The sequence below is a fragment of the Amblyraja radiata genome, chromosome 9 (genome assembly GCF_010909765.2).
Source record: "Amblyraja radiata isolate CabotCenter1 chromosome 9, sAmbRad1.1.pri, whole genome shotgun sequence".
Classification (NCBI taxonomy): domain Eukaryota; kingdom Metazoa; phylum Chordata; class Chondrichthyes; order Rajiformes; family Rajidae; genus Amblyraja; species Amblyraja radiata.
Window position 1 is genome coordinate 20,761,312 of NC_045964.1, and position 518,258 is coordinate 21,279,569.

The 518,258-nt window shown below is 44.6% G+C and overlaps 2 protein-coding genes across 4 annotated transcripts in view; one reads left to right on the top strand and one right to left on the bottom strand.

Moving 5' to 3' along the window:
* The window catches only part of LOC116976848 (deubiquitinase DESI2-like), a 127,075-nt gene extending 111,991 nt beyond the window's left edge, over window positions 1-15,084 (top strand). Inside the window, exon 5 of the mRNA XM_033026831.1 lies at window positions 14,419-15,084. Coding sequence (XP_032882722.1) covers window positions 14,419-14,664 — 246 coding nt within the window. The 3' untranslated portion in view covers window positions 14,665-15,084. The remainder of the gene's footprint in view (window positions 1-14,418) is intronic.
* Window positions 15,085-74,936: 59,852 nt separating this feature from the next.
* On the bottom strand, window positions 74,937-483,562 carry slc8a3 (solute carrier family 8 member A3). 3 transcript variants are annotated; one of them, XM_033026834.1, is made up of 8 exons: window positions 483,355-483,562; window positions 475,403-477,242; window positions 177,613-177,716; window positions 169,322-169,342; window positions 123,774-123,898; window positions 115,180-115,279; window positions 80,458-80,730; window positions 74,937-76,234 (listed from the first exon to the last, which is right to left on the bottom strand). In XM_033026834.1, the coding sequence occupies exons 2-8, from the start codon at window positions 477,166-477,168 to the stop codon at window positions 75,858-75,860; spliced, it is 2,766 nt and encodes a 921-aa protein (XP_032882725.1). In that variant the 5' UTR covers window positions 477,169-477,242; window positions 483,355-483,562; the 3' UTR covers window positions 74,937-75,857. The 3 variants fall into 3 exon arrangements, with proteins under 3 accessions (XP_032882725.1, XP_032882723.1, XP_032882724.1); XM_033026832.1 differs by lacking the exon at window positions 177,613-177,716 and adding an exon at window positions 179,708-179,814; XM_033026833.1 differs by lacking the exons at window positions 177,613-177,716; window positions 483,355-483,562 and adding exons at window positions 179,708-179,814; window positions 482,248-482,547.
* Between the last annotated feature and the right edge of the window lie 34,696 nt (window positions 483,563-518,258).

Genomic DNA, 518,258 nt, shown 5'->3' on the forward strand with positions numbered 1-518,258 from the left:
TTTCCAAGGGTTTTAGCTATAATTTCCTGTAAATCATCCATTCCTTGCTCCTGATTACTTCCTCACCTTCAGCAACTTCTCACTGTTTAAACAATGTAAAACATATATAAAGTGAGTGCCTTGTTAGAGAGGAGCTGGTCCGTAATTTATTCCAGGGTCAAGTGTTTAATTGTCATATGTACCTAAATGGAACAATGACATTCTTAGTTGCGGCAGCACAACAGGTTTCCAAACACAATACTCAATAGATTACGTAATAAATTAAAAAATAAAATAACAATTTAAATAAATTATTATTAATCTAATATATAGGGTGGGTGGCGGCGACCAACGTCGCAGCGCCCTCTGCAGTCTGTCTGTGTTTTTTTGGGGTTTTTTGTCCCGTTGAGGGTGTAGTTTGTAGTGGGCTTTTAAATGTGTATGTGTGGGGGGTGGGTGGGGGAAACTTTTAAATCTCTTCCCTGCATGGAGACCCGACCTTTTCTCTGTCGGGGCTCCGTTGTCGTTGGGGCCTAGCACCGTGGAGCGGCCTCCAACCGGAACGACCTTGGGGCTCAAGTCACGGAGCCTGCGGAGCTGCGGACCTACCATCGTGGAGCTGGCCAGCTTCGGAGCGTGGAGAGCTGTGGTGGCGCGCGGCTGCGACCCGACTCCGGGGCACCAGCAACGGCGACTTCTCCCGCTCGAATTGCGGGTTTGAAAGTGACCCGGAGCGGGGCCTTACATCGCCCGGGGCGGCTTTAAATTGCCGCGGACTTGCTAGCGCCTGCCGGGGGCTCCAACATCAATACCCGGAGCAGGGCCTTACATCGCCCGGCGTGGCTTTAAATGGCCGCGGACTTGCTAGCGCCCGCCGGGGGCTTTGACTTTGACATCGGGAGAAGAATGGAGAGCAGGGGAGAGACAAGACTTTGCCTTCCATCACAGTGAGGAGTAGATTCACTGTGATGGATGTTTGTGTAAATTGTGTTGGTGTGTGTCTTGGTTCTTTTCTTTTATGGCTGCAGAAACCAAATTTCGTTTGAACCTCATGTGAGGTTCAAATGACAAATAAATGGTATTGTATTGTATATAGTGCAAAATAAAACAAGGCCCGAAGTCCCTAGTGCAGGCAAGGCGGTTTGTAGTTTGGAGTCGAATTTTGGAGTTCATAGTTTTTAATAGCCTGGTGGCTGTTGGGAAGAAGCTGTTCCCGAACCTGTATATTACGGTTTTCAGACTCCTGTGCCTTCTTCCTGATGGCAGGAGTGAAATGAGTGTGTGGCCAGGGCGGTGTGGGTCCTTGACGATGCTGGCTGCCTTTTTGAGGCACTGCCTCCTAAAGTTCCCTTTGAAGGTGGGAGGGGGGGGGGGGGGGTCAGTGCCCATGATGGACTGGGCAGTGTTCACCACTTTTTGTAATCTCCTCAATTTCTGGGCATTTGAGTTGCCGATTCAGGTCAAGGTGCAACCAGTCAAAATGGTCTCTACTGTCCACTTGTAGAAGTTCAAGAGAGTATTCGACATACCGAAACTCTTCAATCTTCTTCGGAAGTAGAAGCATTAATGGGTTTTCTTTACGATTGCATTAATGTGTTGGGTCCAGGACAGATCTTCAGAGATATGCACATCCAGGAATTTGAAGTTGTTGACTCTCTCCATAAACACAGCTATATGGATTCTCGGGCTTTCTCTTTTAAACTCAACAATGTGCTGTTAGGTTTGACAGGTGTTGAAAGCAAGGTGACATTCTGTTATCATTCAATCAGATGATTGATCTTTCTCCTGCACTCTGACTCCTCATTATCCATAATTCGTCCAACAGCGAGCGGGTGGTGTCATCGGTAAATGTACACAGTCATGGGTATAGAGTGAGTAGAGCAGGGGACTGAGCACCCAGCCTTGAGATGCTCCTGTACAGATGGTTATGTTGTCAATTCATACCACTCGTATTTTGTTGACGATTAAGTCGAGGATCCAGTTGCAAGGAGGGGTGCAGAGACCGAGTTACCTGAGGTTGGTAACAAGCTTTTTTTTTTTTAAATTTATTAAATTATTAAAAATAATATTACACTACAATAAAACAAGCCATAACCCACCACCATAATACAATACAAACATGTATCCATAATAAACTACTATACAACTATGATACAATCCTTATTGAGGATACATTCAACACCCTGCGGAGCCCAGCGGTCCCGGAATTCCCTCAGGGTGCCCGCAGACAGGGTGTATTCCCTTTCTAATCCCACCCAGGCACGGACGTAACCCCAGAAAAGGGGCAGGCAGCTGGCTCGGGTAGAGCCCTCCACCGTCTGGCGCCCTACACTCTCCCCTACGCACAAGGTGTCCAAAGATGAGGATGGTGGATGAAAAATGCAGCCAGAAGGCAAGGAGCAGCCCCTTTAGATATTCAAAAGTGGCTGCAGCCTTGGTAACAAGCTTGGAAGGGCTGATAGGAGGACTGAGGTCTGTATACAGTTTCTTGAATAATCAGTTACTTTGTAACTGAAAATGCATTGACTGCCCAAAACCGAATCAATCCCTTGGACTTTTCAGATGTTTTTGAGTTTGCAGTGTTGAGGATTATCATAGAGGATGATTTGTCCCATATCCTCACTGATTGAGGTTTGTTGGACAGGAAGTCGAGGATCCAGTTGCAGAGATAAGTGCTGACTTCAAGTCCCGTGAGTTTGGTGATGAGCTTGGATGGGATAATGGTGTTAAGGGCAGAGCTGTAGTCTATGAATGGCAGTCTATCGTGTTATACATGGAGAACTCAACACGGAATAACATCATGAATTGCAGGAAACATGGTTAACATTTTTTATCCGGTTATTTTTTCTCATGTCATAGAGTCCTAGAGTGATACGGTGTGGAAACAGGCCCTTCGGCCCAACTCGCCCACACTGGCCAACAATGACCCAGCTACACTAGTCCCACTTGCCTGCGCTTGGTCCATAACCCTCCAAACCTGTCCTATCCATGTACCTGTCCAACTGTTTGTTAAACGATGGGATAGCCCCAGCCTCAACTACCTCCTCTGGCAGCTTGTTCCATACACCCACCACCCTCTGTGTGAAAAGGTTACCCCTCGGATTCCTATTAAATCTTTTCCCCTTCACCTTGAACTTGTGTCCTCTGGACCATCGATTCCCCTACTCTGGGTAAAAGACTCTGTGCATCTACCCGATCTATTCCTCTCATGATTTTGTACACCTCTATAAGATCACCCCTCATCCTCCTACGCTCCAGGAAATAGAGACCCAGCCTACTTAACCTCTCCCTATAGCACACAACCTCTAGTCCTGGCAACATCCTTGTAAATCTATTCTGAACCCTTTCAAGCTTGACTTTATCTTTCCTATAAAATGTCTGGCCATTTGTGATTATTCATATTTGTCTCTTCCAGCAGCCACCGTATGTACCTTATGGCTTCACTAACTTGTTGCAGTGCTGTGGGATTAATAGAGATAGAGATTTGACTGCCATGTGTGTCCCGTTGTGTGGAGAGGCTGCGGTTGATGACTAGGCCTCAGGCTGTGGATCCAAGGTCCTGTTTGTGATCCCATTTCATTGCCCTCGAAGGCCTTTGAACAGTTTACAATGTCTCCAGTAATCAGGGACATCTGAAAACAGTTAAATTCAATTTAAGTAATGTACCAGAATAAAAATGGATTAAAAAGATAAAATTATTACTTACAAACTCCTGAATCTAGTGGAAATTAATTATAGATTAAGTTTCCTCTGGGCGGCACGGTGGCGCAGCAGTAGAGTTGTTGCCTTACAGCGCCAGAGACCCGGGTTCGATCCTGACTACGGGTGCTTCCTGTACGGAGTTTGTACGTTTTCCCCATGACCCTGTGTGTTTTCTCCGGGTGCTCCGGTTTCCTCCCGCACACCAAAAACATCCAGGTTTGTAGGTTAATTGGCTTCTGTAAATGGCAAGTTGTCTCTAGTGTGTAGGATAGTGCTAGTGTACGGGGATTGCTGGTCGGCGCAGGCTCAGTGGGCCGAAGGGCCGGTTTCCGCGCTGTATCTTTAAACTGAACTAAAATAAAGGAAAATAAACAAAACACTTACCTTTGCCATTATGGGAAGTGACCCCAGGCAACTGAGTTCATACAACATATGCCAACCATCCTGACTGGAAAGTTTAAAGATTTAAGATTTAAAAAAATGATTTAATAGGAATCTGAGGGCCATGGGTATATGGAATGAGTTGCCAGAGGAGATAATTGAAACATAAACTATAAGAACATTTAAAAAGACATTTGGACAGCTACATGGATTGGAAAGGTTTAGAGGGATATGGGCCAAACGGGCAGGTGGGGCTAGTGTCGATGGGGCACCTTGGGCAGGCTGGGCCGAAGGGCCTGTTTCTATGTTGTATGATTCCATGACTCTATGACGGCAAGCCATCACTTGTCGCAATAGATGATGGTGGTAGGTGAATTAGCTCAGGATACTTCCAGTTTCCAGCCCCGCAACATGGACGCTTCTACTATGGGGCCAATTCTACTCCTATTCCTTACGACCTTATGACCTTATGACCTTATAAGCAAACCTCAGATGTAAATCTCAGTTATGAGATATATAAATGTGTTCCATGCAAATTTCTCAGCTGTTACCAAAAAATTAATCCTCTAATCCTTTTCTGCAGCTAGCTTCTGTGTGCTAGCCAGTCGCTGGTTTCTGCAATATAGCTACATCAATTCCTACTTTGGATACACACAAAGTGCTGAGTAACTTAGCAGGCCAGGCAGCATCTCTGGAGGAGAAGGACTGACCCAGTCTGAAGAAGGATCCCGACTCAAAACATTACTTATCCTTTTTCTTCAGGGATTTCTAACCCGCCGAGCTACTCCAGCGATTGGTATCTACTTTTGGTATAAACCAGCATATGCAGTTCTTTATTTTTACCCAAATCCTGCTATCTGGGAACACCTTTTTTGGACCCTTAATGTACACTTGCCCCGCAGCTGCCTATTGCCCCTGCGACACTTGGCTTCTTTCAACTAACTCACTTCCGGGCTAGTTGGATTCTCCTCCTGCATCCCACCTCCACTCTCCTGTCTTCCACTCTGCAGTTGGAACAAGGGAAAGCTGATTACCACTGCTTTTCTATCTTGTACTCCCACCCCTACTCTGCTTACATTATATGGAGCCAAAGATAGAAACTCCTCCATTGCCATATCATCAGGAGGTCAGGCGTAGGTTGTACCTCAAATCCTGATTCTGTGACCAAGTTTAAGAAGTATCTCAGAAGACTTCATTAATATCAAATACTCCCACTCACATATTATGCTGCATTACACAATCAAACTTCCATGAGCATCTGAACTTTGGAGGCTCCCATTGCAGTGTAGTTAATTCTGAAGCAGTCATCATTTATCATCAGTAAGAATGCAGAATAAATTATCTACGGCAGTGCCTCTGTTATGGAAATCCCAGGAGGATAGACACAAAGTCTTTACTAATGCCCTGGCTTCTCATTAGTAAGTAAACAGCATGTAAAGGGATGTGTTTTATTATCTAATTTGTCTAATAAAGAGTTTATGGACTGAATCATATTGTCCGTGATGGATGATTCCAAAGGGTAATGCCAGAGTGCGGCCATTCTGGACGTACTGTATGTGGAGCTGTGCCAGTGTGGGACTTAACTGAGTCACGGGCGTAGGTACGAGGGGTCCCAGGGCCAGTGCAACCTGGTCTTTCATTTGCTCCCCAGCTAAATGCAGGGGTTCTTGCCACTCTGGCCCCACATGGCAGGATATTTTGGCCAAATAATTTAACAAAGACAGAAACTGACTTAGAAATTAAAAAAATAAAAACAGAAAAATTGGAGGAGAATTAGGCAATTTAATAATAATAATAATAATAATACATTTTATTTATTGGGTGCCTTTCAGACATCTCAAGGACACCTTACATAGGTTAACAGGAATATAAACATATAATCAGAATAAAATAAATAATAAAGACATCACAGAAACACAAATTAAAAACAGAGTTCAGTCCAAAAACAAAAATCAAAAATACAATGTGAAGAGAGAGCAGCGGCGGCTAAAGCGCGCCAGCGTCCACTCTCCCTTCACGGCAGCCATCTTGGACAAAGACTAACAGGATTACCTTACAGACAAAAAATCATCCCCCCACAATGGATACCACTGTGGAGGAAGGCACAATGTCCAGTCCCTATCCCAAGTTCACCCCAAAGTCAGGCCTATTGAGGCCACCGCAATTGCCTCTACGGAGGCCCGATGTTCCTGGCCGTTCTCACTGGGTGGTCTTGCCCCGGCGTCGGGAGAGTCCTCTCAGCGGCTGGGCCACCTGGAACGGCCGCTATCTAGCTGGAGACCGCGGCTTCCGAAGCCGACAAGGCCGCGCCGGTTTGGAGCTCCCAGGCTCCCGATGTTGAAATCGGCGCCGCCCGCTCCGCTCCGCAGACCCGCAGCCCGGAGGTGTTGATCTCGGCGGTCACAGCTCACCGGAGCTCCAGCGCGTCGATCCAGCGCGGCGACCCAGGCAAGGCATCGCCCGCTCCGCTCCGCGATAGCGCTCCAGCGCTGTGCCGCCACCGAGGCCGAGGTGCTGGGCGGTCCCCGCCAGGAAACGGCGCTCCAAGCCCGCTGGTAGGCCACGAGGACGGGTCGACGGGCAGCCTGGAGAAAAAGCTGCCTCACCGACCAGGTAGGGACCTAGAAGTAAAATTAACCCCTACCCCCCACATTAAGAAGTCCATTTCTCCAACGGACAAAAAACAGGACTCACTAAAAACTTTTTAAAAAAGCGAATTAAAACGGACGGCTGCTGGCTAGCAGCCGTTCCCCAAGATGGCTCCTCCTCCTCCTCGAGGTAATTATTATTATTATTATTATTTGGTAATAAAAATGAATTGCAGATGCTGGGTTATACCAAAGATAGACTCTAATTGCTGGAGTAACTCAACAGGTCAGGCAGCATCTCTGGAGAAAATGGATAGATGATGCTTCGGGTCGAGACCCTTCTTCAGACTGGAAATCTGTAGAAGGGTCCCGACCCGAAACGTCAACTATCCAATTTTCTCCAGAGATGCTGCCTGACCCGTTGAGCTAATTTCAAATCTATCCGAGGCGATTTGGTCCACCGTTCAATATAATCATGGCTAATCTTCCATCTCATTATCACATTTCAGGTCAAAACCCTGAATGCGAATAGAGCAGGACGATAGCCAGTGTAAAGAGGTGAGGGGGGAGTGGTGGGACAGGGGCCAGTTAGTGATTGGTGAATGTGGGAGAGGTGAAGGGTGGCAGGTGGATGGAGACAGATGGAGGAGAACAATTTTTGCTCTCTCTTTGTACGTCCATAAAGCACACTCATTAAAACATGCAATGAACCAAGCACACTGCTCTCATATTGGCTGTGCTTTTACGGATGATACCATCTGTTGCTCTGTGCAAGATACAAAACAACTTTTAGCCACCCCACATCAAATCTGTCACGTTGCAGATCTCAAAGCAGCAAAAATGTTCACCTGAGCTCCACTTTTCTCCCAAGAACAGGTGCATGGGCTGCAGCTCTGGAAGTAGGCAATAAAATTCCTATCCTAAGCTTCATCTGTGGAATTAGTTAGGGCTGGACATATACATTGACCAAACTGTCCCATCAGCCCTGTGAGGTGATATAATGAGAACATTAAGACTGCTGTGGCATGATCTGTGCAGGCACTTAAACGCAGACTGGGCTTTGACAAATGCCAAGATGTAAACTACGAGGCTCCTGCTAAATGAAACAAGATTCTGCTTCTGACCCAAGTGCAATTATAAACAGAGCCCCGTGGGAAGCGGCTGAGAAAAGTGAAAGGATGCTCTTGACAGAGGGAGTGTGAAAATTAATGGGCTGTGCAAGCAAATAGATAAAGCATGATAACAAATTGAATGTCAAAGGGCAGTTGCCGTTTTGCAAAGGGATTTGTCTGGAGAGTGCTCTACAAGACAAGACAAGAGAGTTTACTGTCATGTGTCCCCGATAGGACAATGAAATTCTTGCTAGCTGCAGCACAACAGAATATAGTAAGCATAAATATAGAACAGATCAATGTGTCCATGTACCATAGAATATATATATACACACATAAATAAACTATCTGTTTAAAGTGCAATAGGCTGTTATAGTTCAGAGTTTGTTTGAAGTTGTGTTTAATAGTCTGATGGCTGTGGGGAAGAAGCTGTTCCTGAACCTGGATGTTGCTGATTACCTTCTACCTGATGGCAGCGGAGAGATGAGTGTGTGGCCAGGATGGTGTGGGTCCTTGATGATGTTGGCAGCCTTTTTGAGGCAGCAACTGCGATAGATCCCCTCGATGGTAGGGAGGTCAGAACTGGTGATGGACTGGGCAGTGTTTATGACCTTTTGCAGCCTTTTCCGCTCCTGAATGCTCAGGTTGCCGAACCAAGCCACGATGCAACTGTACTCTCTACTGTGCACCTGTAGAAGTTTGAGAGAGTCCTCCTTGACATACATACCGACTCCGTAATCTTCTCAGGAAGTACAGGCGCTGATGTGCTTTCTTTATAATTGCATCAGTGTTCTCAGACCAGGAGAGATCTTCAGAATTTGATCGACCAGGAATTTGAAGTTCTTGACCCTTTCCACCATCGACCCATTGATATAAACGGGGCTGTGGGTCCCCATCCTACCCCTTCCAAAGTTCACAATCAGTTCCTTTGTTTTACTGGTGTTGAGGGCCAGGTTATTATGCTGGCACCATTTGGTCAATCGGTCGATCTCACTACTATACTTTGACTCGTCCCCATCAGTGATACATCCCACAACAGTGGTGTTGTCAGCGAACTTGATGATGGAGTTCGCACTATGTCCGGCTATGCAGTCATGAGTATAGAGTGAGTACAGCAGGGGGCTGAGCACGCAGCCTTGAGGTGCTCCCTTGCTGATTGTTATCGAGGATCTATTGAACAGGCCTACCCCTCAGTATTTTGTAGCACTTCAATTCATTCTCATACCCTGCTGACAAATCCTACAGGGAAATAGGCCTTTTCTTTTTTTAATAGAGATTAAATGTTACAGAGCCCGAGTTCCCTGAGGTGCAGCACGGTGGCGCAGCGGTAGAGTTGCTGCCTTGCAGCACCAAAGACCCGGGTTCGATTCTGACCACAGGTGCTGTTTGTACGGAGTTTTACGTTCTCCCTGTGACCGTATGGGTTTTCTCCGGATACTCCGGTTTCCTCCCACACTCCAGAGACATACAGGTTTGTAGGTTAATTGGTTTTGGTAAAATTGTAAATTGTCTCTCGTGTGTAGGATAGTGTTAGTGTACGGGGTGATCGCTGGTCAGCACGGACTCGGTGTATCCGCTTTGTACCTCTAAAGTCTGAAGTCTAAAGCAAAGTATGGCTGTTTGGTAAATCGAATATCACTACACCTTAATTGGTACACGTGACAATAAAAGACCTTTGAATCTTTGAACCTTTGAAACTTTGAAAGCTAGTGGCAAATTGATGCCAACCACAGAAAGAGTAGTTCCTTCATTTGTCTAAACGCCAGAATATTCTATCAGGCAAACTCCTGCAGCCTTCACCAGTGTCCTTACTTCATCAACCTACGAGGATGGGAGTTCCGCTCTCCCTCTAAGCCTGCTCTGATCTGGCACTGCTTCAATTCACTCTCATCTCAATTCCATTGTGAATGGTGTCAACTTAAAAGTTGCCTTTGTCTGCATGTACCACGTCGAACAACATGTAGGTGGGGGATGAGAGGTGGCACTGTTGGCATTGCAGTTGGTAGATTTGGGGTATGATGCCACTTAAAGGCATGCACGCTGGGGGAATATCATGTTTAGTTTTGGTCACCCTCCATTGGGAAAGATGTCATTAAACTGCAAAGAGTGCATTGAAGAATAACCAGGATGTTGCCAGGACACCAGTGCACGAGGAAGAGAGAGAGCTTCGGCAGGTTAGGACTTTAGATGCAGGAGGATGAGGGGAGAACTTATAGAAGTGTATAAAATCATGAATGGGTAGAGTAAACATACAGAGTGTTTTTCTCAGGGTAGGTGAATCAAGAACTAGCCATAGATTTCATAATAGTACTTTATTAGTTCAGTATGTTTTGCAACATACGAGGAATTTGATTTGCCATACAGTCATACCAATAAAGAGTAACAAGGCACCCAAATAATTGTTTTAATTTTTAACATGAACATCCGCCACAGCAACTCCTCCACATTCCTCACTGTGATGGAAGGCAAAAAAAGTTAAATCTTCTTCCCTTCTTTGTTCTCCCGCGATCGGTGCACTCGAACCTTCCGTTGTTGGGGCGATCTTGGCTCCCGCAACCGGCGGTCGAGCCCCCCGCATCGGGGCGATCGGGCTCCCGCATCAGGGGGATCTCAGCTCCCAGCGCCGCACGATCGGACCCCGGGTCGGGGCTGGTCGAACCTCCTGCGACTTTGGACCTTCCCGACATCAGCCTCTACCCGAGACTGTGAGCTCCTTGATGGTGAAATCTGGAGCATCGATCCCAGGCAAGGGGTCGCAGGCTCCGATGGTAAGTCCACGGCCCCGCGGTGGGGCTCAAAGTTAGTCTCGAGCAAGGCGGCCAACTCCATGATGTTAGGCCGCAGAACGACTGGAGATACGATCCGGAAAACATTTGCCTCCGGCAAGGAAAGAGATTGAATAAAGTTTTCCCCGACCCCCTCCCCCACCCCCACATAAAACAAACCAGAGGACATTAACGCATACTTTTTAAAACACACTAAAAATAACAAAAAAGACGAAAAGACAGACAGGATGTTGGCGAGACTGCCATCGTTGACGGTGAATGGAAAGATTTAATAGAAACCTAAGAGGCAACATTTTGACACTGAGGGTGATGGATAAATGGATTGAGCTGTCAGAGGAAGTATGTACAATAACCACATTTTAAAGAAATTTGGACAGGTAAAAGTATATGGAAGGATTAGAGATAAGGGCTAAATGCAGGCAAATCGAACTAGCTTAGACGGGGCTTGGTTGGCATGGACGAGTTGGGCCGAAGGGCCTGTTTCTCTGCCGTTTGATTCTCTGACTCTACATTATGCCTTTAGAAGGAAGGAATACATATCGACACAGCAATCATTACCATAACAGTTATGTTAGCAAACTTGCAGCTCGAGCTCCGAATCACTTGCCCAGAACCATGTGCTTAAATTCCACATCTAAAAAAAAGTGGCCTTCATAGGTTTAGTCTTTACTTTAGAGATACAGCATGAAAATAGGCCCTTTGGCCAACTGAGTCCATGCTGACCAGCGATGACCTGGTACATTAGCACTATCCTACACAGCAAGGACAATTAATAGAAGCCAATTGACAGCCAAGCTACAGACTTGTGCATCTTTGGAATGTGAGAATAACTGGAGCACCCAGAGAAAACCCACGCAGCCACAGAGAGACAGACAGCTGTACAGACAGACAGCCATAGTCAGGATCGAACCCATGTCTTCAAATATTTGTAAATTAAGTTCTAGGAGCAGAATTAAGCCATTTGGCCCATCAGTCTACTTTTCCATTCAATCACAGCTGATCTATCTATTCCTCTCAACCGCATTCTCCTGCCTTCACCTCATAGCGCCTGACACCCTTACTAATCAAGAATCTTTCAATCTCCGCCTTAAAAATATCCATTGACGTGCCCTCCACAGCCATCTGTGGCAATGCATTCCACAGATTCACCACCCTCTGACTAAAGAAATTCCTTCTCATTTTGCTGCAGCTTCTTCTCTGTGCCAGATTACCAATGCTCATTGACAGACCTGGAGTGCACACCTTTGATGCATATGTTAAGATTACCCAGGGTAATATATCACAGCCTGTAGCCACTTCATCAATTTGTTAGCAGTTTCATTAAAGTCCAAGACAGAATGGGAATGGGACATACTGAATCCATTTCATAGTGATCCCATGTACACCTGTGTTTCTGTAACTTCATCATTTTAACTGGGCTTAACAACTATTGTTCATCTGTTATTGCTGATTGAAATCAGATCTTTAGACATAGATTTTGAATTCATTGATAGGAAGATTTTACTTAAAACGTAAGATGCTTCAAATTTTTTTTCAGGTATTAACTCTTTGCAGACAGTCTAATTTTACACTGATCATTTAAAGGGTGGCACAGTGGCGCAGCATTTGAGCTGCTGCCTTAAGGGCCTGTCCCACTGTACGAGGTAATTCAAGAGTTCTCCCGAGTTTTCGCCTGATTCGAACTCGGAGCGGGTCCGTAGGAGTTCGTGGAAGTCTCATAGCGGCTCGTACGAGTAAAAAGTAACAATTTTTTTCATCACGAGTATTTTTTTACTCGTGGACATTTTTCATAGTGTTGAAAAAACGTCACGAGTTTACCGGATTTCCCGAGTACCTACCGTTACTCGCACCGAGCCTTGCGGCACCCCACCAGTCACTGCCTGCTATTCTGAAGAGAACCCGTTAATTTCTACTCTTTACTTCCTGTCAGCCGACCAGTTCTCTATCCATGTCCATACCCTACCCCCAATACCATGAGCTCTAATTTTGCATTGAAATTCTAATTTAGGATTGAAACTGACAAAAATTATAAGACCTAGACAGTCTAAGTCCTTAGGGCAGCACAGTGGCGCAATGGTGGTGTTGCTGCCTTACAGTGCCAAACACCCGGGTTCGATCCTGTCTATTGGTACTGTCTGTACAGACTTTGTACATTTTCCCCGTGACACCATGGCTTTTCCACTCACACTTCAAAGATGTACAGGTTTGTAGGGTAAATGGCTTAGGAAAATGTAATGAGTCGAGTGGGTGGGTGGGTATACAAAATGCAAAACCTCTGGATGTGGAGTCTCAGGATGCGGTTCTTTCACTGGTAGGAGATGTTGACGGTTGCGTCTGTAAATGGCTCCGTCCGCATTAACCAGGTAGGAGCGAGGTTCTTTGGCAGGGCTGTGGATGTGACCCAGACAGCCGTAGCCCTTGCTGGTCTGGAGGCGAACCACCTGTCCATCCACTGGTGAGAGGTTTAAGTGGCTTACTGGATTTGTCGAAAAAACGTTTTTGTGTATCCCACTTCTGACACCATGTAATGATCAAGTCGGACACACAGCAAGATACAACACATGTTTATTAAAGTCCACTTATAGCAACGGTCTGCAGGACATTACAGTAACTAGCAGCTACTCAGACTGACTTACGTAAGCAAGCTCTTGGTACTATGAATCGCACATTAGGCGGAGCAACTACTAACAAGCACTACAGTTGGTTAGTAGGAAATAACCAATCCACAGAAAAAAAACTCACTATTATGTAGTGTGTGCGTGTGCAATGGGGATCGCTGTTCAGCGCAGACTCGGTGGGTCAAAGGGCTTGTTTCTACACTGTATCTCTAAACTAAACTAAGCTAAACTAAACTAGACACTATAACACTAATTAGTAACGCTAGACACTAAACTTATACTACTAAGTAATGAATGGTTTACATCAGATGGTTGTAAGTTCATAAATAAAAACAAAAACAAAATTGCTAGTAATCCTCAACAGATAAGGCGACATATATGATAAACTGAGTAGAGTTAAAGTTCTGATGTATTTTTTATTTAATGATGTGGTTACCTTGCACTGTACTGCCGCATACTTTCTTAGTAGCAAAATGTCAGATCAAAGCCCCTTCACCAGATGTAACTAGGTCTCATTTTGCAGCGTTTCCAGCATTTCCTGTATTCATTTCAGATTTACAGCATCTGCACATTTTTTAAATTTGTTTTTATTGCAATGAAGCATAAACCCTGCACTACAAACCTTTTTTTTTTTAACCTGAGCGTATTTCGGAGAATTGAGCAAAACACAAAGTGCTGGAGGAACTCATGGGTCAGGAATCATCTGTGGAGAGAATTAGACCATGTCAAAGCAGCAGTATTAGGCCATTTACCCCATTGAGTCTACTCCACATCCAATTATGGATGATCTATGTTTCCCTCAAAACTCCATTCTCCTGCCCTCTCCCCATAACCTTTGACTCCCTTCCTAATCAAGAACCTATCGATCTCCCCCTTAAAAATACCAATGACTTGGCCTCCACTGCCATCCGTGGCAATGAATTCCAGAGGTTCACCACCCTCTGGCTAAAGATTTTCCTCCTCATCTCCATTTTGAAGGTATGACCTTTTATTCTGATGCTGTGCCCTCTTATCCTAAACTCTCCCATGCACGTATAGTCTTTCCTAATCATGTGTAGTTTTTCCGCTGACTGGATAACACTGTACCATGACAATAAACTAAACAAAACATTAATGGAAACATCCTTTCCACGTCGAATATACAGACGATGTTTCGGGTCGGGACCATTCAGGAATTGTTCCTTTGCTTTTATACTGGAGGAGTTGATCTATCTTTGGAATTCCTCTCAGACTGCATTTGTTTCTTTACTAGATCCTTTGCGGCAAGGAGATCCCTCGCTGGGTGAATCGACTGGCTTACTTCAGTTCCTGTATACCCTTCCTACAGAGTTGCCTCCCCAAGGAATGGCTGACGCCTGCCGCCCTCCAGAGCCACATCAGCAGCCAGGGACTGAACAAGGATGATCAGAGCGACACAGGGGACGATGAGCCTCCGTCCACCTCGGCCTCAGCCACCACGTCAGGAGCTGCCAGGACCTGCAGGCACACCAGGGTCTAACCATGCCTCTGGACCCTTCTCTGACCCTTTTCCAGTTTTTCATATCTGTTTTTTGTAGACTTTCTGTGACAACCTCGACAGCCTCAGGCTGATACCAAGTCTAATCCCAGTGAGAGGCTAATTGTGCGATGGTCTGGACTGATAACTGGGTGACCTCCAAGAGCGTAACATCAGGGGAACCTGCTCTGACAGGAAGATGGTGTTGGAGCCTACTTCCCAGACTGTATTCCAGATCATTTTTAAAACACCTCTTGCGCACATTTCACCTCGACAACCAACCTCTTACGTGTATTCTAAACGGCAGGACCAAAAAAAAATATTTAGTGTTGATTGCACCGTCTGCTGGGAGAAAACATCGGGGCGATGTTAACAATGATAGCAAAGAGGAATTATATTTATTAAAACATTCTGACTTGGAAACGAGACATTTCTCCAACATTGACCTCATACAGTCTTATTTGCCAATTCTTTTTTGCTTTAAAATGTTGTAACGAGCTTCAGTCCATCAAACAGAAGAAGGGCGGTGAGGCACAGGCATTGAGGGGAGAGGGGTGTCTAAATTGATATGAGTGGCACATGGACAGTGGGGATAATGCACTGTGGTGAATTATCCACAGTTATGAACCACTGTGGGTGGCCAAGTCAATGGATATTTTTAAGGCGGTGATTGAGAGTTCGGGTTTAGATTAGTACGGGTGTCAGGGGTTATGGGGTTGAGAGGGAGATATATAGACGGTGGAGTAGACTTCATGGGCCGAATGGCCTAATTCTGCTCCTATAACTTATGAACTGTGCACAGAGTCCTGCTTTGGCACACAGATAGTTGAGGTGCTGTTGTGGTACATGGGTAACGGGGCACTGTCTGGCATAGTGACAATGCTGGCATTACATGGGCATACTGACACTAGGACACATTGGTCAGGCACCTCAATAGACGATCACATAGAACCCACAGACGGATAGTAGGGAGTGCTCCACTGACAAACTCAAAATTAAAATTTGAGTTTTTTTGCACAAAGGGTGGTAGGTATATGGAATGTGCTGCTTGTGGAGGTGGTTGAGGCAGGTGCTATCACAACATTTAAAACACATTTGGACAAATTTATGTGTAGGAAGGAACTGCAGATGCTGGTTTAAACTGAAGATAGACACAAAATGCTGGAGTAACTCAGCAAAACAGAGAATGAATGGGTGATGTTTTGGGTCGAGACACTTCTTCATTATATGTTTAGAGGGATATGGGCCAAATGCAAGCACGTGGGACTAGTGTAGATGGGGCATGTTGGTCAGCATGGGCAAGTTGGGCCAAAGGGCCTGTTTCCACTCTGTACGACTGTGACTCTATATGATGCCCCATGGGATATAGACACTAGATGGTACGATCCTGGCACACATAGCAGGGGGTATAGCATTGGCATGCAGGGTGCTGTTCTGGCTCAAAAGGGGCACTCTCCGGGCAATATGAGAGTAGGGAAGATATTCTAATGCATGGTCAGGTATTGTGCACCACTGGTAGCAGGCAATCTGTGGGTGAATTCAGGCAAAGCAGGATTCAGCAGCACTGTACAAGAACATGTGGAACGGGAAGAATGGATGGGTGGTATTGGTGTAGGGAGAGTGAAATGTTCTTTGTGCAGGAACACAACAGCAGCTGGGCTAGTGCGTTGCCTCAGAGATCACACTTGTGGGTCAGCACATTAACGCATGCCAAATAGACAGGCATTGCAGTGCCACGGAGGTGAGACACTGGACTGCCACACGGGCAGGAGGTATTTCCACACAGACAGCACAAGGGGCCACACATCCGGGAGGGGTGACTTGCTGCTGCCAAATAACCATTAGGAGGAGCACTGCATTGGTGAAATGACAGCAGAAGGAGAAGCACTGTACTGTACTGTACTGCCACAAACATAGACAGTAGGCCAAGGTCTATGCATGGACAAGAGGTGTTTTTGTGTTTAAATTGCATTTCCTTCACAATTTAGACCTCACTGTGTTAAATGGAAAACCTCAGCTCTGATGAAGACTAACACCAACCATAGTCAATGGACTGGAGATTGTAATGACCTTGTGAATCATTTATACCACAGTAATTCATTCGCAGTGGACACTGGCACGGTGAATTTCTGCATTTGAATCTTGACATCTTGTGGTTTGCTTTGAGTACAGCAGTTTTGCATTAAACATCCTGGAGATGAAGAATATGTTGGTCTCTTTGCAGTAGTAAATTACTCGCCACAGAAAACCCCATGCCAAGAATGGACGGATCTCTGGAATATCAGCTCTGCAACAAAACACTGCATTCAGATGTGTTCAAGAAGGAACTGCAGATGCTGGAAAATCGAAGGTACACAAAAATGCTGGAGAAACTCAGCGGGTGCAGCAGCATCTATGGAGCGAAGGAAAGAGGCAACGTTTCGGGCCGAAACCGTCTGAAGAAGAGTTTCGGCCTATTTCCTTCGCTCCATAGATGCTGCTGCACCCGCTGAGTTTCTCCAGCATTTTTGTGTACCACTGCATTCAGATGGTTTGCCAGCACTCCTAATGTGGCCTGCAGTTTGCAGGGAATGAAAGAGAATCTCCTGAGCGCTGCAGTGAGGAAACCAGGAGAAAATTAGTAGAGAATATTCATTCAAAATATTGCACACATTTTTTATTTAGTTTAGAGGCACAGTGGTGCAGTGGTGGTGCCTTACAGATCCAGAGACCCAGCTTCCATCCTAACCATGGGTGTTGTCTGTGTGGAGCTTGTACATTCTCCCTGTGACTACATGGCTTATCTCTGGGTGCTCCAGCTTTCTCCCACGTTCCAAAGACGTACAGGTTTTGTAGGTTAATTGGATTGTGTATATTGTAAATTGCCCCAAGTGTGTAGGATAGTGCCAGTGTACAGGGTGATCGCTGGTTGGCACGGGCTCGAAGGGCCAAGGGGCTGTTTTCACACTGTATCTGTAAAATTTAGTCTAATGTCTAAAACTTAGATTCTAAAGTCTAGAGATACAGCATGGAAACAGGCCCTTTGGCCCAGCAAGTCCACGACAACCATTGATCACCCGTTCACAGTAGTTTTATGTTATCCCACTTTCATATCCACTCAATTTACAGAGGCCAATTAACCTACAAATTCGCATGCCTTTGGTATGTGGGAGGAAACCCGGAGAAGCAGCAGGAAACCCACGCGGTCACAGGGAGATCATGTAAACTCCACACAGACAGCACCCGAGGTCAGGATCTAACCTGGATCTCAGGCACTGTGACACAGCCGCTCTAGTAGCTACGCCATTGTACCACTCGATCCACTTTCTTTGAGCACTTGTATATAACTGCGAAAATATAGGTTGAATTGGGGGAAACTTTAATTTTACTTCGGAGTCACGTGAGTGACTACGTGAAGAACCCCGCCAGAACGCATGCGTGCCATATCGCTACACGCATTGCAACGAGTAACAGCAGGGGGAACGACGTTCCCTTAGCGGCAGAATTTGAAAGCCGGGAACAGCAGGTAATGAGACTCTGCGTTCCTTCCACTTACCTTACAGGTGGAGACATGGACCAGATCCACGAAGGCTGCGGAAAAGCTGGCGGGGGAGAACCGCGGAGTTGCGGGCAGCCGGCAGCAGCACGCCAATCTCCCGAAATGGGAACAGCTGTGCCCGACTTCTAAAGCAAAAAACTAACAGAGTCGTTGACTCCGATGAGTCCGACTCTGAATAGCCGCGAGCGGCCAGTGCCCGTGAGCATTGGGGCCGGTTGGAGCGGCTTCAGGAGCAGCCACGAGCGGCCAGTGCCCATGCGCATTGGAGCCGGTTGGAGCGGCTGGGAGCGGGGAACAAGAGCAGCCGCGACGGCCAGTGCCCGTGAGCATTGGAGCCGGTTGGAGCGGCTGCAGGATCAGGAACAGCCGCGAGCGGCCAGTGCCCGTGAGCATTGGGGCTGGTTGGAGCAGCTGGGGGAACAGGAGCAGCTGCGAGTGGCCTATGCCCGAGAGCATAAGAGCCAGTTGGAGCGGCTGCTGGAGGAAATACTCCAAAGTGGCAGGCTCCGGGAGATGGAGGCTAGCCACAGTGGGCAGTTAGTAAGCCCCACAGCAGTACCTCTTGTGGGGCTGCACATTGTTTCTTCCTCATCAGAGGGGAGCACGGAGGGTCAATTCTGGGCTGACCCTGAAGAGGGGAGTGATCAACATACCCCTAGTATGCCTGTGGTGAAAGAAAACATGTTGGATATGGTGTCCCAGTTTATCCAACCCGACCAAACTGGCCTAAACCTGGAGCCGAACATAGCGGCAAGCATTGACTACATGTCTTTTAACCAACTACAGGGACAGGCATTATCGGACACCACGGCACGACACTTACCAGCAGGGAACTGCAAGTCGCTAAATGTTCCCAGTGTCAACCAGTGCATCTGGAAACATGTCGGGGCATCAATTAGACCCAGGGACTTAAAAATACAGAAAGTCCTAAAAGTACTAACAGCAGGAATTACGGCTTTTGCCCGCACATTGAATGAGCAAAACATGACCCAAGACCACCAAGATGCACTGGCTTTACTCTGCAACTCACAATACGAGTTAAACAATATTAGGAAAAGTGCTATCCAACCGGCTTTAGAACCCAAATTTGCACTACTACGGCCAAAAACATCACCCCTACGCACCCACCAGTCGGCCAAGACAAAGCGCAAAAACCAGGAACACCCAACATCGGTCTTTTTTAGGCCATGGCCCAGACCGACCTTCCTGGAAAATGCGTAAGCCCTCAACACCAACCCAACTACAGACCCAGACAACGGCGACTCAACGTCCACGGTGGATGCCGAAGAAGTAACACACCTACCACTGGTAACCATGGAGGTAGGTGGGTCTGGTTCCTTATGAATTAAAGGGAGCATGGAAGTTGGTGGGAGAATACGATATTATTTGGATGCATGGAATAAGTTAACTACCGACACATATTCTAAGCAGTATCCAGGGTTATACCATAGAATTTATACAAAAACATAACCCTCCAGTTCAGCATGTACCGAACCGAATGTTCGTGCTCACAGGCATAGAAAAATCTAAAGCACATGCTGAATTACAGCAGCTAAATAAAAAAGGAGTAATTGAGAAAACCCAACACGAATCACAGGAATTCGTGTCCAACATCTTTATAAAAAACAAGAAAGATGGTGGTTGCCGCATCATCATCGATTTGACTACTTTGAATACCTTTGTACAATATATTCATTTCAAGATGGAAACCTTTGTTACTGCTAAGCAATTGATTTCCGAAGGCTACTACATGGCAAGCATCGATTTAAAAGATGCTTACTATACAGTACCCCCAAGAGGTGACCACAGATGTTATTTAAAATTCAACTGGATGGGCACTACCTAATGACCTAACATCAGCCCCCAGGCTGTTCACAAAAATTTTGAAACCAGCCCTAGCGTTACTGCGGAAACAAAAACACATGGTAATGGCATATCTAGATGACATACTTATTGTTGGCAAAACTTTGGAATTGGCTAAACAAGCGGTAACAGCCACAAAACAATTGTTTGAAAAACTGGGGTTTATCATCCATCCAGTTAAGTCTAAATTAACGCCTTCAACAAAAATGGATTATGTGGGATTCACCATTAACTCAGTTCTCATGTCAGTGACTTTTCCGAAAGAAAAAGTTACAGCCTTAATAGAGGCTTGTAGCGAAATCATTGACATCACCAAACCATCCATTAGACTGGTAGCTAGAATAATTGGGAAGATTTCCAGCCATTTCCAGCCACACAATTCGGACCTTTACACTATCGAAATTTACAGAGAGCAAAAATAAGAGCACTCAAAATTAATGGTGGCCATTTTGACAGACCAATGAAGCTACCAACAGAGGCCGTAATGGAACTAAAATGGTGGGAACATAACATCAGGTATTGTTCCAATCCAATAATTATCAGCAACCCGTCTATGGTACTACAAACTGATGCCAGTGCACTTGGTTGGGGTGCTACCAATTCCATCTCCAGCTGTGGAGGGAGATGGAATGCACAGGAGGCATCATTATTACAAACACTGGGCACAAACACTGGGCATAAACTACCTGGAAATGTTAAGTGCATTCCATGGCCTTAAGTCATATTGTTCTGGGTTAAATCACCAGCATGATAGACTACAAATTGACAACACCACCGTGGTAGCATATATCAACCATATGGGTGGAAACAAATCGACATCATGTGACAATCTGGCCAACACAATTTGGCAATGGTGTATCCAGAGAGATATTTGGATATCAGCTACCTACTTACCAGGTGAACTAAATTTAGTGGCAGACACCAGGTCACGCAAATTCAATGAAAACACTGAATGGATGTTGGATAAAAATGTATTTGCTGAAATTACAGCATGGTATGGAACACCAGATATCGATCTTTTCGCATCCAGGCTCAATCACCAGTTATCAAATTATGTTTCATGGGAACCACACCTGGGGCAGCGGCAACAGATGCATTTTCGCTGCATTGGGGGAAATTGTTTATTTATGCATTCCCACCTTTCTGCCTCATCAGTCGGGTATTAAGGAAAATACAGCAAGACTCTGCGTCTGGTATTTTGATAGTACCCGATTGGCCTACTCAACCATGGTTCCTGGTGATACTAGACATTAGACCATCACCATCCATCATAGACCTAATTTACTGGTCCATCCGGTAACAAAGGAAAGATCACCCACAGATCTATGAACATCCCGTCTGTTCTGGAATTCCTGGCAAGCCTCCATTACGATGAGAGGCTCAGTCATAGTGCCATCAACTGTGCCAGAAGTGCTCTGTCAACATACCTGTGGCAAGGAACAGAGCGGCATTCTGTTGGGACACACCCTGGTAACCAAACTCATGAGGGGCATTTTAATGTTAATCCCCCAAGAACCAGGTACTCCCAAATATGGGATGTGAGCATTGTACTGACCATGTTAAGAAACTGGTCTCCAGCTACAGCTCTGTCCCTACAGAAACTGACTATGAAACAGTCATGCTGATGGCCTTGGTCACGGCACAAAGCGTCCAGTCACTACAGAACCTAAGGCTGGACAACATGACTATTTCATCTGGAAATTTCACTTTTCACATCAATGAATTAGTCAAACAGAACAGACAGGGGTGAGCAGGCCTAAAAACAGAATTCAGGGCATACCCGACAGATGATCGTCTCTGTATTGTAACACACTTGCTATTATATATGGAGTATACTAAGATCATCAGAGGGAAAGAAATGTCACTTTTAATCAGCTACAAACAGCCACTCAAAACAGTGACAGTCCAGACCATCTCTAGATGGCTAAAACAGGTCCTAATAAGGCTGGAGTAGACACTAGCATTTTAAATCTCACTCCACCAGGGCTGCCGCTACATCGGCAGCTATGAAGTTGGATGTTCCTATGGACCAAATCCTCAAGACAGCAGGATGGTCAACGGAGAAAACTTTCCAATGATTTTATAACAAACCAGTCGTTAAACCTGGAACATTTGCAGAAACAATTTTAAGTTCTGTAATATAATTTACCCCATAAATAGGGGCTATAATTTGGTGTTAATATATTTATCGTTGGGTTTTCAATATCGTATTGATGTCTAATGATGTTAACACTATTCTCCCCATAATCAAGGCAGATGTGATGCATGGACTCGTTTCCACGGCATGAAATCACAGAGCTTTAAAATCTTCACGTAGTCACTCACGTGACTCCGAAGTAAAATAGTAAGATTAAACGAGAACTTACCAGTTTGATCGTTATTTTATGAGGAGTAACGTTGAGGGATTACGTGCCCTCCGCTCCCACCCTTGATCATATACTCAACTGGTATCTCTTCTCTAATCTTACTATGTTTAGTCATTACCGTTATCTGTGATTTCACACCGCTGCTTTGAAGAATGACACGCATGCGTCCTGGCGGGGTTCTTCACGTAATCCCTCAACGTTACTCCTCATAAAATAACGATCAAACTTCAAACTGGTAAGTTCTCGTTTAATCTTACTATTTCTATTCATAACTAGCAACTGAGGGAGATCACATTACAAATCTTCAAATTCTACAGCAACCCATCAGCGATAACTCCAATCTGTAATTCGGCCAATTTTTTAAACATAAATTCAATGAGTAGTCTCAGTCTGGAGTTTCTGGTGTTAGAGACGATTACGCACAGTCCCCTCAGTCTTGATTTCACTCATCCCTTAGATAAAGGCAAGACATCATAAAGGGCCTGTCCCACTTGGGCGACCTAATCTGCGAGTTTAGAAGAGTCTGCCCTTGACTCAAACTCGCAGCATGGTTGACACAAGGTCCTGGGAGGTAGTATGAGGTCGCTGGAACTCTCCTGCATGCTCAAGGGAAGTTCCCACCGACTCGGGGCCTCAGCTAGGTCGCAGAAAAAATGTCAGGATATTGAAACATTTTCCGCGAGTAAAATTTGGTCGGCATGGGTCTTTTTCAATCGTAGTGCAGTGGAGTGGGGTCGCTATTTACTTACAGACAGTCGAGGGCAGCCGTAGGCCATCTCCTTCGCTGACCGGGCATTTTGATTGGCTCATTGGAGTTTTCAGGACCTAGGAAGACCTACCGGTGGGTAAAATGCTTGCTAAACTTTATTAAACTTCTTAAAAGTGTCTCCTCTCCTTCTCTCCCCTTCTCCCCCCCCCCCCGTTCTCTCCCCCTTCTCTCCCCCTCTCCCCCCCCCCCCCCCCCCGCGCTCTCTAAAGGACTTACGGTACACAATCGTTTACCTTCCTCTTCACCGCGCAGACAGCGCTCCTCCGCTTTCCCTGTTCCTAAGTTCTGAACCAACAGTTCCTTCGGCCCACCGAGTCCGCACCGACCAGCGATTCCTGCACATTAACACTATCCTACTTACACTAGGGACAATTTGCATTTTTACCAAAGCCAATTAACCTACAAACTTGTATGCCTTTGGAGTGTGGGAGAAAACTGAAGATCTCAGAAAAAACCCACGCAGCTCACGAGGAGAACGTACAAACTCCGTAAAGACAAGCACCCGTACTCGGGATCGAACCCGGGTCTCCGACGCTGCAATCACTGTAAAGCAGCAACTCCACCGCTGCACCACTATACCGCCCAAATTCACCAAATCAACCATGTAACATGTGTTAGATGTTAAAGCTAGCTTTGAAAACAAAGATTTTTTAATTTATCATTAACATATTTTTTTCCTAACTAGTGTTTATTTCCTGCACTGCCTGTATGGAAAAGCAATGAACTGCAGATGCTGGTTAATACACAAAAGGACACAAAGTGCTGGAGCAACTCAGCAGGTCAGGCAGCATCTCTGGAGATGTGATGTTCATAAGTTCATACGTTATGGAAGCAGAATTAGGCCATTGGGCCCATCAAGTCTCCTGCATCATTCAATCATGAGTGATCTATCTTTCCCTCAACCCCATTTGCCTGCCTTTGCTCCATAACCCATAACACCGGTACTAATCAAGATTCTGCCTAATCAAGAATCTGTCAATCTCCGCCTTAAAAATATCCATTGACGGCCTCCATAGCCGTCTGTGACAATGTATTCCACAGTCATCACCATCTGACTAAAGAAAATTCCTCTTTATCTCCTTTCTCAAGGTACATCCTTTTATTCTGAGGCTGTGGTCTCAGGTCCTAGACTTTCCCACTAGAGGAAACATCCTCTCCACATTTACTTCATCCAGACTTTTCACTATTCAGCAGGGTTCAATGAGGACCCCCTCATCCTTCTAAACTCCAGCAAATACAGGCCCAGTGTCATCAAACACTCATCATGTGTTAACCCAATCATTCCTGGAACATCTCCTCTGGACCCTCTCCTACACCAGCACCTCCTTCCTCAGAATTGCATACAATACTCTAAATGAAGCCTGAGCAGTGCCTTATAAAGCCTCAGCATTACGTCCCTGTTTTTATATACTAGTCCTCTCTAAATATATGCTAGCATTGCATTTGCCCTTCTTACTACAGAGTTGACTTGCAAATGAATGTTTTGGCAATCCTGTACCAGCACTCCCAAGTCGCTATGACCTCTGATTTCTGAATTATCTCCCCATTTAGAAAATAGTCTATGCTTTTATTCCTACAATCAAAATGCATGCCTTCACACTTTGATACACTGTACTCCACCTGCCACTTCTTTGCTCACTATCCCAAGCTGTCCAAGTCCTTTGGGCCGAGACCTTTCTTCTGCCAGTATGGAGTTTGCACGTTCTCCTTGTGACCATGTGTGTGTCCTTCAGGTTTTCTGGTTTTCCTCCCACATTACAAAGCTGTGCAATTTGGTAGATGAATTGGCCAATGTAAATTGTCCCTAGTAGGGGATGGAATCTGGGTGGGAGTGGAAGGGGGTGGGAGGAGGGAGGTGTTGACTAGACCAGGAGGATAGTATCCCACAGTGACACAGCTCTGAATTTTAAACATTTGGGAAATGCCTGCAGTTCATTCCCTGCTAAACAAATTGGGCATTACAATCAATACACAAAAAACTGCAAATTATGGAATCATGAGCAAAAATCAATGTGCTGGAGGAACTCAGCGGGCCAGGCAGCATCCATGGAGAGAATGGACATACACCATTTTTGGGTTGGGACCATTCTGCAGATTGACGGACTGGGGGGAGGAAGCTGAAAAAAAGCTGCATCAGTCTGAAGAAGGGTCCCATCCCAAAGCATCATCTATCCTTTTCTCTCTGCAGATGCTGCCTGCTTGATAAATTCTTCAAGAAATTAAAAATCGACTACTTTCCAAAAGGAGCAGGCCAAATGCAAGGTTTCCACTTGACAGCTCTGGCGTACCTTGGTTGAAAAAGTTTAAAAGATGATGAAAAAATATTGAACACAATTATTTCTGCCTTTTTGCCTTTTCAGTGGTATGTGGCATTGAGCTGATTGAACAACGGAAAGTGAATGATTAGTCAAAGGTTCAAAGGTTATTTAATGGTCACATACACCTAGGTGTAGTGAAATGCTTCTTGCCAGTGCAGCACATAAAGAAAGAATACAGACATAACATTAATAAGATATTTAAACATAAAGAACATCCCCCCACAATGGTTCCCATTATGAGGGAAGGCACAATGTCCAGTCCCCAACCCCAGTTCACCCATAGTCGGGCCTATTGAGACCTCCACAGTTGCCTCTACGGAGACCCGATGTTCCAGGCCGTTCTCGCCGAGTGGTGGTGCTCCGGCGTCGGGAGAATCCTCACAGCGGCCTGGGATACCTGGAACGGCCGCTTCCGTACTGGAGGCCGCGGTTTCCGAGGCCAACAGGGCCGCGCCGGATGGAGCTCCACTACTGGCGATCTCGTCGAGAGATCCCAGGCTCCCAATGTAAAGTACAGCGCCGCTGCCCGCGGCCGGCCGCTCCACAGTCCCGCAGCTCCGCGATGTTTTTCTCGGCGGTCTTCAGCTCACCGGAGCTCCAGCGTGGCGACCCGGGCAAGGCATCGCCCGCTCTGCTCCGCGTTAGCGCTCCAGCGCTGTGCCGCTGCCGAAGCCGTGGTTCTGGGCGGTCCCCGCCAGGAAACGCCGCTCCAGGCCCGCTGGTTGGTCGCGAGGACGGGTCGAAGCTGCAGCCCGGAGAAAAGCCGCCTCTCCGACCCGGTATGGACCCTGAAAGGTAGTTTCCCCCTTCCCCCCCCCCCCCCCACCCACCCCCCACATAAAAAGTCTAGAACTCCAGAAACAAAAACACTTTAACTAACTAAAAATAAAAAAAGAGATGAAAAGACGGACAGCTGCTGGCTGGGCAGCCATACACAGGACAGCGCCCCCTTGGAAGTCCAGAGTTTAAGTAATAAAGATTAAGTGTTGTGGTTTATGTTATCACAGTTCCTGCATTCAATCATTTCTAAGGAGTCACCCTGAGATATCCATTGTCTCTTTTGCAATTTCCGAACAGCTAAAGAAGCTGATTGTCGCCTCCCTATATAGTATGCCGGTGCATTTTTTTCCAAATATTATCCTGTGCACATGATTAAAATGCCTTCAGTACTTGAAATGGTCAGAGATTAGCAAGTTACTATCCTTCTAGGTCTAGTCACCCTTATAGGCACAATATGCATTGCATTGTGTGAGATGCTACATATGATGCCAGTGACTTGGCAGTCATTTCAATGGGACACAGCCACTTGGAGGTCACCTTGCTCCCAATACTTTGCTAGGTGTCAGAGGTTATGGGGAAAAGGCAGGAGAATATGGTTAGGAGGTAGAGATAGATCAGCCATGATTGAATAGCAGAGTAGACCTGATGGGCCAAATGGCCTAATTCTACTCCTATCACTTATGACCTTATGACCTTATGACCTTATGACCAAACTGGTAGCAAGATCTCCGCAGTACAGCATTAACTGAAGCATATAACAGCTGTGTCAGGAGGAATTCATCTTCCTGTAGGATATGGTGCGTCTGGCCCTATACAGTATGTACCATGCCTGCTGTCAATATGTACCAACACAGAGAATGCTTAAAATAGGGAGAGATTATAAGATAATGCTTTTGAGACATAAGATAGTGATAAAATACTTACACTTAACATTAGAAAACATTTCATTCTTGAATATGAGGCACGGTGGTGTAGCGGGCAGCACAGTGGCACAGCTGTAAAGCTGCTCCATTTCAGTGCCAGAGACCCAGGTTCGATCCTGACTACAGGTGCTATCTGTGTGGAGTTTGTACATTCTCCCTGTGACCGCGTGAGTTTCCTCTGAGTGCTCCGGTTTCCTCCCACACTCCGAAGACGTACAGGTCTATAGGTTAATTGGCTTCAGTAAAATGATAAATTGTCCCTAGTGTGTAGGAGGAATTAGTGCCAGTGTACGGGATGGTCATTGGTTGGCGCAGATACGGTGGGCCGAAGGGCCTGTTTCTGCGCTGTCCCTCTAAAGTCTAACGAACTGAATATAATAATATGGACATTGATCACCAGTTGCTTAAAGGCTGAGTATCCCAATAGGAAGCCTGAACCCTAATTGAATAGCTTTGCTTAGCTGCACACAGAGAAATGAGAAGGAGCATTATAATCCATCATGAACCATTTCTAATAATAACCTATGGTTTTATTTGTTAAGAGTGGTGAGTCAAATAAAATAATTATTTCCATTAAAAATTGAAACCAAAGTAGTGTGATTAACAAAATGCTTTTCATCTCAAGACTGAGGCCTGTGTAGGGACAGATACATCAAAAGCTCTGTGCTATATAGTCACTTTAGTACTCCTGCTGTGGAGATTATATTCTTTATTTGACAGCGAATGTCAGCGTTTTGTTCCTTAGATGGATATACAGCTACTTCCTGAGCCACTCTGATACAGTTACTGAGGTCATTGATCAGAGGCTAATCTGTATCATATGACAAGATTTTTACTGCTAAAAGCAACATCACAAGTAAGTACCTTTCTGCACATAAATAGCCAACAATTTGAAGACTTGCTATGTTACCACTTGAGGTTCATTCATGATCCTCAATTTGCTTTGAATTATAGAAGCACAAAAGCCTAGATTTAAAATTGCCAAAGAATGAATAACCTCATCTACTGTATCGGTGTGGACTCCGAGAGACCAAGTGTAGACCGGACGATCTTTCCGTTGAACGCTCTCCCGGTTGCCAAACATTTGAACTCCCCTTCCCATTCCTATACTGAACTTTCTGTCCTGGGCCTCGTCCACTGTCAGAGTGAGGCCACACGCAAATTGGAGAAACAGCACTTCATATTTCGCTTGGGCAGCTTACAACCCAGCAGTATGAGTATTGATTTCTCTAAGTTCAAGTAACCCTTGCATTTCCTCCCTCCCCCTCTCCCCCACCCTGGTTATCCTACTAGTTCCACTGTTCACAGCCCTGTATCCCCGTTCTCACCTCTTCCCTAGCCAACTGTGGGTCATTGTGGGCTCCACCCGTCTCTGGCCATCTATTGCCGGCCCTGATTTGTTCTGGCCTTTTCCAACCTCCAGTTCCCTCCCCCTCCCCCCTCCCCCCCCCTCCCCTCTAGTCTGAAGAAGAGTCCCAACCCAAAACGTCACCCATCCTTTTTCCCCAAGAGATGCTGCCTGACCCGCTGAGTTACTCCAGCACTTTTATGTCTATCTTCAACACAATTTGAGGATGAAATCCATCCATTAACTTCATAAATAAATGTGGCCTTTCCACTTTGTCCCTTGGTTCTCTTTCTGAGGGTAAGTTATATTCCAAATAAAAACAGATGTCACTATGGTTGGTTTTCTGCATTAGCAGCACAGGTTGTATTCTGTGATTCAGTTTCTCTATTCCTGAAGAATTTTACACCAGCGATAAAACCTGTATAAAATTTGAATCTTTGGATCGGCAATAAAAGATTGATTTTACAGAATCTCGTAAAATGTGAACAGTAAGACTAGATAGTGATTTATCTGCTCGATGTAATCTCATCATCTTAGTCCTTACATAGAAGAATGCTGCCTTCACGACAAAGTGTTTAAGATAGTTTGGGGTGGCACTGTGGTGCAGCGGCGGAGTTGCAGCTTTACAGCACCAGGGACACGAGTTCCATATAACCATATAACCATATAACAATTACAGCACAGAAACAGGCCATCTCGACCCTTCTAGTCCGTGCCGAACACGTATTCTCCCCTAGTCCCATATACCTGCGCTCAGACCATAACCCTCCATTCCTTTCCCGTCCATATAACTATCCAATTTATTTTTAAATGATAAAAACGAACCTGCCTCCACCACCTTCACTGGAAGCCACCACTCTCTGAGTAAAGAAGTTCCCCCTCATGTAACCCCTAAACTTCTGTCCCTTAATTCTCGTCATGTCCCCTTGTTTGAATCTTCCCTACTCTCAGTGGGAAAAGCTTATCCACGTCAACTCTGTCTATCCCTCTCATCATTTTAAAGACCTCTATCGTCCCCCCTTAACCTTCTGCGCTCCAAAGAATAAAGCCCTAACTTGTTCAACCTTTCTCTGTAACTTAGTTGCTGAAACCCAGGCAACATTCTAGTAAATCTCCTCTGTACTCTCTCTATTTTGTTGACATCCTTCCTATAATTAGGCGACCAAAATTGTACCCCATACTCCAGAATTGGCCTCACCAATGCCTTGTACAATTTTAACATTACATCCCAACTTCTATACTCAATGCTCTGATTTATAAAGGCCAGCACACCAAAAGCTTTCTTTACCACCCTATCTACATGAGATTCCACTTTCAGGGAACTGTGCACAGTTATTCCCAGATCCCTCTGTTCACCTGCATTCTTCAATTCCCTACCATTTACCATGTACGTCCTATTTTGATTTGTCCTGCCAAGATGTAGCACCTCACACTTATCAGCATTAAACTCCACCTGCCATCTTTCAGACCACTCTTCCAACTGGCATAAATCTCTCTGTAGACTAAAAAAATCTACTTCATTATCCACAACCCCACCTATCTTAGTATCATCTGCATACTTACTAATCCAATTTACCACACCATCATCCAGATCATTGATGTACATGACAAACAACAGTGGACCCAACACAGATCCCTGTGGCACCCCACTAGTCACTGGCCTCCAACCTGACAAACAACCATCCACCATTACTCTCTGGCATCTCCCATTCAGCCACTGTTGAATCCATCTTGCTACTCCACCATTAATACCCAACCATTGAACCTTCTTAACCAACCTTCCATGAGGAACCTTGGCAAAGGCCTTACTGAAGTCCATATATACAACATCCACTGCTTTACCCTCATCAATTTCCCGAGTAACCTCTTCAAAAAATTCAAGAAGATTAGTCAAACATGACCTTCCAGGCACAAATCCATGTTGACTGTTCCTAATCAGACCCTGTTTATCCAGATGCTTATATATATTATCTCTAAGTATCCTTTCCATTAATTTGCCCACCACTGACGTCAAACTAACAGGTCTATAATTGCTAGGTTTACTCTTAGACCCCTTTTTAAACAATGGAACAACATGCGCAGTACGCCAATCCTCCGGCACTATTCCCGTTTCTAATGACATTAGTTCAATCAGATTCAGATTCAGATTCAGATTCAACTTTAATTGTCATTGTCCGTGTACAGTACAGAGACAACAAAATGCATTTAGCATCTCCCTGGAAGAGCGACATAGCATATGATTTGAATAAATATTTACATTAGCATATATACAGACATAGTGTTTTTCCTGTGGGAAGAGTGTCCGGGGGGGGGGGGGGGGGGGGGTGATTGGCAGTCACTGAGGTACGCTGTTGAGTAGAGTGACAGCCGCCGGGAAGAAGCTGTTCCTGGACCTGCTGGTCCGGCAACGGAGAGACCTGTAGCGCCTCCCGGATGGTAGGAGGGTAAACAGTCCATGGTTGGGATGAGAGCAGTCCTTGGCGATGCTGAGCGCCCTCCGCAGACAGCGCTTGCTTTGGACAGACTCAATGGAGGGGAGCGAGGAACCGGTGATGCATTGGGCAATTTTCACCACCCTCTGCAATGCCTTCCGGTCGGAGACAGAACAGTTGCCATACCATACTGTGATACAGTTGGTAAGGATGCTCTCGATGGTGCAGCGGTAGAAGTTCACCAGGATCTGAGGAGACAGATGGACCTTCTTCAGTCTCCTCAGGAAGAAGAGACACTGGTGAGCCTTCTTGATCAGAGTTGAGATATTGTGGGTCCAAGAGAGGTCATCGGAGATGTTAACACCCAGGAACCTGAAGCTAGAAACACGTTCCACCTCCGTCCCGTTAATGTGGATGGGGGTGTGCCTGCCGCCCCTGGACTTCCTGAAGTCTACAATGGTCTTCTTGGAGTTAAGGGCCAGGTTGTTGTCAGCGCACCATGCTGCTAAGTGCTGGACCTCCTCCCTGTAGGCCGACTCATCGTTGTTGCTGATGAGGCCAATCCTGACTACGGTTGCTCTCTGTAAGGAGCTTGTACATTCTCCCTGTGACCTGCGTGGTTTTTCCCTGGGAGCTCCGGTTTCCTCCCGCACTCCAAAGACATATAGGTTTGTAGGTTAATTGGCTGTGGTAAAGATTGTAAATTGTCCCTAGTGTGCGCAGGATAGTGTTAGTGTGTGGGACTATCTACAACTGGACGCAATAGACCCGGTGGGCTGAAGGGCCTGTATCTCTAAACTAAACTAAACTAAATTTGCAAAAGAACTCTAGAGGAAATAAGGAGAGTAATTGTGATTCCTTGGAAAGCAGGATGATGAGGGGTGATCTGTGCAAAATCATGAGAGGAATAGATCAGGTAAACACACAGAATCTCCTGCCCAGAGTGAGTAAATCAAGATCCAGAGTACATAGGTTTAAGGTGAGGTGAAAAATATTTAATAAAATCCTGAGGGACAACATTTTTACACAAATGGTGGTGGGTATATGGAATGAGCTGTAGGAGGAGGTAGTTGAGGCAGGTACTATCACAATGTTTAAGAAACATTTAGACAGGCACATGGACAGGATAGGGTTCAAGGGATATGGGCCAAATGCAGGTAGTATAAATGGGACATGCTGGTCGGTGTAGGCAAGTTGGGCTGAAGGGCTCGTTTCCACACTTTATGACTATGACATCCAAATCAGCACTTTCTCTCATAAGAAATGAGAGAGCAGATTGATATCCCACTGTTGTAGAGCATCATTCCTTTGGGCTTTGAGTTGCATTATCTGAATCAATCCCCAGAAGCCAAGATATTTGAGAATGTAACCACTGCCAGCAGGGCCACGAGACCACATGGGACCTTAAGAAATCAGAAATAGGGATAAGATAATCTTAAGATGATTGCAAATGGAGGAGTTTTTCTCAGCCGTGATATACAGCCTGAGGGATATTTGGCTATGGATTTGTTCAAACAAGAGCTATTAAAAGGGAAACAATGGAATGTGCCGTTTTAAAAGCTACCTAACCTCCCCAGGCATCAAGACTAGAGTAATGTGTATAAATCTCCATTTTACTGAGATTCTTTGAGACAGGGTAGAGAGAAAAAGCTGAAGGCTTTGCGAGCAGGTGGAATTTATCTGGAGTGGCTTGACCTTACCTGTCCCAATCAATGAAGCAAGGAGAAGGATTTATTTTCAGCTTTACAGAAATGTTTCCTCATGATATATGTGGTCAGGCACCAAAAAATAATACCACCTTCATGGGCTGTCAGCCTTGCAGAAAGGAGCGGGTCATCGAACTGAGGAAATTCCTCAACAAAAGAGTAAGTGCTTTCTCTTAGCTTTATGTTTTGGACAATCCCCAGTTGTGACATGTGATTAGGCGTCGGTAAAATGGGATTAGAATATAATGCTCGGTTATAAGAATACGCAATTAGTGCCACTCCATGATCTGCAGAAAACATGCCGACCTGATCATAGAACAGTCTGTTCTTGGCTGCAAGGTGAATCAGCCCATCGGGTTCTTTGAAACCAAAAAACATCTGTTGAGCATTTTTACAAGAATCACGAAAAAGGAGAACAATAGACAATAGACAATAGACATAGGTGCAGGAGCAGGCCATTCGGCCCTTCGAGCCAGCACCGCCATTTAATGTGATCATGGCTGATCATCCCCAATCAGTACCCCGTTCCTGCCTTCTCCCCATATCCCCCGACTCTGCTATTTTTAAGATCCCTATCTAGCTCTCTCTTGAAAGCATCCAGAGAACTCGCAGAGAAGGCAGTGAAGGCAGAGAACAATATAGCATCAAATTGTGAAATTTGGACCTGTGCTAGATTTTGGAAAGTGCTACCCAATTACTCCCATTTATTCTCCTGTCCCTTTCCCATGAATGTGTATTTCCCACCTACTATTCCCATTTATAGTCATAGAGAGTCCTAGAGTGATACAGCGTGGAAACAGGCTCTTCAGCCCAACTTGCTCACACCGGCCAACATGTCCCATTTACACTAGTCCCACTTGCATGCATTTGGCCCATATCTCTCCAAACCTATCCTATCCATGGACCCGTCTGGCTGTTTCTTAAACGTATTTTGAAGGAATTCACTTCTACTATTCCCTCTGGCAGTGTATTCCTGATCACTGGATTGTAACAAAAATGCTCCTCATTTGTAATTATCTTAAATCTGTGTACTCCAGTTACTGATTCAGTTCCTATTTCTTATGTATGGGGTTTCCTCATCCTTCTAGCCCTTGTTCCAATGTAAAACATCTCCTCTACACCTTTTCTGATTCCTTAAACCCTTAGTATGGTTCTGAACAAAGAGTCATAGTCATACTGAATGGAAAGATGGCCTTCAGTCCAACTTGCCCATGCTGACCAAGATGCCCCATCTACACTAGTTCCTACTGCCTGCAATTTCTCCAAATCCCTCTAAACCTTTCCTATCCATGTACCTGTCCAAATGTCTTTCCAAAGACGTATAGCTTTGATAGCTAATTGACTTGCTATAATTGGAAATTGTCCCTAGTGTGTGCAGGATTGAGTTAGTGTGCGGGGATTGCTGGTTGGTGCAGACTCGGTGGGCCGAAGGGCCTATTTCCACGCTGTATCTCTAAACAAAACTAAAAACTAAAGGGGCTGTCCCACTGCGGCAACCTAATTGGCGAGTTTAGAAGAGTTTAGGGGAGTTTGAAAAAATGTCATGTTGAAGACCTCATGTTGTAGGTCATGTTGAAGACCTTAGATTATGTGGAAGACTAGCTTCGACTAGCTTCGGGAAAATTGTGCACCTAATAGTGGAGAGTGAAGACTACCTCCTTCGACCTCCGTTCGACCTCTGTTCGACCTCCCTTCGACTATGTCGAAGACTATCTACAACTACCTTCGACTACCCTCGATTACCTATGAATAACATGCCGACCTACTACGACCTACTTCGACTAAACCTAAGAGTAAAAAAAGTATCGATTTTTTCCATGGCGGCCTTTTTTTACTTGCGGGCATTTTTCAACATGTTGAAAATTACACCGCGACCTAGCTGAGGCCTCGAGTACGCGGGGACTTCTCCCGAGCATGAAGGAGAGTTACAAAAACCCATAGGACCTCGTGTCGACCATGCTGCGAGTATGAGTCGAGGGCAAACTCACCAGAACTCGCGGATTAGGTCGCCACAGTGGGACAGCCCCTTAAACAATCTTCCCCTTGGAAGCATATTTACACCACAGCATGGCAATGGAGGTGGACAAGGTGACATTGAGGAATATAGGTGCATTAGAAGAGGAGTAGACCATTTTGTGCTTTGAGTCAGTTCTGTTATTAAATTGATCAAAGCTGATCTGTGTCTAAACTCCATACAGCTTTCCCCATATCCCCACAATGATAGACGACCATTCAATCCCTAGGATGCATGCTGGCTTCCAAATGACCAGTTCTGTCCATCTCATTACCCCTCCTTATTTCCCTACCACCGTGCAACTTTCTCTCTTATATGCCCCTCAACTTCCAATTGGTTCTTTAGCCGTTAAAAGCCGTTTAGCCGCTATTAACGGTGTGATTTACGGCAGTGAATTAGCCCGACAGTGCATATTGGTGGAAGATGGAGCACACAGAGGAAACAGTCACAGAAAGAACATGCAAACTCCACATAGTCAGCATCTGACAACATGATTTAACCCATGTCCCTAAAGCTGTGTCAGAAGTGCTAACATGTGCTAGCATGCTGCCCTTTGATATACCTCATAGCAAAAGTCTATCAATTGCAGATTTAAAACAAACTTTTTAAACTTTTTAAACAAACTAAATTTCCAACACCTACTGTGTGCATAACAATTTCATATCTTCATGAATGTCCTACTCCACTCTCCAGCTCTTCACCTCCCACCCCCACCCCCACCCCCTACTTTCAGTCTAAAGAAGGATCCCAAACCGAAATGTTATCCACCTTTTTCTCCAGATATGCTGCCTGACCCACTGAGTTAATCCAGCACTTTGTGTCTTTCTTTGGTATAAACCAGAATCTGCAGTTCATACTTTCTACTCCATTCTGTGCTGATAGTCAGATAAATGATTTTTCTCCATCCATTCAGCTCCTGCTAATATTTCATAAACCAATCACTGCTTGAACTTTAAAATTACACATAATGCTACCATAGATTATATAACCTCTTCATTCCGTTTAACAGATACTATATAATACTACACTTGCCAAAGCTGGTACTGTATATCTTTCCCAGGTTTTTGTACACTGAACTGTGATCCTGAATGAAGAAAGAATTAAAGCAACAAGAGGTAAAGGCCAGCTATTTTTCCTGACCCAGAATGTTGTCTGCCCATCCTCTCCACAGATGCGGCCTGACCCTCTGAGTTTAGTTTAGTTTAGAGATACAGCACGGAAACAGGCCCTTCGACCCAGGAGTCCGTGCCGACCAGCAATCTCTGCATATTAGCACTATCGCACTGTCTATTCCCACCCCTGTTGGCCTTATAGATATCATATTGTCATTTTAGGCACTACAAATTTTGAACTGATGTAGCGGTGGAGTTGCTGCCTGACAGCACCAGAGACCCAGGTTCGATCCTGACTACCAATGCTGTCTGTACGAAGTTTGTGCATTCTCGCCATGACATGGTTTCCTCCCATACTCCAAAGATCTAAGGTTTGCAGGCTAATTGGGTTGGTAAAATTGTAAATGTCCCTGGTGTGCGAGGATTACTCGGTGGGCCGAAGGGCCTGTTTCCATGCTGTATCTCGAGACTAAACTAAACTAAACTAAATCAAAATCCTTAAAAAAAAATTCCAGTCCATGTCTGGCCATTTCATAAGAATGGAAGAGCCTGCAACATCAACATTTGGAACCATGTGGTTAAACCTACAAAACCTGAGAAAACCCACATTAAAGTTTTCTCACTTGCTGGAATGCCACAGGTAGCATTTGAAACATGGGAATCCCAATGGAATTTTAAGATGGCTCAAATATTTGTAATGACTTTGTGCTTCTCGTGGTGGCCAACAGCCATTAACATGGCTCAATGAAACATGGCTCTGCTTTTCTTAAATAATGTGTATATAACCTGCATTACTTTCACAATGTAGTAGATTGTAATGTAATAGACTGGTTGAGTAGCGTGTAGATTCCAAATCAGAGACACTGCTTGTAAGAACTGAGATTGCAGGTCAATAAAATTGATTTCTAAAAAAAAATAATGAATGACCATATTTATTATTTTTTGGAAAAAGTTGTCTAGCAGTGTCTGAATATCAAATTGCAGGGCTTTTATTGATTTTAATTAAGGCCGACTTTAAAAAAAAAATCTTAATTTCTCTTTAGGGAATCCTTGATCCAAAAAGTGAAGTGGCATGTTTTTTCTTGAATACATTGAAAGCTAGGGAACTCAATTCCAACTCGATGAAGGATCAAGGAATTTGATTTTTGCTTCTTCTTTTGGAAATAAATTCACAGCAATGTTCGGTCTGAATGATACTCATCAAATGTGCATCCAACAGTTAACTTGGTCTTTCTCAGGGTAACATGGGCAAGATGCTGCAACAAAAGTTGAGTTCAGTCTTTAGTTGAGATTATTATTGGCCCATATACCGAAGTACAGTGAAAAGGTTTTGTTTGCATGTTATCCAGCCAAATTCATTCATTCATCATCATTGATAACATTAGCGACGCAGTGGTGCTGGTTTCGGACAGGAACGGTGATGGATGCACCACACGTCTCTGTCCTCCAGTTCCTGTGGAATTCCACCACTGGAAGTATAGGATTTTGGTGTGTGTGGTTTATCATCATCCTTTACAATGCTACGTAAGACAGTGATCGCAACTGTCCACAGCCCCCTCCTCACCTGGCAAACCAGGGGGAGATGGTTTAGTTGCCGTCCATGGAGCAGGTAGCACGGGATTACATGGTACCCGTGGCGGGGGGAACTCCCCCCGACCTGACCTGACAATTATCCAGTCAAAGAAAAGACTATACAAGAATACAATCAATCTGTCCACAGTGCACAGATAAAGGCTGTGTAGGAAGAAACTGCAAACACTGGTTTACACCGAAGATAGACATAAAATGCCAGAGTAGCTCAGCAGGTCAGGCAGCAACTCTTGAGGAAAGGAATAGATAGCATTACGGTTCGAGACCCTTCTTCAGACTTAGACGGTAAGATAAAGGTTATAGGGTATGATATTAGGTGTAAAAGATATGCCATTGAAGTCCGATAAAGTACCATTCAAGATCGTTCATAGGTCTCCATTGAGGTGGTTGGGGGGTCAGGACTGCAATCTAGCTGATGATGCTGAGGCTAGCACTAAGGTTTGATGTTGGACACAAATTCCAGAGTATGTGTGGGCAATATTAATTATAGAAATCCAAAGTTATGGTGCAAAATAGCTTGCTTTTGCAAACGGTGCATTGCACAGTCCACAAAAATGGATTTGCCATCAAAATGAATATGATGCTGTAATACGTGGCCACTGGTTTCAATGGTTCAATGGTCCTTTATTGTCACGTGTAGCTTGATGTACAGTGAAATTTGATTTACCATACCAAAAAACAAAAACAAAAGATACACTAAAACATACAAGTGAAACAGACCAAAAACAACAAAAGAATAAAGGGACGAGACAGCGCTCCTTCTCCGCAATGGCTGTAAGCCTGGGGCCGCCATTGCTCCGGGCCGGTGTCCCGTCAGTCCAGGGTCACCCCGGACATCTCCGGCCATCCTCGGACAGGGATGGGACACTCAGCAGGCGACGGGGACGGTCCAGTAACAAATCAACAGTGCTTGCAGCTGACTACGGATGAAACACAGGTCTGTATCCATGCAGCAGCACAGTTGCCGAGAATGTTTATCGCGAGTGACATTTGACAAATCCCATGATTCCTTGCGTTTTCCGGAATACCGAACTCGCATAATCAAGAGATAGTGAGCCTCTGGAAATGTAATTTTACCGAGGCATTTCATTCCCTCAGAAGAAAGGTAGTGCTGGAGATTTGTATTTTTAAAGAATAAAATATTGCTTTTCCATTTCTCATGTCTGCCTTTTATCTCATTAAATTCCCTGATCATTTATCCCACAACCAAGAACAGCAACACAGATTACTTAGTATTCAACTCATTCCTGTGAGTGGAACAGTAAAATTGGTGCAATTACCTGCTGCAATTGTCTGCATGGATGCAGTTCAAGCTTACCGATTCCTTGGAATTTGTTCCTGGTCAATAGTGCTAAACATTATATATCACTGTAAATATGTTGAACTCATCCTGTGAAATTCATTTTTCCATAAAGTGAACTTCAGAGGCAGGGTAAAACATGCTGATGCTCGATATATAGTGTGTTTAGTGTAACCAGAAGGATATGAATTTCTAAACATTTATTGGTTGTGAGGCAGCTGAGATGAGATAATAACATGAAAACCACTTACAGTATTTTCCATCTAAAATTGATAGGCAGATTCATAATTAATGTTTCATCTGTTGTATTGTTGGCTCATTCTTGCTTTTATTTCATGCCCTAACAAGCTGCAGGTTGCTGAGCAAAACACAAAGTGCTGGAAGAACTGGGGCAGCGCGGTGGCGTAGCGGTAGAGTTGCTGCCTCACAGCACCAGTGACCCGGGTTTGATCCCAACCATGGGTATTGTCTGTACGTTGTCCCCGTGACCTGCGTGGGTTTCCTCTGAGATCTTCAGTTTCCTCCCACACTCCAAAGACATACAGGTTTGTAAGTTAATTGGCTTGGTATAAATGTAAAAATAACAAACAAAAAAAGAAAAACAGACAGACTGTTGGCGGGACTGTCAATCGTGCAGCGTCCCTGGAAATACTAAAGATGAGATAAAGAGTTATGTTAACAGGAATCCATCGACACTTTGAGAGCCCCAAGACCCTGCACATTGATGAGGTCAGGATAAGACAGAAGTATAGTTCAAGGTCTCCATGAGAGGTGGAGAAAGTGCTGAATGGATGAGAACAGCAATTGTGAAGAGACAAATGGTGTCTGAGTGGACCAGACATTAGGACCACCACACAGTTTGGAATAAAGGTATTTGGCAACATTGAAACATAGAAAGCAGGACTGTTCCTCGGCCCTAAAATCACTCATTGGGCTGTGGGAGGACCAGAATAGCTACCTGACCACCTAGCCACACCAACAATGGCTTTGACCGCATCTGATAATTTACACTTGTAACATGTATTATCATTGTATCGATAAGGTATAAAACTGAAAGCATTTTAAATCTGAAACAGACTCCTCCACCTGATCTCCCCTGGCAGTTATACTATGTACTTAGAAGCACATGATAAATCGGCCAAAGTCAACATGGTTTTGTGAAAGGGAGATCTTGCCTAACTAATCTGTTGGAATTCTTTGACGAAGTAAACAGCAGGACAGAAGTCAGTGGATGTTGTTTACCTGGATTGTCAGAAGGTCTTTGATAAGGTGCCGCACGTGAGGCTGTTAAGTAAGATAGGACCCCATGGTATCAAAGGGAAGATACTAGCATGAGTAGCAGGTTGACTGGACGGCAGAAGGCAAAGTGTGACAATAAAGGGGGCTTTTTCTGGTTGGCAGTCAATGACTAGCAATGTTTTGTTGGAGTCGGGGCTGGGGCCACTACTCTTCACGATGTTTATCAATGTTTTGGATGAGGGAATTGAAGGCTTTGTGTCCAAGTTTACAGATAATACATGGATAGGTGGAGGGGCAAGTAGTGTAGAGAAAGTAGGGACTCTACAGAAGGTCTATGCAAAGAAGTGGCAGATGGTATACAGCGTAGTAAAGTAGGAATAAAGGTGTAGACTATTTTCTAAATGAGGAATTAGGGAATGCTGGTGCAGGATTCCCAAAAAGTTAATTTGCAAGTTGAATTGGTAGTAAGGAAGGAAAATGCAATACTAACATTTATTTTGAGAGGGCTAGAATACAGAAGTAGGGATATAATACTGAAGCTTTATAAGGCACTGGAGAGATACAATTTGGATTATTGTGAACAGTTTTGGGTCCCATATCTGAGGAAGAATGTGCTGTTTCTGGAATGGGTCCAGAGGAAGTTTATGAGAATGATTCCAGGAATGATTGCATTAACATATGATGAGTGTTTGATGGCATTGGGCCTGTTCTTGCTGGGGTTTGGAAGGATGAGGGGGTACTCATTGAAATTTACCGAATCGGCCTGGGTGGAGTGAATGTGGAGAGGATGTTCCCACTAGTGGGAGAGTCTTGGAACAGAGGGCATTGCCTCAGAATAAAAGGATGTACTTTTAGAAAAGAGATGAGAAATTTCTTTAGTCAGACGGTGATTAATCTGTGGAATTCATTGGCACAGAAGGCTGTGGAGGCTAATTCAATGGATATTTTTAAAGCAGAGATTGACAGATTCTTGATTAGTAAGGGTATCAGAGGTTATGGGGAGAATGCAGGAGAATGGCATTGAGAGGGAATGATTGAATGGCGGAGTAGACTTGATGGGCCGAATGACCTAATTCTGCTCTTCTGTTGTGAACTTATGCTTGGACTGAAATTGACAATGACTTTGTACATTCATGGTCTCAATCTCCAGGTATCGATTCAATGACAACACTGTGGTCACTGCATTGGAACCAGTTTAGCATCAGTACTGATCAGGCAATGGATCTTATGCATCTGATATTTAGCCAGAAAGACTAGTTCACCACCTATAAGCAATCTGATTTGCAATAACGGAAACCGATCTTGATGAGTGGCACTGAGCCCATTCACTGTGGAATACTATTCCACTGATTCTGCCAATGCTAGAGTCTCTTTGTTTCACTATGAAAGCATAAATAGTAAGATTAAACGAGAACTTACCAGTTTGAAGTTTGATCTGTATTTTATGAGGAGTTACGATGAGGGATTACGTGAAGAACCCCGCCACGACGCATGCGTGTCATTTTTCAAAGCAGCGGTGTGAAATCACAGATAACTGTAATGACTAAACATAGTAAGATTAGAGAAGAGATACTAGTTAAGTATATGATCAAGGGTGGGAGCAGAGGGCACGTAATCCCTCATCGTAACTCCTCATAAAATACAGATCAAACTTCAAACTGGTAAGTTCTCGTTTAATCTTACTATTTTACTTCAGAGTCACGTGAGTGACTACGTGAAGATTTTAAAGCTCTGTGATTTCATGCCGTGGAAACGAGTCCATGCATCACGTCTGCCTTGATGACTGTAGGAGGAATTGTGTTAACATAATTTGGACATGAATTCGACATTGAAATCATAAAATTTATTAACACAAATTTATAACCCCTTTTTATGGGTTTAAATTAATTTACAGAACTTAAGATTGTTTCTGCAAACGTTCCAGGTTTCATTACTGGTTTATTGTAAAATAATTGGAATGTTTTTTTTCCCCCCCAGACCATCCTGCTGCCTTGAGGATTTGGTCCATTGGGACATCCAACTGTATCGCTGCCGATGTAGCTGCAGCCCTGGTGGAATGAGATTTAAAATATTAGTATCCACCCCAGCCTGTGTTAGCACCTGTTTCAGCCATCTTGAGATGGTCTGGACCGTCACTCTTTTGTGTGGTTGCTAGTGGCTGACCAAAAAGTGCCTTCTCGTTGCCTCTTAGGATTTTCGTTTTCTCCATGTATAACGACAGATGTCTTACTATACACAGACGGTCATCTCTTGGGTATGACCTAAATTGTATTGAGGCCTGCTGATCCCTGTCTGTTCTGCTTACTAACTCATAGATATGAAACGTAATATTTTCTGTTGAGGAAGTCATGTTGTCCAGTCTTAGTTTATGCAGTGACTGTACCCTTTGTGCCGTGACCAATGCCATTAGCATGACTGTTTTTAATGTCAGTCTGTGTAGGGACAGAGCTGTTGCTGGAGACCAATTCCTGAGCATCTTCAGGATAATAATTACATCCCATATTTGGGAGTACCTGGTTCTTGGGGGATTAGTATTAAAAATTCCCCTCATAAGTTTTGTTACCAGTGGGTGAGTCCCAACAGAGTAACGCTCTGTCCCCTGCCATAGGTAAGTCGATAGGGCACTTCTGGCGCAGTTGATGGCACTGTGACTGAGCCCCTCATCATAGTGGAGGCCTGCCAGATATTCCAGAACAGACGGGATGTTCATGTCTCTGTAGGTGATGTTGTTTTTATGGCAGTGCATCGCCCACTTCCTGATATAGACCAGATACTGTTTTTTGGTTGACTGTCTTTGGGCCGCCGAGATCATGTTCACTGTTCGGTCCATCAGTCCCAGTTGTAGTAGAGGTGTTTTTATAACTCTACAAATTAATAAGTTCAAATGTTTATGGCATGGGTGGCTATCCCTTGTTATGGGATGTAGCAATAAATCTGGTCTATGTGGGATGGTGATACATGGTTCTAATACCATGTTTAATACCACTGGGAACCATGGTTGAGTAGGCCAATCGGGTACTACCAATACCAGACGCAGAGTCTTGTTGTATTTTCCTTAATACCCGACTGATGAGGCAGAAAGGAGGGAATGCGTAAATAAACAATTCCCCCCCCCCCCCCCCCCCCCCCCCCAATGCAGCGAAAATGCCGCTGCCCCAGGGTCTGGTTCCCATGAAACATAATTTGATAACTGGTGGTTAAGTCTGGATGCGAATAGATCGATATCTGGTGTTCCATATTTTGCTGTAATATCAGCAAATACTTTTTTATTCAACATCCATTCGGTGTTTTCATTAAATTTGCGTGACCTGGTGTCTGCCACTAAATTTAGTCTTCCTGGTAGGTAAGTGGCTGATATCCAAATATCTCTCTGGATACACCATTGCCAAATTGTATTAGCCAGATTGTCACATGATGTCGATTTGTTTACACCCATGTGGTTAATGTATGCTACCACGGTGGTATTGTCAATGTGTAGTCTAACATGCTGGTGATATGACCCAGTACAATATGACATTAGGCCATGGAATGCACCCAACATTTCCAGGTAGTTTATGCCCAGTGTGAGTAATAATTATGCCTCCTGAGCAGTCCATCTACCTCCACAGCTGGTGATGGCATTGGTGGCTCCCCACCCAAGTGCACTGGCATCAGTTTGTAGTACCATGGAAGGGTTACTGACAATGATTGGATTGGAACAAAGCCAGATGTTATCTATCCACCATTTTAGTTCCATTTTAGCTTGATTGGTAGTTTCATAGGTCTGTCAAAGTGACCTGCATTAATTTAGAGTGCTTGTATTTTTGCTCTCTGTAAGTTTAGGTAATGTAGAGGTCTAAATTGTGTGGCTGGAAAGGCAGCCACCATTTTGCCAATTACTTTTGCTACCAATCTGATGGATAGTTTGCTGATGTCAATGAGGTTATTGCAAGCCTCTATTAAATCTCTAGCCTTTCCCTTAGGCAGAGTCACCGACATGTGAACTGAGTCAATGGTGAAACCCCAAATAGTATATAGTAGTGGAAGGTGTTAGTTTAGATTTAACTGGATGGATAATAAATCCCAGTTTTTCAAATAACTGTTTTGTGGCTGTTACAGTTTGTTTGGCCAATTCCAAAGTTTTGCCCACAATGAGTATGTCATCTAAATATGCCATGACCATGTGTTTACGTTTCCGTAGAGACGCTAGGGCTGGTTTCAAAATTTTTGTGAACAGCCTGGGGCTGATGATAAACCATTTGGCAGTGCTTTATACTGCCAGTGTTGCCCATCCAGTTGAATTTTAAGTAACATCTGTGGTCACCTCGTATAGGCACTGAATAGTAAGCATCTTTTAAATCGATGCTGGCCATGAAGTAACCTTTGGAAATTAATTGTTTAGCAGTAACAAAGGGATCCATTTTGTCAGATCTATGATGATGCGACAACCACCATCTTTTTTGCTTTTGATAAATATATTGGACACGAATTCTAATGGTTCGTGTTGAGTTTTCTCAATTACACCTTTTATGTAAAGCCGCTCCAGTTCAGCTTGCGCTTTTGATTTTTCTTTATCAGAAGGCGTGAACATTCGGTTCAGTATATGTTGAACTGGAGGGCTGTACTTGTGTATAAACTCTATTGTATATCCCTGGATACTGCTTAAGATGTAAGTATCGGTTGTTAACATGCTCCATGCCTTCAGAAAAGAGTGTAATCTCCACCCAACCTCCATGCTCCCTGTATTTTGTAGGGAACCAGACCCACCTACCTCCATAGTTACCAGTGGCAGGTTTACTTATTTTTGTAGGTTCTTCGCTGCTGTTGTTGCGCTGGTGTCTGGATTTTCGGTTTGGTTGGCGTTGGAGGTCCCCGCATCTTCCAAGAAGGCCGGCCTAGGCCATGGCCTAAAAAAGACTCATGTTTTGAGTACCGGGCCTTCGAGCTTTCACCAGTTCTGCTGGTGGGTGCGTAGGGTGCTGTCTTTGGCTGTAGTGGGTTCCAGTAGGTTCTCTTGTTCCTGCACCCCTTGCACACTTGTCTTTCCTTCTGCGGACCCCTCTTCCAGGTCAGCCCAGAACTGACCCGCAGTGCTCCCCTCTGATGAGGTAGAAGCACTGTGCAGCCCTTCAAGAGGTACTGCTGTGGGTTTATCATAGGGCCCACAGTGACCCGACTCCATCTCCCGGAGTCTGTCACGTTGGAGCAAATGCTCCACACACCGCTCCATCCGGCTCCAGCGCTCTCGGGCGCTGGCCGCCCGCTGTTGTTCAAAGTCGGACTCCTCTGAGTCCACGACCTTGTTTGTTTTTGTGTCTAGCCTTTCTGCCCGGCTGCGTGGATCTGGCCGGTGCGGAGGCGACATCGGGCACAGCTCATCCCACTATCGGTGATCCGAGTGCCGCTGGCTGCTGCTGGCTGCCCGCTGCTCCGCGGTCCTCCCTCACCAGCTTTGTCCTTACTGCCCTTCCACGGAGGCGACATCGGGGACAGCTGATCCCATCTAGCCCACCAGCTTTGTCGCAGCCCGTTGGTTTCTCCACCTGTAATCAGCATGGTAAAAACACAAAAAGACCGCAGCTCTTACCTGCGGGTCCAGGTTAAAATTCTCGCTACAGGGGAACGTCGTTCCACCCCGTCTCCTGCCGTTTTTGACTTGTCCAAAAAGTCGACGGCCCCATTTGAATAGTCTCCCGCCCGGCCGTGGTGTTCTGGCCGGCGCGGGACCAAATGTCGGCTCAGCTGATCCCTTACGGGGCTTGTGCCTTCAACTGCTGCTGGCTCCCGCAACTTCGCGGTCCTCCCCAGGCAGCTTCACTCGCAGCACTTGTGGACACTATTTTGTCCAGCTTCCCCCCCCTGTGAAAAAACAGCGCGGGGAACAAAACTACCGCAGAGTAAATTTCTTACCTGCAGGTCGCGGTTTCAAACTTACCGCTGCGGGGGAACGCTCCCCCCCGCCTGTCGACTGCATGCGTCGTGGCGGGGTTCTTCACGTAGTCACTCACGTGACTCCGAAGTAAAATCTAGATTATGGCCCCACACCCAACATAGAGTAATGATCTGTAACTAAAGGGGAGGTGGAAACTGAGTCAATCAGGGCCTTCGAATGGGGAACTGGAGGGGAGGTAATCTGAAGAAAGAGCTGAAGAATGGGATTAACTGGACTGTAGCCAGGAGAGACTTGATGGACCAAATGACCTCCTTTTCTGTTGTAACAGTTCTATGCTTCTAAGATTCTATAACGTGGAATTCAAAAGTTTCAACTTCATTGCTACCAAATAAGTCAACCTTATCAGAAAGACACCTTATCAGAAAAGTACTTAATTTGAAGCACTATCATTTTCAGATGAGTTTGTGGCAGGTTGCAGAAACATATTATAAAGTAAAATTAAACTTCCTGACACAACGATATTGGGGGAAATTGATGGGGTCCCAGAAGATTGAAAACATCACAGATTCCCATTAAAATGTGAAGCCATGATACTGAGAGTTATCCATCAGGGGATCTTTAATCCTCTTTGCTGTAAATGTCTGTAGTTATAGTCTAATGGCTCAGAAAATTAACTAGTAGCATCCTCACCTTCTTAAGCTGCTGCTTGGGGCTGTCAGAGCAAATGACAAAATGCCATCATTTCAGAGCAACATGACCTTAAACTGTAACTTTGACAAAGGACCAGAGCAACTCTAATTTGTAAATGTTAGATGCAAAATACTCATTATATTCTGCCTATTCGAGGGAATGCCTTCACTCGCTGATATTTCCACATTAAGGCTTAGAGTCTGGATCCGCTGCTGTCTGTTTCAAAGATGACAGTGAGAGCAACTGACAAGATGGGTTTGTTTAAAACAATCACACTTGCATGACTCAGGGCTGTTTTTCAATGCATGAGCATCAACCTTGAATCTCCTTATGGCGATACCAGCAAATTCTGAGGCATCCTTGCAAAATGTTCCCTTTGAATAAAGTTAATCTCCTCTAAAGGCTGCAGCATGATGCTGCCTCTTACAACAACAATCCAAATGTCTAAACCAGAGTAGGAATCAAGGAGCAGAGGACAAGTCAAGAGTCAAGAGTGTTTTATTGTCAAATGTCCCAAAAGAAAACAATGCATATGACAATAAAACATATGTTTGGACATATGTTTAAGCTAAGAGGGAAAAGATTTAATAGGAACCTGAGGGGCAACATTTCACACAGAGTGTGGTGGGTGTATGAAACAAGCTGCTAGAGGAGGTAGTTGAGGAATGTATAATAACACTACTTAATATACAGTGCATTCAGAAAGTATTCAGACCACTTCACTTTTTTCACATTTTGTTACGTTACAGCCTTATTCTAAAATGGATTAAATTCTTTTTTTTTTCTACACACAATATCCCATAATAAAAAGGCAAAACCTGGTGTTCAGAATTTTTTGCAAAGTAATTAAAAAGAAACAATGGTGTACAATTTTGGTCGCCCAATTATAGGAAGGATGTCAACAAAATAGAGAGAGTACAGAGGAGATTTACTAGAATGTTGCCTGGGTTTCAACAACTAAGTTACAGAGAAAGGTTGAATAAGTTAGGTCTTTATTCTCTGGAGCGCAGAAGGTTAAGGGGGGACATGATAGAGGTCTTTAAAATAATAAGGGAGGGAATAACGGCAATAGAGAGGAAGGATATTGCGTTGAAGGATCAGGATAGTGAAACAGCTTGGGTACAGATAGAGAATAATAAGGGGAAAAAAACACTAGTGGGTGTAATTTATAGACCTCCAAATAGCTGTGACGCTGTTAGTCAGAACATAAATCTGCAAATAGTTGACGCATGTAAAAAGGGAACTGCTGTAATCATGGGGGACTTCAATTTTCATATTAATTGGGCAAACCAAACTGGGCAGGGTAGACTAGAGGAAGAGTTTATAGAATGTATTAGAGACGGGTTCCTAGAACAGTATGTCACCGAACCGACAAGGGGGGAGGCAATCTTGGATCTGGTCCTGTGTAATGAAGCAGGATTAATTAAAAATGTCATAGTTAGGGACTCGTTGGGAACAAGTGACCACAATATGGTCGAATTCCATATTCAAATAGAAGGGGAGCAGGTTGAAACTCAGGCTAGGGTGCTTAGTCTAAATAAGGGGGATTATGAAGGTATGAGGACTGAGCTGATCAAAGTTGACTGGGATAGCAGACTCAAGAATAAGACGGTACATGAGCAGTGGTGTACGTTTAAGGGTATACTGTATAACCTTCAAGAAAAATTTATTCCTATGAAGAAAAAAAGGGGTAAGGGTAAGAACAGTCAGCCATGGCTCAGTAAAACTATAAAGGATAGTATTCGGCTGAAGGCAAGGGCATATAAGGTAGCCAGAGATAGTGGGAGGGTAGAGGATTGGGAAGCATTTAAAGGTCAGCAAAAAATAACTAAGAGATTAATTAAGACGGGGAAAATAGACTATGAAAGGAATTTAGCGAACAACATAAAAACTAATAGTAAGAGTTTTTATAGCTATATAAAAAGAAAAAGGGTGGCTAAGGTGAACGTTGGTCCATTGGAGGGTGAGACTGGAGAGTTGTTGGTGGGGAACATGGAAATGGCAAAGGCATTAAACGAGTATTTTGTATCAGTCTTCACCATAGAAGACACAAAAAATATTCCAACGCTGGATAAACAGGGGGCGGTAGGAATGGAGGAGCTAAATACTATTAAGATCACCAAGGAGGTGGTATTAGGGAAATTAATGAGACTGAAGGAGGATAAATCCCCTGGGCCTGATGGATTACATCCAAGGGTCTTGAGGGAGATAGCGGTGGGGATTGTGGATGCATTGGTGATAATTTTCCAAAACTCCCTGGAGGCAGGAACGGTCCCAGTGGATTGGAAAATGGCCAATGTAACACCTATATTTAAAAAAGGAAGTAAACAGAAGGCGGGTAACTATAGACCGGTTAGTCTAACATCGGTGGTGGGTAAAATGTTAGAGACAATTATTAAAGAAACACTAACGGGGCACTTGGATAAACATGACTTCATCGGACAGAACCAGCATGGTTTTGTGAAGGGGAAGTCCTGTTTAACGAATCTGCTCGAATTCTTTGAGGAAGTAACAACCCGGGTGGATAAAGGGGAACCGGTGGATGTGGTATACTTGGACTTCCAAAAGGCTTTTGACAAGGTGCCACATAAGAGACTATTGCTAAAAATAAAAAATTATGGGATTGGGGGTAATATATTAGCATGGGTAGAGGATTGGCTAACAAATAGGAAGCAGAGAGTGGGGATAAATGGTTCATACTCGGGATGGCAACCGGTAACTAGCGGGGTTCCGCAAGGGTCGGTGCTGGGACCCCAGTTGTTCACAATTTATATAAATGATTTGGAGGAGGGAACCAAGTGTAATATATCAAAATTTGCGGACGATACAAAAATGGGAGGAAAAGTAGGGGATGAGGAGGATAGGAAGAGTCTGCAAAAGGATATAGATAAGCTAGGTGAGTGGGCAACAACTTGGCAGATGAAATTTAATACTAATAAATGTGAAGTCATTCACTTTGGGAAAAAAAATGATAGGGCAAGTTATTTTCTAAATGAGGAGGAGCTGCGTTGTAATGCAACGCAAAGGGATCTAGGGGTATTAGTACATGAATCACTAAAAGTTAGTATGCAGGTGCAGCAAGCAATCAGGAAGGCCAATGGAGTTTTGGCCTTTATTGCTAGGGGGATTGAGTATAAAAACACGGAGGTCTTGCTGCAGCTGTACACAGTATTAGTGAGACCACATTTGGAATACTGTGTACAGTTCTGGGGTCCATACTTAAGAAAGGATGTACTAGCCCTGGAGGCAGTGCAGCGAAGGTTTACAAGATTAATTCCTGCAATGAGGGGATTGACATATGAGGAAAGGTTAAGTAGGCTGGAACTCTACTCTTTGGAGTTTAGAAGAATGAGAGGCAATCTCATTGAAACATATAAGATCGTGAGGGGCCTTGATCGGGTGGATGCACCGAGGATGTTCCCAATGATCGGGGAAACTAGAACTAGGGGACATAGTTGCAGAATAAGGGGGGGCTCTTTTAAAACTGAGATGAGGAAGAACTTCTTCACCCAGAGGGTGGTTAATTTATGGAATTCACTGCCCCAGGGAGCAGTGGAAGCAGAAACTTTAAATATATTTAAGACTAAAATAGATGTTTTTTTAGCTGCCAAGGGGATAAGGGGCTACGGGGAGAGGGCAGGGATATGGACCTAGGTATGGTTAGTATAGTAAGACCTGAGTGATCTCCTGGACAAGTGTCGATCGCCTGGATTGGGGTCGGAGAGGAATTTCCCGGATTTTTTTCCCGAATTGGACCTGGGTTTTTATCCGGTTTTTTGCCTCCCCCAGGAGATCACGAGGTTCTTGGGGTGGAGAGGGGTGATAGCGGTATAAAGGGGAGGGTAGTGTCTTGTGTTCTGTGTCTTGTGTCTACTGTTTGTGGGTAAGTGTGTCTGTTTAGTGTTCAGCCATGAGCGAATGGCGGTGCGGGCTCGACGGACCTGGTGGTCTACTCTCGCACCTACTTTCTATGTTTCTATGTTTCTATGAGAGGGATAGACAGAGTTGATGTGGATCAGCTTTTCCCTTTGAGAATAGGGAAGATTCAAACAAGAGGACATTACTTCAGAATTAAGGGACAGAAGTTTAGGGGTAACATGAGGGGGAACTTCTTTACTCAGAGAGTGGTAGCGGTGTGGAATGAGCTTCCAGTGGAAGTGGTGGAGGCAGGTTCGTTGGTACAGGTATCATTTAAAAATAAATTGGATAGGCATATGGATGAGAAGGGAATGGAGGGTTATGATATGAGTGCAGGCAGGTGGGACTAAGGGAAAAAAGTTGTTCGGCACCGAATTGTAGGGCCGAGATGGCCTGTTTCCGTGCTGTAATTGTTATATGGTTATATATGGTTAAATAACAGAAATATCACATTTACATAAGTATTCAGACCCTTTACTCAGTACTTTGTTGAGGTACCTTTGACAGTGATTACAGCCTCAAGTCTTCTTGGGTATGACGCTACAAGCTTGGCACACCTGTATTTGGGTAATTTCTCCCCTTCTTCTCTGCCGATCCTCTGAAGCTCTGTCAGGTTGGATGGCGAGCGTCAATGCACAGCTATTTTCAGGTCTCTCCAGAGATATTCGATTGGGTTAAAGTGTGGGCTCTGGCCGGGCCACTCAAGGATATTCACAGACTTGTCAAGAAGCCACTCCTGCGTTGTCTTGGCTGAGTGCTTAGGGTCGTTGTCCTGTTAGAAGGCGAACCTCCGCCCCAGTCTGAGTCCAGAACGCTCTGGAGTAGGTTTTCATCAAAGATCTCTCTGTACTTTGCTCTGTTCATCTTTCCCTCGATCCTGACTAGTCTCCCAGTTCCTGCCGCTGAAAAACATCCCCACAGCATGATGCTGCCACCACCATGCTTCACCATAGGTATGGTGTTGGCCAGGTGATGAGCGGTGCCTGGTTTCCTCCAGACGTGACACTTGCCATTCAGGCCAAAAAGTTCAATATTGGTTTCATATGACCAGAGAATCTTGTTTAGGTGCCTTTTGGAAAAATCCAAGTGGGCTGTCATGTGTCTTTTACTGAGGAGTGGCTTCCGTCTGGCCACTCTACCATAAAGGTTTGGTTGGTGGAGTGTTGCAGATATAGTTGTCCTTCTTGAAGGTTCTCCCATCTCCACAGAGGAATTCTGGAGCTCTGTCAGAGTGACCATCGGGTTCTTGGTCACCAGGATGGAAACAGGATACACCGAAGCTCAATTTTGAGTGCCATAACAAAGGATCTGAATACTTGTGTAAATGTAATATTTCAGTTCTTTCTTTGCAAACATTTCTAAATACCTGTTTTTGCTTTTTTATTATGAGGTATTGTGTGTAGATTGATGATAAAAAAATATAATTTAATCCATTTTAGAATAAGGCTGTAACATAACAAAATGTGGAAGAAGTGAAGGGGTCTAAATACTTTCTGAATGCACTGTATATTTGGACAGGTACATGAACAGGAAAGATGTATAGGGAGGGATATGGGCCAAACCCTAGCAAGGGGGACTAGTAGAGATGGAGCATGTTGGTTGTCATTGGCAAGTAGGGCCGAAGGGCCAGTTTCTATGTTGTATGATGCTTTGACTCAAGAAATGCCGTTTTTTCCTGAATAAAATGCCTAACCAGCCTCAAAAGAACAGGAAAAAATAATCAGAATGTGAGTTGTTTTTTCATTCCTTCCTTTTCTAAAAACTATGTAGAAAGCCTTCGCCCATTGCTTTATAACTGTTAGTCTCTGCCACATGCTGAATAAGAGCCAACATTTTCTCCAACTAAATAAGGACAAAACGGAGATAATTGTTTTTGGTGCTAAAAAAGAAAGGCTTAAAGTAACCCAACACCTTCACTCTCTGTCCCTGAAAACTTCAAACAAAGCCAGAAATCTTGGGGTCATTATGGATTCAGATTTAAATTTCGACAGTCACATCAAATCAGTAACAAAATCGGCCTACTATCACCTCAAAAACGTAGCAAGATTAAGAGGACTCATGTCAGCTCAAGACTTAGAAAAACTTGTATATGCCTTTATTACTAGTAGGCTAGATTATTGTAACGGTCTCCTTGTAGGTCTTCCGAAAAAAACTGTCAGGCAGCTACAGCTTGTTCAGAACGCTGTTGCTAGAGTTCTAACAAAGACCAAAAAATTTGAACACATTACACCAATTCTTAAATCCTTACATTGGCTCCCTGTATGTCAGAGAATTGATTTTAAAATCCTGCTGCTCACCTACAAATCACTACATGGTTTAGGACCAAAGTATATCACTGACATGCTTCCACTATATAAGCCTTCTAGACCGCTAAGATCTTCTGAAACCAATCTGTTAGTGATTCCCAGAGTAAATACAAAACATGGGAAAGCAGGATTTAGTTACTATGCAACAAATAGCTGGAATAAACTTCCTGAAGATTTAAGACTTGCCTCAACTTTGACCACTTTTAAAACAAGACTGAAAACTTTTATGTTTACTTTAGCTTTCAGCTAAATCTTAACTACATTGCACTTTTAACTTTTGCACTTTTTATAATGCATTTTTAATTTTGCTTTTCTTTTCTTTTAGTTCTTCTATTTTATTTCATTTTATTATTTCATTTTATTGTATGACATGTTTTTATGTGAAGCACTTTGAGTCTGCCTCGTGTATGAAATGTGCTATATAAATAAAGTTGCCTTGCCTTGCCTTGCCTTGTATCTCATGGCAAGTAAGAAAATCAGGGCAGTAAAATTAAAACAGCTCCAGCTTTTGCGTCGAGATTTACAGAAAAATAGTTATTGGTTAGTACTTAACATTTCCAAAGTATCCTACAACCAACTGGTTAAATAAAATAATAAAAAATACCGCTGAAGCTGGAAATCTGAAATAAAAACAGAAAATGTCGAAACACTCAGTAAAATAGGCAGCACATGTAGAAAGAGAGGTATATTTTGGCCTAAAACACTAACTATCCACATATAGTGCCCAAGCATTGTTTTGTAAGCATTTTCTGTTTTTGTTACTTAAGATATCTATTTGAGTGCAACCACTGCAGGTAACGAACAATCAATTTTCACATTGTAAAAACCCACAAGCAACAAATGATAAATGATTTAAAGGTGAGAATTCAATCAACCGATATTTAAAGGAATTTTGTAAAATGAAAAATAACAACAAGCTGCTCTAGGTCCCTTTTGTAGGTTAACTGATTAAATTAAAATATATTGCACTCTCTTTGTCTCCCCAGTATATGTACGAGATCCCATGTAGGACACAATAACTTTCCAAGAAATTGAAGCAGTGAGAGTAGGTTTAGTTTAATTTTATAGCTTAGGGATATAGGGTATAAACAGGCCTTTCGATCACCGAGTCCGCACCGACCAGCGATCCCCACTCACCAACACCATCCTACACACACTAGGGACAATTAAAAATTACAGAAGCCAATTAACCTACAAACCTGTACGTCTTTGGAGTGTGGAAGGGAACCGGAGCACCCAGAGTAAACCCATGCGGTCACAGGGAGAATGTACAAACTCCGTACAGACAGCACCTGTGGTCAGAATTGAACTCGGGCCCATGGCGTTGTAAGGCAGCACCTCTACCACTGCGCCATCATGCTGACGCCATGCCATAGGTCATGTGGCTCCCCATGTCTGCCCACCATTCAGTAAGATCATGACTGATCTTTCTCAATAGTACCTTTATGCACTAACTGCATTTTCTTTCATACCTATAATTTTACCAAAGGCAGAAACAAAAAGCTGGAGTAACTCAGCAGGACAGGAAGCATCTCTAGAGAAAAGGAATAGGTGATGATTCGGGACTGAAGAAAGGTTACAACCCAAAAGGTAACCTATTTCTTTCCGCCAGAGATGCTGCCTGACCCGCTGAGTTACTCCCGCGTTTTAATGTCAATTTCTAAATATCTATTGATCTTTTACTTGAATGTCCAGTGACTGAGCCTTCACGGCCCTCTTTTTAAAAGGATTCTAAGACAATATCTTCTGGACAACAAAATAAATCTTCTCATCTCAGTCCTGATTGACCGATCCCTTCTTGTAGTCATAGAAGAGTACACCACAGGATCAGGCTCTTCAATCCACGATGTCTGCATCAAACATGATGGCAAGTTTAACCAATCACTTCTGCCCTCCATAATATCAATATCCTTCCATTCCTTATGTATCCACGTACCCATCTAAATGCCTCTTAGCTGCTAAGATCATTTTTGTCTCCACCCAACATGTCAGTGCATTCCAGGCATTCACCAAATCCTGTGTAAAAAAACTTAGCCTAGACATCAGTCTGAAGACGGATGCCAACCTGAAACGTCACCTATCCATGTTGTCCAAGATGCTTTCTGATCCGTTGAGTTTCTCCAGCATGTTGTGTCTTTCCTTGGTGAACCAGCATCTGCAGCTCCTTGTTTCTACATTATCTTCATGATCCCCTCCTTCAAAACCCTAGGATGCGGGTGATCAATTCCTGGGGAGTTATCATCTTTTAATCCCTAAAATTTTCCAATATCATTATTTCAAAAGCTAATTTATGGATCTCTTTAATCCCACCTGGCTTGCAGATCTGCACAGTTCCCTAACGTTTTTTTGTGTCTCCTTGTCATTGATTGATTGCTTTATACTTTATTCTCATATGTACTTGGTAGAGTGAAATTCTTTGTTTTGCATACAATACACAATGATGCAAAGAGTCACCACGTATAGGGTGCCGACAAAGATAGTCTGAGGAAGGGTCTCTACCCTAAACGTCACCCATTCTTTCACCCCAGAGATGCTGCCTGACCCGTTGAGTTACTCTAGCATTTTGTGTCTATCTTCGGTGTAAACCAGCATCTGCAGTTGCTTCCTATGTTACAAAAGCATTCAGTATAGTCCTCTTCTTTCTCGCCCCCCCCTCTCTCTTCCTCCTTCCTTCCCCCCCTCCCTGAGACCCACTTTGTTCTCGTTACCACCCCCACCCCTTGCGCCTCAATGCTCTTTTAAGAAAAAGAATATTAACTGGATCCTGTTACATTGCTGTTTGACGGAGTTTGTTGTGTGCAGTGGCTGCTTCATTCCTTCTGTTGCAATTATAACAACAGATGTATTTTGCTGACCACAAAGTGCTCTAGAATGACGCAATGGGCACAACATTAATACAAAGCTTTTTGTTCACCAAACATGACACTACTGTTTAATACTATTAGAATAAACAGCTTGAAACTCTCTTTCTCTCTGCCGGGAATTAAAGTTCTGTATGCAGATTTTATTATTGGAATAATCCTCAGATAACACAGCTGCCGTTACAAATGCTGCCAACAGCTAACTTTACACCTGCTGAGGTCAATGATACAGCATTGTCACATGTACTGAGGTGAATGAATGAATGAATAAAAAAAGTTTATTGGCCAAGTATTCACATACAAGGAATTTGCCTTGGTGCACGACCCGCAAGTGACAACATGACATACAGTGACAGTTAGGAATGACACATAAAACATTAAACATTAATAATAATAATAATAATAATAATAATAATAATAATAATAATAATAATAATAATAATAATAATAATAATAATAATAATAATAATTATTATTATTATTATTATTATTATTATTATTATTATTATTACAATAATGAGTCGGTACAGTGAAATGGCAGTGAAGGGCAGTTACACCATTCCTTCCCCTGACCTTCATTCTCGGTCTGCTTTGGGTATTAAAACATAGAACAGTGCAACACAAGAACAGACTCTTTGGACCACAATGTGTAGGAAGGAACTGCAGATGGTTAATCCCAAAATAGATACAAGATGCTGGAGTAATTCAGCGGGTCAGGCAGTACCTCTGGAGGAAAGGAACAGCTGATGTTTCATGTCGGAACCCTTTTTCACATTCAAGATTTCTTCAAAAACTCTTCGGTCCACCAAGTCTGCACCGACCAATAATCACCCCATACACTAGTTTTACCCTACAGGCAAGGAACAATTTACAGAAGCCAATTAACATAAACCTGCATATCTTTGGAATATGGGAGGAACCTAAACCACCCGGAGAAAACCCACCCATTCACGGGGAGAAGGTACAAACTCCGTACAGACAGCACCTGTAGTCAGGATCGAACCCGGGTCATTGGTGCTGTAAGGTAGCAACTCTACCACTGTGTCACTTTGCCTCCCTTCCTTGGAAGAGCTTGAAAGTTGTTTAGCAGCTAAGATAAGGATGCTAAAAGTCTTCTTATAGAGTCATAGTCATTTAATGTGGAATTAGGCCTTTCGGCCCAACATGCCCATGCTGACCAATATGCCCCATCTACACTAGTCCCACCTATCTGCACTTGGCCAATATCCCTCCAAATCTATCCTTGTACCTGTCCAAATGTTTTTTAAACATTGTAATTGTACCTGCCTCAACTACCTCCTCTGGCAGCTTGTTCCATACACCCACCACCATTTGTGTAAAAAATATTCCTATAAATCATAAAATATATTTATATAATACAAATAATGAAAAAGATTGTCCAAGGAAGGGTAGGGCTTCATAGGGATAATAAGCAAGATTATCTAATGGAAGCAGATGATGTCACGGGGGTATTAAATTAATCCTTTATATCTGTATTGAATGTAGAGATGGCTGATGACAAAATAAGCTGCTGTGGTGCTATATTGTATGGAAATAAAGTCAAGAAGAGGTCGCTATCAGCTTTAGTTTCTAGATACAGCATGGATACAAGTACTTTATAATAATAATAATAAATTTTATTTATGGGCGCCTTTCAAGAGTCTCAAGGACACCTTACAAAAATTTAGCAGGTAGAGGAAAAACATGTAAGGGGAATGAAATAAATAGTAGAGACATGACTAGTACACAAAGTAAAGACAGAATACAATTCAAAACACAATATGAGGCAATTAGTGCACAGATGAAAAGGGAGGGGGACGTGGGGCTAAGGATAGGCAGAGGTGAAGAGATGGGTCTTGAGGCGGGACTGGAAGATGGTGAGGGACACGGAATTACGGATCAGTTGGGGGAGGGAGTTCCAGAGCCTGGGAGCTGCCCTGGAGAAGGCTCTGTCCCCAAAACTGCAGAGGTTGGACTTGTGGATGGAGAGGAGACCGGCTGATGTGGATGTGAGGCACCGTGAGGGTTGGTAGGGGGAGAGGAGGTCAGTGAGACATGGGGTGGCCAGATGGTGGAGGGCTTTGTAGGTGAGGATCTGGATTTTGTAGGTGATCCGGTGGGAGATGGGAAGCCAGTGAAGTTGTTTGAGGACTGGAGTGATGTGATGCCAGGATTTGGTGTGGGTGATGAGTCGGGCGGCTGCGTTCTGGACCAGTTGGAGTCGGTTGACTTTGACCTACTGAGCCCATGCCGACCATCTGTTTCCATTAAGGGGCTGTCCCACTTGTGCGACCTAATTGGCGAGTTTAGAAGAGTTTAGGAGAGTTTGAAAAAAAATGTCATGTTGAAGACTAGCTACGACTAGCTACGACTAACTTCGGGAAAATTGGACACCAAATAGTGGAGAGTGAAGACGATCTCCTTCGACCTCCCTTCGACCTCCCTTCAACTATGATGAAGACTATCTACGACTACCTTCGACTCCTTCGACTACCCTTGAGTACTTTACGACTAACATGCCGACCTACTACGACCTACTTTGACTAAATCTACGAGTAAAAATAGTATCGATTTTTTCCATGGCGACCTTTTTTTACTCGCGGGCATTTTTCAACATGTTGAAAAATATGCCGCGACCTAGCTGAGACCTCGAGTACACGGGGACTACTCTCGAGCATGAAGGAGAGTTATAAGGACCTCCTACGGCCTTGTGTTGACCATGTTGCGAGTATGAGTTGAGGGCAAACTCACCAGAACTCGCGGATTAGGTCGCCCAAGTGGGACAGCTCCTTTACTTCTCTTATCCCACTGCTTACATACAGAGGCCAATTAACCTACAAGCCCACACATCTTTGGGGTGTGAGAGGAAACTGGAGCATCCAGAAGAAACCAACAAGATAACTGGGAGAATATGCAAACTCCACACAGACAGCACACATAAGGTCAGGATCGCTGGCATTGTGAGGCAGCTGCCCTTCTAGCTGTTTCACAAAGCTGCAGATTTCCAGCATACAAGGTGGAAAAATCAGAAATGCATCTGAGATCAATGAAGGGAGTTAGGGTGAAAACCATGGAGATCTTGGCAACATTCTTCAGTTTCTTTCTAAAATGGGAGTGTTTAGTTTAATACAGAAATACAACATTGAAAAAGGTCCTTCAGTCCACTGAGTCCAATCCGACTATGATCAGCCGTACACTTGTTCTATTCTACACACTAGAGACAATTTATGGACCTATTTACAATTAACTTACAAACCTGCATGTCTTTGGAGTGGTGGAGGAAACCGGAGCACTTGGAAAAAACCCACGTGGTCAGAGAGAACATATAAACTCCGAAGGTAGACAAAAGTGCTGGAGAAACTCAGCGGATGAGGCAGCATCTATGGAGCAAAGGAAATAGGCAAAATTTCGGGCCAAAACCCTTCTTCAGACTCCGTACAGACAGCATCCACAATCAGGATTGAACCAGGCTTTCTGGTGCTGTAAGGCACTGAGTACTTCCTAGAGGACGAGAATTACTTTGGAAAACTTGGGAGAGGGATGACAAACACAGGCCAGATGGTGTAACGTGAATAGAGTCATAGTGTCATAGAGTCTTACAGCTTGGAAACAGGACCTTCATCCCAACTTGCCCACACCAGCCAACATGTCCCAGCTACACGAGTCCTACCTACCTGCATTTGGCCCATATCCCACCAAACCTGTTCTTTGCATGTACCTGTCTAAATGTTTCTTAAACGTTGCAATAGTACCTGCCTCAACTACCTCCTCTGGCAGCTCATTCCGTACACCCCACCACCCTTTGTGTGAAAAAGCTACCCCTCACATTCCTATTATATATCCTCTGATCCTCGATTCACCTACATGGGTAGAAGACTTTGTGCGCCTATCTGATCTATCTGATTTTATACACCTCCATAATATCACCCCTCATTGTCCTGCGTTCCAAGGAATAGAGTCCCAAACTATTCAACCTCTCCCTATAGCTCAGGCCCTCAAGTCTTGGCAACAGCCTCGTAAATCTTCTCTGTACGCTTTCCATCTGGACAACCTTTCCTATAACATTATGCCCAGAACTGAACACAATACTCTAAATGCAGCCCACACCAACATCTTATATAATTGCAACATGACCTCCCAACTTCTATACTCAATACTCTGACTGAAGAAGGCCAATGTGCCAAAATGTGCCTTTTTGCCCATCCTATCTACCTGCGACTCCGCCTTCAAAGAACTATGTACCTGCACTCCTAGATCCCTCTGCTCTATAACACTCCCTAGAGCCCTATTATTCACCGCCCATTAGACTTCCCAAAATGCAACACCTCACATTTCTCTGTGTTTAATTCCATTAACCATTCCTCAGTCCACCTGGCCAACAGATCAATATTCTGCTGTAATTTTTCACAACCAACTTCACTATCTGCAATACCACCCACTTTTATATCATCTGCAAACTTGCTAATCTTGCCATGTACATTCCCATCCAAATAATTGATATAGATACCAAACAGTAATGGGCCCAGCACCATACCTTGAGGCACACCACTAGTCATAGGCCTCCAGTCCGAGAAGCAACATTCCACCATCATCCTCTGCTTCCTTACATGAAGCCAAGTTTCTATCCATTCAGATATCTCTTCTTGGTTATTGTTTTTTAAAAGCTTCCCTGTCCTCTGGCTTCCCACTAATCTTTGCAATGTTATATGCCTTCTCTTTTAGTTTTATTAAAAGCCCATATTCCACCACCATTAAAGACATTGATAGGATTAGAGTATTGGGGTAGGATACAGCACAGAATGTCAGCATTGGCTCTTTGATAGAGCTATGAAATTAATCGCACATTCCCCATACACCATCCTCCCACCTCAAAATCCTTTCGAAAGTGTGCTGGAAAATAAAAATATAAATGCAGATGCTGAAAATCTGAAGTAAAATAAGAAAATGGAAATGCGCAGCACGTCAGGCAGAAATAGATACAAAGTGCTTGAGCAATTCAGCGGATCACACGGCATCTCTGGAGAAAAAGGATAGTGACATTTCGAGTCAGGACCCTTCTCAAGAGTCCTGAGAAGGGTTCCAACCTGAAACATCAAACCTATCCATTTTCTCCAGAGATGCTGCCTGACCTGCTGAGTTACGCCAGCACTTTGCATTCATCAATGGTACAAACCAGCATCTGCAGTTCGTTCCTATTTCATTACAGTTTAGGAACGCTGAAGAAGGATAGCAGACATGAAACGTTAACTCTGTTTCTCTATCCACAGATGCTGCCAGACCTGCTGAGGTTGCTTTCCTGGAAAAGCTTTAATAACATAAAAAACCATAAATCTAAAAGGCTGGAGAAGTTAATTGGATTTTGGTACAGTTTTCCCTAATGAGTAGAGAATGGTGTGCTATTCGTTATAGCAAAATGTAACTTTGTTAAAATGTAACAAAAGACCCCTGGCCCAGAGGGTCAACGGCATGGTAAATGTTTTTAATCGAGGAACCTCTGTTCTAAGAGTAAATTGAGGGAAATAAGTTTGAAGGCCTGTACTCGCTGGAGTTTAGGAGGATGAGGGGTAAACCTCATTGAAACTTACCAAATAGTAAAAGGCCTGGATAGAGTGGATGTGGAGAGGATGTTTCCACTATTGGGAGAGTCTAGGATCTGAGGCCATAGCCTCAGAATTAAAAGACATACATTTAGAAAGGAAATGAGAAGGAATTTCTTTAGCCATAGGGTGCTGGAATTCATTGTCACAGAAGGCTGTAGAGGGCAAGTCAATGGATATTTTTAAGACGGACATTGCCAGATTCTTGATTAGTACGGGTGTCAGGGGTGATGGGGGAAGGCATGAGAATGGGGTTGAGAAGGAAAGATAGATCAGCCATGATTGAATGGAGGAGTAGCCTTAATGGGCCGAAAGGCCTAATTCCGCTCGTACAACTTATGAAGCTATGAACTTATGAAAAGGGTATTAGACAGGATCATGAGAAGAAATAATTTGTAGAGTTATAAAGAAAGAGTGGAGGAAGATAACTAGATTATTTGACCAGGAGATGGTACAGAATGGGACAGAGCAGTTAAAAGCACATAAAATGCTGGAGTAACTCAGTGGGTCAGACAGCATCTCTGGAGAACATAGATAGGTGCCATTTTATGTTGGGACCCTAGTTCAGACAGTGCAGTCTTCTTGTGCAAACATAACTCTATTATTCCACAACCATCATGACAGTATTCGTATCAATTAGATTTTGTGTCTTTTCTTCCTTTCAAACAAAAATAAATTTAGGGAAATAATAATCTTATAAGGGATTCTAAATCTTTAACATAGCATAGTCTTTGAACTTTGGTCCTGTTGAATTGTCATTCCTGTACAGACAGCACCATCTAAAGACGGAGAGTTAAATAGCATCAGTTGCTCAGTGCTCCCACATGATGGCAGTGCATTTGCTGCACATATCATTGAGTCTTTAAAGTCTTTAGAGTCTTTAGAGATACAGCGCAGAAACAGGCACTTTGGTCCACCAAGTCCGTGCCGACCAGCGATCATCCCGTAAACTACCCCTACGCTACACACTAGGGACACTTAAGGTCCAGGAATCACAAGCATTTTTTTTTTACTAAATCCAATTAATCTACAAACCTGTACGTCTTTGGAGTGTGAGAGGAAACCGGAGCACCCGGAGAAAATCCACGCAGTCACGGGGAGAACGTACAAAATCCACACAGACAGCAACCATAGTCAGGATGGAACCTGGGCCTCTGCCGCTGTAAGGCAGCAACTCTACCCGCTGTGCCTCTGTGCCGCCCTGTGTTCAGAGTTTCACTTGTTCAAATTGTTGGTATCTCAAATCAGTTCAAACTGTTAGCATCAAACTCAGGAACGAAGGAGAAACATCATCAGAGTCTAACACTACCCTGGTCATGCTCTCATTTCACTGCTGCAGGGCATCTGAAAACAGTAAGCTGGTTCAGGAGCAGCTTCTTCCTAACAATCATTGGGCTATTGAATACTACAAACTCCAACTAGACTCCAAAATACAAACTGGCCGAGTTGTACTCGGGACTTTTGGCTTTCTTTTGTTTTTGTACTATATTGCTTCTTTTTATTGAACTTTTTTGTGTTTTTTTACATTATGTACTGTGTTTATATTATATATTCAATCATGGCTGATCTATCTTTCCCCTCAACCATTCTCCTGCCTTTTCCCCGTAATCTTTGACACTTTTACTAATCAAGAATCTTTCAAACTCCACTTTAAAAACACCCAATGACTTGGCCTCCACAACCTCCAGTGGTAATGAATTCCACAGATTCACCACTCTTTGGCTAAAGAAATTCCTGCTCATCTCCTTTCTAAAGGTACCTCCTTTTATTCTGAGTCCCTGGACTCTCCCACTAGTGGAAATATCCTCTCCACATCCACTCTATCCAGGCCTTTCATTATTCGGCAAGTTTCAATGAAATTCCCTCTCAACCCTCTAAACGTACCCCCTAAACAAACTTGCTTTTCTCCCTTTCCCAGTTCTGACCAAGCGTCTTTGACCTGAAATGCTGCCTCTGTTTCTTCTTCCACAGAAACTGCCTGACTTGCTGAATGTTTTCAACATAATCTATTTCTGCATCAGATTTCCAGCTTCGGCAGATTTTTGATTTTCATGAAGATTTAAGCAGATTGTTGGCCTTGTTAAAGTTCTCTCCCCAAATAGTAAGATTCTCTGATTGATTAGTAGGACTGGATGTTACAATCCCTAAGATTTCACTACAATTGACATTCTTGGGTATGACCACTAGGTGAATGTGCTAACAATCAGTCACATCAGCATCACTGGGTGTTTCGGCCTTTTATCACAAGACACCTTCAGTCGAGGCAGGGCCACCGCAGGTTGATCAGACCTGAGTGTGTGTCTTATTGTTAGCCTCTAGATGGTCACCTGACAGCCCAGACAGCATCTTTCCTCTTCAGTGGGCCATGGATGTGTTCCCCTCCTCCTTCCATGTAGGCCTTATATCCATCTGGTGCTCAGGTGGGTGGATAGGTGGCATGTCATCTGGAATGGTGACAGGCTCATGCCTCCGGTTGTCAGAGTACGTCTTCCTCAGGTGCTCCTCCAGTTCCCTCGCAGGTACTCTCAGGATCCCGCTCTTCTCCTTGACAAAGAAGCTTTTGACAAACTTACTCTGACATTATTTTTCGATATAACCAATCCAAAACAGAAACACCAAACAGTCACTGAGAATTATTTGCCTTCATGTTATTTGACCAAAGTTATCAACTCAAGAAAAATTGCTGCAAGTTTAGATAGTCATACCCAAGGAACATGTCCTTCCGCACATCAAATCCACCACAGCATCAAATGACCATTTATACTAATGTTATTGATATTATTGAATTGAATTGAATTGAATAAATTTTATTAGCCAAATATGCATACATACAAGGAATTTGCCTTGGTGCTTTGCTCGCAAGTAACAACACGATGTACAGTAGACAAATAAAAGTAAAACATAAAACATTAAAACATTAAAAATAAAACATAAAACATAAAGTATTATTGTCCACATATTCCCATCAAATTTCCCCTGATTCTATCTCTGGAGGCAATTTTGGGCACCAATTAACTGACGACTCATACTTCTCTTGACAGTGAGCCTTTCCTTAGCTTAACTATGTGTTCTGGAACAGGATCACCATACTACAGTTAAATCACTTCTATATTAAACGGCTTTCTCTGGCTGAGCCATCGGCACCAGAAGACACAGATTTGGAGTAATTAGCAAATAGGACAGATAGAGATAAATTGCTTTGTACAGTAGTTTGGAACGGACAGGATGCCTACAGGTGCCCCTCCAGGTCATTCTCCCAACCGACTGTGAAACAATATTGTGCAGATGCCAGCTCTCCTTTTAAGGTGATCTTCTCAGAATACTGCCTGGATGAAAGGGTTTCATCCACAGGGATAGGCTTGCATTGTTTTCTCAGGAACTGTGGGAGGTTAAGGGAAGACTTTGGTTTGGTTTAGAGATACAGTGCAGAAACAGGCCCTTCGGCCCACCGAGCCCACACCGACCAGCAATCACCCTGTACACTCGCACTATCCTACACACTACGGACAATTTATCAAAGCCAATTAACCCACAAACCTGTGTGCCTTTGGAATGTGGGAGGAAACCGGAGCACCCGGAGAAAACGCACGCATTCACGGGGAGAATGTATAGACTTTGTACTGACAGCTCACGTAGTCAGGATTCGAACCAGGCCTCTGGCGCTGCCACTGCGCCACCGAGCCGCACCTGATAGAAGTATATAAAGTTATGAGAGTCATAGATTGGATCGACAGTAAGGACCTTTTTCCCAGGATGAAAATATCCAACACCGTGTGGAATAGCTATGTGGGAAGTGGAAAACCTAAGGGAAATGTGCGGGGTAAGTTCTTTACACAGAGGGTAGTGGAGGCCTGGATTGCATTGCTGGAGTGGTGGTGGAGGCTGTTACGATAGTGGTTTGGGAGGCTTTTAGATAGGCATGCAGAAGTGCATGGAATAGAGGGATAAAGAACATGTACAGGCAGATGAGATCAGTTTAACTTGGCATCATGTTCGGCCCAAACATTGTGGGCTGAAGGACCCGTTCCTGTGCTGTATTTGCATCGTGTTATATTTTCTATGTAAATCCTGAACTCCATACCCGACATTAGAAAGGAAACATCGTCACCAGAAAGACTACAGTAGTTAAGAGGGGGATCACTACGGCATTCCCAAGGGAAATTAAGGATGGATAATAAATGCTGTCCTTGCTGGTGATGCTTGAAGATAATTACACCATGCTATGCTGGCAGAAAACATTCCGCTTGTCATGAACAGGTCCTTTCAAGCAAAATAATTAGGCCTGATATTTCCATCAGTTACACTTTTTTGTTGTATTACAAACCTCTCAATGAAGAAGATAAGGTCCAGGAATCACAAGCACCAATTAGGCAATTTATAAAGCATTGTGCTAGAAATTGACCAGGTGATAAAGCAGGCTAAACATGAGATATCATTATTCATGCCAATCTTTGAGACAGTAGGAGATTTTTTAAATTACAATATCCATTTTTGGATGCATTTTTTAAGGCTTTAAAATATTCTAAGACGCAGGAAGCTTGACAGCAACAGAAATTATGGATTTTTCTCTACGCTTTTACGTCACATTATTGGAAATTGGGCTATTAATAGATATTGGATTCGACACTGATTAAATTACTTTTATTAAGATCAGTTACAATAATAAAACTGAATAACACTGCCTCCAGTGCTTCTACTCAGCGGCTGTGGAAAGCATCTTGTCCGGAAATATTACAATCTGGTTTGGTAATTGGACTCTGCCCAGGACAAGAAGGCTCTGCAGAGAGTAGTGCGTTCAGCCGAACGCACTATGGGAACTTCACTCGCCCCCTGCAGAAACTATACATCAGGAGGTGCAACTCCAGAGCCAATAAGATCATGGGAGACCCCTTCCACCCCTGCAACGGATTGTTCCAGCTGCTACGTTCAGGCAAACGCCTCCGTTGCCATGCTGTGAGAATGGAGAGGTTGAGAAGGAGTTTCTCCCCCGAGGCCATTAGGACTGTAAACTCCTATCTCACCAGGGACTAACTTTACTGTACCACTCTGCTGTTTTTTTCAAAATTGCTGTTTTTTTTCCCCTTTTTCCTTCCGCCCACAATATTTAATATGTAAAAGAATATGTGATTCTGTTCCATTCTGTATGTAGTTTGTTTGGTTGTTTGTTTGTTTGTTTTTTTGCACAAAGTCCGCGAGCATTGCCACTTTTCATTTCACTGCACATCTCGTATGTGTATGTGACGAATAAACTTGACTTGACGACTTGAATTGCATTGTTACTTTTCAATATATAACAGAATTTTTTAAATGAAAACTTGAAAACGAGAATTATGTTCTAAAATGTTGCTTGACTGCATTTGTCCGTTGAATGTTCTGTGTACCAGGCTCGCAACTGAGTTTGACCGCGAGCAGGAGCAAAATAAATCTTTACATGTCCCAGGTTGGAAATGTCAAAGACGAGAGGGCGTATCTTTAAGGTGAAAAGGCAAAATTTCAAGATGTGCAGGGCATATTTATTTTACACAATGAATAGTGGGTGCCTGAGACATGCTGCTGGGGAAGGTGGTGGAGGCAGATTCAATAGCGGCATTTAAGGTGTATTTTGGATGAGCACATGAAGGGATATAGATCACGTGCAGGCAGAGGAGATGATTTAACTTGGTATCATATGCAGCAAAGACATTGTGGGCCAAGGGGCTTGTTCCTGTGCTGTATCATGAAAGATAGATGCTGTACCTTCAATATTACACATCGAACATTGATATAACTTTATCCCAAATCCCAAATAACGGGTGGCGTGGTGACACAGCGGTGCCTTACAGTGCTTGCAGCGCCAGAGACCCGGGTTCGATCCAGACTAAGTGTAAATTGTCCCTAATGTGTGTAGGATAGTGTTAGTGTACGAGGATCGCTGGTCGGTGCGGACACAGTAGGCCGAAGGGCCTCAGTCTGCACTGTATCTCTAAACTAAACTAAACTAAACTATTTGACTGTACCAAAATCATTGGTGCATCAATTCATCCAGTAATTGGCTATTAATCTCGTTGTATTAACAAAGATCTGCAGATACTGGTTTACCAAAGAAAGACACTAAATACTGGAGTAATTAGGTGGGTCAGGCAGCATCTCTGGAGAACAATGATAGCGAGGTTTCGGGTCGGAAACCTGTTTTAGACCTAATGGGCGGGACGGTCGGCAGATTGTTGGATAGAGGACAGAGATGAAGCAACAGGTGTGAGCCCAAAAGGATAAAGAGTATTACATATATACATAGACAGAAGGCGCAGGAGTAGGCCATTCGGCCAGCACCGACACTCAATGTGATCATGGCTGATCATCCACAATCAGTACCCCGTTCCTGCCTTCTCCCAACATCCCTTGATTCCGCTGGCCCTAAGAGCTCTATCTAACTCTCTTTTGAATGCATCCAGTGAATTGGCATCCACTACCTTCTGAGGCAGAGAACTCCACAAATTCACAACTCTCTGGGTGAAAAAGTTTTTCCTCATCTGTTCTAAATGGCCTGCCCCTTATTCTTAAACTGTGGCCCCTGGTTCTGGACTCCCCAAACATCGGGAACACGTTTCCTACTTCTAGCGTGTCCAATCCCTTAATAATTTTACATGTTTCTATAAGATGCCCTCTCATCCTTCTAAATTTCAGTGAATACAAGCCCAGTCGCTCCATTCTTTCGTCATATGACAGCCCGGCCATCTCGGGAATTAACCTTGTGAACCTACGCGACACTCCCTCGATAGCAAGAATGTCTTTTCTCAAATTTGGAGACCAAAACTAAACACAATACTCCAGGTTTGGTCTCACTGTACAACTGCAGAAGGACCTCTTTGCTCCTATACTCAACTCCTCTCATTATGAAGGCCAATGTGCCGCTAGCTTTCTTCACTGCCTGTTGTACCTGCATGCTTACTTTCATTGACTGATGTACAAGGACACCCAGGTCTCATTGTACTTCCCCTTTTCCTAACCTGACACCATTCAGATAAGGGTCTGAAGAAGGGTTTCGGCCCGAAACGTTACCTATCTCCTTCGCTCCATAGATGCTGCTGCACCCGCTGAGTTTCGCCAGCATTTTTGTGTACCTACCATTCAGATAAGGTCTGAAGAAGGGTCTCGACCCGAAACGTCACCCATTCCTTCTCCCCAGAGAAGCTGCCTGTCCCGCTGAGTTACTCCAGCATTTTGTGTCTATCTTTAAACCAGCATCTGCAGTTCTTTCCTACACCATTCAGATAATAATTTGCTTTCCTGTTCTTACCATCAAAGTGGATAACCTCACATTTATCCACATTATACTGCATCTGCCATGCATCTGCCCACTCACCCAACCTGTCTGTCAACATAGCATCATAGCATTCTCTTCGCAGTTCACACTGCCACCCAGATTTGTGACATCTGCAAATTTGCTAATGTTACTTTTAATTTCTTCATCTAAATCATTGATGTATATTGTAAATAGCTGCTGTCCCAGCACCGAACCTTGCAGCACCCCACTAGTCACTGCCTGCCATTCTGAAAGGGACCTGTTAATCCCTACTAATTGTTTCCTGTCTGCCAACCAATTTTCTATCCATGTCAATACCCTACCGCCAATACCATGTGCTCTAATTTTGCCCACTAATCTCCTGTGTGGTACCTTATCAAAGGTTTTCTGAAAGTCCAGGTACACTACATCCACTGGCTCTCCCTTATCCATTTTACTTGTAACATCTTCAAAAAATTCCAGACGATTAGTCAAGCATGATTTCCCCTTCGTAAATCCATGCTGACTTGGACTGATCCTGTTACTGCTATCCAAATGCGCCGCTATTACATCTTTAATAATCAACTCCAGCTACTTCCCCACCACCGATGTCAGGCTAACTGGTCTATAATTCCGTTTTCTCTCTCCCGCCTTTCTTAAAAAATGGGATAACATTAGTTACCCTCCAATCCACAGGAACTGACCCTGAATCTATAGAACATTGGAAAATGACCATCAATGTGTCCACGATTTCTAGAGTCACCCCCTTGAGTACCTTGGGATGCAGACCATCAGGCCCTGGGGATTTATCAGCCTTCAGTCCCATCGATCTACCCAACACCATTTCCTGACTAATGTGAATTTCCTTCAGTTCCTCCGTCGCCCTAGGTCCTCTGTCCCCTAGTACATCTGGGAGATTGTTTGTGTCTTCCTTAATTGAAGACAGAACCAAAGTACCTGTTCAACTTGTCTGCCATTTCCTTATTCCCCATAATAAATTCACCTGTTTCTATCTTCAAGGGACCCACATTTGTCTTAACTACTTTTTTCCTCTTCATATACCTAAAGAAGCTTTTACTATCCTCCTTTATATTCTTGGCTAGCTTACCTTCATACCTCATCTTTTCTCCACATTGTTGCCTTTTTAGTTAAAAGGCAATAATAAGTTTAAAAGTTTCCCAATCCTCTGGCTTCCCACTCAACTTTGCTATATTATACCATGACATAAATGCAGGAAATAAACCCAATCAAATCAGATCCATCCCTTTACTGATAACCATGCAATAAAAGGTGTTCCATTCTAATATCAAGTGTATATGCTAGTCGGACAGAGAATACAGCTATACCAGGTATTGTTACAAAAAGCTTTATGGTGAGTCAGTGTTGGGAACCACAGCTTGAAGAGCTTTATTTATCTTGCCATTGCTGGGATTGGGAAGATAGTGACCATAGAGACCCAACTCTGAGATCCTCTGCTTTGTTGAAGCCAAACATGTGTATAAGGTTGTGTGAACGGGAAGGGAAATCTGCCATTGTGATCCAATGCTGTTTTACCCGATAACTTTAACACTTCTAATGAGAACATAGAACAGTTTAGCACAGGAACAGGCCCTTTGGCCCACAATGTTTGTGCTGAAACATGATGCCAAGTTAAACTGACCTCATCTGCCTCCACATGATCAATTTCCCTTAATTCCCTGCCCTTCATGTGTAGTATATTTAAAAGTCACTCAGATGCCAGGACTACCCTATAATCCAGGCAGCATTCTGAAATGCTACGCTTAAAAGGAGAGCTTGATTCTGCACAGTTTTATTTATATGAGGGCACTCCAAAACATTTTGACAGCCAATTCAGTGCCCTTTGAGCAGTGTACCCTTTAATATTAGCTGAGATGAGGTAAAAATAATTCACACAGAGAATTGTGAATCTGTGGAATGCTCTGCCACATAAGGCAATGTAGGCCAATTCACTGGATGTTTTAAAGAGAGAATTAGATATAGCTCTTAGGGCTAACGGAATCAAGGGATATGGGGAAAAAGCAGGAACGGAGTACTGATTTTGGATGACCAGCCATGATCATAATGAATGGCAGTGCTGGCTCAAAGGGCTGAATGGCCTACTCCCGCACCTAGTTTCTATGTTTCTCTATTGTGAGGAGTTGCAGCAGATAATTTGTGCACAGGGTAACAGAGAAAAATGATGCCGATCATATGAGATGCATTATGCGTCCTAAAGCTTAAGATAACTCCTTCCTTACTCATCGACATGGAGCCAGAGATCTTTTACGCTCAAGAGATAATTGAAAAAAACCTTCAAGGCTCTTCAAGGCAAAATGAGCACACTAGATATGTCGGTATTTTTCAGTCTTTTATTGTAAATGTTCACACATTTTCCCTTCAGGTTACTGTACAAAGCAGTTTTGAATGCAAGTCTGGGGTGTTTACACCTAAGGGCCTAGGCGAACAGGCAGTGCGATTACCCATTTACCTAAAGTTTTCCCATAGAAGTATTTTGCGATGAGCGATCCTGCCTTTACCAAACCTAGCTGCAATGGTCAGATACGCTAAGCACAGCAAATGAAACTAGTTCAAGTAGCTATGGCTACAATTCATGGCACTTTTTGTACAGAATCTCTTTGATGCAGTAAAAAAAAGAAAGTTAGGAAAAATAAATCAGAAGACAACAGTGGAAAGGAAAAAAAAAACAATTCCAGTCAATGCAACATGCAAAGCATGCAGACCAAGGGTGGAAGATCTGTGTGGCAAAACCATTTTGTGTGTTTTGCTGGCACTACACGTGGCTGTGGGCAAGGCCAGAGTGGGAGATGTTTTGTTTTTACTGTCTATTCTTTGAACTCTGCTTTCTATCATCTTTGGACTCCAAAGCTGAACTGGTTACTAACGGATCTTGCAAGATGTCAGGTCATTTACAAATAAAAGGAGATTCTGCTTGCTTCAAAAACATTGTCTTTCGCCACAGACGAAGGGAAATCATGTGCGGGTAGATCCCGATTTAGTGAGGCAACACAAATGGGCAGGTCAGCAGCCAAGTTCACCATCTCCATTGCAGCCAAAGGAAATAGAAATTAAAATGGAGAAATGCAACCCAGACTGTTGACTACAAACAATGCTACCCCAAGATATCCCCAGAACACCTAATCACACCATACCGTCCGTCCCACCCCTCCACCCTGCCTGGAATTTCGGCAACTGGTGTAGACGATGTACTCTTTGCTTCAGAAGACTTTTCGACAAACTGTGGAGATTATCTGATCTTTGTTTTTGAAATGACTTTTAAACTATAAAGGATACTAAATTATCAATATAGTGAGACAATTTACAGTGATTTCTCCTCATTTCACCGGGATAAATAGTTAGCCGCAGGATACAACTATGACATATATAAAGGACTCACCCACACTGAGTTATTCAATATAAAGAGTCGGATGTCACAAAGTCTCTGTATAAAGGGGCCATTTATGTCCAAAAGGTTTGTGTTTATCATGTCTACAGTACGACTTCAAGGCCTTATAAGGCCTCAAAGGTACTGTCTGCAGTGAGTTGTTTTGTATAAAGAATTCAGCTGGAGTGGAAAAACTCTGCAGAAAGGATCAAATGACAGTCTGTATAAAATGTCATCTGATAGCTTGTATAAAGTCAGCTGGGAGGGAATGTTTGTTTAAAGGCATTATAGTTAATACCTTTAAATGATATCTGCATCTAAACTACTGGTTTGACCATGTGTTATAAAATGGGCATTTCTGGTATATAGAAAGAGTAGTAGATACTGCATGACATCTTTCTCTGATGCTAAGTGAATGGTGGAACATATGTGTGGGGTATGAAGTGGGGCCTCTGTTCCTGTACTGTAAAATACATTGCAGGAGTAAAACACTTGATTTGAACAGACCACACTGGTAAATACACACATCCACTGCCATCAACATTTACATTCTTAGGTGCTACAATCTTCCAGGGCAATTGCCTGCCCCCTTGTCCATGCCAGATGAGGTTATTAATCATGAGTAACAATTACACTTGTACTATTATTTAGGCGGAGGATTGGTGAGGATCAGGGTGAAGATTCATCTCAAGGATCTTGCTTGCAAATACAATTTCGGAGCATCTTTATGTACCTTCAGAATACTTGATCGTTTCCTTGGGAGAAAGCAGCCACTTCAAATAATGAACATCATGACTACTTCTGCATTGGTGTGTCCACGGGGGACGGGGAACAAGCAGGGTCACCCAATAATCACCCAAAAAATAAGCATGATACAAGGTGCGTGCACATGGCCCCTGTATATTAAGGATGCATGCAACTACCTTTATAAGAAGAGCTGGAAAACGGAAACCCTTGGGCAAAGTAGACCATTTGTGCAAGTGCAACTAAATTAAAAAGCAACTGTCCCGAGTCAATGTAGCTACAATGTATCACCTCAAAACCCAGAACAACTTCAACTAATTAAGGAAAAATGTTTAAAGCAAATTAATCTATTTTTTTTGCAAATCAAATTTTTTTTGTAATTTTACTCTAGCCTTTCCGGATCAGAAAGAAAGATACGCACACAAATAAATTGCCGTTTTCCATGCAGACTTTCTCCGGGGGTGTAACAAAGGGTTAAACAACAATCCAATTAATTCATCAGCAAATACAGCGCTGGGCTAAACCGAACGATGGACATGTTTACCCAGCAGCTGAAAGAAGTCTACTTGTGCAGGACTGGCTTTTGCCCTCCATTCAAAAATACTGGGAAGCAGATAGGCATAGAGCAGGAAAAATAAGAGCACTTTTGAATATCTAACTATTTTATGATTACAGCCTATTATCCTCGAGGTTTTGCATTTGAGACATTCCCTGCAGCTTTAGCCTGGAATCATCAATGTTACAGCTCCATTACATCCCACATTCACGTTGGGCAGCCGTCAATGTCGCTACCAGCAAGTACCTGATAATTGTGCTGCTTGCTTCCTCAACCAAGTCTCGGGTATCTAGTGCCCGGGTCAAATGTTTACACTAAGTGTTCGGTTCTACTTAGGGTGTTGAGAATGCAGCCCCGACTATTGAAAAGGGTTGTCCAGGTGTGGGCCCAAGTGCTGAATACCAGACCGTGACTGCCCCTTGATTTCAAGGCAGCATCGGACCAAGTATGGCTTCAAGAAGGTCTTGAGAAAGCTGGAGTCAATGGGCATCAATGGGAACTACTGACAGGAGACATAAGTGGATGAAAGATGGCGGCGTCTGGAGCTTAATCCTTCTAGCTCCAGGACATACAGGAAGGCAGTGTTTCAGGCATGGCATCTTCAGCTGCTTTGTCAAAGATCCTCCTTCCATTGGCAACATGGGTCTTCATTCCCAGAATGGGACGCTCGCTGATAGTGGCTCAATGATCCCTTCCACTCGCAGCTCCCTAGACAGTAATCACTTTCCACTCTCACAATGAGCAAGGCTTTTGCAACAGTCAGGCTGGTAAATACCAGTCTCCTCGTACAAGTCATTGGCCATCTCCAGCAAGAATCACCACTTACCTTGAGATTCATTGGCATTATTCACTCCCTCCATCACTACTTCTCTCTGCTCGCTGTAAGTACTAAGTATAGAATTCACTGTGGCAAGCTGCCGAGGTTTCTGCACTAGCACCTGCCAAACCTCCAGGTCCACAGGAACATGGAAAAGTTGCCACAACAGTGTGTGCTCTAGCTCCATGCCCAGCAGGGTTCCTTCGTCATTATTAGGTAGAATTCCTGCACCTCTCTGATTTATTGCACTTTAAGAATACATTTATTCTTAGGCAGTTCGCCATCTCATAGTCATGGAGTCATACAGCATGGAAAAAGACCCTTCGGCCTAACTTGCCCATGTCAACCACCATTTCCCATCTACACTAGTTCCATCCGCCTGCACTTGGCCCATATCCCTCTAAACCTTTCCTCTCCACGTACCTATGTAAATGCTTCTTAAGCGTTGCGATAGTTCCTGCCTCAACTACCACCTCCGGAAGGTTGTTTCATACACCCACCACCCTTTGTGTAAAAAGGTTACCCTGCTGGTTCCTATTAAATCTTTTCACCCTCACCTTAAATCATCTCTTTTGTAAGCACAATATGTAGTGGGCAACAAATGGCAGATTTGCTAGCAATGCCCACCTCCTGAGAATGAGTAAAATTAATGTGATACGTGAATATAGCCTCGACTACCCTCTGTGTCCTTTCTCCCACTGCCGGCGTTGGCATCATTTCCAGGTAATTAGAATCAGGAACATGGTTGGCTGTGAACTCAATGAGTTGCAGGAGGAGATGATTTCTGTTCCAATGGGCGGCCGCGGCACAGTGGCACAGCAGGTAGAGCTGCTGCCTCACAGTGCCAGAGATCTGGCTTCAACCCTGTGACCATATAGGTTTCCTCTGGGTGTTCCAGATTCCTCCCACATACCAAAGACGTGCGGGTTTGTAGGTCATTTGGCCCTAGTGGGTATGGAGTGGTTGTGAAAGTGGGATAACATAGAACTAGTATGAACGGGTGATTGATGGGCGGCATGGATTAGGTGGGCCGAAGGGCCTGTTTCCACGCCGTATCTTTCAATAAATTAATCAACGTTCCAACTTTTAGGATCAATTATGGGGCAAATCAATGCTCTGGACTCTGGATGGCACCTGTCCTTTGCTTAATATGGGAATGATTTAAAATGGCGAGGCAGTATTAACATTAAAACCTGGTGCACCAAGTTAGTAAAACCAGCCCTTCAAAAAGAACTGAACAAGTATTCTGAAGGAGGGCGAGTTCAGCTTTTGCCTCCAAACACCTTCCATGCACTTGCTTTGGCTCTTCCATTTGTTATGGTGCAAGCAAGATACATTAAAACAGAGTTCCAAAATACACAGCATTTGCAGTAGGCCTGCGTTCAGGCAAATCCTACTGCCAGGCCATGATGTAAGTTTGTTGTACACGACTGCTTGTTTTGGGCGGATTAACTTCAAGAGGAAGGAAGGACTGAACACAATAATACCTTTGGACGCACGGCAAGGGGCAGTTCTCATCGCTCTTCTGTCTGTCCGCATTTGATACTTCAATTAAACAATCCATCATCCAGCCCGTTTCACGCAAGCCCAACAGGATCGAAGCACCATCCACCCCACCCCTCCTCCGACATTAGTTTCAATAAAAACCCTTCAGTAAGGCAAGAAAGCTCAGAAGCGACTGCAGAAGACACAGGACTGTCCTGTACAAAATGTTGTGTTTTTGTTTCGATTTATGGGGCATGAGCTGCCCTCTTCACTGGGACCCGCCTCCAATGTTTCTTTCAAGAGTAGAATATCGTTGGCAAGTATTGCATTGTGTTCGAAGAGATTCAAGTGACGTGTCTCTTTGGGGGTAGCGCGCACCTCCTTTCCTTTAGAACCCCTTTATGTAGCAATAGGCTTCCAAACAGGAGAATAGAATGTACAATAACCACAATCCCCCAAATAACATGACGGTGATGATACGGGATCTCCGCGGACCCCCGAGCTCCCCCCCGATGTGCGGCCGCCTCCTGTAGAGCAGGATGCTCACGCTGACGAACGCAAAGATGGTGAAGAGAGTGACGGAGAAGGCCAAGCTGCCGGCTTCCACACGGAACTCCTTTCCCTGGTTCGCCCAGTAGATGGCAGCGATGGACCAGGCCAACCCAATGCCCAGAAACACGTTGACCGCATTGCTTCCAGTCACGTTCCCAATGGAGGCGTCCGCGTAGTGGTCTTGGGAGGCTGCCACTTTGCTGGCAAAGGTATCTGTGAAAGAGAACACAAGGTGCCACGGATCAAAACACGAGCAGGGGATTGCAGAGAATTTGCGGACAATCTGAGAGAATTTGGAGAAAAATCGCAGAGAACCGCAGACGCAGCCCAGACCATCGCACAAACCAACCTACCTGCCATTGACTCCATCCACACTTCACGCTGCCTCGGCAAGGCCACGAGCATAATCGAGGACAGGTCTCACCCTGATAACTCCCCGTTCTCCTCTCTCCCATTAGGAAAGAAGTACAGAAGTGTGAAAATGTGCACCTCCAGATTCAGAGACATTTCTTCCCAGCTGTTGTCAGGCAGTTGAACCATCCTCTCAACAACTAGAGAGGGGTCCTGACCTACCATCTACTATCTTTAATCAGACTTTACTGGACTTTATCTTGCACTATACATTATTCCCTTTATCCTGTATCTGTACACTGTGGGTGTTCTGTTGTAATCATGTATTGTCTTTCTGCTGTAGATAGCACACAACAAAAAGCTTTTCACTGTACCTCAGTACACGTGACAATAAACTAAACTCAGCTAAAAAGAGCTTTTGCAGTCACTGGTTAAAATGAATCCCCAACACGTGACTGTAACATGAGCTGTATCCACCTATTAGCTCCCACGCTTTGTCCTGCCCCTCCTCTCTTCACCCCTTCCTACAATCAGTCTGAAGAAGGGTTCTGACCTGCAACATTACCTATCCATGCTCTCCGACCCGTTGAGTCGCTCCAGCACTTTCTGTCCTATTTTGTAAACAGGCATCTGCAGTTTCATGTTTTTATGACTTACTGACGCTGTTCCCCCCCATTCATCTGAACGTGACACATCTGATCGTAGGCCCCGGGGAATCTTCTAATACCGCTCCCAAATTCTCACTCCAGATGCATTAGATTGGTGCCAGTCCCCTCTCTTCACACATCCCCATTTGCAATTGAACCATTTGATTCAATTGCCTCTTTACGTTTTTCCTTCCAAAATACTACGGCACACTTATCTGCACCGCATCTGGCTGGCCACGCTTCCATCCTTTTCACCAATCCGCCTGCAGCCTCCTGTAAACCTGTGACTAAACCGCACCCTTGTTACTGTCAAGAACCCAGAGACCCCCATACCTTGTCTTGCACTCAGAACAACACGGAAAGAGCAAATTCAGCCCAAAGATGCAAGCTGGTACCTGGTCCCATTAGTCCCATTGCCCCACTCCTTATTTCCCTGTAGCCTTGCATCTAATTCTCTCTCACATGCCCATCGACTCCCATTTTTAAAATCCAGGCTCCATCACATTGTACATTGCAATTTTGCAGAACCTCCTTTCTCTCCATAGAGCATGGAAACAGGCCATTCAGCACAACGTCCATGCCAACTATCAAGTACCCATCTATATTAATCCCATTTATCAGCACTTGGTCCATAGCCTAAATGAATCAAGTGGTCATCTAGATACGGGGGGCACAGTGGCGCAGCAGTAGAGTTGCTGCCTTACAGCACCAGAGACCTGGATTTGATCCTGACTACAGGTGCTGTCTGTACGGAGTTTGTATGTTCTCCCCATGACTGCGTGAGTTTTCCCTGGGTGCTCTAGTTTCTTCCCACACGCCAAAGACGTACAGGTTTGTAGGTTAATTAGGTTTGGTAAAAATTGTTTATTTCTAGCCATGATTTCCCAACGGTAGCAAAATAACTAGCGGCTAAGCTTATGGAACTCTCTTTCTCTTCAATGAGGATTGTCACAATCAGGTTAAATCTGGTTTCTTCCCACATTCCAAAGACGTGCAGACAGGCGGCACAATTGCAGCATAGGTTTATGAGGTTAATTTCTGGGATGGCGGGACTGTCATATGTTGATAGAATGGAGTGGATGGGCTTGTACACTCTGGAATTTAGACTGACGAGAGGGATCTTATTGAAACATGTAATATTATTAAGGGATTTGACATGCTAGAGGCAGGAAACGTGTTCCCAATGTTGGGGGAGTCCAGAACCAGGGGCCACCGTTTAAGAATAAGGGGTAGGCCATTTAGAACGGAGATGAGGAAAAACTTTTTCACCCAGAGAGTTGTGAATCTGTGGAATTCTCTGCCTCAGAAGGCAGTGGAGGCCAATTCTCTGGATGCTTTCAAGAGAGAGTTAGATAGAGCTCTTAAAGATAGCAGAGTCAGGGGATATGGTGAGAAGGCAGGAACGGGGTACTGATTGAGGATGATCAGCCATGATCACATTAAATAGCGGTGCTGGTTCGAGGGCCCGAATGACCTACTTCTGCACCTATTGTCTATTGTCTATTGTAATGGTAGAGTTGCTGCCTTGCAGCGCCTGAGACCAGGGTTCGATCCTGACCTTGGGTGCTGTCTGTGTGAAGCTTGCATGTTCTCCCTGTGACCGAGTGGGTTTCCTCCAGGTGCTTTGGTTTCCTCCCACATCCCAAAGACGTGTGGGTTTGTAGGTTTATTGGCCTCTGTAAATTGCCCTTAGTAAATTGCCCTTAGTGTGTACCGGGATAACTGGTGTGAATGAGTGATCGTTGGTCAGCGTGGACTCGGTGGACCGAAGGGCCTGTTTTCATGCTGTGTCTCTAAACTAAACTAAACTAAAGTTGCAGATCCAGGCTGGATCTGAATCTTGGTTCCATGCTGGCTGCTTCATTGAATACAAAATCAATTAGTCTTGGTCGGACAAGTGATTGAAAGGGCACAGCGAGCCCCACCATATTCTGTGAGTGTGAACTTATGGCCCAAGTATTAAGGTTCTGCATTACACTAGTGTCCTCGGCGATCATGGGAGACTTCTCTGGATCTTCATTAAAATTGGAAGATGAATCAATAAAATTATTAGCCTGATTCCAATTCATTTTTGGTTATTGATTTAGTTAAATTGTGGTGACATCACACTTGTTCTTGCAAACTGATTGGAGCAGCCTTTTTATAAAGTCCCTAGTTACTGCATGATTCTGCCTTCTGCATGTTGATCACAGCTTTATATCCGCACTATATAGTCAGAGCTTGATCGTTCAATGTAAACATTCTCATCTTTTTCAAATCTCTCCGTGGTCTTAAACTTTCCTCAAGAGATTAGTAAATGCCAACTGTAAAGAATAGCAGAGGAAGGCAACTTAAGGGGGCTGCTGTTCACAAAGTGCTTGACCTTCATTGGTGGTTTACACTTTTGTTAAAATGTCTTGTCCTATCCCTGCTATATAACGTGGCAGGGCCTGCCCAACCTCACCATCTCTCTAGAGAGCAAATTATCCAGGCAAATTATCATATGCAGGTCCGAGAAACACCAGTACAGATCCACCACCAATTTCCCTGCACCCATAGTTGCAGACACTTCCTGGATTATCCGTTTTGCTGAACCAACAGAGGTTACAGCCTCTTTGAAGAGTCCAGTGGTGCCAGAGCAGTAAGACAAGACAGCTGAGGGGCCGAGATAGGGCAAATTCGGCCTCGGAAGTCAGCTATGGGAACAGATCCTGTGGCCCCTGTCGGACCGGAGTTCCAGAGCCCTGGCCGCTGGGGGCAAATTTGACCTGTCAATCGGCGTGGAAGTCCCGATGACGTCTGGAGCAGTCGCCTCAACCGGCCTAGGTGCCACATTTTTGGGGGGACTTCCGGGAGGTGATTTCACCACTCTTAAATCTCTCCTCTCTCATTTTAAGATTATGCACTAGTTTTAGAATCCTCTACCAAGAACTGAGCTTCACTGTATCTATACCCTTATAATTCTGTATACTTCTATTAGGGCACCCTTCAGCTTCTCTACGAAGTTTGTACATTTTCCCTGTGACCATGTGAGTTTTCTCTGGGTCCTCCCACACTCCAAAGCCATAGAGACTAGTAGATTATTTGGCTTCGGTAAAATTGAAAATTGTCCCGAGTGTGTCGGGCAGTGCTAAAGTACAGGGTACACAAAAATGCTGGAGAAACTCAGCGGGTGCAGCAGCATCTATGGAGCGAAGGAAATAGGCGACGTTTCAGGCCGAAACCCTTCTTCAGACTGATGGTGGACTTCTTCAGGGTGATTGCTGGTCGCCACGGACTCAGTGGGCTGAAGGGCCTGTTTCCACGCTGTATCTCTAAAGTCTCAAGTAAAGTCTAAACTGCACTCTAAGGACTTGTACAGCGGCATCATTTCACCTGAGTTGAAGCTCCTTTTTTAATTAATCAGCCCTTCCTAAAAGAAAATGTGGAAAAAAAGAAAAGAAAAAAAAATTGACTTACCAGGTACGGAGGTGCCGAGAGCTACAAACACCACTGCCGTGACTGAATCCTTCAGGCCAATCGTGCAGCCAAAGTGGGAGGCCAGATCTCCAATGACGGCCGTCAGGATGCCAATGATGAGAATGGACGTTAGAAAGCAGGCCCATCCATTCCAGTATTCAGTGGGAGGCACGCAGGCGAACAGAACCTTCCAGAAGACGGTCAGGAAATGCATCACGTAGTCGAAGCAGGACGGCAGCCGTTCCTCCCCTGTGTCTTCGTCCTCTTCATCACCTGACGGAAATACCAGAGGTTGGATGGGGTGAGAGATCGAATAAGGCAGCAGCAGGGACAGGGCACAAGCATGTGGACCGGACAAAATTCTTAAGGGGTTGGACAGGCTAGATGCAGGAAGATTGTTCCCGATGTTGGGGAAGTCCAGGACAAGGGGTCACAGTTTAAGGATAAAGGGGAAATCCTTTAGGACCGAGATGAGAAAAACATTTTTCACACAGAGAGTAGTAAATCTCTGGAACTCTCTGCCACAGAAGGTGGTTGAGGCCAGTTCATTGGCTATATTTAAGAGGGAGTTAGATGTGGCCCTTGTGGCTAAAGGGATCAGGGGGTATGGAGAGAATGCAGGTACAGGATACTGAGTTGGATGATCAGCCATGATCATATTGAATGGCGGTGCAGGCTCGAAGGGCCGAATGGCCTACTCCTGCACCTATTTTCTATGTTTCTATGATTACTATCACTGCAATGCTGTGGGGTTGTGGAATGCAGGAGTACTCCCTCAGTCGTGTGGGACTGATTAAGAGCAGGAGCAGGTTATCTTCTTATGCGTAGGAAGGAATTGCAGATGCTGGTTTAAACCAAAGATAGACACAAAAAGCTGGAGTAACTCAGCAGGACCGGCAGCATCTCTGGAGAGAAGGAATGGGTGACGTTTTGGGTCGAGACCCTTCTATAGGCAGAAAGTCACGGGAAAGGGAAACGAGAGATATAGTCGATGATGTGGAGAGATAAAGATATGCAAAAAAGTAACGATGATAAGGGAAACAGGCCATTGTTAGCTGTTTGTTGGGTGAAAACAAGAAGGTGGTTATTTCCTTACGCTGAGTCACGGACTCAACTGAACTGCACTCAGCTTGGGAGACAGCAGGGGGCAAAGTTCACCAGCGGAGGAATGATGACTTCTACGTCCACACACTGATTGTGGAACCAAATGTGTAGAGCCAAGAGCAGTCACTTAATACCGGTGGCCACACACAATTAAACCCTCCCAACAAGCGGTGATAATTGATCTCACAGAGACACAAGAAACTGCAGATGCTGGAATCTTGAGTAAAACGCAAAGTTTTAGTTTAGAGGTACAGCATGTAAGCAGGTTCTTTGGCCCACCGAGTCTGTGCTGACTATCGATTACACGTACACTAGTGCTATGTTATCCCAGTTTCGCATCCTACACACTAGGGGCAGTTTACGGAAGCCAATTAATCTACGAACCTGCACGTCTTTGGGATGTGGAAGGAAACCGGGGAACCAATCGAAAACCCGCGTTGTCACAGGGAGAATGTACACATTCCGTGGAGCCAGCACCCATGGTCAGGATCGAACCCGGGTCTCTGGCGCTTTAAGGTAGCAATTCTTCTGCTGTGCCATCGTGCCAGCTGGAGGAACTCAGGTTGGCCTGTCCATGCCCTCCAGAGATGCTGCCTGACCCGCTGAGTTCCTCCAGCACTTTGAGACTGATCTCATGTTTCTCTGAAGGAATGGCAGTGTATTCTGACCCTCATCGACTGATACCCTACAGAATGGCGGCTTAATTAACACAGGTACTTTCCTCTATAATTGGACAACTTTCTATCCCTTACTATTCCCCCGCCCTCCTCCCTCCCCCCTCCTCACCCGACTCATATGAGGAGCTGCAGATCTGTCAGTACCTGTCGGTTATATCACCTTCAGGAAAGAAGGAGAGCCAAAGGTATAATGACAAAGCAAGTCCTTAATTCCTAAAAATAAATGCCATTGGAATGTCTGCCTTCCGAGCTTTTTCATCTTGCCATCCATCCTGTCAGCTTCGATTAGTCTGAGTTCTCACTGTAGTCCCAAAGCTGTTGCTAAGGTGTTGGAACATCTGTTAAAGAATTATTGTCTTGCTTAAACTGTGTTGTGTCTGCTCCATGTTCTCCATTCACAACGGCCCAAAGAGAATAACATGTTTGCCATTAAATAAAGAAAGAAATGTGAACAGAAAGACATCAAATGATCCATGGGCCACTTTAGTCAGCACCATGAGGACATTTCCTGCAGCATAACATGCAGCAATGTTGCTGAGTCTGTCTCACATTCACACAACTGTACATTGCATTAAACACAATAGCAGTGATATCGTGCAAAAAAAAGGCATAGAACAGTAGACACAAAATGACGGAGGAACTCAGCAGGACGGGCAGCTTCTCTGGAGAGAAAGAATGGGTGACGTTTCGGGTTGAGACCCTTCTTCAGACTGAAAGTCACGGGAAAGGGAAACGAGAAAAGAGAGCCATCAGGAAGAAGGTACAGGAGCCTGAAAACTGTAACGTCCAGGTTCAGGAACAGCTTCTTCCCTACAGCCATCAGGCTATTAAACACAACAACGAAAAAGCTCTGAGCTCTGAACTGCAAAATACTATATTGTTATTGCACTATATTTGTTATTTATTAAACTTTTTTTTTCTCTTCCCACATTATGTACTATCTTTAGAACGGAGACGAGGAAACACTTTTTCTCACAGAGAGTTGTGAGTGTGGAATTCTCTGCCTCAGAGGGCGGTGGAGGCCAGTTCTCGGGATACTTTCAAGAGAGAGCTAGATAGGGCTCTTAAAGATAGCGGAGTCAGGGGATATGGGGAGAAGGCAGGTATGGGGTACTAATTGGGGATGATCAGCCATGATCACGTTGAATGGCAGTGCTGGCTCGAAGGGCCGAATGGCCTACTCCGGCACTTATTGTCTATTGTCTATTGTCTACATGTTCACATATTCTGTTGTGCTGCAGCAAGTAAGAATTTCATTGTCCCATCCGGGACATATGACAATAAAGCACTCTTGACTTGACTCTTGAAATATAGACAATGATGTAGATAGATATAGAACTAATGAACGAAAGATATGCAAAACAGTAACAATGATAAAGGGAACAGGCCATTGTTATACTGCATTTTTGTGTCTATATAGTTACATTGGCTGGTCTTCAGAAATAACTTTGGTGAAATTCAGCCAGGCTGGGTTTGTGACGTTCTGAGAAAGTGTGTAGTTTCAAGCCTCACTCCACAGGCTTGAGCAAGTGATCTTGCCGACACTCCATCTTCAGACTGAGACTTTTGGAGGTGCTGTCTTTCAGTTGAAAAGTTAAACCGGAAAATAAAAAGTTAAAACCGGAAAATAACCTTGTCATTGCTTCCAACAGGATCAGGCGAGTTTTCCCCAGTGTCCTGTGGACAACTTTAAATCCTCTGATATCAATGAAACACAATATCTGGCAGAATGCCCCCTTATCAGCTGTCAACTCTACTACAATGTATGTGACATTATTTAATTGTCATCAAAGTATTGTTACAGATGCCATACGTGCTACTTTGTTCTTAAACTACATTAAAGAGGATTCATTGATGGCCCTACACATTCCCTGCTTGATTTTATAATAGATCTAAAAATAGCATAGAACGTCAAGTTCTATATCAAAGATTAATTCATTTGCAAGCAGAACAAGACAAGGGATTATCACCAACCGTGTACTGAAGCTGCTCAATACAGGCTGCAACAGCATTATTCCAGATTACATCTTTTACGTTTCCTATTCTAGGGTACAACATTACACATGGAAATGCTGGAGAAATGCTGTTACAGATCCTTTCCAGGAAGATTCCCACAAGATGCCGATCCCTATTGTTGCTATTTGTCTGTCTCCGTGCCTGAAAGCATACAGCAGGAGGAAGCCAAATCGAAGGGAGATGAGCGACCTACTGTGTCTATCAGTGAAGACTCACAAATCTGTAAAGCCACCAGCATGTTAGGGCCAGTCAGGATTTGCCCACGGATGGGTTGAATATTTGTTTAAACATTTAAACTTGGGTTATGGGAGTCTATGTCCAGCAGCTGAGGACGCCTATGTAATGAAAAGGAACTGCAGATGCTGGTTTGCACCAAAGATAGAAGCAAAATGCCGGAGTAACAGAAGGTCAGGCAGCATCTCTGGAGAAAATGGATAGATGATGCTTTGGGTTGGGATCCGTCTTGGCCTGGCAGGATAGGTGATGACAGACACAATAAAATAAGTACCGATGTTGAAGCAAAACCCATTTGGAGACACTCAGACTATCTTTATTTGGACTTCACTGGACTTTATCTTGCACTAAACATTATTTCCTTTATCATGTAACTGTACACTGTGGGCGGCTTCATTGTAATCGTGTATGGTTTTTCCGCTGACTGGATAGCATGCAACAAGAAAGCTTTTCACAGTACTTCGGTACACGTGATGAACTAAACTAAACCCGTGCACTAGTTTTATCCTGCGCACTAGGGGCAATTTCCAGAAGCCAATTAACCTTCAGTCCTGCACGTCTTTGGAATGTGGGAGGAAAGCGGAGCACCCAGAGGAATCTCATGCGGTTACAGGGAAAACGTACAAACTCCATACATACAACACACCTAGTCAGCATCGTACCCGGGTCTTTGACACTGTAAGGTAGTAACTCTACTGCAGCCCCACTATGCCGCCCTGTAAGTGCCAGTAAGTCAACTTAGGCTGGAATATCTGAAATTGAGCTGATTTCCTGTCATATCTTCAGGGGAGTAGTTTCTGCCTGTCTAATATAAAGCGCTGGAGGAGGAATTGGCAAAGGAGCTCCAAAGCTTGGAATTCCTGTCTCCTAGTGTGAATTTGTGTGGAAACAAGTTAGGAGGGAGAGATAGATCAGCCATGAATGAATGGCGGAGTAGACTTGATGGGCCGAATGGCCTAATTCTACTCCTACTCCTTATGATCTTATGACCATATGCTGGCAACAAGCTGCAGCAAGACAGCAGTGGTCTAAACTGGGCCAAAGGAAGACATGCAACTTCACCAGCTAACCTGTTCAAATAAAGGTAGCTTGTATATGTTTTGTTTATAGATACAACATGGAAACAGCCCTTTCGGCCCACCGAATCAACAATGGCTGTCGATCATCCTAGTTCTATGTTATCCCATTTTCGCATCCACTCCACTACACACGCGAGGCATTTTACAACGGCCTATTCACCTACAAACCCGGACGTCTTTGGAATGCGGGAGAGATATGCCATCCTCCAAAGCACCTGGATGGTGACATTAATAAGATTGATCCGCAGTACCATGCATAGGAGTCCATATTATGATTTACAAAGAACAGGGAGCTTAAATTCAAGGAGTCAAGTAAAGGTGTTGCCTCACTGTTCGAGCTATCTCTGGTGCTGTCTTTGAGGAGTTTCTCTTTCTCTCTGTAATTATGTGAGTTTCCCACATATCCCAATGATGTATGAGATGGTAGGGGTTATTTGGCCACTAAATGTGAGTTGGGAAGAGGAGTTGATGGGATGTAGGGAAAATAAAATTTGATTAATGTAGGATTAGTGCACATGGATGTTCGACAGACTTGGAAGTTTTATGGGCCTGCTTCCATGCTGTTTTACAACAATTGCAAGTGGATAACAGTAAGTAATTGTGATGGTGAAAGCTGCAAATGGTCTACATTCACCAGAGCGAATTAACTGGATTGAAGATGGAGCTCCCTTGATGTTTCCACACCATGAACTCCTTCTTGCCTCAGTGGGTGTGAAGTGATCCTAGGATAATAATCTCAACCAAGTGGCAGTTCACGTTCATCTCACAAACTCCAAATCCTCAAGAAGGGTCTCGATCCAAAACATCACCCATTCCTTCTCTCCAGTGATGCTGCCTGTCCCGCTGAGTTACTCCAGCTTTCTGTGTCTTACACTGTTATAATAATAATAATAATAATAATAATGGATGGGATTTATATAGCGCCTTTCTAATACTCAAGGCGCTTTACATCGCATTATTCATTCACTCCTCAGTCACACTCGGTGGTGGTAAGCTACTTCTGTAGCCACAGCTGCCCTGGGGCAGACTGACGGAAGCGTGGCTGCCAATCTGCGCCTACGGCCCCTCCGACCACCACCAGTCACTCACACACATTCACACACATTCACACACAGGCAAAGGTGGGTGAAGTGTCTTGCCGAAGGACACAACGACATTATGCACTCCAAGCGGGATTCGAACCGGCTACCTTTCGGTTGCCAGCCGAACACTTATGCCCCTGTCCCACTTAGGAAACCTGAACGGAAACCTCTGGAGACTTTGCGCCCCATCCAAGGTTTCCGTGCGGTTCCCGGAGGTTGCAGGTGATTGCCGGAGGTTGCAGGTAGTGGAAGCAGGAAGGGAGACTGACAAAAACCTTCGGGAACCGCACGGAAACCTTGGGTTTGGGAAGTCAGCACCAATAATCATAATTCCACGGACTTACGACAAGGGATCACATTGACTGCACATCACATTGACTGTACATCATATTCTCTTCAGACTAAAATTAACAGTCAAAAGCATTTACAAACCATTAGAAACATAGAAACATAGAAATTAGGTGCAGGAGTAGGCCATTCGGCCCTTCGAGCCGATCATTCAATATGATCATGGCTGATCATCCAACTCAGTATCCCGTACCTGCCTTCTCTCCATACCCTCTGATCCCCTTAGCCACAAGGGCCACATCTAACTCCCTCTTAAATATAGCCAATGAACTGGCCTCGACTACCCTCTGTGGCAGAGAGTTCCAGAGATTCACCACTCTCTGTGTGAAAAAAGTTCTTCTCATCTCGGTTTTAAAGGATTTCCCCCTTATCCTTAAGCTGTGACCCCTTGTCCTGGACTTCCCCAACATCGGGAGCAATCTTCCTGCATCTAGCCTGTCCAACCCCTTAAGAATTTTGTAAGTTAAAAGCAACAATACTCAAGAACCTGGTAAATAACCAACTGGACTATGTTTAAACTATTCTGACAGTAACAAAATCCAAAGGTTTTTATTTTATCTTTGGCCTCTGATGAAATGTAAAAGGCAAAGATCCATTAACCTCTTAATACCATCAAAATGAAACAGGAGATGCCTCTCGCTGTCTCTCCACTCACCACTGGACTACTTGGACAACAAGAACATATGTCAGGCTATTGTTCATCAGCTATAGTTTAGTTTAGTTTAGAGATACAGAGCAGAAACAGGGCCTCTGCCCACCGAGTCCACGCCAACCAGCGATCAACACGTACAAAGCACTCACTGCACACTAGGGACAATTTACCATTCTTACTGAAGCCAATTAATCGACAAACCTGTACGTCTTTGGAGTGTGGGAGGAAACCAGAGCACCCAGAGAAAACCCACGCGGTCACAAGGAGTACACACAAATTCCACACAGACAGGCCCCTAGTCAGGATCGAACCTGGAAATCCATGGAAATCCATCTGCTGAGTTACTCAAGCACTTTGTGTCTTTTTTATAGTGCATCAGTTCCACAGATAAAGTCCAAAGTCTGAAATGGGGTAGAGGTGCAATGAAACCTCTACATTGAAAGGACCATTCAGAATCCTGATAACACAGGGGAAGAATCTGGTGGTCTGCACTTTAAAGCTTCTGTATCTTCTGTCCGAATGGAGTTGGAGGAGGAGGAATGATCGGGGTGGGTTGATTGTGTTTTCGATTGTGTTAGGTTTTTCTGAGGCAGCGTGAAGTGTAAATGTAGTCAATGGTGGGAAGTCTGGTTAGTGTGATGGACTGGGCAACATCCACAACTCTGCAATTTCATGTGGTCTTGGGTAGAGCTATTCCAGAAACACACCAATCATGCCTTGCACATTCTCATCTAAATCATTGTTCATTGATCAGAATGGTCAACACACTAAAACATCACCATGTCAAGCATCTATCCTCTCGGCTAAGTCTCAGAATGAATACTGATGCTAGCAGGGACAAACTTCCCCCCCATTAGAAATAACAAAGGCTAAGGATGTTAGTCAAATTACAGACAAATTTTTATCCCGTGGACAGTTTCAGAGCACCTCTGTGTTCCCAGATGATCATAGCATGCTGACTCATGAAGAAGCAAACAAACTGGTGTCACAAGGACACTTGGTGACAAAATACGGTGATTTGTGCATGTGTGATCTATGCAAAAAGAATTTCACTGTACGTTGCACACGTGACACTAAACCACTTACAGTTTCCAAGTAAAACAAACATCCAGTAAGCAATGTTCTCCATTAATGTTTAGTTTAGTTTAGTCTAGAGATACAGCGTGGAAACAGGCCCTTCGTCCCAGCACGTCCGTGCTGACCAGCGATTCCCGCACATTAACACTGTAACGTCTGCTGTATGACCCGGTTATGACTAGCACAATGAATACACGTCCGACATCTTGTAAGAAGAGTTTATTTCCAACAACTAACAGAAACTTCTAGAAGGTCACATGTTATCAGGCACAGGCACAGGCACACTCAGCAGCTTCTACTCCGGGCCTCAAGGGGCGCTGGCATTTACATTACATTTACATTACAAACACTGTCCAAACATCCAGTAAGCAATATGGGCCAACACTAGGGCCAATTCACATTTTATACCAAGCCAATTAACCCGCAAACCTGTACGCCTTTGGAGTGTGGGAGGAAACCGAAGATCTCGGAGCAAACCCATGCAAGTCATGGCGAGAACGTGCAGACTCCGTACAGACAGCATGTAGTCAGGATCAAACCTGGGATTCTGCTGTTGTAAGGCAATAGCTCTACCACTGCGCCACCGTGCCACCCTGGAGCGGAGAAAATGTACACATTGCCTCTACTTCCCTAATAGGCTTAGGACTGCCAATAACTAATCCTTTCATGTTAGCCTGCACAGTTTTTATTGACCCCCTCAGCTGACTGTGTTAGGTTGCAGCACAAAATAGTGATTGAACATTTTATTGGATAAGTTAGTGTAACTGTAGCACTTTGATTTGGCTCTGAATAAGAAAAGCAACCTATCTGCATAATTAGCAGACATTCATGAATACTTTGATGCTAAGAGGTTAATTATTCAAATGTCCATCTGCTAAAAGAAAATCAAACACATTTTTTCTTCCATCAGATCATCCTGTATTTTGGCAACATTTTACAACTCCTGGACTGCGAACAGAACACAGTGGGCGGCACAGTAGAGCAGTGGTAGAATTGGTGCCTTGTAGCGACAGAGACCCGGGCTCAATCCTGACTACGGGGGCAGTCTGTATGGAGTTTGTACGTTCTCACCGTGAACGTGTGGGTTTTCTACGGGTGCTCTGCTTTCCTCCCACATTCCAAAGTGGTACAGGATTGTAGGTTAATTGGCTTTGGTAAAAATTGTCCATAGTGTAAAGGATAGTGCTAGTGTATGTCGGTGATCTCTGGTCAGTGTGGACCCGGACTGAAGGACCTGTTTACGTGCTGTATCTCTAAAGTTTAAAGAACATTTATTCACAAATTATTGGTAATAATGTGCTATGTTGTCTTGGATTTGTTCATAGCCCAAGCTCACAACCCACTCATACTGGTCATTACACATTGATGCAAGTCATACCATACCATACCATACGATAGAACTTTATTTATCTCAGGAGTGAAATAGATCTGCCAACAGTTATAAAATACAAGATGCATGAAACATGAAATTAAAGTGATGAATGGAAAGGATTGGGGATGTGCAATGATTGGGGATGGGGGGGGGGGGGGGGGGGGAGTCAGTCTACCGCACGACCAAAGTGTGAGGAGCTGTACAGAGGGTAAACCATGCTAGTCTTCATGAGGTGGAGGGTAAACCATGCTAGTCCTCATGAGGTGGAGTGAGCTCCATACTACATGTCCATCTCCGACATTGGGCTTTGAGATCCCATTTTTCAAATGCATTGAAGATCTTTGAGAGCTTGCTGCCATCAATGGCATTTAAACTATTTTCAAATGACTCTGATCAAAGCATTTAAAAACTGTTAGTTCTGGAATAGCTTGCTTGGGAGACCGTTACACTGAAGATCGGAAGGTGCCTGGTGCAATTGTGGGTTTGAAGTGTCAGCACACTGGCACAGTGGTAGAGTTTCTGTCTTACAGCACCAGAGACGCAGGTTCAATCCTGAACTTGGGTGCTGTCTGTACGGAGTTTGTTCGTTCTCCCTGTGAGCATGTGGGTTTTATCCAGATGTCCCGGTTTCCTTCCACATTCCAAAGATATGCGGGTTTGTCGGTTAATTTACTTCTGTAAATCTGTAAATTGTCCATAATGTGTAGAATATTGCTAATGTATGGGGCGATCGCTGGTCGGTGTGGACTCTGTGGGCCGAAGGGCCTGTTTCTGCACTCCATCTCTAAACTAAACTAAACTAAACTAAACTAATGAATTTAAATAATCGATGCAAATAAAGTTTAGAAGGACAAAAGTTAAGAACTTAAATAACAAATTTAATTAAAACACCTTAAAAAGTTAGCCGGCAATTAGAAAAATGTTTAAACAAATTAAAGTAAGTAAACCAGTTACTTTTATCATTTGCAGCAACTCTGGTTTAAATGAATAGGGTCATAACATGTAAATCTGAGGGGTCAGATGTGAAATGCATCCTCAGCAGATCAGAGGCAAGACAGGAGGTCAGATGATTCTTGGACTTTTGCTTTTTCATCAGGTATTGAGCAGAATATAAGATGCCCTAAGACGCAGACTGCAGGTGGCCAGTTGTTCCCTGCAGAACCTCTGACAAAGTGTGAGGTTGATCCAGGGTAACATCTTAATGGGCCTGTCCCACTTAGGTAACTTTTTAGGCAACTACAGGAGACTATGCAGTCGCCACATGGTCGCCACATGTTGGCGGGTGGTTGCTAGGGAGACGCCTTCATGGTCGTGAAGAGTTCCCACATTCTAGGAACTAGTCGCCGCCTCATTATGGTCGCCGTGAATTTTTCAACATGTTGAAATATTAGCGGCGACTAGAATGAAGCCGCCATGGAGAGTAGCGAGAATTCTCGAGCCGTAAGTGGGTCGGTAGGAGGTCCTAGTGGATTGCCAGGAAGTCGAAGGATCTCGGAGGTTCTCGTAGGTTGGAGCCGGTGCTGACCGGTGAATTTCATTGGCTCATTGGGAAAAAAAAAGGTGAGCAGTAGTTTTCAGAACCAAGGATAACCGACCGGTAATGTTAATGTCCGCCGAACTTCACAGCCGTGTATCTCTGGCTTCTTAAATGTTGTCTCCATTCCTTCTCCCCCCTCTTCCCCCCCCCCCCTTTTAAACGACATACTGTAAACTGTGCTTTAGCCATCTTTTTACAGCGCCAACCTTCCTGTTCATCGCGGTGTGTGTCTGTATCACCTTGGCTTTGCACCGTGTGAATTTTCTAGACAGGGCAAGCGGGGGGAACGCTGTCTAAAAAAATCACACAGGCTGGGGAAGGAAGCCATGTGTGTGTGTGTGTTTCACTCTGACAGTCGCTGTTCCAGTTTCCGGTTTTTCAGGCGACTGCCGGCAACTTGACAGTCGCCGACAGTCCGCTGAAAAATCGCCTAAGTGGGACAGGCCCAAAAAAATGCCAGCAATAGTCTTTAGAGTTACAGTGTGGAAGCGGGCCCTTCGGCCTTCTGATTCTGTGCCAACCAGCAATCACTAGAACTATCCTACTATCCTAGGGCAATTTATAGAAGTCAAATAACCTACAATCCTGTACAAGCCAAGTTTAGTTTAGTTTAGTGATACAGCCCTTAGGCTCACTGAGTCTGCACCGACCAGCGATTCCCATACACTAGCACTATTCCACACACTAGGGACAATTTACAATTTACAGAAGCCAATTAACGTACAAACCTGTACGTCTTTGAAGTGCGGGAGGAAACCGGAGCACCCGGAGAAATCCCGCGGAGTCTGGGGGAAAATGTACAGACTCCGTACAGGCAGTGCACATAGTCAGGATCGAACCCAGGTCTCCTGCGCTGTAAGGCAGCAACTCTACCGCTGCACCCACCGTGACTCTCTCCCTGTGATTGTGCTCACTTTCTCATTAACAAACATTTGAAAGTCTAGTTTCTGGTCCCCCTGCATCATGTGCCTCCACTCATGCTCATATGGAAAGATGGGAAAAAGATATTGTCATAGCAAAACTTTAAAAAGTATAAAAATATAGCACATGGAATAACCAGGCGCATGAGACTTTGTAACTGGTGATGGAGGAGCTTAAGTAGACCAGCCACATATATACAGTGAAAACAATGGTAAGTTAGAGTATGATAACCCTGCAGTGAATGACTAAACTCCAGGCTACATAAAGCCTTCCATCTCCTGCAATTTACAAGCCTGGACAGCGACCAATACTCTTCACATCAATGTCATTCAGTAGGTTCAATGCCAGAAAAGAGAGGGGAAAAAAAACAGGTCACTTGATTGGGACATCATCCAGCTTTCTTAAACAGTCACTCCCTATCCACCAGCATCTGCTGCGGGCATCATCTACCAACATTTAGTGCAGCAACTCATTAAGTTTTCAACAGCACATTTCAGATTCCACAACCCAGGAGGTCAAGTGGATGGGAACAGCACCATTTCAAAATTCTGCAAAGAACAATTCATTGTCGCTTGGAAACATTACCATTCCTTCATCATCAGAGTATCAAAATCCTAGAATATTTCTCTTCATACCTCATATTTCGCTTGGGCAGGTTATAACTCAGCAGTATGCTTTGGCAAGTAAGGTAAAAGTAAATCCGAAGGGTTTCTACCGCTATATTAATAGCAAAAGGATAACGAGGGATAAAATTGGTCCATTAGAGAGTCAGAGTGGCCAACTATCTGCAGAGCCAAAAGAGATGGGGGAGATATTGAACAGTTTCTTTTCTTCGGTATTCACCAAGGAGAAGGATATTGAATTATGTGAGGTAAGGGAAACAAGTAGAGTAGCTATGGAAACTATGAGGATCAAAGAAGAGGAAGTACTGACACTTTTGAGAAATATAAAAGTGGATAAGTCTCCAGGTCCGGACAGGATATTCCCTAGGACATTGAGGGAAGTTAGTGTAGAAATAGCAGGGGCTATGGCAGAAATATTTCAAATGTCATTAGAAACGGGAATAGTGCCGGAGGATTGGCGTACTGCGCATGTTGTTCCATTGTTTAAGAAGGGGTCTAAGAGTAAACCTAGCAATTATAGACCTGTTAGTTTGACGTCAGTGGTGGGCAAATTAATGGAAAGAATACTTAGAGATAATATATATAAGCATCTGGATAAACAGGGTCTGATTAGGAACAGTCAACATGGATTTGTGCCTGGAAGGTCATGTTTAACTAATCTTCTTGAATTTTTTGAAGATGTTACTCGGGAAATTGATGAGGGTAAAGCAGTGGATGTTGTGTATATGGACTTCAGTAAGGCCTTTGACAAGGTTCCTCATGGAAGGTTGGTTAAGAAGGTTCAATGGTTGGGTATTAATGGTGGAGTAGCAAGATGGATTCAACAGTGGCTGAATGGGAGATGCCAGAGAGTAATGGTGGATGGTTGTTTGTCAGGTTGGAGGCCAGTGACGAGTGGGGTGCCACAGGGATCTGTGTTGGGTCCACTGTTGTTTGTCATGTACATCAATGATCTGGACGATGGTGTGGTAAATTGGATTAGTAAGTATGCAGATGATACTAAGATAGGTGGGGTTGCGGGTAATGAAGTAGAGTTTCAATGTCTACAGAGAGATTTATGCCAGTTGGAAGAGTGGGCTGAAAGATGGCAGATGGAGTTTAATGCTGATAAGTGTGAGGTGCTACATCTTGGCAGGACAAATCAAAATAGGACGTACATGGTAAATGGTAGGGAATTGAAGAATGTAGGTGAACAGAGGGATCTGGGAATAACTGTGCACAGTTCCCTGAAAGTGGAATCTCATGTAGATAGGGTGGTAAAGAAAGCTTTTGGTGTGCTGGCCTTTATAAATCAGAGCATTGAGTATAGAAGTTGGGATGTAATGTTAAAATTGTACAAGGCATTGGTGAGGCCAATTCTGGAGTATGGTGTACAATTTTGGTCGCCTAATTATAGGAAGGATGTCAACAAAATAGAGAGAGTACAGAGGAGATTTACTAGAATGTTGCCTGGGTTTCAGCAACTAAGTTACAGAGAAAGGTTGAACAAGTTAGGGCTTTATTCTTTGGAGCGCAGAAGGTTAAGGGGGGACTTGATAGAGGTTTTTAAAATGATGAGAGGGATAGACAGAGTTGACGTGGAAAAGCTTTTCCCACTGAGAGTAGGGAAGATTCAAACAAGGTGACATGACTTGAGAATTAAGGGACTGAAGTTTAGGGGTAACATGAGGGGGAACTTCTTTACTCAGAGAGTGGTAGCTGTGTGGAATGAGCTTCCAGTGAAGGTGGTGGAGGCAGGTTCGTTTTTATCATTTAAAAATAAATTGGATAGTTATATGGATGGGAAAGGAATGGAGGGTTATGGTCTGAGCGCAGGTATATGGGACTAGGGGAGATTATGTGTTCGGCACGGACTAGAGGGGTCGAGATGGCCTGTTTCCGTGCTGTAATTGTTATATGGTTATATGGTTATATGGTATGAACGCAATTTCTCTAATTTCAAGTAACTCCTGCATTCAATCTCTCCGCCTGCCCCATCCTAGTCATTCTACTAGCTCCACTGTTCACATCCATGCATCCCTCTCGTTCGCACATCTTCCCTAGCCAACAATGGGCCATTGTGGACTCTATCCATCCTGAGGTCATCTTTTGCTGGCCTGGATTGTTTTGGCTTCCCACCCCCCCCCCCCCCCCCCTCCCCCCTCCCCCCACCGCACCCCCACCGCACCACCACATCCATCTTTCAGCCTGAAGAAGAGTTCTGACCCAAAACGCCACCTATTACTTTACTCCAGAGATGGTGACTGACCCACTGAGTTACTCCAGCATTTTGTGTATATCCCAGAATGTTGAACTTAACTGTAGTGGAAGATTGTTTTCTCTAGAAGGATTGCAGCGGGTTCTAAAATGATACCATCACCACCTTCCCCAGGGCTATTATGGATGGCCAATAAATGCTGGCATTGCAACATCACCCACATCCCATGAAATAAAACCAAATATCTTCTTTAAAGATCTTCTTTAAAGACCCAGGTAGTGCAGGCGGGAAAGGTCCTGCTGGTATGGAAAGGACTGAAGGATACTGCAAGTATTTAATTGTTCTAACTGGGAAATATGACAATAAAGCACTCTAGATTCTTGACATTAAAGGCACAAAATGACAACATTTTTGAGAGGAGCTTGAATCATGCCTCCCAAAAAATCTCTGAAATTTTACTTAATGATGGACAATCTTGTTAATTTTAAATATTCGGATGTTTTGCAATCCATGGATCTTTAATGCATGAAAAATGAAGTGAATATGAATTTTCACCAGAATATCATTTTGCCTTATCTACCCAAATAAAAGTGATTTTGGATGTTGTCGGTAAAAGGAATAATCACGAGCAGTTAATGCATTGAGATTGTTTTGTATGATCCTGGCAATGAAGGGCTTAGCATTTTCAGATTCCTGCATCGACACTTTAACCTAATTATTTTAAATGAATGAACTCCTTAGTTCACCCGATAAATGTCAGAAATAATTGTTGTGAAGGTGTTCAAAGGAAAGGAGGAAGAGACATTATGTGAAGAGTTTTCACAATGTCTCCTCCAAACTCCTCCTTTCCTTTGAACTCCTTCACAACAATTGTTTCGGACTCTCTCGTTTATCAGGCAAAGACTGCTCGTTCTTTAACTCTTTTATCAGGCAAAGACTGCTCGTTCTTCAACTTTTTTAACTCAGTAGAGTTGATGTGAAGAGTTTTCACTTCAACATACTGAGTCTTAAAAATGGTGGAGAACGAGCACTCTTTGCCACTGGGCAGTTGTGCTTTACTCCAAATCCCTGCTGCGTTTGCCAATGTGTGGTCTGGGCTTGCAGCCACAATGAATCAGAGATAAAACAAGCTGAACAAATAGTACACAGAATACATACATTTAGAAAACACTCCCACTCTGTTGGTTTGGGCCAAATGTAAACTCCAGATGGAAAGCAACATCTCTGCCTGAACCGGACAACGCAGCAGAGTTTTAAAATCCTATCCACAGCTATCTTCACAGCAGTAATTTAAAAAAAGAACCACAGATGCTGGTCTAAACCCAAGATAGACACAAAATGCTGGAGTAACTCAGCGAGTCAGGCAGCATCTCTGGAGAAAATGAATGGGTGACGTTTCAGGCTGGGACCCTTCTTCAGACTTCAGTCTGAAGGATGGTCCTAACCCAAAACATACATTTTCTTCAGGGATGCTGCCTGACCCGCTGAATTACTCCAGCATTTTGTCATAGTCATAGAGTCTTACAGCGCGGAAACTGGCCCTTCGGCCCAACTTGCCCACACTGGCCAAAATGCCCCATCTACACTAGACCCAGATGCCCACATTTGGCCCATATCCCTCAAAAACGTTCCTATCCATGTACTTGTCTAAATGTTTCTTAAACGTTGCAATAGTGCCTGTTACAACTACCTCCTCTGGCAGCTCGTTCCTTATCCTAACAACAGTGGTGTTACTACTTTTAGTGCTTATAGTAGCAGAAAATATTTCATTGCCTGTTAACTTATAAGAGGTAAACTATTAATCAGGTTTATACAATGTCAGTTGTTTTCCATCTTCACACACTTATCGCAGTTTTTGGTTTCAACTGTCCGTCGCTATTTAAAATGAAATGTGTAATAACCCTGTATTCAAAAATGCATATCAATGATACAGACTAATTGTCGCAATTGAAATAAAGTACACCAGTGCACCAGTTTAAGGACTGTTTAATATTGGGATAAAAATAAAATGATGACACAAGGACACAATCTTTAGAGATAATTGAAGGAAGATAAGTTGCCATTTTCAGAATGAAGTATGTTTGGAAATAATAGCCGCTTTGTTTTGTTTAAAGAGAACAGACAATGTTCTCCTTGATACGTCCCTATTGAAATTGCGGTTTTTCTATTTTCTATGTTTCTTTTATCCTTCCTGCCCACCAGCTCTATGGCATTATTGTACGGTGTCATTGGGAAGGTGAAACTCAAGCAGTTAATGCATTGAAATCATTCTGTGGGACTCTGGTAATGAGTGGCTTCATGTTTTAGATGTCTTTGTTCGCTACATTGACATTTTAACCCAGTTATTTTAAATGAATAAACTCCTCAGTTAAAATAATGGACAAAAGAATTTCATACAAAAGCTTAACATCCTCACTAATTACATTGTGCAATTGAATTTCAACCCGTGAAATGTTCAAATTCTCCAAACCCCAGCCTGAACCTTGTATTAACTAGTGTTCCTTATATTTCTGTTTCTTTTTTCTTTGCCAATTTTTAAATTTAACCTTGCATTTTGGTTTTATTCACTTTCCGACCTCAGGCTGGATCACTACAATTCTCTCAAGTTCATTAAAAAAATGATTTCCCACTGAGTAGCACAATCCAATTAACCAATTAGCTATTAAGTTTGCCTGCCAATCTATTCTTGTGTGTATCACTTAGCTTGGTCAAAATGAACCAAGACATGCCCTTGCTCTTTGTGGTTTTAGTGCAGCTTAGATCTAACAATTAAATTCAACTCACTCGAGAAAATATAGCATGTCCAACAAGTAATCCAGTCAAAGCAAATCATGGAACCATAGACATTTACAGGAAAGAAGGTGGCCATTCAGCCCACTGTACACATGCTAGTTAACAAAGCGCTAATCTCACTTTCATTTTGCCCACTACCTCAGAGATTATACTACTTCAGGTGCTTAACCCCCCCCCCCCTAAGTTTAAATGTGAAAAGTAAAATGCTGGAGTAACTCAGGCAGCTTCCGTGGAGGACATTTATAGACGATGTTTCCGTCGGGTCCTTTCTTCACACTGATCGTGGAGCGGGGAAGAAGTTGGAAAAGAGGTGGGGGCGGGACAAAGCCTGGCGAGTGATAGGTGGATACCGGAGAGTGCCGGTTGGACTGGCAGACGGATGGACAAAGGCTAGATGTGAGAAGGAGACAGAAGGGTGTCAGATTAGGCGAGGAGAGGAGTACAACGTAAAGCAAGAGGGAGGGATATAGGTGCAATGGGACGGTGAAATGGCAAGGAGGGGCAGGATTAGGGGGAAATGGATGTGCAACTGGGTGGGACACCAGAAAAAGGGGGGAGAAAGAGTGGTTGGGGGGGGAGGAGGTTTACATAAAATTGGAGAATTCAATGTTCATACTATTGGGTTGTTATCGACCCAAGCTGAATATGAGATGCTGTTCCTCTAGTTTGCTTGTGGCATCACTCTGGCAATGGAGAAGGCCCAGGACAGAAAGTGAGTTAATCTGATTAGCAACTGAAAGATCCTGCAGGCCGTGGTGGACTGAGCTCAAGTGTATGGCAAACCAGTCACCTAGTTTTGATCTTGCCATGGTTAGGGAGGCCACTAAAGAAAGTGGACATCTCGGATATCCCAGCATGGAAAGGCTCGTTATGGGAGCAGATACAACAGAGACAGAGAAATTGAGGGTGGGGGATAGCATAATTTCTTCAGTATTCATGGTTTTTCCCCATGGATCTCTCACCTGGGACATCAATGTCCCGCAGTTCTGCTCTCATTCCCCCTTGCCCCAGACAGAACAAGGATAGAGTTCACCTGATCCTTACCTTTCACCCCACCAACCTCTCATCTGGCCCATCATTCTATGAAATCATTCTCTAGTCATCAGTGTGAAGAAGGGTCTCGATCCGAAATGTCACATTCCTTCTCTCTAGAGATGCTGCTTGTCCCGCTGAGTTACTCCAGCATTTTGTGTCTAACATCATTCTCTGACATGTTTGCTACCTTCAACGTGATCTTACCAGTCACAGCTTCTCATCCCCATCCCTATCCACTTTCTGTAGAGAGCATACCGTCTGCAATTCCTTGGTTCACTCACCCCACCCCCAACCAAACCACCCCCTGCCCAGGTACATTACTCAGCAACTGTAGGAGATGTAACTCCTGTCCCTACACCTCCTCCATCACAATTATTAACAACAGCTTATTGATGGGTAGCACGATGGCAGAGGTAGAGTTGCTGCCTTACAGCACCAGTGACCCGGGTTCGATCCTGACTACGGGTGCTGTCTGTACTGAGTTTGCATGTTCTCCCCGTAACCGTGTGGGTTTTCTCCTGGTACTCCAGTTTCCTCCCACACTCCAGAGGCTCCAGGTTTGTGGTTTAATTGGCTTTGGTAAAAGTTGTAAATTGTCCCCAATGTGTAGGATAGTGCCAGTGAATGGGGATCGCTGGTCGGCACGGACTCGGAAGGCCAAAATGCCTGTTTCCGCACCGTATCTCTAAACTAAATTAAACACTTCTCACATTTGGAGATTGGTCCTTCTTGTTAGGTCGAAAGCGGGAAGGCGAGAATACATTTAACTACAGATTGCAACAATATTATCACCATGTCTGGAAATGCTCATTTGGATTAGATGTCCACAATGAAATCCAAATGATTCAACACAAACCTCCCGGTGTCAAAGCTCTAAAGTAACAGCAGCCTATTCTCCAGGGACTAATACAGTCTCTGGCAGCAAGAAAATGAAGTCTGTCTTGTCACTTGAAAGCATCCAAGAGACATCTTCATGTTGTGTGAGCACTCCAACTGGACTCCTGTGGAGTAAATTTGATATTGATTGCATCTGCCTGATCCTGGTAAGTTGGTATTCATTGTTCTCCTTTGGAAATGGCAAGAGTTGAAATAGCTGAATTTTTAAAGCCACGTAGATGACATCAGCTGTCGCCATGAATGCTTATCAACAGCACTGACTGCGCTCCTCTGAGGGCAAAAGTAAAATGGACACTCTTCTCTTTGCTGTAGCCAGTGGAACAGCTTGACAGAAAATTGCTAGTGCTCCTACATGTAAATGAATTACTGGGAATCTAACGCCTGCTGATCTTAAAAATGTTTACCAGCGTTGCTTAAATTATAGCCAGAGGAATTTCACAAAGCTGTAAGTTTTGTTTATTTAACTTAGAGGTACAGTGCAGACACAGAAACTACGACCAACCGAGTCTGCGCCGACCAGCGATCCCAGTGCACTAGCACTATCCTGCATATCAGGGACTTTACAATTCTTACTGAAGACAATTAACCTGTTCGTCTTTGGAAGGTGGGAAAAAACCCACTCGGACACAGGGAGAAGGTGCAAACTCCGTACAGACAGCACACGTAGTCAGAATCGAACTCGTGCCGCTGGCGTTGCGAGGCAGCAATTCTACTGCTGCACCACCATGCCGCCCCATGTGTTACTGATAATGTACTCAGACTCAATATGTTGCTAGTTTAATGTTATAAATACCATAAGTGACCTATTAACTGTTCAAATCTATGGCAAGCATTATAAAAACCAGTGTTGAGAAGGGATTGACTTGAATGTAGGTTGCCACCAGTCCAAAGGTAAATAATGGCAGCAACTTGATTAAATGCTGTCACCTTTGACTAAAATGCAAACTGTTTCGCAACAATAGGCTATAAGGCAGAACACCAGCTTGATTTGGTTTGACCTCTCTGCTATTTATTTTGAAGGTCAAAGGCTCCACAGAACGTTGACAAGAATTGAATTGAATTCCCGTTTAACTAATTATACTCAGATCTTATTATTCATTGACGCAGATCTATGTAGCTTGGCTTAGCGATACAGTGCAAACAGGCCCTTCGGCTCACCTATTCCGCGCTGACCAGCGACCCCCGTACACTAACATTGTCCTACACACACTGGGGACAATTTACAATTTTACTGAGCCAATTAGCCTACCAACCTGTATGTCTTTGGAGTGTGAGAGGAAACCGGAGCACCCGGGGAAAACCCACGCAGCTCACCGGGAGAATGTACAAACTCCGTACAGACAGCACCCGTGGTCAGGATCGAACCGGGGTCTCTGGCACTGTAAGGCAGTGACTCTACCACTGCGCCACTGTGCTGTGCCGCACTTAATGATGTTGGCTGTGCATTACTGGGAGTGTTGTTAAGAGAGCAGGTGCCTCCACAGCCCTCTCCTGGGGCTCAGATTCAGATTCAGATTCACATTTATTGTCACATGCACCAATGGAGGTACAGTGATATTTGAGTTACCGTGCAGCCATACAATTAAAAGAACACAATACAATTAAAAAGAACGACAGAACTTCACATAAACACCCACCATGTGATCACTGTGATGGAAGCCAATAAAGTTCAGTCAGTCTACCTCCTTTTGTTCACCCGTGTTTGGGGCCTTGACCCTCCGTAGTCGCCGCTACGGATAGCCCGATTGCACAGGATGATCCAAGTGGTTATCCAGTGAACACCGCTTACCATGTAAAAGGGCTGTATTTGATATCCTGTCAATGGTCAGCATGAAATATCAATAGTGGGGGGGGGGTGACTGGAATAGGGGAGGTGAATGGAAAAACCAGGGTGCTGCTGGAACTGGGATCTGGAGCGTGGGCCAAGTGTGTGACCAGAACTGGTAGTACTGGTGCTGTGGAGCATAGATAGGGCTTTGGATCTTCACATAGAGGATTATACAGAGCTGGTCACATTGGTGGAAGGATGATCGCTATATATCATTGCCAACAGCTTCAATGCTATCCACATGTCCCTGTGCACATCACCCTTAACCCGTGAATTATGAGGATTTTGCATATATATATATATACACATCAGAAAACTGCACACAAATATATGGGTTCGACAAACTTGGATTGTTTTCTCTGGAACTTCGGAGGCTGACGGGAGACGTGACAGAGGTATAGACAATGATGAGAGGCATAGACACGGTCAGTAGTCAGAACCTTTCTCACAGGGTGGAAATGTCAAAGACTAGAAGGCATTGCTTCTAGGTGAGAGGGGTAAAGTTTAAAGAAGAGGTGCTGGGCAGGAATTTTTAAACGGAGAGCGGTGGATACATGGAACACATTGCCAGTAGTTGTGGTGGAGGCAAATACTACAGTGTCATTTAAGAGGTTTCTAGATAGGCACATGGATGGGCAGGAAATAGAGGGATATGGATCGCTTGCAAGCAGAGGAGGTTAGTTTTGGCATGGATATTGTGGGCCAACGATAGAAACAAGAAACTGCAGATCAGATAAGGGTCCTGACACAAATGTCACCAATCTATATTCTCCAGAGATGCTGCCTGACCCGCTGAGTTACTCCAGCTCAGCATCTTCTCTTGTAGGTCAAAGGGCCTGTTAATGTGCTGTGCTATGTTCCAAGTACTAAATAAAACATCCTGTTTGTTGTAATCAATAGGGATCATAGCTATTGTAGGGAAAACTCACAGTTTGATGTGGACGGCACAGTGGCGCAGTGGTAGAGTTGCTGCCTTACAGTGCCACAGACCCGGGTTTGATCATGACAATGGGTGATGTGACCACAAAAATTGTAAGTTCTCCCCGTGACCACGTGGGTTTTCTCAGGGTGCTCTGGTTTCCTCCCACACTCCAAAGACTTACAGGTTTGTAGGCTAATTAACTTCTGTAATTTGCAACTTGTTCCTGTGTGTAGGATGGTGCTAGTGTATGGGGTGATCGTTGGTCGGTGCAGACTTGGTGGGCCAAAGGGCCTCTTTCCACGCTGTAACAAAGATTGAGACCCTCTACATTCAAACTCTCTGTTATTACTTCCTGAAGCAATGGAGGATGAACATATGAAAAACTCTGATGTTTTGGGCTATCCAGACTCGCGGCTGCAAGCCTCCTATTCAGATCAATGCCCACCCATCTGCTACTTAACATGTTGAACGTACAGTACAATACCTTGCTGAGCTGGAGAATTTTCTTGGACATTTCCAAGAAGTTCCTTCACAAAATGAAGCCAACTGGCATGGTGAAGATACTTCAGCCGATGACCTTTAAAGCACTCACACAAATAATCCTTGTAAAGAATATATGCTATTTTGGGGAATTTCAGCAGCCATGTCATCACATGCCCTTTCTTGATAAAAAAAGGAACTGACAAGCCAGTAATTCCTGACAACGTAAGGCTTTTAAAACCGCAGCCTCCTCATAACACAATTGTCTGCTTGGCGTGTCCTACATTCTGAAAATAATCTATTTTTAAACTGCTCACAGAAGCACTGGCATCAGACTAAAAAGACTGATTCAGAGGGGAAAAATATATAGTTTTTGTGATTTTGTTTTTTTAATTCACATTTTCTCCAACTGGATTTATCCCCGTCACACACTTCAAATTTGGTTGGGTAAAACAAAGTTTATATTAATAATCTAAAAAACAAAAATGCTGGAAATATGGAATAAAAATAGAAAGTCCAGGAGCCACACAACAGCTCAGGTTAAGAATATGTAGAATTGGGGATACTTTAGGACTAAGGTTTAAGTATTCTGTGTTTTAATTTCTTTATTTTGACATAATTTAGTTAACTTTCATTATCCTTGCTGTGACATAATCTTTCTTGGAAAACGTGATGTTTATGTGATGTTTAATGCTGTTGTAATTGGCTAAGATATATTATGCTTTGTGTGATTGTAATTGGGTAGAAAGATTGTCCGCACCTATACAACCATGTGATACTGTAGTTATTGGTCTAGAATCACCACCCTTTGTAAGTTACCTCCCACAGTATCTACCGTATATATATGCTAATTCCTTTGTTTGAGCACATGTGTTTCACCATGATCCACCAGGAGAGCTTCCATAGGCGGTACAGAGAAACCTGGTCACCATGGTGAAATAAAGGATGATTTAAAGTATTCTAGTTGGTGTTTTCACTGAACGGACTAAGGGATAAAAATACCGGAATTATCAAGGCAGCAACCAGGGACAGGGAACGCCAGTTAATGTTTCAGGTCGATAAAAATGCTGGAGAAACTCAGCGGGTGAGGCAGCATCTATGGAGCGAAGGAATAGGTGACATTTCGGGTCGAGACCCTTCTTCAGACTCGAAGGTCGTTGACCTTTCAGGACGTTGACCTTTCAGGTCGTTGACCTTCCTTCAGAACAACTAGTTGTCCTTGGACCTTTGCAATCATACCCAAATTCAGGCTTCCCCATTCATAACTCCTTCACCCAGATAGTGGTGAGTCAGTGGAAAGCACTGGCTGAAAGAGTGGTGGGAGCAGAAGCAATGGCAGCATTTTCAATTTCCTTGGCATTAATATCACCAAGGATCTGTTGTGGGTCAACCACACTGAAGCGACAGTCAAGACGGCACACCAACACCTCTACTTCTGCAGGAGACTGCTGAAATTCAGCATGTCCTTGATTCAAGGTGTCCTTGAGACTCTTGAAAGGCACCCATAAATAAAATGTATTATTATTATTATTATGTCTCTAATGACTCTGACAAACTTTTACAGATGCACCATCGAAAGCCTACTATCAGGTTGCATTCCCAGGCTTGGTTTGGGAACAGCTCTGCCCATGACTGCAAGAAATTACTGAGTTATGCATACAGGTCAGTCCATCCCACAGACCAGATTGCCCAACGTTGACTGCATTTACAATTCATGCTGCCTCAGAAAAACAGCCAATATAATCAAGACTTGTGTCACCCAGATCCCAAAGATGTGCAGCTTGGTTGGCTGATTGGCCACTGTAAATTGTCCCTAGTGTTTAGATGGGTGGTAGAATCTGGGAGAAGAGATAGGAATGTGGGGAAAATTAAGTGGGATTAGTGTAGCATGCAGACTCAGTGGGCTAAACGGCCTATAATTGTGCTATGTGAATCTATAGTTATATTAGTGGAGATGATCCAAACCTTGGTCTAAGACGTGAGTTTTGAAGATCTGTCTAAAGACAGAAGTTTGAGACAGAGACCTGGATAAGTTTGAAGAGGAAATTCCACAGTCTAGGCCCTTGATAGCTGGAGGCATGTCAATCATAAGGTGGAGTAATTAAATAAAGAATCCAAAGTTAAAGGAGCACAAATATCTTGGAAATCTGTAGAACCAGAGGAGATGATATGGATATGGAAAAGTGAAACCATGGCAGCTTTACATGATCAGAATAACGCCAGTCAATGGGATGGATGGGTTATGATATTTCAAGAGGCTTTCTTCATCTGAATGTGCAAAGAATCAGTCATTTAGTTTAGTTTAGAGATACAACTTGGAAAAGGCTCTTTGGTCCCCCGAGTTCATGCTGACCTTTGATCACCCGTTCACACTAGTTCTATGTTATACCATTTTCTCATCAACTCTCTGCACTTGGGGGCAATTGACAGAGGCCAATTATTCTGCAAACCCACACATCTTTGGGATACAGGTGGAAACCCATGCAATTGCAGGGAGAATGCGCAAACTCCACACAGACAGCACCAGAGGTTAGGATCTGGTGCAGTGAGACAGCAGGTTTACCAGCTGTGCCATTGTGTGCCGTAATACAGTTTAATTTCATCCAGTTTTGCCATGAATAAGAGCTGAACTCAACTTACTTCCTTGCCCGTGCTGAAGATATTTTTAGTTTAGTTTATTGTCACGTGTATCGAGGTACAGTGCAAAGCTTTTTGTTGTGTTCTATCCAGTCAGTAAAAAGACTATACATGATTACATTTCAGTCGTCCACAGTGTACAGGTATCATAAAGGGAATAACGTTTACTGCAAGATAAAGTCCTATTAAAGATAGTCCGAGGGTCTCCCATAAGGTAGACAGTAGCTCAGGACCACTCTAGTTGATGATTCAGTTGCTTGATAACAATAGACAATAGGTGCAGGAGTAGTCCATTCGGTCCTTCGAGCCAGCACCGCCATTCAATGTGATCATAGCTGATCATCCCCAATCAGTACCCCGTTCCTGCCTTCTCCACATATCCCCCGACTCCGCTATCTTTAAGAGCCCTATCTAGCTCTCTCTTGAAAGCATCCAGAGAACCGGCCTCCACTGCCCTCTGAGGCAGAGAATTCCACAGACTCACAACTCTCTGTGAGAAAAAGTGTTTCCTCGTCTCCGTTCTAAATGGCATACCCCTTATTCTTAAACTGTGGCCCTGGTTCTGGACTCCTCTAACATCGGGAACATGTTTCCTGCCTCTAGCGTGTCCAAACCCTTAACAATCTTATATGTTTCAATAAGATCCCCTCTCATCTTTCTAAACTCCAGAGTGTACAAGCCCAGCTGCTCCATTCTCTCAGCATATGACAGTCCCGCCATCCCGGGAATTAACCTTGTAAACCTACGCTGCACTCCCTCAATAGCAAGAATGTCCTTCCTCAAATTAGGGGACCAAAACTGCACACAATACTCCAGGTGTGGTCTCACTAGGGCCCTGTACAACAGCAGAAGGACCTCTTTGCTCCTATACTCGACCTCTTGTTATGAAGGCCAACATGCCATGCGCTTTCTTCACTGCCCACTGTACCTGCATGCTTACTTTCATAGACTGATGAACAAGGACCCCCAGGTCCCGTTGTGCTTCCCCTTTTCCCAACTTGACGCCATTTAGATAGTAATCTGCCTTCCTGTTTTTGATACCAAAGTGGATAACAGCTGGGAAGAAACTGTCCCTGATTCTGGAATCTGGAGGTGTGTGTTTTCATACTTCTGTACCTCTTGCTTAATGAGAGTGGGGAGAAGAGAGAGTGTTCGGGGTGAGACTCGTCCTTGATTATACTGGTTGCCTTGCCAAGGCAGCCTGAAGTGTAGATGGAGTCAATGGAAGGGAGGTGGGTTTGTCTGATGGTCTGGGCTGCGTCCATAATTCTCAGCAATTTCTTGCAGTGTCTTGGATGGAGCTGGTCCCATGCTGTGATGCATCCCGATATTCTCTTCATTGCCCTTGCACAAGCTTGCCAGATATTTGTGAACTGCATTTGCTGGAGCCGCCAGAGGGAATACATGAGCTCCAGCTGCTCTGTCAGGAGACTTGACATTGTGCATTAAGTTAAATGGTGAATAAACAGAGCACGTTATCACGGAGTGCAAGGGATACAGATGACAATCTGACCTGATGGATTAGTTGGTGATCTACTCTGTTCTAAAACCAATTATAGAAGGATGTTACACCAATCGTCAACAATTCTCTCATGTCACCTTTGTAATCCCTTTAATATATTGGCTCTTTGATAAAACTGATATCTTACGCGGCGTGGAAAAAGGCCAAGAAAGGCAAGCTCTAAACTCGGCTGTGAAATGTCCATGATGTTCAACTCCATGTGATCATCACATTAGTATTTTAGTTCCCACTCATGGACTATCAGACTCAGAGCATGTAGAAGGCTTCGGACATGTTAAAGACGAGCTGTTCAGGCAGACAGGATGTCCGCCCATCTCCAATTAGTTTAGTTTATTTTAGTTTAGAGATACAGCGCGGAAACAGGACCTTCGGCCCACCGAGTCTGTGCCGACCAGTGATCCCCATATGCTAGCACTATCCTACACACTAGGGAGAATTTACAATCTTTACCGAAGCCAAATAACCTACAAACCTGTACGTCTTTGGAATGTGGAAGGAAACCGGGAGCAATTGGGAAAAACCCACGCGGTCACGGGGAGAACGTACAAACTCAGATAGCACCTGTAGTCAGGATCAAACCCAGGTCTCTGGTACTGTAAGACAGTAACTGTTCATCGCTGTGCCACTGTGCAGTTTCTTACCCTTTTCCCTGCATTTCCCTTCAGGGAAAGTGATGCTAAACCCTTTCCCTCAGAATCTGAGACCCATCCCAGCTGCCAACTGTGATCATCCTCTCATTCTGATCCTCCCAAGCCTCGAGTTTCTAATTCTATCCTCCCATGTCACCGACCGATGTCTTCACCCACAACCCCTGTTCTTTCCATCCCCACCCTCCATTTGGAACGCAACCCCACAAACTAATTATTTATCTCTACATGGTATCTAATGAACACAGATTCATTAGTGCAGACAAGTACAGCACACGAACAGAGCCTTCGGCCCATGACAAGAATTCATGATAAACTAATCTCATCCACCTGCATGTGATCCATATCCCACTATCCCTTGGATTTCATAAATTCATAAGTTCTAGAATTAGGCCATTCGGCCCATCAAGTCTACTCCGCCATTCAATCATGGCCGATTAATCTTTCCCTCTCAACCCGATTCTCCTGCCCTCCCCATAACCCTTGACACCCTTACTAATCACACTCTCCTTTAGATTTCCAACTTATGAAACATGAGAGTCTTAACTTGGCCATGAAGGCCCGTTGCCATGACGGTGGCACTGGGATGGGGTCGCAGGGGTCAGCTGGGCCCAGGGTCAGGCTTGGTCTCCACAGCCGTCTGTGACAATGAATCCACAAAAAATCCTCAGGAGGAGCCATTCAGCCCATTCGGTATGTGCCAGCACACAACAATCAATGATACAGGGTAAATAGGGGTGGACACTAAGAGGAAAAGAAGAGCCATGAACATATTAATTAGCAGGGCAGTTATGGGATGCAGAGCAGCCGACTCTTGCTTGTATATCTGATGCTGTGTCCCAGGGAGCTGCTGCTGCACCCTGTTGCCTCTCTGTGATCTGAATGAAGATCCTCCTCAATTATCTTGGCATCGACCTGGGAGCACCTTGGTTCCAGATACTGAGCTAGCCACAATGTGTCGGGTTGTGTGTGCATTCCCCGCCCAGTGCCTGCTCCTCGCTGGACCAATTGAAGCAACATCTCAGCCTCTTCCACTATGGGGATTGCTGCTGTTATTGGTCAACGGAGTGTCGTTGGTCAAGGCATCAGCATTCCCTGCTCTTTCGTGGGACATGGAATATCCTATAGAGTATCAGGTCTCACATGGAATGCAGCCTGAATTATATCCTAAGTGTTTAGTTTAGTTTAGTTTAGTTTAGTTAGAGGTACAACGCGGAAATGTTGGCTTTGGCTCACCAAGTTTGCGCCGACCAGCGATTCCCTTTACACTAACACTATCCTCCACACTAGAAATAATTTATAATTTTTACTGAAGCCAAATTAACCTACAAACCTGTACGTCTTTGGAAGAGGTTTAGTTTAGTTTAGAGATACAGCCAGGAAACAGGCCCTTCGGCCCACTGAGTCCACGACAACAACAATCCCCACACACCTGCACTATCCCACATACTAGGGACAATTTCAATCTTTTACCGAAGCCAATTAACCTACAAACCCTTTATGTCTTTGGAGTGCGGGAGGAAATCAAAGCACCAGGGGAAACCCCACACAGGTCACGTGGAGAACGTACAAACTCCCTACAGACAGCACCCGTAGTTAGGATTTAACACAGGTTTCTGGCACTGTAAGGCAGCAACTCTACACCACCGATAATGCTTCAGTGTGATTTGAACCCATTACTCTAAGCCAATCACACTGCCAACTGAACATATTAATGGAGTGTAAAAACCCATAACTTCTTAGAATATATTTAGATTGTCCTCAAGAGCTGAATTATAGGCCTGACTGACATGGTTGTATGGAAGTAATAAACTGATTCATATATCCCTCTGATGTCAGAGCTCTGAATTATGTTTCCAGCTCTGCTACACATCTCATTCAATTATGCTAGTATTCCCCGGCAGTCACTAAGGTATTTAAGCTGATTACAAGGTTTGTTAGCATCGACATAAAAGGCGCTCGTTCTTCTGGTGGGGAGATCAGCACAAGCGGGATAGCCTGAAAATTAAAGCAAGGTTAGACTGCGCAAACACTGAGGTAAATGAGGCAGACGCACATTCGAGGTCGGGTCAATTGGGATTTCAGAAGTCTCGATTGAGATGCGTCAGGCAAGCAGCACAGTCTGTTGCTCACTGATGGTCGAAAGATCCAGACCAACTGCATATTGCGAAGGCAATCAGTGTATCATCTACCATGGTGGTCATCATGGTGACACAGGGGTAGAGTTGCTGCCTCACAGCGAATGCAGCGCTGAAGTTCCCGACTATGGGTGCTGTCTGTATGGAGTTTGTACGTTCTCCCTGTAACCTGCGTGGATTTTCTCCGAGATTTTCGGTTTCCACCCACACTCCAAAGACATACAGGTTTGTAGGTTAATTGGCTTGGTAAATGTAAAAAATTGTCCCTCGTGGGTGTAGGATAGTGTTAATGTGCGGGGATCGTTGGTCGGCCCGGACCCGGTGGGTCGAAGGGCCTGTTTCCGCGCTGTATCTCTAAACTAAACTGAACTAAATGTCTCCATACATTGTCAAAAGCCTCAATGAGCTCAGATGGGTGACCAAAGGAATGAAGGTGCTCCTACTAACATTGAGTTGAGTTGAGTTTAGTTTATTATCATGTGTACCAAGGTGCAGTGAAAAGCTTTTATTGTGTGCTAACCAGTCAGTGGAAAGACAATGCATGATTACAATCGAGCCATCCACAGAGTACAGATACATGATAAAGGAAATTCAGTTTGTGAGCCCTCATTCCATACCTGGGCATCTTCAAATAGGTTTAAGGTGAAGGGGAAAAGATTTAGTAGGAATTTGAGGGGTATCTTTTTCATACAAAGGGTGGTGGGTGTATGGAACGTGCTGCTAGGGGAGGTAGTTCAGGCAGGGACTATCGCAACGTTTAACAAACATTTAGACAGGTACATGGATAAGACTGGTTTGGAGGGATATGTTCCAAACGCAGGCAGGTGGGACTAGTGTAGATGGGACATGTTGGTCAATGTGAGCAAGTTGGGCTGAAGGGTCTGTTTCCATGCTGCATGAGTCTATGACTCTAATACAAAGGCCAACATTGCTCGGCCCCCACCATCTGTCACTGGACATGGCTATTCCCTCTCCCAAGAACTGCATTAGTCTTCTCAATGCTTTTCACACATATAGGGCAACGCGGGTCAGCATTGTGGCCCAGAACCTTCCAAAGGAATGATGGCCTGAAACAAGCATCCAAAATGATAGACATCATCTGCGGGGTGTCTATGCCCTGACAAGAAGAGAGTGCAGTATTCTATCCTCTGCATCCGAACAGCTGTTCAAATAGATCCTAGGGCCTGGGGGCGGTTTGCCGCTGGGAGAGTTATGTGATGGTAGAAGTTTAAATAAATCTTTGTGTTCCTTTGTTATAAATCATGGCTGAATTTCAACTTAACTCCGGCTATTCCTTTTGATGTGTAACCTCTTGATCTGCAATACTTTGAACATCCATACTTGAAGAAACCTGTCAGTCTCAGTTTTGAAACATTGACCATTGCAACCTTAACAGCGTTTAGTGGGAGAGGCTTCCAAGTTTCCTGCGCCTCTTCATGTTAAGGATTGGTTACCGATCTTGCACCTGAAAAGGTGGGCATGAATGAAGGAACACAAGCACAAAACAGATCTGGAATACATTAAAGTCAACTTTTTCAAGAAAGAGTTAGATATAGCTCTTAGTGCTCACGGAATCAAGGGATATGGGGAGAAAGCAGAAACGAGGCACTGATTTTGGATGATTAGCAATGATCATATTGAAGGACCATGGAACCTATTTTCTGTGTTTCTATGTTTCTAACACTTTGACTTGCCACTCTGTTTCCCCTGACTGCCATTTAGAACATTTGTAAAAACTGTAGATGGCTATAAAAATGCATCCAATAACTGCTTTGATTACTGGAGATTCACACTGATATCTGGCACTTTCACAAGGTTTACATTCTTTGATCCAACGTTCACCTCCTAAATTAAACCAGTCTTCAAGCCGAGCAAATGTCAAAGGTTCTGATATTTTCAACTGGATACTAACATGCTTTCTCTTTCCCAATTCTGGTGAAATGTCTAGGATCTGCAATAATCTCCAAATGCAACTTCCACTGGCCTGGCTCACACGATTGGTGAAGCCCAGTGAATCAATTAGATGAACCGTTTGACCGCACACACCGGCTTACCAGCTGGCAAAAGGATTTTGAATATCACCGGTATTCAAAACCTATTACAAATTAACCTTACGATTAAGATTTTTAAAGTTATTTGAAGAGTATCAATTCATGATAACCGTTTAAAGAATTAGAAAACCCAGAAAGCAATTAAATATTTAAATTAACCCAGTTAAATTTTTTAAAAACTGGAAATTAATATAATTACTGCTCTCCCTCACTGCTGCTCTTTGTTTGCTGGGCTTGGGCTAGGTTATCTGAGTAGTTGTGTAAAGTGCTGGTAAATCAGCAGAGATTGCCATTTGCCTGCCACACTACAATGTTAAATCACCAAGGATAAACCATGCTGATTTCTGAGTGATCAACATTGGTGGGGGTCGGGGGGAGGTCTGCACTTCCGCATGGATTGGCAGGTAATCTCCAGCAGGGACCACTTGACAGGGACCACTTTTCAATGAAGAATATACTGTCACATCTCATCACCAGGGGCGGTGAGTGTGCAGAGAAAAGCTTTTCACTGTACCACAGTACACGTGACAATACTAACCTTAAGTAAATTAAAATAAACATTAATTGGAGCCAAGGGGTCATACAGGTTGGAAACAGGCCCTTTAGATCACTGAGTCCATGTGATCAATCAAAAACACCTATCTACACCAATTCCACACTGATTCAATTTTTATTCTCCCCACAATCCCATCAACTCACCCACATACTATCACTCACCTACACACCAGGGACAATCTACAGTGGACAATTAATGCATGTCTTTGTGATGTGGAAGAATACCATACCAGCCGCTAGAAATACACGTGGTCATAGGATGAAAGTGTGTACTCTATGCAGGCAGCACCAGACATCGTTAGAATCTGGTTCACCAGTGGCTTGAGATAGGAGCATTGTTTAGTTTAGAGATACAGCGTGGAAACAGGCCCTTTGGCCCACCGGGTCCACGCCGACCAGCAATCCCCGTACACTAGCCCTACCCTACACACTAGGGACAATTAACAATTTTACCAAAGCCACAAAGTTTGGAATGTGGGAGGAAACTGGAGCACCCAGCAAAAACCCATGCGGTCATGGTGAGAATGTACAAACTCCATACAGACAGCACCCGTAATCAGGATCAAACTCGGGTCTTTGGCGTTGTAAGGCTGCAACTCTATCACTGTGCCACTGTGCCACCAGTACCAATATGCACTACCAGCATTGCTGCCTCTCAGTTCCAAGACATGATTTTACACTGGTTAGATTTAATGGTTTCCAAGACTGAACTATATTTCGGGTGGCTATGCAGCATAAGCACTATTGCATTCCCAACTATTGTAATCTCAGTTGGTAAAGAAAGTGCGGAAAGAAAAGTCGATTACAATCGACTCCCTGGCGTTTGCAGAGTGTGTGCTGACGTGTGTTTTGAGAAGAGCTTTCCAGTGCTGCCAACAAATCAATTTGACCAACTGACTTAGTTAGACCCTGGTGCTTACACTTCCTATTTCTGACGATGGTCTTGGGTGACAGACTGGACTATGCAATGTCACTTTAGTGGAATTCTTTCAAAGGCAAAGGACTACCCATCTGAATAAAAGATTTTGAACATTCAAATTATGAATGGTTTGTATTCTTCCTGCATTATATTCATTCAGCTCAGCCAAATTGATTTTCTCGACACTAATTATTTAGTTGACATGAGCAGCAATAGATTCTACAGAACTGTACAGCTCGCAACTTAATCCTTCTCTCAAAAGCTTTTATTGCTTTCTAGCCTGATGGTAATGTTGCGGCTTTGTGACCATTTGTGATATTCGGGAGGGTCAAATTTTGCATCCTAGCAACAAGTAGTGTCGAAATCCATCCAAATTTATGAGAAATGACAAGAAAGGTAATCTGTTCAAAGACAAGTTTGTGTAGGAAAGAACTGCAGATGCTGGTTTAAACTAAAGGTAGACACAAAATGCTGGAGTAACTCAGAGGGACAGGCAGCATAGTTACAGAGATACATAGACAATAGGTCCAGGAGTAGGCCATTCGGCCCTTCGAGCCAGCACTGCCATTCAATGTGATCATGGCCGATAATCGGCCTACACTGCCTTCTGAGGCAGAGAATTCCACAAATTCACAACTCTCTGTGTGAAAAAGTATTTCCTCATCCCAGTTTTAAATGGCCTACCCCTTATTCTTAAACTGTGGCCCCTGGTTCTGGACTTCCCAACATCGGGACATGTTTCCTGCATCTAGCGTGTCCAATGCCTTAATAATTTTATATGTTTCTATAAGATATCCTCTCATCCTTCTAAATTCCAGTGAATACAAGCCCAGTCGCTCCATTCTTTCATCATATGACAGTCCCGCCATCCCGGGAATTAACCTCGTGAACCTACTCTGCACTCCCTCAATAGCAAGAATGTCCTTCCGCTGGAGAGAAGGAATGGGTGACATTCCGAGTCGAGACCCTTCTGTCAGGAGACTGATGTCAGGGGAGAGGGAGATACATAAATAAGGAAGTGTAAGGTGTAAAAACAGGACAAAGGGAATGGAGATCAAGGAAAATGTAGAATAGATCATTGTTAGCGGGGAGATGGTAACAACAAAGCAAACAGAGAGAAAATGTAGTCGGAGATAGTCAGACTGGTCAGGGAACTGGGAAGGGAGAGGAATGGAGAGAGAGGGAAAGCAAGGGTTACTTGAAGTTAGAGAAGTTAATGTTCATACCGCTGGGGTGTAAGCTGCCCAAGCAAAATAGTTTGTGTTGTGCTTGTGAGTGACGGGCAAGCAGTTGGTACACAGGTCTATGTTTCACATTGTAAGATCAAAGGAAGTTATAGCCTGTCTTAAAAACAGTCAACAAATCAGACATGTTCTTACCTGCACTGACTGTGATGGCCTCCATGAACTGATCCCGCCAGGAATGTGTTCCCACCACAAGGGCAAGGTTGGTCTTCTTTATGAGCTTGTCCACTGTGCTCTGCCAGTTAAAGGATGCAGAATTAATCGCAATGAATCATCCAACACCATTTGACTTATTCTGCATGTTCCGGGCTCCCCAGTTAGTCCCAATAATCCACTTTGTCCCATGGCCCGAAAACTCTTAAGGGCCTGTCCCACTTGGCCGTCATTTGCGCATCACTCAGATGGCGCGCAAAGATTTTGTACATCACAAAATACTGGGACGCCGCGCGCGACCGCACGTCACTGCCTATGTCACCACGCACCACACACCATGTACGCGTAATACGCACCATGCGCGCATCACGTGCGTGTCACGACGTGCACGTCGTGCGTCTTGACGCATAAATGATGTCGCGTAAATTACACGCAAATGACGGCCAAGTGGGACAGGCCCTTTATTTCTTTACACTTGCACTTTTAAAGTTGTCACTGTAGAAAAGATTCACGGTGAAAGACCACATCCCACCTCACAGTTGTGATGCTCAAGGGGCCACAATAGAAAAACTCCATTCCCCAGCTGTTGCCACAGTGGACAATCAGATCATAATTCAGGTGAGTTAGTGAAAATGAAAACGTGAAAAATTCTTCACCCGCATTCCTAGGTGAACAAAATGAGTCCAGGGGAACAAAGTACGGGCGAGAAAAGGGAGGTGACATCCAAGGAGGCCCATATCAGCCTGGGACTGGCCTAGAACGAGAGCACAAACTTTGAAAATGGCCACCAAAACATGTCGCCTCCTGCATGCGGCTGTAGATTATTCCTGTACACTTGCTAATCGGGGATCGGGGGTACTCGACTGGACTGTTTGTAAAGGAAACAATTTAATTGTGTTAACAGTTAACATATGAGACAATAAAACCACTATTTACATTATTGACAGGTTACAATAAGTTCACAAATGATAGGAGTAGAATTAGGCCATTCGGTCCATCAAGTCTACTCCACTATTCAATCATGGCTGATCTCTGCCTCCTAATCCCATTTTCCTGCCTTCTCCCCATAACACTTGACACCCGTTCTAATCAAGAATTTGTCTATCTCTGCCTTAAAAATATCCACTGACTTGGCCTCCACAGCCCTCTGTGGCAATGAGTTTCCACAGATTAACTACCCTCTGACTAAAGAAGTTCCTCCTCACCTACTTTCTAAAAGACCGCCTATTAATTCTGAGGCTATGATCTCTGGTCCTCGACTCTCCCACCAGTGGAAATATCCTTTCCACTCTATCAATGCCTTTCATTATTCTGTAAGTTTCAATGACGTGTCCCCTCAACCTTCTAAACTCCAGCGAGTACAGGCTATCAAATGCTTATCATATGCTAACCCACTCATTCCTGGAATCATTCTTGTAAACCTCCTCTGGACACTCCCCAGAGCCAGCACATCCTCCCTCAGATATGGGGCCCAAATTTGCTCACAGTACTCCAAATGCGGCCTGACCAGCGCCTTATAATGACCCAGATTCACATTGCGGGGCATTAATAATCTTCAGCCCTGACAGAAAACAAAAACTGATCTCATTTAAAACAGTATTATTTGTGCAAGTAATTCCAAATGCTCATTGTTATCAGTGACCTAACCAGTCAACTTAGTTCTACCATTCCATAGCTTACCAATATTACCCCATTTTCAGTTTGGAAAATTGGTCTTTATAAAATGAGTTCAGTTTAGTTTAGTTTATTGTCACGTGTGAAAAGCTTTTGTTGCGTGCTAAGCAGTCAGCGGAAACACAGTACATGATTACAATCGAGCCATCTGCAGTGTACAGATATATGGTAAAGGGAATAATGTAACTAATGTTTAGAGCAAGATAAAATCCAGTAAAGACCGGTCAAAGATAGTCTGAGTGTCTCCAATGAAGTAGATAGTAGCTCAGGACTTCATAAATGATCAAACTACTCCTAAGTTAGACACAAAAAGCTGGAGTAACTCAGCGGGTCAGGCAGCATCTCTGGAGCAAAGGAATAGGTGATACTTTGGGTCGAGACCTTTCTTCTGGACCAGCATCTGCAGTTCCTTCCAAATCAGTTTCTGATTTTTTCCTGAGGAAACTACTGTTATCCAGACTCTGAGTCTCTTCATTGCCATTGATAAAGCATGACGGCTGGGACAATTCGACCATTTTCAACTCACTGCAGCAGATTACTAGATTCTTACTTGTAGGAAACCCTTGTCAAAAACTACTGAAAGTCGAAGAAGACTTTCCACTAATCAAAAGAACTTCAAAATAATGACGAACTACTTTTCTTTTACGAACATGTTGATTCTCTCTGACAATGGCTTGGCTCATTGCATCTGCAAGGGCACCCTGGTACATCTGACGTCACTCTAATGGAACTATAATTATTTAGTCCCGCTACTGCCTTCTTTGCATAATTGGAAGAACACTGGCATGAGTCCAGCCAGAGAAACATTAACATTTTCATTGTTATCTGCGGGATTTATTGCTGTCAGTGGCTCGTCATTCTCCAGAGTAGAGCACAGTGTGCATTTGGCATCTCTGTCATTGCTTCAGAGTTCTTCGCCCCTCGTTCTTGAGGATCTTTCAATGACTTAACAGAGTCAATGATCACACCAACCGTTCACATTTCCCTAAAAGCTATTGCCATCACCACAATCGTTCACTTAGCTGATCTAATAGAAGCTTTTTATTAATCTTATTTGTTTTGACTTGCTATTTATAACGTATTTTAATTACTTCTTATTGCCATTGACCAGGCACGAGGACTTCTTCATAAAATTCACCCGCCCCATAACCCTATAATGGCTTTATGTTTTTAGCCTTTCTGATAAAATCTTTGTATTTATGTTTTGCTGGGGCGTTGTCAATCCACAGCCGGGTTTAATCACTAATCTCATTCCAAAAATGGCTCAGAGCGGCACAGTGGCACAGCTGGTAAAGCTGCTGAATCACAACATTAGAGACCCAGAGATCCTGACCTTGTGCGCTGATTGTGTGGAATTTGCACGTTCTCCCAGCGACCACGTAGGTTTCCTTCCACATCCCAATAATGTGCGGGTTTGTAGGTTAATTGGCTGCTCTAAATTGCCCCGAGTGTGTAGCTAGTGGATGTGAAAGCGGGATAACATAGAACTGGTGTGGATGGGTGATAGATGGTTGCCGTGGAATTGCTGAGCCAAAGGGCCTGTTTCAATACTGCATCTAAGTTCATAAATTATAGAAGCAGAATTAGGTCATTCGGCCCATCAAGTCCCATCGATCATTGCTGATCTCTTTCCCTCTCAACCCCATTCTCCTGCCTTCTCCCCGTAGCCCCTGACACCCGTACTAATGAGGAATTTGTCAATCTCTGCCTTAAAACTATCCATTGACTTGGCCTCCACTACATTCTGTGGCAATTAATTCCACAGATTCACCGCCCTCTGACTAAAGAAATTCCTCCACTACTAAGTTCTAAGTATGCTGCCATTTTATTGAAGCAAGCATTTTTAAAATTACAACCAGAGATATCTTGTTCCTTAGAGTCTACCAACCAACTGAAACCAGATAATATTGTGATTATGTATTCTCCCACAGGGCATCCTGATTCCAAGCCAATTTCATCATTTAGTTCTAGACCAGGCAAATAATTGACTGGGTTAATAAATGGGCCTTTCTTATTTCAACAAATTTTATGAATCAGATAGGCCATTGGAAAAAATAAATGGACTTTCTCCCAATGCTCTTCCTTTCAACAAAGTTCCTTTCATGAGCAGGGTCATGCTCCTTTTAAACCATCGCTTCCAAGCTTAGTAACGGTGTCACAGAATTCACAATCACCATCTTACTGCAAACCACACTGAATATCAATGTTGTTCTGCGGATTTCTTTAAAAGAAAGACACAGCAGCATAGCAGGTAGTGCTCCTGCCTCAAAGTTTATTTTAGTTAAGTTTAGTTTAGAGATACAACGTGGAATAAGACCCTTCGGCCCACCGAGTCTATGTCGACCAGATTCACCTGTACACTAGTTCTATCCTACTCACTAGGAACATTTTACAGAACCAATTAACCTCCAAACCAGTATGTCTTTGCAATGTGGGAGAAAACAAGAGCACCCAGAGAAAACGCACATGGTCACAGGGTGAATGTACAAACTCCGTAAGGCAGCACCTGAACTCAGATTCAAACCCGGGTCTCTGGTGTTGTAAGGCTGCAGCTCTACTTATGCACAGCCACTGTGCTGCCCCAATATAATTACAGTAACCCGGCTGTCAACATGCGATATAAACTCAGCCACTGAACAGGACTTGAACCATGGACCCTGAGATTAACAGTGTCAGCATGATGCTCTACCAACTGAGCTACCCAGACTGTATTCTAACAACCTAAGTTCAATCCTGGCCCCTGGTTCTGCCTGTGTGGTGTTTGCATGGTCTTCCCTGTGATCGCATGGGTTTCCCCTGGATCCTTAGTTCAACAGTCAAGAGTGTTTTACTGTCACATGTCCCAGACAGAAGAATAAAATTCTTACTTGCTCCTCCCATACTTGCTCCTCCCACATCCCAAGATCTAGGACCCGTCTGCAGTAGGGTCTCGACCCAAAATGTCACCTATTTCTTCTCTCCAGAGGTGCTGCCTGTCCCGCTGAGTTACTCCAGCATTTTGTGTCTATCTAAGATAGACACAGGTTGATTAGCAACTCTAATTTGTCCTGTGCATAGATCTATGGCTTTTTTAATAGCCACCTAAGATACCACAAATCCAGAGTGGAAATAAGTCATCCTCAATACTGAGAGACTGCCAAAGAAACATCCTTGAAGTACTTTGTTTAATACGTTCACAGAAATTGGGCCTTGATGGCAAAGACAACAATTGATGTATATGCCTAATTGCCCTTGAAACGGTGACGGCTCCTAACCTTCCCACACAACTGCAGTCCATTTGACAAAGGTGCTCCCACAGAGCCATTGGATAAGGAGTCTAGGATTTAAAGCTGAAGATGATGAAACATCTGCGATGTATTTCCAAAAGGAAGGAGTGGGCATCTTGGAGGAGAACTTGCAGGTGAGGGTAGTCCACACGCACCTGTTACCCTTGGTGTTTGCAGGAACGAAGCATAGAGTGGGTAGACAATCAGAACCTTTTTCCCAGGTTGGAAAAGCCCAACACGTGAGAGCACAGCTATCAGGTGAGAAGGGGAAAAGTTTAATGGAGATGTGCAGGGCAAGTTTTTAACACAGAATGGTGGGGGGCTTGAACACATTGCCAGGGGTGGTGGTGGAGGCAGATACACCTTTGGCCAATTTAAAGCGATGAACCTATAAACCCACATGTTATTGGGATGTAGCAGGAAACCGGAGCACCCAGAGGAAACTCACGGGGTCACACAGAGAACGTGCAAACTACACACAGACATCACCCGAGGTCAGGATCAAACCCAAGTGCCCTGCACTGTAAGGTAGCAGCACCGCTGCATCACCCTCCAGTATTGGAGGTAAAGAATGCTTATGGTAGTGAATTGAATGCTAATCAAGCAAACTTCCTTTGCCCTGGGCCGTAGCAAGTAGTCGAAGCTACACTCATTCAGGCAACTGGATTGTCATCCATCTTGCTCTTGGCTTGTGCCATTTGGATGGTGGAAAGGTTTTGAGGTGTGAGGAGAGGAGTCATCCAGGACACCCGACCTCCGAAGTGCTCTTGTAGGCGTGCGATCCACAGCATTCAATGGTGGGGTCTATGCGTTGATAATGGCATAGAGAGCCAAGGCTAGGTGGTTATACTCTGTTGTCAGACATGGTCACCACCTGGTACTTCCGTGGTGATCTGTACACTGGGCAATAACTACAACTAAATCAACGTAAACCTCCATTCTAAGAGTCTGAAATAGCATAGGTGTGTTCAGATTTTCAATATTCCTAAAAATGAATAGCAGAGATTGGATTATGCGTTTGCCTCTCTGTTTTAGAGTCATAGAGAGATACAGTCTGGAAACAGGCCCTTCGGCCCAACTTGCCAACATCGGCCAACATGTCCCAGCTACACTAGTCTCAACTGCCCGCGTTTGGTCTTCTGGTTCTTTATGTTTGTTGCAAAATTCCAAGTCTCTAATTTCCAATTCCCCTTTCACTTTCCTACAGCTCTGCCCAACCTCGCAGGAGAGCCACAAGTTCAGATGTGAATGTAGTGTGAATGTAGCAGACGCATCGGGATGTCAGGTAGTTCTGAGCAAACTTTAAAGTGCACTTCCAAACCTTAGGGAGGTGTAAATGAGCAATCTTGCTGGGAAAATGAGACTCAAGCAAAACAGTTGTTATTTTGGAAGATTGCTTGACATTTGGTATTTACTAAATGATGCAGCAATCACTGTGAATGGGTCTAATTGTTGTGGTTCTATTGTGATTAATTAAAGCCACAAGGGTGCCAAGTTTTCTGTTTGTTTTTGTTGTTTTGAAGTGATACAATAAGAAGCTACCACGTTTAGAACAGGAATGACTGTTTGAATAACTCCATGTGTCCTCCCATCCTGCAGAGTCCCCCTTGCCTCCAGCAAGCTCGGCATTTCTGTCACTTTCTCTGTCTGGGGAACAGGAGCCATGTTTGCAGGTGAGATGAAACACATTACATGGTCCCCAATCAATTTACCAGCACCCTTGGTTGCAGAGCCTTGCCACACTCAGGGCCGGATTTACCTATAAGCTAGACAAGCTTAATCTTAGGGCCTCGAGGTCTAGGGGGGCCTCCGGCCAAGGCAGGACACCTACCGTTCAACTCTGGGCGGGCCCCCCTCTCTATCTCTCTCTCCCCATCTCCCCTCGCTATCCGTGTCCGGGCCGCCGGGCTCCGCTCGCTCCTCATCCGCCGGCACGGCAGGCCGCCTTGCACATGCGCATTGCTGCGGCCTGCACGTCCTCCCCCCTACACATGCGCACAACCACAGCCAGCACATCATCCGCCGCCCTGCGCATGCGCACTGCAACGGCAACTGGTCGGCGCTGGGCACTTTCTCCCTCGCTTTGAATTGTGGGAGATTTGGCCGCCATGGCTGTCTCGCCTCCAGCGTTGAAAACCAACGTGGAGGGGGCCTCATGTGGAACAGCTTCGGGCCTCTCTTCATCTAAATCCGGCCCTGGCCACATTATCCATCTTACCAAACCAACAGTGCTCACGTAATAATAATTCAACAATACACCTCTGACCCACTGATTACACACCTCCCCACCTCTCTAAAGCACCACGGACTGCCAGAAACCTAAATAAAGAATGAACAATTAACAAAGACGTATACATTTAACTCTTTCAGGACGGGGACACACGTCACACGCAACACGCAAAACTCTCGTAATTTTGTCCGGATTAAAGTAGGTGCCGGACTATCAGTTGCCGGAAAATTGGTGATGAACCTGTACTATTCTGTGGCCAGCGCTTACACATTAAAATCCCCAGCTCCAGCCAGGGGCTTCAGGTGGCATTGCACTTTATATTGAAAGCATGTGAACCGTGTGTCTGAATGGGCACAACATTAGCAGCAGGATGTCAGCAACTTCGCTACAAGCAGACACCAATTTAATCTCTGTGTTGTGTCTCCATAGTTTGCTGCATTGGTAACAGATTGCAGAACCAAGCAATGAGCTGGATTTGAAACACACGTGGGGGCGTCGGTGCTATAACAACTTCTGCAGTTTTTAATATTGATGTAAATTACAACGGGCTTTTGGAGATCTCATTGCGATTAACAATGCATACCCGCCATGAGTGAGGAGAACAATTTCTGTGGCTGCTAAAGCGCCTGGTTTCACTTAGAGCAAAGTAACAACAAACATTGCTGCTTAAAGAAACATTTCGCTTTACTGCATCTGTCAAATATTGTCTATTCTTTCATGGCCTGCGCTAGGAAGAAACAGACTCTTTTCTGGAGATGGGTTTGATGGGTGGAGTTATACAGCAATCTAATTATCTTGACTAGGGATGAGGGAGTCTGGCAGATGGCCGGTAAGTGAACCAGCGGTGCAGGGCCAGCGACGGTAGAGAGGGCCGCTGGAGGCAATGCAGCAGCCTGGGGCTCGGCTCGCCAGCTGCCTGCCACTTTTGTGGGCTGGAAGGGGCTGCTCCTTGCCTTATGGCTGCACTTCACGCCCACCATCTTCATCTTTGGACACGCGAGTGTTGGATGCAAAAGTGGGATAACATGGAACTAGTATGTGGGTGATCAATGGTTGGCATGAACCCAGTGGGCCGAAGGGCCTGTTTCCATGGTGCATCAGCAACTCTTGTTGACTTCGCTTATCTTTAACACAAGAGTCACTGGATAGTGACGGGTTTCAGGAAACCTTGCAGACTTCCCTTCCCTCTCTAAACCCGGGCTTGCAGCACTTAGTAGCAGGTTACCCTCCCACTTTCTCCCCTCTACCTAGGTCCGGGAGGAGGGGGAAGGGGAGTGGGGGAAATTAATGACTCCCTTATTGTCACTATCTAAGTGTCAACATTTCCATTTTTCCATTATTCTACTCTACGTATCAAGTGCTCTGTAGTAGCTTAAATTAAAATGAAATTAAATCCTTTTTTTTACCTTGAATTCATAAGATTCCTCGATGATGACCTCCAATTTGGGATGTAGACCCAAAATGGGTTTCCCCATTTCTGCAATGCGTCTTGCTTCCTCCTCCTCGATTGACAGTTTCCGGTTAGTGTCATCTGCAAAACAAAATGTTGAATTCATCAATTAAGGCCGCAGAGTGGATCTTTTCCTGTACCTGTGCCTCCCCCCTTTCCCACCCCCACCTCTGCCCCTGTTGATTTTTCCAGATGCACATTGGTAGCAAAGATGTTGTTCTGCTTTGAGATGGAGAAACAAGGAACGACAGATGATGGTTTACACAATAGGTCACTAAGTGCTGGAATATTTCAGTGGGTCTGAAGAAGGATCCTGTTCCGAAACGTCCCCTAACCACGTTTTCCAGGTACGCTGCCTTACACGCTGAGTTATTCCAGCACTTTGTGTCCTTTTCTGCTTTCAGATGAATTCATTTAATTTTCTTATTGATCCAAGCTGACCACAGTCTGATGGGTCATGGATATAGGACAAATGCCTGCAGAATTAAATATTACTAGATCAAGTGGGACCCGTTGGGTCCCGTTCCCTCAACGTACGGTTGTGGGGGGGGGGGGTGGCCTGCGGCATCACACACACACTAACCACCCCCCACATACACTAACCACCCCCCACACACACTAACCACCCACCTTGATATTATATTAATATTATTAATTGGCACCTTTTACCCCATACCTACCCTATCCACTGACATAGCCCCCAACTCACAGGAGCATCTAGAGAGGGAGGGGGCTAGAGAGAGAGGGCAGAGAGAGAGGGGGCAGAGACAGAGAGAGAGGGGCAGTGAGTGGGGCAGAGAAAGAAAGAGAGGGAGGGGGGGACAGGGGGGGTGGAGGAAGGGTCAGAGGGGGTGGAGAGAGGAGGTTTGGGGGGGGAATGGAGAGGGGGGAGGGGAGGGGGGAGAGGAGAGGGGAGAGGAGATGGAGGAGAGGGGGGAGAGGGGGAGAAGGAGAGGTGGGAGGAGAGGGGGAGAAGAGAGGGGGAGGAGGGGGAGAGGGGGGGGAGGAGATTGGGAGGAGAGAAGTGAAAGTTAAGAAGCCAAGAAGTAGAGAAGGCAGAACAGGGGTGACGTCACTCGCAGCGCGAGCAGAGGCAGGCAGGCAGAGCCATTGTAACGTCAGCAGTGAGACCATCTTGTTTATTTACCAAGTTATTTGAAAATTTTGAAAATTTTCATAAATAACTCGGGAAATAATGCATCAAATTTTCAGATGAGGCGTTTTTTGACATAATGGCGTAAATCTCTATTGGAACGTAAAATTTCACCATTAGCATGTCATGTTTTCGAGGATATGTGAATCACAGATGAACAAATAAACACAGACACAAGTACACAAATAAATACACACACATCCAATATTAGAGTTATATAAGTATAGAGATATGTAACTTCAATCCTAAATGACTTTCAACCAAACTTGACACAAAATGCTTGAGTAACTCAGTGGGTCAGGCAGCATCTCTGGAGAATAGGAATAGGTGATGTTTTGGGTCGGAACCCTTCTTCAGACAGAATCATCATCTTTATTCTGTAGAAGGTTTTGAGGTGAAAGGGAAAAGATTTAATAGGAATCTAAGGGTAACATTTTCACACAAAGGGTGGTGGGTGTATGGAACAAGCTGCCAGAGGAGGTAGTTGAGGGTGGGACTATCCCAATATTTAAGAAGCGGTTAGACGGGTACATGGATAGGACAGGTTTGAAGGGATATGGACCTAATACTGGCAGATGGGACTAGTGTAGCTGGGACATGTTGGCCGGTGTGGGCAAGTTGGGCCAAAGGGTGACTCTATGACTAAGGGTTCTGACCTGAAACATCACCTGTCCCTTTTCTCCATAGATGCTGCCTGACCTGCTGAGTTACTCCAGCATTTTGCGCCTAACTTCGGTATAAACCAGCATCAGCAGTTCCTTCCTACACATGACTTTCATCCACCTCAGTTTCAAGGTTTTCCTGTCAGTACAGATTGCCGAAAACAAGCTGAATCAAAAACCAAATCACAACTGTGGTTAAAACTTAAGACCATACACCAACTACTTGTTATTATCAGTAATATTCTCAATATTTTATTCATCTTTCTTTGCCGACCTGCCCACAGGTGTCCATATCCCTCCTCAGGGAACAATGCAGGGAACCAGTTGGTTCTGAGTCGATTGTACAACAAGCATGCTGATCCAGATTAAGCAAAGTACGACATGTTTCCTTTTTCAGCGCACGCACAAGCTACAAATGTAACAAATTCCAACAGAAGTTATGTTTCATCAGCGAAGACTAAAGGTACAAACTTGGCATCGCAGTGTGATACATCTGTATGCTTCTGTGCTAATGGTAAGAGATTAGAAGGCTATTTCAGTCACTGAGCACCTGTGGTCCAAGTCAGCACCTGAATACTAAAATATTACATGTTTCTCGTGCTTCCAGTTGAATCTTCAACCACAAAGGACGTTCCTTGTATAATAAGGTTTAAACCAGCCATTGTAAAAGGTGCAGGTGAAGTCCAAAGTAATTGCCATTGCACCTCTGCACCCATCCTTTGGGTCTATTCACTGCAATATTCAGGGTCAAGATCTGTTGTCTGAAAACCTGTGCTTGATTTGGACTGACTGATACAATAAGGGACTACCTTGCCAATCCATACTCAGAGTATGTACTGATCACAACAGTGTTTAGAAATAAACTGACGGAGCGTTAGAGGCACGGAAACATTGAATCAGGATGACAGAGACTGAATAAATTACTTAATCAGCATTTTAGCCAAAGTTAGGAGTAAATTATTCCCCAGTGGTTTTCATCATTTCAGAGTTGGGAATATTCACACATGATTTTGTAAATGGGCAGAGATAATCGGGTTATGAATGAAAAACTAAAAGAAAGTGAGGATAATCTAACTTTCCACAAAACTTGTCAAAGAACCATGGTTTCTTGTCAAAGAACTATGGTTTCTAGTCTGCTGCTTCCAGTCTCTGCATTGCCACCCTATATCTCTGCAGCTGCCAACTTTTCCGGACTCTTTTAAAATGATTCTGCTCTTGTGCCCTACCATGCACTATATTCGTATCAAGTTCTTTAAGATTTACTTCATTAAGAATCCTATAGAAATGCCTATTATTGTTGCAAAGTCACACTACAGTGTTTAGACACAAAGTGCTGGAGTGACTCAGCGGGTCAGGCAGCAACTCTGGATAAAAACGATGGGTGACGTTTCGGATCAGAATCCTTCCTTAGGCTGCATCAGCTGCTGAGTTAGTCCAGCACTTTGTGCCTATCTTCGGTATAAACCAGCATCTGCCATTACCTCTCGACACGACAGTTTTTTCATCTTCAGAGACAAGAAAAGTTATAAGCCTTAAGATATGAATAATTGTTTTTCCATAACAATGCTGCAACCAGTCAAGGATTGATTTTGTAGCTCAGTAAAATCTTCTTGGTAAGAAAGATTCTTATTACATTTTATTTCAGTCAGCTTGAACCTTAGTATCTGATCTACACTCCAGGTTTAGTCGTAGTTCACAGGCAAAGTCCTTCCCAGCTGCATTAAGCCTGTCATGGCATCATGGCCTCAGATGTCCATGAAGCTAGATCATTCAACCAATGTTGTCACAAGCACAAGATGCTGGCATCCGAATGACTTTAATATGTATCGGATGAAAGTTCCTGGGTAAATTCCTGAACCGGTACATTTGTATTTCTGTAAGGACATTCAAAACAATAAATTTTATGCCTTAAGTGAATCGTGTGAGCAAACAAAATGCTACACAAATTAAATAAAAATAACACTTCATGAAACATTGAGTCATGGCAACATGCACACATGTTGTATTTTGTATATATTTGTGCATGTAAACTGAAACATAAAGCTTCATTTACAAGATAGCTCTTCTAAAGCTATTTATACATTTAAAATGTAGCAGATTGAATGGAGTGCTGGTGTTACACTGGGGGTAAATTGCATGAATCGCCTCTCAAATAAGATCATGTACTAAACTTACATATGGACACCATATGTTCTGTTCGATCAATATCTGCTCATATACCCACTGGGCCTTTCTTGGGCTCTTTTCTCGGTTTTCAGACACAATTACTGAAAAGTTCCCCATCAAGGCACGGTGGCACAGCGGTTGAGCTGCTGCCTGACAACACCAGAGACCCGGGTTCAATCTTGTCTATGGGCACTTGTACGGAGTTTGGATGTTCTCTCCGTGACCTGCATTGTTTTCTCCAGGAGTGCCGATTTCCTCCCATTTTACAAAGATGTACAGATTTGTAGGTTAATTGGCTTGGTAAAATTGTAAATTGCCCCTTTTGCGTGTAGGATAGTATTAGTGTACGGGTATCGCTGGTCGGCACGGACTCAATGGGTTGAAGGGCCTGTTGCTGCTTTGTATCTCTAACCTAAACTGATGTATATGAACTGAGAATCCATGTTCTGTTTGGTCAATATCTGCTCAAACTGTAGACCCACTGGGCCTTTCTTGGTCTATAGTCTGGGGTTTCTGACATAGTTACTGAAAATGTCCTCATCAACTGAATTTAAAATATAGATCACACTCTTACATCCAGCACCAGTGTTCTCGTGCGTTAGCCGTGATAGAGCATCTTTTGTGGCGTTCTGCTTGAAATCCCTGTCCTCAATTGTATAAATATTCTGTGATCGAAGGATTGCCCACCATCTTTCCATGATTCCTCCAGCCCAACACTGTATTCTCCAATTTTAAGTAAAGCCCCTCTCTTTTCCTGTGTCCCCCATCCCGATGCATACCCATTTCCCTCACTATCCCTCTCCTTCAGTCCTCTACCTGCCCCCTGTCCCTTTCCACCTGTATTGTTGTTGTATTGTTGTATTCAATTTATTGTCATTATCTCATATTAGAGACAACGAAATGAATTTTCCTTACAGTCAAGTCTCATAAAAAATAAATAAATAATAAATAAATAAAACATATTAAAATTTAAAAAAAGTACAAACACAGAAGTCCACGACACAACATAACCACAACACAATACAGTGGCACCAAAGTTGAGGAAGGTACCATAGTCCAGCAGCCTCCCCTCCGATCTTCCCAGATGTTCACCCGTGGTCGGGGCCTCCCGAGCACCCGCAGTCGCTGCCACGGGTGGCCCGATGCTCAGGCCCTCACGCCGGGCTGATGGAACACCGACGCCAAACCCCGACTGTAGCCCTCTCTATGGCTTTAAATTTCACTCGTTATCTGACACCCTTATAACTCCTTTTCATCTCTAACCATTGTCCACACAGCTGCTAAACAACCCCCCTGCCCCCTCACCTGTATCCACCTACCACTTACCGGGCTCAGTTAAACCCCCACCTGTAGAACCCCTCTCCTCCCTTCCAGCTTTCTCACCCACACTACATTCAGCCTGAAGAAGTGTCCAGACCAAACAAATGTCCATTCCCTCCATAGACGCTTCCTGATCTGTTGAGTTCCTCTAGCGCTTTGTAATTTGCTCAAGATTCCAGCATCTGCAGTTCCTCGTTTCCATCCTTGATTCTGCCTTAGTGTCAGGGTGCTACTTTGATGTGTCCGCACTGGAAACGTTCTTCTAATATCGTGATTTGAAATCCAATCCTTCCTTATTCACATTGGGCTGTTGTTTTGGTTTGTTGCCATGATGCGTAGCTATACATATTTTGCTTGGGTAGCTTACACCCCCAGCGGTATGAACATTGACTTCTCTAACTTCAAGTAGCCCTTGCTCCCCCTCTCTCTCCATCCCCTCCCCCTTCCCAGTTCTCCCACCAGTCTTCCTGTCTCCAAATACATTCTATCTCTGTACCGCCCATTCCCCTGACATCAGTCTGAAGAAGGGTCTCGACCCGAAATGTCACTCATTCCTTCTCTCCAGAGATGCTGCCTGTCCCGTTGAGTTACTCCAGCATTTTGTGTCTATCTTGTATTCTACCTGTTGGATTGTGCGATATATTTGCCACAATATTTGTAAAACCTTTCCAGGATAGGTTTTCAGTTTCAAAATACTTTCCATCAATGTTTAATTAACAGAAGGTGATCAAATGATCAAATGAATGTTTTGACTCACTATTGAATAGTCTAAGAATCAATTTGCATATCTATGTGTCGGTAGTTGATCAACATCTTTACTTGTAAATCTGTCTGTTTGCTGCTATTGCTGCTTGTGATATTGATAATGTACAATCCAAATTCCTTCTTAACTGAATAAATTGCATATCTTCCCTTTTTATCGTCAAATCACCATTGAAATTAGTTTAGTTCATTGTCACGTGAGGCACAGTGCAAAGCTTTTTGCTGTGTGCTATCCAGTCAGCAGAAAGACTACACATGATTACATTCGAGCTGTTCACAATGTACCGATAGGGGATAAAGGGAATAACGTTTAGTGTAAGATAATGTCCAGTAAAGCCCGATTAAAGATAATCCGAGCGTCTCCAATGAGGAAGATGGTAGGTGAGGACAACTCTCATGCTGTCGATAGGATGTTTCAGTTGCCTGATGACTGCTGGGAAGAAACTGTCCCTGAATCTGGAGGGTATGTGTTTTCACACTTCTGCACCTATAGCCTGAGGGGAGGGGGGAAATTAACCTTGGAGCCACACATTCTCACAATGCGACCTTAGAGCATAAGAACTGGAAGCAGGAAAAGGCTATGCAGTCATTCTGTATTGTCTCGACTAATCTTTCACCTCAATGCCACATTTCTTTACTTTACAGGTCTTTTTAATTTCTTTATTATCCAAAAATCTCATGATCCCTGGCTTGAATATACTCAACTAAGCTTCCAGGGTGCTCTTGGATGGAGAGTTCAAGGAATTTCTTACCTTTAAGTGAAGAAACTTTTCCCCATTTCACTCCTAAAAATCTAATTCCTTATGTTGAGACTGTGACCACTGGCTCTACATGCCCTAGCCATCAGAATATCATCTCTGCATTATCCCTGATAAACCCCGTAAGAATTTTGTAAGTTTAATTGAAATCACTTCCCATTTTTATAAACTCTGGAGATTATCGGCTCAATTTGCTTAATCTCTCCTCATATGATAATCCCCTGTCTCTCATCAAGCATATCCTTCTTTAAGTAGGGAGACAAAATCTGTGAAAATTATTGCAGGAACTCATCAATGCCCCATATAATTGTATAGGAAGGAACTGCAGATGCTGATTTACACCGGAGATAGACACAAAATACTGGGGTAACTCAGCGGGTCAGGTAGCATCTATGGAGAAATGGAAACATCTCCTTACTGCTTGTGTGAGAGGGAATAGATTGTGGGGAAGTAAGAGAGGGATTGCGATGGATGTGATTGCATTGAGAACCAGCATAGGTTCAATGGGCTGAATAGCCCACTTGTATCTTATAAACAAGCACATTCTGAGCTCCATTTCGTACCCATTGATTTTGCTGCAGGACTCTGATGAAGAGTTCCAGCAGTACCAGTTGTTCAAAGAGGATAAAATTCTCTTGCATTCTTAAATGCCAACTTAATTAAAGCAGTAATTTTATGTGCAAGTTTGAATGTCAGATTTTGCATTCTCATACTGGTCCACTCAGAAATCTATTTGTACAAGGAGCAAACATCAGAAAGGAGGATCAAGTTCTTTAATGAAACAATATATTCATGACTTGTGCCATCTTGCTTCTGAATTTTTGTCTCATACTTACAGCTTTTCACTATTGCTAATGGCTTTGGGTTAAATAATTTGCACACCTTTGGGCAACAAATCTTGTTACAACCCAAGTTGTCCCAAGACATAATGTAGAAGAAGGAACTGCAGATGCTTGTTTATATCAAAGATAGACACAAAATGCTGGAGTAACTCAGCGGGTCAGGCAGCATCTCTGGAGAAAAGGAATAGTCACATCCTCTCCACATCCACTCTACCCAGGCCTTTCACTATTCTGTAAGGTTCAATGAGGTCCCCCCTCAACCTACTAAACTCCAGTATGTGCAGGCCCAGTGCCGTCAAATGCTCATCATATACAGTCATTCCTGGGATCATTCTCCTAAACCTCCACTGGGCCCAGTCTCCAATGCCAACACATCCTTCTTCAAATATGTGACCCAAGTTGGCCCCATACACCAATCACCATTTTTATGCATGCACGCCACCTTGTTTTGGGTTGTCATGTGATCCCTTCTCGTTCAATCACCGGGACATTATTTGCTGTAAAGATCATGTTCATTTGTTCAAAACACGAGCAAAGTTGCTCTCTAAACTCTAATCTTATCAGGCTCCGGATTTAGCCAGTCCATGCTACCATGTTGTCCCCTTGCTATTTAACAGTGACAGGGCCAAACATGGTGTGTGTGATGTTCCATTGATGAACTAACATTACTGCCTCTTGTCACTGGGGTTTGCTACTGTCGGCAGTACAGCTGGATGCCAAAGAAAAGTGAGATTCTTTGTTAATAGGCTTGGTATCAAAGTAAATTGTCCCCAATGTGAGTAGGATAGTGTAAATGTGCAGGGATTGCTGGTTGGTGCAGATTCAGTGGGTGGAAGGGCCTGTTTCCGTGCTGTACCTGTAAACTAAATGAAACCAAACAACCACCAACTGTTGCCAATTTCTTTGACACATACTACATACATCCAAAAAGGTGGAGGTTCATTTACAAAACCAGCTATCTAAAAGGCATTGATCCCTCTGTAATCTCTTGGTTAATGACTCAGGGAAGCAATCAGGTAACAATGCATGTTGTCTTCCATCCAGGATTTGGGTGATGGATTAATCGATAAATAAATCCTGCCACCATCATAATCATACATAACAATTACTTTTCTCAGCCCCAGACTTCTGCAATCTGCTTACTCACTTCACCTTTCACAAATGATTATTACATTATCTCAACAGTGAAATGAGTTTCAGTCTGTTTACATGGTGTATGACTCAATGCTTAAATGGGGCATCTTGGTCACCATGGATGAGTTGGGCCAAAGGGCCTGCTTTTGTGCTGCATAACTCTATGACTCTATGTTTAGATGGGGCATTGTGGTCGGCATGGACAAGTTGGGCCAAAGAGCTTGTTTCCGTGATGTATGACTCCAAGCTTAGATGGGGTATCTTGGTCGGCATGGAAGAGTTGGGCCGAAGGGGCTGTTACTAGCTGTTAACTCTATGAGTCTTGGCTTAGATAGGGCATCTTGGTCGGCATGGACGAGTTGGGCCGAAGGGCCTCTGTCCATGCTGTATGACTCCATGACTAAATTTAGCATTTAAGCTGCTGCTTTAGACCCATTTGCAAACTATGATACCAACCTCATCCCCCTCCATAATGTTCTCTCAGTTTCCAACATCAGGACCATGTTATTTGCCACCATCAGGATGTAAAGAACAATAGCAGAGTGTCACAGTGTGGAAGGGGAAAGAATTAGAGGGGAAGGCAGAAATAAGCCACCTTCAACACTGTCTTGTTTACAGTTGACGGAGAGCATGCACCAGTAGTTTGCAACAGTGGCACCTTGAAAATGAGTAAAACAGATGCAGTGTGTCATAATTAAAAGATGAACTCAACCTAAGAGGAAATAAATATATCCCGTACAAAGCCATTTAAAAGGCAAAAAAAACAAGTTTTGACCTTCTCAAAGATGCACCGAGGAATGAATGTCTTGTTAGGGGCCCATCAAGAATGAATGTCTTGTTAGGGGCTGAATACTGTGTTGTATTTTTATTAGTGTGCTGCAAGGACATCAGAATTTCCCCTGAATAAGGGGATTAATAAAGTATTTATCTATCTATCTATCATCACTTTGGCAACACAAATGTCTCTTGCATGTGAAACTGCTTACTTCTAGCTTTCTGAAGTTACACTGAAAAATCCACACAGTATTCTTCAACATTCCCCTACAGGTTTATGAATATGTTATACCTTCCACACTCCAACTAAGTCAAGAGAAACAGAAACCGAAACAAAACTGACTCCGTCCCATCAAGAAGATAGCTGAGGCGATAGCTCGGAAGAAAGTGAGGTTCTTGTAGAACATATTCATATTAAACTGAGGTACCTTCTGACCCTTTTTGAATCCTTTTTGAAGGATTTTTTGGAAGTGGACATCATGGTGGCATTGCGTTAGAGTAGCTGCCTTACAGCACCAGAGACCCGGGTTCGATCCTCACTACTGGTGCCGGCTGTACAGAGTTAGTACGTTTTCCCCGTGACCGTGTGGGTTTTCTCCAGGTGCTCCGGTTTCCTCCCACACTCCAAAGGCGTACAGGTTTGTAGGTTAATTGGCTTTGGTAAAAATTGTAAATTGTCCCTAGTGTATAAGACAGTGCTAGTGTATGTGGATTGCTGGTCGGCACAGACTCGGTGGGCCGAAGGGCCTGTTCTCGCGCTGCATCTCTGAACTAAACTAAACTAATCCTGCATTCAAAATCGTACTTTGTATCATTGAACTACTACATGGAAAATATTTAGAAGATATATGTTTCCTTATGGTTGATCTAATGAGAAAGCAGATGTCAGTTATCAGCGAGCAAACCCAAAAGGCTGAGAAGTAATTTGCTGATAATCCAATCATCCAACCCTGACCTCTAACTATTGCATCCTTCAAGCACAGTCCAGTGGAATTGGAAGCCCTAGTGGATGTGGAGAGTGGGAGGGCACAGCCTCGGAATAAAAGAACGTACCTTAAGAATTGAGATGAGGAGGAATTTCTTTAGCTAGAGGGTGGTGAATCTGTGGAATTCATTGCCACAGAAGGCTGTGGAAGCCAAGTCATTGGGTATTTTGAAAGTGGAGATTGATTAGTAAGGGTGTCAAAGGTTACAGGTAAAAGGCAGGAGAATGGGGTTGAGAGGGAAAGATAGATCAGCCATGATTGAATGGCAGAGCAGACTCGATGGGTCGAATGACCTAATTCTGCTTCGATGTCTTCTGGTCTAATGGAGATGGGGTTGTGGGGTGGCGATGTTGGCAGGAGAGCAGTCTGAAGAAGGGTCTCGACCCAAAACATCACCCATTCCTTCTCTCCAGAGATGCTGTCTGTCCCACTGAGTTACTCCAGCATTTTGTGTCTACCTTTGGTTATAAAGGCTGGTCCTCAAAACTAGCACAGGGATCATGATGCCTTTAGACTGGAATGCAAGTAGTATTCCTATAACCCAAGCTGGAAAGGGTGCAGAGAAGATTTACGAGAACGTTGCCAGGACTCGAGGACCTGAGCTGTAGGGAGAGGTTGAGCAGCCTAGGACTATTGCTTGGAGCGCAGGATACTCACGGTGATCTTACAGAGGTGTACAAAATCATAGATTAAGGAATAGATCGGGTAGACCCACAGAGCGTCCTGCCTAGAGTAGGGGAATTAAGAACCAGAGAACATATGTTTAAGGTGAGGGGGGAAAGATTTAATAGGAACCTGAGAGTTAACTTTTTTACACAAAGGGTGGTGGGTGTATGGAATGAGCTGGCAAAGGAGGAGGTTGAGGCAGATACTATCACAATGTTTAAGAAACATTTACACAGGTACATGGATAAGATAGGTTTACAGGGATATCGGCCAAATGCAGGAGTGTGGAACTAGTGTAGATGGGACATGTTGGTTTGGTGTGGGCAAGTTGGGCTGAAGGAGCTGTTTCCACGCTCTATGACTATCAGAATCAGAATCAGAATCACACTTTATTCGCCAAGTATGTTTTGCAACATAAGAGGAACTTAATTGGCCAGGTCAGTCATACAATTAAAAGCAACAGGTCACTCAAAAACACATTTTAACATGAACATCCACCACAGTGTCTCCTACACACTCCTCACTGTGATGGAAGGCGAAATAAAGTTCAAGTCTCTTCCTTTTGTTCTTCCTCGGTCGTGGGCCTCGAGCCCCCGTTGACGGGATGATCTTGACTCCCGTAGCCGGCGGCGTTCGGGCCCTCCGCGTCGAGGCGATCAAGCTCCCGCATCGGGGGGATGTCAGCTCCCCCACGCCGGGCGATCGAACCTCGCGTTGGGGCTGGTCGAACCTTCCGCGACATTTGATCTCCCGACTAGCCTCACCCGAGACTGCGAGCCCTTGATGGTGATTCCGCGGTGGGAACGATCCCAGGCAAGGGATCAGCTCCGATGTTAAGTCCGCGCACCGCAGTGAGGCTCACGACAGTCCAAGGAAGCTTCCAGCTCCTTCGATGGTCGGCTGCAGAGCTCGGAGAATGTGATCCGAAAATTGATCAAGGTAAGAGCTTGATCAAGGTTTCCCCCGATCCCCTCCCCCACATAAAACAAACCGAAGAACATCGACTCTATGACTCAATGACTCCTAGTTCTATCACCATATTGAGCTTTGAATGCAGTCAGCACATACATTGTGCATTGGCAACTTAAAGCGAGTCTCTGCTATATAATAGTTCCCCCCAACACTTGAAGGTAGCGGGATGCGAATGATGGAGGTCCAGGGAGAGGTTCCTGGCCTTTGGAACAAGAACCCAATACTGGTCACAAGAGAGATGATGCACTAGAGGTCTCGACAGGATGTAGAAAGGTGCAGAGTTGTTGTACGAAGACAGTGGAAAGGAAGTCCTCCAGGCATCCGGATAGCGAAAATAAATAGCCAATGAGCTATTTAAAGAATGTACTCACAAGGACCTGGATGAAAGGAAGTAGTTCAATGATCATACATGACTGGCTAAGGTCGGTTAGGCCAATCTGCAAATGCTGCTTCCCAAAATACACCTACCTCAGGCAGTACTCACTGCATCATGGAGCCCATCTCTCCACAATCTCCACCCATCAGAGTTGCTGCTAATATCCTCTCAGCTGCACCATAGCCACACACTCCTAGAATCAGTCAAGTCGCATTCATACATCGAGAACGATTTTCTTTAGACTTTAGAGATACAGCATGGAAACAGGCCCTTCGGCCCACCCAGTCTGGACCGGCCAACAATCACCCCGTACACTCGCACTATCTTGCACACCAAGGACAATTTACAGAAGCCAATTAACCTATAAACATGTAAGTCTTTAGAGTGTGGGAGGAAACCGGAGCACCCGGAGAAAACCCACGTGGTCACAGCGTACAAACTCCGCACAGACAGCACCAGAAGAAGCTGTATTTTGGTTCATTTTAAATTGACAAATTCTTCTCGTCTAATCATTTCACTGGCAGCCACTTAATAAAACACCTCCTTCCTTTCCAATTGGTGAGAAGCCGATTGAGATTTGTTGTGTTCATTATAATCATATATTATTGTGACCTTTTCATAAAATAGAAAAATTAAAACTTTATTAGCAGTCCCAGTGATGGATTCAGGCACTTTCCTACTTCTGTATAATCAGCTGCAAATTAGTTCTTGATAATTTATTAAAACTTTGACAGAAATGTTAAGTCTTCATTGAAAGACGAACAGATGGTGCCACCTGCAATGAAGCTTCTGAAATGAAACAAAACCTTTGTGTAAAATTCATATGATGTCTTAAACTGAGGAATAATGAACCTTCTGGGGCTGATCATTCACTCATCCACCTAGGCTGGGTTTCCACATGATTATTATAAACCGTATGTTCAAATATTATCTGTGGCTTCAGCGGAAAGCAACAACTCAATTACTTCCTTTGTATTTGGTCCTCGTTATAATGGACCAAGGTGGAAATAATGTCCGTTACTACCGACTGTCCGTTATAACCGAGTAAGGTATTCTTATTGTATGTAGTTAAAATAATGAACTGCCGATGATGGTTAATACGCAAAAGAACACAAAGTGCTGGAGTCACTCAGCGGGTCAGGTAGCATCGTTGGAGAACATGGATAGGTGACGTTGGGATCCTTCATCAGACTGATTAATTCTGCTGAGTTACTCCAACATTTTGTGTCGTTTCACTTTAAAACTTGGCGCCGATGTGCACCAGCACCAGCGATCTGCACCAGCGAACCCTTTTTCACCGGTCGACATGGCTGTTGCTGTGGCTCACATTGTAACCCCTGGCCATCAGGTCTTTCTACAGGCTACCCCTGCCGCCGACAGTGTGCTCAGTCACCATGGGGTTCCCTCCTCTCTGATCTGCTGCCGCTTCCAAGGTGGAGTATGTCGGCGACTCCAGTGGAGAAGGCGGAGGAGGCGATGGTGGACAGGAGAGCCAGCATCTCTGGAGAACATAGATAGGTAATGTTTCTGCTCATGTGACAGGTGAATGTTGGTATTTCAGCAATAAAGGAGGTTGAACCTGGGATTTTTAGTAAGATGAAGGAAGTTATTGTTGCGATCACAACACACTTAAGCTTCTCAGAGCAGACTTCACCTGGATTGGATGGGATGTATCATCGTTATTAGAGCTATTGTCCATGTGATCCGCCGGGTGGCGCCAGCAATGGCTGCCTCGCCAACATCCTGTCTGTCCCTTCCTTCTTTGTTGTTTGTTTGTTTGTTTGTGTTAAATGTTAGTTTTTAGTGTTCTTTACCTTGTTCTATGTGGGGGGTTGGGGGAGTTGGGGAAAACTTTTTTTCTAATCTCTTTGACTGAGATGAGATTTTTTTTTCCATATCGTATCTCCTTTGCTGGAGACTGACTTCGAGAGCACCACCACGGGAGCCTGTGGACTTAACATCACGGAGCTCGCGATCCCTGTCGGGGGTCGACTTTGGGGCTCCAAACGCAGGTGCCTGCGGACCTTAACATTATACTGCAGATGCAGTATAATGTGGATAAATGTGAGGTTATCCATTTTGGTGGCAAAAACAGGAAAGCAGACTATTATCTAAATGGTGGCCGACTAGGAAAAGGGGAGATGCAGCGAGACCTGGGTGTCATGGTACACCAGTCATTGAAAGTAGGCATGCAGGTGCAGCAGGCAGTGAAGAAAGCGAATGGTATGTTAGCTTTCATAGCAAAAGGATTTGAGTATAGGAGCAGGGAGGTTCTACTGCAGTTGTACAGGGTCTTGGTGAGACCACACCTGGAGTATTGCGTACAGTTTTGGTCTCCAAATCTGAGGAAGGACATTATTGCCCTAGAGGGAGTGCAGAGAAGGTTCACCAGACTGATTCCTGGGATGTCAGGACTGTCTTATGAAGAAAGACTGGATAGACTTGGTTTATACTCTCTAGAATTTAGGAGATTGAGAGGGGATCTTATAGAAACTTATAAAATTCTTAAGGGGTTGGACAGGCTAGATGCAGGAAGATTGCTCCCGATGTTGGGGAAGTCCAGGACAAGGGGTCACAGCTTAAGGATAAGGGGGAAATCCTTTAAAACTGAGATGAGAAGAACTTTTTTTCACACAGAGAGTGGTGAATCTCTGGAACTCTCTGCCACAGAGGGTAGTCGAGGCCAGTTCATTGGCTATATTTAAGAGGGAGTTAGATGTGGCCCTTGTGGCTAAGGGGATCAGAGGGTATGAAGAGAAGGCAGGTACGGGATACTGAGTTGGATGATCAGCCATGATCATATTGAATGGCGGTGCAGGCTCGAAGGACCGAATGGCCTACTCCTGCACCTAATTTCTATGTTTAACATCGCGGAGCTCATACTCTCTGGTTAGAAACCGACTACGGGAATTCCAAGCTGCAGGAGCTTCGACCGACCCGACGCGTGAGCTTCGATCGCCCCGACGCGGGAGTTTCAACCGCCCGGCGCGGGAGCTACAATTGCCCCAGCGCAGGAACTTCTACCATTGGCTGCGGGATCTTCGATCGCCCTGACTGCGGATGGTTCGACTGCCCCGACCGCGGGAGAATAAAAGAGAAAAAAGAGGAAGAAGATTAGACTTTATTGACTTACAAAATTCTTAAGGGGTTGGACAGGCTAGATGCAGGGAAATTATTCCCGATGTTGGGGAAGTCCAGAACAAGGGGTCACAGTTTAAGGATAAGGGAGAAATCTTTTAGGACCGAGATGAGAAAAACATTTTTCACACAGAGAGTGGTGAATCTGTGGAATTCTCTGCAACAGAAGGTAGTTGAGGCCAGTTCATTGGCTATATTTAAGAGGGAGTTAGATGTGGCCCTTGTGGCTAAAGGGATCAGGGGGTATGGAGAGAAGGCAGGTACAGGATACTGAGTTGGATGATCAGCCATGATCATATTGAATAGCGGTGCAGGCACGAAGGGCCGAATAGCCTACTCCTGCACCTATTTTCTATGTTTCTATGTTTCTATTGTCTTCCATCACAGTGAGGAACGTGGGGAATCCGCTGTGGTGGATGTTTATGTTAACTTTTATGTAGTGTTTCTTGTTGCTTTTTTTTTAGTATTACTGTATAGTAATTCGAATTTCACTGTATCTCAATTGGTACATGAGACAATAAACTGACCTTGAAAACTTGACCTTGAAACCTTGAAATCTATTGGGACTTGGTAATATATATTTGCTTGCACTTTTCCAAGTGCCAATTTTATTGTTCTGGAATATAATCTTGCAATGTTTTTCTACCACCTGAGTAATTAATGTTTCAATAGTTTCTCTGTTGTCACGTGTACGGAGATACAGTGAAATGCTAGTCGTGGGTATCAGGGTTATGGGAAGAAGATTAGGAGGGAGAGATAGATCAGCCATGATTGAATGGTGGGATAGTCTTGATGGGCTGAATGGCCTAATTCTGCTCCTATCACTTATGAACTTACGAAATGCTTGTTCTGCATGCCACATTCCAAAGCCATCTTACATCCTCCACGACTCCTTATGTCGGGTTTGGCCCTCAGAAGATATGCAGTTTCTTGCATTTCTCAATTTAATAATAAATAGTTTGACCTCATTTCCTTATCTGGTGTTAAACTAGTAACTTTGACATCTTCAACACAAGGACCGCAGTGGTTCAAGAAGATGGCTCACCACCAGGTTTTTCAAGAGCAATTACAAAATGGCAGTGAATGCTGGCCTTGCCAGCGATGTATGGATCCAGAAAGAAAGAATTTATTTTTTCAATCCCAAAAAGGTTGAATAAATCAAAAGAACTACGGACCTCTGGCAACACCTGTAGCTCTGAGGAGAGTGGAGAAGTTGAGGCTCTTTCATAAATAGCATTTGACCTAGAGGCAAAGAAAAGAACTACAGCGAACGGCTGGTTCTCAGGATGGAGGGAAAATACTGTTGTGTGTTCTGAGTCAGTAATAAGGTCCAATGCATAGACACAGTGCTGGAGTAACTCAGTGGGTCAGGCAGCATCCGTGGAAAAAATGGATAGGTGACGTTCCCATCAGGATCTTTCTTCAGACTTCTCCAGTCTGAAGCAAGGTCCCGATATGAACCATCACCTATCCATTTTCTCCAGAGATGCTGCCTGACCCGCTGAGTTACTCCAGCATTTTGTGTCTACCTTTGGTATAAACCAGCATCTGCAGTTCCTTTTTATTACTTAAGGTTCAGTGCAATTTTTATGTACGTTATCAACATGTTCTGGATCTCAAGGCATAATTTCAATATTCCTTGCTGACAAGGCACTCAGAAACAAGGTAAACTGCTGAGTTACTCCAGCATTTTGTGTCTTTCTTCATTGTAAACCAGCATCTGCAGTTCCCTCCTACACATAAACTGTAAGGGAAATAGTTTCGTTTTTTAGCGTCGTTTAGAGATACAGTGTGGAAACAGGCCCTTCAGTCCACCAAATCCATGCTGACCAACGATCACCTGTACACTCGTTCTATCCTACACACAAGGAACAATTTACAAGCCAATTGGTACATGAGACAATAAGTCAATTAACCTACAAACCTGCACGTCTTTGGGATGTGTGAAGAAACCGGAGCACCCGAAGAAAACCCACGTGGTCACAAAGATAAAACATGTAGTCAAGATCGAACCCGGGTACCTAGCGTTGTAAGTCAGTAACTCTACCTCAGTGCCACCCAAATAGAAGGAAATGGCTAAAATGCTGTGCAGAGATTTGTGAAATTACAGATATCTGGCAGATACGCATTTTGCCAGACAATGTGCATTTTGAGAGACAAAATGAGGAGAGACCATAATTTGAATGGTACATTTCTAAAGAGAAAATGGGACGAAAGGGGTCTGTTGTTGTATTCAGTCAAATCTTCCATGGTGGCAGGATTTAGGAAAAAATAACTACATAAGATCCTTGGCTTTTTTAATGATGGCATAGAGGAGAAATTCAAAGAGATTACGCTAAATATCTGGGATGGAGTATTGAGTTGGGATGTCATGATACAACAAGTCATTGGTGAGACCACATTTGGAGTGCTAAGTGCAGTTCTGGTTGCATTTTAAGGAAGCATTTCATTAAGTTGGAAATGGTATTAATTTCTGGGCACTCATAGATTAGATCGGTCATCAAGAATTTAAAGAGGCCCAGAAGAGTCTCGAGTAAAGGTGTCAGAATAGTGGCGAGACTAGTGAAATTTAGACTTTAGACACATAGCGTGGATACAGGCTCTTCAACCCACCGAGTTCACACCAACCAGTGATCACCCCGTACACTAGCACTATCCTATACTCTAGGGACAATTTACAATTTTTACCAAAGCCAATTAACCTACAAACGTGTATGTCTTTGGAATATGGGAGGAATCCAGAACACCCGGAGGAAACCCACACAGTCACAGGACAAACTCCTGTCAGACAGCAGCAGTAGTCAGGATTGAACCAAGGTCTCTGGTACTATAAGGCAGCAACACTACCACTGCACCACTGTGCTGCCCTAAAGTCAGAAGTACAGGTTTGTGAAGGAGTGGGGAAGGTTAGAAGATTTTAAAGCAATGTTAAAATCCTGAAAGGTTTTGCCAGATTAAATCAGTGAAGAATGCAGGAAATAATGTGGAGAGCACTGATCAGGAATGTTATAATGATAATAGCACTCTATAATTGACTGAGCCAAAGATTCATATAGCACAGAAATGGACCATTTGGCCCACTATCCATGCCATCCATTAAGCAGTTATTTATACCAATTCAATTTTATTCTTCCCACGTTTCTCCTTGACTCTATCCCTCACCTTTACACTGGGGACAATTTATGGCAACCAATTAATCCACCAAACTGCATGTGCATGATTTGCTGAAAGTGGAGCATCAGATGGACAGGATTGTGAGAGAAGACATTTGGCTCCATTAGGGGAGGGATATTGAGCATTACATTTGCAACAACAAGACACTATTGTACGAGTCGTTGGTGAATTACACCTTTCAAAAGACATTTGGACGGATATAGGGATAGGAATGGTTTGAGGAACGTTGGACAAATATAGGCAAATGGGGCTGGCTCAGAATGCCAGCTTGGTCAACATGAACATGTTGGGCCAAAGAACCTGTTTCCGTGCTGTATTACTCCATGACTCTGTGTCTTTGAGATGTGGGAGAAAACTGGAGCACCCAGAGGAAATACACAGGGTTACAGAGAGCAATGTCTAAGGTTTTCTTTAATCAGATTTCTGTTCAGAAATGCTCTAACTGGTTTACTTTAACTCCTTTATTTGCTCATTTTGTGGTTATTTATTGATATGGGTTCCCTGAAAACATTGTTTTTTTTGTACCAATTTTTCATGCCATTGATCTCCATCCTGCCTAACTCTAGGGTATCCGTTTTAGATTAGATTAAAATAAGCTGATGTCAGTGTAGAAATGTACAATTCCCATTACATTGCCAAATGCGTGATAGTGAATTAAATATCTCAGAAGGGAATATTACACCAGCAATTTAATCAGTGAAATACAGTCAGAGGATAAGAAATTTGAACTGGAGGGTATGGGAGATCTATAAGTTCTACAAGTGTACAGCTTTGTGGGTGGCATGGTGTTGCAGTGGCACAGTGGTCGAGTTGCTGCCTTACAACACCAGAGACCTGGGCTCGATCCTGATTACGGGTGCTGTCTGGACAGAGTTTGACCATTTTCCCTGTGACTGCCTGAGTTTTCTCCGGGTGCTCCAGTTTCCTCCCACATTCCAAAGACGTACAGGTTTGTAGGTTAATTGGCTTCCAGTGAAATTGTAAATTGTCCCAAGCACTAGCTGGGTGATCGATGTTCGCGTGGACTCGGCCGGCTGAAGGGCCTGTTTCCAAGCTGCATCTCTAAAGTCTAACGCTTTAAAAACGAACGTGTGAAATGTCCAAATGAGTAACAGCTGCAAGTTGCAAACAGATCCTGAGCTGTAGGCTTAAGACATGGAAAGGATAGGTCAATGTGCAATAAAAAAATCTTTCTTTCTCTGCTTGTGGGGAGAAGCCAGGAGAATGGGGTTAAGAGAGAAAGATAGATCGGACATGATTGAATAGCGGAGTACACTCAATAGACCGAATGGCCTAATTCTGGTTCTATGACAAATGAAGTTAACATATTTTCTATTATTTTTTCCAATTACCTCTCCTGGTGTAAAGAATGTATCCATATTGCTGAAGGGCCTGAGAAAAATGCTATAGTCGGGTACTAGGTAAAGTGTTATGACTGCCATGTTGATGTCTTATGAATGTGACCAAGATAGTTACAGAATAACCTCTCATGTGAAGGGTTGACCAACTTTTCTCTGCTGCTTCTGAAATGGACAGCTGATCTCCTGGGCTCCTTCTTTCACAGAATCATAAGATAAATACTTTGCATGATCGAATCCTGTCAGCATTTTTGTGCCTTATTGCAAGTTAACTACCTCTATGCATCAGAAGAACTGTTGTTAGGCCAAAGATAGACACCAAATGCTGGAGTAACTCAGCGGGTCAGGCTGCATTTCTGGAAAAAATGAATAGGTGAGGTTTCGGGTCAGACTTCAGTGCAGATTAATTTGAGGGCAAGGTAGAAGTTTGTGGCAAAGTTAATAACGTCCACGAGTTCTGCAGGTAGCCCCAATGCAGTTGTCAATGTAGTGGAGATAGATTTGGAGAATAGGGCCAGTGAACGCTTGGAAAAGGGATTGATCGACATACCCTACAAAGAGGCAGGCATAGCTGGGGCCCATGCATGTGCCCATGGTTACACCTTTGAATCGGAGGATGTGTTCGCCACGATGTGGAGCTCATCTTCCGTCATCTCCGCATTCTTGATTTTTTCCACGGGAAGGAGTGCTCACCACCCAGTGATGACTCCCTTCTCCTGTCTTCAACGGACCCCCTCCTCTTGGACTCCCCCTCATGGCCATCTACCTTCTTTAGACCTTTTCATTTTAAACTGCCGACGGGACATCAACCACCTTAACTTTCCCACTCCCCTTACTCACTCTAACCTCTCCCCCTCTGAACGTACAGCCCTCCACTCACTCTGCAACAACCCCGAGAAAAAATATTTATGATCAGTCTAAAGAAAGGTCTCGACCCGAAACGTCACCTATTCCTTCTCGCCATAGATGCTGCCTCACCCGCTGAGTTTCTCCAGCATTTTTTTGTCTACCTACAAATCCTGGAATGTGCTTCTGATGTTAAACAAAGGAAGAAGCTGGCAAAGCCTCCTCAGGACTTCCTGTAATGCAACTTTCTCCAACTTCCTTTTCATAAACTGATGTTTATGCTGTCATATCCTTCCATTTTTTCACTGTTTCAATTATTTTTTTCCCAACCACCAATAGATATAGTTCCCCACCATTTACAGGCTGCTAACCTGAGAATGATTAGTTTATTCCTATTCTTTACAGCCTGACTGATAACCAATTTTGTTTCCACGACAATATATCAACTCCAATTCTGTGCACTTTTATCTTGTTAACAAAACATCCTGCGTAGGACTTTGTCGAAAACCTTCTGCAAACTCAAATAAACTATGAATTTGTTCTCCCTTATCTATTCCACCAGACAGATCCTCAAATAACTAAAATAGATTAGTTCAACATGATTTCCTTTTTATGCATTGACCCTGACTCTGCCAAATCCATTATATTTTTCACATTGCTCATACTGCATTCTTTATGATAGATTGCAGCATTGTCCCCACCATTGTCATTAGGTCAATAAATGGTTTCTTGTTTCATCTCTACTTCATTTTGTAGAATGGGGTCACATTAGCTACACTACAAATCACAGGATAAGTTCCAGAATCTGTAAAGTCTTGAAAGACTCCTGCCTTGCCAGTCCTGTTCTCTCCTCCAGTTCGCCCTCCCCCATCCACCTCCTCCTCCCGTCCTCTCACCACCTCCATCCTTCGGTCTGAAGAAGGGTTCCGACCTGCAATGATACCCATTCTTTTTCTCCAGAGATGCTGCCTGGCCCGCTGAGTTACTCCAGCATTTTGTATCTATCTTCTGTATAAACCAGCATCTGCAATTTCTTCGAAGATAATAGGCAAAGCATCCAGTATTGCCTTAGACACCTCTTCCAAAACTTTGGAATGTAGTTCTTCAGCTTCTTGAGATTTATCAGTCCTTACTTTCACCAGCCTCTATAGTAATTTTTGACTATTTCTTCAACCTCCTATACATATATCTTATCCTTTACTTTAGACTTTAGAGATACAACATGATGACAGGCCCTTCGGCCCACCGAGTTCACGCCAACCAGCGATCACCCCGTACACTAGCACTAACCTACCCAATTTACAGAAGCTAATGAGCCTACAAATCTGTATATCTTTGGAGTGTGGAAGGAAACTAGACCCAGCGAAGACCCACACAGTTGCAGGGAGAACACGCAAACTCCATACACAACACCCGTAGTCAGGATCAAACCTGGGTATCTGGCACTGTAAGGCAGCAACTCTACCGCTGTACAGTCCCAATACAGTCCTCATTTTTAATAGGACCATGATTCTCTGGTATTTCTGGCATGGTTTTTGTCACTTCTTCTGTGAAGACATTGTCAAAATAATTCTTTAATTCTTCTGCCAGTTCCTTCATCTCCATTACTAATGTTCTATCCAGAAAGGACCCACCTTTGCCCTCACTTGTCTTTTCCTTTTTACGTACTTGCAGCAACTCTCACAACCTGTTTTTAAGCTTCTTGCCAGTTTCCTCTCACATTCTATCTTCCAATTCTCTATCAATTTCCTGGTCGTCCTGCGCTGAGTTCTGAAATACTTCCAATCCTCAGACTTGCTGTTATTTCTGACAAATTTAAGAGATTATTCCTTGGATATAATCCAACTTTAATTTCTCATGTCAGCCACAGATGGACCACTTTTGCTGTGATATTTTTTTGTGTCAAAAAGGGATTTTCCGGCAATTTAGTTTAGTTTAGAGATACAGCACCGAAACAGGCCCTTCGGCCCACCGGATCCACGCCGACCAGCGATCCCCACACATTAACACTATCCTACACACACTAGGGACAAATTTACATTTATGCCAAGCTAATTAACCTACAAACCTGCACGTCTTTGGAGTGTGGGAGGAAACCAAAGATCTCAGAGAAAACCCATGCAGATTAGCCCATCAGGATGAAGGAGCAGGTTTTTAAAAGTTGACTCTTTAAAACATTGTTTTTTATTATTGATTTCTCCATTTTCTTTGGCACAACATAAAGAACGGCGAGGCATGTAAAGGCATCAAAATGGAGAAACATACCCTATAAACCTTGCCATCGGTTCTTGAACATAAAGATATGCATAGTATGCACAGGACCATGCAAATCATGGAACAATCTTTTACAGTCTCGGTATGAAATGTTGTACCGTTTATTCTTTAACTTTCCACTGTGGACAGCTCAATGGTATTCATGTTGTCTTTTTTTGTACTGGTAGCATGCAAACATGTTTTTTAACGGTCTCTTGGTACACATTACAATAATATATTAAACAAAGGTAAATTAAGCAATTTGTTTTAGAGTTGATCAAGCAATCTCACTGGGGACATTGGGTCTAATTCTGATTGCTCCAGCAAAAGCTAGCAAGGACAATGAGGTCCCAATGGATATCTCTACAGGTATCTCTCCCTCTCCCACAATGTCAGCAAGACAAAGGAGATAGTGATCAACTTCAGGAAGCAAAGCAGCACACATACACCGGTTTACATTGATGGCACCAAAGTAGAGATACTTGAAAGCTTCTAGTTCTTAGGAATAAATATCACCAGAAATATGTCCTGGACCCGCTACATCGAAACAATGGCCAAGAAATTACATCAACGCATCTACTTCCTCAGAAGGCTGAGGAAGTTCAACAAGTCCCCAACAACCTTCACTAACTTCTACAGATGCGCCATCAAAAGGATTTTATTGGGATACATCAAAGCATAGTTTTGAAACAGCTCTATCCAAGACGGCAAGAAATTTCAGAGAGTTGTGGACTTAGCCCAGACCTGTATATTAATGATTTGGAAGAGGGGGATTGAAGGCTTTATGGTCATGTTTGTGGATGATACGAAAATAGGTGGAGGGGCAGGTAGTGCATAGAAAGCAGGGACACTACAGAAGAACAGTTTGGGAGAGTGGGCAGAGAAGTGGCAGATGGAATATAGTGTAACAAAGTGTGGAGTCATACATTTTGGTAGTAGGAATAAAGGCATAGGCTATTTTCTAAATGGGGAGAGAATCTACAATTCAGAGGTGCAAAGGGACTTGGGAAATCTGGTGCGGGACTTCCAAAAAGTTAATCTTTAAATTGAATCGGTAGTAAAGAAGGCAAATGCAAAGCTAGCATTTATTTCAAGAGGACTAGAATACAAAAGCAGGGATGTAATGATGAGGTTCTGTAAGGCGCTGGTTAGGCCGCATTTGGAGTATTGTGAGCAATTTTGGGCATCATATCTGAGGAAGGATGTGCTGGCCCTGGAGAGTTCAGAGGAGGTTTACAAGAATTATCCCAGGAATGAGTGCATTAACATATGATGAGCGTATGACAGCACTGGGCCTGTATTCGCTGGAGTTTAGAAGAATGAGGGGGGACCTCATTGAAACATACCAAATAGTGAAAGGCTTGAATAGAGTGGATGTGGAGAGGATGTTTCCACTTGTGGGAGAGTCTAAGACCAGAGGTCATAGCCTCAGAATTAAAGGACATTCATTTAGGAAGGAGATAAGGAGGAATTTCTTTAGTCAGAGGATACAAGATACAAGATACATTTATTTGTCACATGTACCAATTGATACAGTGAGATGTGTGGTCTCCATACAGCCATACAAATAATAAAGAACAGAATCTTCAATCTCTCTCTATCTCTGGCAACGGTCCCCAAGTGCCTGAAAACAGCCACCATAGTGCCGGTGCCGAAAAAGTCCAAAATCACCAACCTCAACGACTACCGGCCGGTTGCCCTGACTCCAATCCCCATGAAGTGCTTCGAAAGGCTGGTCCTCTCCCATATTAAATCCAGCATCCCTGCCTCACTGGACTCCCATCAATTTGCATACAGGGCAAATAGATCGACAGAGGATGCCATCTCTCTGGCCCTTCACACTGTCCTGACTCACCTGGACAGACAGGGCACGTATGTGAGGATGCTCTTCAATGACTATAGCTCTGCATTCAATACGGTCATCCCCACCAAGCTCACCACCAAACTCCACCTCACCACCAAACTCCAGCTAGGCCTCAGCTCACCGATATGCGCTTGGATCCTGAACTTTCTCACGGAGCGACCGCAGGCAGTGAGACTGGGCCCGCAACTGTCCTCCACCATCACCCTGAGCACCGGCACACCACAGGGTTGTGTACTAAGCCCCATGCTCTACTCCCTCTTCACTCACGACTGTGTCCCTGCATTCGACACCAACACCATCGTGAAGTTTGCAGACGACACAATAGTGATTGGGCTGATCACCAACGGTGATGAAACAAAATACAGAGCGGAGGTGCAGAACCTGGCGAACTGGTGCACCAATAACAACTTGGCACTAAACACCTCCAAGACCAAGGAGCTGATTATTGACTTCAGGAGGTCCCATTCTGGAGAATACGCCCCAATCTCCATTTATGGGGAAAGTGTGGAGAGAGTGTCCAGCTTTAAGTTTCTGGGCACTCACATTTCAGAAGACCTCACATGGTCCACAAACATCGCCGCGCTGGTCAAGAAGGCACAGCAACGACTGTTCTTCCTGAGGACATTAAAAAAGACTGGTCTGCCCCAACAGCTGCTGACAACGTTCTACCGCTGCACCACAGAGAGCATACTAACGTATGGCATCTCTGTGTGGTATCTCAGCTGCACGGAGGCGGAGAGGAGAGCTCTTCAGCGCGTCGTCAACAGAGCGCAGAGGATCATCGGGACAGAGCTACCAGCCTTGGAGGGCATCTACCACACGCGGTGCCTCAGGAAGGCCCTCAGCATCCATAAGGACTCATCACACCCCTGCCACGGTCTGTTTCAACTACTTCCCTCCGGCAGACGTTACAAGGCCTTCTACGCCCGAACCTCCAGACTCAGGAACAGTTTCATCCCAAGAGCTATAGCGGCTCTGAACTGGCCCTAATGAGTGCCCCCCCATCCACCCCCTTTGGACAGTCTCCCTCAGATGGTCACGTCAATCAATTCAGCTTGTTTATTTATGTATTGTATTTATTTACCTTTCTTGTACATCAGTGGAGCTGCACACTAAATCTCGTTGCACTGACGTGCAATGACAATAAAAGATATATTATTATTATTATTATTATTATTATTATTATTACAACACAAAGTCTTAACACAAACATCCCCACACAGCGGGATCAAAGTTTCCCACTGTGAGGGAAGGCTCCAAAATTCAGCCATCCTCCTCTGCTGTCCTCCCGGGGTCGGGGGGCTCCCGAACCCCCCGCTGTCGCTGCTACTTTCAGGCCCGCTCGCTGGGGTGATGAAAGTCCGATGTCGGGACGGGAGGACATCCTCAGCGGCTTGGACATCCGAGTCAGCCACCTCCTACCGGAGTCCGCGGCTCCCAAAGTCCACAGGCTGCACCGGACGGAGATTCAATGCTGGCGGCCCTCGGCAAAGGGTCCCAGGGCTCCGCGATGTTGGTCAGCGCCGCCGGTGCTGAAAGCTCTACGAACCACAGCTCCGATGTTGAAGCTGCAGGCCCAGCACTCCGGAGCTTCAACAGCGATCCAGGTAAGCAATCGACCGCTCCGCGATGTATCCTGCGCTGCGCCGCCGATGCTGAAGCTCTGGTCCGGGTCCCCGGCAGGAAAGGCCGCGCCAATCCAGGTGGTAGGCCGCGAGGAGGGGGGCGAGGACGCGACTCGGAGAATAGTCGCGTCCTCGCCAGGAAGTGACTGGGAAACGGTTTCCCCCTTACCCTACCCCCCTCCCCCACATAGAAAAGCTAAAGAAACCTCCAACACACACTTTTAAAGATTGAAAAACAGACAGACTGTTGGCAGTGGCTGCCTTCAATGCGGCGCCCCTAGTGGTGAATCTGTGGAATTCTTTGCAATAGCAGGCTGTGTAGGCCATCAATGGATATTTTTAAGGCAGAAATAGATAGATTCTTGATTAGTACAGGTGTCAGGGGCTATGGGGAGAAGGCAGGAGAATGAGGTTAGGAGGGAGAGATAGATCACCCATGCTTAAATGGCGGAGTACACTTGATGGGCCGATTTCTGCTCCTATCACTTCTGACCTTCTGACCTTCTGACCATCGCAAAACAACTTCCCTTCTATTGAATCTATTTACACTTCACGCTGCCTTGGCAAGGCCACCAGCATTATCAAGGGCCAGTCTCACCCCAGTCCCTCACTCTTCTCCCTCTCCCATCAGGCAAGAGGTACAGAAGTTTGAAAATGCATACCTCCAGATTCAGGGCGTTTCTTCCCAGCTGTGATCAGACAATGGAGCCGTCCTCTCACTAACACTACAGCAGCCCTGACCTGACCTCTACCTCATCTACCTAATAGGAAACTATTTTTAATCGTACTTGACTGGACTACACTAAACATTATATCCTTTATCCTGTATCTGTACACTATGGATAGCTTGATTGTAATCGTGTACAGTGTTTTCGCTGACTAGCATGCAACCAAAAGCTTTTCACTGTACCCCGTTACACGTCACAATAATAAACTAAACACTGTTCTGTCCTAGGCTATTTTCTTCAGCCCTGTAACATTTTTCTGAAAAGTGTGACATGGTAATCTTCATATACAAATAAAACCCTCAATGAATAGGAAACCTTTCGATCTTCTGACAAACAATGCAGGCGATATTAAAATAAAACTGAAAGAGGGTTGAATTGAACTTGGTAATTTGATGCTGGTGATAGCTAGACATTTCTCTTTGTTTCTGCTTACAAACCAGCTGCAGCAAGTTCGAGTCATTCTGATGTAATCTGAAGACCTTTGAATTCAGTTTAGATTTTATAACCTTAGATATCTGACTGGGTCGGTGATAATTGGAATTGTACGCTTGCAGTTGGTCTCAATCTTAATGCTGTACATATTCATGATTTTTCTTTTGTTTCTTTAAGTCTGGCAGAAGAAATTAACTTCTCATTAGTGTTAGCTGTTGTGCATTTGCAGTATACTCTTAAAGCTGAGATTCCTCTCAATGTTGGTACTAGGATCAAAATCAGGACCTCACAACTCAAATAAAGTGTTAATGTAAAAGACATTTGTGCAGCACAGTGGCACAGCTGTAGTTGCTGCCTTCCAGCGCCAGAGGCACGGGTTCGATCCTGACTACAGGCACGGAGTTTGTACATTCTCCCTGTGACCATGTGGGGTTTCTCCAGGTGCTCCGGTTTCTTTGGGATTGTCCTTAATGCTACCCGCCAGATCCATCTCAGCGAGAGAGAGAGAGAGAGGGGGGAGAGAGGGAGAGGGGGAGAGAGAGACACACATTCCCACGTTCCAAAGATGTACAGGTATGTAGGCTTCTGTAAATCGACCTTTATGCGTAAGATAAAACTAGTGTATGGCTGATCACTGGTGGGCCGAAGGGCCTGTTTCCACACTGTATTTCCAAACTAAACCAAACTAAAGTAAACATTCAAGTAAGTAGACATATATTTATAATATTGCCCTATTATCATCAATTAGGTGTAACAATCCTGCTAAATACTTCCCAGCAATTCTGAGTTACAAGAGTTTCCCAAAGATAACATTCCCCCATACTGTTCCACTTTGTCATATTTTGGCATTATAATGTATTGTTAATTAGAGTAACCCTAAATATTATTTAGGGAGAGTGTAGCTTGGTCAGGACTTTGAGATGTTTAATGGAGTCATTAATATCCTTCAGGCTGCATTTGAGTATTGAGCCTTTCCCATACACCTGCGGTTATATTTTTCACAGCTGTGGCCTTGTTGCAGGGAACAATGTTCTAAAACCTATCAGCTTTATCAGTAACAGTCTTTATCAGTGATCATGTGTATCTGATCACACTTATCTGACCAAGGTATCCAGCGCGTGGATACAATAAATGTACTGATTCATTCACATATACACAGATTATGCAGAACAATGAAGATGGATTTTGGCAGTGCCCCATTTTACTTTCAATGAGAAAGTAATGGATTGAGTGGAAATATATTCTGCAGACAACACTTCCAACTATTTGCGTTTGCTTGTGATCTACTTAGCAGAAAACAAAAATATAAAAGGCGTATTGATAGTCTGACCAGCTCAAAGAGCTGCATTCCAAACACAAGCCATAGAAAGAAAGCCTCATTACACTTGAACCAAAGTTTCCTGAGAATACCAAGGGGCAAAACACCTCTCTGAGCATTTAGCAAAATCTGAAACTAAATCTAGCCACATATGTGTAATATAACGGCACAGAAAGATGAGCAGGTGAAAAGAGAAATGCCAAAACTGCCCAAGATCTATAGAGGAGGGACACTGGGAGACTTTAGACTCTAAAGATACTGCCGGGAACCAGGCCCTTCTGTCCACCGAATCCACACCAACCAGCAATCACCCGTACACTACCAGTGTCCTACACACTATGGACAATTTACAATTTTACTAAAATCAATTAATCTACAAACCTTTACGTCTTTGGAGTATGGGAGGAAACCGGAGCACCTGGAAGAAACCCTTGTGGTTACAGGGAGAGTGTATAAACTCCATAAAGACTGCACCCACAGTCAGGATCCAGCCCGGGTCTCTGATGCCATAAGGCAGCAACCACTGTGCTGCCCAAACTACCTAACCATAAATTGGGATAATATTATAACCAAGGGAAAGGAAAGGGAGGAGTAACTAAAATGGCTGCAAGAGAACCTTGTTATTCTTGGGCTAACGTGGAAAGGAGGCAAGGCTGGACATAGCACAGGGAAGGATTTGGATCAAGTAACCTGAGATGACTGTGGATAAAACAGTATGAAATATGGTCAGGAAGATCTGTCATTGAACAATGGATATTCTTTAAAGAGATCTATTAGGTAACTGGATTTGATTAGGTAGCTGAAGGTAAAGGAACCTCCAGAAGGTAGTGAGCATAATATGATCAAATTCAACCTGCAGTTTGAGAGGGAAAAGGTGAAATCAGATATGTCTGCCTCTATCTATCACCCGTCTCCTCTGTGTCCCATAGTCCTGCTCTTGCTCCCCCTCCCTCCAGGTGGAACAAGGATAAAGTTCCCCTGATCTTCACCTTTCACCCCACCAGCCACCGCAGCCAACACATCATCCTCTGACATTTCTGTCACTTCCAACACGATCTCTCCAGCAGTCACATCTTGCCAGCTCCATCCTTTTCCACCTTCTGCAGAGGCCACTCCCTCTGCACCTCCTGGGCTCACTCATCCCTTCCCACCGAAACCATCCTCTCCCCAAGTACTTTCCCCCAGCAACTGCAGGAAATGTAGCTCCTGTTTCCATACCTCCTCCCTCGCCTCCATCCAGGGACTCCAGCAATCCTTCCAGGTGAGACAGAGATTCATATGCACCTCCTCTAGCCTCATCTACTGCATCCAGTGTTCCTGATGTGGCCTCCTGTACGTTAGCAAGACCAAACATAGGCACGGCGACAGTTTTGCTGAGCACGTGCCCGGTCTGCCAAGGCCTACTGGATCTCCCGGTTCCTAACCATTTTAACTCCCCTGCCCATTCCTACACCGACCCTTCTGACCTGGGCCTCCTACATTGCCAGAGTGAGATCACATGCAAACTTGAGGAACAGCACCTCATATTCCACGAGTCACTAACAACCCAATGGTATAAACATTAAATTCTCCTATTCTAGGTTTCTTCCTAGTAACTTTCCCCCCCCCCCCCCCACCCTACAACCCTCTCCCCCTTTCTCCCCATAACCTCCCTTTTACTTTTCCCCCTTGCCCCTCCTCTCCTGTGCCACACCTAGGCTCCCACCTATTTCCCCCCTCCCCGTATCCCCACCCCTACTTTCCTCCCCCTGGCTTCACAATTTACAACGCTTCAACACTCTCACACCTTCTGCTTTTATCTCTGGCCTTTATTCTAATCATCTGTCTTTCACAATACCCTTTGCCTGTGGTCGCCTGTCTGCCATGCTTTACCCTGCCTCTCCCCTCTTCCAACTAACTTCCCCCCCTCTGTAATGTACATCTGGAGCAGGCAAGCAAAAATATTGGGAGGCTGTGACTGGCAATTCATCCTGGGTCAACAATATTTGCCCCAATGTATTTATTCAAGCAGCCGTAGAGTCATACAGCATGGAGCAGGCCCTTCGGCCCAACTTGCCCATGCCGACCCAATGCCTCAAGGTGCGACCAAGATGCCGCAAGGTAAAACCATTTCAAGATGAGGAAAATGGAGAGGAGGATGGAGGGACCCGGTGATGACGGATGCAAGAGCAAGGGTCGGTAAACGAGTGAACCAGGGTCCTACCTGCCACACCCTCAATGTCAGCTGCGGGATACGGCCCAGCGGCACAAAGGCTGAAGGTGGGCAGGGAGGAGAGGGACAACGGTTTGCTGGACGATCCAGGCGAAGGCGATGGCTGGGGTTCCTGCAGCAGCCTGGGGCACGCAGAGACCGAGTTCCGCTTCAAGAGATCATCACGCAGATTGGACTGGACCTTGAAAATGGCGCCAAAACTTAGGGCGGTATGATGGCGTAGCGGTAGAGATTCTGCCCTACTGTGCCAAAGGCCCAGATTCTATCCTGATTAGGGGTAGTGTCTGTATGGAGTTTGTACATTCTCCCCGTGACCACGTGGGTTTTGCCCCGGTGCTCTGGTTTCCTCCCACATTCCAAAGATGTACAGGGTTGTAGGTTAATTGGCTTTGATAAAGATTACAAATTGCCCCCAGTGTGTAGGATAGAGCTAGTGTACTGGAATCACTGCTTTCCGCACAGTATCTCTAAACTAAACTAAAAATCTGGTAACTCTTGCATGTGGTCTCAGTGGACTATTTCAATACACTGGACTAATCTGGGATTGTGTTTAGGTATAGGAATACATTGCTGAACTGTATGCAAGATCAAAAAAGATAATTTCACTGTACATCTGCACAAATGACAATAAATAACCTTTGAGAAATATCAAAATAAAACAGGTACGCCAATGGAGTGATAATATGTGTCTGAGATTGAGCCTTGTGACTGGAGAGCTCACTCGGTAGCTTTTATTTGGAGGCGTAGGTCTGGAACATCTTTAATCTCCAGCTACATTCATTAGTTTCTGCCACTTTCCCATTAAGCAGCTCTGAGAAATCAATATTTAAAAGGTGAAATGCAATCCCAGGAATTCTGCTCCAAATAATAATTTGTTTGATAAATTACAGTTTGTAATGGTATGTTTAATCACACAACAGGTCACGCAGGTTTATTATGATTTACTGGGTCACTTGAGAGCGGTGTACCAGGCAGTGCTACTCTGGATGAATTCATCATTTTACAATCTGGCGTTATGCAGACATTTTTCAGACTTGTTCATCCACAAAATGATTCCAGGGCTGCACCAATGCCAAGCACAGCATACTTGTTTTTGCTGTGAAATAATTTATTACATGGCTACGTTTCCTGCATTGCAGAACCAGGTTAGCGATAAGAACTGCTGATGTGAAAAGGAATGTAAGGTTTCATAATAAAGCGCAAAACCTTCCACACACAGCAGTGTCTCTTCACGTCAGAGTTATGGGACAACTGACCTGATACCTAAGGGGATGATCAACAATATTCTCATGGCCAGAAAGCCGTGGTGTGTCCATGGTGTTCCGCCATGTTGGAAAAGTTCATGTGGGAAATCCAAGCCCACTGTTGGGCAGCACGGTGGTACAACGCTAGAGTTGTTGCCTCGCAGCGCCAGAGACCCGGGTTCAATCTTGACAATGGATGCTGTATGTGTGGAGTTTGCACATTCTCCCCGTGACTACCTGGGTTTTCTCTGGGTGCTCCGGTTTCCTCCCACATTCAAAAAATGTATAGATTTGTAGGTTAATTGTGTACTGTAAAATTGCCCCTAGTGTGTAGGATGTGAAAATGGAAGAACATAAAGCTCGTGCATGTGTGATCGATAGTTGACGTAGACTCAGTGGGTGGAGGCTCCTGTTTACAGGCTCTATCTCGAAACAAAACTTATTTTTGCTTTAGTTTCTTAGAGGTACAGCATTGAAATAGGCCCTTTGGCCCACTAAGTCCACGCCAACCACCGATCACCCATTCACACTAGTTCTATGTTATCCCACTTCCTCGTCCACTTCCTACACACAAGGGTCAATTTACAAAGGACAGTGAACATATAAACACGCACATCTTTGGGATGTGGGAGGAAACTGAAGCACCCAGAGAAAACCCACGCGGTCACAGGGAGAACGTACAAACTCCGTATAAACATCACCTGTAGTCAGGATTGAACCGGGGATCATGACAGAAGCCTCGTCGTGGCGATCCCCGGAAACGACGACACGATGCACTCTGTGACGCGTCGGGCGAACTATTCTGTCAACATGTTCGACGACGACAGAAGCCAACAGTGAGCTATACGTCTTGTGACACACGAGCGAACAGGGATCGAATCCGGGTCTCTGGCGCTGTCAGGCAGCAACTCTAATTTATCAGGCAGCAACTCTGATGAGAGGTAATTGACCTTTAACTGTAACTCTGGTTCTGCCTCCACAGATGCTGCCTGACCTGGTGACTATTTCACCCTTGGTTTTTAGTTTACGATATGTACATATTGTAGTCACCAACATCCATCCCTGCACAGTCTCACCAGCTTCCACCCCTCCCCCAAGAATTGGACACCCCCTTTTTCTAGCAGCCCAGAACTTGACAAAGATCCTACAAGATCCTGCAATGACAAGTTATTAAAGTGAAGGGATCATCATATTGCCTAATCTTAATTTTACTTATTGCCACATGTACTGAGGTACAGTGAAAAGCTTTTGTTGCATGCTAACCAGTCAGGGAAGACTATACATGATTACAATCGAGCCATCCACAGTGTACAGATAAAGGGAATAACATTTAGCGCATGATAAAGTAAAGTAAGGTCTGATTAAAGATAGTTCGTGAATCAACAATGAGGTAGATAGTAGCTCAGGACTGCTCTCTAGCTGTTGGTAGGTTGGTTCAGTTGCCTGATAACAGCTGGGGAGGAACTGTCCCTGAAGCTAAAGGTGTGAGTATTCACACTTCTATACTTCTGGTGTGTAGAAGAGGGGAGAAGAGAGAGTGGCCGGGGTGCAACTCATCCTTGATCATGCTGGTGCGTACTCGTTGGGCCGAAGGGCCTGTTTCCGTGTTGTATTTAGTTTAGTTTAGTTTAGTTTAGTTTAGAGATACAGCGCAGGAACAGCGATCCCCGCACATTAACACCATCCTACATACATTAGGGACAATTTTATATTTATACCAAGCCAATTAACCTACAAACCTGTACGTATTTGGAGTGTGGGAGGAAACCGAAGATCTCGGAGTAAACCCACGCAGGTCACGGGGAGAACGTACAAACTCCGAACAGACAGCACCTGTAGTCGGGATCGAACCCAGGTCTCTGGCGCTCTAAGCGCTGTAAGGCAGCAACTCTACCACTGCGCCACAGTGCCGACCAATTTCTAAACTAAACTATTGCTTTGCAATAGTCACCCTCGTCACCCTCTGGAGTAGATTGACTTTCAGGCCAGCATCCTGTGTCTGTGCAGATAAACACATTGCATCTTGCTCTGATGCTTTTGATGTTCAATCTGGAAGAGACCCCGAGGTCACGCCTGCCATTGTCCATCATCTTGCACTTCTGATTGCTTGCTTTCACCAAAGACAAATGCAGTAGTCGACTTTCCCCCGGTCAGGAAGACTGAAATGAAGAAGCTACTATGTCTGAAGAAGGGTCTCGACTCGAAACGTCAGCCATTTCTTCTCTCAAGAGATGCTGCCTGTCCCGCTGAGTTACACCAGCTTTTTGTGTCTATCTTAAGCTAATATGTTTACTTCCCTGGGTTACAAATCATTAAGAAGCCTACAGATTCCTCGCTCCCACAAGTGCTTTGGAAATTAGACCTTCGGCACAGAAACGTTAATAATTAGAGCGTATAAAAAAGGATTTAGATGTAATATATGCTGCCTGAGATGATTGTATGAATGGGTAATTATAGGTAATCTGCATGTGGCAAATTGGTTTTTAATCTGTTGTGAGGATGATCAGATCTATTAAATACTGGAAGGATGGAAATTTATTTGAGAATTCAGTGACTGATAATCATTTTAAGCTAAAATAGGCACAACGTGCAGGAGTAACTCAGCGGGTCAGACAGCATCTCTGGAGGATAAGCATAGGTGAGGTTTCGGGTGAGAAGGGTCTGAAGAAGGGTCCCAACCCTAAACGTCACCTACCATAATAATACCAAAGATGGACACAAAGTGCTGGAGTAACTCAGCAGGCCAGGCAGCATCTCTGGAGGAAAAGGATCGGATAGGTGACGTTTCGGGTCGGGATCCTTATTCAGATCCTTCTTCACCCGAAACATCACCCATCCTTTTCCTCCGCCTGACCTGCTGAGTTACTCCAGCACTTTGGGTCCATCTTCGGTGTAAACCAGCATCTGCAATTCATTGTTTTCTACTGTCATTTTACGATGTTGAGTTGTATTTATTTTATGATCTGCAACATGTGGTCCAATCATCACAATGCTCCAAGTATTCCTCAGATTCATTCAGCACCTGATGTATTTTGCCACAGGTACAAACAAAGTCTATCAACTATTTATATTCCAGATGTGGTATGCAAATCAGGGTGCTAAAAAAGGATCAGGATCCCAATTTCCTAAGAATCATATGTGTAAGAAGGAACTGCAGATGGTGGTTTACATTGAAGATAGACACACATTGCTGGAGTAACTCAGCGGGACAAGTAGTATCTCTGGATAAAAAAGAATGAGTGACGTTTCGGGTCGAGACCCTTCTTCAGACTGAGAGTCAGGGGAGAGGAAAACAAAATGGGGAAAGGTGGGCGGCACGACTCACGTCGCAGCGGCCTCTGCAGTCCGTCTGTCTTTTTATTGTTTTTTTGTCTCGTTTGAATGTAGTTTTTATTATTTATTTTTTTGTGTATGTGTGTGGGTATGTGTGTGGGGGGCGAGGGGTGGGGGAAACTTTTAAAATCTATCCCCTGCACAGAGAACCCGACCTTTTCTCTGTCGGGTCTCCGTTGTCGTTGGGGCCGAGCACCGTGGAGCGGCCTCCAGCAGGAACGACCTGGGGCTCCAGTCGCGGAGCTGCGGACCTACTCACCATCGTGGAGCTGGCCGAGTTCGGAGCGGGTGGAGCTGTGGTGGCGCTCGGCTGCGACCTGACCCCGGAGATTCGGAGGCTCCAACCGCAGGTCTGGTGGACAGTGACACCGGGAGCCCGCGGGTCCCTGCTGGGAGACCGCTTTTCGGGGCTTCCGCAACGACGACTTCCCCCGCCCGAGTTGCGGGGTTGAAGAGTACCTGGAGCGGGGCCTTACATCATCGCCCGGCGCGGCTTGGAATGGCTGTGGGACTTTGCTAGCGCCCGCCGGGGCTCCAACAACAAGACCCGGAGCGCAGCCTTGCATCACCCGGCGCGGCATAAATGGCCGCGGGACAATTACCATCGCCTGCCGGGGGCTTTGACTCTGACATCGGGAGGGGAATGGGGAGTGCAGGGGAGAGATAAGTCTTTGCCTTCCATCACAGCGAGGAGGAGATGCACTGTGATGGATGTTTGAGCACTCGGAACAACAACCGGCTCCTCTCCCTGCCCTGTAGTACGGAGCGGTTCAGGAGATCCTTCACCCCTGCAGCCATTAGATTTTATAATTCGGACCGCTAGGCTGTAGGGGGGTGCACTTTGCAATTTTTAATTTTTAATTGTTAATTATTGGTCTTTTTAAGTGTTTATTGCTCTCAGGTAGTGTCCACATTGTATTCTATGTATTTTCTGTCTGCGTTCGTTTTGAATCTGTGGGTTTGTTGGTTGGGGGCTTCTGGACATCTGAATTTCCCTGAGGGGATCAATAAAGTATTTATTATTATTATTATTATTATTATTATTATTATTATTATTATTATTAAATTGTGTTGTGTCTTGGTTCTTTTTGTGTGTATGACTGCAGAAACAACTTGATGGGGTTCAAATGACAAATAAATTGTATTGTATTGTATTGTATTGTATTGTATTGTATTGTATTGTATTGTATTGTATTGTACATAGAATATATAAGGTGTGAAAAGAATGCTGTCTGGATTAGAGGGTATTAACTGTAAGGAGAGGTTGGACAAATGTGGATTATTTTCTCTAGAGTGTTGGAGGCTGAAGGGAGACCTCATGGAAGAATATCACATTATGAAAGGCATAGATGAGGTGGACACTCAGACCTTCTTCCCAATATGAAGCTGTCAAAGATTTGATGACGCAATGAGAGTTTCTGCCTAAACCACTTAGGTCTGAAGAAAGGTCTCGACCCGAAACGTCACCCATTCCTTCTCTCCAGAGTTGTGACCTATTTTGCTGAGTTACACTAGCATTTTGTGTCTATCACCCAAGCCCATTCTCAGGATCTTACCCAAAATGGCACGGCTGGAGAGAGATTACAATTAAATCAGTGCATGGCATTATTTTACATCGGGCGCTCAAGCAACTGTGTAGGAAGGAACTGCAGATGCCGGTTTAAACTGAAGGTAGACACAAAAAATTGAGTAATTCAGCGGGACGGGCAGCAAAATCATTGTCTATGAGGACTGCTGGAGCTCACTAGTCTTCCATTCTGCAAATGTAGACAACAGCAAACAGCTGGCTGGGCCTATCTCTCATCATCCCACTAGCATAAAGTACTGGTCTGCATCAGTAGCACACACCAGAAGCCCAGCCTTAATCACGGGGCGAGTTGCAACCAAAATTAAATTGGGTCCATCTGAACAGTTCTATCCAGTGCCGGATTTAGATGAAGAGAGGCCCTAAGCTGTTCCACTTGTGAGGCCCCCAACGACCGGACAGCCATGGCGGCCAAATCTCCCACAATTCAAAGCGAGGGAGAAAGTGCCCAGCGCCGACCAGTTGCCGTTGCAGTGCGCATGTGCAAGGCGGCCTGCCGTGCCGGCGGATGAGGAGCGAGCGGAGCCCGGCGGCCCGGACACGGATAGCGGGGGGAGATGGAGAGAGAGAGATAGAGAGGGGGGCCACCCAGAGTTGAACGGTAGGTGTTCTGCCTTGGCCGGAGGCCCCCCTAGACCTCGAGGCCCATCAATTTTTGCGGGGGGCCCCCTAGAAAGTGGGGGCCCTAAGCTATAGCTTGTTTAGCTTATACGTAAATCCGGCACTAGTTCTATCCACATCCCTACTTGGCAAATAATGCAACCACGATGGAGACATCACCCCTCCACTGGCTTGTGAAATACTGAACACTAAACCAGAACCACTTCATCCAATTGTTTAGATTGTTCAGGGCAGCAGAGTGGCACAGTGTATAGAGCTGCTGCCTTAAAGAGACCTGGGTTCAATCCTCACTGCGGGTGCTGTCTGTATGGAGTTTGTACGTTCTCCCTGTACCTACGTGGGTTTTCCTTGGGTGCTCCGGTTTCCTCCCACACTCCAAAGATGTGCAGGTCTGTAGGTTAATTGGCTTTGGTGAAAATTGTAAATTAGCCCTAGAGTGTAGGATAGGGCTAGTGTACGAGGATCACTGGTCAGCACAGACTAGATGGGCCGAAGGGGCTGTTTCCACATTGTAACTCTAAAATTAAAATACTAAAACCAAAATTACAGCAATAAATTTCACACAAGGTGTCCCTGTTGGGTGGAGCGTTGAAACAAAATGCACTACGGTGGTTTGAAATGTTAAATGCCACGTGTCATATTTTAACCTCCGCTTATTACAATCCCTGACTTGTTTTGTTTTCAACAAAGCCAAAGCACTAGCAGAAGTCAGTAACAAGAGGGAAGGGGGTTTACCTGAACTGCAGGTAGTGTTGTAAAAACATGAATAGTGTATTGAAACATGTCAAGACAAACTGTGCTGGACTTGGCCAGTATCATAGTTTCATAAGGCGTGGAAACAGACCCTTCGGCCCAACTTGCCCACACCAACCAACATGCCCCATCTACACTAGTCCCTCCTGCCTGCACTTGGCCTATATCTCTCTCAACCTATCCTATCCATGTACCTGTCTAAATGTTTCGTAAACATTGTGATAGTACCTGCCTCAACTACCTCTTCTGGCAGCTCGTTCCATACACCGCCACCTTTTGCGTGAAAAAGCTGCTACTTGGGTTCCGATTAAATCTTCCCCCCCCCCCCCATCCTTACCCCCTCTCGATTCCCCTACTCTGGACAAAAGTATCTGTGCATTTACCCTATCATTCAGTGGTTCTGAATGAAGCTGCTAGCATTCAACCATTCAGTCTGAAATAAGCCTGGGCACTGGTCCCATCCACACTGCATCTGAAATTTGTTGATGGATTCAGGGAAGCCCATCTATCACCATACTTGATCACTGCACTCCACATGTCTCATGCTGGTGGGGCCCACCTGGCTGGGATTTCCTGCCACTGGATTCCAAGCTTCGTGCTTCGGACCAAATGGAGGCCAAGTTTATCTCCCGTAATTCTGGCACTGTTTAATTATTCCTGGTTATTTTCATTGGTACACGGACAAGTACATGGATAGGAAAGGTTTAGAGGGAAATGGGCCAAATGCAGGCAGGTAAGATGAGTGTAAACGAGTCAGCAAGTTGGGCCGAAGGGCTGTATCCATGCTGTGTGACTGATTCTCTGTGTTAACACTGGGTTAAAATGTGTTCAGTATTTTGTTTGATGACCTCAAAATTATTGTTTTAGTGTCAGAGACATTTAAGTGAAATGACAGCTTTGACAGGAGACAAAGCTTTCCCCCTATTCCACCTCCTGTTAGAGCTTGTCAGGGTACTCCAGGGCATGAGGTTTCTGCACTATGCCATCTCTGGCCTTATTGTCAGTGGGGATACACTGGCGGACTCTATGATGTGGAGCGAGTGTGAGGTTGGCTCTTCACATCCAAGATCAAGTATGTGCAGGATTAGGAAGGCAGATCAATTGACTCAGTCTCACACCACTGAAAAGATGCCATGTACTGTCCGTATAGTAAACTTCTTCAACAGAAAGCTAACGTGGCGAGTAGGTTTATGTTTACTCTAAGAATCGGGTCCCGCCTTCCCTCTGTAATCCCTTTCAGCTTTATAAACATACATACGTGAGCGTTTGACGGCACTAGGCCTGTAGATGCTGGAGTTTAGAAGGATGAGGGGAAGCCTCTTTGAAACTTACCGAATAGTGAAAGGCTTGGATAGAATGGATGTGGAGAGGATGTTTCGACTAGTGGGAGAGTCTAAGACCTAAGGGCATAGCCTCAGAATTAATTCACGTTCCTTTAGGAAGGAGATGAGGAGGAATTTTATTAGTCAGAGGGTGGTGAATTTCTGGAATTCTTTGCCACAGAAGGCTGCGGAGGCCAAGTCAATGGATATTTCTAAGGCAGAGATAGATAGATTCTTGATTAATATGGGTGTCAAGGGTTATGGGGAGAAAGCAGGAGAATGGGGTTAGGAGGGAGAAATAGATCAGCCATCATTGAATGGCGGAGAAGACTTGATGGGCCGAATTGCCTAAATCTGCTCCTATCACTTACATACAACATACAAAATTCCACAATATTCCTATTTAAGCCACTCATGCACTTCTGCTTTTTTGGTACAAGTTTCAAAGTCTGGATTTCCTTCCCCAATTCTCCCCCTCTCTCCTCCTTTAGGTTGTTCTTTAAATTTTACCTTTTTGACAAGACTTTTGGGCATCTATCTCCATCTATGGCTCCATTATATTCCACTAAAATGCCATAGGATTTTTAAAATATTAAAGGTGCTATTTAATTGCAAATTTTTCCCATAAATTTAATTAACTTTATTAATTATTTCATTCAACGATTCAAGCAATACTTTCAAAATTCTTAAAGTTAGGTTAATTATTTTTGATCTATGAAGCCAAATGCAATGTTATTACCCATATCATTAGCATATTTCTATACCATGTAGCCCCATTATTGTTCTAACCAAAGTTGAAAACGTGTTTTACAGATAACATATCCTTTCCCTATCTCCTCCAATTAATAAATGGGCAAAAACTATTTCATAAGGATTATTCATGAGTGTAAGTCGTTCAGAGGGTGGTGGGTGTATGGAAATAGCTGCCAGAAGAGGTAGTTGAGGCAGGTACTATAACTACATTTGAAAAACATCTGGACACGTACATGGATAGGAAAGGTTTAGAGGGACATGGGCCAAATGTGGTCATAGAAACATAGAACATAGAAAATAGGTGCATGAGTAGGCCATTCGGCCCTTCGAGCCTGCACCGCCATTCGATATGATCATGGCTGATCATCCAACTCAGTATCCCATCCCTGTCTTCTCTCCATACCCCCTGATCCCTTTAGCCACAAGGGCCACATCCAACTCCTTCTTAAATATAGCCAATGAACTGGCCTCAACTACCTTCTGTGGCAGAGAATTCCACAGATTCACCACTCAAATAGGACTTGCTTGGATGGGGTATCTTTGTCGGCAGGGACGAGTTGGGCCGAAGGGCCCATTTCAATGCTGTATGCTCTAAAGGTCAAGCAGATGATTCCTTCTGCGGAAGGAATGGGCAGGTGATATATCCACTTTGGACCCTTCTTCAGACTGATTCAGAATAGTCCAGTGTTTTGCTCAAGATCTGCAGTTCCTTGTGTCTCCATTGAAAGGTTAATGTTGGATCAGAAAATGTATAAAATCCATGGAAAATCTGGCATAAACTGGAAGATTAGATTTGACAAAATTTCACAGATGGGAGGTTTTTCCTATATATTTACTTAGAAATATATATAAAATTCCACTAATTTCTTAAAGTATTTCCCTCCTATATTACAAATACAAAGTTAGTTTTCCCTCTGTCAGTATTGGAGCATCCAAAGAAGGTGAATGTGATGAAGCCTGTAGTTGGTGCCCTGCGTAAGTCCACAACGGATAGTGTTGGAAGACACTGGCAGGCAAATGACCATTGAATGTACCAAAGTTTACTTTAGTTTAATTTAGTTTCGATATAAAACGTAGAAACAGGCCCTTCGGCCCACTGTATCCACGCCGACCAGCAATCCCCGCACACTAACGCTATCCTACACACACTAGGGACAAATTACAATTTTACCATGCTACAACCTACAAACCAGTAAATCTTTGGAGTGAGGGAGGAAGCTGGAGCAACCGGAGAAAACCCACATAATCACGGGGAGAACGTACAAACTCCGTACAGACAGCACCCGTAGTCATGATCGATCCTGGGTCTCTGACGCTGTAAGGCAGCAAATCTACCGCTGCGTCACCGTGCAGCCCCACCACCTGCTATAGTTCATGCAGAGTTTCTGTGCGCTCCCGATGTTGGTGCTCTAGATTTTCTGCAGCATCCTGTATGCCTTCTCTTCAGTTTGAGCAGTCTTAGGCCAGTGATTCTAAAGAGTTGTGGATTATTTCCCAGTGCATGGGATCAACCCCGGGGCAAAGGCTGACATTAATAACAACATTCGCTATCCTTTCAATGCACCAGCGCATCCTTTCATTAATTGAGGATATGAAAGGAAGCTCATGTAGGATTTGATGTGTTTCATTATCTGAAAGCTTTGACCTCTTTTAACCTCCAGTTTCAAAGGAAGCAAAAGACCAACAGCTAGCAATGCTTGTGATCTCAGAAATTTAAGGACAGAGTAAATACTGCCGCATGCGCTGAGGATTTACCGTGCAGACCAATTCAGAATTTAGGCTTTAGAGATACAGCGTGAAAACAGGCCCTATGGGCCCACCGACTCCGCGTCGACCGGCGATCACCCCATACACAAGCACTATCCTACACACTAGGGACAATTTACAATTTACAGAAGCCAATTAACCTACAGACCTGTACGTCTTTGGAGTGTGGGAGGAAACCGGAGCAGCCGGAGAAAATTCAGGCGGTCACAGAGAGAACGTAAAACCCTGACAGGAGGTACCTGTAGTCAGGATCGAACCCAGGTGTCTGGTGTGTAAGGCAGCAACTCCACTGCTGCGTCACTGTGCTGCCCCAATGCTCCCTACTGTGTTAGAGCCAAGTGGTAGAGGGTGGCACGGTGGCACAGCAGTAGAGTTGCTGCCTTACTGAGCCCGAAACCCGGGTTCGATCCTGACTTGGGGTGCTGTCTGTCAGGAGTTTGCACGTTCTACCCTTGGCCTGCGTGGGTTTTCTCCAGGTGCCCCAGATTCCTCCCACACTCCAAAGACGTACAGGTTTGTAGGCTAATTGGCTTTGGTAAAAAAGATTGTAGATTGTCCCTTGTGTTTAGGATTGTGTTAGTGTGTGCGGATCGCTGGGCGGCACGGACTTGGTAGGCTGAAGGGCTTGTTTCCGCGCTGTATCTCTAAAACTTAAAACTAAAAAAGAGGTCTTATTTAGAATGCAGAATAATACAGCACAGAATCAGGTCCTTTGTCCCACTATGTTTACACCAACCATGATGCCAGTCTAAACTAATCCCATTTCCCTGCATATAGTCCATATCCCTCTATTCCTGTGTAGGGAGGATCTGCAGATGCTGGTGTACATCAAAGATAGGCACAAAATGCTGGAGTAACTCAGCGGGGCAGGCAGCATCTCTGGATATAAGCATTGGGTTGAAGGGTCTCGACCCAAAACGTCATCCATTCCTTCTCTCCAGAGATACTGCCTGTCCCGCTGAGTTACTCCAGCATTTTGTGTCTATCTTCCCTCTATTCCCTGTTTGATCATATGTCTGTATAAATGCCTCTTAAACATTGCTAACGTAACTGCTTCTACCACCTCCCCGGCAGCATATTCCAGTTACTTTTGTAAAAACACTTGCCTCCTTCGTCACCTTTCAATTTCCCCCCTCTGTACTTAAATCTATGCTCTCCAGCATTAGCCCTTTCCACTGTGGAAGAGAAGACTCTTACTATCTACCTTGTCTACATCTAATTTTATATACTGCTATTAGATTTTGGTTTTCTTTGCTTGCACTCTCTTGTTATTGATTAACTGCTATGGGAACATATTCCATATTCTTTGAATCACTGAATCACGCAGCATGGACAGAGACATCCAGCCAGATCTCCGAATGTGTTGGCAGTTCAACCCACTCTTGTTCTTCCTCCAATAGTTATTTTTGAAGTATGTATCCAAGATTAATCTCAAAACAAATACTCTATGTTTCCAACATTTTCCTTTCCCAGCTCAGTGAACACTCAAGAACACAAGAAAACGGGAGAAGGAGTAGGTCACCCCACCTCTCTAGCTTGCCCCACCATTCAATATGATCATGGATGATCTATACTGGCCTCAACACCCCAGTTGCCATGGGTCGTCAATTCCCTGTCCTTTCAAAGATTTATCTGCCCCGACTTTAAATACTTCCAACGGCCTAATCTCTGTACTCTTCTGGAATTTCAGAGATTCACCACGAGAAATTGCTATACACGGCCATTTTAAAATTCAGGCCCCTTATTATATAAGGTAATTATATTCCCTCGTCCGAAAGGGGCTACAAAGCTGATTCCACACACTGTCTGAGCTGTAGGTTTGCCAGGTGTTCCTCACATTCAGGGTGGCATGAAGCAAGAAGTCAAAATCCATTTTATGGAATTGGCTGGTACCATGAGCATTGGAGACTTTCAGAATGCTGTCCAATATAGTTCATTTAGGATAGTTGAACAAGAGAATATGTTTTGAACTCAGCTTCACTCTAAATTGGCATTTCATGCTCGGGTGAAACTGCTCTGAACTGTGTAATGCATGCACCAGAGCAAGTGCACAGAAATACTGGCTTAGAGATCGCACAGTGTAAAATTGCATACAATTGTTTAACAAACAGCAAAGGAAATAGGCATTTCCAAATTCATGGTTAACTGACCAATGAACACTTTGTCTGAATTATTATGATGTATACCAATTATTCAGTGATGCATTTGTAATCACTATCAACAACATGTAAAACACATAGATGCAATTTGCGAGCAGTTTTCCCTCTGTCCCCTGTCAGCTGGAGTCACACAGGAAAATATTGAGGACATGGGTACAAAGGGGGGTGGGTGTACGACAGTGGAGTGATGGGTGTATGGGACAAGCTGCCGGAGGAGGTAGTTGAGGCAGGGATACATCGCAACATTTAAGAACACTTATACAGGTACATGGAGAAGATTAGGTTTACAGGGATATGGGCCAAAAGTAGACAGGTGTGACTAGTACACTTTGACAGCCCCATTTTGCTGCTGACATTTCTCTCTCTGAAGTAGATCTTCATATACATTCATGCAAGATAGATTACAAAATAAAATGGCAGATTAGAAAATCAGGAAAGAGTTGCTTACCTTGATGTGCCAACAAGAGAGCTGTGGAGAAAGAGAGGAAAAGAGAAAAATAATCAAATCTTAGAAACAAATAAGAGCATCTTTCCATTCTGCATTGGAACATTGGAGGTGTTCTGCAGCTCGCAATCACTCATTACTTTCCCCTGATTTGAAATATTTGACATTTTGATACATTTTTTCACAAGGTCATAAGTGATAGGAGCAGATTAGGCCATTTGGCCTATCAAGTGTGTTCCACCATTCAATCATGGCTGATCTATCCATCCCTCCTAACCCCATTCTCCTGCCTTCGTCCCATAACCCCCGACACTCGTACGAATCAAGAATGTATCTATCTCTGCCTTAAAAATATCCATTGACTTCCACAGCCTTCTGTGGCAAAGAATTCCACAGATTCACTACCCTCTGACTAAAGAAATTCCTCCTCACCTCCTTTCAAAAGGAACATCATTTAATTCTGAGGCTATGATCTTTAGTCCTAGACTCTCCCACTAGTGGAAACATCCTCTCCCCATCTGCTCTACCCATGCCATTCCCTATTCAGTAAGTTTCAATGAGGTTCCCCCTCATTCTTCTAAGCTCCAGTGAGTACAGGCCCAGTGCCGTCAAATGCTCATCATAGGTTAACCTACTCATTCCTACTGGGATCATTCATGTAAACCTCCTCTGGACCCTCTCCAAAGCCAGCACAACCTTTCTCGGATATGGTGCCCAGAAGAGCATGGTTGGTCATATTTCTGTTTATTATATCCTTGCATAAATGTGACTGCAGTTAATTTGAGATCTTTTCTCCAATGACTAATCCACAATGCCATCTATGTTCCTGACTTGTAGTCATCGAGTGCCTTTATTGCAGTGAAATGCCTTAAGATGCTTCGGAGGGATTTACACAAAATTCCAATGAGCTAATGAAGTTATGGGAAGATATGAGAATGGTGGTTTATTCAGTTATAGAGATACAGCATGGAAACAGGCCCTTTGGCCCACCGAGTCTGTGCCGACCAGCGATCCCCGTACACTAACATATTGCCACACACTAGGGGCAATTTTACAATTCTGACCAAAGTCAAATAACCTAGAAACACGTACATCTTTGTAATATGGGAGGATCACCTGAACACTGGGTCTATCCTACACACTAGGGACAATTTACAAGTTACAGAAACCAGTCAACCTACAAACCTGCATGTCTATGGAATATGTGAGGCAACCGGAGCACCCAGGGAGAAGCCACGCGGTCACGGGGAGAACGTACAAACTCCGTTCACACAGCGTCTGTAGTCAGGAACCTGGGTCTCTGGCGCTGTAAGGCAGCTATACCGCTGCGTCACCGTGCCGCCTTCAAATGTGGTTGTGAAGTGATTATGTTACTAGAAGTGTCTGGAGATAGTCTAGAGATATTCTAGAGCATAGAAATCTAACCCCCCCCCCCCCCCCCCCCCATGTGGTCAATCCCTAACATGGCCAAGGAAGGATATTTAGAGATGGGCAGTAAATGCCGATCTTGCCACTCACTCAGGACTGGAGAAATGAACAGAACGAGACAGATTTCGTCAAAAAAGGAGAGGAGTTTTGAGCAGGGAGAGCCTTGAGTTCCTAATAATAGATATGCACAGTAATGCAGTTTTGTCTATATGTCTCGTTTCCCTTATCCCTAACCATTCTGAAGAAGGTTATCGACCTGAAACGTCACCCACTCCTTCTCTCCAGAGATACTGCCTGGGTTACTGCCAGCTTTTTGTGTCTAATGCAGTTTCAGTTTCAGCTTATTGCCATGTGTACCAAGGTACAATGAAAAGCTTTTGTTGCATGCTTCCAACTGGAGAAACACAGAGCTCCCAGGACTCTGATGACATTTTGGATGGAGAAAAGGATAACTAAGAGGAATCTGAGCATGGGAATGATAAATATTAACCAGCAACTGCAGTTCTTTGTTTCTATATAAAATGGAGGCGTAGGTAGACGGAAGCTGATGCAAGTCAGTGGTAGGGTGAAGGCAGTTGGAGAATTAGATTGGGGAGGAATAAAGTGTTCACAGAGATTTCAAAATACTGGCCGGCACAGTGGGGTAGCGGTAGAGTTACTGCCTTACTGCACCGGAGACCCCTGTTCAATCCTGACCTACGGCTGCTGTCTGTACAAAGTTTGTATGTTCCCCCTGTGACCGTGTGGGTTTTCTCCAGGTGCTCTGGTTTCCTCCCACATCCCAAAGACATGCAGGTTTGTAGGTTAATAGGCTTTGGTAAATATTGTAAATTGTCCCTAGTGTGTAGGATAGTGCTAGTACACGGGAGTGGTAGCTGGTTAGTGCAGACTTGGTGGACCGGAGGGCCTGTTTCCATGCTGTATCTCTATTGTCTAAAAATCAGCAGTGGAATGGTGGAAGGTAAGGGACTCTGAAGGTCAGCAGAGTTTTGGATAATTTGGAAGATGGAAGGCAACCAAGACATAGGTGAGGAGGAGGTTGGTGATAGAATAAGGTGGAGAACAGTAGATATCATGATGGAATGTATAAGTTTATTTAAAACTTTTTTTCTCTCTATGCTTCCTAGTATTTGTAGCATGTACAAATTTATTGTGTACACCTATAGATAACTTTTGATGGGACTGTCTTCAGATGATGTAGTTGCTTGCCAACAGATTATTTGGCAACAGGGGTGGCACAGTGGCGCAACAGCAGAGTTGCTGCCAAAGACCCGGGCTCGATCCCGACGACGGGTACTGTCTGTACAGAGTTTGCACGTTCTCCCCGTGTCCGTATGTGTTTCCTCCGGGTGCTCCGGTTTCCCCCCACACTCCAAAGACGTACAGGTTTGTAGGTTAATTGGCTTCGGTAAGAATTGTAAATTGTCCCTAGTGTGTAGGATAGTGCAAGTGTATGGGGATCACTGGTCGACACAGACTCGGAAGGCCAAAGGGCCTGTTTCTGCGCAGTATCTCTAAACCTAACTAACTAAGTTTGTGCTTGAATTACGTAACAGCCCATCATACCATGAAGGAAACAGATAGCTGTCAAATATTTCCTAACATACATGCCAAATGTAGAATGGCTGGCAGATTAGCAGCTGCAGCAGTCACTGTACTTCAAATGTACTGATTCTAGGAATGAAATGAAAGAAGATGTAGTATTAAACGAAGAACTGGAATACATTGGGTCCATGTGGTACAAATATGACTGGATCAGAATATTTATATAATAAGGATGAAGGATGAAGGAAATGTCATCCAACATAAGGAATTTTGTTTTGAGAAAGGAATTTCAATATGATCAAATAATTTTTATTTTCCGAATGAAATCAGAATCTTTAAAAAATATTCCCACAATATTTTTAATGGTGTTTTCTTTTGAGAAATGCTCTTTGTGCTAATAGATTGCTGAGCGAAGAGATTGCATCAATTTTCATCCTATTTTGGAGCTATTTATAACCTTTTGTGCCACGTTTTTAAATGAAATGATAACAAGAAGCTTTCTTTAGCATCCAATTAAACATGGATTAACATAAATAAAACAACCCACATTAAGTTAGTTGTTCTTTGAATAATCTCACTGACTGCAAATGACAACCTGTGGTGAGAACTCAAATGATCTGTCAATGCAATCTGTCAGCATGAATAAAAATGGATTAATTTCTGTACCTAAAATTAAAAATGATATCTGATGATTGAAACCCACCCCATTAAGTTAGACTAACCTACAATTAAATCCCCAGCAATCATAAAATAAGTCATCAGCATATGCTCAAGTGTCAAAGTACTTAATAATGGTCAAATAGTCAATGTGATCTCCTGAAAGTAGTTCTAACTGCCTGAGGGGTTTGAAGAGGAATTTTCATCTCCAGATAATGTTTCTTATGTTTATCGAACCTCCTCCAAGAGCTTAACTGGCTATGAGAGTCCAGAACCGGGGGTCATGGTTTAAGGTAGGCCATTTAGGACTGAGATGAGGAAAAACTTTTTCACCCAGAGTTGTGAATCCCTGGAATTCTCTGCCACAGAAGGCAGTGAAGGCCAATTCACTGGATGTTTTCAGGAGAGAGTTAGATATAGCTCTGAGGGCTAACAAAATCAAGGGATACGGGGAGAAAGCAGGAACCACCATATTGAATTCTGGTGCTGGCTTGAAGGGCCGAATGGCCTACTCCTGCACCTATTTTCTATGTATGGTGTATGTTGGGGTTGGGGAGAAATTTTCTAATTATAGTGCTTTATTTGTTTTAAGGCTAAATAAGTAGGCTAAATACTAGTGTGGCCATATCTAATTTTCCTCAATGCATCTAGCCCCACACCTCGCCACTCCCTCTTTCACACCACCTTTCCCTACCCCACCCCTTTCATCTGAAACCATCTGAAGAAGGGTCTCGACCTGAAACGTCATCCAATTCATCTCTCCAGAGATGCTGCCTGTCCCACTGAGTTACTTTTGTGTCTGTCTTCAGTATAAACCAGCCGCCACAGTTCCTTCCTACACCCCTTACGCACACGTGCACACACATACCTGCAGAGCGTAACCCGTCCAACTGCCGAGTCCCTTCCTGATCTCAGTACTTAACTCAGAATGACCTATTTACATCCAAGTCACTTGTGGAAATCTGTTAAAGACAATCGGTTAACTCCAAATGAAAGCCCCAAGCCGTTTTGTTTGGGGTGAGTGTGTGGTTGAGATGCCTCTGCTTGTCCATGAGCTGCCCTGGCCTTGAGATACCTCAGCTGCAGCAAGCACACACTCAGGGCTTTGATTCCATTAACAAAAATGCCCCCAAAAATCGCTGCAGTGGATTTATGTAGTCATAGAGTTATACAGAATGGAAACAGGCCCTTCAGTGCAATTCACCCATGCCAACCAAGATACCCCATCTACACTAGTCCCACCTGCCTACGTTCGACTCATATTCCTCTAATAGTCAATATGATCCTATCTTATACAGAGATGCTGCCTGTCCTGCTGAGTTACTCCAGCATTTTGTGTCTGTCTTCCTCTAAACCTTGCCTGAACCTAAACCAAATGTCTTTCAAACGTTGTTATAGTGCCTGCCTTAACTACCTCCTCTGGCAACTTGCAGCATCTTGTAAAAAGGATGGCGTAGGAAAGGTGGCATGTGACTTATTTAGTAACCAACAGGTATCAGACATTTGCACTTGCTAAACAATAAGAAATCCACTGACTTCCACCTTACCCATCACTGACCAGAACCAGGGGTCACAGTTTAAGAAGAAGGGGTAGGCTATTTAGGACTGAGATGAGGGAAAACTTTTTCACCCAGAGTTGACAATCTGTGGAATTCACTGCCACAGAAGGCAGTGGAGGTCAATTCACTGGATGTATTCAAGAGAGAGTTAGATATAGCTCTTAGGGCTAACGGAATCAAGGGATATGGGGAAACAGAAGGAACAAGGTGCTGAGTTTGGATAATCAGCTATGATCATATTGAATGGTGGTGCTGGCTCAAAGGGCCGAATGGCCTACTCCTGCACCTACTTTCTATGTTTCAACCTCCCTATCAATGCGTTCCACCTGTTACTATCTCCAAAAATAGATAAGCAGGAGCAGGAACAAAATCATGTTTAATTTTTATGCTTAATGTAATTTAATTTATAGTTTATAGTTTTCCAAATGTCCAGATAGCTTTGGTTGTCAGAGTGCAGCGATTCCTCGCACTTAGTGACTTTGCTAACCATCGCATTGCCAAAGCAACTAAGGGTGAGGAGTCCTCAGAAGGCTAAGGATCAGGTGTCTGAATCTGGCTTGTGCCGTTCAGGTAGAACGATGTTGTTGCTTTGCCAAACCTGCAGAGCCTCCAGATTTGCTGGTGGCTTCCACACGTGAAGAGTCGCAGAGGTTCACAGGCATGCGTCTTAATCCAAACCAAAGTACAACACAGCTTGGTCATTCAACAGGCAGGGCAGCAGCAGAAGCAAACATGTCCACAGATGTAACAGTACGGCCAAACATATCGCAAGCACAGATGAGAAATATATTTAAAGGAACAGCATCCACTTTGTAACTAGTCAGCATTATAAAAGCTCGACTGCGTCACCCATTTGAATCCCAGACAGGCAGGTTATCATGTTTTATTAAATGCAAGAAGAAAATAAACTAAAGTATGTGATTTATAGGCTGCTTGAGGTTGTCTATGTGTACAAGAGGCATGTTTAAAATTGGCATCTTTTAAGAAATGAACAATATCAAATTAGGCAGAAAATGTTCATGGGTGTTTATTATTGCTGAGAGACCTATTCAATTAATTTAATTAGAGATACAGCGTGGAAACAGGCCCTTCGAATCACCAAATCCACGCCGAACATTGACTACACTAGTACACAAGTTATCCCACTTTCGCATCCTACACACTAGGGGCAATTTATCAAAAATAATTTCAGTAGCTAATTCTGTCATACTGTAACACGGAAACGTTTATCTTAAAATAATTTATCGCTGCCGAGGCTACTCATACGCTCAGCTCTCCCATGAAAGTAGTGGGCATGGCCAGATTAATTATCATAAGATATGAAAAATAATTTGTTAAAACTGATATTTTAATCCAGAAGTAATTATGTTGGAAACTGAGTACTTAAGCTCACAACAGGATGGTTTTGAGGTCCTTCCTGCAGCATGTACAATGCTTAAAAAAATAATCTGAAACAACTCTTAGGGTGATTTATTTAAATAACATTTCAGTAAAATGGAAAAGTAACTGAACAGGAAATGTGACCCAGGCCATTCTTCGATAGCTTTTGTTCGATTTTAGTTTAGAGATACACCGTGGAAACAGTCCCTTCGGCCCACCGAATTCACGCCGACCATCGATCCTAGTTCGACGTTATCCCATTTTCTCATTCGCTGCGTAAACACTAGAGGCAATTTACACAGGCCAATTAACCTATAAACCCACACGCCTTTTGAGATGTGAGAGGAAAATTGATTAGTTCGGGTATCAGGGATTATGGGGAGAAGGCAGGAGAATGGGGTTGAGAGGGAGAGATAGATGATTGAGTGGCGGAGCAGAGTTGATGAGCCGAATGGCCAAATTCTGCGCATACCACACCAAAGACGTACAGGTTTGTAGGTTGATTGGCATCGATAATGATTGTGACTTGTCCTTAGTGTGTAGGATAGTGCTAGTGCACGGGGTGATCACTGGTCGGCGTGGACTCGGTGGGCCAAAGGGCCTGTTTCCACGCTTTATCTCTAAACTATACTAAACTAAACAGAGCCCTCTAAACATCATCGCTTCGGTATTAAAGCCTAAAGTTTGAGTTGGAAAATTATTATTCAATCTGTTTCCACCTCCCTTTCAGGTTGTGCACTTTCGATTGAAACAAACTATTGCTTCAAAAAATAAATAATCTGCCGTGACTCTTTTGCCTCAGCAACCTTAAATCCATGTCCTTTGCACATTAAACCTCCCGCCAATGGAATTGGTTTCTCCCAACCTCATCTAACAAAATAATTTCGAGCATCCTTATTATCCACTCCATATTTTGGCAGAGATTGATAGATTCTTGATCAGTACGGGGTCAGGGGCTATGGGGAGAAGGCAGGAAAATGGGGTTGAGAGGGAAAGATAGATCAGCCATGAATGAATGGTAGAGTGGGCTTGATGGGCCGAATGGCCTAATTCTGCTCCAAAAACACGAATTTATGGACCAATGAGCTTCACGTCTATCTACTGGAGAGGAGAGACAGACAGAAGGTAAAGCTGAATGTGATGAGATAAAGGTACAATCAACATGAATGGAATACCTTAAACTGGAGAACAACTATAGTAAATTGAAGAGAATAAAGTGGATGTAGTTGCTGCCTGAGATTCAGCTGGAGTTGACACACTCTTTCCAGCCTTATTCACGCACAAGCAAACGCAGGCACACACACTTTAGAAGTGTTTGAAAAATATTCTTTGTCATTCAAACAAAGGGAATGCTGTGCCCAGAGTGATTAATGGGTATGGCTGACTGCCTGGAAGGCATCCCACCAAGATGCTAATCTTAAAGTATTATATTTTGTTTTTCCTAAAAAAAAGTTGATGAATAAAATAGCAAGAGGATTTAGCTGATTGCAGGAAAATGAAGACATGTGCATTGCCTCGGAGTGCCGGGGTCCAGCCCACAGTTTGTGGAGCATTGGACTTAAGTACAAGTCATAAACCAGGTTGAGAAAGGACAGTGCACATTGGTCTGGGAGAGAAACAAAAAAGCACGAGGCGTAGATGACCGAAACAGGGTGAGAGCGGGAATACAGGAGGAAAAGTAATAGATTTTCTCAAAAAAAGCCGTTACGTCTCAGGATCTCACACCTGATATTCCTCGTTTCATCCATTTCAGTTCACCAAGCACAATGAAGAAATGTTCCTGCTTTTCGTATTCCTCATCATCATTTATTTTAACGCTTATGGTTTTCCTGTAAGAATATAAGAAAAAAAATGTACAATGGGTTGCTCGAAAACCACCGCAGTCACACATGCGACTTTCACTTTATTATTGTAAGCTTGCTTGATGGTTAGTTCTGAGCCCACAGGGCACTCAGAGTGGTGTCACATGCCGCCATTTTGTTGGCCTATTAGGGAGATGGGTTAAACAAAATTTGGCCCTTGTTCTCCCCCCCCCTTTACGAAACAGTGGTAAAGAAAAGTGACAGAGCTCTGCTCACATAACCTGCCAAACCCTTCAGCCCTCCTGTTCTGAGGTCAATTTAAGCACAACTCAAATGAAAATGGGATTTCATTTGGATGTTATTCAGTGGCCCGATGGAATCATATTGCAGCACACATAAAACAGACAAGATGCGTCTGGCACTGTTTTTCAATGTGTCACAAGCTTTTCTCTGTACTTTGATTCAAGTGACAATAAACTAAACCAAACTAAGCTGAACTAAACTAAACATTGAATGTGCTCATCATATGCCGGGGATAGGCTGAAAGTGCAGGATCCCCTTTTTAATGTCACCTCCTTACCTCAACAGGTTTTCATGGTCAGATAAAGGTCAGGCTGGGTGTCTGCAAGGTTTGGAGTTAAGATCCCTTCTCTCATATTATTGCTTCCTCTCAATTGTTTAATTAGCTCTTAGGGAATTGCACGAAATTTTGGAATGTTTTGATATTTTCGGTTAGCTTTTCACATTTTTAAAAAGATTCTTTAATGTTCTTATTAAAACTCACCCGGTACATGGCCAGAGGACTAAGGTCTCTAGTATTTGTTGTTTTTTTATATCAGAGATACATTGTGGAAAGAGGCTCTTCGGTCCACTGAGTCCATGCTGACCATTGATCACATGTATACTAGTTCTATGTTATACCACTTTCACATCCTACACACTAGGGGCAATTTACAGAAGCCTATTAGCCTACAAACCGGTACGTCTTTCCTCTGTGTTTTGGGAGCAAGGTTTCCTCATCATGTCGTCAGAGCTGTGCAGCTTTCCTGCGTTTAATAATGGATATGAGGTTGCCTCAAGCCAACAAGAGAGGCTGTCTGAAGCAGGACCAGGTGACTATGTGCAGTGGCAAAACATACAGTAGATTGAGATTTGAGGTGAGGAGGGCCTTATTAACTGGAATGGATCCATTAATTTTGAGGTAAAATTCTTGATAAAGAAATTCCTTTTTGAATTTATCACTGGCAGCTTTTTGCTATAACTTTTCACTTATTGAATGTGGGACCCCAATGCCTTGATTTTCCCCTGTACCCTATCTTGTCCATCGAGCCCTCTACAGAACGCAGTGCAACCAATATATGGGGGAGATAGACACAAAATACTGGAGTAACTCGGCCGGTTACGCAGCATCTCTGAAGAGAATGGATAGGTGATGTTTCAGGTCAGGAGCCTTCTTCAATACATGGGGAGCGCGAATGTCTCTCTCTGACATACCAAATGTAGTTTGGTGTCTCCTGTATTTGAGTATTTGCTCTCCTGGAGCTGAACCTGACCATGTATAGATAACACCAACCAGTGAGAATTTTTCCTCACTAACCGGGTGTAGAATTCATTCTGGTGATGTAATGGATTAGCCTTCCCACACCATGTTACCCAAGGTCATGTTAGTGAAGGCAACATCTTACCAGATATGACCATATAACCAGACCTGTCCTCATCTGTTCTACCAACTACTGGGACACTGGCTGTCAGCCACAGGGCAGGATAAGGTTTCAGGGAGACAGGCTCGGGGATGGCAGGTTTCTGCAGCCATGACGATGGGCCTGATTAGCGGCTCGCTGATGTGCCAAGACTGAAATGGGTGGCATGTCACCAATCTGACTGCTAGAGTGGGCCAGTGTTAATTATCTCTTGGGAATCAAGCAGTCAAACAAGACAAAAAAAAGAAGATAAGAGAAAAGGGCAAGAGAGGAGAGAGGAGGGCCTTCAGCAGTGGCTCATTCTGGTGAGTACTCCACCTTTCTGTGAACTCATATTCACCATGCGTGGCTCCATCAGCTCAATGAAGAAATTCTTGTTTTTCTCATACTCCTCATCATCAATTATTTTGATCTGAGCTCTTTTGCTGCAAATGAAAAACAATAATGTCACAAGGTAAGGGAAAGGAACCTGGGGCGGAAGGAAGAGGGTGGGTAGGGGTAAGGAGGGACCGTCATAGGTGCAATGATAGGCAAGCATTGCCCAACAATGACCGTTCGTTAATATTGCAGGGCAGAGATTACATTGCTGATGAGGATCGATCGGTACTATACCTGTGGACAAATAACATACATAACTTGGAAAGTTGCACCCCTGTAATTAGATGCATCTTATATATTTGTAACCATCACAGTAAGGTGCTTGTATGAAATTACCATGTTGGCTATTTTAACAAATGCACACCTATACCTGTCTTCTCGATTTCTTCCCTTCCCATCCCTCCCACAGTTCTCTTCTCACTCTCTTTCCCCCTTCCCCCATCCCCACAGCTCTCTTCTAGGTCTCCTCACCTCCACCCCACAATCAGTGTGAAGAAGAGTCCCAACCCGAAACGTCACCTATCCATTTTCTCCAGGGATGCTGTCTGACCCACTGAGTTACTCCAGCACTTTGTGTCTTTCTTTTTGTAAACCAGCATCTACAGTTCCTTGTTTCCACACATCTATGTAAGCTATGTAATATGTAAGCTTGGAGAGACACAAGCAACTGCAGATGCTGGAGACTTGAGTAAAACACAAAGTGCTGAGGTAACTCAGCAGGTCAGGCAGCATCTATAGAGGGACTGGGTCAGTGACATTCAGGGTCGGGACCCTTCATCAGACTGGATAAAACCTAATGCAAACAAAGAGCTGTGTTAAAATGGCACACAAAGGAATTTCACACTAGCACATTCATAACAATGGCATGGATCCTCCTTGGAATGAGAATAGTCAAGTACCAGCACTCCAGAACACATAATAGTCAATATAATGATTATTAAAACAGCCCTCAGAGGTCACTGCTGGCACACAATAAAACTGCTGCCAAATTTATTCATTCTGAAATTTGTTAAACCTTCCATCAGTAAAAATAAATAATTTTTTGAACATAATGTGCTCTCCCAAGGTTTTCATAAGGTATATTGCTTTAATTTAAGGGGTAATTACAATAATCTACATTTTGCAAATGTAAATTTCTGCTACAGCCTCCCTTCATTACACAAAGATATCCACAGAGAGATGTTAATAAACATGCTGGAGATTGTTTAAAGTGGTTTTGATCAAGTCAGGAATCACCAGAAACTGGCTGAATTTGCAACATTCACACTGTCACAGTTCAAGGCATCAATCCTTTCCCCATCTCTTGCCTGATACCTTGGACCGAAACGATAAAATAAACTATTCTACGTTGTCAAACACATTTAATCAAAATAAGATTTGTGGCTTTTTTCACTGCGCAAAAGCATTTATAAGATACATGGACGGATTTATATCTGTGTTTTTGGCGGGAGAGTGGTGCAGAGAGCTGTTGCCTCACAGAACCAGAGACGTGGGTTTGATCCTGACCTTGGGTGTTGACAGTGCAGATGTTGTACATTCCCCCTGTGACCACGTGGGTTTCCTCCTCCACACATGCAGGTTTGTAGGTTCTGAAAATTGGCCCTAGTATGCAGGGGGAGTGGATGAGAAAGTAAGATAACAATGAACTGGTGTGCAGATGATCGATAGTCGGTGTGGACTCGTTGGGCTAAAGGTCATTTGGAGGAAAGATATTCCCAATGTTGGGGGAGTCCAGAACCAGGGGTCACTGTTTAAGAATAAGGGGTAGGCCATTTTGGACAGAAATGAAGAAAAACGTTTTCACCCAGAGAGTTGTGAATTTGTAGAATTCTCTGCCACAGAAGGCAGTGGGGCCGATTCACTGGATGTTATCATGAGAGCATTAGATATAGCTCTTAGAGCTAACAGAATCAAGGGATATGGGGAGAAAGCAGGAATGGGGTACGGATATTGGATGATCAGCCATGATCATGTTGAATGGCGGTGCTGGCTCGAAGGGCCAAAAGGCCTACTCCTGCACCTATTAATATGTTTCTATGCTGCATCTCCAAACTAAACTAAACTAACTAAACTTAACAGAATTAATACAGAGTTCCTTCTGAACAACCAAATGGGATTAGTAGTTAAGAGGTTTGCATCATTTGCAGAAGGATTATGATCGAAGGGCTGCAAGGCCTTCCCAATCCAGGCTAACTAAATTCCTAACTCTGACTGCAACCCAGTGCCCTTGGTGGGAAATGAGTGGCTGTGCCAAGTTGGCATCTAATGGTCGATCTGAGCGAGGATGTCAGGAAGCAGGAAACACACTCTCTTCTTTTTTATCTTTCCCTTTGTGTGTAAGTGTTTTGGAGTGAAGAGTTCCAGGGAAAACAAAGAGGAAGGTAATTACAGCTCCACGCATTACAAAGAAGTGACGTGCATGCAAATAAATTTATATCAAAACTAAAAATCTAAATTTTGAATGTGACATATTTACTTCAATTGTTGTTATAATTAGCATTTAAAAACTTTAAAATGGAAGTTAAGAGATACAGTTCAGTTTAGAGATATAGCTTGGAAACAGGCCCTTCGGCCCACCAAATCCGTATACAAACGCCGTACTGACAGCACCCATATTCAGGATTGAACCCGGGTCTCTGCCAATGTAATGCAGTAGCTCTATCAGTTTTTCTAATTGCTATAAATGCATGCAATAAGCTGATTTAGCAGCTGCGGGTTGATGAACAATCATATTCAGCAGCGGACTGACATAACTAGAGCCAGGATGCTCAGGCGTCAAATCTCTGAAATAGGCAGGCAAAAAGGCATCATAAAATTACAAAAAAGGCACGTAAAAGGCATTTATTGACAAAAAAGGCATAACGAGGCATTTATTTCCACCAGCAAAATATGGTTAAAAATGATAAATATAAAGGTATACTACATTAAATGACCAAAGTTGCCTGGTTGCACATAATTACCACATTTTTTTCAAATTATCTGGTGTTAAACTATGCCGTCTGTCAGACAGAATATGCTTCAGATGTGAAAAAATTATTTCTACCCCAGCTGAGGTCACTGGTGCATACCCAAAACAAGCTACAAACTCTATATTCATGTTGATATCTTGTGCATAACAATAACCTTTGAGAACTTTAGCTATGTTTTGTATTTCTTCAAGATATTTGTTAGCTAAAATCACTCTCTCACATTTTCCTCGTATGTCTTTATCTACATCGCCAGGAACTTTACGAATATCGTCAGTTACTTTGTTGAAAACCTGCAAGTTATTCATTAATGTTTCGCCACATTTCTCAAGGGAAGTAATAGCTTGTGGGAAGTTTGCAAAATTGGAAGCAATAAACACAAGATCACGTTGGAGGGACTTTGTCTGCATGATTTCACTGACGATCCTGACTGTAGCAGATTCTTCTTCTTCAAAACAGTTGACGATTTATTTTATCTTTTCAAAATTTGCAGCATAGTAGAGTACAGCAGAGACCCATGTACCCCACCTAGTCAAAACAGGCTGAGGAGGTAGCGGAATCTCAGGTGCCATTTCCTTGAACAACTGCACACGTGACGGTACTTTGAGGAAGATTTTCTTGACATTGGAAACTAGGCCATCGACATTTGGAAACAAGCTACGTATGTGCTCGGCAATTCTATGGAGTCCGTGAGCTAATCATGTCAAATGCAACATTTTGGGGAATAAAACTTTAAGAGCACAAGCAGCTTTTTTCATGTACGGAGCTGCATCAGTCACAAACAGAAGAACATTCTTGTGTTTTATACCTTCTGGCCAAAGTACAGCAAGTGAAGATGTAAACAACTGAGTAATAGTTGAGCTGTTTGACTTCTCCAATACTTCCAATGTCAACAAATACTCCTTGGATGGTTGACCTGCCTCCAGTGTACCGATGACCACATTGGCAACACATCTCCCCACAGCATCGGTTGTCTCATCTGAAAAGATCCATATTTTGTTGCGTGCAACTTCATCTCTAGTTTTCTGCACAACAATGTTGAAGTTGTTGTCAACATAATTTTTCCGTAATTATGACTCGCTCGGTATATGTTCCTCTGAGTATTTCTCTAAAAAACATCTGAGAGATTTGTTTTCCAATTTCCACAGTGGAATTCCAGCATCAATGAATGCTTTGCCCAGATCACTCGAAAACTCAAATTTGCGACTGGAGCCAGCAGTAAATGTTGTGAGGAGACAAGCTTGCGTATTTCCTACCCTCAGTTTCTCTGCTGCCGACGTGTTTAGCTGTCTGTACATGCTGGGAGACGACATATTTCTTCTCATGATTCACTGTTTTCTCACATGCTTTGCAAAACAGCACCAAGTTGTCTGTAGAGAATATATCACTCCCGTACACTCTCACCAAATCATCCAGTTTTTTACAAGGCGTTGACTTGACTTTAGGCATTTTGATGTTTGCAGGGGTAGATCCCACAGGAACAGGGATGCAGACCTCTACAGGCAAGCCAAGTACAAGCTGAGAAGAGGAATCAGAGCTGTCAAGGAAAGGTACTCTGAGAAGTTGAGGAGGAAGTTCTCGGCAAATGACTCTTCTTCAGTGTGGAAGGGCTTGCAAGTAATCACAAGCTACAAGAGAAAACCCCGCCGCTACTTGGACAATCATCAGCTGACCAACGACCTGAACGAGTTATACTGCAGTTTCGATCGATAAACAGAAACTTAACCCTGATACCCCCACACCCCATCCCCAACCAACACTTCACACCTACCTTACAGCCTGACTCCAATTTGAAAAGACTAGATCCTTCCTCACCTACACCTCCCCAATCACCACTTCATACCTACTTAAAGCATGACTCCAGTCTGCAAAGACTGGACCCTTTCCCATGCACCCCTTTCCAATCACCACTTAACACCCACTTACAGCCGGGTTTCGCCCCGGTGGTATAAATTTTCTTGTAAGTTACGTTAAAATGGCCAAACAAAAGGCTGATTTAGGCTCAATCGTGAAAAAGGCATTACTTCCTGAAATCATCAAAAAAAGGCATGAAGCACATGGCATTTATGGCAAAATCCTGGCTCTAGACATAACATTAATCGGGCACCTCGATTTCTGCCAGTTCAAAGGTCAGTTTGAGCTGGCAGAAGTTGCCAATGTGCATTGCAGTAGTGTCATGTTGCAACCGAAGGCAAAGGGACGAGGTGGAAGATGGTGTTTCCTACCTATACGGCCCCATTCAAGATGCAGCATGTTCTCTTTTTTTTTCTTTAATCAAAAAATGTATTCAATTTAAAAAAATAATATTTACAATACAATAAAACAAAACAGAACCCACCACCATAACACGACAAACAAATGTACTCAAATAAACTACTATACAGCTATGTTACAATCCTTGTCTAGGATGCATTCAACCCCCGCAGTGCCCAGCAGTCCTGGAAATCCCCCAGTGCCCGTGGACAGGGCGTAGTCCATTTCTAGTAACGTACGTACTACGGACGTAACCTCGGAAAAGGGGCAGGCAGCTGGGTTGGGCAGAGCCCTCTTCCGCCAGGCGCCACGACTCGCGGATGGCCAGCTTGGCCCGGCCAAGATGCAGCATGTTGGCTGTAGAGCAACTGATTTTGTAGGCATTGTATAACATGATGGGTCTACTCATTCTACGTGAAGGTTTTGCACTGGTCACCATTCAGTGATCTGTGTTTGCCAGCCTCGCTGAATGCATGGGATTGAACCCATACAGGATTGGACGCACACACACACACGACTATCAAATGCAACATCAGTGACTAGAGAAACAATGTGGAAACAGGCCTTTCGACCCACCGCCAACCAGTGATCACCCCATACACTAGCTCTATCGTACACACTCGGAACAATTTTTAATTTTACCAAAGCCAATTAACTTACAAAGCTGCATGTCTTTGGTGTGAGGGAGGATACCGGAGCACCCGCAAAAAAACCCACGTGGTCACAGGAAGAACATGAAAACTCCGTACAAACAGCGCCCCAGGTCAGGATCAAACAGGTCAGGTCTCTGGCACTGTAATGCTCCTGTCCCACTTAGGAAACCTGAACGTAAACCTCTGGAGACTTTGCGCCCCACCCAAGGTTTCCGTGCGGTTCCCGGAGGGTTTTGTCAGTCTCCCTACCTGCTTCCACTACCTGCAACCTCCGGCAACCACCTGCAACCTCCGGGAACCGCACGGAAACCTTGGGTGGGGCGCAAAGTCTCCAGAGGTTTCCGTTCAGATTTCCTAAGTGGGACAGGGGCATTAGGCAGCAACTCTACCGCTGCGCCACTGACCACCTTGTTACTTCAAATCACACCTACTGAGTTGTTCTGACTTTTTTTTCACATTCCACAGCATCCTTTGTTTTCAAACTGCCAAACTATAAGGGCAGAAGATAGACACAAAAAGCTGGAGTAACTCAGCGGGACAGGCAGCATCTCCTCGAGAAAAGGAATGGGTGACGTTTCAGGTTGAGACCCGTCTTCAAACTATATGGGCAGTTTTGCACCTTCCAGATGTCGTGTGGTAGAAACCAAAATTCCTTTGACTAATTACAGTAACATTTTCTTCTTCTTCTTGCGTCTGGCGTGCACAGCCTAAAGTTGTAGAACAACTTGTTCTATTTGATCTTATTTGATTGTGCACACTGGGTTGATTGCATTTGTCGAAACATGGCGGACCACGTGAAGGTTGCAATCTCCCACCCCACAGTAACATCTAAGATCACGTGAGTCTGATTACTGCCAAGCCAATCCAGCTGGTGTTATAACTTATTCTTTCACACATTTTATAGAGGATATTGTTGTCTGTGAAAAAGTGTTAGCAATCAGTTTGATATAATGGTGAAAAGTTTTAAAGTTTTGTGGATCTTGTTCATCATGCTATCAGTGCAGAGTAGATTTGATCATCGAGTCACACAGCAGACCCTTCAGCCCTCCGTGTCAATGCTAATATCAATCAAATTGATTTGTAAGGGTGTCAGGGGTTATGGGGAGAAGGCAGGAGAATGGGATGAAGAGGGAAAGATAGATCAGCCATGATTGATCAATGCCAAACATCGGCGAGACCAAGCGTAGAGTTGGCAACCATTTCACCGATCACATTGCTCGGTATGCCAAGGCCTACTTGATCTCCTGGTTGCTAACCATTTTAACTCCTCTCCCATTCCCATACTGACCTTCCTGTCCTAGGCCTCCTCCATTGCCAGAGTGAAGTCACCCGCAAACTTGAGGAACAGCTCCTCATACACCTTGGATAGTTTCCAATTCAATGGTAAAAGCACTGAATTCTCCAATTTTAGATAACCTCCAACAACACCCCTAGTCCTCCTTCCTTTTCTGTCCCTCCCCCCCACCCTTTCTCCCCTGTGTCCCACACCTGGACTCACACTTATTTTTCCCCTCCCCCTCCCCCTACATTCCTTTCTCTGGCTTCACAATTTGCAGCCCTTCAATCCTTCTGTCGCACATCTTCTGTTTTAATCTCTGACCTTCTGACCAACAATCTGCCTCTCAAAAAAAACCCTTGCCTATGTCCACTTATTACCTCTGTCCTGCCTCTCCTTTCTCCCAGCTTTCTTACCCAACCTCCTGCCAACAATTAGTCTGAAGAGATCATCTCTTCATCAGAACATCATCTATCCATGTTCTCCAGAGATGCTGCCTGACCTGTTGAGTTACTCAAGTACTTTGTGCCCATTCTGTGTACACCATCATCTGGAGTTCCTTGTTTTTCCAAATATCCTTTCCCTTCTGGAAATAGACACCTGTTATGGGTAAAACGCCTTACTATCCACCATCTCTGTGCACCACCTAATTTTGTACGTCCCCCCTCAACCTGCTGCATTGCAAGGAAACAAAACAATCTATCTAGTCTTTCCTTATAACCAAAACACTCCTGGAGCATCTCCTATGCATTCTGACTGTGCAGAAAGTAGGGGTGGAAAGGCCTGGATAGAGTGGTGTCGAGAGGATGTTTCCATCAGTGGGACCAGATGTCATAGACTCAGAATTAAATGACTTCCTTTAGGGAGGAGATGAGGATGAATTTATTTAGTCAGAGGGTGGTGAATCTGTGGAATTTGTTGCCACAGAAGGCTGTGGAGGCTACGTTAATGGATATTTTAAATCAGAGATTGACAAATTCTTGATTAATTCGGGTCAGAGGTGATGAGGAGAAGGCAGGAGAATGGGGTTAAGAGGGAAAGATCGATCAGCCATGATTGAATGGCGGAGTAGACTTGATGGGCTGAATGACCTAATTCTACTCCTATCACCTATGAACTTATGAAAGAACCAATGTAGCATCCCTTTTTGGTGTATGTCTGACATCTCAGAGTACTCTGCCAAAGTAAGGTCAGAGATGGTGAACAGTAGGGAATTACAGCACAGAGGGCGAACAATGGTAATCTTAACCTGGTTCTTGGAATGAGAACACATGCAGCATTGATGATGTATTTTGTTTACAACATGCAGTGGACTTTTCAGGTAAATGACCCCACAAATCATGTTAGACTCAAGCAAAGGCATGCTCAACATTTCTTTGACAGTGATATTGTCTGCTTTTTAAAGAAGTTGTATTGCTGGAGGAGGTTGGTGAGCATACTTGGAGAAATTAGTTGGACAATATCACTTGGACTGTTAAATGATGGCATGCCAAATGAAGATACAGGAGAAAACTCGAAAGCCAGTTCAAAACTGATCGCCCAGCTTTTGACATTAATTTCCATCGAATAGTTTATATACAGAAGATAAATCATGTTACTCACATTTACCACGGTTCTATTGGCTGAAAGCTGAAATCTGGAGATTAACCCATTTCAGTACATATTAAATTGAAGCTTTTGATCCAACAGCTGGGATTTACTTTACTACAAAACGGCAGCTGAGGAAATCATACAAAGGAGGCAGGAAGATGAATTCACAGAAGGGTTAGGAATAATGAGTGAATAAATAAATAAAAACTAATGCACAGAGACATCATAAAAAGAGATGTTTTCTGTGCAGTACAACTGCTCTTTACTGCAGTACCACAAAGCCTCATAAGTATGTAGACTGCGTTGTTGCACAAAAACCAGAAGACTTACTCTCCCATTGTTAGCTACTATTGATCTTTTCATTTTTTATAATAGTATTGTGAATTTATCTTCTTAGCCTTCTTTTGGGTCACAGCACATTTCGGGCTCTGCAGTGAAATAAGGCTGAGATCAGCTTTCAGATTGAACTCTGAAATAAAATCGCACACAACTCTTCCTCAAGTTCTTTAGCTACTCCCCGTGCACTGCTTTCCAAGTCCAATCCACTGGAGATCAGAAAAGCAATGAAATGACTCTGGCGAGAGAGAAATAGAATATAAGATACAGTACAGAAACAGGCCCTTCAGCCCACAATGCCTGTGTCGAACATGATTCCAAGACCAACTCTTAACTGACTGCACATTAGCCATATCCCTCCAGGCCCTACATATCCATGTGCCTATCCAAAAGCCTCATAAATGCCACTATCGTATCTGCGTTTACTCTCAGCAGTGCGTTCTAGTGCGTTTAACACCCTCTGTGTTAAAAGAAAATTACTTTGCACATCTCCTTTAAACTTCGCCCTTCTGATCTTAAAGCTATGCTCTCAAATGTCCTGGGATAAAGGTTCTGACTGTCCACCCCATCTACGCCTCTCATAATCTTATATACTACTATTCGGTCAGCCTTCAACCTCCAGCAGTCCAGAGAAGACAATCCAGGTCTGTCCCAACCTCTCCTTGTAGCTAGTCCCCTTTAAACCAGGCAGCATTCTGGTAAACCTCCTCTGCACTCTTTCCATTGCCTCCACATCCTTCTGCATTGGGGTGATCAGAACCCCATGCAATCAACCAAAGGCAGCCATAACAAAGTGCTATAAAGTCGTCTTATGATTTCTTGACTCTTATACTCAATGCCTCAGCCAATGAAGGTAAGCGTGCCATATGCCTTCTTTACCATTCATGCCTCTAGAATGCGTCCAGTGCTATATATCACAGTGAGACACTTCTGGAGTACATTGCCAAACCTGTCAGACTCAGGGAACAATGTTTAGTGCAAGGTAAAGCCAGTAAAGCCCGATCAGAGATAATCCAAAGGTCTCCAATGAGATAGATAGTTCAGTAGTTCAGGACTGCTCTCCGGTTGTGGTAGGATGGTTCAGTTGCTGGATAGCAATGGTTTTTAGGGAGTGAGCCGGCCACCGATCGATGGATCCAGCATAACCTGCCCTGGAGGAAGACAGCCGCCGAGCTCGTGCCCCACGGCCGAACGCCAGACACGGCAGACCGCGCCCTACAGGGGGAAGGCTGCCAAGTTGGCCCCTGTTCATTCCCTAAAGACTGGAGACCGGGAGCATGGAGCCGGCAACAAGGACGGATGCGACGGGCGAGGAGCTAGGCCGGTAGGAACCATGGTCTGACCTACAGCGCCTCGAGGTCGGCTGCAGGAGATGCCCCCAGGGCACAAAGATGGACGGGCGAGGAGAGGGAAGTCTAGTCCAAGGAAGGCAATGGCTGGAGGCCCGCAGCAGCCTGGGGCTCGCCTGGATCGGGCACCGCTCATAACAACTAGAGTGTGGACTGGATTTTTAAAATGGCGTCCGATCATGGTGCCTCTTGCATGCGGGCTCTGTAGACTATTTCTGCACCCTTGCTAATCGAGGATATACTGGAAAAATAATGTATGTAGGAAAAATAATTTTACATGTGACAATAAAAACACCATTGAAAGGGAACGACAGTGAGATTGACACATTGTACTGCAGGATACATAGACATTTTAATGTAAATATTGTTCAGCGTAAAATTCACCACAGAAGAGCTTTGCATAATTGAATCAGGCTCTCACTTGCCTCCCCTGTGGTGATTAAAATGGCTGGTAGCTCATTTTTCCACCTGGGACTCAGTCTGCGTTTCCTCGATGCTTCTCTGACACCAGTTGCAGCTACATCAGCTCCCTGCTGCAAGAACGACACTGGATTAGTCAGAGCTATTATGACTCAATGTAATCTTGTGACAGTAATGCTTTGCCACCACAGCCCTGAGCTACGTGTAATGCTCACATAAATTATTTGTACGTTTCTAAGAATATTATGCTTTAGAAAAATGATGGATTTATTCAACACACACACACACACACACACACACACACACACACACACACACACACACACACACACACACACACACACACACACACTCACACACAGGCACACACACACACACACACACCCAGGCACACACACACGCAGACACACACACACACGCAGACACACACACACACACACACACACAGACGCAGACACACACACACACACACACACACACACACACACACACACACACACACACACACACACACACTCACACACAGGCACACACACACACACAGGCACACACACACACACACACACACACACACAGACGCAGACACACACACACACACACACATACACACACAGACGCAGACACACACACACACACACACAGACGCAGACACACACACACACGCAGACACACACACACACACATACACACACACACACACACACACACACAGACACACACACACACACTAACGCTGGCGCACGCACACACACAAACGCAGGCACGCACGTACATGCACTCCCACTTGCATACAAAGTGCTTTGGGGATTTATCTCCTTTCTAATGCATGTTCTCTTGTGATGCAAATCTCACTAATTATAGCTATATCGTTTTGTCAGCTGACACAATAGTGCAGCGGTAGAGTTGCTGTCTTACAGCACCAGAGACCCTGGTTCGACCCTGTCTGTATGGAGTTTGTACGTTCTCTCTGTGTGAATTTTCTCCAGGTGCTCTGGTTTCCTCCCACATTTCAAAGATGTGCAGGTTTGTAGGTTGATTGAGAGAAGTGGAAATGACTGGGGTAAAAATGTCCTTGTTGGCTGCTTTACTAAGAGCGTGGAGTGTAGATAGTCAATGGAAGGGGAGGAGGGGGGGGGGGGGCTGGTTGAAAGTCTGGGATACAGCCACAACTCTCTCAGATTTCTTATGCTTCCTGGCCTGAGCTGGTGTCAAACCAGATTGTGATGCATCCTGATAATAAGCTTTTTATGGAGCAGCTCAAGATAATTTCGCTGCGCCATCACTGCTACTGGTATCACTGCACTTCAACATGACTCCGAGTAAGTCAAGAGGCACTGTTAGTTTTTCCAGTATCACCAAGATGCACCATCACTCCTGCTAGTGTAAATATGCTGTGATAATATGCATGACAGTATGACTGCACTACATCATCACTGCTGCCAGTACCACTGCACACATCTTATCATCACTTGTAGCTTCATCAAAATACAACATTACGTCAGTGGTGTAGGAGGGAACTGCAAATGCTGGTTTAAACCCTACTTCAGGCTGGTATCATTGCACTGCACTGTCGTATGAATTATTGCCCTGCTCTGTTGCTGCTCCAGGTATTATTATTCTCTTTGTTTGAGAAGGAATTGCAGATGCTGGAAAATCAAAGGTAGATAAAAATGCTGGAGAAACTCAGCGGGTGCAGCAGCATCTATGGAGCGAAAGAAATAGGCAACGTTTCGGGCCGAAACGTTGCCTATTTCCTTCGCTCCATAGATGCTGCTGCACCCGCTGAGTTTCTCCAGCATTTTTGTCTACCTATCATTATTCTCTTCTTTGGAAGCTACCAGGATATAAGATGATATACTTCCACTCCTGCTAATTTCATCACCTTGCAATATTACTTCTGCTCGCATGGCTGAAATGCACCATCATCTGCGCTTGCACCACCCTTTAACATTACGGACACTCCCTTGTTATGTCCCGCGGACCTTTGTGTAAGTCAGATGTTACAGGAGTCAGAAGACTATGTTGTAGCTCTGAGCCTCCGACGCAGAGACCACGTGGGAGCATCGGTGATAAAATCCAACTCCCATGCAGAAACGGCCGGATGTGCCGGACGGCAGTAGGGCACTGCTATCGTGACTACCGAGATGCGCAACTCGGAAATAAAGCTGTGGGCTTAAAGAATTGCTGACGTAGGTGCGGGTTGATGTAAGTCGCAGGAGTGCCTGTATTATCATTCCAGCTGCGATCTCTGCACAGCACCGCTAACGCTGCAAATTCACTCCTCTTTCCTTAGACTGCCCTTCGAGATCAAAGATGACCTGCTTGCACTCTGAACTTTGTGAGGTCTGAAGTAGCTGATGAGGCCAATGTGGAAACGGCAGACTCTTCCACTGAGTGTCCCACCCATTTTTGAATCAAAATATTTATTCAAATATTAAAATAATATTTACAAGACAATAAATTAAAAGAAAACACCACCATGTTGTTCGGGAATGGTGCCGGAGGATTCATATGCTGGCAACTCTCATCTGAATAACAACAATCTCCATCTACTTGACACTTCAAATGTAGCACAATGCTTCCCAGAATTCTTTAAAATTGACTTCAACCCATATGAGGAGATATAGGAGAAGATGACCAAAAGATTTTAAGGAATGTCTGTAACGTAAGGGTTACACAGACCATGTCAGCTAACATGGAATTGTCAGCTAAATTCACAGCGATCCATGTAAAGCCTTAGCTAGGTAAACAATTTGATGTTTTTGAAGGATGCTTGGGCTGAATTAGAAGGAGCAGTTAGGAATTCCAGTGCTTAATGCCCTGTGAACTGAAAATTGTGTTGTAACAAATATGGGATTCTGTTTGCATACAAGCCACAATTAATCTCATACATTTAATCTTGAAACTGTTGCCATGCATTCATGAGGCCACCTGCAAGGTCACTAAGATAGATTTTTTCACTTCTCAGAGACATGCAAGACTAGCTGGTGTCCGACACGACAAATAACTCACTGTTTGGCACCAGGGAGGATAGCTAGTTTTAACAGTCACCGATTGCTCTTGAATTAAGGTAGAAACATAATCTTATTTTATCTTATGTAAATTAATGCTTCAACAATGCATGCATGCTTCCAACATGTTTATCATGTAAATGCATACTGTTAGGAACTTCACCTTTGGGGAGGGAAAGAAGGCCCTCACTTTCGGGAGGAGAGAGGGAGGGAGAAGGATGGAGGGCGAGTGAGGGAGAGGGGCAAAGAGGGAATGAAAGGGGGAGAGAAAAGGAGCGAGAGGGGGAGTGAGGGAGAATGAGGAAGCGCAGGGAAGAGCGAGGGAGGGATAGGGAGAGAAGGAGAGAGAGTGTGAGAGAGAGAGGGGGTGGGACACCACAGGCAGGCATCTCGGATGTGCAGAGGGGTAAGAGACATTATTATTAATTTTCCTGCATTATGCTTTAATAAATATAGTTGTTTGTACTCTTCAAAATGTTCTTTCTCCAGTCATTGATGTGAACCCTTGAAACCTGGTTATATTTCATGACTGTCTCAAAGAAGGAAAGTTAGGTGGAGACGTAGGGTGGGAATTCCAGTGCCTGCTGCGCTGTGAACTGAAAATTGTGCTATTAAAAATATGGGAATTAGTGCATATGAACCAGAATTAATCTCATACATTTAATTTTGAAACTGTGGCAACTCTTCTTTACTACCTCGATACTGACAAGAGTCTTTTTCTTACACAGAGAGTGATAGGTCACTAGAACGTGCTACCATGGGAGGTGAGGAAGCAGATGTGAAAGTAAGCTTTAAGAGGCACTTGAACAAGTAGAAAACGGAAGGAAATAGACCATGTGAGGGCAAATGGGATTAGTTTAATTTGGCATCACGGGTCAGCACACATATCGTGGGCCGAAGGGCCTGTTCCAGTGCTGTGCTGTTCTACGCTTATCCCATCAATACACAATTTAAAAAATCTTAGTCCAAATTTACTTGATTTGTATTCCACTCTTTCAATTTTGACGTTGTCCTCCATTGTCATCTTTTTATGATGATTTTTCATATCAAAAATACGCTCTGATCTATATTCATGCTTTGCGAAAGATGTGATTCATGCTTCACTTCGTGTGACCCAGGACTGAAAGCTCCCACAAGTACAGAGCTTCATCTGTGACCTTGTGTGGTTTATGTTTCCCCTGAGGTCTTGCTATTTTATGACTATTTTATTAGATTCATTAAATATTGACAGTTCCTTCTAAGTCAACCGCAAGTGCTTTATTGGAAATTTTTCAAAGTGACTTGGTGATCTATTGAAATAGAAACTACATTTTCAACGTAGCAAGTTCATAAGTTTCATAGACGTTCTAAAGTGAAGGCACTTACAATTCAAGTCATTTAGTTTAGTTTAGCCATGCAGCGCAGAAACCATTGAGCCCGCGCCAACCAGCGATCCCCGTACATTAACACTATCCTGCACACACTAGGGACAACTTACACTTATACCAAGCCAATTAACCGACTGACCTGTACGTCTTTGGAGTGTGGGAGGAAACTGAAGATCTCAGAGAAAACCTACGCGGTCACGGGGAGAGCATACAAACTCCATACAGACAGCACCCGTAGTCGGGATTGGCCCTTCAAGTGCTGTACGGCTGCAACTCTACCGCTGCGCCTCCATGCCACCCTGTTCATATGCTCATATACTTTGTACATATTGATTAACTTCTGAAGTTATAAAAAAAATAACTGTTCGTAAATTCTCTTCCTTTCTGGTTCAAGACTCCTAAGAACAAAACACTTGTTGGTAGAGTACAATGGGACAGACTTTACTTCTATATGGCACAACAGACATGCCTATTTACCTTCTGAAACTCCAACACAACAGAACATTGTGTTTCTTAAATGACTGCTTGCATCGAGAGTAGAACCAGGGATAAGATTACACCATAAATTTACTCCTGAACCCCTTGGAAACAATTTATTGGCATAACCAATTAAAACTATTTATGACAAGCTTAGGGAAAGGGGTGAGCTTCTTCATGGTCCTAATTTAATGTATTACTTTACCTGTTAATTTCCCTCACCGCTGCACCTAACCTAATTCATGGCCGTCTTTTTTTTAATTTTTACTGTCACCCATTTTTTGTACAGCACTGAAAGCAAAATGCAAACTATATATTCCCCCCCTTTCCCCCATATCCCCACCCCACCCCACCCCACCGACACCTGAGAATCACTGTCTGCACTTATTGGAAAGTCTATTTATTACCTCCAGATAGCAGGCAGTGTGATAATTAACATTCAGCTCCTCAAAATATCCAACTGACAAGCCTTCAGTGCAACCCTGAATTTACAGTCACTCATCTCTATAATTCTCTGTCCTCACTCCCATTTTGACCTCTCTGTCCTTGGCATGCAACACCTTTCCAATGTAATTCAAAAGAACCTTGCTTTTTCTTTTGTTCTCTGTAACACATTTACACCACCTCCAGACACAACTTCTGTTTCCCTAAGGGCCTGTCCCACTTGCTCGTCATTTGCACGCCATTTACGCAACAACCTAAAAATTGGTTGGCACGTTGTGACGCGCGCGTGGTGAGGCGTGGTGACGTATGCAGTGACGCTCGGTATCGCCCCAGTCCCTATCGCCCCAGGATTTTGGAATGCTCAAAATCCTCGCGCACCACCTGCGTGACGTATCCCTTGCGCACGCTGACGTACAGATGGCATACGCTGACGTACTGATGGCATACGTGAAGCGCGTGGTGACGCATGGTTACACACGGTGCCGCACAAACATTGTCTATGATAATTTATTATGTGTCACCGTGCATCAACGTCCGTAACCATGCGCCGCCCGTACGCCGTCAGCGCGTCATTTGAGCGCCGCACCAGGTGATCACCCATGTATAAAGCGCGCCGAGTTTTGAAAATTTTTCACTGGGAAAATCCTTGCCACGGAGACTGGCGCTATTTGGTGCGCGACTGTCGTACTGCTAGACGATTTCCGCGCGACTGTCGCGGGTCAGTCACTGCCGGCCTGTTGCGTAAATTACGCCCAAGTGGAACAGGCCCTGTACTTTAGAGATACTTTAGAGATACAGCACAGAAACAGGCCCTTAGGCCAACCGAGTCCCTGCTGCCTAGAGTTTGCCCCGTACACTAGCACTATCCTACACACTAGGGACAATTTACAATAGCCAATTAACCTGCAAACCTACATTCTAAAGATGTGGGGAGGAATCCGGAGCACCCAGAGAAAACCCGCGCAGTCACAGGGAGAACGTACAAACTCCACACTGACAGCACCCATAATAGAATTGAACCCGGGTCTCTGGCACTGTGAAGCAGCAACTCTACTGCTGCACAATCCTGCCACCCTGCATGATGCATCCCTACCTTCTACCATCATTCATCTTGTCCACTAACCTTCTCTGACCTCCACCCTACCACAGACCTCTCTTTATGTCTTTCCCTTATTTAACTGCACAACCTCTAGTTAAAAACCACACACATTGCATTGTGTTGGCACGTTGGAGTAACTAATAGAGCCACTCTCTGTCTCACAGCACCCGTGACCAGGGTTCAATCCTGACCTCCAGTGCTCTCTGCGTGAAGTTTGCATGTTCTCCGGCAGAGACCCGGGTTCGATCCTGTCTGTACAGAGTTTGTATGGCGTGGACTCGATGGGCGGAAGGGCCTGTTTCTATGCTGTATCTCTAAAGTCTAAATTCTCTGGTTTCCCCCCATATCCCAAGGACTTGCTATGCAGACACCAGTGAGTACAGATGCTGCAATCTCAGGCAAAAAAAAAACAAAGTTCTGGAGGAACTCAGTGGAGCAAGCAGCATTTGTATCTAGGAAAAAGAACAGGCAAGATTTTGTGTTGGGACGCTGCTTCAGACTGAAGGAGTCACCAATGTCTGTAAGTTTCTCATTGAATAAATATACTGTTTTACAATCAATGTGCATCTCTATTATACTTTGCTGCTTTCTCGCGCACATGGTAAACCTATCCCTATGCCTTTACACACTCTCTGTGCCCTGTTACATTTCACGTTCACACCTAGTTTTGTTTCATTAATATACCAGGATACAGTCTGGCATTTCATCTAAGCCATTTAATGAAAATTGAATAGCTACGGCCCAGAACCGATCCATTGTGTTACATTACTAATAAGAAAACAATCCACTTTAGACTTTAGAGATATAGCATGGAAATAGGTGCTTTGGCTCACCCAGTCCACATGGACCATTGATCACCCCGTACACGAGCACTATCCTACACGCTAGGGACAATTTTTACAATTCTTACAGAAGCCCTATAACCTACAAACCTTTACGTCTTTGCAGCGCGGAAGGAAACCGGAGTACCCAGGGTAAATCCACGCGGTCACAGGGACTACGTACAAAGTCCATACTGCCAGCACCCATGGTCAGGATCGATCACGGGTGTCTGGCGCTGTAAGGCAGCAGCTCTACCGCTGCGCCAATGTGCCATCTTTATTTCTAAATGCAGGCCAGAATATTGTTTGTCTACCAGTCCTGCGTTGACATTTCTCATCCTAATTATCGGATAGATTCTGCACCTTCGGCCAAGCTTCTCCAGCCATTTCTTGGAGCTCACCCTGGAGGTCAATGGTGCACCTGTATCAGGCTAAGGTTCCCCAGTAATTATGTGGGGGGTTTGTTCATGCGTGCTCTGCCATCCAGCATGGCACATGTTCCACAAGCCCATTCTTCATGTTGCGACGAAGAAAGGAAAGAAAAACTTGTTGTTTAGTTAAATTTAGAGATACAGCGTGGAAACAGGCCATATGGCCCACCGACTCCAAGCCGATCACTGATCAGCCATTCACACCGGAATAAATCTACCTACTCATCCAAGGTTTCTGGTCAGGTAAGACCCTAATTGTCTTGTTGGAATGCAGTCGGCATCACATTCTTTGATGAAACCAATGAGGATTGAACGTTAGTTTAGTTTAGTTGAGAGATAGAGTGTGGACACAGGCGATTCGGCCAACCAGCAATCGCCGATGCACCAATTCTATCCTACACACCAGGGACAATTTACAGAAGCCAATTGACCTACAAACCTGTGTGTGTCTTTGGGATGTGGGAGGAAACCGGAGCACCCGGACAAAACCTACAGAATCACAGGGAGGACGTACAAACTTCGGACGTACAGACAGCAACTGTAATGAGGATCGAATCCCGGTTTCTGGCGCTGTAAGGCAGCAACTCTATCAGTGCGCCACCCGATCTCTATATCCATGTCTTCAGCATTCTAGTTAACTGCTTCTGAACTCTCTCCAAAGCATCCATATCCTTCCAGTCATGGGGGGCGACCAGAACTGTACGCAATAATACAAATGCGGCCTAACTAAAGTCCTATAACACTTCTCTCAATGAGTTTTTAATGTCCCAATGTACAGAAAACTAATTGAGAATTTTGTAATATGCCTTTAAATGAATGCCGTTTGTTTACCTCATGGTAGAAAATTGTCACAAAGATATTTTATACTTTGCACTTGGCAGTAAAGTTTTTAATAAGAAAATGTTTTAATAATGAATGAACAAAGTACATTAAACAAAATAATTAACTTTTGTCTTCTCCTTCCAATATGATTAAAATATAATCTTGGTTGCCTCTCTGATGGATAATTCATTTTTTATAAGATGCCCAGCAGCTTTTCATTTGTAAACCATTCACAAGTTGAAATTTTGAAAGTTCCAAAGGCAGATTGCAATCACAACAGGATGAAACTCATCCTGCATCCTGGTTTGCCTTGAAACACTTCAGTTCCTCCCTGCTGTCAAGCCCAGGTTTGTGTTTTGCCAATAACCCATCTCTGTGCTGCAGCAAAGCAAATTACTGCCTGAGCACTTCCTGGCAGATCAATGCCATGTCAAATAGATATGGCCAAGTGTCGTCAATCTTGCTGAGGCAAAAAGGTTTCTGTTTGTGGGGGGGGGGGGGGGGGGGGGGTTGGGTTGGAGAGAAGAGGCTTCGATTCTCAGTCACACTTCAGATTAAGAATTAGGAGTGATGATTGGGCATTCTGATCGGTTCTTTCCAGGGACACCAGTTGGGAAATCATGCTGTTTCTCCACCACCCTCGCCACTCTCATTTTGCATCCATTTAAAATAATGGGCAGCAAATCTGGGCTTGCAGTCGATAATTTCTGGAGCTGTGACTCGCTGAATGACATCTCCCCTGATGTTTCACTGATCCAAAGGATTTAGATTTTATGCTTTCACCACGGGGGAGCCTGGTTAAAATGGTGCCTAAAATGATGAGCAAAAGATCTCTTCCTCTCTCTCTGTCTCTCTCTCTCTGTCTGTCTGTCTCTGACACTCTCTCTCCCCGTCTCTCTCTCTCTCTCTCTCTCTGGCTCTCTGTCTGCTCTGCCTGTTTCCCTCTCTCTCTCTCTCTCTCTCTCTCTCTCTCTTGCGGTCTCTCTCTCTCTCTCTCTCTCTCTCTCTCTCTCTCTCTCTCTCTCTCTCTCTCTCTCTCTCTCTCTCTCTCTCTCTCTCTCTCTCTCTCTCTCTCTCTCTCTCTCTCTCTCTCTCTCTCTCTGTATCTGTCTCTCTCCCCCCCCCTCTCTCTCACACACACATACACACAATCCCTCTCTCTCCCTCTCTTTCACTGTCTGCCACAGACACACACACATACACTCTCTCTATCTCACAGAAAGACTAACACCCAATTTTGAACTGAAATGTATTTTTCACCTTTTTCATTGTTAAAGTGCCACTGCTTATTATTTTTGATGTTGTTATGATTTATGGATTATTTTAACCCAAGTTAAGGCCATTAACAGCAAGGGGACATAATTGCATGCGTGTGTTTAATGAGTTTTAACCTTTCTAAATTGTATCTGGAATGAGCTTTCAGGTAAGGTAATACAGTTGGGAACATGAGGGACATTCAAGGTGTCGGTCGCTAATACCTGTACTACAGTTTGCCTCTTTACTCAAGCTCACCACAAAGTTAATACATTCCACAGATCAAGCATAATGTTATCCGGGTCATGAGTTAATGCCTCAGGACTAGCAATCTGCTCTGTTGCTACAACTTCTACTGGAAATGTCCTCTCTGGACTTCTGAATGTATTGAAACCTGTCGTGTTCCCGGAAAGCACCACTGGCTAAATTCTGAATGGCTTATCTTGGGAACGAAATATAAATCAAAAGCATATTAAATATCAGATCAATTAGTAAGCAGGCTGGACTTAATGCTCTCTGTCCCCTCACAAAGAGTATGATGAGTGTTTGACGGCACTGGGCCTGCACTCGCTGGAATTTAGGATGAGGGGGGGACCTCATTGAAACTTACCGAATAGTGAAAGGCCTGGATAGAGTGAACGTGGAGAGGATGTTTCCATTAGTGAGAGCGTCTCGGACCAGAGGGAACAGCCTCGGAATAAAAGGACGTACCTTTAAAAAAGAGATGAGGAGGAATTTCTTTTGCCAGAGGTTGGCGAATCTATGGAATTCACTGTTGAGGCCAAGTCTTAGAGTGTTTTTAAAATGGAGGTTGATAGGCTCTTGATTTGTAAGGGTGCCAAAGGTTATGGGGCGAAGGCAGGGGAATGGGGTTGAGAGGGAAAGATAGTCCAGTCATGATTGAATGGTGGGGTAGAATCGATGGGCTGAATGGCCTAATTCTGCTCCTATGACTTATGAACATATGAAGATCTGGGAAAGCAAGAAAGCACGTGTGTCAGATTGCACAGAGGGGCGGAGTGGGGAGAACAGAGGGAATGTCTGTCATAGGATGCCTGTCCTCAGAGCATCAACATAATCTTTGGCCATCTGAGGAAAAGAGTATTTTGAGATGAAGAGCTCCAACCTGGAATAAACCTCATGGTCCACTGGGTAGCAGTGATCCCAATAATGTTCACCGTCAAAGTGATGGCACCTAAACATCGATGAAACTTGAAAACATCGAAGAGATACCTCAACGCTGCCTCTGCAAATTCCTCCAAATTCACTGGAAGGATATGTGAACCAACATTAACATCCTTCCCCAGATCAACTTCTCCAGCATCAAAGCTCTAATTACACCCGGTCAGGTCCGACCAGCAAAGACGCGCATGCTCTTGCATGCTCGACACCAGACTCCTGAGCATTGGATTTCCTCTGGGTGCTCCGATTTCCTCCCACATTCCATGAAGACTGACAGATTAATGGGCTGTGGTAAATCTCCCCCAGTTGATAGGTAAGAGGTGGAATTTTGGGAAAGTTGATGGGAACGTGAGGAGAATAAAATGGGATTAATGTAAAATTAGTGCCAATGGGTACTTGGTGGTTGGCATGGACTCAGGGGGCTGAAGGGATTTCTCTTGCTTTAGACTTTATACTTTAGAGGTACAGCGGGCAAACAGGCCCTTCGGCCTACCGAGTCCATGCCAACCATCGATCACCCGCACACTAGATCTATGTTATCTCAGTTTTGCATCTTACACATTAGGGGCAATTTACAGAAGCCAATTAACCCACAAACCTGTACATCTTTGGAGCGTGGGAAGAACACGGATCACCTGGAGAAAACACATGTGAGAACATGCAAACTCCCTACAGACAGCACCCATAGTCAGGACCGAACCCAGGTCTCTGTCACTAAGGCAGTAATTCCCAATGCTACGCCACCATGCCACTGTTTAGATCCTGTGATTCTAAACAAAGGCATTATACAAGCAGAAAAATAATTAGAAACATCCCAATGATTAGAGATCAGAATGAGAAAACAAGTAGTCGTGCTACTAAATTATAAAGATATCACCATCTCTGGCCCATTGTGGCCGACTAGAAAAAGGGGAGATGCAGCGAGACCTGGGTGTCATGGTACACCAGTCATTGAAAGTGGGCATGCAGGTGCAGCAGGCAGTGAAGAAAGCGAATGGTATGTTAGCTTTCATAGCAAAAGGATTTGAGTATAGGAGCAGGGAGGTTCTACTGCAGTTGTACAGGGTCTTGGTGAGACCACACCTGGAGTATTGCGTACAGTTTTGGTCTCCAAATCTGAGGAAGGACATTATTGCCATAGAGGGAGTGCAGAGAAGGTTCACCAGACTGATTCCTGGGATGTCAGGACTGTCTTATGAAGAAAGACTGGATAGACTTGGTTTATACTCTCTAGAATTTAGGAGATTGAGAGGGGATCTTATAGAAACTTACAAAATTCTTAAGGGGTTGGACAGGCTAGATGCAGGAAGATTGCTCCCGATGTTGGGGAAGTCCAGGACAAGGGGTCACAGCTTAAGGATAAGGGGGAAATCCTTTAAAACCGAGATGAGAAGAACCTTTTTCACACAGAGAGTGGTGAATCTCTGGAACTCCCTGCCACAGAGGGTAGTCGAGGCCAGTTCATTGGCTATATTTAAGAGGGAGTTAGATGTGGCCCTTGTGGCTAAGGGAATCAGAGGGTATGGAGAGAAGGCAGGTACGGGATACTGAGTTGGATGATCAGCCATGATCATATTGAATGGCGGTGCAGGCTCGAAGGGCCGAATGGCCTACTCCTGCACCTAATTTCTATGTTTCTATGTTTCTATGTTTCTATTTGCAACATAAATTTCACAGACAATCCTCAAGCATAACTCAGGGCCAAAATAGCTTCTTCACAATCCCGGTGTGCAAGTTCTCAGAGTAACAGAGAAAGAAAAAAAGAGTATGAGCAGGATGGGTTAGGAATGATGTTACAGTTCTAAATAAAAGGGACATGCACATTGTAAGAGGATTAAAAAATATTGAGATAATAGATCATTAGATATGGCAGCAGCATTAGACCATCGACTTTGCCATTTAACCATTCGTTCAATCCTGACTATGGGTGCTGTCTGCACAGCTTGTATGTTCTCCCTGTGAGTGTGTGGGTTTTCTCCGGTTTCCTTCCACACTCCAAAGCCATAGAGGTCTGTAGATGAATTGCCGTCTGTAAACGATGTATAAATTGTCGCTAGTGTTTAGGATAGTGCTAGTGTACAGGGTGATCAACGGTTGGCGTGGACTCGGTAAGTCGAAGGGCCTGTTTCCACACTGTATCTCTAAAGTAAAGTAGTCTAAAGTGGGGAATTTTATAAGAGATTTCACAAAGTTTAGATGTATTATATAAGGAGTTTCGCTGTCCTTCATTGGTTGGGACATTTGAGTATATGAGTCAGGAAGTCATGATGCAGCTCAAAAAGACTCTGGTTTGACCGCATTTAGAGTAATGCATGCAGTTCTGGTTGTCCCTGTACACAAAGGATGTGGAGGCTTTGGAGAGGGTGCAGAAAATGTTTACCGGAAGGTCTCCTGAATTAGAGGGCATTAGCTACGAGGAGAGGTTGGACAAACTTTGGAGTGTTTTCTCTAGAAAGCCAGAGATTGAGGGAAGTCCTGATAGAAGTGTATAGAATTATGAGAGGGTAGACAGGAGGAACCTTTTACCCAGATGGGTAATGTCAAAGACTAGGCGGCATAGGTTTGAGGTGACAGGAATAAAGTTTAAAGTGCGGGACAAGTTTTTTAATACACAGAGGGTGATGGGTTCCTGGAACATGCTGCTAGAGATAGTGTGGAAACAGATTAGTTAGTGGTCTATAAGAGGCTTATAGATAAGCACATGTAATGGAGGTAATGGATGCATATGGATCATATGCAGGTATATGAAATCAGTTTATCTTGGCATTATGTTCGGCCTGGACATTGTGGGCCAAAAGGCCTGTTACTGTCCCATACCAGAACCACGTTAAGAACATGGGAGCTCGTGGACAGAGGGAAATTGGTGGCGCAGATGTAAAATCGGCTCCGTGAAAGGAAGCAAAGGATAGTGGTGGTTTTCCGAATTGCGGGATTCACCATTTAATCTGTAACTGTCCTGGCCTCAATTCCAGTAACCCAACCTGGACATCAGCAACTGGGCTTTTTGTTGTCGACACAATTTCAACAGGTTAAAGGCTGCTCTTTGGGCTCCTGAATAAGAAGACCTCAGTGACATTGAAAGCTAACGTTAGGCTTAAAATAGATCATTACATGACACTATTGCTTGTAAAACTTCCAAGAGGATTACACTGGCACAATAACATTGTGGACTTGATCCAAGTATTATACAGGGCAAACATTAATACTACTCCTAAACTTTCTAATAAAATAACGCCTGAAGTGACAAGGATGGTTATGTTTTAAATGCTGTGGTTTACCCTAAGAGTCTTCAGTACATTAAGTAGATTAGTTTAGTTTAGTTTCGAGACATAGCGTGGAAACAGGCCCTTCGACCCACCGAGTCCACGCGGCCCTGTACACCAGCACTACGTACACTAGGGACAATTTACTGAAGCCAATTGACCTACAAACCTGTACGTCTTTGGAGCGTGGAAAGAAAGTGTATCACCCGGGGAAAACCCATGAGGTCACGGGGAGAATGTACAAACTCCGTACAGACAGCACCCATAGTCAGGATCGAACTGGGTCTCTGGTGCTGTAAGGTAGCAACTCTACCACTGTGCCGCCCCTCACCATGATCTCCAAAGAGAGTTCACCAGTTCACCCAGGGTCAACAGATAAATTTAAATGGGAACTGGATCAATCTGGTTGAGAAGGAAGATTTATAATGATCAATAAAATTGCAATTATCTGGAAAGCAGTGTGCAAAGGGAAGTATGTGGTTAGTAACCAGATACTTCCCTTTGCATGCAACTAGGCAAGAGACTGCAGTGGAATATTGCTTCTGATTAAGAGGCAAGCTTGTGGTTGCTACCCGGCATCGCCGCCGGACCGGGGCTCCCCCAACATGGCTGCCGCAACGCACCCGATTCATCTCGCCGCCGACCTGCCGACCTTCCGCCCACCGGGACCACCCACGCATCGCCCGCGGACCCCGACTCAACCACCACTGGACTCCGACCATCGGGTCCGTTGACCCGCGCCACTGGACTCCGACTATCGGGTCCGGTGACCCGCGCCACTCCACCCCCCTCCAGCAACCCACAGCCGTCGCCTTACCTGGAGCCTGGACTCTGCACTGGGCCTGGAGCCTCCACGCTGCTTACTCCCACTCTCCTGGACTTAACTCCACTGGGTCCTAGCGCCCGTCTGCCCAGCCTTGCCAACCTCAGTGGCTGCTCCACTGACCCTCCCCCATCCCCCCCCAACCATGTCACCCCTGCTCTTCCCCACCCACATTACAGCCCTCTCTCCCCCCCACCCCCTGACCACCCACCACTCCTCCAACACCCACAACCCCCCCCCCCCACACATCGCCCCGTCCCCAGTCCACCCACCTGCCTTCCTCTGGCCCCAACTCCCACCCCTGCCGGGTGTTCACCATCCCCCCCGACCTCCCCCTCTCCCCCACCCAACGGTCTGTCCTCAGCAGAGGTCTTACCTTTGTCCCCCTCCGTCCCCATCTCAATGAGTTCCGCGCCCACCATGACTTGGAGCGCTTCTACCGTCGTCTCCGCCTCACAGCGCACTTCCATGGGAAGGAGTCCTCGCCCCCCAATGATGACCCCTTTTCCCGTCTCCAACGCACCCCCTCCTCGTGGAACCATTCTCATAAAGTCCCGGCTCTGGAACTCTTTATCCAGAACTGCCGCCGCGACGTCAACCGCCTCAACTTCTCCACTCCCCTGTCTCACTCTAATCTTTCCCCCTCTGAACGCACTGCCATTGAATCACTCTCGCAAAAACCCAGATTGGGTCATCAAACCAGCCGACAAGGGAGGTGCCGTGGTAGTCTGGCGCGTCGATCTCTACAAAGCTGAGGCCACGCGCCAACTCTCGGACACCTCCTCCTACTTACCCTTGGACCATGACCCCACTGACGAGCACCAGGCCACCATTTCTAGCACCATCACCGACTTCATCAATTCCCACGCCCTGCCCGACCAAGCTTCCAACCTCATCGTTCCCCAGCCCCGCACGGCCCGTTTTTATCTTCTCCCCAAAATCCACAAACCCGGCTCTCCCGGCAGACCCATTGTCTCTGCGTGTTCGTGCCCCACCGAACTCATCTCCACATACCTTGACTCCATCCTATCCCCCTTGGTCAAATCCCTCCCCACCTATGTTCTAGACACCTAAGACACTCTCTGCCGCCTCCACGCATTCCACTCTCTGGGCCCTCACCCCCTCATCTTCACCATGGATGTCCGGTCACTCTACACCTCCATCCCCCACCAGGATGGCCTCGGAGCCCTCCGGTTCTTCCTCGACCAGAGGAGCAACCTATACCCAGCCACTGACACTCTCCTCCGCTTAGCGGAGTTTGTCCTCACCCTCAACACCTTTACATTTGACTCCTCCCATTTCCTCCAAACACAAGGCGTAGCTATGGGCACACGCATGGGCCCCAGCTACGCCTGCCTCTTTGTCGGGTACGTTGAACAATCCTTGTTCGAGACGTACCAGGGCCCCATCCCCGACCTCTACCTCCGTTACATTGACGACTGCTTTGGGGCCACCTCCTGCACCTACACACAACTGACTGACTTCATCCACTTCACCACCAACTTCCATCCGGCACTCCAATACACCTGGACGATTTCCGACACTTCCCTACCATTCCTTGACCTCACCATCTCCATCGCAGGGGACAGACTCCTGACCGACATACATTACAAACCCACTGACTCACATGGCTATCTGGACTACACGTCTTCCCACCCTGACCCCTGTAAAGACTCCATCCCCTACTCCCAATTCCTCCGCCTACGCCGCATCTGTTCCCAGGATGAGACATTCCATACCAGGGCATCGGAAATGTCCTCGTTCTTCAGGGAACGGGGATTCCCCTCCGCCACCATAGATGAAGCTCACACCAGGGTCTCATCCATACCCCGTAACACTGCTCTCTCTCCCCATCCCCGCACTCGCAACAAGGGCAGAGTCCCTCTGGTCCTCACCTTTCACCCCACCAGCCGGCAAATACAACACATAATCCTCCGCTATTTCCGCCACCTCCAACGTGACCCCACCACTCGCCACATCTTCCCATCTCCCCCCATGTCTGCCTTCCGCAAAGACCGCTCCCTCCGCAACTCCCTCATCAATTCTTCCCTTCCCTCCCGCACCACCCCCTCCCCGGGCACTTTCCGTTGCAACCGCAAGAAATGCAACACCTGTCCCTTCACCTCCTCCCTCGACTCCATTCAAGGACCCAAGCAGTCGTTCCAGGTGCGACAAAGGTTCACCTGTATCTCCTCCAACCTCATCTACTGCATCCGCTGCTCTAGATGTCAGCTGATTTACATCGGCGAGACTAAGCGGAGGTTGGGCGATCGTTTCACTGAACACCTCCGCTCAGTCCGCAATAACCAACCTGACCTCCCGGTGGCTCAGCACTTCAACTCCCCCTCCCATTCCCAATCCGGCCTCTCTGTCCTGGGTCTCCTCCATTGCCAGAGTGAGCAACAGCGGAAATTGGAGGAACAGCACCTCATATTCCGTCTGGGGACCTTGCGTCCGGATGGCATTAACATTGAATTCTCCCAATTTTGCTAATCCTTGCTGTCTCCTCCCCTTCCTCAACCCTCTAGCTGTCTCCTCCCACCCTCCCATCCGCCCGCCCTCGGGCTCCTCCTCCTCCCCTTTTCCTTCCTTCTCCCCCCCCACCCCCCATCAGTCTGAAGAAGGGTTTTGGCCCGAAACGTCGCCTATGTCATTCGCTCCATAGATGCTGCTGCACCCGCTGAGTTTCTCCAGCAATTTTGTGTACCTTCGATCTTCCAGCATCTGCAGTTCCTTTTTGAACACAAGCTTGTGGTTCAGTTTAGTTTAGAGATACAGCATGGAAACAGGCCCTTCGGCCCACCGAGTCCACCCTGTCTAGCTATCACCCCCGTACACTAACACTATGCTGCACACCAAGGACAATTTACAATTTTCACCGAAGCCAATTAACCTACAAACCTATATGTCTTTGGAATGTGGGAGGAATCCGGAACACCCAGAGAAAACACAGTCATGGGGGAACGTAAAAACTCTGTACCGACAGCACCCGTAGTTAGGTTCGAACCCGGGTCTCTGGCATTCTGAGGCTGCAATTCTGCCACTGCACTACTGTGCCACTCTGAGCGGTCGGTGCATTGTGAATCCTGTTACAGCGCCTCGGTGATGCAGCTGGCTGTATTCAATACTTGGTACAAAAGCAGTTAAATAACATCAGCGTATGAAAGCTCCATGCACTAATGGAAGGATCAGTGACTGGCTGTGCAGCAACTCATTCCTCCAACTCGTAATACTCCACCGGGACTTTTCCATTCAACTGTTACATGTTATCAAGTATCTCCTTAATCCCCTGTCACTATTAATAGACTCAACACGAAGCTCTCGGGATGTCCTCAGTGAGTCGCGGCAGTTCTGCCAACACCTAACAGTCAGAACAGCATCAACAGTAGCCTTTTATTACTGCCCTTTCACCCCACGCCACCCCACTTCCTTTTAGGTTAGAGATGCAGAGTGGAAACAGGCCCTACGGCCCACCGAGTCCATGCCGACCAACAATCACCCATACGCTACTTCTATCCTGCACGCTGGGGACTATTTACAGAAGCCAATAATGCCCCTGTCCCACTTAGGAAACCTGAACGGAAACCTCTGGAGACTTTGCGCCCTACCCAAGGTTTCTGTGCGGTTCCCGGAGGTTTTTGTCAGTCTCCCTACCTGCTTCTACTACCTGCAACCTCCGGCAACCACCTGCAATCTCCGGGAACCGCACGGAAACCTTGGGTGGGGCGCAAAGTGTCCAGAGGTTTCCTAAGTGGGACAGGGGCTTTAACCTACAACCCTGTACATCATTGGAGTGTGGGAGGAACCTGGAGAAAACCCACGAGGGGGACGTGCAAACTCCATACAACAGCACCCATAGTCAGGATCGAACCTGTGTCTCTATCGCTCTAATGGACACAAGGCCATTCATCCCTTGAACTCTGTATTTAAGCATCTCAAGCTTGAGGTGTACCTTAACACCACCATCATACCATCGGTTGACAATTTCACTTTTGAACTTCCCTTTTCACTTCTAGCCTCAGTTATTTTTTGAGAGAGAAGAGAGTTCCATCATTTCTGACATACTTCCTCAGCATGAAGAAATGCTTCCTGACCTCAAATCTAATGGGTTTAGTTCCAATCTCAAGGTCTGACCTCTTTCTCTGGGGAAATAGTTTCTCTTTAGCCTAGCAATCATTTCACAGGCTTAAAGATGTGCATCCATCTGTGAAGGTCCTTCCTCCTATTTTCCATAAATCAAAAGGCTGCTCATAATGGCGTAATAATTATTCATAGACGAATCAACCACTGCCCCGATCTTCCAAAAAACGTTTAGAGTGTTAACAGCTTCCACCAAGAAGACTGCCGAAGAGTTTATGGATAGATACAAACAGATTGAGCTGAACACAAAATGTTGAGTGGAAAGGCAGGAGATGCATTACAGGAAATGGGAGGATTTCTGACTGAAGGTATCCTATAGCAATTGATGCAGGAATTCATACCATTCATTGCTGACTATTAAGGAGGCTTGGAGATTAGACTTGGTGTAAAGGACAGCAACATGTGAGCAGTTAAAGAGGAGTGCAGGAACTCAGAAGTATCGGAATGGTGCAAAGTATGTATGCAGAGGACGTTGTCAAATGGTACTGCGGGAAACAGGAATAGCTTATTCTCCTCACAAACTGGCTAAACATCAGAGTAGATGGCGGCCATAGAGGTATAGAAATTAGAGACTTTTTGCATTAGAGGTCATTCGGCCCATCAGGTTCATGCTAACCAAGAATGAACATGGCGTTAACCCACCTCCTTGTCCTGGATCCATCACCCTATAGGTTCCGGCAGTTCAAGTGCTTCACACATACGGAGAGGAACTCTCTCTCCACCATTGCTTTGAGCTGTGAGCTCCAGGCACTCAGAATGAAATTATTATTTTCTCAAATCCCCTCAAAAGCTTTTTACCAATTAACTGATACCTATGAACCCTCACTAATGACCACACCCCTTCTGGAAATGAATTATTTCTGTTTACCCTCTCCAAGTCTCTCATGATTTTAAGCAGGATAAATAAATCTCTCCTCACTCCTTGGTTCTAAGGAAAACAACCCTAGTGTTGCCCGCTTCTCCTCAGACTCTGTAATGCTCCAGGTCTGACAACCCCCTGAAATCTTCTCTGTAACGTCTCCAGTGCCATACATCCTGTAGATATATAAGGCACTGCATGTCCCTCATGTGTGTGTGTGTGTGTGTGTGCTTTATCATCATTCCTTACAAAACTATGTATGACAGTGATCGCAACTTCTACTGAAGTGTGGATGGCCTTTGCCTCGCTAGAAGCTCATCCGTCCCATGACAGGTCTTGTTTTTGGTCCTGCTGGGGGTCCACAGCCCTCTCATCACCAGGTGGGGGAGACGGTTTAGTCGCTGACTATCCGACCATGGAGCAGGTAGCACGGGATTACATGGTACCCATGGCGGAGGGAACTCCCCCCAACCTGACTAAGACTTGCACTAAACGTTATTCCCTTATGCATTTATGCACTATAAATGAATTGATTGTAATCATGTATTGTTTTTTCTGCTGAATGCAACAGAAAGTTTTTCACTGTACCTCGGTATACGTGACAATAAACTAAACTGAACTGTATAGGGCTGTGTCAGGGCCAGGTACATGCAGTGCTGGCAGTGTCTTTCATTGTACCAGTCTGCATCTACAATGACTATCATCCTGAAGCTCTTGAGCAGCCTATGGCCCACATGTCCTTCCACTGTTTCTGGCTGTGCACTGGGCCACATAGGTATCATATGCAATGCCTGGTATATTTTATGAATCTTTTAGGGCTTCACTCTTTTTAGGGCCATTTGGCATAGGACATTTGGGGAGCTGATGCCACAGCACTGAGCAGGGCGGAAATATAACTGCTTGCTCTATTGCCAAATATGATAGTGGCTTTTAGATAGGCACTAGAGTGAAGATAGGCACTGCCTTTTCCCCATATCCCTTGATTCCACTAGCCCCTAGAGCTCTATCTAACTCTCTCTTAAATCCATCCAGTGATTTGGCCTCCACTGCCCTCTGTGGCAGGGAATTCCACAAATTCACAACTCTCTGGGGGAAAAAGTTTTTTCTCACCTCAGTCTTAAATGACCTCCCCTTTATTCTAAGATAGGGATATGGAACATGCACAGGTAGATGAGATCAGTTTAACTTGACATCACGTTTGGCACAAACATTGTGGGCTGAAGGGCTGTTCCTGTGCTGTAATGTTCTATGCTCTATCTACAATTCTCAGAGGTATAAGCAGCACCCATAAAGATATGCACACAGCATGAAATGCTATAACAGGGCACGACAATAAGGGGTGGCACAGTGGTGCAGCAGTACAGCTGCTACATTACAGAGCCAGAGACCCGGGTTCGATCCTGACTACGGGTGTCTGTACAGAGTCTGTATGTTCTCCCCGTGACTGCGTGGGTTTATTCGGGGTGCTCTAGTTTCCTCCCACACTCCAAAGACGTGCAGGTTTGTAGGTTAACTGACTTCGGTAAAATTGTAAATTGTCCCTCGTGTGTAGGGTAGTGTTAGTGTGGCAGACTCGGTGGGCTGAAGGGATGTTTCCGCGCTGTATCTCTAAATTTTAACATCTAAATAATGTAACATTATAACAACACTGTACTAGGAACTGCTGAGCCCCTCAAAGCAGTGTGTGATGACAACCAATGGATGTTCACCAGATATACCTAGGGCCTGTGCTGAACAGTATCCACAAGCACCATGAGCTCAGGCTAAGGTCCAGTGTATCACAGCAGGCTGTACTCCAAATGACCTCCCGCACGTCCCAGTGGTGAAAGCCCACCCAGATAGAATATGCAATGCTACATTCCTCTCCGTGTATCATGTCTCCACTCAGTGACGATTCAAAAACCTACCACATGCCGCAGATGACATGTGAAGAAACAATGCCACATGTTACCATCGAGGAAATAACACAAGAAACGATGCCAAATATAACATGAAAACATTCTGCCAAGTCTGACATGAAGGAAGGAGGGATAGCACACATGCCACATATAACCTGAAGAAATTATGCCACATTTTATTCAAACTCAAAATCTTGTACAAGAAGGTATATACAAGATATTATGGTTTGAAATACGCTAACGTGTGTGTATTCTAATTACCAGCTGTGATATCCCTTCATTAAAATCCACAATTTATCTTGTTCTCAATACAAACCCTGGTTATTATGGACCGGGGGGTTGGGGGGGGGGGAGTGGTGTCCGTTGTTGCTGATTGTCCACTATAACCAAGTAAGGGATTATCATTGCAAGTTGTAGCAACAAAGAACTGCAGATGCTGGTTAATACACAAAACAACACAAAGTAATGGAGTAACTCAGAAGGTCAGGCAGCATCTTTGGAGAACATGGGTAGGTGATGTTAGAACCCTTCAGATTGATTCAGTCTGCTGAGTTACTCCAGCACATTTTGTCGTTTCACCTTAAAACTAGGCGCCAATACTGCTGCTCTGCACCAGAGAGCGCTTCTTCCCCGGTTGACGTGGCTGTTGTTGCGGTTCATGTTGTAACCCCTCGGGACAGCGCTTTCCTTGGGCTACCAACAGGTTGCACTCGGTCACCATGGGGGTCCCTCCCCTATCACCAGCTGCTGCATCTACCTGTCAGCCATTGCATTTTCCACTCTGCCGCTGCCACCTCCTCCACCTCACCCACAGTCGCCCACATCTTCCAAGGTGGAGTATGTCAGTGAGCATGGGAGGAGGAGAAGGAGGAGGTGGCAGTGCAGGGGGAGGGAGAGGCCACAAACCAACATCCCTCTCCTCGCCCAACTGCCTTGTGTCCCGGGGGCGCCTCCCGCCGCTAACAGCCTCTTAAACGTCACTATCATATCTGCCTCCCCTAGTTCAGTTTTCAGTTTAGTTCATTGTCACGTGAAAAGTGACAAGCTTTTTGTTGCATGCTAACCAGTCAGCAGAAAGACAGTACATCATCACAATTTACAGTGTATAGATAGATGTGTAGGAAGGAACTGCAGATGCTGGTTTAAACTGAAGAAAGACACAAAAAGCTGGAGTAACTCAGCAGGACAGGCAGCATCTCTGGAGAGAAGGAATGGGTGACGGTGTATAGACAGTGTATAGATACACAATAAGGGAATAACATTTAGTGTAAGGTAAACCCAGCAAAGTCTGGTCAAGGAAAGTCCGAGGGACATCAAAGAGGTAGATAGTAGCACGGCACTGCTCTCTGGTTGTGGTGGGATGATAACAGATGGGAAGAAACTGTCCCTGAATCTGATGGTGTTTTTTTACACACTTCGATACCTTTTGCCTTCACTTCTCTCTGCGTAAAAAACGTACCTCCCACATCTCCATTAAACTTTCCCCCTCTCACCTTTTTGCTGTGCCCTCTAGTGTTGGACATTTCCACCCTGGGGAAAAGGGACAGGTGAATACAGGTGTGGAAGGGAAGGGGTTGATTGCAGATGGGTGGAGTAATTCACAAGCTTTGTTTGTCTAACTGTTGGAACAGTATTGTTTTCTTTCATTTCAAATCACTCAGTGAACTTTCCTTTTTCATCCATCTGAACACTTAGAATCATGGACTCATACAGTTTGGAAACTCCTGCTGGTGTATGATTCAGGCAGAGGTCCAAGATGGGGCATTGTTAATGCTCCTGTTGGACAGGGTAGCTGGGGTTCTGCTTATGTGGTTAACCAGGCTGAAATGTTTGCCCTGTCACTTTAATGGATGGAATAATCAAAGGCTGACAAATATATAGGCATGGGAAATCACAGCCAGTGCAAAACAAAGAGGCATGGTGGCGCAGTGGGAGAGTGGCTGTCTTACATCGACAGAGACCCGGGTTCGATTCTGACTATGGGTGCTGTAAGAGCCATTTATGCTTGTTTGTATATTATAGCCATGTCTAGGTATTTCTTGTTTTTGTTCATTTGGTATGCTTGTGGGTGGGATTTGATACGTAGAAGGAAGTGTCGACATCTGAGGAGGCTAGCGTAGCCACAGAGATTGGTTTAGCCTCGAGGGATGGTTGAGACAACAGTTTTTCACCACTCTCACACAAGACGCCACACTCTCACATGACTCTACACAACACAGATGAAACAGTTAGTAAGAACGCAAAGTTCTATGAATTATTTCTTTGTTTTGTACTACTTCAATAAAAGACCGATTAATCAAGAAACACCGACTGGAAGATTTGTTCTTACTATCGGCTAGTGCGTAAGCTATATCTCTTCTACATCCCCGAGTAGTAATGGCAATTAAAAGTTGGAAAGTTAAGAAATTGCTATTACGGGTGCTGTCTGTACGGAGTTTGTACGTTTTCCCTGTGACCGCGTGGGTTTTCTGGGTTGCTCCGGTTTCCTCCCACACTCCAAAGACATAGAGGTTTGTAAGTTAATTGTCTTCAGTAAAAAATTATGAATCATCCCTAATCTGTGGGATAGTGCTAGTGTACGGGGTGATTAGTGGTCAGTGCAGACTCGATGGGCCAAAGGGCCTGTTTCTGCACTGTGTCGCTAAACTAAATCAAAGGATCAATATAGAACATATGACTAAAAGATCTGACCAGCAGCTTTACCTTGCACTAAACGCTATTGCCTTATCATGTATCTATACACTGTAAGTGGCTCGATTGTAATCATGTATTGTCTTTCCACTGACTGGTTAGCACGCAACAAAAGCTTTTCACTGTACCTCGGTACACGTGACAATAAACTAAACTGAAACTGAAACCTGTAAACAACAGCACATAACCGTCACCTAATGACAAAAACAACAAGAAGAGTCACATTTATAGTTACAGGCCAAAGTGCAGGAAAGGAAATCCAAATGCTGGTTTACACCGAAGATAGATACAAAATGCTGGAGTAACTCAGCAGGTCAGGCAGCATCTCTGGAGAGAACGAATGTGACGCTTCGGGTCGAGACCCTTCCTCAGACTTTCGTAAAGTGTTGTTATGTTTGTCAAGATATATATTTTTTCACTTGTAACATGGTCCAAGTCAGAGAAGCTCGGAATGAAAGGCTAAGCAATTCCACCTGTTCCCAGACTTCTATCAACATTTTTCAAAAGTCATACTCTTAAAATAAATGACGCTGGCTTAGGGCTGCTTTTGCCTTTGGTAATCCCTCCTGCTGTCCGGATGTGCCATTCTAACTGCTGCCTTGGCACAGGGCTTCATAGCAATGAACTTGCCTCCACTCACGGCGGCAGCTATTTCACCGCACTCTGTCGCCACGCCATACAAACCGAGCTCATTTAAAATATATTCTGGACTTCCGTAACAGATGTTCACACTTGTCCGTTCGTCATGATCTAAGTTGCTTTCCAAGCTGTTTATTGCCCGTTGCATGCCTTAATATTGTAGTGAAAACAGATGGTGATTGGGAGCCGACGGACTTTTACAGGTAAGGAAAACAAACACATTAGGGGGGGGGGGGGCAGGGAAGAGTTAGGGGTCACATCATTAGGACCCACATCATCCTGGACACACTCTCGTTTCACTCCATCCATCAGAAACAAGGTATAGGAGCCTGAAAACTGTAATGGCAAGGTTCAGGAGCAGCTTCTTCCCTCTAAGCATCAACCTATTAAACACCAAATAAGTTTGGTGCATTGTTTTTGACTTTATATTATTAATGTCAGTTTATATATATATTTATATTTAACAAAAAAGGTAAATATATATATATATATGTGTATATTATATACAACAAAAAAGGTAAATACATATACATATATATACATATATGTATATAATGTGTGTGTGTGTGTAATATAAAAGTTTTTTTCTATGAGCAGTAGCTCTGCTCAACAGCTAAAAGTCTGTAGCCTCCTTTTGCTCTGGTATTTTATTTCATTCTTCACATGTTTAAATTATAATGTTTTATTTTTAATTGTCTACTGTATATCATGTTGTTACTTGCGAGCAAAGCACCAAGGCAAATTCCTTGTACTTATACATACTTGGCTAATAACATTTACTCAATTCAATTCAATATGTATATGTTATTGCACTTTTTTGCATGTATGTGATACATATATATATATATATCTATACACATATATAAGTGTATATATGTGTGTGTGTGCGTACGTGTGTGTGAATGTGTGTTTGTCTGTGCATGAACTGCAGATGTTGGTTTAAACCGAAGAGAGACACAAAAAGCTGGAGTAACTCAGCGGGACAGGCAGCTTCTCTCCACTGGTTGCATTCTCTTCCGAGTCAAGAGTATCGAGTTCGACTCCCACTCCGAAGGTACACAAAACAGAAGATGATGCAGTACTGAGGAAGGGCTGCACTGAAGGAGGACCCATCTTGCTGATAAGACATTACACTCTGCTTCTATCTGCCTGCTTGTCTGAAGATGAGCCAGGCAGTTATCTCTTGTGTCCTGGCCAATGTTTATCCCTTCATCAACATAACTCTATCCGATTATCTGGCCATTATCACACAGCTGTTTGGAGAGCTCAATGTGGCCACATTGGCTGCAAGGTTACAATGCTGACCACACTTCAAAAACATGTGTCTGGCTGTAAACCATGTTGATTGTCCTGAGCTCATGAAAGGCAACATGTGTAAGTGCAGAACATGTTTATTCCACCTGGGCCCACTTCAGGCACAGGTGAACCCCTTCCCCCCACCCCCCTTCTTATCAGATAGATCCATTTCTCCCCTCATCAACAAAAGACACAAAGTGCTGGAGTAACTCAGCGGGTCAGGCAGGATCCCTGGAGAGCGGGGATAGATGACATTTCGGGTCGGGACCCTTCTTCAGACTTTCTTCTGAAGAAGGGTCGTGACCCGAATCATTACTTATCCATGGTGTGCCCTCACCAATGCTGTGAAGTATAACTTCACTACTTTCGCAATCATTTCTGCTTGGAATATATAATGAATGCAAGCAAAATAATTTTCACCAAATATCAAATTAAAAGTGGCAGTTTCCTGAAAATGAACGCTAACGGCTAGAAAATTGGTTTTAATTGTATGATAGTGGGTGGAAATGAATATGGACAATTATATGAATGACAGAATTATTGAATGAATGGTATGAAATGCCATCATTTAAATAAATAATTCTGAACTTTTTAACTTTGCCAGGAGCCTATTCCACATTATGAATACTTGTGTCCCATCAACCTCAAATTGTAAATGTCCTTTTGCTGCTCTGAACCTATTTAAGCTGAAATAAGGTTTGGATATTCCTGTTAGGCAATAGAACATAAAACAGTGCAGCACAGGAACTAGCCCTTCGGCCCACAAAGTATGTGCTGAACAAGATGCTAAGTTAAACTAATCCCCTCTGCCTGCATGTGATCCATATCCCTCCATTTCCTGCATATCTGTGTGCCTATCTAAAAGCCCCTTAAGCATCACAAATGCATTGCTTCCACCAGCCACCCTTGCAATGGATTCCAGGCACCCACCACCTTCTGTGTAAAACACCTGCCCCGCGCATCTTCTGTAAACTTTCCCTCTCTCACCTTAAAGCTATGCCCTCAAGACTGAAGAAGGGCCCGACCCAAAACGTCACCTATCCATTTCTTCAGGGATGCTGCCTGACACGCTGAGTTACTCCAGCGCTTTGTGTCTTTTCCCCCCCCTCTTGTCTTTGATTGTCTATCCTATCTATGCTTCTCATAAATTCAACACAAGTTTGGCCAACCTCTCCTTATAGCTAATGTAGTCTAATCCAGGCAGCATTCTGGAAAACCTCATCCGCACCTTTTTCAAAACCTCCACGTCCTTCCTATAAAGGGGAAACCTGAACTGCACACAATACTCCACATGCAGCCTATGCAACTGCAACATACTTTCTAACTCTTGTACTCAATGTCCCATCTAATGAAGCCAAGCATACTATATGTCTTCTTTACCATTCCATCTCCTTGTGTTGCCACTTTCTGGGAGCTATGAACCAGGACCTTAAGATCCCCCCTGTACATCAGTGCTGTTCAGGTTTTGCCATTAACAGCATACATTCCCCTGACATTCTACCTCCCAAAGTGCAACACCTCACCCTTGCTCGGATTAAACTCCACCTGCCATTTCTTCATCATATCTGTAACCGATCTATATCCTGGTATATCCTTTGACTGCTGCCTGACCCACTGAGTTCCACTAGCTCAATGTGTTGTTGTTGGTAAACCAACATACAATTCCTTGTATCTACATCTGTCGGATTTCTTTCCTGCTTGCTGTAATATTTATCGTCCTTACTGTGATCTGTTCATGACCGAAATACCTACATTTTCCAGTCCTTCCTCACAATTCAGTTGTTCCTATATTGTCTTCAGAGCTTGGAAATCTCCTTCAGATACTGGGGATCAGCTCTGGATCGAGCACTCAGAAGTACAGTTAGCGGAGCACTAAATACTGCTGACAGGTTATACAACTCAGCAATGCTTCAATTGAGTCTGGGATTCGTCCGATGCTTTGTGGGGGCACACCACAGAATCTTTCTAAAACATCAAATAAGGTTGACTTCCCAGAAGGAGACAACCTTTAAGTCTTTATCTTTAGTTGATTTGAGTTGAGTTGAAGGGTCTTGAACCGAAACATCACCCATTGCTTCTCTCCCGAGATGCTGCCTGTCCCGCTGAGTTACTCCAGCATTTTGTGGCTATCTTTGAGTTGAGTTGAGTTTAGTTTGGTTCAGTTTCGTTCGGTTTAATTCAGTTTATTATTGCCATGTGCATCGAGATTGCGAGATTGCGAGATTGCATCGAGACTCGGCTTGTACTCGCTAGAATTTAGAAGACTGAGGGGGGGATCTTATAGAAACTTACAAAATTCTTAAGGGGTTGGACAGGCTAGATGCAGGAAGATTGTTCCCGATGTTGGGGAAGTCCAGAACAAGGGGTCACAGTTTAAGGATAAGGGGGAAATCTTTTAGGACTGAGATGAGAAAAACATTTTTCACAGAGAATGGTGAATCTCTGGAATTCTCTGCCACAGAAGGTAGTTGAGGCCAGTTCATTGGCTATATTTAAGAGGGAGTTAGATGTGGCCCTTGTGGCTAAAGGGATCAGGGGGTATGGAGAGAAGGCAGGTACAGGATACTGAGTTGTATGATCAGCCATGATCATATTGAAAGGTGGTGCAGGCTCGAAGGTCCGAATGGCCTACTCCTGCACCTAATTTCTTTGTCTATGTCTATGAGATACACAAAAAAACTTTTTTTTGCATGTTATCAGTCAGAGAAAAGGTTATACATGAATACAATCAATGTTGTCCACGGTGCACAGGTAAATGATAACGGGTACTACATTTAATGCGATTGGATTACATCCAGACTATACATCCCCTTTAAATGGAATACAGAAATTTTATTTTGACATTTTTTTCAAAGGAAATCAATTTCTTGAACCATGCCTTTATTTGTATTCATCTTTCATTTCTTAGACTGCATCTGTATGAGCATGCACAGACTGTAACTTGGCAGCATGTAAATAAAATGAATGTTGTGACGAGATGCAGTGACTTTACAATCATAGAGGCCACATCATATGAAAAATAAGAAAAACAAAATATTGTTGAAAGCAAAATATCTGAATTGCTGCGTTGGGAATGAATTTGGTTCAGATTAATATGATGAAGTCAGACTTCTTTAAACCTGGTCCCCATAATCAGTGCAGCAGTAATAATGACCACATGTCAGAAAAAGACTCTGCTGTTCGATACGATACAATCCGACTTTATTTATCCAAGGAGGGAAATTGATATGCCAACAGTCATAAAAACACAAAATTATGAAACATTAAATTAAAGTGACAAGTGGAAAGGTTGGGGATGTGCAAAGATTGGGAGGGGGGGGGGGGTCAGTCTCAGCCTACCCCATGACAAAAGGGGGAGGGAGGCCCCGTGTGTCTCACCGTGTGTGTGTCTACTCTATGCGTGTTAATGATGCCCAGGCAAGGTTGACATCTCAATATCAGGTGAGATTGTAGGTTAATTGGCCTCTGTAAATTGTAGAAATGTCCATATTTTGCATGGAGTGGATGGGAAAGAGGGTAAACATAGAACTAATGTGAACAGGTGATCGATGGTCAGCAGGGACTCGGTGGGCTGAAGGGCCTGTTTCCATGCTGTATCTCTAAACTTAAAAGTGGCACAGTGGCACAGTGTTAGTGTTGCTGCCTTACAGCGCCAGAGACCCGGATTTGATCCTGACTACGGGTGCAATCTGTACTGAGTTTGTACATTCTCTCTGTGACCGCATGGGTTACCCACCGGGAGCTCTGGTTTCCTTCCATACTCCAAAGACGTATGGGTTTGCCGGTTAAATGGCTTTGCTAAAAATTATAAATTGTCCCTAGTGTGTAGGATAGTGATAGTGTATGGAGATCGCTGGTCGCCGTGGACTCAGGTGGACTGAAGGGCCTGTTTCCGCACTGTATCTCAAACCAAACTAAACATAAACAACAGATTGTGTCACAGGGTTATTACCTCCTACATTGATTTTGACCAGGTCTGCCAGCGATAGAAGGCATTGTTAGAAGGATTGTTTTAATAAATTGTGTCGAAGAATGTTTTACAGCACATAGTGCCGTCCAGACCAAATTGAATCCTATTCCTTTCTCTAGCAGGTGGCTCTAAGAGAAATGCATCTACTGTAGGCTGGCTATGTGTCAAAGGGCACTGCACTGCGCTGGATGGGAATGTCTCAATGAATAATGAGTCATGTTATGAGGGCAGAGTACTGGGGAACTCTCCACCTCGTCTTGTGGAGATGAGGAAGCTAATCAATGTCAGAAGGAATAGGTTTTGTATCATCCCTTCAAACCAACACCACCTCTCCACACCTAAACAATCACCGTCGTACACACACAGATGTCCTATCACTGTCTACTTTCCCATCGATCGACATTTGTCCACCAGATCTGGCGAATGGCCAGCTCTAACAAATATGTTGCCTTACCAGAGTTCCTGCCTGAGCAATCACATCTTCCTGCCCCACTCTTGCAGGCATGTGAGCTTTGCAATTACTGTAGGCACCAAAATAAAGTTCCATTGCAATCAGTACGATACAATGGTGAAATAAGTGGCTGTTTCCTTTTCAATGCAAGGTCATATCCTAACATGTAAAAGGAAGCTTTGAAGGCAATTGGTAATCAGATCTATCAGTCTAACATCTGCTCTCATCAATCTGCAGCATCTAAAGAGATCCAGGCACTTGCTTCCCAGTCTTGCATACACCATCACATAATATAGACAGAATCCTCACCAAGCAAAGGGATTTCAAGGTAGCATGTCCTGTTAGTAACAATGGTAGTCTCAATGGGTCCAAATTTTACTGTAAAAATAACAGCGTGTAATGGCATTCATTGTTTATTAATGCGTAATGAATGGGAAATTAATTAGCTAAATGTTGTTAGATATCTCCCTGCTCCTCCCAGCAAGCTCCAACTTACTCCCCATCCAGTGATCATTAGGCTCCCAATATCCCCATGATAATCTCCCTGAACTTCCTGACTTCCTTCCCATGGCCCCTCCTCAAGCATTCTTACCCATCCCTTATCTGATTTCTGCCCTGGTCCAAACTAATTCCCTGCACCCCCATCTTCTCCCCATCCCATTTCAATCTCTTCCTATCCCATTCTGATCTGCTTCCAGCCCTTTCTAACATCTTCACCAACCAACTCTCCCTGTGGTCATCTCCCCACGTCTGCTCCTCCGGCCCTCTAATATTTTGTTCCCCTCGTTCTAATTTTCTCTCCGGCCTCCTCTGATCTTGGTCCAGTTGACTTTAGAAGAAGAAAGCTAAGGATCCGTAACCGGTTGACGGTGAAGAGAGTCAAACAGTGGGCGTACACTTTTCTGAAGATCTGTCTTAGGCCCAGCACTTAATAGTGTAACAGTACTTTTTATTGTCACATATGTTAATTGTTAACATAGTAAAATTAATTTCCTTACAAACAGTCCAATAGAGTATCACCACATTGAAGCTAACATAAAGAAAACCTATCAGTGCCTCTACTTCCTTAAAGTATTAAGCAAATTTGGTGTGTCAACGAATACTCTATCAAACTTCAACCAAAGTACGGTAAAGAGCACAATGACAGGTTGCATTGTGGCAAATGCCCAGGAACAAAGGAGGTTGCAGTGGTTGGTAATCACTGGCTGGCCCATCATAGGTACTGACCTCCCCCAATCAAAGGGTTATGAACAGTGAAAGGGATATATCCTGCTAGTTTCACTGTTCGTGTCCCATCGTTATCACCTCTCCCAGAGCCAACAATGGACCATTGTGGGCTCCACCTTTCCTGGGTCATCGGTGCAGGCTCTTATTTATTCTGTACCTTTACATACCTCTCGTTTTCTCTCCCTTTACTCTCAGTCTGACAAAGGATCTCAACCCGAAATGTCACCTATTCCTTTTCTCCAGAGATGCTGCCTGACCTGCTGAGTTACTCCAGCATTTTGTGTCTATCTTAAGTGTAACAGAAGGGACCCACAGGGTTCTGGATGTGTGGTGTGATTTTAGACCTTGTTCCTATGTGTGATTTTTCCCAGTCTTTCAGTTGGTGGACTAAGAAGCAGTTTAGTGCGGTAGACTCTAATACACATCATTAAGCTGCCTTATTTTGTCAATAGCAAGTGAATACAAATAGCATCAGTCAAAACAAATTCTATTTTCATCATTCAGTATTACTTCTTGGCAAATGTGATAGGGAAGCAAACGACCTTAGCTAACTGATTATTTTTCTGGAATTACTCTACCTTTTTCGACAGCTTCTATCTGCGAGCTCTGATATCATTCTTACATCTCGCTGTCTCCTGTTTATAATCGAACCCACCATCCCATGGCTTCTGCTGGGGTTTTCTCTCTGAACGTTTACAGGAGGTCTGCAAAGAGAACCATCCAAGTGAGTTCTGCCAGTGCAACAGAAATATATTCGCCTTCCAATACATCCAAATGCCTGACCATCTTATAATTGCTCAAAGCTATCTGCTTCTAATGCTTTATTGTTAATCTATCTAATGCACCTCTGTTGTCTTTTGAATATAACCTTTGGCGATAACATGTCCAAAAGACACTGGATTTGGATCAATAATGTGATTCTAAAATTGTAAATAATCCCTAGTGTGTAGGATAGTGGCAGTGTATAGGGTGATCGCTGGTCGGCACGGACCCGGTGGCCTAAGGGCCTGTTTCCATGCTATATCTCGAAAAGACTAAAAGTCTAAAAAAAGGTCAATTGAATACAAAATTAGCTTGATGGAATGAGCCATGGGAATGGGGAGAAATCTTTCTACTTACCTGTATCTGTGTGATTTTCCCTGTGCTTACCATCATTTAGAGTTTTAGACACTTTCTATGTTTTATCCATTTGAGTGAAAGTAGATGAACTGACAATTGCCTATGTTGAAATCAATTTAAGGTACTGTATAAGAAGCAGGAGTTGACCTTGTGTCAAACCATTCAGTCATATCAGGCTACCTAGCAAACAGATCTCGATATTCCTTTATTTAATTGATATCCAAAACTCTACTCTTGAATTATTTTTCTTAAGTTCTCCATCATCGATGCCAACTTATTTCCACTCCAGTTTTGTGGGTTCTGGTCTGGCTAATGAGGCCAATGTAGAAATCACACAGTTGGGGTAAGAAGTGGCTGACAGGGCTGATGGGCACTGATGGTCACTCGGGTCATTGTGCTCCCAGTGCAAGGTCAGAAGGAGCTCAATCCCATCTCATGTGCTCCTTCTCTGCCTTGAGAGATCAGAGAACAAAGATTCATCATGGAAACTTTAAGGATATACTTGAATCCTCTTACACTGAACATACAAGGTGGCTGACCATCAATGGCTTTCTGAGGCAGGAATTCCAAAAAATAACAATGAGAGGTTGTTGTATCCTCTGTGGTGATCACCTAGTTTGGTTTATTTAGTTTAATATTGTCACATGTACCGAGGTGAAAAGCTTTTCTTTGCACGTTCTCCAGTCAATGAAGGTTATATATGATTACAATTAAGTCATCAATTCATCTATCAACATGAAAAGGAAAACATTCGTCAAACTCTGTTCTCAGAAACATCACCAATCCTCTATGGAGGCTAATGTATTAACCAAAATTTCTAAGAGTACCCATAAATGGTCTGACAGTGTGATATTATTAATATCATTTTTTTTCTCATTGCAAACCAAATAAACTATTCCTTTTTGGATCCAGTCCACCTTTGATTGTCCATCCTGCTTTTCTAAAGCAGGAATTAAGGAACACTATCGGGGTGGAACAGAAAGACTTTTACAACGCATTCATTCTATAGAAACAAGGAACTGCAGATGCTTGATTCCAATAATAAAAATTAAAGTGCTGGAGTAACTCAATGGGTCAGGCAGCATTCCTGGAGAATACTGATAGGTGATGTTTCAGATCATGACTAGACCCGAAACGTCACCTATCCATATCCTCCAGTGATGCTGCCTGTCCTGCTGAGTTACTCCAGCAATTTGTGTCTCATTCTGTATGGGTTCATATTTGAAAATGGCACATCGTTCCTTTGCACATCATTCAGACCGAGCATAAGAAAAACATCTATTTTTTCCAGACTTTCAGTCTTAAGAAGATTCCCGACCCAAAACGTCACCGACCTTTTTTCTCCAGAGATGCTGCCTGACCCACTGAGTTACTCCAGCATTTTGTGTCTATTTATTTTTGTTTGTTTGGCTTATTTAACAACAAGTAGCAATACCTATTTTTTTCCCCTTTAATTAATGTAATAATCAATTCCATTAATTTAATAGAAAATAAAACGAGACACATCTCGCTGCTTGACTGGCCACTAACTTGAGCAAAACAATCGAGACAGCTTGCATTTAGGACAATGCATGTTTGTAATGTTCCAGAAACACTGTCAACTGCTGGTAGAGGGAGTACCAGAGCTGCAGGAAGCATGGATAGTAATCAGAGGATCTCACGCCTCCTTTTAATTAAACATAATTGCACAGGAATGATACATTAACAGAGAATGCCCATCACACACCCTGGGTTTTGCAGTATGACATTCTTATCGGAGTTATCAAAATGTTTAATACAGCGCAGATGAAATTGAGAGGCAGCCTTACCTTTAGAATAACATTTAAGTATTAATATGGCAATCATTTGCTCCTAGCGTGCAGTGTACCATACTCTAGGCGTTCCTTCGAAGGGACTGCACTGCTCTAGAGACGTGGCCTGCTACATCATCAGCTTCTAGGTTCGAATCCATGATCCGACCCTGTATCCACGGCAACCATCTTTGCACACACATTCATTTAACCAACATAATTTCCATATTTTTTTAAATAAATATATGCATTAAAAAAAAACAAGTGACAATACATATTATGTGTAATTTAATGCTGCCTGCCATTGGGATTCAAATCACACAATACTCAAGGGAAATCTCGCACTAGTTTATTTGAAACCTGCTTTTTAAACTCTGACTAATATCATCAAGCTCCAGAAAACTATGCATCAAATGTTGTCATAATGCTAACCTTCCGCACAGGGTATACAAAGTTTTCTTCTTGCGAATGAAACATAAATAAACCAAAGGAATAGCTAGATCTCAAGCCTGGCGTTGAGCAGCAAGGTTGTTGTCTCTGTGTCAATGTCTGCCGGGCCCTGAGCTCCATTTGGTGGGTGGTAGAGCGGGCACTCAGAGATGACATGGTTGGCTGTCTGTTGTTCTGCTCCGCCTTCACAGGCTGGGCTCTGGCGGAGCCCCCATCTCCATACGCTGGCATTGAAACGCCCAACCCCAGAACTTCACCCATGCTCCTCTGGGGAGGTCAGACCCTGGGCAGCTTTTAACTGGTAAAGAGATGTAGCTGTGTAATGGAGATGAGGTTGCCTTCCACTCCTGTGACCACTTGGTGGCTATCCAGTGTGCTTTTGTCTCAGTTGGCTGGACGGATGCTAGGAGTTGGTTTCCATGTGCAAAGTGATGGACTTAGTTTAAAAATAAGACATCACCTAAAGGCTGGTGAGAGCAATCATGTAGGATTTGAACCTGCAACTGGAAGCTAATTCACAAATGCTGCTGGAATTTGTCACTGAATGGTTTATTTCCTGCACATCTCCTTTTCGAGTCCTGATAATTATTACACCGGGCTGTTACTAACCCATTCTTCATGCCTTTCAATTGCTTTGGGGATTTTTTGTACCTATTCGTACATGGAATGTGGATGTCGCTGGCTTTGCAAGGATTGATTGTTCATCCATAATGGGCCGTGGTGTGGAAGCTGTTCAGAGTCACCCACACCGGTGGCTTTGCAGTTCCATAAAGGCTAAACAAGGTAAGGATGGCAGATTACATATCCCGAAGAGGATTGGTGAGCCAGCAGGGGTTTAAGAAAAACCTACCTGCTTCAAGGTTATCCGAGACTAGTTTTAATCGTTATTAGTTCAGTGACTTGAAGTTAGATTCAGGATGGCGCAGTGGAACAGCCAGTCAAGCTGCTGCCTCAGAACTCCAAAGGGAGCTCAATCCTGAACTCGGGTGCTGTCTTTGTGGAGCTTGCACATTCGTCCTCTGACCACGTGTTCTGTTGGGGTACCCTGGTTTCTTCCCAAGTCACAAAGAAGTGTTGGTTCAGAGATTAACCACTGCAGCAGCCTCTGGTGTGTAGGAGATTGGGTGAGTAGTAGCATTTGTGAGGAGTTGATGAGAACACGTGGAGAATAAAAAAATGAGATTAATGTAGGATTAGTGTAAATGTGTGGTTGTTGGACTTGGTGGACTGAATAGGTGAAATGGCCAATGTATATGTATGGTACATGGGCAAATGGTATAAATAAAATCCTTTTCCATTCTACTCAATCTCTCCTCACACACAAACCTGCCCATCCCTGGAACTAGTCTAGTGAATTTTCTATGATATGTATATTCCTACCTGTGTAAGAGAACAAACCTATACTCCACACCCCAAAAGCAGTCTCACCATGGACAGAGACAATTGTAATGAAAGGGATTCAATCTAATCAGCGGAATGTGACAGATGGTTGTATCGTTGAAGTAAGGACTTAAGCCAGCCCTTCTCGAGTGTCAAGAATAAGGATCAATGGCCACATCTTGAAGCGTGCATCGTTCTGACCGCTGAGAAGCAGAAACACTGTTCTGGAGCAGTGCTCCCAGGAGTGGTGGTGGAAGCAGATATGGTTGTGGTGTTTAAGTACCTTTTACATTGGCATATGGATATGCAGATAATGGAGGGATATGGATTATATGCAGGCAGAGGGGATTAGTTTAACTTGGCATCGTGTTCGGCACAGACATTATGGGCCGAAGGGCCTGTTCCTGTGCTGCACTCTTCTATGTTCTATATTGTAACATTCAAGTTGGGAAGTTCAAAGAGAGGTAAACATATTGACGAAACGAACGGAAACTTTAAAACTGACAACAGGAAATCCTCTTGAACAAAGAACGATCAATGTATGGAATAAGTTTGAAAGCATCGAGCCAAAAATCTTGGAGACAGATGGATAGACCTTAGCATCTCCATGGATGGATAAATGAAGAAGTTCCTCATTCAGAACTATCCGGTGTAGGTTTATTAATTTGCTCCAACCAAAGTTTAGATGCAAGGGCAATCCCGACCAGGTATATCACTCTTTAAAAGTCCCAGCACAGCAGGAGTTCACGCCAATAGCTCACCTCAACATTCATGCATGATAACAGATTTTGAAATATGCTCCATAATTTTCCAAAGAATATGACTTGCGTGATGTTAAGAGTTTGAAATACAACCAAAATGCTTAAATATTTATGAGAATGTGGAGATTGTAGGCAAATATCATTGATCATAGACATTCACACTGGGTCTGTTAAAATAGAACTTAATTATAATTTCAGAACTGACTTAGGTATGCAAGGATTTTAGATAATAGTGCAATTACACAATACACAGCATGGGAACGCAAAAACCTAATTATTAGCTAACACAGACAGAATGTACTGTTATTGGCATTTATCATTGACTAACCTTAAGGGTTTTCCTCTGTTAATTTTGGATCAGTAAAAATTGTCAGGTATTCAAAGATCATTTGAAAAGCATTACGCCCCTGTCCCACTTAGGAAACCTGAACGGAAACCTCTGGAGACTTTGCGCCCCACTCAAGGTTTCCGTGCGGTTCCCGGAGGTTGCAGGTGGTTGCCGGAGGATGCAGGTAGTGGAAGCAGGTAGGGAGACTGACAAAAACCTCAGGGAATCTCCGGGAACCGCACGGAAACCTTGGGTAGGGCGCAAAGTCTCCAGAGGTTTCCGTTCACGTTTCCTAAGTGGGACAGGGGCATTAAGCACTCCAACGGCTGTGCCTGAACAAGCGCCATGTGTTCCCCAACCAAATGTTTTCCTCCAGCCCCGCACAGCCCGATTTTATCTTCTCCCCAAAATCCACAAACAGAACTGTCCTGGCAGACCCATTGTTTCTGCTTGTTCATGTCCCACTGAATTAATTTCCACATACCTCGACTCCATCCTATCCCCCCTGGTCCAATCCCTCCCTTCCTATGTCCAAGACACCTCACACGCTCTTCGTCTCCTCAATGACTTCTGTCTTCCAGGCCCCCACTCCCTCATCTTTACCATGGATGTCCAGTCACTCTACACCTCCATCCCGCACCAGGAAGGTCTTAAAACCCTCCGTTTCTTCCTCGACCGCAGAACCAGCCAATTTCCGTCTACCAATACTCTCCTCCGCCTAGCAGAGCTGGTCTCAACAATTTCTCATTCGACTCCTCCCACTTCCTCCAAATCCAAGGCGTAGCTATGGGCACTCGCATGGGTCCCAGCTGTGCCTGCCTCTTTGTAGGGTACGTCGAACAATCACTGTTCCAGGCGCACATTGGCCCTATCCCCGAACTCTACCTCAGCTACATTGACAACTGCATTGGTGCTACCTCCTGCACCCAAGCAGAACTCACTGACTTCATCAACTTCACGACTAGTTTCCATCCTGCACTCAAATTCACTTGGACCATCTCCAATCCAATCCAATCCAACTTTATTTGTTAAGCACTTTAAAACAACCAATGTTGACCAAAGTGCTGTACAGAAGAATAAACAAGACATCATAAACAGACAACATAACAGCTCACATGAGGCGCAAAAATTACATATGAAATACAACAATAAATTAAAAGACATAAAACATGAGTAAAAATAATAGCCACACAATAAAAGCAATCAAAATAAGAAATTAAAAAGTGCTTTACATAGAAAAAAAATAATTAAGCTTCCGTACATCCATAGAAAAATTAAAATTAAGAAAAATGACACAACATATTGTATAATTCAACACAAACGTCCCCCCACAACAGAATAAACATTTTCCACTGTGGGGAAAGGCATCAGAAAGTTCAGTCCTCTCCCTCTGTGATCACCCGAGGTCGGGGCCTATTTGTGGCCTCCGCAGCCAGTCCGATGTTTTCAGGCCCTCTTGCCAGAAAGCTGGAATGCCGGCATCGGGTGAACACTCCTCGGCGGCTTGGAAATATCTGGAGCGACCGCTTCCTCCCCGGAGGCCGCGGCACCCGAAGTCTTCAGACCGCGCTGGTTGGAGCTCCGACTCTGGTGATCTCGAATCCCAGGCTCCGCGGTGTTTAAATCCAGCGCCGCCTGCGACTGGACGCTCCGCAGCCACAGCTCCTCGGATGTTGGTCGTCGGTCACAGTACTCCGGAGCTTACCGCACGGTGACCCGGTAAGGCATCATCCACTCCGTGTTGGTGTCCCAGCGCTGCAACGCCGCCGAAGCTGTAGTCCCGGCCGATCCCGACAGGAAACGCTGCAACAGTCTGATGGTAGGCCGCGAGGAAGGGGCGAAGAAGCAGCTCGGAGGGAAACCGCCTCTCCGACCAGGTAGGGACCAGGAAAAGTTTCCCCCTTCCCCTCCCCCCACCCACCACATAAAAGAAGACCTCCAACAAACATTTTGTAGTAACAGGACTAAAAATAAAAATAAAAAAGGGTGAAAGGACAGACTGCAGGCAGAGCTGCCATACACAATGGCGCCCCACTCCTGCAATCCGCCATTAATAATCTCCGACATCTCCCTACCGTTTCTGGATCTCACCGTTTCCATCACAGGAAACAGACTATTGACCGACATCTACTACAAACCTACTGACTCCCATAGCTATCTAGACTACACTTATTCCTACCCTGCTTCCTGTAAAGACTCTATCCCCTAATAGAGGTTTTCCACACTAGATCATCGGAGATGTCCTCATTCTTTAGGAAACGGGGGTTCCCCTCTTCCATTATAGATGAGACTGTCACTCGGGTCTCCTTTATATACCACAGCTCCGCTCTTGCTCCCCCTCCCCCCATTTGCAACAAGGACAGTCCCCCGTGACCTCACCTTCCACCCCATCAGCTGTCGCATACAGCATATCTCCAACACTTTCACCACCTCCAACAGGATCCTGCCCACATCTACTACAAACCTACTGACTCCCATAGCTATCTAGACTACTGGCCACATCTTCCCATCTCCAGCCCTTTCTGCTTTCCACAGAGACCATTCCCTCCGCAACTCCCTGGACAACTCCCTGCAACACCCGTCCCATCACCTCCCTCCTTGACTCCATCCAAAGACACCGATAGTCTTTTGAGGTGAGGCAGAGGTTGACTTGCACCTCCTCCAACCTTATCTACTGTATCCTCTGTTCCAGGTGTCAGCTTCTGTACATCGGCGAGACCAGTGCAGGCTCGGCAATCGTTTCGCTGAACACCTCCACTCAGTCTGCCTTAAACTACCTGATCTCACGGTTGCTCAGCACTTTTACTCCCCCTCCCATTCCCAATCTGACCTCCTCCATTGTAAGAGTGAGGCCCAGCGCAAATTGGAGGAACAGCACCTCATATTTCACTTGGGTGGCTTACACCCCAGCGGTATGAGCATTGATTTCTTTAATTTCAAATAGCCCTTGCTTTCCCTCTCTCTCCATCCCCTCCCCAGTTCTCCCACCAATCTCACTGCCTCTGACTACATTCTATCTCTGTCCCGTCCACTCCCCTGACATCAGTCTGAAGAAAGGTCTCGACCCAAAACGTCACCCATTCCTTCTCTCCAGAGATGCCGCCTGTCCAGCTGAGTTACTCCAGCATTTTGGGTCTATCTTCAAAAGTATTCAAAGATGTTCTCAGTGCGTTAAAGCAAAATGGCTCATCGATTTTCGGTAGTATGCTGTGAAATTTCATGGAAATCACTGATGCCCCAAACTATCAGACTGTACTTTTGCAGCTGCCCTTCCTTTTCATATGAGGATGGTGGGAAGGAAGTGCAGGCTGCAGTTAAAAGGATTCCAGTGGCTTGGCATCATTTTCTGGCTGAAGGCAGACACAAAATGCTGGAGTAACTCAGTGGGACAGGCAGCATCACCGGAGAGAAGGAATGGGTGACGTTTCGGGTCGAGATTCTTCTTCAGACTAGAGTCAAGGGAAAGGGAAATGAGAGATATAGATGGTGAAGTAGAGTGATATAGGTGGAAGATATGCAAAAAAGTAACAATGATAACAATCATTTTCTGGTTCCCTGTTTACACGTTTTTACTCTTGCCTTACATTGTTATGGAAAAATATTGCTGTGAACACATAGGAGCCAAAGTTACTCATTACACAGGCAAAGAAGCATAATCTGCTGGTCACTGCCTCCATTAATCCATTTGGACTCGTCTTACCAGAGATGCTCTATATGTTCAGTTTAATTTCGAGATACAACGCAGGAACAGACGCTCCGGCCCACCATTCAGGCTGACCAGCGGCCCCCGTACACTTGTACTATCTGGACTGATGAAGGGCAACACACCAAAAGCCTTCTTTACCACTCTGTTTACCTGTGACGCCACTTTCAAGGAACAAAGTACCTGCACTCTTAGATCCCTCAGCTCTACGACACATCCCAGAGCCCTGCAATGTACTGTGAAGTTCCTGCATTGGTTTGACTTCCCCTTTTTTATTATCTTTCCCATTTTATTTCTCAGTTCTGACAGAGTCCCAGACCTGCAAAGTTAACTGCTTCTCCAGCGCCCAATAGCTCTAACATTACCTGTAATGTCTGCCCCCTGGACATTTCCTTTCTTACTCTTCTATCCCCAGGGGAAGATACAGGGACTGAAGGACTGGATGTCCATATTTAACAACGACGTCTCCCCCGTGGCTTTCAGACTCCTGAATCAATCACCTCTGTAATACGCCCTTTCCAGAGGTACAACCATGTTCACTTACTCTGATCTCAATCTCATTTGTTATTCCAGTTTTAGTTTATTATCACATGTACCGAGGTACAGTGAAAAAAACGGTCAAGTTTTTTTTGTATAATTGCTTCCAATAAAATACATATAAAAAAAAAAAAAGTTATTGTTGCATGCCATCCAGTCAGCGGAAAGGCAGTACATGATTACAATCGAGCCATTTACAGTGTACAGACACATGATAAGGGAATAACGTTTAGTGCAAGGTAACGCCAGTAAAGTTCGATCAAGAATAGACCGAGGGTCAGCAATGAGGTAGATAGCAGTTCAGGACTGCTCCATTGTACTTTGTTATGCGCTCCCTCTGCTGGTGTTATAGGGTACTCACCTGTTTCTGTTTTCTCCTGAGTGCAGGCTTTCACGGGGTTAAAGGCTCCTGTACCCGATTGGCCAAGCTGCATCATGTGACTCATCTGAAGCTTAAATACCAGAGTCTCCCAGGATTCTCTCTCTTCTTCGTAGACCCTGACTTGTGAGCAGCCTGCTGGTGTGAGCTGAGGAAGGCCTGGCCACATGGCATAGAACTTTGTGTACTTTCACCATTACTTGTTAACAAATATTGAATTGGGACGGATAAGGGCTGACCTTAGTGTTTTCGTGTATTTTGTTTCAGGGTTATATCTCTTTAGGCAGGTTTTAGAGTCTCTGGTTCGACGGTCCATTACGTGGCTGGCTGCAGCACTGTTTAATTGTTTGTTAGTCCATCCCTATCCCTGACTGGGTTGTTTGAATCAGGTTTGGGTTTTGTGTTCCATTAAATAATTAAAACTATTTTTGAACTTGAACCTGGTTTTTGACTTATGTTACGCGGCTCTGAAGTACCTGCATTCAGGAGTCGTAACATACTTGAATATATTTTTTTGTTTTCGATACATCAGATTGCGTTAGATCTTGTAGCATTCTGCTCTTTTACATTCCTGTGTATGCTGTTTACTCTGTCAACTTCATGTGAACAAGGCATTTCATAGCATCCTCGTGTATACAATATAACGATAACTAATCTGAATCTAACATTACCCATGTTGGGATAAGAATGCTAAAGTTGCCTAACCAACAGCAGTTGCGAGTGCTTGTAAGAGGGACGAAAGAGAGGAGGAAGTCAATAACTAGGTTATAATGAAAGACATCTTCTCTCGCCCTTCCATTAATTTTTAATTGCTTTTTGTTTCAGTGGTTGCATTACATGGTTATGTGGAATCTATTCCAGTTAAAATTGCAAGTCAAGTCTTGAAAATGACGCCAAGCTGTCACGATGACTGCCCCCCTCCCTCACTGCTCTTCCACACTGAGTTAACGTATCTTAATCAAAGGCATCGTGCTGTGGCCATAAGTGGGCAGCACAGTGGCCCAACGTTAGAGTTGCTGCCTTACAGAGCCAGAGACACGGGTTCAATCCTGACTACGGATGCCTTCTGAACGGAATTTGTAGGGTTCTCCCCGTGCCTGCGTGGGTTTTCCCCAGGTGCTCCGGTTTCCTCTCACACTTCAAAGGCGTGCAGGTTTGTAGGTCAATTGGCTTTGGTAAAAATAACAAATTGTCCCTAGTGCTTGGGATAATGCTAGTGTACAGGGATCGCTTGTTGGCATGGACCACTGGGTGTTCCAGCAATGGCTGTCCTTTCCTTCTTTGTGGTTTAATAGTATGTGTTAAATGTATGTTTTTAATGTTCTTTAGGTTGTTTCATGTGGCGGGTGGCGGGGGGGGGGGGGGGTTGGGGGAAACTTAAAAAAAATTTCCATATCGTATCACCGTCCGCACTGCGGCCTAACATCGAGGAGTTGATGGCCTTTGCTGGAGACCGACTTTGGGAGCTCCAAGCCGCAGGAGTTTTGACTGCCCCGACTCAGGAGCTTCGACCGCCCCGACGTGGGAGCTTTGATCGCTTCAACGCGGGGGCTTCGATCGCCCTGACGGATGGTTCGACTGCACCGACTGCGGGAGAATAAAGAGGAAGAAGTTTGGACTTTTTTGTCTTCCATCAGAGTGAGGATTGTGAGGAATCCGCTGTGGTGGATTTTTATATCAACTTTTATGGAGTTGTGTGTTTTGTTGCTTTTCTTAAAATATGGCTGTATGGTAATTCGCATATCGCTGTACCTTAATTGGTACACGTGACAATAAAATACCTTTGAAACCTTTAAAACGGTCGGGCGAAGGGTATGTTTCAGCGCTGTATATCTAAACTAAACTAAATATGACCCTGAGGCTTGTGAGGAGAACATTTCAGCCAGAGTTTTGGTTTCCTGATAACTGCCCACCAAGGTTCCATGCTGTATCTCTCAATTAAACTAAACTAAAAGCCACCGGAACCTAAAAAGAAAGGCTTGTGGGAACTTCAACGTGCAACATGGTGTCAGAAGATGAACTGAACATATTTAATCAATTTTGCTTGGCTGTGCTTGGAATACGTGCTTTTGAAATGTACTACAGGTATGTGAAAAAAAAGTTCCAAGGTGAGCCGTGATAGATAGATGTGTAGATGGACTGCAGATGCTGGTATATACTGAATATAGACACAAATTGCTGGAGTAACTCATCGGGTCAGGCAGCATCTCTGGATGCACAGTCTCTTGCCCAGAGAACGGGAATCAAGAACCAGAGGACGTAGGTTTAAGATGAGATAGATTTAATAGGAACCTGAGGGGGTGACTTTTTCACACAAAGGGTGGTGGGTGTATGGAATGAGCTGCCGGAGGGGGTAGTTGAGGCATGGAGTATCACAACATTTCAGAAACATTTGGATAGGTAAATGGATAGGACAGGTTTAGAGGGATGCGCGCCAAACGTAGGCAGGTGGGACTAGCATAGATGTGACATGATGGTCATTGTGGGAAAGTTGGACTGAAGGGAATGTTTCCACACTGTGTGTCTCTATGACTCGATGACCTTTAAGCGAATAACTTGCCAAATGAGTGTAAGAAATGGGACTTTCTTCACATGTCGGGTTGGTGATGGTTGATAAAGAGCAGGAACGTGCCATTGGACCTCATTAGTCACTGAGCTCCAGCAAACAACACGGCTCAGTAAAAAGGAAGTGATGCTGGAAGAGATGCTGGAAGAGACTCTCAAAGCCTTTTTGAGAACGACTGCACCTTGCATTGAATGACAAGGGTGGAAAGTTTCAAGATTTTCATAAAATGTCCGGTGAATGAGGAGATGTGAGACACATACTTGACTGAACAGAAATTGCTGGCTGGAAATTGTAACTGCAGAGATCTGAGCTGATTCATTGCTCCATGACAGGAGTGTATGCAGAGTTTGAGATGCACGATCAAAGGAGAATCCATTGGGAGAAACAAATTCCAACTTGAAAAAACATGTCAAATCCTGCAGGGCTTCAAGAGCGGTTCAAACCACAGTTAATGAATTGGATAGTGGACTGTGCAATCTGACAAGACAGTCAAATGGAAGCAAAGAACAGCAACAGCTTTAGGAACATAAATATATAGGCAAACACCATGAATGGTCGAAGGAGATAGGCCAAGCTTGTGGGAAGAGATGCAACAGATGCACGAGGATGGTTCACTTTTCATCTGGGTACAGGGGGAGAAAGGCTAGAAGCATAGAAATAAGATCCCTACAGCCATCTCACTATTAAACACCACAACCTCCAAATAAGCACAGAACTACATAGACTTGGGGGCATTAGTGTTGTCTTTTTTTCACTTTTATTGTTTGTTTGGTGTTAAGTGTATATACACATAAAAAACATATATATATGTGTGTGTGTGTGTGTGTGTATATATATATATATATATATATCTATATCTATATATATATATATATATATATATATATATATATATATATATATATATATACACTAGACCAAGTGCAGCCCCGTTGGGTCTGTTTTCCCAACGGCGTTTTTTGGGGGGGGGGAGGGTTGGTTGGGGGCGGCTGCGGCAACACACTTACATTAACCACACCTCAAACACACAGGCGGGTGGGGGGGGGGTGAGAAGAGGGGTAGGAGGGGAGAGGAGGAGGTTGAAAAGGGGCAGATTTTGGAGGGAAAGGAGAGCGGGGTAGGGGGTGAGAGAGGGGGATGGGGAGGGAGATGTGTGGGATTGGAGGGATGGGGAGGGAGGGGAGGAGGGAGGGAGGGGGAGGGGGGTTTGGTGGAGAGATGGGTAAGAGTGGGGAGGGAGAGTGGAGGGGGAATGGGGAGAGAAGTGGTAGCGTGGGGTGGGAGGGGTTTGCGGGAGTGTTGGAAGAGGGACAGAGGGTTAGGGGATGGGGGAGGGGGAGATGGAAGGGTGTGGGGTAGAGAGTGAACGGGGTGTGGAGGAGAGTGATGGGTTGGAGGGGATGTGGGGTTTGTGGAGAGGGAAACATAGGAACATTAGAGTCTATAAGATCTTCCCTCAATTTTCTAAATTCTAGCGTGTACAAGCCGAGTGTATCCAGTCTCTCTTCATATGAAAGTCCTGACGTCCCTTGAACCAGTCTGGTGAACCTTCTCTATGGCAACGATGTCTTTGGGCATTGGGCATTGTGTCATCACACGATGAAACGGTCACCAGGGGCGGGGGCTGGTTCAAAGGCATATGTAAATTGATCCATCCCGATTGGACATCTGCGGGCATTGGGCATTGTGACATCATGCCAGTTTATTTTGGGGGGGAGGGGGGGGGGGTTTGGTTAAAAACGTGCACTTTAACACGACGAAATGTAATGAGGAGGGGATACTTAGAAAGAAAAGTGAAATCTCTAACGAAATGGAAAAGATGTCTGCGATTCCGCATCTGGTTTCGGAGTTGCAGGGAATCAATGGGTGTAATGCGGCCGGAAACTGTACATGTAAATTGATCCTTTCTGATTGGACGTCTGGGTGCGCCGGGCATTGCGATTGGACGTCTGCGAGCATCGGGCATTGTGGCATCGCACGGCGGGAATGCATCGAAAGGCAGAAAGGCAGCCGGACGGATGTCGGACGGATGGGGCAAGAGTTTTATATAATAATAGATATATATATATATATATATATGTGTGTGTGTGTATATATATACACACACACGCACACACACATTATATATATACTGTATATATAATATGCACATATACACAGACCCACACACATACCCACACATATTATAACTGAACTTGTTTTTCTTTATTATATTGTTTACAGAGCTAACCATTCTGTTGTGCTGCTGTAAGTAAGAATTTCATTGTTCTGTTTGGGACATACGGCAATAAAACATTCTTGACTTCCTTCATTCCAAGGAAATTTGCAAATATTCTGAAGAGACAAGATAAGACTGCTGTAATGCTGTGTACTGCTGTAATGCTGCTAGGTGGCAAGTTGGCCTAGGTTCCTGTGGGTGCAGGTGGTGAGGTCAAAGTTATGATAGGGACCTGGGAAGATAGGCAAGGGAAAATTGTACAGAAGAGGGGAGGGAGGTCAGGCATCCAATGCAAAGCTTTGTTTCCAAAGCAGTAGAAGGAAAATGGATACAATACCAGATGGGTATTGATATTGGTTTACTAAGATCACGTGTACCGAGATATTTAAAACAAAACTTGGATGTATAGTTGTTCAAGAAGGAACTGCAAATGCTGGAAAATCGAAGAGACAAAAGTGCTGGAGAAACTCAGCGGGTGAGGCAGCATCTATGGAGTTTCTCCAACACTTTTGTCTACCTTGGTTGTTTAGTAATTGGTTTCACATGCTGCCATGCAAGAGTACGTCAGATAGTGCAAAGGAAAATAAACAGAGTACTGAAAATAGTGACGCAGCTAGAAAGAAAGTGCAGATTAAAAAAGTGCACGGGCCACAACAAGGCAGACTGGAAAATCAGGAATCCATCCTTATCATGTATCTATACACTGTAAATGGCTTGATTGTAATTGTATTGTCTTTCCGCTGACTGGATAGCACACAACTTTACAGCTTTTCACTGTATCTCAGTACACGTGACAATAATAAACTAAACTAAACTGAGGTGGGGAATTCATTCTTATATAGACAGCATATAACTGTAATGTTGTCCTGAAGAAAGTTTGCAAGGAACCTGAAGAGACAAGGATAGCACTGTGAACCATTCTGTTGCAACACTGCAGGAATGTAACCAGCAGAGCTATGAGCTCACAGCTCCAATGATTCTCTGTATCTCTAAATTAGACTGAAGGTGCTGAAATTTATTATGCAATGGATGCTGAATAAGACTGATTAAACGTGGCTACCAGCTCAAAGAGCGACTTCCTTCTCAGTTTCACCAATTGCCGCAGAAATACTCACTCCTGGTGATAAGGACTAAACATGTGGTATAGTAATAGGTTTAGCTCTTAGATTTACTCTTAGGGCTAAAGGAATCAAGGGATATGGGGAAAAAGCAGGAAAGGGGTACTGATTTTGGATGATCAGCCCTGATCATATTGAATGTTGGTGCTGGTTCGAAGGGCCGAATGGCCTACTCCTGCACCTACTTTTCTATGTTTCTAATGGTAGTGTGCTCCAAACTGCCTCTGAAATCAATGGAACCATGTTTGGTGCCAAGCTGTAATGCGCTATTGCTGCTGCAGTTTATCCTGCAGTGCTGACTGCAGAAGAATTTCACAGCAACTCTTATCTTCCTCAGGTGGCTCAAGGGCTAGCACAGATTTGCCACCATTTTCCTCATCTCAACCAGTCGACAACTTGCATTGCTCCCAATAGGTTAATTTTTTTGTTCCTTTGCCTTTTCCTCTTGTGCTGAAGTTAGTACTGCTATTGGTGCTGTGAGCTTGCAAACAGTCCCACAGGTGTTTGAAGACAGCCAGGGCCTGTCGGACTAGCCACAGTACTGTTTTCCAAGCTTGTCGATGAGCAGCACAAACTCCCGTGGACTAAAAGAGCTGCCCGCAAATGTTCTCAGAAGAGAAGCTGGTTCTGAAAGGAGGCCTAATGAGATCATGCAGGAAAATCATATTTTTCGAACAGTTGGATGTAAAGAGATTAAAGAATAAAAAGATGAGGGGAATACAAATAATCTTCCACCTTTTCATTGAATGCTCTAAAATATTAATTATATAACGATAAAGACAAAAGGCAGTAATTGATTAAAACAGAATGATCTTCGCCCTATCTTTTCATCTTAATAAACTCTCAGTGGATACCTAAGAAGAAACCATCTTTTCACGCTGTTTAGCCAGTGGTATGGATTAGATATCTTCCTTAATTAACAGGACCACAAATGGCTCTGAAGTTCCCTCAGGATAATGAGTGGGCAGAAAATCAATAACGTTGACCGGATGTAAATTCCCCCAAAATAAACTTTGACAATCACATCCAGAGTCCAAGGTGAAATTAGATCGTGGACCATCGACCAAAGCACTATGTTGTCGAGGCATTTGATTTATCTGCTTCACTGAGGCACATTTCTCGCTGTACTTCTATATATTAAAAAGTCCCCGGGTGAAACGCATGCAGCAGAATGTTTGAACACTCTCCTATCTACACCTGGGATTGCGAGTAGGCCCAGCCTGATGAGATGAAGCATCTTCTCTCACAAATTACTTTAATGGATTTAATTCCCCCTGAACATTATTTTTTAATGCACTTGTTAACACGGTTTTCATGATTTTTTGCCTGCAATAAAAGTGGCGTAGACAGAAATCTATGCAAATACACGAGTTCAATTAAAACGGTGCAGTGAGGGAATTAAAATGTTAAAAGGGGAGAAATTTAGATCATTCACATGGGCGACGAGTGCTCCTAGGTTTCCGAACGCTGCTTTTGCTTCCTGCACCCCTTTTGGTGCGAATCACGTGGGCTGCTATATTGATGTGGAGAGATCATCTGTGGACCATCTGTGAAGATCCACCCAGTTCCAGATGTCAGTTGGTGTGCAACCTCTGTCATTCTGCAGTTCAGGCCACTCCCACATCCCAGGCTGAAGAACAATCCTGACCCGAAGTGTCACCTATCCATGTTCTCCAGAGATGTTGCCTGACCTGCTTTGTTTCTCCAGCGAGTCTTCTTTCGTCAACCAGCATCTGCACATGTTCCTACATTCCATGCATCCTCGCCTGCTCCAGGAATGCAACTTTGCTGTTGGATAGAGGTTGACCTTGAGTGGAGATGATGGGCCTGCAGGACGTACTCTGGGTCCTAAAGTGCGGTTTCCCACTGCATCATCCCAACGGGGGCAGCAATGATCTGGTTGGTTGGGTAGCAAGCGATTCCAAGGTGGACTGGTGAAGGTGGAAGAACCCTTTGCTATCTCCCAGTGGATCCAATCTCCAAGGAACAACTGCCTCTCCCTGGGAGGCTGCGGCAACAATCCCAGTAGCTTGATTGAGGACTGATTGCCCGGCAGCTATGTCACACTGCAGGATCATAACAAACAATGCAATCCAAGTATGTCAGCAAGCTGTACTTCACAGGTGAACACAGCATCATTCTCCACTTGCCCAGCCATCGTCCCCCAGTTCTCTGGGACTGCATTACTGCATTATCCATTCTTAATCTCCAGCAAATGTTCTTCTTCCTAAATCTCTGGTGTCCCCCATTGATCCGTCTCAGTCGAAAGCAATTTCTCATTGTATGTTCCCACCTGCCACATCATCCCAAACATGATATCTAGGACAACAGTGCTGGAGAAACTCAGCGGGTGCAGCAGCATCAATGGAGCGAAGGAAATAGGCAACGTTTCGGGCCGAAACCCTTCTTCAGACTCAATAGAAGACTGAGTCTGAAGAAGGGTTTCGGCCTGAAACGTCGCCTATTTCCTTCGCTCCACAGATGCTGCTGCACCCACTGAGTTTCTCCAGCATTTTTGTGTACCTTCGATTTTGCAGCATACAATACAATACAATACAATACAATACAATTCAATTTATTGTCATTTGGACCCCTTGAGGTCCAAACGAAATGCCGTTTCTGCAGCCATACATTACAAACAAATAGACCCAAGACACAACATAATTTACATAAACATCCATCACATTGCTGTGATGGAAGGCCAAAAAAACTTATCTCTCCACTGCACTCTCCCCCCCGATGTCAGAGTCAAAGTCAAAGTCAAAGCCCCCGGCGGGCGATGGCGAATTGTCCCGCGGCCATTAAAGCCACGCCGGGTCATGCAAGGCCGCACACCGGGTCTTGGTGTTAGAGCCCCCGGCGCGCGCTCGCAGTCCCGCAGCCATTCCAAGCCGCGCGGGGCGATGGTGTAAGGCCCCGCTCCAGGAGCTCTTCAACCCCGCAACTCGGGCGGGAGAAGTCGCCGTTGCGGAAGCCCTGAAAAGTGGTCTCCCCCCAGGGACCCGCGGGCTCCCGGTGCCGCCCGCCAAACCCGCAGTTGCAGCCACCGAATCTCCGGGGGTCGGGTCGCAGCAGCGTCCACCACAGCTCCACCCGCTCTGGACTCGGCCAGCTCCGCGACGGTGAGGTGAGTAGTCGGCACCACAGCCCCCGGTCTTCCTGTTGGAGGCCGCTCCTCGTTGCAGCCCCAACGACAACGGAGACCCGACAAAGAAAAGGTCGGGTCTCCCGTGCAGGGAGAGATTTAAAAGTTACCCCCACCCCCCCCACACCACCCCCACCCCCCCACACACATACCCCAACAAAAATAACAAAAACTACATAAAAACATAAGACATAAAATAATAAAAACGCAGACGGATTGCAGAGGCCGCTGCTGACGAAAGTCGCGCCGCCCACCGATCTGCAGTTCCTTCTTAGACATGATATCTAGGACTACTTGCATACCAGTGGCACCACCCCATCAATTCCCCAGCACTAATTCTAAGTCTGAAGTCTGAAGAAGGGTCCTGATCTAGGATGGTGCCACAGGATAAAAGGCCATGGGGTATCGAAGGCCAGATACCAGCATGGATAGCAGGTTGGCTGGATGGCAAAAGGCAAAGAGTGGCAATAAATGGGGGGTTTTGTGATAGTCTGCCAGTAAGTGTTGATGTTACGCAGGGTTCGGTGCTGGGGTCGCTACTCTTCACGTTGCACATCAATCATTTGGTTGAGGGAATTGTAGGTTTTGTGGCCAAGTTTGCAGAGGATATGAGGATAGGTAGAGGGGCAAGTAGTGTAAAGAAAGCAGGGACTCTGCAGAAGGACTTAAACAGGTTGTAAGAATGGGCAAAGAAGTGGCAGATGGAATACAGCGAAACAAAATGTGGAGTCATGCATTTTGGTAGTAGGATTAAGGGGGGAGAATTCAGAAATCAGAGGTGCAAAGGGACTTGGGAGAGCTGGTCAGGATTCCCAAAAAGTTAATTTGCAAGTTGAATCGTTAGCAAGGAAGGCAAATGCAATGCTAGCATTTATTTCAAGAGAACCAGAGAAAAAAAACCAGGGATGTTATGCTGAGGCTTTATAAAGCACTGGTCAGACTGCATTTGGAGAATTGTGAGCAGTTTTGGGCCTCAAATTTGAGGAAGGATGTGCTGGCGTTAGAGAGGGTCCAGAGAATGATCCCAGGATCAATTGGATTAACATACGATGAGCGTATGACGGCACTGGGCCTGTAGTCATTGGAGTATAGAAGGATGAGGGGGACCTCATTGAAACTTACTATCTATCAATCTTCGATTCTCTTTTAGTAAAAGTGAAATGCCTGGATAAAGTGGATGTGGGGAGGACGTTTCCACTAGTGGCATAGTCTAGGACCAAATGCCATAGCCTCAGAATTAAAGACGTACCTTTAGAAAGTAGATGAGGAGACATTTTTCTAGTCAGAGGGCGTGAATCTGTGGGGTTAATTGCCACAGAAGGTTGTGATGGCCAATCGATATTTTTAAGGCGAAGATTGATAGATTCTTGATTAGTAAGGGTGTCAGGGGTTATGGGGAGAATGCAGCATAATGGGGTTGAGAAAGAAAGATATATAAGCCATGATTGAATGGCAGAGTAGACTTGATGGGCCGAATGGCCCAATTCTGGTCCTAAAACGTGTGACTTTATGAGATCGGAAATATTACCTATCCATGTCCTCCAGAGATGCTGCCTGACCTGTTGAGTTATTCCAACACTGTGTTCTACACAATATTCCAGCATCTGTGGTTTCCTGTGTCTACTTTACATTGTCCAACTCTCTGTATCACATCCAGTGCTCGAGAAGCAAAATATTCTTCCAACTAACTATCGGAATGGCCAAACACATCAAAAGCTCCTTTCCCTTGCTACCGTTCTCTCCCCTTATCCTGGCAACTGCATGAAAATGAATCAGGTTTACACAAAAGAGAGGAGACACAAGGAACTGCAAGTGCTCGAATCTTGAGCAAAACACGAATGCTCAACTGGTAAGGCAGCATCTCTAGAAGGAATGGTAGATGACGTTTCAGATCAGGCCCCTTCTTCAGACTAATTCTACTACTTCTCCCCCCCCATTCCCTGCACAGGTACTGCCTGAGCCACTGAGTTACTCCAGCAGGCTGTTCACAACCTTGGTGCCATACTTGGCATCTTTGCCCATCATATTGACGTCACCACTGAAGCTGCCTGTTTCCACCTGGGTAACATTGCCTGTCTCCATCCCAGCTGCACATCCACCGATACTACAATCCCGCCTTTGTTACCGCTAGACTTGACTACTTCCTCACACCTCGGACTGGGATTCCTCATTCGAATCTCCATGAATTTATCAGCTGCCCATGTAACCAATTTGCACCTTCTCGTTCACTCCTGTGCTTGCCGATCTAAACGGGCTCTTACTTGGTTTTTAAATTATCACTGCGTTGAAATCCCTGCATCCTCTCACCTCTTCATAATTCCATAATCATCTCAAAGGTTAGAACTCTGCAATATATCTTCACGCCTCCATGGCCCCTAGTTAATTGGTTTTGCTCTGGAGGTTGCAGCTGTCAAAGTTCTAAGCTCCGGAATTCTTTTCCTAAACCCTTCTATCTCACCCTTTAAATGGTTCCTTGAAAAATGTGCTCTTTAAAAAGCTTTAGGTCATCTGCTGTTAAGTCTCCTTATGTGGTTCAGAATGGAACGTTTATATCTCGGGATGTTTACGGAATAAATACAGTAAAATTCTGATAATCTGCTCTGGGACTATTTGAAAATCCTGATGATTCAGTATCTGGCTCACAGGGTGTTGAATCTTATAGTTTTAGTATAGAATCTTTCAGTTTAGTATAGAGATAAACTCCCTTTGGCCCACCGGGTCCGTGCCGACCTACGATCACCCATACACTAATACTATCCTACAAACTAAGGACAATTTACAGAAGCCAAGTAACCTGCAAACCTGTACGTCTTTGGAAAGGGGGAGGAGACCAGAGCACCCGAATAAAACCTAGCCGAATAAAACCACAGGGAAACGTACAAACTACATACAAACTCCATTCAGGTAGTCAGGATTGATCCTGGATCTCTGCCGTTGCAAGACAGCAACTTTGCCACCTTGCTTTTCCCATGGAAATTCTTTTTTGTCTCACCAACTTGTCCCCTTTATTTTCTGGAAGAACATATTTTTTTTAAATGAAAGGACTGCTTTCCTTAGAAGTACAAGCATCAAGAGCTGAATTCACATTAGCAAACAACACATTTCAAATACAAAAGGACACAAAGTGCTGGAGTAACTCAGCAGGTCAGGAAGCAATTCTACCGCTGCGCCACTGCATAGCATCTTCAAAAAAAATGCATGAAAATTATGTTGGAGTATTACAAAAGGGGAATAACATCCATTAGGCCATTACATCTGAAGATGGGTCTTGACCCGAAACGTTACAAGTTATTTTTCTCCTGAGATGCTGTCTGGGACGTAAAGTTACTTCAGCTTTTTGAGTCTATCTTCGAGACTATCAAGTCTGATGGTGCGGCACCACCAAAGACCGAGTATGCTGGCTTAACAGAGTTTGGCTGCATATGGATGATGCAGAGCAGCAGGCTGAGCTGTAAACGCACACCTCAGACCACTGGGCCAATGCTTCTCATGCTGCGGTGGAAGCTGCCACATTGGCAATCGGATACAGCATCAAGAGACGGCTCCACAAGTGTTGAAATGGACTTGGCTCGTTGGCTGCATTGTAATCAATGGCTGAGGGTTAATCACGCATCGCAGACTTGGCAGCTATTTTCAGAGACCATCATATTTATTGCCAAAAATTAGTAAGCATCAAAATGACTTTGGTATCAGTCTCAATTAAGAACCTCTGAGATCTCGGTCCACACTCAAAAAAATTGCCCTAATTTGTAGTTGATAATTTTGTTGCATATGGTTCTTTTCTCCATTGCTGGGAAAAGGTGAGGAATGTACCCATCCTTTATTAGTCCCATTACTTTATCTAGTAATTCATTCCCTAGGCAGCAGTACTGAAAGCATGATCGTGTCCCTTTATTACGTTGTGCTCTACCTCTAAAATTCATTCCAATGGATGAATTACAGAGTACAATAAACCTACATGTCTGTCTATACAACATAGAACGTTATCAAATGGCCAGATATTTCTCGGTATGTGTCGCAGCTCTGGGATTACACGATTTTGTTTGACGCAATTGTTTTAATTGCTTTCATTAAACCAGTTTTAAAAAGCAATTTGAAATCAAAATTGTGTGATCATGTGGTTTTACTATTTTTTTCATAACTTTCAGAAAGTCAAGGCAAAACGTATTGGAGAATAAAGTCTCTGATAATATGCGCTAACTCCCATGTATGACAAAATAATTGGAGTTCAAAGTATAGAACTTATCAACTGATCTAATGTATGGATTTGCTACAGTAATTCTTTGGTGAATCGACACAAAATGCTGGAGTAACTCAACAGGTCAGACAGCATCTCTGGAGAAAAGGAATTGATGACGTTTTGGTTCGGACCGTTCTTCAGACTGAAAGATAGAAATAGTGGAGGGCGGTTGGGGGGTGGGGGGGAACTGGGGGTGAGAAAAGGCCAAAATAAATCAGGGCCAGCAACAGATGACCTCAGGAAGGGAAGAGTCCACAATGGCCCATTGTTGGCTGGGGAAGATGTGCTAACGAGAGGGATAGATACAAGGATGCGAACAGTGGAACTGGTAGGATGCCTAGAATTTGGGAGGGGGGAGAGAGGGGAGGGAAGGGAATGCAGGAGTTACTCGAAATTAGGGATATCAATGCTCATATTGCTGGGTTGTAAGCTCCCAAGCGAAACTTGAGTGACTTTATCAGACTCATTTTCCTGTGAGTTTAGGGTTTGGTAAATCTAATCATGTGTTTAGTTACCCAGTTTAAGATGGATGATTAGCTATTCAGCAATTTAGCTGGTGCAGAGAATCGATCTTGAATCGATCTTGAAGATGCATACGTTGCCATATCTATACACATGAGGCACAGATTATCTGGTGTTTTGATAACAAAGCCAGTGGTGGAAGCTAATGCTGCCCTACTCAGATCAAAGGACATTGTGTCATCGAGTTTATAGATATGTAAATTTGCAGCTGATAAAACTTAGGGGTTTATCAGTGGATACCTCTTACGATATTAAGGATGGGGCAGCCTGTTTTCTTGGGCAGCTAGCTCTGCATGATTGTATGGGAAGTTTGTGAACAAAATATGTGAGTTACTTTTAAACGGAAGTATTGGGCTTAGAGAGGCGTTTATGTGATAGCACAATTGACACTGCTTGTGCTGCTTTGTCATTCTCTATAGTCCCATAAGTGGGACAATAAATGATTGGTTATTCACCCGCTGTTCACTAACGTTATGCAGGGTGTCTTTTATATGACCACTCTAAAAGCCTACACTCATTGTAGTGTGCAATGTATATCAGTAAATTATTATGCAAATATTCTTCTACTGTATTCCTAATGGGAGCAGTATTTTTTAAGTTGATTATGCTTTTAGCAACTGATTTCAGTGCAAAGAACACAATCGTTACTCAATCTCTGTCTCGGTCTCTGGGTCATAACTGACATTAGGGTAGCTTGTTATGGGAATGATCTCATAAGCAAAATGGGCATGATTGCGTACATTTGGATTTGACAGCATACCCACCAGAGCGGAGATTGGGGGTGTTATTAGGTATACGTACACTGAGCTTGCTAGTACCTATGAGATGAAAGATAATTTCTTTATTGTTATTTAATAGTCTCTCAAGAGATTGCTGATGGCTCATTAGCAGCCAATAGAATGGATAGTTCCCTTTCATCAAACAGCAAGAGGCTTACATGGTGCATGTTAAGAAGTTATAACATTTGGTTGAATGTGTCTGGATATTTGCAGATAGAATTCTGAACAGTGTTGCATGAGTCATTGTCTAACTCAAAGTCAATTGGGACTATGGTCCGGTTAAGAGCAATGGCCATGTATGCAAGTTAGCATCATGGTATTAATAACCCATGTTCTTTCTACCATTAATGATTTATCTGTTTAAGTGTTTCACACACACATTGGGTTACTGCATGAAACCACAGAGCTTTGAAGGCTTCACGTAGTCCCTCATGTGACTTTGATATAAAATAGAAAGATTAAACGAGAACACCGTTTGAAGTTTGATCTTTATTTAATGAGAAGTTGAAGTGAGGGAATCCGTGCCCTCCACTCCCAATCCTACTTCTCATAAAGATCATTCGGTAATTCTAAGGTCGTTAATCTTTCTATAGCTTAAGTTCAGCAACTAGTCTGTGGTTTCATACAGCTGCTCTGAAGATTGACGTGCATGCGGGCTGGCGGGCTCTTCACGTATTCCCTCACTTCAACTTCCCATAAAATAAAGATCAAACTTCAAATGGTAAGTTCTCGTTTAATCTTAATATTATTAATAAGGAAAGACAACAATTGAGTACAAGAATAAGTTGACTGGAAAAATGTAAAAACATAGGGAGAGTCCCTATAGCTATTTGAAATAGTATGCAAAGTGATTCTGCAGAAAGTGACTGGCAAATTAATAATGGGAAATAAAGAGGTGGCAGCTTGAATGAAAGGTGTTTTGTATTGGGTTTCACCATAGAGGATACAAGAATCCGGAAATAGCTGTAAAAGGGGGACTGGGAGGGAGGGAGGAACTTGGGGACAATTACAAATGCTTAAGACGGCACAATGGCGCAGCAGAAGAGTTGCTGCCTTACAACGCTAGAGACCCGAGTTTGATCCTGACTACAGGTGCTATCTATACGGAGTTCGTAAGTTCTCCCTATGACTGCATAGGTTTTCTCCGGGTGCTCCGTTTCCTCCCACACTCTAAAGACGTGCAGGTTTGTAGGTTAATTGGCTTCGGTAAAATTTTTAATTGTCCCTGATGTGTAGGATAGTGTTAGTGAACGGGGTGATCGCTGGTCAGTGTGGTACTTGTGGGCCGAAAAGCCTGTTTCCGCGCAGTATCGAAAGTCTAAAAGGCAGTCAAACTGAACTAATTATTAGAGCTGAGACTGACATGTCTACAGCTCCTGACAGACATCATCCTAGGATCTTATGAAAAGAGGCTTATGAGATAGTTGAGAGTTCCATTTTAATTTTCAATAATGCCCTCAATTCACGGGTTTCTATTAAGATTAGGGAATAGCAAGTATAACTCATTATTCGTAAATGGAAACTGGAAGCAGTGAAGTTGGCTTAACATTTGTCAAAGGGAAGGTGTCAGAAGTTAATATTAAAGATGTTACAGCACAGCGCTTCGAAAAGTACAAGATAATCAGGCAAAGTCAACATGGTTTTGTGAAAGGGAAATCATGTTTGACCAATTCATTGAACTTCCCTGCAGTTGTAGTGTGTGCTTTGGATGAAAGGGAATGGCCAGATGCACAACACTTAGATTTCTAGAAAGCACTTGATAAGATATTGTGTCAAAGGTTACCACAGAAAATAAAAGTTTATGCAGTCGAGGCTAACATATTTGGTTGAGACAGATCTGCTGGCTAACCCGGAAGCAGAGAAGAGACAGAAATGGTCTTGTTCTAATTGGTACGAGTTGCCAAATGCTGCAATTCTTCCAAATGCACAGGTATCGGTGATGAGACTTCAACATTTACAATTTATATAAATGACTTGCATGTCGGGGCAAAGAGTGTGACTGCCACATTTTCTAATGACACAAAGATAGGTAGGCATTTGAATAGGACAATAGGACATGGGAAGACTAAAAATGGAATATAGATTAATCAAGAAATCAAATTTGTAACATAACCCCAGCAGACAATCAGGGTTCATAGGTTCTAGGAGCAGAATTAGGCCATTCGGCCCATCAAGTCAACTCTGTCATTCAATCATGGCTGATCTACCTTTTCCTCTCAACCGCATTCTCCTGCCTTCTTCCCATAACCCCCAACACTCTTAGTAATCAAGGAAATGTCAATATCCACCATAAAAATATCCATTGACTTGGCCTCCACAGCTGTCTGTGGCAATGAATTCCACAGATTCACCACCCTCTGACTAAAGAAATTCCTCCTCATCTCCTTTCTAAAGGTACGTCATTTTATTCTGAGGCTACGGTCGCTGGTCCTAGACTCTCCCACGAATGGAAACATACTCTCCGCATTCACTAAGATTCTTTCACTAAGGGTCTCTGGTAACAGGAGGTTCTGCTCTTGGCTTGAAGCAACAATACACTTCCATTGGTATGCAGCTGCCCCATATCTGACTCCAGAGTACTTGACATGTAGGGAAAGTGGAACAATAATTCAAGACTTCAGCAATAATACAAAATGATGTTAAATGGTTCAACGTAGAAAGCAATTATCATTCACAGTCCATGATGAATGTGCACCCTCATGTAATGGATTCTTCCTCGTCTCAATAATCTTAAAACTTAAATTATTTACAAAGAATTCACATCGACCCGTGCAATTACTCTGGGGCTTTGAAGAAAATGAAATAAGATAAAGGTAAAGATTTTTTTGTAGGATGAGAATGAAAATGATAAATTAAAGACACATTTTTGGAGTAAGCATCTTTGATAAGCAGAGTGAAATGAAAATTAAAAAGGGCAGCACGGTGGCATGGTGGCACAATGGTAGAGTTGCTGCCTTACAGCGTTCGCAGCGCCAGAGACCCAGGTTCGATCCTGACGATGGATGCTGTCTGTACGGAGTTTGCACGTTCTCCCCATGACCGCATGGGTTTTCTCCGAGATCTTTGGTTTCCGCCCACCCTTCAAAGACGTACAGGTTTGTAAGTTAATTGGCTTGGTGTATGTGTAAAACTGTCCCTAGTATGTGGTGGGATCGTGTTAGTGTGTGGGGTTATCGCTGGTCGGCCCAAAGGGCCTGTTTCCGCGCTGTATCTCTAAACTAAACTGAACAAAACCACTACACCTTCATAACCTCTTGCTGTTTACAAGTTATAAAGATAATACACAATTGTAATGAGATTGCGAAGGCTGCATTTTTTTAATACATAAGGAGAGATTATGTTTCATCCTGGTACAAACTGAGCCCCAACACAGAGCGAGACTTGATAGCATGTTTCTTTGTTGCTAATGTACATGGCAGCAATGTTTATTTTTTCATGCTGAATAATACTTATTTATGGGTTCATCAATTAAGGGCAGCTCAATCATAATTAAACCTCTCATCAAAATTTCCATTACCTCCCAAATTCAAACCAAGCCAGCAAAAAAAAACTATACAATCCACTAAGCACCAGCGTTAATTCACTTGGAAGCAAATACTCTGGGGACTGAAGCAAATCTCGGGCTTATTAACTGGAAAGGAATTCAGCCATTCTCTATTGGATTAGACCGCGCAGAACACAAATTAATTTTCCTCTATCCTGCTGCCACTTTACCAGAATATATAAGCATTACGACTTTGTAATCCCCGAGACCATGTCGATTGGCAGCTTTGTCTGCATGGCTAACAATATCATAAACAAATGTGCTATCTATATTTTTGATGATATTCCCAGTATAGAGGGACTCTCTGGGAAGCATGTCCCTTGTGGCTATAAATAAAGATGGCAGACAGTCAAGTGAGGCATTTGTCACTGTGCTCATCAACTGTGATAAAATCTGTTATCAGACCAGAGAATTGGTAGTAGGATGCTGCATGCTGAAGGCAATATCAAACCCACATTATACTTGATTTACATTGGTTGTGATACCACTTTGTGCTGTACTCTATTATCCTATCTGCTTATCTGATGTGATTAAATTCTCCCCGCTTTCCTGATTTTCAAATGCATTTGCATTTCCTTTGACAATGGTGACTATTGTTCTGCTAAGAGAAATATCCCACTGCAAATATTCCAGCATTGGCAGAAAGGTCATTTAAAGAACACTTTGAAATTGGGCTTTTCAACATCAGCTTTAGAATCTTCAAGATGCTCATCTGGAACTCCTTATTGTTAAATGTTGTACTAACCTGATAATGCCATGATAATTAGGCTCCCAAAAGTTAGTTAATTGGATATACAAGCAGAATTTGGCCATTCAGTCCATCAAGTCCACTCTTCCATTCAATCATAGCTGATCTATCTTTCCCTCTCAACCCCATTCTCCTACCTTCTCCCCATAACTCCTGACACCCATACTAATCAAGAATCTATCAATCTCCACCTAACAAATATCCACTGACTTGGCCTCCACAGCCGCCTGTGGCAATGAATTCCACAGATTCACCACCCTCTGACTAAAGAAATTGCACCTCATCTCCTATCTGCAGGTACATCTTTTTATTCTGCGGCTATGCCCTCTGGTCTTGGAATCTCCCACTAGTGGAAACATTCTTTCCACATCCACTCTATCCAGGCCTTTCAATATTCAGTAAATTTCAATGAGGTGTCCCCTCATCCTTCTACACTCTGGACTCTGTGTGTCCATTACTGCAGCCTGCATGGGTGCCAGAGGGATCCACACTGATGAAAACTGCGATCAGCCTCCAGCACGAAATGAATACAAAGGCATAAAATCAAATCAAAAATCCCTTTCTCTCAGCAAGCCTTAAAAATGTTATCCCTTTACAGCAGCTTTCTAACCTATGAAATCTCCCAAAGGAAATAACTAGACATACATAGCACCTTCAAGATAAAGCTCAAATGTAGGTTTCTTCCCCTTCAAAGGCAAGGATCCATGACTATTGATTGCTTTACAAGATCTATTCTATTCAACTGTCTAGTTGCGCTCCCTGAAATCCTTATCACTTGTGTCAAAGGAGCTCAGTTGTGTTCTTTGGAGTATTTGACTATGGATTTACCCCTAAATCCAGCAACCCAATCTTCAAAGGATCTTTTATCCACTTCTATCAAAAGAAGAATGAACCCAGCAAATAGCTCCCAGGCATGCTAGGCCATTCTATATCGCTAAGAATGTAAAATGTCACCCTTCCTTCATGAAACAATAGGTTAACAGTTTTAATTTGTATCCTCTTTCTGCATTTAATAAATATCCCGTTTTTATTGCTTTTATCTACATTGTCTGTTCTTCCTGGGTTTACACATAGGAGCATTTTCTTTCAACCTTCTTGTGAGTCTGAGTTTAGTTTATTGTCATGTGTACCGAGGCACAGTGAAAAACTTTTGTTCTCAGTGCTCTCCAGTCAGCTGAAATACAATACATGATTACAATCGAGCCGTCCACAGCGTACAGATACATGATGAAGGGAATAACGTGAATAATATTTAGTGCAAGGTTAAGCCAGTAAGGTCCGATCAAAGATAGTCTGAGGGTTTCCAATGAGCTGTTAGATAGTATTTCAGGACTGCTCTCTAGCTGTGGTAGGATGGTTTAGTCCTATGGGTTACATAGGTGAAGTTCTCGGTATCTCCCCTCACAACTTGCAGTCTTAAGTGCCAGAATCCTACTTGTGTTTGATTTTGTTTCCAGTTCAATACAACAAAATCTTTTTCACAGTAACATGGCCAAAAGTACATGGCGTTACTGTGCTATCTGTTATTTTGACAGGTTTAAATATATTTGCAATAAGAAGGTTAAACCCTTGAAATAAGCCAAGCACATATGATCGGTTTTGGTGCTATTAATAATAATAATATTAATAATAATAATAATAATAATAATAAACTTTATTACGGACTCAAGGTCCAGACAAGGGGCAACATTACATTAAAAATGCATTGCATATCAAATATCATAAATATATATAAAATCATGGTATATCACATAAAAACATCATAATTTATATTTAACAAAAACCCACAATACTTAAGTTAAAAATCCAGATTAAAAGATGATCAATGTCCTACAACGAGACAACGATACCAGTGTCTCCACAACTGGGATTCGTAGCGTGTAGTGCTAACCCTTATGTTTGTCAAGACCACAATAAGCACATTTCTAGAGTCATTTATCCTGCAAATGAATTTATACATGTGGTGTCTTAGGATAGCTTCTAAAGTACTGACTCCTGCAGCCACAAACATATTAGTCTTGCGCTGAAGGGATTACACTGTGAGTAGTCAATGCTCACCAAACGATCTTTCACACTTTTGCTAATGGATTTTCATTCACTAACATTGTGTATTTTCTTACACCTACAAAAATGAGTGACTCCTCGGCATGTTAATTTTAGCGTTAGCTGATTCTGAAGCCTGTTTGTCCCCAGTACACCTGCCATCTGTTCAGGTGGCTGTCATCAAGTGCAGTATTATTATCAGAAATGCTTTCCTTCATAACATCCATGAACACTGCCAGCAGTGAGGAAGGAACCTAGTGTAAAAGCAGAAAATGCTGGATATATTCTGCTGGCCAGGCAGCACCAGTGGAAAGTCAAGAAGGGTCAACATTTTCCGGTGAAAAACACTCATCAGAACTGACAAAGGGTTTTTGACCTGAAATATTGTCTCTATCCCTTCCCACAGATTCTGTTTGACCTGCTGAGTATTTCTAGTATTATTTGACTAGATTTGAGATTTTCAGTATTCACAGTTCTATTTTTATTATTATTAGGATCTCAAATACTCCACGCTGTATCTCTAAAGTCCAAACAGGATTGAAGTCAAAGAATTGCTCTCACCCTTGCTGGGGAGAAGGTGAAGATCACCACAGTAAGGTTCAAATCTCCATTCCTAGTCTATGATGCGCAAACACTCACAAAAACCAACTCACTACCATTGGACACAGTGTTCTGAAATGAACCACATCAAATAGTCTCCTTTTAAAGAGGCTGTTTGGATTCATATTTATAAGCACATTTTATACCTTCAGGATGTTCCAAATTGATCCACAGACAATGAATTAATTCAGCAGTACACATGGTGTTGCTCTGCAGCCTAATGCCATAACAATAGGATTAATGATTAATTCATCATTTTTGGTTGTGTTGAGAAATGCCTTTAGCGAAGAGAAGAAAGTGACACCTCTACACTTATTCAAAAACATATCATGAAATATTTATACTTATTAAATCGACAGACAAGGCCTTGGTTTAGTGCCTCACCCTGAAGGTGTAAAATAATATAGCATTCCCTCAGTAATGTGCTGAAATATAAGCTCTAAGATCAAGGCCCATTGCATGGTTAGACTCCACAAATTCATGACTCAGGGAACCTAACAATGTTGATATAAATACTCTACAATAGTCACCTTAAAGTATGTAGAGGAAAAAAATTAAAACAATAGTGCTGGATTAACCCAGCGGGTCAGGCAGCATTTTTAGAGGGAATGAATAGGCAACGTTTCGAGTCGGGACCACTCATCTGCTGGATGCTGCGGGGCCTGCTGAGTTACTTCAGCACTTTGTGTTTTACTCAAAATTCCAGCATCTGTTGTTCCTTGTGTCTCCGAAAAGGAAATGATCTTTGATTGCAAGTGATAAATAGAGTATCAACTGCTCTTGTGTCTAGCCTATCGCTCTATCCACTTCGGGAAATCCGACCATTCAGCGGTGCTGATTCTTCCTGCATACGGGCAGCAACTGAAGAGCACATCCCCAGAGGTGAGGACTGCACCGAGCTGGTCTGGGGAGGCAGAGGAACAACTATGGGACTGCTTGGAGTCAGTAGACTGGGCAATGTTCAAGGACTCGGCAGCGGACCTGAATGAATTTGCCACAGTCATTACAGACTTCATTAGGAAATGTGTGGAGGACTGTGGTCCTACAAAAACTATCTGAGTGTTTCCTAACCAGAAGCCTTGGATGAACCAGGAGATCCGCATTCTCCTGTAGACCAGATCCCGGGCATTCAGGTCTGGTGACGCGGAGGTCTATAAGAAGTCTAGGTACAACCTTGACAGGGCCATTAAAAAGGCCACAAGGGACTTCCGCATAAAACTGTTTACAGAAATCTTTCATTTGAGCAGAGAGAACTTCAAAGTCCATATTCATTACGTATTCATAGCCTGCTGTTGACTGGTCAACAGAAGGAATATTAAGCATGGAAAGTTACAAGCCAGTAATTGCAGAGATCAGAGTGATACACTATCAGGTGACCCTCTAATCCTCTTCTCATGGCTTCATGGGCATGACAGAGACTTAAATAAATCCTCAAAATATGAGTCTGCACCCTTTTAAACCTTTAAGCTTTTTGGCTTCACCAACTCGCACACACTAGAATTATACAATGACATGTTCCACCTTATCTTGTCTAAAAGCAGCATTCGATGTAAATGACAAATAAGACCAGCTTGTTCCAAAATTACATGAATCAATGTGGTGTTATTTAACACAGTGTCAGTTTAAAGGTTTAAAGAGTTCTGTGTTAATCAAGTTACGTTACAGAGAAGATCCTCATTGTTAATGTATGGCAGTAATTTGCGATGAATCCTTAAATTCAAAGCCCTCTGCTTGCTAATACTGTTACTCAGGCTAAAGCAATTGTCTGAAATCCACAATAGATATATGGTCTGATTTATGACCCTACATATTTTAAAAACACGACAGAAAAGTATGTGAAGTGTATGAAATTGCACGTCAATAAAAAACCTTGCTTCAGTTACTGTGTTTTGGTGGGGATGGGTCACCAATCTTAAGCGGCCTTTTCACGGGGCGACTTGACGCAAGAGTTAACCGGAGTTTAACATCGTGGGAACCTCGTGCGATAACAGTACGGCATTCGTGGACCACCGTGGACCACCGTAGCGCTAACGGCAGGTCATCGTGTAACTTGGTCACTCGGGAGAAAATTCAAGAAATTTTGAATTTCTGCAAGAGTGACTTGTACACTTGTGGTTGAGTATTGCAACATTATATGAACGTAGTGGCCAGTGCGACATCCGTAATAACTCTTGCGGGTACCGTGGGAACTCCTGCGAACGGTGAACCCGGAAGCTGGACAGAGGGAACGGTGAGTAAAAATTATGTTATGTGGGATTGAATTTAAAAAATAAATAAAAATAAAGATTTGCATCCGCATATGGACATCAACTTATTCATGAGTTATGTTAATGAGATTCAAGAAAATAACTATAATCTTTAAAAGGGACTTTAAAAGGGACTTTACTGAAAGGTTACGCATTTTTATGGTCCGTGAGAAATTTTTCACATGTACTTCTTTGAGAGATACAGGTCGGAGTCCTCGGGTCCAGGGGTCCGGAACGCTACCAATCAATGTTGTACAGAGACCCGTGTAAGGAGTGAACTGCACATGCTGGTTTAAACCGAAGACAGACACAAAAAGCTGGAGTAACTCAGCGAGTCAAGCAGCATCTCTGGAGAAAAAAAGCTGATGTTTCGGGACGAGACACATCTTCAGACTCAATTCCGATTAGGCTGTCTGAAGAAGGGTTCCGGTGTTGGGGGAGTCCAGAACCAGGGTCCCAGTTTTACAGTCTACCGTGGGAACTCTTTAACTCAGTAAAGTAAAGTAGCCTTTATTGTCATATCAGCGCACAGGCAGCAGTTGACTGTTGCTCTATTCAGTTTCCCAGGGGGTTGGGACGGGACTGGAGTTGGGAGAGAAAGGTGGGAGAGTCGAGGGAGAGGAGGGGGAGACAGATGGGGGTGTCTTCATTTACTGGCGGCGGGTGTCTGTCACTGAAACAGGCAGGTGAGATTTCACATCCACCTTGTGTGTGCCTCTCTCTCTCTCTCTCCCTCCCTCTTACACAGGCTGAGAGACTCTGCCTCTGTGAGTATACGTCTCTTTCTCCCCCTCTCCCACACACAGTAAGACCGAGGTACTGTGCTCAGTCCATCTGTGTCTCCCACATACACAGTAAAATATGTCTCCAAATGAGCCAATTCAACCAAGGGAGGATATATATAGTGTGTGAAAAAAAAAGTTACATCATTTGTGTCACGTGTAGTTCACGATGTTCATTCAAGATTTAACGGGAAAGCTCGGGAAACGGACAAGTTCACTCGCACAAATAGCAGAAATGCCGAGTACCGTGGGAACTCTTTATCTACTGCCGTTATATCGTGCGAGACTCGTGCTGGACCACGACCTCTTCACTCTGGTGACATCTTGCGTCAACTCGCCCTGTGAAAAGGCCGCTTTAAGTCTGAAGCTCTGTTTATCTCTCTCAATAGATGTTGCCTGACCTGTTGAGAAATCTCAGCATTTTCTGCTTTTATTTCATATTTTCAGAATTGTGTGTTTTCAGCAAAATCGGGCTGAGAAACTTTGTACATAAGTAGTTGTCTGGCATTTTACATCACTGCATTAAAATCTCTTTCAAATACGACACCTTCCCTCAGTAGCTCACAACTGAATGGTATGAATTTTGAATTCTCCAATGTTAAGTAACCTCTAACAATCCACTCCTTCCCCTTTCTTTACCACAAGATTCCTATTAAACCTTTCCCCTCTCATCTTAAAATGTGTGTTTGCTTTTGAGGTGCAAGTTTCTGTTAGCAGGTTAGTTTAGTTTAGAGACACAGCATGGAAACAGGCCATTCGGTCCACCGACTCCATGCCGACCATCAATTATCTGTTCACGCTAGTTCTATGTTATTCCACTTTCGCATCCACTCCCTGTACGCTAGGGGCAGTTTACAGAGGCAAACCCCCACGTGTTCGGGATGTGGGAGGCACCCAGAGCATCCGGAGGAAAGCCATGGTATTCCCCAGGACATGTTATACAGGGCCGAGTGCTGCACACTTTCAATCCAGGACTGTGTGTTGACGGAAGAACTGAAGCTGGGTGCAGCTAGTGTAGGGACTCTCAGGTTCACCCACCACTGCCCAACATTCTGTGTTAAACCTCACAACCTATTTATTCAGGATTGTGTATTAAAGATAACTAGTGTTCTTTCTCATTCATTTTTCGATATGGCTAACAAGGCCCGTATTAATTGCCCATTCCTAATTCCCCTTGAGAAGCGGATGCTGGCCCACCTGCCTGAACCATTGCTATTCTTCTGGTGTGGATAATCTCATAGTCTTAGTGGACGATAGAAAAGTATAGCACAGAAACAGGACCATCGGCCCACAGTATCTCACCAAACATGACACCTAGCTAAACTAACCTCATCTCATCTGCCTGCAAATGAATGAATGATTGAATGAATGAATGAATGAATGAATGAATGAATGAATGAATGAATGAATGAATGAATGAATGATCCATATCCCTCCATTGTTGGGGAAGAAGATTCACGATGTAGACTCAGCAACAATAAAAGTAAACAAAAACAGGTGCAGAACTTGGCCTTTCACACCATCACGTCTACTCCAGCATTCAATCACGGCTGATCTATTTTCCCCTCTCAATCCCATTCTCCCCATGACCTTTGACACCCTTACTAATTAAGGATCTATCAATCTCTGCTTTAAAAATACCCACTGACTTGGCCTCCACAGCTATTTGTTGGAATGATTTCCACAGATTCACCACTCTCCGGCTAAAAAAAATCCTCCTCATTTCCATTCTAAAGATATCATTTTATTCTGTGGCTGTGCCCGCTGGTTCTAGACTTTCCCACAGCAAGAAATATGATTTCCACGTCCGCTCTATCCAAGCCTTTCATTATCCGGTATATTTCAATTAGAACCCCCGCCTCATCCTTCTAAACTTCACACGTCATCGGGTGGTGCCGTGATGGCAGCCTCGCCAGCGGCCTGTGTTATTTTGACTTTTTTGTTATTTTTAGTCCGACTAAAATGTATGCTTTAATGTTTCTCGGTATGTTTTTATGTGGGGGGTGAGGGGGGGAAATCCTATTCAGTCACTTACTTCGACGGAGACGTGATCTTTCTCCGTGTCACATCTCCATTCCCTCCCCGCGGCCTAACAACTGGATTGGTGTGGCCTTTCCTGGAGACCGGCCTGGAGCTTCAAGCCGCAAGCGTGGCTCGGACTTTAAAGGAGCTGCGATCCTTTGCCGACGATCAGCAGAAGAAGTGCTCCGGCCGCGGGGCTTGTGGACTTTGACACCATGAAGCCGCGGTCTCCGGTAAGAAAAGGCTCGGAAGCTCCATGCCAAGGAGTGTTTCCATTCCCCCCCGACGCCGGAGTCTCCATCATCCCGACGCGAGGGCTTTAACATCGGGCCGTCGGCAGAGGCAGTGCTCAGGGTTCAAGGCCCCGACCACCACAGGTGAACAAAGGAGGAAGATAACTGGACTTCATAGCCCTCCATCACAGTGAGGAATGTTGATTCCACTGTGGTGGATGTTTATGTTAAAATTATTGTGTATTGCGTTCTTTTTTGACTTGTATGGCTGAATGATTACTCAAATATCACTGATCATCCAACTCAGTGTCCTGTACCTGCCTTCTCTCCATACCCCCTGATCCCTTTAGCCACAATAGAAACATAGAAAATAGTGATGTGACAATAAATAGATTAGTATACAAACCTAAAGCACACGGTTTTGGGGGTTCAGTATTGATGTGGATAGAGAACTGGCTGGCAGACAGGAAGCAAAGAGTAGGAGTAAACGGGTCCTTTTCACAATGGCAGGCAGTGACTAGTGGGGTACCGCAAGGCTCAGTGCTGGGACCCCAGCTATTTACAATATATATTAATGATTTGGACGAGGGAATTGAATGCAACATCTCCAAGTTTGCAGAACTCCAATGGTGGCCGATTAGGAAAAGGGGAGATGCAACGAGACCTGGGTGTCATGGTACACCAGTCATTGAAAGTAGGCACGCAGGTGCAGCAGACAGTGAAGAAAGCGAATGGTATGTTAGCATTCATAGCAAAAGGATTTGAGTATAGGAGCAGGGAGGTTCTACTGCAGTTGTACAGGGTCTTGGTGAGACCATACCTGGAGTATTGCGTACAGTTTTGGTCTCCTAATCTGAGGAAAGACATTCTTGCCAGAGGGAGTACAGAGTAGGTTCACCAGACTGATTCCTGGGATGTCAGGACTTTCATATGAAGAAAGACTGGATAGACTCGGCTTGTACTCGCTAGAATTTAGAAGATTGAGGGGGGATCTTATAGAAACTTTCAAAATTCTTAAGGGGTTGGACAGGCTAGGTGCAGGAAGATTGTTCCCGATGTTGGGAAAGTCCAGAACAAGGGGTCATAGTTTAAGGATAAGGGGGAAATCTTTTAGGACCGAGATGAGGAAAACAGAGAGTGGTGAATCTCTGGAATTCTCTGCCACAGAAGATAGTTGAGGCCAGTTCATTGGCTATATTTAAGAGGGAGTTAGATGTGGCACTTGTGGCTAAAGGATTCAGGGGGTATGGAGAGAAGGCAGGTACAGGATACTGAGTTGGATGATCAGCCATGATCATATTGAATGGCGGTGCAGGCTCGAAGGGCCGAATGGCCTACTCCTGCACCTATTTTCTATGTTTCTATGTTTCTAAATGTGAACTTGAACTTGAGTGCAGGCCCAGAGCCTTCACCCGCTCCTCTTATGTGAACTCAATCATCCCAATAATACACTTTCAAGTCAAGATGGTGTGAGATCGTCAGTGAAAATCAGGTTCTGGTTTTCCCATGCATCTGCTGGCCTTACAAAATCCATCTTGCCGGGTTGCTGGCTATCTTCCCCCACAATCTCCATCCAATGCCACAGAATCCATGGCCACAGCCTTCTACAAAACCTACTTTGTCACAGTCCTTACACTGTGTAATGAATTACAACCCTGATATTCCTGGTCTGTGAATTCATAAATCCCAGTGAATTACAATGTGAAAATTAAATAAACAAAATAAAAATAAATCACTGGATCATCCAAAAATAGCTAATTCAACATGAATTTACTGTGAGTAATGTTATCTGCATGAATGTAAATGCTCTTGGCCTGGTTGATGCATTTCCCTCAAGGCAGAAGTCAAATAAATCTATACAGGGTATTAGCTAAAGCTTCCACTCCACTGCTGTTCTTTGGACATGTTGGGGACTAGTTCTAATCAGGAATTGTATTTGGAATTGTTGAATTACTTGACTTTGATACAGATACATTCATTCATTCTTCTTCCCTTCCCCAAAATGTTCCATATAAATGAATGGAAATTGGTAGCTGCCACATTCATGCTGTGTTCAAATTCCCCTTTTGAATGGAGGGTGAGTACAGTAAGCAAATCCCACCCCTCCTTCTCCTCGCTGAACATAATACATGGAACTCTTCGTGTTTGATTGCTTTTTCCCGCTGTTTTGATTTACTTTCTTTCCTGAGGATTGTGAACTTTGCTGGAGTTTGCCTCTACAAACAGAAGCTGCCCTCCAGGACAGAAAATACACACAAAATGCTGGAGTAACTCACGGGGGACAGGCAGCATCTCTGGAGAGAAGGAATGGGTGACGTTTCGGGTCGAGAGCCCAGACCTGCCCTCCACGAGCCTGAGCAAGGCTTCCTCATTCATCAGAGTCAGCCTGGACATTGAGTACAAGTCCTCACATTACTGGATAGCAAGGGCCAAAGCGATTCCAAGCCTAATCCCCAGTGGGAGAATCACTGGGTATCTTCAGATATTGGAGCCCAAAGGGTCCCGACCCAAAATGTCACCTTCCACGTTCTCCATGGATGCTGCCTGTCCCGCTCAGTTATTCCAGTACTTTTGTGTCTTCTTTTGTACATCAGCATCTGCAGTTCCTGTTTCTATATTCACTAGTTACAGGAGTAGGATTAGGCCATTCAATCATGGCTGATCTCTGCCTCCTGCCATTTTCCTGCCTTCTCCCCGTGACCCTTGACACCCATTCAAATCATGAATTTGTCTATCTCTGCCTTAAAATATCCACTGACCTGGCCTCCACAGCTCTCTGTAGCGATGATTAACAGATTATTTATCCTCTGACTAAAGAAGTTCCTTCTCGCCTCCTTTCTAAAAGAGCGCCCTTTCTTCTCCAGAGATTACAATGTGTCCTTCTATAAAATCATCTCTACTGAGGTGTTAACAAGACACACCATAATAGAAATGTAATATTATATAATAAAAAGGAACTGCAGATGCTGTTTTTTGCAAAAATCGGCACGTTATGCTAAAGTAACTCAGTAGGTCAGGCAGCATCCAGAGAAAAAATGGATAGGTGACAATTTGCATCGGAACCCTTCTTCAGATATTCAAACCTTCTTCTAAAGAGTTCCAACCCGATACCGTTCCATTTTCTCTGGAGATGCTGCCTGACCCGCTGAGTTACTCCAGCATTTTATGTCTATCTTCTGTAATAAAAATCTATGCTTCTTGCTGCACAACAGTCTATTGGTTACATATTGAGGGAGAGCCACAGTGTTACAGATGTTCATCTTGTCATGAGTCTGGTCCCTCTTAAATTATCACTGCTAATTTGCCGTGTGTTGCTTCAACAAAGGGGGAAAAAAAACGTGATTAATAAAAAAAGACACAAAATACTGGAGTAACTCAGCAGGTCAGGCAGCATCTGTGGAGAACATGGAAAAGTGATATTATGGGTCAGGCCTCAAGTTGTTACAAGGAACACAAGGACACAAGGAAAGGTTGAAATCTTGCGTAAAATCCAAAGTGCTGGAGGTCCTCGCTGGAGGTGCTCCAGCACTTTGTTTCCTTGTGTTATGCTGGGAATATTTTACGTGCTGCATCTTCTGTTTTGATGTGGAAATGTGATCTTAAAATTGATTCCAGATATGAACCTACCCTTGTGATGTGAACCAGGGCTGGATTTAGATGAAGAGAGGCCCTAAGCTGTTCCACGTGAGGCTCCCTCCGCGTTGGTTTTCAGCGCTGGCGGCGAGGCAGCGACCGGACAGCCATGGCGGCCAAATCTCCCACAATTCAAAGCGAGGGAGAATGTGCCCAGCGCCGACCAGTTGCCGTTGCAGTGCGCATGCGCAGGGCGGCCGATGATGTGCTGGCCGTGGTTGTGCGCATGTGCAGGGGGGAGGACGTGCAGGCCGCAGCAATGCGCATGTGCAAGGCGGCCTGCCGTGCCGGCGGATGAGGAGCGAGCGGAGAGCGGAGCCCGGCGGCCCGGACACGGATAGCGAGGGGAGATGGAGAGCGCGAGATAGAGATAGAGATAGAGAGGGAGGGGGGGGGCGTCCAGAGTTGAACGGTAGGTGTCCTGCCTTGGCCGGAGGCCCCCCTAGACCTCGAGGCCCTAAGCTTAAGCTTGTCTAGTTTATAGGTAAATCCGGCCCTGATGTGAACAGATACTTCGTAAAGAAGCTGCTAACTCTCCCTCACACAGAGCACTAAAAATTTGTCCAAGAATAACCCTTGCCCCTGACAACCAGTCTCTAAACAAAACATCAAACCATTCTGCTGCAACGCGCTCACGGAGATTGAGGCAAAGCCTCTTGCCATCGTAATTCTCTTTGACAAATTAGTAAAATAACCTTTCTGCTAGATTGAACGACATTGGATTAGATCTGCAAATTGGCTTTATTAAACACTTAAAATAAGCAAGCTCTGACTAATATGGCCAGTAGCTACTGTTCGTTGGTAAATGCAGCCCCGTACAACCGAGTGTGAGAGTGATTAAAGTTGCAATAGCTCACGGACACATCTAGTAAAATGAGAATGTGGCATGATGCAATGTTCCATGCGCGAGGCCATGCAGAATGATGCAGAGCACCAATGGTCTCCGCGCCTTGCGTTATGCTCCTTAAATAGATAATTCTTTGAAATTTAACACAGCCACAGGCCTTCCCTACTCAACTCCTTTGAAGATTTGTCCAAGCTTCTATCTAAAGCTAGTCTAACAAGTTGACCACAAAAAACTTGCCAAACACCCAATTCCACCTCTTACCACCTCTTTTTTCCAGCTTTCTTCCCACCTAACTATCAACTACTGACTACAATCAGTCCGAAGAAGGGTTCCGACCTGAAACGTTGCCTTTTGATCGCATCCATAGATGTTGCTTGACCGGCTGAGCTACTCCAGCACTTTGTGTTATGTTTAAAACCTATCTCTCTGTCAGTCTCCCAAAAGAATGTAGCCATTCCATTAGTGTATGGCTCAGTAGACTATTCCTGTAAATTTGCTAATCACAGATCGGGGGGATACTCTACTGGACTGTATGTAAGGAAAATAATTTCACTGTGTTAACAATTAACATAAGTGACAATAAAAGCACTATTGACTAAAATCGCTAATACTAGTCAAAGAGCCTATTCTAATCTTGTTTTCATGACATAGAAATTGGAAAGACTATATACAGTAGCAGCTAATATGCAAACTTATATAATGTTTTAGATTTTAGACTTTAGAGATACAGTTTGGAAACAGGCCCTTCGGCCCACGCCAACCAGCGTTCACCCTGTACACACTACCACTATTCTACAAACTAGAGACAGCTTAAGGGCCTATCCCACTTGGGCATCATTTGCGTGTCATTTACGCGACATCATTTACGCTTCACGCACACGACGCGTGCATTGTGACGCGCGCATGGCATGCATTACGCGTGCATGGTGTGTGGTGGCGTAGGCAGTGACACGTGCATGGCGCGTGGTGGCCCCAGGATTTTGGGATTCTCAAAATCCTCACGCGCCACCTGCGTGACGCGCAAATGACGCCCAAGTGGGACAGGCCCATTATTAAAGCCAATTAACCTACAAACCTGCACATCTTTGGAGTGTGGGAGGAAACCCGAGCACCCGGAGAAAATCCAGGCAGTCTCAGGGAGAAAGTACAAACTCCATACAGACAGTGCCCGTAGTCAGGATTGAACCCGGGTCTCTGGCATTGTAAGGCAACAAAGCTACCACTGTGCTAAATACATTCATTCTTTCTATTATGTCTGAGAGCACGGACACATTGTTTTGCAAATCACAATGAAGTGGAAGTCTTGTTGGCTACAGATAGCAACAACTTTATTCCCAGCTTGAAAGGTGATGGGAGGATAATTCTTGCGTCAATCATGTGGAGACACTGTACAGATGTGACGACATGGCATTAATTCATGTGCATCATTGCCATTGCACAATCACCCTGCTATTTACTGCACATCTCTGGGGAAATCTCAAGTTTTTAATCAGAGACGATTCACAGGGTCACAAGATTGGTCTATCACACAAGAAGAATAAGCACACCAAGACTGCTCTGCCACTCAGCAAGATTGTCACTGATCTTCTTAATCAAAAAAACATTTTCCAATCCACCTTCATATCGTTTGATTCGTTTAGTACCTGAAAATATATCAATCAATGACTGGCTCTCCACAGCTCGCTGGGGAAAGAACTCCAAACATTCAGTACCGCTCAGTGGAAAATAGTATTATGCTTGTTCTTGTCTTATACCGAGATGGTGACCCCCATCTCCAGGCTTATCCAGGAGAAACATCCTCCGCATACGCCCCCTATTCAGCCCTCCAGGAAGCAAGACTCCAGCTGTGTCAGAGCTGCCAACAGCTGTTTCAGCAAATATAGACACAAAGTGCTGGAGTAACTCAGCGGGTCAGGCAGCTTCTCTGGAGAAATGTTTGATGCCAGGCGAAAAAACAGTGCAGCCCGTCCAATGGAACCTCAATGCTGGAAATATTGGCGTGGGGGGGGGGGGGGGGGGGGGGGCGAGGACGTGATATTGGTTTGCCCCATTTACTGGTTCCACAGATTTACTCTCAAGACAGTCAATAGTGTTTTATTGTCATATGTCTCGAAACGGAAAAACTAAATTCTTACTTGCAGCAGCACAACGGGTATGTAAACATAGTAGTCAGTAGACACCATACTAAACAGCAAAAAGGAATCCCATTAGACAAGAGGCAAATCATTTATAGCAGAGGTGCATAGAAATTTATTTTCACACAAAGCGGTGAATCTGTGGAACTTGCTACTCAAGAGGATTCTGGTGGTCATATCATTAGAAGTATTTAATCCACACATCCTCAACAGTGGTGCAGTGGTAGAGTTGCTGCCTTACAACCCCAGAGACCCGGGTTCAATCCTGACTACGGGTGCTGTCTGTACAGTGTTTGTACGTTCTTCCTGTGTCCGCATGGGTTTTTTCCAGGTGCTACGGTTTCCTCAAACACTCCAAAGACGTACAGGTTTATAGGTCAATTTGGCTTAGGTAAAATTTGTAAATCACCCCTAGTGTAAAGGATGGTGTTAGTGTACGGGGTTCGCTGGTTAGCATGGACTCGGTGGGCCGAAGGGCCTGTTTCCGCATTGTATCTCTAAACTAAACTAACTTAAACTCTAACAGATAACTTCCCAACTATAAATTCTTGTTTAACTAGGCCCTTTAATTATATTTTTAAAGATTTTGATATCACATCCGTCAATACAGTTCCAGTATTTCCTCTTCTAATTGTAGCAGTCTAACAGGTCAGTAATGAGTAATTGACACGTGGAAGCTACTTATATCACAGTATTGGTGAAAGCCAGATAGAATTTACAAAGCAGGTGGATGTCTTTATGCATGTGTTCCTTCTGGATGAGATAGAAACAAAAAGGTTGCACATGCTTTCTCAATCCTACTGCAATTACACAAGGTTCAATAAGACAGTACTTGGAATACCGTGCAGAGAAGGGTGGCACAGTGGCGTAGCAGTAGATTTGCTGCCTTACTGCACCAGAGACCCGGTTTCGATCCAGATTACAGGTGCTGTCTGTATGGAGTTTGTACATTCTCCCTGTGACCACGTGGGTTTTCTCCAGATGCTCCTGTTTCCTCCCACATTCCAAGGATGTACAGGCTTGTAGGTTAATTGGCTTCGGCAAATGTCGTACATTGTCCCTAATGCGTAGCATAGGGCTAGTGTATGGGGTGGTCGCTGGTTGGCATGGACTCAGTGAGCTGAAGGGCCTGTTTCCGTGCTGTATCTCTAAAGTCTAAGGTCTAAATGATCACTCTTGCCCACTAGACATGAGTATAGTGCTGGGTTTGAGGTCTTGATTTTTAAAACATCCTTTTCGTCAGTCAGCCAAAGGTTATTTTGTTGCACTGAAGGTAATGGTGCACTTCATCAATGTCTGCCTTCACTGAGAGCGGGTGCAAAGAAGTTCAGCAAGTTGATTCCTGCAATAGGGGGTTGTCCTACGAGGAGTGTTTAAGCTAGTTGGGCCCATGCACTAGAGTCAGAGTCACACCGCACAGAAACAGGCTTGACGGCCCAACACATACAGGATGTCTATCTAAGCTATTCCCCTCTCACCTTGCACCCTAGTTCTTAATTCCCCAACCCTGGGGAAAAAGGCTGTGTGCATTCACCTTATCTATGTCCCTCATTAACATATACACCTATAGGATCACCCCTCAGCCTCCTACGCTCCAAGGAATAAAGTCCTAGCCTGAAATAGACGCTCTATGCTGGAGAGGCAACATCTCTGGAAAGAAGCAATGGGTGACGTTTTGTGTCAAGACCCTTCTTCAGACCCTACGTTTCAGGTCGAGACCTTTCTTCAGACCTAGCCTGCATAATCTCTCCCCTTAATGCAGTCCCATGTGTCTTGTCAACATAAATTCACTGTCTTATTTCCAGCATAATGTCATATTTCCTATAACAGGAAGGTTTCAAGGAATAAGAGATGATGTCAATGAAGCTTATAAAACCTGCAGGGCTGGTACAAAAGGGAAGATAGTTCCCCTGGCAGGGATGCCTAAAACTGCAATTCGCAGGCTCAACACATGGGTCAACCATTTAGGACTGAGATGAGCAGAAATCATCCGTGTAGTGATGAATCTTTGGCTTTTCTGTACCCAGGAGAGTTGTGGAGCTTTTATCACAGAGAATATTCAGAGTAAAGACTGATAAAGATTTCACTTCGGAGTCACGTTAGTGACTACGTGAAGACCCCGTCCAGCACGCATGCGCGACATAGCATCTCACGCAGTGCACAGCGACGGACGGGAGTACGAGCTCTCCCGCAACAATTTGAAAACGGACCTTCAGGTAAGCAAATCTTACTCTGAGGACATGGTGTTTTCGAAACCCTGTTCTGTTTTATTTTTAAATAGAAATGGAACAGGGAAAACACCAAGGAAGGTCGTTCCCGTCGGGCTGCAATGGACCAGGAGGGTTCCAGCAGCGGGGGGCGAAGGGCGGCACCTGGATCGCACAACGCTGCGGTCCACAGTCACCGACAGCATTCCGAGCCGAGCGCAGCGCCGATAGCATAGCTCAAAAAGGGAACGTTGGCGACCAACTGCAGCGGGCTGGATGAAAGGCACAACGGAAGTCGGACCGGCCGGTTCACTCAGAAGAGCCCGGCACGGTAGACTCCTGCCCAAGAGCGGCTAAAGGTGACCGTTTCAAGCCTTATGGAAAGGCTCATGGAGCAAAAGCTCCAGCGAGACTTGCTCCGGGAGATGGGGCAAGCTCGCCAAGGGAGCACAAACACTCCCACTCCAGTGCACTAACAGCACTGGCCATCGCATCTCCCTCAACAGAGGGGAGCGTTGGTGACCAGGGCTGGGCTGGTCAAGAAGAGGGGTCACTGGCTGAAGAAAATCGGGAGTATGCTTGAGGTACAGGACCAGGAAGAGCTGCTGGGTGTGGTGAACCGCTACATGGCAACACCACGAGCGGGACGGCCGTTACAGCCTAAACTGGCGGCCAGCTTACTACCTGTCCTTTAAACCTCTCCAAGACAGGTAGTCATTGAGGCGTTGGACTTTATCACGCCTCCCCAAAAATTGCATTTGCTCAATGTGCCTGCCATTACTGGGGGTACATTGAGCAGGGTATTTAAACGCAAAAACTTAAAATTGCAATAAATGTTGATACCCCTGACGTCGGCTATCACTTCATATGCTCATTCCATGGACAGGGTTGACTTGCCAAAACACCCTGGCTCTACTGTGCAACACAGTATGTGATTAACAACCTCCAGAAGGAGGTCATAAGACCTGCCCTCAATTTCAAAAATTCACAGGACTGTGTAGAACGCCGGCCTCAGAACCACAGATCCTGCTACTTGGCAAAGAATTACCAAATCAAGCCTAAAATCTTGACAAAGAATCCAAGGCATTTGGCCTTATGAGGGCAGGACCTGGAACGAGCAAACCACGCAAACCCAGAAGGCAGTAACTCTACGCATCCACCAGTAGGCGTCTACTTCATGGTACTGGTGAAAGCTCGGGGCCCGCATACCATCCCCGCAAGTCTTTCGGGACAGGGCCCAGAGCAGGCCCCATGGAAAATGCGCCACCCCCCAACAACACCACCCCGACAGACAAGGAACCAGAAACCGAAGAAATGAACACACCACCAATCAACAATGGAGGTAGGTGGTGTTCAAGAAGGAACTGCAGATGCTGGAAAATCGAAGGTACACTAAAATGCTGGAGAAACTCAGCGGGTGCAGCAGCATCTATGGAGCGAAGGAAATAGGTAATGTTTCGGGCCGAAACCCTTCATCAGACTGATAGGGGGTGGCGGGGAGAAGGAAGGAGAAAGGACTATTCCTCCTTTCTCCTTCCTTCTCCCCGCCACCCCCTATCATGAAACCCATGAACATTTGGCATAGTTCCAGTTCCCATCATTTATCAATAACCCATATCCAGAACAGGTGGTAGATGGACTAATCTAGAGTCATCACTACTACAGACACTGGACATAAAACCTAGTTGGAAATGTTGGGTGCGTTCTATGGGTTAAAAGCATATTGTTCAAAAGTGCACCATTTTGCATGTTCATTTACAATTTGACAATACTACAGTGGTGGCCTATACTAACCACATGGGCGGGATAAAATCGATATCATGTGATAATTTGATCAACACAATCTGGTAATGGTGTGTCGACAAACATATTTGGCTATCAGCAACTTACCTACCAGGTAAGCTAAATACTGTGGCAGACATTTGCTGAAATTACAAAGCAATATGGAGCACCAGATATCGATTTCTTTGCATCCTGACTGAATCACCACGTACCGATGTATGTCGCTTGGGAACCAGACCTTGAGGCAGCGGCGATGGATACATTCTCGCTGAACCGGGGGGGGGGGGGGGGACTAATCTCTATGTTTTTCCCCCCTTTCTGCCTCATCAGTCAGGTACTACACTAAATACAGATGAACTTTGCTTCGGACTTCTTGATAGTACCCAACTGGCCTACACAGCCATGGTTCCCAGTGGTCCTTGACAGGGTCATTGAAACCCATGACTATTCCCAGCGGACCAGATCTACTGATCCACCCTGTATCATGCGAAAGTCACCATGCCATGACAGAATAAGCCTACTGGGTTGCAGATTCCAAAAATACCTTTTTATGGACCTTGGATTATCAAATAGGACCATGGATACGATGACAGCATCTCACCGACTTCCACCAAGAAACAATATCTCTTCAGTATAAGAAAATAGGAAACATACTGCTCGAGAACAGAGAAAACCTACTAATCAACCACCATATCTATGTACCGGAGTTCCTGGCCAGCCTTCACCACTATAACTATAGCACTATAGCACTATCAAATGTGCTAGAAGTGCACTGTCAGCCTATCTAAGACAAGCACCAAGGGAAACAGGCCATAGGGTCTCATCCACTGGTGGCCAAATTAATGAGAGGTACCTTCTATTCAAAACCCCCTAGACCTAGATATACCAAGATCTGGGATGTCAGCGATGTCCTGACATACCTAAGGGATGGCCACCAGACAGATCCCTTACTCTGAAAACAGCTTTCCTGTATACGGCCATGCTGATGGCTTAGTCTCAGCATAAGGGTCCAGTCCTTTTACCTACTCAGACTGGACAATATGGTCGTAACATCAGACCAAATAACATTCACCATTCAGGAGCTGGTAAAACAGAGTAGACCAAGAACTTCAGGAAATTCCGGGCGTACCCACCTGACCACCGTTATGTGTCATGACTCACCTTCTACAATATATCAACACAACTTAAAATTCCCAAGGGAGACAAAAAGCACGAAGGGTCAGCCACAAAAAAGCCACTGTGTCAGGGTACTGAGTCAAACCATCTCTAGATGGCTCAAACAGGTATTGGGAGCTGCTGGAGTGGATACCGACATTTACACATCTCACTCCACCAGGGCAGCATCCACGTCGGCGGCTACAGTATGAATGTGCCATTGGACCTACCCTGGTAACAGCGGGGTGGTCCATGGAAATAACTTTTCAAACATTCTACAACAAGCCATTATAAACCTGTTTCACTTGCAGAGAGAATTTTAGACGCTGCAAAAAATATATAATTTAAGCATTGTTCTGTATTTTATGAGGAGTTACGATGAGGGATTACCTGCCCTCCGCTCCCACCCTCAATTATAGAGATCAACTGGTATCTTAGTTCTCCTTATCTTTACTATGTTTATTTCAATTATTGTGTTTTTCTGTGATTCCACACCGCTGCGTGCTGGACGGGGTCTTCACGTAATCCCTCATCGTAACTCCTCATAAAATACAGATCAAACTTCAAACTGGTGAGCTCGTTTAATCTTACTATTTTAGATGCTAATGGAATCAGTGGATGTAGCCCAGTGCTAAAAATTGGTGTGGAGGTAAAAGATCAGCCAGAAAATATACAGTAAGTTCATAAGTTCAAAAGTTATACGAGAAGAATTAGGCCATTTGGTCCATCAAGTCTACTCCCCCATTCAATCATGGCAGATCTATCTTTCCCTCTCAGACCCATACTACTACCTTCTCCCCATAACCCCTGACAACTGTACTAATCATAAATCTCTCAATCTCCACTTTAAAAATATCCATTGACTTGTTTCCACAGCCACTTGTGGCAATGAATTCCACTGATTCACCACCCTCCAACTAAAGAAATTCCTTTTCATCTCCTTCCTAAAGGTCCATCCTTTTATTCTGAGGCTATGGCCTCTGGTCCTAGACTCTCCCATTGGTGGAAACAATCCAGTCTACCACTCTACCCAATCCAATCTTCACATCCACAGGCTTTTTCACTACTCGGTAGGTTTCAATGAGGTACCCGCTCATCCTTCTAAACCACACCGAGTACAGGCCCAGTGCAGTCAAACGCTCATACTAAAGAATAATTCAAAGGTTTGGGCTAATAGAGAACGCTAGTTAAATCTACCATTAAGGTTTAACAAAATGTCCAGAAGTAAAGGGTTGACAATGGTAAAAGTAACAACGAAGCTGTGAGATTGTCATAAACATTTATTTGGTCAACTATGTCCTTTCACAATGAGAATCCACTGTCCTTACCTGCCAGTTATCTAAAGCAGATTCTTATTAGCATTCAATCTCAACATAAACTCAAAGGCTCTAATTTATTTTCAAGTCCTGATGCTTCCTTTCACCTTGAACCCACAGCACTTCTGGTGTTCTGCACGTAGCAACAGAATGTGAAGAGCAGCTACAGTGAAGAGCAAAATCTCCATTCATTGCTGATACTGCCATGAAGAAAGGTGACATTACGTCCATTTTGTAAATGTTCTTCCCACCTAGAATTTCACCTCAGGCTCATTGGCATATCCAAAAACTTTGCACAATAAATTAGAAACATAGAAACATAGAAAATAGGTGCAGGAGTAGGCCATTCGGCCCTTCGAGCCTGCACCGCCATTCAATATGATCATGGCTGATCATTCAACTCAGTATCCTGTACCTGCCTTCTCTCCAAACCCCCCGATCCCTTTAGCCACAAGGGCCACATCTAACTCCCTCTTAAATATAGCCAACGAACTGGCCTCAACTACATTCTGTGGCAGAGAATTCCAGAGATTCACCACTCTCTGTGTAAAAAATGTTTTTCTCATCTCAGTCCTAAAAGATTTCCCCTTTATCCTTAAACTGTGACCCCTTGTTCTGGACTTCCCCAACATCGGGAACAATCTTCCTGCATCTAGCCTGTCTAACCATTTTAGAATTTTGTAAGTTTCTATAAGAAATTAGCACAATAAACACAAGTTGTGCAAAATGTGCATAAGGAACATGTATTTCCAAAATTTGAAACCATTGACTTCACTTTCTGAACGTTTCATTTTCAAAAATTTACCTCAAGGGATATCCAGTCACATAAATAAAAATGGCAACTCAGTTTTGCTAACAAATAGGCTTATCTGAATTAATAAAAGTTTTTAATCAGTGCCAATCCTTTGAGTAATGATTTTAAGATCTGTGCAATGCTCCTGTCCCACTTAGGAAACCTGAACGGAAACCTCTGGAGACTTTGCGCCCCACCAAAGGTTTCCGTGCGGTTCCCGGAGGTTGCAGGTGGTTGCCGGAGGTTACAGGTAGTGGAAGCAGGTAGGGAGACTGACAAAAACCTCCGGGAACCACACGGAAACCTTGGGTGGGGCGCAAAGTCTCCAGAGGTTTCCGTTTAGGTTTCCTAAGTGGGACAGGGGCATAAAAGTAAGTAGACTAACTTCTCATTTAATTGATGTACATGGGTCATTATTTTAGTGATTTACAGTGGAAACCACGTTCAAATTTTTATTTTAACCATTTTCAAATGTCCGTGTCACTGACAAATCTTGCATTTATTATCCACTCGTGACTGCCCTTGTAGAGGTGGCACTGAGCTTATTTTTTGAATCGCAGTCCATGTGGTGAAGGGACTCCTACAATGGTCTTAGATGAGGCTTTCTAGAATCATACGAAGACACAAAGTGCTGGAGTAATTCAGCGGGTCAGGCAGCATCTCTGGAGAACATGGATAGGTGATGTTTGGGTCAGGACCCTTTTTGCAGACTGATGGCTGATGACTTCCAGATTTTGAACCAACGACAAACATGGAAATCTGCTAGTGCTCAAAGTGTGAGAGACAACTTGACTGAAATTCATAGCTGGTGCCTCTCCTGACAGGTTTTGATAGGATGGATATGGAGAGATGTTTACTCTTCTGAAAGAATCTAGACATGGAAGTTAGACACACAATGCTGGAGTAACTCAGTGGGACAGGCAGCATCCAAGACCCCAGAAGGGTCTCAACCCGAATTGTCACCTTCTCTCCAGAGATGCTGCCTGTCCCGCTGAGTTACTCCAGCATTGTGTGTCTGTCTTTGGTTTAAAACCAGCATCTCCAGTTCCTAGACATGAAGTTCCCTGTTTAATGGGCTGTTCCCGCTCAAGAGAGAAATGAGGTTCCCACCACTGAATCCTATGATAAGTGTGAAGAGATCAGTACAGAGTGGGTGGATTGTTGGATGGGGGAGGTGCAGGTAGAAAAGGGTATTGGGAAGGGCATGGTCACAGCAGGGCTTGCTGGAGGGGAGGATGATGGAGTGGACACAATTGAAGGAGAAGACAATTGAGCAGGAGGTCAGTCAGGAGCTGTAGGGATGGGGGTGGCCACTCAGGAGAAGGAATGGGGGAGGATGCATAGATTCAGTGACAGGATGACCAGGATTGAGAAAGAGGAACAAGACTGTAGTTGTGATGATGTGACAATTGGGAATAGTAGGAGCCATCAGATTATTATCCTTGAGGTGGACACAACATGCTGGAGTAACTCAGTGGGCTAGGCAGCATCTCTGGAGAAGATGAATAGGTGACATTTTGGGTCAGAACCCTTCTTCAGACTGGGATGGGGTGAAAATAAACTGTGGGAGAGTAGATAAGAAGAAAGAAAAGACCTCAATTTTCCCATAACAGCAAACCGGATAGTTGAAGTAGGGTCTTGGCCCAAAATGTCACCTATTCCTTTTCTCTAGAGATGATGTCTGACCCACTGAGTTACTCCAGCATTTTGTGTCTGTCTTCAGGTTTCTAATCATCCAAGATCCGAGCCAGACCAAGAAATAAGGAAAACTTTATACGGTTTGACAAGTGTTGATACAGTCTTCAGTTGCGGGAAGCTGATGACATTTCAACTTGCAGTGCCTTCAACGTGTAATTTCATCAAGGGGAAAAGCTGGCACAAACACAAAATTAAACAAAATTTCACTCGAACTTCAACTCAAATACTGTGCTAAAGAACAGATTATTGCTTCAACTAGAACCTAGAGAGTACCCCTGTCAACCATGCCATTACTATTGTCATGCAAGACAGGGAACACTGTGCCTCTAATCTCCCTCATGTCAAGCTCTACTTTGAAGCACCTTGTTTCAAGATGCTTCACAATAGAATCGATAATGATAGAGTCTTTACTTTCGAGATACAGCGCAGAAACAGACCCGTTGCACACCTTGTAGAGGTGGCGCTGAGCTTATTTTTTGAATCGCAGTCCATGTGGTGAAGGGACTCCTACAATGGTCTTAGATGAGGCTTTCTAGAATCATATGAAGACACAAAGTGCTGGAGTAATTCAGCGGGTCAGGCAGCATCTCTGGAGAACATGGATAGGTGATGTTTGGGTCAGGACCCTTTTTGCAGACTGATGGCTGATGACTTCCAGATTTTGAACCAACGACAAACATGGAAACCTGCTAGTGCTCACAGTGTGAGAGACAACTTGACTGAAATTCATAGCTGGTGCCTCTCCTGACAGGTTTTGATAGGATGGATATGGAGAGATGTTTACTCTTCTGAAAGAATCTAGACATGGAAGTTAGACACACAATGCTGGAGTAACTCAGTGGGACAGGCAGCATCCAAGACCCCAGAAGGGTCTCAGCCCGAATTGTCACCTTCTCTCCAGAGATGCTGCCTGTCCCGCTGAGTTACTCCAGCATTGTGTGTCTGTCTTTGGTTTAAAACCAGCATCTCCAGTTCCTAGACATGAAGTTCCCTGTTTAATGGGATGTTCCCGCTCAAGAGAGAAATGAGGTTCCCACCACTGAATCCTATGATAAGTGTGAAGAGATCAGTGCAGAGTGGGTGGATTGTTGGATGGGGGAGGTGCAGGTAGAAAAGGGTATTGGGAAGGGCATGGTCACAGCAGGGCTTGCTGGAGAGGAGGATGATGGAGTGGACACAATTGAAGGAGAAGACAATTGAGCAGGAGGTCAGTCAGGAGCTGTAGGGATGGGGGTGGCCATTCAGGAGAAGGAATGGGGGAGGATGCATAGATTCAGTGACAGGATGACCAGGATTCAGAAAGAGGAACAAGACTGTAGTTGTGATGATGTGACAATTGGGAATAGTAGGAGCCATCAGATTATTATCCTTGATGTGGACACAACATGGATATGGTCCGGTGGGCGGCGCGACTTTCGTCAGCAGCGGCCTCTGCAGTCCGTCTGCATTTTTATTATTTTATGTCTATGTTTTTATGTAGTTTTTGTTATTTTTTGTTGGGGTATGTGTGTGGGGGGGTGGTGTGGGGGGGGGGGGTGGGGGTAACTTTTAAATCTCTCCCTGCACGGGAGACCCGACCTTTTCTTTGTCGGGTCTCCGTTGTCATTGGGGCTGCAACGAGGAGCGGCCTCCAACAGGAAGACCGGGGGCTGTGGTGCCGACTACTCACCTCACCGTCGCGGAGCTGGCCGAGTCCAGAGCGGGTGGAGCTGTGGTGGACGCTGCTGCGACCCGACCTCCGGAGGTTCGGAGGCTGCAACTGCGGGTTTGGCAGACGGCGGCACCGGGAGCCCGCGGGTCCCTGGAGGGGGACCGCTTTTCGGGGCTTCCGCAACGGCGACTTCTCCCGCCCGAGTTGCGGGGTTGAAGAGCTCCTGGAGCGGGGCCTTACAGGGGCCTTACGATCCAACGGGGCCTTACAGCTTGGAATGGCCGCGGGACTGCGAGCGCACGCCGGGGGCTCTAACATCAAGAACCCGGTGTGCGACCTTGCATCACCCGGCGTGGCTTTAATGGCCGCGGGACAATTTGCCATCGCCCGCCGGGGGCTTTGGCTTTGACTCTGACATCGGGGGGGGGGGGGGGGGAGAGTGCAGTGGAGAGATAAGTTTTTTTGGCCTTCCATCACAGCAATGTGATGGATGTTTATGTAAATTATGTTGTGTCTTGAGTCTATTTGTTTGTAATGTATGGCTGCAGAAACGGCATTTCGTTTGGACCTCAAGGGGTCCAAATGACAATAAATTGAATTGTATTGTATTGTATTGTATTGTATTGTATGCTGGAGTAACTCAGTGGGCTAGGCAGCATCTCTGGAGAAGATGAATAGGTGACAATTTGGGTCAGAACCCTTCTTCAGACTGGGATGGGGTGAAAATAAACTGTGGGAGAGAAGATAAGAAGAAAGAAAAGACCTCAATTTTCCCATAACAGCAAACCGGATAGTTGAAGTAGGGTCTTGGCCCGAAATGTCACCTATTCCTTTTCTCTAGAGATGATGTCTGACCCACTGAGTTACTCCAGCATTTTGTGTCTGTCTTCAGGTTTCTAATCATCCAAGATCCGAGCCAGACCAAGAAATAAGGAAAACTTTATACGGTTTGACAAGTGTTGATACAGTCTTCAGTTGCGGGAAGCTGATGACATTTCAACATGCAGTGCCTTCAACGTGTAATTTTATCAAGGGGAAAAGCTGGCACAAACACAAAATTAAACAAAATTTCACTCGAACTTCAACTCAAATACTGTGCTAAAGAACAGATTATTGCTTCAACTAGAACCTAGAGAGTACCCCTGTCAACGTGCCATTACTATTGTCATGCAAGACAGGGAACACTGTGCCTCTAATCTCCCTCATGTCAAGCTCTACTTTGAAGCACCTTGTTTCAAGATGCTTCACAATAGAATCGATAATGATAGTCTTTACTTTCGAGATACAGCGCAGAAACAGACCCGTTGCACACCGAGACCACGCCGACCAGCGATCACCCTGTACACTAGCACTATCCTACACACTAGGTATAATTTTACCAAAGCAAATTAACCTGCAATTCCGTACATCTTTGGAGCGTTGGAGGAAACCGGAGGACCCATGCAGTCACTGGGTGAGTGCACAAACTCTGCATGGAGAGCACCTGCAGTCAGGATCGAACCCAGGTGTCTGGCACTGAAAGGCAGCAACCGTGCCGTTGCGCCACCGTGCCGCTATCATTTGAACAATAAGATATATGCAAAGAGAAAACAAAGTCAGACCATTTAGAGAGCCCGTTATGCTCAACAACTAAAATATTATTAATTTTATGATCAAACTTGGATTTCCCTCACTCTCTATCCTCTCAGTGAGAGAGGGGATACGTGCTGATGTCAGAAGCAAAATGATAACAGGAGCTGAGAATGCCATTCAGTTCTCTCTAGTCAGCTCAGTGCTTCCATCGGATCAAGGCTGATCTTCAGCTCAACTCAATGTGCCTGGCTCCCCAGATCCCCTTATCTGTCAATATTCCATTGATCTCCAAATAATGATTCATCCAGCTGCATTTACCGCCTATTCTGTGGTCTGGCATGGAAGGAGAAGAAAAACAGAACAAATACTTGAGTGGAGGAAACCAAAAGGATTCTCAGTGCTGCGCTTACTGCAGAATTGCCAGGTGGCGCCAGCAATGGCTGCCTCACCAACAGTCTCTGTCCCTTCCTTCTTTGTTCTTTGTTTTTATGTTAAATGTATATTTTTAGTGTTCTTTAGCTTGTTTTATGTGGGGGGTGGGGGGAACTTTTTTTAATCTCTTACCTCGATGGAGATGCGATTTTTTTTTCGTATAATATCTCCGTCCGCACTGCTGCCTAACATCGAGGAGTTGGCGGCCTTTGCTGGAGACCGACTTCGGGAACTCCAACCGCGGGAGTCTGTGGGACTTACCATCGTGGTGCTCGGGTCTCTGGTTAGAGACCGACTTCGGGAGCTCCAAGCCGCAGGAGCTTCGACCGCCCTGACATGGAAGCATCGATCGCCCCAACACTGGGGCTTCGACCGCCGGCTGCGGGAGTTTCGATCGCCCCGACTGCCCCGACCGCGGGAGAATAAAGAGGAAGAGGATTAGGCTTTATTGCCCTCCATCACAGTGAGAAACGTGGGCTGTTTATGTTAACTTTTATGTAGTTGTGTGTCTTGTTGCTTTTTGTTTAGTATGGCTGTATGGTAATTTGAATTTCACTGTACCTTAATTGGTACATGTGACAATAAACTGACCTTGAAAGCCTTGAAACCTTGGAAAGAAGTGCGGACAGGTGTAAAGTGAGGGGAAGTGTGCAGGAAGGAACTGCAGATGCTGGTTTACACCGAAGATAGACATAAAATGCTGGTGTAACTCAGCAGGTCAGGCAGCATCTCTGGATAGAAAGAATGCCTTCTATCCAGAAATGCTGCCTTTCCCATTGAGTTACTCAGCATTTGGTGTCTATAAAGTGAGGGGATGTTATTTCAATGTTCTACTTCCAAAAAAAGAATATATTCTTAATGTAAACAGTAACCACATCCAGGACACACCTTTTCAATGCAATTCAATGCAAGGTATGGCACAGTGGTGCAGCAATAGTGCTGCTGCCTCATAGCCCCAGAGACCCGGGTTCGATCATGACTAAAGTCCCACTTAGGAAACCTGAACGGAAACTTCTGGAGACTTTGCACCCCACCCAAGGTTTCCAAACGGTTCCCAGAGGTTGCAGGTGGTTGCAGATAGTGGAAGCAGGTAGGGAGACTGATAAAGACCTCCGGGAACCGCACGGAAACCTTGGGTGGGGCGCAAAGTCTCCAGAGGTTTCCGTTCAGGTTTCCTAAGTGGGACAGCTGTATGTTCTGCATGTGACCATGTGGGCTTTTTTTCCGGGTGCTCCAGTTTCCTCGCACATTCCGAAGACGTGCAGGTTTGCAGGTTAATTAATTGGCTTTGCGAGTGTGTCGGATGTGAAAGTGGGGGAACATAGAACTAGTGTGAACGGGTGATTGATGGTCTGCGTGGACTTGGTGGGTCAAAGGGCATGTTTCCACAATGTATCTCTAAATGAATGTACTCTCTTATGTTGTGTCAATGCCACTCACAGTTCCTCCTTAAACAATGCAGTTGTGAAGTACTTGCGAAGCTGTTACACAGAGCCCAGCCCCTCAGCGACCAGCGCCGACCCCACCCTATGGCCGCTTATATGACCTGATAGCCTCCTTCCTCGAAGTGCCTGGAAAAAAATTCCAGATCCTCAGAAGATGAACTGGCCTCAACAGAATCTCGGAGCACCACATCAGAGCATCAGATTTACTGCCAGGTTAACCTGTTACCGGCTATAAAACGCACTTGAATACAAATGACACATTGGACCAGCTCTGACATGATGACAAATCACCAGCAAAGGAAATTGAAAGAACCAAAAAAAAACATAACTACGCTACTGATGAGGTGTTTGTCTTTGTGTTGTCTACTTCGCAATACAAAGACTTGTGGGCAATATTTGATTGCAAAGGAAAATACATTAGAGATTCAGAATCCTGGAAATATTTCTCGATTATATGGTGCGCTGAAAAATATCACTAGAGTACGCCTTAAATCATGTTGCCGATCGAACTATTCCCAGGCTGAAAAGCTTGACCTTTAAAGTTTCTGTTGTTGAAAGCCGAGTGAAATCGTTCCAATGTTTGCAGTTCGCAGTGCCCTGGCGGAGCTGTGAAAAGGATCGAACATGTCACAGTTGGTGTCCAGAACAACTCTATGTTCCTTTTAATTATGACAATGCTCAACGATGCACTTTTGCCTGCTGCGAGTCCAATCTCCAAGGGCATTTGGAGATTAGGCTCAGGACCGGCAAAAGGCATTTAATTTTGGTAAGTGCAGTGTTCCAAATGCCCAATATCTGCGTAATCCTTCAGGGATGTTTACGGGAATGATTCTGGGAATGATTGGGTTAACATGTGATGAGCCTTGGACAGCACTGGGCCTATACTTGCTGGAGTTCAGAAGGACGAGGGAGGACCTTAGTGAAACTTACCGAATGGTGAAAGGCCTGGATAGAGTGGGTGTAGAGAGGATGTTTCCACTAGTGGGAGAGTCTAGGACCAGAAGGACATACCTTTAGAAAGGAAATGAGGAGGGATTTATTGTCAAATTGTGGAATTCACTGCCACAGAAGGCTGTGGAGCCCAAATCACTGGGTATTTTTACGGCAAAGATTGACAGAATCTTGATCAGTTGGGTGTTAACCAGATCAGTCCGCGAACCGACGTCCCTCTCCTCTCCTCGCTCGGCCACCTTTGTGTCCCGGGGGCATCTCCAGCATTCGACCTTGAAGGCGCTGGAGGCGATACCCCCAATCGCCCTCCTACCGACCCTTGCTCCTCACATCGGATGTCTCTAGCGGCTCCCTCCTCATCAGATCTCTGGTCTTCGGGCGTTGAGCAGAATGGTGAGGCATTGGGATTGACAACAAATTGTGGCCTTGTTTGCAACATCCACAAGTGATGAATGGTCTTGTCATTGAATATAGTAGCTCTCTCTCCACACTGCTGCATGATTAATCCTGAAAGCATCAATACCCTTGCGAAACATGCAGATGTCATCTGTCTGAAGAAGTTTCAGCAACAGGGTCTGGACCTTTCAAGTAACCAACCATCACGTGTTAGTTCCAGGGACTTTGGTGCAGGAAACCTCAGTGACCTAAATAGGTTTCTCCATATGATTCACAGACAGAAACGATGAAGGTAGTGAAAGTTCTGCATGTCTAAAGACAGGCAGCACGGTGGCACAGAGGTAAAGTTGCTGCCTTACAGCACTTGCAGCGCCGGAAACATGAGTTTGATCCTGACTACGGGTGCTGTCGGTACGGAGTTTGTACGTTCTCCCCGTGACTGCGTGGGTTTTCTCCGAGATCTTTGGTTTCCATCCACACTCCAAAGACGTACTGGTTTGTAGGTTAATTGGCTTGGTATAAGTGTAAATTGTCCCTGGTGAGTGTATGATAGTGTTAATGTGCGGGGATCGCTGGTCAGTGTAGGCCCGGTGGGCCGAAGGGCCTGTTTCTATGCTGTATCTCTAAACTAAATTCATCTAAGGAAGATGTCAGCTATAATTCACTTTCTTGTACCTGATCATGGCTCAGGCGTGGGTGGGGTTGGTGAGACAGAGAAGAGCGATGGATGGCTTTGTGCAAATCTTTGCAGAATCTTGGCACCTTTTGTATTGGACAATATCTCAATAATCGAGCTGAGGAGGAAGAGACGGAGGATGTCCAATAACTGGAGAAGACAATAAACAGACACACACACACAAACAGCTGCAATTACTGCTGATGTTGACTGAATAGCACAAGAACTGCCATCAAAATATAACAAAACCCAACACAAACCTGAATATTTAAATACCCTTCCTGCACTTCAGTGGAAATATTCTGAATGTCTTTCTGTGATGATTTACACCTGACTGATTATCCTCTCTGAGCACATCCACTGATCTATTTCCCAGCAACATCCTTGCAGGGTGGGTCGGAGCCCACAAATAACGGCTCTGTTATAATTACTCAACTGCTGCCCTGACAGCAAAGGAGAGGAGACCAGTGAACTATTTTAATCCGTTCACCAGTAGTGATTCTGCACTTCACAGAGTAGCAGCAAGTAGCAAATACATCTCGCCCTGCTATGCTACATGTAGTTGCAAAGAGCAACTCACCATAAACAAGTTCAAAATGAAGGGTGAGAGATTTAACAGGCACCTGAGGGGCAGCTTCTTTACACAAAGGGTGGTAGGCATAAGGAATGAGTTGCCGTAGAAGGCAGTGAGAGGCACAATCACAACGTTTAAGAAACATTTAAATAGGGACATGGATAAGATAGGTGTAGAGGGATATGGGCCAAACGCAAATAGGTGGGACTAGTGTAGATGGGGTATGTTGGACCGAAGAGCCGATTTCCACACTGATTCTATGAATCTATGTAAACAATCTCACATTTTTCCCTTAGAAGTAAAGTTATTTCCAGATTGCAGGCTATACTGCAACTGCGATTTCTCCATTCCATTAAATCTTTTTCAGTATCCCATAATTTATTCCCATTGGAATGGCCAATTCATTCAGCTTGGAACTTAATAGCAGTCAATGCTGTCGTGGAGACCCTTTCCCTTCAAACCCATCTGTGCACATAATAAAGCTATCAGGCTAACTCATTGACGTCATCACAGGTAAACAAGATTGCTGACTGCCTTTAAGGGCCTGTCCCACTGACGTGACCTTTCAACGACTGTCTTTGACCTTCAAGGTCGAGGGCACTCGCCTGAAAAACCACGAGCTGGATCGACCTTCAGCGATGAAACCGCGAGCTGGATCGATTGTCAACACACACACACACACACACACATCACAAAGGTGGGGGCAAGGGAAAGCGGGGGAGCTCTGTCTGAAATTCACACCCGCGATGAACAGAAAGGTAAAAGACGGCTGGTACAGTGTACGGCAAGTACTTTAGAGAGCGCGTGGGTGGGGGGGGGGGGGTGGAGAGAGGGGGAGAGAGGGGGAGAGAAGGTGAGAGAAGGGGGGAAAAGGGGAGATAAGGGGGGGAGAAGGGGGGGGGGGAGGAGTGTAGACACTTTTAAGAAGCCAGACAACGTTTAATAAAGTTTAGCGGGCATTTAACCTACCAGTCGGTTTTCCTTGGTCCTGAAAACTCCAATGAGCCTATTAAAATGCCCGGTCAGCGAAGGAGATTGCCTACGGCTGCCCACGACTGCCTGTAACTGCATAGCGACCCCACTCCACTGCACTACTAGTTCAAAAGAACCATGCCGACCAATGTTCACCCGCGGAAAATGTTTCAACATGCTGAAAAAATTTCCGCGACCAAACTGAGGCTGCAAGTATGCGGGAACTTCCCTCGAGCATGAAGGAGAGTTCCAGTGACCTCATAGGACCTCCTAGGACCACGTGTCGAACATGATGCGAGTTTGAGTCGAGGACAAACTCTTCTAAACTCGCAGATTAGGTCTCCGCAGTGGGACCGCCCCATTACTTCTTCGTTCTTTACAAAATTAAATGTATGCAGTTATTTACAATAGTATATACAGCACAAACTATAACAAAACCCCCACCAGCATAATACAAAATTATCAAGTATTCCTTACAACTAAACATCAAATGATGATGTTACAATCCTGATCCAGGGTACAGTCGATACCCCGCGTTGCCCAGTGGTCCTGAAACTCCTCCAAGGTGCATAGGGACATCATGTGTTCTTTTCCAAGGGATACCCTTGAAGGACACTCGAGGGGGGCGGCACGGAGGCGGAGCGGCAGTGTTGCTGCCTTACAGCACCAGAGACTCAGGTTCGATCCTGAGCATGGGTGCTGTCTGTACGGAGTATGTACGTTCTCCCCGTGACCTGCGTGGGTTTTCTCCAGGTGCTCCGGTTTCCTCCCACAGTCTAAAGACATCCTCATGTGTGTAGGTTAGTGTTAATGTGCGGAGATCGCTGGTCGGCACGCACTCACTGGGCCGAAGGGCCTGTTTCCGTGCTGTATCTCTGAATTCAACTAAACCAAACCTGGGCACGGACATAACCCCGAAAGACGGGCAGGCAGTCGGCCCAGGTGGAGCCTTTGACTGCCTGGCGCCGTGACCCACGAATGGACAATTTGACCAGGCCTAGGAGCAAACCAACCAGGACATGCTGTGATCTTCTGATCTACCCACTCCCCTATGCACTGTGTACCCAAACATTAGATGGTGTCTTTTGAGTTAAGGTTAGTCAATAATCAGCAACTAATCAAAGCACAGATGACAAGTCATCCCCAGGAAATAAATTCAGCATTATTTCATGTTAAGATCAGACTTCCTCCAGGCCCATTTATAGTTTCTGAGGTAAGTGGGACAATGATGTCATTGCATTACCAGTTGTGTTATTTATTTTATTCCTTACTCTGGTTAGGCTGTATGACTTTGGTCAGGCCACCTTTGGAGTGTTGCCTGCTGGTCTGGTCGCTCCATTACAGGAAGGATGTGGAGGCTTTGGAGAGGGTGCGTGCAGAAGGGGTTTACTGCCTCAGTTAGAGGGTATTATGTACAAGGAGAGGTAGGACAAACTTGGATTGCTTTCTCTGGAGGATCTGAGGTTGAGGGGAGACATGATAGAAGTATATAAAATTATGAGAGGCATAGACAGGGTATGGTCAGAATATTTACCCAAGGTAGAAATATCAAAGACTAGACAGCATAGATTTATGGTGTGAGTGGCAAAGTTTGCAGGAGATTTATTTTTACACAGCGGGTGCCTGAAATGGGCTGCCAAGGGTGGAGGTGGAGACAGCTATGATAGTGGCGTTTACGAGGTTTTTAGATAGGCACATGGATGTGCAAGGAATAGAAGCACATGGATCATGTGCATGCAGATGAGATTAGTTTATCTTGGCATCTTCAGCATAGATATTTTGGGCCGAAGTTCCTGTGTTATTCCATGTTCTATGTTCTTTATTTTACGGATGAATGAGTAAGTCCTCATACAACAGATTAGTACCTGTCCAAGTGTCTTATAAATTTAAAAAAAGTGTATTTTTACTGCCCTTGTAGTGTCTGCCTCAACTACCTCCTCTGGCAGCTCATTCTATCCATTGCCATCTGAGTGAAAGTATCACTCCTCCAGATCCCATTAAATAGACCCCCCCTCACCTTAAACCTATGTCCTCTGGTTCGTGTTTTCTCTTGATTGGGAAAAAGACACCTTATTCCTCGTCATGATTTTATGCATCTGTATATCCCTCAGCTTTCATCCCTCAGCTTCCTGTGCTCCAAGGAATAAAGTCCCAGCCTGTCCAAGAACTCAGGCCCTTGGAGCAGCATCCTCTTAAATATTCTCTGCAATTGTTCCAGCTTAAAGACATCTTTCCTACAGCAGTGTGACCAAAAGTAAACCCACTACTCCAAGTGCGGCCTCACCCATGTCTTGTACAACTGTGCAAAACAGTACAATTTCTGAAGAAGTGACTCGACCCAAAACGTCACCTATTCCTTTACTCCAGAGATGCTGTCTGACCCGCTGAGTTACTCCAGCTTTTTGTGCCTATCTTCGGTTTAAACCAGCATCTGCAGTTCCTTCTTACACGATACATTTAAGTGAATCACATCTCCACATACTCAGCATTAACAGGAAAAAAACATATAGCATAGAAAGAAGAGAAAGAATCAAGAGAGAAGTAGCAACTATGTCATATGGTGCCTCAATGGTTTAATATCTCTCTCAAGATAAAACATTTGATAGATGGTTTTATCGCCTGTTTTTTTTTAAAATCATTCAAAACTGTTGGAACTCCTCTCCAGGATTAGAAATTACAAAATGAAAATAAAGAGTGTCCTCTTGATCTCTTTGTGATCAGCGTCACAGTCAACTTTGACATAAATGAGCTGAGGTCCCGAAGATGAAGAAATACTGAAGGTTTTGTTTTTCTTTGAAATTAGGAAGGTATGAAATAGCTTTTAAATTGAACTTTGGCAATAAATTATTCAGCCAAATGACTACATTAGTCATAGATTGAGGTGTGTTTTGGGCTATTAGTCTGATGCAAGAACATTTTCATCCAATTGAAATTAAATCTCATTGTAACTAACTTGTACTGTTCTTACTAATTGAAGAAATGCTTTAATTGACTGCCTCAAAGTACCCTGAGAAAGGAAGGAAAAGATGCAGAGATTGCTTATTGGGGAATATTACTGTTGGTATTACCATGTTTAATGTCCCAGTTAATACAATTGGTGATGACTGTAAACATGAGAAATATATCAGATAAGCTCACTTGTTGAGGATTAGCATGCTAACTCCCTGCATCATGGAACGAGAACTAATAAAGGCCCAAGTCTTATTATATTTGCCTGCATTGGAGCATTACCATTATAAAGATTATAAAGACTGCACAGATTTAGGTGTAGTAAAGAACTGCAGATGCTGGTTTAAACCGAAGATGGACACAAAAAGCTGGACTAACTCAACGGGTCAGGCAGCATCTCTGGAGAAAAGGTGAGACCCTTCTTCAGACTGTCAGAGGAAAGGGAAACAAGAGATATGGATGGTGATTTAATAGACAATAGGTGCAGGAGTAGCCAGCACCGCCATAGTCGTATTGGGTCGTAGTAGGTCGGCATGTTAGTCGTAAGTAATCGAGGGTAGTCAAAGGTAGTCGAAGGTAATAGATAGTCTTCATCATAGTCGAAGGGAGGTCGAAGGGAGGTCGAAGGAGATTGAAGGAGTCGTCTTCACTCTCCACTATTCGGTGTCCAATTTTCCTGAAGTTAGTCGTAGCTAGTCGAAGCTGGTCTTCAATATAGTCGAAGGAGGTCAAAGGAGGTCTTCTACATAGTCGAAGGAGGTTTTCAACATGCCATTTTTTCAAACTCTTCTAAACTCGCCAATAAGAATGTCTACGATGATGTGAAAGACAGAGAGTTCAGGTGAGGTTTGTTGTACCAGTAGATAAGGAGAGGCCTAACTTGTAGGAACAACATTTGAGAGATTGGGGACACTGGAAGCTGATGACTTGCTTAGCCTTGTAAATGTGGATGATGTGCCAAGTATACAACTTTCTGGATTCTGAATGTCTCTCATATATGTTGTTGGATTTGCTCCAGTTCCCCTGAATAATTCTGCTTGATTCTATTCAACAATGCCAATGAAAGTTAGTTCTTAGATAAGTCTGAGAAATAAATCATTTTCATATTTTGAGGAAGGACATCATTGCTATTGAGGGAGTGCAGCGTAGGTTCACCAGGTTAATTCCCAGGATGGCGGGACTGTCGTTTGATGAAATAATGGGTTGACTGGCCTTGTATTCACTAGAATTTAGAAGGATGAGAGGTTATCATATAGAAGCAGATAAAATTCTTAAAAGGATTGGACAGGCTAGATGCAAGAAAAATGTTCCCGATGTTAGGTGAGTCCAGAACCAGGGGCCACAGTTTAAGAATAAGGGGTAGGCCATTTAGGACTGAGATGAGGAAAAACTTGTTCACCCAGAGAGTTGTGAATCAGTGGAATTATCTACCACAAGAGGCAGTGGAGGGCAATTCACTGGATGTTTTCAAGAGGGAGTTAGATAGAGCTCTTAGGGCTAACGGAATCTAGGGATATGGGGAAAAAGCAGGAACAGGGTACTGATTTTGGATGATTAGCTATGATCATATTGAATGGTGGTGCTGGCTTGAAGGGCCGAATGGCCAACTCCTGCACCAATTTTTCTATGTTTCTATATCAATATTATTTTTCTGCCAAATCTAAAGAAACACTGCCTTATGACTACTGGAGCTTCTGTTACACATCATTTTAGTAAGGCATTTTATGTAGAACATCATTCAACTGGATATTTTTTTAGTTTGTGCAAATCAATTGCATGGGTTAGAGATGAAATTGTAATGGATCACTTGCCCTTAAAAGTTCAAGTAAAATGTAAGCATTATCACTACTTGATATTTCCTGACTATTAATGCATGCTGTATCGGTTCAGTGGAAGTATACTTTTCCCTTGTTGGTTCAGGTCCTACTCCAAAATCTAAATGTGGCTTTACAGTGCAGTAGTGAGGGAGCAGTGAGGACTGAGGGAATAATGAGGAAGTCATGAGGAAGGACTGAGAGAGGACTGAGAGTACTGAGGGAGTACTGAGGAATGAGAGAGTACTGAGGCAGTACCGAGGCAGGACTGAGGGAGTAATGAGGGAGCACTGAGTGGCCTGTGGGAATAATGAAGAATGACTGAGAGAGTACAGGGCGAGTCCTTTGGGAATGCTGAGGGAGCATTGAGAGGACTGAGGAGATGCTGAGGGAGGAGTGAGGGAGGAATGAGGGAGAAATGAGGGAGGAATGAGGGAGCACTGAGAAAGGACTGAGGTAGGACTGAGGAAGTGATGAGAGAGGCCAGAGGAGGTACTGAGGGGGGAGTGAGGGAGGGGGGAGTAGGAGTGAGTGAGGGGGGTTGATAGGGAGGAGTGAGCGAGGGGGAAATGAGTGGGAGTGAGGAGTGAGGGGGGTGAGGGGGGAGCGAGGGGGAAAGTGGGGGAAGTGAGGGGAGAGTGAGGGGGAAAGTGTGGGGGAAGTGAGGGGGGACTTAGGGAGCACTGGAGGCAGATTGAGGGAGTACTAAGGGAGTACTGAATAATAATGAGAGACTAAAGCAGTACTGAGGGTGGACTCTAAAAGTACTGAGTGAGGACTGCACTACTGGGATTGGTCATTATGAGCTGCACAAGAAAGTTCCCCCAGTTTCCCAGTGCCAATGCAACTGTTCTTATTCTCCTGCTCACAGAATGGGTGGAAATTAATCATGTCCCAGTCAACAGTTACTCTTTCTCCAATACCTTCCAGAAAGTTTATTTCATTGCTGTTTCTGTGATTTTGCTGTTCATAAATATAATGCCGACGTGGCAGCAATCTTTATGATTCAGAAGCACTTCATTGAAGAATTTATACATAACTAAAACTCTGATCTTGTGCTCTTCCCGTTTGGGCGGTTTTTCTATTTGCGCTAAAATGGTACGTAATAGCGCTATGATTTTTCACCAGATTACTCGCCGTTCTCCTGTGCTGCGAGTGCAACAGGTTTCGTCCAGATCGGTAGTATATTGTAAAAGTTATTGAGGTTTAGAAATCTTAAAAACAGCGTGTGCGCAGATTCCTTCAGTCAGCGCCACGCAGATTGGTCTCTTCTCCTGTCAGTCAATGCCACGGGCAGTATGGCGACGCCCCTTCCTGTCCCACCGGCGGCGGCCTGTGCTGGGGGATGAGGGGAAATGAGCCGTGCCTGCGCAGTTGTGGGCTATGCGTGAGTGGTGCAATATTGCGTTGGGGTACGGGTGAGTGGTGGAATATTGCATTGGGGAACGGGTTACGTTGGGGGACCAGGCCTCCCATGTGACAGGGACCTAACGGGTCCCACTTAGTCTAGTGCTAAATAAATGTGATCTCTCTGTTAATTTTAATCAGATATCAAGGTTAATGCATTCTCCATAATTGATAATCTGGGCAGGACATTTATCCTCTAAATCAAATATTTTGCAACAAACCAGTTACATGTGGTGTGCTACCTGATAGTACCTAAAGGCTCAAACAAAACTGCTGGTCTACATAGCCGTTGTCCTCTCTACCCTGTTGTATGGAGCCGAGTCATGGACCACCTACAGCAGGCACCTGAGAGCCCTGGAACAAGACCATCAAAGTTCCTTACGAAAGATTCTGAGGATCAGCTGGGAGGAAAAACGCACCAACATCAGCGTTTTGGAGGAAGCCAACATGACCAGCATCACCACCACAATAATGCAGCACCAATTTTGATGGACTGGCCATGTCATCCGCACGTCCAACACACGTCTTCTTAAACAAATCCTGTGCTCTCAATTGAAGGAAGGCCGGCGAGCCCTCGGCCAGCCAAAGAAACGCTTCAAGGACAACATGAAGAACAGTCTGAAGAAATTCCACATCACATCGAGCAACTGGGAGCACATTGCACTGGACGGGCGCTCCTGGAGGAAATACGAGCAGGAAGGAGCTGCACTTCACGAAATGGAACTACGCTGTATCACAGAGACAAAGCGACAGCACCGTAAGGAGAGAGAGAGAAGGGGGCTCGACGACTACCAACCACCGCCAGTCTCCACTGCCCACATTGCACCAAGGTGTGTGGATCGCGGATCAGCCTCTACAGACATCTGCAGACCCATAAGTAGACGACCCTATGGAGAGGAGAGAACAATCGTACTCGTTTCGAGTGTCCGCCGATGATGATGAGTAAATAAAAAGAAAAGAAAAATGTGGGTACTGTAAACTTGAAGTAAAAACCTAAAATGTTGGAAACATGCGGGAGGCCAGGCTACATCTGCGAGGGAAATTAAGCAGTTAATGTTCTGACGAAGGATGTTTGACCTGAAACGAGGAAGCCTGTTCCTCTTTCCACATCTGCTGCCCGACTTGATGCGTGTTTCCATCATTTTCTGTTTCTCGGTCTATGATCAAGTACTGATTCTCCTGGATAGTAATGAGGGACTTCTGCAGTGATGGAAGTAGAATAGAGACTCGTACAGCATAGAAACATGTCCATGCCAACCCTATTTACTAGCACATGGTCCATATCCTTCCATGACTTGACAATTCAAGAGCTCATCTAGATACTTCCATCACCCGCACAGGCAAAACATTCCAGATTCCACCTCCGATCCCCTCTAAACCATCTTACCCACCTAGCCCAAACCTATGTCCGCTAGTTTTTGACAACTTTGTTATGGGGAAGAGTTTCTTACTATCTACCATGTCTACGCTCCTCATAATTTTGTACAGGTCTATAAGGTCGCTCCTCTGTCTTGTCCTCTCCAAGGAAAAGCGAAACAGTGATTCAGCGGTAGATTTGCTGCCTTACAGCATCAGAAACCCAAGTTCAATCCTGGCTATGGGTGCTGTCTGTACAGAGTTTGTATGTTCTCTCTGGTGCTCCAGTTTCCTCCCACACTCCAAAGACGTACAAGTTTGTAGGTTAATTGGCTTCTGTAAATTGTCCCTAGTGTGTATGATAGTGCTGGTGTATGGGGTGAATGCTGGTTGGCGCAGACTCGGTGGGCCGAAAGGCCTGTTTTCAAGCTGTATCTCTAAAGTATACAGAAAACAAAAGACAGCCTCTCCAGTCTCCCCTCATAACTAAAATGCTCCAACTCTAGGAACATCCTGGTGAATTTTCTCTGCACCTTGTTCAGTGCTATCAACTCCTCATGTTGGAGATGTCCTCTTTCAAAGCAAAGCACCACTTCTAAGGCGGAATTCCGTTCCCTTTGATAAGCATCACATTTACTTACAGTGCGAGACTAAGTGTGACAGTTTTAACTTGCAGACTAGCAGTTGGCAATTAATGTGGATTTGCTCATTTGCTCACAGAAACCATCTGAGGAAAAATGTTCACCGCACGATAAATTTAATCGCAAACATGGATGAATATTCAGGAGTGAAATTTTCCAATTAAGCCTGGGTGTTATTAGTGACTGATTCAAGATCAATTAAGTTTGCGTTGATATTATCACTAGCTGAAGCATTGAATATCTTCTACCATTCCAAAAATCTCAGCAATTAAATTGCTAGTTCACACTTAAGAAAACACCACTGCTACAAGGAAAAGACTCAAAATGGTTAACTGCAGTTTCTATCAGATACCTTCAGTAGAAGTGTTATTTGGGAACACAACTAGAGTTATTATTAGGTTTAGATTTATCATTGTCACCTGTATTGAGGTATAGTGAAAAGCTTTTATTTCGCGCTAACCAGTCAAATCAGATAATACTATACATGAATACAATCAGGTCAAACACGTTCAAAAGGGAGAGCAGAGAGAAAGATGCCGGAGTGCAGAATAAAAATTCTCTGCATTGTAACAGAACAGTTCCAAAGAAAAAGTCTAATGTCTGGGATAAGGTCGGTGGAATGTTTGGGACTGCACTCCAGCTCATGGAAGGACCATTCAGAGGTCCAACAACAGTGGGGAAGAAGCTGTTCCGAAGACTGATGCATGTTTGCAAGCTTCTTTATCTTCACCCCAATTGGAGTGGGAAAAGGAAGGTGGTAAAGGCCCTTGATTATGTTGGCTTCCTTCCTGAGGTAGTATGAATTACAGATGGAGTCAATGATAGGGAGTCTGCTCTGTGTGTTGTACTGGGCAATATCCACAACTCTCTGCAATTCCTTATGCTCTTGGGAAGAGCTGTTTCCAAACCAAGCTGCGATGCAAATCAACAGTATGCTCCCTATGGTGCCTCTGTAAACATTTGTAACAGTCATTGAAGACATGCCGAATTTAGTCAGTGTCTTGAGAAAGTCGTGTGCTTTTCTGCTTGTCACTGCAATGCGGTCGGTCCACGACAGATTGGTGGTGATATTTAAGCCTAGGAACTTAAGTCAGTGGATATTTTTAAGGCAGATATAGAAAAAATCTTGATTAGAATGGGTGTCAAGGGTTCAATCCCTAGCAGAGCTAGGCAGAGATCAGGCAGAGATCAGCCATGATTGAATGGCGGAGACCAGTTGGGCTGAATGGCTTAATTCTACTCCTATAACTTGTGAACTTGAAACACTCAACCATTTCCACTTCTGCACCATTAATGCTGATTGGGGCAAGTACTCCACCATGCTTCCTGAAGTCGATAACTAGCTCCTTCTTCTTGCTGACATTATGTAAGAGGTTGTTGTCCTGACACCATGTTACGAAGTTCTCTATCTCCTTCCTGTTCTCCGTTTTCATTATTGTATCTGTAAAATTGTAGATGGAGTTAGAGCTGAATTTGCCCACACAATCTTGAGTGGGAGAGTCTACGATGAGAGGCCATGGCCTCAGAATTAAAGGGTGTACCTTTAGAAAGGAGATGAGGAGGAATTTCTTTAGTCAGAGGGCAGTGAATCTGTGGAATTCATTGCCACAGACGGCTGTGGAGGCACTCATTGGGTATGTTTAAGGCAGCGATTGATAAATTCTTGATTAGTAAGGGTGTCAACGGTTGAGGGGGAAAGGCAGGAGAATGGGGTTGAGAGAGAAGGTTGGATCAGCCATGATTGAATGGCGGAGTAGACTCGATGGGTCGAATGGCCTAATTCCGCTCCTCTGAATGATGATCTTATGAAGTTATAAGTACAGTAGGGGACTGAGAACAGATTCTTGCAGGGCACTGGTGCTGAGAATTATTGCGGAAGATGTGTTGTAACCAATGCTCATTGATTGTGGTCATGGGTCAGAAAGTTGAGGATCCAATGGCAGAGGGGAGTGCTAACTCCCTGGTGACCAGTGCAATACTTGCACCAACTGGTGGCCAAATTTTATAGCAACCACTAACACCCAAAATCCTGATTCTTGCGATGAATTGCTGAGTATCTTGATGTACCTACATCACGGAACACAAAGATCTAGAGTATGCGTGTAAAAACTTCACCTACTTTGGCAACAGTGAGTCCTTTTTTTTGGCACATTTCCCTCTCCGCAGGTATTAATCATTTGTTTTATGGCGGGGAATGGCTTGCCAGCAACCAAATGGGAACAGATTGTGTTCACCATGACCAGACCGGAACAGCCTCTTCTTATGTACAAAATATTAAATTATTTTCCTTGGTACTGTTCTCCATAATGGATCATACACAGGAATAGGCTGTACCAGATGAACTACAATTCATTTTGCCCAGCCATTTCAACATGAAATTGTGCATAACACTTCCTGGAGTGCAACCCCTTTGGAAGTGTCTGTCGAAAATCCCAAAAGCTCTGCTGGGGATTGAACACGACCATGAGTCGAGTGTTTTATTGCCATATATCCCGAAAAAGAACAAAGAAATTCTTACTTGTAGCACAACTCAAAAGATATTGTGCTACGTCTTGGCAGGACAATTCAAAATAGGACATACATGGCAAATGGTAGGGAATTGAAGAATGCAGTTGAACAGAGGGATCTGGGAATAACTGTGCACAGTTCCCTGAAGGTGGAATCTCATGTGGGTGGTAAAGAAAGCTTTTGGTGTGCTGGCCTTTATAAATCAGAGCATTGAGTATAGAAGTTGGGATGTAATGTTAAAATTGTACAAGGCATTGGTGAGGCCAATTCTGGAGTATGGTGTACAATTTTGGTCACCTAATTATTGGAAGGATGTCAACAAAATAGAGAGAGTACAGAGGAGATTTACTAGAATGTTGCCTGGGTTTCAGCAACTGAGTTACATAGAAAGGTTGAACAAGTTAGGTCTTTATTCTTTGGAGCGCAGAAGGTTAAGGGGGGACTTGATAGAGGTATTTAAAATGATGAGAGGGATAGACAGAGTTGACGTGGATAAGCTTTTCCCACTGAAAGTAGGGAAGATTCAAACAAGAGGACATGACTTGAGAATTAAGGGACAGAAGTTTAGGGGTAACATGAGGGGGAACTTCTTTACGCAGAGAGTGGTGGCTGTGTGGAATGAGCTTCCAGTGAAGGTGGTGGAGGCAGGTTCGTTTTTATCATTTAAAAATAAATTGGATAGTTATATGGACGGGAAAGGAATGGAGAGTTATGGTCTGAGTGCAGGTAGATGGGACTAGGGGAGAATACGTGTTCGGCACGGACTAGAAGGGCCGAGATGGCCTGTTTCCGTGCTGTAATTGTTATATGGTTATATGGTTATATTGTATGTAAACCTAGTACTATGTAAACACGATAATTAACAACAAAAGCAAAATAAGTTCAGTAGATAGAATCTGCATGCTGTCCCTGAAGAGGATCGATTGTGCTCATGGAATATAGAACAGTATAGAACAGGAACATGCCCTTCAGCGCACAATGTCTGTGCCAAACATAATACCAAGACCAACCCTTCCCACATAATCCAGATCCCTCCATTCTCATGCATGGAGCATGTATGACTGGATAGTAAGCAGAACATGTATGTTAGTGTATCTCTGCACACATGACAATAAATAAAGTAACAAGTAAGTTCATGGAATGCTTTCTTCCATCAAATCAGCCTCTCAGCGCCTATTTTGAATGCTACAGTACATTCACAATTGAGGCATCATTTAAATCACTGCTATCTGACTCTTTCCACTTGGAGAATTTCCATCAACTGACATGGGTAATTCCAGATTCTCAATTTACAATTACAATGGCTTATTTGCTCATTCAAATCTGCAGAAAAGGATAGCTGTTTGTGATGAAACCACAAGTTCACAACTTTGCTCAAAATAAGAATAGGCACAGCAGGTCAGACAGCATCTCTGGAGAAAAGGAATAGGTGACATTTTGGGTCGAAACACATCTTCAGACTGAGATGCTGTCTGACCCGTTGAGTTAATCCAGCGTTTTGGAGCAAACCAGCATATACAGTATATAATATATGATATATATATTATAATACATTGTATTTTATATATATATTAGTAAATTTTTCCCATGACTTCGGAAGATATAAATGTTACTTTAGTAAATCACACAGCCAAGATTCTTAGAGATTCTGTTCAGGAATGTAATAGAGAAGAACATTTTAGATTTTGTTTACACACACACACATATATGTATACATATATTATAATATATGTATATATATATATTATAATATAATGTATTATAATATATATATTTTTATATATATATTATGTATTATGATATATATATTATAATACATTGTATTTTTATATATGTATTATAATACATTATATATATATATTTTATAATACATTATTATGCGTGTGTGTGTGTGTGTGTGTGTGTGTGTGTGTGTGTGTGTGTGTGTGTGTGTGTGTGTGTGTGTGTGTGTGTGTGTGTGTGTGTGTGTGTGTGTGTATAAACAAAATCTGAAATTGTTTTCTCTAAGACATTCCTAAAATTTACTGTCAAGGGCACGGACAACAACTTGCAATAATCTATCACCTCAATCAGTGCTTTCTTTGCAGGCAACAAGCTGCCGGTATACACCGTTAATAAACATATATGTCGCAAGGGCAGAAAACAAAATACCGACGTTTAACTTTTTAGAGCTGCCAGCACATACTGTCGTAAAAAAACACTGCCTTTAACACTGTAAAAATTTTCAGCTTTGCCCAGCACCAAGCTGCATGTTACAGGAAACAGGAGATACAGTTTCAAAGTGGTGATCAAGCTTCAGATAGTAAAGCGACGCTCCTGTTTCGCCACTATGATTTATGCTATCACTAGACACCCGCAAAGAGAACTGTGCCTTACAAATCGCTCCAGAGAAGCGATTATTGCCCATTCAGAATCCAAAGGAGATTTTCCCCTCAAACCACACTATAGGAAGTGAAATAACTCGAAGTCCATGGTACCATGATATTTACTCCAATACCCCATGCTGATAAGCAGATAACGAATCTGATCTCATCCCAGTCAGAAAGACGGGGTCTCCATGTTTTCTCTGCACTGCAATTATCAGCCAGTACAGAGAGATCTCAAGGACTGATACCTCTGTTTACGGGTGAACTGATATTCCTCGCTGGATTTTTTTTGGTTGAGATGATCATACCGTTCAAAAATACAGATTCTGCAAACGCTACACTGCCTTCCTGTTTCTGTGCTGCAGTGCTGAAATTCAGCTGTTGATGGAGATGTAATCAGAAACTCATAATATTGCTGTTGAGGGTTAATGAGCAAAACCTGATATTGTTACAACTCGGACGGTGTATTTCGCAGCCTTAATTGAAGTCATATCAGGGTAGTTATATTCTGTAAGTGGAAAGGACTCAGCTAATGCTTCAAAGCTGCAAACATAGCAACAGTTCCGTGAATAAAGTAGCCTATTAAAATGATTCTTAAAGCACGACAGACTGTGATAGGATAGGTTGGTGTGATGCTCTCACCATACTCCCTAGTTTCATACGTTCAGAATTAGGCCATTCAGCCCATCAAGTCAACTCTGCCATTCAATCATGGCTGATCTATCTTTCCCTGTTAACCCCATTCTCCTGCCTTCTCCCCATAACCCGTGACACCCTTATTAATCAAGAATCTGTCAATATGCGCCTTAAACATACCCAATGACTTGGCCTTCCACAGATTCACCACCTGCTGACTAGAGAAATTCCTCCTCATCGCCTTTCTAAAGGTATATCTTTTTATTCTGAGGCTATGGCCTCTGGTCCTAGATTTTCCCAATAGTGGAAACATCCTCTCCACATCCACGCTATCCAGGCCTTTCACTATTCATTAAGTTTCAATGAGGTGCCCCCTCATCCTTCTAAACTCTGACGATTGATCAGTTACACAAATCATTTTAATTTGTTATTATTAAATGCTATCTAGATTTTCAGCTCACTGCAGGTGATCTTCAAGCAAAATTAATAGTTTTAGTTCCTTGAAGCCAGTGTTTGTGTTACATAACCATCAAAACAAATCCAGTTTTAACCGATCGAAAGGCTGGCTGCCTGTCTCTTGCTTATTAGTTTGTTTAATTCCGTTATGTTTAGAGATACAGCGTAGAAACAGGCCCTTCAGCCCATCAAGTTTGCGTTGCCAAAGTGATCACCCGTACATAAGTTTTACCCTACACACTGGGGACAATTTAAAGAAGCCAATTAACCAACAAACCTGCACGTCTTTGGAGCGTGGGAGGAAACCGTTGCACCTGGAGAAAACCACGTGGTCACAGGGATAGCGTACAAACTCCGTATAGCCAGCACCCACGGGCAGGATCAAACTCAGGCCTGTGGCACTGGAAGGGAGCAACTACTCCGCTACACCACTGTGCAGCCTGCCACCTGGGACAGCGGCAGCCCATATTCACTGGCATACTGCAATCTTTTGAATAACCCTCATCATTGCTGTTTGAAGAAAGCAAGGGTACTTTTAAGAGATGGGACAAATCCTGAATGACTGTTCTGCTCTTCTTCCAATCAATTACTTTACTTCATTATTTCAGTGACTTGGACTCTAACACATTGATGAGTTTGGGAAGCAGTAATTTTCGGATTGCAAGATTCCTATAGCAAGTCAACCAGGCACTTATAAGTAAGTTCACTTTATTGTTCATTTGATACATGACATTAAGCTGGAAATTAATATGTCATTTAGCTGGAAAGAGTGCACAGAAGGTTTACTAGGATGTTGCCAGAACTGGAGTGCCTATTTTAAATGGTGACTCGTTATTCCAAGTTCTCTCTCACAATGAAACATCCTCGCCTCATCCACACTGGGACCACACTAGGACCATTCAATTATGTCACAATATTCATTCTGAGTCTATGCTTTAGTTTTGTATTCAATGATTTAAGTGATTTCAATTGATTTTTATGCAATGCTTTAATTTTGTGATAAATAAACCAAAATAAGCTGTTTTGAAAACACGAGCCATTTTGACAGTATTATCAATTCTTTTATCATACTTTAGATTTTAGAGATACAGCTTAGAAACAGGCCTTTCAGCCCAGAGTTTGTGTCAGCCAACAATGACCCCATACACTAGCTTGTTTTTTACCAATACCCCATTTAAGTACAGGAACACATCTATATTCCTGTGTGCAAATCTTACTATAATAAAGGCCAAATATCATTTGCGTTTGTACTTGCTTGTTGCAACAGTATGATAGTTTATGGTGACGTGTACAAGGCCAGGTCGATCCATTTCATATTACCCCCTATCGCCATTTACTAAAGAATCCTGTTATTGTTCATCAGAGGATAAGTTGATATCTTTATTCATATTGCCTCTGCCCTGTTCTTGCACAATCGCTCTGATTTTATATATTCCCTTGAAGAATCTGTACAACCACCTCCTGCCACCACAGCACCATCATTTTTAGATTGTCAGCAAAGTTTGAAACGTGACATCTAATCCCCTCAATCAAATGTCGATACAGATTGTGAATTGCTCGGACCCAATGCAATATTGGAATGGCCCAGAAAGGGAGCTCTATCCCGCACTAATAATAATAATAATAATAATACATTTTATTTAATGGCGCCTTTCAGGACACTCAAGGTCACCTTACATCACATAATATCAGTAATAAACATACAATAAGCAACAAGGCACCAGTAATTAAAAAATCAACAATAAAACATACAATAAGCAACAAAGCATACAGGTTTAAATTGATATAAAATAAGATGCAGTTGTTGCAGTTAAAATGAGTACACCAGTTTAAAATGATGGGTTTGAAGAGCGGTTTTGAATTCTGTCGTGGAGTCCAGTATGCGGATGTGAGGGGCTAGTGAATTCCAAAGTTTAGGTGCAGTGTGGGAGAAGGCCCTGGCACCCATTGTGCTGAGGTTGATGGGTGGGAGGGCCAGTAGACCTGCTGATGAAGACCGCAGGGGGCGGGAGGGGGTGTCAGTCTGAAGGAGGTCTGTGAGATAAACTGGGGAAAGTGCAAGGATTGAACCTGTCAGTCGGTGATTGATCGGTGTGCAGTCATCTTATGCTGCTCTCACTCTTCTATCAATAAAGTCCACTGCTCTAAACAAAATGATGCTCGTAAACAGGGTTCAGTTCAATGAGATCAGTCAGTAATAAACAGTTACATACCACTGAGTCATCATTTCCAGGAGGTTACCGTCTTCCAGTTATTTCATTTTGATAGCCCGATATTTTATTCCCAATGTAATTTTGTACTTTTAATGTCCTTTGGTTCTTCCATAACTTACACCCACCCACACGATTCCTATAACAACCAATGAGAAAGCTTTGGAGAATAACCATGTGATCCAGCTATGTTATTTCCCCCCTTGGTGTCACAATGCACAGGCTTAGGTTTGTGTCCACTCTTCAATGTCATTCAGTGTAGAGCATATTATTTGTTGTATAGATATGTATGGATATAATTTTCCACAATTTGAATACAATGCTCTTCAGAAATGTTAGCTTGTCATGTGTTTAATTATCATGTCAACAATTAAAAGTTAAATATTATTAGTATTATCAGAAGATAGTAATCAACTGCAATGATAGCATCCATACAAAACAGTGTAGTTACATGACTTGTCAAATATATTGTTATGGCGCATGTAGCAACATGCACTATAGAAATTTCTGTACATTTGCCAATTTTCTTTCATAATGCTAAGAAAGCAGATGAAGGTGGCATCTACCCAATTGTTGATTGATATGTCTCCAGGTTTGCAGCAAGTTTTTAATTTATCCAGAACAATGCTGTAAACAAGAATACACACTCACAGTAAGACACTAGGTGCTGGAGTAACTCAGCAGGACAGACAACATCTCTGGAGGACTTGTACAGGTGACGCTTTGGGTCGGGACCCTTCTTCAAATAGGTGACCATTAAAAACTATGATAAAGTTTGTATGCCAGCGGCTATAGAGGTTTGTGTTAAAAGTCACATCACAGAATATGTTAGACACAAAATGCTGGAATAACTCAGCAGGGCAGGCAGCGTCTGTGGAGAGAAGGAATGGATGACGTGTTGGGTCGAGACCGTTCTTCAGACTCTAATGTTTTGGGTCAAGGCCCTCCTTCCGAACAAAACATCACCCATTCCTTCTCTCCAGAGATGCTACCTGTCCTGCTGAATTACTCCAGCATTTTGTGTCTTTCTTCGGTTTAAACCAGCACCTGCAGTTCCTTCCTTCAGAATATACTGGCGGACATCCTGGGAACGCTACTAAACTGTCTTTCTTGATCCGACATGTAGGGCAGCAAAGGACCACAGGTGTTCAAACCCTTCCCCTTTGAGATTAATAGAAAATCAAACCTACAAGGGTACAACAAGCCCCTCGGCTCACAATGTCCGTGCCAAACATAATGCCAAGATAAACTAATTTTCTCTGCCTACATGTGATTCATACCCCTCCATTTCCTGCATATCCATATGTCTATCCAAAAGCCTCTTAAATGTCACCATCGTATCTGCCACCACCGCCCACCTGAGCAACCCATTCCATCTATCACTCTCCGTGTAAAACCTTGCCCCGCACATCTCCTTTAAACATTGCCCCTCCCACCTTAAAGCTATGCCCTCTTATATTTGATATCTCTACCCTGAGAAAAAGGTTTTGACTGTCCACCCTACTTATGCCTCATAAATGTATATACCTCTGTCAGGATTAGTGTCATTGGTAAACCAGCAAAAATGGCACTGCATTAGCCTATCACCATTGAGCTGTTATTCTTTTGGTAAATTTAGTTTAGAGCTACAATGTGGAAACAGGACATTCGGCCCATCGAGTCCACACCAACCATCAATCAATCACCCATTCACTAGCTCCATGCTATCCCACTTTTTACATCACACGAGGGGCAGTTTACGGAAGCCAATTAACCGACAAACCCGCAGGTCTTTGGAATGTGGGAGGAAACCAGAGCACCCAGAGAAAACCTGCATGGTCACGCGGAGAAGGTCCAGACAGACAGCACCCATAGTCAGGATCAAACCCGGGTCTCTGGTGCTGCGTAGCTGCAGCTCTACTACTACGCCGCTGTGCCACCTTAATATAGCAGCGCTTCATCTGTGCTACAGAAATTTCACTTCAAGGAAGCATTATCAGTGTTAAGGGTCTGTCCCACTTTCACGACCTAATTCACGACCTCTGCCGAGTTTGCCCTTGACTCAAACTTGCAGCATGGTCGTCACGAGGTCGTAGGTAGGTTGTAGCAGGCCGTGATGCTAGTCGTAGGCACTTGCGGCATCAAGTAGGTCGGGGCATTTTTTCTAGCATGATGAAAAATGTTCACGAGTAAAAAAGGTCATGAATTAGGATGCAGAAGGGAGAGAAAAGTCATAACAATGGCCACAGAAACCAGCATGTTCAGTGTCTGCTGCTACTGATTGCAATGCAGGCACACATTAACTCCTCCCTTTCGCAGTGATCCCAATGCCCAGCTACCACCAAATGTACTTTCAATAGCTCACCAAGGGGACGGCATATTGGCGCAGCGGTAGAGTTGCAGCCTTACAGTGCCAGAGACGTAGGTTCGATCCTGACTACAGGCGCTGTCTGTATGGAGTTTGTACATTCTCCCTTTGAACGCTGGGTGCTCTGGTTTCCTCCCGCACTCCAAAGATGTGCAGTTTTGGAGGTTAACTGGCTTAGGTGTAAATTGTCCCTAGTATGTCGGATATACGGGGTGATCACTGGTTGGCACAGACTCAGTGGCCGAAGGGCCTCACACATATACAGGCCAGGATTAAACCTATGTCTCTGGAGCCGATCAGCCCTGTTATCCACGCAGCTGCTTGTGTGGGACCTAATAGAACATGTAAAGGCACATGGAAGATAGTCTCTAAAGCAATGTACAAGGGTGGCTAGCTGATTTTGTGTGCATAATACCACAATCTCATTTATATATTTAGTTAGAAATGCTGACTTGTCATTGAGTTTCATTTCTGCATTATCGTCAAAATGTGACAGCATCGAACAGGGGGAAGGTGGGTCTATAAAGTATGATGAATGGGGAATTGAGAACAAAGTTGCTGGAATCACACTCATTTTAGTTGCGCTTGGACATACAGCATGGAAACAGGCCCTTCAGCCCTCTGAGTTCATGCTAACCATATGTCCATATGTTATCCCACTTTCTCATCCTACACATGATGGGGGATTTGCAGAGGTCAATTAACCTACAAACCCGCCCGTCTTTGGAATGTGGTAGGAAACCGAATCACCTGGAGAAAACTCACACCGTCACAGGGAGAAGGTGCTAACTCCACACAGAGACCAATACAATACAATACAATATTTGTTACATGTCATTTGAACCCCAGTGAGGCTCAAACGAAACTCCGTTTCCACAGCCATACAAATAAAGACAATTTCCTACAGACATACACAAAATTCAATTTACAGAAACATCCATCACAGTGAACCTCCTCCTCACTGTGATGGAAGGCAAAGTCTTTTCTCTCCCCTGTTCTCCATTTCCCCCCCGATGTCGAAGCCCCAGGCGGGCGATGATAAGTCCCACGGCAATTTTAGGCCGTGCCGGGCGATGTACGGCCCCACTACAGGTCTAAATGTCACAAAGTTGGAGCTGGAATGTCCCGCGGCCATTAAGCCGTGCCGGGCGAAGTACGGCACCGCTCCGGGTCGTTCCAACCCCGCGACACGTGCTGGAGAAGTTGCGTTGCGGGAGCTCCGAAAAGCGGTCTCTCACCCGGACCTGCGAGCTCCCGATATCCCGACAGTCCACAGAAGCTGCGTTGCTGGAGCCTCCGAGCTCCAGAGTCGGGCCGCAGCAGCGAGCTACCACCGCTCCCCACGCTCCGAGGCCGGCCAGCCCCATGATGGTAAGTCCGCAGCTCCGCAGGCTCCGTGACTGGAGCCCCCAGGTCATTCCAGCTGGAGGCCGCTCCACGGTGCTAGGCCCCAACGACAACGGAGACCCGACTGGGAAAAGGTTGTGTCTCCAGTGCAGAGAAGAGATTTTTTTAAAGTTTCCCCCTCCCCCCCCCCCGCCCCCCACATATACACAGTCAAAAACACTGTTAAAAACACGAACAACTACATTTATCTAGACAAAAAATAAAAAATAAAGACAGACAGGCTGTAGGGGCCGCTGCAACAGGTGAGTCGCGCCGCTCCAGTATACCAAGTCCAAAGGTGAGAGCTACTGCCCGTGAGTGTAGCATCAAGCAGCCCTGGTAAAGGGGCATGGAAGGGAAAAGACTCCAGCAGCTGAAGTCATAGCTTGCACAGAGGAAGCTGGGTGTATTTGTTAACGATCACTCATCCCAGTCCCATCACTCAGCCAAGTCCAGAAATCTAAAGATGCTTCATCAATGACCTTCCTTCCGTCATGAACTTCCCCCCAGAAAGCGCTGAGGGGAGTACCTTCTCAAGAAGGACTTTAAATTAGTGACAGGTCATAAGGTCATGTGATAGGAGCAGTAGGCCATTCGGCCCATCAAGTCTACTGCGCCATTCAATCAGATTCCTGATTAGTACAGGTGTCAAAGGTTATAGGGAGAAGGCAGGAAAATGGGGCTAGGAGGAAGAAATAGATCAGCCATGATTGAATGGCGGAATAGACTTGATGGGCTGAATGGCCTAATTCTACTCCTACCCCTTATGACCCTTATGATCATGGATGATCTCTCTCTCCCTCCTAACCCCATTATCCTGCCTTCTCCCCATAACCCCTGACACCCGTACTAATCAAGAATCTATCTAACTCTGTCTTAAAGATATCCATTGACTTGGCCTCCACAACCCTCTTTAGTTTAGTTTAGTTTAGAGATACAGTGCGGAACAGGCCCTTCGGCCCACCGAGTCCGCACCAACCAGCGATCCCTGCACATTAAAATTACCCTACACACACTTGGGACAATTTACACTTATACCAAGCCGATTAACCTACAGACCTGTACGTCTTTGGAGTTTGAGCGGGAACCGAAGATCTGGGGGAAAACCGACGCGGTCACGGGAAGAAGGTAATACTCCCTACTGACAGCACCCATAGTCGGGATCGAACCCGGGTCTCCCGTGTCGCAAGCACTGTAAGGCAGCAAATCTACTGTTGTGCCACCGTGTCGCCCTTCTGTGGCAAATAATTCCACAGGTTCACCACCATCTGATTAGAGAATGTACCATTGGAAAAACTGCTCAGTGAGGTCTATGTGTTGTCTTCGCTTCCCTCCCATTGTGTTGCAACAGAAAGAAGTCCCCAATTATCCATTTTCCTGCTGACTGCATTGCCATACTAAATATAATTAGACCACTGCTAAATTGCATCCAACGACAGCAATATCTTTTTGAAATCTAATCACTTTTAAGCAAATTATAGGTGTTTGTTCGTTGTTTTCTGTTTTCATTCAGATTGAATTACTGAATGGGTGATTAGATGGGCCGTGGTTCAAACATTTGCAAATTGCCTCTGTACCAAGAAAGACGGAAAAAGACCAGTCAGTCACTGAGGTTAGTTGAGCTGTTTAAGGCCATATTGAAGTCCACATGGGTCAACCACATGGTGGTCTGAAGTGGGATCCCAACCTGAAACGTCACCCATCCTTTTTCTCCAGAGATGCTGCTTGACAAGACGTTTTACTCCAGCACTTTGTGTCCTTCTTCCACCTAGGTTGAGTGGTGGCGCCATAGAGCGTGGCAGCCTCACCTGCAGCTGTTCATTCTTCACTCTTTCTTTTTTAGTTTGTTAAAAAGTTTTGTTCTGGAGGCCTTTTAGTCTTTTTCTGTGGGGATGGGGGGTGGGGTGGGAGGGGGAAACCGTTTTTTCCAGTCCCTACCTGGGCGAGGATGCATCCTTCCTCCGAGCAGGATCTTCGCCCCTTACTCGCAGATTGGCGCGGCCTTTCCTGTTGAAGAACGGCCAGAGCTTCGAGCTGCAGCATCAGCACTGAGGTACCATTGTGGAGCGGGGCGATGCCTTAACGGGTCACCGTGTTGGAGCTCCGGAGTGCTGGGCCTGCTGACTTCAACATTGTGGAGCTGTGGTCTGCGGAGCTTCCAGCCGCGGCGGCATTGACTTTATCAATGCGGAGCCTGGGATCTCTCGCCGAGGTCGCCAGTGTTGGAGCTCGTCGCCCATCGCGGCCTGTGGACTTTGGGAGCCGCGGTCTCTGGGAGGAAATGGCCGTTTCGGAACTCCAAGCCGCTGAGAGTGTTCTTCTGTTCCGACGCCGGAGTTCCGTCATCCCGGCAAGAGGGCCTGAAACATCGGGCCACCTTAGCGGCAACTGCGAAGGCTTCAATAGGCCCTGACCACGGGTGAACATCGCGGAGTGGACTGAACTTTGCTGCCTTCCCTCACAGTGGGAAACGTTGATCCCGCTGTGGGAGGATGTTTTTTTATGTTTAATGTTAAATTCTATAATGTTGTGTTTATTTTATTTGTGTGCTGCAATGGCAACTCAAATTTCACTGCACCAATTGGTGTATGTGACAATAAATGTCCTTTGTCCTTTTGTCCTTTTGTCCTTTAAGCTCTTAATTATGACCCGTGAATGAGAAATCAATAGCAAATGATGATTTGAAAACTTGGGGGACATGGTTTTCGGCATCCCAGATATTGCTGAAGATATACAGTGGTATATATAGCTTACATGATCAGTCTGAAGAAGGGTCTCGACCAGAAACGTCACCCATACCTTCTCTCCAGAGATGCTGCCTGTCTCGCTGATTTACTCCAGCATTTGTGTCTACCTTCGATTTAAACCAGCATCTGCAGTTCTTTCCTATACAGTTTACATAGCTTCATTGATTAAACATTCCTTAATTTCTTCAGCAGATATTTTCTATTCTTAAAACAAAACACAAGGTGCTGGAGTAACTCGGAGGGTCAGGCAGCATCCCTGGAGAAAATGGATAGGTAACATTGAAATAGGGACCCTTCTTCATACCAGCACTTTTTTGTCTTTTTTTGTAAACCAACATCGGCAGTTCTTCCATGCTTTTCACTGAACCTTGGTATACGTGACAATAAACTAATCTAAACTAAACTTGTTGCTCTTGGAGTATTGTGAGCAGTTTTGGACCCTATATCTATGGAACAACATGCTGGTGGTGGAGAAGGTCCAGAAGAGGTTTACGAGAATGATCCCAGGAATGATTTGGTTATGATATGATAAGCGTTTGACGGCACTGGGCCTGTACTCACTGGAGTTTAGAAGGATGAGGGGGTACCCCATTGAAACTTACTGAATGGTGAAAGGCCTGGATTGAATAGATATGGAGAGGATGGTTCCACTAGTGGGAGAATCTAGGACCACGGGCCATAGCCTCAGAATAAAAGGACATACCTTTAGACAGGGGATGAGGGTCAGAGGGTGGTGAATTGGTAGAATTCAATGCCATATGTGGCTGTGGATGGCAAGTTATTGGCTATTTTTAAGGTGCAGATTGACAGATTCTTGATGAGTACAGGTGTCAGGGGTTAGGGGGAGAAGGCAGGAGAATGGGGTGAGAATGAAAGATCTGCCATGTTTGAATGGAGTAGACTTGATGAGTCAAATGGCCTAATTCTGCTCCTATAACATGAACTATGTGTAAATGAATAATAGTAAAAAGTAATCGGTACTCTCATTATTTTTTGAGATGTTCAAAGCTGCTGGACTACTGAACATATTATTTCTGTTTTGCTCCCTCTCTGCCTGCTGTCCAGTCTTGGGACTGTTTCTCATGCAGCTGGCTCATTCTTTCCAACTGATTTCCTTACTTGTGGCTGCCTGGAGACAGGCAGTCCACAGCCAATTACTTCACTGCCTTAGATTTAGACAGGAGGCTTTCTGTATTGATGTCATCAGAATCAACCCTCAGGATAATTTTTTTGGAAACTCAAGTTTAGTTTAGTGTAGTTTAGAGATATAGTGTGAAGACAGGCCCTTTGGCCCGCCGTGTCCACGCAGACCAGCGGTCCCCGTACACTTACACTATCCTACACACACTAGGGACAATTTACCATTATACCAAGCCAAGTAACCAACAAACCTGTACTTCTTTGGAGTGCGGGGGGAAACTTAAGCACCCGATGGAAACTCATGTGGGTCATGGGGAGAACATACAAACTCTGTACAGACAGCACCCGTCTCGGGCACTGTAAGGCAGCAACTCTACTGCTATGCCACCGTGCCGCTCAAGTGGACTGACCATATAAATACTGTGGTTACCAAAGCAGAGGAGAGGCTGGAATCCTGGGGAAAACGTCACATCCTCCTACAAAGATCATGAGAATAATAGATTGGGTAGACAGGTGTAAATGGGGCGTGTTTTTTGGCGTGGGCAAGTTGAACCGAAGGGCCTGTTTTCACGCTGTATGACTATGATTATGACCCAAAGCTCCTTCTTAGATTCAATATAATGATAAGGAACTACAGATGCTGGTTTATACCAAAGATAGACACTAAATGCTGTAGTAACTCAGCGGGTCAGACAACATCCCTGCAGAACATGGATAGGCGAAGAAATCTGAAGTGGACGTGAAGAAGGCTCCTGACCAAAAACATCACCTTTCCATATTCTCCAGGTATGCCGCCTGACCCACTGTGTTACTCAGGCATTTTGTGACCATCTTCTCAGATTTAGGGAGGAGGATTTCTGTGCCTTTTGTACCAAGGTTGTCCACCATCTAGTGTGTAGTGTGCCATCAAAAAGGCCAAAAGGGACTTCTGCTCCAAGCTGGAGGATGAGACAGATGTTCGGCAACTGTGGCGGGGTCTGAGTGCAATCACCTCCTACAAGGCGAAATCATGAGGCAGCACACGTCAGCGAAACATCACTCCCTGATGAGCTCAATGCGTTTTACGCACGCTTTGATAGGGAGAACACTGATTCCTTCTCGAGCCCCCATTCGCTGTGACGGTATTTCAGTCACGGTCACAGAGGTCGACGTCAGAAAATCGTTCAGAGGGGTGAACCCTCGGAAAGCGCCTGGTCCTGATGGCATACCCAGTCGTGTTCTAAAAACCTGTGCGGACCAACTGACTGGAGTATTTACGGACATTTTCAACCTCTCACTTCTGAGGTCTGAGGTCCCCACCTGCTTTAAAAGGGCATCAATTATACCGGTGCCCAAGAAGAGCAAGGTGACATGCCTCAACGACTATCGACCAGTGGCACTAACGTCGGTGGTGATGAAGTGCTTTGAGAGGTTGATCATGGCGCAAATCAACTCCTACCTCGACAAAAACCTGGACCCACTGCAGTTCGCTTACCACCACAACAGATCAACGGTGGATGCGATCTCGCTGGCTCTCCACTCCGTTCTGGACCACTTGGACAACAAAAACTCATATGTCAGGCTGTTATTCATTGACTATAGCTCGGCATTTAACACAATCATCCCCTTCAAGCTGGTTACCAAACTCTCAGAACTGGGTCTCTGCACATCTCTCTGCAATTGGATCCTCGACTTCCTCATTCACAGACCACAGTCTGTTCGTATTGGTGGAAATGTGTCAACGTCGATACCAATCAGCATGAGAGCAGCACAAGGCTGCGTGCTCAGCCCCCTGCTATACTCACTCTATACTCATGACTGTGTAGCTGGTCATAGTGCGAACTCCATCATCAAATTCGCTGATGACACCACTGTTGTGGGACGTATCACTGATGGAGATGAGTCAGAGTATAGAAGGGAGATCGACCGTTTGACCAAATGGTGCCAGCGCAATAACCTGGCTCTCAACACCAGCAAAACCAAGGAACTGATTGTGGACTTTGGAAGGGGTAGGATGGGGACCCATAATCCCATTTATATCAACAGGTCAATGGTGGAGAGGGTCAAGAGCTTCAAATTCCTGGGCGTGCATATCTCTGAAGATCTCTCATGGTCTGAGAACACTGATGCAATTATAAAGAAAGCACATCAGCGCCTCTACTTCCTGAGAAGATTACAGAGAGTCGGGATGTTAAGGAGGACTCTCTCGAACTTCTACAGGTGCACAGTAGAGAGCATACTGACTGGTTGCATCGTGGCTTGGTTCGGCAACTTGAGCGCCCAGGAGTGGAAAAGACTGCAGAAAGTTGTCAACACTGCCCAGTCCATCATCGGCTCTGACCTCCCTACCATCGAGGGGATCCATCGAAGTCGCTGCCTCAAAAAGGCTGCCAGCATCATCAAGGATCCACACCATCCTGGCCACTCACTCATCTCCCCGCTGCCTTCAGGTAGAAGGTACAGGAGCCTGAAGACTGCAACGGCCAGGTTCAGGAATAGCTACATCCCCACAGCCATCAGGCTATTAAACTCAACTCAAACAAAACTCTGAACATTAATAGCCTATTGCACTCTATCCGCTTATTTATGTGTGTATATAGATATATTCAATGGTATATGGTCACACTGATCTGTTCTGTATTTATTTATGCCTACTATATTCTGTTGTGCTGTAGCAAAGCAAGAATTTCATGGTCCTATCTGGGACATATGACAATAAACTCTCTTTAATCTTGAATATTTTCATACGGAGGGTGGTAGGTGTATAGAATGAGCTGCCAGGGGAGGTAGTTGAGGCAGGTACTATTGCAATGTTTAAGAAACATTTAGACTGGTACATGGATAGGACAAGTTTAGAGGGATATGGGACAAATGCAGGCAGATGGGACTCGTGTAGATGAGATATGTTGGTTGGTGTGGGAAAGTTGGGCTGATGGACACATTGTAAGACTCTATGACAATCATCAATTTTCCTCAGCAGAGCACTGACAAAACACATGGAGTGAAATGTTATACATTTTCCAATTTAATGCCATGGAATCACAATAAATGACTGTGAAGTTATTTCATTGAGTATACAGGTTGAAACACTGGCTCATCATGAGCACACAACAAGATGCAATTCCTTTTAAAAAGATGGCTTTTTGATCACTGTGTTGCTAGCATAAAGTGACAAATGTAGAATTACATTTACCCCCAAAACGACGCAAGGCTTTCAAACAACCACTGAGACCAGATAACAGAATGAATGCTTTAGAGGGATGGCGGGACTCAGGTATTGAGTAACGGAACATCATTTGGAATGAAAACTACGAACAGAGTGAAATAATGCTCCCCTCCCATTCCCAATCCGACCTCTCTGTCCTGGGTCTCCTCCATTGCCAGAGTGAGCAACAGCGGAAATTGGAGGAACAGCACCTCATATTCCGTCTGGGGACCTTGCGTCCTTATGGCATTAACATAGAATTCTCCCAATTTGGCTAGCCCTTGCTGTCTCCTCCCCTTCCTTAACCCTCTAGCTGTCTCCTCCCATCCGCCCGCCCTCGGGCTCCTCCTCCTCCTCCCCTTTTCCTTCTTTCTTTCCCCCACCCCCCATCAGTCTGAAGAAGGGTTTCGGCCCGAAACGTCGCCTATTTCCTTCGCTCCATAGATGTTGCTGCACCCGCTGAGTTTCCCCAGCAATTTTGTGTACCTTCTGAAATAATTTATTGCTGGATATGGAGGGGAGGATGCTCCTCAAACTGCGTAGCATCCTGGACAATACAGCTCACCCCCTGCATGACACACTGGTCAACCTGAGGAGTACCTTCAGCAACTGACAGGTTCCACCAAGAAGCAGTATGGAATGCCACAGGAGATCCTTCTTCCCTGTGGCTATCAAACTGTACAACTCCTCCCCTTCTAACTCCCCCTCACCCTCCCTTTCCCCATCTTTGCACATCCCCAATCCTTTCCACTCGTCAATTTAATTTCATGTTTCATGTATTTTGTGTTTTATGACTGTTGGCAGATCAATTTCCCTCCTGGGATAAATAAAGTACTATCATATCATATCGTATCGTACCGTAGCAAGGAATGAATTTGTCTTTCACTTAATGTTATGATGGAGTGACTTCTGACGTCAGACTCCACTATCTGCTTGTCGGCATTTTCAGGCTGCGCTTAGTTGCCTTACAGTCATGATTTAGCGTCAATTCGTGTATAATTTCGCTGTTCTTTTAAAAAAAAAGAATCTAACAGTCCCAAAAGCTCCCTCTATTATTACTTGGAGAGCCTTTTGGGGAAACAGTTCCAGATTGGAGGGAACATCACACCCTTCAGTGGTAAAAGCATGAAGGAAAGAAAAGCAGTCATTTGTGGCAGGGATGCTGCACCTTGTTGGCTTTGAGCATGAAAACTGTAGATGTACAAACAGTGGCCCAGCTACAGAAACAGTCATCGAGTTATACAGCGTGCAAACAGGTCCTACAGCCAAACTTGCCCTCGCCGACCAACAAGCCCCACCTACACTCATCCCACCCGTCTGCAATTGACCCATGTCTCTCAAAACTTATCCTATCCATGTATTTATCTAAATGTTTTTTAAATGTTGTGATAGTACCTGCTTCAACTACCTGTTTCATGTACCCGTTTTGTGTAAAGAGGTTGTCCCGCAGATTCCTACTAAATCTTTTTTCCCTCACCTTAAACCTACGTCCGCTGGTTCATGATTCCCCTACTCTGGGCAAAAAACTGTGCATTTACCCTATCTATTCCTCTCACGATCTAATACACCTCTGTAAGATCACCCCTCATCCTCCTGCGGTCCAAGGAATAACCTCTCTCTGTAGTTCAGGCCCTGGAGTCCTGGCAACATCCACGTAAATCTTCTCTGTACCCTTTACAGCTTGACACCATCTTTCCAAAACTGAACATAATACTCTAAATGTGACCTTACCAATATAGTCCATTCCTCATAAGGAACTACTTGGGGACTGGTTTTAAAAGGATAAACAATATTACACATTGCACCATTTTGGACATAATAATTTATGTTCCTGACCTTAAAACTATCACCCAGCACTCCACAGTCAGTTGCACAAGTATTAAAACATTTTTTTTTACTGAAAGCTGCATGGCTTCCCTGTGGTTTGAAGCATATGCATGTATCTGTCTGTCTGTTGACATCAAGCTTGGGAGCTGACATTATTTGCCAGTGGGACGACTGAGGCAACATATGGCAATGTGACTTCCAGGACATCTTCATGAAAACTGTCAATTCAGCTTCGAATGGTAACATCAGGATGCAAGTTTCACATGCGCTTCTCACAATCAGTCAAGGCTGCACCAGCCGCTTCAAGCAAGAGTCGTTTCACAGAGATCCAAGGAACTGCAGAAGCTGGTTTACAAAAAAGACGCAAAGTGCTGGAGTAACTCGGCGCGTCAGGCACCATCTCTGGAGGACATTGATAGGCGATGTTTCTGATCAGGTCCTTCTTCAGACTGATGGTGGCATTTCGTGTCCATCTTCAATCTAAAGAAGAGCCTGAAACATCAAACATCCATGTTTTCCAGTGTTGCTGCCCGACCCACTGAATTACTCCAGTATTTTGTGGTTTTGTTTTAAGAGTACTTTCATCATTACTTTGGATAATGGGGATATGATAACACTCCCTTGATTAAAACTGACTGGCATTGTCCTGACTGAACCATCCTACCACAACTAGAGAGCAGTCCTGAACTACTATCTACATTATCAGACTATCTTTGATCAGACTTTACTGGCTTTACCTTACACTAAACATTATTCACTTACCATCTATCTGTACACTGTAAATGGCTCGATTGTAATCATGTATTGTCTTTCCGCTGACTGGTTAAAACGCAACAAAAGCTTTTCACTGCACTTCGATAAAAATGTGAAAATAAACTGAACTATACTAAACCCTCTGCATTCAGACTTTGTGTATGCTAATATTTGTTATGATTGCTTTTAGTGATTTGCCTTCCCTCAGTCTCAACACGGTGGTGCAGCTGGTAAAGCTGCTGCCTCACGGCGCCAGAGACCCAGATTGGATTTGACCGCAGGTGCTGTCTGTATGGTGTTTGCACTTTGACCATGGGGGTTTCCTCCGGGTGCTCCAGTTTCCTCCCACAGCCCAAAATATTGCGGCATTGTAGGTTAATTGACATTCTGTGAATTGCCCCTAGTATGTAGGGAGTGGATGCAAAGGTGGGATTACATAGAACTATTGTCACAGGTAATCAATGTTCGACATGGCTGAAGGGCTTGCTGCCACGCTGCATCAATCAATCAATTCAATCAATCAAGCTCTTATTGTGCATTCCATCCAATATCTTAGGCTCTCCACATAACTATGAGGGCAAGGCTTGATTATCAGACATTAAACTCTCCACGGTGTTTTTGCTCACGTCAAATCTTCAAGTCTTAGAAAGATACAGCACAGTAGCAGGCCCTTCAGCCCACCAAACACACACTGACCTTCAAGCACCTAGTTACACTAATCTTACATTAATCGCATTTTTTATTCTCCCCACATTCTCATCAACTCCCCTCAGAGATTACTACATACTCACACAAGTTCGGAGCAAATAAACTATCAACCCATAAGCCTTGTGATATAGGAGGAAATCAGAGGATCACCAGGAAACCCACACAGCCATAATGTTCAAACACCACAATGGGCCATTATGGGTTCCACCTTTCCTTGATCATCTGTTGCCAGCCCTGATTTGTACTGGCCTTTTCCTACCTCCAGTCCCCCCCTCCCCCCCCACTCTACTTTCAATCTGAAGAAAGGTTCTGACCCGAAACGTGACACATCCTTTTTCTCCAGATAGCAACATTTTGCGAGCAGGGCTAGGCACAGGGCTAAGCACAGGGAAAAAGCAGTTATTTTTTCCAAGTTTCTGCACATTTGTGAACATTTTCATGAATAACTCAGGAAATGATGCATCAAATTTTCAGATGAGGCATAAATCTCTATTGGAATATGTAACAATGTCACATTAGCGTGTCGTGTCTTCGAGGAGATGTGAAACGCAGACGAACAAATACACACACACACAAATACACAAATAAATACACACACATCCAAGATCAGAGTTTTATAAGTATGTAGATAATAGTTTATAAATTATATCTTGTGTATAATAAAATGGAATACAATATTTTCATATGATAACTATACATATTCCAGGGAATTTTTGCCTCATCGTTTCTTACACATAGGAGCGTGGAAAGCTCATACCTTTGAAGAGGTACATCTTTTGTTTTATAATTATTTAGTATTTGACTTAAGAACTAAATTAAACTTCATCCTCAGGAGACACAAGAAGAAACCAAGTTCAAACCCTGGGTAGTTGTTATAGAAATAAGGAACTGCAGATGCTGGTTTACAAAAAAAAGGAGACAAAGTGCTGGAGTAACTCCAGCCAGTTGCTACCCTGGTTGTACATTCTTAATCACAGCATATCTATGAGTGCTGCTAATGAGGGAAGGGAATGAAGCCAACCTGGCGTCAGTTCTATGTACTTCATTACTGAGCACGAGGAAGAGAGTGGCTTAGTGGCGCAGCGACAGAGCTGCTGCCTTATGGTGCCAAAGACCTGGGTTTAATCCTGACTAAGAGTGCTGTCTGTACAGAGTTTGCACGTTCTCCCTGTGACCATGTGGATTTTCGCCGGGTGCTCCGGTTTCCTCCCACACTTCAAAGCCATGCAGGTTTATAGGTTAATTGGCTTCGGTAAAAAAATGGAAATTGTCCCAGGTTGTAAGGCAGTGCTAGTGTACCGGGTGATCACTGGTCGGTGCGGACTCGGTGGGCCGAAGGGCCTGTTTCCATGCTGTATCTCTAAAGTCTAATGTCTAAAAGTCACCTCTTCAGAAAGGCCAGGAAGCAACATTATTGAAGCAATTTACATGCAGTATTTGGTATTCTCGATCCCTTCTATTAATTTATGATCCCTTTAGGCTCAGTAAAATGGAAACACTGAATTGTTACCCACAGAAAGAGCCCATTGAGTTTGCTTCCTCTGACATTCCACAAACATCATGGCCTGCATTTTAAATCAAATGGTTCAATTGTCTTTTTCCTGGAGCTCAAGTCAATGTGGGAGGGTGAATGGCGGGGTAGTTCATGTGGATGTGGAAGAGTGAATGGAGGAGGTATAGCTTGTGGACTGAGAAGTGTGAATGGAGGTAAAGCTCAAGTGGATATGGAATGGTGAATGGAGGCGTAGTTCAAGTGGGTGAATGTAGGAGATAGTTCGTGGACATGGAAGGATCAATAGAGGCATGGTTCAAGTGGATGAGGAAGGGTGAAAGGAGGATGAAGCTCAAGTGGACATGGAAGGGTGAATGGAGGAAGGATCTCAAGCGGAGGTGGACAGTGATGGGTTAGCCGACCGTGTAGGGTGAACCAGAGTGAAGGGTAACTAGCTCAGGAATGTGAAGCAGTGGTTGATCACGGGGGAGCATTGAACGTGAGGAAGCATAATGGGCCACATAGTAAAGGTGCAGTCATAGCAGGGTGAAGCACAAGCAAGGCAAGTAAGTGGGATTAGAGTGGATGGGTACAAGGCAGTATGGACATGGCGGGCCGAAGGGCCTGTTGTGCGCTGAGCGATGCTGTGGCAGTTAATTAAATGACTAGTGTGTGGTCAGCTCGCAATGGCCCTGCCACGTTCATGCATAATATGAACACTCATCGATCCACAGCTTGCGTCAACCAGCAGGGCAGTGCTATCACAAAGCTCTTGTTTCCTTAAGGTCATAAGGTCATAAGGAATTGGAGTAGAATTAGGCCATTCGGTCCATCAAGTCTACTCCGCCATTCAATCATGGCTGATCTTATCTCTCCCTCCTAACCCCATTCTCCTGCCTTCTCCCCATAACCCCTGACACCCGTAACATTGCCCACGATGATGTCTCCCCCAAGATTCCCTGCCTGGGTGAGTGCATGATTGTACAATTATTGGCAGCAGCTCCTGTGCCTTTTCATTATACTCTGGCTGGAAGTGATCGCCTTGCAGAGCAGAAACAAGAAAACATCACAAGTGTCGCCTGGCTGTGATGTAGCATCTGCGAGAAACTCTTCTGGCATTCATCAGCGGATGACTGTGAGCAGTGTTGATTCCACCACAGAAGCTGGGAAAAAGGTTGTTGATGTATTGTCTATTAAGATAGAATACCTCCCAGCCGTATTTTGATTTTCAGCAATACGAGTTCCTCGTCTTCCTACCTTAAAGGCACCATATGATTAAATGCAAGTTATTCTTGTGACTTTGTTGCTTTCAGTTGGCTTTTGTAGACCAGTGGCAGGGGGTACTTCTAAATTATTCAGATGCTGCAGTCACACAGGGGAAATCCAGCAGAATAATGCTGACGTCTGTATTCTCTTGCAGCTCAGATCAATGCCAAGACTGACAGTAAATGATGCCTTTGTAACAGAGCGTGGCGAGTCTTCAAAACTGGAAGCTCACAGAAGATTGTCATCCCTACAATTTCAAGGAGGAAACTAATTCACCTAACAGAACAGTACACGACTAGACAGGCCGTTCAGCCGACAATGTGAGTGCCAAGCATGATGCCAAATTAAACTAATCCCTTCTAAAGCCAGAGGAAGGAATGTGAGCGTGAAGGAAGGAACTGCAGATGCTGGTTTAAACCAAAGTTAGACACAAAATGTTGGAGTAACTCAGCGGGACAGGCAGCATCTCTGGAGAGAAGGAATGGGCGACGTTTCGGGTCAAGTCTGATAAAGGGTCTCGACCCGAAACGTTACCCATTCCTACTCTACAGAGATGCTGCCTGTCCCGCTGAGGTATTCCAGCATTTTGTGTCTATCTTCGAAGTAATGGGAGCCTTTTATATCGATATTAAAAGCAAGAAGGTAACCAAGGAGAAGGTAGGACCGCTCAAGGATCAAGATGGGAATTTGTGCTTGTAATCTGGGGATATAGATGATAATAGGCAATAGACAATAGGCATTAGACAATAGACAATAGGTGCAGGAGTAGGCCATTCGGCCCTTCCAGCCAGCACCGCCATTCAATGTGATCATGGCTGATCATCCCCAATCAGTACCCCGTTCCTGCCTTCTCCCCATATCCCCTGGCTCCGCTATTTTTAAGAGCCCTATCTAGCTTTCTCGTGAAAGCATCCAGAGAACCCGCCTCCACCGCCCTCTGAGGCAGAGAATTCCACAGACTCACAACTCTCTGTGAGGAAAAAGTGTTTCCTCGTCTACATTCTAAATGGCTTACTCCTTATTCTTCAACTGTGGCCCCTGGTTCTGGACTCCCTCAACATCGGGAACATGTTTCCTGCCTCTCGCATGTCCAAACCCTTAACAATCTTATATGTTTTAATGAGATTCCCTCTCATCCTTCTAAACTCCAGAGAGTACAAGCCCAGCTGCTCCGTTCTCTCAGCATATGACAGTCCCGCCATCCCCGGAATTAACCTTGTAAACCTATGCTGCACTCCCTCAAAAGCAAGAATGTCCTTCCTCAAATTAGGGGACCAAAACTGTACACAATACTCCAGGTGTGCTCATTAGGGCTCTGTACAACTGCAGAAGGACCTCTTTGCTCCTATATTTGATTCCTTGTTATAAAGGCCAACATGCCATTCGCTTTCTTCACTGCCTGCTGTACCTGCATGCTTACTTTCATAGACTGATATACAAGGACCCCCAGATCCCGTTGTACTTCCCCTTTTCCCAACTTGACGCCATTTAGATAGTAATCTGCCTTCCTGTTTTTGCTACCAAAGTGGATAACCTCACATTTATCCGCATTAAACTTCATCTGCCATGCATCTGCCCACTCCCCCAACCTGTCCAAGTCACCCTGCACTCTCATAGCATCCTCCTCACAGTTCACACTGCCACCCAGCTTTGTGTCATCTGCAAATTTGCTAATGTTACTTTGAATCCCTTCATCCAAATCATTGATGTATATTGTAAATAGCTGCGGTCCCAGCACCGAGCCTTGCGGTACCCCACTAGTCACTGCCTGCCATTCTGAAAGGGACCCGTTAATCCCTACTCTTTGTTTCCTGTCTGCCAACCACTTCTCTATCCATGTCAGCACTCTACCCCCAATACCATGTGCCCTAATTTTGCCCACTAATCTCCTATGTGGGACCTTATCAAAAGCTTTCTGAAAGTCCATGTACACTACATCCACTGGCTCTCCCTTGTCCATTTTCCTAGTTACATCTTCAAAAAATTTCAGAAGATTAGTCAAGCATGATTTCCTCTTCGTAAATCCATCCCGACTCGGACCAATCCTGCTCCTGCTATCCAAATGTTCGGCTATCTCATCTTTTATAATTGACTCCATCATCTTCCCCACCACCGATGTCAGGCCAACTGGTCTATAATTCCCTGTTTTCTCTCTCCCGCCTTTCTTGAAAATTGGGATAACATTAGCTACCCTCCAATCCACAGGAACTGATCCTGAGTCTATAGAACATTGGAAAATTATCACCAATGCATCCATGCTTTCTAGAGCCACTTCCTTAAGTACCCTGGGATGCAGACCATCAGACCCTGGGGATTTATCAGCCTTCAGTCCCATCAGTCTATCCAACACCATTTCCTGCCTAATATGGATTTCCTTCAGTTCCCTGTCACCCTAGATCCTCTGGCCACTACTATATCAGGAGGATTGTTTGTGTTCTCCTTAGTGAAGACAGATCCAAAGTGCTTGTTCAACTAATCTGCCATTTCCTTGTTCCTCATAATAAATTCACCTTTATCGGTCTTCAAGGGTCCAACTTTGGTCTTAACTAATTTTTTCCTCTTCACATACCTAAAGAAGCTTTTACTATCCTGCTTTATATTCTTGGCTAGCTTACCTTCGTACCTCATCTTTTCTCCCCGTATTGTCTTTCTGGTTATCTTCTGTTGCTCTTTAAACATTACCCATTCCTCTTGCTTCCCGCTCATCTTTGCTACATTGTACTTCGCTTTAATTTTTATACTGTCCCTGACGTCCCTTGTCAGCCATGGTCGTCCCTTTCTCCCCTTGGAATCTTTCTTCTTCCTAGGAATGAACTGATCCTGCACCTTCTGAATTATTCCTAGAAACACCTGCCATTTTTGTTCCACTGTCATCCCTGCTAGTGTATCTATCCAGTCAACTTTGGCCAGCTCCTCTCTCATGGCCCCATAGTCCCCTTTATTCAACTGCAAGCACTGAGACCTCTGATCTACCCTTCTCCCTCTCCAATTGTAGATTAAACCTGACCATGTTATGGTCACTCCCTCCTAATGGCTCATTAACCTCGAGATCCTTTATCAAATCCGGTTCATTACATAACACTAAATCCAGAATTGCCTTCTCCCTGGTAGACTCCAATACAAGCAGTTCTAAGAATCCATCACGAAGGCCCTCTACAAAAGTCCCTTTCTTGGGGTCCAGTACCAACCTGATTTTCTCAGTCTACCTGCATGTTGAAATCTCCCATAACAACCACAGCATTGCTTTTGCTACATGCCAATTTTAACTCCTGATTCAACTTGCGCCCTATGTCCAGGCTACTGTTTGGGGGCCTGTAGATTAGATGATGTTCTAAACTAATACTTTGCATTTGTTTTCACAAAAGAGAAGGGCATGGAAGACAGTGAAATCAATGTGGAGAATACTAATATGCAAAAGGTAGACACAAAATGTTGGAGTAACTCAGCGGGACAGGCAGCATCTCTGAAATGATGGAATGGGTGATGTTTCAGGTTGAGACTCTTCGTCAGCCACATACAAAAATGCAAGGGCCATTTGAAATTCAGAAGGGATTGGTGTTGATGCTGTTGAAGGTGAATAAATCTCCAGGATCTGATGGGATTTATCCCAGGTTATTGAGAGAGGTAAGTAAGAGCAGAAATTGATGGAGTCTTAACAATGATCTTTGTGCCTTCTCTAGCTACAGGCGAGGTTCTGGAGGACTGGAGAATAGCTAATGCTGTTTCTTTATTTTACGGGAATTAGAGAATCAAGGGCATTGAGCCTCGTGTCAGTGGTAGATAAGCTGTTGAAAACGATTCGTCAGGATACGATTTACTCCCATTTGGAAAATAATAGGTTAATTCGGGACATCTTGGCATCTTGGCTTTGTACAAGGTATGTCATGTCTCTAACTTGAATAGCTTAACCAGAATGTCGCCTGGATTAGGAGATAGCAGCTACAGGGAGAGGTTGGACGGATTTGGATTGTTTTCTCTGGAACATCAGAGGTTGCGGGGAGACCTGATAGTGGTATATAAAATTGTGAGGGGTATAAAAAGGGTAGACAGTTAGAACTTTTTTTCCAGGGCACAGCTTTAAGGTGAGAGGAGCAAAGTTTAAAGGCGATGTGTGGGGCAACTTTTTTACATAAAGGTTTGTGAGTATGTAGAACTTGCAGCCGGGGTTGGTGGTTGAGGCAGATACGATAGTGGCATTTAAGACACCTTTGATTGGCATGTGGATGTGCAGGGAATGGAGGGATATGGATTATGTGCAGGCAGATAAGAGATGGTCTTGCTCTTATGTTCGGCACAGACACTGTGGGCTGAAGGGCCTGTTCTTGTGCTGTACTGTTCTATGTCCACTGAAATAATAACAACGAATCATTAATGTTCACTTGACTGGACATATGATACTTCAGCCTAATGTCTCATTTGGTGGGCAACAGAACAGATAGGCATCCTCGATCACTGGTGACATATTTGTCAGGGAGCAGAGACTGCACATTGTGCTCCAGGTGCAAAATTGGGCTCCAGTGCCAGCTGCATGTTCAAACATTGCAAATGGTGTGTAAGGTGCTACCACTAGGAGACTGCCATTAAAAGGCAGGCATTTCTAACACTGAGGTGCTGCCTTTAATTTCTGTCACACAGAAGGTGATGCATATATGGAATGAGCTGCCAGAGTATGTGTAAGAAGGAACTGCAGATGCTGGTTTACACCAAATATAGACACAACGTGTTGGAGTAACTCAGTGAATCAGGCAACATCTGTGAAGGAAAGGAATAGGTGACGTTTTGGGTCGAGAGCCTTCATTGGCTGAGAGTCAAGAAGGGGGAAAATAGAGGTATGGGAACTTACAGAACAAAGCAGAGCGTGCATCGATGACTCAGGAAAGATGGAGCCCACAATGGTCCATTGTTGGCTGGGGACGAGGTGATAACGAAGGGATACAAACAGTGAAATTATCAAGAGGACTAGGGTGGGCGAGGTATAATGTGAGAGAGTATGCAAGGGTTATTTGAAGTTAGAGAAATCAATATTTGTGCCGCTGGGTTGTAAGCAGCCCAAGCAAAATATGAGGTGCTGTCCTCCAATTTGCATGTGGCCTCACTCTGACAGTGGAGGAGGTCCAGGACAGAAAGGTCAGTATGGGAATGGGAAGGGGAGTTAAAATGTTAAATGTTAAATGCATGTAGCTTGGGTTTGGGAGCAACTGAGAGATCAAGGCGGAATGAGTGTAGGTGTTTAGCTAAACGGTTGCCCTGTCTGTGTTTGGTCCCGCTGATATATAGTCCACTTTGAGAACACCGGATACAGTAGATGAGGTTGGAGGAGGTGCAAGTGAACCTCTGCTGCACCTGTTGGGGTCCTTGGACAGAGTCGAGGGATGAAGTATATGAACTAGTGTTGCATCTCCTGCGCTTGCAGTGGAAAGTACCTGTGGAGGGGGTGGTATAACACTAGAGAACCTGATTCGATCCTGACTACTGGTGCTGTCTGTACAAAATTTGTACGTTCCCCCTGTGACTGCGTGGGTTTTCCCTGGGTGCTCCGGTTTCCTCCCCCACTCCAAAGAGATACAGGTTGGTAGGTTACTTGACTTCGGTAAAAATTGTAAATGATCCCTAGTGTGTAGGATAGTGCTAGTGTATGGGGATCACTGGTTGGCGAGCTTGGTGGGCCGATGGGGCTGTTTCTGCGCTGTATCTCTAAAGTAAAATAAAGAAACCACTTCTCTTGGGCCTGGCTCCGAGATATACCATTGTTTTCCTAAGAAGCAGGAGACGACCACAGGTACCCACATTTCTCTTCCACATTTGAGCTTACAGAGCTAAGTGCACACTTTGATATTAAGCAACTGTCAAACTTAACAAACCTTGAAACTATCACACAATAGTGACTGTAAGGTTTCCTGCCCTGGAGCTAAGGCAGTCGGTGTGCCTTTCTAAATCGCCAAGTACAACAGATGCTTGGCAAGGTTCTGGCAGTGCTCACTTGTCAGTTATAGGTTGGCTCAAAACTTTAATGCGTCCCACTCACACGGCAGAAACTTTATCGGCAAATGACAGCTCTCCCTGGAGGGCCTCTTCTGCAAAGTCTTCTCCAGATTTGAAAGAAAAAAAGAACACCAACTGTTTCAGATTTGTCACAGTACAAGATGTCCCAGTGGCATCACTTCTGCAGCTTATGAAAAGTTGAGCACCATGTCTAGAGTGTTAAACTATTAGCAAAGATGTGCTGGAAGCACACTGCCTTTCACTTCACCCCTGCCTAACCTACTGGGTTATTCTTGCCCCAAGGACACCACCTACCCATAAGCAAACAAATATGAAGGGTTCACTGAAAGGTCATCGACCTGAAACTCTGCTTTCCTCTTCACAGATGCTGCCTGACGATGAGTAGTTTAGTTTAATTTTGAGGTACAGTGCGGCCCTTCGACCCACTGTGTCCGCGCTGACCAACGATCACCCATATACTAGTTCTTTATTATCCCAGTTTTGCATCTTACACATGAGGGGCAAAAGCTAATTAACCTGCAAACCTGCACGTCATTGGAATGTGGGATGAAACCAGAGCACCCGCAGAAAAACCATGCGGTCACAGGGCGAACGTACATACGCCATACAGACAGCACCCATAGTTAGGATCAAAACCGGGTCTCAGACGCTGTAAGACAGCAACTCTACCCATGTGCCACTCGGTCTGCAATAATCAATGGTTCAAATGTACTGCACCCCTGTGGTAAAGCCCAATGTTAATAAGATAGTTCAAATAACATCCATAATAATGTATTACGAGATATTAAAACAGTGGACTGGCATGTAGCTTGGGTTTGGAAGTATTATCCTAAGTGGAGTGGACTGTTTTGGGAGACGTGGTCATGAAAGAACATATGTGAACTAAACATTTAAATGAGCCTCTATTATTGCAAAGCAGAAGTCAAAATGGGGTAGAGCCATAGTGTCATACAGCTTGAAAACAGCCCCCAACCACCCACACAGACCACGATGTCCCATCTAAGCTAATTTACTTGCATTTTGCCCATGTCCCTCTAACCTTTCCTGTTCATTTACCTGTCCAAGCTTCTTTTAAATTCTGTAATTGCGCCTGCCTCAACTACTTCCTTTGGCATGTTGTTCCATATACCAACCACCCTCTATGTGAAAAGGTTGACGACTGCAGCTAAACTGCCCGATAAACTTCAAACTATTGCAGCTAAACTCCAGACAAGGCCGCCAATATTTCACACATACTGTATATACACATAGGTAGGGGAGACAGTCAGAAACTTTTCCCCTTGGTGGAAATAGCAAAGATTAGAGGACATTGTGAGAGGGAAAATGTTTAAAAGAAATGTGCGGGGCAAGTATTTTACACAGAGAGTGATGGGTGCTGGGGTTGGTGGCAGAGGCAGGTACCATAGTGGCATTTAAGATGCTTCTGAAGAGGTTCAAGGTGAGGGGTGGAAAGATTTAATAGGAATCTGAGGTGCAACTATTTTTACACAAAGGGTGGTGGGTGTATAGAACAAGCTGCCAGAGGAGGTAGTTGAGGCAGGTACTATCACAACAGTTAAAATAAAACATTAGGACAGGTACATAAATAGGATAGGTTTAGAGGGATATAGGCCAAATGCAGGCAAGTGGGACTAGTAATAGATGGGGCATGTTGTTCAGCATGGTGAGGTTGGGCTGAATTGGCCTGTTTCCATGCTGTATGACTCTATAACTCTATCGCCATTCAATATATTGGAGGTACCATCTGTGCTCCATTTATTTTGAATAAAATTTAATAAAATCATGTTTCACTATTTTATTCACAGAACAAGAGGAACTCTTATTTTTCTTTAATGGTTCCTTACAACGTAAATGGAGACAATTTCAGCCCACCAAGTCCATGCAAGCTCACAGGAGAACTCCAATCCCCAACTAATTTTCCCTGCAAAATATTCTCATCACATTCCTCCAAGATTCTACCATGGAGGAATGGATATGCAGGATTATGTGCGGGCAGATGAAATTAATTTATCTTGGCACAGACATTGTGGGCCGAAGGGCCTGTTTCTGTCCTGATCTGTGTTCTATGTTCTACATGCTGGCACACATTAACTGAACTGCTTCAAATATGTTACCCTTATCGACACTGCTTTGTTACCTTCTAATGTGTTCAATTGCATGAGTCAAAGACAACCTACACCTCTACAGATCCTTGCTAACTGTCTTAAGTGGGCAAAGGTCTTTGTGCAGCCTCAGATGTCAAGTCCTGCATAACCTTCACCATGGCACCAGTGGAAGTCAGCTTAAATTTTTTGCCCTTCATCCTCCTCCCCTGTGTCATCTTGCCAAGGATGACTGAGTTCAGAATTCCATGCAGTAAGAGGATTTACAAAGTTATAAAATACTCTAAAAACTTAAAGAGTAGATTTTTTTCAAAGGCGATCAGTAGAGTGGCTTTACAGAGACACAAACATTCTTCAAGTAGAAAGATAGATCACAGCATTTTTTTTGTTCTGTGTTGAATAAAGGATGGAGAGACTTGCTGGATCTTCATGAGAGCAATGTTAGTTAGGGAATAGAAAGAGGAGCAGGCCATTTTGCCCTTTGCCCCTATTCGCACCTTCAGTAAGATTATGCCTGGTCATCAAACCTACACAATATTCTTTCATTCCCTTAATATCTCAAAATATATCAAACTCTGTACATTCAAGGACTGGGTCTCCACAGTCCCATTAGGTACAGAATTGCAAAGATTTATTATTCCAAAGATTTGTTTTATCCTTAAAAAGAAATGTCTCTGCATCTCTGCCCTGGATGTCTTGGTTTTTATTCTGAGAGGGGATTTCCTGGTGTTAAGACAGCCCAGCCAAGGGAAACATGATCCACGCAGACAGAATTTCAACAACATCACCTCTAATTCATCTAAACGTAAAGGGCCTGTCCCACTTGGTGATTTTTTCGGCCACTGCCGGAGTCATATCAGGGTCGCCAGCAGCGACCCTTGGAAAAACACACAGTGCGTCAATACGTCATCATGCTGCGTCACGCCACGACTTTTTCAATGACCTAATACATCAGTCAATGATGTCGGCAGTCACCGAAAAAATCGCCAAGTGGGACAGGCCCATAAGAGTTTCAGCCCAATCTCTTGAATCCCTCCTCGTAGGGTAAACCCCCCACCTACTATTTCCTCCCTGTAATCCCAGATATGTATCCATTACACCTTTACTTCGTTCCTCTATTGCAAATATGTCCTTTTACAGGTAGACTTTAGAGATACAGTGCAGAAACAGGCCCTTCAGCCCATCATCAGTGCCAGCCAGCTATCCCCATACACTAATAATAATAATAATGGATGGGATTTATATAGCGCCTTTCTAATACTCAAGGCGCTTTACATCGCATTATTCATTCACTCCTCAGTCACACTCGGTGGTGGTAAGCTACTTCTGTAGCCACAGCTGCCCTGGGGCAGACTGACGGAAGCGCGGCTGCCATTCTGCGCCTACGGCCCCTCCGACCACCACCAATCACTCACACACATTCACACACATTCACACACAGGCAAAGGTGAGTGAAGTGTCTTGCCCAAGGACACAACGACAGTATGCACTCCAAACGGGATTCGAACCGGCTACCTTCCGGTTGCCAGCCGAACACTTAGCCCATTGTGCCATCTGTCTAGCACTATCCTACACACTAGGGACAATTTACAAACTTACCAAAGCAAATTAACCTACAAACCTGTACGCGTTTGGAATGTGGGAGGAAACTGGAGCACACGGAGAAAGCCCACTCCTCAGGGAGAATGGTAAAAACTCCGTATAGAAGGCACCCGTAGTCAGGATCGAACCCAGGTCTCTGGCGCTATAAGGCAGCGACTCTACTACTGCATTACCATGCTGGTAGGACCAGGTCTGTATACAATTTTCCAAATGCAATATCTCTTGCATCTTTACACCTTCCACAAAATGTCCTTAACAATATATAAAAATTTGCACGCAATGAAGATCTTTAAATCCAAAAAAAATGACACAAAGTGCTGGAGTAATTCAACAGGTCAGGCATCATCCCTAATGAACATGGATAGGTGATGTTTTGGGTCGAGACCCTTCTCCTGAAAACCATTACATCACTTGGCTTCTTAATTATTTGCTGAACCTGCATATTAAATTTAGTGATTTATGTGCAAGTACACCCATGTCGCTTTGAACACCAACACATTATAATCTTTAAGAAAGAACTACAGATGCTGGAAAAATCGAAGGTAGGCAAAAATGCTGGGGAAACTCAGCGGGTGAGGCAACATCTATGGAGCGAAGGAACAGGTGACGTTTCGGGTCGAGATCCTTCTTCAGACTGATGTGGGGGTGGGGGTGGGGGGCAGGAAGAAGGAAGGAAGAGGCGGAGACAGTAGGCTGTGAGAGAGCTGGGAAGGGGAGGGGAATGAGGGAGAAAGCAAGGACTACCTGAAATTGGAGGTCAATGTTCGTACCGCTGGGGTGTAAGCTAGCCAAGCGAAATATGAGGTGCTGCTCCACCAATTTGCGGTGGGACTCAATCTGGCCATGGAGGAGGCCCAGGACAGAAAGGTCGGATTCGGAATGGGAAGGGGAGTTGAAGTGCTGAGCCACCGGGAGAACAGGTTGGTTAATGCGAACTGTGCGGAGGTGTTGGGCGAAGCGATCGCCAAGCCTGTGCTTGGTCTCACCAATGTAGAACAGTTGACACCTAGAGCAGCGGATGCAATAGATGAGGTTGGAGGAGATGCAGGTGTACCTCTGCCTCACCTGGAAAGACTGCTTGGGTCCTTGGATGGGGTTGAGGGGGGAGGTAAAGCGACAGGTGTAGCATTTCCTGCGGTCGCAAGGGAAAGTACCAGGAGAGGGGGTGGTTTGGTTGGGAAGGGACAAATTGACCAAGGAGTTATGGATGAAGCCTACTGTCTACTATCTCACAGCCTACTGTCTCCGCATCTTCCTTTCTTCTTCCTGCCTCCCCGCCCACACCCACATCAGTCTGAAGAAGGGTCTCGACCCAAAACATCACGTATTCCTTCGCTCCATAGATGCTGACTCACCCGCTGCGTTTCTCCAGCATTTTTGTCTACCTTATAATCTTTCATCATTTAAAAATATATCCATTATGTCTTTCATTATGTCTCCCTAAATGTATGATTTCTATGTTATATTCCATTTGCTATGTCATTGGTCACTCACTCACATCTCTCAGTCCCCAGAGCCTCTGCATCCTCATCACAGGGGGTTATTTTGTGCAGTTTCCCATTATGGTTTGGTCCTTGATGGCCACGGGTTGGATTGCTTTGGACCCTGCTGCGACCCACACTGGCATCTCGTGTGGTGTGGGCACACTGGGGACAGTACGGTGGCGCAGCGGTAGAACTAATGCCTTAGAGCGCCAGAGACCCCGGTTCGATCCTACTACGGGTGCTGGCTGTGTGGAGTTTGTACGTTCTCCCGGTGACCTGCGTGGGTTTTCTCCAAGATCTTCGGTTTCCTCCCACAGTCCAAAAGACGTACAGGTTTGTAGGTTAATTGGCTAATGTGCGGAGATCGCTGGTCGGTGCAGACTCGGTGGTCCGAAGGGCATGTTTCTGCGCTGTATCTCTAAACTAAATTTATCCTGTGGCCGCTGTGCTCCCAATATTCTGCTTGATTCACTGTCTCGCCTCTTCCCGTGAGCCGTGCAGGCCAACAATCCCAGGCTGCATTATTGAAGCCCTGCCCACTGATGAACCCAATGGTCTTCAGATCACCAATGCTGTCAATGGCACTTTTTGACTATCATTGGAGACCTTTGGATGATCTTTAATCTGACTTAATCTTGCACTAACCGTTACTCCCTTTATCATGTATCTGTCCACAGTGGATGGGCTGATGAGTCTTTCTGCTGACTGGTTAGCACGCAACAAAAGCTTTTCACTACATCTCGGTGCACGTGACAATAAACTAAACTAAATAACTAACTAGCTAACTAAAAAAAACGTAATAATTATTATGAATGATTTATCAATATTAGGGAAGTAACTATTTATAAAAGCATTTAAATGATTGAAAACACAAATATGTGCTAAATTAAGTTGAAATAAAACGTGTTAACTTCAGTTTTCTTTTCAGTGAAGATTGGTGACCATTCAATCATGTCATTGCAGTAGGTGGCCGCTAATTGTATGCAAGCAAAGAATTTCACTCTGCCTTGTCACGTGTGGCAATAAAGTATTCCATTCCATCCATTCCATTCATGTATTGTCTTTCTGCTGACTGGATAGCACGCAACAAAAATGCTTTCCACTGTACCTCGGTACAATTGACAGTAAACTAAACTACTATGACTAGATATACCGAATATTGTTGGTCTAATAGAGAGAGGCTTCTATGTCAAGTGGGTGCAGCCCGGAGCACAATATGTCACGGAACTGCTGCACTAACAACAAGTGTTTGCCATACTTGCACTGCAGTGCATGGACAAACAAGTCCAAACTGGGCTGAAATGCACACTGCAGTGAACAAGCACTCCTCTCCAATTAGCTATCTGCAGCATTGTCCATTATTGCTTATTCTCCTTCCTGGGCACAGGAAGTCCGTTGTACTTGTTCATCCATTCTCACAACAAAGTCAAACCTTCTCCTACTGACATGACAAGTAATAATACGTATTTGTGCTCCGATTCTTCCATTTCATTGAAACTTTTAACACGCTCATCAGAAACAAGAGATCTAATGTCACAGGCATCTTCACTGCCATCGATGGAACATTTTCAAATTAACCAGTGGCTCACTTCCTTCAAGTCAAGTTCAAGTGAGTTTATTGTCATGTGTCCCTGTATAGGACAATGAAATTCTTGCTTTGCTTAAGCACACAGAAAATAGTAGGCATTTACTACAAAACAGATAAATGTGTCCATATACCATGATATAAATATATACACACATGAATAAATAAACTGATAGTGCAAATAACAGAAAGTGGTTGCTAATAATCAGAGTTTTGTCCGAGCCAGGTTTAATAGCCTGATGGCTGAGGGGAAGTAGCTATTCCTGAACCTGGTTGTTGCAGTCTTCAGGCTCCTGTACCTTCTACCTGAAGGTAGCAGGGAGATGATTGTGTGGCCAGGATGGTGTGGGTCTTTGATGATACTGCCAGCCTTTTTGAGGCAGCGACTGCGATAAATCCCCTCGATGGAAGGAAGGTCAGAGCCGATGATGGACTGGGCAGTGTTTACTACTTTTTGTAGTCTTTTCCTCTCCAGGGCGCTCAAATTGCCGAACCAAGCCACGATGCAACCGGTCAGCATGCTCTCGACTGTGCACCTGTAGAAGTTAGAGAGAGTCTTCCTTGACAATCCAACTCTCCGTAATCTTCTCAGGAAGTAGAGGCGCTGATGTGCTTTGTTGATGATTGCATTAGTGTTCTCGGACCAGGAAAGATCTTCAGAGATGTGCACGCCCAGGAATTTGAAGCTCTTGACCCTTTCAACCATCGACCCGTTGATATAAATGGGGCTGTGGGTCCCCCTCCTACTCCTTCCAAAGTCCACAATCAGTTCCTTGGTTTTGCTGGTGTTGAGGGCCAGGTTATTGCGCTGGCACCATATGGACAGTTGCTCGATCTCTCTTCTGTACTCTGACTCATCCCCATCAGTGATACGCCCCACAATAGTGGTGTCGCCAGCGAACTTGATGATGGAGTTCGCACTGTGGTTCGCTACGCAGTCATGGGTATAGAGTGAGTACAGCAGGGGGCTGAGCACGCAGCCTTGAGGTGCTCCCGTGCTGATTGTTATTGAGGCTGACACATTTCCACCAATACGAACAGACTGTGGTCTGTGGACGAGGAAGTCAAGGATCCAGTTGCAGAGGGATGCGCAGAGACCCAGTTCTGCGAGTTTGGTAACCAGTTTGGCGGGGATGATTGTGTTAAATGCCGAGCTGTAATCAATGAATAACAGCCTGACATATGAGTTTTTGTTGTCCAAGTGGTCCAGTGCGGAGTGGAGGGCCAGCGAGATCGCATCCACCGTTGATCTGTTGTGGCGGTACGCGAACTGCAGTGGGTCCAGGTTTTTGTCGTCTGCCAAAGTACAGAACTCGATTGTATTTGACAATACAGTAAACCCTCATTATAACGGACCATAGGGTGGGAATGGTGTCCAATGTTGCCAATTGTCCACTATAACTGAGTAAGGGATCATCATTGTATCAGTAGTAGAAACAAACAACTGCAGATGCTGGTTAATACACAAAAAGACATAAAATGCCAGAGTAACTCAGCAGGTCAGGCAGCATCTCTGGATAGCATGGATAGGTGGGTGACCTTTCGAGCCAAAGTGTCTGTATTGGGGTGGAGGTGAATCGGTCAGTACCCTAGCTTGTCGACATTGGCCTTTGTTATGGAACTGATGCGTTATAATACACCACAATCTTGAGAACCATATTCTGCATTCTGTAGTCACCAGTGGAATTCACCGATGTCATCACCCGGCGACAACCTACATCACCTGGCGACAACCTGCGTCATCCTGGCGACAACCTACGACAGCACCTACGACAGGAGAAGACAAGCTACGTCAAGCCCACAGTCACCAAAAGGTCTTGAACATTTCAAAATCCAGCGGCGACAAGTAAAAAGTTACGACTCTTTAGGTGACTGGAGGAGACAACTGACGACCATACAGGCTTCACCAAGCGACCATGTGGCGACAGCCTAGTCGCCGCAAAAATCACCTAAGTGGGACAGGCCCTTAACTCTCTCTTGAAAACATCCAGTGAATTGGCCTCCACTGCCTTCTGTGGCAGAGAATTCCACAGATTCACAACTCTATGGGTGAAAATGTTTTTCCTCATCTCAGTCCGAAATGGCTATTCTTAAACTGTGACCCTTGGTTCTGGACTCCCCCAACACCGGGAACAATTTTCCTGCATCTAGCCTGTCCAATCCTTTAAGGGTAACAAGGCAGAGATGTGTAAAATCATGAGGGGCATAGATAAGGTGAATGCACACAGTTGTTTCCCTGGGTAGTGGATTCTAAAACAAGGGGGCACGGGCTTTATGGTAAGAGGGGGAAATTTAAGAGGGACTGAGAGTGAAAGGGGGAATTTGACGAGGGACAAAAAGCAAGAGAGGAAAATTTCAGAGAGATCTCAGATGAGAGGGGGAAATTTAAGAGCGACCTCAGGGACAACATTTTCAAACATTCAGTTAGGCAAAATGGGCAAAATGAAGGCAAATGGGTTAGAATGTCAACTGATTCTGCGCGGATTAGATGGACCAAAGGGTCTGTTTCCATGAAGTATAGGTCTATGACTTTACGACTCCAACTCAAGTGCAATATAGCTTTACTTTCACAAGAGCATAGCAAAATAAGCCTCAATTAATTATTAAGTGACTGCTGCGTGATTATTAAGTGATTGATTGATAGCCAAAGGAATTGCGATCAATATAATCAAATTGCCTTGTTATGAGTGAACCAAAGGTAGTGGGTGAATGTTTGTCTCAAAGGCAGTCGATTAAATGCGATTAGAAAAAACCCCAAATAAATTGCCACTGCTTGACAATGGCCAAGAAAATTTGTGACTTAATGTGAAAACAGGAAGAATTTAACATCCAGGCTTCCTATTCCGCTGAACTTGGAGAAACACATGATCTCTTTGGACTCAGATGGCTGCCCTTCTGTTGTGAAGTACATTGTTTGATCTTGGCTGATCACTGAATGAATCAATTCGCAGCAATATATTATTTGTGTTCAAAATTCAACACAAGCAATGTGCTATTTTTATCACAGTATGTAGAAAGAAAAATAACACTTACAGTGATGAGCAGCAGCTACTCCCCATGAATAGCTGGGTGCACTGAGTGAGATGTACAGTTGAAGTGACAATCAAGATGAGTTAAGAGCAATTTACGTGGATTAAAATAAGCACTTCCACGGTGATGGATTCCCTTATTGAAGTTTGGCCTCAAATAAAGATTCAAACCAACATTACTGCTTAAAAAATAGAAACCATCAGAACATTTTCCTAACCTAACCTTTACATTTAATTAAATTTATTATTATGCATAAAAATTTACATCATAAGACACCAGAGCAGAATTCGGCCATTCGGCCCGTGTAGGAAAGAACTACAGATGCTGGTTTTCAAAGGGTCTCAATCCAAACGTCACCCATTCCTTGTATCCAGAGATGCTGCCAGATCCTCTGAGTTACACCAGCATTTTGTGTCTATCTAGGCCATTCGGCCCATTGAGTCTGCTCCTCCATTTGATCATGGCTGATCTATTTTTCCCTCCCAACTCCAATCTCCCACCTTCTCTACGTAACCTTTGCATACTATTGTGCTATTATGGAATTATATCAGCTTTTTGTCTTGTCTTATAGTAAATTGCATTCCATTTGATAGATATTTTAATCAAAGATTAGGCAATAACTTTTTTATTGTCATGGTTCTTCTGCAATTAAAAATGGATCATACTTCCAAACTATTATTTTAATGTAATTGCTCTCCCATCGAGCAAATTAGCCAACTCGTGGTGCAAAACAAGATAAAACATTTTACACTTCAGAGATGGAGTTCCTCATTAGGGTTGTACAAAGTCTCACTCTGTCTGAGTCTGAATAACTCTATTTGTAAAATCATGAATGCATTAGGTTGGTACATTAGAAGGGTGACATTAACGCCATTGCAAGTCTGGATAACAGCGTGCTTGGAAGCTTTACTGTACATTTACAATTAAACAGCCTCTACAACTTCCACAGAGAACAACATCCTTTTATATATCTCTCTCACCATGTTGAAAACTCCATGTTTTGAGCTTTTCATTGCTGCTTTGTCTATTGTTTGTGGAATTCTGTTCCTCCTTTTCTCCATTCTCCATTTACAGCAGACAGGCCTACACCCCATAGATGAATTAATCAGGGGCACAATATTTTTTAAGACCATAACATATGCATCCATCTGCTAGTTTTTTGCCAACAATGTATTGCGTGACCTACCGTATATTGTCCTCTGTCCATAAAGACTTTTGTTAATCTGGGCTTTCTTGCTCATTAGTGAACTGGGCTGTGTTATTTGAATATTTATGTCCCACAGCTAAATTCTGTCACACCAAAGAGGCTGAGTAGGAAGGAGCAGCAGATGCTGGTTTACATCGAAGATAGATACAAATTGCAGGAGTAACTCAGCGGGTCATGAAAAGGAATAGGTGGCGTTTCAGGTCGAGACCCCTCCTCAGACTCCGTCTGAAGAGGAGTTTCGACACGAAACGTCACCTATTCCTTTTCTCCAGAGATGCTGCGGCATTTTGCATCTGTCTTCACACCAAAGAGGGTAGTTAATTAGGGAAACAATGGAAAATCCAGGGCAATTTTTATCAGACAAATGTTTAAAACGGGCAAATTTGACAACCACTAAAAGCAAACATTCATTTTAAGTTTTGATGTCATGGAAATTGTCACAGTGACTGAATCCATTTTGAGCATTCACTCAGAAATTATCCCATTCACGATGCAGTGAACAAGACTCCCAGAGAATCAATGGCAAATGGCCAGACAGTCACCAGAAAGTGCTTGGTGTCTGGGAGAGTCTTCAAATCAAGATCTAGTCTTCAACTCAATGGGCTGTTATAGACTTATCCCTCTGGGAAAGGAGTTAACATTGCCAGAAGGCCGTCCTCACATGTATTTACATTAAGATCTTGAGAGAGGTTTTTGGAAGTGCCAATGAAATGCTCCTGCTTTAACAGCTGTGTGTTCAATCCCTGTCTTCTTTAATCTAAGAAATATATCTGTATGTTTGAACGAGGGAATCTAAAACCCCTTAAGCATGAAGTGAACAAATATAACTGCAACCAATCTTCATTGCCGGGGATTTATTTTCCACTGAAGTGTATGAAAAAAAATGAAGCTATACGTTTTCAAGGAACAACACTGTCAAGCAGATGTGCCAGCGTGATTTCTGCCCTTTATTGCAACTGCGTTAGATGGCATCAATCTTGAATATCAAGCAACTGAATTTAATAGCGCAGAGATTCAGGTCGAGTGCTGACTGTAAATGAGGGCTGCCACAAGCAAATCACCTCTGCCAGAGCTGCTGGGAACGTCTGTTTTTTGCTTTAGGGGCCTGTCCCACTTGTACGTGATTTGCGCGTCATTTACGCGACATCCTAAAGATTGGTTGGTGCGTCGTGACACGCGCATGGTGCGTGGTGAGGCGTGGTGGCAGTATGCAGTGGCGCGCAGTAACGCGCGGCGCCCCAGTATTTTGCAGTGCTCAAAATCCTCACGCGCCGGTCTAAGTACGAACGACATCGCAAATGGATCAATAGACAATAGACAATAGGTGCAGGAGTAGGCCATTTGGCTCTTTGAGCCAGCACCACCATTCAATGTGATCATGGCTGATCATCCCCAATCAGTACCCCCCTTCCTGCCTTCTCCCCATATCCCCTATCTTTAAGAGCCCTATCTAGCTCTCTCTTGAAAGTATCCAGAGAACTGACCTCCACCGCCCTCTGAGGCAGGGAATTCCACAGACTCACAACTCTCTGTGAGAAAAAGTGTTTCCTCGTTTCTGTACTAAATGGCTTACTCCTTATTGTTAAACTGTGGCCCCTAGTTCTGGACTCCCCCAACATCGGGCACATGTTTCCTGCCACTAGCATGTCCAAACCCTTATCAATCTTATATGTTTCAATAAGAATCCCTCTCATCCTTCTAAACTTCAGAGTGTACAAGCCCAGCCGCTCCATTCTCTCAGCATATGACAGTCCCGCCATCCCGGGAATTAACCTTGTAAACCTACGCTGCACTCCCTCAATAGTAAGAATGTCCTTCCTCAAATGAGGGGACCAAAACTCACTAGGGCTCTGTACAACTGCAGAAGGACCTCTTTACTCCTATACTCAACTCCTCTTGTTATAAAGGCCAACATGCCATTCGCTTTCTTCACTGCCTACTGTATGCTTACTTTCATAGACTGATGACCAAGGACCCCCAGATCCCGAATACAGGAAGCTCACAAACTCTCTTAGGGACTGTAAAAATAAATGATGTTATGATGTTGTATTCATCCAAAACTGCAAGAAATTGCACAAAGTTGTAGACATAGCCTAGACCATCACACAAACCAGCCACCCTTCCATCTACACTTCACGCTGCCTCTGCAAGGCTGCCAGTATATTGAAGGACCAGTCTCACCCTGGACACACTCTTCTCATCTCTCCCATAAGGCAGGAGATACTGAAGATTGAAAACACATACGTCTAGATTCAGGGACAGTTTCTTCTCAGCTATTATCAAGCAACTGAACGATCCTCTCATCAACTCGAGTGCAGTCCTGACCTCACATCTAGCTCATTGGAGACAATTGAACTATCTTTAATCGGACTGTATTGTTATATATCTTTGCACTAAATGTCATAAACTTTATCCTCTATCCTTGCACTGTGGATGGCTGAATTGTATTCCTGTATAGTCCTTTGTTTCACTGGATAGCACGCAAACAAAAGTGTTTCTCTGGTGCACATGACAATAATAAACTAAACTAAAGTAAACCGTGCTACAGATCACACAGGGCGGATGAACATGCCCAAGTTTTTCAAAGTTTGAGTAACTCCTCCAGTGCTCAGCTCATCGTACCTGAAATTTCATAGGCAAAGAAGATGAAGGGGAGATTCAACACCAGGAAGAAGGAAATCCTTGCATTGTCAGGGGTCATATTTTAAAAAAAACTGGTGTAGTGAATTTGTGTTTTTAACGCTGCAGTGCAGCTTCAAGACATTTCATTGCAGTTTGCAATCCAAAATAATATATTGCCTGAAGGGTACTCTTTGAAATACTTCAATGTTGAGTGACAGCATAGACGTGCATACCTTCAGTTACCTGCAGAAGGACATCCTCAAGGTTGTGCGGTGAACAAGACAAAAGCCAGCAAATTCTCCATTGTTTGGGAAAGTTAAAAGGAAACACTGGGAAAATAAGGGCAAGATCCTTCTGCGTTGCAAAAAAAGCAATAGAAAAGTTTCTAATTAATTACATTCCCCTTGCATTTTTCTACTGAGCATATTGACTGGTTGCATCACGGCCTGGTTGTGCAACTTGAACGCTCAGCAGCGAAGACTGCAAAAAGTGGTGAACACTGCCCAGTCCATCACCGGCTCTGACCACCCCACCAACTAAGGGATTTACAGAAATCGGGGCCTCAAAAAAGCAGCAAGCATCATCAGAGACCCACACCACCCTGGCCACGCATTCATTTCACAACTATCATTGGGAAGAAGATATAGGAGTCTGAAAACTGTAAAGTCCATGTCCAGGAACAGCTTCTTCCCTACTAATGCTATGAAATTGAATTTGGTGGCCTGCACTGTGCTAGAAATGCTATAAATTTGAATTTGGTGGCCTGCTCCCTGATTGAAATGATATGAAATTGAATTTGGTGGCCTGCACTCTGCTTGAAATGGAATTTGAAGGAATAGCCATGAGTGAACTGTCAGCCCACCAGCCCTGAGTGACTGAGCTGCCAGCCCTCCAGCCCTGAGTGACTGAGCTGCCAGCCCACCAGCGCTGAATAACTGAGCTGCCAGCCCACCAGCCCTGAGTGACTGAGCTGCCAGCCCAACAGCCCTGAGTGACTGCCAGCCTACCAGCCCTGATTGACTGAGCTGCCAGCCCACCAGGCCTGAGTGACTGATCTGCCAGCCCACCAGGCCTGAGTGACTGAGCTGCCAGCCCACAAATCCATTCAACCCACAGTCCATACTAGCCCTCTGGAAACCAGTCCCTTCGGCCCACAACACCCATACTAGTGTTCCAGATAGCCCCCCCCCCTCCCCACTGGCCACCAATATTGGAATATTGCATTGGGGGACCAGCCTCCCGTGTGAACATGCGACCCAATGGTCTTATATATATTCTTTCATGGCCTGTACAAAGAGCCAAGAGTGTTTTATTGTCATATGTCACAGACAAAATAATGAAATTCTTACTTGCAGTAGGACAACAGAATATGTAAACACAGTACTCTGTGAACAATATAATAAATGAAAAAAGGTTCAGTATATATATTTTTTATATATATAACTTTTTTTTCATTTATTATATTGTTTACACACTGTTATATTTATATATTTATATATAGTTTGCATAACCTTTTTTCCATGAATGGAAAAAAAGTTATGCAAACTATATATATATAAATATAACACAGTGTGTAAACAATATATTAAATGGAAAAAGGTTATATATATAAAAAATATATATACTGAACCTTTTTTCATTTATTATATTGTTCACAGAGTACTGTGTTTACATATTCTGTTGTCCTACTGCAAGTAAGAATTTCATTATTTTGTCTGTGACATATGACAATAAAACACTCTTGGCTCTTTGTACAGGCCATGAAAGAAGGTCCAATGGCCAGCCTGACAAGGTTTCTGCTGCATAGCCAGTGCCGTTATTAGCAACTCTTGTGGCATTATGTCATCTCAGATTGGGCCGGGGTGATTCATTAACACACTCTATTCCATACCATTTATTAACACTCTTTTCCATGAGACAAGGTCCATATGCTGTTTGGATTTTGGAAAATCAGCAATCTGCCAGCTGACCGATACAAAGCTGTGTTCAATGTGAAATTAGAAATAGGGCCACATCTGCAAGGCACAAATGGCTTGGCACCCAGGACCAATGATAATGAAGCAGATGGTATTCACACTCTACATTTTTCCAATTAGACACATTTACTTAAAGTATAATTTGACAATTTAACATTCCATAGAAAAGGACAGAGGACAGTCACCTCAGTTCTACAACTTCTCTCCAGGAAACATTCAAAGGAACCTTATGCCTTTCCCATCCTCCTGCCAGAAGGCAAAGCGGTAGAGTTGCTGCCTTACAATGCCGGAGTCCTGGGTTCGATCCTGACTATGGGTGCTGTCTGTACAGAGTTTGTACGTTCTCTCTGTGACCACATGGGTTTTCTTCAGATGCTCCGGATTCCTCCCACATTCCAAATGCAGGTTCATAGGTAGGGGTGCCCAGAGTAGGATAATCGAGAACCAGGGGACAGATGTTCAAGGTGAAGGGGAAAAGATTTAATAGGATCCTGAGGGGGGACTTTTTTTTTTACACAAAGGGTGGTGGGTGTATGGAACGGGCTGCCGGAGGAGGTAGTTGAGCTAGGTACTTTAGTAACATTTAAGAAACATTTAGACAGGTACATGGATAGGATAAGTTTAGAGGGATATGGGCCAAACGCAGGCCGTTGGGATTAGTGTACATTGGACATGTTGGTCAGTGTGGACAAGTTGGACCAATGGGCCTGTTTCCACTCGGTATCTCAAATTGGCCTCTGAAAATTGCTCTGAGCGTGTAGGATGCAAAAGTGATATAACCTAGAACTAGTGTACAGGTGATCAAAGGTTTGACTCGGTGAGCTAAAGGGCCTGTTTCCATGCTATATCTCTAAACACAAAACTAAACTAAAGGCTGTGAGTTCAAACTGCACTCTATGATCAAATGAGTTATTCTGGATACAGTGGTACATTGATGAAGATGTTGATGAGGAGAAATAGAGAACCTTTGGAATGCTGCAGCCAAAGGATGTAGTGGCCAGATTATTGTCTGCTCAAGGTGGAGTTTATTAGCAGTTTGGAATATCGGAGTCAAGAGTCTTGAGGAGCAAGCAAAGAAATGGAGCTGGGTTCAAAGGTCAGATAGTCATAGTGTCATACAGCACCAAAACAGGCCCTTCGGCCCAATTCATCCATGCCAGCCAAGATGCCCCAGCTAAGGTAGTGTCATTTGCCCACATTTGGTCCATATCCCTTTCTTATCCATATACCTGTCCAAGTGTCTTTTATGTGTTGTTTCCATACCTGCTTCAACTACCTCCTTTGTGAACTCATTCCATATACGCTCCACTCTCTTAGTGAAAAAATTGTCCCTCAGGTTCCTATTAAATCTTCTGTCACTCACCTTAAACCTATGTCCTCTAGTTCTTGATTCTCGTACTCAGGGTAAAATACTCTGTGCATTCACCCTATCATTTTTCCTCACCCATTATTTTAATGGTTCAGCCGTTATCTTATTGGACCAGGATGGGGAGTGTGGGGTTAAACCCTACACCTGACCCTTTATCTTGAGCTCATGTTCTGTTCCTATGAATTGCCACTCAGAAGAAATAGTAATGCAAAGCTCTGCTTTAACAGTAAATATGGAAAGTGATAATCCATTTTAAGAGGAGAAGCAATCCTCCTGTTGTCCTGATCAGAAAATTGAACACCCAAAAACTCATTAAATGCTCACCAACTATTGTCAATCGAGGAGTTTAATTATACACACAGTTGCTAACAGTTTTGGCTACTGCTTCAAAGTAATTCACTCCCTGTAAAGTCCTTTCAACTCTCTTTGAAATACTACTGGTATTGCTATTGGTTGGTTTATCAATGTACCAAGATATAGTGAAAACCTTGTTTGCATGCTGTCCAGTCAAATCACACGTCCACAGTTTGGGTTGCTGCCAACCTTGTTCATAGAAACATAGAAACCTAAAAAATAGGTGCAGGAGTAGGCCATTCGGCCTTTCGAGCCAGCACAACCATTCAATATGATCATGGTTGATCATCCAAAATCAGTACCCCGTTCCTGCTTTTCCCCCATACCCCTTGATTCCGTTAGCCCCAAGAGCTAAATCTAACTCTCATGAAAACAACCAGTGAATTGGTCCCCACTGCCCTGTGGCAGAGAATTACACAGATTCACAACTCTCTGGGTGAAAAAGTATTTCTTCATTTCAGTCCTAAATGGCCTACACCTTATTCCTAAACTGTGACCCCTGGTTCTGGACTCCCCCAACATGGGGAACATTTTTCCTGCATCTAGCCTGTCCAATGATAAATCCTTTAAGAATGTTATGTGTTTCTATAAGATTCCCTCTCATCCTTCTAATTACCAGTTCATGAATTCTCATTGTACAAGTAAAGCTCAAGATGAAGGTCTGTGTCCTACTTGTGTTACCCTACATGTGGCAAGGATCCGGGGAATGGGAATATCATCTATTGCAATCCATATGAGTGTAATCGTATGAAGTCATAAACATTTGCTGCGTGAAGCTCAGATTTTATACATGGAGCAAAGAATAAAATCTGAAAAGATTTGCTTCAAATATTGATCAGGTCACAGTTAGATAACTGTGCTCAATCTTGGTTAAATTGATTTGACAAAACAATAGAAACCAATCAGCACAGTAAAAGCAGATCTGAAAAATATTTGAAATGCTTGCACCTGTCCTGTTGAATGAAAAGCACGTGGAAAAATTGCAGACTATTTACTTTGAAATTTTCTCCACTTCCCTTCCTCACCCGCGGAATTCCATCAATATTTCTTTGTCTGATTCATCTGTTCTATATTGAGCCTTAAAAGAGCACAGCACAAGAACAGGCTCTTCGGCCCACAATGTTTGTGCTGAACATGATGCCAAGACCAATTCTTATCTGCCTGCATATAATCCATATCCCTGACTACCACATTCTCAATCAGACCTTAATACTCTGCTGCTGACTATCTGGTTAAGACTTGCGGTGATCTTGAACAGTGAGGTCTTGCATGTTGTCAGGACCTCACAAATGGGGTCAAAATTTAAAATTTTTAAAAAGGGAGGGAGAGAGAAAACGGGGAATTACAGACCAGTTAGTCTAACATCGGTAGTGGGGAAACTGCTAGAGTCAGTTATTAAAGATGGGAAAGCAGCACATTTGGAAAGTGGTGAATTCATTGGACAAAGTCAGCATGGATTTACGAAAGGTAAATCATGTCTGATGAATCTTATAGAATTTTTCGAGGATGTAACTAGTAGAGTGGATAGGGGAGAACCAGTGGATGTGTTATATCTGGACTTTCAGAAGGCTTTCGACATGATCCCACATAAGAGATTAGTTTACAAACTTAAAGCACGCGGTATTGGGGGTTCAGTATTGATGTGGATAGAGAACTGCCTGGCAAACAGGAAGCAAAGAGTAGGAGTAAACGGGTCCTTTTCACAATGTCAGGCAGTGACTAGTGGGGTACCGCAAGGCTCAGTGCTGGGACCCCAGCTATTTACAATATATATATTCGGTGGGCGGCGCGACTCTCATCAGCAGCGGCCTCTGCAGTCCGTCTGTCTGTTTATTATTTTTGTCTTGTTTCTATGTAGTTTTTATTTTATTTTTTGTCGGGGTGTGTGTGTGTGTGGGGGGTGGGGGTGGTGTGGGGGGGAGGGGGTAACTTTAAAATCTTTCCCCTGCACGGGAGACCCGACCTTTTCTTTGTCGGGTCTCCGTTGTCGTTGGGGCTGCAACGCGGAGCGGCCTCCAACAGGAACGACCTGGGGCTCCAGTCGTGGAGCTGCGGTCCTACTCACTTTCGAGGATCTGGCCGAGTCCGAGTGGGTGGAGCTGTGGTGGCGCGCTGCTGTGACCCGACCCCCGGAGCTTCGGAGGCTGCAACTGCGGGTCTGGCGGACGGCAACACCGGGAGCCCGCGGGTCCCTGGATGGGAGACCGCTTTTCGGGGCTTCCGCCGTGGCGACTTCTCCCGCCCGAGTTGCGGGAGAGGGTCTGAGCACCTGGAGCGGGGCTTTACATCACCGCCCCGTGCGGCTTGGAATGGCCGCGGGAATTTGTGAGCGCACGCCGGGGCTCTAACATCAAGACCCGGAGCGCGGCCTTGCATCACCCGGCGTGGCTTTAATGGCCGCGGGACAATCGCCATCGCCAGCCGGGGGGCTTTGACTTTGACTCTGACATCGGGGAGGAGTGCAGTGGAGAGATACGTTTTTTTTGCCTTCCATCACAGCGATGTGATGGATGTTTGTGTAAACTGTGTTGTGTCTCGGGTCTTTTTCGTTTTGTAATGTATGGCTGCAGAAACGACATTTCGTTTGGACCTCACGGGGTCCAAATGACAAATAAATTGTATTGTATTGTATATTAATGATTTGGACAAGGGAATTGAATGCAACATCTCCAAGTTTGCGGATGACACTAAGCTGGGGGGGCAGTGTTAGCTGTGAGGAGGATGCTAGGAGGCTGCAAGGTGACTTGGATAGGCTGGGTGAGTGGGCAAATGCATGGCAGATGCAGTATAATGTGGATAAATGTGAGGTTATCCACTTTGGTGGCAAAAACAGGAAAGCTGACTATTATCTAAATGGTGGCCGATTGGGAAAAGGGGAGATGCAACGAGACCTGGGTGTCATGGTACACCAGTCATTGAAAGTAGGCATGCAGGTGCAGCAGGCAGTGAAGAAAGCGAATGGTATGTTAGCATTCATAGCTAAAGGATTTGAATGAGACCACACCTGGAGTATTGCGTACAGTTTTGGTCTCCAAATCTGAGGAAGGACATTATTGCAATAGAGGGAGTGCAGAGAAGGTTCACCAGACTGATTCCTGGGATGTCAGGACTTTCATATGAAGAAAGACTGGATAACCTCGGATTGTACTCGCGAGAAATTAGGAGATTGAGGGGGGATCTTATAGAAACGTACAAAATTCTTAAGGGATTGGACAGGCTAGATGCAGGAAGATTGTTCCCGATGTTGGGGAAGTCCAGGACAACGGGTCACAGCTTAAGGATAGAGGTGAAATCCTTTAGGACCGAGATGAGAAAAACATTTTTCACGCAGAGAGTGGTGAATCTCTGGAACTCTCTGCCACAGAAGGTAGTTGAGGCCAGTTCATTGGCTATATTTAAGAGGGAGTTAGATGTGGCCCTTGTGGCTAAAGGGATCAGGGGGTTTGGAGAGAAGGCATGTACAGGATACTGAGTTGGATGATCAGCCATGATCATATTGAATGGCGGTGCAGGCTCGAAGGGCCGAATGGCCTACTCCTGCACCTATTTTCAATGTTTCTATGTTTCTAAAATGTGGATAAGGGTGAACGAGCCTCACCCAGTGGAAGAAACTTTGGCAGACAGCAAAGCTACACCCCTGCATGCTTTCTCAGCCATCAATCATGTCAACAAAATCAGCAAAATAAATTAAATATTAAAATTATAAACTCAATTTCATAAACTGTAAATCTCTTAAAAAGTAAGCAAACTTAATTATTCCAAAAAAGGTAAATTATTTTACTTCAAATTAACCTCCTCTCCCCCAACGATTCCTCTCCATTCAAATGACAAGCTTGCTCACATTGTACCATATCTAACCTAGTGCAGGTTCATAGGTCTAACTAGAGCACCTGGAGAAAACCCACATGGTCACAGCGAGAACGTGCAAACTTCACACAAACAGCACCCTGCCCAAAGGATCTTTAAGACCCATCCAAAGGCTTGTTGGTCGGTGGGACCTCATGTGTGGGCTCGGTGGTTGATGGGATAGGCTCGTCCTGACGGCCAAAGGCTCGTCGGGGCCTGCCCGAAGGCTAATCAAATGGTGTAACCATGAGGGAGCTGGAGACGTCAGATGTTAGGAGTGGGCCGGTAGGAGGTTGAACCTGGGTAATGCCTCCAGTGCCTTCAAGGTCAGCTGCAGGAGGTGCCTGCAGGACACAAGGATGGCTGGGCAAGGAGTGTAGAGGAACGTCAGTTTGTGGGAACTGCTCCAGTACATCGAGCGCCCAGGCCGACCCGTCTCTGGACTTTGAATAATGGCATCAAAAATGGCGGTGGCAGAATGTGTAATATATGCAAAAGGAATTTCACTGTGCAGTTACATATATGACAAATAAAGCACTATTAAACTATTGAACCCAAGGTCAGGATCAAACTCGGGTCTCTGGCACTGTGAGGCAGCAGCTCTATGAGCTGCACCATTGTGCTGCCCCATGTTGCTCTGCGGCTATCAGTTTCATTCCTTGCCTTACGAATTACAATGTATTCAAGTACACAATTTCATTGGAAAGACCATTGGAGGTGCATGTATTCAGAGGTGACCTCCTGGTAAGTAAAATGTAATATGATATTAAATGATAATTGTAATGATATAGTCCAAATGTCAGTGAGATTTGGTTTTAAAAGCTATTTTAAATATTTCACAGATCCAATGACAGATGGAGAAAGGGTTATGGAGTCTATAGGCAGTTACGCACAACATCAACAGTTATGTTACTAATCAGCCTATATGCGTGATTCAAGAATGCAGCCTTCAGGTACGGCAAAGTTATAGGTTATGGACAAAATGGATCCAATAAGAAAAACTCAACTTTCTTTTCAGCAATTTTATTTTTAAAACCACTTATATTTATTGCCACCCCAGGCATTGTGAACTGAAAGTCAATGAATATATATTCTTGTAACCAGTAAGTCCTTTTCTAAATGTGTCCACCATTCCTTTTTATATAGCCGCGCCAGGAAATGATAAATATTTCAGTCTGTGCACAAGCAGAGGTCCTCAGGCAGTGAGCTGAGCAAGAGCTTGCCCGTGGAATCCTAATTCTTCCTGCACATTGAGGCAGGTGAGATGGCTTCAGTTTTGCAGATTTCTTCATCCAGTGCTTTGGTTGTTGAAAAAAGGTGCTGGTGCACAAGATTAATAAACATACATGTAACCGGGCCAGAAAGCAAAATAATGGTGTTTCTCTTTTTAAGAGGTGACAGTGTGTCGCCCGAGCAGGCACCATCACAAAAAAAGCAGCAAGTCCATCTATTACCACGAATGTTTGATCTGTTTTCAACCAATTCTGGGCAAGCTTCATTATTTTGTTTCCTTCGGTACTTGCAGTTACAGATCCACCACCGATTTTCCGGCACTCTTCGTTCCCGGGCATTTCTGGATTTTCCATTTTCCCGTACCAACAGAGATCATGGCCTCTGAGAGGAGTCCAAAGGTACCAGAACGGTCCGCCTAGGCTGCCAATAGACTGAAATACCAGCCTGCGCAGTCGGCTTTGGAAGTCGGCTATGGAAACTGATCTGCCAACTCCGGCCAGGCTGGAGTTCCAGAGCCCCGGCCGCAGGGGGCAAATAAGACCCACTGATCGGCATGGACGTCCCAATGAGGTCGACATGGCTGCCTCACCCGGCCTATGTGCCACATTTTCAGGGGACTTCCGGGGATGATTTCAAGTGCGCTTTCTTGATTTTGCCCGGATTAAAGGAGGCAAACCATCAGTGGCCGGAAAATCAGTGGTGGACCTAATGTTTGGTTCTGCCACTGTTCAGCAGGCCTGGCACCTCTATTCATCTGGCATCTCTATTAATCTGGCATCTCTAAATGCTGGAGTAACTCAGAGGGCCCGGTAGTGACTCTGGAGAGAAGGAATGGGTGACGTTCCGGGTCAAGACCCTTCTTCAGACTGCAGAACGATATCGACCCATTCCTTCTCTCCAGAGATGCTACCTGTCCCGCTGAGTTACTCCAGCATTTTGTGTCTATCTTCGGTTTAGACCAGCATCTGCATTACCTTCCTGCACATCTCTATTAATTAGTTGACTGAGAATGGAAGGGCAGTGAACTCTTTATTAGTTCAGACCACTTATCCTTGTCCAGAGCATCCACCATTGTTTCTTAAATTATGAAAATTAAGACCGTAGTCCAGATATGTAATTCAGGTGAGTTAATGACACCACTAAGGAAGCTGAAGAGTCAAGAGTATTTTATTGTCATATGTCCCAGATAGAACAATTAAATTCTTACCTGCAGCAGCACAACAGAATATGTAAACATAGTACACTGTAAACAATATAATAAACGAGAGGGAAAAAAAGTTAAATGTGTGGAATATATGCATACAAATACATACATCCATACATACATACATATATATCTATATTACTAAAAGTCTGATCTTGACCGCTTTTGGCCCAATGTGCTGCGATTTCCGAGAGAACGCCTCCACCTACGGCCGTCATTTTTGACCACCTCGCTCAGAGCCCACGTCTGCCTTCCTGGACCGGAGGATTTTTCCCATCGATGAAAAATCAGAGAGATACTAATGATTTTTTTTAAATCACCATTCTCTCTGCTGCCCCTGCTGGACGGAGGGGGAGGGACTATGAAACCAGGAACACTGAACACATGTCTACTCAACCGTGAGTGACCTTAATGTGGTTTGAAAATGAAAATATGGTTGGTTTGAAGTAAAAAGGCACTGCCTGCAAATGGTTGTTTGGGGGGGTTTGGGTTGAAGTAAAAAGTTGAAGTCTCCCCTCCTCTCTCTTCCCACCTCTCCCCCCCTCTCTCTCTCCCCCCCCCCCCCTCTCCCTCCCCCCTCTCCTCCCCCCTCTCCGCCCCCCTCTCCTCCCCCCTCTCCGCCCCCCTCTCCTCCCCCCTCTCCTCCCCCCTCTCCTCCCCCTCTCCTCCCCCTCTCCTCCCCCCTCCCCTCCCCCCTCTCTCTCCCCTCTTCCCCCCCTCCCCCACCCTCCCTCCCCTAAACCCCCCTCCCCTCCACACCACCTACCCCCTTCCCTCCACCCTCCACCCTCCCTGCTCCTCACCTCTCCCCCCTCCCCTCACCACACCCCCTCTCAGCACCCCCTCTCTCTCCCCCTCTCTATCCCCCATTCCCCCTCCCCCCTCCCCCCCTCTCTCTCCCCTCTTTCTCTCCCCCTCTCTCCTCCCCTCCCTCTCTCCCCTCCTCCCCCACCTTTCCCCCCTCACCCACCCTCCCTCTTCTCCTCCCCTCCACCCCCTCTCCCTCTTGCCCCTCTCTCTCGGTCTCTGCCTCTCTATCTGTCTCTGCCCCTTCTCTCTCTGCCCTCACTCTCTACCCCCGCCCCCCCTCTCTAGATGTGGCTGCAAGTTGGGGGCTATGCGTCAGTAGATAGGGTGCTTATGGGGTAAAAGGAGCAAATGAATAATATTAATATAATATCAAGGGGGGTAATTAGCGTGTGTGCGGGGGGGGGGGATAGTTAGTGTGTGTGACACTGCATGCCGCCTCCCCCCCCCCCCACAACCGCACGTTGGGGGAACAGACCCAACGGGTCTGCAATTGGTCTAGTATATATATATATTCCTACACATATTATATATATATATATAAATATATTATACATATATATGTATATATACATAAATTAGGTTGCCCATCTGGTGCTTGGAACTTGTCTGCAATATAGAGCAGGTGGAAGCAGCTCATAGGCCCTTCCTCAAGTCCCAGGGTAACACATCACGAAAACAGCCCTTCGGCCCAACTTGTCCATGCCGACCAAGATGCCGACTTAAGCTACCCGTATTTCCCTGCATTAGGCCCTTTTAAACCTTTCCTGTCCATGTACTGGTCCAAAAGTCTAAACCTGTTGATATCAGTAAGGATTGAACTGAGCGATTGATTGGATGAGGATGGGATGGGGAAAAGATGAATCCGAAGATATGTTAGATTTATATGGTCATGAGAGGTACAATAATATATGCCTGATCAAGATCAAATTAACCAAATCCAATAATTATCCAATTAAAACATCTACAAACTGTTTTTTTTAAAACAAAAAATATGAAACTTCTAACTTTTCTTTAAAATGGCAGAGAAAACTTTGTGCAAAGCGTGTAAAATTCTCATAACTTGAAATTATAGTCAGGCGAGCAGAGGAGGTATAACTTCAAGTTAACAGCTTTCACTAGTCTAGCTGTTCACAGTCAATCTGAATTGGTGTGTGCCAATTCCGTGACAGGCTGCAAACTGGTTTCATCAAGCAAAACAAAACAAAGATTTGAACAAGCGTGTTCCTCAGTCACGGATCCAAATGATGGATGCTTGTAATGTCACATTCATTACAAAGTGAGCCACCAAGCAGCCGGTTACATGAGCATTTGCAAGCCCCTTCGTCACTCGCATTGTCTACCACAGCCTCAGTTACACTATATTGTTTCATAAATCCATCTGTAGAATAGAATGCTAGGCTCTTTGCTTATTTTTAGACATTAGACTATGGAGTTACTGCGCGTAAACAGGCCCATCATGTCCACAGAGTCCACGTCGACCAGCGATCACCCCGTATGCTAACACTATCCTACACACTAGGGGTCATTTAAAATTTTACCAAAGCCAATTGACCTACAAACCTGTATGTCTTTGGAATGGGGGAGGAAACCAGAGCACCCGGAGAAAACCCTTGCGGTCACAGGTAGAACGTACAAAATCCTTACAGACAACAGCCACAGTCAGGATCGAACCTGGGTTTCTGGCGCTGCAAAGTCAAAGTCAAAGTAGCCTTTATTGTCATTCAGACCTCTCGGTCCGAACGAAATTTCCTTGCCTTGCAGTCATACATATAATAAAAATGACAAAAACACACACTAAACACAAATTTAACATCCACCACAGTGAGTTCACCAGGCACCTCCTCACTGTGATGGAAGGCAAAAATCTTAAAGTCCTTGTCTCTTCCCTCCTTGTTCTCCCTCTGCGCTGAGGCTTCGGTTGTTGTGACCCCGCCGAGTGGTGGTAAGTAAGTAAGTTCCGCGGCTGAATCCAAGCGCCGCGAACGGGCCGGTTCATACTCCGCGGCCCGGGTTGGTCGAAGCTGCCGAAGCTGCCGCCCTCCAGTCCAGCGGACGAAGCTGTTGTTGCAGGAGCTCTGGAAAAACAGGTCACCAACCTGTGACCAGCGAGCTCCCGACGAGGTCGGGTCGCCGCTGCCGCCGGAACGCCACAGCTCCGAGGTCGGGTCGCCGTTGCCGCTGCCGCCGGAACGCCACAGCTCCGAGGTCAGGTCGCTGCTGCCGCTGGAACGCTGCCCCAGCTCCGAGGCCACCAGCTCCGCTATTAGGCCTCGGCGCAGACGGAGACGGACTCGGGGGATACGACAAGAGAAGTCGCATCCCCCCGAAGGAAGAGACCAAAAACACGTTTCCCCCCCCCCCCCCCCACCCACACACATACACAACATAATAAAACCAAAAATTAACTAAAACAGGACAAAAGAACAAACAAACAAAAAAAAAGAAAAAACAAAAGGACTGCAGGTGAGCCGCAGCTGCTAAGGCACCACCGCCATCTTGATGGCTTCAGCTCTACCACTCCGATACTGTGCCGCCCCTGATCTTGGTAAATATCAAACTTTTGTTTTTAAGCAGGAATTTCAAGAGGAAGGGAAAATTGTTAATGGAGAAATTGTTAGAAATATAATATTGCAGTCCATATCTATTAGTTATTAATTGGACAGGTTTATTCTTGGACAGATCCATTTTCTGGTCATTAATAATTTCATCAAATTTATTCTCCAAACTTGTGCAACTAAGTCATTTTAGTGGAGAAGTATGAGTGCCAAAGGAAAACATAAATGAAATAATGATCACTGGGAGGGATTACACAAAGAAAATTAACACTGCAAGGAGTGACTACATTGAGAATAAGGAAAGACTTCAAAGCAAAATATATAATAGGAATAGTCCGATTGTTTCACAAAACATAAGGAAATATTATTTTTTGCCTCAGGTTCCTACTATTTTGTCTATGCAGTGGTATGGAAGCGTTATACAGATGCTTTAGTTTTGATTACAGGTTTGGAGCAGCACAGTGGTTTGACAAAATGTCATATTGAAGACCTCCTTCGACTATGTTGAAGACATCCTTCGACCTCCTTCGACCTCCTTCGACTATGTTGAAGACTTGCTTCGACTAGCTTCGGGAAAATTGGGCACCAAATAGTGGAGAGTGAAGATGACCTCCTTCGATCTCCTTCGACCTCCCTTCGACTATGTTGAAGACTATCTATGACTATAACCATATAACCATATAACCATATAACAATTACAGCACGGAAACAGGCCATCTCGGCCCTTCTAGTCCGTGCCAAACACTTATTCTCCCCTAGTCCCATCTACCTGCACTCAGACCATAACTCTCCATTCCTTTCCCGTCCATATAACTATCCAATTTATTTTTAAATGATAAAATCGAACCTGCCTCCACCACCTCCACTGGAAGCTCATTCCACACAGCTACCACTCTCTGAGTAAAGAAGTTCCTCCTCATGTTACCCCTAAACTTCTGTCCCTTAATTCTGAAGTCATGTCCTCTTGTTTGAATCTTCCCTACTCTCAGTGGGAAAAGCTTATCCACGTAAACTCTGTCTATCCCTCTCATCATTTTAAAGACCTCTATCAAGACCTTAACCTTCTGCGCTCCAAAGAATAAAGACCTAACTTGTTCAACCTTTCTCTGTAACTTAGTTGCAGAAACCCAGGCAACATTCTAGTAAATCTCCTCTGTACTCTCTCTATTTTGTTGACATACTTCCTATAATTAGGCGACCAAAATTGTACACCATACTCCAGAATTGGCCTCACCAATGCCTTGTACAATTTTAACATTATATCCCAACTTCTATACTCAATGCTCTGATTTATAAAGGCCAGCACACCAAAAGCTTTCTTTACCACCCTATCTACATGAGATTCCACCTTCAAGGAACTATGCACAGTTATTCCCAGATCCCTCTGTTCAACTGCATTCCTCAATTCACTACCATTTACCATGTACGTCCTATTTTGATTTGTCCTGCCAAGATGTAGCACCTCACACTTATCAGCATTAAACTCCATCTGCCATCTTTCAGCCCACTCTTCCAAATGGCCTAAATCTCTCTGTAGACTTTGAAATTCGACTTCATTATCCACAACACCACCTATCTTAGTATCATCTGCATACTTACTAATCCAATTTACCGCACCATCATCCAGATCATTGATGTACATGACAAACAACAGTGGACCCAACACAGATCCCTGTGGCACCCCACTAGTCACTAGCCTCCAACCTGACAAACAGCCATCCACCATTACTCTCTGGCATCTCCCATTCAGCCACTGTTGAATCCATCTTGCTACTCCACCATTAATACCCAACAATTGAACCTTCTTAACCAACCTTCCATGAGGAACCTTGTCAAAGGCCTTACTGAAGTCCATATATACAACATCCACTGCTTTACCCTCATCAATTTCCCGAGTAACCTCTTCAAAAAATTCAAGAAGATTAGTCAAACATGACCTTCCAGGCACAAATCCATGTTGACTGTTCCTAATCAGACCCTGTTTATCCAGATGCTTATATATATTATCTCAAAGTATCCTTTCCATTAATTTGCCCAACACTGACGTCAAACTAACAGGTCTATAATTGCTAGGTTTACTCTTAGAACCCTTTTTAAACAATGGAACAACATGCGCTGTACGCCAATCCTCCGGCACTATTCCCGTTTCTAATGACATTTGAAATATTTCTGTCATAGCCCCTGCTATTTCTACACTAACTTCCATCAATGTCCTAGGGAATATCCTGTCCGGACCTGGAGACTTATCCACTTTTATATTTTTCAAGAGTGTCAGTACTTCCTCTTCTTTGAATCTCATAGATCCATAGCTACTCTACTTGTTTCCCTTACCTCACATAATTCAATATCCTTCTCCTTGGTGAATACCGAAGAAAATAAATTGTTCAATATCTCCCCCATCTCTTTTGGCTCTGCAGATAGCTGTCCACTCTGACTCTCTAATGGACCAATTTTATCTCTCGTTATCCTTTTGCTATTAATATAGCTGTAGAAACCCTTTGGATTTACTTTCACCCTACTTGCCAAAGCTACGTCATATCTTCTTTTAGCTTTTCTAATTTATTTCTTAAGATTCTTTTTACATTCTTTATACTCCTCAAGCACCTCATTTACTCCATGCTGCCTATAATTATTGTAGATCTCTCTCTTTTTCCGAACCAAGTGTCCAATTTCCCTTGAAAACCATGGCTCTTTCCAATTTTTACTATTTCCTTTCAACCGAACAGGGACATAAAGATTCTGTACTCTTAAAATTTTACCTTTAAATGTCCTCCATTTCTCTTCCACATCTTTCCCATAAAACAAAATGTCCCAATTCACTCCTTTTAAATCCTTTCACATCTGCTCAAAGTTAGCCTTTCTCCAATCAAAAATCTCAACTCTAGGTCCAGTTCTGACCCTCTCCATAATGTTATTGAAACTAATGGTATTGTGATCACTGGACCCGAACTGTTCCCCAACACATACCTCTGCCACCTGACCTGTCTCATTTCCTAACAGGAGGTCCAGCACTGCCCCTTCTCTAGTAGGTACCTCTATGTATTGCTGCAAAAAACTATCCTGCACACATTTTACAAACTCCAAACCATCCAGCCCATTTACAGAATGTGTTTCCCAGTCTATGTGTGGAAAATTGAAATCTCCCACAATCACTACCTTGTGCTTAATACTAATATCTGCGATCTCCTTACATATTTGCTCTTCCAATTCTCGCTCCCCATTTGGCGGTCTATAATACACCCCTATAAGTGTTGCTACCCCTTTCCCATTTCTCAGTTCTACCCAAATAGCCTCCCTAGACGAGCCCTGTAATCTATCCTGCCAAAGCACTGCTGTAATATCTTCCCTGATAAGCAATGCAACACCTCCACCTCTTGCCCCTACAATTCTATCACACCTGAAGCAACAAAATCCTGGAATATTTAGTTTCCAATCACAGCCCTCCTGCAACCATGTTTCACTGATCGCCACAACATCATACTTCCAGGTGTCAATCCAGGCTCTAAGCTCATCCACCTTTCTTACAATGCTCCTAGCATTAAAATATACACATTTAAGAAACCCACCCCCTCTTATTCTCTTGGGCGATCGTTTCGCCGAACACCTCCGCTCAGTCCGCAAAAACCTACCTGAACTCCCGGTGGCTCAGCACTTCAACTCCCCCTCCCATTCCCAATCCGACCTCTCTGTCCTGGGTCTCCTCCATTGCCAGAGTGAGCAACAGCGGAAATTGGAGGAACAGCACCTCATATTCCGTCTGGGGACCTTGCGTCCTTATGGCATTAACATTGAATTCTCCCAATTTTGCTAGCCCTTGCTGTCTCCTCCCCTTCCTTAACCCTCTAGCTGTCTCCTCCCACCCTCCCATCCGCCCGCCCTCGGGCTCCTCCCCCTCCTCCCCTTTTCCTTCTTTCTCCCACCCCCCATCAGTCTGAAGAAGGGTTTCGGCCCGAAACGTCGCCTATTTCCTTCGCTCCATAGATGCTGCTGCACCCGCTGAGTTTCCCCAGCAATTTTGTGTACCCTCTTATTCTCTGTTTATTATCTTTTTCTTCTTTCTCCCCTACATTTTGGGTCCGAGTGCTACCATTCTCTGCCTCCTGCCTTACACACTGACTGCTAGCTTTCCCTATTTGAGTCCCTCCCCCCAACCGTTCTAGTTTAAAGTCTCCCCAGTAGCCTTTGCAAATCTCCCCGCCAGGATATTGGTCCCCCTCGGGTTCAAGTGCAACCCGTCCTTTCTGTACAGGTCACACCTTCCCCAAAAGAGGTCCCAATGATCCAGAAACGTGAGTCCATACCCACTGCACCAGTCCCTCAGCCACGCATTTATCCTCCACCTCGCTCCATTCCTACTCTGTCGCGTGGCACAGGCAGTAATCCTGAGATTGTTACCTTTGCTGTCCTTCTCCTTAACTCTCTTCCTAACTCCCTAAATTCTCCTTTCAGGACCTCTTCTCTTTTTCTACCTATGTCGTTGGTACCTATATGCACCACAACCTCAGGCTCCTCTCCCTCCCATTTCAGGATATCTTGGACACGTTCAGACATATCCCTGACCCTGGCACCAGGGAGGCAAACTACCATTCGGGTTTCCTGACTGCGTCCACAGAATCGCCTATCCGAACCCCTGACTATAGAGTCCCCTATTACTATTGTCCTTCTCTTCTTTTCCTTACCCTTCTGAGCAACAGGACCAGGTCTTTGTGCCGGAGGCCTGGCCGCTGTCACTACCCCCAGGTAGGCTATCTCCACCAACCCTACTCAAACATGAGTACTTATTGTCAAGGTGTACAGCCACCGGGGTACTCACTAGTCCCTGCCTCTGCCCATTGCCCTTCCTAACTGTGACCCAGTTGTCTGCCTCCCGTGGTCTTGGAGTGATCACCTCTCTGTAACTCCTCTCTATGACCTCCTCGCTCTCCCTGACCAGACAGAGGTCATCGAGCTGCTGCTCCAGGTTCCTAACACGGTCCCTTAGGAGCCCCATCTCGACGCACCTGGTGCAGATGTGGACGTCTGGAGGGCACTCAGACTCCATGACCTCCCACATCTGACATCTGACTATCTTCGATTACTTTCGACTACCCTCGATTACCTACAAATAACATGCCGATCTACTTCGACTAAACCTATGAACAAAAAAAGTATCGATTTTTTCCATGGCGACCTTTTTTTTTACTCGCGGGCGTTTTTCAACATGTTGAAAAATACGCCGCGACCTAGCTGAGGCCTCGAGTACGCGGGAACTACTCTTGAGCATGAAGGAGAGTTATAAAGACCTCCTAAGACCTCGTGTCGACCATGCTGCGAGTATGAGTCGAGGGCAAACTCGCCAGAACTCACGGATTAGGTCGCCACAGTGGGACAGCCCCTTTACTGCCTTACAGCTCCAGAGACAGAGGTTCAATCCTGACTACGGGTGCTGTCTGTATGGAATTTGTACGTCTCCCTATGACAGTGTGGGTTTTCTCCGGGTGCTCCGGTTTCTTCCCACATTCCAAAAATGTCCAAGTTTGCAGATTAATTGACCAGTAAATTTGGAAATTGCCCCTAGTGTGTAAAATAGTGCAAGTGTGCGGGGTGATCGTTGGTCGGGGCGGACTCAGTTGGCAGAAGGGTCCGTTTTCTTGTAGTTAATAATAAACAGCAGTATTCCTGCCAGACTGGCAGAAAAATATCACTTGTATTATGTAGCTTTATCTTTCTCAATCACAGTGAGTACAAGGGCACTTTAAAAGATCAAAAATAGGTGGGGGCTGGCCATAGTTGCCGCCACTCAATAAGATCAGCTTGAACCTACTCTCCATCCACATTCTTCTGAACCCAATATCCTTTGATCCCCAATGTGTGCAACATTAGCGTTGAATTAGTTTGAGTGTCCACAGACCTTTGGATTGTGACAACTTACAGCCCTGTTCCTAAAGAGGTATTTTCCTATTTCACTGCCAAAGTACACCATTCTGAGGCACCATAATATTAGGCACACAGCCAGTCCTACACGTGGCAGCCATCATTTGAGGGATAACTGTTGGGCCAGGAATCTCATATACTGTAAGATCCTTACTCATCCTCGAACGTTCAGACAGTGACGAGGGATCTCTGATGTCCAATCTAAAGAACAGATAGAGCTTTAGTTTTCGTCATAAGGGATTGGATTAGAATTAGGCCATTTATCCCATTAAGTCTACTCCGCCATTCAATCATGGCTGATCTATCTCTCTCTCCTAACCCCATTCTCCTATCTTCTCCCCATAACCTCCGACACCCGTACTAATCAAGAATCTATCTATCTCTGCCTTAAAACCCCTGACTTGGTCTCCACAGCCTTCTGTGGCAAAGAATTCCACAAATTCACCACACTGTGACTAAAGACATTTCTCCTCATCTCCTTACTAAAAGAACGCCCTTTAATTCTGAGGCTATGACCTCTGGTCCTGGACTCTCCCACTAGTGGAAACATCCTCTCCACATCCACTGTATCTAAGCCTTTCACTAGTGGTCAGGTAATGGATGCGTGGTTTGCACTGTGATGCAACCTCTTTCAATGGTCTCCAGGCGCAAAGCATCAAGACTGCGCATCCTAACCTATTACAGTTACACCAAACCCCCCAGCATACACTGGAGATACTGGTTGCATGAATATGCCGGATGCATCAGAGTTGTTAAAATTACTATTCAGCACATTGCGCTATTCCAGACATAAACCTTTAAATAAATTGGCAAACTATTATCACACTTCAGTTTACGAATAAATCTTTAAGCTTTGTACTTTGCGATTTAAAGTCATAAATCATTGAGAAACCAGTGTTGAATTATTTCAGATGTTACAATTTTCACCTTTTTTCCAGTCTTTTACGTGTTGCCATTTTCTGCTTCAATGTTAGAACAATGTGCTCCCATTTTGTCGTTGGCGAGAGGCTGTCTCACAAAGTGGACAGATGACCCCTGTAGTGGCCATTTGGCCTGTTTTGCATGTCATTGTGGATGGCATGTTCCTTTAAATTTTAGACTGCCCGTTATAATGTGGGTGGGATTTATGACGTGTCTTTGGGCGTGTTTATGCAGCTTAACTGCTTGCGTGGTAGTTTAGTTGGTTAGATTCGTTTTGGAGTGAAGATGGAGAAGGTTAATCCTTCGACCATGTCAAGCCACATGTCGAGCATGTCGAGGCACATGTCAAGATCATGTGAAGCATGGAGACACGAGGAGTTTTCTAGTATCTGAAGTAATGAGCTGGAGTTCGAAGAAGATTGCCGGAACAAGTCGGAAAAACCTTGGATGTATCTTACTGTTTTATATCTACAATAAAGAAAATATTCATTAAAAGACTGTGTGCTGAAGCTTTATGAAAGGAGAAGCTCTGAAGGTCTCTGAGGCAGCTTGCATGCGTACCGAAGATATTCCTCTTATCCCGTCTCAACCAATTAGTGGCTAGGGAGTTAATTTCCTGAAAGATTTGAAAAATCTGCCGCTACAACCCCAATCATAAACCGGTATCAGATGAGAGGAATACGGTTCATTTTATGAAACACTATTGGAACCTTCCTCCGCTTGTGAGCAAACCTGATGAACTGAGGCTGGGCCGTTACACCAGGGGAAAGTCCCTCGTGTAAGCTAATGTCAGTTCCAGCGCAGGTACAGAGAGTGTCAGAAGGAACTGAAGATGCCGGTTTATACCGAAGATAAACACAAAATGCTGGAGTAACTCAGCGGGTCAGGCAGCATCTATTGCTGACCTTGACTTGTTCCAACATTTTCCTTCATCCTGAACCCCCCACCCTGTCTGCTCCAGCGTGAAATCTCCTCAAGGTATGCCCGCTTTGAAGAAGTTCTCCTCCTCTCTCTGATGGGAGTTCTGCAACACCCTCTCTCACTGCTTCCCCTCTGTGCTGACCTTTTCTCACCTGTTACCCCCCCCCCCCTCCCCAACCTCTACTTTCAGTCTGAAGAACAGTTCCGACCAGAAATGTTACCCATCCTTTTTCTCCAGAGGTGCTACCTGACCCGTTGAGTTGCTCCAGCACATTATGTCTATCTCAGGTACAGAGAGCTTGGCTTCATTCTCTACGCAACACACTGTTTCGTGCATTGCAGGAGTATTTGGACCACACTGTTCACGAAACAACCTTTGATAGACACTCGTGGTGCAACTGGTCTTCCCAATGCAACCCTAGATTCGAACCCAGGTTAGGTTTGTGTCTTACTTCCCATTATCCCTTGCTCCCATCCCATTGATCTGTCCCACCAGCCCCCATGCCCACCAAAGTCAAAGCTGATTAAAGGTTCACCCCAAACCTGTAATCATCCCAAGCTCCTAATCTTGCCTCCTATCACGAACCGTGCCACCCACTGACCCACAATTTCCCAAATCGCAGTCCCCAACAACAACCCTGCCATCTGCCACCACCCCTTAAACTCTACAGCCAGCCCGAATACTGCAACCATCCATACCAAATTTTAGGTGGTATTCCAGATACGGTAGCACCCATCTCCATGCCCTTCTACCACATGCTTTAGGATCCACAGGAAGTTCAGGCAAAGTTGATATGCACCTAACTGTCTACCAGACATATCAAAATATACTGTATTGCAGTTATGATCATTCTACCATAGGCCGGGGTATCTCAAAGATAAACATTCATAAGATTTTGACTCAAGTACAGAATCTGGCAGAAAATCCAATGGGCTCTCTATGACTCTATGACCTCTTGAACTATCAAACTAACTACATTTTCATTCCACTGCCTGGAACACAAACCCAGAATGATGCACACAGAAGGTAGACAAAAATGCTGGAGAAACTCAGCGGGTGAGGCAGCATCTATGGAGCGAACAAAATAGGCAGCGTTTCGGGCCAAAACCCTTCTTCAGACTGAAATAGGCCCGAAACATTGCCTATTTCCTTCGCTCCTCACCCGCTGAGTTTCTTCAGGATTTTTGTCTACCTTCGATTTCCCAGCATCTGCAGTTCCTTCTTAAACATGATGAACACAGAGGAGTTTGTAAATGTAGTTTGGTATCCGGTTCCTCCTAAAACCCTTCAAAAATCAGAATGGTGGCACTGTGGCGAAGCAGTAGAATTGCTGACTTAAAGCCCTGTCCCACGGTACGAGATCATTCCAAGAGTTCTCCCGAGTTTGCCCTGATTCGAACTCGGAGATTTACGGTAATGGCCACTCATCGGTACTCGGGGCTCTCATGGACATTTTTCATCATGTTGAAAAATCTTCACGCGTCTTCCCATGCTTTCCTGCCATTAGCGAGTATTCCCGAGTACCTGCCGTTAGCGCTAAGAGACGTCCCCGAGCTCCAACGTACCCGATACATTCATTCTCGGAGCTTACCACGAGTTTGATTTTTTAAAACTCGGGAGAGCTAATGGAATGAACTCGTACCGTGGGACAGGGTTTTTACAGCGCCAGAGACCTGGGTTCAAGCCTGACTATGGGTGCTGTCTGTACAGAGTTTGCACGATGTTCCCGTGACCTGCATGGGTTTTCTCTGGGTGCTCTGGTTTCCTCCCACACTCCAAAGACGTACAGGTTTGTACGATAATTGACTTGGTAAAATTGTAAATTGTCCCTAGTGTGTGCAGGATGGAGTTAGTGTGCGGGGATCGCTGTACAGCATGGACTTGGTGGGCCGAAGGGACTGTTTCCATGCTGTATCTCTAATCTAAACTCGTCCAAGATAGAAGTTTTAATAGCTCTGAAAACACAATTCAGCTGGTTCATGTTATAGTCATCGTCAGAGATCCAAGACGCTTCATCAGGAAGCTATCAGTGCATGTAGAACCACATGAGGGGATGGCAATAATTTTTAGTTAATCTACATTTCCTCTGCACTGTTTCCACGCTATGACTTGAACAATGACTGGACTCTTGCCTTCAAGTGAAACGATGGTGGAAATTGTAAAGAGTTGTTGTACATATAATTAAATGATATTCATCAGTGCATTATTATCACGCCATTATGCTTTGTGAATGTCTCTCCTCCCACCCTTCTCAACCATTTTGCCCTTAAATATGCATTTCCAAATAAGTAGAGTGAAATCAAGCCTCCCCGAGAACATACCAATACACACTGAATACTGTGAGGCTCAGATTTTAATTAAAAAAACAGGTATATGAAATAAAGTGCAAATGTCAAGCTTTAATATTGATGTGCCCAATAAAGTGCCAGATTTAATTTAGATCCTAGTCTATTTTGTGAAGCTCATTCACAGGGGACAAAGAATTTCAATCTACTTGCAAAGCTGTAATTATTAGCATCGTCAAAGAGGCAGAAACAATTTCTAGGTCCAGGAGACAAGCGGGAACTCATCAGAGGGATAACAAGGTGAGGTTGGCCTGTTTGCAAAGGCAATTTCTCCTTCAAATCTTCAAGTGTGACGATCAGTCAATTTTACAGTTAGGCACTGAATGACCTGCTTTACAATTAGGTGGCTGATATGGAGTAGGAGTCATTATTTGGATGGAAGGGTCAGTGGCACAGCGGTAGAGCTGCTACCTTACAGCGCCGGAGACCTGGGTTTGACCCTGACTAGGGGCGCTGTCTGTACGGACTTCTTTCAGCAAGGAGGCATTACATGCATGGAGTCGTAGTCATACAGCATGGAAAAAGGCCCCACGGCCCAACTTGCCCATGACGACCAAGATGTTCCCTCAATGCTAGTCCCACCTGGAGTCATTACTTGTGAAAGGTTTGAGGAATCCAGGCTGGTCCATGGAGTTCTGTTCCACTGTGAGCACGTGACTTTATGAGAAAAATAAAGATGAAAGGAAGGGAGGAAAGAAAGAAGGAGCATAGCAGAATGGACGGGTGGGCGACAGTAGAATAAAGGGAAAGAAGAGGAAAAAACGTATCCCGCTACATTGTAAAAAACAGCAGTTGTTCTCAGCAAGTACACAACGTGCCTACAGGCTCCATGCTTCGTGATTTTAATACACAATGTCCATTAAGAAGAACCCTAGGCAGCAATGGCATTGCACCAATCTAAAGACTGATGAGGCAAACGTGTGTCAAGGAAAGAAATTAAACTTTCAGTGGGAATACTGCAACATTAAACGCTTGCTGCTCTCCATTTAATTAATTTTTCATTAGCTTTAAATGTTCTAAATATTCAGATTTCAGGAAATAGGCTCAGTTCAAGGTTTATTGTGTGTTTTCTCGTGAACTAAGGAATCAATGATCCGATACAATTCCCATCCACCCCTCCCCCAACCCCGGGTGGCCAATCAGTATTGTTTAATAAATGTCCTTTTGGTTCGGCACGGTGGTGCAGCGGTGGAGTTGCTGCCTTACAGCGCCAGGGACCAGGGTTCCACCTGACTACAGGTGCTGTCTGTACGGAGTTAGTACGTTCACCCTGTGACCATGTGGGTTTCCTCCAGGTGCTCTGGTTTCCTCCCACCTTCCAAAGGCGTGCATGTTTGTAGGTTAATTGGCTTTGGTAAATTGTCCCTTGTGTGTAGGTTGCGATACTGGGATAACACGGTGCTAGTGTATAGGTGATCATTGATCACTCGGTGGGCCGAAGGGCCTGTTTCCACACTGTATCTCTAAGCTGAACTATACTAAACTTCTGCAGCCTTGAGAAGGAAAGATCCTAGGGCCTGTAATGTTGATTGTAAGTCAGGAATCTATCCAGCTCTGACCTAGGAAAATTCCAAGCACCCGCTACTACCCTCTGAAGAATAGTTCAAACACTCTGAGAGAAATAAAATGGCCTCATCCTTGTTTTAAATGAACAAACCATATTTTCGAATAGTTACGCTGTAATCTGAGATTCTCGGACAGTTTCTCCACATCCACCCTATAGTAAATTAAACTGATGCGGTGAATTGCAACGATACTGTAATGAATCGAAAAGAAACAGAGACTTTAAAAACTGAGATAGATCATTGAATACAAAAATCTTTAGTGATACGTCCAGAAATACATGGAGATAAGGTAACTGAATCAACAAAATGAAGGAAATCTAAGATGGTATTTGAATGTTGGGCAGTCGAGTTGAGATGATATTGAATATTAAATTGGGCAAGTCGACAATTTCACAAAATGGAGATGAGCTAAATAATTTTTCCTTGCCCTTGATTTCTGCTTCAGTTCTTTCTCATTGACTTCTTCCAGTTTTACATTTCAAATCTGCTCACATTTTCATCCACTTTACATTGGAACTGTTTCCTTCCTCGTGAAGGTCAGCCCTGTCTCCTCTGCTCTGTGTCATCCGTTGTAGTTCAGAGTGGTAGCTATTAGTTGTGACAGAGAGAGCAGCCTTTCTCAGTGGGAGAGGGTGTTCATTCATTGTCACCCTCCCAAAGAAAATGCTGCCTTGCCTAAAAAGATCAGAAGACAACAACTTGAAAAGGCTGCACCTTTCACCTGCCTTACATGCTATATTTGTTAATTGACTCTAAAGGGGCGCAACTATCAGTTTTGCAAATGACAAAATATTTTCTGAAAAAAAGCATGTCAGTGTTGTGACAATTGTATAAGGAGATAGCACAGATCCCTTTGTGCATTAATCAGCATCTGCAGTTCTTTGTTATTTCTTCAATAAGGCAGAGTTGGTTAGAAGAAGGGTCCCAAACCAAATCGTCACCTATCCATGTTCTCCACGGATGCTGCCTGACCCGCTGAGTTACTCCAGCACTTAGTGCCTTTTTTTGTAAGCTAGCATCCGCAGTTCCTTGTTTCTACAGGGCATAGAATTTATTTGGTGGGTGAATAATCCCATCTGAGCAAAAGAGTTTAGTATTGTTTGGCTTGGTTAAGAGATACAGCATGGAAACGGGCCCTTCGGCCCATCGGGTCAGAATTGATCATCAATCACCTGTTCACATTAGTTCTTATGTTATCCAATTTTTGCAATCACTCCCAGCACACTAGGGGCAATTTACAGAGGCCAATTAACCTACACATCAGCTTGTCATTGGGACGTGGGAGGAAACTTACATGGTCACAGGGGTGGACGTGCAAACTCTACAGACAGCTTCCAAGGTCGGGTTCAAACCCTGGTCTCTGACGCTATGAGGCAGCAATTCTACCAGCTGCACCACTATAACACCTGCCTGTGAAGTAACAAATCATCTCGTTCTTTACAATACACTTCCATTTATTAAGATTGCAGAACTTTTAAAATATAAAAGACGAACAGAATAAGGTTAAATTAGTGAGTTATTGATATTTAAGACAATGTTCATAATATGAAAATAATTGAAATTGCCCCAATTTTGCAGATAAGACCATAAGACATAGGAGCAGAATCAGATCATTCTGCCCATCAAGTCTGCTCCGCCATTCGATCACAGCTGATCTATCTTTCCCTCTCAACCCCATTCTCCTGCTTTCTTCCCATAACCTTTGACACCCTTACTAATCTTGGTGGATAGAGCTCTTGAAGATAGCGGAGTCAAGGGATATGGGGAGAATGCAGGAACAGGGTACTGATTGTGGATGATCAGCCATGATTACAGTGAATGGCATTGCTGGCTCGAAGGGCTGAATGGCCTACTCCTGCACCTATTGTCTATTGTCTAATCAAAGACCCTATAAATCTCTGCTTTAAAAATACATAATGACGGCCTCCACAGCCATCTGTGGCAATGAATTCCATAGATTCACCAGCCTCTGGTTTAAGAAATTCCTCCTCAACTTAATTTTATAGACAGAATTTTTATTCTGAGGCTGTGCCCTGTGGTCCTAGACTCTCCCAATACTGCAAACATCCTCTCCACATCCACTCTATTTAAGCCTTTCATTATCCAGTACTTTTCAATGAGAACCTCCTCATCCTTCTAAACTGCAGCAAGTACAGGCCAGAGCCTTCAAATACTACTCAAACATTAACCTAGTCATCCCTGGAATCATTCTCATAAACCTCCTTTGGACCCTCTCCAATGCCAGCACATCCTTCCTCAAATGCAGAATCTCTTGCCCAGAGTAGGTGAATCAAGGACCAGAGGACATAGGTTCAAGGTGAAGGGGAAAAGATTTAATAAGAATCTGAGGGGTAACTTTTTCCACACAAAGGGTAGTGGGTGTATGGAACAAGCTGCCAGAGGAGGTAGTTGAGGCTGGGACTATCCCAGCGTTTAAGAAGCATTTAGACAAGTATACGGATAGGACAAGTTTGGAGGGATATGGACCAAACGCAGGCAGGTGAGACTATTGTAGCTGGGACATGTTGACTGGTGTGTGTAAGTTGTGCTGAAGGGCCTGGTTCCACACTATATCAATGACTCTATATGGGGCCCAAAACTGCTCACAATATTGCAATAATTTGACTCTTATTGACCCTTAAGAATAATGAAAGGCTTGGATAGAGTGGATGTGGAGAGGATGTTTCCACTAGTGGGAGTTTAGGACTGGAGGTCATACACTCAGAATTAAAGGACATTCTTTTAGGAAGGAGAAAATGAGACATTTCTTTAGTCAGGTGGTGAATCTGTGGAATCCTTTGCCTCAGAAGGCTGTGGAGGCCGTCAATGGATATTTTTAAGGTAATAGATAGATTCTTGATTAGTACATTGTGTCAGAGGTTATGGGGAGAAGGCAGGAGAATGGGGTTAGGAGGGAGAGATAGATCAGCCAAGATTGAATGCTGGAGTAGACGATGGGCCGAATAGCCTAATTCTACTCCTATCCCTTATGACCTTATGACCCTATGACCCTTCATGCATGGATTACCCAGATAATGGTACGTCCAGTATTTCCTGTGTGCTTTCATGTCAGCCTTCTATTCTTGTCAGGATGTGTGTTGACATTCTCCCAGTGTCTAGGATGCAAGTCTATTCACAATCTTATAATTATAGGCTGGGTCCCCAGTGAAAGCTGATGAGCTTTGTCACAAGAAAGAAACGGATCAATCCCAGCGATCTCAATTTCATTTACATATAAATTGGAAAGGAGCGGGAACATTGTATCAATAAATCTGCAGCTTTTGCCGGCTGGTTTCTCATGCACCGCTAAAGAGTTACAATGGCTTTTGTCTCCTGCATTCTCCCCACTCCAAATGTATTTCAAAGCATCAAGAAGCATCAAGCATCAATGATGAGAGAAAAAGATCGGGTAGATGCACAGTCTCTTGCCCAGAGTAGGTGAATCGATGACCAGAGGACATATGTTTAAGGTCAGGGGCGAAAATATTTAATAGGAATCTGAGAAGTAACTTCTTCACACAAAGGGGGTGGGTGTATGGAACAAGCTGCCAGAGGAGGTAGTTTAGGCAGGGACTATCCCAGCATTTAAGATAGAGTTAAACCAGTACATGGATAGAACAGGTTTGGAGGGATATGGACCAAACGTGGGCAGGTGGGATTAGTGTAGCTAGGCATGTTGGCTGGTGTGGTCAAGTTGGGCTGAAGGGCCTGTTTCCACACTCTATCACTCTATGGCTAATGGGCCTGTCCCACTTAGTCGATTTTTCAGGCGACTGCCGGCGACTGTTAAGTTGCCACCTATAAACCAGTTGCTGTCTGATTAACTTTTCCAGTAAAGCACTTGCTTAACCTGCTGACAGACAACATTCCACTGTTCAACTGCGAAGTGGAGAGCCAGGACCAAATACTCGGATAACTGCTTGCTTCCACACATTCAGAAGCAGCAGAATGGAATGCTAGCTGGCGAAAGAGAAAGACAAGAGAAGGGGGAAAAGATGACACTGCGAATGGCAGAAGGTACAAAGGGAACCCTACAAGGATCGGTGCTGGGACAACTCTTGTTTGCGACTGCACTAACAATTTAGACTTTGGAATCCAAACATAATTCAAAATTTGCTGACGAATTTCATGGAGATGGAGTGGGAAGTGGAAAAATGTTCGTTCAACGCGATGGAAAATGAATTAAACACTGGATCAATAATGCAATCTGTTCCTTAAAAAGCCATGTTTAAACTCACGGAATAGAGATACAAAGGACAGATAAGAGTGCAGTATTACATTTTGGAGAGAAAAAATATGGAAGTCATATATAAATGCAAAAATGAGAATCAAAATACAAAATCATCATAAGAAACGATGTAGGTTAATAAGACCGTAAAAATGGCATGAGATTTTGAACATTTTGAACATTTCAAAATCCAGCGGCGACAAAAAAATGTTGCGACACTTAAAAAAACACCGCGCTTCTATACGTCATCATGCCGCGTCACGCCGAAAATTTTTCAGTGACGTGATACGCTAGTCATTGATGCCAGCAGTCGCCGAAAAAAATCGCCAAGTTGGACATGCCCTTTACTCCAGCACTTTGTGCCTTTTCTTGAGTTGAACTTTGTAAAGCTACACTTGAAATTCTGTGTGTGTCTGATGAACGCATCGTAAAATGGGCATGGAGACTTTACAGGGGGTAAAATGGATTTACAAGTGGTGTGGGATTATAATTATCAGAACACTGACGTTCTTTTTTTCTTTAAAATTGAAAGCTGAGGAGGGATCTAATGGAAGGTTTTAAGCTTATGATGTGTTTGCGTGGAACTGAGAGAATGTTTCTACCTGTGGGGAAGGACAAAATTAGAAACCATTAATCTATAAGAGTCACCATGAACTAAAATAAGAAATTCAAAGCAAACTGAATGAGAAATAAGGAGAGAGGAATGCTCAGCCAGAGGAAGTGGACATCGATAGAGAAACACTAGGTCAGAAATATGAGGGAGGTTGCAGCAGGGGTCCATGCTGTTCCAGATAGATCAGGAAAGAATGGAACTCACATGGAAAATAATTACTTAGTATGGAGAGAGCAAATGGTCCATTGTGTATCTAATACTATATTATAAACAACACGCTTCACAGATGTCAAGGATTCCATTCGGACACTGTGAGGCCATGCATGTGGATGCACAGATTTGCCCCCCAGGAACATGAAGGGTGCAAGCACACAACCCTGCAAAGATATAGCTCCGTGCATTCCCAATTCACAGTGACCAGCTAAATAGATAAATAGCTAAAGAGCTAAATAGCTTAACATTGCGTGTGAAGTCTCAGCCTTACAAAGTGTGACATGGGATTCAGAAACAAGACTGCAGTTTTGTTTGGAAAAACAGAAGTGTGGTAATTTTTATTGCAGAGGTGACGATCTGACAACTGCACGGTTCTCCCAACTGGGAACACCAGTGTGAAGCATCAAGCTGCAATCTCAGGTCAGAACCAACGTTGCTTCCAATGTGCTCCAATAGCTACTCTACTAGTGTGCTGCACCCCCATGTTTAGGGTCTAACCCAGAGTCTCTGATAACTTTGAATTACCAGTGCTCCGGACTTTGCATAATATCTCCAGATCCAGTGTTCAAGATGTCGTCTGTCACTTCCCTCGCTCCCCCTTCCCCCAAACGGAACAAGGATAGCGTTCCCCTGGTACTCACCTTTCACCCCACTAGCCTCCGCATACGAAACATGGCCCCTCGAGCCATTCACTATGATCATGGCTGATCATCCGGAATCTTCTGCAACCCACCCCCTTCCCCCTTCTTCCCCCCCTTCCCTCGCTCTCCTATGCCCCACCTGGACTTGCACCCATTTCTCCCCTTTCTCTTCCCCTCCCCTTCCACCTACATGCCTTCCTCCAGCTTCATAATTTGCAACTCTTCTGTCTTTTTATCTTCCGCCTTTGTCCAACCATCAAAAATTCCCCTCACCTGTGTCCACCTATTACCTGCTAGATTTTGTCCTGCCCCTCCTCCCTTCCAGCTTTTAGCCTCACCCCCACACACACACATTTGTACATTCTCCCTATGACCACGGGGGTTTTCTCTGGGTGCTCCGGTTTTCTCCCACACTCCAAAGGTGTACAGGTTTGTAGGTTAATTGGGTTCTGTAAATTGTCAATTGTCCCTTGTGTGTAGGCCAGTGCTAGTGTAAGGTGTGATCGCTGGTCGGCAGTGCCTCTGTGGCCCAAGGAGCCTGTATCTGGGCTGTATATCCAAAGTAAAGTGATGTCTCCAGTAAAGTACCCAAGCCGTTGAAAGCCGACAAATCATGTGTTTAGTGGAAAATTTAGCACAGAATTCAGGAGTATATGCCTCAGCGAGAGAGAAGTGAAGAAGTGGACAAGGCTTTGTAAAGTCGTTGATATGATAATAATATCTTTTTTTTTTTTTTTAATTGTCATTACACATTAGTGCAACGAGATTTCGTATGCAGCTTCCAACCGATGTCAAAAATAAATAAAATAAATAAACTGTGCGACGTGACCATCTGAGGGAGACAGTCCAGGTGGGATGGGGGGCACTCAGCAGGGCCGGTTCAGAGCCGCTATAGCTCTGGGAATGAAGCTGTTTCTGAGTCTGGAGGTTCGGGCGTAGAAGGCCTTGTAACGTCTGCCGGAGAGAAGTAGTTCGAACAGTCCATTACAAGGGTGTGAGGAGTCTTTATGGATGCTGACGGCCTTGTTCAGCATTGTTGCGTTAAATATGAAGGCAGATGAGGGAGAGAGGAGATAAGAACAAGCTGACGAGCTGAGATTAAGGAAGGCCATATGAATCATTTGGGGGAAATGGAAAATACATGTGAGAAGGCATTGACTTCTGGATTGAGTTAAAATGGAGAAGTTAAATACAAACCAAATTCTGAAACTTACCCCAGTGAAAAAAATGAGTAGTGGGAGTTTGGAGGGTGGAAAGTTATAAATTGTAATAAACACACATTGTGCTTTTTTGGCTTACACCTAATGCATTACCAACCGTGATGGGGTTATTCCCCCTCAGCTCTGCAATCCTTCTTTGACAAATTACCACAAAAAAAAATTACTGAAGCATGACCACCTGACAGTTCAGTTTGTTTTAAGAATCAAATGGTGCTTTGTGATTATTGATGGAACCAGGAAATGGCAATTAATGCCATGTTGCACATGACTAATGATGGGGCAGGTTTAATTATAGCAGAAGGCAAGGATAACAGCCTCTAATTGATGTCCTTGCCTAATTGATGGTGCCAGACCATTGTATGACTGTGACCCAAGACCTACAGAGCTATCATGAAGAGTATGTGTCTTTCTATACCTGTCAGTTGTGACTCAGTTGTTGCATTCTCCCCTTTGAATTAGATGGTTATGGTATCAAATACTTCACCAGGAAACTGGACACAAGATGTTTCCACTAGTGGGGGAGTCTATGACGAGAGGTCATAGCCTCACAATTAAAGGATGTATTTTTAGGAAAGAGATGAGGAGAAATGTATTTAGGTGACGAATCTGTGGAATTCTTTGCCACAGAAGGCTGTAGAGGTCGTCAGTGAATATTTTTAAGGCAGAGGTAGATAGATTCTTGATTGGTACAGGTGTCTGAGGTTATGGGGAGAAGGCAGGAGAATGCAGTTAGGAGGTAGAGATAGATCAGCCATGATTGAATGGTGGAGTAGATATGATGGGCCGAATGACCTAATTCTACTCCTATCACTTATGACCTTATAACATGTAATACACGATGACACTTCAATTAACTAAGGAATTACTGCACATTTGAAGAGAGAGATCTTCTACAAGGGATGCAAAATTGAGGATGGCCAGTTCCGGGATTCCATTCCTTTTCCCGCTGAAGTTCTGCAACGTATTATCTCTCATACACCCGTGAGTTCTCCCTCAGTGGTTTTACTTCTTAACTACACTAGGAATAATTCATAGTGGTCAACTGACCTACCAGCACATCTTTGTGATCTGTTGAAACTCTATGTAGTCACATGGTGAACATGCAAACACCACAAGTCAACATCAGAGATCAGAATCCAACCTGGTTTTCTAAAGCAGTGAGGCAGCAGAACTAACTACCGCATACCCGAGTGATTATATCCTCTGACTTGCACATTTACAGTGCAACCTTCCTGGCGAATAGTTACTTTAGATATACAGCATGGAAACAGGCCCTTCGGTCCACCGAATCCACTCTAACCAGTGATCACCCAAACGTTAGCATTATCCTACTCACTAGGGACAATTTACAATTTTTACCAAAGCCAATTAACCTATATACCTGTACATCCCTTTGGAGTGTGGAAGGAAACCAGATTAACCACAGGGTTACAGGGAGAATGTACAAATTCTGCACAGACAGCATCCATAGTCAGAATCAAACTCAGGTCTCTGGTGCTGTAAGGCAGCAACTCTACCGCTGTGCACTGTGCCACATTGTACTTCTAATACGATGATCAGTAAGATATTGAAATATAAGATAGTCATTGACACTCCCACCCGATAATCACAAATTCCTCCTCTGTAACAAATTCCTGCATTTAGTTAGGAACTCTATTCAAAGAGTAGAAAAGCACTGAAAAAGAATTGGACTGTCTGCCTTTACACTGTACAACCATATACAGGATTATAAGAGTGAATAAATGTCAATACACAATGTTTCCTGGGGGTGCTCCCCTGTAGAAGAATAGGAATAAATCTGAAGAACAAAATTGAAATAAATGTAAAATCTATTGTACAAGTAACAATAAAGAACAGCAATTAGACCAAATTGTAGATACCGGGAGGGGGGGGGGGGGTGGAGAGGGATAAAAGCCCCTGCTAAAGCCCCTGTCCCACGATGCGAGTTTACCCAAGAGCTCTCCTGAGTTTTAAAAAAATCAAACTTGTGGTACTTCATCACGAGTATTTTTTTTACTCTTGGACATTTTTCACAGTGTTGAGTACCCGAGTACCTGCCGTTAGCATTATGAGCCGCTACGAGACATCCACGAGTTCCAACGTACCCGCTACGTGCATTCTACATACTTACCACGAGTTTGATTTTTTTTTAAAAGCTCTTTTAAAAAGAGCTCTTGGGTAAACGCGCATTATGGGTATGTCTCCAAAAATGTTGTTTACATTTTCGAGCACTCTGTGTCAATTGCAATAAGGAAGAGAAGCAATGTTGTATCCATTTCTGGGAAATTAATTAGGATAAGTGGAGATAGTTTCAGTGGAAGAACATTAGGATAGAAGAGGTCGTAAATGGGTGTCAAAATCGTCAAGGAAAGGGGTAAAGAAAGCTCGGCAAAGCCAACAGCATAATCAAGGACCAGTCTCACCCCATTCACTCCCTCTTCTACAAAAGGTACAGAAGTTTGTAAACGCATACCTCCAGATTCAAGGACAGTTCTTCCCAACTGTTATCACGCAACTGAACGGTCCTCTCATCAGCTAGAGTGTGGGCCTGACCTCCCATCTCCCTCATTGGAGATTTTTGAACTGTCTTTAATCAGATTTTATTGGACTTTATTGGATTGCACCAAATGTTGTAACCTTTATCCTTTATCTGTGAATGGCTTGATTGTATTCATGCATAATCCTTTCTTTCACTGGAAAGCACACAAATAAAAGCTCTTCACTGTTCCTCGGTACACGTGACATTAATAAACTAAACTAAGAAGTCAAAAATAACGACAGCCAATTAGATGCATCAACTTCAGATATTTCAGTTATTTCTGAAGGAATTGGAATTAAAACCGTGAAGAGAAAAAGCGACTTGGTTGGATCCAAGAAGTGCAATTTAACTTTTTGGGTGCATCAAAACCTAGCAACAGGGTGAATAAGAAACAGGTGGCTAACAGACAGAAAGAGCTTAAAGAGGCAGCTATAATGTAATGCAGTTAACTGTGAAGTTTTACATTTATTCACTGACAATTCATATTTATTCAGACAATTCATTCAATGAGCCACGACACACAGTAATTCCACCTGTGCTGCACGATTATACTGTTGTTCGTCAGTCTGGATAGAACTGTTGCATTAATCTTCTCCTTTCCCTTAAACCCCATTCTACTTTTGTAAACTACTCGAACAGAGGAAGATTTTCTGCATTGTACTGCAGAGCACAAAGAGAAGGTCTATTCGATATACTGTATTCCAGGTCCAAATGGGCCCAGATTACCAGCGGCTTAAGTGTGGAATTCTGAATTGTTTGTCGCCCTGTCTTGACTTGAGTAATATATCTCACATGATTCTTACAGTGGCCGCAGCTTTTCCGAACCGTGCTACAGATGCATGCAGTTCTTTGTGTTAAATTGACAACTGCATGCCATTCTATCCGAACAATACCCATGTCCACAACTGGATAGAAAACACACTGTAACCGGGAAGACAACACATTTGTAATCTGTTGACAAGCACTGGAATTGAAACTAGCTTCTGGAAGAAACAAGATAGTGTTCACATGTTCATGAGTCATAAGAGCAGCATTAGGCCATTCGGCCCATCATGGCTGATCTATCTTTCCCTCTCAACCCCATTCTCCTGCCTTCTCTCCGTAACATTTGACGGCGTTACTCATCAGCAACTTTAAAAATATCCAATTGGCCTCCACCAAAGTCTGTGGCGATGAATTCTTCAGATTCATCACCCTCTGACGAAATAAATTCCTCCTCATCTCCTTTCTAAAGGTCATCCTTTTATTCTGTGGCTGTGCCCTGTGGTCCTAGACTCTCCCACTTGTGGAAACATCCTCTCCACATCCACTCAATCCGGGTCTTTCACTGTTCGGTAAAACACAATATTGTTTAATGAAACAATAACATAGGCTTGATAGAGTGCAGAGGAAGATTTACAAGGATGTTGCTCGGACACAAGGGCCTGAGTTATGGGGAGAGGTTAAGCAGGCTAGGACTCTATTCCTTGGAGCGCAGGAGCATGAGGGATGATCTTATAAAGGCATACAAAATCATGAGAGGACTAGTTTAGTTTAGTTTAGAGATATAACACGGAAACAGGCCCTTCGGCCCACCGGATCCACACCGACCAGCGATCCCCGCACATTAACATCATCCTACACCCACTAGGGACAATTTTTACATTTACCAATGCAGGTCACAGGGAGAATGTACAAACTCCGTTCAGACAGAACCCATAGTCGGGATCAAACCTGGGTCTCCGGCGCTGCATTCGCTGTAAGGCAGCAAGTCTACCACTGCGCCACCATGACCACCCTAAATCAGGTAGACGCACAAAGTGTCTTTCCCTGAGTAGGGGAATCAAGAACCAGAGGACATAAATTCAAGGTGAGGGGGGAAATTATATAATAGGAAAATCAGGAATGTGGTGGGTGTATGGGATGAGCTACCGGAGGAGGTAGTTGAGGCAGGTAGTATTGCGACATTTAAGAAACTTTTGGACAGATACATGGATAGGACAGTTTTGGAGGGATATGGGCCAAATGCAGGCAAGTTGGATTAATGTAGATGGGCATGTTGGTCAGTGTGGGCAAAGTGGGCCGAAGGGCCTGTTTCCACACTGTTATGACTCCATGACTCTAAATGCCAGAAACACACAGCACGTTGGGCAGCATTTGAGGTGAAAGAAGCAGTCAACGTTTCCACTACTGAGGAAGGGGTGTCGACCCAAATTAGGCTGCACAGTGGCACTACTGCTCCTGCTAGTGTCTCAAAGCAGCAGCAACTTGGGTTCAGTTCTGACCATAAAGTTAGCTGCCTCGGACTTTAGGAGCTCCGAAGTAGAAAGTGAACTCTAAAATAAAAAAAATTGATTTATTTTAATTACTTTGTTGACTGTGGGAAAGACAGATGCTGGAAAAGCGGATCCAATCTGTGCTCGAACATTTTAACCTCAGGGTCAGCATTAACAACCCATCACCTGGCGGTGGCTCCCTCCAAGTGGACAGGCAGCACATTATGTTCCTTACAAGTTCCACTAATGAGACACCTCATTACATCTTCAGGCCTTTGCAATGTGTTTCGTGGCAAGCTGCCCAAGACCTGACACAGCACGGGCATATCTTCTGACTCTGGTGTCACCAGAGGAGTTTCCCAAGCAAAGGTAGTTGCCTGGAACATATCCTTAATGTGTTCATTTCAGACAAAGTCCTAGTAAAATGGAGATTTGAATGAAGTGTATAAAATTATGAGAGGCATAGATCAGAACCTTTTCCCCCGGGTGGACTTTTCCCCTAGAGGGCATAAGGCAAGAGGGGGGAACGTTTAACAGAGAAAGTTTAATGGAGAGGTTTTTTACACAGAGAGTGGTGGGGGCCTGGAACGCATTGCCAGGGGTGGTGGTGGAGGTGGATACAGCAGTGGTGTTTAAGAGGCTTTTAGATAGACACACAGAAGTGCAAGGAATCGAGGGATATGGGTCATGTAGGCAGATGAGATCAGTTTAATTTGGCATCATTTTCAACAACAACATTGAGATCCATGGGGTATGCTCCTGTGCTGTAGAGTTCTACAGTATGTTCTATGTTAAACCACAGTTGTTTGGCATCAGCAGGAACAAAATAAATCCAATGGGTCCAATAGAACATCTCACCACCACAGGACAAGACTGAACCACAACTGGGTCCAGACACTGTCAGCAATCAGTCAGAAGGGGCAACAAATTAGTTCACCAGGAAGGAGATATTGGGAGGCACTCAACATCAGCAGTTCATCGGGCATTTTGAGTACTTACCCTGTGACAAATGTGTGACCGTGAATTCTCTTCTCACTGGTTTCAGATCAATCCTATTCAAACTTTCATAATTTGGTGGAAGGGACAGCGAGGAAAATGCATGGATCGCTGCTTTTTAACAATTCATTCTGCTGAATTTTATTGGAGACATGACCAGCCCTTGTTGGGATAGTGGCCACTGCGGGATTCATGAGTAGATGTCACAGAAGGGTGATTAAAACTGTCTTCCTGTTATAGTTACATTATTTTTCAATTTTTAACATTTAAGGAAGCCTGTCAGATGGAAAGTGAAAGTCATAAATCGGATAAGCCTTCTTTTTACTAACATATAAATCAGTGAAGGTTAAGGCCGATAAATCTAGTTAATAGCCATCCTGTTAATTAAACAACAACACTAACAAATACTTTGAGGCAAGAGATCAGAATGGGAAAAATACTCGTTTAAGCTACAACTACTTCACAGACACAATACAAATCTCTTTGTTAGAACAGCTTGGAAATATAAGACGAAGACTGGGAGATAGAAGCAGAAAGAGGCTATTCAGCCCTTCACCCCTGCACTAATATCCAATAAGCTCAAGGCTAATTGTTTTAACCCATTGCCACTGCCTTGAACCGTACCATCGTAAGATCTGGAACATTTGGATATAAGGCAAATAGTAAGAATGATCTGGACAGGGAAAACAAGCATTTAAAAAAAAATAATAACTGAATAAAAGTAATGCTATGACTAGTCAAACATGAGCTGTGAAGATGGTTCCAAAGGGTGGGCTTTAGAACAAGCTGATAAACATAATGCATCAAGTTCTGAACTACGAAGATAGACACAACATGCTGGAGCAACTCAGGGGACAGCAGCATTTCTGGAGAGAAGGAAACGGTGACGTTTCGGGTCGAGACCCTTCTTCAGACCCGAAACGTCACCCATTCCTTCTCTCCAGAGATGCTACCTGTCCCGCTGAGTTCCTCCAGCATTTTGTGTCTATCTTCGGATTAAACCAGCATTTGCAGTTCTTTCGTACACATGTTCAGAATTACACTCAGTTTTCAATTTCCTGACTAAAACTCAGAAGGTTTTGACTTGAGTAAAGCCATGTATCTTAATAATAGTCATAGAGCTGTACAGCTGGAAACAGGCACCTCAACCCAAATCATCCATGCCAAGTACAGCACCCGTCTATGCCTGCATTTGACCCAAATCCCTCTAACCTATTCCCATCTATGCATCTGTATCTTTTAAATGCTGCTATCAGACCTCCCTCAACCACTTCCGCTGACAGCCCGTCCCATGTGCAGACCACCCTCTGTGTGACGAAGTTGCCCCTCAGGTTCCTCTTAAAAGTGTCCCCTCAGATTCCAATTAATAGTTGTGAACAACTTCATGAAATATACATGAAAAGTTTTGAGAAATCAACAGGAAACACGATATTACAGATTCTGAGTTATGAAATGTGAGAGGGTGAATTAAAATTCTTGCTGTGAGGAAGATCGGCTCTGACATGATAGAAATTTACACTGAGTTTGAAAATTATGCAGCCCTATGTGAAACACAGCCCTTAAATCGTGAGAAGCAAGTTGGCTGTGATTGATTGGGAAGGCGCATTAAAAGGTACGACTGTGAACAAGATATGCCCAGCATTTAAAAGAAATACTGCAAGATAGTGAGCAAAATATACAGTATATCCCTTTGACTCACAAAAACCCAATAGGAAAAGTAGTCTGTCCATGGCTGACAAGGGAAATTAAAGATAGAAAATGAAAACATAGAACATAGACACTACAGCATAGCAACAGGCCCTTCGGCCCACAGCGTCTGTGCCAAACATGATGTTAAGATCAACTCTTGTCTGCCTGCACATAATCCACATCACTCCATTCCCTGCATATCCATAAGCCTATCCAAAATTATTTTAATTGCCACTATTGTATCTGCGTCCACCACCACCCCCACCAGCGAGTTCCAGGCACTCACCACCCTCAGTGTGAAAATCTTGCCCCGCACATCTCCTTTAAACTAGCGAGACAGGCAGCATTTCTGGAGAGATGAAATGGGTGACGTTTCGGGTCGAGACCCTTCTTCGTCATTCTTCTCTCCAGAGAGGCTGCCTGTCACTCTCTCGCTGAGTTACTCCAGCATTTTGTATCTATCTTCGGTTTAAACCAGCATCTGCTGTTCCTTCCTAGACATAGCCGACAGTTCAGGTTATGTATATTCTCCACTCCCAGTGAAGAAAATACAAAAAAAAAACCCAAAATCATAGAGGGACAACTGATACAGAGAGAAATGAAGTTACCTGCAGTTGAAGAATTCAATAATGAGCCCAGACAGCTGGACTTGCCCAGACTGAGAGGACATGTCATTTCTCCAGCGGGCTTTGGGCCTCATTATAGCAGTGCAGGATGCCACACAGCAGAGCAATAAGTGTGAACAGCAATGGGATGGAGAATAATTAAAGTATGACAAATGCTCAGGGTCAGCCGTATGGTTGAGGAGACCACATTGTGAACACCTCGGGGCAGGCAGCATCTCTGGAGAGAAGGAATGGGTGATGTTTCGTGTCGAGACCCTTCTTCAGACTGAGGAAGGCTCTCGACCCGAAACGTCACCCATTCCTTCTCTCCAGGGATGCTGCCTGTCACGCTGAGTTACTCCAGCAGTTCACCAGACTGGAGGAAGTGCAAGTGAATCATTCCTTCACCCAAGAAGACAATTTGGATCCCTGGATGATGGAGAGGGAAGAGTTGAAAGGACTAGTGTTGCATCGCCTGTGTTTGCAAGGGAATGGCGTGAGAAGGGATGGTTGCTAGTGGGAACCTAAAGCTGAACCAAGGAATCGCAAAGGGGACAGTCTCTACAAAATGCTGAGGGAGAGGGGAAATTGTGACTGGCGGAGGAATCTCTTTTCATGGTGGTGTAAATTGCGGGGGACTTCGTTCAATGGGGTGGTTGGTGGAGGGGAAAGTGAAGACCGGGGTACTCACTCCTTCTGTCCTAGAAAAGAGGGGGTGGGAGCACAGGGGCAGGAAATAGATGAGGTGTGGTTTGGGCTTTGCTAACAATGGTAGAAGGGAAGCTAGGGAAAGGAAGAAGGAAGATGTTTCAGAAGCACCTGTATAGAAAGTCTCACCATTGGAGCAAATATGACTGACATGGAAGAACTGGAAGAATGGAATAGAGGAGGCAAGGTTGGACAAAGAATAATTGATAAATAAGTGGAGTCAGTAGCTTGTATTGGATATTAGTTGTCAGCCTATCACCTGAGATTAGTTTAGTTTAGTTTAGAGATACAGCGCGGAAACAGGCCCTTTTTCCCACCGAGCCAGCACCGACCAGCGATCCCCGCACATTAACACAATGCCTACACACTCTAGGGACAATTTTACACATATACCAAGTTCTCGGAGAAGATCCACACGGTCACAGCAAGAACGTACAAACTCCGTACAGACAGCACCCGTAGTCGGGATCAAACCCGGGTCTCTGGCGCTGCAAGCGCTGTAAGGCAGCAACTCTACCACACTACCGCTCTGCCACCGTGTCGCCCTTAATGGAGGAGTAGATGGAGGTAGAAGCACCCAGAAAGGGAAAGATGGAGTCAGAAATTGAGAAAGTTGTCTTGCTAAATTTATATAGGATACTGGTGACACCTGGAGTGTTGTGTCTCTTTATCCTAAAAACAGGAATATTTGCCACAGAAGGAGTGCAACAAAGATTCATCAGACTGATTTGTTGGTGTTTAAGAAGAGGCACTGTGATGCAGCAGTAGAGTTGCTGTTTTCCAGCGCCAGAGACCGGTTCAATCCTGACCATAGTGCTGTCTGTACGGAGTTTGGATGTTCGCCCTGTGTTTTCTCCGGGTGCTCCAGTTTCCTCCCACATTCCAAAGATGTGCAGGTTGGTAGGTTAATTGGCTTCTGAAAAAATAAGTTGTGCCTAGTGTGCAGGATAGAACTAGTGTATGGGTGATCGCAGGTTGGCACGGACTAGGTGGGCCAAACAGCCTGCTTCCACTCTGCATCTCTATACTGACATAAACTAAATGACACTATGCTGAGTAGCCACTCTGTACACTAAAACATGTCAGGCCTTTCCCGAAGATTTCCCACACTGGACTTTTACCAATTTCCACCCTGCCACTGTGGAAATGTGCTACTTTGGAGCAGGTGTAAATGGGGGAGGAGGAAATCAGAGCTGATGTCAGCCATGCCCTGTTAAAATGTGCGGGCCACTATCTGGCTGAACAAAGCAAAGTTGAAGCCACGGAACACATCAGCCAAACACCCTCTCTGCCAAAGTTAGTGAACGTGCAGCAACGAGAAGAAGCCTCCTGAGTATAGAAGCTTCCAACCCTATACAAGGATAGACTGTTTAGTTTAGTTTAGAGATACAGCATGGAAACAGATCCTTTGGCCCACCAAGTCCACGCCGACCAGCGATCCCTGCACACTAACACTATCCTACACACATTAGGGGCAATTTTACAATTTTACCGAAGCCAATTAGTCTATAAACCTCTATGTCTTTGGAGTGTGGGAGGAAACCGGAGCTCTCAGAGAAAACCCACGTAGGTCACGGGGAGAACGTTCAAACTCCGTACAGACAGCATCTGTAGTCAAGATCGAAACCGGGTCTCTGGCACTGTTTGGCAGCAACTCTCCCACTGCGCCACTGAGCAGCCGAGAACGTCTTCAGCCTCAATCAATCCATCTCTTCATGTTAACAAGGTACATTTAAACACCTGGACATATTGAAGACTACACACGCACGCACACTAACATTTATCAGAATTCTCCCTCACTGCACTTAGCCATGCAGTTAAATATATAACATGAGGCTGAACAAACTCCTTGAATGGCAAATAATTGATACCACTTATCGGGAACAGACTTTATGCTCTAATCTGGTACAATGGTTCCATACTTGGAAATGCAATCAGCACTTCATTATTCCTTTTGTATGTTCCTCTGTGCCGAGAGAGCTTCAGTGGGCATTGTACAGAGTGCTGCATTGACAGCTACAGCCAGGAATAAATGGGATGCTTTGAAAACCCCAGTTTATGAAATCTAAGGATGGGTAATGCAGATTATGTCTTCCTTTGACACTGAGGCAGCCAGTTACCAGTCACTGTAAGTAAATGATAATGATCAGAAACTTCTACCATTTTTGACAAACATTCATCTTCTTAAAACTGGTTACAGTCAGAAGAATACCACTTCCACTTGTCTGATACTCTTGTGGTCGAACACAAAATTACTCCAGTGCACTGCCTGGCCTCTGAATGAATACAGGATCCCTAATTATCAGCAGGGAGTTATATCAGTGCTTTCTCAAATGCTGGCAAGCTATGCCTCATGAATGACAAGATGTTGAGTGAAAAGATGTACGAGCATATAGATCCTTTTTTTTAAACTTGTTCATGTGAAGTGGGAATTACTGGTAAGGCTCATTCATACTTGCTTCCCAAACTAAGTATTCTGCTGTGGATGTAATGAATTGCAGATGCTCATTAACTAAAAGAAGACACAAGGTGCTGGAATAATTCAGTGGGTTAGACAGCATCTCTGGAGAACATGCAAAGGTGACATTTTGGGTTCCTGCTACAGATTGATTGTGGGGGGAAGAAATAAAGCTGGAAGGGAGGAGGGGCAGGACAAAGTCTGGCAGGTAATAGGTTAATACAGGTGAGGAGGGTTTTCGATTCACTGATGGTAGACGAAGGCCAGAGATTAGTTTAGTTTTTAGTTTAGAGATACAGCGTGCAAACTTCTGCCCACCCAGTCATTGGTGCATTGGAGCTCATAAGTTCATACATTATGGGAGCAGAATTAGGCCATTCGGCCCATCAATTCTACTCCACCATTCAATCCTGGTTGATCTATCTTTCCCTCTCACCCCTGCCTTCTCGCAACAACCCCTGACACCCTTACTAATCAAAAGTTAAATGTGCTTCGATCAAAAGGCAAACTCAGAGCAACCCTATGATGGGACTGCCAACCTTCATTGGAAAGGTAAGCTTGGGGAAGGTTCTGTGTTGATTTTTCTTTAGTTAGGTTTTTTCCACATTTCGAATCAATCAACTGCAGCTTCATGCGTTTTTAAATAAAGTTATTATCTTTAAACATTTATATTCTTCGATTGTATAAATCAGCGTTTTTGTAAAACTGTTTCCGAAATTCTTAGACAAATTAGACACCATCACCGTGGTCCTTAGACTGGGCATCGTAGCTAATGCCAATCGCTTCAACACAGAGCAACAAAGGCAGTCACACCAGCAGTGTGCCGGGAGCTATGAGACCAGCACAGGCACCACCTGCAAGGCCTGCACAAGGATCAATGCAATCCATCCCATTGAATTTAAAACAGTTAGTTCAAGTAACCTGCATGAATCAATAAACTATAACCTCGTTACAGCTAACCATCCATTCATACATGAGAACACACATATAAATGTAGTCACATTATCACGCTGCACTGCACATAAACTGTGTCTTCTGTCCCTCTGGGGAAATCAGTCTGCGCACTTCAAAGCACAGCTTTGATCAAAACTCGCTTTCTGTCAAAGGTGCCCTATGGTAGTTGACCACCGCTAATCAGTAGCATCTGATCGGCAGCCAATTCACCAATTTAACGTCTCCCGACTCGCATCGTGGCACAGCTGGCCGTTCTCGACTGAGGTGAGGCAAATGTTTTCCAAGCACACAACATACAATAGACAATTGGTGTAGGAGGAGGCCATTCGGCCCTTTGAGCCAGCACCGCCATTTAATGTGGCCATGGCTGATCATCCCCAATCAGTAACCCGTTCCTGCCTTCTCCCCATATCCCCTGACTCCGCCATTTTTAAGAGCCCTATCTAGTTCTCTCTTGAAAGCGTCCAGAGAACCCGCCTCCACTGCCCTCTGAGGCAGAGAATTCCACAGACTCACCACTCTCTGTGAGAAAAAGTGTTTGCTCGTCTCCGTTCGAAATGGCTTACTCCTTATTCTTAAACTGTGGCCCCTGGTTCTGGACTCCCCAACATCGGGAACATGTTTCCTGCCTCTAGCGTGTCCAAACCCTTAACAATCTTATATGTTTCAATGAAATTCTCTCTCATCCTTCTAAACTCCAGAGGGTACAAGTCCAGCTGCTCCATTCTCTGAGCATATGACAGTCCTGCCATCCCAGGAATTAACCTTGTAAACCTACGCTGCGCTCCCTGAATAGCAAGAATGTCCTTCCTCAAATTAGGGGACCAAAACTGTACACAATACTCCAGGTGTGGTCTCACTAGGGCTCTGTACAACTGCAGAAGGACCTCTTTGCTCCTATATTCGATTACTCGTGTTATAAAGGCCAACATGCCATTCGCTTTCTTCACTGCCTGCTGTACCTACATGCTTGCTTTCATAGACTGATGTACAAGGACCCCCAGATCCCATTGTACTTCCCCTTTTCCCAACTTGATGCCATTTAGATAGTAATCTGCCTTCCTGTGTTTGCTACCAAAGTGGATAACGTCACATTTATCCGCATTAAACTTCATCTGCCATGCATCTGCCCACTCCCCCAACCTGTCCAAGTCACCCTGCACTCTCATAGCATCCTCCTTACAGTTCACACTGCCACCCAGCTTTGTGTCATCTGCAAATTTGTTAATATTATTTTGAATCCTTTCATCCAAATCATTGATGTATATTGTAAATAGCTGCGGTCCCAGCACCGAGCCTTGCGGTACCCCACTAGTCACTGCCTGCCATTCTGAAAGGGACCCGTTAATCCCTACTCTTTGTTTCCTGTCTGCCAACCACTTCTCTATCCATGTCAGCACTCTATCTCCAATACCATGTGCCCTAATTTTGCCCACTAATCTCCTATGTGGGATCTTATCAAATGCTTTCTGAAAATCCAGGTACACTACATCCACTGGCTCTCCCTTGTCCATTTACCTAGTTACATCTTCAAAAAACTCCAGTCACATACACTGAGTCTGGGTGCCGCACAACATATCGCCTTTTGGAAAATGAATCCTACGTCAATTTTTCCTGACAACATGGTAAGGCCGGAAGAAAAAACAGGGAAAGAATAGAGCCCCTCGGGGCCAAAAGGGGAGCTGCTTGTATGGAGTCCGAAGGTATAGCAGTGTTCCTAAATTAGTTGAGTTTAGTTTATTGTCACGTTTACCAAGATACAGTAAAAAGCTGTTGTTGCATACTAATCAGTCAGCAGAAAGACAATACATGATTACAATCGAGTCATTCACAACATACAAGTATGATAAAGGGGATAACGTGAGAAACATTTAATGCAAGATAATGTCCAGTAAAGTCCGATTAAAGATAGTCCGAGAGGCAGTTGGTAGCTCAGGACTGCTCTCCAGATGTCGGTAGAATGGTTCAGTTGCCTGATAACAGCTGGGGAAGAAAATGGCCCCGAATCCGGACCCGAATCACACCAATATCTCGCCTGATGGAAGAGGGGAGAAGAGGGAGTGACCGGGGTGTGACTTTGTCCTTGATTATGCTGATGATTAGGATCATTCACATGGAAACTTTTCATCAGGACTCACCAGTGAAACAGACTTTGTACTTGGAGAAATTAGCAAAGGGAAAGATCGAAGCAAGTCTCAATAAGTGCGGAGGATGTACTCAATGATTCAATTCAATGATTCAATGACACTTTATTGCCACATGTATCTAGGTACAGTGAAATGCTTTGTTTTGCATACAACTCTGTAAAATCCTACAGCGGATTTCACCTAGTCAGTGCACAAGAGTCGCCACATTTCTTGCGCCAACAATGTTACACAAAGCTCACCGAGCTTTACTTAATACACTTAAAGCTGGGATTGTATAGATTGTACAGACATGGTCAGGATCGAGCCTGGGTCTCTGGCGCTGAAAGGCAGCAACTCTACCAATCTATCCCTGTGTTCTAATCATTCTGCGATTTTGCAAAGGGCAAATTAACTCACCGGAACACCCCAGGGATAAATAAACTAAAATTCAAAATTAGGAAGATTATACACGCTATGTAAATAGAAAAGAGGAGATGGTGATAAAGGAATATGAGAGCAGTTAGGAAAAACAATTAAGACAGGGAAATTAGAAAATAAACATTCCACAACTGCACAAAGGACAAGGTGAAAATCGGGATGAGGGAAAGAATCATTTAGATACACTTGTGAAACTCACAAGTAATAACAATATGCAGAATGAATAGAATGACCTCAGTACTAAATAGAGTAACTTACCCAGAGGATATGTGAGGGGAAAAAAAGACAAAATGCAGAAAGATATTTAAGAATTAAAAAAGGCAAGTAATGAAATAACAAACTGAAAAAGAATCTATATGAAACAAAATTACAGAAAATGGAAAAGATGGTAGTGTAGGAAATTCTGAAAATTATAAGAAAAAAGAATAGCTTGTAATATGCTTTATACAAGATCTTATGTACTGAGAAAGCACTTTGGAAAAAATGTTAACATATTGAAGGATGTTAGGAGAGGCAATAAATAGATTTATAGAAGGAACTGTAGACGCTGGTTTACACCGAAGATAGACGCAAAATGCTGGAGTAACTCAGCGGGACAGGCTGCATCATTGGAGAGAAGGAATGGGTGATGTTTTGGGTTGAGACCCTTTTCAGGTCGAGAGTCAGGGGAAAGGGTAAAGATATGGAAGGGTAAGGTGTGAATATGACAGATCAAAGCAGGCAATAATCAAGGAAATGTAGAATGGTTCTTTGTTAGCTGATGGGAAGGTGATAACATGGCATACAAACTAAAATAGTAAGATTAAACGAGAACTTACCAGTTTGAAGTTTGATCTGTATTTTATGAGGAGTTACGATGAGGGATTACGTGAAGAACCCGCTCAGTGCACAGGCGCGGCATACTTCCAAGCAGCGGTGTGGAATCACAGATAGACACAGTTATTTTGAAGTAAACATAGTAAAGATAAGGAGACATCAATTTATTAGTTTGATCCATATAATGAGGGTGGGAGCGGAGGGCACGTAATCCCTCATCGTAACTCCTCATAAAATACAGATCAAACTTCAAACTGGTAAGTTCTCGTTTAATCTTACTATTTTACTTCGGAGTCACGTGAGTGACTACGTGAAGATTTCAAAGCTCTGTGATTTCAAACCGTGTAACAGTTTCATTTCACTCACTGCCGAAGTTCTTGAGGGAGGAAGTGTTATCGTAATGAACCAATGAGTCTATTTGTAGAAAAACACAATGGTATTTTTTAAACAATAACAACAAAGAATTAAGTTGCTCCCCTGGGCTTAAATTAAATATTTGCAGTTCGTAAATCTTTACTGCAAATAAACCAGGTTTTGCCAACGGCTTATTATAAAATTTCTGAACGGTCTTTTCCCTTCCCACCATCCTGCTGTAGCCAGGATGTGGTCTATAGGCATGTCCATTCTTTAGCCGTCGACATGGATGCTGCCCTGGTGGAATAAAATTTGTACATGTTAGTGTTTATCCCAGCAGTTTCTAGCACCTGCTTGAGCCATCTCGCAATGGTTTGGCTCGTACCCCACCATAAGGTTTTTGTGACTGACCCACAAGGCTTTTCATCTCCCTCGAATATTCTGGTTGTGTCTATGTAGGATAGTAGGTGGGTCATGGCACATAACCGTGGTTCTGGTGGGTAAGCCACGACTGGATTAGGTGTTCCTGGTCTGCTCTGTTTGACCAGTCGCTGGATAACGACAGATCTGGTCTGGAGCTATGATCATGTTGTCCAGTCACAATAGGTGTAGTGACTGGACCCTCTGAGCGGATACAAGTGCCATCAACATGAGCGTCTTTAGTGTAGCTTGCTCGAGGCCGGGGGATCTGGCTGGTGGCCATTCCCTGTGATATGTCAGGACCACACTGATATCCCAAATATGGGTATACCTGGGCTTAGGGCTTGATATTGTAAATGCCCTTCATCAGTTTTACCACTAGTGGCTGGGATCCCATCGCCTGTTGTCCTGCCACTGGTTTGAGATAAGCAGAAAGAGCACTCTGCGCTGTGTTGATGGCACTGTAGCTGATCCCTACATCGTGGTGTAGATGGCCAGGAACTCCAGTATGTTGGTGGCTGTAGCTGTTGCGTATGTTGTCCATGTTTCCTGGCAGTACTTCTCCCTTTTTTGATGCTGGTTAAGTACTGCCTCTTGGTGGATGTTCGAAGGGATGCCGACATGGTGGTGATGGTTTGTTTGGACAATCCCAGTTCCAGGTAAGGTCTGTTCAAACTTGCAACCCAGGCGTTTAATTTTCTCATGGCATGGGTGTTTAGCTTACCTGGTAGGTAAGTAGCTGATAGCCAATATGTCTTTCGACATACCATTGCCAAATCATGTTGACCAATTTGTCGCATGATAATGATTTTATGCCACCCATATGGTTAATATAAGCCATCACCGTAGTATTTATCAATTTGTAACCGAACATGCAAGTGCTGCATATTAGATAAATATGCTTTTAAACCATAAAAGGCGCCCAACATCTCTAGATAGTTAATGCCCAGTGTAAGTAGTAATGATGACTCTAGTTTAGTCCATCTACCACTTGTGCTGGATATGGAGTTAGTCGCTCCCCAGCCTTGAGCACTGGCATCTGTTTGAATAACTAAAGTAGGGTTAGTGATAAAGATAGGGCTGAAACTATGCCAAACGTTTTCTGCCCACCACTGTAGCTCTGATATTGCTTCAGTGGGTAAGTTCATGACACGATCATAGTGACCTGTATGTCGTTTTATTGCCCGTACCTTTGCTCTCTGTAAAATGTTTTGATAGTGCAAAGGTCCGAATTGTGTAGCCGGAAATGCTGCTACCATTTCCCCAATTACTCTTGCTACTTGTCGAATAGTTGGTCGCTCGTTGACCATTAATTTGTTGCATGATTGTGCTAATTCAACCATTTTTGCCTTTGGCAAGGTAACAGTCATATTGACTGAGTTAATTGTGAAGCCCAGGTAGTCCATGATAGTGGATGGCTTCAACTTAGATTTATCTGGATGTAGGACGAACCCCAGAGTTTCGAGGAGCTGTTTTGTAGCTGATACTGCTGCCACAGCCAATTCCATCGTTTTCCCTACTATGAGAATATCCTCCAGATATGCCATGACAATATGTTTTTGTTTTCTTAGTATTGCCATGGCTGGGTTCAATATTTTGGTGAATAATCTTGGGCTGAAGTTCGCCCATAGGGCAATGCTTTGTACCATCCAGATAAATTTTAGGTATCTGCGATGATCCTTGTATATTGGTACTAGATAGTAAGCATCTTTAAGATAAATGCTTGCCATGAAGTGTCCTTTGGAATTCAGTTGTTTGGCAGTAACATATATCTCCATTTTGAAATGTATATACTTAACAAATTTGTTTAGTGATGTTAAGTCAATGATGATGCGACAGACACCATCCTTTTTGGTTTTAGTGAATATATTCGATACAAATTCCAAAGGTTCATGTTTGGTCTTTTCGATGACCCCCTTTGTGATAAGTCTCACCAGTTCAGCTTGTCCCTCACGTTTCTCTTTGACGGAGGGAGAAATACCCTTTGGGGCCATTGTTGAACTGGTGGCGTTTTTTCTGACATGAATTGTATTTTATATCCTGTAATGTTGTTGAGTATATACTTGTCACTCGTGACCATACCCCATGCTTCTTTAAACAAGTGTAATCTCCCCCCTGTTAATAAAGCACCCTTATTCTCTATATGCTGGTAGGGACCAGACCCACCTACCTCCATGGTTATTGGCGATTCTGTTTCTTCATTTTCCTGAAGATTTTGTTCTGACGTGCTGGCGATGTTGGGGGGAGGCGCATTTTCCAGAGGGTCCGCTGCGGGCCCTGATCTGAAAGATCTTTGGGGATAATGTGCGGACCCCAAGCGTTCACCAGTCCCATATTGCGGACGTCGACTGGTGGATGCCGTGGGGTGCTGCCGCTTGGGTATCGGAGGTCTTGGTTTGCTCGTCCCGGGGCCTGCCCTCATTAGGCCGAAGGTTTTTTATGCTTCCTGCATCTCCTTCAGTTTTTTATTGAAATCTTTCCCAAATAGCAGCGCGTCCGTCTCCGCAGCTGGGGCTTTACACAAGCCAGCAAATTTGGGATTGAGGGCAGGTCTTATGTTTCCCTCCGGAGATTGTTGATCTCAAATTGTGTGGTACACATTAATGCCAGCACATCCTGCTGGCAGGTATCCATCTCCGTGGTTTCCACGGAACGAGCAAAGGTTGTGATGGCTGACGTCAGGAGCCTTAGGATCCGCTGTAGCTTGAGTTCTTGGGTCTGGATGTGTGACCCACATGCCCCCAGATTTGGCTGTTGACACTTTTTACTTTGAGGGCCTCACCGTTTTCTGGTGCTGTGTTGTTTCAGCACCTCAGCGAGCACCTTTTCCAGTAATGGTTGATGCTGGCTGCCATTCTTGGTTCCAGCGGTGCTCCAGCCCGTGGGGTTGCTACAAGCGCTCCATCGCACCCAACAGCTCTTCATGTTCCTGCACCCCTGGCATACTCCCGAATTCGTCCGCTTGCCCCTGTTCCAGACCAGCCCAGCCCTGGTCACCAATGCTAGCCTCCAGTAATGAGGGAGCAGAGGGCAGTGCATGAAGCACTGTGGAGGGGGTGCCTGACCTCCCTCCGCGAGAGCGCTCTTTCTGCGCATCTCGCTGGAGCTGCTCCAATTGCTGTTGGATGCAGCTCAGGCGGCTGTCTCTCCTCCATTTAGGTGGAGACATGTCCCCGTCCGACGAATCGGACGCCACCGGCCGGATGCCTGTTCGGATGGCTAGACATCCAGCCCGCAGTTCAGGCACTAGCGGGACTGGGCTCGGCGCGGTGATGGGGATAGCGGTGCGACCGGTAATTGTTCCTACCGCCTGTTGCTGCCCCCCCTGCAATGGAACGCTCCTCCGCTGGAGTCGAGCGGGGGACAGGTTCTTCTGGAGCTTTTGCCTTGTAGTAGCGAGAGCGCCCCTCAAGCAGCGCGTCTCGCAGGCACCTGCTCCGTGAGCCGCTCCAGCGGCTCTCTCTCCCCCCGTGCGGGTGGAGAGACGTCCCGTCCGACATCGGGAACACCTGCCGGATGCCTCTCGAGTGGCTATGCGTCCAGCCCGCTGCTTCAGGTACTAGCGGGCTGGCCTCGGCACGGTGTCGGGGAATTATGGAACACCGGGTAACGCTCCTACCGCCTGTTGCTGCCCCCCTCCCCAACGGGAAAACGGGGGACAGTTTTGTTCCAGAGCCTTTTTCTCTGCCTGTAAAAAACACAAGCAGAAAAAGGCTCACCTGTAAAAGAAAACCCGACCTCAGGGTACTCACCTGACGGTCCGGTTCATCCTGTAACGGGACAGCCTAACTCCCGTGGCAGCCGCTGTTGCACTGCTGGCGTAATGCCGCGCCTGCGCACTGAGCGGGTTCTTCACGTAGTCACTCACTTGACTCCGAAGTAAAATTAATCAGGAGGGCAGTGAAACTAGTCGGGGAACTACGGTGGGTACGGTACTGGGAGATAGGGAAAGCAAGGGTTACTTGAAGTTAAAGAAGTCAATATTCAAACAGCTTGGGCAGCTTACAACCCACGCGCAGCAGCAGACAGAAGATAGGGAGGCTGATAGGACTGTTTGGTGAACTTTTTTTAACTTTGTCGCTGCCAGACGTAGCAACACTGTGTACTGCCTAGGTGGGGTCTGATGTATGATTTTACCAGGTTGTACACAAAAAAAGCAATTCACTGTACCTAGACATATGTGACAATGAGTATCTTTCAATCGTTGAAGCATCATTGAGATTTTCCATAACAGGCTCATCTCTCTAAGTGTGAAGCTGGGGGAATGATTGATGAAGGGCCTGTCCCACTGACGCGACCTTTCAGCGACTGTCTTCGACCTTCAAGCTCGAGGGCACTCGCCTGAAAAACCACGAGCTGGATCGACCGTCAGCGATGAAACCGTGAGCTGGAACGACCGACCGCACAAACACACACACAAACACATCGCAAAGGCGGGGGCCAGGGAATGCAAGGAAGCGCTGTCTGAAATTCACACCCGCAGATGAACAGAAAGGTAAAAGACGGCTGCACAGTGTACGGTAAGTCCTTTAGACTGCGGAGGGGGAGGGGAGAGAAGGGGAGAGAGGGGGAGAGAAGGGGAGAGAAGGGCGGAGGGGGGGGAGACGGAGTGGAGACACTTTTAAGAAGCCAGACAACTTTTAGTAAAGTTTAGCGGGCATTTAACATTACCGGTCAGTTTTCCTTGGCCCTGAAAACTCCAATGAGCCAATTAAAAATGCCCGGTCAGCGAAGGAGATTGACTACAGCTGCCCTCGACTGCCCTGCGACCCCACTCCACTGCACTACAAGTTCAAAAGAACCATGCCGACCAATTTTTACTTGCAGAAAATTTTCAACATGCTGAAAATGTTTCCTCGACCAAACTGAGGCTGCGAGTATGCAGGAACTTCCCTCGAGCATGAAGGAGAGTTACAGTGACCTCATAGGACCTCCTAGGACCACGTGTCGACCATGCTGCGAGTTTGAGTCGATGACAAACTCATCTAAACTCGCAGATCAGGTCGCAGCAGAGGGACAGCCCCTTAAAGCATGTGGTTCGAAATCCAATTTAATGTAGAAACAAAAAACTGCAGATGATGGTGTATACCAAAGACAGGCACAAAGTGCTGGAGTAACTCAGCGAGTCAGGCAGCACCTCCTTTAGAATTGGAGGGGGGTTCAGTCTGAAGCTTGAAGAAGGCAAGTCGGAAGAAGGGTCCTGATCCGAAACCTCACCCATCCTTTTTCTCCAGAGATGCTGCCTGACCTGCTGAGTTACTCCAGCACTTTGTGTCTATCGTTAATGAAAGTTAACGCTTGTTTAAAAAGGACTGACATAATTATGTCATTTAAAAGAAGGGCACAAGGGAACTTCATCAGAAGATTCAAGCACATTTCCAGCCTTGGAACTTACAATGACTTAAAAAGTGGTCTCCCATAATTTATCTTCACTGATGTTCTCAAGAACACTTCTACGAACTGAATTCTCCACCACCTAGAACCAATGCCTTGTTTTTGAACAATTTTTTTTCCTTTTTACTGTCTTATGCAATTGATGTATAATTTTACTTCGGAGTCACGTGAGTGACTACGTGAAGACCCCGTCCAGTACGCATGCATGTCATATCGTCTATCGCATTGCGTGACGACTGGCAGGGGAATGTGATTCTCCTGCCAGCAACAGACCTGAGGTAAGTTTTTTAAAATACTTTCAGGTTTTAAAATCTTCTTGCAGGAACCTCTACTTAGAGGTCCTGCTAAAAGTCCGGGGAAAAGTCGGGACGGAGGGGAAACCCCAGTCTCGGACTTCAGGGAACCCCGGTCACGGGGAATCCCACCCACGGACCTAGGTGCTCGGAACCGCGGAATGCGGGTCGCGAGCGGCGGTAAATTCACCTTTGAGCCGCTGGCAGTAAAACCAGCGGCTTCAAATTGGTGGAGAACCCGCTCCGGAGACCGCGGGACGCGTGGAGCGGACGGCAGCGGATTCGCCCTCGAGCCGCTGGCTGTGGAGCCAGCGGCTTCATATTGGTGCCGGGGGCACCGGGACAGCCGCTCTGGAGACCGCGGGAAACGGGGAGCGGACGGCGACAGATTCGCCCTCGAGCCGCTGGCTGTGGAGCCAGCGGCTTCATATTGGTGCTGGGGGCACCTGGACAGCCGCTCCGGAGACCGCGGGAAACGGGGAGCGGATAGCAGTGGATTCACCTTCGAGCCGCTGGCAGTGGTGCCAGCGGCTTCATATTGATGCCGGGGACACCGGGACAGTCGCTCCGGAGACCGTGAGAACCGGAGACCTGAGAACCCGCTCCGTAGACTGCGGGATGCGAGGAGCGGACGGCAGTAAGTACTGCGCCGCTGGGAGTTAAACCAGCGGCTTCATATACCCCCCCCCCCTCCCCCCCAAGCAGGATAAACCACCCCCCCCCCCAGCCTTTGTAAATTACGGCTATCCCTTTGATAGGGACCGCTGGGCTGACTCTGAAGACAGGGGTTTGGCTGAAGAAACCACAAGTGTGCAGGGGGTGCAGGAACAACACTACCAGCAGCAGGAGCTCGACGAGTGGCCGTTGGGTTATGTGAAAGCTTAAAGGCCGTACAACCAGGACAAATGTCTTTTTTAGGCCTCAGCCCAGAGCGCCCTTCATTGGAAGATGCGCCAACCTCGTACGCGAGCTCCTCTACCTCCAGCAAATGTAAAATCATGCACACATAATAATAATAATAATAAATTTTATTTGAGGGCGCCTTTCAAAAGTCTCAAGGACACCTTACAGAAATTAACAAGAGTAAAAAAACATATAATCGGAATAAAATAAATAATAAAGACATCACCAATACACAAATTAAAGACAGAATTCGATCCAAAGACAAAAAAATCAAAAACATAATGTGAACAGAGAGCAGCGGCAGCCAAACCGCGCCAGCGTACACTCTCCCTTCCGACAGCCATCTTGGACACAAACTTAAATATTCACTTACATACAAAAATCATCCCCCCACAATGGTTACCACTGTGGAGGAAGGCACAGTGCCCAGTCCCCATCCCCAGTTCTCCCAAAGTCAGGCCTAATTGAGGCCCGATGTTCTACGGAGGCCCGATGTTCCTGGCCGTTCTGGCCGGGTGCTGTTGCCCCGGCATCGGGAGAGTCCTCTCAGCGGCTGGGCCACCTGGAACGGCCGCTTCCTAACCGGTTTGGAGCTCCCAGGCTCCCGATGATGAAGTCGGCGCCGCCCGCTCCGCTCCACAGACCCGCAGCCCGGATGTGATGAATTCGGCGGTCACAACTCACCGGAGCTCCAGCGCGTTGATCCAGCGCGGCGACCCAGGCAAGGCATCGCCCATTCCGCGATAGCGCTCCAGCGCTGTGCCGCCACCGAAGCCGAGGTGCTGGGCGGTCCCCGCCAGGAAACGGCGCTCCACGCCCGCTGGTAGGCCACGAGGACGGGTCGATGGGGCAGCCCGGAGAAAAAGCTGCCTCACCGACCAGGTAGGGACCTAGAAATTTAGTTACCCCCTTCCCCCCACATTAAAAAGTCTAACTCTCCCACAAACAAAGCACAGGACTCACTAAAACTACAAAAAAAAAGTGAATTAAACGGACGGCTGCTGGTTAGCAGCCGTTCCCCAAGATGGCTCCTCCTCCTCTATTTTTGTTTGAGGCAGCTCCTGGTCGGGTTGCATAAGTCCTCCCATTCGGATAAAGGTATGGAACCTCATCGATGGTGTCTCCAGTCACGGATACAAGTTGGTAATATTTAACTGGTTTGAATATTTACACTGGTTTGGGATAACACTAGATTAGTTTATACTGCACACAGGTATGGTTGGAGTTGCCTTTCAAGACAAGGCTCACAAGAATGGGATGTGGACTGATCATTGTCAACAGCCTCAACCCGCATGTGCAATATAGACTTTTCTGAATAACTTCCATGTGATCATTTCCGCTCACAGGGTTGAAGATATTTGAAATTTAACTGGATGAGGCAACGATTCACTCAGTAGCGTTACAATGGGCTAACTCCAGTTTCCAGATTATTTACCAAATCACTACTATCAGTGCTTCGGTTGCACAGAGCTAACAAATAAGTAGCATAGCCAATCTGGATGATATTGAACATACTGTATTTTACTAAATTAGCCTTATCAGCCACATAGCTATATTTGAGGAATTGGTTCTCACCCGTCCAGTTAAATTTAAATTAAGTTGATACCAACTGAAACTATTGATTGTTGGGATACAATCATCCATTTATTGGTCTGGGATCAGCTCTGAGACAAAAAATTAGATCTCTGCTATTTTTAGCTGAAACAATCAAAGTCACAATGATGGACAGCTTTGCTCCACTAAAACCTCTTATCCGTAAATCTTCAGTCATTTCCAACTGATGCTATTGCCCAAAGATGGGTAATTTACTAATACCATCTCTAGTTACGGAGGCAGATGGGATTAGCATGAGTTATCAAGTGTTCAGTCATGGTATCAACTGCCAATGGACACCAGGTGCATTCTGGGCATTAAAAGGTGTGTGGATATGCATATACAGCATGCACAAGTCCAAGGTGATACACTTTGGTGGTGGTATATGTTAATCACTAAGGTACAATCAAATCAAAGTATCCGGTGATAGTTTTACCAAACCACATTTAGCACTGGTGTATTATTATGCAAAATCAATGACAACACAGAATGAATGCGTGATCACAAAGTATTTAATGACAATGTGGATTGATAGAACACTAACTATTGAGTTGCTTGCATCCAGTTTCAATCAACAGTGAACGAGGCATACAGTGGCGAAGGGTGCATTCTCGCTACACTAGAAAGGAATATGTCTTCCTCCATTTGGCCTCAATAGACGGGTTTTTGCAAAATTCAGCAAGATTCCCACTTCCGGGTTTTCATAGTGCCTGCCTGGGTTATATACCTATGGCTCCTGCTGAGGCGAAGAATGAACATAAAACCTTACATGGTTAATCCCGGATAAAAAAGTTGCTGGTTCAGTTGTGATGTAGAAACCATCCTCTGCATGATATAATCAATCATAGACTTACAGACTCTGAGAGATCGTTTCTGCGGCTTGGGTTGTCAAATCATGAGCGTTAAGAGTGCTCACTACAGATTGCAGGGATAGCACCAAATAGCAGCTATCTGCATAGGAGATGGGAAGCATTGTTTATGCTTCCTTACGTTTAACTCGGCATAGATGACTGACACATTAAAATTCAGTTTTATGGGATTATAACATTAAGTTACTATTCCATTACTGTGCCTTAAGTACCTCCTAATCATTTGGCTGATGAGTACATAAACCACTCTGTCCGGTCTCACCCTCTGATATCCAGAGAATGAAGGTATAGTCAGCTTAAAACCTCCCAGGTTTAGGGACGCAGAGACACGGGTTGTTAACATTGTACTACGTCACTTCACCGATGGGCACCAGCAACATCCCTGTCCATGGTCCGACTCACGTACTAGTGATTACGCCATGGCATTGAGTACAGCGCTATGGGTCCAGTCATTGCAACACTGGATAGGATGATCATATCTGCGGGCTATAATAACATGTTTTGTTTATGATTAATCAAGCTGATTAGACAGGGACACAAGACCAAACTAGAGTTGCATATCCCATGGACCTTGGGTTGCGTGTGATCACGCATTTACACCAGTATGTCAAGGTTCCTAAGAGCTTTATAGACTGACAGCAATATTATTAGTTACATAAAATCTTGTTAGAAGGAATCACTACAAACTTTCTCCAGATGGTTATATGGGTCTGGCATATATAGGAGTGTACATTGACATTGAGTCTCACTCCACCAGGACCGCTATACCTCAGCAGCAGGGATGGACCACATCCTAGCGGTTGCAGGATGGTCAAACTATTGATCTGTCCAAATATTCAGAATAAACCTATTGCCAGATCAGGGTATTTGCCAACTCTATGTTAGGTATGGTTCATACTTCCTCCAGGTTGAGGGAGGTTACTATTGCCACTATTATTCATTAATAGCATCAACATGTCTATATCTATGTCATGTCTGAATGCATTCTTAATGTTCACTCATCATTGGCCTTCTGATGCAGTGTATGACGCCTGGACTCGGTTCCACGGCATGAAATCACAGAGCTTTAAAATCTTCACGTAGTCACTCACGTGACTCCGAAGTAAAATAGTAAGATTGAAAGAGAACTTACCAGTTTGAAGTTTGATCTTTATTTTATGAGGAGTAACGTTGAGGGATTACGTGCCCTCCGCTCCCAGCCCTCTATCATAAAGTTCAACAGGTATTATGGTTCTCTTATCTTACTATGTTCAGTTCAACAACTGTTTTCTGTGATTTCACACCGCTGCTTTGAAGATTGACACGCATGCGTACTGGACGGGGTCTTCACGTAATCCCTCAACGTTACTCCTCATAAAATAAAGATCAAACTTCAAACTGGTAAGTTCTCGTTTAATCTTACTATTTATGTTTTGTGTATTATCCGAGTCTATGCGCCTTGATGCTGAGATTTTCATTGTACCTGTTCCTCACCGTACTTTCGACCTGACTGAACTTGAACAAGAACAGCAGATGCAGGTTATTGCCGTTAGAATTTCTCCATTAGGTTACAAGATGCACATGGCTGCTTTCTCAAAGGCAAAGAGGTATGAGCAATTGATGTTGGTCATCAGAGCAAGACCCATTAACTCCACCTGAATTTTTTTTAAACGAGAAAACATCCCATTTTTGTTACTCCACAACTTTTAACTCTAGATATCTAGAAAAACGGAAAACGCTGGAACTCAACACATCTGTAATGAGAAACACAGGTACCATTTCAAGTCGAAGACCCTTCCTCGGAATTAGTGAGGAGACCAAAGAGGCTTGTAAAGTCGCAGAAAAGGTGGGAGAGAAGAGATGTCCCTGACAAGATAAAACTGGAAGGACCATGGGGATGAGCTGTAAACAGTGTTTCCGCACTGCGCAGATACAATTGCAACATTTAAGAAACATTTAGACAGCTACATGGATGGGATGGGGTTGGACGCATATGGACCAAAGGCAGGCAGGTGGGACCAGTGCTGGGAATATTGGTCGGCGTCGGCAATCTGGGCCAAGGGGTTCTGGTTCCACACTGTATAACTCATCAAGGAGTGAGTGGAAGAAGGTAGACAATGAGAACAAAGACAAAAGAACAGAGAACAGCACAGGAACAGGTCACGGCCCACAATGTCTGTGTCGAAGATAGACCCAAAATACTGGAGTAACACAGTGGGACAGGCAGCAACTGGATAGAAGGAATGGGTGACGTTTCAGGTCGAGACCTTTCTTCAGACTCTGTGTGCCGAATGATACCAAGTTAAACTAAGGTAGACACAAAATGCTGAAGAAGGGTCTCGACCCGAAACGTCGCCCATTCCTTCTCTCCAGACATGCTGCCTGTCCCGCTGAGTTACTCCAGCATTTTGTGTCTTCCTTCGATTTAAACCAGCATCTGCAGTTCTTTCTTTTACATACTAAGTTAAACTAATCTCATCTGCCTGCATATGATCCATTTTTCCTCCATTCCCTGTATATCCATGAGCCTATCTAAAAGCCTCTTAAATACCACGATCGTATCTGCCTCCACTACCACCCCTGGCAGCATGTTCTAGGCATCCACCACTCTCTGTGTAAAAAAGAAAACTAGCCTTGCACTTCTACTTTAAACTGTGCCCCTCTCAGCTTTAAAGAGTAGAAAGATTTACCTGGCCATGTTGTCCACTCCTGCAGCAAAATAAAAAAAGAGGGCAAAAAAGCACACTGGGCTAATATGACCAGGCATGTCCTCCTGCTTTGCATTTCGAGATTAATGTCCTTTTCCAAGGATCTCTGAAGGCAGCAGCACAAATTGATCAGATAGCTCAGAAGGAACAGCGGTTATTTGATTTAGATTCAGATTAGTTGATTGTCGTACACACCAGGCAAGTAAGAATTGGCCTTGGCGTCATGTTCGGCACAGTTCTTGTGGGCTGAAGGGCCTGGCCCTGTGCTGTACTGTTCTATGTTCTAAGCATGGTGAAGATGGACTAGGTGGACACGATGGAAGGAAGTGTTGAGCCTTTGATGGACTGAGTAGAGTGTCACCACTCTCTGTAGATGCAGGTGGTCGCGTGCAGAGCAACTGGCACAACAGAGACACGCACCTAGAGCACATCGATACACGCTTGAGAGAATCCACGTTGAATCTTCTTAGAAGAAAGTCTAACGGTAAATATACTGATGAACTTTCTTGATCAGGTGAAGGGGTCAGGTTAGATTGCTGGTGATATGGATGCCAACAAACTTTCATCAGCGCGGCAGAAGATTATGGCACAACACAATAAATCAGCTGGAGGACTGTGTATAGTCCCGTCTGCCACACTGTAAGGATGTGATTGACTGAAGAGGCTGCAGAGGAATTCAGCGGAGCATTCCATTCACGGGATGGAGTTTTTCATTTAGAAGGGAAGATTGGACGGACGTATGTTTGTATTCCTTGGAGCGGAGAAGGCAAAGGGGAACCTGACCGTGGCATACAAGGGCATAGCTTGGGTCGCTAGTACAGGTTTAAGAGAGACATCTGAGAATTCGAGGGGATTTGAGGGAAGGTTTTTCACCCATGGGTGTGCCAGGTGAGAACTTGCAGAGCCTTTAGAGTAGCCGTTGAAATACCATGACATAGAAGGCTACAGGTTGAGTACTGTACAAGGTGATTAATATAAATGTTATTAGATGACCATAGCTGAACCTTAATCAATGCACTTTAATTAATTTTAGCTCCCATTAATTTTCCATTGACGCAGATATGAAACAATCAAATTAGATCCAATGCAGAGATCATTCTAAATTTATTTGTGTAGGAGTTTGTACGTTTTCTTGTGGGTTTTCTCCAGGTGCACCGGTTTCCACCGACATTCCTGAAGGGCCTGTCCCACTGTACGAGCTAATTTAAGAGTTCTCCCGAGTTTCCCCTGATTCGAACTCTGAGAATTACGGTAATAGCCGCTCGTAGGTACTCGGGGCTCTCTTGGACATTTTTCAACATGTTGAAAAATCTTCACGCGTCTTCACGAGCTTACTGCGTTTCCCGAGTACCTGCCCTTAGCGTTACGAGCCGCTAAGAGACGTCCCGAGCTCTGATGTACCCGCTACGTACTTACCACGAGTTTGATTTTTTTTTTAACTCAGGAGAGCTCTTGAATTACCTCGTACAGTGGGACAGGTCCTAAAGACGTGCCGTTTTGCAGGTTAATTGGGCTACTGTAAATAGTCCCAAGTGTGTAGAATGCAAAAAGTGGGCTAACATGAAACTAGTGTAAGGGTGATCGATGGTCAGTGTGGACTCGGTGGGTCATGCTATAAGTGTAAGATCTACAGGTTAGCATTACAGCTGCTACATTAGTCGAGTCCTTTTGAAATGAAATGGGAGATAGATGCAGGCAAACTCGCCAACACATTAGTAAGAATCACCAGCCATAGTTTTAGAGGTGGGTTTAAGAGTTAATATTTTTTTTAGAGATACTAAGTAGATTGCTGGATAACCTGAGAGAATTTTTAAAGATTATGAAGAGCTATTTTTGCATTTCCAAGAACTCATACTAATTAGCCCAGAAGGAATTTTTGATTTAATTTACATTGTTTTTAATCTGATGTTGCTTTTTATTCTAAGATGACATTCCAATAAATTCAAAAACATTAAAAAAAAACTCAGAAGAAAATGCCTGAAGCAACTGAAACCAAAGGGGACAACAGTATTTTGATTTGTAGGAAGTTAGCTGCAGATGCTGGTTTACCCTGAAGAATGACACAATGTGCTGGAGTAGCTCAGCAGGTCAGGCAGCATCTCTGGAGAAAAAGAATGGGTGATGTTTCAGGTCGAGAGCCTTCTTCAGTCTGAAGTATGAAGAAGGGTCCCGATCTGAAACATCACCTATTCCTTTACTCCCGAGATGCTGCCTGAACCGTTGATTTACTTTATCATTTTGTGTCTATTCAAAGTATTTTGATGTTGGCTTGAAAGAAAATGGGCCAGCAGGCAAAACAATTACTCATATCACCTCAAGGCAATGGGAAGGCTTCCAAATGCTAGAACACTTTCAAATGATCATTGCAAATAAGGTTCAGAATTCGTATGTGCAATCTTAATGGCTCCAACTTACTATATAAAAGAGCAAGGACATTGAGCTTGTCTAACCTGTGCCAACTGCCCACAGAACAATCGCATCAGTCTGGAAAAAAATGGTGACCAGAATTTTATAATTCATATGTTATAGGGGCAGAATTAGACCATTCGGCCCATTGAGTCTACTTGGCCATTCTATCACGGCTGATCAACCCCATTCTCCAGCCTTCTCCCCATAACCTTTGACACCCTTACTAATCAATAACATGTCAATCTTTGCCTTAAACAAACCCACTGACTTGGTCTCCACAGCCATCTGTGGCAATGAATTCCACAGATTCACCACCGTCTGACTAAATAAATTCCTCCTCATCTCCTTTCTAAAGGTACATTCTCTTATACTGAGGCTGTCCTAGACTCTCCCACCATTGGAAAAATCCTCTCCACATACACTCTATCCAGGTCTTTCACTTTTCATTAAGTTTCAATGAGGTCACCCCCTCATCCTTCTAAACTCCAGCTTGTCCCACTGTACCGCAACATTTTACTTTATATTCTTGTAGGTTATTCTCTCTCTCACGTGCCCATCAACTACCCTTTTGATCTTTTATGCCATCAACCTACACCAAGGGCTGATTTACTGCATGGAACCAACAGGAAAATCTTTGGGATGTGCCTCAGGCAGAACATGCAAACTCCACACACACAGCACATGAGGTTTGGATCGATCCTGGTCCCTGTAGCTGCAGGGAAGCTGCTCCGGCAGCTGTGCAACTGCGCCACATCTTGTAGTCAGAGAAGCTGCAACCACTGAACAAAGTAGTGCAGCCAGTAACTAATTTCACTGATTAGCTGCGTAGCCAACCCCTAGATGACAGCGTGTCAAAGGTCATGGCTTTCCCTTCCAGCTTTCCCAGCAGAATACAAAGCAAATGCCAAGGAAATGTCAAGAGAAAATCAAGCTATATCTGAGGCTGAAAATGTTGTTCTTAAATGCAGCGCCAATTGAAACAGAAGATAAACACAGAGTGCTAGAGTAACTCAGCGGACCAGGCAGCACCTCTGGAGAAATGCTCCAGAGGTGGGTGACGTTTAGGGTCGGGACCCTTCTGGCTGAGAGGAGTGAGAGGAACCAGAGCCAGCAATCATATGTGGCCTGGTGTGGAACAGACAAATGTGACAGTGGCCTTGGAGATAGAGAACGGCAGGGAGTTGTTTAGGAGCTGCAGTGGAAGACAGATGGTGGAAAGGGAATCAAGATCAAGGTTGCAGGGGCAGGTTTTGCTTTAACGTTTAGTTTAGTTAAGTTTAGAGATACGGTGTGCAAACAGTCCCCTCAGCCCACCAAGTCAACGCTGACAAATGATCACTCACACACTAGTCTATGTTATCCCCGTTTTGCATCCTACACACTAGCAACGTTTTTACAGAAGCCAATTAATCTACAAACCGGCAAATCTTTGGGGTGTGGGAGGAAACTGGAACACATGGAGAAATCCCACAAGGTCACAGGCAAAATAAAGAAACGCCATACAGACAGCACCCATAGTCAGGATGGAACCCAGGTCTCTGGCGCTGTGAGGCAGCAACTCTACCGCTGCGCCACTGTGCTGTCCTTACAGATGTTGCCAGATGTATTTCTAGCAGGATCTATTATAGAGGATTTTCAGCAACAGATCACTGAAACCAAAGTCACCTGTAATTAAATGTCTAGGCAATTGTAATTGATGGGAAATAATGAGGTCATTTGGTACATATTATTATTTGCAGTATTAAAAGGAGCATTACAAAGTCTGTAAAAAACTGAAATAGTTTGTTTAATTGCACATGTAAAATAAATCAACTTGATGAGTTATAATTGGTCTCATTTTACTTTATTATATATTATAGCATCTTTCCTAAAATAGAAGAGGTGAGTGTTTTCATTGCTGCTCCCACCTATTCATGCAGCCTGAAGATTGATTTTGGACTGTGAAAATATATTCCCAATTAATGTGCACACAAGGTACAGAATGGGCACATTGAAAACCTACCGAATAGTGAAAGGCCTGGATAAAGTGAATGTGGAGAGGATGTTCCCAGTAGTGGGAGAGTCTAGGACCAGAGGGCACAGCCTCAGATTAAAAAGACGTTCCTTTACAAAGGAGTTGAAGACGAATTTCTTAATCAGTGGGTGGTGAATCTGTGGGATTCATTGCCACAGGTGGCTGTGGAGGCCAAGTCAATGGATTGTCAGATTCCCTTTGTCGTGTATCTGTACACTGTGAATGGCATGATTGTAATCATGTATATGTCTACAGACAGGAAGTGTTACAACTGCGTCCTGATGTCGTCGCAACAACCTAGAGCTCAATGCTCTTAAGACAATGGAATTGATTGTAGACTTTAGGAGAGCTCCCCCACCCCACTCACCATCAACAACACCACAGTCACATCTGTGGAGTCTTTTAAGTTCCTGGGAACCATCATCTCCAAGGACCTTAAGTGGGAGCTACCATCGACTCCACAGTCAAAAAGGCACAACAGAGGGTGTACTTCCTGCGGCAGCTGAGGAAGCACAATCTGCCACAGGCAATGATGGTTCAATTCTACATGGCCATCGTAGAGTCTGTTCTCACCTTCTCCATCATGGTCTGGTTTGACTCAGCCACCAAGCACGATACCTGGAGGGTGAAGTGAATCGTCCAATCAGCAGAGAAGGTTATTGGCTGCAACCTTCCCTCCATTGATGAACTGTACACTGCAAGGGCCAGGAAGTGAGCGGGCAAGATCATCTCTGACCCCTCTCGCCCTGGCCATAAACTCTTTGAATCACTTCCCTCTGGAAGGCGACTCCGGACTGTCAAAGCTGCCACAGCCAGACATAAAACAGTTTTTATCCACGAGTAGTTGCTCTACTCAACAGCCAAAAATCTGTAGCCTCCCTTTGATCTGGTATTTTGTTGGTTCACATGCTTGATCAATGGTGTTTTATCATTAATGTTTTATTATTATTAATGTTTAGTGTTTTCTGAGTCATTCGTAACTGTCACTGTATGTCATGTTGTTACTTGTGGGCGGAACACCAAAGCAAATTCCTTGTATGTGACTACTTGGCCAATAAACTTACTTACTTACTTATTGTTTTTTCGCTGACTGGTTAGCTGGCCACAAAAGCTTTTCACTGTATGTTGGTACACGTGACAATAAATAAACTAAACTAAAATAGAAAAAACGAAACAGATTCTCGATTAGTACAGGTGAACGGGGTTGTGGGGAGAAGGCAGGAGAATGGGGCTGAGAGAGAAAGATAGATCCGCCACGATCGAATGGCACAGTAGACTTGATGGGCCAAATGGCCTAATTCTGCTTCTATAACTTTCTATGAATTTATGAAGACCACCTACACCGTAAAGACTGAATGTGCTGCACGTGAATGGTAAGCACATAATTTATAAAGGTTACAATAATTGGTGCCTGATTATTCAAAATTATTTATTTTCATTAATTGGAATATAAACATAAACAGGCCCACCTTTAAATAAAGCCAATATAAAGGAAATTAGAAAAACATTTCCTGACATGAAGAATTTTAAAATCTCCTCAATAAATCATACACTGATTGGACATGAATTAGACATCTCCTTGGAAAATAATATTGAAGGTTTAACAGTGGGCAAGAAACCGACATTAGCTCAAATGGCGAAAAAATACCAGCACATTGTAGTATTTGTAGAAGTGCCCCATTTCTGTACTGTAATTCTGAGAGTAAAAGTGCCCCACCATTACTGTAATTCTGAAAGACATATCCCATTCCCTACCGTAATTCCGATAGGAGTGCCCCACTTCTGTACAGTAATTCTGATAGTAGGAGTGCCCCACTTCTGTGCTGTATTTCTACAACTCCCTGACAAGTTGACATGATTTTGCCTGTGAGCATAAAATTAAAGTGCGAGTTCTGTTTTAAACTTGAGTTGGTTACAACAGTAGAATTACCGTGGATGGAAAGACTAATTATTGTTGTTTCAAACAGTTCCCATCGACTGTTCAATCAATCTTCAAAATCTCCAAACGATCCATAAAATGCAGTGGTTTAAATAATGACCATACGTTAAATGAAGCAGCAGAGAAAGGGAAAGAATCGTAAAGTAGACCTGCAGCATTAAAATGGCAGGGCTGCATGCAGGCCTATTAATATCAATCAGAAAAAGCAAATTAAGCGCAATAAATGTCAAGTATTACCACAAAGCATCATCCATTAATCTGGGACTCTGCGTGCTTCATAGTTCTTTTGCATTTGTTAGAATATTATTAGAATGTTGGGAAAAGGGGAAGTACAACGGGATCTGGGGGTCCTTGTACATCAGTCTATGAAAGTAAGCATGCAGGTACAGCAGGCAGTGAAGAAAGCGAATGGCATGTTGGCCTTTATAACAAGAGGAATCGAATATAGGAGCAAAGAGATCCTTCTGCAGTTGTACAGAGCCCTAGTGAGAACACACCTGGAGTATTGTGTGCAGTTTTGGTCCCCTAATTTGAGGAAGGACATTCTTACTATTGAGAGAGTGTAGCGTAGGTTTACAAGGTTAATTCTCGGGATGGTGGGACTGTCATATGCTGAGAGAATGGAGCAGCTGGGCTTGTACACTCTGGAGTTTAGATGGATGAGAGGGAATCTCATTGAAACATATAAGATTATTAAGGGTTTGGACACGCTAGAGGCAGGAAACATGTTCCCGATGTTGGGGGAGTCCAGAACCAGGGGCCACAGTTAAAGAATAAGGAGTAAGCCATTTCGAACGGAGACGAGGAAACACTTTTTCTCACGGAGAGTGGTGAGTCTGTGGAATTCTCTGCCTCAGGTGGAGGCAGGTTCTCTGGAAGCTTTCAAGAGAGAGCTAGATAGGGCTCTTAAAAATAGCGGAGTCAGGGGATATGGGGAGAAGACCAGAACGGGGTACTGATTGGGGATGATCAGCCATGATCACATTGAATGGCGGTGCTGGCTCGAAGGGCCGAATGGCCTACTCCTGCGCCTATTGTCTATTACTACAAATAACTGAGTTGTTTGTGCTTTTCTATGAAATAATTTAGCTGGAGATTCGATTATGTCGTGCAGCTTTTTAGCATGTTACTTAATGAAATACATAAGTTCACGTGAGAGGAACAGAATTAGGCCATTTGGCCCATTAAGTTTTACTCCGTCATTTAATCATGGCTGATCTATCTTCCCCTCTTAACCCCGTTCTTCTGCCTTCTCCCCATACCCCTGGCACCTGAATTTCACCTGAAAACAAACTGCTGGAAGCTCTTAGATACTCATGCATGCACGATGCACTTGGGAAATGTGATTCCAGACCCCCTGTGCACTTGATGCTGCTGCAGAGATTAGAGTTGCATCCACCAGCATGCAACACACCGCTAGTGTCAGTTAAGAATTTGCAGAAGTTCACAAGGAACAGGCCTCGACCACAGAAGTAGGTATTTTATTTGAATGGACTACAGCATGGAAACAGGCCCTGCGGCCCACCGAGTCCACGCCGACCATCAATCACCCGTTCACACTAGTTCTAATGTCACCCCACTTATATACACTAGGGGCAATTTACAGAGGCCAAGTAACCTACAAATCCACACAACTTTGAAAGGGATCAAAGCACCCAAAGGAAACCCACACGATCACAGGAGAATGTGCAAACTCCACACTGACAGTGCCCGAGGACAGGATCGAACCTGGATCTCTGAAGCTGAGGCAACAGAACTGCCAGCTGTGCCATTGTACTGCCCCTGAATAATAATGTGGCCATGGAATCCCTTTGCCACCATTATACAATTTTTAAAAATTGATATAATTTGTGGTCTGAGCGGGCTTTCCGATGCTCAGGGGAAGGTCTATTTCTGTAACAGTGAGATGTCCAACCTTCCTCGGGGGCAAGGTAATGATTTGAGGGTGGCTCAGTGGCACAGCAATAGAGTTGCTGCCTCACAGCGCCAGGGGCCTGGGTTCGATCCTGATAATGTGGTGTGGAGTTTGTACTGCGTGGGTTTCCTCCAGGAGCTCAGATTTCCTCCCTCCACATTCGGGTTTTTAGGTTAATAGGCCTCTGTATAATTACCCTTCGTATATAGGGAGTGAATGAGAAAGTAGGATAACATAGAACTCGTGTGAAAGGGCGAATGAATGATGGTGGCATGGACTCGATGGGCCAAAGGGCCTGTTTCCATGCTGTATCTCTAAACAAAAAACTAAACTCAGATCTTCTATCTTCTATCTTCTATACATAACTAAAACTCTGATCTTGTGCTCTTCCGGTTTGCGCGGTTCTTCTATTTGCGCAAAAACGGTACGCAATAGCACTACGATTTTTCACCAGGTTACTCACCGTTCTCCTGTGCTGTGAGTGCAATAAGTTTTGTTCCAATCGATGGTATATTGTAAACGTTATCGAGGTTTAAAAATCCTAAACACTGCGCGTGCGCAGATTCCTTCAGTCAGCACCACGCAGATTGGTCTCTTCTCCTGTCAGTCAATGCCACGGCCGGGATGGCGACACCCCTTCCTGCCCCACCGGCGGCGGCCTGTCCCTCCTCACTCACAAACACCCCTCTCCCCTCCTCACAGTAACTTGTCTATCGTCTCCTCTCCCACCAGCGGCGGCCGCAGGGGGGTTCAGTGGATGCCGAGTGGAGGCCCAGTGGAGGCTCAGTGCAGGCCCAGTGGAGGCCCAGTGGAGGCTCAGTGGAGGCCCAGTGGAGGCCCAGTGGAGGCCCAGTGCAGGCCCAGTGGAGGCTCAGTGCAGGCCCAGTGGAGGCCCAGTGGAGGCCCAGTGGAGGCTCAGTGCAGGCCCAGTGGAGGCCCAGTGGAAGCCCAGTGGAGGCTCAGTGGAGGCTCAGTGCAGGCCCAGTGGAGGCCCAGTGGAGGCCCAGTGGAGGCCCAGTGGAGGCCCAGTGGAGGCTCAGTGGAGGCTCAGTGCAGGCCCAGTGGAGGCTCAGTGGAGGCCCAGTGCAGGCCCAGTGGAGGCCCAGTGCAGGCCCAGTGCAGGCCCAGTGGAGGCTCAGTGCAGGCCCAGTGGAGGCCCAGTGGAGGCCCAGTGGAGGCTCAGTGCAGGCCTTGGTCCCGTCTCTCTCTCATCACTCACCCCTCTCCCCCGCCCACCCTCTCCGGCAATGGCGGTCCTGTCTACCCGTCTCCCCGGGTTCATCTCCTCCGCTGCCGCCGCCGTTGTGGTAACTCACCCTCATGGCCTTCTCGGAGATCTTCTCCACCAGCTCATCGAAACTCATGCTGCCCACCGTGATGAACACAGACTCCATCCCACCCCACGGATCGGTGGCGGTGGCGGTAGCGAGCAGGCAGGCAGGTAGGCGGGTGGGCAGGACGGAGAAGGGGTGAGCGGCAGCAGCGGGCAGGACGGGGATGGGTCGAGCGGCGGCTGAGCTGGAGTGGGCAGAGGGAGGGAGAGTCGGGTAACAGGGTGGCCGAACAGTTAGCGCGGAGTTTGAGTAACTCACACACACACACTCACACGACTCAAACTGGTCCAATCGTCAAGTCAACGGGATCTAAACCACAGCAAACAATGATTGACCTGTGGAAGGAACTGCGGATGCTGCTTTTTATGGATGGAGGGAGGGAGTGACTGAGGGTAGGGGAAAGGAGAGGGAGAGGTGAGGGAGGGATTGGGGGAGGGGAGGAGGAGAGGGGAAAGATCCTGGGGAGGTGAGGAGGGAAAGTGGGGGGATTGAGAGAGGGGAACAGGTAGGAAGGGAGGGGGGAAAGTGGCGGAGGTGAGGAGGGAGAGTGGGGGAGGAGGGGGAATAGAGGGAGAGGAGTCGGGGGTAGGGAGTGGGGAACAGAGGGAGACAGTGTGGGAGGTCAGGAGGGATAGTGGAGGGAGTGGGGGAGGTGAGGAGTGGGGGGGATAGAGGGATAGGAAGGGGATAGGGAGGGGAGAGGAGTTCTGGCGGGAGGGAGGGAGTGACTGAGGGTAGGGGAAAGGAGAGGGAGGGAGAGGTGTGGGATGGATGAGGGGGGTTGGAGCGGGGAAAGAAGAGGGAGGGTGACGAGGAGCGGTAGGGAGTGCTGGGGTATGAGGGGAAATGAGCCGCACCTGCACAGTTGGGGGTTATGCGTGAGTGGTGGAATCTTGCATTGGGGAACGGGTGAGTGGTGGAATATTGCATTGGGGAACGGGTTGCGTTGGGGGAACGGGTTGCATTGGGGGACCAGGCCTCCCGTGTGGCAGGGACCTAACGGGTCCCACCTAGTCTAGTAAAATCTAAATTTGAATTCAGGCAGGTTGGTCATTGATTGTGTGGCTTAGAAGTGAAGCTTGATTTAATTACTAATGGAGTGCATACTATCGTTGTGTCCTTGGGCAAGACACTTCACCCACCTTTGCCTGTGTGTGAATGTATGTGAGTGATTGGTGGTGGTCGGAGGGGCCGTAGGCGCAGATTGGCAGCCACGCTTCCGTCAGTCTGCCCCAGGGCAGCTGTGGCTACAGAAGTAGCTTACCACCACCGAGTGTGACTGAGGAGTGAATGAATAATGCGATGTAAAGCGCCTTGAGTATTGGAAAGGCGCTATATAAATCCCATCCATTATTATTATTATTATTAATGGGCGCAATATTCCACAGCACAAAACAAAGCATCAGTTGTTCCCTTTGCCAATCTCACTTCATGCAACCACAAAGTCAGTTGATATAGGATGTGCAATGTTCTTAATTTCCCGCTGATACTTATTTTCTCCTGATGAATGGCAGCTTGTGAGATTTGTCACAGTCTAATGGGTTTAGTGGCTGTTTTGAAAAGCAGCCTTCTTCAACTATCCTCGGGTAATTTTTCATTCTCTCTCCACCACACTGTCAAAGATAGGATGTACTAAATGGTAAATGTATTTGATACCCATCTGCTTTACCAGTGCTCACAGGGCACCTTGAGATATTGTGGGCGGCTCGATTGTAATCATGTATGTTCCTTCCCCTAACCGGTTAGCACGCCACAAAAAGCTTTTCACTGTACCTCGGTACACGTGGCAATAAACTAAACTAAACTAAACTAAACCATATTTCTTTCAAAGGTACTATAAAATTACAGGCTATTGCTGTTCCAAGGCAATCCAAACGCAGACATCAAAATCACAACACAATGTAGCAACAAAGAATTGCAGGAACCCTACCACTGCACCACTCTATCACTGTACCTCTCCACCGCTGCGCCACTGGATACCCCAGGTTTTGGGAAACATGGCAGCTCAAAGGAGGTGCAAACACTTCAGTGAGAAAGTAGACAAAAGGAACTGCAGATGCAGGTTCACCAAGGAAAGACACAAGTGGTGGAATAACTCAGGGGGTCAGGCAGCATCCCTGGTGACCATGGACCACCAGGGGCGCCGGGGAGATGGCTGCCCTGCCGGCAGTCTGTTCATATTTTCTTTCTTTTTGTTATTTCTTATTGCTTTAAATGTTTGTTTTAATATTCTTCGGTTTGTTCTATTTGGGGGGGATCGGGGGGAAACTTTTTCTCAAGCTCTGGCCTTCCCGGAGATGTGATCAATTTGCGGATCACATTCTCCGGGCTCTGCGGCCTACCATCGCTGGAGCTGGAAGCCTCCTTGGACTGTCGTGAGCCCCACCGCGGGGCGCGGACTTAACATCGGAGCTGATCCCTTGCCTGGGATCGCTCCCACCGCGACCACCGTGGAATCACCATCAAGGGCTCGCAGTCTCGGGTGAGGCCGAGTCGGGAGCTCCAACGTCGCGGAAGGTTCACCCAGCCCCGACGCGAGGTTCGATCGTCCAGCGCGGGGGAGCTGACATCCTCCCGATGCGGGAGCTTGATTGCCTCGCCGCGGAGTGCCCTAACGCCGCCAGCTACGGGAGTCAAGATCATCCCGTCAACGGGGGCTCGAGGCACACGATCGAGGAGGAACAATCTATCACAGTGAGGAGTGTGTAGGAGTTACTGTGGTGGATGTTCATGTTAAAATGTGTTTTTTTGAGTGATCTGTTGCTTTTAATTGTATGACTGACCTGGCCACTGAATTTCCTCGTATGTTGCAAAACATACTTGGCGAATAAAGTGTGATTCTGATTCTGATTCTGATAGGTAACGTTTTGGGTCAGGTTCCTTCTTCTTCTTCAGAAGAGGATTGAGGAGCCTGCTGAGAAATTTGTCTGAAGAAGGGTCCCGACTCTTGGGCAGCACGATGGCGCAGAGACCCGGGTTCGATCCTGACCGCGGGTGCAGGCTGTATGGAGTTTGTGCATTCTTTCTCTGACCACATGGGCTTTCTCGGGGTGTTCCACTTTCCTCTCACATCCCAAAGATGCACAGGTTTGTAGGTTAATTGGCTTTGGTAAAATCGTAAATGATCCCGAGTGTGTAAGATAGTGCTAGTGTACGGGGTGATCACTGGTCAGCGCGGAATCAGTGTGTAGAAGAGCATGTTTCCACTCTGTATCTCTAAAGTCTAAAGACTCGAAACGTCACCTACTAATGTTCTCTAGCGATGCTGCCTGACCCGCTGAGTTAATCCAGCATTTTGTGTCCTTCCAAAATCACAACAAAGAAGGGCAACCCTGAACTGCAGTTGTATTTTGTAGCTGAAGCATTTTTAACCAATTTGATGAGCAAAATCTGCAGAACTTCGTAAATTACAATGGGCACACAGGCAGAGTGAAACTGTGTTCTGCTGCATTTGTACATTGATGAAACTGAACAGTGAGATCCATTCAAAGCATTGTATATTTGCCTCAGTCCTCGTAGGTCCTGATATTGATTGGCAGATTTTGAAGCTCAGGTAAGAAACAGAATTTTGGAAGAAGGTCTCTTGTCCATCGTTTCAGGTCCAGAGTCAAGAGTGTTTAATTGTCATATGCCCCAAAATGGAACAATGACATGTTTACTTGCAGTCGCATAACATGCATGTAAGACAGTAGACACCTATCCACTTTCTCCAGGGAGCTGCCTGACCCGCTGAGTTATTCCAGCACTTTGTGTCTTTTTTTCCCTTAATTGTCTTTCCTCAAACACTAAATATTGCAAAATGAAGACACAAGGAACTGCTGATGCTAGTATATACCCAAAGATGGACACAAAGTGCTGGAGTAACTCAGCAGATCATGGAGCATCTCTAGAGCAAAGGGATGGGTGATGTTTCTGGTCGGGACCTTTGATAGGGCTCAGTAGACACTATAATAAACAAAACAAACTTCCATATAAAAAAGCAAGGAAACTATAATGTGCAAAGTCAAAAACAAAAGCCCTAAGTCCCTAGTGCATTCAAGATTGACATAGTTTGTAGTTGTTGGAATTTGCAGTATTCAATAGCCTGATGGTTGTTGGGAAGAAGAATGTCATAGAATCCCACTTCTTTCCAGCCAGATATCACACTGACTTGCTTCCAGGTGGGATCAGAGCAATCTGAAACAGTCCATAGCTGTGGGAAGTGAGCCTACAGCTACGGATGGGAAATAGCTTGGGTGGGATCCAATCCACAACCATGGGGGTCTTTGTACGGACAGACCCAGCTTTGCATGGTGTCCATCATCCACAACCAGGCAGTTCTTCCTCTGCAATGGTGCAGAAAACACTACTTTCTCCCTAAGGAAAGAAACAAAATGCTGGAGGGTCAAACACTCAGCAGGTCAGACAGCATCCCGGGAGAACATGGATAGGTGACGTTTTGGGCCGGGACCCTTCTTCAGATTGATTGCAAGGGTGGGGTGTTTCACCCCATGCGATCAGTCTGAAGAAGGGTCCCAGCCCACCTATCCATGTTCTCCAAGGATGCTGCCTGACCTGCTGAGTCACTCCATCATTTCATGTCCTTCCTTGGTGAACCAGCATCTGCAGTTCCATGTTTCTACTCACTCGCTAAAGTGTTTGCAGCTGCCATGTTTCCCATAACCTGGGGCACCTAGGGCGGCACGTGGTTCAGCGGTAGAGTTGCTGCCTTACAGCGCCGGAGACCTGGAGTGGGAGCCTGCACTTTACAAGGTGTGAGACTCCTAGAATTGTTGTTTCTGATAAGACAGGGGACAGCAAAAGCTCTGTCTTCGTTAAGTCTAGTACAAAAACAATTCAGTGACCCTACACCAGGGTTTGATCCTGACTACGTGTGCTGTCTGTACGGAGTTTGTACGTTCTCTCTGTGACCGTGTGGGTTTTCTCCAGGTGCTCTGGTTTCCTCCTATATTCCAAAAATGTGCAGGTTTGTAGGTTAATTGGCTTCTGTAAATTGCTCCTAGTGTGTAGGATGTGAAAAAGGATAACTTAGAACTAGCGTCCAGTGATCGTTGGTCGGCGTGGATTCGATGGGCCGATGTGCCTGTATCCACGCTGCATCTCTGAACCAATCTAAACTATACCTGGCCAGCCTGAGCTACAACTACAAAGGTGTTCCTCAGGGCAGTGACTAAGGCCAAGCCATCGTCAGAATGACGCATAAATTACTTCATTCATTCCCAAGATAAGAAATCACTGATGAATGAGCAATGTTCAATTCCATTAGCAATATCTTGACAGATTGAACAGTTCAGTAAATCTCTACAACATTTAGGCATGGGTTGCGATGTGTGTCGTAACATCCGTGTCACAAAAGTGCCACGCAATGATCATCCAATCCAGCTAGGGTCTAAACAACTGCTCTTAACCGTTATTGCCCAGGCCAAGTTCCTCACTATAAATATCCTGGGATATCACCAACGGCCAGAAACATAAGTGGACCAGCAGCTGCATGATCAGATTTGAAACTGGGCACACTCGGTAAAGGTCTCCCCTCCTGATACATCGAGGCCTTCCCACCATCTCAGGCAACAAGTCTGGAAGATGAAGGATTTACTCTTCACTTGCTGGGTTAGGATCTCTATAACATTTCTTGATGATTGGTGTGTATGTATTCAGACAGTGTATGTGTGTGCATATATATCCATTGAGTGTGTATGTATCTCTGTATTCCTACTTTGGACAGTGCAACCATAACAGTACAGTAAACCCTCGCAATAACAGCCCTCTATAGAGCGGATTTCAGTTAAAGTGGACTGAGGCTCCCGTTGCAACCCCCCCCCCCACCACCAGTTACCCCATGAGCTGGCACCACGTGGTGTGTTTCGGTCATGGGAGCGGAGAGAGTGAGTAGCCTGAAGATGGCGTGAGTACCGGGCCCATTCCCAGCACACCGCATATGGGCCGGGGACCCTGCGGTTCCCCTGTGAATTCCCCCCTGGTTTAATCCCCTCCTCCCATAGCTGTATTTCTTCCCTCCCGCCTTGGGATAAACTGTACCCCCCTCACTCGGTTATAGCGGACAATCGACAATAACGAGCACCAGCCCCCTCTCCGTTGGCCCATTAGTGTGAGGATTTACTATATTCCTACTTCACACTGAGAATCTATTTATCCTATTCCTTTGTCCATTTGCAACTGCTTTGCAGATATTTAGATCTGAAGGATTGTCTTCTGCTATGAAGAACATTAACAATTTAATAAAAACATCATGTACATCAGAAGAACATGCCAGCCCATTTCAGGTTGACCATTTAGTTTTCTGAAGCTCACTACTATTCGTAAATTCACGTCATAGAAGCAGAAGTAGTCCATTCAGCCCATCAAGTCTACTCCGCCATTCAATCATGACTGATCTATCTCTCCCTCTAAACCTCATTGTCATGCTTTCTGCTGATAACCTTTGACACCTGTACTAATCAAGAATCTGTTAATCTCTTCCTTAAAAATACCCAATGTGTGTGGCAGTGAATTCCACAGATTCACCACCCTCTGGCTAATGAAATTCCCCCTCATCTCCTTTTTAAAGGTGTGTCCCATTAATCTGAGGCTATCCCTCTAGCCCTCGACTCTCCCACTAGTAGAAACATCCTCTCCACATCCACTCTATGCAGCCTTTCACTATTTGATAAGTTTCAAAGAGGTTCTCTCTTCTCCATCTGAACACCTCAAGTATGATGGGTTTTGGGTTGCACAGTGGCACAGAGGTAGAGTTGCTGCCTTACTGCTCCAGGGATCCGGGTTCGATCCTGATTATGGGTGCTGTCTGTATGGAGTTTGGACGTTCTCCCTGTGACCGCATGGATTGTCTCTGGGTGCTCCGGTTTCCTCCAAAGACGTACAGGTTTGCAGGTTAATTGGCTTTGAAAAGTTGTAAAATTGACCCTAGTGTGGGTAAGTTAGTGTACAGGGTGATCGCTGGTGCGCACGGTCTCGGTGGGCCGAAAGACCTTTCCACTCTGTATCTCTAAAGTAAAGTCTAAAAAATATTCACATCTATCCATAAAATCACTTTACCTTCAGCTCAGGGACCACAACCAAATGATTCCTTCAGTCCTACTTTAGCCTCATTGAAGATTACGTTTGGCTGACTGTAAACCCACCGCATAATGAAAACCTGCTCTGAAATGAAAATTCTGAAACAGAGCCAATCTCTTGCACTGCAAGCGGTAAATCGCTACTATTCCTGTCTTTGAACCTTGCAATTTTTAACTCACACTCAACAGGATGCGGCAAGCTGAGGAAAAGGTTTTTGTCTGAATTAAAGCCATGCGACTGTGAAAATACTAAAAGCGCAATTGTAAATTCAGTCATTGTGTTGTGTGGGTCTGACTTCTGTAAAACAGTGGGAACTTGGCAAAGAGGCTTCATAAGATAACGTGAACTTTTAAGAAGACAATGGTTCCCAGGTCTCAATGGTTCAATGGTTCAATGTTATTGCATTGTGACTCTCTCCAAGCCTTTCACTATTCCGTATGTTTCAATGAGGTCCCTCCTCTTTCTTCTAAACTCCAGCGAGTACAGGCCCAGTGCTGTCAAACACTCATCATATGTTTCCTTTCTAGTCATCACAACTCTACTCCTCAGAAGCATACACAGCATATGACAATAAGGACCCTCAATAACCATATAAAAAAATGTATAATAGATTACGGAGTGGGCATATGCTTGCCCAATAACCATTTTAAATCTGACACATTTAAGTCTTCTCTTGGGGTCTCATCAAGAATGGGAATTAGTTGAATTGAGTTTAGTTTATTGACACGTGTACCAAGGTACAGTGAAAAGCTATTGCAGATGGCACAATGGGCTAAGTGTTCGGCTGCCAACCGGAAGGTAGCCGGTTCGAATCCCGCTTGGAGTCCATACTGTCGTTGTGTCCTTGGGCAAGACACTTCACCCACCTTTGCCTGTGTGTGAGTGATTGGTGGTGGTCGGAGGGGCCGTAGGCGCAGATTGGCAGCCACGCTTCCGTCAGTCTGCCTCAGGGCAGCTGTGGCTACAGAAGTAGCTTACCACCACCGAGTGTGATTGAGGAGTGAATTAATAATGCGATGTAAAGCGCCTTGAGTATTAGAAAGGCGCTATATAAATCCCATCCATCATTATTATTATTAACTGGTCGGCGGAAAGACAATACATGATTACAATCGAGCCGTCCACAGTTTACAGATACATGATAAAGGGAAAATCGTGAATAAAGTTTAGTGCAAGATAAAGTCCAGTAAAGTCTGATCAAAGTTAGTCCGAGGGTCTCCAGTGAGGTAGATAGTAGCTCAGGACTGCTCTCTAGTTGATGGTAAGATAGTTCAATTGCCTGATAATAGCTTTGTTTAGTTTAGAGATACAATGGAAAAAGGCCCTTCACCCCAAGTACACACTGAACATCCAACATCTGTTCACTCGGGTTCAATGTTATGCCACTTCCAAACTCTCTACACACTAGCTTAGTTTAGATTATTATTGTCACGGGTACTGTGATACAGTGAAAAGCTTTTATTTAGGGGCAAGTTCCAGAGACCAATTCACCTACAAACCCTACACGATGACATCTTTGGAAGCACCCGGAGGTAACCTATGTGGTCACAGGGAGCATGTGCAAATTCCACACAGTCAGCACCTGAGGTCAGGATCGAACCCGGGTCTCTGGCGCTGTGAGGCAGCAACTCTACCAGCTGTGCTGACTAGACTGATTATTATAGTTTAACGAGATCAGTGACAATGTGGAACAAGAAGGGACTAACGGTGCTGCGGTTACCACTGCTGCCTCACAGCTAGAGGGGCCAAACTTTGATTCACACCTCAGGAACTGCCTGCATGGAGTTCTCCTCATCACTGCATGGTTTCCGCTAGGTGAAATACATGTGAATATATATGTCTTGCCACATCCACTAATGCGGATAACAGCCCTCAGACATGGTAAACCATTCAGTTCGGTGGTAAACGGTGACAGGCAATGACTTAACCAGCGAGGCAGACATCCTGTGAACAAAACAAATGGAAACATTCCCCAAAGTTAGCCTTTGTACCTCCGGGACACAGAGTGCTGGAGTAACCCAGCGGGTCAGACAGCACCTATGGAGAACACGGGTAGGCGACAGTTCGGGTCGAGACCCCTTCACTTGTTTCATCTGTGACATGAGTTGGCAGAAGTGACTTAGGTGCAGTGGAAACATTTGTTAAGACATTAGCCTGCACACAGCGCTGCCCCAACAGCTCAAGGTGCTTGCAGCGGTTGTTGTTGGTGCCTTGAGATAAAAGCAGAAAGCTTGGATTCTAATTAAGCTAATTTGCATAGTTAGTCTGGGTTCAATTAGTATGATTCATTAATAATTCATCCTAATGGCACAATAATGACACTCAAAGTCATAATGCCACTCGTGCTGTTGAATTATTTTGAATATTTATTAAATGATGTGCAATGATCATTTACTGAGTCAGGGCTTACAGATTTCAAGGCATTAAATCAGGAAGGAACAAAGCAGGACCCGGCGTGGGGGGACCACTGTGAGGGAGGGGGAAGAACAATGTGGACCCGTTGTGGAGGTACTTTGTAACTTTGTAAGCGCCCTTTATGGGCGACTATTGGCATACCTTGGGTATGCAAGCAAAGAATTTCACTGTGACTTGTCACATGTGACAATAAAGTATTCATTCATTCATTAAGTCTCTACCACCTTCATAATTGCAGTCTTAAGTGTACCCACTCAATATATTCACCTGGGGAAGAGTCCATCCCTTTTAATTCCAAGAACCTCAGTGAAACTTCCTACATGCTTAAGGGGCTATGAACAGACTAGTTTAAAAAGGAAATGACACACAATCAAGGAAGGTCATCAACTCAGTGATAGACGCTCTTTAGTCAACCCGAAACCTGTAGACCTTCCCCCCCAGCAGAGCTAGATGTCCGTCGGGGAATGTTGCCGATTGGCCCGCTCCAGACTGCGGGAGTACGTGCTGAGGGACGCACTGAAGCTCGGTGCAACCAACGCCAAGGCTCTGAGGGAGAGAACCAGTTTAGGTTTCTTCTGCTGCTGGACATTTGGGGGATGTGGTGGAGACGCCCCTCAGATGAGGGAAGAGATATCACCCCAGGGGGGGGGGGGGCACATGAGTGGCAAGGGTGCCGAGTATAATTATAGTGTTTGGGAACACTACCAAATAGAATGTAGAGCCGTAGAGAACATCGGAGGAATATTGCACAGTTCTAGTTTTTCTCCATATTTTTAAATCCAGAATAAAGATTATTTTGATTAAAATAAAGAAATGACACACAATCATAATCTGCTTTTTTTTGGCAGCTGCCGTGCAATTTTCAGATAAATTCTCTGTGGAGCTTCCAGACTCTAAGTTAATTTATAAATCACTGAATGCCATTCTGAACCTGGTGCTCTGGCATTCCCTCATACTTCCTGATGAGATCAGGGAGATGACTGACAAAAAAATATTCAGAAACAAATATTTCTGAGTTTAGATAACACTAAGAGAACAAAACCCCTGCAGGTAAAATGTAGAAACAAGGAACTGCAGCTGCCGGTTTACAAGAAACAAGGATGCAAAGTGCCTCAGCGTACCAGACAGCAGCATCTCTGGAGAGCATGGAAACGTTCTATTTTCCTTCTTCTTCAGACTGGTTGTGGAGTTGTGGAGGTGGTGGGGAGTGAGGGGGGGGGGGGGGTGTAGGAAGGAAGCTGGAGGAGGGGAGGCACATTAGTGGAAGAGTCTAGAACCAGAAGGCATAGCCTCAGAATTAAAGGATGCACCATTAGAAAGGAGATGAGTCGGAATTTCTTTAGCCAGAGGGTGGTGAATCTGTGGAATTCATTGCCACATTCGGCTGTGGAGGACGTCAATGATCATTGCTGGAAGTGGCGGCACTGCCTTGCAGCTGCGGCTCGCCTGCAGTCCGTTTGTCTTTCTGTATTTTGTTTTCACTTGTCCCGTTTTACAGTTTATTTCGGTTTATTTAGTTGTGTATTTGTGGGGGGGTGGGTGTAACATGTTTTTTGACTCTTCCTTCGGGGGGGGTGCGACCTTTCCTGCCGTATCCCCCGTCTCCGTGTCCGTCTGCGCTGAGGCCTATCGCGGAGCTCGCGGCCTCCAACTGCGACCGACCTCGAGGCTGTGGAGCAGAGCCAGGACTTACCAACGCGAGGCTGGCCGACTTCGGGGCTGTGGTTGCGGTGCGGCACAACTTCCGACCCGACTTTGGAGCCTCGGAGGCTCGGCCGCGGGCCAGTGGACAACAACATCGGGAGCTCGAGTTCTGTTTTCCGGAGCTCCCGCAACTACAGCTGCGTCCGCTGGATTGGAGGACGGCAGCTTCGGCAGCTTCGACCGCCCCGGGTTTGAACCGTCCCATTTGCGGAGCACGGATTCAGCCGCGGGACGTACCTACCATCACCCGGCGGGGTCACAACATCGGAGGCTTGGATTACCTCAGCGCAGAGGGAGAGCAAGGAGGGAAGAGACAATGACTTTGGGACTTTAAACTGTGTTGAGTGTTTGTTATTTATTCTATGTTATGACTGCAGGCTAAACCATTTCGTTGCACTGAAAAGTGCAATGACAATAAATTGAATCAAATCAAATCAAAAATCAAATTAGTAAGGCGGATATTCCAGGTTCTAGATTACTAAGGGTGTCAGGAGTTATGGGGCGAAGGCAGGAGAATGGGGTCAAGAGGGAACGATAGATCAGCCATGATTGAATGGCAGAGTAGACTCAATGGGCTGAATGGCTTAATTCTGCTCCTATGACTTATGAACATAACTTTTATGTTTAATACGGGTGCTCCGGTTTCCTCCCACACTCCAAAGTAGTACAGGTTTGCAGGCTTCTGTAAATTGTTCCTAGTCTGTAGGGTAGAACGAGTGTATGAGTGATCGTTGGTCAGCACGGACTCAGTGGGCCGATGGGCCTGTTTCCATGCTGTATTTCTAAAGCTAAAACTAAATGCCTGAATATTAGAGCAATCTGGAAACAGTATAAAGTCCTTCTGTTTAAAGGCCATTGGGGCAGCCTGTTGGTGTGTCTTTGGTTCTATCCTCTGGGGCTTGTTGTCACCATCTGCAGACGCCCCCCCCCCCCCCTCGTTCAGGAGACTAGCACAGGAGTAAATGTCAGCAGTACAATTCAGCCCAAAGTCTTTCCAATAAAGATTCAACATAAACATTATTACAAATGCACCATGTTGATTAAGCCTCATTTAACACAGGACCTTGTAAAGAGATTCATTAACATTGAAGGCAGTGGACTGAATTTCTGAGGCAGAGTCCAATTCTCTTGTGCTTATGCACTTATATAGTGCCTTCAACGCTACTGTCCATGGGTGAATTTCTGGCAGATCTTGGGAACTGTGTCAGCCAGGCTACATCCTAAACCAGAGAGGCTGCAACGATCCTGTTTATAATGCAGAGACAAGCTTTTTTTAATGCAGCTTTCTCACTGCAATGCAGAAACTTCTGAAAGATATTGGGAATACCGAATTTGGACTGCCTGAAAGTGTGCAAGAAAGCTAGTTCTCTCCTGTTCAAACCCAAGCCTCCGATTGTTGATGTTGGATAAAGATTGAAGAGTGAGTGTGCAGCGTGGAACAATGAAACTTATCTTGGTTTCATCTGGCCATTGTGAAGTGCCTTTGTAGATACAAGGCTGTAATCAGCACCTGGGAAATTGCCAAAGCAGTTCACAAAAGGCCACTGAGCAAATCCTTAGACCAAGCAACCAGGTTATTGCAGAAGTTAGAAAAATGGACAGGTAATGAAATGGTGGTGCAGTGGTAGAGTTGCTGCCTTACAGCACCAGAGACCCAGTTACAATCCTGACTATGGTTGCTGTCTGTATGGAGATTTATGGTTCTCCCTTGTGACCATGTGGGATTTCTCTGGGTGCTCCGGTTTCCTCCCACATTCCAATGATGTGTGGGTTTGTAGGTTAATTGGCTTCTGTAAATTGTCCAAAGTGTGTGGGATAGAACTAGTGTATGGGTGATCGCTGGTCGGCATGGACTCGGTGCCTGAAAGGCCTATTTCCATGCTGTATCTGTAAACTAAGCTGAAGTAAAAATGAAAGGCATTAAAAAAAGGTGCAAAGTGGGGAGATTCAGATTCAGATTCAGATTCAATTTTAATTGTCATTGTCAGTGTACAGTACAGAGACAACGAAATGCATTTAGCATCTCCCTGGAAGAGCGACATAGCAAATGATTTAAATAAATAATAATAAGTGATAATAAGTGTCCGGGGGGTGGGGGGGTGATTGGCAGTCACCGAGGTACGTTGTTGAGTAGAGTGACAGCCGCCGGGAAGAAGCTGTTCCTGGACCTGCTGGTTCGGCAACGGAGAGACCTGTAGCGCCTCCCGGATGGTAGGAGGGTAAACAGTCCATGGTTGGGGTGAGAGCAGTCCTTGGCGATGCTGAGCGCCCTCCGCAGATAATGCTTGCTTTGGACAGACTCAATGGAGGGGAGCGAGGAACCGGTGATGCGTTGGGCAATTTTCACCACCCTCTGCAATGCCTTCCGGTCGGAGACAGAGCAGTTGCCATACCATACTGTGATGCAGTTGGTAAGGATGCTCTCGATGGTGCAGCGGTAGAAGTTCACCAGGATCTGAGGAGACAGATGGACCTTCTTCAGTCTCCTCAGGAAGAAGAGACGCTGGTGAGCCTTCTTGATCAGAGTTGAGGTATTGTGGGTCCAAGAGAGGTCATCGGAGATGTTGACTCCCAGGAACCTGAAGCTAGAAACACGTTCCACCTCCGTCCCGTTAATGTGGATGGGGGTGTGCGTGCCGCCCCTGGACTTCCTGAAGTCTACAATGAGCTCCTTGGTCTTCTTGGAGTTAAGGGCCAGGTTGTTGTCAGCGCACCATGCTGCTAAGTGCTGGACCTCCTCCCTGTAGGCCGACTCATCGTTGTTGCTGATGAGGCCAATCACCGTTGTATCATCTGCATACTTGATGATGGTGTTAGTACCATGTACAGGTGTGCAGTCATAGGTGAAGAGGGAGTAGAGGAGGGGGCTCAGCACACAGCCCTGTGGAACGCCGGTGTTCAGGGTGAGGGTTGAAGAGGTGTGCTTGTCTAACCTAACAGACTGGGGTCTGTTGGTTAGAAAGTCCAGTATCCAGTTGCAGAGGGAGGGGTCGATGCCCAGGTTACCGAGTTGTAGGAGAATGCAGCATGTCACGCAGTTCAGGATGTCATTAATAGCTTAAATACAAATAAAGTACGCTAAACCCTACATATCATTGTCATCTCTGTAACGTGGGAAACACAGCAGCCCATTTGTACAAAGGAGACCAACAGAGCATGTGGTGACGATGAGGGAATTTGGTTCAATGGTATTAGTCACAGGGTAAATTTTATTCAACATCTTAGGAAGATGCCTTCTTCTCTTCCAATATAAGCAAGGCATATCTACAGTGGCTTGCAAAAGTTTTCATACCCCTTGAACTTTTCCACATTTTGTCACGTTACAACCACAAACGTAAATGTATTTTATTGGGATTTTATGTGATAGACCAACACAAAGTGGTGCATAATTGTGAAGTGGAAGGAAAATGAAACATAGTTTTCAAATTTTTTTACAAATAAAAAACTGAAAAGTGTGGCGTGCAAAAGTATTCAGCCCCCCTGAGTCAATACTTTGTAGAACCACCTTTCAATGCAATTACAGCTGCAAGTCTTTTGGGGTATGTCTCTACCAGCTTTGCACATATAGAGACTGACATTTTTGCCCATTCTTCTTTGCATAATAGCTCAAGCTCAGTCAGATTGGATGGAGAGCGTCTGTGAACAGCAATTTTCAAGTCTTGCCAGAGATTCTCAATTGGATTTAGGTCTGGACTTTGACTGGGCCATTCTAACACATGAATATGCTTTGATCTAACCCATTCCATTGTAGCTCTGGCTGTATGTTTAGGGTCGTTGTCCTGCTGGAAGGTGAACCTCTGCCCCAGTCTCAAGTCTTTTGCAGACTCTAACAGGTTTTCTTCCAAGATTGCCCTGTATTTGGCTCCATCCATCTTCCCATCAACTCTGACCAGCTTCCCTGTCCCTGCTGAAGAAAAGCATCCCCACAGCATGATGCTGCCACCACCATGTTTCACAGTGGGGATGGTGTGTTCAGGGTGATGTGCAGTGTTAGTTTTCCGCCACACATAGCATTTTGCATTTAGGCCAAAAACTTCAATTTTGGTCTCATCTGACCAGAGCATCTTCCTCCACATGTTTGCTGTGTCCCCCACATGGCTTGTGGCAAACAGCAAACGGGACTTCTTATGGCTTTTTTTCAACAATGGCTTTCTTCTTGCCACTCTTCCATAAAGGCCCGATTTGTGGATTGCACGACTAATAGTTGTCCTGTGGACAGATTCTCCCACCTGAGCTGTGGATCTCTGCAGCTCCTCCAGAGTTACCATGGGCCTCTTGGCTGCTTCTCTGATCAATGCTCTCCTTGCCCGGCCTGTCAGTTTAGGTAAACGGCCATGTCTTGGTAGGTTTGCAGTTGTGCCATACTCTTTCCATTTTCGGATGATGGATTGAACAGTGCTCCGTGAGATGTTCAAAGCTTGGGGTATTTTTTTATAACCTAACCCTGCTTTAAACTTCTCCACAACTTTATCCGTGACCTGTCTGGTGTGTTCCTTGGGCTTCATGATGCTGTTTGTTCACTAATGTTCTCTAACAAACCTCTGAGGCCTTCACAGACAGCTGTATTTATACTGAGATTAGATTACACACAAGTGGACTCTATTTACTAATTAGGTGACTACTGAAGGCAATTGGTTGCACTGGATTTTATTTAGGGGTATCAGAGTAAAGGGGGCTGAATACTTTTGCATGCCACATTTTTCAGTTTTTTATTTGTAAAAAAATTTGAAAACCATGTATCATTTTCCTTCCACTTCACAATTATGCGCCACTTTGTGTTGGTCTATCACATAAAATCCCAATAAAATACATTTACGTTTGTGGTTGTAACATGACAAAATGTGGAAAAGTTCAAGGGGTATGAAAACTTTTGCAAGCCACTGTACATTTAAGATAGGCACAACGTGCTGGAGTAATTCAGCGGGTCAGGGTGCATCTCTGGAAGAAAAGGTTCGGTGATAATTTGGGTCGGGACCCTTCATCAGACTGAAAGAGATCTACATAGTTATGTTTACCTGATAGGGAAGAACAAAATCTCGAACAAAAGATGACATCTTAAATGGTACAACATTCTGTGCTTAAGTTTCTGGAGTGGGATTTGAAGCCACAATTTTCTGACTCTGGGTGAGAATGGTACCATCGAGCCTCGCCGGTGGTCTGAACTAAAAAGATCGGCAATGAAATTCAAGTCATGTAGGGTTAGTGGAATTGGCTGGAAGCTAGACACAAAAATCTGGAGTTACTCAGCGGGACGGGCAGTATCTCTGGAGGGAAGGAATGGGTGACGTTTCGGGTCGAGACCCTTCTTTGGACTTGTTGACCTGCTTCTCCAAGTGACTGCTAGGCTCTTGAAAGACAATAAATGATCAGTTAAAATAGCAGCACTAGTGTTAAATTAGTCTCAAGAGATGCTGGCGGCCCTGCTGAGTTACTCCAGTACATTGTGTCTTTTATTTAAACCAGCATCTGCAGTTCCTGGTTTCTACATTCTTCTGTCACTTTAAGATTCAAAGGTTCATTTATTGTTACGTGTACAGTAATAATAATAATAATGGATGGGATTTATATAGCGCCTTTCTAATACTCAAGGCGCTTTACATCGCATTATTCATTCACTCCTCAGTCACACCCGGTGGTGGTAAGCTACTTCTGTAGCCACAGCTGCCCTGGGGCAGACTGACGGAAGCGTGGCTGCCAATCTGCGCCTACGGCCCCTCCGACCACCACCAATCGCTCACACACATTCACACACATTCACACACAGGCAAAGGTGGGTGAAGTGTCTTGCCCAAGGACACAACGACAGTATGCACTCCAAGCGGGATTCGAACCGGCTACCTTCCGGTTGCCAGCCGAACACTTAGCCCATTGTGCCATCTGTCGTCCCAGTGAAATTCAAATTACCCTGCAGCCGTACTAAACAAATCAACAAGACACACAACTACATAAATGTTAACATAAACATCCACCACATTCCTCACTGTGATGGAAGGCAATACAAAGTCTAGTCTTCTTCCCTCTTTATTCTCCCACGGTCGGGGCAGTCGAACCATCCACAGTCGGGGTAATCGAAGCGCCCGCGTCGGGGTGGTCGAAGCTCCTGCGGCCTGGAGCTCCCAAAGTCGATCCCTAAATAGGGACCGCGAGCTCCACGATTGTAAGTTCACAGGCTCCCGTGGTTGGAGCTCCCGAAGTCGGTCACAGCAGAGGCCGCCAACTCCACGATGTTAGGCCGCAGTGCGGACGGAGATACGATACAGAAAAAAAAAATCGCATCTCCGTCGAGGTAAGAGATTTAAAAAAAGTTTCCCACAACATCCCCTCCCCCCCCACACACACATAAAACAAGCTAAAGAACACTAAAAGATATATTTAACACATACCAAAGAAGGAAAAGGACGAGACAGACTGTTGGTGAGGCAGCCATTACGGGCACCACAGTGCTTTGCTGGAGTTTCTACCTTCAGTAATCGTAGAGTGAAGATATCACTGTTGATATCAACATAATCATTTTGACTGAACCATTTGCAGCCTACAGATCTCAGTTAAACATGTACTGGAGGAAACAAACATCCTAAGGCTTTATCAAGGGCTGAAGATTTTGAATTAATGCTTGTTAGAAGTATCATGGAAAAGTGATGAAATAAAACATACGTTTCACACACTGTACCAAAAAACACATTGTTTTGTTGATGTCATCAGCTACCATACGCTGAAAACAATTTGAGCAAAGATGATCAACTTCGTATCAACATGAGAAAGAGGAGAGTGCAAGATATCATCGTGTCATTGCCAAAAAACCTCCGCTCGCTTCCACTCCACACTTTACACAGAGAGTGGTGGGGACCTGCTTTATTTCAGTTCAGTTTCAGTTTAGATTGTCACATGTGAAAAGGTAGTGAAACGCTTTTGTTGCATGCTAACCAGTTAGCGGAAAGCCAATACATGATTACCCATTGCCAGGGGTGGTGAAGGAGGCAGATACAATAGTGGTGTTTGAGAGGCTTTGAGATGGGCACCTGGGAATGCAGGGTATAGAGCATGAAAAAGCAACACCTGAGAATAATATGGAGGTACTTGTTCTTCCATTCAGAGTGACACAGAGAGCTGGAGTAGCTCCGCAGGGCGGCACGGTGGCACAGGATAGAGTTGCTTCATTACAGCGATTGCAGCACCAGAGACCCGGATTTGACCCCGACTATCGGGTGCTGTCTGTACGGAGTTTGTACATTCTCCCTGTGATCGAGATTCGGTTTCCTCCCACAATCCAAAGACGTACATACAGGTTTGTAGGTTAGTTGGCTTGGTATAAGTGCAAATTGTCACCTGTGTGTGTGGGATAGTGTTAATGGGCGGGGATCGCTGGTCGGTGTCGACTCAGTGGGCCAAAGGGCCTGTTTCTGCGTATTATCTCCAAATTAAACTAAGCAGATCAGGCAGCGTCTAAGGAGAACATGGATAGATGACGTTTCATGTCGGGACCCTTCTTCAGGCTGATCTACCAACCGTCCCTTGCTTCCACCTCCCATTCAGGGCCTTTGAAATCATATGATTCCCGACTGAAATGAAAATCCAAGGTCAAAGGCTGCAATCTTTGAGGACCATTTTCTGTCAGTACATTAGGAATATGCAGCACATGTTAATGCTGCCATAAAACACACTGGGGAATTGACACATGTGCCAGGATGAAAAATGACAGGAAGTGTCTGGCCCAGTTTCCTGATGGACAAGCCTCATGGCAGAAACACTTCAAAACATGCACAATTTACCTTTAAAGTATGATCGTCCAGGAGTGAAAGAAAGCATTTTTTAGATTTTATCTCTTAGAGCGGCAATCTTCAATTATTTGATCTTGTGAAGGAGCTTGAACAAGATTGCTTTCTTATTCCAATAAATTGTTTTGTGCTTTAAACCCGATGGTCTATCTTTGTTGAAGATTGATAATGAGATCTTATGGAGAATTAAGACTTTAGACATACAGCCCATTGGGTCCGCCCCAACCACCTCCACCCTGTACACTAGCACTATCCTACACACTAGAGACAATTTACAATTTACAATTTTTACCAAAGCCAATTAACCTACAAACATGTACATCTTTGGATTATGGGAGGAAACTGGAGCACCCGGAGAAAACCCACGCAGTCACAGGGAGAATGTATAAACTCCGTACAGACAGCACCCATAGTCAGGATCGAACCCGGGTCCCAGGCGCTGTAAGGCAGCATCTCTACCGCCGTGCCATCCTAAATTTACCCTCATGTACTATGAACATGAACTAGAAGCAACTCAAATAAGAATCGCTGCCTGTTCAGCTGGGATGTCACAGAAAGCTCGCTTAAATCATTCGTGTTGGATTTGGGTCAAATCTATGAAGGTGATAAATGATAATAGAGTCAAAATATCTGGGTTAAGATTAAAATGGGCACCTATAAATGCAACATTTCAGGCAAATGCAGTCTCCTCGTCATTATATTCTGAAAAGGTCTAAATATTTGTCAACAAGGAGCTCAATGGGAATGGCTACATTCATGCAATTGTGAGAAAGCTTCATAACCTGATCCATGTTTAACCTGTATTCAGTGCACACGCACATAATCAGATCTCTATTGCAGCACTTTTGCTCATGCTAATATCATAACTAATAATACAGGATTTAATCAACATTGTACATGAAATAATAGGAGAAGAATAACCCATTACCCAACACTGGTTTTGTATTATTTGTGGTGCTACAAACTTTATTTTAGTTTACTTTACTTTGGAGATACAACATGGAAACAGGCCCTTCAGCCCACCAGGTCCACGCCGACCAGCAATCACCCAGTGCATTCGCACTATGCTACACACTACAGCTGGTAAAGCAGGATCGGAGGAGAGAGAAAGAATTAACGTTTAATGGCAGATTGTTAACTCTTCTTTCTCTTCCCATAGATGCCTGGCCTGCTGAGGTTCCAGCCCACAGACAGGCCTGATCCAGGGAACTCTCCCAGTGCATTGACAGAACGGCTTTAACATCCGTCGAGGCTCTGTCCCCAAGCTCAGCTGCTGTAAGTTCATCATTTATGAACCATCTTGACATTTGTTAATGTTCAAAATCACTCATGACTTTTCGGAAGTGAAAAATACACAACGTAATTGAAATTAGAATCGAGAACCAGGGGACATAGATTTAAGGTGAGGGGAGAAAGATTTAATGGGGACCCAAGGGCTAACCTTTTCACACAAAGGGTGGTGGGTGTATAGAATGCGTTGCCAGGAGGTCATTGAGGCAGTTACTATTGGAATGTTTACGAAACATTCAGACATGTACAAGGATAGGGTAGGTTTATAGGGATATGGGCCAAATGCAGGCAGGTGGGACTAGTGTAGATGGGACATGTTGGTTAGCGTGGAAGGAGCCAAATTATCCGGACTCTGGCTTGGAGGGTGGGTCTCCCAGTTAACAGCTGGGTAGTCAGTGGAAACTCATGCTGGGCTTCACAAAGGTGCAGCAAGGAGTTCTGCAACCATTGATTAGCCTCTTCGGATTGTTTACATTGTCGTGGTGAAGAGGCTTGCATGACCCCATGATTCCGAGAGCGATGCCGTCAGAAGCACCAGCTTCTGGTAGGGTCACCCATGGCTGCAAGGTCGAGGTTAAGGGTCCAGACTAAGAACGATCCAACCTATAAGACCTCAACGACGGACCAGGCGGGCAAAGTTATCTTGAACTCAACGGCTGTGAAGGCGGATGAAGGCTGCAACAGATCTATCAGCTCCAACCGTCTTGGTTCTCTTGCCATTGGAATTAGTTAGATTTGTGAAGGACCCTGTGTGCTTCTTGGAATGCAACATCAAGTACACGTTAAACAAACACACGCACAGGTGTCTTCGTTCTGTGAGCAGCAAAGCCAGAATTGGACTCATGAGCCACCTGAGAGTCCATAAAAACAACAGAACGTAGACCATCGTCCTCGACCTCGAGGGATAGCCACCACGACAATTAGCTGAACAAAAGGCCAGGCTACAACCAGCAGCCCTGATGGAGCTTTTCTGCTGCCAAATCCTATGGGATTAATTAATATGTAATTAATATATAGTGCAGGATATTTGCAGGGGTGGCACGGTGGCGCAGCAGGAGAGCTGCTGCCTTACAGCGCCCGAGACCCAGGTTTGATCCTGACTACGGGTGCCGTCTGTACGGAGTTTGCACGCTCTCCCTGTGACCATGTGGGTTTTCTCCGGGTGTTCTGGTTTCCCCCCACACTCTAAAGACGTGCGGGTTTGTAGGTTAATTCCACAGTTTGCAAATTTCCCACTACAATCAATTGGTTTTGTGTACATTGTCCCACGTGTGTAGGATTGAACTGGTGTACGGGTGATTGGTGGTCGGCACGGACTCGGTGGGCTGAAGGGCCTGTTTTTACACTATATCTCTGAACTAAAACTAAATTAAATTTCATCTGGAATCAAGCATGGAATTTTCAGGTCTTACTTAATACTCTGCACATGGGATATTTCAAGAGTTAATTCAAAAACCTTCTTGATTTCCCGTCAGTGGAAATTCCTCCAATGTGCTTGGCTGCTCTGTTACCTTGACGACGTCATGTCTTCTGGGAGCACTGATGGCACGGTGGTGTAGCGGTAGAGTTGCTGCCTTACAGTGCTAGAGACCTGGGTTCAATCCTGACTACGAGTGCTGTCAGTAAGGAGTTTGTACGTTCTCCCTGTGACCGCGTGGGTCTTCTCCGGGTGCTCCAGTTTCCACCCACACTCCAAAGACGTCCAGGTTTGTGCGTTAATTGGCTTTGTAAATTGTCACCAGTGTGTAAGATAATGCTAGTCTATGAGGTGATCGCTGGTCAGCATGGACTCCGTGGGCTGAGAGGCCTGTTTCCGCGCTGGATCTCTAAAGTCTAAAGAAACCAGGGATCTCTTTCAACTGAGTCTCCATTGTGGTCCACATCGGTAAGCAAGAGGCCGCCTCTTCAGAACCTGCCCAATCATTGTGGCAAACTATTTTCAAGATCTGTAGGAAGAACCATTTCTATATCAACGACTGCCTTTGTCGCAACGTTATGGATTTCACGTTTGCTCACCAGAGTCTTCTACATCTAAAAGCCTACACAAGCCTCTAAACACAAAGCTGTCAAGAAAGCAACTTCAAAGAGGCAGAAAAATATCTTCAGCTGGGGATGTGTCGAGTGAATGACAGTTTAAATCTCATCCATGCCCTGCTTGCCCAATTAGCATTTTGATGAGACATAATCGGATTAGTTCTGGGAAAAGCGGTCCAACTGATTTGCAAATCAATGCACCTGGACTGTGTTCAGTACAGCTTTCTCTCCCACCCTTGCCACGGGTATGAAGGTTGACAACTACATTACTGAGCTTGCCTTCTCTGACCCCTGTCATGCTGGAAGCTCCAGAGCTTACAACCTAGAATATTCACTACCACATTTGTATAATGAGCATTGACCCAAGCCACCCCAGTCAGAATTACATGCATTTGTTCAAACGAAAAACCCTTGTGCACATGAACCCATGCATATAGAGTGAGGTAAGGGTCAGGGTAAGCTTTGTCAAAGAACAGATCAGTCTAAATGTGCCAAGTGTGGCTTAGAGAAGGAACAACATGCCAATGTTGTATATTTGAGAGAGCCAGTAGCCCAGTTTGGTGTAGAGCTGGGCACTCCATCATTTTCACTTGCAGCATTGAGTGCAGTCAGGGTGTTTAAAAAGGAACTGCAGATGCTGGAAAATCGAAGGTACACACAAAAGCTGGAGAAACTCAGTGGGTGCAGCAGCATCTATGGAGCGAAGGAAATAGGCAACGTTTCGGGCCGAAACCCTTCTTCAGAGTGATGGGGGGTGGGGGGGGGGGGGGAGGGGGGAGAAGAAATGAAAAAGGAGGAGGAGGAGCCCGAAGGCTGGGGGGTGGGAGGAGACAGCAGGAGGGCTGAGGAAGGGGAGGAGACAGCAAAGACTAACAAAATTGGGAGAATTCAATGTTCATGCCCCCAGGATGCAGACTCCCCAAGCGGAATATGAGGTGCTGTTCCTCCAATTTCCGGTGTTGCTCGCTCTGACCATGAGTGCAGTCAGGGATTGGACGAGCAGTTAATGGAGGGTTATCCGCCGGTCGGATATCTCAGTGCGTCAAGGATTACTTGACAACCTCCCTCGCAACATGAAACTACAGATGCTCCAGGAGAGTTTGGTGCCTCAAATGGCAAGACAGAAACATAGCTAGTCCTCAGCCTTTAGAGCCTATGTGTTATATTTAAAAAATGACTCTGCAAGGACTTAATGACAGAATTGACAAAGATGATTATGATACAGCTCGCTCTTGAATATTTGCATTCTTAATTGATAACAACTGAAAGAAATACCTCCTTTGACCTAGTTGGAAATTTAGCTTTTTATTTTACTGAAATCAATAGAATTCTGGCAGCAATCATATTTTAAGCCCACTCTATATATTGCTTGTGTCGGAAGGAATTGCAGATGCTGGTTTACACTAAAGATAGAGACAAATTGCTGGAATTACTCAGCGGGTCAGGCAGCATTTCTGTAGAAATGGAATAGGTGACGTTTTGGGTCGAGACCATTCTTCAGAATGGGAAGGAACTCCAGATGTTGGTTTATACCGAAGAAGGGTCTCGACCCGAAACGTCACCTAATCCTTTTCTCCAGAGATGCTGCCTGACCCGCTGAGTTACTCCAGCATGTTGTGTCTTTATTGCTTTACGGGTTCAGCATCCAAAATGCAAATATTTTGCATAGACTACTGGCCAGATGCATCTGTTTGTTAAAGAGTACATAAGACAGCGATGACTCGGAGCAGGAGAGGAACGTAAACATGGGCAGGAACAGCCAATTCTGAATTTGCAGATAATATTATTGTCCTCATCAATTTGGATACAATTTATTGCAGGCACTGGAAGTCACATCACAGAAAATGACCACCATGTCACTGGGACCAAAAGTAGACTGGATTTATGCTTTTTCTAAGCTCTTGGTTCAGGCTTTTGAATGGAACAGAGAAACTAAATTCTCTGGTAGGGCCTCATTGCTGTGGGTCTGCAGTCACATGTTGACCAGAGTTCAAAGTAAGATAGTGAACCAGAGACTACCAGTCCGATAGTTTAATGTTCACCATTTCTGACGTACATATTTAATTCCAGGTATATTGTCAAAATAGTTTACATTGCCCCACTGTTGTGATGTGATTTGAATTACATCTGGATCATTAAGTCGTGGGTTTTGGAGCTAACATATACTGTACTGCTGCTATTCCTGTTAATAGAATAAAAGCATTTCTGTAAACTGATAACAATAAATGCAGAAGAATAAAAGGGATGGCAAGGTACCATATTGCAGGGCAACAGTGCTTAATTAGTTATACTTTCAATCCTCTACTTCTGCACTGCAGTACATAATCACATTTTCTATCCACAAATCTTTTACCTTACTTGCTAAGAAACCCTGGAAGAATGTGCCAGTTGCAGGAAACAGATCAGTGTAAATCAGGAGTGCTACACGCGTAACGTAAACCACACTCTTTGCTCTGAACTTCATGTTGGATAGCACAAGGCTAAATCTGTCTAGGTGATGATGTCTCTCTTGGCATTTCTTAAAAAAAGAATTAGATAATTTTTTGCTATTGAATAAAAGTATGTTAAATCCACGTTTCAAAAGATACAAAAGGAATGGTTGGCCCAGTGGCGCAGCCATACATTTGATGCCTCAAAGCGCCAGAGACCCGGGTTCTGGCCTAACTACACCCGTTTGCTCTGCAGGGTTTGTATGTTCTCCCTGTGACTGCCTGGGTTTTCTCTGGGTGCTCCGGTTTCCTCCCTCATTCAAAAAATGTGCATATTTGTAGGATAAGTGGCTTCTGTAAATTGCGTCTATGGTGTAGGATGGGATAGTATAGTGCAGGTGATCGATGCTCGGCACGGACATGGTGGGTCTGTTTCCACGCTGTATCTCTAAAACTAAATAATAAAATGCTACAAAAACGCCCAAAACAATTTAAAGTATTATAAATCCGGCGTGCGTTTTCCTCCGGATGGTCTGATTTCCTCCCACACTCCGAAGACGTGCAGGTTTATAGGTTAATTGGCTTCTGTCAATTGTAAATTATTTCTAGTGTGTAAGATAGTGCTAGTGCACAGGGTGATCGCTGGTCAGCACGGATTCGGTGGGCTGAAGGGCCTGTTCCCATGCTGCATCTCTAAAGTCTAAAGTAAACTGCAGGTGCTGGTTCACAAAATAAAAGCGGTAGTAATTGTCCTGAGTATAGTACAGAACTAGCGTACGGTGGATCGATGGTCGGCGCGGACTCAGTGGGCCGAAGGGCCAGTTTCCCCGCTGTATGACTGAGTCTAGTGCAGGGGGTGGTAACCTACGCCCCCCCCCCCCCCCCCCCCCCCGCGGGCCGAATGCGGCCGTAACCTGAAATCATCCGGCCCGCAGGCGGATTTTTTCCCCCCCCGTAATCAACCGGCCCAGCCGAGCGCCTGAGCACCGCCGAGCTCTGGCTGTACCGCATCCTGCACAAAGTCGCCGGCACAGCCACGCACCTTCTGTGAACACGTTTAAGAAAGAACTGCAGATGCTGAAAAAATTGAAGGTAGACAAAAATGCTGGAGAAACTCAGCGGGCGAGACATGCAGGGATTGCATGAGGCTGCCTCACCTGCTGAGTTTCTCCAACATTTTTGTCTACCTTCTGTGAACACGTGATTTGATGCCTGCCATCCGGGGCGGGATCCATGTGTACACGTGATAGAAGTGGCCCGCCATCCACTCACAGACATGCCTCCTGGCCCCTATGCAGAACATGGTTGCCAACCCCTGGTCTACTGTAATGGTGACCGATGATCGACGCGGACTCGGAGGGCCAAAAGACCTGTATCCCTGAACTATCTTTCACACGAGTGCCTGGGCTGTATCTCCAGAGTGTGGTAAGCTGCTCATCAGCAACAATGCATGTTTCAAACCTGCCAACTATTCATGTTGCCCAAAGCCAGGGTGATAATCCACTGGCCAGACAGGACAACATATGCCCACCTGGAGCATGCTCGGAGTGAGGAAAGGCATCAGCTGTGGCAATGATCTTTTAATTAGAAATACTTCATCATGGTTATGGAGGATGTGTCGACAGATCCGAATATCATTTCCAAAACTGCTCCAAAGCAATTCCTTGGAAGCTGGAGACCAAAAGCAAAGCGTAACACATAAAGCAGCAGATGCACAGAACACAGAGACTCTAGGCATCAAATAAATGTCTGCTGTCTCACTTCAATATTTTGATCCTTTTTTTATAGAAAAACCCAAGATCCCCTAAACCAATTATTCTTTGTAATAAAAATGATTTCACTTTTTTAAAGTAGTTTGCTTCACAGTCCTAATGTGTAAACAAGGAACTGCAGATGCTGGTTTACACAAAAGGACACAAAGTGCTGGAGTAACTCAGCAGATCAGGCAGTGAGTCTGGACAATATGGATAGGTGACATTTTGAGTAGGGACCTGATTCCGACTGATTGTGAGAGGCAGGTCATAAACTGGATGAACAGCACCTTAACCCATTAGCCTCTAACCCACTGTATAAACATTGAATTCTCCATTTTTAAGAAACTAATCCGCAATAATTGCACTAGCGTTGGTCTCTTCATCCTATACATGTACATTGTGGTCATCTTGATTATAATCATGTATAATCTTTCTGCTGACTGGATAGCACATCAACACAAGCTTTTCATTGATTCTCAGTACATGGACAATAAACTGAACCACATCAAACCAAACTATACTAAACATTCCCATCAACTTCCCCTCATCCCCACCCTCCTGGGAGAGGAATCCAGTTCACATTAAACCTTGATGTATAGAAGAATGCAGCATTGGAACAACTCTTTCAGCCCATAATGTCCATGCTGAACAAGTTGCCAAATTAAGCCAATTTCCTCTGCCTGCACATGATCCCCGTTCTCTGCATATCCAAGTGCCTATCCATAAGCCTCTTAAACACCACCATTGTATCTGCCTCTGCCACCATCCCTGGCAGCATGTTCCAGGCACGTACCACCCTCTGTGTAAAAAAATCTTGCCCCACTTCCTCATACAGAAGCATTTATGAGGATGATCCTGGGAATGATTGGGTTAACGTATGATGAATGTTCAGCGGTTCTGGGCCTGTACTCGCTGGAGTTTAGAGGGTACTCACTGAATAATGAAAGGCCTGGATCGAATGGCTGTGGAGAGGATGTTTCCACTAGTGGGAGAGTCTGAGACCAGAGAGCACAGCATTAGAATAAAAGGACGTACCTTTAGAAAGGAGATGAGGAAGAATTTCTTTAGTTAGAGGGTGGTGAATTTGTGGAATTCATTGTCACACACAGCTGTGGAGGCCAAGTCATTGGGAGTTTTTAAAGTGGAGATTGACAGATTCTTGATTAGTACAGGTGTCAGGGGTTAAGGGGAGAAGGCAGGAGAATGGGATTGAGAGGGAAAGATAGATCAGTCATGAGTGAATGCTAAGTAGACTCGATGGGCCCAATGGCCTATTTCTGTTCCTATGACATGAAAAAGTACCCAGTTGCTTCTTTGAATATTTCCAGAATGCCTATTTTAAAAGCATGGCTCACAAAACTGCAAGGTCTATCCAGCAAATAGGCAGCTAAGGTGTGCCTACAAAATGACAATTGCTGTTGTTACTGCAGATGGAGCTTTTAGCAAATCTGTCTCATTATATTCAAAGTGTGAAAATTGCTACATTTTCACATTATCACAAGAACTACACATCTAAATCATTTCACTAACTACCGAATATGTTCTGGGATAGGTTGAGGTAATTTAATAGGAACCCAAGATTTAACTTTGTTACACAAAGGGTGGTGGGTGTATGGAATGAGCTCCCAGAAGAGGCAGTTGAGGCAGGTACTATCATAATGTTTAAGAGACAATTGGACGGGTACATGGATATGATTTTTTGAGGGCCATGGGCTAAATGCAGGCAGGTGGGACCAGTGTAGATGGGGTAGATGGGGCATACCTCATGTTGCCAAGGTGTATGACTATGTGGAGAAATGTGTCAACAGTCCAGTGCATGACCAAGGAAACAATGGTGGTAGTGGTCCTCTCAAGAGATGCAACTTTGCTGCAATTTGCTCATGCAGAGGTTAAGGCAATGGGCAACCTTTACTCTCTGCCACCTGGTTCCCACCTCTGGAGCCTAAAGGAATGTGAAGAGCTGCAACGTGTGCAGTCATGAGTGAACATCGGTCTGAGTGTACATGGTTGTGAATGTGCACAACAGTGACTTATGGCAGCCTTCAAGACATTCTATTTTACCACATGCATTTGCAGCAATTCTATCTTGCTGCATGATGCTGTGCTAACTCAGACTTGGACCACATTAACAAACCAGATGGCCATAAGTCTGAATTTGCATCCATCAAGTGCCTTTATGCAAGGGATGTGAATTTCCTAAACTTAAAACCAATGAGCTAAAATAAAACAGAAAACGCTGGAAACATTCAGCAGGGTGGCAGAGACACAGTTAATGAAGCTGCTGCCTCGCACATCCACCAGCCTGGCTTCTTTCCTGACCTTGGGTACTGTATCTGGAGATTAGACTATTCCTAAAACTGCAAGTATTCCTCCTCTGCACCCTCTCCAATGCCAGCTCATCCTTCCTCAGATATGGGGCCCAGAACGGCTCACAATACTCTAAATGCAGTCGGACTAGCGCTCTATAAAGCCTCAGCATTACATCCTTGCTTTTATATTCTAGTCCACTGGGCTGAACAAGTCAAGTTTAATTATTAAAATGGAAGCTTCTGGAAATTTGTTGTTTTAAATTGTGGAGGAATGAAGAGGAGGTGAGATACTGCAGGCCCAATCCAATGCAGATCCAGCATCAGAATGAATCAGTCGCAGAATCAACAGGCAGAGGCCTGGGCTACTGAGTGAGAGATGCAGGTCTGAGTCCCAGCATCCCCGGCAACTGGGGATTTTAAACACAACTAATTAAATAAATCAAGAATTATAAAGCTGGCAACCATGTAATTACCAGATTGTCATAAATCCACATTTAGTTCACTGCCATCCTTACCCAGCCAATTATTCCAAAACCACCAATGTCATTAATTCACAAGTGCCTACTTGGTTAAGGAGCAATTAGGGATGGACAATAAATGTTGGCGTTCCCACTGATAACCACCTCTGAACAAATGGATACATTTTACAATCCTACCAGTTTACCAACTACTAAAGATCCGTCCTAAGCTATTACCTACCACGTTGAAGACCCGTGGACTATCTTTAATCGGACTTTACTGGAATTTATCTTGCACTAAACGTTATTCCCTTTATCACGTATCAATAAACTGTGGACGGCTCATTTGTAATCATGTATAGCCTTTCCGCTGACTCGGTACACGTGACAATAAACTAAACTAAACTCAATAAGCATGTTCACAGGATTATTGTTACTGGTGCAAAAAAGGAAATAAACTCCACAAATTATTTGTTGCCAGTGATTTTCTATCACTACATTAAGGGTGGCACAGTGGCACAGCTGCCTCACAGCACCCGAGACCCAGGTACGATCCTGACCTCAGATGCTGTCTGTGCGGAGTTTGCAAGTTCTTCCTGTGAACGCGTGGGTTTTCTCAGGGTGTTCTGGTTTCCTCCCACATCCTGAAGATGTGTGGCTTGCAGATGATTTGGGCTCTTTAAGTTGCCCCTGCTATTTAAGGAGTAGATGAGAAAGTAGGATGACATAAAACTAGTGTCAAGGGGTGATCAATGGTCAGGATGGACTCGGTGGGCTGAAGGGCCTGTTTCCATGCTGTATCACTAAATTAAATTAAACTAAACTAACCCACACTTAACTGAGTAGGAAGGAACTGCCAATACAATGCTGTTTTACACCAAAGATAGACACAAAATGCTGGAGTAACTCAGCGGGACAGGCAGCATCGCTGGAGAGAAGGAATGGGTAACAGTTTGGGTTGAGGCCCTTCTCGACCCGAAGAGTCACCCATTCCTTCTCTCCCGAGAGGCTGCCTGTCCCGCTGAGTTACCCCAACATTTTGTGTCCAGCCTCACTTAACTGAGGTGACCTCAAGCTTTGCATTCTTAATCCTTGGTTGTTGTTGATAGCATTATGGTCCTGTGAAACCCTGAAGAACGTTATCCCAGAAATGACGCCACACAGGTGCGAATAAATGTCCACTAAACTGAAGAAAACAAAAGGAACTGCACCAGGGCTTGAGAGCAGGTCCGTGAAAATTTGCTGGATCTTCTAGTTGACACTAGTTGGATCTATCGATGGCATTAGGTAGTAGGATGGTGCGGTTGATAGAGCCATTGGCTCACTGCATCAACAACATGGTTTTGATCCTGGCCGCAAGCACTGGCTGTGTGGAGTTTGTATTTTCACCCTGTGATCATATGGGTTAACTCCAACATCCCAAAGCCATTTGAATAGATTGACAGCGGGACAGGCAGCCTCTCTCTCCACTGGCTCCCTGTGCGGTTCCGTATAAACTTCAAGATACTCCTCCATGTCTACAAAGCCCTCAATGGGCTTGCCCCCACCTACATAAAAAGTTTTCTCACCCACCACTCCACCTCCAGGCCCCTCAGATCGGCCGACTTGGGGTTGCTGAATATCCCACGGTCTAGGCATAAGCTCAGGGGCGACCGTGCCTTTGCGGTTGCAGCCCATAGACTGTGGAACAGCATCCCCCTTCCCATCAGAACTGCCCCCTCCATCGACTCTTTTAAGTCAAGACTAAAGACTTATCTATACTCCCAAGCCTTTCCTGACGTCCTCTGAGTGAGGGCTACATGTATATATGTATGTAGTCTGTTTTGTGTGCTATTCTTATAACAAATGTAAAGCACTTTGGCCAACGAGAGTTGTTTTTTAAATATGCTATATAAATAAATGTGACTTGACTTGACTTGATTGGGGCCAATGTAAAACGGCTCTCATGTTTCGTGAAGTGGCAGAATCTGGATAGACTGGAAAGTGGCGGGGGGAGGGATATAGATAGACAATGATTAGTGTAAATGTGTGCTTGATTATTGGCACCATTGAACCATTGAAGGTCGGCATAGACCACCCGGTGAAACAAAGCAACTGCATCCTGCTGTATGGCTGTAAGACACTGCTTTACTACAAAGTGGTTCAAATAATAGAAGTGAACAAATAAACTACTGAGGGACATGAATAAATTGGGAAACTAGGTCTAATGACTGGCAAATGGCCTATGGTCTCAGCAAATGAAAAAATAATCAGACTGAGAAAAGTCTCAGCACTGTGAGAGTGCAGACTAAATGTGTCTTGGCACCGGAAGGTAGATACGAGAGGGATGCAGGGGTATTGAACAACCCACAGAAAGCAAAAGTGTGCCGCAACAGCAGCTGAATAGATTAACAGAGCAGTGGTTCTATTGCTGAAGGGATAGAGTGTGTCCCCCTGGGTGAGAAGTAGTCAGTATAATGCCTTTACTGAAGTACTGTGTATAATGCAGGTCATTGTATAACAAATACATCCAGGCACCGGGGACACAGAGTGAAAGCAAAGAAATGGTCTTCTATTTAGAAGATCATGGCTCTCTTCAAAGCTTAAGAACGTACGATTGCTTCTTGTGAAGTGGAGGAAGCCCAAAAGGGAAAGTCAGTGATGAGCAACTCTTTAAGAAATGGAGAAAGCACATTTTGGTGAGATTGCTCCAAACTACAGAAGGGCAACGTTCGGATAGTTCAGACAGGAGTCTGCGTTGAAACCAGGAGTCACAGCTACAGGATTAGCAGAAGGAAGATTGAAACTCTTTCGTCCAGAGCCTGGTGCAGAATGAAGTGACTGAAATGAATACGAGGTAGAAAAATCCATGGGAGAATATAAATTATTTGAGGCAGTGAATTATTGAAATATTAGTTTGCACAGGTCTGTCAAGTTCCGTATACATTTACATTTGTATACATTTAGGTAAAACGACTGGTCTAACATTGCACTACCGTTATAACTACAATGGCAATGATGGGCAACACGATGGCACAACGGTAGAGATGCTGCCTTACAGACTCAAAGACCTGGGTTCAATCCTGATTACAGGTGCTGTCTGTATGGAGTTTGCTCTCCCTGTGACCGTGTGGGTTTTCTCCAAGGGCTCCAGTTTCCTCTCACATTCCAAAGTCGTGCAGGTTTGTAGGTTAATTGGCTTTTGTAAATCGTCCCGTGAGTGCTAAGATGTTTGACAATGGAATATTTAAGAATGATGGCAAGATGATTGCAGGCTGCAAGGCCAGAGAAGGAGGGGAGGCAGATCGGACAGCATTGTGGTGCAGCGGTAGAGCTGCTGCCTTACAGCGCCAGAAGCCGGGTTCGATCCTGACTACAGGGTGCTGACTGTACAGAGTTTGTACATTTTCCATGTGACCGCGTGGGTTTTCTCCGGGTGCTCCGGTTTCCTCCCACATTCCAAAGACTTACAGGTTTGTAGGTTAATTGCCTTCTGTAAATTGTTCCTGGTGTATAGGACAGAACTAATGTATGGGTGATCGTGATTAGCTCGAACTCAGTGGGCCGAAGGGCCTGTTTCCACGCTGTATCTCTAAACTAAACTAAACCACAAGGCAACAAAACCCACTGCACACAGGAGGGCAAAGGTGAGGGTGTAACTGGGTGTAATAGCGGTGGGCAAGTTCAGGCTGTCAGTGGTTTGGCAGACTAAAAAAAAGCATTGGATAAATGTCAAGTGTGGGAAAGAAACTGGAACTCCCAGAGTAAACCCACGCAGGTCATGGGGGGGGGGGGGAGAAGTACAAACTCCACACAGACAGCACCTGTGATCAGGATTGAACCTGGGTCTCTCTGGCGCTGTATTTGGGAGAAAAAACAATTCCATCATACTGGCGACTCATGGAGTTGAGATCTTGAACTCCAATCACTGACACGTCATGACTTGCGATATCAGGTCTTTTTACACTCAGATCTGCTTGCACCAATATTTTTAATCCAATCCAATGAAAGTGTCACATCCGTAAGGAAAAAAAAAGTTTACCATCAAATCTCAAACTGACTATTTTTTTGCATCATGTTATTTAAGGTGAAGGAAGAGGGAGTACAGTCACGACAAGGCTTGTGTCAGCAGCACTAATGAGATGGGTGTTCTATTTAATCCATGAAGCTTCCCAGATTTAGTACATGTACCAACCAGCATGTTCCAGCTACAAGGCTCCTTATACAGAAGGCACTAGAGTACAGTTGAAGATCTAGCACTACATGCTGTTATTATCACCCACCATTGTTATAAAACAACATCCCTATGACTTCCTGTTCATGACTTCCTGCACACATCAAATGGAACATCTGTTCAGACAGTAAATATCAAAGTCTGCATTTGTGTCAAGCAGAGATTCAGTAACAGTCATTCAAATACTGGATTAACTCACAAAGCAGAAAGCAGGCCCAGTGGAGTCTGCATAAATGTTTGACTAGAAGGGGTAAAGGATTCCATTCTTCATTTTAGTTTAGTGAAACAGCGCGGAAACAGACCCTTTGGCTCAATGAGTCGGTGCCGACCAGCTATCCCCATACACTAGCACTATCCTACACACTAGTGATAATTTACAATTTTACCAAAGCCAATTAACCTACAAACCAGTACGTCTTTGGAATGTGGGAGGAATCCGGAGATCCCGGAGAAATCCCCCGCGGCCACGGGAAGAACCTACAAACTCCGTACAGACAACACCTGTAGTCAGGATCAAACCCGGGTCCCTGGAGCTGTAATGCAGCAACTCTACCGCGGCGATATGATTTAATTGTTTGCACAGATGTGCGGCTGGTGGAATGAAGATACCAGCCTCCACATTCCACAGTTACAGCAAATTGTGTAGAACCAACCTGTAATTCCCATTTGGTAAACTAACGAGTCAAGATTAAAATATTGTTTGCATTTGCTAATAAGGTACTGCAACACTGCATAAAAACCAAAGACTTCAGAGAAATCATTTTCACAAATTTATTCTGTTGAAAGATTTGGATGGAATTTTTATATTGATAAGAACAGAATCTCAAGAACACACTAATGAGACTCACAGGCAAATAATTCAGCTGATTATTTTTCCAATGGTGATTGGGGAGTGTAAAACCCAATTAGATTCTGGTCAGAATAATAATATAATCCAGTTGAAACAAAGCAAATACGTGAATCATTAAAAATTGTTGGATTTACAGCACATTATGTCATCCACATATTTCAAAGTTTTCACACTGAGACAAACCTGGGAGCCATTGAATTAGGAGAGAAGGCCCTTTGAGCCCTTTGAAAGTGTCCCACTATTCAAACATTGCTGCTCTAATTGTAACTCCAACTCCACATCCTCATCTAGTCCCAGTAAACCTTCAACCCTTTGCTTGCAAGATTCGATCCTTCATTTTTTTTTGTAAGTTATGCTTCAAATGCCCTCTGAGCAAGGTCAAACTCAAAAGGTCACCCATCTAAGTTCATGTTCACAAATCGTAGGAGTAAAATTAAACCATTCGGCCCATCGAGTTTACTCTGCCATTCAATCATGACTGATCTATCTTTCCCTCTCAACCCCATTCTCCTGTCTTCTCCCCATAACCCCCAACACCCGTACTAATCAAGGATCTGTCAATCCTGGCTTTATACATACATTCTAATGGAAAGTGTTTCACTTTATCTGTGTCTTAACCGAATAATTCATTACTTTTGAACAATGACGCCAAGGTTCTTCCTGCCGAGGGAAATAGCTTCACCACCCCTATCTCACCAAGACAGCTTGAGACCTTGCCAAGTCATTTCCCATTCTTCTAAACACAAGTGTATACAACGCTAACCTGTCCAATCTTTCCGAGTGAGACTATGTGCCCATTCCAGGTAAAGTCTACTTAAAACAGCAAGAGTCAGGGAAGCAGCAGTAAAAGACACCAACAACTTTGCTTGGACGTTGTTGGCATAAGGTCATAAGTAATAGGAGCAGAAATAGGCCATTCGGTCCATCAAGTCTATGCCACCATTCTATCATGGCTGATCTACTCTCCCTCCTAACCACATTCTCCTGCCTTCTCCTCATAACCCCTGAACAAAGATATCTGCTTAACAACACTTGCAAAGTGATGGTTGATTTGCCATTTCAGGATGGCTAACACCATGGTGGGCAAAATTGTCCAAGAGTTTGGGACAATAGATAATAGACAATAGGTGCAGGAGTAGGTCATCCACAATCAGTACCCCGTTCCTGCCTTCTTCCCATATCCCTTGACTCCACCATCTTTAAGAGCTTCTCTCTTGAAAGCATCCAGAGAACTGGCCTCCACTGCCTTCTGAGGCAGAGAATACCACAGACTCACAACTCTCTGTGTGAAAAAGGTTTTCCTCATCTCCGTTCTAAATGGCTTACCACTTTTCTTAAACTGTGGCTCCTGGTTATGGACTTCCCCAACATCGGGAACATGTTTCCTGCCTCTAGTGCGTCCAAACCCTTAAGGGCCTGTCCCACTTGGGCGACATAATCCGCGAGTTCTGGCGAGTTTGCCCTAGACTTATACTCACAGCATGGTCGACACGAGGTCGTAGTAGGTCTTCAGAACTCTCCTTCGTGCTCGAGAGTGGTCTCTGCGTACTCAAGGCCTCAGCTAGGTCGCGGCGTTTTTTTTCAATATGTTAAAAAAATGACCACGAGTAAAAAAAAGTTGCCATGGAAAAAATCGATGTTTTTTTACTCGTAGCAGGTCGGCATGTTAGTCGTAGGTAATTGAGGATAGTCGAAGATAGTCGTAGATAGTCTTCATCATAGTCGAACGGAGGTCGAAGGAGATCGTCTTCAATCTCCATTATTTGGTGTCCAATTTTCCCGAAGTTAGTCGTAGCTAGTCTTCAACATAATCGAAGGAGGTCTTCTACATACTCGAAGGAGGTCTTCAACATGTCCTTTTTTCAAACTCTTCTAAACTCGCCAATTAGGTCGCCCAAGTGAGACAACCCCTTTAATAATCTTATATGTTTCAATAAGATTGCCTCTCATCCCTCTAAATTACAGAGTACACAAGCCCAGCCGCTCCATTCTATCGACATATGACAGTCCCGTCATTTCGAGAATTAACCTTGTGAACCTACCCTGCACTCCCTCAATAACAAGAATGTCCTTCCTCAAATTTGGAGACCAAAACTGCACACAATACTCCAGGTGTGGTCTCACTAGGGCCCTGTACAACTGCAGAAGGACCTCTTTGCTCCTATACTCAACTCCTCTTGTTATGAACAGGCTAAGTTAAGAACTCAGCATTTATAACAACTTTAGACTTGAATCATGAGAAATGGCGCCAAAACATGGCAACTTGTGTACGGTCTCAGTGTACCATACCTATATATTTTTACTTCACTTTAGACACACTTTGGGAACAGGCCCTTCGACGACGTTTTGGTTTGGGACATTTCTTCAGACTGATGTCAGAAACATTAACATAATTTGGCAATGTTTTTATGCTGGAATAAAACATTAGTGAGGATGAAGGCCCTGCTGAATAATGTGGAGCCCTATTTCCCTCGACCAGCACCAGGAAAGCCCAGAAATACGAGGTTATCTGAGCTGATTTTAATGAAACCTTTTTATTGATGCTGTGCTAACAGATGTCTAGCCCTTAGCCTAATATATATGCATCCAAAATTGTAAATGCAGCATTGTTTAACTGTGGAATGTAATGATGGATGCTTGTAGGTAAGAAAAATATCTGAAATTAGGTCATCTTCATGAAACAAATCGCTAATAGATTGTTCTCCCATCTGGAGCTAAATTAGGCCTGTGCTTTTCCCTTTGGACATAGTGCCCCATGCCTCTGACTGGGGTTAGGAAGCAGAGATAAATCAGCCATGATTGAATGGCAGAGTAGTTTTGATAGTCTGAATGACTTAATTCTCCTCCTATCACTTATGACCGAGAAATTAGAGGCTTGGGTACAAATGCATCCATAAGTTTCCAGGGCTGCTCTCAGCTGGCTGCTGGCTGCAGGTCAAGAGCTGTTCACTTACCATCAACCACAAACCTCATAAGCATTTGCATCTACCGAAGATGATACTGTGATATCTGCAGAGTGAGGAGAAGCCTGTAGTAACTCCATGCTCCCATTCAAAGTCCTATCACTGCACCTCAAAGGATGATTTCTATAGACATTAATAAAATAAACAATAAAGAAAATATCAAATCTACCTATCGAACCTGATCACTTTGACCTGTGTGTGGGAAGTGTTGTGGACACTTTCAATTCTCACCTTCCTTTCAATTCTCGCCTTCCCAGACGATGAATGCATGTTCCTATTTAATCTCTTATCAATTTATCCTTTTAATAGAAAGCCAAGGTCATTGTGGCTAAATCTTCTGAAGAAAACATAATGAGCAATGCACAAAACTGGCCTTTCCTGGTCAGGGTCCAGACAAAATGTGGGGGAAGGACACATTTTACACCAAAGATAGACACAAAATGCTGGAGTAACTCAGCGGGTCAAGCAGTATCTCTGGAGAAAAGGAATAGATGACCTTTCGGGTCTGAAGAAGGGTCTTGACCCAAAATGTCACCTATTCCTTCCCTCCAGAGATGCTGCTTGACCCGCTGAGTTACTCCAGCATTTTGTGACTATCTTTGGTCAGGGTACACTTCACTTCAAGCTGTGAGGCATCACCTCCTGCCTAGTCAAATGTAAATACCGAGACACAATGTTGAACAAAAAAGTGCTGGAGTAACTCAGCAGGTCTTTGGACTTTGGCGATGCAGCACAGGAGGCCATTTGGTCCCTTGTATGTGCTTTACCTCTTTCGTGGAGTAAAGGGCCTGTCCCACGGTACGAGGTAATTCAAGCACTCTCCCAAGTTCTAACAAAAATCGAACTCATGGTAAGCACGTAGATTGTACGTAGCGGTACGTCGGAGCTCGGGACGTCTCTTAGCGGCTCGTAACTCTAACGGCAGGTACTTGGGAAACGCGGTAAGCTCGTGAAGATTTTTCAACATGTTGAAAAATGTCCACAAGAGCCCCGAGTACCTACGAGCGCCTATTACCGTAATTCTCCGAGTTCGAATCAGGGGAAACTGGGGAGAACTCTTGAATTAGCTCATACAGTGGGACAGCCCCATAACCGAGTCATGCCTGTTCCAATGCTATTTCCTCCATTCGCTACATTTATTTTCCTCCTTTAATGTTTTACCAATTCCCATTGAAAACTACAGCCCAGTGTGTATCCATCACACTGTCAGGCAGTGCATTCCAATCCATGATACTCATTGAATAGTGGAGGCATAGAGGTGCAGGAGTAGAGCTGCTGGCTTTCAGCGCCGGAATCCTGGGTTCGATCCTGACTACAGATGCCGTCCGTACAGAGGTTGTACATTCTCCCTGTGACCGTGTGGGTTTTCTCCAACTGCTCCAGTTTCCTCCCACATTCCAAAGGCGTGCGGGTTTATAGATGAATTGGCTTCTGTAAATTGTCCCCAGTGTGTACGATAGAACTAGTGCACGAGTGATTGATGGTCAACGTGGACTCGGGCCTGTTTCCACAATGTATCTCTAAATTAAACTAAAAACTCTCTCCTCTTGTTGCTTCTGGTTTTGCCTTGAATCTGTGCCTCAGTAATCCTTGCAGGCACTCGCCTCTGAGAGCACAGGTACAGCTTAATACACAGGGCCCTCATTTTAAATCACCATTTAAAAGCAAATGATTGCTATGCATAATGATTCTTATCTCTCGTGCAAGAAAATAAATCATTTTGGCAAGTTCAAGAGCAAAACAAGCCCAAAACTACTGCTAGAGATAACTGCAGATGAATACATCAGATCTTCTTGGTCTGTATCCATTATTGTAATGCCAGTATTTTCACTTTCTTTAGATTGGATAAATATATTCACTTCCACGTTTTTAAAATGTGTCCACCTGCTACAAGCCCAATAGACTTTGTGTGTTAGGTCAGTTTGGGTATCAAAAAAATGATTGGGTTCGGATAGGTCTTGGCTGGCTCTTTATAAATAAAACCATTATGGTGCAGGACTTCAATGTTAATGTTTCATTGGGGGGTCATGCAATGCTGGGCAAGTGCTGCAGGTTCAGTCCAGGATGGGTTTCTAAATGGTGAAATGCCAAGTTGAGCTTTCAACAAAGTTAAAGTCCTCAGGTCCAGGTTGGGTTTGGATAAGTCAGAGCGAGGTCAAATTATAACTTAACATCAAGGCAGACCTTTCATTCAGCTGTCGTCAATGCTGAAAAACACGAATAAAAAAATGTCTGGAATCCACCCTCGATCCCAAGACAATTCTTGGAATTTCAGTACTGTGCGTTCCCTCCACCCCACATCCTTGCAATCACTCCTCCGGGAGATATCATCAATTATTAAGCGTGTTCATTCAACACCTGCCTGCATAGACTTTTTGTTTTATGTAAGACATTAATCTCCACATGGTTTGAATCTTTTATTCAGGGCTACTTTTTGGACTGTCAACTTGTCTATTCTGTTGGTTGCCTGATCCCCGTCTCCCAGATCAACCTGGGTGGTTTGATGAGTGTAAAAATACCACTGACATAAAGATCTTGAATCAGAAGATACTGTGTCGTGGTGACATAGGAATATGAAATGGAATGGACCGTCTAACCTAACAAACCTTTGCCACCACTCAGCTGGTTTATTGGCGACATCGAGTCTACTTTTCAATCCTACTATAATATCCGTTTTGATTCCCTGTGAATCCAAACATTTCTCAAGCTCATTCTTGAATAACAGTGAGCATCCAGAACCTTCCGGGGGTACAGAACTCCAAGAATCAACAATCCTTGTAACAGAATGTATGCAAGATTCAAGGATTCACAGCAAACCCTTGCATTACAATTCTCCAAGTAACGAGGTTTCTACACATCACGGCCCAAAATATGTGCTCCATTTCATTGAGACTCCTCGATTCATTTCACTCCACTCCTTGATTCCAACACTCCGACCAAAGGAAGTATTGTAGGATCATCCCTGTCAATCCCAGTTAGAAGATTCCGATGAAGGCCCTTCAACCTAAAAGTTAACACTGTTTCTCTTCCAACAGATGCTGCCTGACCTGCTGAACATTACCTGCATTTTCTGTTTTTATTTCTTTCAGAGTTTCCTTAGATCAAATTCTTCTAAACGCCAGGAACTTCAGATCATTCATACTCAACCTCTCGCAATAGGGCAACATCTTCAATCTAGTAAATAAATCGGGAGAATCTACATTGCATTGAACAAATTTGAACCTACTAATTGTAATAATACTCACACTGGTATTAAAAACATTGAAAGATTGAACAAAAGCCATTAACACTGGATTTGCAAGACTTCACACAACAAATCTAATAAGGAAGGTACACAAAAATGCTGGAGAAAACTCAGCGGGTGCAGCAGCATCTACGGAGCGAAGGAGATAGGCAACGTTTTGGGCCAAAACCCTTCTAATAAGGACACAGAGTGCTGGAGTAACTCCGCAGGTTAGGGAGCATCTCTGGGGAACATGGACGGGAGATGTTTTGGGTTGAGGCACTTCTTCAGACTGATTGTTGGGGGGGGGGGGGGGGGAGAGAAAGTAACCTGAAAAGGGGGAGAAGCAGGATAAAGTGTGACAAGGAAGTAACAGGAGGGGAGAAGTGCGTGGGAGTCCGGGAGGAGCACCAGGTGGTTGAAGGGGTAGGGTTTAGAGAGGCGGGTTTGGGAGAAGGGTGGGGGGAGTTGGTCGGGGTTAATTTGAGGCAATCTAAAATTGGGGAACACAATGTTCATAACCTTTGGGTTGCAAACTGCCTAAGTGGAATATAGGGTGCTGTTCCTTCAGTTTTCATGTGGCCTCACTCTGGCAATGGAGGAGGCCCAGGGAATTTAGTTTAATTTTGTTTTGTGTCATGCGTACCAAGGTACAGGGGAAGCTTTTGTTGCATGTCAACCAGTCAGCAGAAAGACAATACATGATTACAGTTGAGCCATCCACAGTGTACAGATACATGATAAAGGGAATAACGTTTATGTGCAAGATAAAGTCCTGTAAGGTCCAACTAGAGATCTCAAATGAGGTAGATGTTCCCTCAGGATGGTGATAGTTCAGTTGCCTGATAACAGCTGGGAAGAAACCGTCTCTGAATCTGGAGGTGCCAGAAAGGTCAGTGTGGGAATGGGAAGGAGAGTTAAAGTAGTTAGCAACCGCGAGATCCAGTAGGCCCTGGTGGATCTATTGGTCACTCGAAAAAGGAACCTGCCAATCTTTAAAGGAAATACAAACAAAAACAGAATATCTAATTTCTTTGCATTTGTGAGGAATGATTGCCACATGGGCTTGTTGTTATACCCAGAAGATCAGCAACTCACTGATAAATTCCTATATTTTAAGACAAATTTCAGGAAGAAACTAAACCACCAGAAATTTCACATTATGAACTGAGAAATTTCACATTATATCATTTGTAAATGTCTGGTCATTCACTGCATTGATTACATCAGCAGAAATCCTTTTTTTGTTTCAGTTGCACATGACCAAATATTGCAGGATTTTCTTTTTTTAATTTAAAAAATGCTAAAAGTCATAGCCAAACAAGGCTGGTTGAATTCAAGTGAATAATAAAGCTTACAAGTAACACAATAAAGCAATGCCAAATGACTTTCCTTTTCAAGGCAAAATTGCCCTTTCAACTGGAATTGAATCAAAATTTGCTTTGATTTTTCTTTTCCTGCATGAAATGCCGCACATTAGATGAAAATACACTATTATACTGGAGTTCCAACCCACCTGCTGACTATAACAAGTCTTCAAGGTTATACTGGAACTAGCGTAAAGGAACATTTAAGATGACTTGGTTTGTTTTCTCTGGAATATTGGAGGTTGAGGGACACGATAGAAGTATATTAAATTGTTTTTGGTTCTCATGGTTTGCTTCTATTTCACACATTCTTATGCTTGCATCTCTTGGTTATCTCTAGGTTAAAGGATCTCACAATTAGAATATGATAACCTTAACGTAGAACATAGAACCAACGGGTCGGCACAGCTGCTGCCTTACAGAGCCAGAGACCCGGGTTCGATCCTGACTAAGGGTCCTGGCTGTATGGAGTTTGTACGTTCTCCCTGTGACCGCGTGGGTTTTCTCTGGGTGCTCTGGTTTCCTCCCACATTCCAAAGATGTACAAGTTTGTAGGTTGATTTGGTTTCGGTAAATAATTGTACATTGTCTCTAGCGTATAGGATGGTGTTAGTGTATGGGTTGATCGCTGGTAGGCACGGACTGGGTGGACCAAAGGGCCTGTTTCCACCCTGTATCTCTAAACTAAAGAGAAAAAACTAGACTAAAGGTCATTTGAGCAATACAGATAAATAACAAACTTCATCTTTTCCATTGTGTCATTTATGGATATCTAAGACAAATTTCAAGTATTTATTTCACTGCTCTATGTAGAAGACAGTTCCATTGTATACCTATTTCCTTCGCTCCATAGATGCTGCTGCACCCGCTGAGTTTCTCCAGCATTTTTGTGTACCTTCGATTTTCTGCAGTTCCTTCTTAAACAATCCATTGTGCACTTCATTGCCTAAAGATTCATCCCCAGTCATTTGTGCTACACATGCTTTGGATCATTGATAGTGTATTATACTCTGCCTCCAAACCCGACTCCACTCATTGGAGTCGAGTATTGCAATGTACAATATACCATCAATATTCTACAGCATGCCGCCTACATCAGATAAGTTCTCAGGCAACTCTCTGTAAAATAAATGCTAGCATCTGCCTTTAATTTTCTCTTCATCACTTTCAATCTATAACCTCTTGTTCCAATCTCCGAAAACATCTTGAAATGGTTCCCAAGACGCACCGTGCATATGCCGTATAATAACTTTGACGTCTCTCCCCTCTCAATTGCCTTCTTTTATGTGCTACTTTATCCAGTTTTTCCTTCCTACTCATCATCTGCAACCCGAGATCAGACTGTTCTCTGACTGGCAATAACTGACAGTAATGTCCATTCATTTGGGTCCCCACACGCTTTCTCTCATTGACTCATTCTTGGAAACTGTCTTCCATTTTCTTTTATAAAACCCACTCTGTGGATGTGCTCAACCAGACCTAAAAATAAACAGTGTGGGAAGGAACTGCAGGTGCTGGTTTATGCCGAAGATGGACACAAAATGCTGGAGTAACTCAGCGGGTCAGGCAGCATCTCTGGAGAAAAAGGGTGGGTGATGTTTCGGGACGGGAAATAAACAGGTCTGGAAATGCAAGGATAGTCCGTGAACACTGAAATCAATACACACACACATTAGTTAACATACACTGGCAACACCAGTTAGTGTGCGACAGTAAATGTTGCAGACGCAAACGTACAAATACGCATCATGGACAATAAAGCGGAGTGGATCTCCAGCAAAGAAACAGGCCTTAACAAAATGGAAGCAGACTTATCTCATGGGCCTTAAAGTGACAGAGCTAACCTGGACACAACTTGTTAGTTTGCATGGAAGTCAGCTTGGAAAGAGTGGATATGGAGAAGGTGTTTCTACTAATGGGAGAGTCAAGGACTAGGGGTCAAAGACTCAGAATAAAAGGAAGTTCCTTTAGGAAGGAAATGAGGAGGAATTTCTTTAGTCAGAGGGTGGTGAATCAGTGGAATTCTTTGCCAAGTGAGTGGATATTATTAAGGCAGAGATAGACAAATTCTTGATTAGTACCAGTGTCAGAGGTTATGGGGAGAAGGCAGGAGAATGGGGTTAGGAGAGAGAGATTGAATGACGGAGTAGACTTAATGAGCCAAATGGCCTAATTCTGCTCCGATAACATACGAACTTATGATGGAGTGAGCTCTGGAGCAACAATGAACCAGACCGTGTAGTAGATTTCCAGGAGTCCTTCTACTATTTTTTTGATGGGGGGGGGGGGGGGGGGGGGGGTGTAAGGGTGGTTAGAAACAGTGAGGGGTGGGGAAGAGTGGGGTGTTGGCCTGACTCAATGGTCCTCTGCCTAAACATCCTCCGCTGTCACCACCAGGCCTATTCCAGTATTGCAGAAGGTTCCTCCCACACGCATTCCCACAGTGGGTACACAAAATTGCTGGGGAAACTCAGCGGGTGCAGCAGCATCTATGGAGCGAAGGAAAAAGGCGACGTTTCGGGCCGAAACCCTTCTTCACAGTGGGGATACACTTAGAGCAACTTACTAGATCCTGTGTTCCTAGAATAGCAACTTACTAGATACTAGTATTCTACACACTAGGGGCAACTTACTGGACTGAGCATCACTTCTGTGCAGCCAGGATAAAATCAGCATAAGCTCATTGTCCAGTCTTCCTGCACTCTACAATTCATAGGCATGATCACTCGTTTAGTTTGAGTTTAATTTGGTTTTAGCTTGGAGATACTGTATGGAAACAGGCCCTTCGGCCCACAGAGTTCATGCCGACCATCTATTACCCCGTACACTATTTCCATGTTATTCCACTATCATGTTCTACACACTAGGGGCAATTTATAGAGGCCAAGTAACCTCCAAACCCGCACATCTTTGGAATGTGGGAGGAAACCAGAGCATCCGGAAGAAGCCCCATGCGGTCACAGAGAGAATATGCAAACTCTGCACAGAGTACGCGAGGTCAGGATCGAACCTGTGTCTCTAGCGCTGTGAGGCAGCAGCTTTACCGGTGGGTGCGGCACTGTGCCGCCCTATTGACACCCACTAACAGGCATGGAAGTCGGGGTGGAAGCACTGGAATTAACATCAAATCGGTGCTTGCTGCCTCCATCAATGATGCCAAGCAAATAAATTAAATTCTGCCCCCCTTTAAAATGATTAAAGCAGAAATTTACCAAATGCAATTGCAGCATTCACATAATCTGCAAAGGTGTTGGTTTCCAGCCAAGTCTTGTTACCCGGCACTTCTGAAGCTGTAATATGAAAACAGATGGACAGGGGATGCCATCACAGAGGAATCTTCTACACTGGATAGATATAAAACTAAAAGGCTCATTTAGTTTCAAAATAGTTTGTTCTTAGTACCCCGATGTGCCATAAGCTGCTAACGGGCCAGATTCTGCAGGATCGGGGAGCCACATGGTGTCCTGCCAATATCGCTCAAATCATTTTGATTCTCCCAAGATAGACACAAAGTGCTGGAGTAACTCAGCGTATCAGGCAACATCTCTGGAGAAAAAGGATGGGTGATGATTCAGGTCAAATTAGTAGAAAAAAGGTCTCGACCAAAAACGTCACCTATCCTTTTTCTCCTGAGATGCTGCCTGATCCGCTGAGTCACACCAGCACTTTGTGTCCATCATTAGTATAAACCAGTATCTGCAGTTCTTTGTTTCTATTCTTGGTTCTCACAAGGTTGCTGAAGGTACAGGTTGATCACAGTGTGACAAAGGACAGGGCATCTGAGACCCAGAAGAACACTCGGCCAATGGTGCAAGCACTGATATTTTCACTCAAAGAAATACAGGAGGGTGAATTAGAGCAGGAGCCTTCATTTTAAATCAGCTCCAGAAAGAGAAATAGAAAGGGAATAAATATTTGATTGCAAACAAAAAATCCCAGAAGTATGTTAAAAGCTGACGACAATTAAAACTGGAAGTAATGCGTCTCCATGCTTTCAACGGTTCATTTTCTAGGCAGAACAAGTGGATTGGCAGTCATTAACAATTACAAGTTTAGTTTATTGGAACATGTACCGAGGTACAGTAAAAAGCTTTTGTTGCGTGCTAACCAGTCAGCGGAAAGACAATAAATGGTTACAATCGAGCCATCCACAGTGTACAGATACAGCACAACAACAGCATTTAAAGGGTGCTTATACTACTAATTGTTGGATTTGATTCCATGATAGGTTTCAAGGGAAATTATGAACAAAGATATCTGCTTAATAACACTTGCAAAGTGATGATTGATTTGCCATTTCAGGATGGGCAAAATTGTCCAAGAGTATGGGACAATAGATAATAGACAATAGGTGCAGGAGTCGGTCATTTGGCCCTTGGAGCCAGCACCGCCATTCAGTGTGATCATGGTTGATCATCCACAATCAGTACCCCGTTCCTGCCTACTTCCCATATCCCTTGACTCTACCATCTTTAAGAGCTCTATCAAACCCTCTCTTGAAAGCATCCAGAGAATTGGCGTCCACTGCCTTCTGAGGCAGAGAATTCCACAGATTCACAACTCTCTGGGTGAAAAGGTTTTTCCTTATCTCCGTTTTAAATGGCCAAACCCTTATTCTTAAACTGCGGCCCCTGGTTCTGGACTCCCCCAACATCGGGAACATGTCTCCCGTCTCTAGCGTGTCCAATATTTTTCACTAAGATCCCCTCTCACCTTCTAAATTTCAGTGTATACAAGCCCAGACGCTCCATTCTTTCAACATATGACAGTCCCGCCATCCCGGGAATTAACCTTGTGAACCTACGCTGCACTCCCTCAATCGCAAGAGTGTCCTTCCTCAAATTTGGAGACCAAAACTGCACACAATACTCCAGGTGTGGTCTCACTGGGGCCCTGTACACTGCAGAAGGACCTATTTACTCCTTTACTCAACTCCTCTTGTTCTGAAGGCCAAAATGCCATTCGATTTTTTTGTGACAGTTTGTGATTGACTGGGCATCTTTTCCTTTGGTATAAATAGCTGAACAATTTCCACGTTAATAATAGCATGCATCTTTTATTTTTCAAAACATTCCAGCACAAAATGTGTCTTGTACCATTTACAAGTCGAATACCACCACAAGTACAGAATCATGGATTTAGAGTCATAGAGAAATACAGCCTGGAAACAGACTCTTCAGCTCAACCTGCCCATGCCGACCAACATGCCCCATCTACATTTGTCCCAACAGTCTGCGTTTGGCCCATGCCTCTCTAAAGCTGTCCTATCCATGCATCTGTGCGATAGTATCCACAAATTTAATCCCTTTGGAGGGATTGCATTTTAGGACGCATCACTCAGATGGTAGTGGGTGTAGCAGCCAGAGGAGATGGTTGAGACAGGTACAATAACAACATTTAATGTACATTTGGACAGGTATATGGATAAGAAAGGTTTAGAGGGATATGGGCCAAAAGCAGGCAAATGAGATTAGCTTAGATCTTTATAGAGTAGACGAGCTGGGCTGAAGGGCCTGTTTCTGTGCTGTATAACTTATGTCCACAAATACTCTATCGAACGGTTACAGTGTACAGTGGAAAGCATACTGACTGGTTGCATCACAGCCTGGCTCGACAACCCGAATGGCCAGGAGCAAAGGAAACTGCGGAGAGTGGTAGACACTGACTGGTCCATCACACGCACTGACCATCACACATATCCCACCATCGAAGGGATACTAACAGAGTTCCTAACAGGATATGAAGAAGACCCGAAACGTCACCCGTCCTTTGTCTCCAGAGATGCTGCCTGACCCGCTGAGTTACTCCAGCACTTTGTGTCGATCCTTTTCCTCCAGAAATGGTACCTGACCCGCTGTGATATTCCAGCACTTTGTCTATCACCGGATTTTCAGGAGACGCGGCCTTAAAAAGGCAGCCAATATTATCGAATACCGACACAAAGGACAAAGGACATTTATTGTCACATACACCAAATGGTATAGTGAAATTTGTCTTGCCATGCGGCACACAAATAAAGATTAGACATAACATTAAAGAAATGTAACAATAAACATAAAAACATCCCCCCACAATGGTTCCCACTGTGGGGGAAGGCACAATGTCCAGTCCCCATCCCAGGTCCACCCATAATCGGGCCTATTGAGGCCTCCGCAGTCGCCTCTACAGAGGCCCGATGTTCCAGGCCGTTCTCGCCGGGTGATGTAGCTCCGGCGTCGAGAGAATCCTCACAGCGGCTTGGGACACCTGGAACAGCCGCTTCCGTACTGGAGGCCGCGGATTCCGAAGCCAACAAGGCCGCGCTGGATGGAGCTCCACAACTGGCGATCTCGTCGAGAGATTCCAGGCTCCTGATGAAAAGATTCAGCTCCGCCGCCCGCAGCTGGCCGCTCCGCAGACCCGCAGCTCCGCGATGTTCATCAGTGGTCTTCAGCTCACCGGAGCTCCAGCGCGGCGACCCGGGCAAGCCATCGCCCGCTCCGCGATAGCGCTCCAGCGCTGTGCCGCCGCCAAAGCCGAGGTGCCTCTCCGACCAGGCAGGGACCCTGAAAAGTAGTTCCCCCCCCACATAAAAAAGGCTAGAACTCCTAAAAACAAAAACACTCAACTAGCTAAAAATTAAAAAAAAGATGAAAAACAGACAGCTGGAGGCTGGGCAGCCATACCACACAGGACGGCGCCCTTTCCATGTTTTCAACCCTTTCCTTGTTTTCAACTCGCCTCTCCCATCAGGATGAAGATGCAGGTGCCTGAAAACAGTGACCACCAGATTCAAGAACAGCTTCACCCCAACAACCATCAGGTTACTGAACACTACACATTAACCTCAGCAACCATGATCTTCAATGGACTATCTCTTTGGTGTGTTACAGACTTTAGCTTTTTTGTACTATTATGCTTACCTAGTATTACAGGTTGTATTAAGTTATTGCATTTTGGATTACTATATATAATTGGGTGTTATTGCATTCAGAGGCCTGACAAGCTGCAGCAAGTAAAAATGTAATTGTTCGGTTTTCAATATATAACAATCAAACACTCTTGACTTTTGACTCTCTCGACTAATGGCAGCGATCATGAAATGGATCCTGGTTACAGAATTTCTCTGAAGGAGAGGGGTGTTAATGAATCACAATTCCACTATTTATAGTTGCAACTAAAATGGTGAAAAGGTAAAAATGAAGCATACATTTCATTCATGTCATTTTCATAAATAGATGCAAAACACTGCGTTGCACTCAGTGGAATGTCACAAGGCACAATTCAGTCTCTGTGTGATGCCAAGAATGTAATGAGTTGCTGTTTCCTAGAGGATAACATATTTTCTTTGCTATATTTACTGCACAAACCTGTCAGGAATACATTTACCGTGCCTGTCATCAACATTTGGATGTGCTTACCAATAGCACGTTGCCCGAAACCACTGGGGCAAACCCAGGCCACAGAGGCTGGGAAACTCAATTCATAGTCGAGCCCTTACAAGGAAACTATTATTGGCTTATTTAGGTACTTTTCTGTTACTTCCCTGTTTCATAGTTTGAGAGATCCAGAGGAAAACTTAGAATAGGATGAATCGTATTCCACCTTTGGACAATCTGTGGTTATTTAAAAACTGCTCACCACGGAAAAATGTATCCAGGAGACTGTGTTTGCCAACATTCCAAACATGTGGAAAGTGACACGGTGGATAAGTGTGAGCATTAGTCAGTCGGAAATATCCACCAGCTTTCCGGACTGCCCTGCACCTGTTCGAAAGCGGAATGTGCCTTTTCACCACAGGATCAAAACATGAGACAGTAAAGAACAATGGTCCTGTCAAATTTCTCCTACAACTGAAAACAGACCCGTCAACTCTTTCAATCTCTGGCAGACAGCGCTGGCCACGGTTACAAGCTGAAAGACTATATGGCGATGAAACGTCTTACAAAGCAAAGCAATTTTGATGCGGAGAAGATGTTTTCAGGAGTGGGAGAGTCTAGGACCAGAGGGCATCTACGTCAAGCAGACCACTATCATCCTGGTGCTAAAGAAAAGCAAAATCTCACACCTTAATGACTATCATCCAGTGACCATGCCATCCACCATCATGAAGCTCTTTGAGAGGTTGGTTATGGCGCTCATTAACTGCAGCCTACCAAAGAGCCTTGATCCATTGCAGTTCACCTACCGCCACAACAGGTCCACAGCCGATGCCATCATCCTGGCCCTCCACTCATCCCTGAACCACCTGGATAAGAAGGACACCTACCTCAGACAGGTCTAAAATGTAGGAGGAATCATTTCTTTACTCTCCATTCTAAAAGTACGTCGTTTTACACTGAGGCTGTGCCTCTGGTCCTAGGCTCTCCCAATACTGGAAACATTCTCTCCACATCAAGATTACTTTGCTTTGTAAGAAGCAATTTCTTTAGCCAGAGGATGGTGAATGTGTGCACTTCATTGCCACAGATGGCTATGGAGGCCAAGTAATATTAAAGAAGAGATTGATAGGTTCTTGCTTGGTAAGGTTGTCAAAGGTTACGGGGAGAAGATGGGAGGATGGGGTGGAGAGGGGAAATGTAGATCAGCTATGATCGAATGGCGGACAGACTGGATGGGCCAAATTGCCTAATTCTGCTCCTATGTCTTATGGTCTATCTCACCTTTATGCACCACACCACTAAATATTAATCACCAGCACACAAGACCTCAAGAATAATAACACATATAAACCACAGAAGCCCCAACAGCCATAGAAGCCATCTGATCATCTGTGCAGATCTCCAACCAGTCCAACGGATGTTTATTGAGTATATGTAGAAAGGAACTGCAGATGCTGGTATACACCAAGGTGCTGGAGTAACTCAGCGGGTCTCTGGAGGAAAAGGATGGGCGACGTTTCGGGTCGGGACCTTTCTTCAGACTCATTTATTGACATTGTTTCCGAAGAATGAATCATACTTACATTGATCTCGACTCTGCAGATGTAAGGCTAGGTTGTGGAGGAGTGATGAAGTGGTGGGCAGGGAAATTGTGCTTGCTTCTGATGTGGAAATAAGGCATTTCCACTCTTGCAACCCACAGTAACAGCACGGCTAAATAACTGGCTTCACAGCTGCTACTACAGATGCCACATACACATCTTAATCTTTTATTCTCCAATGAAGACAAGTTAAGTTGTTTGCTTCATTTCAGCATATAAAACCCAGAACCTCGGAAAGATCCTCATCGACGAATCCTCACCAATTCATTAATATCCTTTTGACATTTTTGAATAATTTTCCTACCAGGCTTAACAGGAGTTTGGTTAATGTATGTTCGTTGTACAGTCATGTTCTGTTTATAAATGGCTAATCTGCAGAGATAAGCAGAACACGTGGAATGCTGTTTCGGATGAACTTCAAAATAGGACAACATGCAGACCGTGAGAATCAATGATGGAGTGCAGCAAGAACAAGAAGGAATTAAAATGAGCATAAACTGCAGAAGCTGGAAATACAAAACAAGCCACTCAGAGGAAAGACAGTAAGAGCTGGAGTAACTCAGGAGCATCTTGACGAAAAGGGATGGATGACGTTTCAGGCTAGTATCTCGACCCAAAATGTCACCTGTCCATGATCTCCAGGAATGCTGCTCGACACGCTGAGTTATTCCAACATTTTGTGGCATTCCATGGTAAACCACCATCTGCTGTAACTTGTTTCCACATTCTTCTTCCCTACAACCATCAAGCTATTAAACACTACAACCTCCAAACCTGTTTGTTCTTTAAAAAAAAATATGTATACATACATATACATACATATATATGTATAAAATGAACTTTTTGGCTGTTTATTATGGTGTTTACAGAGCACTATGTTTTCATATCTGTGTTACTACGACAAGTAAGACTGTCATAGTTCAGTTTCTGTCTATATGGCATATGCTCTCTACTGTACACCTGTCGAAATTCAAGAGAGTATTCGTGGACATACCTTGCAGGTACAGTAGATAACGCAGGGCAGTATAGCAGGAAGTATGAAGCAGTATAACAGGAAATATGGGGCAGTATAGCAGGAAGTATGGAGCCTATAGCAGGAAGTACAGGGCAGAATAGCAGGAAGTACGGAGCAGTATAGCAGGAAGTACGGAGCCTATAGCAGGCAGTACGGGGCAGTATAGCAGGAAGTGTGGAGCCTATAGCAGGAAGTACGGGGCAGTATAGCAGGAAGTGTGGAGCAGTATAGCAGGAAGTACGGAACCTATAGCAGGAAGCACAGGGCAGTTTAGCAGGAAGTGTGGAGCAGTATAGCAGGAAGTACGGAACCTATAGCAGGAAGCACAGGGCAGTTTAGCAGGAAGTGTGGAGCAGTATAGCAGGAAGTATGGAGCCTATAGCAGGAAGTACGGAGCAGTATAGCAGGAAGTACGGAGCCTATAGCAGGAAGTATGGAGCCTATAGCAGGAAGTACAGAGCAGTATAGCAGGAAGTATGGAACCTATAGCAGGAAGTACGGAGCAGTATAGCAGGAAGCAGAGGATAATATTGTAGGAGTCACAGGACAGTATAGTAAGAAACGCAGGGCAGTAAAGGAGGAAGCACAAAACTGTAACAGGGTATAGAAACAACCTCAGATGTTTGCCTCTTTAGCCCACGCTCATAATGTCTGAAATAACGCTCACAATTCAGAGTGCCATTTCATAATGCATGAAGGCACTAGGGATAAGAAACAGCCACTGACAAAAGTTTCAACTCTTGATATATCTATTCAAAGAAATGGCTGCCAAATAAATATTTGACCATTCCTCGGGATGTTGCTGGGCATATTACGCCAACTTGAGAATGATCTACTTCTCTATGTACTTATGTAGTCTCTTGTCTCTAGTTGTGACATAAAGCGTTTTTTTAAATGAGAAATATTTGCACAGTTGGACGAGTCAAGCTCATGAGACAGGATGTAGGGTCATTACGAGACTGTTAAGTTCCCGAAAGAACGAAAAGTAACAGCAGCATTGAACTAATTCAATAGATATCCATGTCATTAAATTCATCTGTCAGGAGCACGTCAAGATGCTGGTGCTGGTTATGCAAATCACCCATCCTGCTCAGCATTTTAGAATATTTGTAAACTGTCTCAATACAAGTAATTGCGCCTGCTTTGCAAGTTTTAAACAGAAACATCTTAAACCCCATTAAGCGATTATGGGCTTTAAGATTCGGGTCAGGTCAACATCCTTCTTCAGATTGAACGTGGGACTTCTTCAGTCCTTCTTCAGACTGAAGAAGGGTCCCGACCTGAAACGTCAACTATCCTTTTTCTTCAGAGATGCTCTCTGACCTGTTGAGTTACTCCATCACTTTGCGTCTATCTTTGGTATATACCAGCATCTGCAGTTCCTTTCCACCTATAATTAATAAATATCCGTTGCACTGGTTGGAGACCTGCACAAATGATCAGATGGCTTCTATGGCTATCCTTGATATCGAATCATTTGTCTATCATATCACCTGGGTATTCTTGTTCTAAACATTCTGTCTATCTCATGGCAATTTAAAGCATGCATCCTAGCTCCGATGAAGGCTCGTTGACCTGAAGCTTTAGCTCTGTTTCTCTCTTCATAGATGTTACCACCAGACCTGTTGAATGCCCCCAGCATTTTATCTTTCATATTCCAACAGGGAGCATTTATCCTTTGACTGTCTATAAAACCACCTCAGGGAGACCTGGTGACATTTGCAGATTTGCAGCAGCTTTGTATTTATTTGTGACAGCTCCTTGTCATGCTGCAGTTGTGTCATTTGAAATAGAGTAATGCCCCTGTCCCACTTAGGAAACCTGAACGGAAACCTCTGGAGACTTTGCGCCACACCCAAGGTTTCCGTGCGGTTCCTGGCGGTTTTTGTCAGTCTCCCTACCTACTTCCACTACCTGCAACCTCCGGCTACCACCTGCAACCTCCGGGAACCGCACGGAAACCTTGGGTGGAGCGCAAAGTGTCCAGAGGTTTCCTAAGTGGGACAGAGGCATTAAGGTGTGCAGGTGAGGTACGGAATAGCTAGCAGTGCACCATAACAGTAACTGGCACTCCCAAAATTCTGCAATATGCAAGGGTCACGCACAGCCGTAGAGTTACTGCCTCAGCGCCAGAGACCCGGGTTCGATCCTGAATATGTGCGCTGTCTGTACAGAGTTTGTACATTCTCGCTATGACTGCGTGGGTTTTCTCCAGGTGCTCCGGTTTCCTCTCGGGTCCCTGGCGCTATAAGGCAGCAACTGTACCGCAGTGCCACTGTGCCACTCTTGAGTGAACGAGTGATTGTGGTCGGCTTGGTGGGCCGAAGGGCCTGTTTCCGTACTGCATCTCTAAACTAAACTGCTCAAGAAAACACACGATTTCTCCGGTGGCCAAACCAACATTTATACCACAACTCCATGAAAGCAGATTGTCCAAGCCATTTCTCTCTCGTTGTGGATGTTGCTGTGTGTGGGCACATTGTTCCATTCCTACTTATACTGATGACTCCACTTCAAAAGTACTACATTGGCTTTGAACTATTGATGAAAAGTATTAATTAATCTCATTATTTTCCTTGCTTTGTACTCTGTTTGGGGCATGCCAGCACTGAGGAATGAATTATTTATTTGTTCTGTGCCCATCGTCAATGTCAACAATCTGAACAGGGGGATAATGATTTGCCTGCTGCTCAAGGTCAGGGCTCCATGCCCCAGCAGTCCAATGTCACATCCGCAGTGGACTTCCCACTGGGAACTTTCGTATGGAGGTCAATTTGTTGGGCCGAGACACTGAATGGGCACGTAGCTCGAGCGTCCTCGCCGCCTGCACAGGCAGTATGCCACAGTTGCTCAATGTTAGTTTAGTTTAGAGACACAGCATGGAAACATGTCCTTGTGCCCACTGAGTCTGCGCCAATCAGCAATCACCCCGCCCGCACACTAGCTCTATCCTACACACTAGGGACAATTTACAATTTTTAAGGAGCCAATTAACCTACAAACCTCCTCGTCTTTGGAGTGTGGGAGAAAACCCACGGTGTCACATGGAGAACGTACAAGCTCCATAAAGACAGCACCCGTAGTCAGGATCAAACCCGGGTCTCTGGCGCTGTAAGGCAGCAACTCTACCGCTGCACCACTGTGCCGCTCCTCAGGGGACACTATTCTTAGGCACTGTAAATGTTCATCTTTCCCTCTATAACACTTCAGCAGACTATTTCCCCCACTGCATCAGCTATCATGTTGACTGGCCTCAGTCAGGAAAGACCAGAAGTACACACTGGAGCATCTGACGATGTGCGAGACTGGCCACATCTGGATGCAACAGCTGGAGCTTACTATTATTGTCATCCCCCAGACTTGAGCAGTCAGACTATTTTATTCTGGATTAATGGCTATTCTCTCAAGTAGTGACAGAAACCAAATTTACTTAATTTGAAGGTCTGATATCCAGAAAAAGTTGACAACTTACTTAATTTGAAGGTCTGATATCCAGAAAAAGTTGACAACCCAATCAGTCTCATCTCAGCAAAAAAAAAACACAAAAAAAAAACACTGGAGGTCAGGCCATGTCCATAGAGGGAAATGGACAGTCGAAGAAATGTTCCTGACCTGAAACATCCTCAAGTGTTCCTGACCTGAACCATTTCCAAGCACAGGTAATGCCCGATTTGCTGAGATATAGAGTCATACATCACGGAAACAGGCTCTTCAGCCCAACTTGCCCATGCCGACCAAGGTGCACCCTCTGCATTGGTCCCACCTGCCCGCTTTTGGACTATATCCCTCTAAACCTTTCCTATCCATGTACCTGTCCAAATGCCTTTTAAATGTTGTTATTGTACCTGCCTCAACTACCTCCTGTGGCAGACCATTCCATATACCTGCAACCCACTGGGAAAAAGGTGCCCCTCAGGTTCCTATTAAATCTTTCCCCCCTCACCTTAAACCTATGCCCCCTGGTTCTTGATTCCCCTACTTTGGATAAAAGACTGTAAATTTTAACCTATATATTGCCCTCTTGATTTGATATACCTCTACATGATCAACCCCGCGCTCCGAGGAGTAAAATCCTAGCCTGCCCAACCTCCCTCTACAGCTCAGGCCCTCAAATCCTGGCAACATCCTCAAATCTTCTCTGCACGCACTCTTTCCAGCTTAACAATATCCTTCCTGTAGCAGGGTGACCAAAACTGAACACAACAGTCCAAATGTGGCCTCACCAACGTCTTGTGTAAGCAGTTTCTCCAGCAGTTTGTTTTTTGCTCAAGATTTCAGCATCTGCAGTCACTCGAGTCACATCTTCATTTGAGCGCAAATGAGAGATGCAGGGACATTGACAAACAAAAAGCTCAATTCAATTTTGCCCAGCATCAAACCCAACAAAGATTATAGTCAATAACGTGGCAAATGCTGGTAATCTGAAATCTCATAAAAATCACTTTCGTTGGGAGAACCAAACTTGACATTGTTTTATCATCTATGTCCACACGAGCTGCCTTTAATCACTTGCCTGACAGTTTAATAAAAGCACTCCATCGCTGCTGCACAGACCGGCAAGAAATGGCACTTGTCGGCAGAGTTTCAATGAGCAGACTCTCCTGCTACAATCAGCTGAAGCAATGCGGGAGACAGGCACGAAAACTTCATTCTATTCAAGTCCCATTCTGATGGTACACCGAATATCTGCCAATCAGCAGAAATGGGATCAGGCCAGCCAGATGTTCTGTCAATTAAAGTGACCGACAGGACACATAGAGCGTTTAATCTGTGACGTTAAACGTTCTGACAAGGCTGCTGGAACGAGGGGAGTGGCACTTACTGCTGAGGTGTAAAATAATTGCAGGAGCTGTCAGACAAAGCTGCCCTTATGATTGATTGCTTTCAGGATCCCTGCTACAAAAATGGTTCCTGAACTGTAGCCCAACAGCAGCACGAGCTTTGCAACACCATCTCAGACAAAAATACTTCACAAGCAAACAATGCCAAGTCTATTTATGGATCATCCCCAGTTGCCTATGCATCCTCCTGCCAAAGGGTCCAACAATGCCGGTAGTTTAGTTTAGTTTATAGTCACGTGTGCCGAGGTACAGTGAAAAGCTTTTGTTGCATGCTATTCAGTCAGCAGAAATACAATGCATGATTACAATCGAGTCAATGCGGCACAGTGGTGCAGCAGTAGAGTTGCTGCCTAACAGCGCCAGTGACCCGGGTTCAATCCTGACTGTGGGTGCTTGTCTGTACGGAGTTTGTACGTTCTCTCTGTGACCTGCGTGGGTTTTCTCCAAGATCTTCGGTTTCTTCCCACACTCCAGAGATGTACAGGTTTGTAGGTTAACTGGCTTGGTATAAATGTAAAATTCTACCTAGTGTGTGTAGGATAGTGTTAATGTGCTGGGATTGCTTGTCGGTGCGGACTCAGTGGACCGAAGGGCCTGTTTCCACGCTGTGTCTCTAAACTAAACTAAAACATTTACAGTGTATAGACACATGATAAGGGAATAACATTTAATGCCCGGTAAAGCCAGCAAATTCCTATCAAGGATAGTCTGAGGGTCACCAATGAGGTAGATAGTAGTTCAGGATGATTCAGTTGCCTGATAATAGTGGGCAAGATATCAAAATTAGTTTCTCAGTTGATCAGCAACATCGCAATTATTGAAATGGCTTTGGCAAAGTGTTGTAGAGAGAAGAGATAGAATGCTATCACAAGCATTATTGGAATAAATAAATAGTATGTACCTTGGGAATAGTTATAGAGCTTCATTTTTACCAGTAGATTTGTGAAGCCTTTTATATTTACCACACCCTAGAGCAATAACACACAGCATAAATGTGATGCTGCTTGACAATACGAAACTCAAATCACCCACCGCACACTGAGGCACAAAGACATAATCTGAAATAGTTAAACTGTTTTGGAAGTATTTAGGATTTGATGTACAAGGAACTGCAGATGCTGGTTTATACCAAACAAAGGCACAATGTGCTGGAGTAACTCAGCAGGTGAGGCAGCATCCCTGGAGAACATGGATAGGTGGCGTTTCAGCTCAGGACCCTTCTTCACACTTAAAAAGTGCTCTAAAAAGGCTGCAGTGGGATTCTGAACTGAAACACTGCCTGTCTATGTTCTCCAGGGTTCCCGCTGAGTTACTCCAGCATTTTGTGTCTTTCTTTAGGATGTGATGGTTCTATTGGCCAGCTTTTAAATAAACTGCAACGTGAACAAGATTTGCAAGCACAAGAACAGTTTATCTTCAACCTACTACTGAGCACGTGTGGGAGCACTGTAAAAGAAAGGCTCGTTCAATCCAAAAAATTGGTAGTGAATGAACAGACACCAGTCAAATCGACTCCGCCATTTTGATTCCTCAAATCATAGTAGGAGTCGAATGCAAACAATGCACATTGACAGGGAATTCCAAGTATATAACAAGTCTGTTCCAAGGGACAGGTTTCATGACAGAAAACATTTTTTTCAATGAACACTTTGGGAAAGTGATTTGTTTTCTGATGTTGGCATTTTTATTGCATTGCAGAGCCCCATTGCTATAGAGGGGGGTTATCCAGGTGCTATCTGATTGTTTTGCCTGTGAATGATGAGTCAACATTAAATCCACCAAGGCCTTCGAGCCAACCTGCTCACCTCCTGCAGCAAACTATCAGACATGAAAACAAAAGGAGTTGTCCATAGCAGAACAAATTGCCTAACCTGCTCTACTGCTGGAACTGCTACTAAGGTCACGAGTTAATTTATAGATTCAATATTTGCCTCCAGCTATAGCTTTCTCTTCTAATACATGATGGACCATATAAAAAATGATAAAATAGAAATGATAAAATGGAATTGATCCAATTGATCTGTTCCTTGAACTTTTGGAATCTGTAGATCGAACACAGGAATATTTTAAACACAGTTAGTGGCTAATCATATTAGCAATCTGCCAGATTATGGAGCAAAGCTCACAATCCAATTAAATCGACACACAGTCCAATACTACACAGATTCAATTCATACTCCAATGCAGACTCTACAAAGCACATCCAGCTCTGCACAGATACTGCCCCATCCTCTGCATTCTCCTGTAATCTGAGTACAATTCCTGGCCCAGTAGTCTCTCGGCACACAGAACAGACGACAGAACTTGCCACAAGAGGTGCACACCACACTCATTACACACTCAGCTAAACAGGCAGTGTGTAATGAGCTAAAATCAGAATGCAAAAGAAAGTATCATACACGCACTACACACACACACACACTAAACGCACGCACACACATGCACACATACAAACGCCACACATACCAGCACATACATACCATGCACACATACCACACACACGGTCTGTGAACATTAAGAATGATCAGAAATGGTCAGATTAATACTAAAGTGAGTGTGCAAATAACTAAAGTGAGAATGGAAAAGAAAGTATCACATACACACACACACACACAACACAAGCACCATGGACACAAACCATGCACACACAAATCCCCCCACACGCACACTGCACACGCATACCGCACACACACGCACATAGCGCGCGCACACACACACACACACGCACACAGTGAATAAGAAAGATCAGAAATGATTATATTAATACTTCATGTACAAACCATTTTGTCAATGTTGGGAAAGGAAACCTGGTAGGCTCCAAGTGTACACACATAGTGTTTACTTTCAATTCCCTGATGCATTTTCATGAAGTGTTTAGCATTGACACTACACAGAACAAAGTTTAAAAGGATCATCTTGAGAGAGTTACTGAGGAGCCTGCACATGATTACATAAAACAGTCCTTGTTCTAAACATGGAACATATGTCTCCGTCACGTCAAGATGAGGCTCTCCAATCTAGGATATCGAAGATGTCCTTTTTCTTTAGTAAACGTGGTTCCCCCTCCAGATTCAGGGACAGTTTCTTCCCAGCTGTTATCAGGCAACTGAACCATCCTATCAACAAGTGGAGAGTGGTGCCGAGCTATTATCTGCCTCACTGGACTTTATCTTGCACTAAACGTTATTCCCTTTATCATGTATCTGTACACTGTGGATAGCTCGATTGTAATTATGTATAGTCTTTCCACTGACTGGTTAGCACGCAACAAACGCTCTTCACTGTATCTTGGTACATGCGACAATAAGCCAAACTAAACTACAGTCCCTTCCAGAACAGCTTACATCAACATTGTTCTCTTGTTAATAAAAGTTCACACCTTCCTCCATTTCACTCGCAAGACAGACTATTATCTTTATGAAACATTCAGACATTCTTTATTTCAACCCAATATTCAACCAATTACATTCTGAGCAGTGATGATGAAAGAATGCAGCAGAATAAAGACAGAGCACCACGGTTCTAAAGTTCACTGGTAAGATGAATTGGGTTGAATGCACTATATTTTTGTTGCAGCAATGCCATTTATGTGCAATGTAGATCTCAGGGCTGATGACCTGTTATGTGTTACTCATTCGGAAAAGAACTGACATTTAGTCTATGGTGCTGCCGGAGGGGTACAGCTGACAACGTTGGTGCTGCTACCATCTCCGCTACGGCGTGGAAGCCCGAAGGTGCCGAAGCCCCAGTTAGTTTCAGGGAAATGCCTCGACTGATCGCCCATAGGGGCGAACGCGATTGACCCAAACGAACGCCTCTACGTCCGTGATAGCCACTCTGGCCACCGTTTCCTGGTTGACTCCGGTGACATTCGCACTTACGGTACGCGGACCCTGGACTTAAGTTTCACCATTGCTGACGTCGCCCAGCTGATATTGGTGACCGATTTCTTGCGAGCGTTCTCCCTGTTAGTCGATGTGCGAGGCGGGCGAATGGTTCCGAATGGTGTCGAACCTGTGCCCTGCCAAGCCGCGTAATCCGTTCACGCTCCAGCAGCAACTCGACGAGGTAGCTGAGATCCAGCAACCTTTCACAGCCCTTCTCACTGAATTCCCAGGGCTGCTCACGCCCCGGTTCGACGGGGCCGCGCCCCGTCATGGCGTGGTCCACCACATTCCCACCAAGGGCCCACCGGTTCATGCCCGCGCGCAACGCCTCCTGCCCGATAAACTGCGCATCTCACTAGACGAGTTCCAGTTTATGGATGACATGGGGATTATCCGCTGGTCGGATAGCCCTTGGGCCTCCCTGCTGCATATGGTGCCCAAAGCGCCCGGGAGTTGGAGACCTTGCGGTGATTACAGCCGTCTCAACGCCGTAAACACGGCAGATCGGTACCCAGTCCCGAACATCCAAGATTTCTTGGCTCATTTGGAGTGCGCCGCCTACTTCTCAAAAATCGACCTGGTCCGTGAGTATAATCAGATTCCGGTCCATCCCGACGACATCCCTAAGACGGTCACCATCACCCCTTTCGGCCTTTTCAAATGGCTAAGAATGCCTTCGGGCGTTCCAAAGGTTAATGGATCAGGCCGGGCGGTGTTTGCTGTTCGTATTCATCTATCTCAATGATATTCTGGTGGCCAGCAGCTCGCAGGCTGAACACGTTAAACACCTTCGCCTGCTCTTCGAACGGCTGCGTAAGCACGGGTTGGTGATCAACCCCGCGAAGTGCCAGTTCGGATTGGCCTCCATCTACTTTTTAGATCACAGCATTACCTGCAACGGCGCGCAGCGGCTGCCTGAGAAGGTCGACGCAATCCGTCGCTTCCCGAGGCCACCATCTGTCAAGGGCCTGCAAGAATTCATCGGAATGATCAGTTTCTACCACCGATTCATCCCGTCAGCAGCCGCCATCATGCGGCCGTTGTTCCAGTGTCTAGCAGGCAAGCCTAAGGACCTGGTATGGTCCAAGGAGGCTGGGATAGCTTTCGAGGGGGCTAAGACCGCGTTGGCCAACGCCACCATGCTGGTACACCCTAGGGCATCGGCCCTAATGGTCCTCACCGTCGACGCGGGTAGGTAGCCACTGGCTTCCGCTGGCGTTTTTCAGCTGGCAGCTGCAGGCCCCGGAGATCAAGTACTGCACTTTCGATCGGGAGCTCCTCGCACTTTACCTAGCGATCCGCCATTTCCGTTATTTCCTGGAGGGCCCCGCTTTTACCGCATTCACAGACCACAAGCCGCTCACGTTCGCTTTGAATAAGGTGTCCGACCACTGGTCCGCCAGGCCACAGCGGCACCTCGCCTACAAATCCGAGTTCACTTCTGACATTCGGCATGTGGCGGGGAAGCTGAACGTTGTGGCCGACGTGCTGTCCCATCCAGCGACCCCTGAGGTTTCCACTTTAAACCTAGGTGTGGATTATGTGGAGCTGGTAGCAGCCCAACGGGCCGACGTCAGCATGGGGGATAACCGCAATGCTGAATCGGGTCTCAAGCTGGCTGAGGTGCCTTGCAGCACCGCCGGTGTGCAGGTCCTTTGTGACATCTCAACGGGTAAAGCCTGCCCGATTGTCACGATTGCCTGGAGGCATCGGATTTTTGACATCATCCACAACCTAGCTCACCCGTCCATTCATGCCACCTCTGCCCTGGTTGCTTCCATGTTTGTCTGGCATGGGTTACGAAAGCAGGTCGCAGCATGGGCCCGTGCTTGTATCTCCTCTCAGACTTCCAAGGGTGCGTCCGCCCGTACAGGATTTCACTGTTCCAGACGGCAGGTTCCTACACATCCATGTTGACCTGGTGGGTCCCTTGCCGTGTTCGCGTGGGGCCACTCACCTGCTAACCATCGTAGATAGGTTCTCCAGGTGGGCGGAGGCAATACCGTTGACTGATACCTCCGCTGAGGCTTGTGCACACGCTATTGTCTCCAATTGGATCGCTCGTTTCGGGGTCCCTTCATATATCACTACCAATCGTGGGGCCCAGTTCACTATGGTGTGGTATGGCGCAGTTGTATGGCGCGAAGCTGCACCAGACCATCGCGTATCATCCGGAGTCGAACGGTTCCATAGACACCTTAAGTCGGCGTTGAAGACTCGGCTCACCGGCCCCGATTGGGTTGACCAGTTGTCCTGGGTTCTCCTAGGCATCAGAACTACGCCTATGGAAGACCTCGACGCCTCCTCGGCTGAGCTGGTTTATGGCTCGGTTTTGCGGGTACCTGGGGATTTTCTGCCCTCCACCCACGATCAGGAGGTCCCTGCTTGGGCAGTGCAAGCTGACCTTCGCGAGCGAGCGTGCGCGTTGGTCCTGGTTCCCACCTCCAGACATGGGTCAGCTGCGGTGCATGTCCCTACTATGTTACACGATTGTGCTTATGTTTTCCTTCATACGGATGCTCACCGCTCGCCGTAACAGCGGGTGCACGAAGGTCCATACAGGGTGCTAGAGACTGGTACTTCGACGTTCACGTTGGACATGGGCGGCAGGGAGTTCGTCTCCGTCAGCCGCCTTACGCCATCCCACGTTGACGAGGATATCCCGGTGGCTGTGGCCACTCCATGGCATAGAGGGCGTCCGCCAGCTGTTTTGCCTCCCTCTGCACCTGTTACTCCCGGTTATGTTTCACCGGACCCCTCTGTTACGCCCGTCCCTCGTTCGCGTTTGTCGCGTCCCTCCGGTTCTGTTTTGCCGGTCCCTACTGTTACGCTCGCCCGCGACCACGGACTACGCGTTCCGGTCAAACCGTCCGGGGGGTGCCCATGTAGCGGCGCCTGCTGGCGCATGCAGGTATCGAACCCGGCGATCGGAAGCCGCGGTCACGTGTGCCGGGAGGGGCTGCTGGTTTTGCGTGGTTTCACTTTCGTGCCTCAGTTGTGTAGCTGACCAGCATTGGTCCGACGTGTTTGTGAAGAACTGTAAGCCAAAGAGCTATTTACTGAATAAATATGTTCACAAAACTTGATAGCCGTCTTTACATCCGCCAAAATATCCGCCATCCGCCAAAGTGAATCATGTCTAATGACTGCAGGCATTACTAAAGGGCCTGACTCACTTACGTGTCCTTGGCATGCATATTACGCGACCTCGTGGTCGCGTTGAGCCGAAACGGTCGAGCGAAGGTCGGGCGCGATTACATGCGTACACACAGCTGTCTGGAGCGCGTGACGTCATTTGAAGATGGGCACAAAGCTGGAGTAACTCAGTGGGTATGTCAGCATCTCTGCAGGGAAGGAATGGGTGACGTTTCGTGTCGAGACTCTTCTTCAATCTGAAAAGAAGGGCCTTGACCCGAAACGTCACCCATTGCTTCTCTCCAGAGATGCTACCGGTCCCGCTGAGTTACTTCTGCATTTTGTGTCTATCTTCAATTTTCTTTGCCCCACTCTGGGAGTAGAAGTGGGGCGGATCCGGATTGCATCGGTCATGAGCCCCAGGCCGAGTTCGACGATCGTTTGCCTGCTTCTGCTGCTGTTGAAGGCGAGACGTTGCGTCGCGCCAGGGTCTTGGGCCTGTCCCACTTTGGCCGTCAGTTCCGCAACAGGCCGTTGGCGTGCGAAGATTTCGGTCACTGCAAGAATTTCGGAGCCCCGCACGATGTCGGGACCAGCCCCGCACAACTCCATACCCCTCCGCGATTCTAAGTGGGATCGGCCCCGCGCAGCCATACGGTGCCCGGACGCCTCAAACGACCACGAGGACGCCTAATTTGCAAGCCAAGGACGCGCAAGTGGGACAGGCCCTTAACTCTCTCAAAATGGTGCTTTTAAACTTTGTTCTGTGTATTATCAGAGCTAAAGAGTGGGAAGAGGGAAAAACCAAACAATAATTCGGAAACTAAACCACCCGTGTAGGAAGGAACTGCAGATGCTGGTTTACACCCAAGATAGACACAAAAAGCTGGAGTAAATCAGCAGAACAGACAGCATCGCTGGAGCGAAGGAATGGGTGATGTTTTGGGTCGAGACACTTCTTCAGTCTGAAGAAAGGTCTCGACCCGAAACGTTACCCGTTCCTTCTCTCCAGCGATGCTGTCTGTCCCGCTGAATTACTCCAGCTTTTTGTGTCTATCTTCAACCGAAACACCTCTTATGCTTTGGTTCATTTTACCGTCAAAAGTACTTCACTCAAGTTTAACTTGTACTTTTGTTAATATCTTAAGAAATACGATCAAGAAGTCCAGAGAAAAGGAAGTGAATACAGATAACCCTCGTTATAACAGCCATTAGGGGTGGGGGGAGGGGGGAGGGGGAGAGATTGGTGTCAATTATTGCTAATTGTCCACTGTAACTAAGTAACGGGGGGGAGTGGGGGGGGGGGGGGGAAGGAGTAAATATACAGTATTGGAAAAACAGTCAATAAGCATACACTACACAAGACACACAATAAACAGGAAATGTCACCACTTACGTAATACTTTAAACATTGTAAGCAAGTTAAAAAAAGTTAACATACTGTAACTTGATTTCAACTCAGTCCTCTGTTCCCGATGTGAAGGAACTCCTGGGTTACAACAGATTTTAACCGAAGGTTAAAGCTATAACTGAAATCTGTTACAAGAAGGTCTACGATAACGAGGGTGGAGGTGGATTATAATTGTGCTGGATCATCTCAATTCTGTCCAACCCCACGAGTTGCTATTTCAAAAATTCCTTTAAAAGATTTCTCTAACATCATGACATTTTAAACCTAATTCCTCAGCTTGCACAGCTTTATAGGACAGTGGGTAAAGAAAAATATAGGCAGACGATAGGTAGTACCTACTGTAGTACCTACTGAACTAAAGAGAAAACCATAACAGAAGTGCAGCCTGTGTAACCTCTTGGCATTGTAGTAGGCCTATGACACAACAATTGGCGAATTGAGTAGTTTGGTTGACACTATGTTTCTGCTCTATGCTCATGTAGGTGTGTTATATCCATGACAGGTTTTGCCATTGTCTTCTGTGAGAAAAGGACGCACCGTAATGTACACCGAGTCATATTGGTTGGGCCTACTAGATATCTGGTAGGTCCATTGGCAATATCTGGACAGAGCCTGGTCACTTTCAACCAAACTAGCTGACGTTGGTCTGATGAGCGAGGCCACTTCTGGTTTCACTCATCAGGCCAGTTCACTTTAAGCTACACTACTCAGTTCACACTTTCAGGCACACACCAAACCACGCTGCACTGCAGCGACTAATGACTTTTTCCCTTCAAGAAGAATAATTCTAATTACAAAAGTTAAATATTTGCAGTCTTCTTCCATACAATGTACCCACCCAGAGGACGATGTCTGGATAATCTTTCAATCAATTCATTACTGAACAGTGTTTATTTCAGAAGCTACTTAAGGATAAAATTCTTCAAATAATGCTCCTGAAAACACTCGAGTCACCTTCAAGAGGATTTAGGCCAGGCCAAAAATTGATTGCAAAATCCAACTACCATCTATCTCCCTCATTTCCCCTGGAGAAAATTAAGCTGATCCCTTCAACAAAACAACTATGCAAAGGGCGGGTTGCAAGGCATGGGAGTCAGCTGGATTCACACCTTCTGCATGGCGGAAGCTAGCAGCTCCACGTAAACTCTTTCTGAAACCAGCACAATTTCTTAAAATACTCCAGCGTTCCCCTAGCCCTGTAACCCCAGCAGCGTTCACGACAGCGACACTGATCTGAGAGACACTGCAGTATGTGCTTGGCAAGCGTCAGCTGGACAGCAACACTGCCAAGTAGAGGCATTCATATCACTGCCCTCGGAGCCTGTCTAACGGCTGATTCTACGAACACCATCTACCAAGTAAATCAATATCATTTACCTTTCCATGGAAGGATCCACAATGTTTGTTGCAAAGATGACGCTTGTAACTTTAATATTTAATTCCTTATTTTTCTCCCCAAGACAAACAGAACAGTGTTGCATTCAATATCTATGATTTCGTGATCAAAATGTCACATCAAGATCATGAAACAGATGACTTGCTGAAGATGCAGAAACTAGGAAGTGCAGCTGCTGGTTTACAATAAAGAGCACAAAGTGCTGGAGTATCTCAACGGGTCGTGCAGCATCTCTTTCTAGAGGAATAAGTGAACTGAAGTTTTGGGTCACAACCCAAAACGTCACCTGTCCAGGTTCTCTAGAGAAGCTGCCTAACCTGCTGAGTTACTCCAGCATTTAGTGTCCCGAGTTGCTGAAGATGCTGGATCTGTACAATTTCATCTGGATACACAGTCCCAAAATGTACTGAACATTCTAGTTTTGCCAGGAGAAAGTGCCACTGTTCTGAGTTCTATGCAAACTCATCAACATGAAGCAGAAAGTAAGATCTCCCATGAACCCAATCAGAGGAATCATTGGGAATCAACTTGGGACTGAGCATCCTAAAGAGGAAAAAAAAACATGGGACTGGATTAACACAGCGAAAACATGCGTGGGTGACCATTAGGTCGGGACCCTTCTTCATGAATCATCGCCCATCCATGTTCACCAGAGGTGCTACCTGACCTTGGCAGTTACTCCAGAGCCTTGCCTTTTTTGTAAAACAGCATCTGCAGTTCCTTGTGTCTACGTCACAAAGAGGAGTTGGATCTCTGGCAAATCAATTTCACACCTTTGTTTCTACTTTTTAAATTGCCTTTCTTTTTACTGTTTCCATCCGCCTATTGAAGCCATTTATATGTGAATGGTTGTAACCAAGTGACATTTTGGACAAATTAACCTGATGTTACCGTATTGTATAGTAACTGCAGCAGTAACAACTAGAACAGAATTGGGTCAACCTTCAGTAAAGATGTCTTAAACTAACTCTGTAACCTGTACAGTCAAATATCTGGGCACAATGTCGTAAATATCCTCCAAAAGGGAGGAATTAATGGAAACTTGCCCCACTGACCTGAGAGGGAGGCAACCATATTTGCAGATAATGCCCACTTTGAGAAAGTGGACTTTATCGTGGATTTTAGAAGGTGTTTTAATCAGGCATATGTTATTACAGTTACTAATAACTTACACATCAAATAGCAATCACAAGAATCATTTAGTTTGATTCCAACTATCTATCGATACATAAGCAAAGACTTCTTACAGATAACTGATCCAAATAAGCAAGGAATGTTCAACTGTTTTACTGCACAGTGAGTACCACCTCATTTACTTTATAAGCAACTTTCAAATGATTCATAAGGCACTGAAAAAAAGAGCCTTAAAGAAGCTCATTAAAAACACGCAAGTTACAGCGAAAACCTGATTCATCACAGAAAATTGGCCCCATGCCTTAAAAGGACAGCCTGACAGTTGTGGATCTTAGTGTTTGAGATAAGATCTGATTACTGCAAGAAATGTAATGAGGGGAGGCTGCACGCTGGTATGTAGTCTGATTGGAATCTAACCCTGTTCCCCCAATGAACCCTGCCAGATTAACAAAGTACTCATACTTCAGTAATCTATGGATTTTATCAGTATGCTGCTTTCATGACAAACATTATAGACTAAAATTCATCAAGTAATGCCGAGTCTTAATACTCCACTTTGATTGATGTTTATGAATGGTTTGTCTATTTAGTAAGTAAACCACAATGGGTCACCAACGCAATAATGAATAGAGGAAATAGCAACCATCTTGGAATGGTACCCACTCCAAGTTTGTGGCAAATTCCTCTACTCATTGTAGCTTTGGTAACATATTGTAAACTTCCTACAAATGGGCAAAACATATATAAGCAAGAATTAAATCTGGTATTAACAAACACGGGCATTACTTGATGACTTTACCGGCCTAAATGTAAGTTGCAGGATATTTTTCAACCTTTGTGAGAGTATTAAATCACAAAATAAACATTTTGTTAGTATTTTCCCCAAAATTAAATTGCCTTGAATCTGCTCAACTTCCTTTAATGTGACCAAGTGCTGCTGTAATGTCAAACAAAACAAGTCTTGAATAGTTAGTTTTCCGACTGTACAGAAACCCAAAACACTTAAAAGGGACGTAATGAGCGCGCTACTTACAGAGTCTCGTCGTTTTTAAACTCCAGTTCCCCGTAGGTGTCCTCAAAGTCCTCGCCGCCCCCTTTCGCCGTCGCTTCTATCGTCCGAAAGGGGACAATGACAGTCCCGCGGGCCCCTGATGTTCTCAGCACTTTCACCTCCATCACTCCGACACTCTCACTCACATGGAGGACGTCGGTCTCAAACGTAAAGATACCCGCGTGGTCATCATCTAAAATAGTCACGGTGGCAACGAGCGGGGAGACGATTAAAGCCTTCGGGTAGGGCGGCGCACTGTTGGGCTCCTGGGCTTCCTCCTGCCGTGTCACCCGCACCTTGCCCAGCCGCACAAAGAAATGCTCGTCTTCCTCAAAGATGTCATCGTCTATGATGCCCACGGTGATGTCCCTTTGCGTCTCGCCCGCCTTGAAGACCAGCGTCCCTTCGCTGAACTCGTAATCTGCCCCGGCGTTGGCCGAGCCGTCCTCCGTCTTGTAGTCCACGGCCACGGTGTGCGAGATGTCTCCTCCTCTGCGCACCACGGTGAGGGTCACGGCGCCGCAGTTCTCCAGGCACTGGTAGGCACAAGGGTCGAAGTAGATGCGGGAGCACAGGTCCTCGGGGCTGTCCGGCCTCACCTCCAGCAAGCTCGCACTTCGTTTGGCCTGCTCGGACACATGCTTCTTCAAGATATTGCCCGCTCCTGTCATCATCCTGGTGGCCTGGATGCGGTAGAAGGCCCTGCTTTTCTGCTGGTGGGAGAGGGCGTAGTAGTTAGCCATCTCCACCAGCTGATCCAGGTCCTTCTCGGGATGCTTTTGCTTCAGGTCTTTAAGGATGCGGATCATGTCCTTGCGGGACTCGTCCACTTCTTTCCCTTCCACAGTCACCAGCGTCCCGTCCACGAAGTGCGAGTTCACCAACTTGCCGTCCATCTCGATGCCTTTGGGGTGCTCGCCCTCCGTCTCGACGATGAGCCCACGGTTCTTGTTGGTGCGATACTTCTTGTGCACGTACTTGTAGAAGAGGAGTCGGCGGTCCGCAATCCAGGCGAGCAGCACGCAGATTGGGAAAAACGCGAGGGTGACCAGCCCTTCCCACACCTGCACGATGCCGGGAGAAAAGACTGCAAGGATCATGTACAGCCAGATATAGGCGAAGATGCTCCAAGCGGCAGTGACAAAAAACACACGCAAGTGTTTTATCTTCCTGGACTCGCCATCGGGAATGGAGTACACGCATATGGCGATAATAACGAACATGTTAAAAGCAGCACTGCCCACAATGGTGCTTGGGCCCAATACACCCGCTCTAAACCCATGGCCGCAAACCTCGATCAAGGAGAGCATGATTTCCGGAGCAGATGACCCTAATGCCATAAGGGTCAGGTTGGACACAGTATCATTCCAGACTCGAACCATCATGGTGTTTGTCTCTCCGTTGGGCTTATTGATGGTGATTTCTTTCTCTTGTGAGGTGATCACTTCTATCGAGGCCATAAAGCGGTCTGCCACAATGGAAACTCCCAAGAACATGTAAATCATTGCCACAAAGTAAACAATAACCCTGGCAATTTTATCGCCAAGAGATGGATCTTCTGGGTACCATATTGGCAAGATAACTCCTTGCTTACATTCATAGTTCCCCGCGCAGGAGTTATTTCGCTTTGGAGAACTTGTAGGTCCAGGGGTCTCAGCGTCTACAGAAGCCGGATGCATTAGTAGCATTACTGAGGCTAGGCCCAGGAGGCAAGATGACATGAACGGCTGCAACCCAAACCACGCCATGCAAACGGGTTCAATCTCAACGTCCTCTGTGAATCAAATCAGTCTTCAGAACTGAAGGGCCTTCACGGCAGGATCTGAAACACATTTCAAAAAGAAAACACCCATTTTAACGAAACAGTGGTTAGAAACATAGAAACATAGAAAATAGGTGCAGGAGTAGGCCATTCGGCCCTTCGAGCCTGCACCGCCATTCAATATGATCATGGCTTATCATCCAACTCAGTATCCTGTACCTGCTTTCTCTCCATACCCCCTGATCCCTTTCGCCACAAGGGCCACAACTAACTCCCTCTTAAATATAGCCAATGAACTGGCCTCAACTACATTCTGTGGCAGAGAATTCCAGAGATTCACCACACTCTGTGTAAAAAATGTTTTTCCGATCTCAGTCCTAAAAGATTTCCCCATTATCCTTAAACTGTGACCCCTTGTTCTGGACTTCCCCAACATCGGGAACAATCTTCCTGCATCTAGCCTGTCCAACCCCTTAAGAATTTTGTAAGTTTCTATAAGATCCCCCCTCAAGCTTCTAAATTCCAGCGAGTACAAGCCGAGTCTATCCAGTCTTTCTTCATATGAAAGTCCTGACATCCCAGGAATCAGTCTGGTGAACCTTCTCTGTACTCCCTCTACGGCAAGAATGTCCTTCCTCAGAATAGGAGACCAAAACTGTACGCAATACTCCAGGTGTGGTCTCACCAAGGTCCTGTACAACTGCAGCAGAACCTCCCTGCTCCTATACTCAACAGGAACAGAGACGCTCCCCACAAGCGGTTTTCCATTTAGACTTCACTTTAGACTTTAGGGATATAGCATGGAAACAGGACCTTCGGCCCACCGAGTCCATGCCATCCGAGATCACCCCCCTTACACTAACACTATCCTACACACTGGGGACAATTCAGGCCTTTGAAAACACCCTCCATGATAACGTTAGCAGGAGCTGGGGGAAATGGAATGATTTAAGAATTTGGAGCTAGAAGGCACTGACGTTTCAAGCTTGTTCCATTATTCGGTGTGATAGCTGATCTATTACTTCAGCATATGAGCAGGTTTGCCACCATGACGGCTTTTCATGAAGGAAGTAAAAGTGCAACCGGCAATGAGATGAATTGAGACATTCATTCTTAATCAAGGCAATGAATGAAGTTAAACATTTTTATCAACGTGTATGCTAAATGTCTGAACAGATCAGTAGCCAGTAGCTGACTGTGAACGAGCGTTTGACCCAGTGAGTCTGTAATGAAGTAAAGTCTGACTTCCTCAGCACCTCCAAGGGGTACATATGAACAACAGCAGAAGCCTATGCGTTGCTTCACACTCATACGTTCATTAGTTATTGGAGGAGAACTAGGCCATTCGGCCTATCAAGTCTACTCTGCCATTCAATGATGGCTGATCTATCTTTCCGTCTCAACCCCATTCTTCTGCTTTCTCCCCATAACCCCTGACACCCGTACTAATCAAGAATCTGTCAATCTCCGTCTTAAATTGGCTTGGCCCCCACAGCCTTCTGTATCAATGAATTCCACAGTTTCACCACTGGTCCTAGACTCTCACCAAACACTCATCGGGTTTGAACTGGCAAAAACTTTGTAGCATATGCTTGCCAAATCTTTCTGTTCAAGAAGGCAGAATAGTCAAAATATCCTTTCTTTAACAAAATTCAATGCAACATACAACTAGATACCAAGTGCTTGCAGGCTACACTTATCCAATTTGTTGTCAACCTGATAGTGTTACTTTGATAGGCTAATAAATCATTGCCTACTTCATTTATATTACAATGTTACCGCCACTGTCAATTCAGCACTGGACTCATTGCCATAACACTATTAGACATAGGAGCATAATTAGGCCATTCAGCCATCGAGTTCACTCTGACATTCAATCATGGCCGATCTATTTTTTCTTCCCTCTCAACCCCATTCTCCCCATATCCTTTGTTGTACCTTTGCCAGCCATGATTTTATTTGCCTTCTGCTGGCCAACAAGTCAGTCTGAAGAAAGGTTTCAAACATAAACGTCACCTATTCCTTTTCACCAGAGATGCTGCCTGACCCGCTGAATTACTCCAGCATTTTGTGTCTATATCAGTGATAAGGATCCTTGCACCGCTATCAGTGGAAACCTACACGTTCATCGATGAGTTGGAGCTCCAGCCTACACGTTCTGTCTGCTTCCACTCAAGACAGACACAAAATGCTGGAGTAACTCAGCGGGTAAGGCCGCATCTCAGGAGAAAAGGAATGTGAGGTTTCGGGTCGAGACCTTTCTTCAGACTGGGAGTCAGGGGAGAGGGACACTATAGATATGAAACAGTACAGAACGAATCACAGCCGGCACCATTAACCAAGGAAAGATGGAGCCCACAATGGTCTATTGTTGGCTGAAGAGGTTATAATGAAGTGATACCAACAGTGAAACTAGTACGATGACTACAGTGGGGGAGGGACGGAGAGAGAGAGGGAATGCAAGGGTTATTTGAAATTAGACAAATTAATATTCATACCAATGGGTTGTAAGGTGCCCCCGCGAAATATACAAAGTGCTGTTCCTCCAATTTCTCCCCTGACTCTCACTTTAAGGAAGGGCTTCAACTCCAAATGTCATCCATTCCATTTCTCCAGAGATGCTATCTTTGGTGTAACCCAGCATCTGCAGTTCCTTCCTGCACATTTTGTCTGCTTAAGCAAGGACAACGGGTGCATGGCGATACCACCATTGCAAGTTGTTACCTAGCTCTCGCCACCCAGCTCAACCACACACTGAACAACACTCCCCTGCATATCATTAGTTTTAAATGTTGCAAGAGTACCTGCCTAAACTACCTCCTCCGGTAGCTCATTCCATATACCCAACATCCTTTGTGTAAAAAAAGTTACCTATTAGGTTCCTATTCAAACTACCCCCCCCCCCCCCCTCTAGTTCTTAATTCCCCTACTTTGGCCAAGAGACTCTGTGTTCTCACCCAATCTATTCCTCCCATGATTTGTACACCTCTATAAGATCGCCCCTCGTCCTCCTCTGCTCCTTGGTATAGAGTCCTAGCCTACATAACCTCTCCCTATAGCTCTGTCTTGACTCAGTCTTGAGTCCTGCCAACATCCTCGTAAATCTTCTCTGCACCTTTTCCAGCTTGACAACATCTTTCCTATAACGGTGCCCAAAACTGAACACAATACTCTAAAGATAAGACTCCTTATTCATGAGTGAGAACTATAGTGTCCTGTTATCTGTCGGTGTTGCATCAAATGTTACAACTACGATCACAAACAGTCCCAGGCTCCAACCGCCCAACAACTGTATGGGGAGGGGTGGGTGTAGAAACAAGGAACTGTAGATTTTGGTTTACACAAACAGACACACAGTCCTGGGTTAACTGCAGGTCAGGCAGCATCTCCGGAGAACATGGATAATAGGTGTAGAAAGGAACTGCAGGTGCTGGTTTATACCGAAGATGGACATAAAGTGCTGGAGTAACTCAGCGTCTCTGGAGTAAAAGGATGGTTGGAACCTTTCTTCAGACTTATATGGAGGAACCTGTGCGCACAGCAACAAAGGCCATTGAAGACGGGGTGGTTTAAATGGGATAAAGGCATGGGGGCTGGGCTAAACCACGTCAACGTGCAGCCGGGGTGCAGACTGAGCACTCAGATGCCTCCCTGAGGGGCAAGAAAATGCAACATTCAAACGACCACAGAACCAACCAATCCCTGTCTACTGATACTCTCCTCCGCTTAGCGGAGCTGGTGCTTACCCATAATAACTTTTCGTTTGACTCCTCCCATTTCCTCCAAATACAAGGTGTAGCTATGGGCATGCGCATGGGCCCGAGCTATGCCTGCCTCTTTGTAGGTTACGTCGAACAATCCTTGTTTGAGGCATACCGTGGCCCTATCCCCGACCTCTACCTCCGCTACATCAACGATTGCACTGGTGCTACCTCCTGCACCCACACACAGCTCACTGACTTCATCCATTTCACCACTAACTTCCATCCGGCACTCAAATACACCTGGACCATTTCCGACATTTCCCTACCATTTCTTGACCTCACTATCTCCATCGCTGGTGATAGACTACTGACCGACATCCACTGTAAACCCACTGAATCACATGGCTATCTGGACTACACTTCTTCCCACCCTGCTTCCTGTAAGGACTCCACCCCCTACTCCCAATTCCTCCGTCTACGCCGCATCTGCACCCAGGATGAGGTGTTCCACACCAGGGCATCGGAGATGTCCTCATTCTTCAGGGAATGGGGGTTCCCCTCTTCTACTATAGATGAGGCTCTCACCAGGGTCTCTTTTATACCCTGTGACTCTGCTCTCACTCCCCATCCCCCCACTCGTAGCAAGGGCAGAGTCCCCCTTGTCCTCACCTTCCACCCTACCAGCCGTCACATACAACAAATAATCCTCCAACATTTTCGCCACCTCCAATGCGATCCCACCACTTGCCACATCTTCCCATCTCCTCCCCTGTCTGCTTTCCGCAGAGTCCGCTCCCTCCGTAACTCCCTGGTCAATTCGTCCCTTCCCACCCACTTTCCCTTGCAACCGCAGGAAATGCTACCCTTGTCGCTTTACCTCCCCCCTCGACTCCATTCAAGGACCCAAGCAGTCTTTCCAGGTGCGGCAGAGGTTCACCTGCACACCTCCTCCATGGCCAGAGTGAGGACCACCATAAATTGGAGGAGCAGCACCTCATATTTCGCTTGGGCAGTTTGCACCCCCAGCGGTATGAACATTGACTTCTCTAATTTCAGGTAGTCCCTACTTTCTCCTCCCTTTCTCAGCTCTACCTCAGCCCACTGTCTCCGCCTCTTCCTTTCTTCTTCCCCCACCCCACCCTCACATCAGTCTGAAAAAGGGTCTCGACCCCAAACGTTGCCTATTTCCTTCGCTCCATAGATGCTATCTCACCCGCTGAGTTTCTCCAGCATTTCTGTCTACCTTCGATTTTCCAGCATCTGCAGTTCTTTCCGAAACATTCAAACGACTCAATCACTGTCTGCTACCAATTCTTTGCAGGTTTGTGGACTGAATAGCTGAAAACCCCGACAGATCCCACCTTTCAATAAGCACTTAGAAAATAACACCGGGAAGAGCAGCGGTGCCGCAGGTGATGGGTTGCTCCGTGATGTGGAGAATGGTGCACTCTACACACGGTTGCAGTGAAGCCGCCCCGGACTCCAGCTCCACGAACACCAGGCACACACGGCCCGTGGGCAACTTCTGATTCCGACCGTCACGTACACACACACACACGGTGTGCCACTTGGCCGGGCGGAGGGGAAGGGGCTTCCCGCAGGATCCCCGTTTACTTTAGGTCCCAGTCAGACAGGGAGGGAGGGTGGCAGCTGGGCTTCGGAGCTGCAGTCCCTTGGCGTGTGGGCTGCAGGAGAGCGTGAAGTTCCCTCCCCACCCCCTTGGCTGGCCCTGTTCAAACCTCTGACTGCCTTCCCGGAGGCAAGCGCTTGCCCTATTTAGGGAAGACCGCGGCGCAGTCTCTAAATTTGACCGAGGTAAACACGGGCTCAGCAGAAATGAATGAACGCGACAGCTGCCGGGTTGTCAAGGTGCACCCGGAATGCAATATGTGCATATATATACCCGCATACACATACACACGCAGCAACTGTCTGGTCAATACTGCAGTAACACATACACTGTACATGTTATGCAGAATGCAACTGATTTACAAAGTACAACACTGTGTGTGTACGTGCGTGTGTGTGTTGCTCCAAGCGAGAGAGAGAGGCTTCCCCCAATTTGCACGATTTGCAATAAGAGGAGTGGGTGAGGGGGGGGGGGAGAGAGATGGAATCAGGTTCCTATTTTTGACGCTGCCACCAATCGCAAATGCGAAAGATTTTGCAAACAGCCAAAAGAAAAACACAATGATTGAGGGGGAAATAACACGAGTGTGTGCGTGTGTTTGTGTGCATGCGTGCAATGGGGAGACAGATGAGAAGCGAGCTATATTTTCACCAGAAAACAGGTTGTTTACTCCACATTAGAATTACTCCACATTAGAAGTCTACGCTTTTAAAGCGACCCTGGCGTCAAATACAAGGATTGGAGAAGGAGGGGGGAGCGCTTGTGTTATATAATCAATGCTGTGCCTTTAAATATTACCCCCAAAAAACTCATTACAATGTATAAAATGATATGTTACCTGTTCTTTGCTTCGCTCTACAAGGAACTTAACACGTAGACGTTGAATGGTGAAGGCTGCACATTGTGAACGGCGGGTCCGGTGGGTTAGGCAGCGAGATGGATAGGGATCCTGTGCATGGCTCGCCAAGTTGCTATGAAGCGGCCGCTGGCAATGCGCGGCGGCTCGACTACTCACTCCATGCAGGAGGCAGCCGCCTGCTGGTCGGCGGTGGTGAGGCTGGTGGTTGGGGGAGCCCGGGAATCTGGCTGCGGTGCAAGGTGAGTGTGAGTGGGGGTGCAGCAGACGTGAGGCTGCAGACTGTCCCCCACAACACACACACACACACAGAGGGAGAGGGGTGTGTCAGTGGAAGCGGAGCCTCTCTCAGCCTGTGTCAGGCTGCATCCCCTCCTTGACGTCAGGCTGTCAGCTGGGCTCCACTCTGGCAGGGCAGCGCTGGCGAGGCGCACACAGGCTCAGGGACAGCGGGTACAGGCGCTGACAACCCCAGTCCCCCACCCCCGCCCCGCCGGCCCACTCAGCGGGACAGATGCAAGGGAGAATCCCTGCTCTTCCCTGCTCCCCACTCCAAATCTCCCCCCGCCGCTCCCCACCTTCTCTACCCCCTCCCTCTCCCCACCTTCTCTCCCCCCCTCCCTCTCCCCACCTTCTCTCTCACCCCCCTCTCCCCACCCTCTCTCTCACCCCCCACCCTCTCTCACCAGGCGTCCCCACCCCCGCTCTCTCCCTCTTGCACCCCAACTACTCCCTCTCCGCTCCCATTTCCCCTCTCACCCACCTTGCATTCCCTCTCTCTCCGTCCCTCCCACACCCTAATCGTCTTGCTAGTTTCACTGTTTGTATCCCTCCGTTATCTCCTCTCCCACAGTCAACAATGGACCATTGTGGGGCCCTATATTTCCTTGGTCTTCGATTAGTTCTGTACTTTTTTTACCTCTAGTTTCCCTCTCCCCTGACTCTCAGCCTGAAGAAGGGTCGCAACCCGAAACGTCACCTATTCCTTTTATTCAGAGATGCGGCCTGACCCGCTGTGTTACTCCAGCATTTTGTATCTATCTTCGGTGTAATCCAGCATCTGCAGTTCCTTCCCACCATTTGGTTTGTCAGCCACCTGTTCTACTTCAACTGAATCCAATCCAATTTTTCGAGCCACTATGCAGCACAATTAGTAAACAAATTCAATCAGGTACCTAGCAGGTTTTTTTGTTTAGTGAGAGAGAGAGAGAGAGAGAGAGAGTGTGTGTGTTTTATTGTCATATGTCCCGGACGGGACAATGAAATTCTTACTTCCTGCAGCACAACAGAATATGTGAATATGTAAACATTGTACATAACGGGGAAAAAAATAGAAAAAAGATCAATAAACAACAAATATAGTGCAAATAACAAATAAGAGACACAAGGAACTGCAGATGCTGGTTTACAAAGGAAGTCACAAAGTGTTGGAGTAATTCAGCTGGTCAGGCATCATCTCTGGAGAACATGGAAAGGTGATGCTTCAGGTCAGGACCCTTCTTCAGGCTGCAGACTTTATTTAGACAGTGCAGCATTCACACTGCCACGGTGCTAGAAAATAAATAAGTATAGTGCGTACACAAATAGTATCGTTCCTCACCTTTTGTAAATCCTGGATTTGGACATTACTGACTTCAGTGGTTGTAGCTGAGGACATTAATTGCTCGTGTTGGTATATCTGTCTGAGGTAGAAACATAAAGAATACGAGGTGGTATTAGAGGGGTTAAATGTAAAGGAGATGCGCTGGGCAAGTCTTTTACATAGAGAGTGATGGGTGCCTGGAACGCGGTGTCAGGGGTGGTGGTGGAAGCAGGTAGATAGTGGTATTTGGACAGGCACATGGATATGCCGGGAATGAAGGGAAAGGATCACGTGCAGGAAGAGGAGACTAGTTTAACTTGGCATCATGTTCTGCACAGCCATTGTGGGCTGAAGGGCCTGTGCTGCACTGTTCTATGGTTGAGTGGAGCCTGCCCTGCCGTTCAACATGATAATGACTGGTCGTCTTTCTCATTACATTATTCCAGATCTCGCTCCTAATCTTTGATTAGTACAGGTGTCAGAGGTTATGGGGAGAAGGCAAGAGAATGGGGTTAGGAGGGAGAGATAGATCAGCCATGATTGAATGGCAGAATAGACTTGATAGGCCGAATGGCCTAATTCTACTACTATCACTTATGATCTTATGATCTTATGATCCCTCGATTCCAAGGTTGAGAAGGTTATCCTATCCTTATTTAAACGTATAAGATCCTAAGGGGCTATCATGAGATTGAAATGTTTTCACCAGTGGGAAAGTCACAAACAAGGGAACATATCTATGAAATAAAGGGGCCAGTTATTTAATACTGAGATGCCTAAGAAATGTATTTATTTTTTAGAGATACAACATGGAAACAGGCCCAACGGCCCGCCAAGTCCCAGCCAGCGCCAACCAGCGATCACCCCGTACACTAGCACTATCCTACACACAAGGGACAATTTACAATTTTGTTTACCAAAGCCAATTAACCAACAAACCTGTACATCTTTGGAGTGTGGGAAGAAACCATAGCACCCGGAGAAAGCCCACATGGTCACAGGGAGAACATAAAAACTCCATACAGACAGCACCAGTAGTCAGAATGGAACCCGATTCTCTGGCACTGTAAGGCAGCAACTCTACCGCTGTTCCACTGTGCCGCCCCATCTTGCATCCATGTAGAATTTGAATTCACAAATTATTCAGCATGGTCTTGATAAGAATTATCTGATTTGTTTGTCTGGTTTAGGATGTAAAGAACATAACTTTTGGGTGCAAAATTGTTAGATTCTGAATTGGGGGCGCCGACCTGTAGGGGGTATGGCTGCCTAGCCTGCAGCTGTCTGTTTTTCATTTCTTTTTTCTTATTTTTAGTTAGTTTAGTGTTTTGTTTTTAAGGAGTTCTAGCTTTTTTATGTGTGGGGAGGAGGGGGGGGGGGGGGGGGAAGGGGGAAACTAATTTTCAGGGTCCCTACCTGGTCGGAGATGCAGCTTTTCTCCGGGCTGCACTTTCGACCCGTCCTCGCGGCCTACCAGTGGGCCTGGAGCGGCATTTCCTGAGGGGACCGCCCGGAGCCTCGGCATCGGCATCGGCGGCATCGGTGGCGGCTGCGGAGCTGCGGGTCCGAGGAGCGACGGGGCCGTCCGGAGCCTCGGCATCGGCGGCGGCATCGGCGGCACCGGCATCGGTGCTAATCCTGCAAGAAGCAATGCACTGACCAGCGGCGGCACTGGGGTATGAAGCAGCTCCTAAGCTGCCCACGTCTGAACTTCCACCTAGTATAAATAAATCATGGCTTTCTGATGAAGCCAGCACTTACTGTTCTTCCATCGTCATCCTTGAGATGAGACCGAGAAACACCCTAATCCATAGAATAAAAATAAAATGAAAATATCCAATAAGTCTGTCTGATATTTAATTCCATTATGCCATCCCTATTTTAATGAGAGGACAAATGTATGTTCCCACCAAGTTACTTGATTTGGAGAGAAATTTGCAGATGAACCAAAAGCACAAAATATTGAGAATAAACTCAGTAAGTCAGGCAGTTGATCCAGAAACAGTGAACACTTCAGGAACACTTGAGTTAACTCAAGATAACATTTGAGAATGAATAGATGGGGTAAACGCACAGAATCTCTTTCAGAGAGTAGGGGAATCGAGAATCAGAGGACATAGGTTTAAGGTGGGGGGGGGGGGGGGGGGAAGATTTAATATGAACCTGAGGGGTAACCGTTTATACACAAAGGGTGGTGGGTGTATGAAACGAGCTGCCAGAGGAGGTAGTTGATGCAGATACAATTGCAATGTTTAAGAAACGTTTAAACTGGTACATGGGTAGGATAGGTTTGGAGGGATATAGGCCAAGAGCGGATAGTTTGGAGCAGTGTAGATGGGGTATGGTGTACAAGTACATGATAAAGGGAATACCATGAATAATGTTTAGTGCAAGTTAAAGTCCAGTAAAGTCTGGTCAAAGATAGCCTGAGGGTCTCCAATGAAGTAGATACTAGCTCAGGAATGCTCTATAGTTGTTGGTGGGATGGTTAGACTAAAAGTCTTTGTAGTCCTGCTTTGCTTTATATTATATCCTTTAAAAGGACGTACCTTAAGAAACGAGATGGAGCCTGGACAGAGTGGATGTGGAGAGGATGTTTCCAGTTTGCTTTAGTGGGAGAGTCTAGGATCAGACACCATAGCCTCAAATTAAAATGATGTGCCTTAAGAAAGGAGATGAGGAGGAATTTCTTTATTCAGAGGGTGGTGAATCTGTGGAATTAATTGCGACAGAAGGCTGTGAAGGCCAATTCAATGGATATGTTTAAGCGATTGATTGATTCTTGATTAGTATGGGGTTATGGGAAGCAGGCAGGAGAATGAGGTTGAGAGGGAGAGATAGATCAGCCATGATTGAATGGTAGAGTAGACGATAGGCCAAATGGCCTAATTCTGCTCCTACAACTTATGAACCTATGAAGTTATGAACTTTACATAATGGCCTGTGTGGTTAAAAACTGTTCTGAACTGGCTAACTACCCCAAAATCAATTCACCCTTTGCATGCCCATCGGAAGCCAAATAAAGCATTCAAGTAGTTGGTGCTCCTACTTGTACATTTTCACAGAAACATTTGACACAATGGTCTAAACATTCAAAAAAAATCCCAACAGAGAAGTATTGGAGCAGTAAAATGTAGATACAAGGAACTGCACATGCTGGTTTTTAAAAAAAAGACGCAATGTGCAGGAGTAACTGGGTGGGTCAAGCAGCATCTCTGGAGAACATGGACCGGCAATGTTTCAGGTGATGATCCTCCTTTTGTTTAGTTATCTGTGGGACCAATAATCAAATGGATATTGCAATTTGATTTTTTTTTAATCCTACAGATCGATATAATAAAAATTAAATTTGACTTATTCTATAATCATAAACCAGTAATCGGAGAACCAATAGCATGCGAGGCTTACACTGGTAACAAGCTTCCATCTCCCTTTGAATGCAATTGGATTCTTATTTAAACAAATGAGAGGGACGCTCTGGATCATCAATAATGCCCTGCCTATCTGACAATCTTAACAACATGAGATAGCAGATAGATCATGACTCAGATTTTTCAACTGTAACGGTGTAAATTGCAAAGTTTTCCATCATTTTACCTCGAAACTGCCACCAGCAACTTGTACAGCATGCATAAGCAGTTAGATATGGTGGTGCCAGCAAATTCTTACTCCTTCAAAGAGTGCGCCGACTGCAAGCTTCTCCAATGATTTAATGGGATTTTAAGCTGTACTTTGCAGCCTAACCTTATGCATAGACTGTAATTCTCTTTTTTTCTTTAAACCTAATATCTATATTTTTTAAATGTTTATACTTTAGATTCTACTGTGATCACGTTCAACTGTTTATTTTGTGTGATTTAAATAATTTCAAAAGTTACCAATAAAATGGGACAAGCTCAGGATGGCAACTTGGTGTGAATGGATGAGTTAAGCTGAAGGAGCTGTTTACGTGCTATATACGTCTACACTTCCATTGGTGTCATCTGTGAGAATTCTCCATTTCAATTAGTGCCTTCACCAAAGTACAAGGATAGGTACATGGATAGGAAAGATTTCGAGGGACATAGGCCAAACATGGGCAAATGAGACTAGCTTAGACAGGCATCTTGGTCAGCATAGACGAACTGGGCCAATGACCTGTTTCCGTGTGACTATGACTGACCCGACATCATCAGTGTTATCAGCTGCCATGGATCCCCCCAAAACTGATGATCAACAATGGCTCACATTGTAAAAAGAGAAATCCACCGCAGACACTGCTTTGCTGACATTTTGTCATTAAATTCAGGGTAATAGTGACTCATCTGTTCTAATCCTTGCACTATTTTGTATCACTGATGCTTCTAGTTCTGTATGTATCCCTCACCTCACACCTCACTAAGTCATTAATTCATTGAGAGACAAAGCATGGAAACAGATCCCTCGGCCCAGCGAGTTCATATCGGCCATCAATCATCCATCTCTATAACTTTCAAACTCTCACCTTGTATGTGTGTCTGTGTGTGTTTGTGTGTGTCTGTATGTGTTTGTGTGTGTATATGTGTGTGTGTTTATATTATCACAAAAACACTACGTGGTAACAATATGATTTTTACATATTCTGACACATTTTCCCCCTCAAAGCAGTGAACAGCTTCACATAAGATTTTATGCTTTATTTCACGACTTATTGCTGATTAAAGTTTAATTTTTTTTTAAAACAACCAGCTTCCACTGATGACGCCACAATGAGGTGGGCGGGCACGATGGCTCATGTGACTCGGCGCCCATTTCACACACAGAATATTCCACGAGCTTCGAGTGACGTCGGGGGGAGGGCCGCATTTCCAGAGCATCTCTCAAACACTTCACCACCTCCCCAACGGTCGACCTGCTTCATTCTCACTGCTTGATGCTTCATTCCGACCGCCATCTTTAAAGATATGATGTCACAATGAGGTGGGCTCAGGTCTGCGCCCGTTTCACACACGCCCGCCCACGGCCTCGCTCGGGTACTTGGGTCCACGCCCACCCGCGGCCTCGTTCAGGGTCCACGCCCGCCCGCGGCCTCGCTCGGGTCCTTGGGTCCAACGCCCGCCCGCGGCCTCGCTCGGGTCATCGGTTCCATGCCTGCCCAGTGCTTGGTGGGGAGGCTGCTGGCCGCGGGCTGAGCCTGGGGACTGGGCCTGGACTGGAGTCCATGTGGCGGCCGAGCTGACGGCTGCAGTCTACAGCCAGGGCCAGGCTGCGTACGAGAACCAGGCCCTGGCGCTGCTCTAGGACCTGGGTAGGTGCTGCGGCAGGGAATGGGGGTGAGGATGAGGGAAATAAGGATGGAGATGGGGTGGCGTTTCTACCCCCTCCCTCTCTGCCCCTCTCCCTCTCAAACTCCCTCCCCCTCCCTTCCCTTTCTACTCCCCTCCTCTCCCTCTCCACCTCCTTCCCCTACCTCTCTACCCCCTCCCTCTCCATCTCTACCCCCCCTCCCTCAGTCTCTGTTTCCCTCCCTCTCTACACCCTCTCTCTCTGCCCCCCACCCTCTCTCTCTGCCCCCCCCTCCCACTCTACTCTCCTCCACCTCCCTCTCCCCCCCCCCCCCCCCCCCACCCTTCCTCTCTACCCCACTCCCTCTCTAGGGAGTGATGAGTATTGGGACCTTTGGGTGAGTGGTGGAATATTGCGTTCGGGGACCAGTCCTCCTCTGTGATCTCGCCCCCCACCCCCCCCCCCCCCCCCCCCCACCTCTGGGGACAGGACCCACTTGATCTAATTTACACTAATACTATGTTAAACCTAGTATTTTTATTCCCCCTCCACATTCGTATCAATTCCCTCCAGATCCTATTAATCAGTAGTTTAGTGGTGCAGCAGTAAAGGTGCTGCCTTACAGTGGCAAAGACCTGGGTTCGATTCTGACAGGACCTTCTATTTCGCTTGGGCAGATTCCAACCCAGCGGCATGAATATTGATTTCTCTAATTTCAAGAGATCCCCGCACCCCCAGTCCTCTTGTTAATTTCACTGTTTGTATCCCTTTAGTACCACCTCGTCCCCAGCCAACAAGGGACCATTGTGGGCTCCACCTTTCCTGAGTCATCAATGCGGACTCTGCTCCGTTCTGCACCTTCTCATACCTCTAGTTTCCCGCTTCCTGACTCTCAGTCTGATGAAAGGTTTCGACGCAAAACGTCACCTATTCCTTTTCTCCAGAGATGCTGCCTGACCCACTGAGTAACTCCAGCATTGTACGCTTATCCAAGCAAAACTCATTGATGTTGACAGTAAGAGTTGCAGGAATAAGAAATGACAGAATCAAGATTGTCACTGTCCCTGACTTTGAAAATAATAGTCTTAAATAACTTAGTACCATTGAGGAACAAAATGAAGTACTGCAAGGCTGTTGGGAGATAGCTTAATTCAATCATTACTTAAGAATGATACACCCTGATGTTAAATCTTGCTGACAAGATGAGAGTAGGATTGGGCTAAGCTGCCCCATGCAGACAAAATAAAAATATCAGCTGCACACAGCTCATCTACTATGAGGACTTGGGTCCTGTCATTAGTTGCAGACAGCATCAGGAGTTCAGGTAGAGTCATCGTGTCTTGATATCAATCTTCAGTCACAGATGAATTGAGCAGAGTTCTAATAATAGACGTTTCGGGTCGTGGACCTTCTTCAGACTGAAAGTAGAGGGGAGGGAACTGGAGGTAAGAAAAGGCCAGAACAAGGCAGAGCCGGCAAAGAAGCTAGCCATGCTTTGTTCTGGCCGTTACCGGCCCTGCTTTGTTCTGGCCTCTACTCTACTCTAGTCTGAAGAAGGGCCCCAACCAGAAATGTCAGCCATCGTTTTTCTCCGAAGATGCTGCTTGACCCGCTGAGTTACTGCAAACATGATGCTATGTTAAATAAATCTCTACTGCCTGCAGGTGATTCATATCCCTCCATTCCCTGCATATCCATGTGCCTGTCTAAAAGCTCCTGAAATGCAATGATCGTATCTGCCTTCACCATCTCACTCCTGGCAGTATGTTTCAGGCACCCACCACTCTATGTAAAATAAAACTTGCCCCACATATCTCGCCCTGCCCCTCTCACCTTAAAGCGATGCCCGGTGGTCTTTGACCTTTCCACCCAGGGAAAAAGGTTCCGACTGTCTATCCTTTCTGTGCCTCCCATAATTTTACATACTTCTTTCAGTTCTGATTTAGTCAGATAACTCTCCAGCAGAGTGCGTTTCGAGGTTTTTCGTGATTAAAAGACACTACATAAATGTCACTGACATTGCTAAGCAGATCAATTTTAATACACTCTTACGAGAACATTCATTTTCCTTCGTACCAGTCTTGTGATGCATCCTGGTTACGATGTTCCACCTTTACGAGGATGTTGCCAGAACTCGAGGGTCTGAGCTATAGGGAGAGGTTGTGAAGGCTGGGTCTCTATTCCTTGGAGCGCAGGAGGATGAGGGGGATCTTATTGAAGTGTATAAAATCATGAGAGGAATAGATCGGGTAGATGCACAGAATCTCTTGCCCAGAGTATGGGAATCAAGGACCAGAGGACATAGGTTCAAGGTGAAGGGGAAAAGGTTTAATAGGAATCTGAGGGGTAACTTTTTCACACAAAGGGTGGTGGGTGTATGGAACAAGCTGCCAGAGGAGGAAGTTGAGACAGGGACTGTCCCAACGTTTAAGAAACAGTTATGACTCAATTATATCCTAATGATAAGGGACAGGTTGCTGTGGGACTTCTGTAGCATGAGCATGTGAGCAGTACCGGTTATAGTTGGTGTTTATGAAGGGAAGGGCCACATCCACACCTCACCCATCCATGTATAACATGAGACCCAAGGAAGGGCTCTGGCTCAATGGGCCAACCGGCTTTTTGTAGCAATGGTGAATACGACATCAAACAAAAAAGGAGACAGAAAATATTTCTATAGACCACCAGTTCTATATTCCTGCAATCTGACCTAGTGGTAAAGCCAATTCTTCAGCTTTTCAGGATGAATATCTAAATGTTATATTTTAAAATACATCTATTACACTCATCTCAGAGCCAAACAGTTTTGGTTGAGAGAAGTACTCCATAGGTCAGGCAGCAACTATGGAAAGAGAATCAGATTTAATGTAACAAGGCAGTGACCATTCTCAAAGATCAGTTTCTGTTTGAAAGAGCAGCAGTTAGAAATATTGAGTGTTTCTCCCCTTAAATGTGTTGGCCTGAGTATAGAGTAAGTTCAGCAGTTTCTGGGTTTTTTTTCTTGTTACAATCTCCACAGCATTTGGCCTTTGGTTGAGAGAATGTAAGAATTGTATTGGCTATAAGAATTCCCTACTTTTAAAACAGGGATGTGTGCTTCCACCTTAACAGGGTTAGTTTAGTTTATTGTTACGTGCACGGAGGTATAGTGAAAAGCTTCTGGTTGTGTCAGTAGAAAGACTATTCACGATTACTATCAAGCCGTCCACAGGGTACAGACGAATTATGTAGGAAGGATCTGCAGATGCTAGTTTAAGCCATAGAAACAAAAATCTGGAGCAAATCAGCGGGTCAGGGAGTATCTCTGGAGAAAAGGAATAGGTGACGTTTCGAGTAAAGACCCTTCTTCAGACGGAACCTATCGACCCAAACTGTCACCTTTTCTTTTTCTCCAAAGATGCTGTCTGACCCGCTGAGGTACTCCAGCTTTTTGTATCTATCAAAGGGTACAGATACAGAATAGAGGAAAGGTATAATGATTAGTGCAGTAAAGTCTGAGTGAGGTAGTTAGAAGCTTAAGTTAAATGAGGCCATCAAATCCACAGACAACATGTCTGACAATGCAACATTTCCTCCCAACTATACGAAAACAGCAGTATAGACGTTGCACATAGATCTGCGTTTAAGAAGGAACTGCAGATGCTGGAAAATCGAAGGTAGACAAAAGTGCTGGAGAAACTCAGCGGGTGCGGCAGCATCTATGGAGGGAAGGTCTGCATTGGGTTTTGATATGGATCATATATTTGTGGGCCCCAAAGCAGAAGCGTCCATGTCGCGGGGCTGGAAACTGGAAGTATCCTGAGCTAATTCTGCTGCCACCATCATCTATTGCAACAAGTGATGGCTCCCACTAATTGTCGCCGGAAGCTTGCGTCCTTTTCAGGACAGCAGTATGACAGCGATGTCAACATTTGAAACAAGGAAGATGGACACGAAAGATATTTGGGTATATCGTAGACAGTCCAAACAACATAACATAAATTGTGAGGAGCCAATAATCTGGCAGTGAGGAGGGTGAGGAACATACTGTAGTGCAATGTATATTAACAAAGAAACAGTACAGGAAAAAAAAGCTAACAAATCCTTTTGGAAGTCATGATCTGCACCCTTGGGTTATAAAGAACAGAAATACAAAGATAATAATAGATGCATTCGTTTTCATCTTCTACAATTCATGCATTGGAAGATAGTAAATTAGTAGATGTGCAGCACGGTGGCACTGCAATAGAGTTGCTGCCTTACAGCACCAGAGACTCAGGTTTGATCCTGACTACGGGTGCTGTCTGTACAGAGTTTTTACGTTCTCCCCATGACAGCGTGGGTTTTCTCCGGATGCTCCAGTTTCCTCCCACACTACAACGACATACAGGTTTGTAGGTTCATTGGCTTCAGTAAAAATTGTAAATTGTCCCTTGTGTGTAGGATAGTGCGAGTGAACAGGGATCGTTGGTTGGTGCGGACTCGGTGGACCGAAGGGCTTTTTTCATGCCGTATCTCTAAATTAAACCAAACTAAACTAAATTAAATGTCATTGTTCTGTTCAGGTAAGTAAGATTTAAAAAAAAGTGGGGAATTATAAACCATTTAACCTAACATAAGGAGCAGGGAAAGAGCTGAAATTTACTAAGAATAAAAACAAAAGGATGATGGAAAACCACAACATGGTAGAAGCTCATTTCCCAGACCAGTGTGCTCCAGAGACATGCACTTCAGAGAACACATTTGTGCGAATGCCAGGCAAGTGCAGGTCCCTCCTTCCCCTCTCCTCTCCCATCAGGCAAGAGGCACAGAAGCGTGAAAATGCACAGCTCCACATTCAGGGACAGTTTCTTTCCAGCTGTTATCGGGCAACTGATCCATCCTATCACCAACCACAGAATTGTCCTGAGCTACCATCTACCTCATTGACAACCCCATTGTCATTGAGATAACTTAAATGTCTGATAGAATGGCAGTTATCAATTAAAACATGAGCTAGATAATAAAGGCTTCACGGCATGATTAAGTGAAATCATGAAAATTAAAATGTTTGACAAATCTTCAAATTAATGTACAAGTTATTGGGTTGATGGAACGTTGGGGCGGGAGGGTGGTGGCTAAATCAGTGAATTAGGAAATCAACAAAATGTCTTTAGGATAGCATTACACAATATTAAGTCTGGTGACCTTGCGAACAATATGTTAGTATGATTGGTTAATTGGCATAAAGGCAGAGGGGAGGAATAATTGTATCACTTTCAGTAATTCACGATGACTTCTGCTTGGTTGGCAGCTAGTTACAATCCATGATCAATGACAGGAGAAACCAAGTGTAATATATTCAGAAGATAGACACAAAAGGCTGGAGAAACTCAGCGGGACAGGCAGCATTTGGAGAGAAGGAATGGGTGACGTTTCGGGTCGAGACCCTTCTTCAGACTGGTTAGGGATAAGGGAAACAAGAGATAAAGACGGTGATATGGAGAGATAAAGAACAATGAATGAAAGATATGCAAAAATGTAACGATGATAAAGAAAACAAGCCATTCTAAGCTCATTTTATTTTTATTAATCAAAAAATGTATTCAATTATTAAAAAATAATATTTACACTACAATAAAACAAGCCAGAACCCACCACCATAATACAATTCAAACATGTAATTCTAAGCTCTTTGTAGGGTGAAAATGAGAAGCTAGTGCAAATTGGGTGGGGGAGGGATAGAGAGAGAAGGAATGCCCGGGGTACCTGAAGTGAGAGAAATCAATATCCATACCACTGGGCTGTAAGCTGCCCAAGCGAAATATGAGATGCTGTTTCTCCAATTTGTGTTTACCTCACTCTGACAATGGAGGAGATCGAGGGCAGAATATATTTGTTTGTTGACAATACAAAGGTAGGTAGGAATGTAATGGCAAGGAGGATAAAAGGAAAATAGATTAGATCAACAGTCAGGCAAGATAGGGGGGGAAGATCTGAAAGACTCGGGAGAAGTGGTAACTTATCCCCTCCAGTAGACAAGAATAGAACAACTATTTACCATCGCGGAGCGGTGTTGGAGCTCCGGAGTGTTGGGCCTGCTGACTTTAACACCGTGGAGCTGCGGTTTGCGGAGCTTCTAGCTGCGGGCGAGACGCTGACTTTAACATCGCGGAGGCCTGGGATCTTTTGTTGGGGGTCGCCAGTGTTGGAGCTACGCCCAGCTCGGCCTGTGGACTTCGGAAGCCGTGGTTTCCGGTGAGAAGCAGCTGATTCGGAAACTCCAAGCTGCTGAGTGTGTTCTCCCGTTCCGACATCGGAGCTCCGATCATCCCGGCAAGAGGGCCGGTACATCGGGCCATCCGTAGCGGCGACTGCGGAGGGCTCAAAGGCCCCGACCACGGGTGAACAAAGAGGAAGTTGACTGAACTTTATTGCCTTCTCTCACAATGGGAAACGTTGATTCCGCTGTGGGGGGATGTTCATATTAAATTCTATCGTGTATTGTGTTCTTTTTATTCGTATGGCTGTGTGGTAACTCAAATCTCACTGTACCAATTGGTGCATGTGACAATGTGTAACTTGAACTTTATATATATATATATATATATATATATATATAGCTCTAAATTCCATGGCTTTGCTAAATACTTATTAGTGCAAATGACCCAAAAAGCAATCAGATTTTCACAACTCTCACCGACTTCTACAGGTGGCACAGTGGCGCAATGGTAGAGATGAGTTTGCACGTTCTCCTTCTGACCGCGTGGGTTTTCTCCGTATGCTCTGGTTTACTTCCACATCCCAAAGACGTGCAGGTTTGTAGGTTAATTGGCTTCTGTAAATTGGCCCTAGTGTGAATGGCCCTAGTGTGAGGGATAGAACGAGTGTACAGGTGAGTGATGGTCGGCATGGACTTGGTGGGCCAAAGGGCCTGGTTCCACACTGTGTCTTTTAAAACTAAAACTAAAAACTAAGATCCACCATGGAAAGTATTTTATCGGGAGACATCACAGCACGGTTTGGGAACAGCTCCATCAAAGACCGCAACAATTTGCGGAGAGTTGTGGACATACTGTAGCTCAGACCATCACACAAACCAACCTCCCTTTCCACCGACTCAAATTACACCACGCTGCTTCAGTAAAGCCACCGTAATAATCAAGGACAAGTCTCACCCCCACTTCTCCCCTCTCCCATCAAGCAAGAGGTATAGATGAGTGAAAATGCACACCTCTCGATTCAGGGAAAATGACTTCCCAGCTGTTAGCAGGCAACTGAACTATCCTATTACCAAGTAGAGAGCAGTTCTGACCCACCATATACCTCATTGGAGACCCTCGGACTATCTTTAACCAGGCTTGCAGTAACCATTATTCCCTTTACCCTGTATCTGTACACTGTGGTGGCTTAATTGTAATCATGTATAGTCTATTCTCTGACTGGATTACACGCAACAAAAAAGCTTTTTACTGTACCTCGGTACACGGATAATAATAAACTAAACTAATAAATGAAATTATAATTTCTGATCGTAAATATAAATATGAAAATATTCCCAAATGCATCTAGGTTAAAATCTCAAGTGAGCCATCAAACTCTTCTCTTCAGCAGGGGACCTCTATCAACCATGAAATGTTGGCAATTCAATGTTTGAAGATAAAATTAAGAATTAGGTATTTTCTAAACGTTTGTTGGATGAGTAACAAGGGTAGTGATTTTGTCTGTTGTATATTAAATAATCCAAAGTTTTATTAAATATGTCATTTTGCTTACAGGACATATAATGGCACATCCCAATTTTACTGAAGAATACCTTTTCAATGGCTTCTTGTTCCATCTAAATGTTACATGTACATTTCTGCCACCTTTGTGAACAGATGTAAAGTCCCCAATTCTCATTAATATTTTGCCTCATTATTTGTTGATGAACCATTATGTGTCACATTGCCCAACCACAACTGAAACAGTAGGTTGGAGAAATAGAGAAAAAAAAAAGAAACAATGGTGAACAATCTCAGGAAAAAAACAAAGTAAAATTCCGCACCAACTCCCTAAGGCAATCGAGGCAGATGTGAAAGAGATTACTAGATATATTTGACCCGAGCCATCACATTCCCGCATTTGGTACATTTTCCCGAGAAACACAACACTTGCTGCTTATTCTGCACTTTCCTAGAGCAAACACTGTAAATGGAGATCAGAAACGGTGCTGTTAAATTGCATAATTTCCATTTTCACTCATTGGGAGAAGAAGGTGGCCAGGGTAACACCAGGCTATCTTTCCCAGCTGAACAGCCATTATTAAATTTCCATCATTTCCTTCATCATCATGCCAAGAGCCCAGACCTTTTACTAAAATTACCCCATTGGTCTGCTGGTTCTACTGCTAATGGCCTCCCTGCTCATAGAATATTTGAGCAAACTCTGAAAGCCACCAACCCACACCCAGTGTCAAATTTGGATCCTTCTGTTTTCTATCCCCTTATCCCATACCCATGGTCATTGTCCATGATGGCCATATAACCCCCTCATACCACATTCATGATCATTGTCCATGATAGTTATCTCCCCCCTCATCCCCCATCCATGGCCGTTGTCAATGATACCTATCTCCCCCTCCTCCCACATTTATGGTCATTGTCCATGATGGCCATATCCCCCCTCATGTCACATCTATGGTCATTGTCCATGATAGTTATCTCCCCCCTCATGCCCAGTCCATGGCCATGTTCAAAAAAGCCATCCACCCCCTCATCCTCCATCCATGGATATTGTCCATGATAACTATCTCCCCTCCTCATCCCACGTCCTTGTCCATGATGGCCATCTCCTGCTCACCTGACCCTATTCCCACCAAACTATTGATCACCCACATTTCCCTCCTGGCTCACATTAGATTATTTGGTTAATACTTCTATACTTGCGTACCGACACATATCTGACTGCCCGACCCTTCATCTTCAATTTGCTTTCATTTCCAGAGTGTGTGTGAACATGTTGTCAGATTTCAGAAATACATTGTTCGATGCCCTTCTCACCCTATAGTGCTGAACTGTTCGGTTTCAATGTAAGTATTCATTTCATTGTGACCAAGCACACTAGCTATCCCTGCTTAACCTGACTAAATCCGTAGTCACAGTTAGACACACAATCCCGTTCCAATGCTTCTCCCATGTTGTCCAGCTGAGTGGGAGCACACAATCCTGGCTCCACTTACATCAACATGACCATTGAACAGGAGTGACCCGATAAAATACCATTAGTGGCATTTAAGAGATTTTTGGATAGGCACATGGATATGCAGGGAATGGAGGCATGCAGTATCAATTATGCAGTATGAACCGGAAGTGGCGGCGCTGCCCAAGCAGCTGCGGCTCACCTGTTGTCTGTCTGTCTTTTCTTTTTTTTTGTTTTCTTTTGTCCTGTTGTTTGGTTTATTTCGTTTATTTTGGCTGTGTATGTGTGGGGGAGGGGGGGGGGGTAGAAGAAACTGTTTTTAATCTCCTCCTTCGGGGGGGCTGCGACCTTTTCTTGTTGTACCCCCCCGTCTGCGTTGAGGCCTAATCGCGGAGCTGGCAGCCTCCAACTGGGATCGACCTCGAGGCTCCGAGATAAATCAGAGCCAGGATTTATCAACACGGGGCTGGCCAACTTCGGGGCTGTAGTGGCGTTGCGGCGGCGGCGACCCGGCTTCGGAGCCTCGGCCACGGGCCCTGTGGACGACATCATCGGGAGCTCGCAGGTCCCAGGTTGGTGACCGGTTTTCCGGCGCTCCCGCAAGCACAGCTTCGTCAGCTGGACTGGAGAGTAGCAGCTTCGGCAGCTTCAAGCACCCCGGGCCGCGGAGTTTGAACCAGCCCGTTCGCGGAGCTCGGATGCGGCCGCTGGACTTACCATCACCTGGCGGGGGGCCCAACACCGGGAGCCTGGATCACCTCAACGCAGAGGGAGACGAGGAGCGAAGAGACAAGGACCAAGACTTTTGCCTTCCATCACAGTGAGGAGGTGCCTGGTAAACTCACTGTGGTGGATGTTAAACTGTGTTAAGTGTGTGTTTTATTATTTTATTCTATGTTATGACTGCAAGGTATACAATTTCGTTCAGACTGAAATGTCTGAATGACAATAAAGGATACTTTACTTTACTTTATTATGTGCAGGCAGATAAGAGTCAGTGAGGAAAGCAGTCTATACAGTGGGACATAGATCAGCTACAGAAATAGATGGATAAATGGCAGATGTAGTTTAATCCGAGAAAGTATGAGGTGTTGCAAGGAGGAAATATCCAATTAATGGCAAGACCCTTAACCGCATTAATGTACAGAGGGATCTTAGGTTTGAGGAGAGAGGAAACATATTTCATTGGTCAGGGTTTCATTGAGTATAAGAGTTACGATGCAGCTTTATAGGACTTTGGTTATGCCACATTTGGAGTAATGTGTGCAGTTCTTGTCACCCCCAATGCAAGGATGTGGAGGCTTTGGAAAGGGTACAGACATGGTTAACCAGAATGATGTCTGGATTAGGGGGTATTAGTAACAGGGAGAGTTTGGACAGATTTGTAGTTTTCTTTGAAATGCCATACGTTGAGGGGAGACCCGATATAAGTTTGTAAAATTATGAAGTTTAGGTAGGGTAAACAGATGCTTTTACCCAGGATGGAAATTTCAAATGTTGGAGGGCATAATTTTCAGGTGAGAGGGGCCACGTTAAAGTATATATGCGGGGTTAAGGTTGTCAACACAGAGGGTGGTGACTGCCTGGAATTCGCTGCCAGGGGTGATAGTGGAGACAGATGAGAAAGTAGCATTTCAGAGACTTTTGGATCAATGCATGGATACGCAGGGAATAGAGGGATATGGATTAGGTGTGGGCAGATAAGAGTTGGTCATGGCATCATATTCGGCACAGACATTGTGGGCTGAAGGGCTTGTTTCTGTATTGTAGTTTAGTTTAGAGATGCAGCGCGGAAACAGGCCTTTTGACCCACCGAGTCCACACCGACCAGTGATCACCGCACAATATCATGATCCCGCACACACTAGGGACAATTTACATTTATACACAGCCAATCAACCTACAAACCTATATTTAAGAGGGAGTTAGACATGGCCCTTGTGGCTAAAGGGATCAGGGGGTATGGAGAGAAGGCAGATACAGGATATTGAGTTGGATGATCAGCCATGATCATATTGAATGGCGGTGCAGGCTTGAAGGGCCGAATGGCCTACTCCTGCACCTATTCTCTATGTTTCTATGTTTCTAAACCTGTACGTCTTTGGAGTGTGGGAGGAAACCGAAGATCTTGGAAAAAAGCCACGCAGGTCAAGGGGAGAACGTACAAACGCCGTACAGACAGCACCCGTAGACAAGATTGAACCCAGGTCTCTGGCTATGTGGCAGTAGCTCTACTGCCACGCCACAATGCCGCCCTGTTCCATCGTTCTCTTCGACTTACCATTACCTTACCATTATCTCTGCAGATTCCCCTAGTATCTACCCTAGTCCTATTTTTTTACAAATCTCATGATATTACTCACATGCCACATACACATACATCAGAATCAGAATCACACTTTATTCGCCAAGTATGTTTTGCAACATATGAGGAATTTCAGTGGCCAGGTCAGTCATACAATTAAAAGTAACAGATCACTTCAAAAACACATTTTAACATGAACATCCACCACAGTGGCTCCTACACATTCCTCACTGTGATGGAAGGCGAAATAAAGTTCCCTTTGTTCTCCCGCGGTCGTGGGCCTCGAGCCCCCGTTGACAGGATGATCTTAACTCCCGTAGCCGGCGGCATTCGGGCCCTCCACGTCGAGGCGATCAGCTCCCGCATCGGGGGGATGTCAGCTCCCCCGCGCTGGACGATCGAACCTCGCGTCGGGGCTGGGTGAACCTTCCGCGACGTTGGAGCTCCCGACTCGGCCTCACCCGAGACTTCGAGCCCTTGATGTTGATTCCGCGGTGGTTGCTATCCCAGGCAAGGGATCAGCTCCGATGTTAAGTCCACGCCCCACGGTGGGGCTCACGACAGTCCGAGGAGGCTTCCAGCTCCACCGATGGCAGGCTGCAGAGCCCGGAGAATGTGATCCGAAAATTGATCACATCTCCGGGAAGGTTTGAACCTGAAAGAAAGTTTCCCCCGATCCCCTCCCCCATCTCCCCACATAAAACAAACTGAAGAATATTAAAACAAAACTTTTAACAAACTAAAAAATAACAAAAAAAGTGAAAAGACGAACAGATTGCCAGCAGGGCAGCCATCACCCCGACGTCCCTGGTGGTCATACATGGATGTCAATCATCACAACCACCTCTCCCATCCTTTCACAATATCTAAATTTCCAAAGTGACATATGATACTGAATGAGGAGAAACAGTCTCTCACCATGCACTGGGAAGACTGCCCTTGGTTCAAGCCACAAGCACCATTATCTGCTCCATCGCACCCAAGTGCTGCAACTCTGCCCAAGAGTTTCCCACCAATCACTGCTTCATTAGTAGGATCACCTTCTTCCAACTCCATGTAATGCATTCCACAATTTTGCATGGGTAGCTTACAACCCAATGGTATGAACATTGAATTCACCAATTTTAGGTAACTTTTACAAACACCTCCACTCTCCTCCCCTCCTTCCATTAAAAGCTCATTAACCAGTTCCACAGTTCGCAACACGTATCCTCTCTATCCAAAAACTAGCCTATCAGGGAACCTCCTTGCCTGAGGTCATCTGTTGCCGGCCCTGCTTACTTTCTCGCTTCTAGTTTATTTATTCCCACTCTCCCTCCCACGATCAGCCTGAAGGATGGTCCCAACCCGAAAGGTCACCTATCTAATTTCTCGTGATGTTGTCAGACCCCCTGAGTTGCTCCAGCATTTTGTGTCAATCCACAATTCATATTTTGCTAAATCCTTCACTCGTACCCTTGTCATTTACAGATCAGACTATTCTAGTCAACCTCTCATCTTCTACCTATTCTAAAGGGCGGCAAGGCAGTAGAGTTGCTGCCTTGTAGCGCTTGCAGCGCCGGAGATCCGGGTTCGATCGGGTGCTGTCTGTCTGGAGTTTGTACGTTCTCCCCGTGACCGTATGGGTTTTCTCCAATCCTGTGGGTTATTTCCAATTCTCACCATTTTCTTCCTGTTCCATCTGCTGGCCCACAAACATTCAAGTCCTTTACATTATTCTGTTTTGGTCTCTTTTCATCACTGATTTTAACTGTAATATTGCTGGCAACTGTGCCTTTAGTTGCCTGGACACCAAAGTCTGGAATTCTCTCCATGAACTTCTTCACTACTTAGCTCCTTAAACTATGTCTCCAAGCTTCTGGTTATTTTTCCCAACAGTTCCTCAAGGTCAATATGTATTTGGCAATGCTCCCATGAGGTGCCCTGGGTTACTTTTGTGGATACACGAAACTACAGATGTTGGTTTACAAAAAAAGACACAAAATGCTAAAGTAACTCAGTAGTCATACAGCGTGGAAAAAGGCCCTTTGGCCCAACTTGCCCTCAGCAACCAACATATCCCGACCACACTAGCTTGCATTTCGCTCATATCCCTCTAAACCTATCCTATCCATGTTCCTGTCTAAATGTTTCTTAAACATTGCGATAGTTCCTTCCTCAACTACCTCTTCCAGCAGCTCATTCCATACACCCACCACCCTTTGTGTAAAAAAGTTACGCCTCAGGTTCCTACTAAATCTTTCCCTCCTCACCTTAAACCTATGTGCCCTGGTCTCAATTCACCAACTCTGCACAAGAGACTCTGTGCGTTTACCCGATCTATTCCTCTCATGAATTTGTTTAAGATCACCCCTCATTCTACTGCTCTCCAAGGAACTTAAGTATAAATGTAAATACAGTATAAAGTATAAATGCTTAGTAATCAATTTTATATATAATTTGCATGTATAGTCAATGGCAAACTGGCCCGATTAATGTGCTGTGCACTGCAGTGGAGTACATACAGTGCAGTACACAGGGAGTACATACATATTCCCTACAGATATGGCCAGAGATCAGGAATGAACCTGTTTATTGGAGCTGTGCGGCAGCAGATCTACTATATGCACCACTGTTACACACACCCTACAAAGTTTGTTTGCAATAGTCCCTGGCTGGACAGCAGACAACTGATCTCCTTGTGTTGATCTTGGAGGTGAGAGGATAAAGTGGATTTATAATGTTTTCTTGTGGCCTTACAGCAAATGAAGAAATGCTATGCCTTTTCTTAGTTTTATTCAATGCTGGGACTTCTTCACAAAGAGAACCCACAAGATTTTGGTCACATTCATTTTCTTCATGCCAGAGCCTTAGCTACTGACAAAATAAAATCCTTCCTTGTGAGTATGCTGAGTTTCCTAATGAAAAGCTTAAGAATACTCTAACTGCGAGTGAAGACACAAAGAGCAGGAGTAACTCAGCGGGTCAGGCAGCGGTTCTGGATAACACGGAAGGTGGCGTTTTGGGTCGGGTCCCTTCTTGTGATTGTGAATCATTTCCGAATCAATCTGAAGGCACCTATCCACACTCTCCAGAGATGCTGCCAGACCTGCTGAGTTACTCCAGCACTTTGTGTCTTCTTTTGTAAACCAGCATCTGCACTTCCATGTTTCTAACTGTGATTGTTAGTTAAACCACTCAAGACTCTCAACCTTAAATGTCTAAAGCTATGCTGCTGATCCAAACAGTGGATTTTAAGGTTACTTCATAAATTTTAAATCTTCACACTTTGCTTCATAGTCAGGTTCCTGACTCAATTAGATCCTGGTGCTTTGATTAATGATTTCACAAGCACAGTGGCATTTATCTTAAAGGGAACCTTTCCCAACCAAAACAAAAACAAATAAAAAGTATGGATGCTAGTAAGACCAAGATGTTTGGACAATGAGCACCAACTGGCCAAGATTGGGATGCTCCAAACCAAAAGCTATGAACCCAGGATTTCACTGCTTGCTCATGGAAAAAATCTGGAGGAAGTCTTTCTGCAGTGCTATAGAAACATAGAAAATAGGTGCAGGAGTAGGCCATTCGGCCCTTCGAGCCTGCACCGCCATGCGATATGATCATGGCTGATCATCCAACTCAGTATCCCATCCCTGCCTTCTCTCCATACCCCCTGATCCCTTTAGCCACAAGGGCCACATCTAACTCCCTCTTAAATATAGCCAATGAACTGGCCTCAACTACCTTCTGTGGCAGAGAATTCCACTCAATATCATGCCCTACTGGTTAAATGTTGACCACCGGGTAGCGCCAGCAATGGCTTCCGCGCCAACAGTCTGTCTGTCCCTTTCTTCTTTGTTGTTTTTTTAGTATGTGTTAAATGTATGTTTTGCAATGTGAGGTGTTGTTTTGCAATTTGGAAAGTCAAACCAGGGCAACTCCTTTACAATGAACATTTGGGCCATGGGGTTGCAGAGCAGAGGGATCCAAGCGTACAAGTACATAGCTCCCTGAACCCTTTAATCAGTAGGGGCTGTATGATAGCACAGCAGAAAGGGTGGTTAAAGCAGCTTCTGGCTTGCTGGCCTTCATCAGTCAGTTTATTGTTATTGAAGTTGGAACGTCACAGCTATACAATATTGTCGAGGCTGCATTTGAAGTATTGCGTTCAGCTTTGGTCACCCAGCTATAGGATCGATGCAATTAAGTTGGAAAGAGCGCAGAGAAGATTTACAAGGATGTTGCAGGACTCGAGGGCCTAAGTTGCAGGGAGAGGTTGGGCAAGCTAGGGCTTTATTTATTGGCATGCCTAAGGCTGAAGGATGACCTTATAAAGGTGCATAAAATCATGAGGTGAATTGTTAGTGTGAATGCACGTGGTCTTTTTTTCCAAGGTAGTGAGATCAGTGAATGAAGGTGAGAGGGGAAAGATATAATAAAAACCTGAGAGGCAACTTTTCACAGAGGGTGATGGGTGTATGGAACAAGCTGCCAGATATCATCATTGAGTCAGGTACACTAACAACATTTAAAAGACATTTTGACAGGTACGTGGATAGGAAACGGTTAGAGGCACATTGGCCAAACACAGGCAAATAGGACTAGCTTAAATTGGAGGTATTTTGGTTGGTATACCATGATGTATGACTATGACTATGATTCTAAGTAAACTAAAAATATACCTTACATACTGGTAATAACAAATACCAAAAAGTGAGCTGGTTCCCTGCTAAAACATTTTGAAAACAGTGTGTGGTCATCTTTGCAAAGTCAATGCTTTTATTCTGAAGGTGATGTGCAAATATAAAAGGAATGTCTTTTAGTTTCCATTTGAGAGAAGGCAATAAGTGAATCAAACGCAAAATATTGCAGATACAGGAAATATTAAATTGGAACCAAAATGCTGGCTATACACAGCAGAACCAGCAACATCTGTGGAAAAGAAATATAGTAGAATGAGAGTAAACAGAGTTAATCTCTCCAGTTAATGACCCAATCACCAGAACTGGAAATACTAAAGGGCCTGTCCCACTTGCCGATTTTTTCGGTGACTGCCAGCATCATTGACTGACATAACAGGTCACTGAAAAATTTGCGGCGTGATGATGCGTGACGCAGCGCGATGACGTATTGACATGCGGTATTTATTCAAATGTCGCAACATTTTTTTTGTCACCGCTGGATTTTGAAAATGTTCAAAATCTTTTGGCGACACTGATATGACGCCGGCAGTCGCAGAAAAAGTCGCCAAGTCGGACAGGCCCATGAGGCTACAGAAATCTGATTTAACACGTAAAGAGAATGGATTACAAAACTCATGACGTAGAAAAAGGATCTCGGTATTCTGGTGCATGATTCCTAAAAGGCAAGTAAGTACTGTAGGTGGTTTAGGTTAAGGGTTATTGTTGTCACGTGCACCGAGTCACTGAGAAAAGCTTTGTGTTGCGTACTATCTACAGTGCCCTCCATAATGCGGAAGTGCCGATGAGTTTGAGATCGGCCACCTCACCTGGCGTACAGTGTCCTCCATAATGTTTGGGACAAAGACCCATTATTTATTTATTTGCATCTGTACTCCACAATTTAAGATTTGAAATAGAAAAAAATCACATGTGGTTAAATGCCATTTTTATACATTTTGGTTTCACCGTGTAGAAATTACAACAGTGTTTATAATTAGTCCCCCCCTTTCAGGGCACCATAATGTTTGGGACACAGCAATGTCATGTAAATGAAAGTAGTCATGTTTAGTATTCTGTTGCATATCCTTTGCATGCAATGACTGCTTGAAGTCTGCAAATCATGGACATCACCAGTTGCTGGGTGGCTTCTCTGGTGATGCTCTGCCAGGTCTGTATTACAGCCATCTTTAGCTTATGCTTGTTTTGGGGCTAGTAAACATTATGGTGCCGTGGAATGGAGGGGGGGGGGGACTATGTATAAACACTGCTGTAATTTCTACATGGTGAAACCAAAATATGTAAAAATACCCTTTAATAAAATCTGACAATGTGTACTTTAACCACATGTGACGTTTTCTGTTACAAATCTCAAATTGTGGAGTACAGAAGCAAATAAATAAACGATGGGACGTTTATTTATTTGCCTCTGTACTTCACAATTTGATTAAAGACCATTTTTATACATTTTGGTTTCACCATGTAGAAATTATCTTATCTTATCATTGATGATACAACTGCTGATTGGAGTAGCACAATAATTCTGAAGTGTATAGACACATCCTATCTGCTCAAGTTCAAACAAATGCCTCAAATCTCATTGGCCGGCGGTTCATTCTACAGCAAGACATACATACTGTTCATTCTACAGCAAGACAATCCCAAACATACTGCTAAAGCAACAAAGGGGTTTATCAAAGCTAAAAAATGGTCAATTCTTGAGTGGCCAAGTCAATCACCCGATCTGAACTCAATTAAGCATGCCTTTTATATGCTGAAGAGAAAACTGAAGGGAACTAGCCCCCAAAACAAGCATAAGCTAAAGATGGCTGCAATACAGGCCTGGCAGAGCATCACCAGAGAAGATACCCAGCAACTGATGATGACCATGAATCGCAGACTTCAAACAGTCATTGCATGCAAAGGATATGCAACAAAATACTAAACATGACTACTTGGCTTTACATGGCTTTGCTGTGTCCCAAACATTATGGTGCCCTGACATGGAGGTGACTATGCATAAACACTGCTGTAATTTCTACATGGTGAAACCAAAGTGTATAAAATTGGCCTTTATTAAAATCTGACAATGTGCACTTTAACCACATGTGATTTTTCTTCTACTACAAATCTCAAATCTCAAACAGTACAGAGGCAAATAAATAAATGATGGGTCTTTGTTCCAAACATTATGGAGGGCACTGTATACAACGGCATGAAAGGTTACCAGGGGCAGGTGGGAATGCAGAGATAAGTCTTGATTTAGATCAGTCACAATTTAATTAAATAACAGAGCTAACTTAATTCATTTATCAAGGGGTGGGAGGCAGCAAAAGGAAAAGAAGAGCTTAAATGTCAAAGCAATGATTAAAGTGGAAAATAGGTTTTGTTAGGCAATAAATGATAGTACCATGAGATATAAATGTGAAATAATGATTCAAATTACAGAGAAAGCAAAAGCCACTGCTGTAAATCTGCAATAAAGTTGCTAACAATATCGATTAACTGCAATTATTGAATTCAGAAGGCAATAATGGGTTTGATTGGAAAATTAATAGTGTACTTTAACATAAAACATACATATAACTGCAATCTCTGACATTATCAAGTGAAGGAACATTAGTGTTGGGTAATGTATTTTTTTAATTCCCAGAGCCAATGTTAAATATATTTAGTTATGTAAACAGCTCAATTTTGCTGTCCACTTACACTGATAATGTAGCCCTATAATTTAAGCAGAATTAATTTTAGTTTTGGCATGAATTACTTTAATTATATTAGCAATGCCTCTTGCACATGCAGTTCATTGTTTTTACATGTAACACTAGGGCAATACAGGGACACATGTAGATTTCAGAGGCAATTACAGTGTGGTATTATATAATGGCTACACCCAGTTGGTAAAGAAAATTATTATTTCTTCACAAGATAGAGCACAATAGTATTCAATAATGTATACTTTTAATTTGTAATAAGATCCATGAAGATGCTATGTATGGACGGATTAATTTATTCCTTTTATTCAATATACCGGCGCTTGCCTTCAATCTCCAATTCATTGTTTTTAGTTTAGTTTAGTTTGGAGATGCAGTATGGAAACAGATCCTTTGGCCATCTGAGTCCACACCGACCCATCACCTTTAGAGATATAGTGCGGAAACAGGCCCTTCGGCCCACTGAGTCCGCACCGACAAGCGATCACCCTGCACACTAAGGACAATTTACAATTTTACCAAAGCCAATTAACCTACAAATCTGCACGTCTTTGGAGTGTGGGAGGAAACCGGAGCACCTGGATAAAACCCACGCGGTCACAGCGAGAATGTACAAATTCCGTACAGACAGCACCCGTAGTCAGGATCAAACTAGGGGCCTTGGCGCTGGAAGGCAATACTCAACTGCTGCGCCACTATGTCATCTGTTCACACTAGTTCCACTCCTACACATTAGGGGCAATTGACAGAGGCCAATCAAACCCACATATCCTTGGAGTGTGGGAGAAAACTAGAGCACCCAGAGGATACCCCATATGATCACAGGGAGAATGTGCAACGTCCACAGACAGCACCTGAGGTCAGGATTGAAAGAGGGTCTGGCGCTGTGAGGCAGCAGCTCTACCAGCTGTATCAGCCTTCTTTAGTCTGCCTTCTCTATCAAAGGGGAAACCCTAATACTTGTAGGAGTACAATAGCAGCCCAGGCACTTGCCATGTCGGTGCTACAAAGAGTATGTTGAGATAAAAGTACCCTGCGCTGCCATCTCATTCCCTCCCATGCATTATGGAGACAAGTTCACAAGTTATAGTAATAGAATTAGGCCATTTGACCCATCGAGTCTATTCCCCCCACCAAATGGATGTAACTTGCAGTTTGTTTTCATGACAGTTTTGTTGTTGTGAATTCTTTGGAAGTCTGATGAAGACAGGACATTGCATCGAGCCCCGGTATCTATCTTTGCAGCGACTTTGGTATTGTTGATACTGAGCGTTGTCATGGGATCACTTTTTTAGATGGTGTCGGGTACACAGGAATGTATGTTTTGGCTGTCTTCTTGCAGGTGCTGCGGTCGTGGTTCTGTTGGAACTGCTGTTTCAGTCAGTGCCTCGTGGGAAAGTGTGGGCTCGAGCGCATAGAGAGATTGTTGTGGCTAGGCCTTGTTGCCACGAGCGTGGCAGCACCGGACAAAGTGGCCTTTCTTTTTACAGTAGTGGCAAGTTTTGCCATAAGCGATGCATTGTTCATGAAATTTTGGGTGTGAGCCACCGCAATTACCACAGTTATGGACCAGGGGGTCGGTTACCCTCCCTGGGGCTGTAGGCGGTTGTCGAGGGGTTGTTAATGTTTGTCACGGGGACCTATAGAAGGCATGGACATCATCGGCAGAGTGGGGTCCCGATCCCAGGGCTTTGGTATGGGTGTCATGTACTCTGCAACCTGGCAGGCACACTCAACCTTATCTAGTGTAAGCTCCTCATCCCGGAGCAATTCATTTCTCACCTTCTCATTCAGGGAGCCATATACAAGCCTGCCGCGGATGAGTACGTTGCGGTCTTGGAAGTGCATGTTGCCGCAATGCTCTTCAGGGCGCCAATGTAGGATTCAACCGTCTCACCCTCTTGTTGGCTACGGGAAAATAACTTGTGGTGCTCCATGATAACGTTAGTGCAAAGTTGGCACAGGTCTCGGAACATTCGGAGGAGGCAGGTGGGGTCTCTGGTGGATTCTGCCGGAGTCACAATCTGTGTTGCCGCATCGGTATGTTCTGGGGTGTAGTAGAAATCCTGTGCCCGCAGGGCAGCCTCTGTGCCCGCTACGTTGAGGAGAATTGATGCAACGGTGTGGGGAGCAGCTCCCGAGTGGGCAGCACCTATGAAATTTCCGAATTCCACTTCGAAGATGTGCCAACGTTCGCCGTTCACTGTCGAACACCAAATAATCTGGTTTATGAAATAGAGCGATGGGTCGTTGTAAAAAAATTAACTAAAATAAATTCAGACAAAAGAGTTGGAGGCGTGGCTCAAGATTCTGACAGCATGTTTGTGAAGGACCCACAACACACATAGTGCAAGATCAATCTTTATTCCATAAACAATCAGGAACATTTAAACTGCCAGCCATTCACATCCAGCTCGGTGTGGCTGGTGAGAGCCGGCTGACCTTGCTAGTGTAAATCTGTGTAGTACCGTAATACCATGTAAAGGCTGGCATGCATATATGTGTAATGGAGATTATAAATGGCATGGATTAATAAGGGTTAATCTACCTAGACCAATGGTTTTCAACCTTTTGTAATAGAGGGACACACTGTCACTTGACATGTCGCTTGGGCCACACCAAGTAGCTTCCGGATTATCCACTTAAATATGTATCTGCTGTTGTATCAACTGCAGCAGTGTGCCCATTGCAGCATGGGTTGCAAACTCGTCAGGATTACATTGAAATTGGATTTCAGCATTCCTCCGAACTTTGCAACTTTCCACCAGGTGAGTTTCTGTCTCAATGATGACTGTCTACAAGACTGTCAGGTTTACAAGAATGGTTCCAGGAATGAGTGGGTTAGCATATGATAAGCGTTTGACAGCACTGGGCCTCTACTCACTGGAGTTTAGAAGGTTGAAGGGAGACCTCATTGCAACTTACAGAAGAATGAAAGGCATGGATAGAGTGGATGTGGAAAAGATGTTTCAACTGGTGGGAGAGTCCAGGACCAGAGGTCATAACCTCAGAATTAAAGGGCACTTGTAGAAAGGAGGTGAGGAGGAACTTCTTTAGTCAGAGAGTAGTTAATCTGTGGAAACTCATTGCCACAGAGGGCTGTGGAGACCAGGTCAGTGGATATTTTTTAAGGCAGAGATAGACAAATTCTTGATTAGAACGGATGTCAAGAGTTATGGGAAAAAGGTATGCAAATTTTAAATGGTTCAACCAATAATGTACAGATGAGTAACTTGAAGGAGACACCAAGAGGAACCAAGTGAAAGGCCTGAACCTTGATTAGTTAAGAGCCCGTCCCACTTGGGCGTCATTTGCGCGTCATTTACGTGACATCATTTGCATGACACGGCGTCTATTCCACCTGTCTGATCCCTGCCTCCCAGTCCCATTCCCCTGCCTTCTCCCCATAACTCCTGACACCCTAAAGGGCCTGTCCCACTTGGGCGTCATTTGCGCATCACGCAGATGGCGCTCGAAGATTTTGTACATCCCAAAATCCTGGGGCGCCGCACGTGACCGCGCGTCACTGACTACCTCACCATGCACCATCCTACTCAGTATGGTTCGAAATCGACCTGCTCAGTAGCCCGACCTCAGCCATGGTCATTCAAAGTCGCCACTTTTCTGTCCACGGAGTACCCCTCAAGCTACTCTCAGACAATGGAACTCAATTCTCCAGTCAGCTCTTCAGAGATTTCACGAAATGCTGGGACTTTCACCACACCACCAGCAGCCCCGAGTACCCGCAGTCCAACGGCCTGGCCGAGCGTGCGGTAAGAAGTGCAAAAGAACTAATGGAACGCTCACACAGGGGCGGCTCTGATGTCTATCTCGACTTACTCAACCTACGGAACATCGTCCACGACCCTCTCCTGGGATCTTCAGCCAAACGGCTCATGTCACGGAGAACCCGCTCCACCATGCCTATGGCCAAGCAACTATTAGAACCACAAGTTCGTGCACCGTAGGTGATCCAATCCCAGCTCCAACTCTGCCGTGACATACAAAGAAAATACTATGATAAAACCAGTTCTCCGCTTCAATCGATCAACAAGGGACAGGCTGTCCGCTTACGGTCACTCCGTGGTTACGACTGCCTCGGAGTCATTCTGGGGTCAACCACAGAGCCACGCTCGTACCTAGTCACTATTGACAACGGCATCTATCGACGCACCCGCCAACACTTCCTACCGGTTAATGAACCGGCACCTCCAACCATCCTTACTCGGACGTTCCCTCACGCTCCGCGAATGCCACTCCAGGGATTCCTCAACCGGTGCCAGTGCCATCCCTGCCTTCCCCGGTGCCCCCATCTCCACCGGTGTCTTCTCCGTGTTCACCCGATAAGAGACTTACTTCCTCAGAGAAGGATGAGGCGCACGAGGGGTAATACCATACCAGTGCAGGTCGTGTCTGCAAGCCAAACCCACCGATTGGAAAGTTCACCGGCTATTCTTGAACTGTGCATGAACCATTTTGTTTTATGTGCTCACATATGCACAAGCATGTACACGTAAAATAATAAATGCCCACACCCTATACTGGTGTTTTACAATATCCTCCACTAACCACTCTATATATGCTTTGCTTCTTTAAGAGGAAGGAAGTAGATTAACCCTTATTAATCCTTGCCATTTATAATCTCCACTACACAAATGTGCATGCCACCCTTTACAAGGTATTACGGTACTACACAGCTTTACACTAGCAAGGTCAGCCGGCTCTCACAAGCCACGCCGAGCTGGATGTGAATGGCTGGCAGTTTAAATGTTCCTGATAGTTTATGGAATAAAGACTGATCTTTCACTATGTGTGTTGTTGTGGGTCGTTTACAAACGGTCTAAACCATCTTTCAAGATGGCGGTGATGGATTGAGGAACAGAATGAAGCCGATAAGCAGGCAGGGGGCTCAGCTCCCATGCCCTCAGTGCAGCTCTGGGTCGGCTGCAGAAGTTGCCCCTGGGCACGGAGGATGAGCAGTGGCAGTGTGCAGCGAGGGGCGGCGCGTTCACCAAGCGATATCGAGGAGGCGTCGGAGTGGCCAAGTCGGCGGATGAGCCACAGGTCCAAATGAGGTTGAGATCGGTTGCCTCACCCGGCCTAGGCGCCACATTTTTGGGGGGACTTCCGGGTTAAAGGGGTAGCCGGACCATGTATAGTAGGATTGTCACTGAACTGTATGCAGGAAAGAATGTTACCGTACTTAGATATACGTGGCAATAAAGTACCATTGAGAAATTGCCTCATGCAAGTGCACATTTCTATTGTGAATAACTGGGGAAATCAGATTTATTGGATCTATTATTTGAAGCAGATATCAGAAGCTTCCATTTCAATCAGAATAAAGTCAAGAGTGTTTAATAGTCCTACATACTGGCAAGGAACATTGATATTTCTAGCTGCTGTAACTTTAGAAGGTCAACACAAAGCACAATAAATAAATATACAGCAATCAATAATACAATGAATTAATAATGACTAAAATTAGGCAATCAGACCATAATAGTGCAAAACTGAAGCATGCAGTGCAACCAAAACAAAGTCCATTGTGAATCGTTGATGAGATATTGTTGTGGTTAGAGCTGTACAGTGCTCAAGAGCCAGATGATTGATGGGAAGGAGCTGTTCTTGAACTTGAAGGTCATGTTCTCAGGCTCTTTTACCTTGCTACCAGCATTGGGAATGAGGTACGAGTGTGGCCAGGGAAGTCTTGGTATTTGATGATATCAGCTGGCCATTTCAGGTAGCTCTTCCTGTAGATCCCTCTCATGGTGGGGAGGTCACTTTGATAGTGGGGATCACCGGGCGACATCTGCGACGTTCTGAAGCCTTTCATTCCTAGACATTTGTTACCAAACCAGGCAATATGTTCTCGACCGTAGATCCTGCAGAAGTTCAATAGAGCACTTGACGACATACCGAATCTCTTCAATCTTCCAACAACTGCCCTTTCTCGAAAGCAATTAATTTTAGTGTCACGTCATTTCCAGGAACACTCAATCATGCCAGTCCAATAAGGATGCCACATCATGAAAATCAATAATTGTACAACTAATTGCCACAACAATCATTTCACATTCCTCATCCAAGCCGAGCGTACCAGAGAAGTAGATAAAATATATTGTAAGGATACACTCAGCAAAGAGAGTTGTACAAAGGTAGACGATTGCTGCCTCATTATAAAATGTTGTTACCATATTTAGACCCATGACGCAAACAATAAAAGAATAGTTCTCATGCGCAGGTGATGTTGTGTTAAAATATACCTGACATCACCCTCAATTTATATTGGACACAGATTGAACCAGAAATAAATGCTCCTGACTCAAAATGCAGCTTGACTGGAACCAAGAAATAAGAAATGCCTATAACAAAGGAAATGTAATAATCATTGGACATTTGAATCTTTATGTACTTTGGACATATAGTTTGGAGGGCAGGTTTGCAGAATGCATTGAGGCTATTTGCCTCCAACAATGCATCATGGAACCAATCGAAAGCAGACGACTTTATTTTGATATTGTACACACGAATAACGAGCAATCTCCTAAAGGATTCTCCAGCTAAGCAGAATAAAGCAAAGATTCCACATGGTTCAAGAATGCTATCTCTTTGGCGACCTTTGAACTATCTTTAATCGAACTTCAATGTGATGTCTGTCAATAAATGTTGCAGCATTTATCCTTTATCTGGCAGTGTGGACGGCTTGATTATATTCATGTATAGTCTTGTCTTTGACTGGATAGCATGCAAACAAAAGATTTTCACTGCACCTTAATACGCCTGACAATAATAAAGTCAAAAACCAAAGGTTTAAATAAAGCCAATCACATGAGTAGTGAATGAGTTTAGTGAACTTAGATTAGGAAATTAAGTTAAAATGCATGGATGAGATAAGCAATAGGAAAGGACAGACACTCGCAGAAGAAAGGCATAGCATTCTGATAAAGCCCAATGACCACGTTACCAGAATGGTGCCAGAACTAGAGGGTTTTTGCTACAGGTAGAGGTTGGACAGACTTGGATTGCTTTCTCTGGAACGATGGGGATTGGGGGGAAACCTGAAAGAAGTATATCAAATTATAAGAGGCACAGATAGGGTTGACAGTCGGAAGCTTTTTCTCAGGATGGAAAAATCAAATACTTGGAGGCATAGCTTTAAGGTGAGAGGGGCAAAATTTAAAGGAGATATACGGAGCAAGTTTTTGTTTTACGCATAGGGGATGGTGAGTGCCTGGAACGTGCTATATAGGGTGGTGGTTGAAACAGATACGTTTAGTGCAATTTATACTACCTGGATAGGCTATGGATATGCAGGGTTATGTGCAGATAAATATGGCACAGACATGGTTGGCACAGACATTGTTGGCCAAAGGGCCTGTCCTTGTGCTGTGCTGTTCTATGTTCTAAAGGGGCTGTCCCACTTGGCGAGTTTTGAAGAGTTTAAAAAAATGACATGTTGAAGACCTCCTTCGACCTCCTTCGACTATGTTGAAGACTAGCTTCGACTAGTTATGACTAACTTCGGGAAAATTGGACACCGAACAGTGGAGAGTGAAGAAGACCTCCTTCGATCTCCTTCGACCTCCTTCGACCTCCCTTCGACTATGATGAAGACTATCTACGACTGCCTTTGAATACCCTCGATTACCTACGACTAACATGCTGACCTATTATGACCAACTACGACCTACTACGTGTAGGTATTGATTTTTTCCATGGTGACCTTTTTTTACTCGTGGGCATTTTTTAACATATTGAAAAAAGCGCCACGACCTAGCTGAGGCCTCGAGTACGCGGAGACCACTCTCGAGCATGAAGGAGAGTTACAAAGACCTCCTACGGCCTCGTGTTGACCATGCTGCGAGTATGTCGAGAGCAAACTCGCCAGAACTGTCCCAATTAGGTCGCCTAAGTGGGACAGGCCCTTAAAGCAAATAAGATAGGCATCACAGGTTGCTGGAATGAGAACTAATATCCACAAGAAATTTGATCCATGGACAGCAAACTAAAGACATGGAAGATAGATTTTGGTCAGAATATGTTACTTAATGTTGACAGATTAAGCTTGAAATTTATGAGAATTTTAGAAAATAAAGGAAGACATTGATAAAGGAGAAACTATAGTAAGAAAGTAAACTAGCAAATATAAAATAATACAAAAAAGGCTGATGAAAGTTAATTCTCATTGTAAACTAATGAAAGTCCACTTTGAAGCCAATATAAATGAAATTACATTGGCGACCGGAAAATGGAGAGTTATTAAACATATATATTTTGTAACAAAGACAAAGTGCAGTAGTAACTTAGCGGGTCAGGTTGCATCTCTGGTGAATATGGATAGGTGATGTTTCCGATCAGGACACTTCTTCAGACGTCCCAACCCAAAACGTCACTTATCCACGTTCTCCAGAAATGCTGCCTGACTCGCTGAGTTACTCTAGCACTTTGCGTTTTTTTAAATTAAACCAGCATCTACAATTCCTTGTTTCTAAATATATTTTGTATTTATCTTTGCAATGGGAATTAAGGATGCAATGAAGGGGATGAACATAATGCAACTATTAATAGTAAAGGAAATATACTTAGGAAGTTAATGGAATGGTTAACAAAGGTGATGGAGATTTTTGCTTAATGATTTAAAAAGCTGCAATAAGTGAAAAAAAAATACAGATGCTGGAAAACTAAAACAAAAGTAGAAAAGATAAACATAGTCAATGTTTCAACTTTTTCCACAGATGCGGCCTGACCTGCAGAGTACTTTCTGTGTTTGTCGCAGACAGTAGACGTGTCAGCAGACACAGGGAAGTGGGTTCCTTGTGAATGAAATATGAGGACCAATGCGGCATGAAATATAGGAAAATGTTTTTTCAAAAATAGTGAGAAACTATTAAATATGGGTTTTTGGAGGGATGTATACGGTGGGAAATTTGGATGTCGAATGGTATGTTGCATATAATTCAGCAAGCTTACAGCAGTCATACAGGACTTCAAAATGACTGTTTCCTTTTATAAAGATTCAGAAAGATTGTATTTTTGACAAACAAGTAGAGGAATAGGGGCTACAATAAAATACACAAGGTGCTGGAGTCAGGCAGCATCCCTGGAGAACATGGATTGGTGATGTTTCAGGTTGGGACCCTTCTGACTGAGAAATTTGAAAAGAAAGTAAGGATCATCTTTCTTATTTTATGTTGCCAGGTTCAGAGTGAAGTATGTAATTTGCTATTTATTAATGCACG

What these genes read in the sequence shown, in the direction of transcription:
- slc8a3 (XM_033026832.1), bottom strand. Translation starts at nt 477,168, where the DNA reads ATGGCGTGGTTTGGGTTGCAGCCGTTCATGTCATCTTGCCTCCTGGGC. An exon ending in TTTAAAAACGACGAGACTCT is followed by an intron (nt 179,815 to 475,402) that starts GTAAGTAGCGCG and finishes TTTCATTTGCAG; the next exon opens with CAAAAGAGCTCAGATCAAAA. An exon ending in TCTCGGCACCTCCGTACCTG is followed by an intron (nt 76,235 to 80,457) that starts GTAAGTCAATTT and finishes TCTCTTTCACAG; the next exon opens with ATACCTTTGCCAGCAAAGTG.